Below are 576,716 nucleotides of genomic sequence, written 5' to 3' on the forward strand. Positions count from 1 at the left end.
CCAACCAAGATAGCATATTAAAAAGCAGAGACATTACTTTGCCAACAAAGGTCCATCTAGTCAAAGCTAGGTTTTTCCAGCAGTCATGTATGGATGTGAGAATTGGACTATAAAGAAAGCTGAGCACCAAAGAATTGATGCTTTTGAACTGTGGTGTTGAAGAAGACTCTTGAGAATCCCTTGGACAGCAAGGAGATCCAAGCAGTCCATCCTAAAGGAAATCAATCCTGAATGTTCATTGGAAGGACTGATGCTGAAGTTGAACCTCCAATACTTTGGCCACCTGATGAGAAGAACTGACTCATTTGAAAAGACCCTGTTGCTGGGAAAGATTGAAGGCGGGAGGAGAAGGGAACAACAGAGGGTGAGAGGGCATCACCAACTCAATGAACATGAGTTTGAATAAACTCTGGGAGCTGGTGATGGACAGGGAGGCCTGGCGTGCTACAGTCTATGGGGTTGTAGAGGACACGACTGAGCGACTGAACTGAACTAACCAACTACATACCTAAACCCCAAAGAGCTTGGCCATCTAGTTCCATAGCCACATTTTTATTTTTAAATGGGTTAAGAGACTAAAGTGGTTACATGTAGCGCATCCTCCGTTAGTTTGCTTGGTTATTGTCTTTCTCCCCTGTTAGAAAGAGTGAGGCTTTGCACAAGTCACTTAAGAGGCAGCTGAATTTATTCCTATCTTAATGTGGTGAGGGAGGGGTGACCTTCTATTCCTTGAACAGGGAAGTAACAGAAGGATCAGTGATTTAAAGTTAAATAATAAGGCAGTAAAGTATAGGGTAAAAAGGTGGTAGAAAGTCCAATAGGAGGGAGACCAGCTAAGAAGATGTTGCCCTAAACCAGCCATGAGATGATGAAGGCTTCCATTACTGGAGAGGCATTCCAGCTCCTGGAGAACAAAGTGTGTTCAGAAAGCCAGATAGAGAAGGAAAGCATTCTTTGTTCTATATAACCTGAGAAGATGGTATGTACACTTAGAGCACCTCCATACCAGAGGTCCAAGTCCAGATCCTTGAGACCAGACTCAAATGTTAACAGATAGGCTGATTCTGTTGACTGTTCCCTGCTCAAAAAATCTTACAAGGGGAAGGGATAGGGAGTTTAGGATGGACATGTACACACTGCTATATTTGAAATGGATAACCGACAGGGACCCACTGTATGGCACATGAAACTCTGCCGAGTGTTATGTGGCCGCCTGGATGGGAGGGGAGTTGGGGGAAAATGGATATATGTACATGTATGGCTAAATCCTTTCCCTGTTCACCTGAAACTATCACAAGTGTTTGTTAGTCAGCTATACCCCGAAACAAAATAAGAAGTTTTTTAAAAATCTGTAGGTCCTTAGATTATTTTCCAATCAATAAACATTGATAGTTTAAGAAATAACTGAATGAAATGGAACAAAGTATTCTTAGTATCCACTGAAGATCAAGTTTCCTTGATACTGCATAAAATATAGGGAGGATGCTTTAAAACAGATGTTTTTCCTTAACAACTTAATGACCTCAGTGTAACACAGGAACTAAAAATGTCACATTCTTTAGGTACTAGAATACACATGGAGTATTAGAAGACCCCAGTCACCATTAATAGTTCTTCATCTCACTCCAGTCCCAGTCTTTCCAGAGCCTCTGCTCTGGACCACAAGCCCTTTCATCGGAGGCTTGCAGCAGATGTGTTTTGGCATCACAAGTTAGAGCTCTTAAAGAATCATTTTATTGGAACATTATTGGAATATTAGAATACTCGATTCTGAGCTTGACTCCGAGTCTGCCTGTTGATGTCAGGGCACTTCTACTCCACTGACTCCTCACTATGTCCCAATCCTTTCTTCATCCCTGTCTTTTCTTCTGTATCTTTTTATCGAGCATACTCCCCCGCCACCCCACTCCTAGGGCCCATCATTTCAATAACACTCTTTCAATACCCTACACACCCTTGCTTCTTGGTCTTTTCTTCATATCTTAACTCAAAACAAACTCAGTTATCTATTATCTCAGTGCCTGCCCTCCAGGAGCCCAGCGCTGCAGGGGAAAGCCACAGAATAGAGCAGATAAATGTTATTACCATAGCACCATCTTCACCCACCTCAAATGGACCCTCAACATTGCCCATCAATCCTCCTGGTCTATTCACTCTTTTTCTATATCATTGCCTACAATGACTACTTCAAACGCTCTCCAAACCTTCAGTTCCTCCTTTATCTCCTCCCTTTCTACAGATAATGCAAAGCTCCAACTTTACAGAGAAAACTGCATCAGTTGAATGGGAACAACTTCTACTTTTATCTTTTCCCGCCAAATCTACTTATACCCACAAGATCCCCTCGTTTCCTCCCTTAGTCAGTCCCTCCACAGGGCTCTGGGTCTAATCACTCCTTACCTTCAACTAGTGAGGAAACTCACTACACATGTTCCCTCTTGTCTACTGTATGTTCAGCAACCTGCTGTACACTCTCCCCAGCGTTTTAATACTCAAACCTGGTCCAGCCTCTACCATATATAAATAAACAAAGAAGCGAATTACTCTCCTTCAACTACCTGAGATCTTTGCTTTATAACCATACTTCTTGAGGGTTTCATTTATGCCCTTTCTTGTTTTCTCCCTATTTAATCATCAATCCATTCCAGTCAGAACTCGCCACCATCACTCCAGAAAAATGCAACCTGCTCCAGTCACCAGTTACTTTCATGCTGTCATGTCCAATGAACATCGATTGGTCCTCTATCCTACTTGTCCTTGTAAAACCAAAGGGATGGTGGATCATTCCTTCATTCTTGGCTGTTCCTCAGACATTGGTGTGCTGCTCCTAGGAATATATCTTTTGTTTGTTCTGTACCCTTCCCTCCCAATCTCCTTCTTCAGTATAACTCATTGCAAGTCCCTCCCATATCTGGGTTGGATTCCTTAATTATATGCACTCATGTATCTGCATTATTTTTCTTCATATAAAATTTATTCTGGTTTATAACTGTACTTTTACTAATGTGATCAGTTGACCAAAATGTGTCTTTCCTTTTCCTATTAGGTGATAAATTCTAAGCAGTTCATCACTGTGATTCCAATGCTTATCCAGTTCAAATGCTCCTAATACATCATGTCTGACAAAAATTGAAATGTGTTGACTTAATTAATAAATGAATAAACTCTTTAAGTTTACTTATCATTTAAGGTTTAGTTTATTCCTTAAGTTTCAGCTGTCCTGGAAACTTAGCCATTAAGTGAGACACAAACTGAAAGTCCTTAAGGACAAACTTTATACGCTATTCACCTTTATCCCAGAACCAGTGTAAGTCCTAAAAACATAGCAGGTCATCAGAAAAAAAAAAAAAAAAAGACAGGTTGACTAAGTGAATGGGCAAAATCCACTAATGAAATGGACTCCCTCTTTATATAAATTCTTAGGCAAACTCCAAATAAAGATCCACAGGCCATATAATTCTTGAAGAGATAATAAGACATTCCAACAACCCTTCCTGCTTTTAAAAAATAAAATGAAGTTTGGTACCAAGCCAGTTGTGTTCCTCATCATCACCTTGAAGTTTCCCCAATGAGGAGGAAACAGAAATAAAATAACATATATATAGAAAGTCCACAATACAAAAATTATATACCTTCTTATAATACAAAGCATATGATAAAAAGAAATGCATTAAATACTTAGAAGTAGGAGGAACCAAGAGGCACACATTCTGTCACCTGCAGTTAAGATTTATCTAAATTATTTCTTGTTAGTATATCATGTACATTATAAAATAGTCACCAAGAAAGGAATTTTCTGATAACTGGCTCAAATCCTGATTCATTCCCCTCTCGGTCTTTAACTAGCTGGAAATGCTCTTCTTGTCAGGCTTTATTTGCCTCGGTAGACAAGCAAAACACAGAGCAAAGCTGTTCAGTCAAGCAAAATGTTCGTTTTTGACAAGTTGAATGTCACACACTTGGTTCAAGGAAAATATACATACCTGAATTATACTAGAAGTCTTCTCACTCGAGTGAAGCTGTTTCAACAATATTCCAGTCCATAGAGACATGTGGCTTCAACTATTACAAACTGTTAAATTATGTGCATAATAAAAAAATGATAGGAAACATAAAGTAGTATGTTTATATCTCACAGAAATGACTCAAAACTATATTTCAAGAAAGTAAACACTGGAAACCAGCGGTTTTACTGACTCTGCCCCAATTTCATCTCTGTCCTAATTTTGTCTTTTATATGAACGCACAGATTTTTTTTTTTTAATTTTGGCTACTCTATTTCTGTGTTTTTAAATTATAGGCATAAAGATTAGCTGGAACTAGAGTTACATGAATTAACATTCAAATCGACATATTTAAGATTACTTCTGCTTCCTTCTAAGGGAAAAACGCAGTGTCTCATGAGGGTTATAACTTATCAGCAGACTTATCTTTCCATTCTATAACACTGAGTTACTGGGGAGTGTTTGTGGTCCCAGCGATTTTCTGGCATCCATATGACTGCATTCACGATACTGTGTTGGTAATGCTCATACTTAATCTCTTGATGTTGGCTTGCAGGAGTCTCAAATATAAAATGTGACAGCATTTGTTTTTCTTACCACATAAAAAATGACATCACAAACTGTTAAGAGGTTAAACCATATATTATGGCTTCATTTCAGAGTCACCGTTTGCGTCATATGACTGCCCAACAGGGACCGAATCTAACACACTTAACATTCCTGCGTCTAATAACATATATAAGCTCCTCTGGGTGAGGCCCATTGGGTGTGGTTTTATCACACAGAAAATCTTATATAATAATAGCCTTTTCACAAAATTGTCATTCTTTCTCCATGTTGAAGGATTTGTCCAAATAATACAGCAAAGGACAACAGAGATTATAAAGAAATCAAGAAGCTGCATTTAGAAACACACATTTTCATTCCATTCATCTTCTCTGGAGAATTCAGATACTGTTTACCTGAACTTGGCAACAATTTTTCTGTAAGTCCGCTAGTCTGTCAACAATGATATTCAGTTTCTCTTTTGTACCAGCCATTATGAAAATATGTAAAAGAAGTTAACTATGTGACCCTTGTTCTGTCAAAATTCATAATTAAAGTTTGCAAAATACATTTATGGACGAAATTTCCATCCCCCAAATATCTATTCTCCATTTTTTTCTTAAGCCCTTTGAAAGCATTATATCCCATCACAGGCATTTTTGTATCCTTAACTCCTACCACACAGCAGGCACTCAATAAAGAACTGCACTGAACACTTATTTTAATGCAAATCCCAGAGTGGGAACTGCAAGGACATACCCTGATTCTGCATTTATGACTAGCTTCCCAAAGCCCCTGTCAGTGTGTGTCAATGAGCAGAATCCTTATTTCTCTGAAGTCCTGACACAGCACGCTTTGAGACGCAACTTCCACTACCATACAGAAAATACCAGTGGTTAGTAAGTGTGGTGTTACTTGCTCAGTCGTGTCCAACTCTTTGCAACCCATGGTCTGTAACCTGCCAGGTTCGTCGGTCCAAGCAAGAATTCTCCAGGCAAGAATACTGGGTTACCATTCCCTTCTCCAGGGGATCTTCCTGACCCAGAGACAGAGCCTGGGTCTCCCGCACTGCAGGCAGATTCTTTGCTATCTGACACACCAGGGAAACCCCCAGTGGTTTAGTAGGTAGTTGTCAACTAAACCAATATTTGGTTATAGGAGTTTGCCCTATAAATAAAAGAATGCCTTTAAAAAAATTCAAGCCGTCTGTGTGTTTTGTGCTTCATTGCAACATCATCTAGCCCAGTATCTGTCCACGTTCTCTCTGCTTCTGTGCACACCGGGCATATGAGAAAGTTGGTAAATGAAATACAGTACTTATTTCAAACCCAGCATCTGAAGTTCCTTGATGGTGTCACAAGACCTCCAAAATAAGTCCCAGGTGCTGGGGGGGTTTTTGGCTTACAAGAGCACCTTAGTAAACACAACAAAAGCAAAGTAATGTCACTGATGTACTAAGCAACATTCCACTTTTCAGCTGTTGCCTACGACTTGGTATTAAGAGTTTCTGCTTATTATAATCACCTTTTGTTTCTAACTTGAAATCAGTGTCTAAACTAAAGGAAAATGGACCTCTTTCTTTTGAAGCAAATTATCCTCAGTTTAACTAGAGGCATGTATAGAAGGCAGTGTGTAAGTTATACCTCCGTTTGGTTCATTCTGAAAGAAATACCAATGTATATGTGGACACTGTGTATTCACTTGCTGCTGCTGCTGCTGCGTCACGTCAGTCGTGTCTGACTCTGTGCGACCCCATAGACGGCAGCCCAACAGGCTTCTCTGTCCCTGGGATTCTCCAGGCAAGAATACAGGAGTGGGTTGCCATTTCCTTCTCCAATGCATGAAAGTGAAAAGTGAAAGTGAAGTGTCTCAGTCGTGTCCGACTCTTAGCGACCCCATGGACTGTAGCCTACCAGGCTCCTCCATGGGGTTCTCCAGGCAAGAGTACTGGAGTGGGGTGCCATTGCCTTCTCCGGTGTATTCATTTAGTCGTGTTTAACTCTTTGTGACCCCATAATTACTGACAGACACATTTCTACCTGTTCTAACTGCTCCAACAGTTTTACCTGTTGCTCTTCGTACTCTAAGATTCAACTAACAAGGATCTCAGTATCCACTGGGAAGAATGTGAACATAAAATTTAAAGTATGGCTCATAGTTTTTTCTGAACTGAATACACTGGCAAAAGAAAGGCATTGGCAGGAAAATGAAATTCAGCCAAATCAAAGAGATTTTTGGCAATGATAAAATGAACATGTTTTAGAAGATACTGATCTTTGCTTATAAGATTAAATGAGCTAAAGCTTGTGAAAGTGCTTTGTAAATTTTGAAGCACTATTAAAAACACTTTAAATCATTATTTAGTGGTACACTGCTATGTTCCAGAATTTAAGCCAGCTTGTAAAGATACATGTTTAAAAAATATGTCAAGATATCTAATTAAAGGTAGGTGAGAACATTCACATTCTCAGGGGATAAGGGTCAGGGTGGGATTATTGGCATAGTTCAGGTTCTACTCTGTTTTTCAACACTGTTTGAGAACTGTTACTTAGAGCATGAATTAACTTCATAATTAAATAACATAATAAAGATATTTCCACTTGGAAAAAAAAATAGATGAGAAAGAAAAACAAGGATATGGCCTTAAAATGGAACCAAGGATGAAGTTAATACAAATGCACATTCCGTAAAGAGCTATAGCCACAGTTTTGGCTCTCAACTTGCAGGCAGTCATGAAACCTGATAAATTACAGTGCCCATATGGGGAAAAAAGGAAAGAAATCAAACTAGCTACATCGACAAAGTAGTACAGGCCTTGACAAAATTCAGGAAAGATTCAGCGTTCTTTTTTATCCTGCCTCATCTAATTTTATCACATATGCCCTTGGGTTTTTCAGCACAGAGTTCTTAGTAGAACATGATACACTAATATACTCGATAGAGGAAATTATTGTTGGGATTCATAGTGTCTACTTTCTGTAGCGAAATTTCTTGACCATGTTTTTTCCTCTTTAAATTGCATATTTAAACTTTTCAAAGACAAGACGTAAAGATGGGACACAGGAAGAAATTTAGAACGAAGTTTAGAGAAGGTAAGGTAAGTAAGAAATGCAAGTTGTTACCTTGATCCACAGCAGGTAATGGAGAGAAGGTATAGGCCTCTTCCCAGGCCTCATCTGGGCTTTCCATGGCATTCAGCTTCAGAGGTATACCTGGGAATCCCACAGCTGTCATGAATCAGGATCAAGGGATGCGTAATAGTAACTGTTGTAACAGAGAAATCCTCACATCTCAATGGTACAACACTATAGCTGTTAAAGATGAATAGGTTAAAATTGGCCAATTGAATGGTGGCTGGAATATATGAAAAAGCCCTTCAGAAAATCAAGGGAATGTTGAAAAAAAAATACATATTGTCATAAAAAGCAAGGAATACTGATTCCATTTGGAGCTGAAAGTCAGAAGTGGCCCAAAATTGACAATGACCTAAGAAGAGTCTCCAAGAAACTTTAACTGACCTTCCTTCTCCCAGGACTAGGTGAGGCGTCTAGCCAGGTGTGTCCACTCAACTCACTCTCCTCCTCCTACGCCGCCCCTATCTTGTGCGGATCCCACACATTATCATAATGGTTGTTTACTTCTCTGACCCCTAACTAGGCTGTTAGCCTCCAAGAGAGCAAGAATTGCATCTTCTCACCTTGCATCCCCAGCCAGTGCTCAGAAGGGTACCTGGCATGTAGTAGTGCCTGTTTGGAGTCACTGAAGAAAGGGATGGAGGCAAGGAGAAGTGGAGGGAGAAGCACACGAACTCAGAAAGTTGCTACACTTTAGAAGATAAAGTCGAGCTGCAATCCTTTAGTTGTATAAGAAACTAAATGAATTAGAAAGTAAATCACAGAAATGTGATGAATCTAAATTTTTAAGCGCCTTTATGCTGGGGAGAAGGGGGGTGGAGACAGACTAGATTTCATTTTTGCTTTTGAGCCTTTCTCTTCTGTGCTATTAGGTGAAAATAACATTAACATCTAGGGAAGGAACACATTAGAAGTAAATTGCCAATCTTAATTTATTTAACTATAATATATAAAAACTTTACTTTGGGAGTAAGTGCTATTTGTACTTGATTCCATCCTTTCAAAAGCATTAAAAAAAAAAAAGAAAAGAAATTTGTGAGCAAATATACAGAGCAAACAGCACCTTCTGAAATTCCTGTGCCTTGGATACTATTCCTTAGAGTACCTGAATGTATTCATCCAGGTACATGCGCAAATTATGGTGTTGGCTATGCAAACAAGGGCACTTTACTTTAGTCATTGATGGAGCCATGTTTGGAATCTTTTCAAAGTCTGCAACAGTCTTATCAGAGATTATAAAGCTCCTTACTAGCAAGCCATCTTAAGTGAATTCTAGACTTATTTGAGAAAATGAGGCTTATAGGAATACTTACAAAAGAGTAAAAGTTGTGAATTATTTCAGGAATTTGTTCATTTATGTAACATTGACACTTTCCTAAATATGTCCACATATATTTTAACAGGAGTTCATTTTCTTCTTGAACTCAGTTCTTAAGACCTAAAACAAAATTAATACACAAACTAAACAAAACCTCCAAAGAAATTCCTGTTAGTTATAACCCACTCCATATTAACATCGCATATATTCAAAACTCCAGCCCTTATTGACCTTGATAAAGATAATGTTTATATTGTCTTAATAATACATTTAGGATGCAGTTTTATTTAGCGTGGACTAGTATATGAGTTTCACAAAAATGTAAGTACGTGATCCTAAAGTACTATTGTCTATTTGGCAACTGTATGTTTATATTTCTGTAAGTGATTTTTCATATCGACTGTATCCCTTTAATTTCATTAGCGGTCATATAGTTCTTGCTGTTATTTTTCTAATTTTGTAACAAACAAACTCACATTCTCAATTTACTTTGTGTTCTTTGTGTTCACAAAGTTCTTTACTTTGTGTTCACTTTTGTGAAATCCTTAGTTAAGTCACATTTCAATAAACTGATTTTTCCCCTCTGTGATACTGTGTGCCCTTGAAACCTTAACATCCAAAGAACTCTAATGATCTCTATAGCGAATTGAGTAGCCAGTTGAACTGATGATCGACATTTGCTTCTCTTCTTTGTTCAAGTGAAGAACTCTGTCAGAGTGTGGAGATTTGGAAACATGTTGGAAGCAATAGCTAAAATGAGAGATATGAATTATTAGAAGATACCAGATGACAGATGAAACTGTTACCCAGTTTCATCATAGTCAAGAATAATTGAAAGTTCACAGTGGATGGAAGCAACCTAATGTCCTTAGATGAATGAATAAAGATGATTTTATATATGAAACAAATAACCATCAAGGACCTACTGTATAGCACAGGGAACTATACTCAATATTTTACAGTAACCTATGAGAAAAGTATCTGAAAAAGAATTCTGCTACTGCTACTGCTAAGTCACTTCAGTCGTGTCCGACTCTGTGCGACCCCATAGACGGCAGCCCACCAGGCTTCCCCGTCCCTGGGATTCTCCAGGCAAGAACACTGGAGTGGGTTGCCATTTCCTTCTCCAGTGCATGAAAGTGAAAAGTGAAAGTGAAGTCACTCAGTTGTGTCCTACTCTTAGCGACCCCATGGACTATAGCCTACCAGACTCCTCCGTCCATGGGATTTTCCAGGCAAGAGTACTGGAGTGGGTTGCCATTGCCTTCTCTGAAAAAGAATATATATAGTCAATCCTAAAGGAAATCAACCCTGAATATTCATTGGAAGAACTGTTACTGAAGCTGAAGCTCTAATACTTTGGCCACGTGATGCAAAGAGCTGACTCACTGGAAAAGACCTTGATGTCGGGAAAGACTGAAGGCAAAAGGAGAAGGGGGCATGAATGGATGAGATGGTTAGATAGCATCACCTACTCAATGGGCATGAATCTGAGCAAAGTCTGGGAAATAATGGAGGACAGAGGAGCCTGGTATGATATAGTACATGAGGTCGAAAGGGTGGCACAGGACTAAGCGACTGAAGACTGAATAACAACAACATATGCATAACAGAATCATTTTGCTATACAACTAAAACTAACACAATATTGTAAGTCAACTGTACTTCAATTTTTAAAAAAATAGATGGCAAAAAAAGTTCACAGTAGAAATTTAAAGATATATTTCAGATTGAGTGAAGTCTTAGTGCTCCTCAAGGTGTGTGGTTTATGGACTTTCTGCTTGTTAAAAGTTCATATTTCCAGGTCCTACTTTAATACCTACAAGTCCCAATCTTTGTGTTTTATAGCAATGTCTCATAATCTCCCTTCTCTGTTTTAATATTTTTGAAACAAAGGGTATGCATGATTTGGATAAAAATGGATTATCTAATCAACATAGATAATAGATTTTTTGATATCCCCTCAAATATTCCAATCTAATGAGTTCTCCCAAATGAGACCAGAAGGGTTCACTGTTTGGGATTCCACTAAAGGTTGAGGTCTTCCCTAATGTCATCTGCATTCCCCTAGGCTATCAGAAAGGAATCTGAAATGGGCTTTCCAGGAAGAGGGTGTGGAATCTGAAATTTTGTTTCCTTCCAAGATCAGGGTGGCTGCCCGGAGGAAATCCCTCACTTTCTGGGATTACATTCCAGTTTCTAAATGTTTGGAAAACATCAGAGTTGACTAGCAAGATGGAGAGCTAGAGAGAAAATGAAGAGGATGTGAACCATGAAGGATTCAGCGAGTTGATTTGGGCGCAGTGCCTGGCCTGAAAGGCAAATGTTTTATTACTTGGCAAGATTCCCACTACATGTCACTCCTTATAGCCTGCATTTCCTAGTTCTTTCATACATCGATTTTGTTAGGCCTTACATTCCTTTCTTCCATTGAAAGACTAAAGACAGTCTTTATAGGTACTAAAGGAGTTCTCTCCCTGTATCTAGGAATGAATGAAAAATACTAGGGTCCATTAAGAATTCCCCTGTATGAATTTACTGTTGTTGGTTCCTGCTGATTTCTAAGTTGGAAATGTTAGAAATCCCTTCTACCAGCTTAACACCTGCCCAGATGATTTTCACCCCCCCGCCCCCATTTTCGTTATGCCTATGAAACAGAGCAAACACTGACAGCTTCAGTGGCCAGGAAAGTAATTTAAATAAGTAAGGAAGTCAAATTTAGATTGTAGGAAGTGGTAAAAACTATGGCAAAATGGAGAACTGATGTCCAGCCTGAAGGAATTTTTAAAAATTGTACAAGCCAAATAAAACAATGGTTTTTAAATATTGCTGGCATAGGTCCCTGAAAAAGCTTTTCTAAACTTCCCTCTAAAATACCTATGGTGATTCAGAAGGAAGGGAAAAGAAAGATGAAAACCAACAACTATAGTGATAAACAGTACTATTAGTTATTGCCAGAATTTGAAAAGAATTTCCACTTAAGAGGAAAGTGATGGAGCTGGATAGAAGAATGATCATGCCTATTTAGGAGTCCACAAGAGAATCCTTTTTCTGTTTTTCAGCCAATTCAAACACAAAACTGAGGAACCATCCTTATTTCAAGTGATTATTATTTTTTGTGGGAGGGAGAATGGTTCCCCTTAAGCTGAACCAAAGACTACAACTCCCAGAAAGCTCATGGGCAAGAAACACAAAGTAGGTGCATTGTGAAAGGCTTTACCACACCAGGAAGAAGTCCTAGAAATCCACCATAGACACTCCATGTAGTGCCTGTGGTGGAGAAAGTGATGGCAGGGGTGGGGGAAAATTCCATTTTACTCCTAGAGAGACTGTAAAGAGGTCAGGAGCAGAAGGTTTCAAATTGCCTCGTATTCTAATCTACGAATGTACTATAATTATTTAACCCATTTCCCATTCTAGCAGAGTTGCTTACAATTTGTTCTTTAGATGTCCCACTCTTTGCGACCCCATGGACTGCAGCACACCAGGTTTCCCTGTCTGTCACCATTTCCCTGAGTTTGCTCAAACTCATGTCCATTGAATCGGTGATACCAACCAACCATCTCATCCTCGGTCATCCCCTTCTCTTCCTGCCTTTAATCTCTCCCAGAATCAGGGTCTTTTCCAAAGAGTCGGCTCTTCGCATCAGGTGGCCAAAGTATTGGAACTTCAGCTTCAGCAATACTTTGATACTTTCCTATAAAAAACAAGCCTAAATCTTTTTTTCTGAATCCTTACCTTTAATATTATAAATTTTCTTCAAGGTAATCATCTACTATATTTATATAGACACAGCTCTCTCACTAATTTCATTTCATTATTAAATCATTGTTTAGTTTCCCTTTTCAAAAGTGTGAGTTCCTCTACAGATGGATGAAAGACATAGATTACATGCGTGGATAATCAGGGTGTAAAACATGCCTCATATGCATAGATACCCAATGAATATTCATTGAATGAATGAATGAATGAATGAGAGGTATGGGTGGAGAAGGAGAGTTAGTGGAGTGTCCTGATGGCCAAGTTTTTTAGTTAAGATGTGGAATTTTGCAATAAAGCATCATCAAAATGTCTTGAGCTCAGAAGTGATTTAAGAGGAATTATTGGAGAAGCTTTGAGTAAGTTGTGTGTGCTGAATTCAGTGGAATTGGTCACCAGGTGTGATGATGAGGGCCTGGGTAATCACAGTGCAGAGAGTGGCACTTTAACAATATAAATTTTCTAAATTGCCTAACTGTGCAAATTTTAATCATAAAAATAACATTTTACATAATTAAAAAGCAAATTCCATAAAGACTTTCAAGGTCCTCTTCTGTAAAAAAAAATAGAAAAAAAAAATTCCTTCTCATAAAAGAGGCCAACATAAGCCCAGGTGCCTGTTCTTTATTCCAGTAAATAAAGATACTTTCCTTTTTCTTTTTTTCTGCTGTTGAACTCCTATTGAAAGCTTAGTTGAGAAAAGTAGGTCCTAAAGAATCATCTACAATGATTTTTTAAATTGAGGTAAAACTGATGTACCATATTACATGTTTCAGGTATACAACATGGTGATTCACAATTTTTTAAGGTTGGGCGCATTTATAGTTATATACATTTTGGCTATATTACTTGTACTGTCCTGAATAGCCTTGCAGCTTACTTATTCTATACCTAATAGTTTGTACTTTAGTCCTCTACCCCTATCTTGCCCTTCCCCTTTTTCCTCTCTCCACTGGTAACCTCTAGTTTGTACTTTAAAAGATATTTTCCTTCAACTGTGAATTTCAATGGCTTGTGCCACTGTGGATCTAGCAATATTCAAGGAGCCCATGAATCTGAATTCTGCTTCCATTTTCCTACCTGGATCTCTTTGGTGACATTTCGAAAGTCCTTGGCTCTCCTCTTGCATCAGTGCCTATATTTATCAAATAGTGATCACAGCTTCCACCCACAGGAGGGGTATGAAGGTGAATGAGAAAACTGCACTGAGTTCTGAAGCATTTTAATCCAGTGATTCCATTGGAACACCATGGGTTATTGGTGCTGTATCTCATATCTGAACATATTTTGTTGTTATTATAAACTTGCAGAGTAAACTGTAACCTAATTTGGGCAGATTTTGTTACAAAAAGCAAGAAAGAGCAACGAATAGCTCTTTTTTCTTCCGTGAAATGTGTAGGGTGGGAAGGTGATGAGGGGAAAATCACTGATAATCTTCTATTGATCTATTTATTAACATTTCATCCCAGCCTGTTAGCTGTATCACTTTCACCTCCCTGGAGCAACTGCTATTTTATGAGATTAGTGCAATTTAGAAAGTTCTCAGACACCCCTAGTCCTTTAACCACTCTGTTGACTGAAGCTTTGACTATTTGAAACAAGTGTATTTCCGGTCAATGTAAATTTTTTTTTCTTAATCTTAAAAATATCAGCCAGTCTCTGTGTCTAAATAAAATTAAAGATTTGTTTCTTTTTCTCTATCTCTTTTTTTTTTTTTTTTAGGCCATGGGCATAACACTGACATTCAATAAAAAGAAATAATTCTTTTATAACATTCACTCAACTGGAACTAAACCCACCTTCATGAGAAACAGACCATAATTTCTATCCATGTGCACCACGGAAGAAGCCAGAATCCAGTCAGAGTGAAGACATGCAATGTAACAGTCATACAGCTAGGATATTATAAAAGGGATAAAATCATACTTATTCAGTAATTCCATCAGGATTAGCATTAACAGTAATCTGGGCAGGAGTTTTTAATACCCAAATAGTTGGCTCTCTGAAGTTGTCAAAAGAGAGAGAGAGCTTTGTATTACAGGCAGATTTACAACCATCTCCTGGGCATTAGGACCAAAATTCCTGCTAAAATATTTATGTGTCATTTTATCAGATCAGATTTTAAATTCACAGCATACTTCCATACTTGACTAGGGTTCAAAAAAAGGCTGTTTTTAGTAAACAGTAAATATTTTCATATCTATGTTAAAGCTTAAAAACAATTTTACATTGAATTTTATTTTGTTTGGAAGATAATTTGGAAGGCATTTGAATTTGACTTGCGTGATTAAGCCATACTAAATTACAGTAAACATTTCTTTTATAAATTCAAAGATATTTATGTTGTTTACAAAGCCTCAAGTTGACAAGATGACCTGCTGGGAGAAAAGAAATGAGTGCATTATTTGAGAGATATGAGCATTTTGAATCAGCAGAAACCTAAAATGTCAGTTGGAAAAGAGCGCCCACATTGTCTTGACTTTCTTCACAATCAATATGCCACTTTCTTACATTGCGGGGAAGCTAACTTATTATTAGCCTGGTGGAGAATATTGACCAATGTCTTTAACATAAGTTTCATTTTGAAAAGAAAGAAAGGGGATGAATACGCCTTTACATGTGAAATGATAATTGTAAACCTGGAAATCTGGCCTTAAAAACTGATACATCTTGGATCACTTAAGCTCTTTTTATACTGGGAAGAACTTTCCAACATCTTAAACTTCATTGTAATGGCATCTATTTGTTGTGCTGAAACTTTGAACTTCTGATCCCTCTAGATATCTAAAATATGAGATGAGCTCTAAACAACCCTATTTTCCATGTCACATATATTTTGGATATTTTCTAGCTCTGTTTGCCATTGATTATTAAAGAGGTTTATATTTGACCTAGGACATGGTCTCATTACAGCCCCATTTTCATGTCTTCCTTGATCAGGGCTAGAATATAGATTTCAGCGTTTGGATAACCAAAATCACTTATTGCCTGCCAAAAAAGAAAAAAAAAAAAAGAGGGAGAAGAAGAGAACATCATAAGAATAATGTTGTGTTTTAGAGTTCAAGCCCCATAACCTTACATCAGCAAAAATGGCACTGATAATATCATTAGGATTTTTTAAACTTCTCTAAATACCATAAAATTTGATAGCACAAATATTTCTTAATACAAAAATGCATGTTTTCTCAATTCCTGTTCTTAACAGGTGTCATGATGAGGATTTTCTTAGAAAAGACAAGTTTCAATTCTGCTTTGAATGTAAACTTCTCAAATATTTCTCTATATTCTTAATTCAATAAAGGTGATTTAAATGCCAGACACTGTTACAAGGCCTAAGGATTGAGTGATAAGTCAAAATCCTTGCCCTAGTAGAACTTATTATACTCTAAGAGTGGAGACAGGTGATAAATAAGTAAGCTAACAAATAGAGACCATGGCCTGTGTACCCACAGCAGGAGTGTCAAGTGAGATAAAGACAAACAGGCAGTGTGGGAGGTGGAGGGCTCAGCTCTTTAGGATGGACAATCAGGCAATGCTGCTGAAAGAGGTAATATTTGGTCAGAAACCCTCATGAAGCAAGGGAAGGAGTCACGCAAGACATGGGGCAGAATGTTCCAGGGAAAGGGAAAACCAATTCTACAGGTTGTAGAATACAACCTCACTTGGCATCATGAAGGAAAAGCAGAAAGGCCAATGCAGCTGGAGCACAATGAGGGAACTAATGCCAGGAAGTGAGATCCGAGAAGTAGCCAGGGACCAAATCCTGCAGGGCCTTGAGGTCATAACAAGGAGTCTGGATTTTATTTTGAGCATCGTGAAAAGTCATTGGTGTATCCTGCACAGAGTAACATGGCCTGATGTACATTCAGTCCTCTCTATAACTGCAGTGATGGAGTTACTGCATGAATGGGGAAAGGAGTCAGATGCTGTTGCAGGGATCCAGGCAGGAGGTGGAGGTGACTTGGGATGAGATGACTGTAAGGGAGGTAAAGAGAAGCTATCAGATGCAGGGTTCATTTTGATGAGTGATACTATTGTTGTTCAGTCGCTTAGTCATGCCCCACACGTATGGGAATTCTTTTATAACCTGGATTCTAGTCCTTTGCTTGTTATATATGTTGAAAATATCTTCTAATACATAGCTTATCTTTTAACTGTTTCTCACTTTCTTTGTTCCAATATTTTAAAATTTTATGAAACTATTTTTTCCCTTATTAAATATGTGTAGGTCCTGTTTCTGAACAAATTCCTGACCTGGAGATGATGTTGTTGTTCAGCCACCCAGTCATGTCCGACTCTTTGTGACCCCCGTGGACCACAGCACACCAGGCCTCCTCATCCCTCACCATCTCCCCAAGTTTGCCCAGGTTCACGTCCTTTGCATTGGTGATGCCATCCAGCTATCTCATCCTCTGATGTCCCATTCTCCTTCTGCCCTTAATCTTTCCCAGCATGAGGGACTTTTCCAATGAGTCAGCTGTTTGCATCAGGTGACCAAAATACTGGAGCTTCCGCTTCAGCATTAGTCCTTCCAATGAGTATTCAGGGTGGGTTTCCCTTAAGATTGCTTGGTTTGATCTCCTTGCTGTCCAAGGGACTCTCAAGAGTGTTTTTCAGCACCACAGTTTAAAAGCATTGATTCTTCAGCACTCAGCCTTCTTTATGGTCCAACTCTCACATCCATACATGACATGCTAATGAATTGTAGGTGGGTTCTGAGGGAAGGAGTGGCTTCAAGGCTCCTGCTAGTTTTTAGGCCTGAGCAGCTTATGGCAAAGAGGAAAAAGTGTAGGAGGGTGGAAAGAAATCCAGAGCTCCTTTTGGACATGTAAAGTGTGAGATTCTTCCTCCACGCTGATGTAGAGAAGTAAACTTGGCAGTTGGTATATGCATTTCCTGTTGAGCGTAACAGAGTACCACATATTTAGCAGCTTAGAACATCCACTTATTATCTCTCAGTTTCTGTACATCAGAATTCTGGGGCCGACTGAGCTGGGTCACTTGTTCGGGGGCTCACCAGGATGAAGTCAAGGTGGCGGCCAGGGCTGTGATTCTCATCTGACACTCGGGAGCCTCTTCCAAGCTCACTGGTTGTTGGCTGAATCCATTTCCTTGCAGCTGTAGGACCGAGGCCTGGTTTTCTCGCTGGCTCTCAGCCCTCCGCGGCTGCTCTCAGTCCTCACTGCATGGCTCCTGTGGGCGGTCCGCACGGTCACTGGCTGCTTTCTTCCAGACCAGTGAGAGCGTACCTCTCTGATGCTTCACCTTCCTTAAAAAGCTCTCCTGATTAGGTCAGGCCCACTTAAGATGATCTACCATCTGATGATCTCAAAGTCAACTGATTAGTACCCCAACAGGAGTGATATCACACTATACTCACAGGAGGAGACACCAGGGGACTGGAATTCTAGGGCCACCTTAGAATCCTGCCTCCACAGTTGGATTATGAGGTTATATGAGCCTGGAGCTCAGACATTGTTCAGGGCTATTACAGTCATGGGATTAGATAAAATCACCTCAAGATTGTAAATGACAAAAAATGATATTAATATAAAATAATTATATTTAATGTTTGTCAAATGTATTCTATATGCCAGGCACCATCTAAAGAGTCTTACACATTCAACTCTTGCCACAATACTTTGAACTACCTACAACCAGCATTTCACAAATAAGGCTAGTGAAGTCCAGAGAAGTGAATTCACTTGCCTAGACTTATGCTTCTTCTATTTTAGGTCAGAAGTCAGAATCTGAACCCAGGTAATCTGGTTCAAGAATCTGTGCTTTAATCACTATTCAGTATGGCATCTTCCATCAGAAGAGATGGGTAGAAGGACTGAGACGTGAAGTACCAATCTTTACATCCAGAAATAAGAGGAATTAGTAAAAGAAAAAGGGATGGAGCACAGCTTCAGGTAAAATAGAAAATCAGGAGCATATGGTTTCCTCAGAACCAAATGTAGACAGCATTACAAGGAAAAGAATGATCAGTTGGGCCAAATATTAATATTTGGAGAAAAAAGTCTCCCACATTCTCTGAATTTATGGTTGCCAGTGGTGGGAGGAGGGGGGATAGTTAGGGAATCTGGGATGGGCACGCACACCCTGCTATATTTAAAACAGATTACCAATAAGGACGTACTCACTTTATAGCACAGGGAACTCTGCTCAACGTTTTGTGGTAGCCTAGATGGGAAGGGAGTTTGGGGGAGAATGGATACATGTATATGTATATACATGTATGAGTTCCCTTGCTGAGTCCCTTCTCTGTTCACCTAAAACTATCATATAGTTAATCAGCTATACCCCAATACAAAATAAAAAGTTTAAAAGAAAAAAAATCTCCCATGTTCTCATTCATAAAAGTGTACCAAAGTGATTTCATCATTAATGCATTCACTCAGTAAATACCTATTGTTTGCTGTGTGCCTAGGAGCAGAGCAGCAACCAAGATAGGCAAGTGCTCTCCTCATGGAGTTTACATGGTAAAGGGGCAAAGGAAATGGCCAATAAGTATGTAAATAAATGCTTAAATAAGCTCAGTTCATAGTGCTAGGACAAAAATAAAACTGAGCTCAGCGTTAGAGGCAAGTAGGATTGAACACATAAACATTTGCTTTACTTTGTCTATGAGGCTTCTAGGGCTGTCACAACAAAATCACACACTAGGTGACTTCAACAACAGACATTTGTTTTCTCACAGTTCCGGAGACTAGAAGTCCATGATCAAGGTGCCATCGGGGTTGGTTTCTGGTGAGACTCCTCTTACTTGTGGATAACTATCTTCTTGCTCTGTCTTCACTGGGTTTCTCCTCTGTGTGTGCGTGAGGAAAGAAAGACGGCACTGGTGTTTGTTCCTATTCTAGTAAGGACACCAATCTATCAGATTAGGGCTCCATAAAACCTCATTTAATCTAATCCCCCACCAAAGGCCCCATCTCCAAATATCAAATTGGGGGTTGGGGCTTCAACATGTGAATCTGGAGAAGGGGGTACATGATTCAGCCCATAAAATTCTTCAACCCCCTAAAAGAACTTCTTGACACAGGTAAGAAAAGAAAAAAGCGAGCCTTTACATAGAAACATTAGAGAAAAGCAGCAAAAAACTGGAGTCCCATATTGAAGAATATGAGTGGTTAAAACAATGGCACCCCACTCAGTGCTCTTGCCTGGAAAATCCCATGGACGGAGGAGCCTGGTAGGCTGCAGTCCATGGGGTCACGAAGAGTCAGACACGACTGAAGCAACTTAGCAGCAGCAGCAAAACAACTGAGCTCCTAAAGATATAAAAATATTACTAATTGGTACTCATTGGAGAGTTGTGAAATGTTTCAATTAGTGACATTAAAAGAGAAAGTTACTGAGTTTTATTTTTGTAGAAGAACAGAAAGCATCTATATTCATTTATATATACTCTCTCATAAGTTAGACATATTTGTTTTCTATCCCAGAGTGGGTAATTCCTATATTTGAAAATCATAGGGCTTCCCATATACATATATTCTTCTAGACAGTTAATCCTTTCCCTTGGCCTTTAGGTAGCCAACTGTAAGTCACATGAGCCTAAGACTCAGCCATTAGCAGCGTTGAGAGCCCAAGACCAACAGTCTAAAAGCTGGTGAGACACACATGAGGTTAGCTGGTGAAAGGCTGAGCTGGACCAACCTGATTCTTTATGCAAGAATTGGAAATAAGCCATGGGAACTGGAGTTGAAAGAAAGGGACAAGGGACTAGGAAGCAGAGTCGAGGAAGACAGGTGGTCTACCAAGCTGTTTTAAAGAAAACAAAGCATGCTGAATCTGAATTAGAGAAATTGCATTGAGAGGGTGAGGAGGTCAAGTCAGATGTAAGAAGAAAATGAAGCAGTTTGGTAATAAATAGACGTGCAAGTCACAAGGAAAGTAGTCAGTTTTCCAGATGTCTTGATGTAACTCGGGCATGTGTGTGCTGTGCTAAGGTTGCTTCAGTCACGTCTGCCTCTTTGCGACCCTGTGCACTGTAGCCTGCCGGCTTTTCTGTCCATTGGATTCTCCAGGCAGGAATACTGGAATGGCTTGCCGTGCTCTCCTCCAGGGGATCTTCCTGACCCAGAGATTGAACCCATGTCTCTTACATCTCCTGCACTGGCAGGCAGGTTCTTTACCACCAGCGCCACATAGGAAGCCTGTTTACTCAGAGACAAGGAGTTTGGAAGGGAGGAGGAACAGTCTGGGGCAGGGTAAATAGGGGGAAGCCTGACTAAGTGATTCGCTAATAACTGTCCTGTGGGCATAGTCCACTGATGGAGGTGAAGCATCCAGTCTGATCAAGAAAGAGAAGGTACATCACCTCTCACATTATTGGCCTCTCCCATGTCTCTGTATACATAAAAAAATGTCAGGCGGACACATACAAACCCCCGAAATCTGACGGTGATTTCTTACTCTAGCATTAAATGATAAGACTGAACCCGTGCAGAGTTGGAAAGTGGGAATAAGTCATGTCTGGTGCTCCCATCCTTTCTACATTCTAGTTGCAGCTTTAAGGGTGCTGCACGTGGCCACTCCGTAAGCAGGAGAGAGAGGGTTTCCCTTGGACTACCTATCTCTCTCATAATCTTCCATGTTATGAGTCCTGCTTACCCTCTGAGCTCCACTTCCATTGCTAGAACTGGAATGCTTTTATTCCTGCAGATGGAGAGAGGAGGACAACCATTAAGGTGCTCTGGTTTCAGAATGAGATATCTAATGAAAAAGAAGACATTCCTCCATGGAAATTAATTTCCTTCCTAAGTAGCCTTTCTACATTATTGTACCAAAATGCTTCCCTTTTTTCTCCACCTTAAACTGAGTAACATAGAGCCCTCTTAAGGCTGTGGACACCTGACTCAGATTCTAATGGTTTCACAGATTCATTTCAGTAAAAGCCTTTTATATTAAAGCTAATGATGAACATCTTTGTCCTTTGCAATTCAAAGAGCCCAACTAAACCACAATGTTCAAAATTTTTCCAATGAATGAATTTAAATATTATGAATAACATTGGTGAGTGAATGAATGTAATTAATGGTTTTCAGAAGAATTTTCCAAGTATACTAGCATTCCTTGGTGATATCATATTTATTGATAATTTCCTGGTAAAGACTTTCTTTATAACTAACCAAAAAGTCAATTGCCATATTATCATTCATTTTGACTGTGGTATAGTATGAACTATTGATGGTTTATTATGTTTTCAAACACCAGTCTACTTCTGCTGACACATTCACTAGATGTTAAAAGCTTACCTGGACAACTGGATAACCACATAAAAAAGAATGAAGTTAGACCGCTGCTGCTGCTGCTGCTGCTGCTAAGGCACCTCAGTCGTGTCCAACTCTGTGCGACCCCATAGATGGAAGCCCACCAGGCTCCCCTGTCCCTGGGGTTCTCAAGGCAAAAACACTGGAATGGGTTGCCATTTCCTTCTCCAACACATAAAAGTGAAAAGTGAAAGTGAAGTCGCTTAGTCGTGTCTGACTCTGTGCGACCCCATGGACTGCAGCCTACCAGGCTCCTCCTTCCATGGGATTTTCCAGGCAAGAGTACTGGAGTGGGGTGCCATTGCCTTCTCCAGACCCCTACCTCACACCAAATATAAAAATCAACTCAAAATGAATTAAAGACCTAAATCTAAGAGATAAAACTACTAGGGTGTTAAAACAAAATGTAGGTCTAAACCTTTGTGATGTTGATTTAGTGAATAATTTCTTAGATATGACAACTAAAGCATAATCAACCAAAGGAAAAACTAGATACACTGGACTTTGTCAGTGAAAATCTTTTGTGCTTCAAAGGATGCCATCAAGAAAGTGAAATGGAAACCCAAAAATTAGGAGAAAATATTTTAAAGTCATACATTTGATAAGGAATTTGTATCCAGAATATATAAATAACTGTTATAGCTAAACAATAAAAGAACAAATAATCCACTTATTTTTAATGGGCAAGAGACATGAATAGATATTTCTCCAAGGAAAATAATCAAATGGTCAATAAGTACATGGGACGATGCACAGCATCATTAGCCACCAGGGAAATGCAAGTCAAAACCACACTGTGATACCACTTCACACACATTAGAATGGCTAAAAGAAAAAGACATATAGCAAGTGCTGGTAAAGATGTGGGAAAATGTGAACCTTAATGAATTCTGGGATTATAAAATGGTGCAGCTTCTTTAGAAAGCAGTTTAGCAGTTCCTCAAAAAGTTAAAAATAGAGTTACAATTTGACCCAGTAACTTCACTCCTTGCTATACACCCAAGAGAACTGAAAACATATGTCCACAGAAACATTTGCACATGAGTGTTTATAGAAGCATTATTCTTAGTGGTCACAGAGTAGAAACCAATGAAATGTCCATGAACTGATGAGCGGAAACACGTGGTGGTATGCATATTCAATGGTATATTATTCAGCCATAAAAAGGAATGAAGTATTGATTCATGGCCCTAAATGGATAAACCTTGAAAACACTATACTAACTGAAAAGAACTGGACCCAAAAGAAAACATATCGTAGAATTCTAATTATATGAAATATCCAGAATCGACACATCCATGGGGGCAAAAAGTAAACTATTAGTTGCTAGCATCTGGGGAAAGTAAGGTATGGAAAGTGAATGCTAATGGGCAGCAGTTTGTGTTTTGTTTTGGTTTTTTTTTTGCAATAATGAATATGTTCTAAAGTTGAAAGAGTGGTGATGGTTGTACAACACTGCATGCTTAGTCACTTCAGTCAGGTACCACTCTTTGCAACCCCATGGACTGTAGCCTGCCAGGCTCCATGGGATTTCCCAGGCAAGAAATCTGCAATGGGTTGCCATTTCCTTCTCCAAGATTTCTTCCCAACCCTCATCACTTAGGTGTGCTGCATTGGCAGGCAGATTCTTTACCACTAGAGCTACCTGAGAAGCCCTGCGTAACATTGTGAATATACTAAAAATCACATTTTAAAAATGTAAACCTTATGATATGTGACATATCTCAATAAAGCTGTTTCTTAAGTATACTGAGACATAGTAATGGGTTGACATGATTACTTGTCCATATTTTAAACATTATACTGACCTTTCATTACTCATTTAAGTATTCAATAATCACTAATTAGCTTTTGCTTTTTGCTAAGTCACTTCAGTCATGTCCGACTCTGTGCGACCTCATAGACAGCAGCCCACCAGGCTCCCCCGTCCCTGGAATTTTCCAGGCAAGAAAACTGGAGTGAGTTGCCATTTCCTTCTCCAATGCATGAAAGTGAAAAATGAAAGTGAAGTCTCTCAGTCGTGTCTGACTCTTCTCGACCCCATGGACTGCAGCCCACCAGGCTCCTCCGTCCATGGTATTTTCCAGGCAAGAGTGCTGGAGTGTGGTGCCATTGCCTTCTCCGATTTACAGGCAATCTCCTAGGTATGAAGAATAGAGTATTAAACGTAATCCTATGCCCTTAAGGAACAAATAGACCAGTGGGTCTAATAGAAACATTATCATATAGTTACGGCAGCATATAATCAGTTCCATAAACCATAATAATGACATGTACAGAGTACTGGCTAAGATTCTGACCTGTAACAAAACAGGATCTTAAAATGAATTTCTTTGCCTTCCCTGCTTTTCTCTCTGGAGATCAAGGAGACAAATGTCAGGAAACTGAAGAGATAGAAGAGAAAAAAGAAGCCAAAAAGGCTGGTTTTCCTAGATCTATACCATCAATAGTTGGTGATCATGAGGACTGCATACAAACTGCTGTTTCTATATCAAATAAGTAGGTTAACTACTTCTGCTTTATAAAATACTACAGCTTTTTAAGCATTTATAGCCAATAAGCTTCACTTCCTAACTTTATTTTAATTCACATTTTGTCACCAAAATCAACATCCCATGACTTCCCTGCATTCATCATACAAGGCTAATTGACAGAACAGACAGAAAATTTCCATCAAAGCAATTTGAACATGTGTCTATTGATTTTATGGAAGGCAATGGTTGATGTTTAGCAAAACCCTCTAAAGTCTTGCCACATTATTATCATCCATCTAGAAATCCTAGTAACACTGTCTGATCTATCATATATACCTAATTCACTGATTTATTCCCAGAAGGCTGTCTAAATCTGAATTGAGTCTGAGAGAAATCAATGAAGTGATGACAGTTTCTTTAAAACACATATAGCCTGCACCCAGAGAGAAGGCTATACTCAATATACCTTGATTGTATCTGCTTTCAGAGGAACACTGACAATTAACAAATATCTGCCAGTAAAAATTACTCTGAAGTGGTTGGCAACTTTAACTAGAGTTATTTCCCCATTTATTTAACCTTAGAAACATTTCCAAAGATTTAAGCTATTTCCTGTGCTTCATGGTATGGCTTCCCACACCCGAACGACTTTACATCATCGAACGAGAATGCACAACGGGGAATGGTCAGAATCTAACGAAGAACAGTTTTGTTTCAGCACAGTTGTACGGGTGGCTATTTTTTTCTCTGTCCTCTCTTTATTTCATGATCTAGAAGAGCAGCCCTTCGATGGCCATGTTTCAAGCAGCTTCATTCCCAACAGAGTGGCCAGGCATCTAGGTGAAGCAAATGCCTTCTCCTCCATCCTCAGTTATTCACAGCGGGCTCTGTTGTTACAGGACCATCTCCTCTGCTGCAAGCTGATTGCATTCCACTAGCAAAAACGGTGTCCATCAGAATCACAACTAAACATTGGCCCACTTCTGGATTAAAGTCTATTAAGTGTGTGCATAATTGTCTCTTTGTTTATAAATTTTTTGGCTAATCCTTTGTGACCTATTTGCCTTGGCCTGAATAATATTACCAGAGCGGCATTGCTAAAGCTTTGCAAAGATAATCTTTTGGTCCATTTTAAGTTTCCTCTCCCCGGTTTTGATGGAAAGGCAAAGAGAGCTGCTCCAGCTACTAATCCCCGGCATGACCCACAACAAAGGATCCTCTTAAGAAAGAAAACAGGACTGTCACCTGTTTTCAGAAACCACATTCAAAGTCCAACTCCTCAGCCCAAAGGGAATGCCTGCAGTATCTATCCCAGCACACACACAGACACACACAAACACATTAAAATCGTTTCATGCTCATGATGTTAGAAATACAAAAGAAAAGAAGCCTTCCCGGCGCAACTTGCCAGAGCACCTGTAACCCAGCTGCCTTGTGCCAATTTACTGCAGCACATGTGATCTTACAATAATGTTACACACATTCCCATATTTATTCCAGCCTCCTGGGGAAACACACAAAAATACTTCCACCAAGACTTTAGCCTACAATATGACCCTTCACCACAAAGCTGTGTGGCACCATCTGTGTTGTGGGGACACTCTGGAAATTTTTTTTTTGTCACTGTTACATATTGCATACATAAACATCTTGTGATCAGAGTGGAAAATGATCTGAGTAAATGTTAAAATTATATTCAAGTTCTATCTTCATCTTTTTGGTAAGGTTGCAGATTCCATAGACTATTGGGTTATAAATGTTTTTAAGAACAAGGTTTTAAATCAAACACTGTTTCCTTATTCAATATTGGGCATCATATTCAAATATTGATGGATAACTAATAAAACAATTTCATTCTTCTGTATATATAACAGCCAACTTGAGTCATTCTCCTAGGTTTTAATTTACAGTCAAAAACAAAGTCCTCCAAACGTGTATGTTCTGTCATTATTAAATGCTCATTCTGTTCCTGCCTTTGTTTTGTTAGCCTTCTAAAAATGAAGGTCAAGTTCACAATCTAACCACCCATCAGGGGAGGTAAAGCCTAGGATGTCAGCCTCAGTTCTCTTCTTTTTTGGGTGGAAGCCTAGAATATAGTGATTCCCTACAGCAATCACTGAGGTTTCGTTGACTTGGTCGTAAGACAGTAAAGAAATGAGTGACGTTTCAAGCTATTATCCCAGACAAAATGATGGCTTTAGAATCTAAATTAGAGTATCTCCCAAGAGGCTGAGCTAAAGCAAGTTCATTTCAAGGAGAGTAGGAAAGTTACTTTGAAAAAAAAAAGTCAACTTTGATGAGAAAGCAATTGATTCTTTCCTATTTTTGTGACCAATCTTAGCCATTTCTAAAGACTGCCTTTGTATGATTCAGTGTGAGAGTGTTCTTTTAGTGTATAACCCCCACCCATACTTGTATGTTTGCTGCTAAAGTGTACAAAGATGGTGATACACTTATGATTTGTACTTTATTCTTTTGTTTCTCTGTATGGTGGTTAAAATTTTCATTTAGATAATCATTTGTTGAGTAGTTATTTTGGATTCAGGAATAAACACCATCAGAAGATAATGGATGCCAAGAGCCTTGACCCTGTGACAAGATCTCTGCATTCATTACTTGGAAGGGATTATGGGTTCCTCCTCATGGGAATGGAGAGATTATATACATAGTTGTGTGTGAAAATGCTGGCTCATTAAGCAGGGCATCAATGATATTGTGGACATTGTATATGGGGGCAGAAGGGTATATTGACTGGATAATCAAGGGCTGAGATGACACTAACATCTTGGAGTGCGGGTGCAAATACCACCGAGATCCCACCTCTACTGCCTTGGCCTCTGGCCCTAGCTTACTGGACGAGTGATCAGCAGCTGATCTAAGTGAGGCCCCATAGATTCTCTCTCACGTAGGAATTTGAAATGACAAACACAGAGACTATTAGGTGGGAGGTGAGTCTTGTGAATGGCAGAGCTCTAAAAGAGAGGTGGTTCAAAGAGAGAAAAGATGGAAGCAGATCAGCTGAAGGAAGCAGAAGAGAGGCCATGGCTTAGAGAAGAGAAGGCTGGCCACTTAGGTCTCAGGCAAGTTTTCTGATGCTTTTTCAGACCTTCATGTGACCTGACCATCCTTCTGCTTTAGATCCTCTCCACCCCAAATGCTTGGTTTTGCTTAAGTTCATTTATCTCATTTTCCACCGCTTGAATCAGAAATATCCCTGTGTTAGGCAGCACATTGTTCATTTCAGAATAATATGGATATGAGTCATATTTGCAAACATTCACCCATAGACAGAGAATGGCCTCGACCAGCTCTAACCAACACCATCCATACATAAGGATGGGTCCCAGTAGGCCCCTGCTCTGCCAGGCATTGACCCTGGACTTGCTGCCTCCTGGGAAGGAACCCAGGCAGGGTCCTAGGTGTTTGTTCAAGGTATTTTTGCCTTCCATGGACTCTGTCTTACATAAAACATCAAAATTATATTTTAAGACTCTCTTGGTATAAAGAGAAATATAAACTTGGTTAGATTCATTTTTAAGTCATTCTTATTATATTCATTTTTTCCTTCTGATTTTCAAAGAAACTAAAATTAAAAAATTTTTGTGGATCCATGCATGTGCCTTTGGTCCTGATCTGGGAAGGGCAGCAGGGACTATTTACCAAACATCCAGAAATGTTTCAGAATGTCAGCTTCAGGTGTAGCCCTACTGCTGTGTCCCAGCTGAGCATCAGCTTTGCAGCAGGCAAAAGACCACCTAAATGTGTGTTTTCAGAGAAAGGGCTTAATATAGACAGTGGAATGATTTAGTTATTTACACATGTTGCTCTCTATGTAAAATTGAAAAAGAAAACATAAACCCACAGGAATAGTTTGTGTTTTCTATTGCCACGCAGGTGCATGCAAGTGCATAGGGAATGGTTAGGGAGGACAGACACAGAACTGAATACAGTGGCCACCAGTGGAGAAGGGAGAAGCTGTTCAGGAGCTCAAAGGAGGTCAAAGGGGAACTCCTACTTTATATGATAGCGCTGACTGTTTTATAGAAGAATTTATGTTATGCATTACTTATGTAAAAAACATTGAACAATTAATTAGAGGACAAATACGCCATCTGGCTTAGTGAGGGCTAATCATAGTCCCCAAAGATCTGTCCTTAGGAATTTCAATATCTATAGCTGAGTTGCTAAGCACAGGGTCCAGTATTCCTCCCTGGAGAACCCCATGGACAGAGGAGCCTGGCAGGCTACAGTCCATAGAGTTGCAAAGAATGGGACATGACGCAGTGACTGAACAACGACAATAGCTGAATTGGTAAGCACAGGGTCCCTCAAGCTAGGCTGACCCAGCCCTGTCACTGACAAGTTCCTCAGTCCCTCAGTGCCTCAGTTTCCTTAGCTATAAAATGGACGGGATAATTATAATCTACTCATAGAGTTATTGCTAGGATCAAGTGAGTTAGTATGCAAAAGCTAATGTGCAAACCTCTTGGTTGGAATAGTGGCTGGTACATATTATATCACGTTTTAATTCGTTATGAGTGTTATCATCAATTATTTTCATTTTTAACAAGTTCTCATAAGTATTTCCTTCAACAAGTAGTACAGAAGTTGGAAAGCCCTTACTGTGTTTCAGCAGGCTCAGGAGGTTGAGTGCAAGCCAGCAGGTAAGGAGAAGAGGAACGCCTTACCAGATTTGGTACTTCACAGAGGTTGAGTTGCTGAGATGAATGGAGAGGTCCGGAGATGCTGGCTCTCTGTGGACAAGGACCAGCTGTGTGTTAATCTGCTAGTCCATTTCAGAGAAGAGAGGCCGGTTTCATTCTGTACTGACCCAAACACAGTAAGGCCCAGCTGCGTGTCAGGCTCTATGATAGATGCTGAGGGTGTTGAAGAAGAATAAAAGATTAACTGTATTTCCTAGAGGATAGTATCTTCCTAAACAGAAGCCCAGAAGAAGATTCAAATCTCTTGCTCAACTGACCCCACCATGGCCAAAAGCATCAACATGCTTCTTCGAGAATGAATGCCTACTTGACTGAGATTTGTTCAGAAATGGCCCTGCCTTCACGGAGCTTAGGGCTTCCCTTGTAGCTCAGTCCGTAAAGAATCTGCCTGCAGTGCAGGAGACCTGGATTCGATCCCTGGGTTGGGAAGATGCCCTGAAGAAGGAAATGGCAACCCACTCCAGTACCCTTGGCTGGAAAATCTCATGGACAGAGGAGCCTGATGGGCTGCAGTCCATGGGGTCGCAAAGAGTCGGGCACGACTGAACGACTAACACTTACTTACTTATTTCATGGAGCTCACATTGTACCGGCAGCAGACAATAAACCGGCCAGCAATTGATTGTTGTTGTGTTGTTTAGTCGCTAAGTCATGCCCGACTCTGCGAACCCATGGACTGCAGCACACCAGGCTTCCGTGTTCTTCCCTATCTCCTGGAGTTTGCTCAGATTCACGTCCATTGAGTCAGTGATGTCATCCAACCATCTCATCCTCTTCTCCATTTACCGTCAATCTTTTCCAGCATCAGGGTCTTTTCCAATGAGTCTGCTCTTTGCATCAGGTGGCCAAAGTATTGGAGCTTCAGCATCAGTCCTCCCAATGAACATTCAGAGTTTATTTCCTTTAGGATTGACTGGTTTGACCTCCTTGCTGTCCAAAGGAGTCTTCTGACTCAAGAGTCTTCTCCAGCACCACATTTCAAATGCATCAGTTCATCAGTGCTCAACCTTCTTTACAGAGAAGGCAATGGCACCCCACTCCAGTACTCTTGCCTGGAAAATCCCATGGATGGAGGAGCCTGGTAGGCTGCAGTCCATGGGGTCACTAAGAGTTGGACACGACTGAGAGACTTCACTTTCACTTTTCACTTTCATGCATTGGAGAAGGAAATGGCAACCCACTCCAGTGTTCTTGCCTGGAGAATCCCAGGGATGGCGGAGCCTGGTGGGCTGCCATCCACGGGGTCTCATAGAGTCGGACATGACTGAAGCGACTTAGCAACAGCAGCAGCAGCCTTCTTTATGGTCCAACTCTCACATCCATACATGACTGCTGGAAAAACCGTAGCTTTGACAAGATGACACTTTGTCAGCAAAGTGACGTCGTTGCCTTTTAATGTGCTGTCTAGGTTTGTCAGCAATTGGTATGCAGATTAATTACAGCTTATGATCAGCTATATGAAAGAAATATAGAGGCTACTAAGATAAGGAATTATGAGCCAGAAATATTCCTTTTGATAAAACAGATGAGGAGAGGGTCTCTGAGCAGGTGACAGATCGGGTCTGTGGAGGAGCTAGGATCCAGCCGCACAGGAGGAAGAGAGTTCTAGTCAGAGCAAGTGTAAGATGTAAGCCTGCAAGATGGAAATGACCTTGATATGGTTGGGGACATATCAGAAACCAGTGTGGTTAAAAAGGTATAATCCAAAGGGACATACATTTACAGAGGTAAGCAGTGGCCAGATGATACTGCTTCAAAGTGAAAATGTGAAACTACTTAAACTCCTTAAGGGTTTTAAGATAAGGACCCAGGGATCAAACCCACGTCTCTTGTGTCTCCTGCATTGGCAGGCAGGTTCTTTACCACTAACACCACCTGCGAACCCCAAGAATCACAGGATCTGGTGACATTTCTCCACTCTTCTCTATATTTGTTGGGAGTAAACGAACGGCTAAGTAGCATAGTTGTCTAAAGAGATGTTAGGTATTATAACAACATGTGTCAAGGCAAAAATGGGACAAAGAGAGGCACTTTACAGTTGACCAAAAGCTTTTATGTGAATTTGTCCTTTGATCACGGTATAATTTTATTTGAACTACTGTTTTAAGGTAGTTAAATCACTACTGTCATTTCATAAAGAAGGAAGAAGAGACTCACCGAAGTTTGGAATCTGGCTTGAGGTGACATGGTGAATGTGACATGGTGACATGGTAACGAGTGAGGCACGCAATCCAGGTCTTACGGCCTTTGTCTTCTTTCTGCTGAACTAGACAAGGGACAGGATGGGGATGCAGGAAATCCCCCTCACTGGTCTCAGTGGAAGACATGAGGCTGAGGGAGAAGAGAGGCTTGTGTTCCTGAGGTGAAAAAACAAGCATGGCATATGCAGTGGAGAGATGATCTGAGAATGTTTTACCCCAAATGGAAGGCAAAAAATACAAAAACACGGTCCTCAAAGCCATGCCAAATTCAGTTAGGTCTGGTCTGACCCAGCTATGTCACTGCTGAAGCTGCAATCTATAGCTTTCTTTTCTTTTTTTTTAAGTGGAGGATATTTGCTCTACAGTGTTGTATTGGTTTCTGATATACAATAACTCAAACTAGCTACAAGTATATATATATATCTATGTATCCCTTCCTCTTGAGCCCCCCACCCATCCCACTCCTTTAGGCTGTCACAGAGCAATCAGTTTAACTGAAGCAGATGAACCTACAGTCTGTTATACAGAGTGAAGTAAGTTAGAAAGAGAAATACAAATATCGTATAATGAAATATATATATGAAATCTAGAAAAATGGTACAGAGAACAGAATTGTGCACACAGTGGGGAAAGAAGAGGGTGGGACAAATCTACAGCCTTCTGGGTGCTGTTTCAACTCACTCCTGCAACTGCTGTAAACTTGGAGAGGATTTGCATAGTGTGGTCAATGGGGGTGTGTCTTCCCCCATCTCTAGCTGGTCATTTTATGGGGGACATGCAAGAATTTGGCAAGTTTACCTAAATCAATAGTTAAATGCCAGAGTGTGAATACTGACAGAAAATCTCTCTCTCTCTCTCTTTTTTTTAAGGAGCTTTTCTGGTTGTTTTCCTTTGAAGAAAAGTATTAGCAAGCAGTGATGGAGCAGGGCTGCGCATGTGATGGTGTAAACACTAAACATTTCAAGGCACTGTGCTGCTTTTCCAGATTACACAGATCTACAAGCTTTCACTGGAGTTGATTAGAGACGGATGCCTAATAACGTCACAGATCGGCAATGAATTGAGTCCTGGCATCTTTCCACTGTTGCTGCTATGCTAGTTAGTAGTCATGCTGGTTAACCCATACCTCGTAGAAGCTAACTACATTCCCCAACATGAAGCACTAAGATAGGAAAATCCTGTTAAATGCGAAATAGAGTACATACAGCTAGGTATCCCAAAATACACGACAGTTTACAAAGTACTTTGGGGGAGGGACTATGTGAAACAATAATTTCAGTGGGTATGGACATATTTTAATGCATATTCAAAAAGAATACAGTTAGTATATATTAAACTTGTGATTTTTATAAATATATTTGCATATAGGGAGAGGTTGAAGCCAGTAGCAACATCAGGTAATTCACCTGATGCTAATCCTCAAAATTGTAGCTATGGTATCAGGCGATATGAAGTTACAGTAAAATGTAATGCTAGTGAGGTGGATGAACCTAGAGTCTGTTATATAGAATGAAGTAAGTCAGAAAGAGAAAAATAAATATCGTCAATTAACACATATATACGGAATCTAGAAAAATGGTACTGACAAGCCTATTTGCAGGGCAGGAATAGAGATGTAGACATAGAGAAAAGACGACACAACTGGGGAAGGAGAGGGTGGGATGAATTAAGAGAGTAGCACTGAAACATATATATGACCATATGTAAAATAGATAGCTAGTGGGAAATGGCTGTATAACACAGGGAGCTCAACCTGGTTCTCTGTGATAACCTAGATGGGTAGGATGGGATGGGAGCTGGGAGGGAGGTTCAGGAGGGAGGGGAAATATGTATACCTATGGCTGATTCATGTTGATATATGGAAGAAACCAACACAATAAGTTCAGTTCAGTCACTCAGTCGTGTCCGACTCTTTGTGACCCCATGAATCCCAGCACGCCAGGCCTTCCTGTCCATCACCAACTCCTGGAGTTCATTTAAACTCATATCCATCAAGTCAGTGATGCCATCCAGCCATCTCATCCTCTGTCGTCCCCTTCTCCTCCTGCCCCCAATCCCTCCCAGTATCAGAGTCTTTTCCAATGAGTCAACTCTTTGCATGAGGTGGCCAAAGTATTGGAGTTTCAGCTTCAACATCATTCCTTCCAAAGAACACCCAGGACTGATCTCCTTTAGAATGGACTGATTGGATCTCCTTGCAGTCCAAGGGACTTTCAAGAGACTTCTCCAACACCACAGTTCAAAAGCATCAATTCTTCAGCGCTCAGCTTTCTTCACATTCCAACTCTCTCCTCCATACATGACCACTGGAAAAACCATAGCCTTGACTAGACAGACCTTTGTTGGCAAAGTAATGTCTCTGCTTTTGAATATGCTATCTAGGTTGGTATTGTAAAGCAATTATCCTTCAATTAATTTTTTTTAATGTTATGGTGATGAGGTATCAATGCCTGGACTGAGACATACTGTAGCACAAAAAGCACTGAATTGAGAATAGGTAACATAGGCCAATTGAAAATAGTTAAGCAGTAATTAATAATGGTGTTCTTGAAGTTAGGGACTGTGTTTTCATTATGATTACACACGTTAGCTATTGCTGCTATACCAAATAACCACAAACTCAGTGGCTTGAAAAAAAGTGAACGTGGTAGTCACTCAGTCATGTCTGACTCTTTGCAATCCCAAGGACTGTAGCCTGCCAGGCTCCTCTGTCCATGAAATTCTCCAGGCAAGAATATTGGAGTAGGTTGCCATTCCGTTCTCCAGAGGATCTTCCCAACACAGATTCAAACCCATCTCCTATCATCTTAACAGTTGTAGAAATCAGAAGTCAGGAATGGATCTTACAGGGCTACAATCACAGAGTCAGTACAGCTGTGTTCCTTCCTAAAGTTCTAGGGCAGAATCTGTTCCTTGTCTCTTCCAGCTTCTAGAGAATGCCTGCATTCTTTTGCTTATAGCTTCATCACTCCAACCCCTGCTTCCATCATCACATCTCCCTCTCTGACTCTTGCTCTCCTTCCTCCCTCTTTCACTTTTAAGGACACCTGTGTTTACATTGGGTCCAGTGGAAAATCCAGGAGACACTCCCTATCTTGAGCCAGAACTCAGGCTGCAGGTTCTCTTTTGCCATGTATGGTAATAGTCACCGGTTCTGGGCATATCTATGGGGTGGGGGGTGGGCATTATTCTGCCTCCCACAAAAATGGTATCTCTAGGATGTAGAACATGCCTGACAGCACACCCAGTAAGTGTCTGTGAAATGCATTACAAGAATTTTGTTGTTATAGGTGGCTATGCTATTTCAAGACTGCTTAGATTTATCTCATGCCTTTCCTGTTTAGCTGTCATCTAACCCAAATGAGGAAGCCAAAGACTTCAGAGGTTAAATAATTGGACTAAGGTTATGCAGGTAGTCAGCTGAGAGTTAAGAAACAAACTCAGGTCTGTAATGATCTCAGAGCCTTTGCTTTGGCCACTACATTATTTTACTCCATTCAATCTCTCTGAGCTTCATTTTCTTCATCAGTAAAAATAGAGGGTATAGCAGGTGAACTTTGAGGGTCCTGCCAGTTTAATGAACCATTATTTTTTAAAAATAACTTAAATAGGCTTTTAAAGTATGAAACTGTGGGTCATTATTACCCCCAGGATCATTCTCTGAGTTGCTGAAGTTATCACTTTTAACAGCAAGCAGAAATGAAATAGTTATGTGATTTCCTTCAAATATACCTGCTCTAGGTCCTTTCTAACCACTAAATTGCTATTGAAATTGAAAAAGAATGACCTGATTTATATAAACCATATACATCTTTTTTTTAAATAGGAAAATGTTTTTTATTTTATTTTGTTTTTTTGATTTTTTTTTAAATTTTTAATTGGAGGCTAATTACTTTACAATATTGTGGAGATTTTTGCCATACATTGACATGAATCAGCCATGGGTATACATGTGTTCCCCATCCTGAACACCCCTCCCATCTCCCTCCCCATCCCATGCCTCAGGGTCATCCCAGGGCACCAGCCCTGAGCACCCTATCTCATGCACCAAACCTGGACTGACGATCTGTTTCACATATGATAATATACATGTTTCAATGCTGTTCTCTCAAATCATCCCACCCTCGCCTTCTCCCACAGAGTCCAAAAGTCTGTTCTTTACACCTGTCTCTTTTGCTGTCTTGCATATAGGGTCATTGTTACCATCTTTCTAAATTCCATATATATGTTAGTATACTGTATTGGTGTTTTTCTTTCTGACTTACTTCACTCTGTATAATAGGCTCGTTTCATCCACCTCATTAGAACTGATTCAAATGCATTCTTTTTAACAGCTGAGTAATATTCCATTGTGTATATGTACCATAATTTTATTATCCATTCGTCTGCTGGTGGACAGATGCTTCCATGTCCTAGCTATTGTAAACAGTGCTGCGATGAACATTGGGGTACACGTGTCTCTTTCCATTCTGGTTTCCTTGGTGTGTATGCCCAGCAGTGGGATTGCTGGGTCTATGGCAGTTCTATTTCCAATTTTTTAAGGAATCTCCATGCTGTTCTCCATAGTGGCTATACTAGTTTGCATTCCCACCAACAGTGTAAGAGAGTTCCTTTTTCTCTGCACCCTCTCCAGCATTTATTGTTTATAGACTTTTTGATAGCAGCCATTCTGACCAGTGTGAAATGGTACTTCATTGTGGTTTTGATTTGCATTTCTCTGATAATGAGTGATGTTGAGCATTTTTTCATGTGTTTGTTAGCCATCTGTATGTCTTCTTTGGAGAAATGTCTGTTCAGTTCTTCAACCCATTTTTTGATTGGGTCGCTTATTTTTCTGGAATTGAGCTGCAGGAGTTGCTTGTATATATTTGAGATTAATTCTTTGTCAGTTGCTTCATTTGCTATTATTTTCTCCCATTCTGAAGGCTGTCTTTTCACCTTGCTTATAGTTTCCTCTGTGTGCAATCACTTTTAAATTTAATTAGGTCCTATTTGTTTATCTTTTTCTATAAATGCCCCCTTCCCAAATTCCAATTTGATGTCCTTAAAAATGGCAGAATAATGGTTTAGAAATTTTATTTAGAAACACCTATTATAAAGTAGAATTCTAATTAAATGCAGGAAAAATGATAGAATTAGAAAATTATGATTTACAAATCCCAATGGGAATGTCAAATATTGTGAATAAATACCAAAACTATAGAATAAAAGAGAGTTTTTTAGTTGGTGGAATTGATAATGGGAACTGGAATAATCAGACCTGAACAAAATGACCAATTTTAACATTTCTGTAAGTTGGAAAGTCAGACATTATTTGTCTCATGATATAATGCATTAGGAGTGTACACAGCACCTATGAAATACTGTCTAAACAATTTCACCTAAGTTATTGAAACTCTATATCTAACCACAGTTGTCCAGGATGAGAGAGACAAATTAAATGACAACACAAAGAAGGAATCAGCCAAATCCAGAATCTCAAAATGCAACTTCCCAATGTAACTAAGAAATCAATGGCATAAGAAAAAAAGAATGAGTTAAGAAAAAGAGATAATAGAGGCAAAACCTTTGAATGTAACAGATGACCTTTACATTCAAACAAACTAAATGTAAAAAGACTTCTTTGAGAAGGCCTACATCTGGCCATGAAGAAGTTGCAAAGATTTCATTTACCTTCCCCAAACAGAAAACTAGAAAAACACTACAAGGGGTAGACATTCCAAAGGGAAAGATCAGTGAAGACACAGTAATAAAAATTATCCAAATGAAGCAGAAAAAGACTGACTTCACCTTAGTGATCTGTGAGACAACAGCAAGTGGTTTAACATATGCGTTAATATGTTAAATGTTAAATATATTAATATGTTAAATGTTTAATATGTTAATATGTTAAATATGTTCTGTTTAAATAAAGGCTGAACATTTTCAGAATTGGGTGATTTGTTGTTCAGCCACTCAGTCATGTCCAACTTTTGCAACTCCATGAACTACAGCATTCCAAGCTTCCCTGTCCTTCACTATCTCCCAGAGTCTGCTCAAACTCGTGTCCACTGAGTCAGTGATGCTATCCAATCATCTCAGCCTCTGTTGCCCCTTTCTCCTCCTGCCTTCAGTCTTTCCCAGCATCAGGGTTTTTCCAACGATTAGGCTCTTAGCATCAAATGGCCAAAGTATTGGAACTTCAGCCTCAGCATCAGTCTTGCCAATGAATATTCAGGGTTGATTTCCTTTAGGATTGACTGGTTTGATCTCCTTGCAGTCCAAGGGACTCTCAAGAGTCTTCTCCAGCACCACAGTTTGAAAGAATCAATTCTTCGTCACTCCAACTCACATCCACACACGACTACTGGAAAAACCGTTGCTTTTGATGCTACAGAATTTGATGATACACAAAGCTCAATTAATCCAGAAAAGGGATTTTGAAAAAGAAAATAAAAAAAAACCTCATCAAAACACATTACTTAAGTGGAACTAGGGTAAGAAATAAAATAGATTTCTTGTCATTAACTATGTAAGCCAGAAGTAAATGGAACAATATCTTTTAAAGTACTGAGAGGAGCTGGGCTTGGAGGGAACCTTTATCAACCTAATTCTAAATCCAGCAAAAATGTCTTTCAAAAATGAAAAAAAATCTAGATTTTTTCAGAGAAACAAAAATTCAGACAAAATTCATTTCTAGATGCTCTGAATGACACAATTTGTTAAAGGAAGTTCCCTGAACAAGTAAAACGATACCAGACAGAAACTCAGATCTTCACAAAGGAAAGAAGGACACCAGCAATGGGAAATAGACAGATAAATATTTAAAACTTTCCCATTTTGTGTTTCACTTAAGAGATCAAGCAAAACTAGAAACAACATATTGTGGAGTTTATAACATAAGTATGTTTAAGAAAATAATAGCAATGTATTGTGGGTTTATAATATGGTATGAACACAGTAGTGAAAGGATGGGACGGGAGAAATGAAAATAGATTGTCGTAAGTGTCTTTCATTTTTCCATGAAATAATATAAAAAAATTTTTACGTTAATGAGTAATACTGTGAACATATAGCAACCACAAAAAACTAAATCAGCAAGGTCTAACTGACAAGCTTTTAAGCCAGTAATGGCCATAAAGTGAAATCATGAAAAATTCCCAATCCAAAAGAAGGAAAGAAAAAAGAGAAAACAAGGAACAGATATGATAAATACAAAAACAAATAGCAAGATGGTTGATTAAACCCAAATAGATCAATAATTACCTCAAACGTGAAGGATATATACTACAACAAAAACAAACATATTTGTAATGAATAAAAAGGCAAAAGAAACCATGTGTTGTCTACAAAAATGAAAAAGGAGGACAAAAATGTAAAATGTAAAAGGAGGGGAAAAATAAGCCAGAGAAACACTAATCATCATGTCAATGAACAGCTTATTATGCTTTCATGTTTTTCATGTGAGATGATGCTGTGCAATAATTCCTAGAACAAAAAGGGTCTATCTGACATAAACAGATGGAGAGATATTCCATGTTCCTGGGTGGGAAGAATCAATATTGTAAAAATGACTATACTACCACATACAATCTATAGATTCAATGTGATCCTTATCAAATTACCAACAGCATTTTTCACAGAACTAGAACAAAAAATTTCACAATTCGTATGGAAACGCAAAAGACCCTGAATACCTAAAAGAGTTTGAGAAAGAAGAATGGAGCTGGAGGAATCAACCTTCCTGACTTCAGATTATACTACGAAGCTACAGTCATCAAGACAGTATGGTACTGGCACAAAAACAGAAATATAGACCAATGGAACAAGATAGAAAGCCCAGAAATAAACAAATGCACCTATGGGTGCCGTGTTTTTGACAAAAGAGGCAAGAATATACAATGGGACAAAGACAGCCTCTTCAACAGGAAAACTGGACAGCTACATGTAAAAGAATGAAATTAGAACACCTCCTAACACAATACCCAAAGATAAACTCAAAATGGATTAAAGACCTAAATGTAAGACCAGACACAATAAAACTCTTAGAGGAAAACATAGGCAGAACACTCAATGACATAAATCAAAGCAAGATCCTCTATGACCCACCTCCTAGAGTAATGGAAATAAAGACAAAAGTACACAAGTGGGACCTGATTAAACTTAAAAGTTTTCACACTGCAAAGGAAACTATAAGCAATGTGAAAAGACAACACTCAGCATGGGAGAAAATAATAACAAATGAAACAACTGACAAAGGATTAACTTCTAAAATATACAAGCAGCTCATACAACTCAATACCAGAAAAACAAACAACCCAATCAAAAAGTGGGAAAAAGACTAAACAGACACTTCTCCAAAGAAGACATACAAACACATGAAAAGATGCTCAACACCATTCATTATTAGAGAAATGTAAATCAAAACTACAGTGAGACATCACCTCACACCAGTCAGAATGGCCATCATCAAAAAATCTACAAACAATAAATGCTGGACAGGGTGTGGAGAAAAGGGAATGATCTTGCACTATTGGTGGGAATGTAAATTGATACAGCCTCTATGGAAGATGGTATGGAGATTCTTTAAAAAACTAGAATAAAACCACCATATGACCCAGCAATCCCACTCCTAGGCATACACCCTAAGGAAAACAAAACTGAAAAAGACACACGTATCCCATTTTTCATTGCAGCACTATTTACAATAGCTAGAACATGGAAGCAACCTAGATGTCCGTCGACAGATGAATGGATAAAGAAGTTGTGGTACATATACACAATGGAATATCACTCAGCCATAAAAAGGAGCACACTTGAGTCAGTTCCAATGAGGCAGACAAACCTAGAACCTATTATACAGAGTGAAGTGAGTCAGAAAGAGAAAGATAAATACCTAATTCTAATGCATATATATGGAATCTAGAGAAATGGTACTGAAGAATTTATTCGCAGGGCAACCGTGGAGAGACAGACGTAGAGAACATACTTATGTACATGGGGAGAGGAGAGGAGCGGGTGAGATATATGGAGAGAGTAACGTGGAAACTTACATTACCACGTGTAAAATAGATAGCCAATGGGAATTTGCTGTATGGCTCAGGAAACTCAAACAGAGGCTCTGTATCAACCTAGAGGGGTGGGATGGGGAGGGAGATGGGAGGGAGGTTCAAACGGGAGGGGATATATGTATACCTATGGCTGATTCATGTTGAGGTTTGACAGAAAACAGCAAAAGTCTGTAAAGTAATTATCCTTCAATAAAAAGTAAATAATTTTTTTAAAGGGTCCATCAAATATGCACATGACATCTTCAAAACTGAGGAACAGAGAATGCTAGCATGTACCAGAGACCACACAGGAAAGAGACACGAAGGCTTTCTGCATTTTATCTGGTGTGGAATTCATGCTAAATGAGCAGCTAGGTGAAGGTCAAAGCAGGGCCCATAGCTGGTTAGGTTGGATTTCCTCTGAAACAGTTGAATTTCTCATCTGTTTATGAAGCATGTGCTGTTTCAGACCTCCTCCTCAGCAACAAAGAGCCTGTCCAAAAAGCGTGAACCACAAATTAGAAAAAGTAGGCCAGGGACATTCTAAATAATGATTTCATACTTTGGATTTATCCTGGGTTTCCCTGAGTTTCCAGGGTAACCATTTATTGTAAAGTCTTGGCATCTTTTGGGTTAAGTTATAGGGCAAAATCCTGTAAAATTAGTGGGGCAGAGCTCTTTTGAGGTCCTCGAGTGTATCAGGCAGCCCAGGCCAAGGTTTGGCTCAGGGACCACAGCTTCTCCTCTACTCCCACCCTCTGTGCACTGGGATGGAGAAGCAGTGGAACAGGTTTCACCAAATCTTCAGAATTATTTTACCATTCAGAACAGGCTAGTATAGGGAGCAACAGAGGGAAAATGTTGTTTGCTACTCTTTATATTAATTCATAGCACTTTAGCAAGGAGCATGATGAAGACCTTAACCTCGAGATCTTTCTTAGGAACCCTGGGAAAAGGAGTTTGGCCACCAGGAAAACTGTGCAGGAGAGCATCTCGATCTCTTGGAAGAAAAGTGAAGGAAATCTCATCAGAAATATTAATCACGCTCATTTCACCTTCTCACCCTATTCTCCACCTTGGACAAGAGTAGAGAAGACATTTCCCCCAGCAAAAGGTAACTCTTCAACAAAGAAAGGTAGAACAAATCTCTGCCTCCAGCCCCTGGAAGGGCGGTCCTGAAACAGACTAGTTGTGCTGAGACATAGGATACGGAGCCCATCTTAGAATAGAGATTCAGTGAGGAATGGTGTGTTTCCCAGGCTGATGTTGCACTATAATTCTGACTCTGGGGAGCCTAGCATGATCTCCTCAATAGCAAGAGAGACATATAGACATCATCTACTTATAAACTTTCACCTTATGTAGTTTTAAAATTATAAACAGACTGACACCCCAAAGCACAAGACTCTGAACTCTACCACTACTACAGATGTTGTCGTTGGTCATGTTGGTCATTTAGGGCTCAACCATCCTTTGGTTTGTTAGTCCACACCCTGACTGCTTCTGTTTGCCTTATTTTTTGTATGTGCTTAATTTTTGATGAGTACAGAGACACAGAGATCTTTGAAAATGCCATTAATAAAAGGTTATGATGACAATGGAAATAAAGTTCAAAACTTTTTAAAAAATGAAAAGTGGCAAAAAGATTACAGAAGTACACAGATTTGTGAGATGAGTCATCTCTCAATAGGAACAATTCTGAAGGACAAAGAGCAAACCATGAGAAGTGAAAACCTCTGGGTCTAAGCAAAGGACAGTAATCAGCAAGAGACAAGGGAAAGTGATTGATGAAATGGAATAGTGTTAATATCAAAAGACTGTTAACCTAATATTAATTCAGGAGAAGGCCAAGAGGGTACTGGAGAACTTAACTATAAAAGTCGGCTACAGAAACCTTTTTGTCTCAATAGTTCCTATGGTTTCATGGTTTAGAGGCTCTCATGAGTCTGTGAATCAGAATGGGAGTTGATTGGGCTATTGGAATGAATACTGTCACTGCTGAGATATTTCTGACATCACTTGCCAATACCATGGGGTCGGGTGAGGTAGGAACTTTGGGATAAGGAGTTTGTCCACCCCAAGTGGAGGTAATCTGATCTAAAATGACCTATAAATGGAAGTGATCCTGCCACAATCAAAATTTGATATGGTTGACACTGGTTTACTTTTCCAAAAAATGCCCCAGTAGAATACAGGTCAGTACAAAATAAAGCAAGATGCCTACTTTTAAAGTTTAAACCCTTAATCATGAAGGACTTAGGAACAAAAGGACATACAAATAGCCCTTTAAACCCAACCTTTGTGCAAGCAGAGGTTTGCGGTGGGTTAAAGCTATCTTGTGGAGCTCTGACTGGGGTGTCATCACAGGGGCTGGCCCACTGCAGAGACATCCATGCCAATGGAGACAAGGACGGTGGCAGTTCTCAGCAGAGAATTTGACACTCAGTTTTGAATGTGGAAAGGCAGACGGAACAGGGAGTTATAAGGGCAGCAGAGGAGGAGTCTCTCAGAACCACAAGAAATTTCAGGAAAAGAATTTAAAAGAGTTTATGTATTCTTCCCAAGTCTACCCTTTAGCAAAATAGGGGAATGAGTTGGCAAAGGAGAAATCCCACGGCCTCTGTGATTCTACCTCCAAGACCAGTAGGGTTCCATGAAAAAGGGCCACTGTTCTTACATGCCCACTGCGGAAGTGAAAATGTGTTTAAAGTGCTCAAAAGACACTTTTTTGAGTGAGTGATAGGTGTGCACTGAAGGACTGTAATGAAGTGAAAATTCACTGAACATAATTGTTAATTCTCACTAAGTGATAGAAAGAACCATCTTTGTTTACTGGGTTTATTTGGCAATGAGGTTAAGGAAAAACTAAGATGAGTTTAAAATACAGAGTAAACTAAACTGATCTCTATACACAAAAGAATAGGAATTTGAGGGGAAGGGGATGGGGGGTAAATGGGCCGCAGGGAGGAATGATAAATGAGTTAGAGACAGAGGGGGAGGAAATTCCTGGTTTTGGGAATCGCCACAATACTTTAAGAAGAAAGACGCCGAGTTTCCATTGAGATTTTTATACTGTGCAACCTTAGTCCTAAGCCTTGAGTGAAGACTACCATACACAGTCCTGAGTCAGGGTTCTCCGGATGAAAAAGGATTAGGATTGTATCCAGGAACCATACAGTGCTGGAAAGGAATGTGACAAATTCAGCACAGCCCAGAGAACTCACTACAGGTAAGAATTCTAAAAGAAAGCCTCATTATCACGATCATCACCGTCTCCCTGCCCCACATATACTCCTACTCATCACCACCATCACCACTGAGAATTTCTGATATGTAATAAAACATCAGATATGTCATTGTATATTTCATGGGCTTCAAACCAAGTATATCTAAATATTAAAGGGCAAAGTAGCCAGAACAAGTGGAGATCTGGGACATGGTGGAAAGAGCTGAAATCTGAGTCTACACTCTAACAGAGCACCCTGAACTCAGTCACTAAGAGCAGCACAGTTTCTGGTTTTGTCCTGTTTTTATTCCATTTCACTTAATGCCTTATGGAGCATTTCTCAGAGATGTAAAGAAAAGTCCCAGGAGAAAAAACTGAGTAGCTCACAGGCCTGGAGACAGTGACCCTTCCTCTATTAGAGGGATCCCTGGGCAATTTCTCGATGCCTCGGGGAAAGATGTTCATTGCTCTAGTTCTTCTGAAAGAAGCACTGTGTATGTAAATATATTTACTTTCCGTCTTCCATTTGCATGGGAATAGGATGCAGAAATCTTCCCCAGTGGCCGCCGATATTTAGAGCCTCTGAGAAGTCAGATAACTTAAAAATGAACCCAGGGTGAGGACATGTTGGATGTCTTAGAGATATCTAACTGTGAAGAACTCTAACACTGCTAGAAATTAATTCTTTATCTAAAGAAGGCTTCTGATACTTCTTCAGGAACTTGTAATTTTTAATTTTTGCTTTTGTTTTTTATTTAAGCTCTGATAGAATATAGAATGTAATATGGAATCTAACAAAGCGCTAAACCCAACAGCTTTGGTTTTTCTGTTCAGGATGTGTGCTTAATCATTTCCATGATCAAAGTACATAATTACCTGTACACACCAGACATGAGATTAACAGATCCACAAGATTCTGTTTCTTCAGCTTTTCTCAAGACAGCCTATAATTCTTATCTCCCTCATAAACTGTGGTCAAGGTCTTTGTGCTTATATCTGAAGTGTTTTCCAACATGACATCTTTTAACTCTAATACTTTTGCAAAGTATCTTCCTTTTCCCAATAAGTTGGCTCCTGAAAAGCAGTATACCCCCTGGATGTTTGCAAATCAAATGTATATTAAAGATAACCAGGAAACTTAGTCTTCATAAAGACCCTAGCAAAAAGTAAAGAAATTTTGTAGTGTAAACAATGGCCCCTAATCCATTGGTTCTATAAGTTTGTCTGCAAGCAGACTTTCTTTAAGTCAATTATATCTACATACTTTAAAATGTGATGTTATTTTTTTTTTGTCACCAAACTACTATTAAACTACCTATGACCTCTTTTTATCCCCCCAATCCCAATTAAACTAGAACTCTGCAATCCTATAGCACATCTCAGCCACGTGATACACTGGTGTCCCATTTGCACTTCTTTTCCTTATGGAATGACTTTCTAATTGGCTTAAGTATAAAATAATTGTGTCACAAAAGAAAAATGCCCATTATCATTAAATCTGCACTCTGGACCATTAACAGAGAGGGAGGAGGAGCTAAGGAAGCCCGGCTCCTCTAAACCCCCAGCCTAAGATTAAATGTGTACTAATCTATCATTGTATCTGTCTATAAAAGTGTTCTGCTGCTGCCTCAGCCTTCACACTGCACGGAACCAGCTCACATATATTTCCCATTTGGGGCTATGGGCAAAGTTCCACTGAGGTCTGGTCCAGCAACCTCCCCCAGGGCTTTCAGGGTCATAAGTCCTGCAGGTTTACGATGGTTTGGTTTTAACTTCTGACTACATTGGGCAAGATTTTACATACCTGATGATAGCAAGCCTTGCCGTGGGCCAAAAAGCCCTGCAATCCAATTGGTGGTAAGTCCTGCTAATTCCCCAAAGCCTAGCAAGGAAGCTGAGAAAAAGGATAAAACACACAAAAAAATAGAATTGTTGCTAGGCGTACACAATCTGGCTGTCAGAAAGTGTTCGAGGATTGATTTGAAAAAAAAAAAAAAAAAAAAGTATGCTTGTGAATTTTTATGTAGAGAACGTGTCTTGTGAATTCTATGGCCATGCTGCACTTGACCATGGTATCCCCACAACTCATTTTGCAAATCTTGGGGAATCAAAGACTTGAATCCTGGAAGTCATAACCAATAAAGGGACCATTGGACCAGCAAGAGCTCCCTGACTTTTGACAACATACTTCCATCTTCCATGAAACATTTCCTGACCATTCTTTGTCTTTCAAACCTACCTGGTACTTTCAATGGGTTAAAACATGTTTAGAAATATACCTTCTGAAGAGACCTTTGGGTGTTGCTTATGGTTCTGATTAATGATCTCAACCCTATATTTATTTTGCTTCCCAGAAATAAAAGGCACCAAAAAAGTTCATTTACCTTTATTTCTTCTTTTCTTCCTTTTTTTTTAAAGATTATATTTGGACCCAAATATCAACCTATGTATGGATTAAGAGAGGCCCCTTTTACAAAAAGATCTGTGAGTTCTCTAGTAGGACTGCGTTACATTCCAACACACTCTCAAAATGTCACTCTCCAACAGCCTCCCCCTCCTAGCTCTAACCTAAAACCAGACATGTAATCCCTAAAATATTCCATACTTCTTTTATGAAATGAAGGAAGGAGATGGATTTTGATCAGCAGTGAGATGTGCCTCAGTCACATCTGATGCAATGCTTCACGTGACAAACTCAGCTACTACAAGAGTTTCGGGGGGCTTTATTTTTAAGTGATTTTTTTTCTCTATATGCTTTCAGCATTGTCATTAAATGGTTGACTCTTTAGGTTCATCCTGGTGGGAGTGTGTATTGGTAAAACTTCTTAAGCCTTTTTTCTGGGAATAATTATTCAACAAATATTTCTTGAATTTTCACCAAGTGTTCAGCCTGTGCTACAGGTTGGAGAAGATATGTAAGCCATGAAAGATATTTTGATTCCTCTCAATAAGCTCGTAATTAAGATGGGGAAAGAGGGCTAAGAGCGTGAAGCAACACTCAGCCTACACAGTGGTGTATCATGGAGATCAGGTTATCCAGTTCATCTAATATCAATGGTTCAGAACCTCTTCTGGGTCCAGAGGCACTTGGTAGTTCAGAAGAAGGCTATGTAGTCTCTCCCCAGAAAAAAGCATATGGTTTATACACACAAAATTTCACATGGATTCCAAAGAAGAGAGGGATGGTCCATGAAATTCCTGAAATCCACTCACGAATGCAGGAGCAGTTTATGGATCCCTCCCCTAAGAACTATTGAAGTTCAGAGGAGAAGCTCAGTGAATTCAAAGGGAAGTTAAATATGGTTTAGGGAAGGCATTAGGATTTAAAATTTACTTTGGATGGCTGATGAGATTTAGGAGAAGGGAAAGAAAATGAATCTTTCTGAGAGACATAGTAAGTAACTTATATAAGTCATCTCATTTAATCTACAGAGTAAGTCAACGAAGAAGGTTCTTTGTCCCTATGCTGGATGGAAGAAATGAACACTGGGAAAGCTTCATAAATTTCCCAAGATGACTCTCAGTCAGCTATTTAATTCCTTAGCTGAAGTGAAACAAACATCTATGTGAAAACAGATCCCAAGACATTTCTACTACACACTCCATTGAAGAGAAGAGACAATAAATCTTGTCTAACCTAATAAGCATGTCCTCTAGTGTGCATACATGGAGAGGCTAGAGGTGAGGAGGAGTGGAAGAACGCTCTTCTAGCTCTCTAGGAGAGATACATACTCTACTGTTATTACATTAGATGAGCTGAGGACATCTAGTAAAGCTAGGAGTGAATTATGGTGACTTTCCTTTTCAGGTCACTATATGGTTTTGGGGATAAAACAGGATTACTGTTTTCAACTTTCTGTTCTGTCCTGGTACTAAGATAATACCCATTTTACATGTGACTTGTCCGTACTTCCCAGTAGGCAAAGTGTATAACATCACACCATCGACCGAATGGGTCTTGTGAATCAATAGCTTTGGCCAATGGAATATGAGTGGAAGTGTTGTTGTGCCAGTTCAGAGCCAAGGCTTCAAATAGGGGAGTTTTCTTTTACCCTTCCTGATCCTCTATCCTCTATCATAAAGATAGTATGCCACAGCTAGTGGGATGAGAAGATACATGGAGCAGATGGGAACCCAGCTTGTAGCCTAGAGGCAATTCTAGCTGAGCCCAGTTAAGCCATCAGAGCTATAGCTGACTTGCAGAACTGTGAGAAATAAGTGGGGTAAGTGATTGAGATTTTGAGGCTGTTTGTTACCACAGAAAACCCTGACTTTTGAAGCATGACCTCATTTTGAGACCAACCAGTAGGCTAAGTGTTACCAAAGAAATTCAAATAACATCAGGGTAAATTCCAGAACCAACCTGATGTAACGAGGTTGCCTCAAGTCTGGGATAATGTGGACAAGATAGGACTCTTGACCTCTTTTCTCTACTGTCAGCACAGGGCTTAGGCTCTAGAAAGATGGTTGGAGGCTAAAGATCTTTCGAGGAAGGTGTTCTTGGTGAGACAATCCTAGCTAAATTAAATTCAAGAATATGATTTGACTGTAGGTTTTCTCTTTTCTTCCTCTTTCTCCATGCAGAGGAGGCATAAAATATATATGACAAAAAATACAGAGAATTGAAAAACTTAGTTCACAAAGTTGGCAACCAGAGTGAATAACAGCATGTGCTGTACTTTTAGAATCCTTATGCATATACAAAAACCATCACACACGTACTAGCTCTTACCAGTGATTTCTGTGAGCACACTGTTTGAATAATTGGCCACACAGTCTCAATCTCAACCCTGACAGGGCCTAATTAGCATTCTCTCATTCTCTACTGAGGGTTGTGTAGATGATGGTGTACCAGTGAACAGACAGATGACTACCAACTTCTCATTAACACAACTCCAGGACCTATTTACTTTAATGCAGTTAAAAGGCAGTCTGTGGCCTCAGCAAAAAGACTTTGAAAGAACCATGTAAAGTCTATGAGATACATCTCAAGTGGTCCAAAAGGGGAAATTCATAGTGATAGAGGCCTTTCTCAAAAGTCCAGAAAAATCTCAATAAACAACCTAACCTACCACCTAAAAGAATTAGAAAAAGAAGAACAAACAACACATAAAGTGAATAGAAGAAAACAATAAAGATCAGGGAGGAAATAAATAAACTAGAGATTAAAAAATAGAAAAAAATCAATAAAACCAAGAGCTTGTTCTTTGAAAGAATAAACAAAATTGATAAACCTCTGGCCAGGCCCATCAGAAAGAAAAGAGAAAGGACACAAATAAAATAAGAAATGAAAAAAGAGAAATTGTTGGTACCAATACTGCAGAAATATAAAAAAACAATAAGAAAATACTATGAAGGATTATATACCAACAAATTTGACAATCTAGAAGAAATGGACACATTTCTAGAAACATAAAGCCCACCAAAACTGAATCAAGAAGAAATAGATAACATGAACAAACTGATCACTAGGAGTGAAATAGAATCTGTAATTTAAAATTCCATGCAAACAAAAGTTCAAGATCGGATGACTTCACTGGGGAATTCTACCAAACATATAAGGAACTTACACTGATCCTTCTCAAGCTCTTCCTAAAAACTAAAGAGGAAGGAACACTCTCAAAGTCATTCTATGAAGCCACCATCACCTTGTTACCAAAACTAGACAAAGACACTACCAATAAAGAAAATTACAGGCCAATATCTTTGATGAACATAGATGCAAAAATCCTCAATAAAATATTAGCAGACTGAATCCAAGAATACTTAAAAAGAATTATACACCATGATCAAGTTGGATTTATCCCAGGGTCACAAGGATGGTTCAACATTTGCAAATCAATCAATGTGATATACAATATCAACAAAAGAAAAGACAAAAGCCACATGATCATCTCAATAGATGCAGAAAAATCATTTGATAAAATTCAATATCCATTTATGATAAAAAAAAAAAAAAAAACTCTTACCAAAGTGAGGACAGAGGGCATATACCTCAGCATAATAAAAGCTATTTATTACAGACTCACATCTACATAATACTCAACCGTGAAAACTGAAAGTCTTTCTGCTAAAATATGGAAAGAGAAGAATGCCCACTCTCACCACTGCTACTTACACAGGACTTCCAATAAATGGAAGTCCTTAGCCACAGAAATCAGATAAGAAAAAGAAATAAAGGATATTTAAATTGGAAGGGAAGAGGCAAAAGTGTCATTATACGCAGATAACACGATACTGTGTGTGCTGCTGCGGCTGCGAAGTCGCTTCAGTCTGTGTCCGACTCTGTGTGACCCCACAGACGGCTTCCTACTGGGCCCCTCCATCCCTGGGATTCTCCAGGCAAGAACACTGGAGTGGGTTGCCGTTTCCTTCTCCAATGCATGAAAGTGAAAAGTGAAAGTGAAGTCGCTCAGTCGTGTCCAACTCTTAGCGACCCCACGGACTGCAGCCCACCAGCTCTGCCATCCATGGGATTTTCCAGTCAAGAGTACTGGAGTGGGGTGCCATTGCCTTCTCGGCATCAGATCAGATCAGATCAGTCGCTCAGTCGTGTCCAACTCTTTCCGACCCCATGAATCCCAGCACGCCAGGCCTCCCTGTCCATCACCAACTCCCGGAGTTCACCCAAACTCACGTCCGTCGAGTCAGTGATGCCATCCAGCCATCTCATCCTCTGTTGTCCCCTTCTCCTCCTGCTTCCAATCCCTCCCAGCATCAGAGTCTTTTCCAATGAGTCAACTCTTCGCATGAGGTGGCCAAAGTACTGGAGTTTCAGCTTTAGCACCATTCCTTCCAAAGAAATCTCAGGGCTGATCTCCTTCAGAATGGACTGGTTGGATCTCCTTGCAGTCCAAGGGACTCTCAAGAGTCTTCTCCAACACCACAGTTCAAAGGCATCAATTCTTCGGTGCTCAGCCTTCTTCACAGTCTAACTCTCACATCCATACATGACCACAGGAAAAACCATAGCCTTGACTAGACGAACCTTTGTTGGCAAAGTAATGTCTCTACTTTTGAATATGCTATCTAGGTTGGTCATAACTTTCCTTCCAAGGAGTAAGCGTCTTTTAATTTCTTGGCTGTAATCACCATCTGTAGCGATTTTGGAGCCCAGAAAAATAAAGTCTGACACTGTTTCCACTGTTTCCCCATCTATTTCCCATGAAGTGATGGGACTGGATGCCATGATCTTCGTTTTCTGAATGTTGAGCTTTAAGCCAACTTTTTCACTCTCCACTTTCACTTTCATCAAGAGGCTTTTGAGTTCCTCTTCACTTTCTGCCATAAGGGTGGTGTCATCTGCATATCTGAGGTTACTGATATTTCTCCCGGCAATCTTGATTCCAGCTTGTGTTTCTTCCAGCCTAGCATTTCTCATGATGTACTCTGCATGTAAGTTAAATAAACAGGGTGACAATATACAGCCTTGACGTACTCCTTTTCCTATTTGGAACCAGTCTGTTGTTCCATGTCCAGTTCTAACTGTTTCTTCCTGACCTGCATACAAATTTCTCAAGAGGCAGATCAGGTGGTCTGGTATTCCCATCTCTTTCAGAATTTTCCACAGTTGATTGTGATCCACACAGTCAAAGGCTTTGGCATAGTCAATAAAGCAGAAATAGATGCTTTTCTGGAACTCTCTTGCTTTTTCCATGATCCAGCGGATGTTGGCAATTTGATATCTGGTTCCTCTGCCTTTTCTAAAACCAGCTTGAATATCGGGAAGTTCACGGTTCACATATTGCTGAAGCCTGGCTTGGAGAATTTTGAGCATTACTTTACTAGCGTGAAAACCCTAAAAACTCCACACAAAAACTACTAGAACTGAAAACAAGTTAAGCAAGGTAGCATGATATAAGATTAACATACAGAAATACATTGCATTTCTTTACAATAACAATTATTTGTCAGAAAGAGAAAGTAAAAATAAATCCCTTTAAAATCACATAAAAAACAAAACAAAACAAAACACTCTACAAATGGCACCCCACTCCAGTACTCTTGACTGGAAAATCCCATGGATGGCAGAGCTGGTGGGCTGCAGTCCGTGGGGTCGCTAAGAGTTGGACACGACTGAGCGACTTCACTTTCACTTTTCACTTTCATGCATTGGAGAAGGAAACGGCAACCCACTCCAGTGTTCTTGCCTGGAGAATCCCAGGGACGGAGGGGCCCAGTAGGAAGCCATCTGTGGGGTCGCACAGAGTCGGACACGACTGAAGCGACTTAGCAGCAGCAGCAATGAGGTGAAACTCTTTTTTGTTTTTTATTTATTTTAATTGGAGGCTAATTACAATATTGTGGTGGTTTTTGCCATACACTGACATGAATCAGCCATGAGTGTACATGTGTTCCCCATCGTGAACCTCCCTCCTACCTCCCTCCCCATCCTGTCCCTCAGGGTCATAGCAGTGCACCAGCCCTGAGCACCCTGTCTCAGGCATCGAACCTGGACTGGCTATACATGTTTAAATGCTATTCTCTCAAATTGTCCCACCCTTGCCTTCTCCCACAGAGTCCAAAAGTCTGTTTTTTACATCTGTGTCTCTTTTGCTATCTCACATATAGAGTCATCATTACCATCTTTTTAAATTCCATATATATGAGTTAATATACTGTATTGGTGTTTTTCTTTCTGACTTACTTCATAAAGGAAATTGAAAATGATTCAAAGAAATGGAAAATATATCCCATGCTCTTAAAGAAGAATTAATATTGTTTAAATGTTCATACAACCCACAGCAATCTACAGATTTAATGTTATCTCTATCAAATTATTCATAACATTTTCCACAGAACTAGAACAAATAATTCCAAAATTTAATGGCAATGGCAACCCACTCCAGTACTCTTGCCTAGAAAATCCATGGATGGAGGAGTCTGGTAGGCTGTAGTCCATGGGGTCGCTAAGAGTCAGACAGGACTGAGCGATTTCCCTTTCACTTTTCACTTTCATGCATTGGAGGAGGAAGTGGCAACTCACTCCAGTGTCCTTGCCTGGAGAATCCCAGGGACGGCGGGGCCTGGTGGGCTGCCATCTATGGGGTCGCACAGAGTCAGACACGACTGAAGCGACTTAGCAGCAATGGCACCACAAGAGACCTAGAATTGGCAAAGCAATCCTGAGGGGAAAAAACAGCTGGAAGGATAACTTCCTCAGACTTCAGACAATACTACAAAGGTTCAGTAACCAAAATGACAAGATATTGGCATAAAAACAGACATATAGAGCAATGGAATAGAATAGAGAATCCAGAAATAAACACATACATCTAAGGTCAATTAATCTTCTACAATCTTCAAGCAAGATATACAGTGAAGAAAAGAGAGTCTCTTCAGCAAGTAGTGTTGGGAAATAGGGACACCTACATGTAAATCTTTGAAGTTAGAACACTTCCTCACATCATACACAAAAATAATCTTGAAATGGCTTAAAGATTTAAATATAAGACAGGATATAATAAACCTCCTAAATGAAAACACAGGCGAAACATTCTCTGACATATGTCATAGCAACATTTTCTTAGGTCAGTCTTCCAAGGCAAAAGAAGTAAAAGCAAAAATTAAAAAAAAAAAGGAACCTAATAAAACGTAACAAGCTTTCAACAAGCAAAGGAAACTATAACAAAAGGAAAAGATAACCTATGGAATGAGAGAAAATATTTGCAAACCATGAGACTGACAGGGCTTAATTTCCAAAATATATAAACAGCTCATACAGCTCAATATCCAAAAACAACCCACCCAATAAAAACATGGGCAAAAACCCTAAATTGACATTTCTCCAAAGGAGAGACACAGATAGCCAATAGGTACGTGAATGCTCAATATTGCTAATTATTAGAGAAACGCAAATCAAAACTATACTAAGGTATCACCTCATACCAGTTAGGATGACTGTCATCAAAAACTCTACAAATAATAAATGCTTGAGAGGATGTGGGAAAAAGGAACCCTTCTACTCTGTTTGCGGGAATGTGAACTGGTACCGCCACTGTGGAGAACAGCATGGAGGTTCCTTAAAATAATTAAAATAGAGCTACCATTTGATCTAGCAATCCCACTTCTGGACATATACCTGGAGAAAACTTTCATTTGAAAAGAAATATGCACCGCAATGTTCATAGCAGCACTATTAATAGTAGCCAAGACATGGAGGCAACCTAAGTGTCCATCAACAGATGAATGGATAAAGAAGAATGGGAATATTTACACAATGGAATACTATTCAGCAATAGAAAAGAAAGAAATAATGTCACTTGCAGCAACATAGATGGGCCTAGAAATTAGCATACTAAATGAAGTAAGTCAGACGGAGAAAGACAAATATCATATGACGTCACTTATTCTGGAATCTAAACTATACAAATGAACTCAGTTATAGAACAGAAACCAACTCAGACATAAAAATCCAAACAGATACACATTACTCCATATAAAATAATAACAAGATCCTATTGTACAGCACAGGGAATTATATTTAATATCTTATAATAATGTATGGGCTTCCTTGGTGGCTCAGACGGTAAAGAATCTGACCTGGGTTGGATCCCTGGGTTGGGAAGATCCCCTGGAGGAGGGCATGGCAACCCACTCCAGTATTCTTGCTGGAGAATCCCATGGACAGAGGAGCCTGGTGGGTTACAGTCCATAGCGTCGCAAAGAGCTGGACACAACTGAGTGACTAAGCACAACACAGCACATAATAACCTATAACAGAAAAGAATCTGAAAAGGAATATATATCTGTGTGTGTATATGGAACTGAATCACTTTGCTGAACACCAGAATCTAACAAAACTGTGAATCAACTATGCTTCAACAACAACAACAAAGTATGTGAACCAAAAAATATATATATACATTCTATAGTTTTTATTTGATCCTGCCTCTCAGCTGTCCTACTAAACTACAGAGGACCTGGCTCAGAGCCCTCGAGTGCTGGTGAAGGAGGACAGTGGCAGGAGATCCTCTCACAGGCGTCTTTTTGTTCCACCCAACCGAATGCATCCTGACACCCTGACAAGACATCACCAGTGTGTAGGACATTCCATCAGACGGAGTCTAGACTGATGCTTGTTCACTTCAGGTTTTGTAAAGGGAGCTACTTGGACTCCAGTTTTGGCTGCACAACTGTGCCGGGCTTTAGCAGCTCAAATGTTGGCGCCTAAGCCTTGCTCCAGTGCCAAACATTTGTCCGCACTCTGTTCCCATGCAGCAGGAACTCGGCTCTGTACACATCCCTGTGACGGGAGGAAGGCACTCCTTTTCCCATCCCACCGTGGGACGTGTGTCCCGTGGCAGTGAAGTCAAAGGGGCTGGGCACACGTCTTGAAGTGAGCTGCAGGGCCGGTCCTCAGGGAAGTCAGAAAAACTGGTCCACAGCCCTCAGTAACTGACCCCTAAGTGGGGAGGACACAAGCTCACAATCTGCTCTCAGGGTTTTGTGGCTTCTACAAAGGTGTTTCTAAGCTCTGCTATTGGATCGTTAGAACTTATAGGATCTCTCTACATTCGGTGAATGGGCTGAAAGATCAGATGGTTTCATCAGTGTAGTCTTTCTGTCAGTGCAGCCTCCCCAGACAATGAGAAACTGTGTTACAGGAAACCTGCTCCCCAATTAGAAGCCTCCCTGCCTTAGCGAGCTCATCGCAGCTGAATAGACCTTTCTTTCCTGTCAGCTAAGTGATGCATTATCTACAAGGATATCAACACAGCCATATTTTGGACTAAAGGGCTTTTTGACTTTTAAGAAATGGAGATTGGGAGAAAGTTGGGTTTAAAATGCCATCTGGCTTAGAGGCCCTTATTCAACGTCTCTAATCAGTTCAACAAAATACCTATAAAGTCACAGAAACAAATGCAAACTTATGCCACCAGCAAAACTGGAACTAAATAACCTATTTTCAGAATCTAGGATCAACTTCCATTAACTGAAAGACTGGCAAAATGGGATTAAAACCACAAACCACAACGCCTGGTGCTATAGCCACAGAAACAGAGCAAACTTCCGCCTGCCACGCTGAAAACAGACGGGAGGAGGGAAGTGGTCCCTGCCCTTCTCCGTATCTGATCCCTGGGCTCAGACATGCCGGAAACTACTAAGTGGGTAACAGGGGCCTTCTCTCTCTGTGGTGATGCTCTCTGGAGACTTGTGCCATCCTCATCCACCTCTCATCCTGGCCCAACACTTTCTCTCTTATATTTAGTCAGATATAGGAATCCCCAGCAAATGCATGGAAAGCACAGTTCTCTAAATCACAGCAGGCAGCACTGCTCTCCAGAAGCAGTCCCAGAAAGGGCACACGCGGAAGTGACAGCCTTTTAGGATTTCCATCAGGGTCAGTGTCGGGAGGTGGGGGTTAGGTGAAATGAAATGTCAGTCTCACAGGAGCCCTTGAGACATCTCAGCCTAGGGTTTGAGGAGAGTCTAGGAGCTATGATCATGAACATGTTCTTCAGCTGCTCATATGAAGAATGAGATCGAAGACAAACCACAGACTCTATTTTTGAAAAATACTGTATCTTCCATTCTTTAAAAATAAGAAAAGTGAAAAACTAACATCAGGCCTATTTAAAACATTAGACAAAAAAATAAATAAGTAAAAGGACACTGACTCTGAAGACTTACAGGATGAACCAAAATTTGAAAATGATTTTTTTATAGTAACTAGTAGGAAATTTTAGAGAACCATGTCTCATCCTCAGTAAGAAGACAGAGAGGAGCGAAAAGCACCTTGAAAATTGGCTACAGTGATAAACCAACAAATGAGAGGAAATGAATGATGAGCAGGCAAGAGCTCTACCAAGAGTGCTGACAGAGCTGTGACCTCTCCAAAGTGCTGCCTTGTCCAGTGGAACTAAATAGGGGGAAAGGAAACAAGCTTTCCCCAGCTGCTGAGTCTGCCATTTCCCTTTGGTCAATGGTAAGGAAAAGCTCACCATGGGAGAGGGAGAAAATCAAGAAACCACTGGGTAAACAGAACAACCAGAATGGACACACACCCCTCTAACTAGTGATTCTTAGGTGCCCTGACTCCAGGTCTGTGTGGGCGTCCCAGGGCCAGGCAGAAATGAGGGTATGCTGCAACGGGGGGCTTATTTTGTACTGAGAGAGCACTTCTCTATCAAGGAATTGACATTGTTGTAACTCTCTTAGCAAATAGGGGGAGAGGGGACCCAAATGGTGATGCCCACTTCCATGGATCAACAGGAAAAGAAACCTATGGGATGTCAATGAACATCTGGAGAATCAGCCAGCACAAGCAGCCTAGAGGAATTTGCAGAGGTAGCTGTGTTCCTGGGTGGGCAACCACACATTCCATGATGTGAAGCATCTAAATTTAGTTCCTGGTGTCATGTTAGATATGATTTACTCTGAATTCCTTATTATGCCTCTCCCACAAATCAAATCATGCTACAGTATGCACTTAATTGGGGTTGAAATCCTTCCAAACATGTTTGGTGCTTGCTAACTTCCTCCTTCTTTGAGGTTAACCAAAAGACAATGATGAAAATCTTCACCACCAGCCATCTAAAGAGAAATAGATGAAGTGCTAAAATAATAACACCCAGAGTTAGAACTGTGACAAACATCATCAATCAGATCCCTGCAGGCCGACCACACCTCCAGCTGTGAGGCTGTCGGGCCTCATCATCTCCATAGGGCTGGGCTGGTGCAGCAGGTCAAAGGGAGGCTTCCCATCAGAGCCAAGCCACTGACTCATTGGTTGGTCCTCTTCCCCTTCTATCAACTTCAGCACATCCATGACCAGGATGATGGGGAAGCCTCCTCCTGGGAGCTGACCAGCTTGCTGCACAGGGGAAAGGTTTCTGAGTGGTGGATGATGGTTGTGTGGGGGTGGCTGTGGTGAAGTAGAAAGATGAAGGATTTAGACTCTCGATCAGTTCTGGCCTGCTAGTGAAGAGTTGTATGATTTCATCTCCTGGAGCTTCAAGGAGAATATCAGTTGTTACTTTGCAGAGTTGTTAAGAGGTACAAATAAGACTTAAAAAACCAAATAAGATTAAAAAAAAAAAAAAAGAACTGAAGCTGAGGAAATAAGCTGGAGCTATAGGTGGGATCCAGGAAAGCCCACAGGAATAATTAAGAAAATCTATTGTAAAGTGATTAACAAAATATCTGGCACATAGTGAGCAGTCAATAAAAATGTTCTTTTAAATGTTCATTAAAGAAAAAAACAAACAGACACTTAAAGTCAGCATCAAATCTCCTTGGAGAAGTGTACAGGTTGTGAGTGGCAGTCTAGAGACAAGCTCAGCAAATAAACAGCCAGTGAGAGAAAAAGTGGCGCTTGGAGATGCAGGACCCTGTCTTCAGGACTCTGACACACTTGGGTTCAGATCCAGCCTTGTTCAATTAGTAGATTTGTGAGCGCAGGCAAGACACTTAAAGCAACACACACACACGAGCCTGTTGCCTCATCTATAAGCAGGAATAACAGTAGCACCCACTGTTGATGTAACATTAAATGAGCTCACCTTTGCAAAGTGCTTTGTGTAATAACAGAGCTCCACACACCAGCTATAATATTTAAACTGATTAGGAAAAGCAGCTTGCTTTCATTTATACATATTAATATATGATGTATTTTATCCTATATGTAAATATATTTTATTCCATATATAATATTTTACTCTATATATACTATTATATTTATTTCCTATGAATTGTTAAAAAATACAAGCCTGAGTGGTAGGCTGAGGAAATGTTTCACACGTTTCATGTCGGCTAACTTGTTCAAACGTATGTGGGTTTACAGACACATGTATCTTTTATAGTGGCTGTCCAAGAACCGTTGCTTATTTTTATTACTGAACTCTTATTATGTGCTCTGTATAAGTTATTTTAAATTAATCCTCACACAACCCTACTTATTGGGATATTTTACTGAAATAAGTTATTTGAATCATAGGGAGAATGGGTCTAGACTTCAGGCCTTGAGCTTATTCTATTTCCATCCTCTCAAATAAAATATATCTGCTTAGAAATATCACCCATGGTGGGATGAGCTCCTTACTGGTGGTATCTTAGTACATACGGGTGGTATGTACTAAGAGAATATGGAATTTTTTTCAGGAATCATTAACTCAGACTCATAATCTTGTTGACAGTATCTGGCAAGACACAGAACTGTCTTTTAAGAGAAAAGAGTCTCAGATACCAATGCATGACTGGGTAGTCCATGCAAACCTAACGAGGCCACTAGATCTGCCTGGAGGAATTCTAAGAAAGCGGCTGAATTCTAAGAGGACAGGTGAGTGGCTAGATGCACAAGCACCAATCAGGGACTTCTAGGCCCCTATCACAAAGAGTTAAGAATGCTATTGAAATTCAAGTTCTTGACAGAATCAATCTTTTCAGAGGAAAACAAACACAATATTGCCTGTTCAGTCACCCAGGTCATCCAGGGGAAAGTCTCCAACTGCAGTCCCATGAAGTGATGAAGGGAACTCTGAAAGGCACTCCCAGAGGGCCAGATCTGATGGGCACCCACCTTGCAAGCCCCAGCCAGAGCCAGCAGAGCAAGCCATGTGGGACCAGAGATTGTCCTCTTTCCCAGGGCTCTATCTGAATTCTGAGGACTCTGAATCTTTTCCAGCACATTTAAAATTTAGTAATTTATTTAAAGATAATTCAGACATGGCAGATCACTCAGGCAGAGTATAATTTTTCTCACATATCAGAAAAGTTATTATAACATTTCTTTCTGAATCATTGTGAACACTCTGATGCTCTTTGGTATTAGTGAGATTTTAATTGTAAGTGAATGGGCTCTTCTGTGAATCAAAAGCATTTCATTATTTTCTTGAGAGTTGGACCATAAAGAAGGCTGAGCGCCGAAGAATTGATGCTTTCAAATTGTGGTGCTGGAGAAGATTCTTGAGAGTCCCTTGGACTGCAGGGAGATCAAACCTGTCAATTCTAAAGGAAGTCAACTTTGAATATTCACTGGAAGGACTGATGCTGAAGCTGAAGCTCCAGTACTTTGGCCACCTGATGCGAAGAGCCAAGTCAATGGCAAAGACCCTGATGCTGGGAAAGATTTAAGGCAGGAGGACAAGGGGATGACAGAGGATGAGATGGTTGGATGGCATCACTGACTCAATGGACATGAGTCTGAGCAAATTCAGATAGTGAAGGACAGGGAAGCCAGGCATGTTATAGTCATGGGGTTGCAAAGAGTTGGATATGACTTAAAGACTGAACAAAGACATACAGATCCAAACATAATGAATCATTTCAGAGACAAAGACAAGGTTTGTCAAGTGCTAAAATAATTGATAAAAATGAATATCTAATAACATATGAATGTGTTGATGCCAAGATGTTCAAAAGAGATATATCCTATTTCTGCAGTGTACACTGCTATGTCAAAACTTCTCCTGGAGTTGGGCTGGACTGAGCAGGATGGAAGCATGCAGGAACAGAGGGCAAAAGCAGCAGAGGGAGATGTGAAAGGAGCAGGCAGATGAGGAGTAAAATAGAACATGGGCTTCAGAGAATCTAGCTTGTCCCTACTTCCTGGGGAAGCAGAACCTACCAATGCCTTCTTGCAGCCCCTCTCCTGCTGACCACCCCACCCTCCAGGGGCAGCTGCCCCATTCCTCAGCCAGTGACATCATCAACCACCTACTAAGCTCCTCAGGCTGTATTTCCTCCTGACCTCACCTTCTCTTCAACTCTTCCCATCAGTAGAAGGAAAAAACAGGGTTTCAAATGACAGCAAGGCAAAGAGGCCCTTTCAAAATCCACATCAAACACAAGAGGTCAACATGTGAAATAAAAAAGACACAGCCCTCTCATGATCCCTTGGTAGAAAGGTTCTGAGCGTCTCTGAAATTCACTGTAAGTGAAAATTGTAAGGTCAGTGGAGCTGCCAAAAGTTCTAAAAAACATCCCCTTGATGCCAAAGAACGACAAGCTTTGTTTCTTTTTATAAGGCAGGTAAGGCTCTTCATAGTCCTGGAGCAGAAATTCAAAAGATAATATTGGATTTCAGGAAAAGCAAATGCTCACTACTGTTTCTTCTTCTGGTACCTAAAAAAAAAGCATTAAAAAACCATGGGGATATAAAGTACAGCATGGCGACTATAGTTAATATACCATATTGCACATTTGAACGTTGCTAAAAGAATAAATCTTTTAAGTCTTTATTGTAAGAAGAAAACATATTTTTAAACTATCTATGGGGATGGATGTTAGCTAGACTTGCTATGGTGATCATTTTGCAATATATATAAACATCAAGTAATTAAGTTGTACACTTGTAACATATAATGTTATATGTTAATTATACTTCAATTAAAAAATTAAATAAAACAAAAAGAAAAGACATTAAGCTTCATGACATGAATGGTAAACAAAATGTTGGTCAAAGAAAGACAACAAAAGATTTCTTTGTGGATTGCTTTCTAACCCCACCCTTCTAAAAATTATATTGGGTTGCCTCAAAACGTCTTCAGGTTTTCCTGTAATATTTTATGGAAAAACCCAAATGAAATTTTTGGCCAACTCAACACTACAGAAAGAAAAATTGACAAAATACTTCCCAATTTGAATGGAGGCAGGTTATGGGAGACAGTAGGCAGCCCAGGGGAAAATAAGGTCCTTTGACAAAGACTGCATCCAGCCCCAGCTAATCACTCCTTCCATCCCCGCTGCAATGCCTTCAGGCTACAGATAAATGGACAGAAATCTATGTTTATCCCTCAGACTGAAGCTGAGAGAAACAAGGTAGTCTGAGGTAAAGGAGGAAGCATGGCAAGGAGCATGTACTCATAACCTCTCAGAGCAAAGAAAAGACTGGCTAGAGATGCCTCCTGTCTTATACATTAAACATAAACAAGAAGAGAAGTGGCATGGCAACTATACCAACATGCTACAAGGGGAAAAGGGAAAGAAAACAAAGGAAAAGAGCAGGCAAAAGATATGTTGAACCTGGTCTCAAAGAATACATATCTCAAAGAACAGAATGATACTCCTGGAAAATGTTTTGAGATATAACATTTTTTAAATACCTGCATTCAATAAAGGAAGATCAGAAAATGACAGAATGAGTTGAAAATGCATGATGCAAAGCTAAAGAAACTAGCAAATTATCAATACAAGTGCTTAATATATCTAATAAGTAGCAAAGAAAAGAATCCATATAGCTGAATTCATTAATTTGAAAGACCTGAATTAATCACAAAGAATATAGATGAAAATAATAAAAAGATTATAGGAAATAGAGAAGAGATGGTATATGTAGAGAATAGATCAAGGAATGATCCTTCTACACATAAGGATAGCTATTATAAAACAAACAAGCAAAACAAACCTAAAAACCAAGTGTTGATAAGAACATGGAGAAATTGGAATCCTTGTGAATTGATGGTAGAAATGTGAAACCGGGCAGCCAGTATGGAAAATGTATGACTGCTTCTCAAAAACTTAAGAAAAAAAGAATTATCATATGATCCATATGGTAATTATCATGTAATTCTGAGTGTATACCCAAAATAATTGAAAGTAGGGACTTGAACAGATATCTGTGTACCTGTGTTCATAGAAGCATTATTCATGATAGCCAAAAGGTGGACATAAGTGTCCATCAACAAAAAAGTGGATAAACAAAATTTGGTATATCCATACAAATGAATACTACTCAGCCTTAAAAAAGGAAGGTAATTCTGACACATGCTACAGTGTGGATGAACCTTGAAAACATTATGCTAAGTGAAATAAGCCAGTCACAAAAGGACAGATGTTGTATGATTTCACTTGTATGAGATATCTGGAGTGGTCAGATTCCTAGAGATCAAGTAGAGTGGTGGTTGCAAGGGATGGAGCTGGTGAAACAGGGAATGAGGAGCTATTGTTTAAAGGGTGGAGAGCTTTAGTTCTGCAAGGTAAAAACAGTTCTGGCGTTGGATGGTGGTTATGGTAGTACAGCAATGTGAATGTACTTAATGTCACAAAACTTCACACTCAAAAATGGATAAAATGGTAAATTTTGTTATGTATATTTTACTACATTTTTTAAAAATTCCAAAGACATGAAGATGGCCAACAGACACATGAAAAGATGCTCAACATCACTAATCATCTTTAACAATGGATGAAATCATCTTTAATCATGAGGGAAATGCAAATTAAAACCACAATGAGATATTACTTCACGTCTGTCATAATGGCTATCGTCAAAAAGACAACAAATAAGTGTTTCCACCCCTCCCACCCGCCACCGCCTCGCCACCCCACCTAGGTGCTGCTAGTGGCAAAGAACCCACCTGCTATTGCAGGAAACACAAGAGACACAGGTTTCATCCCTGCATCAGGCAGGTCCCCTGGAGGAGGGCACAGCAACCCATTCCAGTATTCTTGCCTGGAAAACCCCATGGACAGAAGAGCCTGGTGGGCTACAGTCTATAGGGTCAACAAAGAGTCAAACACAATTGAAGTGACTGAGCACACATGCAAAGATAGGGAGAAAAGAATCTTTACACACTGTTGCGAAAGAAAATGGGTGACAGCACCATACCTAGTTAAGTTTCCAGTACACAAGGGACTTCCCTGGTAGCTCAGACGGTAAAGCGTCTGCCTGCAATGCGGGAGACCCAGGTTCGATCCCTGGGTCAGGAAGATCTCCTGGAGAAGGCAATGGCAACCCATTCCAGTACTCTTGCCTGGAAAATTCCATGGACGGAGGAGCCTGGTAGGCTACAGTCCATGGGGTCGCAAAGAGTCGGACACAACTGAGCGACTTCAATGTCATGTCAAATGTCCAGTAGACAAGGGCCATAAGAAGGTATTTACAAACTTGAAAAAGCCCAAAATATATAGCAACCTTGAGCTCTTTTAGAAAAATGTGTGTTATGATGAAATCTACTCATCAAGAGCTGAATCAAAACAAACCATTCAGAAATGGAGATGGCTTAAGCAAAAGAATTGATACCAAACACTAAATCCATTTTAATACAAAGCTAAAGCTAAACAACTGGAAAATTCTTGTTTATACTGCAGAATACAAATACATAAACTTTTTAAAATGTAGTTACTATTTTTGATGCTGTAACAAACAAACTCCATATCCTACTGGCAAACACGTGCATCTTGCTCACATTAGATAAGGGCTGTGCATCAGTGGGGTCCATCGCCACGTGTTTTCTTCTTGCTGAAACCAGACCGAAAGACCAACCCCTCTTCTGAACATGCTGTTTGCATTGTGGAGGGCTAAAGCCAGACGTCTCAAGCCAAAACACACATTTGAATTAAAACCTTTTGCTTAGAAGAGGCATATGTCAGGCTCCGTCACAATTCACAGACCAAAGTAGGTCACATGGCCAAGCCCAGAGTCACTGAAGTCAGAATTTAAATTTGAGGGCAGTAGAGTGGAAAAAAGTACAAAACACCAATCTCGTCTTTCCTATCAAGGAATCAGTTGGTATTTTATCAAATCAAATGCAATTATTTACGCCTCATTTTCTGCTTTTACTTTTAAGGAATCTTATGCAAGTTAGTATCTCTTAATGGTAAAGAAACAGTTATGTGGAGTATAGCAACTCCTTTGGGTTTGCTTCAGTACCATTTTTCCTGTGTTAAAGTCAAGTTAGTCCTTCCTAAATACAGCACATCTAGCGTGTGCTTAGTTACTCAGTTGTGTCTAACTCTTCGTGACCCCATGGACTGTAGCCTGACAGGCTCCTCTGTCCTTGGGGATTCTCCAGACAAGAATACTAGAGTGGGTTGCCATGCCCTCCTCCAGGGGATCTTCCTGACCAAGGGATCAAACCTGGGTCTCTTGCATGGCAGGCAGATTCTTTACTGTCTGCACCACCAGGGAAGCCCCATTACATACGGTGTGATCCCATTTTTAAATACCTCTGATTACCCAAAGGGATGTGTCCAGACTGTCAGTATAGGTTCTTTCTAAGGGATGGTATTTGGTAAGATTTGTTGCTTTTTTCTTTGTTTCTTTTTATTATTATTATTTTATATTAGTTATGGCTTTTAATAAATATTTGATTTATTTAATAAAATTATTTTGTAATAAAATTATTTTGTTATTATTTTATAATGAAGTATAATAACATTTATTTGATATTAAATATTCAATTTATTTAATAAAATTTATTTGTTGTTAAGGATTTATTACTTTTATAAATTAAAGTCACTACTGTTAAACTACAACAAAATGCCAAATACATGAATGTAGTAAGTATATATCTTATCTACTTCTAAGATATTCTAAATATATATATATTTTTAAAACTTTATTTAACAAAATTTAATTTCTTTCTCAGGCTCCCATAATTCCAGCAACTTCTGCCAACACAATAAGGGAAGTCTTTGTACCGGGGGAGGGTGGGAACATCTGATCCTCAACTCACCCCTCCATGCTGGTTGTCACCCAGGTCCACATGCCCACACAGTCTGGTGCCTTCTCCCTTCTTCCACTCCACGTTCAAGGCGCACACACATCACTGAGGCTGACCACGGAGTCATCTGCTTAAATGAATCAAGGAACAGTTCCCTCCCTGGTGTCTTTTAGTAATATTTTTTAGAAAGGCCTTTTTATTTTTTTATTTTTTAATGTTTTGGTACCACCCTGAGGCACGCTGGACCTCAGTTTCCTGACCAGGGTCAGGAAAGACTCCAGTGCTCCCTGCACTGGAGTCTTCACCACTGGACCACGGGAAAGTTCCTCTCTCCCTGGTGTCTTGATAACTTCCTGGGATTCTACCACAGAATCAGAAAAGTTGGCCAACAGAGAACCCCCAGCTTGTTGTAATGGACACATAGCTAAATACAGGCAAACCATAATGTGAGACCAAGTGCCCTGTTGCCCCCAGCCCTGAGCATGGATAAGGAGACCCCAAAGCTCTAGTAACAGCATGCCTCTGACTCTAGCCCCACCCCAATTCTTGGGAATATTTTCTTGCCTAGGGATACTCAGAAGAAAGAAACAGCTCTCTGTTTCTTGAAGCAGATGTCAGTAAAGTTACCATCTGACACTCCTGAGTGATGTTTCTTCACTCTCTCAAAGGCACCTAACATAATCTTGTTAATGTGCCTACAGGTTTGGAATACATTTAGAAAGTGCTAGAAATGTAACGGACAACATATGAGAACTACAGTGAACACTGCTGCAAAATGTTACAGAGGAATGTTGTTGAGAGAGTAAATCCTAAGACTTTTCATCACAAGGGAAAAATATTTTCTTTTTTTTAATTTTGTATCTTTATGAGATGATGAATGTTCACTAAACTTGTGGAAATCACTTCATGATATATGTTAGTCAAATCATTATGCTGTACCCCTTAAATTTCATACAGTGCTGTCTGTCAATTACATCTCAATAAAACTGGGAGGATAAAAAAGGATTGCTTTGCCATATTAACACTGAATTCAAAAACTCTGGTGATCTCAACTTAGAAGGCAGTGTACCTGCCAGGTTAGGGGCTATTATTTTTGCTTTTGGAAAGGAGATGCTCACAGATGACAATGAAGAGGTGGAGAGGAAGAGTGGTTTTCTGGAAGATTGTTCTCAGTTTACCTACAAAAGAAAAAGAAGCACATCTTGCCTTCCTCTCCAACAAGCCAAGTGCTCCGCAGACCAAGAGAATGCTGGGGAAGGGTCTGAAATATTGAAGAGGGGAGTGAGCAGGATATTTGAGCAGGCCAACGAGAGGATTTATGGCTCCTGGGATACACAGCCAGCAAGATTCTCCTTTAGAGGGAAGGTGGAAGGAATAAAAGAAAAGCAAAAACAACAGAGCAAAAGGAAGAAAGGAAATGTGTTAATAACATGGAAAGTAGAAAAAACAGGCAATTAAAGATCTGAACTTGAGAAGACCTTTCAGGACTAACAAGTGTTCATACTGCAGATGAAATCAAGAATTTCCAGGTCTTTCCTGAGACTTAAAGGTACATGTCCACGATGCATACAGGATGACTCATTGAATGTATATACAATTCTGAAAACACCTTTACTTTCTACTGGTACATTAATCATAGGGCCACTTAAAATGAAGAGAACGTCTGCTTAAAAACATGAGTATCCAAAGCCCCAGCTGACACATCTCCCTGCCCCACTAGTAAGGACATTTTCTGTATTCCTGCAGGGACTCAGTGGAGCATATTGCGTTTCCCAAAGAAGTAATGTTGTTGTTTTTAATTCAGCTAAAATAGGAAAGGATGCAAAAAAAAAAAAAAAAACCTTACAAGTAAACAAAGCTTATAAATAAGTAGAAATCTAGAAATATTATCAGAGAGGAGGATTTTCTGCAAACCATATTTGAAACAAGTCTTTGCTCAATTACGCCCAAGCATTTTATTAAATTGTGCCTATGCGCCACCTCATTCCAAAAGAATGTGACACGTGTGATATGCACAATGTAAGGAGCTGTGACATAAACACTGGCAACCTTCCATAACATAGGTCTCACTCTTTTCCTTGATATTCCTATCCAGAGGGTCAAGTTTCCAAAATCACTAACCCCTACTAATTGAAACGAAGGGCTTTCTTTACTGTCAGAGGGAAGACTGTTGAAATGTATCTTACTATTGATTTTAAGAACATCAATTACCAAACAATTAGTGGCTAAATTATGTATGAAGACTACAATGACTTATAGTTAAACTTCCAGTGCTTTTGAAAGAACTATTATGTAGCAATAGTGTCCCCACTATTCCTCACGCTTTTCTTCCCCGCACTTCTTGTGGGTTCAGAGCTGCACTGACAAATCTATGTTATAGGCCCCGGTCTCTCAGGAACCTCTAGGCAAAAGAATTTTATTTATCACTTCAGACTAGCATCATCTAAAGTTTACAAAGGACCAAATGCTAAACCTTCCTAAATAAATTTAATCTTGAAGCAGGAGCTCGGGTTGTATTTAGCAAACTGTCACCAATATTATCAGCTACCTTTAAGGTTTTTTGGTGTATTTTTAAAATTAATGTCTAAACAGGTCTCTTTTCTTTCACAATCATTGCCATATTGTTTCATGTTTTATGTTATCCTCCATTATAAGAGTTAGGAGTTACTTGATTAGAAGCATGCATCATACAAGGATCTTAGGGAATTTTAGGAAATCAGTTGCTCAGAATAAATACTCTGGACAGAATATAAGAATGTGGTTTCATAGTTACATTGTTCCTTGTTAGTATTACAAAAATATTCCAGTTTTATCAGAGTTCCAACAAGGATATAGTCTGTGAAGTTCATCTTGACATTTAGAAATAAAAGACTGTTACCTGGTTTATAATTGTGATCTTTATGAAACATAAAATGCACATTTACCTGATTCTGCTCTTAAATACATTTAAATTTTAAGTTAGACTCTAGTGCTATAGATAACACTAGTTTCTCTTTTGAGGAGTCCACATTCTATGCTATAGAATTGCAATATTTCTTAACCAACCCTAAACCGTTCACTAGTTTTATACACTATGCAAGAATAAGGGTATATTTCTTGGTATGTAGCTGTCCAACCTCCTGAACACATTTCCTAATCAAATCCTCATGTTCCGCTCATAGATTCTCTTTATATGTGGGTGGGGACAATTTCCCCAAAGTTCAAGTCTGAGGCCACAGGCCTCTGTTTAAACCTCAGGGATCAAGGGCCTGGCAGGAGTTAGGGGAACAGAATAAGCCATAGGCATTTAGGGTGCTGGGGTTGCCTTCTTGCTGCCATGAATTTCATGTTACATTTGATACTTCAGAGAGCTTTTTAAAGAATGAACAATGTTTATTCCCTCTATTTACATCTGCTGCTGAGAATTCACCATGATTCTTGATTGAGAATGAAAACATGGATCCATAAGTCTGTAAGACTAAGAGTAAACCTGGTTTTCCCAGGGGTTCTAAAAAGGAATACTGTAATTGGGGACATTGCAAGGGTGCATAAGAAGAGTGTTCTATACTGGAAAGCATTAAGAAATGGGTTTTAGAGCATATGAGATTTATCCCAGTTTTTACTTTATGCTCCTTTATGGATAAAAAAACTGTTACATCATTTTCTCTGGGGACAAATCACCCACTTGGGCAAAAAGGGTCACTGCATGAGTGAGGGGAAAGAACGGCTTCATCAACACAGATTTCTTTTTCAACTAGTGAGAGGGAAATGCTTTTTTTTTTTTTTTCAATAAAAGTATACTTCGAGATCTAATCTTTCAGCGGGTCATTTCTTGCCTTAAACTGTATGACCCAAATAGCACCAAATTCTCACATTATGAAGAAAAAAATTACCAAATGCATACTTGACTCTCAAGAACATATGGGACACTGACTCTGAAATAAAACAAGTGAACGGAATTCGCTTCCCAGCCCAAAGGCAAAAGAGAAGCTTGGTAATGACGCTGGAGCCGTTTGCAGGCAGGTGTGAGCCAGCTTCCCACTGGGGAAGCTCCACATCAGAGACTCCAGCCTCACACCTGGAACTAATTGGCCTCCTTTTTGGCAAATTCAATAACTAGGCCGAAGATTAAGTAGACCTTGGAGATTGTATAACCACTTCCGTTTCTAAGTGCCGTCCACCTCAGGGTAGGAAGGAGGGATGCTGGGGACGTGCCCCAGAGAAAGTTCTGCCCCACTGGCCCCACACCTGCAGCAGGAATACACTAAACACACTTCAGTCTTCAAAGCCCCCAAATTAAATGCCTGTTCATCAAGCTGATGATTTCTTTCAGGATGGCGAGTTATGTTTTCCTGCATTCTGTCCTAGAAACATTCACTCTTAAGGGCAGGTACGGACGCACATGCAGAACAATGCCTGCAATAACAACACATACTCTGGAGCAGCAGCATGTAAAATATGAAACTGTTACCTAGAAAGAGAAGTTATTTTTATGTAACTTGGTTTTTTCCTGTATTTTTAAAAATTATATTTTCCATCCAGCTTACACAAATGAAATTAATGTGTTTGTTAAAGTTGTATTCATTCATCATCTTTTCAACCATCATTTCCTCTGTGGCTCCCATGTTCAAGCCTCCCTCTGAGACTGAGTGTACAAACCACACATTAAAACGTGCACTGGAGCTCACCAGCTGATGGGCGAGAAAGAATAACAAGCAGACAATTAAAATGCAGTGTTATAAACGTCTCAGTGGCAGAGAGAAGCACAGAGCCCTCCTTGAATATAGAAGGGGGATGGACTGAAGAAGCAGAAGCCTCAGGTCTTGTTTGTGAGTTTGTTTTGGTGTCTGTGAAGACTCTCCAGTCAGGAGGGCTCCTCCTACTCCATGATTCCCCCTCTGTCTGGAATGCTCTGGTTGCTGAAACAGATGCGGGTGGAGGGCGGAGGCGGGGGTGCTTGGATGGGTGTGGAGCACCGAGTCCAGGGAAAAGCCATGACAGACAGGGCTGCTCAGTGCCGGGGGAGCCAGATCTCAAGTGTTGTATGTGCAAAAGAGGTTGGGTTTCCCCTGGAGGAAATGAGAAGTCTTTGAAGTCCTTTAATCCAGGGAGTGCCATCCACTGCTTTGGGTGTCAGCAGCATCCAGTGGCTAAATGCGAAGGCTGATTTGGAGGGTGAAGAACTAAAGTCAGAGGAAACAGGCATGAGGCCTTGGCTGTAACTTGGTGAAAGATGCTGTGCATCTGGACTGGGAATGAGGGCAGAGAGGTGGGGCCAAGTTCAAGGGCATCCAATGGGCAGAACTAATCAAATGATACTGAAGACTGGGGAGAAGAAACAGTCAAGTGTGAATCCCAGGTTTCTGACTTGGTTTGAGCTGTTTAAAATCTACAGCCCTAAATCACTTATTCCCATGGGAAGAGATATCATGATTCACTCATTCATCCATTTATCTATTAAACACATGTACTGAGCATGCTAGGCACTGCCAGGGACAGGATTTAGCATTGAACAAAGTTGTAAAACTCCTGTAGTGATGGAGGGTATATTCTAATAGAGGACTTGTGCTTAGTTGCTCAGTTGTGTCCAACTCTTTGCAACCCCATGGACTATATAGCTGGCCAGGCTCCTCTGTCCATGGGATTTCCCAGGCAAGAATACTGGAGTGGGTTGCCATTTTCCTCCTCCAGGGGATCCTCCTGACCCAGGGATCAAACCTGCATTCCTGTGTCTCCTGCATTGCAGGTGGATTCTTCACTTGCTGAACCATCGGGGGAAGCCCATTCCAGTAGAGAAAAGAGGACAATAGACAAATAGATTAAAATGTGTCAGATGAAGGAGATGAAGAGGATTGAGAGGTGCTAGGTAACACAGGACAGTCAGACAGGTGAGCCTTGAGCAGAGGCCTGAAGAAAGTAGAGAGAGGGAAACAAAGAATGTTCCTGGCAGAATGAACTGCTGGTGCAAAGCTTGTAAGGCTAGACAGGGCCAGTGATGTTAGGAGGAGTTGCCCTACACAGAGGCCACCAACACCCAAATGTGGTCAGTGCTGTGCTCCTGTGATAAGGCCTAAATGAGGCAGCCTTCTTTCCCCACCACTGACACCCCCCGTCCCAGGCAAATCGTGCAATTCTCTCTGAAAGGAATGCTGAGACCTCAGAGAGCAAAAAATCTTCAGCTTGTTGGATAGAAGAGCGCTAAAGATCTTGGAAACAGCAGAGTTGTTACCACAAGGGAGTGGATAATGAAAGAGATCACATTTATCCCCATAAGAAACAGTGGGATATGGAAGCAGCAGGATCACAGGTGTGCTGATGACAAAGACAGGCCTCTCAGAGCACAGAGTACACCCCTGCCAGCAAACCCTACCAGCACTGACTGCCCAGAGAGGGGCACCGTCCCTTCACCCTGTCTTCCATCAGTAGGCTAAGGAGGCATGTGTCTAGGAGCAAAGAGACTCAAAGGGTTGGAAGACAGATGTGTAGGGTACATCTGGTGGTCTCTAAGTGCTTGGGGGAGGATGTAAACAGAAAAGAGAGCCTCAGGCAGAACCCAGGCAACAGCAACCTCAAAAGCGTATACAGAGGTGGAGGAACTCACTAGAGAGGCGGTGAAATGGCCAGAGAAGTGGGAGGAAACCCAGGAAAGCCTGGGTCGGGGGAGGAGTTTTGAAAGGCCAGTGGTCAAGGAGGGCAAATCCTGCTGAGAGGTCCAGGGAGATGAGGCTGACATGTGCCCACTGGACTTGGGAGCCAAGATGGAAGAGGATGGGAGTGAGGAGTACATGGCGAGCGTGCTCCTCTTTCAAGAAACCTGTGGAGGATACGGTGAGAGACATGGACACGTGCTTGGGAGGCCATTTTGTTGACTTTTTGTTTGTAGGTTTTTGAAGAGGATGTTGAAAGAGCAGCTAAGGTATATTCAAAAATGTAAGAGTTTATATGGACAAAGTCTTTTTGAACTCACTAGGGAGGTAGAGAAATGGCCAGAGAAGTGGGAGGAACTGAACAGCCCCAAACTGGGCAACTGCAAACTAGGGTGGTTATGAGCACTCCACTGGCAACAGTCAGGTCAAGACTTTTATAGACAGGATGACAGAAGCCAAACAAGGAAATCATTTGATCAGCTCTAACTTAAACAGCCACCTTATGCAGGAAAGGCTTGTTGACTATTCATGATTGGCTGTCCTTCGGTTTCATTTTCTAAACCTTGAGGTGTTTTAGGCTTGGGTTTTAATTTGCTTACATAGGCTGCTGAGACAAGAGAAGCCCCTCAGTCTTACAGCCTCCTTGCTTAATTAATTTCACCGGAAAAATGTAAAGGTGACGTAATGACGAGGGCACAGAACGAGTAAAGAGGGAGAAATTGCAGATACGGGAAGAGAATGAGAGACAAGGCGGGACTGGGACCAGAGCTCTGATGGCAGGGAAGGAGCAGAGCTGGGTATGGGTGTGCAGATGCAGATGTGTGGGGTTGCAGTGCTGAATGATGGTTTATCTTTTTAATGTCTTTTCTATTCCTCTTCCTCTACCTGCCAGGTAGGAGAGATGGCTTTCTTACTCACTGCCATCAGTGGGAAAACTCACCTTTCAGTTTCAAAATATAACTTCTCAAGTCCAGGGTAAAGGCAGATCTGAAGATTCAGGTGTTTTTGATTGTAAGAGCTGGGTAAAGAGAAAAGCTTGGACTATTTACAATAGCCAAGGCTTGGAGACAACCTAAATATCCATCAACAGATGAATGGATAAAGAAGATGGGATCTATATAGATCATGGAATACTACAGTCATAAAGAAAGAATGAAATAATTCCATTTGCAACAATATGGATGGACCTAGAGATTACATACTAAGTGAAGTAAGTCAGACAGAGAAAGACAAATATCGTATGATATCATTTATATCTGAGATCTAAAAACGGATACAAATGAACTTATTTATAAAACAGAAATAGATTTACAGACATAGAGAATAGACCTAGTGGTTGCTAAGGAGGAGGGATGGAGTGGGAGGCTGGGGTTAGGAAATGTAAGCTTCAGTTCAGTTCAGTTCAATGTAAGCTTGTGTATAAAAATGGTTACACAACAAGGTCCTATTGTAAACCAGTCCATCCTAAAGGAAATCAGTATCAGTCCTGAATATTCATTGGAAGGACTGACGCTGAAGCTGAAACTCCAATACTTTGGCCATCTGATGCGAAAAACTGATTCATTGGAAAAGACCCTGATGCTGGGGAAGATTGAAGGTGGGAGGAGAAGGGGATGACAGAGGATGAGATGGTTGGATGGTATCACTGACTCGATGGACATGAGTTTGAGCGAGCTCTGGGAGTTGGTGAAGGACAGGCAAGCCTGGCATGCTACAGTCCATGGGGTCACAAGAGTCAGACACGACTGAGCAACTGAACTGAACTGATTGTATAGCACAGGGGACTATATTCACTATCCCGTGATAAACCATAAAGGAAAAGAATATGAAGAAGAATGTATATGTAACTGAATCTCTTTGTAGTACAGCAGAAATTAACACAACACTGTAAGTTAATTATACTTCAATAAAGTAAATTTTTAAAAAAGAAAGGGAAAAACCTGGGCTGGACAATGTGGAGCAAACCTGGAAGATGAGAACATAGGCCTATAAACCAGTCATAGGATGGCAGAAGGAGGCCATAGGAAGGAGGCGGGATATGAATCAAAGTAAGTATTTCCCTCACACAGGAAGGAGGTAAAGGTCTTTCCTTCACTGAGAGGAAATCTTAGGATTACAGAAGAGAGCCTAAAATTGGCCGGAGGACCTGCTCTTTGCCTCACTTCTCAAGGTCAAAACCAGCAGGGGCATGGAGACAGGATGGAAATACCCAGATCGGCTTAAGGAACTGAAGCGCCTCAGTCACCATGGAGAGACGGAGTGGAGAAAACACAACAGCAACAATGGCAGGGGAGGCTGGCGTTGGGGCGGGGACGTGGAATCGCTCCCCTCCCCCGACCCGAGAAGTAGTCCTGGACTCCTGTGGGTAGTGAGGGAAAGTCCCGTAACAAACAGCCCTGAAATCTTAGAAACTTAATTTTTTTTTTTTTTTTTTTTTGCACACATTACATGACCATCACCAGTTGGCAGAGAGGTCAGTCCATTTCAACACTCAGAGACCCAAGAATGATGATGCAATGGCCATCTTGAACAAAGTGAATTGCCCTGGCAGGCAAATAGGATTCAGGAGGGTCTTGCCCAGACAATCAGATGTTTATCTTGACCCACCTCATTCTTGTTTATCCTTCAAATGAATCACAAGGCCCCAGCCACATATCAGGGGCTCAATGAGTGTAATTCAGAGATTATTGGTGAGCAACAGTAATGATTACCACCATGTTCCATGATAAAAGGGAGTCCCTGTGCCAGCTGGAGCCCTGGGAAGTTCGGGGAGAGGGGACAACCCAGAGGAGCTTGATGAGGTGGAGTCTCAGGTAGGCCATGTTACTGAGCCAAAGCAGAACTAGGTGGCAAGGATACGTGGGGGCCAGAAGATCCAAAAACCACTCCAGCCACAGATGCTTCAGCAGACGGTACAGAAAGCACAGAGGCCATGGCCACAGCCTGGAAGCATGGGGCAGCAGAGCCACGGTCAGTAAAGAACAAAAGACAACACATGGACAAGAACATTTCCTCCAGGCCAAAAAAAGTCATCAGGAATTTGGATTGCATTGAAAACACCAAATTCAGAATTAACCATATTTAAAACTTTAAGTGACTGAGTTAGCTTGAAGCAGTAAAAGAAGGGCATGTCACCATCAGAGGAAAAGGAGTGAGGAAGTTTGTGAGAAATTCTAGTTTATTTATGGAGTAATAGCTAATGAGAGCTATATGGCTGTGCATCTAAGCTGTGACGGGAACCTTTCTGCTATGATGAGTGTGTGGCTGGGGTGGGAGGGGGTAGAGATTAGTGGCACCATAAAGAATGGCACCAAAATGTGGCACCAGAGTGTTCACGTACAAAGGCCTCTATTTTCTCTGTATATGAAGAGCCACAGTCATCTAGGATTCTGCTCTGAGTAACCAAACCATTAGAAACATGATGATGGCCCACGAGCTCGTAACTGGAAGTGATGTCCACCTGAGGGAGCAGGAACACTAGCAGATATCCATGTCCCCCCAGGGCAGGCATGCAGCATCCTGGATTTGGATACAGAAGAGAATAGAGCATAGCACAAGCTCTTACCCACGCACCACATATTTGGTTCAATGATAGCCATGCGCTCCTGGAGACAATAGAATAGAATGGGAAACAATAAAATGGGAATATAACGGAAAAGACTAGAGATCTCTTCAAGAAAATTAGAGATACCAAGGGAACATTTCATGCAAAGATGGGATCAATAAAGGACAGAAATGGTAGGGACCTAATAGAAGCAGAAGATATTAAGAGGAGGTGGCAAGAATATACAGAAGAACTGTACAAAAAAGATCTTCATGACCCAGATAATCATGATGGTGTGATCACTCACCTAGAGCCAGACATCCTGGAATCCAAAGTCAAGTGGGCCTTAGGAAGCATCACTACGAACAAAGCTAGTGGAGGTGATGGAATTCCAGTTGGGCTATTTCAAATCCTAAAAGATGATGCTGTGAAAGTGCTGCACTCAATATGCCAGCAAATTTGGAAAACTCAGCAGTGGACACAGGACTGGAAAAGATCAGTTTTCATTCCAATCCCAAAGTAAAGCAATGCCAAAGAATGCTCAAACTACCGCACAATTGCACTCATCTCACATGCTAGCAAAGTAATGCTCAAAATTCTCCAAGCCAGGCTTCAACAATATGTGAACTGTGAACTTCCAGATGTTCAAGCTGGTTTTAGAAAAGGCAGAGGAACCAGAGATCAAATACCAACATCCGCTGGATCATGGAAAAAGCAAGAGAGTTCCAGAAAAACATCTATTTTTGCTTTATTGATTATTCATCTTGAGAAATCTTTATGCAGGTCAGGAAGCAATAGTTAGAACTGGACGTGGAACAACAGACTGGTTCCAAACAGGAAAAGGAGCACATCAAGGCTGTATATTGTCACCATGCTTATTTAACTTTTATGCAGAGTATATCATGAGAAACACTGGGCTGGATGAAGCACAAGCTGGAATCAAAATTTCTGGGAGAAATATCAATAACCTCAGATATGCAGATAACACCACCCTTATGTCAGAAAGTGAAGAAGAACTAAAGAGCCTCTTGATGAAAGTAAAAGAGGAGAGTAAAAAAGTTGGCTTACAGTTCAACATTCAGAAAACTAAGATCATGCATCTGGTCCCATCACTTCATGGCAAATAGATAGAGAAACAGTGGAAACAGTGGCAGACTTTACTTTCTTGGGCTCCAAAATCACTGCAGATAGTGATTGCAGCCATGAAATTAAAAGACGCTTACTCTTTGGAAGAAAAGTTATGACCAACCTAGACAGCATGTTAAAAAGCAGAGACATTACTTTGCCAACAAAGGTCTGTCTAGTCAAAGTTATGGTTTTTCCAGTAGTCATGTATGGATGTGAGAGTTGGACTATAAAGAAAGCTGAGCACCGAAGAACTGATGCTTTTGAACTATGGTGTTGGAGAGTCCCTTGAACAGCAAGGAGATCCAACCAGTCCATCCTAAAGGAAATCAGTCCTGAATATTCATTGGAAGGACCAATGTTGAAGCTGAAACTCCAATACTTTGGCCACCTGATGCAAAGAACTGACTCACTGGAAAAGACCCTGATGCTGGGAAAGATTGAAGGCAGGAGGAGAAGGGAATGACAGAGGATGAGATGGTTGGATGGTATCTCCGACTCAATGGACATGAGTTTGAGTAAGCTCCAGGAGTTGGTGATGGACAGGGAGGCCTGGCATGCTGCAGGCAATGGGGTCGCAAAAAGTCGGACATGACTGAGCGACTGAACTGAACCTGGAGACAAGTCCAAGAATGGCCCCTGCCTTAGGGAAGGACGGAGAGAAGCAGCAAAGATCCCATCACATGGCTTTGACATCTCCAGTGAAGTCATAATGGTTGGCTCTGGGTATTTGATGCATATGAATAAAAAGAGAACAAAAGCTGGTATCAGACTGAGGTTCAAGTCCTGGCTCTTCCAACTATCTTTAAATTACAACTTCTCTGAGTCAGTTTTACCATCTACAAAATGGGGAGAAGTGTAACTCCCTTGGGTGTTTGAATGTGGATCAAATGAGATAATTCATGGACAGTCCCTAGCACGTAGGAAGTTCCTGAACACATAGGAAGCATTTGTAAAATATGATTTTCCATTCTTATTTTTGTCTACTAGTGACCCATCTGGTCATTTGGAGAATTTACACCCTGCCTTCCTACAGGATGTGAAGTATTCTTTAACAGTCATGGTAGGTCATCTTGAAAGTCAAATTCAAAGTCACTTTGGACATGTCAGAAGTATAAATGTCATGAGATGAACTACTCCAACAGTAATTGAGCTGTAACAATCCTCTCTCCCCTCCTCCTCTCCAGCTAGGCCTGTTAAGTTGCATTATGTGGCAACACAGGAGGAAAAGGCTGATAAGAAATTTCCAGAAGCTCTAATCACTGGCCTTTGAACCCATGAAAACAAAATTTAATTGAATGGTCAGGGGTCCTCTGTGGGTTTGGAACATTTAGGGATTTATATATATATATATAAAGTTGGAGATATCTCTGCAATAGACCTTTAGGTACTATGGATATTGAGTGAATTAGGGAGAAGATGGACTAATTCATTACTGTAGTATTCTGGTTGTCTTTTTCTGCATAACAAATTTCCCAACACTTTTTGGTTTAAAAGAACAATTTCATTTTCCTTCTCATAGTTCTGGGGTTCAGATGGGCTTATGTGGGGTTTTTCTAAACAGCTGAGGTCAGATAGGGGGCTGGGGTCCTCTCTTTTCTCAAAGAAAATGGTAGGACTTTTTTCTTAGGCTTGACAATTCATGTCCCTGGAGGCAGCATTAGGTGACTGGGGATAATCCTAACACTTTATCTGGATAGGAGAGGGGTGGGCAGGGGTAGGGCACAGGCCTGAGAAGGTCCTATGGAGGCATTAGGACACAGTGGTTAAGAGCAAGAGCTTTAGAGATGGAGACCTTTGGCTCTGCTGGCTTCTCTACCACTTCATCAACTCTCCTGCTCACAAGTTGTGTGGCCTTGGAGTAGATTCTTATCCTCTGTGAGTTCCATTTTTCCCATCTTTAAAAGAGGCTAACAATACCTACCTTACCTCGCAGACTGAATAAGACAATAAAGTGCAATGCCCTGTGTTTAGAGGATGCTTGTTAAGTTCGGTAATGGCAGGAGGAAGCATTTCAGAAGCCAAGCCTAGATGCAGCCCAACAAATGAGAAATCCCAGAGCTGAGAAATTCAGTCAGTTCCAGAACCTCTGACAGTGACTCAAATCAAACATTCCCTGTACTACTTTAATTCAAAAAGGCAAAATATAACTTTTGATGAGCTAACTTGATTATGGTTACTTGTTTCTACCTGCATCCATCCATGTCCTTGTAAGGTATCCCCAAAAGCAAACCATGGTTGGGGCTTATTCTGGTGCTTTGTAAGTGAGGGTTATTATTATTGTTATTATAGAGGTGTGTTTGGCTCTGGGGAGAGGGGATGCTCAAATCACAGCACGCTCTAAGTGGGTGTGTGCTAGGAATGCCCACTTCTGGTCCTTTCCCATAAACTGTCAGATCTCTCTGTGACAACTAAATACACACTTTAGACATGTTTTAAAAATCAGGCATGCCAGGCCCAGCTCGGATTTCATCCCACTGAATCACCTTCTGCATTGGGCCAGAGGAAGAAGGCAACAACCTCAAACACAGATTAAGCTGCTTTCAGGTAGAGTTACAGGACAGGGGGCCAGGCTGGGGAAATGTTCCTACGATTTAAGGACATCAGGGAGGACCCTACTGCTTGAGTGTTACAAGAACTATAGAAGTTGGCAAGCATTTGGCTTTTTTTTTTTAATCTTCGTAGAGCTTTAAAGCTCAATTTTAAGTACCAGTGAAAAACTGAATAGGCAGCAATAATTTATATCTCCATCAATATTAATGTTGGGGACAAGCCCTCCACCCAAGTGACAGAAAAGCATCCAGAACTAATCTGAGTCCCCGGGCAGATTTAGAGGATTATTATGCCTCGACAGGGGGTAAAGTTGAATCTCTCTGCTTCTGGCCCACTTTGGAAGATGATCTCTTCCCACTACAAATAAACAGATGATGGAAAATGCAGGCCAGGGGTGGAGAGAGCCTGACTAGGAAATTTTAGCCATAGACACAGAGACATTTTTGCTGCTCCAACAAGATCAAGGCTAAACTGGGAGTGGGCAGAGTTCCTCAGCATCTTCTGTCATCAAATATGCATCTTGGCCGTTGGTCAGGAGAGGAATGAGCATAGAAGATGTGCCCATCAGCTCAGTCACATGGCTCAGCCAGGCTCTTCATAAGAAGGGGCGGTTTGTGTTCTGTTCCTCTAAGGGAAAGGGCATTTTTTAAAAAAGACAGACAAAACTCCTTGGCCAAATTTGGATTATGCGATCAAGGAATAAAATCATCAGCAAGTCTAAGTGGAAGTAGACATCATGGCAATCAATTAATCTGGAATTAGATGAGGTGAATACATAATGTCACTGAAGAACTATTTCTTGAAGCCTGAAGTACATACTCTGCTGTGATTTCTAAATGTATTTTATTTGAACCACGTAGAGATGGAAAGAGATTTCCCAGGTTAATTAACCACCAAAATAATGTGACCACTAAAAATTCAGCAAGGCTTAGGCAGTATTAAAAGAAGTACAGAAACTTGAAAGAGGAAGGTGATGTCATTGCTCCTTCTAGTGCTGTGGGTACCACACCACATCTGAAAAGGGAGGAGCAGTAACCCGGGGCAGGTTCAAAGAAGATGTAAAACCCGTCACATAGAGATTGTTCAGGAAGGGGACAATTGTTTGGGACAGGGAAGGTGCTCAAGGGGCAAAGGGACACAATACCTCTTCTTGTTTTGTTCTATTTTTTCAATTTGAAAGTCAGTCATGTGGTTTGACTTGTTTATATAGAAGTTCCAGGACAAATAACTGAATTTAAGCACCAAAAAGTCCGTCGAATATTAGGTGAGAATTAGGTGCCCTGAGTTCCTTCCCTTGTGAGGATGGATGGTCTATTGACAGTGCTATGTGGAGGGATTTGAACAGTGGATAAAGCTGGATCCAGATGAGGGGGATCCAGAGGCAGAGTGGTGCAATGGTGATATTTATAGCTCAGCTCTGGAGACAGCCAGATTTGGGGGCCTCGCCACTTTATTTCATATGACTCTGAACACTCCAACTCCTCTGAGCTTCACTGCTTTACTAGGAAATGGAGATAAGAGTGCCTGTCCCATAAAAGTGTTTTGAGATGGATGTAAACACATGAATGCATATAGAGACCTTCACATGCTGAGTGTGTACACAGTCCTTAATAAATGGCATCTATTCTTATAGTTAGTCGTGAGTATTAGGCATCCTATTGCCCCAATAGTCAACTTTCCAAATTCTCTAGATTCAAGGGACTTCCCTATAATATTATGCTTCCAACCCCAATGAGACAGACAGTTGATACCCTAATTCATGCCCTGGGATCTAGCTTGGAGGTAAGAAGCAGTAAGAAAGCAGTAAATGATGAAAGAGGAGAAAGAAATGAACCTGGACCCACGTGTTCACAGCCAGAAACAAAGCAGGGTGGGACCCGTGAAATCAGGCCATGAATTTACAGTTCACTAGACTTTGACTTTTATGTGATTACTTTTTTTGTTTGGCTTTTGTAGGAATACAGTATCTGTTGAATAACAAATAGGGGTTTTCCTGAAAGCTGATGCTTGTGGTGATTTTACTCAGTGACAAGAAGACTAGTGGGGAAACAGTGGTTAGAAAAGGGAAGTATGTGCTTACAGTTGTGCAATGAGTATACTAAGCATGTAAGCAACACCCTTCACACCATCCTCAGATCCAGGCTCAGACCCAGCCTTGCATCTTTTTGCAAGGAGATATAACCCACACACACAGGCACTTAATAGTCCTTTCTTATCTACTCTTCCTCCAAGTTCTGTTCCCCCAACTTTTAGTAAAATAAATAAAATAAAATAAATGACACTGGCTCTCCCTTGAGCAAGGACTCTGACTTTAGGACCAGGTGAATGGATTGTAGTCCCAACTGGTTTACTTAAATAACTGGTTTGACTTGAACAAGTGACTTAATGTCAGTGTTCTAACTCACATGGCAAAGAGAGTAACCTAGCCCTGACTGATCTTCAAGAGGTTCTCCCATCCTAGTGATCACTTACTCTCTAAAGCAGAGAGTAACAGCCTTCTCTGAAGTCTAGTTACCTGGCCCATGAAATCACAATTTACTTGAAAGCATCCAGATATTTACAATGTTAGAAGTGGAAGAAGTCCTGGAAATACAATAGCCTTGACTCTTCAGTTTATAAATAAAGAGACTCGGAATGACAGAGAAGTTTTAGCAAAGAGAGACAGCCAATTAGATAATCAGGCCAATACCGACTCAAATGCCAGTAAATATGATTCTAGCTATATATTTTTCACAGTATCCCTTTATCAAGTGGTGGTGGTGGAGGTTTAGTCACTAAGTCATGTCCGACTCTTGCGATCCCATGGACTGTAGCCTACCAGGCTCCTCTGTCCATGGTATTCTCCAAGCAAGACTACTGGAGTGGATTGCCATTTCCTTCTCTATTATCAAGTGGAGAAAATTATTTTCCATTTCTAGTTTATCAAAAGTTTTTATCATGAATAGGCATTAGATTTTACCAAATTTGTTTTGTGCATCTATAGAGATGATCATAGAGGTTTTGTCCTTTACTCATATCATCCTATTAATGTGATATTGCATCAATTTTGAGAAAATTAACCAACTCTGTATTTCTGGGAGAAATCCCACTTGGTCATGGAGAATAATTTTTATATATAGATGAATTTATTTTGCTAATATTTTGTTGAGAATTTTTATATCTAAACTCATAAAGAATATTGATCTATAGTTTTTTGGTGATGTCTTTGGCTTTGGTATTAGAGCAATATTAGTTTTATGAAAGTAGTTGAAAAGTGGAAGACTTTTGGAAGACTTTGAAAAATCAATATTATTTTTCCATTGAATGTTTTATATAATTTACCAGTAAAGACACCTGGGTGTAGACTTTTCTTTGAGAGAATATTTTCAATTAGCAATATGTGAACCCTGAACTTCCTGATGTTCAAGCTGGTTTTAGAAAAGGCAGAGGAACCAGAGATCAAATTGCCAACATCCGCTGGATCATGGAAAAAGCAAGAGAGTTCCAAAAAAGCATTTATTTCTGCTTTATTGACTATGCCAAAGCCTTTGACTGTGTGGATCACAGTAAACTGTGGAAAATTCTGAAAGAGATGGGAATACCAGACCACCTGATCTGCCTCTTGAGAAATTTGTATGCAGGTCAGGAAGAAACAGTTAGAACTGGACATGGAACAACAGACTGGTTCCAAATAGGAAAAGGAGTACGTCAAGGCTGTATATTGTCACCCTGTTTATTTAACTTACATGCAGAGTACATCATGAGAAATGCTAGGCTGGAAGAAACACAAGCTGGAATCAAGATTGCCGGGAGAAATATCAGTAACCTCAGATATGCAGATGACACCACCCTTATGGCAGAAAGTGAAGAGGAACTAAAAAGCCTCTTGATGAAAGTGAAAGTGGAGAGTGAAAAAGTTGGCTTAAAGCTCAACATTCAGAAAACGAAGATCATGGCATCCGGTCCCATCACTTCATGGGAAATAGATGGGGAAACAGTGGAAACAGTGTCAGACTTTATATTTCTGGGCTCCAAAATCACTGCAGATGGTGACTGAAGCCATGATATTAAAAGACGCTTACTCCTTGGAAGGAAAGTTATGACCAACCTAGATAGCATATTCAAAAGCAGAGACACTACTTTGCCAACAAAGGTTCATCTAGTTAAGGCTATGGTTTTTCCTGTGGTCATGTATGGATGTGAGAGTTGGAATGTGAAGAAGGCTGAGCACCGAAGAATTGATGCTTTTGAACTGTGGTGTTGGAGAAGACTCTTGAGAGTCCCTTGGACTGCAAAGAGATCCAACCCATCCATTCTAAAGGAGATCAGTCCTGGGTGTTCTTTGGAAGAAATGATGCTAAAGCTGAAACTCCAGTACTTTGGCTACCTCATGCGAAGAGTTGACTCATTGGAAAAGACTCTGATGCTGGGAGGGATTGGGGGCAAGAGGAGAAGGGGACGACAGAGGATGAGATGGTTGGATGGCATCACTGACTCGATGGACATGAGTCTGAGTGAACTCCGGGAGTTGGTGATGGACAGGGAGGCCTGGCATGCTGCAATTCATGGGGTCGCAAAGAGTCGGACACGACTGAGCCACTGATCTGATCTGAATCCAATTCTTTGTTTGTTATGAGTCTATTTAGATTTTAGTTTCTTCTTAAGTCAGTTTCATTCATTTGTGTCTTTGTATGAACCTTCCTAATTTAATCAAAATTGTCTTATTTGTTAGCATAAAGTTTTTTCATAGTATACCTTTGTAATCCTCTTAATTTCTATAAGGTTGGTAGTGATGTCTCCTTTTTCAGTTCTGACTTTGATAATTTGTTTCTTCTCTGATTTTTATTTGCTTTGGTCAGACTAAATCAGGTTTCTCAGTCTCGGTGCTATTGATATTTCGGTTCAATAATTTTAATTATGGAGGGTTCTGTCATGCATCACAGGATATTTAGCAGCATCTCTGGCCTCTACCTCTAGATGGCAATAGAGCCCACACCCTCTCCTCCCCGCTGCACCCCTCTCCCCACAAGGTATGACAATTAAAGCTATCTCTAGCCAAAGCCTTTGACTGTGTGGATCACAATAATCTGTGGAAAATTCTGAAAGAGATGGGAATACCAGACCACCTGATCTGCCTCTTGAGAAACCTATATGCCAGTCAGGAAGCAACAGTTAGAACTGGACATGGAACAACAGACTGGTTCCAAATAGGAAAAGGAGTACGTCAAGGCTGTATATTGTCATCCTGCTTATTTAACTTATATGCAGAGTACATCATGAGAAATGCTAGGCTGGAAGAAGCACAAGCTGGAATCAAGATTACTGGGAGAAATATCATTAATCTCAGAAATGCAGATGACACCCACCTTTATGGCAGAAAGTGAAGAGGAACTAAAAAGCCTCTTGATGAAAGTGAAAGTGGAGAGTGAAAAAGTTGGCTTAAAGCTCAACATTCAGAAAACTAAGATCATGGCATCCATTTCTATCACTTCACGGCAAATAGATGAAGAAACAGTGGAAACAGTGTCAGACTTTACTTTTGCGGGGCTCTAAAATCACTGCAGATGGTGACTGCAGCCATGCAATTAAAAGACACTTACTCCTAGGAAGGAAAGTTATGACCAACCTAGATAGCATATTAAAAAGCAGAGACTACTTTGCCAACAAAAGTTCATCTAGTCAAGGCTATGGTTTTTCCAGTAGTCATGTATGGATGTGAGAGTTGGACTGTGAAGAAAGCTGAGTGCCAAAGAATTGATGTTTTTGAACAGTGGTGCTCTAGAAGACTCATGAGAGTCCCTTGGACTGCAAGGAGATCCAACCCGTCCATTCTAAAGGAGATCAGTCCTGGGTGTTCATTGGAAGGACTAATGCTGAAGATGAAACTCCAATACTTTGGCCATCTGACTCATTGGAAAAGACCCTGATGCTGGGAGGGATTGGGGGCAGGAGGAGAAGGGGACGACAGAGGATGAGATGGCTGGATGGCATCACCAACTTGATGGATGTGAGTCTGAGTGAACTCCGGGAGTTGGTGATGGACAGGGAGGCCTGGCGTGCTGCGATTCATGGGGTCGCAAAGAATCAGACACGACTGAGCAGCTGAACTGAGACATTGAAAAGTGTACCTTGATGTGCAAAATTATCCCTGGTTTAGAACCACTGGTCTAAATAAAGTTTTAGTTTTATTTATCTTGTCAAATAATCAACTTTTTTTTCATTAATTTTGTCTTTTTTTTTTTTTTTTTGGTTTGGTTTTCATTTCATCGATGTCTGCTCTAATCTTAAACTTCTTACCTTCTACTTGCTTTGGGTTTAATTTACTCTTTTTTTTTTTTTAGTTTCTTAAAATAGCAACTGGCTGGATGGCATCACTGACTTGATAGATGTGAATCTGAGTGAACTCCAGGAGTTGGTGATGGACAGGGAGGCCTGGCGTGCTGCAATTCATGGGGTCGCAGAGAGTCAGAGACGACTGAGTGACTGAACTGAACTGAAGCTATTAATCTGGGGGTATACGAGGTAATTTTAAGACAGATTATATTTTGGACAACTTGAATTTTAATAAATCTAGCCTCTTAACTAGAAGAACTGTTGGTATATTAATAAACAGAAACTGTAAATAAGAATTTTTCCCCAGCCCTAAATCTTGCCTTCCCTAAGCAAAACATTATGGAAAATAAACTTAGATGTGAGGCATTTCCAGTCAGCTCTCTTATCTAATAGTGCTGGCTTCTCTACATGACATCGTTTGTCAGTTTTTCTTAAAACTTTCTTTTCACCTCCCATGTATATCCTGACCCCTTTTAACTCACGTTGATTTTAGCTAATCTGGTTGAACAATTGCTATTCCTTATATAAGAGAATATTATCTTTTCTAAGTGCTATAAATAATGAATAGTACATGTAAGTAATGAATAAACAGTGATTACTAATGTAATTACTATCATAGAAGATACAGACAATGAAGGAAGTACCTTTTGGGCTAATTAGACTTCAAAACAAGGACATTTTCAATCATGCAAGGGCAGAGAAGATAGAATGAGGCATACTAGAAAGGAAAACTCAGTTTAGTGGCCAGACTGATGGTCAACTTCCATTCCAAGAGCAGGGGCTAAAAGTAGGATGGAGTTACTGCCAGGAGCTTAAAGGGAGAGATGGCATCAGAGCCATGCCATGGAAACTAAACTTAGTCAATGAGCACCAAGGTCAAAGCAGAACTGACAGGAAAGTGGATAAAGATGAGAAGCAAGAAGCAGGAAAGAATGTGACCAAATAAAGAAAGCCTTGAGTGGAGAATATTTCCAATTAGTTTGCAGGTTGCCATTCCGGGTTCTCCAGGCATGGAGGGTGTGTCAGTGGACCGGTAGGCTCATAGGTTAAAGGAAAGCTGCCGTCAACTGGCAGCCTCTTCCATCTGTGTGCTCTGCACAGGGGGCAGGTGCTATGCTCCGTCTATTTGTGAGGCACGTGCATGGTCTAAAGGCCAGGCGGGAGGACGGCGGTGTGGCTCCACATTGATGCCACTACCTCTCTCTCTCTCAGTCTCTATCCTTGACACAGTCCTTTTACCAGTCCCAATTCACCTTCTTTAACCTTCACCTTTTTAGTCCGTCTGCCTTGGTCCAGACCCAGCTTCTCTCTCACATATTACCTTACCCGTGCTAACGTCAGGGCCTCAGGAAATATTCTTTCTCTACCTCAAACTCTGCTGATTTTACATAAAATATAAATTCTTCTTGTTTCCGGACACCTTGGGTGCCCTGCTGTTTACAGTCCAAAAACATATTATAGCATTACCAAGTCACATAACTTGCAAAATGTTGAAACAAGAAAACCTGGGCTGCAGCTGAGATCCTGTGGGTGCCTTTGTTCTGGGCTATGAGACATGTCTATGAGCATGAAAATAGAGGAATGTTCCTGTGGGTGCCTTTGTTCTGGGCTATGAGACATGTCTATGAGCATGAAAATAGAGGAATGTTATCAGAAAGAGATTTAAAGAAAAGGGAGAAGGGAACCTACAAGGTACAACCTTGTGATAGGAGCTAAACATGGATTATCTGATTTAAATTTTACACGTCTATAAAATCACATATTCCTTATTCCGCAAAGGGCAAAAGTGAGGCTCATAGACCCTAAATAACCTTCTTACTATGGGTAGGTGGCAGAACTGGGATTCCAACCCCAGGCTGAATTACCCCAAAGTTTTCCTCTGACACCACACTGCTTCACATACCACTCAACAGGGAACATTATGGTTACCTTAGTAATCTCTGTGTCAGTTTTCCTTTGTCTAACAGTAGTCCTTAGAGTAGAAAATTCCTGAAGAATTGCAGCTTGAATATGCTCTGACTGCCTTCACTCCAGTCCAGCTACTTCTCCTGGATTCAGCACTACCATGGCTGTAGTTGACAATGATCAAAGCAGAGATCACTTTGTGTGCAGGACTTTTCCTACCTAAGCAAGGTGAGAACCTGGAAACAGAAATAGATACCTTAAGTTCAAAGATTAGAATATTGTGGATCCATGAAGAGAACTCAGTCCCCTGAGATCTGTGGAACCCCCACCTCTCACCCAACAGTACTACCAAGGGAATAACAACTAGGCCTGGATATGGATGTCTGGGCTCTTTGCCTCTGAAATGCTGAACAGGAACTGAAAGGGGGATTTTCTTCTTTTTCGCTCCCAGTGTGGGAGAACTCAGGGAGACTAAGAAACAGAATGACCTCTTCCTGACATTGACACTTTGGTAGAGGATGATAAAGTGCCTGTGGTCTCAGCTCAAAGGAGCAGAGACCATCAAGCTTTCCATCACTCATGGGACAGTCCTACTTCAGGTACATCAGCAGCTGAACCTGAGCCTAAGTGAGCAAACCATCAAATCAATTAACAATTATATGTAATAATGTCTGGCAATTAGAGAGAGGAGAACAAGCAGAACCACTATGAATAGGCCCTCGTGAAGTAGAGCTGCTGAAGGAGACTAACAAAAAACTGAACAGGAAAAACAGTACTAAAGGTATTCAAGGCTAATACAGAGACATTTGTCAGTACTAAAAAAAAAGTAAGAATTAATAAAGTCAATAAATGAACTGACAAAAGAATCACTATGAGATTCAAATCATAAGCCAGACAAATAGAAGAAATATTTCAATGAGCTGAGCAACAGTACGAAAACATAAAAGCCATGAGGTAAATGATAAAAGGCTTGGAGAAAATACTGAGGCAACTTGAAAACCAAATCGGTCCCACAAAAGGAAAAAAGAAGAGAAAGAGGTGAGGCCATCATTAAACATAACTAAATCATAGAAGAACATATTTCTGAGCTAAAAGATGATTTGTGTCTGCAAAGTAAAAGGGTTCACATAATTATATGTTTAAAATATGAATTAAAGCAATGAATTGTGTGGTGGTAGCTCAGATGGTAAAGCGTCTGCCTACAATGCGGGAGACCTGGGTTCGATCTCTGGGTTGGGAAGATCCCCTGGAAAAGGAAATGGCACCCCACTCCAGTACTCTTGCCTGGAAAATCCCGTGGATGGAGGAGCCTGGTAGGCTATAGTCCGTGGGGTCGCAAAGAGTCGGACACGACTGAGTGACTTCACTTTCACTTTATACACATAAAAGTAGAATGTCATGCAACAAGAGCACAAAGGAAAGAAAAGGTACAGGGGAGTACTCTGTTAAAGGTCTTAAGTTGTATATGCAGTGGTATACTTATTAATTCATGGTAGGCTGCAATTAGTTAAGAATGAACACTTTAATCCCAGAAGCAACCACTAAAAATAGAGCAAAGAGGTATAACTAAAATCCAATTGATTATACAAAAACAAATGTTAAGCAATATTCACTTAAAGAAAATTAAACCAAAAACAGATGGGACAAATAAATAACAAAACGGTGGGCTCCAACCAAACTGTGTCAATAATTACATTAAATGTAACTGAACTAAATAAGTTTTAAAAGTGATTGTCATACTGATGTTCAAAAAAAAAAAAAAAAGGAAAAGCAACTATATGCTGTCCACAAGAAATGCACACTAAATATAAATCCACAGATAGGTTAAAAGCTAAAGGATGAAAAAAGATATACCATGCAATCATTATTTATATATTGTTTAAAAGTTAGAGTGGCTATATGAATATCAAATTAGACTTCAATACAAAGTGCATTGTCAGAGATAAAGGGACACATAAAAGGGTCAAATAATTAAGAAACACAAGCGTCCTAAATGTGCATGCATGAAATAACAGAGTTCTAAACTATATGATGCAAAATCTGACAGAACTAAAGGAAAAAAAAACCTGTAATTAGACTTAGAGATCTTCATATTCCTGATAGAAGAAGTAGACAAAAAATCAGTATAGACAGAATGTAAGATCTTCATGTGTAGTCTGACTATCACTGGGAGTCCCTCAAACCCTTTCAGGAAGTCTATAAACTGAAACTGATTTTATAGAAATACTAAGAGGTTATGTGCCTTGTACTCTGACTCTACACTAGACTAAAGCACAAGTGAGTATCTTCACAATCAGACCAAATTTCCTGGATGGGATACAAAAAGTACTAATGCCACAAAAACTAATTACCAAATTACACAAAGCTAATTACCAAAATTTAAAGCCTTCACCAAAATTAAAAATTACTACTAGCACAATAAAAAGGTAAGTCACCAACTAGAAAAAAATATTTGCAACAAATATATCTGATATGGTAATTAAATGTAGAATATATAAAGAACTCCTACAAATTAATAACAAAAGTTGCTCAATTATTTTAGTGGACAAATAATTTAAATAGATCCTTCACAAAAGCAGATATACAACTGGATAAGAAGCATATTAAAGGGTAGACATCATTAGTCCTCAGGGAAATGCAAATATAAATGCTAATGAAATACCATCTCACTACAATGACTAAAGTGAAAACATCTGACAACATCAAATGTTGGCAAGGATGTGGAGCAACCTGAATCCTCACAGACCACTGGGTGGAATACAAAATCATATAAACACTTTAAAAAATAAATTGGCAGCTTCTTATAAAGTCAAACGTGTACCAGTTCGCATCATCATGAATGCATCCCAAAAGCATTGTGATAAGCAAAAAGCCAAACACAAAAGAGTATATTCTGTTATTTCTGCTACTTTTAGAAATTCTATAAAAGGTAAAAATTATGGTATCTCTGGTATATTTTAGCTTTGTAAATTATATTTCAATAACAAATTAAAAGGAAAATCATTTCACTATCTTCACCATACAAAAACCCCTAGATAGTACAATCTATAAATTCATTAATCCAGGCATTCATGGATTACACTAGGTCAACTCTTCCTCAATCTGGAATTCCATCTCCTCCTTCAGACTCTTAAACCTATAAGAGATTTGATTGCCTTTATGTGGTATGAGGACTGATTGAATCCACCAGTATCAATTTTTACATTACACATTAGTAAATTTAGTTGTCTCACTTTTAAGAAGTTCTAATATTTTTCCTTGTAGTCTAATGGGTCATCTTGCAGACACTCTAGATATGTGTCTGTCACTTACAAATCACTGGTTTAAGTCCTTTGCATCATGATTTTCTGCCACTTGCAGCTGAAAGAATCTTAACTGATAAAGCTTGACAGAGCCAGATCGTGAAGGTGATTCTATCATGCTAAGGAAATAAGACTTCATCCTGCTGACAGTGAGCAGGTTCCAAAGTCTTTCAGAAAGGAGAGGGAAGTACCTAATAGTGTTGTGCAGAGACTAAAGGCAAGGCAATCAGTTTTAAGTCCTAGAAGAGGAATATGGCCTGAATCAAGGCAGTGACAATGGAATGGAGATGAGGAGATGGAATTAAGAGGCTTAGCAAGCAGAATCCAAAGATGTTCAAGTGCAAACATTGACAGGTCTTGGTAGTGAATCTGATGTGGGAAGTGAGAGCATGAGAGCCATCATGAATGATACGCAGATCCCCATCTCAGGCAGTTCATTAGGGGATAGAACCTTCACTTAGGAGGAACCCCAGGAGGTGGAAATAATGACACTGATTCCAGCTTTGGGCATCTCAAATCTGAGGTGCCCAGGCGATATCCCCTGAGCCTTTGGGACTACAGTTCTGATGCTCAGCAAGGAAATCCTGGTTATTGAGTTGGCCCCTTAGGTATCCTCTCAAGGCTGAGGCCCTTGCCTTAATGGCCACAGTAGTGCAGCCCTTCCTCAGCTCACATTGGTGTCTGCAAAAAGCCCCATATTTACCCCCAGCGTCATTGCTGGTCTGTTCCTGCTCCTCACTATACTTGGGAAGAGCTGACACGGATGGCATCTCCCTCTCCTGCTCCCATTTATTCTGTCTCTGGGTTTGATGTCACCCCTACTTCCAGTTGGAGGGCCCTAATGAAGCCTTCAAGTTTACAGGCCTGGTGACTGACTTTCCATTTTCTTCATCAAGAGCACAGACCTGCATCCGGCCAACATTTACTGAACTTTGCAGCATGCCATGCTTTGTGCTAGAGATGAGATACACAGAAATGCAAAAGCTTGGCTTCTGCCCTCAAAGAGCTTGCTATGAAGAGACAGATGTATACAACTATAACGTGATACAGTGATTAGGTTGACCTGTGTATGGTTAAAATTCAGAAGGGCTTTAAAGAAGAGAGAGTGAGTCAAGCTGTAGAAATTAGAGAAGGTATCCAAGCGGTGACAGCCTTTGGCCTGACATTGAAGAGTGTATAAGAATCAGCTAGATGCAGCAGATATTCTAAACAAAAGGTCTGTGTGAAAACCCGAGGTGTGAGAGAGCCCGGTGTTGAACAGCAAGTGGTTGCAGACAGCTCAACATGGCTAGACAGGGATGGGCAGGGATGGGAATGTTTGAGATGGGTCTGGAGGGAGAGAAAGTGATCTGCAGAGCAAGTGCTAAACTAAGCCTTGCATGGTGTTTAAAGCTTCACAGGGCAGTAGGCACAGGCTTTCTCTCATTTGGATTCTCTTCTATAGGAGAAGCTCATTAAGAGTCTGGAATGGGAGAAACATAGCTTTGTCAGCATCATCATGAGGTGATGGAGGAGGACACTTTGCTGGCCAGTCAGGGTATTTGCAGCTAGAGCAAAACAGGTCGAGCATTCAAGATGGGGCATTCCTGGGAGAGTCTAGCCAAGTGGTAACCGGAATTGGGCCCAGATACCAGTACCAGCTTGGGCTCGAGATGGCCAGACACCCTGCCTCAGTGCAGTACCAGGGTTCAGGTTGAGGTGAGGCCATCAGACCCAGATCCCAAGCCTTGGCCCAAATGTGGTTTCTGCCTGGAATAGGGCTAATTAACTTTAGTGGACATGGCAAAGTGACTAGGGTCCCATGGGAAGCAGTAGTCACAACAAGAGCCATGGGATCAGCAGGAATCAGACAGGCAGGGAGACTTTGGCCTCCAGCATTGAAGCAGCAGTTACAATGGCCATAAGATGGCAGGGGGGTGGGGGTGAATACAGGACAGAGGGTCAAGAGTGACAGCCCAGGACCCAGCTCCTCCCATTTACGTGCAAAAGGCACAGCCTTGGCCCAGCAGCACCCATAAATACATCCTGTCCATTTCTGGAATAGTTTATTGGCTAGGAGTATTTTTATGATCTTAGACTTTGATTTTTACCCGATGTGTTGGTGGGGCTCAGAAGAAATTTATTAATAATCTCATGCATGTTTTTGTGTGCTAAGTTGCTTCAGCCTTGTCCAACTCTTTGCGACTGTATGGACTATATCCTGCCAGGCTCCTCTGTCCATGGGATTCTCCATGTGTCCATGGGATTTTCCAGGCAAGAATACTGGAGTGAATCGCCATGCCCTCCTCCAGGGGATCTTCCTGACCCAGGGATCAAAACCATGCCTCTTATGTTCCTGCATTGGCAGGTGGGTTCTTTATCACTAGCTGGCTACCCACTCCAGTATTCTTGCCTGGAGAATTCCAGTAAGAGAGGAGCCCGACAGGCTACAGTCCATGGTGTCACACAGAGTTGGACACATTTGAGCAACTAACCCTTCACTTCAATAAATCCATCAAAATAATATTTCACAGAATTTAAGAGACCACATATTGTAAGAAGCACCATTATTTAACCTATTACTAATAAAGTGAAATATGGCTGATTAATTATAACAACCAATTTTACGGCATTTTGTTGTCATTAATCTTGTTGTCAAGTATTTTCTGTTCTCCCCCATTCCGAATAAATGAGAGTAAAACACTTTTTGATAGCTTTGTAATTGGTGAAGTCACGTGAGTAATTCTGGGCTAATGAATTGTGAGTGGAAGTGACCTACTAATTACTTGCAAGTTTGAGACCTTCTAGGCCCCGTTTTCTCGGAGAAGGCAATGGCACCCCACTCCAGTACTCTTGCCTGGAAAATCCCATGGATGGAGGAGCCTGGTGGGCTGCTGTCTATGGGGTCGCGAAGAGTCGGACAGGACTGAAGTGACTTAGCAGCAGCAGCAGGCCCCTTTTTCTAACCTGTGCAAAGTTACCACATGGGATAGAGGCAGGGTGGACATGGCACACGACGCCTGACACTAAGATCACATTGAAATCAAGCCCCGAGTTGGGAGCTAGCTCTGACAAGTCTTCTTTGTACTTCTGCTTCCCTGACATTTGAAAAGGTTATGGGTTCTGAGATTAATGAAAACTACTGTCACTCTGGGAAGACATTTCAGGATATACTACTGGCATCGACTAACACATGTGTCTAAACAAAGACATGTGTTTTCAAATGAAATGATAACAAATCACAACTTTAAGACACAACAAAAATGCCAGATTTGACCAGGGAAAACTTTCAGGACTGCGAAAATGAAATGTATACATTTTTTACTTTTCCTGCCCACCATCATTTGCTGTATTTGGTCTTCTTTTGGAGGGTTGATATTTAGAGCATTTGGGAATTCATATGGAGAGTAAATGCTTTGACTGGGTCCTAATTCAGTTTTGAGACACCCAAGATGAGAAAGAGAAAAGGATTTATGGACTTTAGTCCCAAGAGTTAAAGAGGCTTGGACTTGGACTGCAAGGAGATCCAACCAGTCCATTCTGAAGATCAGCCCTGGGCTTTCTTTGGAAGGAATGATGCTAAAGCTGAAACTCCAATACTTTGGCTGCCTCATGCAAAGAGTTGACTCATTGGAAAAGACTCTGATGCTGGGAGGGATTGGGGGCAGGAGGAGAAGAGGACGACAGAGGATGAGATGGCTGGATGGCATCACTGACTCGATGGACATGGGTCTGGGTGAACTCCGGGAGTTGGTGATGAACAGGGAGGCCTGGCGTGCTGCAATTCATGGGATCGCAAAGAGTCGGACACGACTGAGCGACTGAACTGAACTGAACTGAAGAGGCAAAGACACTCCCTGAACCTTCTCAGATAAATGGGAAATACAGACCAGGGAACAGGCTAAAGATTCACAAACAATGTTCAGAAAGGTTGAACTCTAACCACACTTGCCAATTTTGTTTCTTCACATCTGTGTGAAGATGCTGAAGAAGATGAGGAAGGTCTTTGCACTTGTTGATGGACAGAACTTACAGAACTTTCCTGAATTTAAAGGCCTTGATCCATTCTATCCATAAGAACATTTAAGCTTGGGAGGTTATGTATTGAAATTTCCTAGTTTGGGATTCATGGTTGCTGTAGGGATTGGTTGGACAGATAAATTCTGAGGGGCTTGCATCCTAATTTATAGCCACTAGAAGAGATGTTACTAAGGAAATGACAACAGGCAGTAGAATCTTCTTCCTGGAAGACAGAAGGCAGCACATCAGTATGTGGAAGTGGAAAAGTGAACCACGAGTCTTCTAGCAGAAAGGCCCAGCAAGGTTCATAGAAGTGAAATGATGGAAACAGTGCTCGTAAAAGTGTCATTTGGGATATCCTGGTACAAACAAGCAAACTGAGCACCAGATCTGAAATTCCAAACACCATTGTCCACTAAAAGGAATCAGGGTTCTTTGAAAAATAGTTGATTTTAGGGGTGAGGCTCAGAAAGTACAAGATAAACATGGAACATCTTGCTAACCCTGAAAGTAGAGATGTTCTACAAGAATATGGGGACAAGTCAAAAAGAGAAGGAGTCAGCTTAAAGGGACTCAATCTGGGACAATTTGAGCCTCAAAATAAATACTGATAGTACAGATTATAACCCATGGAATGAAATAAGAATCCATGTACCTGTACTTATGCAAATACATAAATAAATAATGAGAAAGAATAAAAATCTCTTCCTTACCTTAGAATGGCACCTAATAGATATGGAAGAAATGATGGAAATAAATATGGAAAGATAAGTGAAATTAGAAAATAATTAGCATTCGGCACAACCAAGAATCACCATGATACTAAAATCAGTGAGAGAAAGTTTAATAAGAAATACGATTTTTATGTAGTCTAGAAGTATCTCTCACAAGACCCTTACTAACAAACGGAAAAAAAAGTTACTTTACAGTATACAAATCTCACAGACACCACTTTTTCCAACTACTCAGTTGTAACCTATAATGGACAATACGTATCATTTGCCTTTTGAGATAAAGTATTAAGAAAAACATATTATTTCTGTGGTATGCCTTCCAAAAGTGTATAAACTGAATCTAATCATGGGAAACATGAGATAAACCAAAAATTAAAGACATTCTACAGATCAACTGTCCAGTAATCTTCAAAAATGTCTAGGTCATGAAAAGGCTGAGGAACTTGAAGGATATTATAGAGATGTGCTACCTAAATGCATCATGTGACCCTAAACTGAATCTTACACCAGACAAATACACTTTTCTTTTGCTATAAAAGCACATTAGTGTGGCAATTGATGGATTGTGAATGTAGATTAGATAACAGCTATGTGAATGTTAATTTCCTGGTTTTGATGAGTGTACTATAGTTATGTAAAAGAATATCCTTCTTTCAAAAATACACCTTGAAGAATTAGGCATAAAGAGGCCTTTGTACTTTCAAAAGATTCTGAAAGAAAATGATCAATCAAACTGATAAAACATTAACATGTTGAGAATCTGGGTGAAGGGTATATAGGGATTCTTTGTAATATTTTTGTTTTTGGCAATATAGGAATCCTTTGCAAAATTCGTGCAATCTTTCTACATGTCTGAAATTATTTCCCCCCAAATTTTTTTCAAAGAATGAATGAATAGAATAGAATATTACAGAATAGAATTTTTAAGGGAGTTTCTACAAAAGAAGAAAAAGTGTTGCACGGAGTATCATGCAGAGGAGACTCAAGTAAGGCTGGGGGCAGGGAGATCTTTCTACACACGCACCTAGTTTGGGTCCAGAGCCACCTTTCCTGTTTTCTAATATTAAATTCCACAATGTTCAGGTTCTCCCCCTCACACAGGAACCTACGTGCTCAACATCAAGGTAGCTCTTCAGATAGGACACCTGGAATCATCTCTGAGCATGCCAAGACTAGATCACCTGAAGGCCAGCACCTACCTCTAACTAGAGACACGTTATATTGCTGACTGTGTCCATACTATCTTCCATGACAGTCTTTGCCCCACCTCTGAACATCTAACCAAAGTTTTACAAGTTTTCAATACAGCAAATGCACAGTCTCCTCTCCTCAGAGGAGAACATATACTATTTGAGTTCATATTTAATCATAAATCAATGAAGGAAAGAATCCCAAATTCAGAGAAACTACATGCTATACTGAGAAAAGCATAGAACGTGGAGTCTTGCCTTTATTACTAACTAGCCGTAGGTGAGCCTGGGTGAATTACTTCTATAGTCCTCACCCATAAAACTGGAAACATGAACAGTGGCCTTCTCCACTTCTAAAAAAGACGATAGCTATTTAAGAAAAGGTCCTTCTAAATCTGATAGTTTTCATACCCATAAGAATGAACTTTTCCTCCTGAATTAAGAAGTTAAGATTTTACACTTGATTCTCAAGGTTGACCTAGGTTTGAGTTGATAGCATTGATATTGCTTTACCCAAGAAGCTTACAGCTAAGAGGTGGCATTGCTATACCCAAATTCTATTTTATATCAACCTTTGCCAGCTATGCTATGTTTAGCTTAAACTATTTCTGGATGCACAACAGTTAATCACCTTTTCAAGTGAAAAATTACAAGAGGAAAAAAAAAAAAAAAACCACCAAAAAAATCCTATAATCTCTCCTAAATACCCTAACTCTTCTCCTGGATGCCTGGACCCGCGCCCTTCATCTCCAAGGTTTCTCTGTAATCGCTGTAACAGCATGCACATAAGCTGTCCCCATGTCTGTCGTGTTCAGGTATCTATTTCCTTCAGGCCTGGCTCAGATTCAGCAGCTCTGAGTCAACAAGGAGTTGGTAAAGAGAGATTCTCACTGTGCCAGGTCTTGCATAAAAGCAGGACTCAGGCACACACACTGGACACTCATTCTCCAGGCTCTGTCCTCCTGCTTGGGTTGCCCATCTGTGCTAAAGTGAAGTCGCTCAGTCGTGTCGTTGCGACCCCATGGACTGTAGCCTGCCAGGCTCCTCTGTCCATGGGGTTTTCCAGGCAAGAATACTGGAGTGGGTTGCCATTTCCTTTTCCACATCTGTGCTAAAGTCTTTGCTAAAGGCATAGAAGGCTTTTCCCCAAAGTCCCAAATTTCCAGAACACAGTCTCTCCTACTAGTGAACAATAAGCACGACTCCATTTACTTTTTCAGAGCTAGCTCTGATGTGATTGTTCCTTTTCCCAAAGCAAAAATAATCCAAGTAAGAGAGAGAAAGTTATGCTAAATTTCCCTTGTGGGGCCAGACAAGGAAATACAATGGGGGCCTTATATCCTGGAGGAATGCAAGGAATCCCGAAGATGGGCAAAGGCCTCCTGAGCCGAGCGCGTTTATAACAGGAGGTATAAGAGCACTGAGCTCGGCCTGTGTCCAGTTGGGGCGGAAGGATAAACTGGCTCTGAGACCTAGACGGGTCCCTGAAGTCATGGAATTTCTGTGAAAAAAAGCAGGCAAAACATATTTTAATTCCTCTTAGATGCCAAATTTGTACAATCATAAAAATAAAGTAGGAAAAATGTCAAACATACAAAAAGTGAAAAGATTAGTACAATAAACATCTATATTATCTTTATTGTATTCGTTCTCTTATACTTGGGTATGTTTCCATTATACATATATGTGTGTATGTATGTGTGTATATATACACACATATGCAAAAGGCTGAAGTATTTTAGAGGAATCACACACTTCAAGATATTTCACTTCTAACTATGTAAGTTTTTATAGTCCCCAAATAAGAACATTTTACAGTTTATAGGAATAACATTGCTATTCTTAAAAGTAACAATAACTCCATAATCTCATGTAATACCCTGTCTCCAGTAAATGGTCCCAGTGGTACCAGAAATGTATTTATGGTTGATTTCTTCAAAATAGTATATAACCAGACCAGGCCAACTATCTGGTTGGCTGTAACATTTTGTATTTATATAATGGTTTCCTCATGGTGTCATTTAAATTATTTCTCTAGCCCTTGTGCTTTTTTCTTTTTCTTTTCTTTCTTTTAACAGTGGAAGTTAGATCTAAAGACTTGATTAGCTTCAGGCTTAAGATTTCGGGTAAGAAATTTTCACAGGTGATGTTGTATAGTTCATATTGCAACATATCAGGAGGAACATAATGTCTACTTGTACTATTCAGTTCAGTTCAGTTCAGTCACTCAGTCGTGTCCGACTCTTTGCGACCCCGTGAATTGCAGCACGCCAGGCCTCCCTGTCTATCACCAACTCCCAGAGTTTGCTCAAACTCATGTCCTAGGGAGAGCAAATTTCAGCACTGGGTAAAATAACAGTTTTGCTATAATGCTACTTATACATATATCCTTAAAAACCACCATGTTAAGCAAAATTACACAGTAAAAACCACAAGGCTTATGGGGAAAATGGAAATATGGGTACAACCTTCAAAAACTTTGTTGGTGACACATAACATAAAAAATAGAAATCTATTAAAAAATGGTAGCAGTTTTATATATGTGAAATGGTTAAGAAATAAATAAATACTACAACAAATATGACACTTAATAAACTATCTGAAGCTTGCTTGTGGAAGTGGGCATCAGAAAAATTACAGCTCATGAGTTATAAAGTGATGGAGGTTGAGTTACCTAACGTTGAACAGAAAGATCCAATACCAGGTGTAGACAGCTGCGGTTCATCACACATGTGGTGAAATAAGGTAGCTGGTATATGTCTGAGCTGTGCACAGGTGTGCATTTTGTGTATTTCTAGGCGACTTGGTTTAACTGAGTTCAACATTCACCTGTTTCCTGTGCACAGAATCACGCACAAGTAAATGTGAACGTGTGCCATGCTCAGTGTTCCATAGTTCACCAATCGCATTGGAAAGAATTTGCTTTTCAAAGCAAATGTTATCAAAATTGAATGTATTAGCCGTTTACATCTCTCTTTGTTTCCTTGATCAGTCTTGCTAAAGTTTCATTAATTTTGTTGACATTGTCATAGAAAGAGCTGCTGATTTCAACAATTTTTCTATTCTTCTGTTCTCTAATTCATCTAGTGTGCTCTTTGTCACTCCCTTGTAAGTGATGTAAGCTGAATACATCCTGAGTTGCTCTGTCATGTCGGACTCTGCGACCCCATGGACTGTAGCCCACCAGGCTCCTCTATCCATGGGACTTTTTACAGGTAAAAATACTGGAATGGGTTGCCTTTTCCTCTAGTTACTCTGAGTTTAATTTGGCCTTCTTTTTCTAGCTTTCTAAGGTGGAGGTTTAGGTCACCAATTATAGATCATTTTTCTTTTCTAATACAACTTTTTAGATTTATATATTTCTTGCTAAATACTACTTTATCTGCATCTCGCAAATTCCGATAAATCACATTTTATCATTGCACTAGAAATATTTTCCAAGACTTCGACATCTGCAAATATAAAGTAGACATATTTTGCTCTATTTATTCTATCAAATACAGCTGAAAGTCTGGGACACTTTGTTTTAAAAGAAACAAGAAGACTCTGAAAGGTGAAGGGCAAAAGGCAAACAGGCTAGGGACCTTGAGACCAGTCTAATGACAGGGTAAAGGGGGCACTGTCAGTAGGGGTCACCCCCACACCTAGCGTCATTAAAGGCCAATTGGAAACCTAGACCTCCAACCCCACCGGTCAACAACAAGCCATGCCTCCTTTTTCTAAACAGGAATAAATGATGAAAGAGGGGATCTTGGAATATCAGGAAGAGGGAAAGAACAATGAAAAGAGCAAAAATATGAGTAAAGAAGGCTTACTTTTCCTCTTGAGTTTTTAAAATTGTATTTGACATTTGAAGCAAAAATTACACTATTTGGTTCTCAATATATGTAAAGGAACTTTTAAAATAGTTAAGATAGTTATATTAATATTATAAATGAAAGAGGGCAAAAGGATATAAAGTGGGAGAAGATTTCTATGCTTCATTCTAACTGGTAAATTGTTAACACTAGTAGACTATGTATCATACATATGATATATATATCATATATTGATTATATTAATTATTGCTTAAGGTATTATATAGAGAGAGTATATATAATACCTTAAGCAATTGACTTGAAAGTTATATAAAATACTATGATTAATAAGTAAAAATGATAAATAAAAATGGAAGTCTAAAAATTGTTAAAATAACCCATAGGGAAGCAGAAAGGAAAAAAATAGAGAAGCTGAAATCAGGAAGAACAGACAAAAAATGAAAAACAAATGGAAGAGTTAAGGCCTAACATTAGCTAAATAAATTATCTAAACACTCAATTAAAAGACTGACTAGTAGAGTGGATTTTTTAAAATGGAGAAGTTTTAAGGATTCTTTATATGCCATCTGGATAAACAAAGCCAAAGCACTTGGCCTAATTGGTCCTCTAATAGCTAACTCTTTTTGCGATCTGTCACCTAAGCCACAGCCAGGTGCTCTTTGAGTTAATTCAAATATCACAGCTCCTATGAGACACATGCTGCCATTTTACAATGTTCAAAAATAAACCAATGGTGTAGGCCTATTTACAACAGCTCTAAATAATATATATGAAGAGAAAAATCACACTGAACCCAAATACAAAATATGCTTATAAAAATAAAAAATTTTCAGCTAGGGCTTCCCCAGTGGCTCAGTGTCAAATAACGTTCCTGCAATGCAGGAGATGCAGGAAATGCTGGTTCAATCCTGGGTCAGGAAGATCCCCTGGAGGAGGAAATGGCACCCCACTCCCAGTATTCTTGTTGGGAAAATGCCATGGACAGAGAAGCTTGGCAGGCTATGGGCCATGGGGTCACAAAGATTCAGATACAACTGAAGCAACTGAGCACATTGTCTCATTATGTATTATGAATGTACTAAGTAACTGCTATTTTTCTCTAATCATGGTTGGAGAATATAGCAAGTAATATTTCAATCTTGAAACGTGATGTCCTAGCAAATAGTCTATTTTGGTGGAAGTCCTATGTGCACTGGGAATGAACGTGCCCTCTGCAGATGTTGCATGTAGTATTCTGACAGTGTTAGGTCAAGGTGTTGTTCCCATCTTTATCTGTCCCAAATTTAACAAGTATTCTATCAATTACTGAGAAAGGAAATCTCTAATGATAATTGCTGATATTTCCATTTCTCTTTTTATTTTATGTATTTTGAAATTATTGAATATGCACACATTTATGATTGTTTTATATTATTAATGAATTAATCTTTGTTTCAAGTGTTCCTCTTTATCTCTGATAATGTTTGCTTGATGACTACTTTATTTGATATTAAAAATCTGTACCACCTTTCTTATACTTCTATTTGTAGGAAATGACTTTTCCTTTGATTTTAGTTTTATCTAATGGTTTCCTTATATTAAACTGTGTATCCTGTAATCAACATATAGTTGAAATGATTTTTATCCATTCTGACAATCTCTGAATTTTAATTAAAGAGTTTAGCTCATGCACATTTAATGTAATCACTGATACAGTTGACCATAAGTTTATTAACTTTCTGCCATCTAAAAAGATGCTTTCTTTTTTCTATTTTTAATTTCCTACCTTCTTTTGAGTTAAATAGTTTTAAGTAATCTTTTTGAATTCCTCTATAAATCTTTTAGCTATACCTTTCTATAAGCTTTTATTTATGTATTTTTATTTTTAAGTATTCACTCTAGACATTATGATAAACATTTTTAACTTATAAGAGTTTACTTTGAAATATACAAGCCATCCCCACTTTGCATGGCAGTGCACAATGCCATGTAAAAATGACCCTGTAAGATGAAACTGCAAAGAAATTTTAAGAATCAATGGGAAAAATTACAGTTGTTCTGTGACCTTTAAAAATTTTGTCAAAATATAAAAAACTCTCCTACTGTTGATTATAAATGAATAGGGAAATGGAAAGAAATGGTAAAACTAATGTTTATTTAGTACATTGTAATTTAGAACATTGGGAACATTGAACATAAACATGTTTTATTTGTTCATTAAAAAACCTGCCAAGAACAGTGTAAATAGTGTTTGCCTTTTCCTTCGCATCACATAATTTATGATCTAGAGCAAGCAGTGTTGATGTGTTGACAAACTGCGACACTCCTTTCTGTGTTAGGACCTACTTCCAATATTATATCCTTTGTACTTGCAAATGGCATTAACTATCTCTCAGAGTTCCTCTATTAAGAAATTCCTTGCCAGATACCCCTACTTCCTCTGGGGTACCTCCATCCCTTTTTGTCACTTTCTTTAGACACATAATTTCACCTTCCCTAAGTTTCTCCAGCTGCATTTTTAGAATCTTTCAAACAGCAGCCCTATCAACATTTCCATAGTCAGCAATACTTCTATAACTCCACTCATGTTTGACTCAAATTTCACTTCCAGGGTTATCACTTTTCATTTCATCTTTGCACATTTATTCTTTGTTGGCCAATTTCTTTTTTGATTATTCACTTTTATAAAATGTCTTGTTGGTTTATCACTGGTATACAAGAAGTCCCTTTGCTGACTGTATGAACTGAAAAAGGATGTGTATAGACCAATCCCTGGCAGACTTTGAAATAAGTGGCATGCATGATCATGTATGTGTTATTTACATAGTTATTTGTTGACTGAAGAGTTAAGAGCAAATTTATATTATGCAAATACAGTTAGTGTAACATTGTAATGGAATTTGAATTATATTTTTGTGGTACTGGTATTACTTAACTAACAAGTTCATGCATAGTGGAGCCATGCACAGGGAAGGCTGTACTACTTCATGTAAGAACCTTAATATGGATCTTCTCATTCAACCCTTGAATTTACTTAGCTATTCCAGAGATTGGCTTGCCTTTGACATCTGCATAGAGAAATCTGTCTACAATCCCTTGCAGTGTTATCACTTAGGCTTGGAAAGTTTTTATTTTAACAGAATCCCAACATGGACAATTAAACCACCAATTTCACTGTAGTTTCGTGTTCTCTTTAGCAATAGATAACTTTCTAAATAGGCTCAAAATTGCAGTATGTAGTATTAGTCAATTTAGGTTTAGAATTGTTTTAAAAAAACAGCAAATGTACTTTGAGCACCTGTTTGCGTAGCCATTAATCTCTTGGAGATCTTAAAGAGCTATATATTTTATGGCCCCCAGGCCTGGGGAACCAGATTAACAGACCTCAAAAGATGACTAAGTATATAAAGGGAGAAACAGATTCTGTAAGCATTCAGACACTGAAGAGTACTTTGCTTAATCATATATTCAGAGGTCTCATGAAAGATAAGAAACATGAGAAGAGTTGCAATTTAAAAAAAGAACAAAGAGAAAATCACCTAAATTATGAGCATAAACAAAACACCTGTTTGAAGAGGGGGCATGGCATGGCACAGTGCAATTCTCAATCCTGGCTGACCATCAGAAATACCTGGGAACTTTGAACAACATAGATTGTTAAGGGCCCACCAGAAAGCTCCCCAGATGTTTCCAATGATGAGCCAGGTGTGGGCAGCTGCAGTAAAAACAAGTTTAACACATGTTCACTGCTTCAATAACTGTGAAGCAACATTTGGCAGTTTCCATATAATCATTTGATTCCTATAAAGCAGGTTTAGTCCAAAGACTACAAAGTCCATCATGAATATAACACTAACTTTGGTTAAGATTGATTAGAAGATATGAGTCACTTCTCCACGTATAGAAGAGTGAGCCCAGGGACAACACTACGTTTATGAAAAAGTCTAATAGGAAGATATACACAAAAAATATTTTTGGTTTGTTTTCAGATGGCAGCTTTTGCTTCCTTTTTTGTTGCCATTAGCTCCTTCCACCCTGGGATGCCCTCTGGAATTCCTAGGGTGTGGGCTGATTCAACAGGCTTCTTCAGGCGAATGGGGAACTCTTGCTTAGAACACTTCCTGCAGCTTTCATCTCCTTCTCCTCCTTGAAATGCTTTTCCTTGAGCTCGCTCTTCCTCCCCCGTAAGGGTAAGTCTCAGAGCCCCTAGATTTAAGTGTAGGGGAAAAAAAAGGAGCCTAGGAAGCCTCCCCTTCTGCTATGTAACAGGACCTTAGGCCAACACACTTCCAGTGAGAGAGACACTCAGGCCACAAGCTGGCCACGCTCAACACCAGGTCAGGACCCAACCAGCCCTTTGCTTGTCCTCATCGTCTTCTCCCTCAGGTTCCAAGGGGCCTGGAGGTTGGGACAAGATAGGTTCTGAACTTCCTAGATTGCCTGCTGCTGCTGCTGCTGCTGCTAAGTCGCTTCAGTCGTGTCCAACTCTGTGTGAGCCCATAGATGGAAGCCCACCAGGCTCCCCCGTCCCTGGGATTCTCCAGGCAAGAACACTGGAGTGGGTTGCCATTTCCTCCTCCAATGCATGAAAGTGAAAAGTGAAAGGGAAGTCACTCAGTTGTGTCCGACTCTTCTAGACCCCATGGACTGCAGCCTACCAGGCTCCTCCATCCATGGGATTTTCCAGGCAAGAGTACTGGAGTGGGGTGCCATTGCCTTCACCACCTAGATTGCCTAACCACCTATAAATCTCCTTTTATAAGATGCATGAGAAGAAAACTGAATCTACAGAATTCCCTGTATTCATGATGTTCTTACAATCCAACTGTATAGTAACCCCTGAAACTTTTCAGAGTGAATGGGAAATTTTTCACTTTCTATTTTTGTACTAAAATATTTTAAATTGCACAAGGGAGAACGGGAAGGGGAGACAATAACTGAGTTATTTATTTAGCACACATGTGACTCGAACCTCACAACACATTGGATAACTTGATTACATTTCATCTTATTATCCAAAACATGTTAAATCTAACAATGATTGCCAGAAAGCTGGAAAAGCTCTTAATAAGAGAGAAAGGTAAGTGGGTTTTCCCTCTGTGGTTTATAGACCATGGTTTATAAAGTGAGGCATTCCTCAAACCTCATCCCAGTGAAAAGGGGCATATTTTAGTCTTGTCAGAATTCTTATGGGAACTCTTACAAAATCTTACAGGAATTCTTACAATCACCAGGTGGTGCTTGAGAACGAACAAGGTCAAAACCAAAATCTTTGGGTCTTTAATCAATGGGAAATTTATAAGCATCTGCTGTGCCTCTGGTATATTACTAAACCCTGAAAGGTTACAGAATGTAAACACATCTTGATCCTCAAGGTGTCTTGCTTTAGACATATATTCACGTTATTTTTGAGACGAAGGATCTTAAGGAGTCCCTGGCACATAGCAAGCCCCTAACCAAGAGTAGCTTTGGTGATTAACCTCTGCGCTAGAACAGAGGCACAGGAGGCTGTAAAGCTGCTCCTGCAGCACTGGAAGAGCCTGTCACAAGGAAGCTGTGTAAGATCTCACAGATGCGGTGTTCTGAGGCGAAACTTAAAGGGTCAGCCAGAAGTCTCCAGGGGAAAGAACATTTCAAGCAGAAGGAATAGTACAGACAAAAGCAAAGGCTTGAATGTGCATTCTTACTAAAGGAACCTGAGTGTGGCCAATGCCAGTAGAACATAGGGTTGAAAAGATGGGGTAGGGGAAGATACGGATGAGAAGATCAATTGGGCCAAATTATGAAGGGCTGGAAGTTCAGGATTTATTCTGTAGACAATGGAGTTGGGGGGCAAAGTGTGGATGGGGAGAGAGATTGGACCAAACCTGTGATTTAGAACGGTCATTTGGGGGATAAAAAAATAAAAGATTGGGTAGTGTTGGTGAGGAGCAGGAAATGCAGGTAGGAGGCTGGTGATATGGGAATCCCAGGTGGCTCAGCAGTGAAGAATAAAGCTGCCAATGCACAAGACACAGGAGACACATGTTTGATCTGTGGGTCAGGAAGATCTCCCGGAGGAGGAAATGGCAACCCACTCCAGTACTCTTGCCTGGAGAATCTCAAGGACAGAGGAGCCTGGCAGGCTATGGTCCATGGGGTCGCAAAGAGCTGGACACAACTGAGTGACTGAGGAAGGCTGGATGGATGTGGGAATGGGGGAAGACATGATGAGGGGACCTAAAATAGGCATGAGCCACAGAGAAGGCGGCAGGCAGACACAGAGAGTGGACATGTGGACATGGGCGGGGGGATGCAGAGCGTAGGACAAACTGGGAGATTAGGATTGACATATATAGCCTACTATGTGTAACATGTCCTCAGAGTGGTTTCCCTGGTGGCTCAGATGGTAAAGCGTCTGCCTGCAATGTGGGAGACCCGGGTTCGATCCCTGGGTCGGGAAGATCCCCTGGAGAAGGAAATGGCAACCCACTCCAGTACTCTTGCCTGGATAATCCCATGGACAGAGGAGCCTGGTAGGCTACAGTCCATGGGGTCGCAAAGGGTTGGACACGACTGAGTGACTTCACTCAGCCAATGGGAATCTGCTGTATAACACTGGGAGCTTACCTTGATGCTCCAGATGACTTAGATGGGTTGGATGAAGGGCGAGGTTTGGAGGAAAGTCTAAGAGGAAGGGGATATATATTTACATACAGCTGATTCATTCTGTTGTTCAGCAGGAACTAATAAAACATTGTAAAGCAACTATACTCCAATAAAAAAGACAGGCTTTTTCATTATGAATTACTGCACTATTATTTTTTCCAAGTTATGGGGTATAGTTTTAAATGAGGTTCATTTCTGTAAACTGAGAGCTCTTGGAAAAAAAAGAAGACTGGGTTTTCCTCTCCATTCCTACCAGCTCTGTACATGTACCCAGAGAGACCTCACCTGCTAGACTTCTGCAGACACCACTTGGTGGCTGCTCTCTGAATTACAGGCACAGAGCCAGAAGTATTCAAATCAGCCCTGAACAAGATTTCCCAGACTGCCTTGTGCGTGCATGTGTGCTAAGTCACTTCAGTCATGTCCAGCTCTTTGCGACTCCATGGACTGTAGCCTGCCAGGCTCCTCTGTCCATGGGATTCTCCAGGCAAGAATACTGGAGTGGGTTGCCATTTCCTTCTCCAGGGAATCGTCCCCACCCAGGAATGGAACCTGCACCTCCTGCATTGGCAGGTGGATTCCTTACCACCAGCACCAACTGGGAAGCCCAAAATAATGACAAATGCCACACTGAGGTCTCATTGCACTTTTTCAGAGGTGATGCAAAAATGTTATTTCTTGGGTTATGGGTAGGAACATTTAAAGGTGGCTTGCTTCAGCTGACAAAAATGAAAGGCTTCATTCTAGATAAAAGAGCAGAAAGAAGATTGGGGGAAAACAGAGGCCACCAAGGGAAAAACCCTTGATGCTCATGATACATCTTGCAGACCATCCAAACCTGACTCACAGACTGCCATCAGTCATACATAGAACAATGAAGGAAGCCACTCTGCTGAGGTCCTGTTACTTGAAATCAGAAATCCTCGCTGTTTACAGCAGCGTAAACAACAGCTGTTCAGTGCTAGGTTGGCGTTAGGAATACAAGAGTCTATCTGGCTTCTATCTAAATCCATCCTCAGAAAAAAATGGGGTGCGGGGAGGGAAATGAGACCCTGGATTTGTCCACTCTCTGTTTTACACATGCTTTATATAATTGGTCCATGGCAAACCCCAGGAACTCTGTCTTTAAAGTCTTTCAAATATAGCCTAATTTGACCATTACATACCACCTCTGCCACCACCACCGTGGTCTTGCTGCCAGCATCTCTTGACTGGACCCTGCATTAACCCTCACTTCCACTACTGACCATCCTTCTCATGGTTTCTCTAACTCCTTACCAGGCCCCCCAGCTCTCACTGCCTGACCCCTGCTACCTCCACAGCCTCACCTCCCATCACCACCCCCTCAGAGCCCTGTTCCTGCTCCTCTGGCCTCTTTAGCCATTTCAGCACACCAGGCACTCTCTTGCTTTGGGGTCTCTGCCCTCGCTGAACTCTCTGCCTGGAATGTTCTTTCCTCTACTGCACATACCTAAAGCAAAACCCTCTATTTTTTGTCTTGGGGTTTTTTCTTATATTCTATTATATATTTTTAAATTTAATGCTATATCCCTCCCTGGAATCTAATCTCTATGATGTCAAGGATTTCATCTGTTTCATTTATTGCTATTGTCCAGTGATGAGAATAGTGTTGGTACATGGTAGGCTCTCAAATATTTATTAAATGTGTGAAAGATTTACAGAATGATACGTTGCCATCACTTCCTAACCCAGGCTCATTCCCCCTCCATTCCTGAAATAATATTCACTTGTAGTCTCACAGCTCATCAAAACACCCAGCCAACCTGGCCTAAGTGATTTCCCTCAAAGTGAGGGGCAGAGCTGGATTTGGGGCTGTGAAAGGTTAGTACATTTTCAAGACACCAGATTAAGCTCTTCAGACCACTTCAACTACTGTCAAGAACTCAGCAGCTGCACCCACTCTGCCTACGAAGGGGAATTTAGAGGGTGCATGGATTTCACAACAAACCTCAAACGATTAAGTGAAGGTGTGCCATCACTCTAAATGAACTCAATATATTCATACAAACAAGATCTAGCTTTAAATAACTAATGGATGATTTCAGTCTTTTGATTAAGAAGACTTAAAATTAGTATCTCTGTGCGGGGGAAAAAAAGCACGCTTAAGCTGGAAGAATCAAATTACCGCCAAGGGGCACTCTAGTCAAAGGCCAGAGCGCCCTCTGCTGGCTACTGGCAGCTAACAAAACTATGGGGAAAAAGTCACCAAAAGGAAGCAGCTTAATATTCAAATCCATAAATGGGGTTATTACAAAATATTTCAGTCTCTTCAAAGAAAACAGACTGTGGCTATAATAGGGGGAAATATGTAGTCCCAACTTTCAAGGGAGTTGACGATTTCCATGAAGAACAGAAATTTGGAATTAGAATAGGATAAGTAATGTCATTTAGAACACACAGTGGACATATAATCCAGCAGGCAGGGGTGCGGAGTGGTGCTTAAGCTGAGGACTGTAAAAGCAGGAAGAGGCAACCACGTGAAGGGAGCGATGTGTACACGTGTACCTGGGGAGTCAGATCCAGGTGAGATCCCTAAGTGTAGAGGCACGGAGGTGAGAGACATGCCCAAGGCTCGAGAAGCTGAAAGTAATGACAACTGCTCTGTCTTTTAACTGAAGTGTAGCTGATTTACAATAACGTGTTAGTTTCAAGTACACAGCATAGTGACTCAGTATTTTGCAGATTATACTCTATTACAGGTTTTTACAAGATAGTGGGTATAATTCTCTGGGCTATACAGTATATCCTTGCTGCATGGTGGTCTGTATCTATTAATCCATGTATTTCTATATACTAATAATGAAATTTCAGGAAGAGACAGTTTAAAAAATGTTTTTTAATTCCTAGGAGTTGAAAGACCTATACTTTAGAAACTATACAACACTGATGAAGGAAATTTAATATGATTTAAAGAAATGGAAAGATAACCCATGCTCTTGGATTGGAAGGACTACTATTGTTAATACAGCCATACTACCTAAAGCAACCTGCAAATTTAATGCAATCCCTATCAAAATACCCATGACATTTTTCACAGAATTAGAACAAATAATCCTAAAATTTATATAGAAGCTCAAAAGACCTCGAATTAAAAATGGCTCTTGGTTGACTATGCACCAGCCATTGACAGATCTGTTTTCCTTTGCAGGTCTGCTTTCATTTTGGTGACAGGAAGTACCAGTTACCAATTTTCCTAACTGCTCTTCTGGCTGGAGATGGCCACTCGACCTCCTGGCTGATGAGATGTAAAGGACATGCACTGGCAGATGGCGAGGATGTAACTGCCCTCATGATAAGGGAGGAGACACCCACGTAGAGAGCCCCCCACTCTCAATGTGCTCGTGGAAGTTGTCATGTAAGGATGTGGTCCTTGCAGCTGCTGCAGCCATCTGCTGGCCACAGATGGAGATGTTGACACCACAGTGAGGACATCCATCCTCGACGACAGGACAAGGCTGCTGAATCACCCCTGAGAATACACGTTGCTGATTTCTCACTATGAAGGAGAAAAGAACCCTTAGGGCTTAAGCCCAGAGAAGGCACTAGCGACCCACTCCAGTACTCTTGCCTGGAAACTCCCATAGACGAAGGAGCCTGGTGGACTGCAGTCCATGGGGTTGCTAAGAGTCAGGCACGACTGAGTGACTTCACTTTCACTTTTCACTTTCATGCATTGGAGAAGGAAATGGCAACCCACTCTAGTATTCTTGCCTGGAGAATCCCAGAGACGGGGGAGCCTGGTGGGCTGCCGTCTATGGGGGGTCACACAGACTGACGTGACTTAGCAGCAGCAGCAGCAGGGCTTAAGCCACTGCTGCTTACATAGTCTGCCGTTTCTAACCAAAGTATGCTCATCGCAAACACTTATATTATTATATTGAAAACACTTATATTATTATATTGAAAACACGTATTATTATATCATTGAAAACATATTATATTACATGACATGAGAAATAATGGAAGATTTTAATAAGAGTGTAACAAAGAATTTCACACTTCAGAAACATGAGGTTGATAACTATCAGAGAACAGAAGAGGGCAAGATGAGAAACCAAAGGGCAATTAGGATACTTGTAAAAGTTCAAGTGTGGATGGGGGAAGGGGGGGCAGGGATTAGGGCCTGACCTCTGAACTAATGGAACAGAAGGGAGGTATTAAAAAAAAAAAGTATTTAGAAAGCAAAATGGACAGGATTTGGTCAGTTATGGGGGAAGCCGGAAGATGAGCTGAAAGGAAAAGTCAGGAGTGAATTCCAAGTTTGGGGCTTGAATAATAAATAGGTGAGTAACTCCTAGATACGCAGAATTTCACAGAGGAGCAGGTCAAGGATGGGGAGGAAATGATGAGTTATTTTTGGCTGGGTTTTGGGAGCCAAGTGAAATCCAGGGAGCAGTTGAATTTTATATCTGGAGTTCAGATGATCTGGATTTAAGATAGAGATTTTCAACATATCTACAAGGACATGGTAATTGAAGCCATGGAAACAGATGTAGTCAAGGAGCATATTTAGAGTGAAGGAGACAGGAGGAGAGGGCCAGGGAAGAGACCTTGTGATGGCCAATATTCAGAGAGATAGGAATGAAAGCTCCATTGATTCTAAGAAATGGCAAAGGGAGAAAGCAAAGAGAATCAAGCCTTTCCAATGGCAAAGAAACGAAGTTTCCAGAGGAAAACATCCTACTTCAGAGGAGATGAGTGAAATGACACCCTTGCTGACCTAAACCAGAGTGGTCTTGTGGAGCACGGCAGCCAGATTTGGGACATTGAAGAGGTGACATGGATATGACCCAAGCAGATGTCCTTTCAAGGAAGAAATCTGTGAAAAAAGGAGGAGAGAGGAAGAGAATAATAAGGGAAGCCTTGGGGCCCAGGGAAAGGTATCTCTTCAAGATGACAGCGGGTGGGGGCAGGCAGGTAGGAGGGTTTTGAATGTGTTTCCATATTTAGGGGAGGGTCCCAGCAGAGAAGGTGAGCAGAGGTATGAGAGAGGGGATTGAGGGGATAATTGAAGAGGTGAGGACCTTAGGTTTCAGGGGAGACTGGGAAGCATTAACTTCACAAACCAAGTCAGATCACAGTTCAAATTAACTCTTTGATGGAAACTCCAATCCTAGTTAGTAACAGACTCTTCTCCCTCCCAGAATAATGCTAGGGCCCTAGTGTCAGGACATCCAGAAGCCACTCTGGCTGCTGACCACACTGGTTGGCACGGAACACAGAGATGCTTCCTCTTCAAGCCTGCAGGGCCCAGCCTGTTTTGAGGGAGACCATGAGCCCACAGGCCTGGGGGTCACATCCTTAGATTCATCACATGGACAACCCAGCAGTCCCCAGGGCCCTGCCACCGACTCCTCATCACTGGTGGGAGTCCTCCTTTCCTTTCTGCCTTCAGGCTCCTCCTGATCTGTGGAAAATTATTCCCCTCTCTTCTTGCCTTTATGGACCATCCCTTCTCTACCTGCCCTCTCTTCTATAAACTTGGATATTTATAGAGAACAGGGATTCCAGCTACCTCTCTAGTTCCATTTGCCACAAAGCATTCCTGAGACAGGAGGCTGTGGGTTGGGGATAAGTCAGGAATACAGGGCAAGCACAAATTAATATCACAATAAATTATTTTGTCATGGAGGTAGAATCCAAAATTCATGTTGAAAAATGCATCCATCCTTCACAAGAGGAGAAAATCTCTTCCACCAGCGATTGCTAAGCCATCAGTTATGAGAGGGCAGGAATTGAATGATTTTTCCTGCTGAACAGAAAGGATTCTACTAAAAATGCCAGAGATGACACAGTGGAGCGACAGGTACCCTGAGGACTGTGGAACAAATCCAAAACCGCTGTTGAGGAAGGGGAGCAGCAACGTGCAAGTATTGCTAGGCAATGGCAAGTCCTTGGCGGGAGTTAGAAAACACACGCTGTCCTGGCGTATGCCGGCATCGCTGTGGGGTTCCCTCCAGGGTGCGTGGCGGCCCCAGGGCAGGGAAGACGGTACACAGCTGCATCATGGGATGGAATGGGATGCTGCCAGAGACACGGCAGAAAGACAAAGGCACAAAGCAGACAAGGGTACTGGCTCGAGGCCGGTTAGAGCGGGGACCATGGAATGTAGGTCAGGAATAGACTCCTATAGTTTGAGATCTCTGAGGCAGTGCTATTTTGGGTGGTTGTCATGGAGTGGAAATGAAGATCACTGGAGGTGAAAATACCAAGGAATTAAGAGGATAGGAAGATGAATTGGCTATTCCTGCAGACAGTGGGGCGGGTGGGGGGGGACGGGACAAAAAGGATGACCAGGAGATAATGGAAAGTCTCTGAGCCACTTGTTAAAATCATCAGTGAATGTGGTGGGTGGTGAGTGATAGAAAGGGAACATGGAGAGAGGCAGCAGACATGGGAGCCCCAAGTCTCGTTGTGGGAGGGTTGGTTACAAGAGCACAGAAGAGGAAACAGGAGGACGCTGACCTTTCTTCTCTCAAGAAGCAGTTCTCAGCAGTGCCTCTCACCCAGGGAGTGTCTACAGATGATCTCAGGATCACATCCCAGAGATTCTGATCAGGACTCTGGTCTAGCCCAACACATCGTTTTAGATGAGGAATCAAGGTTCAGGAAGAACAAACTGATGTGCAAGTTCTCATCCAGACCCTACTGGTCGCCTTTCCACTATGCCTCCCTGATGCTCAAATCAAGCTCCCTTGTTTCAGAGTTGCCCAACCCTAAGTGAAGAAGGAGGAGGTGGGGGGAGGAGAAGAGACAGAGAAGAGAAGAAGGATGGGGGAGGAGGGGGAGAAGGGAAAGGGGAAGACAAAGAAAGAGAAGCAGACATCCCCACTCCTTTCAGAAAGTTACTCAGTTACAAATTGTGATCACCAGTAATAACAACCTGTGGAAGGAGGGCAGGCTTTCTGGGTGACACAGGTCTAGAAAGGAAATTCAATTTCATGGAAATTGTCAGTGAGGCTGAACCCAGAGTTGGGATTCTCCCGTGGCTCTCCCAGCACCCAGAGGGTGAGCTGCCGGACACAGCGGGGCCGTGAGGACTCTGTAGAGGCAGGACAGGTTCCAATTCCTATTGTCCTGAAACCCACCCTTGTTTTCTAGGGCTTTTTAAGGATGATGTCCCCTCCTCTCAAACACAGCTGTTACATGGGAAATGAAATCCTCAGAGGCTGAAACAATCCCAAGAACAAAAGGGTCCTTTAAGAGGTCCGGACTCTCTGCGGCTCAAATTCTAGCTCTGCTACTCGCCCTTGTGTGGTCTTAGGGAAATTATTAAATCTCTGTGCCTCCATTTCCACATACATAGCTTGGGGATTCCTAGTGGTTCTTATCTTATCAGATCATTGTAAGGACTCACCTGAAATAACCTACGTAAAATGTACGGCACAGTTTCTGGCGCACAACACGAACTCAGCATAACTCAGTTCCTCTGCACCTCAATCTCCTCTGCTGTAGGTGGGGATTCTTATGGACTGAATGTTTCCTCCCCAAATCCACAGGTTGAAATCTGAACTTTCAATGCGCTGGGGTTAGGAGGTGGGGCTTCGGGGTGATTAGATCATGAGGGTGGAGCCCTCCTAAATGGGATTACTGCCTTTATAAAGGAAACTCCAGAGAACTTTCGTGCCCCTTCTGCCCTGTGAGGACACAGTGAGAAGATATCCATCTAGGAACCAGGAAACAGCCTCTTACCAGACACCACATCTGCTGGTGCTTTGGTCTTGGACATCTCAGCCTCCAGAACTGTGAGAAAGAAATGTTTTTTGTTTAAGCTGTTCAGTCTGTGGCATTTTTGTTATAGCAGCCTGGATGGACAGAGACAGGAATCAACAACCGCTCTTACCAAATTGGGTTATTATAAGGAAGTGTGAGAAACCATCCATGTAAAATACTTAGCAGTTTCTGGCACATAACATGCACTCAATCAATAGTGGGTATAATTCATTTATCTGCCCAGAAATTCTGCTCTTACATATGCTTGTCTAATTGTGTCATTTTTTTTTTTTTTTGACCCAAATAAGTATCCTTTCCTCCATAAATTGATGTAAGGAAAAGGTGAAAGCTCTGTGCTTGCTCAGAGGTAAAGCAGTGTAGCCAACCTCCTCAATAAAAATACCATAGAAATATGCTTTCTCCACAGTGCACTAGCTAGGCACTTAAGAGTTGTATTATTAACGTTGGCTGGACATATGATGTTACACTATCTCAGGGTCTGACCATCAGTTAGATTTATTCACTCCAAATCCTTAGTCTGACATTGGTGATCACCCCAAACACGCAACTGTAATCTAACATTCTCACCCAGAAGCCAAACAGCTCTGTGAATTGGATATCCCTTCTGAAAAGTCCACTGTCCATCCTCAGGTCCAAAGCATGAAGTGAAATCATTTTTGAAAAGCAGAGTCAATGGCCCTCTTAAGACGTGTGGATGAGGGCCTCTCAGTTTTCCTGCACCTAAAGCCTGAGGCCTAGAATTCCCCCAGCTACAGATTCCAGAACTCTCTAGTTGACCTGCATCAGAGAACACATAAAATGCCATATTTTAAAGATAAAAGGGGAGGTGGTGGTGTGAACTCACTCATAAAGGGGAGTGTGGCTCTTTACACAACTTGAACAGCCTCCAGCCATGTCAGGGGAAGTGAACTTGACCAGTGGAAAGGTGAATTCCAGACCTCCTGCAGGAACAGCCAGCAGCCCCAAGGTGGAGATAACCACAACAGGCTGATACAGCAGAGCGAGCTGCACATTACCACCAACAACCAGCTGAACTCGGACTAAGCGCACTGAGATAGCTTTCTGCCCGGCTCAGCCATGCAAACAAGAAAACCACGCAGCTGGGCTGATACAGTCTGTTAAGCCTGTGTGATAGCTTTCATGCTAGCTGGCATCCAGTATTGCTTGGGTGAGTGTTTAACCATCATTAAATAAATAAACCCAAGCCGCCAGTCCTCCTGAGACCTATTACATAGGACTGCCCATGTGTAAAGCAGCTTGCTCGCACAAATCAATGCCTGCAATTTGAAGCATCTGGCCCAGTGACTTCAATTTTAGGCTTATATCAGAAACCACGGTTTGATTTCTCTGTTCATTTAGCACATCTCACCCAATTGGCAGTCCCAGGGGCCACTCATCACACCTTGGTTTCAGCCCTTCTGGAGGATAATCTCTAAAAAGCCCCTGAAGGCCTTCTTGAGATGATTAGGGCGCATTTCACAAAAGTATGTAAACATACCCCTGTTGTCAAACGTACTCTCTATGATGTTAATTTTGTGTGTCAACTTGACTTTGGCCACCAGGCCAGATGAAATAGTACTTTTGGGTGTGTGTCAGTAGCATTTGAATGCATGGATTCCTTACAGTAGCTAGCCCTCCCCAGTGTAGGTAGGCATCCTCTAATCCACTGAGCACCAGAACAGAACCCACAGTAGAGGATGGAGGATTCAGCTCCTCCCTGCCTATCTGCTTCAGCTGGGGCTTCAGGCTTCTCCTTCTCTTGGACTGGGATTTACATCATCAGCTTCCCTGTTTCTCAGGCCTTCAGACTTGGACTGGAATTACATCACTGGTTTTCCTGGGTTTTTAGCTTGTAGACTGCAGACCGCAAGGCTTCTCAGCCTTCATAATCATATGAGTCATTTCCTCATTAAAAAACAAATCTTCTTTATATGTATGTATGTACATATGTAGCAACCCACTGCAGTATTCATGTCTAGAGAATCTCATGGACAGAGGAGCCTTGAAGGGCTACAGTCCATAGGGTTGCAAAGAATCAGACACAACTGAAGTGATGGATGGATGGATAGATAAATAGATAGGTAGATAAATTATTGGGTCTATTTTTCTGTTTTTCTGGAGAAGCTTAATATACTGTCCAAAATTTCTGAAAATCTATAGGGCTTTTTCATAGAACTAGTAAATGTCTGAGTCTTTATATTACTTAACTAGATCATAATCAAATAACCTTGCCTTCCTATTAATTTAGAAGATAAAATAACTTCCTAGCACTTCAGCTGTGGTCTTGAGATCTACTGCTCAAAGGAACCAGGGCTCCTTGAAGAAATGGTCAATTCCAGTTTGGAGGCTCAACCTACCAGATGAGCCCATATATCTCATTATACTAGAAAGTAAGGAAGTTAGCAGAGCCATTTCTATTAAAAGGATTTAGACGCCAACTTAAAGGGATTCACATTGCCAAAATAGGGGCAATTTGAGTATCAATAAGGTTAACTTCAACAGACTGAAACATGTTAAATATGTTTAGATCCATGAGTTCATAATGATACTTACAAAAAACTATTGGTCACTATTAGAAAGATGCAAATGAATCAACTAGTTTGAAAACAGGTAGAGTGAAAAAATCAAGAATTTTTCCTGCCTTTTATGCATACAGTGTATCACTATTAGAAAAATTAGTAGGTAAAAAGAAGTTTCTCTTTCTAAAAGTATTCTAGACAATAAGTGAAGAAGGAATGACAGAATTAGAATATCATTACTTCGCAACTTCTATTACTGTATCCACAGAACAATTATCAATGACTGCCAAAATCACAGAAGGATAAATGATCAAAGATGAAATGCCTCCTGATGAAAGAACACACTACCTAAGAGGTGAAGGTGAAGGTGAAGTCACTCAGTCATGTCTGACTCTTTGCGACCCCGTGGTCTGTAGCCTACAGGCTTCTCTGTCCACGGGATTCTCCAGGCAAGAATACTGGAGTGGGTTACCATTTCCTTCTCCAGGGGATCTTCCCGACCTAGGGATTGAACCCAGGTATCCCTCATTGGAGGCAGACGCTTAAACCCCTGAGCCACCAGGGAAGCCCCCAGTCTTGCTAAAAACTCAAGCTTGCATTTGATCAAGTCACTTGTCTAGAGCCAAATACCAAATTCCTGGAAACATAGAGGAGACTCTACAAAATGAATGATCCAGTGTCTTCAACAAATTGCAAAAAAAGAACAGAGAGAAAACCTTCAGTTTAAGTGAGTCTTAAGGGACATATCAACCCCTCCTCCCAATAAAAGAAAGCTATACTGTTGTTCCCATGTTTCTTATTGCCTCTGGAATAAACCTGTTCCCTTTCAATCTCAAAGTCTCACAGTTTTCCCAGGACCTATAGAAATGGTCAAGAGCTACAGAAATGCTTGTATTCTGAGCTACTGTTAATCCTTAGGTGCCTCTTATTCCAAAGTGCTTGAGATACCACTCTTCAGTGGATTATATAAACTGAAGACTTACTATTTACTATCAGACACGTGAACTCTACATACACCCTCCTATCACACAAAATCTCTGATTCTGGGAAGCTCAACAGGATTGAGAAGATGAAACTGGTGCTAGAATCTGGGCTCCACAGGATTTGCCAAGAAAGGAAATCTTACTTAAGGCAGTTGTCTAAAGTATGAAGAGTGGAGGAACACATCTGAGCCACAATTCTTCAGGGGCAGACAGGAGTCAGGGGATCAGATGTAAACATTAAATCTAAGGGTGAGATGATGAGAGGTATTAAGCCAAGAGCCAGACGCCACTTGGGAGCTAGACTGGAGGGAAGAGGAGAAGAGCAGAGCTGACAGTGCCTGAGATTGTATATAAAGGGCAAGAACATTGATTGACTTCTTTTTGTCTAGTATTCCTCCTTTAATTAGAGAGCTGCTGCTTCTCCAGCCCAAAGTCCTGACTCTCCTACTCCATAACGCAGGGCAACAACCAAGGCTGGGACTCTCTGGGATATTATCCAACTACAGTAGAGACTGGACCATCGTGACTGGTCCAAGGATGGACACAGAGCCAAGCAGGGCCACGTGGAGTTCTTCTATGAGATTTTGTAATTAGATTTTAGAGAGAAAGTGCCCTCTTTTCTGTAAGGACAAAGACAAGGATGTGGCAGCAATCACTTCCCCAATGATGTACAGCAACGAGTTGTCTGTGGTAGAAGAATGAAGCCAATAAATTATTTGGAAACAAGAAGAGATGAGGGAGGAAGAATGATGTGGTGACAGTCCCAGTGGTGTTGCTTGAGCCCCTAGATCTAGTCTTGCCTGTAGTGAGTGCCATCCTTGAGCCTACTAATTATATGTGCTAATTCATTCCTTTGTTTTTCTTTTGGTGCATATTAGGTTACTGTCACTTGCAATGAGGACTTTCACCTCTACAATATGCAGAACAAATACAGATAGTCCAACCTGCTCCGCCTGCACTTACCCAGTTTGCTACTTTGATTAAAGACACATTGACTCCAACCTTACAAGCTCCTGCTCTCTCCCTGGCATGAACAATAAAATGGTCTCCTAGTGAACGGATTTGAATTATTCTATGCTGAATATTGGAGAAGGCAATGGCACCCCACTCCAGTACTCTTGCCTGGGAAATCCCATGGACGGAGGAGCCCGGTAGGCTGCAGTCCATGGGGTTGCTAAGAGTCAGACACAACTGAGCGACTTCCCTTTCACTTTTCACTTTCATGCATTGGAGAAGGAAATGGCAACCCACTCCAGTGTTCTTGCCTGGAGAATCCCAGGGATGGGGGAGCCTGGTGGGCTGCCGTCTATGGGGTCACACAGAGTTGGACACAACTGACGTGACTTAGCACCAGCAGCATGCTGAATATAATGTCTAAATAACCAAAGACATAAACTATTATTGTTTAACGTTATAAATGTTCATTGAAAAGAGGCGCATAAACAATTTGGAGAGTACAACTCATTTTCCCACTGACTTTAGTTACCATTTCAAAAACGTAGTTCACAGAAGATGACTTTGGAGCAGGAGTCACAACTGATTTTAGCCCAGGAAGCTTGGTTTGGTTTTGTTAAACCGCATAGCACGCCCACTTTGTGTCACTCTGTTTTAAACACGTCATGTCTGTTAACTCATTTAATTCTCAACAATCTACTACAACAATGGAGTAGGTATTATTTTATTGTCATTTTACAAAGAAGTGGAGGCACAGAGGGTCTAAGTAGGCTAATCAACCTAACAAAATGAGCAAATGGAGAGGGTCGTGTGTTTTGAATTTGGGGACATATGTCCCTCATCCACAAAATACAAGTTATATGAAATGCTGTGTCCTACGGTACCAGGAGAGGGAGGGCTTTGGACTCAGAAAAAATTGAGTTAGAATTTTTGAGTCTCAGTTTCATCATATGTAGACCTGGCTGGCAGTACTTTTCTCTTGGGTTTGTTGTGTGGATTAAGTGAGATAGTATATGTCAGGAGCTGTGGGAAACCGTTGGAAAAACCCCTTCCTCCTGTGAATCAGAAGAGATTGACAGACTATTTGGACTTTTAAACAAGATACTTGAAGCATGTGAGTCTGTTCCTGGGAAACAGGCCACTCATGTGCAGCAACGAAAGAAAAAAAAAATGTTTAAAAGTCCCTCTTTGACTAGAAATCATGCTCGCTTGATTTTTATATTTCTATAAAAGCACAGGGAGATATTTGCCACAAATGAGGTAAGAGAGTTGCAATCAGATATCACCGCGGGCCTGTATTTTCTACCCTGAGGAAAAATAAAATATGTCAGAACATGTATTCCCCGCCCCCAGGGAACACTCACCCGGTGGTCACCACAGAGGCTTGGCAGACAAAGCCCCACTGAGCATCACCAGGGGAGCCTCGCCAGCTCTGGGGGCAGAATTGTGAAGACAACTGAGATGTCCTGCCTTCCACAGGGGCTGCAGTCAACAAGGTGAGAATCTAAGTAGTGTCTGGCCCTGCATGGATAGTTACACAGGAGAACGTGGAACCTTCTCACTTCAGCTAAGGGACCTGACATTTCCATCTTTGTGTGAATAAAACAATCCAGAGTAGGAATTCCAGGATCAACATGGCAGCATGAGATAGAAATTTCCACTCCTCCTCCAGGCAACCCACTCCAGTACTCTTGCCTGGAAAATCCTATGGATGGAGGAACCTAGTAGGCTATAGTCCATGGGGTCGCAGAGAGTTGGACACAACTGAGTGACTTCACTTCACTTCTTCCAGGCTATCATACAAGATTAATGGAAGCAGTAGCAGTGTGAGTAATGACATTTTGAGCAGAATTAGGAAGGGTATAGTCCTCAGCCTCAAAAAACATCCAAGGGTCATCCAAAATAACCAGATGGGGTGAGGAGCTATTAAGGAAGAAACGGTGCAGGGTGATATGCTCAGTAAGCTGTTCAGGGACTCAGAGATGCCAGTGAGAATATACTTCCCCAGGTAAGGGGCTTATCCCAATGCGGTAGATACATATTCCATGAATATAACAAGAGCTGTAAAACCTGAAGAGAGAAGGGCAGACATTGACTAAATAGAAGCTGCGTGGGGTGGAGGGTGGGTATAGTGTGCTCCTCAGAACCCTCTAGGCTCTACTTCTTCCTGCAGCTGAAGCTGGAGCATCCATTTCCGTGCAAACCTTGACTGGCTTTGCACAGATGCAGAGAGACAGAGCCTTGCCTCCGTTAAGGAGGCTTACTTCTCTCCCTGGGAATCCACTCTTGAATTTAGCCATGAGAAATCCAGGAGTGTAGGGAATAGGAGCCAATAGATCAATGCCTACCCCTTTCATCCCCCAAGAGAATATTTCTCCTGGATCAAACACTAATTGCAAAGCAGTAAAGTACCTCAAAAATGTATCTTTCGTTTGCCTTCTTTTGTTTCCCCATCCTAATTTTCTGCTTCCTGGAATCACAGCCCCCTCCAAGTCCACCCACAGGAAAGCCTTTGTTTCAGTCTCTGGATATCTGGGTATCAGGCTGAGAAAGTCAGTACCAGAAGCAGCCCTAGAAAAGCAAACTCTCTGAGTAGGATTTGGCAGTTGATTGCCTACCCGTGCGTTAGATGGCAAGAACCTCATTTATGGTGACCATTTGAGTGACAAAGCATCACAACTCTTACCTTGGGGTGACAGGATTAAGTACTGGTGGAAGATGAAGACAGCTTGAACAGCACAAGAAAATGGTAGTTAAATGACAATTGTGGTGTTCACTGCTTTGGTAGCTGTTAGAATATCTTGGGAAAGAAGAAAGATAGCTACAGGTCAACCAAGCAAAAACTGTGAAAAACAGAGGGCCTCTAGGGAAGCCCTTATGAGACCTTTATCTCATAAGGCAACTGCACGGCAGACTGTACTAGAAATCAGCTCAAAATCTGCTAAGGAGGCAAAGCTACAAAGAAAGCTTATTATGCAGTCTTGACAGTTCCCTTCTGTAACAGCCAGGAAAAGTGGGACCCTGAGGACCCGGATGAAGTCATGGAGGTAAACCAGGCTCAGAACTCTGAACTTCCAGGTCCCCTAAATCACCCCACCAAAGAGAGGCCCACCCTCCCTCCCCTTTGGCAGAGGAGGGCCACCTCCCCTCCCAGGATCCCCCGCCAAGACTCCACCTGAAGCTGCTGATCCTTACTGCTTCCAGGCTAGTGAACAGCATCAGAGCTCAGCACACCCAGAACTCAGAAATGCAGTCCCCACTGCCGGGGAGAAAGAGTGTCCACAGTGAAGGAAGAGGAGGCTGGCGTGAACTAGCAGAAACTACAGGAAGTCGAGAAGGGACTGGATCTCCTGCGTGCTGAACTGGGGTGGGTATGCAGGAGGTAAGGTCAGCGGGGGGAGGGGGCAGGCATTGGGAGGACGCTCCTGTGACCCTGCACTCAGCACCTTGAGCTGTCCTAGCTGGTCGCTGAGGAAGTGCTAGAAGCCTGGTAGATGATGGTCCGAGGTAAGTGAGGTGAGGTGCCAGAGCTGTCCAGCAGAGTATCAAGGAAGAGGTGACAAGATTCACAGAGGTGAGCAAGTCAGATAGGATATTTCCCAGAGGGATAGCTGACTATGCCAGTATCATTTATCAATTAAACCATTATCTATTCCACTTAACTAAAAGGTCTCCATTTTTATACTTTAAAACAATTCTACTCACAAATTAAAGGTTGCCTAGACCCACTCCAGTGTTCTTGCCTGGAGAATCCCAGGGATGGGGGAGCCTGGTGGGCTGCCGTCTATGGGGTCACACAGAGTCAGACACGACAAGTGACTTAGCAGCAGCAGCAGATGTGGGTGTAGAAGCAGAATTGACTGCAAATGAGAACAAACAATCTTTTTGGGGTGATGGAAATGTTCTAAAACTAGATTTCAGTGATGGCACACAATTCTATAAGTTTACTCAAAATCCTCAAACTGCATATCTGAAATAGGTATATTTCATGGTATATTTCAATGCATATTTAAATAGGTATATTTCATGGTATATTTCAAATATACCTATTTGAAATAGGTATATTTCAAATTTTATGGTATATAAATTCAGTTCAGTTCAGTCGCTCAGTCGTGTCCGACTCTTTGTAACCCCATGAATCACAGCACGCTAGGCCTCCCTGTCCATCACCAACTCCTGGAGTTCACTCAAACTCATGTCCATCGAGTCAGTGATGCCATCCAACCCATGGAGCCCAAAATTACACCTCAGTAAATCTGCTTTCAAAATTACTCCAAGTATATTGCTTAGACTTTGTAACTTTTGTTATTGTCTCTGAACATGGCATTTCTTGAAGGCTGTTGTTCAAGGTGAAATACTATGACCTATAACTTCTTTTCAGCTTAGCTTCAGAAACCTGGCAGAGGGGGTTGGGGGCGCGGTGGGGAGACCACAGTTTCATTCCCATACTGCAAACACGCATCATTGTAAATTGCCCATCGTTGTGTTTTAACTGGAAAATTACACCGTGTGATCCACAACCAAGCTTTCTATGACAAGAGCAGGATCTCAGTTCTCTACTGGAACACTGCCCATTATTTCACTGGGCATCAATTTGATCCTGAGATATGCTAAGAATGACTAATTGATTCAAAGGGCAATAGCTTAAGCATCAGGCCACTGGGATGAGACAGATCTTAAGGTTTGTTTATACATGATGATTATGAAACAATCAGTTAATTTTGTCAGATTTTTATCTGATTAAAAAAAATTTTTTTTGGCCAGCAGAGGGCAATCTAGTTCTCATGAAATGGGGAAAAATCAGAAAAGAACAAAAGCGGGGTGGTGGCAGGTGGGAGAACATAAACAAATATATGATAATCAGATGGCAGCAGCATCTAAGTGATTGGGTTGGTTAAAGCATTCAGTCTGGGTTTCCTCAGACTCTGCCATCCTCCTTCCATCTCATTTCCTACATAACAAATCCAGATGCCTTTATTTCCTAAAAAGAAAAAATTAAAGCAAGAGAAAGGCTGTGTCACCACTCATGCCAGGGGTTAGCCTGTGCATTTTGCAATACTTTTAACCATCTCTCTTCACGAGAAACACTGGCACTACACGAAAGAGGAAGCTGCTTCCTCCTTTCCCCTGCTTAGTCGCCAACCCATGTCTATTAAGGAATCCTCTTCCATGGTACTCACAAGCCTAAGGATTCCCAAGCCTGAACCGGGGTTCCTCCTGTGCCCTGAAGACTGCCTGCATAAGCCATGGGGGGTGGGACAGGGTGCCCATCACAGCTGCAGGTACTGGGGCCCACTCTCGAAAATGCAATCAGAGTCTCAGGCATTGGGACCTACCTTCAGCACCTCTGCCTGTTCCTGATAGGAATGCAAGTGTGATTGCTGATCTAAATAAGAAAAGCAAGGGATCTGACATCAGCCCCATCTGAGGCACTTGAGTCTTACTTCAGACATGCCTCTCTCCAAGGCCCTCACAAGATGTGCAGTGAGCAATAAAGCATGAGGAATGTCCAAAGAGAAGGTGGGGATCCTACATGAGCACAGACTCAGGCCTAGGATGTCTGTCCTGACATCAACACATGTGGGGGAAACAGGGAGACACTGGGTTTGCAGGATCTCTCTGAGTGAGGAGGAAATGTGAGTATCAAATGTTACTTTTTCAGGCAGCGTAACTGTCTTTCAAAAATCAAAGCAAAAAGAGAAAATAAGAAAAAGTCAGCAAATAGCTGGCCACGTACTTCAAACATTTTTATAGAGACTAGCATCAGAGTCTTTTCCAATGAGTCAACTCTTCACATCAGGTGGCCAAAGTACTGGAGTTTCAGCTTTAGCATCATTCCTTCCAAAGAACACCCAGGGCTGATCTCCTTCAGAATGGACTGGTTGGATCTCCTTGCAGTCCAAGGGACTCTCAAGAGTCTTCTCCAACACCACAGTTCAAAAGCATCAATTCTTCGGCACTCAGCTTTCTTCACAGTCCAACTCTCACATCTATACGTGACCACTGGAAAGACCATAGACTTGACTAGACGGACCTTTGTTGGCAAAGTAATGTCTCTGCTTTTGAATATGCTATCTAGGTTAGTCATAACTTTCCTTCCAAGGAGTAAGCATCTTTTAATTTCATGGCTGCAGTCACCATCTGCAGTGCTGGGAGGGATTGGGGGCAGGAGGAAAAGGGAATGACAGAGGATGAGATGGCTGGATGGCATCACCGACTCGATGAACATGAGTCTGAGTGAACTCCGGGAGTTGGTGATGGATAGGAAGGCCTGGCGTGCTGCGATTCATGGGGTTGCAAAGAGTTGGACACGACTAAGCGACTGAACTGAACTAAACTGAATGCTTCCCCAATCTGAGTATCACTGGAAAGTTTGCTAAAAATACTAACAGGAACCCTCCATACTGTTGAAAAACTAAAAATAGAACTACCACATGCCACAGCAATCCCATTTCTGGGCATAAACCCAGAGAAAACCATAATTCAAAATACCAGAATATTTACAACTGTGAAGACCTGGCAGCAATCTAAATGCCTATTGATAGAGGAATGGATAAAGAAAATGTGGTACACATATACAATGGAATATTATTCAGTCATAAAAAGGATTGAAACCAGGTTATTTGTAGAAACGTGGATAGACCTAGAGAGTCACACAAGGTGAAGTCAGAAAGAGAAAAACAAATATCATATATTAATGCATATATGTGGAATCTAGAAACATTGTATAGATGATTTTATTTGCAAAGCAGAGACACAAATATAGAGAACAAATATATGGATACCAAGTGGGAAAGGGGATGTGAAAGGAATTGAGAGATTGGGATTAACACATATACACTACTGATACTTTGTATAAAATAGGTAACTAATGAGAAACCACTGTATAGCCCAGAGAACTCTAGTCAATGCTCTGTGGTGACCTAAATGGGAAGGAAATCCAAAAAAGAGGAGCTATATGTATACATAAAGCTGATGCACTTTAGAAACACAACATTGTAAAGCAACTATACTCCAATAAAAATTAATTAAAAGGAATAATTGACAAAACTGTCAATTAAACAAACATCTATATAAACAAAGATGGTTAAGGTATATAGTATCAATGGAAGTAACAATCTATAATAGGAAAAATAAAAATACTGACAGAGTTCCTAGGGCCTGTTTAAGCAACCACTGTCCCACAAATGATTTGGGATTTTTCAGGTCTACAACCAAATGCCTGGACATCCCCCAAGATGTCTCCACAGAAAGTTCTGCTCAATGTGTGAGCACAGAGAACAATTTAGCTGGGGACAATAACTGATTAATGCATCTATGTCTTGCCATCTTTCTTGACACCAAGGCCAGGGCCTAAATATTAGGAAGCAGCCAACTCTGCCTAAGAAGTGTATCTCATAGAGCAATACTACTCCAAGTGTGGTCCAGGGACCAGGACACACACCATTTTGGAATCTATTGGAAATGCACACTCTCCACCACCCCAGACCTACTGGTCAGAATCTCTGGGGGTGGGGCCCAGGCATCTGTCTGAACAAGCTCCAGGGGATCCTCAGGTATGTTCCAGTTTTAGAGGCACTGTAGTTAAGATTGCTTCCTAAACTTTCCTGATGTTATATACACTTTTCCAGGTCCTTCAACAGGCAATTCTGGTTAAGAGCAGCTGAAAAGAGAACCTGGGAATTTATGCAAGTACCCCCACATGACTCTTAGCATCAGGTGAGTTTAGGAGGCTCCACAGGGGCCTCCTTGATTTCTTCATCTTTATGAGCCCTGATGGGGGAAGATGCTTTGCTGAAAGATGCTGGTAAGAATCACTGGTGGAGCTTTTAAAAAATACAGTTTCTATGGACCTTTCCCCAAGTCTAGTCAATCACTGTTATCTGGGACAGGTGGTAAAACAAAAAATGATGTGTCTTGTTCTACTGGAGTAAGTGACTTACATGAAGAAAAAATGACTTTTCAATGGGGGTGGCCCTGTGCCCAGGAATGCTGGGTCCCAGGGCTCCAGCTTGGGATTCTCAGCAATGACCCAGAACCAAGCTCAGGCAGAGAGGGCTGGAGCTGTGCTTTCCAGCAGACTACAAAAACTTGGGCAAAAAAAGCTGGCAGCAGCCGCACCACCTAGGCTGAGAACCAGAGGCTCTTCCCCACAGACAGAACCGAGAGTGCACTGCCTGCCAATTCTGATGGAAGTGGAATGAGAGCCATACTTAATTGGGTTTAGAAAAATAAAGCAACGTGGTGTTTGTTGTTTTTTTTGTTGTTTTTTTTTTACCAGTCACACACAGAAAGATTTTAAGGAAACTGAAACACTAGCATGGAAATAAAGTGTGAAAACAGCACTTTTAAAACTTTCTTTACTTTCTTCACCTCCTATGTCTGACATCCCATAAGATCAGCCTTTTATAAGACCTGATAGTCGCTTTATTTCACCATCAAGAAGCTCACCATTACTTTGTCTTGCTACTAAGATATTTCACAGTGTTGGTAAATTCTTTTTCTTGGTTAAGCTCTAAATACCGGTGAACCTGAAACACTACACGGGGTAAACAGTCAACCCGTTTAAAAAGCTCTCTTCCAACGTCTAACCCCAAAGAGCCAAGTGTTTTAGGTTTAACACCTTATTCTTCAACTGAAATCACATCTATTGACCTTAACTAAGTGCTCAATACAGGGTAATAAATAATGGTGTTTCTCATCTCTTTCCCTTTCAATTACAAGCATCATCTGATAAAAGCGCTGAATGTATTTGATTCCCTGGTAAGGAAAGAATGATACAGGAAATTCAAACACAGCTGTAAATACACATCTATTTTTATTGCTTAAAAGGCTCCTGAAAGACTATAATCAAGGTAGCCTCTGCCAGGTGAAAAAAATCTACATTTGCCTGCCTGGAATATAAAGAAAGGACAATTCTTGAATTTCAGATTTCATGAATGCTGAGAACATTTTCACATGACATCCAAAAACAGATGTGAGACCACACTTGGTCTCCATGAGACACGGAGACCAAGATCAAGAACTGAGATTCCAGAAAAAGCTCCAAATACCTTCGAATTTTCCTGATATTCAAACTTGATTCTCCACCCCTCCACAGTGAACCACCTTGTTATTTCTCATCTGAAGGGACTTACCCACATCTTGGCCTTGGGACATATGGATGCATAATCACAGAGGGTAATACAACAAAAGTCCAGGGCTCCTTTTTGAGAAAGTGAGATGCTGCTCTCCATTCTTTTGCCTCAAAAGCTGACAACCTGCCTCACTCCCATCAAGAATCACAGATCTAGTTTTTTAAGGAATCTCCATACCGTGCTCCATAATGGCTATATCAATTTACATTCCCACCAAATAAAACTACCATATGGCCTAACAATCCCACTACTGGGCATATACCCTGAGAAAGCCGTAATTGAAAAAGACACATGTACCCCAATATTCACTGCAACATTATTTACAATAGCAACCTAGATGTCCATCACAGATGAGTGGATAAAGAAGTTATGGTACATATAAACAATGGGATATTACTCTGCCATAAAAAGGAACACATTTGAGTCAGTTCTAATGAGGGGGATGAACCTACAGCCTATTATACAGAATGAAGTCAGAGAGAGAAAAACTAATATTGTATATTAATGCATACATGTGGAATCTAGAAAGATGGTGCTGATGAACCTATTTGTAGGGCAGCAGTGGAGATGCAGACACAGAGAATGGACTTGTGGACACAGTGGGGGAAGGAGAGGGTGGGATGAATTGAGAGGAGCATTGAAACATATATTACCATATGTAAAACAGATAGCCAGTGGGAATCTGTTCTATGACACAGGGAGCTCAAACCTGGTGCTCTGTGACAATCCCAAGGGGTGGGATGGGGTGAGAGATGGGAGGGAGATTCATAAAGGAGGGTACATACGTATACCAATGGCTGATTCATGTTGAGCTATGGCATAAACCAACACAATATTGAAAGCAATTATTCTCCAATTTAAAATAAATTTAAAATTTTTAAAGAAAAAAAATCATAGATCTTCCTGACACAAGTGGGAGGTCACCATCTCTTAGGCACACATGAGAGGTGAGTGGCATTCACAGCTTGACCCTTAGTGGTTAGCTTTCGTTGGATCCTTTCAAAAATGGCTTTGTTCTTTTCCTTGGCATCTACTTTAATATGGGGACTTGTAACAGGTCCCAACAGCTGGATCTAGAAATTGCTGGTAGCCACCTCTCCATGTAGCCTGGTAAGTCTTCACCAATTACCACATAGAGTTCCTAATGGAAGCTTCAGGATGTCTCTTTCTTCAGCATTAAGTCCTTCCTGTCACCATCACCACCCTCATGGGATGAAAGGCAGTCTGCAAAGCAGGTTTTTAACTTTATAATCATAAACCTACTTGTATTACTGAAGCATGATTTTCTTGAGTGAAGTGTAGTTGATTTACAATGTTGTATTAGTTTTCTTTACCCATTTATCTGTTGATGGACACTTAGATTGCTTCCATCTCTTGGGCTATTGTAAACAGTGCTACTGTGAACATCAGCAAACTATTCAATATCATAGTAATCCAAGTCTATGCCCCAACCACTAACACCAAAGAAACCAAAGTTGAATGGTTCTAGGAAGACCAACAAGACATTGTAGAACTAACACGAAAAAAAATGATGTCCTTTTCATCATAGGGGACTAGAATGCCAAAGTAGGAAGTCAAGAGATACCTGGAATAACACGCAAGTTGGCCTTGTAATACAAAATGAAGCAGGCTAAAGGCTAATAGAGTTTTGCCAAGAGAATGCACTAGTCATAGCAAACACCCTCTTCCAACAATTCAAGAGACGATTTTACATATGGACATCACCAGATGGTCAATACCAAAGTCAGATTGATTATATTCTTTGCAGCTGAAGATGGAGAAGCTCTAAACAGTTGGCAAAAACAAGACCAGGAGCTGACTGTAGCTCAGATCATGAACTCCTTATTGCAAAATTCAGACTTAAATTGAAGAAAGTAAGGAAAACCACTAGACCATTCAGGTATGACCTAAATCAAATCCCTTATGATTATACAGTGGAAGTGACAAATAGATTCAAGGGATTAGATCTGATAGAGTGCCTGAAGAACTATGGACGGAGGTTTGTGACATTGTACAGTGTCAGGGAATGTTTAACAGCAGGATTCCTGTGTGCTGTTTTCTGTCTCTCATGAGCCCTCTGTTCCTTATCAGTTCCTGGTAACAGGAGCGAGTGGAGTGGCATGCTGCTCCTAGGACTGAGGTCATGGGATGGAATGCATGCATGCATTTCCTTCATTAGCTTTTCCATACAGTGAAAGTGATTATTTACGACCCTCTTTCTTTTGATATGGATTGTCTTCTGGCTTTATGACCTCTATTACTCCTTGTTTCCTTGGTAACTTGTAAGTCTGGTCTTTTGATCTTTATCTTTGCTGAAAAGGCTACCTTGTAAAACAGTATGTATACTCACACAGAGTTCAATAAAGCACCCTTGTTCCATCAGGATGTGGGTCCCCGTGTCCTTCTTTCTTTCTCTCTCTCTCTCTCCCTCTGGCTAATTCTCTGGAGTGTGGAAACCTGCCAAGCTCACTTTTCTGCCCAGGCTTTCAAGACCTCCTCAAGAGGACGCCCTGTGCCTTTGTGAGTGGTACATTCCCTGTTCTAGGGCTTTATTGGTTCTCTGCATGAACCAGGGAATATTAGCCCCTTTCTCTCTCGAGCGTTCTTATCATTGACTCCGGACCACCAGGTTCCAGTCTACTAAAGGACTGCAACAGTACAGGATGCAGTGATCAAAACAATACACAAGAAGAAATGCAAAAAGGCAAAATGATTGTCTAAGGAGGCCTTACAAATAACTGAGAAAAGAAGAGAAGCAAAAGACAAGAGAGAAAAGGAAAGATATATCCATCTGAATGCAGAGTTCCAAAGAATAGCAAGGACAGATAAGAAAGCCTTCCTAAGTGATAAATGCAAAGATATAGAGGAAAACAACAGAATGGGAATACTAGAGATCTCTTCAAGAAAATTAGAGATACCAAGGGAACATTTCATGCAAAGATGGGCACAATAAAGGATAGAAATGGTATGGACTTAACAGAAGCAGAAGATATTAAGAAGAGGTGGCAAGAATACACAGAAGAACTATTCAAAAAAGATCTTCATGACCCAGATAACCACAATGGTGTGATCACTCATCTAGAGCCAGACATCCTAGAGTGTGAAGTCAAGTGGGCCTTAGGAAGTATCACAACGCACAAAGCTAGTGGAGGTGATGGAATTCCAGACGAGCTATTTCAAATCCTAAAAGATGATGCTGTGAAAGTGCTGTACTCAATATGCCAGCAAATTTGGAAAATTCAGCAGTGGCCACAGTTTTCCAAGGTGGTAAAGGTCAGTTTTCATTCCGATCCCAAAGAAAGGCAATGCCAAAGAATCTTCAAACTACTGCACAATTGCACTCATCTCACACACTAGCAAAGTAATGCTCAAAATTCTCCAAGTTAGCTTCAACAGTACATGAACCAAGAACTTTCAGATGTTCAAGCTGGATTTAAAAAAGGCAGAGGAACCAGAAATCAAATTGCCAACATCCACTGGATCATAAAAAAAGCAAGAGAATTCCAGAAAAACATCTACTTCTGCTTCAATGACTATACCAAAGCCTTTGACTGTGGGGATCACAACAAACTGGAAAATTCTTAAAGGGGTGGGACTACTAGACCACTTTACCTGCCTCCTGAGAAACCTATATGCAGGTCAAGGAGCACCAGTTAGAACCAGACATGGAACAACAGACTGGTTCCAAATTGGGAAAGGAGTACGTCATGGCTGTATATTTTCACCTTGCTTATTTAACTTATATGCAGAGTACATCATGTGAAATGCCAGACTGGATGAAGCACAAGCTATAATGAAGACTGCCAGGAGAAATATCAATAACCTCAAATATGCAGATGACACCATCCTTATGGCAGAAAGCAAAGAGGAATTAAAGAGCTGCTTGATAAAAGTGAAAGAGGAGAGTGAAAAAGCTGGCTTAAAACTCAGCATTCAAAAAGCTAAGATCATGGCATCTGGTCCCATCACTTCATGGCAAATAGATGGGGAAACAATGGAAACAGTGACAGATTTTGTTTTGGGGGGGCTCCAAGATCACTGCAGATGGTGACTTCAGCCATGAAATGAAAAGATGATTGTTCCTTGGAAGAAAAGCTATGACCAACCTAGATAGCATATTAAAAAGCACAGACATTACTGACAAAGATCCATATAGTCAAAGTTATGATTTTTTTCCAGTAGTCATGTATGGATGTGAGAGTTGGAGCATAAAGAAAGCTGAATGCCAAAGAACTGATGCTTTTGACTGTGGTGTTGGAGAAGACTCTTGAGAGTCCCTTGGACTGTGAGGAGATCAAACCAGTCAATCCTTAAGGAAAACAGTCCTGAATATTCATTGGAAGGACTGATGCGGAAACTGAAGCTCCAATACTTTGGCCTCCTGATACAAAGAACTGACTCATTAGAAAAGACCCTGATGCTGAGAAAGACTGAAAGTAGGAGGAGAAGGGGATGGCAGAGGATGAGATGTTTGGATGCCATCACTGACTCGATCGACATGAGTTTGAGCAAGCTCCAGGAGTTGGTGATGGACAGGGAAGCCTGGTATGAGGTGGTCCATGGGGTCACAAACAGTCAGACATGACTGAGCGACTGAAATGACTGACTGACTGATGAACGTTGGGGTGTATGTGTCTTTTCCAATTAGTATTCATCTTCTCAGCATATATGCCTAGGATTGGGACTTCAGGATCATATTCTAACTCTTTAGCCTTTGAGGAATCTCCATATTGTTCTCCATAATGTCTCAACTAATTTACATTCCCACCCAGCAACTTAGGAGTGTTTCCTTTTCTCCACACTGTCTCCAGCATTAGTGTCTGGAGACATTTTGATGATGGCCATTCTGATTGGTGTGAGGTGATCCCTCATTGGAGCACTGATTTTCATTTCTCTGGTAATCAGCAATTCAGTTCTTAATCTGGTTAATAAGATGGTCTTGAAATGAGTCTTAAAAAGTGCCCACATGGTTTGATTTAGAACTCTAGAAGCTGTCTTGAAAAGAGCCTTGGGATAATCTTAATATCCTAAACCATTGCTAAATGGATACAGAATAAGTGTTGGCAAATTCCAGGGTGTATGTTATATACTGTAAACAGTGTAAGGGAAACTTCAATTCTCAGTCATGCCATTCTTATTGTTCACTTTTTTTTTTTTTTTTAGCAAAGAAAAACTAAGGAAAAATAGTTTCCCAGGAAGTTTTCTCTTTAACACTTATCAGACATATTACAAAAACAAAAACTAATGAGACAACTGCCTCATAGTTTGTCATATTGGTTCAGTTTAGTTTAGTCCTGCTTCTCTTTCCACGTCTGACAATTCATTCTATGATTAGACTTAGGAAAAGACACGTATAGGGGTAGATTCAACTTCTCATTGGTGATCCACAAAGCTGCCAGCTGTCTCTGTATGTAAAGTTTTATAAAAAGGAATTTATTATTCTTCAGTAAAAATAAGGAATTCAGATAGTTCCAAATCTGGTAAGTTTATTATTAATGATCTCCAAAAGACTCCCTTAAACATTGAGTTCTCCCTGGAAGCTGTGGTTTTAGTTTCATTTGACATTAACACATTCTGAAATTACTCTATGTGGTGCTGGGTCTTGCTGTTAGTTTCCCTTTGATGTTACAGAACTATTACTATCTGTTACTATTACACAGGTACAGTCACATTGGTATGTGTAGCATTAAAGACAACAGAAAGCCTTATTGGTTCAAATATTGCTTGAATATATATAGGCTTCTCTCTGGACTTGCTCTTCCGTATGGATCATCTATTGTCCTGTCACTGTATCAACATCAAACTTTCTTAATTACTGTAACTTCATGTTTTATATCGAGAAAAAGCCCTCCATCTTTTTTGTTCATCTTTAGGAAGAAATATCCACTTGCATTTTCACATAACTTTTATGATATGCTTGTCAATTTTCAAATACACACAAAAAAATTCCTGAGATTTTGATTGAAATTTCACTAAACCTATAAGTCAATCTGAGTAGAAATAACATATTTACAATGTTGAGTTTTCCAATCCATAAATCTCTCTTCACTCATTTAGGGTCTTCTTTATTTTTTTCTCAAACATGTTTCATAACTTTCTACGTAGAGTTCTTACATAATTCTTATTAGATTTATATCTATGGACTTGAATTTTTATGCCTTTGTAAATGATGTATATTTTAATTACTTTTTTCTAATTGACTGTTACTGGTATATTAAATTTTTTGGATATTGATTATACATCCAGTAATCCTATTAAATTTACTTATTGACTCTAATAGTTTACCTGTGATTCTTCTGGATTTTCTCCATTCACAATAAAGTCATTGGTAATTTCTTCTTTAAACTGGTTTGAAGAATTGATCTATAATACTATAACTCACAGGTAGAAAAAATATTTCCGTTAGAGAAATTTATATATAATATATATGTGTAGTTAGTATGTCTTCTGTAAATCTTTAGGAGTTAGATTAAAACTACTCGCTTTATATTAGAACTTTTGGATTATCGCCCTCAGCATGGAAGAATACAAGGACACCCAGTACACAAAGAACATGTTTATTTTCTCAGGAGCTCAGGAAATACATATTCTGTATGCACTGCTCCCCTCCTCCCACCCCACACCCCCAGTAGACACGCCAAGAGAAAAGAATGCTGGCTTTTGGCCAATCTGTATTTCCAAGTCGATTCCTTTTCTTCAAGCATGAAAGAAAACAAAAGACTCATGGAAATGCTATCTTTTATTTGCTCCTCTGAACATTATGTTCTTCTCATGATATCAACATGATGCTATCTCATTTAACTTTTATAGAAGTCTTTTCCTTCCCACTTTCTTATCCTTTTTTCTCAAATCTCCACCTTCCCCGGGTTACCAAGAAGTTACCAGTGTCCAGGCTAACTCCTTCTTGATAATGGAACTCGTCCTGCTTACAGAGAAGTAGGTCTGAGGTTGGAGGCGGGTCTGCTTTGGCTGTATCAGAAGGCAATGAAGACTAGTCCACCCACCGCTGGACCCAGAGAACTAACACAAAATAAAGCAGCGGAGCCTTTGGTTCTGTCTTCAGCAATATTTATTGGAAACAGCAACGCTTCCCGTGGGAAGACTTTATACATTAAGCAGTAAGATTTGCCTTTCACTCCACACGATCCACAACCGCAGGTGGCACATCCGAAGCAGCACATTAAACCTCTGAAAGAATCTGTACAGCTAGATAAATAGAACTCTGGATACCTAACAAGATTTAATGACTGATACAAACAACAACAACAACAACTCATAAGCATACGCATAGCACTGTACACACAAAATGAAGAGGAGATAGAAGGGACAGAAAGAAATGTCATTACTGAACTGCGAAAGAGTCTTGCATATGCAGCCACACATCTTAAACTGCTAAGCACAAAAATTGTCTTTATTTGGTCCTCATTGAGGGCAGAATATGCACAAACGATGTTCAAAGAACACAAGGAGAACGTGGAATGGGAAGATAGGTACTGTTTCTTGGTCTATGGACTAGTGGGCAAATGGTTTCGAGTGCTCTTCTTCTTGTGTTTCTGTATCAAATGGATTCATGAAACATGTAATTCATAAACAGAACTGAAGTGAAGACATCTGTGCCCCCTTCCGTGTACCTTCAGAAATGCCCTGTATACATATCTGGTTTCTGTACAGCAAGAAAGGAAAGCTTGGAGACCAGGTCCTTTCCAATTCCTCATAGTAGAGAACCTCTTCAGCTCCTCCCACAACATGATGACCATCTTACTTAGAGATAAAATGGGAATCACCCTCTGGCTTTAACAGCAGGGAGGGAAGAAAACCAGCTGAACGTCAGAAATGGGCATAAGCAGAGGAACAAAGGAGACTTTTCAGAGAAGGCTTTGAACCCACACTCAACACTTTCTATGAGAGCGTTCAGGGATTCACTCATTCAGACAAGAAGATAATTTGCTGGTGAGGGAGGCTTTCTTGGACAGTTCTGTGACTCACACGTTTGGGAGGGGCTGATGTGAAAACAAGAACTTTCTCTTCTACTTAAATGGAGAACCTGAGACCTTGAGACGGCCCGCCGGTGATAGATAATATCTTCAGTAGGATGGTGGATATGTGATGTGGCTCATGGTCAAATTCTCAGAGGCCACAGCCTCCTGAGAACTGTGTAAACAGCAGTTCTGTGACTACTGGCTGGTCTCAAATGGTATTGTAAAGCACATGCCATGCCCACCAGGCTAAGAAGATATCATCCATCACCATGACTCTTGTGGGATCACACAAGTCAACCAAACGTACTCAGTGGGGCTTGACGACTTGGACCACTGCAGCCTGCACTTGGGATGTTTTGTAAGCAGCATTACCAAAGCAGTGGTTAAACCTAACTATCTGGGTCAAGAAGAGGTGAGCAGCCAGCGTTGACATCCTAGTGGGGCAGAGCAACCAGAATCTCCACATAATTGATGGGGAAGAAGCCTGACTGGCCGTGGAGCATCCCCTCATACCAGTTCTCATCAATCTGGTTAGTGAGTGTGATGATATCACCCTCTTTAAAACCCAACTCCCCTTCATTTTCAGGTTCAAAGTCGTACAGAGCTCGGCAGCAGGGCTGATCCATTGGGGCACCTGGGAGTGAGAGTAGGAGAGAAGAACACAGAGAGACAAGGGGAATTTAGCACACGTGACTCCTGCCTGGCTTGCTGTCCCCCTGGGCTCCTCCTGCACTCCTCTTCCTGCTGAAGCCTCCTCTTGGCTCTGGTCCCCAGTGTCTGCTGCATGGCACCTTGCTCTCTACCAGTCTTCAGAAGTTTTCTCACGTTTCTGGGAGTTGCTGAATTCCTGTTTCTTTTTCCAGTATTAAAAATTGGTCACATCTATTCTTTTGGTACATACAAGACAGTTCATCAAGGCTGGTCTTCCTAACAACGTGCAGAGGTGGGAGATTCAATGACTTAAGGAGTCTTAGTGAGATTTGGACTTCCCCAGTGGCACTAGTGGTAAAGAACCCACCTGCCAATGCAGGAGACGTAAGAACGAGGGTTCGATCTTTGGGTCAGAAAGGTCCCCTGGAGGAGGGCATGGCAACCCACTCCAGTATTTTTGCCTGGTAAATCCCGTGAACAGAGGAGCCTAGTGAGCTACGGTCCACAGGGTTGCAAAGAGTCAGACTCAACTCAAGTGACTTAGCACAGTACAGCACAGTGAGATTTAGGTTCATCATGGAGCATGGCCAAAATTCTTTCCACACTAGCACTTTAAGATCTCTGCCTATATGAAATAGTACAGTTCATTACACGGACAATGTTTTGCAGCATCAGAATAACAGTGCAGTTCACACTTTTTAAAAATAAAGACCTCAGTCTCCGGAAGTTGCTGTAATATAGTGAAAAACAGGACAATATAAAACATTGTGTTCAAGTTCTTACTCTCTGTGACCTTGTATAAGGCACTTCAGTCTCAGTTTCTTTGTCTAAAATTGGAATGAACAGTTAGAACTTATTTCTGTGGCTATTAAATGAGATTATATAAAAGTGATATAATTATACCTGTGCATTAATATACCGCATATATGACTATGATGTGTGTCCATCAGAGCTATGGCATAGAAAAATAGTATATTTACCTTGATTTAAATAATGATGGATGGGCCCATATCTTAAAAGAGATCTATGTTAAATCAGTAAGCATACTGACAGAGTCGCTGCTGCTGCTGCTAAGTCGCTTCAGTCGTCTCTGACTCTGTGAGACCCCATAGACGGCAGCCCACCAGGCTCTCCTGTCCCTGGGATTCTCCAGGCAAGAACACTGGAGTGGGTTGCCATTTCCTTCTCCAATGAATGAAAGTGAAAAGTGAAAGTGAAAGTGAAGTTGCTCAGTCGTGTCTGACTCCTAGCGACCCCATGGACTGCAGCCTACCAGGCTCCTCTGTCCATGGGATTCTCCAGGCAAGAGTACTGGAGTGGGGTGCCATTGCCTTCTCCACTGACAGAGTAGGCATACACATATACTAATAAACTCAGACAAGTGCATGCAGATCCATGCCACCTAGACGGCTTTGAAGGGGAACAATAACATTTATTTATTTATTTATTTTTAATTTAGAGAAAGCAAGTTAATGAGTCTCTGAGAGAAAAGTGGAATATATGATTGGTTTCTGAGCACCAGAGAACAGGTTACCTATAACTTACATGACTAGTCCTTGTAACCGGTTAACTTCTAAAAACCACTGCTGTTATCCACACACGGAGTGCTCTGAGCAGCAGAGCTCAGCACAAGGGGCAGAGAGCCCCCACCGTCATCACACACCTCACTTCTTTCCTTTGTAGTCTCCTGAGGACACCTATGTTTCCTCCCATCGAACATTGAGCACTGGGGATACAGGAAACATGGAAGAAAGCTGCACATCCTTACAGTCCACATCTAGTATCAGACAGTTTCTCTTCTTCAACCAAGCAGATTAGATTACTAAGGCTGAATATATCACAAGCACAGGCTTTTACCCGATCTGCCTGTAGCGGGTGGACAGCAGTGGTGTCAGCTAAAAGGATACTACTGGGTATACACCAATATCCTTGATAGAAAACTAGTTTTCATTTTTATTGTACCAACCTGTTACAACAGCACAGTGAACTGGCTGGAGGGTAGGGAGAGGAGGAAAGTCAAGCAGCTATTGAGACTCAGAATATATTCATCTGCAAATATATTCACCCATGTGTTTCTTTGACTTCAGAAATCCAACAGTTTCCTGGAGCTGCTGTCTGTGGGTTATAAGTGAGTGTATGTGGGCACATACTGTCCAGGGGCATTCACCTTTATGCAGGCAAGATTCATAGAAGCAGAAAAACAGGCAGGAAAAAACTCATGACATCCCTACAATGAAACTGACATATTAAGGTGACTTTAAGACCACAAAGGTCAAAATCAAATGTGTTTGCTGCAGCAAGTAAGTGTGGGCTGATGGTGGACAGTGAGAGAAAAAGGGACTTACAAAGAAAGTTTAATAGAGGAGAGAGAGTAAAGGAGAGGAAGGGAGAGTCAATGATACAAGAAGGAACTCCATTAAGTTTCTGACACCACCATTCTGTAAGAAATATATTACTGTGTATTCCTCATGTAGCCAGACTGGACCACTCCTAGAATTTCTGGAAGCATGTCAACTGGGGGTGCCCAAGGCCTGTGGAGTGGGTTCTGCAGCCCTCAGCTCCTTACCTGCAGGTTTGGGGGTGCCTGTGTGGGAGAGGCCCCCATTGGGCTGAGTGCTGTCCCCCGTTGAAAACTCCAGGCTCATTCGAGGTTTAGGCTGATACTCCCTTCTTGGCTGGGATGAAGCTTGTCTTATTCTACATTAAAAAGAAAAAGGGGATGCAGACAATTAAGACACAAAAAGAAAAGTCATAAAATCCAGAAAATACTTAGGTTACCCACCAATCTACCATTGTGGAATATGAGAAAGGATCCTTAGTTTTCTTTTCTGTGTCTTTCTCCATGTTTTACACTGTAGTCACACCCTATATGGCTCTACCCTCACTGTCTTCATTCTTCCTCTCACTTGTTCCCTCATTTACTCAGAGCTCACTTTGCAAGGATGCACTGTGTTAGGTGTCAGGAACACAAAGACCAATCAGTCACTAGTCTTACCCTCAAGCTTATGGTCTGGTGGGAAGACAGATCATAAACAACTGATTACTGTAAACTGTAGTAAATACTATTATGGAGATCTGCGTAAAATGTTCTAGGAACACAGAGGTGGAGCTGGGGGTGAGGAGTCTACCTGTCCATGGAGAAGTCAGAGAGGGTTTGAGGAGAAAAGTAAAAGATGGTTAGCAGTCATTTCTAGATGAATGTTATTCCCTGCTGAGCTTGAGAATATGTGGAGGGAAAAGAGGAGGAAATACGGTATACTCTGGGTACAGCACAGAGGAAGGAGAAAGAATCCAAGGGAGATGGGAGGAAGTGGGAAAGGCACAGGCAGCAAATGTATTCTGCACACCCCGAAGTGTTTTCCACAGCGCCAGATGCTCACTAAGCAAAGTGCACAGCCAATCCACAAGTGTGGGGGGAGTCTCAGTTCAGTTCAGTTCAGTTCAGTCGCTCAGTTGTGTCCGACTCTCTATGACCCCATGAATCGCAGCATGCCAGGCCTCCCTGTCCATCACCAACTCCCGGAGTTCACTCAGACTCACGTCCATTGAGTCAGTGATGCCATCCAGCCATCTCATCCTCTGTCGTCCCCTTCTCTAGGGTATGGCGATTATAGAATGACAGTGGCTCTGAACATGGTTCAGAGGGAACAAAGAAAAGTGGCCTTCATGCTCAGCAGATGTCACAAAGATACATCATGCTTCTTTAGTATGATGAAATGCATGGTTTTCAACCCTCCTAGAGGTTTCAGAGCATGACACATGTTTCCACAAGGGTTCACTGTCCAAACACTAGTCAAGGAAGACACTGAGGAGAGGACAAGGCTGGCCACATGGCAACAGGTTGAGGAAGTTTCTCATAACACAGCCCTATACCTGCAGGAGGCCTTGTGCATTTATAGCCGTATCAGCAGCTCTGAGAGCCTAATCTGGCCATAAGCTGAGAATGAAATCTCTTGAGGCAATCCTTTGATGTGCACACATTCAGCTCAAATAAAATAACACATATTACACAGCACAGGGCCACCAGACACAGCTGTGCAGGGTGTGCCTCACAGCTCTAATAATTAAACCACCCCAGCTAGGATATGGGGCCCATCTGAGAAGGCGGAACAGGCGTAAGTAATCAGCTCCCTCTGATGGACCTCATCACCACAGAGAAACTCAAAGTGTGAAACGACACAGGCTTTCCAATAGGTTATGCTTACACGGGAGCCCCTGCGGCACTGCTGCATGACCCTGAGCCCAGGTTTGCCGGTCTGTTAGGTGAGGTTAACAATACTTGGTTTACAGGGCTGTTACATGACTGATGGTGATATGCCTTCAGTACCCATAGCATAGCTGGCCGGCAAATCACATCCATTATCATTAGTAGCCTCCTGGGGGTCCCATCTGTGGCAGACAAAGTATTACCTACATATTGATTGCTCATAAAACACAAGATGATTGTTGTTTAGTCACTAAGTTGTGTCCAATTCTTTTGTGACCCCATGGACTGTAGCTCACCAGGCTCTTCTATCCAGAGGATGTCCCAGGCAAGAATACTGGAGTGGGTTGCCATTTCCTTTTCCAGGGGATCTTCCCCACCCAGAGATCGAACCTACATCTCCTACATTGGCAGGTAGATTCTTCACCACTGAGCCACCAGGGAAGCCCAAACACAACATTAGGAAGGAATGAAGGAAAGTGAAGGAAATGAAGGAAAACAGAGCCCAAGACAATATAAAATCAAAACAAATGATTCACAAGTTGCTTATGTAGGGTCAGTAGGAATCCTGAAGAAAGTTTTTCTTCTAATGTATTCTAATATTTCCACTTCTTTATACACCATTTCATAGCAAGAAAATGGAAATGGGAAATACAGGGAACTGTACAATACCTCTCCTCCAGTCTGACAGTGACCTGCTGCAGGATCTGGACTGCCTGCTTATGGTACTCCAGCTGGGCTTGGACGAGCGCAGACAGCTGGCTCACCTGCTCGATCTGCAGATCAATGGGGGAACCATGTCTTAGTTATCAGGTTACAGTCCTTAATCATCTGCTACTGCTCAGTCCAAATGACGCAGCTACCCGACACACAGCCCAGTGCTCGGCGGTGCCCACGACTGTGCAGTGAGCCAGGCTAACTGATAGTTTTGTGGGTAACAAATTGATTAAAGATAAGAAAGCATCCCTGTGCTTGGAAACTCTAGTTCTAGGAGAAGAAACATTAGTCAGAATCCTCCCAGAGGTCACAAAGCTCTCATCAAACAGTCTCATGCTTAGCCATAACCTTCTGATTACGATTTGGCTTCTTTGATTGATTTTCTATAGGACAAAAGATGCATTGACAAGAACATTCTTTGTTGTCTATACTTCTCATGCTAAGTCAATATCAGTGCTGTTAATAAAAATGTAAATATTGATTTCTCATATGAGGCACTATGGGAGGCAGTGTGGTTTGACAGAAAACCTTTTGTTCTCTCTGACCCTCATCTGCAATGTAAAAGGGTTGGGTTGAGTGGCACCTTGGGCTCACTCCTCCTCTAACCTTCTGAGCATCCTGGGTTACTCTTCACGTTGTGTCTTGTGTTGTGATCCAGTTGAATAGTTGCCTCTGAGTGAATAGAGGCAATGCTACCCCATGAGTTTTGGAGTGGGGCTGGGTCCTTGGTGAAGAGGAGGAATGCTGTGACTCAGGTCACCCTCTCCCTCATGGTGTTCCTCCTCGGTAGGTAGATGGACACGTTGTTTTACATAATCACAAACTAGCAATGTTTCTGGAGAGTCTGGAAGTCTGGATATGTTCAACATGCCTCCCCTGTCACCAGTCGGGGTGGGGCAGGCGGTAAATACCTAAAGGCTCTGTAAATACCTTGGCAGAAGCTGGTGAGCAACTGATGGGGCTAGAGGTGAAGATGAGCAAGGACAGAAAATCTGGTTAATAGGTCTTATGACATGAGTGGTTAGAAAGCAACTGTTAAAGCCATGAAAAATAATTCAGCATTCTGGAAATGTGAAGGAAACTTTTAAACTATCTCACCTATGTCCCAAATGTAGTATCTATGCAACAATCTTCAACCTTAATTGTAATTACCTTTGGAAAGAAAAGGTTAACTTTACCTCAAAATATAGACCATCTTAACCATACATAAAACTGAGCACCGAAGAATCAATGCTTTTGAACTGTGGTGTTGGAGAAGGCTCTTGAAATTCCCCTGGACTGCAAGGAGATCCAACCAGTCCATCCTAAAGGAAATCAGTCCTGAATATTCATTGGAAGGACTGATGTTGAAGCTGAATCTCCAATACTTTGGCCACCTGATGTGAAGAACTGATTCACTGGAATAACACCCTGATCCTGGGAAAGACTGAAGGCAGAAGGGGAAGGGGACGACAGAGGATGAGATGGTTGGATGGCATCACTGACTTAATGGACATGAGTTTGAGCAAGCTCCGGGAGATGGTGATGGATGGGGAAGCCTGATATGCTGTGGTCCATGGGGTTGCAAAGAGTTTGACATGACTGAGTGACTGAACTGAACTGAATGTATATTGGACACATACTTACTGACAACACTGACTGATTTTCTTATTTAATCTGAAGTCAATTTGCCTTACACTTCACATTTCAACAGAGTATTTGCTTAAACTATTGGACTTATATAGGTCATCAGAAAGTGAAAGTCATTTGGTTGTCTCTGACTCTTTGTGATGCCATAGACTGTAGCCTGCCAGACTCCTCTGTCATGGGATTCTCCAGGCAAGAATACTGGAGTGGGTAGCCATTCCCTTCTCCAGGAGACCTTCCCAACGCAGGGACTGAACCCAGGTCTCCAGCATTGTAGGCAGATTCTTTACCATCTGAGCCCCCAGGGAAGCCCAGGTCATCAGAAACATTCTTTATCTCCCTACTATTTATAACAGTTTAAGATTATTAGCAGACAAAAATCTAGTTACATCAAACTTTTTGTTGTGCTGTCGTGTGTGTGTGTGTGTGTGTGTGTGTGTGTGTGTGTGTGTGTGCGCACGTGCGCTCATTTGTATCTGACTCTTTACTACCCCATGAACTGGAGCCTGCCAGCTCCTCTGTCCTTAGAATTTTTCTATGTAAGATTACCGGAATGTGTTTCTGTATCTACTGCAGGGTCTCTTCCTGACCCAGGGATTGAATCCGAGTCTTGTGCCTCCTGCACTGACAGGTGGATTCTTTATCACTAGTACCATCTGGGAAGCTCACAGCAAACTACAGGAATATAGGAACAGCTTTACAATTTCTCAGTCTACTTTATAATTTTAAATTATTTAAAAAAAATAACTACTGAAGCTTTCACCACATAGTACTATCAGTGATTCACATTTTAAATTTCATAACCCTTTAACATATTAATCCTGTTCCTCAAAGGTGAAGTTAAATTAAAAACCACAGGAGAGTCACTCACATCCATCTCTAAGAGATTGAACATGCTTGACTCAGCAATCTCCTTAGACTCATCAAATTTCTCCAGAGCTTGACGTAACTCTTCATCAGGAATCTTGCCCTGTCGTTTCTTCTTGTAATCAAAGTCCAGGCGTCTTCCCTCCAACTTCTTCAGATGATGCTGAAAAAATCAAGGGCAGAAATGTGCTTTGAAGGGACCTATGGAAAAGGACTATTTACAGCTCACTTCCCCACCATGCCTATTGGCTTCCAAAATAAGACAGGCTAAGTTCTAAAACATCACATCACCAGAGAAATAAAGAAACACACATCAATGGGGGCAAATGTTTCTAAAGGCTAAGACATTTATGTTTGGGAAACACCTTTAAAAATAATTAATAGCAAGAAAGAAATTGTGGAAAATACTGATGCCCTTTATTGTCTGCCCCTGCTGGGTCAAAGCTAAGGTGGAATATATGCCTCTCCACCCTATGACTAGAGGTGGAAGCTAGGAAGGTTTAGAAAGCACAGGCATACGGGGCTCACAAGTCTCCATCTTCAAGGAAATGGTATCTCGTGGGAAGGCAGAGGAAAAATGGTTTCCTTGAAATGAAGTGAGAAAGAAAAGTATTCTTTCTTTTTCATATCATAAAACATTTGTGCTGGAAGGGATTTATTTTTGAGGTAATCCAGTCTATTAGAATTACCTTAAGATATTTACTAAAACTACAGATTCTTGATCACTTGAATTAGAATATCCAGGGCTGAGGCCCAGGCAACTTGGTCTCAGCACTTAGCCTAGCAGACTGATGCAGCTTTAGGAGAATCATGGATTAATTTAAGTCTCCCATCTGACAGATGATGACACTGAGTCCTAAGACCTAATTTGAAAGAGACCTTCATCAGGACCTAACCCCCAACACTGCGCGGTAATTCCCCTTTGCATCACCCTGATGCACACATTCCAGGTGTGGGACTGCCCAGCCTTGCCCCAACGCCTCCAGTAACCAATTAGGAAAGTAGTTTCAAAAAGCCACAAAGTATTTTTTTCCTACGAGCTGCTGCTGCTGCTGCTAAGTCGCTTCAGTCATGTCCAACTCTGTGTGACCCCATAGACAGCAGCCCACCAGGCTCCCCCATCCCTGGGATTCTCCAGGCAAGAACACTGGAGTGGGTTGCCATTTCCTTCTCCAATGCATGAAAGTGAAAAGTGAAAGTGAAGTCACTCAGTCATGTCCGACTCTTAGTGACCCCATGGACTGCAGCCTACCAGGCTCCTCCATCCATGAGATTTTCCAGGCAAGAGTACTGGAGTGGGGTGCCATCGCCTTCTCCGAGCTGCAGTGTCCCACTATTAATGGGTGGAGGGAAATGTGCTAGATTTCTCTTGACCCTGGGTGTTCAGGGAGTGAAAGGGAAGAAAATGAAAATGAAGTTGGGAGTGGGGAAAAAATGAGAAGGTGGGAGGAAGAATATCCTTGACCTTCCTGCCACCACACACCCTGCCTCCAGCCCATGCCCTGATCCAAACTAAGTGCTTGTCCCTTTGGAAGGAATGCCCTTTTAAAATGTCTGAACCTGCAGTCAGCTGCAAAACAGAGCACTGGAATCAGAGAGACAGGTTTGGAGTGAGTCTGCCACCTAGCAACAGTGTGGCAGGGTTGAAGATTTAAGCTAGAGATTGCAGAGACTTCATTTATCTGAAAATCAAATTTCAGACAAGTTAAACAGATATCTGTTGAAAGAATGGATGAGCAAACATTACACACCTAGTTAGAGGTTAAAGCCAATTGAACATTATTGATTTGGAAAAACTAAACTGTTCTACCAGAGAAGGCAATGGCATCCCACTCCAGTACTCTTGCCTGGAAAATCCCATGGATGGAGGAGCCTGGTAGGCTGCAGTCCATGGGGTCTCGAAGAGGCGAACATGACTGAGCAACTTCACTTTCAGTTTTCACTTTCATGCATTGGAGAAGGAAATGGCAACCCACTCCAGTGTTCTTGCCTGGAGAATCTCAGGGACAGGAGAGCCTGGTGGGCTGCGGTCTATGGGGTTGCACAGAGTCAGACATGACTGAAGCGACTTAGCAGCAGCAGCAAACTGTTCTACATGTTTTAGAAAGGATAGTTGGGTATATTTCCTCAAGTCTAACAACCATTATGAAAACACAAGTTTATAGAGTAAAAGAAGAACTACATATACAAGCCAACAACTGGTACAGCTGGTATTTTAGAGGGTGAAATCATCCCAGAAAACATAGAATAATTAATAAAATTGTATAGTCAGGGAAAGAATATCCTTATGGAGAAAAATGCTTGAAAAACTTGAAAACTGAACATGGAGAAATTAAATGTAATACTCATGAGTGGCACAGTCATAATAATGGGGCAAAAAGTACTACATTTACCATTTATCTTGATTTTTCATGCTGGATTTTTTACAGTTCACATGCTCAGTGTTGACAACATGCATGGTAAGTTTAAAAAAAAAAATGTTTCCTAAAGGAAAAGGGAACCTGCATCTGTACAATTCCAACATCCAGTTTGCAAATAACTAGTAGCAGGTACCTGAATTTCCCTCAGATCTTTGTCATGAAGATTCTGAAGGGGGTCAATGAAGTTCTGCTTCACTTCCATGTCCAAGGAGTCCTTTACCTCCGAGAGTTCCCTCATGGCCTCCCCAACCTCACCAAGCGCTGGGCCTGCAAGGTAATAAGGAAGCCCTTGAACGTTAAAGAACAAAGAGGAAATGCACTTGCAGTAACAGGGCCCCTCACAGACCACACCCAGGAACAGCTACCTGTCTTCTGAAGACAACCAAGACAAGAGACGGTATATAATGCCCTCTGGAGATCAGTGTATTTTCCATCTGAGAAAGTTCATAAAAGTTCACTGAGTACAACAGACTCAATGCCCTTGGGGGTGGGGGCCTGCATTCCTTACTATAGAGAACATAAAAGTTTGCTTTTCCTTTGAAAAGGAATTGGAAGCTCCCTACCCTCCTTTGGAGGAGCCTCTTGTTGAAAGTGAAAGAGGAGAGTGAAAAAGTTGGCTTAAAGCTCAACATTCAGAAAACTAAGATCATGGCATCTGGTCCCATTACTTCATGGCAAATAGATGGGGAAACAGTGGAAACAGTGGCTGACTTTATTTTGGGGGCTCCAAAATCACTGCAGATGGTGACTGTAGGCATGAAATTAAAAGATGCTTACTCCTTGGAAGGAAAGTTATGACCAAGTTATGACCAACCTAGATAGCATATTCAAAACCAGAGACATGACTTTGCCAACAAAGGTCTATCTAGTCAAGGCTATGGTTTTTCCAGTGGTCATGCATGGATGTGAGAATTGGAATGTGAAGAAAGCTGAACGCCAAAGAATTGATGCTTCTGAACTGTGGTGCTGGAGAAGACTCTTGAGAGTCCCTTGGACTGCAAGGAGATCCAACCAGTCCATTCTGAAGGAGATCAGCCCTGGGTGTTCTTTGGAAGGAATGATGCTAAAGCTGAAACTCCAATACTTTGGCCACCTCATGTGAAGAGTTGACTCATTGGAAAAGACTCTGATGCTGGGAGGGATTGGGGGCAGGAGGAGAAGGGGACAACAGAGGATGAGATAGCTGGATAGCATCACTGACTCAATGGACATGAACTTGAGTAAACTCTGGGAGTTGGTGATGGACAGGGAGGCCTGGTGTGCTTCGATTCATGGGGTCGCAAAGAGTTGGACATGACTGAGCGACTGAACTGAACTGAACTGAACTGATGCTGGGAAAGATTGAGGGCAGGAGGAGAAGGGGACAACAGAGGATGAGATGGTTGGATGGCATCACCAACTCAATGGACATGGGTTTGTGTAGACTCCAGTAGTTGGTGATGGACAGGGAGGCCTGGCGTGCTGCGGTTCATGGGGTCGAAAAGAGTCAGACACGACTGAGCAACTGAACTGAACCCTCCTTTGTAAGTACTTGTGCATGTGTGCTAAGTCACTTCAGTCGTGTCTGACTCTTTGTGACCCCATGGACTGCAGCCTGCCAGACTCCTCTGTCCATGGGATTCTCCAGGCAAGAATATTGGAGTGGGTTGCCATGCCCTCCTTCAGGGGACCTTCCTGACCCAGGGGTTGAGCTCATGTCTTACGTCTCCTGCATTGCTAGGTGGGTTCTTTACCACTAGCGCCACCTGGGAAGCCCTCCATAAGTACTTGTGTGTGTGCATGCTAAGTCGCTTCAGTTGTGTCCAACTCTTTGTGACCCCATGGACTGTAGCCTGCCAGGCTCCTATGTCCTTGGGATTCTCCTGGCAAGAATACTGGAGTGGGTTGCCATGCCCTCCTCAGGGGATCTTCCCAACCCAGGGACTGAACCCATGTCTCTTACATCTCCTGCACTGGCAGGTGGTTCTTTACCACTAGCGCCTTCTTTATTTTTATCTATTTATTTATTTTTGGCCACACTGCGTGGAGTGTGAGATCTTAGTTCCCTGATCAGGGATCAAACCCATGACCCCTGCAGTGAAAGCAGTGATTCTTAACCACTGGACGCCCAGGGAAATCCCAAGTACTCACTCTCCCCTAGAGGAGATCTGTTTAAGGTCAATATATTGAGCAAAAACTTGGAAGGGAGAGCAGGGCTCAATCAGGAAGGACAGTTATTTGCTGTGACCTCACATTGTGAACAGAGAAGGCAATGGCACCCCACTCCAGTACTCTTGCCTGGAAAATCCCATGAATGGAGGAGCCTGGTAGGCTATAGTCCATGGGGTCGCTAAGAGTCGGACCTGACTGAGCGACTTCCCTTTCACTTTTCACTTTCATGCATTGGAGAAGGAAATGGTAACCCACTCCAGTGTTCTTGCCTGGAGAATCCCAGGGACGGGGGAGCCTGGTGGGCTGCCGTCTATGGGGTCGCATAGAGTCGGACACGACTGAAGCGACTTAGCAGTAGCAGCAACACATTGTGAATGACTGAAAACAGAAGGTGGTTAGTATGGTAGCTGAGGGTCCAGGGAGAGCGAGGTAAAGGAATTCGCCAGGGGTGTCACATTAGGTACCCTACACAGATGAGCAGAAGCTAAGAAAAAGCTTGTGCAGTGGGGTGTTGACCCGTTGCTGAGTGCGGCAGCTCCCTCTGTCCCAGTGCTCAGTCACTGCCAGACACACACAGTGGTGAACATCCAGGCCTCTGGCTGTGTCTGCCAGCTATGGTAATGATGGGATCTTATGAGGAAGAAAAAAAGTGAATAAAATTTCTAAGACAAATGACACTAAAAATGACAAAGCAACTCTGAAAACAAATAAGGGGCCCATGTGTACAAGACCCACAACTGAGTATCAAAATATAAAATGGTCTTAATTATTTCCTGCAGGGCTTTTTCCAGTGGCACTAAGATCCCCAGGACAAATGAAAACTGAAAATGTGAGGAAGCACACGTTACCAAAGTTGCAGTCATCTCCAAGCTCTCTTCCAAACTTGAGCATGGCCTCTGCCAGCAGTGCCTCTGCCTGGGGGTAACCTGGCCCTTTCTCCTGGCCACGGATTTTCGACATGGTGTTGATCATGCTGAGTTTGGCTCTGGAAGCTGCAGGCAAAGAAATAAGAGACTGTCAAAATAGGCAGTGTGATGTAGGAAAAACAGGGCTGGGTAGAGAAGCAGGCCTTGAGCAGACTCTAAACCAGTTCAGCTACTGAAAACTGTACCTTCACCAATGTCCTCATCTATAATATGTGCAGGTTGGTCCACAGATAAAACACAAGCATGCCCTTTTCATCACTAAACTCTCCCTTTCTTTCAGAATCTCATGAGGAACTTAACAGCAAAAGCAAAGCTCTTCAGGTGAAGGTCCCATCTTTGTGTCCTCCTGCCCATCTTCCCATGTCTTCTCTTCACTGCTGTGATCATGCAGTTCTTCTGTGGACCTGGGAAAGCACTTAAAAACCATGGGGTTATATGATCTCTAAGTTCTAGGATTCCACTTTTATATTTCAATTCTAGGAGCCTATGGACTGAAGTAGGAAATTCATTGTTAATTCTTGCAACGTGGGCCTTCTGCCATGTTTCACTTAGACCACGTATAAAATAGAACTATTTGGAAAATCACTTCTTTACTAAGATTATGACAGTAAACAGACCCATGAAGAACAGAAATACTGTGTTCATTAAAAAGACTTAATTACTTCACTTGAACATAACTGCTTCGGAAAATGAGTTTTGTGCCACAAAGACAGCATTTCAATTTCTTTTTTCCTTTTATTTTTATAGGACAAGTGCCTAGAAGGTAAATCCAGTTTTCATGGAAGAAACAGCTTTATTAGGACACTGTTAGACCCAATGATTAACTTGATGCTATGGTTTTTCAGGTTCATTTTCAGAGTTGGGACTGCATATTAATGTAGGATTCCATCTGCAGGGCAACCCCTTACAGAATCCCAGCTAATGCATACACTTCCAGTATTTAGTGGCTGACATTTCATCTTGAACATTAGGTTCAAATAGGGTTTTATTTAAACTTTGGGCTTCAAAGGTTGAATCTGGAGACAAGGAGAATTATTATGAGAGGATCCCCTTCTAAGCCTGTCCCAGGGATATTATAATGAACAAGACACCTATGGTCTCTACCTTAACAAAGCTTACAAGGTACCATCTATTTTAAAAGCAATTAGAGTGAAGCATATATACTAAATGTCATGCAGGGAGATTATAGCAAGTCACAAAAATATAGCAACACCCTAGTTTGTATGGGTGGGCCCTGCAAAGAAGGTTTTGGGGGAGAAGCATCTTTAAACTTTGAGTCACATAATGATTAGCAGTGAGTCCTGCTAATAGCAATGTGCAAAGCCTGGTGGTACCTGGAAAAATATAAGAATATAAAATTCACATTTTCTTTACTCCTCATAGAAAAGTGTATCATACATAGTTTTAAAAACTGAAAATGTCATATGAAAACACTTTTTTGGGGGGGAATAATATCATTAGAGTTTATATTCAAAGATTTTTCTACAATAAGCCTTATTTGAAATCCAGGAAAGACAGAGTCCCTGACAATGTACTCCTAGTACACTGAGGCATCAGATACGCAACAGGGGCAGCAAATATGATAAATGCACCACACACACGGTATCAGGGGAACACAGAGAAGGAATAAGAGCAGCACGAAGAAAACTGAACTAAGCAGACGCCAGACAGTAAGAGGGAGCACATGAGTAGAAGGAAAGAAGATAAATGGAGATGAAACAAACAGAGTAAGGAAACCACACATGGTGGTTAATCCTTTCAAATCCTGTTTTGACCATTTCACACTCTAAAGATTTATTCCTTTTAGGAAAGCTGGTTACTGATTTGTGCTTATATCTTGGTTCTGCTGAGACCTGTCTTCTGGTAAGTAATTACCTGGAGTAATTGTAATAGTTAAATATACTGTAGCTGATTTCCAGATTCATCATTTTGAATGTCGTTCAATTGTGAAGAACTTTATTCTTCCACTAAGTACTTAAGAATATCTTAAATATGTTCTACATTTTCATGCTGGGAGGAAGAAAACCATGTTCTGTTAGTTTATCTATTCTGTTAATTTATCTATTTCTTCAAATGAAAATATTTACCTCATGATCCATATATTTGGAGAAATGGGCTTTTAAATTTATTCACAACTATTAAGTATTTTTAAGACTCTCGGATTAGTAAGCTTCTGTGTTCTTGAAAAACATCATCAGATCTCTAAACTTTTTTTTTTTTTTTTGCTTCACAAATTTGCGTGTCATCCTTGTATAGGGGCCATGCTAATCTTTTCTGTGTTGTTTCAATTTTAGTACATATGCTACCAAAATGAGCACTAAATTAACCATTTTTAAGTGTTAACAAGGGTTTTTAAATGATTTTTAAAAGCAGTACTTTAAGAAACAGAGAGGAAGCCTGGAAATTACAAATTGAAGACATTAGAATTCCTATAATCTCAGTCTAGATAGCATCACCAAGTTGGATGTGCTCCTAGGCACCTTTCTCTTGTCTGCTGCTGCTAAGTCGCTTCAGTCGTGTCTGACTCTGTGTGACGCCATAGACGGCAGCCCACCAGGCTCCCCAGTCCCTGGGACTCTCCAGGCAAGAACACTGGAGTGGGTTGCCATTTCCGTCTCCAATGCATGAAAGTGAAAACTGAAAGTGAAGTCACTCAGTCGTGTCCAACCCTCAGCAACCCCATGGACTGCAGCCCACCAGGCTCCTCCATCCATGGGATTTTTCAGGCAAGAGTACTGGAGTGGGGTGCCATTGCCTAACTCCTTTTCTCCATATTATCTTTATGTTTGCCATACCTTTAGTTTTTCTTTCAAATCGTTACCATCTCTGTAACTCGGCCCCCATCTTTACTGTCTCACCTTCACTATTCTAGTTCAAGTTGCCCCCACTAAGTTTATTGCAGTAACAGCTTCTTAATAGCAACTTCTCCCCGGGCCCGTGAAAGCAGGATACTGGTATGTTGCTCTGCATATCTCCTAGACAGAATTAGCATAAAGCGGTACATGCAGCAGACGTGTAACCCTGACTGCTGAAGGAAAGAATAAATGCATAAACAGACTACCTTGGAAATTCATACATGATCATGGCCGTGGTTTCCATAAGCAGATGCTGCTCGCCACAAATAGAGAAAGCCTATTCACAGAAATGAAGACCCGGTACAGCCAAAAAGAACTAAATAAATTATTTTTAAAAGCTTTAAAAAACCATTTTATATTTTAATTATATGAGCATATATTACTTCCATTATGAAGAACTAAATTTAACATATTTCCCACTTCCTTTTCCAGCAGGAGACCTAATTTAGTCGTGGAACTGGATAAACAATACTCACAGTATCTTCATAGTCCAGGCACTACTCTAACCTCATGGGTCTTTCCACTAAAAAGTTCTACTGAAAACCATATTCAGTGGTGCAAAGAGAATTGGCTAGGAAGAGAGAAGTTCATGAGGATTAACAGGTGAAATGCCATCAAGGAAAAAACCCTCAGAGGCAAGGTCTCAGTGAGTCCACATGTAGGTGATTTCTGGAAGGAAAGGCATCAGGTGAACTGAAACAGCAGGAAGTGACATCAGGGTGATCAGAAAGGCTGATGCATCCCCCAGAGGGCTTCCGCTGCTTTGCCTTCTGCTAAGAAAGGGGGTGGGGAGGGCAGTTTCTTTTTTGTCCTCAAAAATCCAGATTATCTGTTTAGGAAGAGAAATAGGGGCAGCCAAAGCTCAATCAAATCAGCTCCTGACTCTAAAGCGTCATCCGCAGCATCCCTTGACGCGCTTTTTAATTCTGGGCACAGCCGAAGGGAAGTCAAAGCTCTGCTGAGAGTAAAACAGAAGCTCTTGTCACGCTGCCAGATGGACTTATTCTCCTCTGACCTAAAAGTGGTGTCCCTATGAGTCACTGCTCAGTCTCTCCTAAGTAACCAGCATGGTAACTAACTGGAATGTGGAAAACCCAGAACTTCTGCTAAATCTAAATTTTAAAAAATTCACTTATTAATTCAAATGAACAGAAAAACAAACCATTAGATCTTGTCTCTCATGAAAAGCAGCATAGTACATTAAAATACACATTAGTTTTGGCTCATTCGAACAAAGGAAAAAAATCCAGGCTTCAAATCTTGCTAGATATGTATCCCTGAACATCAATTCTTTCTGAAAGCAGTTATCAAGATTCAGTGATAAACAGCCAGAAGAGTAACTAGCACACACACACACACCCCATAGGCACTGGAGACAGGCGAAGGCACCCCTTTCTACCTTCTGTGTTCTTTTTCTAGGGGAGTGTGTGTGTGTGCACGTGCGCGTGTGCATGCACACGTGTGCGTGGAGTGTCCCACCACCAACCTGGTTGTAGGGGAAACTATATTTCCCAGAGCCTCTTCCCTGCATGTTTCCAAGCTAGAGCTACTCCAAAGTGAGGCTGTACAAGATCTGGGAGGCAAAAGTGAAGCAGCAGCCACACACACAAGCCTAGGATGAACCCCAGTTCCAGTGTGTCCTTGAGGTCATACTCTGTACCTAGCTCCTCTTCTCAAATGTTGAGAATGTCGATTCTGGTGACCAAGAGTGCCCCCAGGCCCACCACAAGACTGTGCTGCAGACTCACAGAGGGGGCAAAAGAGCCAACCAGCTTCCACAGCTCCTTCCATGCCAGCTGCCCTTTGCAGTGCTGCTGCCAGAGCTGGGCCTGCCCACCCTCCAGATTCCCAGAGGTTTGTTTGCCTGGGTCAGGGCTGGTCAGTGAACTTTCTCTGATCCTTAACCCCTCTTTTTTTTACCTTTACTTACTCAGCTCTTTCTACAAATATATAAGCTCTAGTTCCTTTAATAAATCTCTTAGTCCATAGTATCCACTATGGCTTTGCTTCCCTTACTGAATTCTGACCAATGCGGTGGCTGTTGGTCTACTATCTAAACTAACAAAAATTTATGATCTATCCTTGATAGAGCCCTGAAAATAAGTCAATAAAATGACCATAAATATTTTAATTCCACAACTCTGTTTTCAGGACAGACATAAAAGAAAACAACTGTAGGTGGGAGTTAGCTGCTAATAGTGGGAAGAACTTTTCCAGTGGTCATGTATGGATGTGAGAGTTGGACTATAAAGAAAGCTGAGCGCCGAAGAATTGATGCTTTTGAACTGTGGTGTTTGAGAAGACTCTTGAGAGTCCCTTGGACTGCAAGGAGATCCAACCAGTCCATCCTAAAGGAGATCAGTCCTAGGTGTTCATTGGAAGGACTGATGTTGAAGCTGAAACTCCAATACTTTGGCCACCTGATGCAAAGAGCTGACTCTTTTGAAAAGACCCTGATGCTGGGAAAAATTGAGAGCAGGAGGAGAAGGGGACTACAGAGGATGAGATGGTTGGATGGCATCACTGACTCAATGGACATGATTTTGGGTAGACTCTGGGAGTTGGTGATGGACAGGGAGGCCTGGCATACTGCAGTTCAAGGGGTCACAAAGAGTCAGACATGACTGAGCGACTGAACTGAACTGAAGTGGGAAGAACATTAGAAAGGACAGTCAGTTTAACAAGGTGGGATTAAGACACAGACTTTGGAGTCAGATTGTCTGAGTCCAAATTCTGGCTATATTTCTTGCTGGATGATTTGGGCCTCAGTTTCCTCATCGGTAAAACAGTACTTCCCCCTTCTTGGGTTAGGATGATGTAAGGATTAGATGATATAATGTATGTCACAATGTTGGTACATGATAAATATTCAATAACTGTTGCCTATTTTTATGAATATCAGACATGCCAGTAAGTTCCCTGTGGGATTTTGTGTGAATTACTTTACCTCTCTGAGTCTCAGCTTCTTCACTGATAAAAAGGTGAAAAAAAGGAGACAGTTGGATAATTACTAAAACTTTTCCAAGTTCTCTACATAAGGTGATTCTTCTTAGATAAAAGAATTCTCCAAGAAAGCCTTCAGCCACAGGAAAATTTAGCAGTTTTCTTAAGTTGCTAGGACTGTCCATCTTCTTAGAATGACCTTCCCTCCCTATTTGCTCAACACAATACCAGGCACACCTTTTCTACAGTCGTTCCCAATTACCCTTTACCTCTACTGCCTCTGAGTAGACATGACCCTTCCCTCATGTTATATCTCCACCATGCCCTGTATATACACTGCTAGCTCACATGATACTTTATTTCTCTCTCTTCTGCATGTCTGTTTGCTGCTCCAAGCTGAGAAACTACATCCTACTGAATTCTAGCCAGGGCCAAACATATAGTAGGCACTTACTAACTGTGGGCTGAATGATTTTATTTAAAAATTCTGACTTTTTATATCGTTTTCTGTATACATCATTTCTTCTAATCCTTAGAAAAGACTTCCCTGTTCAAAAGCACAACAGTCTCCTATTGTGCTCTGAACAGAGTGAAAGGCTGCTGATAAGATCTAACTACACAGAAACTCTGAGGTCTGAAAGGATGATTTGGGAGAGCAGGTCATGTTGATGGCAATCTGGCTGATGTTTCCCTTACATACAACCAGATTTTAAGATTCGCGAGGCTGCTGGGTCTTTTCATGTCTCCTGACTTCACTCTTTAAAGTGCAGAAGGGTGGGACCTCATTTCCTTTTCCCTCTTATTATTAAAACCGGGTCACAGGAAGCAAGTCATCTCTCAACTACACCATGAAATCCTGCTTTATGGGAAAATGGTAAGAAGCTGATCACACAATCTCCCAAAATCAAGACAGAGGCTCTCATTTTTTCCAACAAAAGAGGGCTCCTATGCTAAATTATAAGCCCTAAGGGGATAAAAAAAGATAAATAAAAATCAATACATAGGGGAACTGGAAACAATTATGTATCCCCCATTACAGAAAAATTATGAATTTGTATTCCCTGAGTGAAGTGAAAATGAAACTCACTCAGTCGTGTTCGACTCTTTGTGACCCCATGGAATTCTCCAGGCCAGAATACTAGAGGGGGAAGCCTTTCTCTTCTCCAGGGGATGTTCCCGACCCAGGAATCGAACCAGGGCCTCCCGCAATGCAAGTGGATTCTTTACCAACTGAGCTATCAGGGAAGCCCTGATTGAAGAGGTATTTCCTAAAAATCAGCTTTCTAAAGATTTTTTTCACTAATTAAATGAACAAAACATTTATTGTCTGAACAGGACTATGACAGAGAGACTCTAAGAGAAATAAGGTCCAGTCTCTGTCCTCATGAGCTTACTGTCTAGTTGGAAAGTGATAGCACGCTTTACTCACTATGATTCCAGGCAGATTCAGGGCATACTGTGAGTAAAGATACAACGTATTCACATCACAGGATAGAGCAATGAACTCTGCCAGAAGATTAAGGCCGGGAAGACTTGGGAAACAGGTGACACTCCAGCTGGGTTTCTGGAGGAGTGAGCTGTAAAGGGAGCGGGATGGGAACAGCCACTCTAGGCATCTGCAGAGTGTGAGCAAAGGCATATGGAAATACCTGGCCCATCTGGAAACTCCAAAGTGTCTGTGGCTGAGGTGCAAGGTCAAAGAGAACAAGGTGAGTAGGAACCAGGTAGTGAAGGGCCCTGAACTGCAAGCTAAGGAGCTGAGATTCTCCTATCGAAGGTTGCTGACAGAGAGTTATTTAACATCTAGACAGTCAAAAGGGCTTTAATTCAAATTAAACTAAATTTAGATTTCGGGGAAAAGATTCCCATCATCATTGTAGGAAAAGTGGGATGTGGGAAGGGTCTTCCCCAAATGGGAAGCCACTGGAAGCAGGGAGACCCATGAGAACACTATAATTTAATAGATGAGTCCTAAGGAAACAGAGAAGGGGGAAGGAAATGAACTTTAGAGTCCTGTGGTGGGTAGCACTAACAGGACCAAGTAATTGATTAAGTGTGAAGAGGAAGAGGGGCATTTAAGCTGGTGTTAGGGCAAAGCAAATTAGAATTCTAATGGCGCCCATTAGAATTGCCTGAGGAGGTTTTAAACTATTGATTCCTTCAAAGGTGGTACTGGGTCAACTAGATTCCATAAGAAAAAACCGTGACTCTTAACTCCACCTCATGCTATATGTAAAATTAATTCTGCAGATCTAATTATGGACCCCAACATAGTACAACCTTTAAAAAAAGATATAGGAGAACACATTCCTGACCTGTAGAGTAAGCAAAGATGTCTTAAAACAGGGCACAAAAACACTCTGTCATAAAGAAAAATATTTCTAAATTGGACTATGTTAAAATTGAGTACTTCTATTCAAAAGAAATCATCAGAAAGAATTAAAAGGCAACCAAAAAAAAAAAAAGAGTTAAGATACTCAGAATACATGTATTCAAAACAGGACTTGTATCCAAAACATTAAAAGGAAAAAAAAAAAAAAAAAAACTCATATAAATCATTAAGAAAAAGATAATCCAGTTTTTTAAGTGGGCAAGAAGTTTGAACAGACAGTTCACAAAAGAAGATATTCAAATATCTAATAAGCATTTGAAAGGGGCTCAACTTCCTTATTCACACATTGAAACATACCCACAGTAATGGTTAAAGCAGAAAAAAAGAAAAAAAACTTAAAAAATATCAAGAGTTCAGAGGATGTAGATGAACTGGAACTCTCAAGTTTTGCTGGTGGGAGTAAGAATTGGGAGAACATTTTGGAAAACAACTTAGCACTATCTATCTACAAAAGCTGAAAAGACACCCTGCTGCTGCTACTGCTAAGTCATGTCAGTCATGTCCGACTCTGCGCGACCCCATAGACAGCAGCCCACAAGGCTCCCCTGTCCCTGGGATTCTCCAGGCAAGAACACTGGAGTGGGTTGCCATTTCCTTCTCCAATGCATGAAAGTGAAAAGTCAAAGTGAAGTCACTCAGTCGTGTCCGACTCTTCACGACCCCATGGACTGCAGCCTACCAGGCTCCTCTATCCATGGGATTTTCCAGGCAAGAGTACTGGAGTGGGTCACCACTGCCTTCTCCGGAAAAGATACCCTATGCCCCAGCAATTCTACTTAAAGGCATATATCTATCAGAAATCAGATCATGTACAAAAATGGGCTATTCAAAATAGCCAGAAAATAGGAATACCCAAATGTGTATCAGTGAGAAAACAGATAAATAAATTGTGCTCTATTCTCACAATGGAACAGCAACGAGAATGAAAGTACTACACCTATATACAGCAAAGACAAATATAAAGTTGAGCAAAAGGAGCCAGATCTGCAGAGTACATGCTCCATGATTCCATTTAAGCAACACTAAAACTGAAAGAACTGTATGGCATTAGAAGTCAGGGCAGCTCGCACCTGGACGGGCACTCGTGGGAGGCCAGCAGTGTACAATTTCTTAGACTGGGTACCTTTACATGACAGTATCAGTTTGCAATAATTCACTGAACTATACACTTAGGATCTGAGCACTATACTTTCTTATATTGTAGCTCAATGAAAAGCTCAGGGGAGAAAAAAAAAATCCTTGATGTTTGTGTCCTACTCCCAGATGTCTGAGTAATCGGTGTAACCATCTATAGTTTTTAAAATTCCTTAGGTGATTCTAACATACACCAAGTTTGAGAATACACTGCATTCCAATCTCTAGACTGAATACCTGGCTAGGGGATGATAAAAAATTGACATGATCCTGGGGAGACTCGGGGGAGGATGTATAGAGGCGTTTCAATTTCAGCAGGTACAAAGTCTAACAGAATATCCACAAGATTGGACTAAACATACAACTAAATACATGGGTCTTAAGCCCAAAAGATGGTAGATTATCTGAAATACCTGGATCTTTGTTTTTTCTTTCCCAGTTTTACTGAGATATAATTGGCCTATAACACTGAATAGTTCAAAGTATACAACATAATAATTTGATATATGCATATATCATGAAATGATCACTACAGGAATATGTATCCTCACACAGTTACAAGTTTTTTCTTCTTACAAGAACTTTAAGGACACCCAACTCTCTTAGCAACTTTCAATATGGTATTGAAAAGAATTCAAATCATGTGGTACTGTTAACTATGGTTATCAAGCTATACATTACATCCTTAGAACTTACTTATAACCAAAAGTTTGTACCTTGGCCAGGTTAAATCCCTGGGTCGGGAAGATCCCCTGGAGAAGGGAATAGCAACCCACTCCAGTATTCTTGACTAGAGAATCCCATTGATAGAGGAGCCTGGCAGGCTACAGTCTGTGGGGTTGCAAAAGTGTTAGACATGACTGAGTGACTAATACTTTTTTCCCACCCCCCACCTCTGGCAACAATCTGATCTCTGTTTCTATAAGTCTGGTTTCCTTAGATTTCACATATAAGTAAGAATTTTTTTTGGTATGTATATATACATTCATAACATGCATACTACTCAGTCATAATAAATAAGGAAACACCTGGAATCTTGAAGGCTAGGCCATTAGATAAAAGAGAGAAGGGGAAGAAAATTACCCCAAAATCAAGATTAAACAAAATTCTACAAGTTTTCTTTTTCATCTGGCTTTATATTTGGTAGGTGAGAATACCAAATATATTCGGTAGGTAGCTTTAATTAGAGTCACCATCAATCAGGAGCTTTACCTAAACAATTTAAACTTCATCTTCACAACTATCACCAGCCTGTGGGTCTCACTGCATCATTCCGATTGTGGAGAGAGGACTGAGCTACATTCACAAGGTGAGGAGGTAGAGACTCAGGGAGACAGGAAAATCTGCCCAAGTTCTCCTATGTTACTAGAGGCAAAGACAGAATTTAGACTCCTTTGAAGAGCCAGAAATAACCCCCAACTGCTTTCTAAACTGCTGAGAGAACCATCATTGAAGCAAATGCATGACACTGCCCTCCTGACATGCTGTGCTTACTCCTTTAATATTCTCCTAATTGGGCTCCAAAATCACTGCAGATGGTGACTGCAGCCATGAAATTAAAAGATGCTTGCTCTTTGGAAGAAAAGCTATGACCAACCTAGACAGCATATTAAAAAGCAGAGACATTACTTTACCAACAAAGGCCCATCTAGTCAAAGTGATGGTTTTTCCAGTAGTCATTTATGGATTTGAGAGTTGGACTATAAAGAAAGCTGACCGCCGAAGAATTGATGCTTTTGAACCGTGGTGTTGGAAAAGACTCTTGAAGAGTCCCTTGGACAGCAAGGAGATCAAACCAGTCAATCTTAAAGGAGATCAGTCCTGAAAATTCATTGAAGGACTGACACTGAAGCTGAAGCTCCAACACTTTGGCCACCTGATGTGAAGAACAGCCTCACTGGAAAAGACCCTGATGCTGGGAAAGATTGAAGGCAGGATTAGGGGATGACAGAGGATGAGATGGTTGGATGGCATCACCGACACAATGGACATGAGTTTGAGTAGGCTCTAGAAGTTGGTGATGGACAGGGAAGCCTGGCATGCTGCAGTCCATGGGATTGCAAAGAGTCGGACATGACTAAGAGACTGAACTGAACTGAACTGAATGACCACTATGCCAGGGGACGCCTTATCAAGTCACATGGGACAAATTGTGTGGTTGAGCTCAGGAAGACCCCTGCCCAGTGAGTGCTGCAGAGTCTTTGGAGCAATCTGAAAGAAGGATCTTATCACTGTTGGTATTATTTTCTGAGGGCTTTTTATAATAAAGCTATCATAAACTGGGTGACTTCGAACAGTCTAATTTTCTCACAATTACTGAAGCTTCTTCCCTACACTGACCCTATCCATCTCCTCCATTTGGCTGTTCCTCAGTTGCATCCTTTATAATAAATGGGTAAACATTAAACAAGTGTTTTTCTGAGTTCCAGGAGTCATTTTAGCAAATTAGCAAGCCCACAGAGGTGGTCAGAAGCACTAGAGGCTCAGGCTTGGGACTGGCACCTGAAATAGGGGGTCTTGTGGGAGGACTGAGTCCTTAGCTTATCTGATGCCAACTCCAGATGGACAGTGTCAGAACTGAGTTGAACTATACGATCCCGGGTAGTCAGAGAACTGGCTGGTATGGGGAGAAAAACATACACATACACATCTAGTGTCAGAAGTGTCTGCAGGCAGAGCATAGAGAAAATACAGTAGTTTTCCTTTTACAGCTCTGAAACAGCATGCAGCACACTCATATGAGCACTGAGGCTTTGACAGATATTAAACCTTGCAGAGATTGCTTTTCTAGAAAGGTTTCATAAAATGTCAGGACAAGTGGACCCCAAGCTTGTGAGGACAAGAAAACGTGGTGTGTTCTAAAGGAGTTTGGTCCCAAAGAAAGAGATGGCAGAAGATGGAGTGCTCTTTTACCCAGGCAGGGATGGGGTCGGGGGCAGGGGGCCGGGCGGAAAAGAGAGTCCTGATGTCGGGGGTTTTTTTTAGTTTCATTATCTAGGACTGAGCGACTCAACTGAACTGAACTGAACTAGGATTCAAAATCAAGGTTAACAGCAAGTAGAATTTCTGTAGCTCTGGAAATAAGCAGTCTCTTTGAAACAGGGAGGGGAATGAAGAGTCCCAGCACAAACATGAGCACAGAAAAGGGACTGAAGTCAAGCAGGGTGGTGAATGTGAGTGTTCACTGCAAGGGACAGGGATGAGGGCAGAGTCTGCACCTCATCTTTCTCCTCCCACCAAATGATCATGACAGCGGTGTTTACAAAGAGACCTTTCATAAATCATAAAAAGTACAATCTGTTTTAAAGTGCTGTAGAATGCTCTCAAGAGTAGCTTCTTTCTCTATTCAACTGGGATATTCCAAATAAGGAAACATATTGACAGGGTGTCTGTCACAACAGGGAGGAAAAAAAGCCACCCCCACCCTGGCTAGTGTTGATGAAGGCAGCTGACACACTCAGGCAGAAGATATGGCCACAAAATTCCAAGCCACATCCTTGTCTTCTAACCGAGAGTGGAAACCTAATGGATTTAGCATCCATCAGGGAATAAATTTTCTGGAAGCCTTTCACTTCTTTAAAGGACTGACTTCTTTTCTCATCTCTACCTACATTACAGAAAACAAATCAAGCTGCCTCAAAGAGCAGAGAGTTTTATCAGACAAATGCTCAATGATTTGTACTAGTCTTTATAAATGCTACCATCTGTTCTGAAAATTTAGAAAAATCCCTGAAATATCTTTGAATAACTGAAGATCATGATGGCATTTCATCCCATAGCTATCATTTCAGTAATATCTACTATGTGAAATTCACATACATAATCTCTTTAATCCCCCCACCCCCAAACACGAGAGACAGCTTTGGCTTCTCTCATTTTCCAGATAAGGAAAACGAAGCAGAAAGAAATGATGCAGTCGCCCAAGGACACGAAGCAACAAGAAGCTGAGGAAAAACCGAACCCTTGCTGTGTCTCAAAAGCCGAATGTCTGCCCATAATGCCACTCCGACTCTGGCTGCTCTATTACTTCTTCATGAAAATAGGTCAAATTAAGATATGTCAGCAGCAAGATGCAGAGCTCCAGCTATATTTACACTTGTTAGGTGTTTGAAAATGCAGAGGTGAGGGAGTGTGATACTTGCTGTGATTCAGGAAGTAAGATGAGCACTGCCCCAGAGTGAAGAGACTAGAGATCTCTCCACCTGTGTGACCTTGGATGAGCCACCTAAACTTTGGACCTCTGCTTCCTCACCTTGAACCTGAGAAGACTGATTTTCAGTCTTACCTGATTTTCATAATTCCTTTCAGATCTAACAGTCTCTTTTACGTGCCCTCGAACCACTAGGATAAGTGAAACAGGTCACTTGTAAATAAGTACGTGGTATCTATCCCAGTGTACACAGAGCCTCGATGTAAAATTTCAAAACCAAATAAACTTGTCCTTTGCAAAACCATCGCTGAGATCAAAACCAGTAAGTCTTAGAACTTTAAACCTCCAATATAAAGATTTTAACTTTGTTCTATTTTTAACCCCCTCTTTACTCCGTTTTTGTTTCTACAAGAATGAAGACAACAGCCAGACTCTTTCCTAATGATCTGGTTTATATGTATGGGTCTTAAGGTAATTTACTCTCCCTTATTGTAGAAAGTTAATAAATTTCATTATGGAAATTAATTACTAAATACAACAGATACTGTGAATAAACACTGGTAAAATTAAGAGGATCAAAGTGATATATTTAGATGTGAAAATACAGCCTCTTTTTGAAGATAAAAAAATTGAACTTGCATTTCCTGTGATGAAATCTATTACCACTGCCTACTAATTAGTGCAAGGACACGTGTTGTCAAAGGAATACAGGGACAGGGTTCAGACTGCAGCTTTTCCAAGAAGAGCAGGCTGACCTCACCCTCACCGTGCCTGGGTAAAGCGAGAGATGCTAATACTTAGTGACAGAAGTGTAGTGATGGTGAAATGAGGTGATACATGTAATCGAAGCAGGCACTCAACTCAATGTTAGTTCCTTTGCTCCCTTTGCCCACTTTGGCTGGGGAAAAAATGTAGATGATGACCACTGCATGAAAAGGTTCACCAAGAGCTAAAAATCTATTTACCTCCTTATTATTTATCAAAGCTCAATGATATCTTTAGTTGGAACAAAAAATTAAGTCTGAATTATATCAACTACATTTGTTAAGTCTTTCAGAGAGATTACAATTGGAATAGGAACATCAATCCCCAAATCACACTAAGTTAGATTTGGGACTTAATACTTGCAATGAAATGTATGTGATAAATAACACTTTAGCATATATTTCACGTTAGCAACCTGTGATGATTGTGTATAATGGCCTAATTTTTCCAGATGAAATCTCAGAATATCTGCATGTCTGAGATGAACCCTCTGATGCTCCCTGCACCGTGAGCAATCTGTTCCCCAGTCTTGCACACTAACAATTATTAAAGGGGTAAAAGATTTATATGGTAATTAGGACATATGCAAATATCTTCAAACATTTGCAGTTTTTATTTTTGGAGTTAAATGTTAGAAGGTACTGATATTAAGAAGATATGGCAAGAATACACAGAAGAACTGTACAAAAAAGATCTTCATGACCCAGATAATCACGATGGTGTGATCACTGACCTAGAGCCAGACATCCTGGAATGTGAAGTCAAGTGGGCCTTAGAAAGCATCACTACAAACAAAGCTAGTGGAGGTGATAGAATTCCAGTTGAGCTATTCCAAATCCTGAAAGATGATGCTGTGAAAGTGCTGCACTCAATATGCCAGCAAATTTGGAAAACTCAGTAGTGGCCACAGGACTGGAAAAGGTCAGTTTTCATTCCAATCCCAAAGAAAGGCAATCCCAAAGAATGCTCAAACTACCGCACAATTGCACTCATCTCACATGCTAGTAAAGTAATGCTCAAAATCTTCCAAGCCAGGCTTCAGCAATATGTGAACCGTGAACTTCCTGATGTTCAAGCTGGTTTTAGAAAAGGCAGAGGAACCAGACATCAAATTGCCAACATCTGCTGGATCATGGAAAAAGCAAGAGAGTTCCAGAAAAACATCTATTTCTGCTTTATTGACTATGCCAAAGCCTTTGACTGTGTGGACCACAATCAACTGTGGAAAATTCTGAAAGATATGGGAATACCAGACCACCTGATCTGCCTCTTGAGAAATCTGTATGCAGGTCAGGAAGCAACAGTTAGAACTGGACATGGAACAACAGACTGGTTCCAAATAGGAAAGGGAGTACCTCAAGGCTGTATTTTGTCACCCTGGGAGTTGGTGATGGACAGGGAGGCCTGGTGCGCTACAATTCATGGGGTCGCAAAGAGTCGGACATGACTGAGCGACTGATCTGATCTGATCTGATCTGAGGAAAGGAAAGGGTATGTTTTTTCTACTGATTTATACAAATATGCAGCTGTACTGGGGAAGCATGCTACTCTCAACCCAAATAATGGTATTTATAAAACACTTCTTTCCATGGTAGCAAAGCTCTGTTTGCCCCTGCAGAGTGGGAAGCAGCAGGGAGGTGTTTTAAGACAGAGCCGTGATACGCAGTCAGCATCCCTAAGAACCCATGAGATGGGACAGCGAACATCTCCCACCTCCACACTGGGTATTAGAAGGTACCAGAAGTCTCACAGTGTGCCCTGGGAAGGCAGGCAATTACATCCCAGGAGCAGAGAATGGTTCCTGCTATTTGAAAAGTACACAATCCTTTGTGGACTAGCATCATGAGCCTCTGCTTCATCAGGTTTTCAGAGCAGACAGAACTAAGAGATTGCTGTGGGGAGGGTCTTGTAGTGGGACTTTTCCCTGGAGGCCTTATCTGTGGAGGAATTGCTGGGTAAGCACCTGAGATACCCTGAGGCAGGGCTGCAGACCACTGGGAAGAGAAGGAGAGTGACATTTCTTGAGCCCTTACAAAGTTCCAGGCACTGTGCCAAGTGCTCTTCACTGTGACATGTTTCAAAGAGATCTTAGTCTCAGCACCAAGTGGACCTGTCCTACCACTCCCTGAGGGGTTCAGGGGACTCCATCCTAAGCTGAAAAGATTTGACAGGTTTTCCCCATCTACCTCCTGCTTCCAGGTAAAAGAGCCAAAAATGATAAAGTCAAATGGCCTTTTGATTCCAGCAGACAGTGATATGCTTGAAATAGGAGCTCTGGCTGGGGAACAAATAGCCATATTGTATTAATTTTTCACTGTGTATCAAGATTCCATAAAGTTAGTGACTTCAAGCCACAGATTTATGACCTCACAGTTTTTGCAGGTTAGATGTCCAGGCACAACTTAACTGAGGCCTCTGTTCAGGGTCTCATAAGGCGACATTCAACTCAAGGTATTGGCAGGCTGCCTTGTTTATCAGGAAACATCAGTGGGGATGAGTGTGCTCCCCGGCTCCCTCAGGTTGCTGATAAAATTTCACTTCTCTGTGGTAGTTTTGACTGATGGCCCTGGCTTCTTACTGGCTGTTGGCCACTGGCTACGCTTAGATCCTAGAGGCCACCCTGACACTCAGCCCCCTCCTAAGACAGTCACAACATGGCAGCTTGCTTCTCGTAGACCAGCAGGAGAATCCCTCTCACTCTAGTCTGCTAAGAAAGTTTTATATAATGTGATCTTGGGAGTAACAGCCCCCAGTTTCGCCATATCATGGAACCTAATCAAGGGAGTGGTGAGTGGTAACCCCATTATGTTTGCCATATTCTATTAGTTAGAAGGAAGTCATCAAGATTCCACCTATACTCAAAAGAAGAGATTGCTGCTGCTACTGCTAAGTCACTTCAGTCGTGTCCAACTCTGTGAGACCCCATGGACTGCAGCCTACCAGGCTCCTCCGTCCATGGGATTTTCCAGGCAAGAGTACTGGAGTGGGGTGCCATTGCCTTCTCCGAAAGAAGAGATTACCCAAAATGAAATCATTAGGGGCCACTCTAAAGTATGGGCTTCAAAAGTTGGCTCAGAAGGGTGGGCCCTGCAATGTGGGAGACCTGGATTTGATCCCTGGGTTGGAAAGATCCCCTGGAGAAGGATACAGGCTGCCTACTCCAGTATTCTGGCCTGGAGAAGTCCATGGACTGTATAGTCCATGGGCTCACAAACAGTCAGACACAACTGAGCGACTTTCACTTTCAGTTTTCTAGAGTATATTCTACACACACGGCAAGATTGAATGTGGCTTCATATTTTGTAGCATATAACAATGAAGACAAAATGGACTAAGGAGATAGTCATATGTGAATATGAATTCTGGTTCCTTTGCTGCAAGACTTTGGACAAATTATTTAATCTCTCTTGAAGCTTCAATTTTCTAATCGGAAAATAGGCACAACTATTATCTATATAAATATGAATGTGGTGTCAATAGCTTCACTTCTTGTTTAATAGTTTAACCAATGTTTAATCTCTTAAATGTGAGATTATATGCACTTTTGTACTTTTTCTAAAGCAACTGTGAACTGTGAAATGTATTAACTGTGCATGACACCAAGTAGGTATTATATATACAGAGTAACAGGCTCTGATTCCAGCCTGTTCAGGTCTGCAGACCATGACTCCATCAGAAAGTTTAGCTACTCCTATAGATGAAGCTTAAATATAACTAACATGATTTGATTCTCTCATTCAGCAAATTAAGCACCTAATAAGCACTACTATGCTGCTGCTGCTGCTAAGTCACTTCAGTCATGTCCGACTCTGTGCAACCCCAGAGATGGCAGCCCATCAGGCTCCCCCGTCCCTGGGATTCTCCAGGCAAGGACACTGGAGTGGGTTGCCATTTCCTTCTCCAACACATGAAAGTGAAAAGTGAAAGTGAAGTCGATCAGTCATGTCTGACCCTCAGCGACCTCATGAACTGCAGCCTTCTAGGCTCCTCCGTCCATGGGATTTTCCAGGCAAGAGTACTGGAGTCGGGTGCCATTGCCTTCTCCAACTACTATGCTAGGTGCTAGGTATTATCTATCTGCCTATCTATCTATACACACACACACACACACACACACACAAATAGACATATTTCTTGTCTTTGATGAGTTTATGGTACAGTGGGAGAGAAAAACCACACTCATTCAATAAATAACGAGGGCACTCTTTGTATATTAGGGATAATAAACAGGAAAATGTCCTTACTCTTGTGGAGATTATATTCTGCAGAAATGTGGGTGATCAGTGGAATTTTTTTTTAAGGTAAAATAGAGGACAATTTAAAAATTTTGATAGAATATTAGAGGGGGATCTGAGAGTAATCAGGAAGGGCTATTTCAAATAGAGTGGCCAGAGAAGGACTGCACAGGGAGGTGGAATGACAAGAAAGAACAGCTATAATAGGGGCCAGGAGAAGAGTGGTTCAGGCAGAGGCACTTCCTGTGCAAAGGCCCTGAGGCAGGAACGAGCAAAACACGGCTGAGGATCAGCAACAAATCAGTAAGAGTGGACATCAACCCATGCTTAGGGGCCAAGCAAGAGCCAAGGCCCCACAGCCAAGAAGTCTCTTCTCAGCTCGATGGGAAGCCACTGCAAGATAACAAGCAGAGGAACCACAGACACGATTGACACCTGGAATGGAACGAACTGGCTGCTATATGGGAAACATAAGACAGGGGAGTAAGAATGAAGGCAATCAGGATACTGAACAAATGAAAACTTATACAGGTAAATATTTTGATAAGAACAATAAACAATAAGAACCAGCTTTTTGACTACAATGTACAAACAACAAGCCTACACTCAGGCCACTTGAATTTTAGTTGCAGAGATAAGTCACACCTTACCAAGTAAATATAGAATAAAAGTTTAAATAGTAACAAGGGCCTTGAAAGAAAATAAAACAGGGAAATGGCTGAGAATGAAAATGTTTTAGACAAGATGGTTGGAAAAGCCACACAAATAAGGTGATATCTGAGCAGAAACCTGAGTGAAGACTTTGGGAAGACCTGGAGACAAGAGGTTCAGGCAGGAGGTCTGGCGCAATCCCAGCATGAGGGTGCTAAGTTCGTGGGAGGAGCAGCGCAAAGGCTGGGGACGGTGACGTGAATGCACTAAGACAGAAACTGGTAGGATTACAGGAAACGAAGTCAGATCCTTGGATCCGCTAACCTACCATGAGGTTAGAGGATCATGTTATCTATGTCACCTTTCCATGTTATTCTAAATGGGGAACCACTGGAGAGATTTGTGGAGGGGACTTGGTGAAGGCGTCATGACGACACTGGAGTGGCCCTGACTCAGACAGGGGACTCAGGGAATGCCTCTAGAGGAGGGATATTTAGGCTGAGGGAGGAAGGATGACTAAGACGACAGGGCTCACACACGGGGCAGGTGGGCATTCCAGGAAGAGGAAACAGTCAGTGCCAAGTAATCTGTTGTAATGTGTCCTCATGCATTTTCATTATTTTTCAGTGTCAGGATTTAGAAAAGCTAAAACTCTGGCTGTGAGACTCAGTACAGACTCTTTATTCTTTAAGTGGAAGATGGATATATTCATTTGTGTGCTTATTCAACAGACATGTTGAGGGCAAACAACACAGCAGGCATGATGCCAGGAGCCCTGAAAGACAAAGTGGTGAACATGACTTGGGTCCTGTCCTCCACGAAATACAGCAAATTCACCATGTACTGGAGCCAAGCATTTGAAGGCGTGCATGCCAAACAATGCATGTACTGATTTTCAGCTCTACTGCATAATCACTGTATTTATGCATCTTTGGAAGGAGATGACTAAGAGGGTGGCCCATGGGGAAGAAATACAATAATTTGATGTAATAGCTTTCCAGGGATTAATCAGACATTTTTAAGTTAATAGAGGTAACTTTTATTTCTACAGGCAAGATTCCACAAATGAGGTTTGAAATTATTATTAAGAAGTTCTGAATAGACATTTAATGACTCTGACTTAATGTCCCAAGCTCAGGCATGTGGAGAACCCTAGAATGTATAGCACTCACAGGAAAAGCACTTCTCTAGAGAACCAAATCTCAATGGGGCATGATGTTTTTCATGTTTCAACTGCTTTTAATCTACACATCTTGGAAGTTTATACAGCATGATGACATCAGGGTCAGAATAACCTTTCGGTGCAAACTAAAAAGGTCTTCTGTCATCACCACTCTGCTAAGGCTGGGAAGGAAACACAGGCAATCCCGCATGCCTAATGTTCTATGTCATGGGAAGTTCTCCACTACAGTGCCAGAAAATGGATCTGCAGAAAGCTGAGAAAAAATGGACATCAAATCAAAGATATCTTGATCCAAAATCAAGAGTCTATTTATCTTGAAAAAAGCAACCATCAATACGCATTAACCAAGAAACTAAATGTCAAACACATATCAAAGTAGAATACAGAGTTTGAATGGTGAACCATCTAGTCCTGTGCTGACCATTATTGAACCACTGGACACACTGGGCTATGAGCTTTGACATGTTGTTCAGTCGCTCAGTTGTGTCTGACTCTTTTGTGACCCCCCAGACTGCAGCATGCCAGGCTTCCCTATCCTTCATCGTCTCCTGGAGCTTGCTCAATCTCACGTCCATTGAGTCAGTGATGCCATCCAGCCATCTGGTCCTCTGTTGTCCCCTTCTCCTTTTGCCTTCAATCTTTCCCAGTATCAGGGTCTTTTATAATAAGTCAGCTCTCCACATCAGGTGGCCAAAGTATTAGAGCTTCAGCTTCAGCATCAGTCCTTCCAATGAATATTCAAGATTGATTTCCTTTAGGATTGACTGGTTTGATCTCTTTGTAGTCCAAAGGACTCTTGAGAGTCTTCTCCAACACCACAGTTCAAAGCATCAGTTCTTTGGTGCTCAGCCTTCTTTATTGTCCAACTCTAACATCCATATATGACTACTGGAAAAACCCCCATAGTTTTGACTCTATGGACCTTTGTCAGCAAAGTAATGTCTCTGCTTTTTAATATGCTGTCTAGGTTGGTCATAGCTTTTCTTCCAAGGAGCAAGCGTCTTTAAATTTCATGGCTGCAGTCCCCATCTGCAGTGATTTGGGAGCCCAAGAAAATAGTCTCTCACTGTTTCCATTGTTTCCCCATCTATTTGCCATGAACTGATGGGACTGGATGCCATGATTTTAGGTTTTTGAATGTTGAGTTTTAAGCCAACTTTTTCACTCTCCTCTTTCAGCTTCCTCAAGTGGCTCTTTAGTTCCTCTTCACTTTCTTCCATAAGGGTGGTATCATGTGCATATCTGAGGTTATTGATATTTCTCCTGGCAATCTTCATTCCAGCTTATGCTTCATCCAGCCTGGCATTTTGCATGATGTACACTGCATATAAGTTAAACAAGCAGGGTGACAGTATATAGCCTTGACCTACCCCTTTCTCAATTTGGAATCAGTCCATTATTCTATGTCTGGTTCTATCTGTTGCTTCTTAACCTGCATACATGTTTCTCAGGAGACAGGTAATGTGGTCTGGTATCCCCATGTCTTTAAGAATTTTCCACAGTTTGTTGTGATCCACACATTCAAAGGCTTTAGTGTAGTCAATGAAGCAGAAGCTGTTTTTCTGGAATTCTCTTGCTTTTTCTATGATCCAACAGATGTTGGCAATTTGACATGTGGCTAGTCCAAAAGGAGGGGCTTCCCAGTTGGCTAAGTGGTAAAGAGTCTACCTGCCAATGCAGGAGACACAAGAGACATGGGTTTGATCCCTAGGTTGGGAAGATTCCCTGGAGGAGGGCATGGTGACCCACTTCAGTATTCTTGCCTGGAGAATGAATACCCATGGACAGAAGAGCCTGGTGGGCTACAGTCCATGGGGTCACAAACAGTTGTACACAACTGAGTGACTGAGCCCACAACTAAGCACTGTCCAAAAGGATATGTTCAGTATGTATAAAACATATACCAAATTTCAAAACTTAGTATAAGGAAAAAAGTAAAATTTTCCAATGATTTTTAATACTGGTTAAAATTTAGGATATACCAGATTAAATAAAATATCATTAAAATCAATTTTACCTTTCCTTTTTACTTTTTTAATATGACTATTTAAAAAAAATGACTACTAGAAAATTCAAATTACACATGTGACTTGCATCTTATTTTTATTGGACATTGCTGATTTAGCATGCCTGCCATAGGTATCAGAATACTCACATAAGAAAATGGATTTATAGCTTCTCTGATGATCCATATGCTTAGATATCATGAGAATAGGGCCTTACAGTCAGTAGACATACACAGGACTTTTTGAGTTCAAATTACTTCTTATCTAAGCAGGTTGGGAATCTGTACTGGTTTACACTGTTCCTGTCAGAGTAATTTCACAGTCCAAGCTGGAAGACTTCACAGCTCTCTGTTCTCTGTCCTTTAAGCATTGCAGACCTGTGACCCTACTCACTTGTCCTTACCTCATCAGTTAGCCAGATTTCCAAAAGCATTTAGCTGTGAAGGCCTCTGGGAAGCTCTCTTCAGAGTATATGTACCTTGTGCTATTAAGATTGTGAGTCTCAGAGGGTAGGGGCCCAAACGTGGTTCTGTTATCTAACGCTACTACGTTGAGAATTGCATAGGTCTCTGTAAGAAAGTAAATGCATTTGATATGAAACTAGAACACTTTCTAACACCATACACAAAAATAAACTCAAAATGGATTAAAGATCTCAACGTAAGACCAGAAACTATAAAACTCCTAGAGGAGAACATAGGCAAAACACTCTCCGACATACATCACAGCAGGATCCTCTATGACCCACCTCCCAGAATATTGGAAATAAAAGCAAAAATAAACAAATGGGATCTAATTAAACGTAAAAGCTTCTGCACAACAAAGGAAACTATTAGCAAGGTGAAAAGGCAGCCTTCAGAATGGGAGAAAATAATAGCAAATGAAGCAATGGACAAACAACTAGTCTCAAAAATATACAAGCAATTCCTACAGCTCAACTCCAGAAAAATAAATGACCCAATCAAAAAATGGGCCAAAGAACTAAATAGACATTTCTCCAAAGAAGACATACAGATGGCTAACGAACACATGAAAAGATGCTCAACATCACTCATTATCAGAGAAATGCAAATCATAACCACTATGAGGTACCATTTCACACCAGTCAGAATGGCTGTGATCCAAAAGTCTACAAGCAATAAATGCTGGAGAGGGTGTGGAGAAAAGGGAACTCTCTTACACTGTTGGGGGGAATGCAAACTAGTACAGCCACTATGGAGAACAGTGTGGAGATTCCTTAAAAAACTGGAAATAGAACTGCTTTATGATCCAGCAATCCCACTGCTGGGCATACATACTGAGGAAACCAGAATTGAAAGAGACACATGTACCCCAATGTTCATCGCAGCACTGTTTATAATAGCCAGGACATGGAAGCAACCTAGATGCCCATCAGCAGATGAATGGATAAGAAAGCTGTGGTACATATACACAATGGAGTATTACTCAGCCATTAAAAAAGAATACATTTGAATCAGTTCTAATGAGATGGATGAAACTGGAACCTATTATACAGAGTGAAGTAAGCCAGAAAGAAAAACACCAATACAGTATACTAACGCATATATATGGAATTTAGAAAGATGGTAACAATAACCCTGTGTACGAGACAGCAAAAGAGACACTGATGTATAGATCAGTCTTATGGACTCTGTGGGAGAGGGAGAGGGTGGGGAGATTTAGGAGAATGGCATTGAAACATGTATAATATCATGTATGAAATGAGTCATCAGTCCAGGTTCGATGCACGATACTGGATGCTTGGGGCTGGTGCACTGAGACGACCCAGAGGGAGGGTATGGGGAGGGAGGAGGGAGGAGGGTTCAGGATGGGGAACACAGGTATACCTGTGGCGGATTCATTTTGATATTTGGCAAAACTAATACAATATTGTAAAGTTTAAAAATAAAATAAAATTTAAAATAAAATAAATGCATTTGATAAACTTGTTGGTTATATGAGTAGAGCTGATGGTCTGGGGAAAGGAGTTTTTCTTTCTCCCCTTTGTATTACAGCAGTTTTATCACATTAGCCATTGGCTATCAGCTGTGCTCCATGATTCATTTGTTCAAATATTCCAGTGTCATGAGCTGCCTGGAACAGAGCTGGGTGCTGGGGATATGGGTGGGGAAGGGTGGGGGCAAGGGGTGGGAATAAGGCAGGCAGAGTCTTGTCCTTACTGGGGAGGACAAACCAAAGCACACGTACACCACACAATTACACTAAGTGTGGCATGTGTCACCAGGGAGAAGCAGTGGGGATCACAAAAGGGTCATTGGCCTGGGAAGCTAATGTAGTCAGATGTCCAGGAAGACTTCTAAATGACCCTCCTGCTAAACCTGAGGGGCCTGTTTGCCTGGCAAGGCAGAGGAGAAACGGGAGGTTGATTATATAGGGAGGGCCCTTTAAGCTTTGTTTAAAAAAAAAAAAAAGGTAAAGCACACAAAACAGTTGGACCTTACAGAGTAGGCAAACGAAAACAAACTCCTAAAGGCAGAGAAAAGCCATCGAAGGCTTTTGTGCAAGACAACGACATGAGCAGATCTGCCTTTTAAAATATCACTCTGGAGGTGGTCAAGAGCAGATGGAGGGCCTACACAGAGCACAGCTACAGATGCACAAGAAGTAACCCACTCTCTTCGGTCATCGTGTCAGCAGGAACTAAGTTTCAAGTCTGTAACAGATGTGTGTGCCCATAACCACAAGATCTGGAAGCCAGAATGCATTCTGGAGTATGAATCTAATACAAGATACTCTCAAAATACCCTTAAAAAGCATTCATTTCCACAGATGGGCCTGTGCAGGTAAACCTGTTACTTTGCATAAGCCCTCTCTCCTGACCCCAACCTAATTGTTCTTATTCAAGACCAGAAGCCAGTGATCCACATGAGATCCAGTGACCCAATTTCTGGGGTCACAGAGAGGCTGAGTGCTCAAAGCATTCATTCAACAGCACAAGTTTGGGAATGTTCTGCTCTTCTGTGCCCAAGCACTGGGGACCTGTGGTGGTGGCTGCATTCTTGTGTCCTCTTTGCAAGGACACTGGGTCTGAACAAGTGTACTAGATCAGCCCCCTTGTCCAGGAGCTCCAGCTAAGGTCTGCTCTCAGGGCAAGAAATTAGTGGAGGAAGTAAGTCATACTGCTTATAAGCCAATTAAACACATTAAATTCTATAGAATGGGCATATGGAATTTTGTTTTGTTCTGGACCCTTTTAGATGACACTTGTATCAACTTGTGATTGCCTGGTGATGACCTTAATTGTCTTCCTTGGTGTCAGATGTTCATTCTATTTTTAAGTAGCCATAAAAGCAATATGTTGGTAGATAATAAGCACATTCAAGATTCTGTTAAAAATAAGTCATTTCTAAAAATTCAAATCTCCCCCAATCACCTCTTCCTGTTATCTTTTTTATTAAAATAAAAATAAGCCTCAACCCCACAGTGTGTTCCCTTTCTGGACTTCTGTTATCCACTTTGAAACTAAAAGACCCTCTGCATCTAGACAAAGAACTCATTCTTCTCAGAAGCAAGACTGTGCAATGGGAAGTTCCTGGGCTCAGGGAGCAGTCAGACCTGGGTTCCAGCCCTGGTTACATCCCTTCTTGGGTGTGTGACTTTGGTAAAGTTTCTTAAGTTCTCTGGCCCTTGTTTTTTCCTGAAGAACGTTTGGCTAGCCTACTAAATCAGTTTTCTAGGCCTGTCATAACAAACTGCCACAAGCTGTGTGGCTTAAAATGACAGAAATTTACTTTCTCACACTTCAAAAAGCTTGAAATCAAGGTGTGAGTATGGCTGGTTCTTTCTGAGGCTCTCTGGGAGACCCCTTCCTCACCACTGCCAACTCTGGTGGCTCCTGACATCACTCGATAATCTTGACCTCTGTCTTCATAGGGCCTTCGGTCTTGTGTCTCTCTGTTTTTTTTTTTTTCCTTCTTCTTATAAGGACACTAGTTGTTGGATTTAGGGCTCACTATAACTCAAGAATGAGTTCATCTCAAGATAATTAACTGATTCTATCTCAAAATATGCTATTTTCAAATAAAGTCACATTTGGAGATTCTGGGTTACCTTGGATTTTGAGGAACATCCTATTCAATACAGCACACCTCCCTACACCGAATTCCACTATACCCAGGAAAACAGACTAAGGATCTGTGTTTATGGATTTTTTAGCCTCTTTCCTACATTTGAATCATTCAACTGTGTTTGCTTTTTATATCAGAAAATTACAGAGAAGACAATGTATATAACTAGCAACATATTGAAAATGCACTAATGCTGAATAAATACTATATTTTCCCTCCTCTTGCTTATATTTAATCTTAATACAACAACAGTAAGATCAAGTAATCTTAGCACCATTTATGTGTAAATCCTGGGAAATGAGAGGACACTTTGAGGTCCTATTCAAAGATAAAGACAAAAAACACCCTGCCCTAAACAATGACTTCTTTGGTAAGACAGGGCAAGCAATTCTCATTTCAGAACTGACCTACATCACAGCTGTTTAAATACTAAGGAACATGTGACATCTAAGAGAGTCCCTGCAACTCTGTGAATACAGAGGGCATGACAAAGACTCCAGGTAAAAATGAGAAACTTCATTTTTGTTATTCATTACCTAATTTGCCAACCATTTGGTCCATTATCTGTTAAATGCCATAGTGTTTTATTTACTTCTATATTTTCATGGCTTTTCATTTACTTCTGTATTTTTCTTTCTCAAATAATCTCAGCTCTGATATAGTTTAAAAACCATTGAGAATGTTATTCCCATAATTTGTTCATCTTCAAAACACTGAAAGCTGAGTGAAAGCTGCAGGCAGCAGCAAGAGGTGGTAGAAAGCCCGTCAGCACTGACTGTACTGGTCCACCGCTTCTAATTTCAGGTGTTTCCTTTGCTTTTCTCTCACCCACTGGTACTCAGTATCCAGACACTGGGGCTGACAGTGCCTGGACCACCTCCCTGAGCACCATCAAAAATATAGAAATTTCAACGTGAAGCTCCCAAAGAAACGAGTTTCAAGGTAAACAGTTTTCCCAATATTCATACACTTCATTTAAATATATTCAACCTTGCTTCAAGTTTCTATACTCCACAGTTAGGAACTGCTTTACAGGAAGAGTGGTGAGGAGGTCTATCACATAAAGCTGCTTTGCTCTGCTACACTGTGTGCTCTGGGAGATCACCCCTTGTCTGCCTGGATCTTGTTTTCAAGGTACAGCTCCAATATCTCTATTATAATTCCCTTCTCTTAAGGTTAGCAAGAACAAATGCTGACTGACAAAGTGCTTGGAGCAAAATCAGGGCAAAGAACAGCCCTCCACAGACTTCAGTGGTGTGTATGAACAAAAACCCTCTGTATTTTAAAAAAGCTGTTCAATTTTCCTACTTTTTCCAACCATTGGTACCTTACTATGTTTATCTAAAAATTCTCCCTAAAATTCTTCCTTACAATCCCTTTCACATGAAAGTTCAGTTATTACCAGCTTGAAGCTACCCTGACATCATGTGCCACCCACACTGTCCACACAACATTGTTAATTACACTCTACTCAGATAAATTATCACAGAAGCTTCCAGTTACTTCAGTGTGAGCCTTAAAAAGTCCTCCCTCCCCAGTCAAAATGTTCCACCTGAAGACACTGGACCTCCAGAAGGGAGAACCAAGCATGCAGAAGTGCACCAAACTTTGCATGTGTACCAAAGAGTAACTAGAAGGTCCCTGGAGGGATGCCATGAATGTAGAAAATGACCCCTTACCTGGATTGGGTTGAAGGTACTCAATTGTTTTCGTCATTATTTCCATCACAGCCCTGCTGGTGACATCCACTTTCTGAAATGACAAAACAAATTTCTAAATCAAACAAATTATTAGCTTTAGAAACAAAGTTTTTGCTTGAGCATATACACAACCACTGATGGTTCAACAGAGCAATGATGAGTCCTGCAGTGGAAGGTGAGGGGCTCACAGAGCTGTCAGAAAAAGCCAGATCACTGGCTTTGCATTCAGCTTGTTCCTTTAAGATTTGGAAAGCCCATTTAGCCAGAGAGGAAGCTAGAAAACATGTTTCAAAATTGCTTCATTATCTCCTGGTAAAATAAGGCTAATACAGCCACCTTTCACTGTACATTGTCTGAGGTGGTCACTGAGAATGGTTCACTATTCACTTGGTGCAGGAAACCCCACAGAATCTTGCTCATCCGGAGGTTCAAATCTTTAAGAACACTGGTGAAGCTGGCCAGGCCATGGAGGGTATGCATATCCAAACAGCCACCAAGTCTCTGAAGGATGTCATTTTACAGAAGCAATGCATTCCATTCCATCATTACAGTGCTGGAGTTGGCTGATGTGCCCAGGCCAAAGAGTGGGGCTGGACACGGGCCATCACCCAAAATACAGTGATTTTTTTGCCTCACCTTCCTAAGAATTCAGGGAACAATGTCCCTCCCTGTTAAGGGTTTTGAGGTAGAGTCCCTGGCACTGAGCACATCCCAGGTGAAGAGAATCAAAGATAGGGCCTGGACTTTCAGAGCTAATGGATGGATTAATCCCTACATGACAACTCCCTGCCATACTGAGATGATCCCTACTGGAAAAGAGCAAATTGCTCCTCAACCTGAAGAGGAGGTAACACAGAAGGAAAAGATGGCCCAGAAGAAACTGAAGAATGAAAAACACATGACTCAGGAATAAATTCAGCATAAAATAAACATAAATTAAAAAAAAATACAGTCAATAGTAGTCTCTTATGATCCTTTGTATTTCTGTTGTCTGTTATGATTTCTCCATTTTCATTTCTAATTTTGTTGATTTGACTCTTCTCCTTTTTTTTTTTCTCTTGATGAGTCTGGCTAATGGTTTGTCTATTTTATTTATCTTCTCAAAGAACCAGCTTTTAGTTTTGTTGATTTTTACTGTAGTCTTTTTGTTTCATTTTCACTTATTTCTGCTCTGATTTTTATTTCTTTCCTTCTACTAACTTTGGGGTTTTTCATTTCTTTTTTTTCTAGTTGCTTTAGGTGTAAAGTTAGGTAACTTATTTGATTTTTCTCTTGTTTCTTGAGGTAAGCTTGTATTGCTATGAATCTTCTTCTTAGCACTGCTTTTACTGAATCCCATAGGTTTTGGACTGTCATGTTTTCATTTTCATTTGTTTCTATGTGTATTTTTATTTCCTTTTTGACTATATGATAATAAAATGGACAACTTGGAAGAAATGGACAAATTCTTACAAAAGTATAACCTTCCAAAACTGAACCAGGAACAAATAGAAAATCTTAACAGACCCAACACAAGCAGAGAAATTGAAACTGTAATAGAAAATCTTCCAACAAGAAAAAGCCCAGGACCAGATGGCTTCACAGCTGAATTCTACCAAAAATTTAGAGAAGAGCTAACACTTATCTTACTCAAACTCTTCTAGAAAATTGCAGAGGAAGGTAAACTGCCAAACTCATTCTATGAGGCCACTATCACCCTAATACCAAAACCAGACAAAGATGCCACAAAAAAAGAAAACTACAGGCCAATGTCACTGATGAACATAGATGCAAAAATCCTCAACAAAATTCTAGCAAACGGAATCCAACAACATATTAAAAAACTCATACATCATGACCAAGTGGGCTTTATCCCAGGGATGCAAGGATTCTTCACTCTTCATAAATCAATCAATTTAATAACACACTGAAAGATAAAAACCATATGATTATTTCAATAGATGCAGAGAAAGCCTTTGACAAAATTCAACACCCATGTATGATAAAAACTCTCCAGAAAGCAGGCATAGAAAGAACATACCTCAACATAACAAAAGCCATATATGATAAACCCACAACAAACATTATCCTCAATGGTGAAAAATTGAAAGCATTTCCCCTAAAGTCAGGAACAAGACAAGGGTGCCCACTCTCACCACTACTATTCAACATAGTTTTGGAAGTTTTAGCCACAGCAATCAGAGAAGAAAAAGAAATGAAAGGAATCTAGATTGGAAAAGAGGAAGTAAAACTTTCACTGATTACAGATGACATGTTCCTCTACATAGAAAACCCTAAAGACTCCACCAGAAAATTACTAGAGCTAATCAATGAATATAGCAAAGTTGAAGGATATAAAATTAATACACAGAAATCCCTTGCATTCCTATACACTAACAATGAGAAAACAGAAAGAGAAATTAAGGAAACAATCCCATTCACCACTGCAATGAAAAGAATAAAATCCTTAGGAATAAATCTACCTAAAGAAACAAGACCTATATATAGAAAACTATAAAACATTGATGAAAGAAATCAAAGAGAACACAAATAGATGAAGAAATATACCATGTTCATGGATCAGAAGAATCAATATAGTGAAAATGAGTATATTACCCAAAGCAATCTATAGATTTAATGCAATCCCTATCAAACTACCAATGGTATTTTTCACAGAACTAGAACAAATAATTTCACAATTTGTATGGAAACACAAAAAACCTCAAATAGCCAAAGCAATCTTGAGAAGGAAGAATGAAAATGGAGGAATCAATCTGTCTTACTTCAGACTATACTACAAAGCTACAGTCATAAAGACAGTATGGTACTGGCACAGTGACATAAATAATAGATCAATGGAACAAGAAATAAAGCCCAGAGATAAATCCATGCACCTATGGACACCTTATCTTTGACAAAGGAGGCAAAAATATACAATGGAGAAAAGACAATCTCTTTAACAAGTAGTGCTGGGGAAACTTGTCAACCACTTGACAAGTATGAAGAATGAAACTAGAACACTTTCTAACACCATAAACAAAAGTGAAGAAGAACTAAAGAAGCTCTTGATGAACGTGTAAGAGGAGAGTGAAAAAGTTGGTTTAAAACTCAACATTCAGAAAACTAAGATCATGGCAAATAGATGGGGAAACAATGGAAATGGTGACAGACTTTACTTTTTTGGGCTCCAAAATCACTGCAGATGGTGACTGCAGCCATGAAATTAAAAGACGCTTGCTCCTTGGAAGAAAGGCTATTACCAACCTAGACAACATATTAAAAATCAGAGACATTACTTTGCCAACAAAGGTCTGTCTAGTCAAAGCTATGGCTTTCCCAGTAGTCATGTATGGAAGTTAGAGTTGGACTATAAAGAAAGTTGAGCGCTGAAGACTTAATGCTTTTGAACTGTGGTGTTGCAGAGGACTCTTGAGAGTCCCTTGGATGGCACGGAGATCCAACCAGTCAATCCTAAAGGTAATCAGTCCTGAATATTCATTGGAAGGACTGACGCACTGAAGCTGAACCTCCAATCCTTTGGCCACCTGATGCAAAGAACTGACTCATTTGAAAAGACCCTGATGCTGGGAAAGATTGAAGGTGGGAGGAGAAGGGGATGGCAGAGGATAAGATGGTTGGATGGCACCACTAGCTTGATGGACATGAATTTGAGTAAGCTCCGGGAGTTGGTGATGGACAGGGAAGCCTGGCATGCTGCGGTCCATGGGGTCACAAAGAGTTGGACATGACTGAGCAACTGAACTGAACACAAAAATTAACTCAAAATGGAATAAATATCTACATGTAAGACCAGAAACTATAAAACTTCTAGAGGAAAACATAGAACACTCTCTGACATAAATCACAGCAAAACCCTCTATGACCCACCTCCCAGAGTGATGAAAATTAAAGCAGAAATAAACAAATGGGACCTAATTAAACTTAAAAGCTTTTGCACAGTGAAGTAAACCACAAGCAGGTGAAAAGACAGCCTTCAGAATGGGAGAAAATAATAGCAAATGAAGCAACTGATAATGAATCTCAAAAATATACAAGCAGCTCATGCAGCTCAATACCAGAAAAATAAAAGACCCAATCAAAATATGGGCCAAAGAACTAAACAGACATTTCTCCAAAGAAGACATACAGATGGCTAACAAACACATGAAAAGATGCTCAACATCACTCATTATCAGAGAAATGCAAATCAAAACCACAATGAGGTACCATCTCACGCTGGTCAGAATGGCTGCTATCAAAATGTCTACAAACAATAAATGCTGGAGAGGGTGTAGAGAAAAGGGAGTCCTCTTACACTGTTGGTGGGAATGCAAACTAGTACAACCACTATGGAGAAGAGTGTGCTGCTGCTAAGTCACTTCAGTCGTGTCCGACTCTGTGTGACCCCATAGACAGCAGCCACCAGGCTCCCCCGTCCGTGGGATTCTCCAGGCAAGAACACTGGAGAACAGTGTGGAGATTCCTTAAAAAGTTGGAAATAGAACTGCCATACAACCCAGCAATCCCACTGCTGGGCATACACACTGAGAAAACCAGAATTGAAAGAGACACATGTACTCCAGTGTTCATCGCAGCACTGTTTACAATAGCTAGGACATGGAAGCAACCTAGATGTGCATCAGCAGACGAATGGATAAGAAAGCTGTGGTACATATACTCAATGGAACATTACTCAGCTATTGAAAAGAATACATTTGAGTCAGTTCTAATGAGGTGGATAAAACTGGAGCCTACTATACAGAGTGAAGTAAGTCAGAAAGAAAAACACCAATACTGTGTATTAACTCATATATATGGAATTTAGAAAGATGGTAATGATGACCCTATATGCAAGACAGCAAAAGAAACACAGATATAAAGAACAGACTTTTGGATTCTGTGGGAGAAGGCAAGGGTGGGATGATTTGAAAGAATAGCATTGCATGCATATTACCATATGTGAAATAGATGACCAGTCCAAATTCAAGGCACAAAACACAGCACTCAAAGCCAGTGCACTGGGAAAATCCAGAGGGACTGGATGGGGAGGGAAGTGGGAAGGATTTTCGGGACAGAGGGACACATGGCTGATTCATGTCAATGTATAACAAAAACCACCACAATATTGTAATTAGCCTCTAATTAAATTAATTTTAAAAATAAAAAATGAAAAAAAAAAAGGTTGAATTATGAATCCTACTTTTTCCCAGAGGCATTCACTGGATGTCAACAGAGGGCCAGGCATGGTGGTAGGTTTCACTGCTCTAAGAAAGAAAAATGAAACATAGACTTTTTGTTCAAGTAAGAGAAGGAAAGTTTTAATTTAACTTCCAAGAACATTGCAAGTTCTTAAACTCTTAATTGTAAATAAAAATCTTGGTCCTACAGTCCATCCTTGGGAAATTCTGAACGGTCGGTATTTGTACTCAGCAGGTCACCATGCCCTCTCTCTGTTGCATCCTTTTCCCCACATGGAGAACTGGTGCAGGGAGGCCCTCTCTACACTCCTCCATGAAATTCTCTTCTTATCAACTCGCATGGTTCAGTCTACAGGGTAAATGACTACTGAAAATGAGTGCATCCTCCTATCCAAGGTAAGCACATAGAATACATTAAGTATGAATGAAAGGAATTGATTTTTTGATGGTAGAATACCAGGTATCAATTAAGTTCACGAGAACTTCATTGTTTTGTGTTGAAGGGCTCTGTCCTCAAATCAAAATTTTTCCATAACTTACTATATCTATTAAGTCAACCTTTCATGGGTAGGGTAAAGCCTCCTTCTCTTTTATAATCAGAAACCAAACCATAACCAGAAGATTTTATTTTTCAGCTTTGTTTTTCAATATTCAATCATTTCCACTTCAGTGGTAGTCAGATTACTGAGTTTTAAAGAGTTTGTAACTACTGTGATTAATAGAGGAAAACAATTTTTTCTTATGCTGTCATCATGGCCTCAAATTACCATAAAAAACTCCTATTTTAGAGATGCCTGTCCATGTGTATATATGTACCACATCCTTTTGGCTAACTTGAGTTTTTAACACATCTTAGATTTTAGTATGTGGCTAAGTAGTATTTTATTCTGCAGTAAGTCCTCTGGAATTGTACAGTGCAAGACTTGTATGGCTGTACACAGAGGTCTTGGAAGTATTACCAACCAACCACTATGCACTCGATGTCATGAAAATGAAGTCAAAGGGTAAGGGCAGGGAAAAAAAAAAAAACAGGCTGAAAGTCTAGGCTACCTGTGTGACAGGATGAAAACACATGTTTTCTGCTGGCTCTATGGCAGAGCTTAAGGCATCTGATGGCAAATGTATTCAAATGATCTGTGTGGTTATGATGGGAATGAAAAGAGTTCCAAAGGTTAAGGTTTCTAAGGGAGAGTGCCAGAAGGACTGAATTGGCCAACTGTTTTCCTGAAAGTGAAAGCATAGGCACATATTCCTCTGATCTTTTTACTTCAGTCTTTTCAATACGAAGATTTTAGCAACTCTCAATACATTAGGAGGTTCCTCCTCCTCCACTATCCAGCCTTGTAATTTACAATTGTGGGTAGGGAGAGAAAGAACTCCCTCAACCCTCTTACTCACTATCACATTTTCCTTCTTCATGCTGCAACAAGGGTTGGAAAACTATGGCCAGCAGGCCAAATCTGGGCTGTTATCTGTCAATTTTTTTTTTTTAATAGTTGGAACAATTCAAAAGAAGACTATTTTGCTGCATATAATAACTATGTGAAATTCAAATTTGAGTGTCCTTGAGTAAATTTTATTGGAATGCAGCCATGCTCTTTCATTTAAGCACCATCAGTGGTTGCTTTTCCTCTTCAGCAGCAGAGGTGAGGAGCCACAAAAGAGACCACAAATGCCCTCTGGCTCAAAGCCCAATGTATGTACAGAAAATGTTTGCTGCTCCTGTGCTGAGGTTCTATTGTACTTTCACAAAGGCATGCCATGCTGAATCTATGGATGCCCATCATTCCACTAGCTGCCTCAGTCTTCAGAGACAAGATACAAGAGAACTGAAAAGCACCAGAGTGACTAGATGGGGCCTTTGTTTTGAGGTACCTGAACATGACCTGCCCCCACTGGAAAAGGAACAGTCAGCATTTCCTGAACACAAATGGCTGCATAGGTGAAAAATGCAGCATTTTTTGTGGACTAACAAAAGGACTGAAAGATATGACTTCATACCATCAGACAACATTATACCAGATTATACAGCATTATACCAGATGATGTCACAGGGGACACAGTAGCAGAATTTAAGGACAAAAAAAATGGACACCTTAAAATGGAACACAGTTTGTGGGTCTAGTGAGCAATAGATGAATTGTGGGTGTAGTGATATACAGATGAATCAGGCATCCACTTGGACATGGGGTAAGTTACAGTGTTTACACAAAAGAAATGTTAAAATATTATATGAAACATGAAAGTATTTCAAATTCTTAATTTTTCTGTCACTGAAGTTAAGAAAATGTACCTATTAAGAATGTACACACACCCACTTAAAGTACTAAGGACCTGAAGGAGAACACATAACTAAACAAGCCACAGAAACCTGATGAAAACAGCATCCTGGGAAAGTTTGTCTGGCAGTGAGATGCAGGCTGGTCCATTAAGGGGGTGTCTTAATAGTTCCCTCCTGACTTGGAAGAATTAGTGTACCTTCTCCAGACTGCTGTGCTTTACAGCAGTTACCTTATGTATTCGGAAAGCCTGATTAATAAACTGTGTGCTGACAAAAATAAATAAATAAACAACACATTAGGCCAGGATTACCTCAATGTATTTTTTTTGGTTTTGCTAACCTTCTTAGGCATTTACCTTTAATGAACATTGGCTTGGGAATATATGAAAAACACTTAATTGAGAAGAAGCTGTTTCAGGATAAGCAGAAAAATATCTTTAAAGCTCATCGTGTTTGGGGGTCCCATCCATCCTATAATTCCATACCAGGGAATGAGTGTCTCAGTACAGTAATCCACACCTTCTCCTTTAACACCACCATGAAGACATTCACATATATGACAGGTACGCTCAGTTCAGTTCAGTTGTTCAGTCACGTCCAACTCTTCATGACCCCATGAATCGCAGCACGCCAGGCCTCCCTGTCCATCACCAACTCCCGGAGTTCACTCAGACTCAGGTCCATCGAGTCAGTGATACCATCCAGCCATCTCATCCTCTGTCGTCCCCTTCTCCTCCTGCCCCCAATCCCTCCCAGCATCAGGTATGCTCAGGGATGTGTAAAACCCTGAGCATGCTTGCTGGGACTCTACTCTTTTCCCTTGAGATCTATCACTGGAATCCAAGTAAGAAGGACATTATTAAAAATGACACTATTGGTGGTGGTTTAGTCACTAAGTCATGACTAACTCTTGTACCCCATGGACTGTAGCCCACCAAACTCCTCTGTCCATGGGATTTCCCAGGCAAGAATACTGGTGTGGGTTACCATTTCCTTCTCCAGAGATCTTCCCGACCCAGGGATCAAACCTGCATCTCCTGCATTGCAGGCAGTCTCCTGTATTGCAGGCAGATCCTTTAACAACTGAGCCACCAAGGAGCCCCAAATGACACTATTAGTAACAAATTACTTGCCACACCACTCAAAGGAGATGGCAACTAGTGTGCTTCATACGGAATACGGGAACTGTGGGTTTAGCCTCTGTTTAAACATGGGCAGTGATGAAGAATTCAGTAATTCCCAAGGCTCTATTTTATTTAAAAAGTTCTGACAGCAGTAAGTTCTTTCTTCTGTTAAGCCTGAATCTGTTTTCCTATAGCTTCTACTCATCAATGCTAGTCTATAACGTGGGGTTTAATAGAAGGATCTAGCCCCTCTCTACCCAATAACTAATTATATATGGAGATAATGGCCATGGACCTTCTCCTATAGAGCATCTCCACAGCATGCTCTGCAAACAATACACTCTCTCACTCTTATAAGGAATGACAATTGCTCCATTCTTTCCCAAATCTGCTTGTCTTCAAACTTGAGGCTACCCTTATATGTATGGCTGAGTGAATCTCTTTGCTGTTGACCTAAGTGAAAGTGAAGTCGCTCAGTCGTGTCCGACCCTCAGCGACCCCATGGACTGCAGCCTACCAGGCTCCTCTGTCCATGGGATTCTCCAGGCAAGAGTACTGGAGTGGGGTGCAACTGACCTAAAACTATCACAATATTGTTAATTGGCTATACTCCAATATAAGGGCTTCACCAGTGGCTCAGCAGTAAAGACTCTCCTGAGATGCAGAAGATGCCATGGGTTCAATCCCTTGGTCGGGAAGATCCCCTGGAGGAGGGCATAGCAACTCACTCCAGTATTCTTGCTTTGGAGAATCCCATGGACAGAGGAGCTGGCAGGCTATAGTCCATAGGGCTGCACAGAATCAGACATGACTAAAGTGACTGAGCATGCACTCCAATATAAAATAAAAAGTTAAAAAAAAACTTGAGGCTGCCCCTTCAGATAAATTCCATTGTCATTAAAATGGTCTATAGCAATGCTTTCAACTTGAGGACTCCTGGTTTTGATAGCTTTATCTTAGCCCCCAAGATGGTAGCTACACTTTGTCTTTGGATCCCAGACAAGCCCCCAAGATGATAGTGATAAGATATCCTGATACCTTGTCTTGGGATCTCAGATGAGCCCCCAAGATGATAGTTTTAGCTTAACCCCAAGATGATAGACATACTTTGTCTTGGGATCCCGAATGAGCCCCCAAGATGACAGTGATAGCTATACCTTGTCCTAGGATCCTGGATGAGCCCCAAAGATGATGGCTTATGGTGAATGGTGCTGCCAGATTGGTGGTCTCCAAGGCAGATTTAACTCCAGGACCAAAGACAGTCTCAGTCACTCAGAGCTTTGTGTAGATTTTTATTTAAAGTGAAAGTGATAGAAAAAGCTTCTGACATAGACATCAGAAGGGGGTAGGAGAGTACCTGCCTTGCTAGTTTAAGCAGAACATTATATACTTTTCTGCTAGTTGCTAAGAACAGAAAAAATACCTCAAGGCTGTGAAAATTTTGCCCATACCCTTTCCCATAACATACATCCTGGGATGACATCGGCACAAGATTAGCCAGAAGGAACAGGTTATTCCAGAGCTCAAGGCTGTGGAAGTTCTACCCAGACCTTCTCCCATAACATACATTCTGAGCTCAAAAAAAGCATGTCCTTGAGCAAGAGATACTGCTGGCTAAGAGACCTATGTGTCTAAAGCAAAATAATGTGAAAAAGAAACAATGTTCACCTCCTTCTGAAAGGGACCTTAGGCTTGGACTCCTTATCAACCTGCCTAAGTTAATTCTCTCAGTTTCAACAGCAGGGATTTCCTATGATACTTTTCAGGCTGAAAAAGGAGACACTGTATTCCTTGGTTTGGACTTTTACATAACTCATGTACACAGAAACAAGAGAAAATTTCAGAATTGAGCTCAAGTGCCCTCTCCTCTAGAAACATTCCACTGGATCTACCCAGTCTGAGTTAGGTCTTCCGTGAAAATACTTTCCAAAACACTAAGCATCATGTCTTGTAAGACACTCAGCTCTGTGCCTATTTCTTCTATCAAAACTGAAAGCTCCTTGAAGGCAGGAACTGCACCTTAATCATCTTTGTATTCCTGGTGTCCAGCAGCATGCCTGTCACATGGAAGCATTTATAGATATTTCATGTGAATTAATGAACATAATCACACACACACAGAATCACTGCATCAACTGATGTAAATCTGTGAGGAAACCAGAGGTCCCTTAAATTCCAGTATTCCCTGTTGTTAGGGGAAGCACATTGACTGAAACCACTCACCTTGGCCAGGCACTACAGTAACAATTTGCATGCATTATTTTACACGACAGGAGGTCCTCTGTAAGGAACACAGATCTAACAAGCCACCACCAACCAGAAGAATTTGGGAAAGATCAAAAGGTGGTCCTATCACCTCCCAGAATCCTTCTCACTGGCATCCATCTTGGCTGAGCAATGCATGAACTGCCAGGAAGGACCCTGAGTCAGAATGACTGGCAAAAGATAATCTGAAAGCTAAACTCATCACCATAAAACCTGAGATTGCAAGCCATATGGCAGAGAAGTTCTCCTGGGTTCCCTAACTCTACTTCTCTCTGCCCAGCTGCCCCTTCCCAATAAAGTCTCTTGCTTTGTCAGCTTGTGTGTCTCCTCAGACAGTTCATTTCCGAGTGTTAGACAAGAGCCCACTCTTGGGCCTTGGAAGGCATTCTCCTTCCTGCAACACTCTTGCCAAAAAATCTGAAGCTTTTCAAAGAAAAAAATCCACACAGTGGATTTTTGAGGAATCCACACAATGTTTGAGGAAGCTTGTAAGCAGCAGATACTATTGAAAACTCACAAAGAAACAATTTCACGTGAGGCAACTACGAAGAGGACAGAAATGGTGATAGCAGGGTTCCTGCAGAGACAGTACAGTGGAAGGATTCCACCCAGTCAGCTCCTCGAGGGGAAGGCTACACGGGCTAAGAGGTACACAGGTAATTTTACTGCATCTCAGCAGGAGAGTGGTCAGGGTGGCTTTATAAAAAAATTGTATTTATTTATTTTAATTGGAGGCTAATTATAATATTGTAGTGGTTTTTGCCATACATTGACATGAATCTGCCATGAGTGTACATGTGTTCTCCATCCTGAACCCACCTCCCACCTCCCTCCCCATCCTATGCCTCAGGGTCATCCCAGGGCACCAGCCCTGAGACCCTGTCTCATGCATCAAACCTGGACTGGCAATCTGTTTCACATATGATAATACACATGTTTCAATGCTATTCTCTCAAATCATCCTACCCTTATCTTCTCCCACAGAGTCCAAAAGGCTGTTCTATACATCTGTGTGTCTTTTGTGTCTTGCATATAGGGTCATCGTTACCATCTTTCTAAATTCTATATATATACGTTAGTATATGTATCGGTGTTTTTCTAACTTACTTCACTCTGTATAATAGGCTCCAGTTTTATCACCTCATTAGAACTGATTCAAATGCATTCTTTTTAATGGCTGAGTAATATTCCATTGTGTATATGTACCACAGCTTTCTCATCCATTCGTCTGCTGATGGACATCTAGGTTGCTTCCATGTCCTGGCTATTGTAAACAGTGCTGCGATGAACATTGGGGTACACATGTCTCTTTCAATTCTGGTTTCCTCTGTGTGTATGCCCAGCAGTGGGGTTGCTGGGAAACTAGGAATACCAGTTCTCTTTCCAGTAGTCTTGCTTGATGCAAACCTCTAATCTATCTCATTTTGTTGTCTAATTGCACCCCTGAGAACACAGCTGAACAAAGGTTCTCTATTCTAAATGCTTGATGATCAGAAAACCAACCATGGAGAGGTGATTCTTCTGCAGGCTTGGGAACACTGAGTAAAAATCTGTCTGTGAGTAATAAACACATTAACAGAAGGCACAGTTTGGGAGTCTAAATTTAAACCAGGTGTTTTCTGATTACCACATAAGTCTCTACCTTTAATGTGAATTTTAACATGAGTGGAGAGTGCAAAACTTGGCACAGAACCACAGATAAGACAAAGGATAAGTGGAATAAAGTGGAATTAAATAATTTCCACATCTCACTGAAATCTAAATCTCTCAATTTACCTAGGTATAAGTCCAAATACAAAACCACAGGTGTGTTCTTCAATCAATAAAACTTCATTACAGAAATATTTAGATTTTGAAATAAAAACTTCAGAAACTCATTATTTTCTAGGAAATAGGAGAAATCGGTGTTATCTGGTGGCTCAAACAGTAAAGAATCTGCCTGCTATGCAGGAGATCTGGGTTCAATCCCTGGGTTAGGAAGATCCCCTGGAGAAGCAAATGGCAACCCACTCCAATATCCTTGCCTGGAAAATTCCATGGACAGAGGAGCCTGGTGAGTTACAGTCCATGGGGTTGCAAAGAGTTGGTCACAACTGAGCGACTAACTTTCCTTTTTCAGACTTAGAGGGACATCTGTGGGTCTTTGTCTGAAGCAGAATATTTATAAGATGTTCTTTTACTCCTATTACTTTGCAAGATTGGTATGGATTCAAAGCCCTAATTAGTCATTCAGTTATAAAGTCTATTCTCCAAATTTCTTCTTTTTAGTCTCATTTTTAAGAAACAGAAAGTTAGTCTCAGCTTTGGCAGTGGGCTACTGGGCTTATTGCCTATGTCCTGGCAGAGGCTGAAAGCAGGACTCCAATTCTGATTCCTTAGTCCTAAATTCCTAAATATAACACCAGCCTAACCTGTCACTAATGACAGGGCTCTGACCGAGTGGCATATTATATATTCCCTCCAGGGTAGGGGAGGAGGGGAGGGAGAGGAATAAGGGGGATGAAGGAAGACTGGGTGTAGACAAGATTGGTGCAAATCAACAGACCCATGGGGCTGCTCATAAAGATGGGGATGGAACTCCAATACAAACGGGGAAGGAGGAGTCAAAGCCAAGTTATTCTGAGCAGGTGTGTCAGATTCTAGAGCCCCAGATGCTGTAAAAGAAGGATGGGTAGAATTCTGTTTCAAAAACTATGAACAGCAGTGGCCTAGCTTTGGCTGAAGGTTAGGTGGTATTTCAAACCATCCAGAGATGAGAAATAGAGACCAATGCAGACTTCAGTCCAATGGAAGCATGTGGCTGTCAGGCATTCAGTGTAAAAGGCTGGCTTCCCAGACTTCAGGTCAGGGCTCAGGACTCTCATATTAAATCTCCTATCAGTGAGGATTCTTATTCTATCAGTGAGCTCAGTTCAGTTCAGTCGCTCAGTCATGTCCAACTCTGCGTTGGACATGAATCACAGCACACCAGGTCTTCCTGTCCATCAACAACTCCCAGAGTTCACCCAAACTCATGTCCATCGAGTTGGTGATGCCATCCAGCCATCTCATGCTCTGTCGTCCCCTTCTCCTCCTGCCCCTAATCCCTCCCAGCATCAGGGTCTTTTCCAATGAGTCAACTCTTTGCATCAGGTGGCCCAAGTATTGGAGTTTCAGCTTCAGCATCAGTCCTTCTAATGAACACCCAGGACTGATCTCCTTTAGGATGGACTGGTTGGATCTCCTTGCAGTCCAAGGGACTCTCAAGAGTCTTCTCCAACACCACAGCTCAAAAGCATCAATTATTTGGCACTCAGCCTTCTTCACAGTCCAACTCTTACATCCATATATGACCACTGGAAAAACCATAGCCTTGACTAGACGGAACTTTGTTGGCAAAATAGTATCTCTGCTTTTCAATATGCTATCTAGGTTGGTCACAACTTTGCTTCCAAGGAGTAAGCATCTTTTAATTTCATGGCTGCAGTCACCATCTGCAGTGATTTTGGAGCCCCCCAAAAATAAAGGCTGACACTGTTCCTACTGTTTCCCCATCTATTTCCCATGAAGTGATGGGACCAGATGCCATGATCTTAGTTTTCTGAATGTTGAGCTTTAAGCCAACTTTTTCACTCTCCTCTTTCACTTTCATTAAGAGGCTTTTGAGTTCCTCTTCACTTTCTGCCATAAGGGTGGTGTCATCTGCATATCTGGGGTTATTGATATTTCTCCCAGCAATCTTGATTCCAGCGTGTGCTTCCTCCAGTCCAGCATTTCTCATGATGTACTCTGCATATAAGTTAAATAAGCAGGGTGACAATATACAGCCTTGACATACTCCTTTTCCTATTTGGAACCAGTCTGTTGTTCCATGTCCAGTTCTAATCGTTGCTTCCTGACCTGCATACAAGTTTCTCAAGAGGCAAGTCAGGTGGTCCAGTATTCCCATCTCTTTCAGAATTTTCCACAGTTGATTGTGATCCACACAGTCAAAGGCTTTGGCATAGTCAATAAAGCAGAAATAGATGTTTTTCTGGAACTCTCTTGCTTTTTCCATGATCCAGCAAATGCTGGCAATTTGGTCTCTGGTTCCTCTGCCCTTTCTAAAACCAGCTTGAACATCTGGAAGTTTGTGGTTCACATATTGCTGAAGCCTGGCTTGGAGAATTTTGAGCATTACTTTACTAGCGTGTGAAATGAGTGCAACTGGGCGGTAGTTTGAGCATTCTTTGGGATTGCCTTTCTTTGGGATTGGAATGAAAACTGACCTTTTCCAGTCTGTGGCCACTGCTGAGTTTTCCAAATTTGCTGGCAGACTGAGTGCACCACTTCCACAGCATCATCTTTCAGGATTTGAAATAGTTCAACTGGAATTCCATCACCTCCACTAACTTTGTTCATAGTAATGCTTCCTAAGGCCCACTTGACTTCACATTCTAAGATGTCCGGCTCTAGGTGAGTGATCACACCATCATGATTATCTGGGTCGTGAAGATCTTTTTTGTATAGTTTTTCTGTGTATTCTTGCCACCTCTTCTTAATACCTTCTGCTTCTGTTAGGTCCATACCATTTCTGTCCTTTATCGAGCCCATCTTTGCATGAAATGTTCCCTTGGTATCTCTAATTTTCTTGAAGAGATCTCTAGTCTTTCCCATTCTGTTGTTTTCCTCTATTTCTTTGCATTGATCACGGAGGAAGGCTTATCTCTCCTTGCTATTCTTTGGAACTCTGCATTCAGATGCTTATATCTTTCCTTTTCTCCTTTGCTTTTCACTTCTCTTCTTTTCACAGCTATTTGTAAGGCCTCCTCAGACAGCCATTTTGCTTTTTTGCATTTCTTTTCCACGGGGATGGTCTTGATTCCTGTCTCCTATACAATGTCACGAACCTCCGTCCATAGTTCATCAGGCGCTCTGTCTATCAGATCTCTGTCTATCAGTGAGGTCCACCTCAAAAACTTGGCCAGAAATACCAGCTATTTGGCTGCTTTATCTAAACACTGAATAGTCTATTTCACAAGATTCCAGTCTCTGGGCCACTCATCTTTTCTTCAGGAACTCCAATGTGTCTGGTCCTCTCTTGCTGTTTCCTTTACTAGAAACACATTGGGCTCTGCTTACTCTTGCTTGTTCTTTATATTCTTAAATATCAGGAAAGTCTTCCCTGACCACCCTATGTGGGTGAGTTTCCTCCATTCCAAGCTTCTCTAGTGCCATGTTTCATTACCCTTGCCACACTGGACAGTAATTGTCTAAAGTGTGTTTTCCCCACTAGATTATGAATTTAATTCAGTCAGGAACCTTATCTATCCTGTTTACTAATGTATCCCACAAGCCTGCCTCAAAGGAGGTACAAAACAAAAATTTGCTTTGTTCATCAGTGAACTCTTCAGAACAAAAACTGAAAAAGACAGGGCAGAAAGCATCTAGGAATTTTCTGCTTGATCCTTCATGCAGACAGCAAAAATATTAATAGCAAAACTGAGGTGGCCCACTAGAACTGAGATAGACTAAGTAAAAAATGTGGTTTCTGGGTATCACGGGCTTTTGACATTCTCCCTGTTCAAGTACACGGTTTGGATTCCCAGATCCTTTACTCAATCACAATTTAACATCTAAAATAATTAATTGCATGATGTAATATCCATTCTCCATCGTAAGCCTATGTATCTCTTTCAATGAACCGTCTCAAAATGAAAGAAAAGCAAAAGGGAAAACATGGCATCTGTCACAAGAAAAATGAAAACATGTATTTTGTTCACCACCTCCACTCTCACTTGTTGAGAATCTGCTCTTTTAAGAAAGAATGTTATATGATTTATATTATTTTTCATCCTTAATAAATCTCTGAAGAATGAACGTGTATTCTCCTTTTACATTTATGAGAATACAGAGGCCCAGAGCAATACCCAGACTTGTGTAACAAGCAGTGTAGGTGGAACTCAGGCCAAGAGCAGACAGGCTCACAACTACATTCACTGCACCCGCTGACTCGTGCTGGCACAGTCCCCTCAGGGAAGTTCTCGAAAGCTAGAGAGTGACTGCAACTCTCCCCAAAACATCTGATACATCATTCCCCACCTTCTCTTCTTTTCGTACCAGCCCAGTCCAATTCAAACACCAGCTCCATATTGTCCCTATTTGGAAAAGTGATGATAAAATCCATTATGACATTTCACCTTCATGGAGGCTTTGTTCTCAGGATAGTGAAAAAAGAAAAAAAAAAAAAAAAGGCAATTTACTTCTTCTGTTTTACAATATACATTACAAAGAGAGTACTTTTAGGAGTAACTTTTGCATTCTCAGGTGCCCGTGGAGAACAGCTTCCCCTTTCCTTTCTCGCTTCTCCTCTTAGTATGCTGGGAGATTTTATGTCAAGGGAATCTAAGTGATGAAGACTCACCCTCTCCATCTCTTTGAAGTCATCATCTAGCTTGGTTCCTTCAGCTCCTCCAACCTTCTCACTCACTTTCTGTAGAAAATAACCAAAAAAAAAAAAAAAAGAGGAATTATTACAAATAAATTTTCTTTTAAAAATATGTGTCACGAGTTGTAAGTGCTTTGACAAATATCACCTAATATAACATCACAACTATTCTCTGACATGGGTAGGCCATTCCATTTTCACAGGAGGCAACTGTGTATCAGAGGATACAGATAATTTACCAAAATCCACGCACCTGGTAGATACTGAAGCAGGAATTCAAAGCTGTGTCTTCTGATTTCAACTCTAGTGCTCTTTCTATTATATACATCATCATACAACTGTCAAAGCACTAACATTTTCCTTTTGAAAATTCCAAGGGACAACAGCATCATACAATAATCATTTCCCTCTGATAATGGATCTAAAATGCTACCTAGGTAGAAAATTACTGCATCTTCAACCTATTTTTCAATGGGCTGTTGAACAGATAATCACAAGCATCTATCAAACTGGTATGAAAAATACCAGCCTAACTGATCTTCAGATAAAGGGACTTAAATAGTTATCTTATAAATCTCCCTGTAGTTGTCCATGTCCTTATATACATAAGATAAATTGTGTGTAAAGATGTTGAGGGTATTTCTTTGCTACCCAGTCAATTCCCATTATCATACGTTCTATGTTCATCAGTTTACATATGCAAATGTACATTTTCTACTTGTAGAATTCACGCTCATTAAAAAATTAGATATTCTATTCTGTTTTGAAATAAAGATCAAATTAAGTCGAATAAAAATTACAAAGGAATCACAAGAAAAATATTTCACTTTCATTAAAAACAGGAAATATTAAATGCTAATGACACCAGAATGTCATTCCTCTTAAAATAACTGTAAAGGTAGTTAGATGCTTTTTACTAAGATGTCACTGTGCTACATAAAGTTACCACATACACATATTAAAGTATAAGTTTTCATTTCCTTTAATAGCCACTGTGTTGAGGGTCTTTGCAGAATATCCCCACCATGGTCAGACCTGCAGCAACCTTAGTAACAACTGGGTCATCCAAGTAAGCTTGGTTTACCTCCTTCTAAAAGGGCTCTGGGGTACATGGCTCACTTTCTTGCCTTGGAAGCTCTGATATCCCCTTATTGGGGGCTGAGGTATAGTGCTTACATTCCCCTTCTTTAACTCCTGTGTTCTGCCACCAGGAAGAGCTTTAGAAGAGATCACTCTTGGGAAAATCAAGAGCCTAAATTCTTTCACCACTCTGGCCCAGATTTCACCTCAGCAGCAGTAACAGAAGGAATATGCTGTGATGAAAGATCATGGCATGGACTGCCATGGCACACCGTGTTGTTATGCAAATTAAATGGTATAAAATATAAGAACTCCTGTCTGAACCTATAAGACATGCAATATATCCTAGTTCCCTTCTCTCACCAATAAACTGCATCTGCTAGGCTTCCCTGGTCTGCTTAAAAATCCTGGTCGTTTCTATCAGTTTCTTTAACTACTATTTAATACCTTAAGAAGAATCTAACCATTTTCAGAAAACTGCTGCTGCTAAGTCACTTCAGTCGTGTCCGACTCTGTGTGACCCCATAGATGGCAGCCCACCAGGCTCCCCCGTCCCTGGGATTCTCCAGGCAAGAACACTGGAGTGGGTTGCCATTTCCTTCTCCAATGCATGAAAGTGAAAAGTGAAAGTGAAGTAGCTCAGTCATGTCTGACTCTTAGCGACCCCATGGACTGCAGCCTACCAGGCTCCTCCGTCCATGGGATTTTCCAGGCAAGAGTACTGGAGTGGGTTGCCATTGCCTTGTCCATCAGAAAACTGAGACTTGCGTAAATAAACTTTTTTATGAGGCTTGCATAAATTAAAAACAATTGCCTGGAAGGCAATTTCCACAAGTAAACCCTAGGTGGCTTTGCATTCACACCACAGTACTGAAGAGCTGTCCATGGTGCTGGACATTTCTGCCTAAAGTTCTTTGGATCAAATGGCCAGATGGCCAGAGTTTGATTCACCGTTTTAACCCTCAGTCCTTGACATCAGCCCTCTCACTTAACTTGTTTCCTAAGTGGTGGCGGCTATCAATTATTTCAACAAGATCAGCTTCCGTCTATGGGGTCACACAGAGTCGGACACGACTGAAGCGACTTAGCAGCAGCAGCAGCAGCAGCACAGATCTAGGCTTTGTGCTGCATCACTATCAACCAAATAAAAGCCTGTATCAACTGATCTGGCACAGCGGTCAGTTTTTGCCTACATTCTTAAAGATGTTACCAAGCCAGAAAGAGACGGAAAGGTCTTAGAACTCAGTTTAGAACCTCCTAGTGGAATTCTACGGAGAAGGAAATGGCAACCCACTCCAGTGTTCTTGCCTGGAGAATGCCAGGGATGGCAGAGCCTGGTGGGCTGCCATCTTTGGGGTCGCACAGAGTCGGACATGACTGAAGTGACTTAGCAGCAGCAGCAGCAGTGGAATTCCAAGTGTCAATAACTTAACCTGCATGTTCAAGTTTAAGTCATAGAAAATTAGGAATAGAAGGGAACTTAAAGGTTATTATTATCAAATTTTCCTTATCAGCAAACAAATTTTACTCTGATTTTTACAGATTCCCTCCCTTTCACTTTGCTCAGTGATGGCAATTTCAGCTCATATTTAAGCCCCTCTTGTGTCTTATTCTTGATGTATGTGGTTATCTGTTAAATTTGGGCCAGGAAACTCTATAATCTTATTGAATTCCTATGCAATAAAGAAATATAAGCCTCATACTCCCAACTCAACTGTCTCAGTTCTACCTGATTGTCTGCAATGTCAGGCCAAGGCCCTATTTTGGTTAAAGAGAATCATTATAGATATATTCCTCCCATGATCCATGAATGAGATGTTTAATTTTCATTTGCAAAATTGTCACAAAAACCAAGTAGCTGAAAAACATCTCCATTTATAGTAACAGAAAATCCTGGTAACCTTGGTTAATCACATTTTTATCATATCTAAGCAATAAAATAGGACCTTCATCAAAACCACAAGAGCTTATATTATACTTTCAACCCATATTGCTCAACTGAAAGTAATTTTAATTTCCTTCTTTTTTATATCCATCAATAGGTTAGCACCAGAGTGGCTCACTGTATTATAGGAATACCAAATAGGATCAACTGGCCATTAGTAATTCAGAACTAGTCCTAGTAACTCACACAAAGCACAACTCATCAGTCCATCAGACCACTGACTTTAACTATGTGGCTTAAGCACTCTATGTGTATGAGTGTGTGTGTGTGAGAGAGAGAGAGAGAGAAAGAGTGTGTGTGTGTGTGAGAGAGAGAGACGGTGGGGAGAGAGAGGGATGAGGAGAGAGAGAAAGGGAGGGGAAGGGGGACAGAGAGGAAGGAAAAAAGAGAAAATATGAATCTATTCTCCACAAAAGCTGACGTTTGAGATGCTATAAGAGAAACTGTTCACCAAATATATTGAATGAGGCTAACAGATACTGGTCTTGGTCTGATTGTTTGGTTGATATAAATTTCTTATCTGATTTGATTCATGGCAAAAGAAAGAATATTCAAAATGACATCTACATTGTTCTCTGGGCTATTTTTTTCCCCAAGTCACAAAGGATCTAAATATACCAAGGCACTGAATTAAACAATGTGCTAAATAGCCATATTCTCATTCCTTAGGAGTATGCCAAATATTTTCTCCTCCTGTTCTTTAAATAACATTACTAAAACTTCTATTGCTTTTGTGTATGTGAGTCAGGTGAGGAAGACAGGATCCCTGAGCTCATTTGGCCAACAATGAGTTTTGTTTTCCTTGGTGGTGGTTTAGTCACTAAGTCATGTCCAACTCTTGTGACTATAGCCCACCAGCCTCCTCTGCCCATGGGATTTCCCATACAAAAATACTGGAGTGGGTTGCCATTTCTTTCTCTGGGTGATATTCCCAATCCAGGGATCAAACCTGGGTATCCTATATTGCAGGCAGAATCTTTACCCTGAGACACTAATATAGCTCTTGTTTTCCTTACCTAGTACCATTTACTTAAGAATAGTTTTGCTCTACTATATTCCAGTGAGGTGGTTCCTAAAAAGATTTCATATTATTGAGTATTTTCCAATATTGTTTAGTATACTTTAGCTAGTATACTCACTTTTTGAGAAATTGATCCCCTATTCAAATAAACATTAGCAAAAGTTATTTGAATCAACCAAAACAGTATAAATGAGTCAATATGCCCATCTGTAGCATCTAAAAACAACTCACCTGTTCAAAATCTCCCAGCGTACTCGCCTAGCACAACACTGAGAATTTGTGCTTCCAATCTTTTATTTTCTATTACACTCTCCATATATTCCAACCAAACCAAAAAATCTCATCTTCCTCTAAGTTATTCTTCATTGTATTCATCACAAGATACACTCAGTAAAGATTTGTGAACTGAACTACAGTGCAATTTTGTAAATGTTAATGTTAAAAAGACTGAAAGGAGGCATAAAGTAAGGCAAACAGGACTGATCATTTCACTCAGGGATGGTTTTTCAGAAGGTATAACTCTTCAAAGAAAGAAAATAATATAATCAACTCACATTTTAAATTAAAAGTCTTAATTCTGAGTCTGGAGTCGTGTTGCCTCACACTATTTTTTCTATATGCCAAATAAGAAAAATAAGGGAACCAGAAGCAGGAGGCAGCTTAAATAAATGACCACTGTTCTCAGCCCAAAGGATGAGGATGCTGCAGGCTCTCCAACAATGACTCATCCTCCCCTGCATGAATTATCACCACAGAGTCGGACAGGACTGGAGCGACTTAGCAGCAGCAACAGCAGCAGGTAAAAGACACTCCACCCTCTAGCTTCAGCTCTGATACTTCCCTATATTGCACTTCAATCAAACACTGAATATCCAACCACCTTATCTCCAACAGCCTTTTATAAAGGTCTCCTTGAAAATCACATCATCAGCGAAATTCAGTAGACTTAAGACCAAATTCACTCATACTCCACACACCTGCAAAGTTATTTAATGTCTGATGTCCCTATTTTTGTTTAGCTTTGTCTCTTTATTCATTATACAAAGCCAGATTTTCATACCAGCCACCAAATATGCTGTGTTAATTCCTTTTGCCTTGTACCTGGACCTATTTTATTTCTCTTTTCTAATTTTCAAATCCTGCCAAGTACCTAAGATGCTAATCCAACTTTCACCTTCTCCATCTTCATCTTGAATGCCCACCCTAGATGGAAGTTACTAGATTTCCACTGCATTCTTAATAAAACACACCATCTGTTGGACTCCCTGGAACTAGCTACTTGATGAGTAAAACTGCTGAGAACTTTTGCTTATCTGATTATAAAATTCAAAGGTGGGAATCATATCACATGCAACTTTGTCTGAAAACTTTCACAGTACCTAACACACTGCACAGCAGAAAATCATCAGTTGAAACAAAAATGTGTCTCAATGAATTATTCTAAGAGCAAAATAAATCAAAGGAGGACCCTTAATTATGAGTGAGCACTGGTTCTTTATCTCATTTCTGAGAGTGTTATCTCCCCTGTAAAACGTCATAACTTTTTTCTGTCGACAATAAGTAAAAATATAGCACACTCAAAATATTGCTTTCCCAATATTTATAGAAAGACGTCACCTATGAAAGAAAGAAAGTGAAAATGAAGTCGCTCAGTCATGTCCGACTCTTTGCGATGACCCCCTGGACTAGAGCCTACCAGGCTCCTGCATCCATGGGATTCTCCAGGCAAGAATACTGGAGTGAGTTGCCATTTCCTTCTCCAGGGGATATTCCTGACCCAGGGATCGAACCCCAGTCTCCCATGTTTCAGGCAGACACTATCCTCTGAGCCACCAGGGAAGTCAAATAAAAGAAGCCCATACTCTGACTCTATGAAAGTTCTTTAATTATTATTCATTGGTTAGGTACTAAAATTAAAATGATAATACTTGACAACATATCTAATATTCAGAAGGAAACAGAAAAGTCAAAATCACAGCAATATTATCTTGGTATTTGGCTAAATACAAGTAGATCTAGCTTTTCCAGATGGTGGTGTTGCCATGTATGAAGAGGAGGATGGATATACTTTATGGGGTACAGGTTTCACCCTAGTTTTTCTCAGCTGTCATTAAATTGGAATGCTTAAATGCCATGATGTTTTTTTTTTATGAATTTCAAAAACTATATATTATTTTTCTCAATCAGAAATTTCATATTTTATTGAAAATGAGTAAAGGCATTTTCATCTATCTAAACTAAGTTAATTGAACTAACTGTGCTAATTCTATTTCTCACTATATTGAAGAACAATAAAAAGGTTTGTCAACTACAAACTGGTGCTTGCCAAGGGCATTTGCCATCTGTCTTCATGGGGATTGAATCCCGTGCTGCTGCAGCTGCTGACCTTCGACACACCTGAAGGGAGTTCAGGGTAGAGAATGAGTCACTTTGTGCTTCAGTGAAACTGGTAGAACAGGTCTTAAGATAGATATTTTCAGGAACTGATTGCGTGATCCCAATCCTTGTATCTCCTCATATCTAGAAAAACACTAAATCCCTTTAACTGACATCAGCTCCTCAGGAGTAACAGAAAACCTCTTGTACAGTAAGTGCTTAATTGCAATGAACACCCCCTTCACGGAAATCACATATATCGACCTTCCCTCACTGCCTGGAGCAGCTTCTCAGAGCTGTCTCAGGTGCTGTCTCCAGGGCTGCAGTCCTCATTCTGCCCCATATAAAACTTAACTGCAGCTATCACGCTGTGCATCTTTTTTTGGTTGATGGATTCCTCTCATAATTATACCCCCTCCCCCAAGAATTCAACAGAATGAAGAATGATTTTCTTTGAATATCTGGAGCAAATTAGAATGAGTTAGGAGAACTAAGCACTTGGCCCTTTCCCAACTTTCAGCCTATCTTGCTTTTTGTCAAATATTATATAGGAAATGCAGAAATTGATTTGCATGATGTTCTAAGCTTCTGGTGTGGTTCACCTGGGTTAAGAGTAATAAGTTTCTAAGCTCTGTTGCACCAAATTGAGAACTTCCCATGCACTATGTGGCTAATTACTTGCACACACACCTCAAAGGGAAATGGCAGCATTTATAATAGACTTATTATGCAAATTTCAGTCCCTCCCTGGAAAGACAGTTTATACTATCACCTACAGCTGCATTCACAAGTGATCCTATTTCTGTCTTCTAGAAAAAAAAAAGAAAAGAAAATTAAGTACATAAAATGTATGTAATAAAAACCAATAGGCACTTCTCTATTTTTTCATTCATCCAAAGAATCTAGTTCCTCATCAGATAAGGGGTAATTTAGTAAGGGGGATTCACAGAATTTGAAAATATAGCCATAAAGTTTCCCATCCCTGGCAATAGGAAAAAAATCATGCATTTTCATAGTCTACAGCACTAAGCCACCAAAAGTGAGCAAAATATAAAAAGACAGTGTCTGCTAAAAGTAGACTCCCAAGACTTAGGGCTAGAATTATGTCATATACTATTTTTTTTTAATTCTATTTGAAGCTCAGTTATAAAATCCCTTGAGAAAAAAAACAAAAAGACAAAAAAAACAGAACTTAGAAAAAAACAAACAAACAAAAAAAAAAAACAGTAATTCATTTGGGATTTCAGTACCCTCTAATGAATGGCCTAAAACCTAAAGCCCTATAACTCAGGGCTTTACTTTCCCTGATAAGGCAAGGAAAAGTAGCCCTAGGTCTTCCATTGTTAAGAGCAACTGCTGGGAAGCTCTTTACTTTTTTGTAAACTGAAATTACAAACTTCGCTGGGCCTCTGTTTCCTCATCCACAAATTGGGATAGGGTGTGATGAGATAACCAGGAGAGTTCTAAGGTGTCTTTCAATTTAAAATTTGATATCTACTTCTAGTATGGTTAATTTGATGAATCAATTAAGCTAGGCTACAGTACCCATGCTAGCAAGGTAATGGTCAAAATCCTTCAAGCCAGGAGCTCAGTCAGTAAAGAATCTGCCTGCAATGCAGGAGACCCAGGTTCAATTTCTGGGTGGGAAATATACCCTGGAGAAGGAAATGGTGACCCACTCCAGTATTCTTGCCTGGAGAATCCTATGGACAGAGGAGCCCGGCAGGCTACAGTCCATGGAGTCACAAAAGCCAGAGATGACTTAGCGCCTAAACCAACACCAGGCTTCAAGAGTATATGAACTGAGAACTTCCACATGTACAAGCTGGATTTAGAAAAGGCGAGGAACCAGAGATCAAATTGCCAACATCCCTGGGATCAGAGAATTCCAGAAAAACATCTACTTCTGCTTCATTCATATGCTAAAACTTTTGACCATGTAGATCACAACAAACTGTGGAAAATTCTGAAAGAGATGGGAATACCTGACCACCTTACCTGCCTCTTGAGAAACCTGTATGCAAGTCTAGAAGCAATAGTTAGAACGGGGCATGGAATACCTGACTGGTTCAAAGTTGGGAAAGGAATACATCAAGGCTGTATATTGTCACCCTGCTTATTTAACTTCTATGCAAAGTACATCATGCAAAACACCAGGCTGGATGAAGCAAAGGCTGGAATCAAGACTGTCAGGAGAAGACACAGATGACACCACCCTAATGGCAGAAAGTGAAAAGGAACAAAAGAGCTTCTTGATGCAGGTGAAAGAGGAGAGTGAAAAAGCTGGCTTAAAACTCAACATTCAAAAAACTAAGATCACAGCATCCAGTTCCATGACTTCATGGCAAATAGATGGGGAAATAGTGGAAACAGTTTCCAGATGGGGAAACAGTGGCTGACTTTATTTTTTGGGGCTCCAAAATCACTGCAGATGGTGATTGCAGCCACGAAATTAAAAGACGCTTACTCCTTGGAAGGAAAGTTATGACCAACCTAGACAGCATATTAAAAAGCAGAGACATTACTTTACCAACAAAGGTCCATCTAGTCAAAGCTATGGTCTATCCAGTTGTTGTGTACAGATGTGAGAGTAGGACCATAAAGAAGGCTGAGCACTGAAGAACTGATGCCTTCAAAATGAGGTACTGGAGAAGACTTTTAAGAGTCCCTGGAACTGCAAGGAGATCAAACCAGTCAATCCTAAAGGAAATCAACCCTGAATATCCATTGGAAAGACTGATGCTAAAGCTGAGGCTCTGATACTTTGGCCACCTGATGCAAAGAGCCAACTTATTGGAAAAGACCCTGATGCTGGGAAAGATTGAGGGCAGGAGGAGAAGGGTGTGACAGAGGATGATGAGATGGTTAGATGTCATCACCAACTCAATGGACATGAGTTTGAGTAAACTCCAGGAGATAGTGAAGGACAGAGAAACCTGGTGTACTGCAGTCCATGGGGTTGCAAAGAGTTGGACACAACTGAGCAACTGAACACCAACAACTGTACTCAGTTATTCAATCAAACACTAATCTAGGTCTTGTTGCAAATATTGTGCCTGGCTCTTTATGACCAATCTGGTTCCTCTGTTCATGCAATTTCCCTGGTGAGAATACCGGAGTGGGTTGCCATTTCTTCCTCCAGGGGATCTTCCTGAACCAGGGATCGAACCTGCGTTTCTTGCATTGGTAGGCAGATTCTTTACCACTGAGCCACCTGGAAAGCCCCAAGATAGTCTATAGATTTGTGGTTAATTCCACAATCAGTTGAGCTTAAGTAAACACAATTGTCCTTGAAAATGTGGGAGGGTTGCATCCGACCAACTGAAAGGCCTTAAAAACAATACTGAGGTTTCCTTGAGGAAGAAAACATTCTGTCTCCATATCCTACTGGGTCTGTTTTTCTGAAGATCCCTAACGGATGCAATTTCTACCTGCTGGAGGGCTATTTATAGTACATCAAAGGTAGATAACAATTAGAAAAGGAAGGGAAAAAGAAAATACCATGAAAAGTATCTGAAAACAAAATGCCATGGAACTCTTCCCCTCTTGACCTCACATTCTAGGGTTATTTTGATGCAAATCTCCTTCTAAAATTAAAAAGAAATCATCTTTGGTAGGAGATGCCCATTAAAGTTGGAGAAGGCAATGGCACCCCACTCCAGTACTCTTACCTGGAAAATCCCATGGATGGAGGAGCCTGGTGGGCTGCAGTCCATGGGGTCACTAAGAGTCAGACACGACTAAGCGACTTCACTTTCATGCATTGGAGAAGGAAATGGCAACCCACTCCAGTGTTCTTGCCTGGAGAATCCCAGGGATGGGGGAGCCAGGTGGGCTGCCATCTATGGGGTCGCATAGAGTCGGACACGACTGAAGCGACTTAGCAGCAGCAGCAGCAGCCCATTAAAGTAGAGTAACTGATACTCCTTGGGTCTCAGCTGTAGGGCAGGCAGCTGAGAATATGCTCCATTTCTATCACTAATGCTTGGACAGCCTTCATCCATCCACTCAAGGTAAGTTCCTCAGCTTTGCAGAAAGCAAGCATCAGGGACAAGCTGCAAGCCAAGGGGTATTTGAAGACACTTGCGAGACTTCCTATAAGTATGTCACATATCAATTCATTCAGTTCTCCATACAGCATTTTATGTCACCAAATGTGGCACCTGAGCTTTATCCTGAGATAAGTGCTCCTCTTTCTCTAAAGCCAAAGGAAGCTGGCATCATGCTTTTTATTGCCGCTAATCAGATTGATTAGCGGCAATAAAAAATCATAAGCTATAACTTAAGTAACAGCAAGGAGGAGATACAAAGAGGCTGCAGAGATGGTCATGAATGTGGATGGACCACCTCTTGGCATTCAATGAAGAGATACCAGACCCACCATCTTATATAGAAAATCACTGACCTACTAACATGCGGGTGTGCTCAGTCATGCCAAACTCTTTGCAAACCCATGGGCAGTAGCCCACCAGGCTCCTCTGTCCATGGAATTTTCTAGGCAAAAATACTGGAGTGGGTTGACATTTCCTCCTCCAGGGGATCTTCCTAACCCAAGGATTGAACCCGTGCCTCTTGTTCTGCACTAGCAGGCAGATTCTTTATCACTGCGCCAGCTAATAGAGGAATTCAATTGGGAACAAAGAATAACCACATAAAACTCAGAAAGATGGATCCCTCTCTGAGATATCAACTTTGGTAACTCATGCTGTAGAAATTCCATCATCTGAACCCAAAATGTTAAGAGCACTTTAATGTCAAGGCAGATACAAATATAGATTTCATTTACAATCTGGGCAAAATTTCCTGAGTGCTAAGCAGCCTGTCACTGCCTGAGAAGACTATGCCCTGATATATGCATGCTTTGCTTCCACCCTGAGCTTCAAGTTCTGTGGCCTGCACTGCAGATGAATCTCTGGAGACTCACACCTTGCCAGTTCATGCTGAAGTCAGAGAAGGAGAAGCAGAGGAGGCTCCCCACCCCCAATCATACAAATTCCTGGTTTGCCTTTTACTCGTTATTTCTAGTATTGGGATTTTGAGTTCTAGTAAATTCTAGTATTAGAATTCTGCCCCTGCAAGGGACATTTCACAGACAAGGCTGATGCAATACTCAGAGCATGTATTCAGAGTAATGTCACTGCATCCCACATCTGAAAGCTAACCTGACACCTTGTTTGCCAGTACACTTTCAAGGTGGAAAAGAAGCCACTCATTTCACTGTCCCATTTCCTACTGTCTCAGTCAATTCTCTACCAATAGTTACACTCTATACTTTCATATACATATAAATATATAACGTACATACACACATACATACATATATATACATATACATATATAACATACATACACATAAACATACTTATAGATATATACTTATATAAACACACAGATACATATATGTGTGTGTATATATAAGTATATATATTTTTTTATATGATAAATGACAGAGAAATATTTGGCATTTCTCCAGGCTTAGAGTTGCTCAAAGTTGTCTATCAAATTGGGGGCATGCTCTAAACACATTTCAGCTCTCCAAACCAGCACTAATAGCTTGCTTTCCTTTCAAGTTTCTGCCCAGTGCTTTTCAATCATGTGGGAGACTTGCTCTTGCATGAGCTGACTACTTGCAAAGCTCCAATAAAAATATGCCAAAAAATAAGCTAAGGAAAGTACACAGGAAAGGATACTGTTTCTTAAATTTTTCTCAGGCTCACTAAAGTGCTAAAGTCAGCTAGTGAGTAGTAGGTGGTGGCCACAGAGCTTTCGAGAGGCTGTCCTCTTATTTGTTCAATTTGGACATGAGAGAAGAGATGGAGGAATATTTGGAAGGGGCAGACTCTTGAGAAGAGGCTGGCACCTCTTTTCATGACAAAAAAAGGTGAAGTCAAATACATGTCAAGACAGGGGCCCAAGGGTAATTGTTTTGAAGTCACTTTCCTTAAGCTCTGGAGTATAGGGAAAAGAATAATGAATTAAACTTTTTAACAACTTTAATGACACAAAGATCACTCATTTAAAGTACACAATTCAATGACTTTTAGTATATTTACAGAGTTGTGTGACCATCACCATAATCTAATCAAGAAATCAAGAACAGTTTCATCATACCATAAAGAAACCTGGTACCCATCAGCAGTCACCCCCTAATCCTCTCCCCGCAACTCCATTTAATGCTCCCCCACCCCGGCAGCCACTAATCTACTTTCTGTCTATACGGATATGCCTATTTTGGATATTTCACATGAATGGAATGATACAATTACGTGGTCTCCTGTTTCTGTCTTCTTTCAGTTATCATCATGTTATCAAGGTCCATTCATGTTGGGGCATGTGTTAGCACTTCCTTTTTATGGTTGAATAATATTTCATTATATGAATACACCATATTTTCTTTGTCCATCCATAAGGTAATGGACATTTTGTGTTATTTTCTAGATTGGGCAAATCATTTTACCTCTCAAGTTTTCTGACATAGGGATAATTCAAAGCCACCTCACAGGGCAGTTACAAAGATTATAGAAGATAACTAAGTGTTTTGCAGACTATAAAGCACTTCATCAATGCAAAGGATTAGTGTTGTTACTCTGTAAGCACCACCACATGATCCTGTTACTTAAGAGTAACATGGGGACACCATGAACATGGTGACCATAAGGTGGAGCCTTCCAAAATGCTTCTACCAAGACAAACTTGTCGTAGAAGGAAAACATAAACACTTTCCAATATCTAGGCCAAGTAACAATTTGAGGGCTGTTAATATACACAACATCATTCCAGAAGAGGATCTTTGAAGAGCAAAATGGTGTGCCTGTGGGCACGCATTACTAATTAAAGGCAAACTGGAGATTTACATTTCAGAATGCAATGCTATTCTGAGAAACCATTTCTCAGAAGTGACCTCAAGTTTTCTTATCAAATCAGCTCACATCACCATTCTGTGTCACAGCTGATCATGGTATTAGCAAGAAGAGGTTAAACAGGAGAATCTGAGAGGAAAGTTAATACATTCATGAGCCCATGAAGTATACTTTTTGTTGTGGGGGTTTGGAGCTTTTTTGGGCAAAATGACAAGTTCCAATTCTAATTTGGAGTGACACTGTAGGAAAGAGGGAGCCTTGTGAAGTAAACTTGTGTTTCTCACAGGACTACATCATCCCTCAGGTACCAGTATGTGCTGGAGGGTAAGGGGAGGAGCAGGGAAGGGAAGCACTGAGAATGTGGGGATGAGAGGAACAGGTGTGTTATGGTCAGACAGCCGGGACATACCAGAAATAGGACTGAAACTCAGGTTCCCTGATTCCCATATCAATAAAAATCCTGTTTTCAGGAGAGGGTTTACTTGGGTTAGCTGTAATCAATAGATACCAATCTGTAGCACTGGAGGATGGTTAAACACACAAAAATTCCTTAAAATATTTAACTTGCTTTCCATAACTGTTTATATTGTTAGAAGTCATTGTTAAGCATTTTCTTAGTAACTAACAAGAATTGATTAATATCAATTAGGGTTTGCTGCTGCTGCTAAGTCGCTTCAGTCATGTCCGACTCTGTGCCACCCCACAGACAGCAGCCCACCAGGCTCCCCCGTCCCTGGGATTCTCCAGGCAAGAACACTGGAGCGGGTTGCTATTTCCTTCTCCAATACATGAAAGTGAAAAGTGAAGTCACTCAGTCGTGTCCGACTCTTCGTGACCCCATGGACTGCAGCCTACCAAGCTCCTCTGTCCATGGAATTTTCCAGGCAAGAGTACTGGGGTGGGTTGCCATTGCCTTCTCCACAATTAGGGTTTACTGTCCTTCAGTAATAAATTCATAACTCCTTTCTTTTTGCCTATGGACCTGCTGTAATCAAATGGTCACTAGATCAACTCTACCTTCCCCTGTTATAGTTGTAGTTCAGTCGTTCAGTTGTGTCCCACTCTTTGTGACCCCATGGACTGCAGCATGCCAGGATTCCCTGTCCTTCACCAACACCTGGAGCCTACTAAAATGCACGTGCATTGATGGTGATGCCATCCAACCATCTCATCCTGTCCTTCCCTTCTCCTCCCGCCTTCAGTCTTCCCAGCATCAGTTCAGTTCAGTTCAGTTCAGTCGCTCAGTCATCTCAGACTCTTTGCGACCCTGTGAACCGCAGCACACCAGGCCTCCCTGTCCATCACCGACTCCCAGAGTCCACCCAAACCCATGTCCATTGTGTCGTGATGCCATCCAACCATCTCATCCTCTGTCGTCCCCTTCTCCTCGCAGGCTCAATCTTTCCCAGGATCAGGGTCTTTTCAAATGAGTTAGCTCTCCACATCAGGTGGCCAAAGTATTGGAATTTCAGCTTCAACATCAGTCCCTCCAGAACACCCAGGAAAAATCTCCCTTAGGATGGACTGGTGTGATCTCTTCACAGTCCAAGGGACTCTCAAGAGTGTTCTCCAAGACCACAGTTCAAAAGCATCAATTCTTCTGCACTCAATGAATATTCAGGATTGATTTCTTTTAGGATGGACTGGTTGGATATCTTTGCTGTCCAAGGGACTCTCAAGAGTCTTCTCCAACACCACATTTCAAAAGCATCAATTCTTTGGCACTCAGCTTTCTTTATAGTCCAACTCCCACATCTATACATGACTACTAGAGAAACCATAGTTTGACTAGATGGACCTTTGTTGGCAAAGTAATGTCTCTTCTTTTTAATATGCTGTCTAGGTTGGTCATAAATTTTCTTACAAGGAGCAAGCGTTTTTTAATTTCATGTCTGCAGTCACTATCTACCATGATTTTGGAGCCCCCAAAAATAGTCTGTCACTGTTTCCATTGTTTCTCCATCTATTTGCCATGAAGTGATGGGACCAGATGCTATGATTTTAGTTTACTGAATGTTGAATTTTAAACCAACTTTTTCACTCTCCTCTTTCACTTTCATCAAGAAGCACTTTAGTTCTTCACTTTCCGCCATAAGGGTGGTGTCATCTGCATATCTGAGGTTATTGATATTTCTCCCGGCTATCTTGATTCCAGCTTGTGCTTCATCCAGCCTGGCATTCTGCATGATGTACTCTGCATATAAGTTAAATAAGCAGGGTGACAAAATACAGCCTTCATGTACTCCTTTCCCAATTTGGAACCAGTCTGTTGTTCCATGTCCAGTTCTAACTGTTGTTTCTTGACCTGCATATAGATTTCTCAGGAGGCAGGTCAGGTGGTCTGGTATTCCCATCTCTTTAAGAATTTTCAACACTTTGTTGTGATCCACAGTCAAAGGCCTTGGAATAGTCAATAAAGCAGGAGATGTTTTTCTAGAACTCTCTTGCTTTTTGGATGATCCAACAGATGTGGGCAATTTGATCCCTGGTTCCTCTGCCTTTTCTAAATCCAGCTTGAACATCTGGAAGTTCACAGTTCATGTACTGTTGAAGCCTGGCTTGGAGAATTTTGAGCATTACTTTGCTAGTATGTGAGATGAGTGCAATTGTGCAGTAGTTTGAGCATTCTTTGGCATTGCCTTTCTTTACAATTGGAATGAAAACTGACCTTTTCCAGTCCTGTTGCCACTGCTGAGTTTTCCAAATTTGCTGGCATATTGAGTGCAGCACTTTCAGAGCATCATCTTTTAGGATTTGAAATAGCTCAACTGCAATTCCATCACCTCCACTAGCTTTGTTCGTACTGATGCTTCCTAAGGTCCACTTGACTTTGCATTCCAGGATGTCTGGCTCTAGGTTAGTGAACACACTTTCGTGCTTATCTGGGTCATGAAGATCTTTTTGTATACTTTTTTTTGTGTGTATTATTGCCTCCTGTTCTTAATATCTTCTGCTTCTGTTAGGTCCATACCAATCTGTCCTTTATTGAGCCCATCTTTGCATGAAATGTTCCCTCAGTATCTCTGATTTTCTTGAAGAGATCTCTAGTCTTTCCCATCCTATTGTTTTCCTCTATTTCTTTGCATCAATCACTGAGGAAGGCTTTCTTATCTCTTTGTGTTATTTTTGGAACTCTGCATTCAAATGAGTATATCTTTTCTTTTCTCCTTGCCTTTCACTTCTCTTCTTTAGGCCTTCTCAGACAACCATTTTGCCTTTTTGTGTTTCTTGGGAATGGTCTTGATCACTGCCTCCTGTACAATGTCATGAACCTCTGTCCATAGTTCTTCAGGCACTCTGTCTATCAGATCTAATCCCTTGAATCTATTTGTCACTTTTACTGTATAATCCTAAGGGATTTGATTTATGTCATACATGAATGGTCTAGTGGTCTTCCCTACTTTCTTCAATTTAAGTCTGAATTTGGCAGTAAGGAATTCATGATCTGAGCCACAGTCAGCTCCCAGTCTTGTGTTTGCTGACTGTATAGAGCTTCTCCATCTTTGGCTGCAAAGAATGTAATCAATATGATTTCAGTATTGACCATCTGGTGATGTACATGTGTAGAGCCTTTTCTTGTATTTTTGGAAGAGAGTATTTGCTATGACCAGTGTGTTCTCTTGGCAAAACTCTGTTAGCCTTTGCCCTGCTTCATTCTTTGCTCCCACAGCTCCTGGTGAAACTAAGCGAGACCCTGGGGGGCCTTCCCAAGGACAAATAGCCCCTACCCTTTGTATCCTACACTGGCCTCATTTGTAAAAAGCTTTTGTCGCCTAGACTTTCCCAGAGTTCCAAAGAACAAATATAATCAGAAAGTGAGGAAATGCAGAAGCAAAGGAAAACAGTCAAGCAAGACTAAATAATAGTAGGTTAGTCATGAAACAAAGTCAAGGACCTTTGGTTCCTCCTAAGAGCTATGGGTAATATCCTGGGCCATATGCTTGAATTGCTCTGCAGATCCTAAAATCTCCACCAGGTGGAAGAAGCTAACTGCTTAATGACCATGCACATACAGCCCCCAGACCAACTGAGGTCTGAGTATAGTGCTGCCCCCTGCATCTGCAATGTGCTTAGCTCACCACCCAGCAATCAGAGAACTGTGCAGTAGCCAATCATGGACCCCCTTACCCACTCCCTCATTGTGTCTTTAAAACCCTTCCCTAAAAGCCGTGGGGGAACTTGGGTCCTTTGGGCATAAGCTGCCCATTCTCCTTGCCTGGCCCTGCAGTAAACACATTTCCTTCACCATAACCTGTTGTCAGCACTGGCTGTGCTGCACATGGGGAGAGTGGATCCAAGTTTGGTTCAGTAACACTGGGTCAAACTCTATTCAGCACTTGTTAGGTTTTATTTTGTATTACCATCATCTACTTGAATGCATGTCTAACATACAGAGTTCCCGGAAGGTAGTGATCTTGGTTTTGTTCATCTCTGGTTCCTCGTGCACAGAGTTAGCCTGGCACATGGCTGGCCTACAAAGTACAAGCAGATGAAAAGGCAGTACACCAAGCTATGCACGAGTTTGATCTCATTTTTTTTTTCCTATTTCATTTCTATTTGCTATCATTTCCCTGAACAATCACTGCATTTATCTTTTCTTCTTTCCTTCAAAATATCTCTCTACTGATGGTGATGGCAAAAGTGGATATTGTCACAGGATAATTAGCAGCAGCTCTGGACACAATTTCCAACAGTAGCACCATAAACAGTTTTTAAAAAATGATTATTAAGATACTATGTTGGCATGACTGTTGATAAGAATACAATGAACAATTTTTTTAAATATACAAATGATAAATGCTAGAAAGGGTGTGGAGAGAAGGGAACCCTCCTATATCACTGGTGGGAATGTAAACTGGTACAGCCACTATGGAAAACAGTATGGAAGTTCCTTAACAAATTAAAATAGAGCTACCATATGATCCAGCAATCCCACTCCCAGGCATACGTAAAGAGAAAATCATAATTTGAAAAGATACGTGCACCCCGGTGTTCACTGCAGCACTATTTACAATAGCCAGGACATGGAAGCAACTTAAATGTGCATCAATAAAAGAATGGATAAGGCAGATGTGGTACAAATATACAAAGGACTATTGCTCAGCCATAAAAAGAATGAAATAATGTCATTTGCAGTAACATGGATGATCTAGAGATTGTCATACTGAATGAAGTAAGTCAGACGGAGAAAGACAAATATCATATGATATCACTCATATGTGGAATCTTTAAAAAGGCTACAAATGAACTTATCTACAAAACAGAAATAGAGTTACAAATGTAGAAAATAAACTTATGGTTACTGGGGTGGAGGTGGGGATAAACTGGAAGAGTGGATTGACATAGACACACTACTAACTAATAAGGACCTACTGTATAGCACAGGGAACTCTATTCAATACTCTGTAATGGTCTATATGGGAAAAGAATCTTAAAAAGAGTGGATATATGTATACACATAGCTGATTCACTTTGCTGTACACCTGAAACTAACACAACATTGTAAATAAACTATATCCCAATAAAACTTAAAAAAAGAATATGGTGAAAATAAGAGAGTAGGATGAAAGCAAGGATGAAGTAGGATGAAAGCTGGACTGCTCAACAACCATTTAAAACACTAGTGATCAGACAAAACCATCAAAAGTGGTTCCTTTTTTATATGCTTGTTGCCTACCACATCTCCACCACCACCACCATCACCATGTTAGAATCTGGCTACTTTCCAATCTCTATCGTTCATACATTTGGGAAATATTTACTGAATTCTTTTTATATGTCAGGCATTCAAGAGACCACAAGGAGGATGTGCAAGGGCTCTAGGGTATATTGGGTAAGTATGGCTCCTCCAAGAGCCCTGCATGAAACATTAGAAGGGAAAGAGAAGGATTAGAAAGGGAAAGAGAAAGCACTCAAGATGAAACTGGAGATTCTGGAAGTGAGAGAGTCAATTCCTAGGTAGGTTGATAAGAAGTTCAAGGTTCCCGAGGAGGAGAAAGGGGTCTGGGGCTCTCAAGGAGAAAAGGAACAATGTTCTTTTCTACATTGCTTTGTCTTAGTCAATTTAACAATGTATCTTGCTCAAGGACATGTTTCTCCTTAACAAGAACCTTCTGACTAATCCCATCATCTTAAAATGCATATCATGGGAGTAGGTCTGGTAAGATATTTCTATTGTTTGTTTTAATTTTATTTATTTAAGATGTACTTTGTGGGAGTGGGTCTGAAAAAAGTATATAAGGCCTTGATAAGGCTAGCCAGTGAGGCACTCTCCGCCCCCTTTCTGATGTCTATGTCAGAAGCTTTCTCTGTTCATTTTCTTACTTTCATAAAACTCTGCTACACAAAAGCTCTTGAGTGATCAAGCCTGGCCCCTGATCCCGAAGCTAAATCTTCTTTGGAGATCACGAATCCAACGTCATTCACCGTAAGCTATCAGAAGGAGGCAGACACTGCAAGCCCCTCTGGAAAATATGAGGGTCTTCATCGGAAGAGCAATGAGGGTAAAATGAGAGGATATATGATTTTAAAACCTCATGCTAGATAAACTTAGTGCAAAGTCACTCAGCCAAATAAGAGGCCACAAAAGGATGGTGCTTCAGGAACAGGTTTTATCCCTACTGGGAGGGCTACACATTTTGCTTTCATTTGCAAGACCACAGAATCATGATTGTCACAAGTCTGGCATGCACAGGGGAACATATGGCTTCTTTCTGAAAGAAGTCTTCCTGCATCAAGTCCCAGATTTGCTAATAAAAGCATCCTGCTCTGTAAGGAGGTTTAGAGAATACAATTTGGGTTTGTTGTTATTGTCCTTTTGTTTTCGTTTCCTTTTCTACACAGGGCATGAAAACTCAAAGTGGGATTTAATTTTCTGGAACCTAAAAGAAATGTTCCTAATGAATTATTATATAGTTTTCTGTAAACTGTGTTTCTCTGCAGTGAATTACTATCTACTCTTATATAATATTTCCTAACTTAGAGTATGCTCAACCTGTCATTTAGAGCTCAGAAGAGTATATTTAATGCAGCAGAAGACTTTTGATATCACAACTGGAGGAGAAAGTTATACTGTTAAGTAGATTTTTTGTTAAAAAAAAAAAAAAAAAAACTGAAGGGGAAGTCTCAATTCAATTCCTCTGGTGCACATTCTCTGCTAAATGTAGGTGCCTTTCTTTTATTTGCATAAGGAATTAATTTCACTCAAAAAGGTATGATGAACATATCACAGTAGAAGCTGGATTTTAAGCACTATAAGAAACAGTTCTCAAAGAAAAATCAAATTAACAGAAGAAGACTATTTTCACGAAGAAATCTGGCACATGATTTCAAACTCCAAAATGTAAATACCCATCTACACATGACTCAGCTGTTAAAAAGCTAACTTTTTCTCCTATTTGTTATGGATACTTACAAATAAGTAAAATGTAAAAATAAAACCGAAGCTGCTTTTTTGCCCTCTCTGCCCTCTCTTCTGCTCCCCCCTCCCTCCACTCCTCGCACAGAACCCCTCCCCTTTCCAGTGGCAGTTTTGTTCTTTTCTTGCCCACATGTCTGTCTTAGTTTGGATCTTCCCAAAACAGAGCCTGGATCATGGATGAAGCGGCAGCAGTTCATGTGGATGGTGGTCCCAGGGAACAGAATGAGGGAGCAGGAAGACTGGGGCAGAGAAAGGCAAGGCCACGCAGAGCGTGTGCTGGAGCTGGTTACCACAGGAGGTAACACGGCTTGCTCCTGCAGGGGCCCCTGTGAGGAACCGTGTGGAACACACCTCAGTACAGGAAGTCCCCTATATTTAACATATATTGCTATAGGTAGAGGCAGACAATTCATTTTAACTGCTGTACAGTGTCCCACTGTAAGACTATCAAAATTTATTTTTTCAGTGATATATACTTGGGTTGTGTTATGTTTCACACTATTACAAACAGTACAGCAACAAGCATCCCTCTGTGAATGTCTCTTGGTGCATAGTAAGAGTTTTCTCCAGGATATATGCCCTGCAGTGAAACCACTGTCACAGGTTTGCATAAATACAAGAATCTTCAGCTTATTTCATTATTGCCACATGACTCTCCCAAGTAGCTGGGCCAACTGAGAGCCCCACCACCAGTGTACTGTCTGCACATCTTCCTCAATATTCAGTTCTGTCACACTTCTTAATCTTTGCAAATCTGATGGTTATGAATGTATATTACAATATTGTCATAATTTCCATGTTTCTGATTACTAGAAAACCTGAACATCCTTTCACACTAATGGATCTTCTAGGATACCTATTCTATGGGCTGCCCGTGCATATCATGTATCTATTTTTGTTGTTGTTGTGATTGATACTGATATTTGCCCTGCTATTTTTCTTATTCATGCATCGTGTGGTAGCTCTTTACACCCCTTCCATTTTTAAAGTTCTGGCTGGCTATCACTGGCCTAGGTCAGCACAGTAAGTGCTTCCACACCCAGCAGAGGTTCCAAGTACCCAAAAGCCCCACTGTATATATCATCCACTCTGAGTAAAAACAAACACATCATTTGAAAAAATCTGGTATTCATCCAGTCATCCATCCAGGGACATCTACTGAGTACTTACTATGAAGTGACAGTCATGGTATTAGCAACAGGGACATAAAGACATAAGAAACCACAACCTAAGAGGCTCATCCAACTGCAATGGATTAATCACCAAACAAGCTAAATGTCACTTAGCCTGGAGCATAGCTTGGAAAAATCAGGAAAAGAGAGCGTGATGGAATGGTGATGCATCTGAGTAGATATGGTGAAAATGGGTGTTCCCTCTCTTCCCAGATCCTGGTCTAGGGCTACAGTTTCATCCAACAGGCATTAGCTATGCTGCTAGCACCTCTCATTCCTCCACCCCCAACCCTGCAATGCAGAAGCACAAATCTGGGCAGGTGCTGCTGAGAGGACCACATCTCCTTCCCCCACTCCCTTTCCACTTGCAGGGCAGGGTTGGTCCCAGGAGCACCAGGTTGACTCCAATCATCAAGTTAGCAATCCTAGCTCACTCATCAGGCAAAGATTCCACACTGAGAGGAATAAGCTAAGAGACCACTCAATGCCTGCTTGTTGAGATCAGTTGTCACTCAGGGAAGAGTGAGCTACTCTCCCCACCCAGAGCTCTGATGTAATGGCACAAAGGTTCGGCCCAGGAGAAGAGGCATGCCCCAATGACAAAGAGCTCCACCATGCTGCCCAAATCAACTGGTTTTATTTGGGACCACAGACCAAGCAACTTCACTTTCACTTTTCACTTTCATGCATTAGAGAAGAAAATGGCAACCCACTTCAGTGTTCGGCCTGGAGAATCCCAGGGATGGGGGATCCTGGTGGGCTGGCATCTGTGGGGTCACACAGAGTCAGACATGACTGAAGTGACTTAGCAGCAGCAGCAGCAGGGAGATGTTTGGGGCTTCCCAGCTAGCCTAGTGGCAAAGAACTCATCTGCCAATACAGGAGATGCAGGTTCGATCCCTGGGTTGAAAAGAGGCCTTGGAGAACAAAATGGCAACCTACTCTAGTATCCTTGCCTCAGAAATCCCATGTACAGAGGAGCCTGGAGAGCTACAGTCCATGGGGTCTGAAAAAATAGGACACAACTTAGCAACTAAACACCACCACCAAGGGAGAAGTTCATGCCTAAGGACATTGTCAAAAACCATGAGAATTTTGGTGGCAAACAAATAATTACCTGGGGCTACTAGCTTCATGATGTAAGTACTATGATGGACCATATGTATTATAAAATCATAGACCAGTCAAAATTTAACAAAGCTTAGGAGACAGACATTCGAAAATAATGTTCTTAGGATCACACTCATTCCTGAGGGTTCTAAAGATTAAAGACATATCCTAGGCTGTACCTACTCAGGAGTAACCAGAGTTACTGGTGAGAACAACAACCTTCCACTGGGGAAGACATGAAAATTTCCCAAATTATATGCAAATCCATCAGCAAAAAGTAGAAGCCTTCCTGACTTAAAAGACTTAAGTGAAAGCAACCTAGATGCCCATCAGCAGATGAATGGATAAGAAAGCTGTGGTACATATACACAATGGAGTATTACTCAGCCATTAAAAAGAATTCATTTGAATCAGTTCTAATGAGGTGGATGAAACTGGAGTCTATTATACAGAGTGAAGTAAGCCAGAAGGAAAAACACCAATACAGTATACTAACGCATATATATGGAATTTAGAAAGATGATAACAATAACCCTGTGTGCGAGACAGCAGAAGAGACACTGATGTATGAAACAGTCTTATGGACTATGTGGGAGAGGGAGAGGGTGGGAAGATTTGGGAGAATGGCATTGAAACATGTAAAATATCATGTATGAAACGAGATGCCACTCCAGGTTCAATGCACGATACTGGATGCTTGGGGCTAGTGCACTGGGACGACCCAGAGGGATGGTATGGGGAGGGAGGAGGGAGGAGGGTTCAGGATGGGGAGCACATGTATACCTGTGATGGATTCATTTTGATATTTGGCAAAACTAATACAATTATGTAAAGTTTAAAAATAAAATAAAATTAAAAAAAAATAAAATAAAATACCAAGCCAAAAAAAAAAAAAAAAAAGACTTAAGTGAAACCTTTCACCAAAATACTGGCTAAACCATAAGTCACTCTAGCCTAAGAGGAAGAGGAGTAAAATGATATTCATCCCTCATGGTCTGGAAGACTTTGTGCTGAGCCAGTGATGCACCTTCCCTGGAGAGAAGACCTCTGAAACACTAGACTCTGGTTAAAAGTGGGGGAAAACTGTAAATTCCCTGAAGTATGAAAGCAGTCTACAAACCACACACACATCTAAGTAGCTAGGGCATAGCATGCATAGCATGTGCTCAGTCACTCAGTCCTGTCCGACTCTTTGCAACCCCATGGACTGTAGCCCACCACGCTCCTCTGTCCATGGACTCTTTCAGGCAAAAATGCTAGATGCCATTTTCTCCTTCAGGGAATCTTCCTGATCCAGGAATCAAACCCATGTCTCCTGTGTCTCTGGCATTGGCAGGTGGCTTCTTTACCAACTGAGCCACTAGGGACCCTGAATACTGGAGTGGGTTGCTGTTTCCTCCTTCAGGAAATCTTCCCAACCTGGGCAATGAACAGGTGTCTCCTGTGTCTCTGCATTGGCAGACGGATTCTTTATCACTGAGCCACCTGAGAAGCCCCAGCTAAGGCAACTTAAGCGCAAACTTTGATCAATAAATAATTTATAAAGATACACCAAAAACTCCTAAGAAGTCAAGTCAAAAATAAAAACAAGAAAAAAAAAAATCTAACCAAGAAAATTATAGTGTGGGAAAAACAGATTTCACAGATTTAGTCCAGCCAAGTCATTAAACAGATAAATAAATGACTGACCAAACAGTAACCTCAATAAGCTTTCTTCAAAAAGGAAATGGAAAGAGATGTCAGTATTCAGAGGTGCTACAATATTTTACCTAAAATATGCAGTTTTCAACACAAAATTGAGACACCCCAAAAAACAGAAAAAATAAAACACAGAAAAGTATAACCCATACACAAGAAAAAAGGCAATAGAAACCTTACAGGTGCCCAGAGTTATATTTAATAAGACTTGAAAATAGTATACTTTCAGTATAGTATATATTACAAACATGCCCAAAGAACAAAAGGAAACCATGCTTACAGAAGTGAAGGAAGATACGATGACAGTGTCTTATCAGATAGAGAATATCAATAAAAAGATAGAAAATTCAGAAAAGAACCAAATGGAAATCATAGAGTTAAAAAATATAGCTACTGAAATGATGAATTTGGTAGAGTGGTTCAGCAGATTTGAACTGACAGAAGGAAACTTGTTAACAGATGAATAGAGACTATGTAATCCAAAGAGCAGAAAGAAAAAAGAAGAAAAAAAATTTCAAAAGAGCTTCAGAAAGGTGGGAGACCATTAACTATAGAACAAGCACGTATCAAAAGTATGAGAAGAAAAGGAGAGAGGATGGGACAGAAATATATTCAAGGAAACAACGGCTGAAAATGTTCCAAATTTGACTTTTTTAAAAATACACTAATCTGTACTTCTAAGAAACTCCATGAACTCCAAATAGGATGGATGCAAAGAGAACCACACCCAAACTCATCAAACTGCTGAAAGCCAAAGATAAACTATTGAAATCAACAAGAGAAAAACAACTTGCTCCATTATGGAACCACAATAAAACTGACAGCTGATTTCTCATCAAAAGCAATGGAGGTGAGAGCGATGAAAGAAAAATCAGGAAAAGGCCTATAAGTTTTTATTGTGAGACAGAGAAAATCCCAGATTATACATTTGAGAAGGGTCTTCATAAGAACCAGAAATGCTCAAGCCATGAGAGGAAGAATTATCTCAGGAAGGTAATGCTGAGAGAGAATATGCAGAAAATATGGATCTCATCTCTTAAAAGATCTTACCTAAAAACCTATCTTTTCATTAAAGTCAAATTTAAAAAAAATCTCTCATCTGAAAGTTTGTGAGAAATTAATGGCTCTTTCATCTCACAGATGACTGAGAAACCAGATCTGTCAGTGAGGCATTAAGAATTTAAACTGATGCATGAAACACATATAAACTCGCTTGTTAATATTCAGAAAAACTGAATAAATTATTAACTGCTTATAAATATGACATGTGGGTGATATTAAAGGCAAAAGTGGGTGAGAATAATGACATCAGACAACCAGACAATTTACTCATTCAATTTTTTAATTAAAAATGTATGATTTCAATGCTTGTAAAAATAGTGGACATTCTGGAGAAACACTAGAAGGCTTCTCGAACACTGATTACTGATGCTACAAAAGAAGTAAGAGATATATAAGGTGAGAATTTGAGGGTACACTTTGAAAACTTCAGTACAGAAATAATGCAAATGAAATCCACAAAGACCTATTTACACCACAGCAGTAAGCTTGCTTCACCTCCAGAAAACACTGCAGTGAGTTTCTTTTCTTTTCTTTTGCTACTTTTGTATATTTTAAATGTGCTTTTACTGTAGAGTACTGTTTACCTTTTACAATTGCAGCAAATTTACTAATCAGGTACTGGGTGGTTCAGATAAAGACATCTCTGAGAGAAAGGGGCATGGGGCACCATGAAGCTGAGACAATGAGCTAGCTCAGAGAACTTGCTACTTCTATTTAGAGTGCCCTGGATACACTTATACCTGCTACTCTCTACTGGAAGCCTGGTTGTTATAAGCAAATTTGGGCATAAATTACAGAAGAAAATGGCTAATTTGCCAAGAAAATAAGTGGTGGTGGTAGCAGGAAGAGAAGTGACCCAGAAGTGTGTAAACCCTGATGAGCCATTTGGTAACCAAGCGAACATTTGTAAACGGACATTTTATGGCACACTCAAAAGCCCAATAGTTAAAATTACAAATCTAAAACAAAACAAAAATATTTCCAAAGGAAATTAATGCTCATGATGGCATGGAGAGAATATTTTCTCTCGACTAATGGATATTAACTATATTCAGTCAGTTCTTGTCCAGAACAGGGAGGATTTGTTGTTGCTGTTCTGTCGCTAAGATGTGTCCGACTCTCCGCAACTCCATGAACTACAATACGCCAGGCTTCCCTGTCCTTCATTATCTCCTGGAGTTTGCTCAGATTCATGTCCATGAGTCGGTGATGCTATCTAACCATCTCATCCTTTGTCGCCTTCTTCTCCTCTTGCCCTCAATCTTTCCCAATATCAGGGTCTTTTCCAATGAGTCGGCTCTTCACATCAGGTGGCCAAAGTGTTAGAGCTTCAGCCTCAGTCCTTCCAATGAATATTCACAGTTGATTTCCTTTAGGGTTGATTGGTTTGATCTCCTTGCTGACCAAGGGACTCTCGAGTCTTTTCCAGCACCACAATTCTGAAGCATCCATTCTTCAGCACTCAGCCTTCTTTATGGTACAACTCTCACATCGTACCTGACTACTGGAAAAACTATAGCTCTGACTACAGGGATTTTTGTTGGCAAAATGATGCCTCTGCTTTTTAATAAGCCGTGTAGGTTTGTCATAGCTTTTCTTCAAAGGAGCAAGTGTCTTCTAATTTCATGGCTGCAAAATCACCATCCTCAGTGATTTGGGAGCCCAATGAAATAAAATCTGTCACTGCTTCCACTTTTTCCCCTTCTATTTGTCATCAAGTGATGGGACCAGATGCCATGATCTTAGTTTTTTGAAAGTTGAGTTTTAAGCTAGCTTTTTCACTCTCCTCTTTAACCCTCATCAAGAGGGTCTTTAGTTCCTCTTCCCTTTCTGCCACTAGAGTGGTATCATCTGCATATCTGAGGTTGTTGATATTTCTCCCTAGAATCTTGATTTCAGCTTGTGATTCATTCACTTGGCATTTCACATGTGTACTTGGCATAGAAGTTAAATAAGTAAGGTGACAATATATAGCCTCATCATACTCCTTTCCCAATTTGGAACCAGTCTGTTGTTCCATGTCTAGTTCCAACTGTTGCTTCTTGACCCACATACAAAATTCTCAGGAGACAGGTAAGGTGATTTGGTATACCCATATCTTTAAGATTTTTCCACAGTTTGTTGTGATCCACCGTGGGGTAGCAAAGAGTCAGACACAACTGAGCAGAGAGAGGGGGCCCCTACACTTTGGACCACTGCAAGGAGGATGACAGCCACATACCTATGAGAACCTTTAAGCTGGTAGGAAAAACTGTCGTAGGTTTAAAAGTGGATACTAAACAGGCTCACTAAATAGAAGATTTTCATCATCATATTTGCCGTGTTTTGGCAAGTACAGATGAGGTCTGAGGTTAACTTATATAGAGAGAAGAAGCCTGAAAAACCACACTTTCTCAGTTCCAATTCCCTCAATTTCTGATTATGCCATCTTGGGCACAAGTTTCACTTTCTCAACACTCTCAGATTGCTCATCTTAAGAGTCTACAGATTGTATTTCCAAGTAGATATGGACACTGGGAGAAAATGAATCCTTACCTATACTTATGAGTATTCTACATGCATCTTGGGCTACATTGCATTTGACCAGAGATAAATAAGAGCTTCACAAAGAACCCCAAGCAGACCATCATTTCATATGTACTTTTTTTCCCCTTTTGACAGGGCTAGGAACTCTGGCCCACCCTAATCAGAGCATTTTAAAATAACTATGAACAAAGTGTTTATACCTTCCAGTGCTTTTTCTGGTTGCTGCCTTTACTGATTTCCTCCCTTGATGGGTTCACTGCATCAGTAACTAGAGTATCAATGATGCACCGATGTGGTAAGGTCTGCATTTAACTTCCGGAGTGCTGTTCACCATCCCTATTCAACAGACCCTCAATCTTCATACTGTAGACTTTCAAAGTACATAAAAATTTGCTTTGTCTTTTTCCCATTTAAGTGTGAATTATGGTTTAGTAATTTGAAATATCCTCTATGGTTGTGTTTAAGGGTTCATGTCCTCCATAGGATGATTGTAAAAGGCCTCCCAGGTGGCTCAGTGGTAAAGAATCCACCTGCCAAGCAGGAGACCCAGGTTCAATCTCTGGGTCAGAAAGATCTCCTGGAGGAGGAAATGGCAACCCACTCCAGTATTCTAGCCTGGGAAATCCCAAGGACAGAAGAGCCTAGTGGGCTACAGTGCATGAGGTCACAATGAGTTGGACATGACTTGGACTAAACCACCACAGTGTAAAGATTAAATAAGCTAATATGTGTGAAGTTAGTTTGAACAGTGCCTGGCACTCGGGAGTGCTTTAAGTGTTGGTTAAAACTGTAATCATATTGCTATTTTACTACTAGTGTACACAGGCAGAGTGAAGACTCTCTGGCCCTACCTAACTCAGCCTACAGAGTGCACTATCTCACTCGTAAGAGATCTGGGATCACATAGGCAGGAGGCCCGAGCATTCCTCCTGATATCACTACTGGGTTATCTGTAAAGCAGTCCCTGTTTCATTGTCCTAATCTTCCCAGTAGTAGGCAAAGCCACAGACACATACTGAGGAGTATGTGTGTAAGTGCATACATGTGTGGTCACACATGAAAATACATTCTTTTCTTTACTTGAGTTAGAATGGTACTGGGAAATTTAAGAAAAACTTTCCCAAGAAGTTAAGAAACAAACAGACTGGTTAAGTAAAATATGGTACATTCATTTTTAGTGGAATACACAGCAACCATTTATAATGATAGAAAAAAAAATCATATTACATTGCAAAATAAAAACAAGATGAGACAGGCTTGGACTTCCCTGGTGGCTCAGTGGTCACCAGGGAAGAATCTGCTTGCCAATGCAGGGGACACATTCGACCCGTGATTTGGGAAGATCCCACATGCCCTAGAGGAACTAAGTCCATGAGCCATAATTACTGAGCCTAAGTGCCACAACTACTGAAGCCCTTGTGCCCTAGAGCCTGTGCTCCACAACCAATGAAAACCCAGCATAGCCAAAAATAAAATAAAAAAAAAAAGATAGGCTTAAAAAAGTATAAATTCTAATTCATAAAATATGCATACAGAAAAAGACTGGATGAAAATACTGAGTCCTCAGTATATCGAATACTATTTTCTAGTGAGAGAATGATAGATTTTTTCTTTTCTTTGTTAATACTTTTCATAATGAATATATATTACTTTTTTAACCCTAAAAAAAAAAAAAAAAAAGACCCTGAAATTGTCGAGTTCTGTGTAGCTATTTAATTCCCTAAGTCAAATAAGGGGTTGGAAGGGTCTGCATCAAGGGTCCTAAAGCATATAGTCAGTCTAACCAAACTGACAGTCTCAAGCAGCTGAACAGAGGTGCAGAATCCAAGCAAGTCAGCAAGGAAAAGAAGAGCTATAGCATTCACAAAGGAGTAGTAAGTGGCCTGAGATATACACCTTGTTATGTTACCAGTTTGGCCTTCCAACAGAGCTTCCTTCCTCTAACTTGCCAACGCTGTATCCTGCTCAGTAACACAGTGCCTCTCAATAGCATCAAAATGCCTCCTCCAGAAGACAGTGCAGCAGCTATGCTAGCAGACACCCCTTGAATACACTGACCACGTTCTGGTGGCTCGCTTATGAAGGGGTCCTGCTACAAAAGGACTCCGTGACTCATAAACTAAGAACTGCCAGTTTAGATGGCTCTATATCTTTAATTCCCGATCCCCAAAACTATTGGGCTTTTTTTTTTTTAAAGTTAAATCTAGAAAATTGAGTATAAGTTCTTCTTTTTATTTTCTCACATTTCCTCATATCTAATTTTACCTCAAATATCAAAAAAAATGTTAGAAAGTCAATTTCTTATTTCTTTTGTCCTTACCCCACTCCAGAGAGATGGAAGACCATGAAGCTAATTCATTTTCAGGTTATCCTCTGTATCATCTTGGTACCAGGTTAATTTCTTTGTGAGAAGGGAATGATAATTTTAGAGCCAAGCAGAGTACATGAAAACGTCTTTCCTCTTATCAATAAACTACAAATTCTTATCTACCATGTCAATGATTACTCAGTTTGTTTTAGACAACCACAACTTTACAAATAGAATACTCAACATATTAAAAATATATGGAAGTTTTTGTAAATAAGTAACAGAAATAAAAGTAATTCTACTTATTAAAAAATATATATGGTTTATAGTTTATTGTATGCAGGTGGAATAAGAAATGAGGTGTATCAAGGACCCTCAACTAATACCATACTTTGAATATCAATAAGCACAAGGGCATTACAATTTTCAAACATACTGGGAAAGACTGGCATCTGACATTAAAAACTTAACTTTATATTTGTTCTTTCTTCATATTTATAATTAGTCCCATGAACTACAGTCTGCCAGGCTACAGTCATCCATTGGATTCTCCAGGCAAGAATACTGGAGCCATTCCTTCTCCAGGGGATCTTCCCAGGGATCAAATCCACTGTGTCTCCTGCATCAGCACGTGGGTTCTTATCTGTTAGCGCCACCTGGGAAGCCCAGTCTAGAAATAATTGACTCACATATAGAATGCTTTCAGTTTTAGCATTTAGAATCTTAGTTAGAGTAGCTACTTTGGAAAACATATTTAATACTAAAACAGGATAAAGTAATATTTCCTATGATTGTGAGAAGGCACTTAATTTCCAATCAGTTTTCCCAACAATCCTGAAGAAAAGGTAGGTTGTATTATCCAAATTATACTCACTAAGCTTAAAAGTAACCCATTCTAAGTCATGCAGCTACTAAACCAGAGTCTACTGACATCTTAAGGCGACACTGAAGATTCTTTGAGAATGGAAACTATCTATCTCACCGTTTTGACTCTTCATGATATAAATTCTGATAAAGAGTAGACCCTCAGAATTTGTGAAGGCAAGAACAAACACGGAGACAGAGGCAGGACAAGATTTACTGCCCTCATATCACAGGCTCACTCCACCACCAATGTTTCTCAAAGCAGGACACATCTGTTCCAGGAACTAATTTCAGGCACACTGCAACAGCTCTCACCTCTCCCAAAACTCATCAAATAGCTAAATCAGAGTGTCTCAGGTGGGGTCTGGGAATTTGCATTTTAAGTCTCCCTAGGGTAAGAAATGGCACCCCACTCCAGTACTATTGCCTGGAAAACCCCATGGATGGAGGAGCCTGGTGGGCTGCAGTCCATGGGGTCGCTAAGAGTCGGACACGACTGAGCGACTTCACTTTGACTTTTCACTTTCATGCATGGGAGAAGGAAATGGCAACCCACTCCAGTGTTCTTGCCTGGAGAATCCCAGGGATGGGGGAGCCTGGTGGGCTGCCGTCTATGGGGTCGCACAGAGTCGGACATGACTGAAGCGACTTAGCAGCAGCAGCAGTGTAAGAAATTGGAGAAGGCGATGGCAAACCACTCCAGTACTCTTGTCTGGAAAATCCCATGGAGAGAGGAGCCTGGTAGGCTGCAGTCCATGAGGTCTCTAGGAGTCAGACACAACCGAGCGACTTCACTTTCACTTTTCACTTTCACAACTAAGCAACTTCACTTTCACTTTTCACTTTCCTGCATTGGAGAAGGAAATGGCAACCCACTCTAGTGTTCTTGCCTGGAGAATCCCAGGGACGGGGGAGCCTGGTGGGCTGCCATCTATGGGGTTGCACAGAGTCCGACACGACTGAAGCAACTTAGCAGCAGCAGCAGTATAAGAAATGCTGCCATATTGTGGCAAACTCTAAACTCAGCATCATGTCACACCATCATACAGTTCTTCCTCTTACTTCCATTTGTTATATTATTGGCAAAGTAAAGAGATGCTTGAAATGTCACGATGAGAAGCTCCAACACTCTGTGAGGGAGGCACAGAGTGACCTAGAACTGCAAAATCAAGATATCCACATTTGCCACTGCTTTCTTCTGAAAGTTGCTTTCTGTTTCTCCATATGGCAAAAGCTGAAGTATTATCATCACCATCTGGAGTTTTAAACAATAAAGCATTAGTAGAGGTTTACAGTGCCCCTAGCTTATAACATCTGAATTCGCGTAAAAATTCACTGACTATAATTGTCTTTTACAAGCCCTAACCCCAAACAACATGCAAGAGCAGGAGGAAAAATAAACTTCTGGCATATTTCTACCCCCTGCGAGCACCATCACATATCCAAACTCATTAATTATGTACAGCCCAGAGGTTTCAAACAGAATTTTCAAACTTAAATGGTCAGAGACATAGCAGGCTTCAGAAAAAATAATGGGGACAGATCAGTTGTCCGTACATCTTTAACTACCACTAATAATATTACCAAGCACACGTACAGTCTTTTATAGTGTATAGACTACACTTCCAATATCTTAATTAATTTGACCTTCTAAAGTCCTGTGAAGGGCCTAGCACACTTCTATTAAGAGGCCTTTTTAGCTCTCTGCTGTATCATTTGACTTTTCTTCCCTGGTGAGTTTCTGAGAGGCAGAGAGAGTATATCCCCTTCTGTATCCTTAGCATCTAGCAGGATATCTCACTCATTAAAGAAGGCACTCATAGATACAGGAATCCTCTTTGCAACTATATTCTAGAGATAAAGCAACTGAGGTTCAGAGAGATCAAGATATTTATCCTAGAGAGATGACCCAGGAAGAAAGCAGGCAATTGGCCCTGAAATGTGAGGGGGACTGTTGTGTAGAAACAGGATTAATTTCACATGACTTCATTTGACAAATCACAAGACTTCATTGGACAAATCTAGACAAATCTAAATCTTCCAACTAGAATTGTCCAATTTTAATTGTCCAGTTAAAATTTCACATGACTTCATCTGAAAATTTGAAGAGAGATAGGGAGAAAGATTTTAGCTCATGTAGGTAAGAAGCTTCTAACCATGGGAAACATCTAATCAGGAAATGTGTTCTTTAAAAAGGAGAGTTGCCCAACATGGGAGAGTACAGGAGAGACTACAGAAAGGGTTTTACGCATCAGTGGAGGATCAGCCGCATGACCTGTAGAGTCCTGTCCAACCAGAAGACTCTAGGAGTCTATCCTTTGGGAAAACTTACACATCTGGTCACTGGTAGAAAGATCTCACAGGCTTATATCACTGCACCCAATGGACCACAAGGGATGCCTTTGAAAAATATCCAGCTAGCAGGTTCTGACAATTCAAAAGAATCTTATCAGACTTAGCTCCAGAGCTAGATGGAGTAAGAACTGATTTATCCCTCCATCTGAAAACAATTAGCCAACCATCTATGATATGTATGTTTGCCCATGTGCATGTGTGTGCATATATGTGTACATGTGTGTAAGAAACAACAGTTTTCAAGACTAGGTATCAGGAAATGAGACATTGAACCCTGATAAGCAGGAAACAAATGGGATGAGCCCTGCAACTACCGCAACTTACTGCTTTGAGAAGGAGACAAAATAAAGCACTTGTATCCATAATATATAACCAATTACCAGAACTTAATAAGAAAATAAACAACCCAACAAATGAGAAAAAAAGATGTGAAAAAGATGTGAAAATATCATCAAAGAAAATACAGGAATGGCAAATAAACACACTAAAAGATACTTAGCGTCATTAGGGAAACATAAATTAAAACCACAATTAAATATCACTCCATACCCTATTAGAGTGGCTAAAATTAAAAAACCTGTCATACCAAGTATTGGTGAGTATGTGGAGCAACAGAATCTCTCATATACTGCTGCTTAGATGTAAAATGGAACAGATATTTTGTAAAAAGTTTGGGAGTTTCCTGAAAACCTAAGCATAAAATTTCTATATGATTCAGCCATTCCACTCCTGGACTTACCCAAGAGAAAAGTCATATGCCTGTTCATATAAGACTTACATATGAATATTCTTAGAAGCTTTATGTGTAAGACCTCCAAACTGGCAGTTACCCAAATATCCATCAACAGGTGCATATGTGTAAACAAACTGTGGTATATCCATAAAATGAAATACTATTTGACAATATAAGTGGATGAACTATTCATATTATAAATATGGATGTATCCCCTAATAAATATGCTGAATGAAATAGATAAAAAGTATATATACTGTATAATAATATTTATATAAAATTTTAGAAAATGCAAACTAATCTATAGCAAGTCAAAGAATATCCTTGGTTGCCTACAAACATAGAACCAGAGGTGCAAGGGAGAATATATGGAAGAGAAAATTTGGAAGGTGATGGATATACTCATGTTCTATATGTCACGAACGGCTTCATGATGTATATACATAAGTCAAACCTTTGCAAACTGTACACTTTAAACAGGTGCAGTCATTGTATGTCAACTGTACCTTAATAAAGCTGTTAAAAATAAGATATCTCATCAAAGAACTAAGATCAATATGCTATATCCTATCCTCTTACTGCTTCAAATAAAGTAGGAGTAGTAATAATAACAGCAAAAGCAGCAACAGCAGCTAATATTTGAGGAGTTACTGTGCATCAGGCATCCTTTGAAGCACTTTAGAGGAGACACCAAATGTATTTCTCAGGACTGCCCTGTTGTTTTATGAAGCAGATGCTATTATCACATGGCAGAGATGACAACTGGCTTATTTCACTTAGCATAGTATCTTCAAGGTTCACTCATGTTGTGGCATATGTCAAGATGTCCTCCCTTTTTAGGGCTGAGTAATATTCTATTATATCTATTAATATATACATTTTATCTATCCATCTGTCCATGGACCTTCGGGTGGTTTCTACCTTTTGACTATTTTGAATTATACTGCTGTGAAAAGGGGTGTACCCGACTTTAAGTTCTTTTGGGAATTTACTCAGAAGAGATTTACTGGATCAAAATGCTGGACTGGAAGAAACACAAGCTGGAATCAAGATTGCCAGGAGAAATATCAATAACCTCAGATATGCAGATGATACCACCCTTATGGCAGAAAGTGAAGAGGAACTCAAAAGCCTCTTGATGAAAGTGAAAGAGGAGAGTGAAAAAGTTGGCTTAAAGCTCAACATTCAGAAAACGAAGATCATGGCATCCAGTCCCACCACTTCATGGGAAATAGATGGGGAAACAGTGGAAACAGTGTCAGACTTTATTTTTCTGGGCTCCTAAATCACTACAGATGGTGACTGCAGCCATGAAATTAAAAGATGCTTACTCCTTGGAAGGAAAGTTATGACCAACCTAGATAGCATATTCAAAAGCAGAGACACTACTTTGCCAACAAAGGTTCGTCTAGTCAAGGCCATGGTTTTTCCTGTAGTCATGTATGGATGTGAGAGTTGGACTGTGAAGAAGGCTGAGTGCCAAAGAATTGATGCTTTTGAACTGTGGTGTTGGAGAAGACTCTTGCGAGTCCCTTGGACTGCAAGGAGATCCAACCAGTCCATTCTGAAGGAGATCAGCCCTGGGATTTCTTTGGAGGGAATGATGCTAAAGCTGAAACTCCAGTACTTTGGCCACCTCATGCGAAGAGTTGACTCATTGGAAACGACTCTGATGCTAGGAGGGATTGGGGGCAGGAAGAGAAGGGGACGACAGAGAATGAGATGGTTGGATGGCATTACTGACTCGATGGACGTGAGTCTGAGTGAACTCCGGGAGTTGGTGATGGACAGGGAGGCCTGGCATGCTGCGATTCATGGGGTCGCAAAGAGTCGGACACGACTGAGCGACTGATCTGATCTGATCTGATGGCAATTATACCTTTAATTTTTTGAGGAATAGCCTTTCCCTCTGATTCTTAAGTTGTAATTCACAGAATGAACTTCCTAGAAAGCAAATCTGACCATGCCACCCAGAGGCTTAAAATTCATTAATGGTTCCCTTATTGAGTTTATTGTGAAATTCAGATTCCTCAACATGGTGGGTCCTTCCCAGATAATTTCATCTTACTCTATCCCAAGGACTTCTCTCCTTCCTCTAAGGTTTCAAAGCATGCTGTATTGGGTTGGTTAAAAAGTGCATTCATGTTTTTCCATAAGATCATCTGGAAAAATCTGAACGAACTTTTTGACCAACCCAATACATGGAGTATTTCTATTAGCACTTCCCTCAACTCTATGACTAATGGTTCCACCTTCCTCAGGAGGCTGTAAGCTACTTGGTAACAGGATTCACATTTTTATTCATCTTTGTATCTTCATTACCCTTCCACAGTGCCTACAATACAGTAGAAACTTGATACATATATTTGAATGAATGCCAACTCAGCAGCCCAAAAATAAAAAAATAATACTGCCATTTTGTGAAGTAAGCAATGTAACAGAAGAGACAGCATATAGGTTAAACGTGTGTGTGTGTGTGTGTATAATGCAACAGGTTAGACACACATACATGCATGTGTAATGAGAAAACCTCTTTTCTTTACAGTCATTCACATGTCACTTTGATTTTCATTCGTAAGTTCCTTATGCTGCAGGCTGGAGGTGCTTTTAAGCACACTGCAGGAAAAGAGGCCAACAACACACAGTGCCCCTTGAATGACAGACACAGTGCCAGAACAGGCTAACATCTAGGGTGTCTCTCTGCTAAGGAGTGTCATCCATCTACGTGTGGACTGCGCCTTTGATTTTATGAACACGCCACACAAGAAATGTGTTCTCACACCCGGGACTAGGAATCTGGTATGACTTCTTGATTAAAGGTTTAATAAGCTTCTGCTTTACACTCATACACAGAGCAAAAATGATTTCACTGCCTAATGATATTATATTACAAGAGTACTTTAGCATGCAGCTAAACCTGATAAAGATTGTGGATAATGGTTTTCCTGAAACATCAATTCAAAGTAAGATAAATGACACTTTCAAACTGTGCACACTAGATGACGAAGGGATTTTTTTCTTTAATTCTGTCAGTCTCTCTGATAAAGAAAAATGTCCTATTTTCCAAAAAGATCCTGGTTTTCCACACTGCACTGCCACGGGGCTGGGGGGTGGGGGGTGGAAACTGTCTCAGACCACATTACTGGGCTTTCAATTGATGAGCTGGATTGAAAGGGGAGTGGTGCTCTCAGCCCACGCTGGGTCACTGTACCTCTCTCACAAGATATATGTAAATAAAACAAGCTTCTTCCAGGCCAAAGGCATGCTCCATGGACCCTAACTAAATGAGCAAGCCTTGGGAAAAATTTCAGTGTGCACAATTAAGGAACATTACAGGTCAGCAGAATCTCTGGATTAAACACTTCACCTACTAGAAATAAGTGTTTCGATAGCAGTAAGAATCATGGCATCAGGGCCTAAATATATAAAAGTATATGGAGGCCACAGAATCTATTTCTGAATATGGAGAAAAATTAGAGCCTGGTCAGTTAGGCCTCAGAAATTAAAGAAAATATACTGGTGCCAGAAGTGGAATTCTTACATAAACTTAAAAAACCTAAAATTCCGTTTTCCAATTCCAGTGAAGGCTAAGATCTATGGTAACCAAGAACCTCAAATGCACTTCAAATTTCGTTAGACCTGTATCTTGTAATCAGGTTGGATTTGCATAGCCTAATTTCTGAAATGGGGCCATGCAGATAGCCTTTAAATAGCACTATTAAAACTGAACTCAGAAGTGGATCTCCTTCAACTTAGCAAATTGGAAGCACAACAAAGGACATGCATTATGTGAGCTCCATGAGGTAAGAAAGTGTTCTGTTAAAGCCACCAGAGAGACCTGATCACTGTGCTTCTGGTTGAGGAATTTAATTTATAAGTACTTTGTAATACCACCATATATACTAACTATATACCACTAACTATATACTTGATGAAGTTCTAAGAAACTCAAGATCTAACAAGGGTCCATCCTTAAATTTTTTATGTTTAAAAACCCAAATGAGAATATTTTCCAAATGAAATTCTACTCCAGGGTTTCTAAATTACTCAAGACATAGTTTATCTATAAAGAAATATCTGTTATGAACTAGGACTAAGAAGGGTCAAGCTCAAAAAATCAAATATATGAAATATGATAATCAATTAAGCTAAAGCAAAATTTAGCATCACCAACTATAAAAAACAAACTGAAGTGTAAGGGAAAAATAGTATAGAAAAAAGAAAGAAGAAAGGGGTAGAGGTGGTGGTAAGAATGTTAAGAAGCAGGCACAGCAAACGAAAAGAACAAAGATGACCAGGAGGGGAAGAGAGCAGACAAGACAACAAGAATAGTCCAGAATCTAGGAACAGATCATTCTTGACCATCTCAGATGCCCTGAGGGCAGCCCCGAATCACCAGACATTCAGAATGCAGATGCCCAGAGATAATGATCTGCTGAAAGATCTTCGAACACTCTATTTAAAGGGGCCAGCATGCATAAAGTCCACATGCTTCCAAAAGGACAAATGTGAAAATATGCAGGTCTCCCCCTATATTTGGAATGTAGAGTGTGATGGTTATGTATGAGATCAAGTATGTCTACGGGGTTATATTACCTGTTTGTGCAAGGACAGGATTTCAATTATCAATAGCAAGTGGAAAATACTTATGTATAGGCTGCACTTTATGTCTTAGGGGTAAGGAGTTAGGGTTAAGCTTGAATAGCTGTAAAGGTTTGATGCCAATGATAACTCTCACGCTGCTCTGGCTGAAACATAAGTATATATTCTCCAGAAGGTGAACAAGTTTTCCACATCAGTGGATGACTGAAATGAAACATTTAAATTTAATCTTAGCTTGTTTCTAAACACACCAAGTCACAAATGAGATTGTGTAGCATAAACTCAATATAACACAGTAAGAAACAGGTCTATCAGAGAGAATGCTATAGGGTGCCAACAAACCAATGCTTTGTCTGCATTTGTTTTCCAATTACACAGCTTTCATATAGACGAAGGACAATAAACAGCCCTAGAGAGATGAGATCTGAAATTAAATACCCCTAGAGGATAGGTCCTGAGATTACAAACACGTTTTGCATAGACCCAAGAGGCAGACTCAGAAGCAAGAGATGAGAACTAGAAGATAACTTCAGCTCAGCTTCCAAGTATATACTGAATAATGTGATGGACAGGCCAAGAAAAATCATTACTGTGATCTCACTGAATTCTCATAACAGCCTAATGAGGTTACTATAAGGAAATTGAGAATCAGAGAAGTGAGGGTTTTGCCTAAGGTAACAAAGCACATGTATTGCAATCAGGACACAGAGATCTACCAAAAGCAAAGGGTCTTTCAGTCATTCTAGCTGCACTTCAAAGCTTCCTGGTCTTCAGGGTGAGTCAAACAGTTGGCTGACTACTGGTCAGCAGTGTAGGGGCTTTGTATGTTAAATCACTATATACAGACGTTCCCTGAAAGTTCCTTGTCATCATCAGATCACATCAGATTAGTCGCTCAGTCATGTCCGACTTTTTGCGACCCCATGAATTGCAGCACGCCAGACCTCCCTGTCCATCACCAACTCCCGGAGTTCACTCAGACTCACGTCCATCGAGTCAATGATGCAATCCAGCCATCTCATCCTCTGTCGTCCCCTTCTCCTCCTGCCCCCAATCCCTCCCAGCATCAGGGTCGTTTCCAATGAGTCAACTCTTTGCATGAGGTGGCCAAAGTACTGGAGTTTCAGCTTTAGCATCATTCCCTCCAAAGAAATCCCAGGGCTGATCTCCTTCAGAATGGACTGGTTGGATCTCCTTGCAGTGCAAGGGACTCACAAGAGTCTTCTCCAACACCACAGTTCAAAAGCATCAATTCTTCGGCACTCAGCCTTCTTCACAGTCCAACTCTCACATCCATACATGACTACAGGAAAAACCATGGCCTTGACTAGACGAACCTTTGTTGGCAAAGTAATGTCTCTGCTTTTGAATATGCTATCTAGGTTGGTCATAACTTTCCTTCCAAGGAGTAAGCGTCTTTTAATTTCATGGCTACAGTCACCATCTGCAGTGATTTTGGAGCCCAGAAAAACAAAGTCTGACACTGTTTCCACTGTTTCCCCATCTATTTCCCATGAAGTGGTGAGACCAGATGCCATGATCTTCGTTTTCTGAATGTTGAGCTTTTTTTTTTTTTTTTTTTCCTGGGCTGCTGATTTTTATTTTATCATTTTGGCATTTTATGATTTACAAAGACTATTTCTATCTCTTATTCATTTAATCTTACCACAGAAGGGTGAAGTGGACATTGATAATTGTGTTTTATAGATGAGAAAGAGCGAGAGATGAGAGAAATAGGCTCAGAAAGTTAAAGCAGCCCAAGGTGACATAGCTAGTTAATATCAGAGTAAAACTGGTTAGTGAGGTAGCAGAGACTTGAGTCCAAGTCTTCTGGCTCAAAGATTTATTTCCCCTTAGCATTAGACATTGGTTCTAGCCCAGTACCTTTTTTGGGAAGATAGGTGTTAGAATTTATAATTTAATGTTTTCACACCTCAAATGATACTGTCAGAATCTGAATTATTATCAAATGCAATAAAAATTATGGTGTAATTAGAATATGGCAAGACATATTTATGACCGCTTAGTTTAATATTACTTTCTGTGCTTTTACAAAAAGGAAAAATGCTGAATGTTGGCATTTTCTGATCCAAAAATTGTCTGTTTCCTGAGCTTTAAGCCGACTCTTTCACTCTCCACTTTCACTTTCATCAAGAGGCTTTTGAGTTCCTCTTCACTTTCTGCCATAAGGGTGGTATCATCTGCATATCTGAGGTTATTGATATTTCTCCCGGCAATCTTGATTCCAGCTTGTGTTTCTTCCAGTCCAGCGTTTCTCATGATGTACTCTGCATATAAGTTAAATAAACAGGGTGACAATATACAGCCTTGATGAACTCCTTTTCCTATTTGGAACCAGTCTGTTGTTCCATGTCCAGTTCTAACTGTTGCTTCCTGACCTGCATACAAATTTCTCAAGAGGCAGATCAGGTGGTCTGGTATTCCCATCTCTTTCAGAATTTTCCACAGTTTATTGTGATCCACACAGTCAAAGGCTTTGGCATAGTCAATAAAGCAGAAATAGATGTTTTTCTGGAACTCCCTTGCTTTTTCTATGATCCAGCGGATGTTGGCAATTTGATCTCTGGTTCCTCTGCCTTTTCTAAAACCAGCTTGAACATCAGGAAGTTCACGGTTCACATATTGCTGAAGCCTGGCTTGGAGAATTTTGAGCATTACTTTACTAGCGTGTGAGATGAGTGCAATTGTGTGGTAGTTTGAGCATTCTTTGGCATTGCCTTTCTTTGGGATTGGAATGAAAACTGACCTTTTCCAGTCCTGTGGCCACTGCTGAGTTTTCCAAATTTCCTGGCAGACTGAGTGCAGCACTTTCACAGCATCATCTTTCAGGATTTGGAATAGCTCAACTGGAATTCCATCACCTCCACTAGCTTTGTTCGTAGTGATGCTTTCTAAGGCCCACTTGACTTCACATTCCAGGATGTCTGGCTCTAGGTGAGTGATCACACCATCATGATTATCTGGGTCGTGAAGATCTTTTTTGTACAGTTCTTCTGTGTATTCTTGCCATCTCTTAATATCTTCTGCTTCTGTTAGGTCATCATCAGTTCAGTTCAATTCAGTTGCTCAGTTGTGTCCAATTCTTTGAGACCCATGGACTGCAGCACACCAGGCTTCCAAGTCATCCATCATCTCCCGGAGCTTGCTCAAACTCATGTCAATTGAGTTGGTGATGCCATCCAACCATCTCATCCTCTGTCATCCCCTCCTCCACCTGCCCTCAATATTTCTCAGCATCAGGGTCTTTTCTAGTGAGTCAGTTCTTTGTATCAGGTGGCCAAAGTATTGGAGTTTCAACTTCAGCCTCAGTCCTTTTGATGAATATTCAGGACTGTTTTCCTTTAGGATTGACTGGTTGATCTCCTCACAATCCAAGGGACTCTCAAGACTCTTCTCCAACACCACAGTTCAAAAGCATCAGTTCTTCACTGCTCAAGTTTCTTTATGGTTCAACTCTCATATCCATACAATGGAAAAACCACAGCTTTGACTATATGGACATTTGTCAGTAAAGTAATGTGTCTCTGCTTTTTAATATGCTATCTAGGTTGATCATAGCTTTTCTTCCAAGGAGCAAGCGTCTTTTAATTTCATGGCTGAAGTTTCACCATCTGCAGTGATTTTGGAGCCCCCAAAAATAAAATCTGTCACTGTTTCCATTGTTTCCCCATCTATTTGCCACGAAGTGGGACCAGATCCCAAGATCTTCATTTTCTGAATGTTGAGTTTTAAGCCAGCATTTTCACTCTTACATTCATGAAGAGGCTCTTTAGTCCTCCTTGCTTTCTGCCATAAGGATGGTGTCGTCTGCATATCTGAAGTTATTGATATATCTCCCGGCAATCTTGAATCCAGCTTGTGCTTCATCCAGCCTGGCATTTCATGTGATGTACTCTGCATATAATTTAAATAAGCAGGGTGACAACATGTAGGCTTGACATACCTCCTTCCCAGTTAGGAACCAGTCATTGTTTCATGTCCAGTTGTAACTGTTGCTTCTTGACCTGCATACAGATTTCTCAGGAGGTAGTAAGGTGGTCTACTATTCCCTTCTCTTTAAGAATTTTCCACAGTTTGTTTTGATCTACACAGTCAAAGGCTTTGGTGTAGTCAGTGAAGCAGAAGTAGACGGTTTTTTTGGAATTCTCTTGCTTTTTCTATGATCCAACAGATGTTGGCAATTTGATCTCTGGTCCCTCTGCCTTTTCTAAATCTAGCTTGAACATCTGGAAGTTCTCAGTTCACGTACTATTGAAATCTCTCTTGGAGAATTCTGAGCATTTCTTTGCTAGGGTGTGAGATGAGTGCAATTGTGTGGTAGTTTGAACATTCTTTGGCGTTGCCTTTCTTTGGGATTGGAATGAAAGCTGACCTTTTCCAATCCTGTGACCACTGCTGAGTTTTCTAAATTTGCTGGCTTATTGAGCGCAGCACAGCATCATCTCTTAGGATTTTACATAACTCAGCTGGAATTCCATCACCTTCACTAGTTTTGTTCTTAGTGATGCTTCCTAGGCCCACTTGACTTCACACTCCAGGACGTCTGGCTCTAGGTGAGTGATCACACCATTGTGGTTATCTGGGTCATGATGCGATGTTACAATTCTCTTACCAAAGCACACGGCTTCAATTTTCTTGCACCATTTACTATTTTGTTGAAGCAAAACCCTACTGCAGCTTTCACTAGCCTTCTCTGGCCTGTAATTAAATCTCTTTGTGTGGGAAGAAGGATCTTTTTTTGTGTCATTATTTGTTTTAATAGTTTAAGATTAGCCTTAGACATCAGGAAGAGAAGGAAAAATGAGGAAGAGCCAAGTAATCTGAGCTGCCCACCTATGATACAGCTGAAGCTGGGAGGGCAGAAAAATGCAAGTCTTCCTTCACATAAAATAATGAGAATGAAGACATAAACAGTATGGACCATATAAGTGAACACACGAAAGATTAAACACACATTCATTTTTATGACAGAGAGATAAATGACCACGAAAGTTTACCAGCATAAGAAAAGATAAGAGGAAAATAAAGTGAGCTATGGGTTTGTTTGGTTTTTTTTTTTTTTTTTTTAGGAACAGTGATTGCTCCTGCTGCATCTGGCAGCAATTTAGAGCATAGGAAAGTTCATGAAAAAGTACTAGTATCACAGGCAACATGGAGAAAAAAATTTTAAGTAAGAGGCCATAAAAATACATTCGTGTCTATCTGCCCTACTGAAAACTTCAGCACACATTCTAAGGAATTAAAGATAACTAATTTAAAAGTGTGAAAAGAAGTGTGATTCTATAGAAAGGGCATGGGCATAGGGGTTGGGAGACCTGGGATCCAGGCCCTACTAAGTGGCCCTGAGTGAGTCCCTTAGCTACTCCGGGATAAAAAGATGTTCATTCTCAAAAAATACAATTGTAAATTTTACTTCAAAAATGAAATTTACAAACTGGATGAAACCGGCATGTTATTCCAAACAGTCACACTTATTTAAAAGTCAAATTTGTTGTTATGAGGATGGATGGTTGGATGGCATCACCAATTCAATGGACATGAACTTGGGTGAACTCTCTGATATGATAAGAGACAAGAGAGTCTGGCATGCAGCAGTTCATGGGGTTGCAAAGAGTCAGACATGATTTGGCGACTGAACAACAACAACAATCAAGATTTGACCTTGATCAATTTCACAATTAGCTGGTCTTACAACAGCTTAAATATCTTTATGAAAAGAGGTTTACTTGGTCTAGTTGCAAAAAAAAAAAAAAAAAATTTATGAGCCACAAAATCCTTACAGAGTTTTCTCTACCCATAGAATGTAGCTGTCATGAGGCCAAGGGTCAGAAATTTTGGATCACAGCTTTGTGATGATCCAGCTAGTGATCCAGGCTACCTCCACATTTTTTCTGGGTTGAGTCTTCTTTTAAGAACTTGAGGTTCCTACCCATGTCTAATCTATATACATCTTGAAGGATTTAGAAGAGACTGATAAGTTGTCTTCTGTCCCAGGCCTAAATGATTTCTAAGAGGAGGATAAAGCAACTGGCTTCATCCAGGTCAGAGCAGGAGCCAGGATTAACAAAAGGATAATCAAGTGACATAACCAGCTGACTGCAAGGCATTAACAGATTCAAGAGTATTTGGAACACTGAAAGGGGGAAATGTCTAAATTTAGTTTAATAGGATTTTCTGTAGCATATTCACTCTTTATTTTTATTTTATCCACTTTTTATTTTTTCTAAGATTTTCAATATTAGAAATACCAATAACCCCAGACATGCAGATGACACCACCCTTATGGCAGAAAGTGAAGAAGAACTAAAGAGCCTCTTGATGAAAGTGAAAGGGGAGAGTGAAAAAGTTGGCTTAAAACTCAACATTCAGAAAACTAAGATCATGGCATCTGGCCCAATCACTTCATGGCGAATAGATGGGGAAACAATAAAAACAGTGACAGACTTTATTTTCTTGGGCTCCAAAATCACTGCAGATGGTGACTGTAGCCCTGAAATTAAAAGACACTTACTCCTTGGAATAAAAGCTATGACCAACCTAGACAGCATATTAAAACGCAGAGACATTACTTTACCAACAAATGTCCATATACTCAAAGCTGTGGTTTTTCCATTGTATGGATATGAGAGTTGGACCATAAAAAAAGTTGAGCAGTGAAGAATTGATGCTTTTGAACTGTGGTGTTGGAGAAGAGTCTTGAGAGTCCCTTGGACAGTGAGGAGATCAAACTAGTTAATCCTAAAGAATATTCATTGGAAGAACTGATGCTAAAGCTGAAACTCCAATACTTTGGCCACCTGATACGAAGAACTGACTCACTAGAAAAGACCCTGATGCTGGGAAAGATTGAAGGCAGGAGGAGAAGGGGACAACAGAGGATGAGATGGTTGGATGGCATCACTGACTCAATGGACATGAGTTTGAGTAAGCTCTGGGAGTTGGTGATGGGCAGGGAGGCCTGGCATGCTGCAGTCCATGGGGTCCCAAAGAGTTGGACATGACTGAGTGACTGAACTGAACTGAATATATATATGGGTATGTATATGTAGTATATGGGTTTATGTAGTATATGGATATTACTAAAAGAAGAGTCATTTTCCTACTCCTTAAATATAATCATGAATATTAAGGAATCACTAATTTTTTGTTGTGATAGTGGTATCTTAAGGTGTTTTTTAAAAGGCCTTTTATATAAACATACATATATGTACACATATATACATACATATATATATACACACACAGGTATTTTGTGGATGAGATGATATGATAGCAAAAATTAACTTCAAAATAAACAAGATTAGACATGAGTTGATAATGGCTGAAATTAAGGGATGGGAACATGAGAGTTTATGGGTTTTTCCCCCTTATTTTTCCATTTGTTTAAATTTCTCCATGGCTCTGCATGGGAGCTTTTGCTATGCACCATGATTTCTTTTTACATAGATATATATGTTGGTTCTTTCTTTTATAGTTTCTAGGTTTGAAGTCGTAACTAGAAAGGCTTTCACCAAACCAAAATTATTATTTAAATTCCTCCACTGCTTCCTCTAGTACTTTTATGGTTTCATTTATAAGCATTTAAATCTTTATTCCATTAAGTATTTGCCCTGGTGTAAGATATGAGCTATGAATCCAACCTTTTACCAAGATGACTACCCATTTGTCCCAATAACATTTACTGGATTATCTATCCCGTATTCACTGTTCTAAAATGCCACTTGTATATTATATTAAATTTTTATACACTCAGGGTCATTAGCCTATTTATCTATTTTTTGATGAACATACTATGAAGATAACACACTACTTTAAATAATAAAGATTTTAAAATGTGTTTTAGTATCTGTCAGGGCTAGCTACCTTATGATCCTTCTTTATATTTTCTCAAGCTATACTTGATTATATCCCCATAAAATGCATAATTTTACAACAGCAGTTTTTTACAAGTGTCACATTACACTTATAGTTTGATTGCAGTAAATCTGATACCTTTCTGATGCTGAATCTTCTCATCCAAAAAAGAACAAGGTGTGCCTTTCTATTTCAATGCCTTCTTCTAAAAGAAAGAATCTTGCCATTATAATTTATTTTTTTAAGGTAAAAAATTTATTCCTAATCACTTTATCATTTTTTATGCTACTGCAAACAAGGTCATTTCTTCCACTCTATCTTCTAAACTGGTGGTTGTTTTTTATCTATGGAAGCTATTTCTGTATATTAATACTTCTGTACATGAAAATGAATATGCTTATTGTTTGTCATGTTATTCTACTTGATCCCATAAAACTTTCTAGGTGTATAGTCATATCATCTGATAATTGTGATGATTTACTGTCTCTTCCAATTTCTATACTCCTGCTCTTTTTTCCTTGTTGTACAGCGTTAATGACAAAGTACTTCCAGAATAAAATTAAGCAGTAGTCTTATTCCTGACTCTATGTGAGTATTTTAAAATTTTGGCATGACGGTGGGTTGGTGAGACTTGAGGCAGATTAAGGAAGCATCAATCTATTCTGATAAGGAATTACTGGAATGAATGCTCAGTTCTGTCAAATGCCTTTAACACTTCTGAAAATAATTATATACATCTCCTTACACCCAATACAGCAAAATATTTTAGCAGCCTCCCTAACAGTAAGCCATCGTTGCGCTTGAATATGACCCTGGAATCGGCTTCCTGGGTGGTGCAGTGGTAAAGAATCTGCCTGGCAATGCAGGAGATGCAGAGACATGGGTTTGATCCCTGGGACAGGAAGCTCCCCTGGAGAAGGAAAAGGCAAGCCACTGCAGTATTCTTGCACGAAAAATTACATGGACAGAGGAGCCTCGTGAGCTACAGTCCATGGGGTTGCAAAGAGTTGAACATGACTGAGGGACTGAGCATAAATCCCTCAAATAAGACCAACTGGGTTTCTCCCCCAACATTTTATAATTAAAAAACTTAAAAATAACCATGCAAAGATAATATATATATGTATAAATCTTAATTTTTTAAATTAACAATTTTGTATATTTGTTTTAAATATGTGCATACATATTACATAGGGCTTCCCAGGTAGCTCAGTGGTAAAGAATCTGTCTGCAAATACAGGAGACACAGGAGATGTGGGTTCAATCCCTGGGTAGGGAAGATTCCCCTGGAGGAGGAAATGGCAACCCACTCCAGTATTCATGCCTGCAAAACTCCATGGACAGAAGAACTTGGTGGGCTACAGTTCATGAGGTTGCAAAGAGTTGGACATGACTGAGCTACTGAGCACATACACACACACACATATTATATACACCTTTTTTTTTTTTTACTTAACCATGTGAAAGCAAATTCCAACTTCAGACACTTTATCCCCAAATATTTTATTAAGCATCTCCTAAGAATAAGCACATTGTCTCAAATAACCATATGCTAATACCATGGTTTAAAAAAGTAATTTCCTAGTATCATCCATATTGTATCTATTGTGATTTACTTAGGTATCTTCAAAACATCTTTTAAACTCACTTTTCCAAAACACCAATCATGGTTCATGAACGACATTTAGTTTTTACATCTTTCTAGTCTTTTCGATTCTTAAATGTTTCCCATACCTCTTCTTTTTTCCCCCCCTATATTACACCAATTTTTCTTTCTTTACTTTTTTTTAACAGACCAGGCCAACTGTTTTGGAGAATGTTACAAACTTCAGATTTGTCAGATTGTTTTCTGATGGCATCACTTGTTTCTCTGTGTCTGTATTTTTTCAAATCTCAAAGTTAGGTGCAAAGCCTTAATTAGATTCAGGTTAACTATTTTTCTGAAAACTGCTTCCTAGCTGAGGATACGTGCTTCATATTATGTCACATCAGAAGGCATGCATGTCAGATTGTCCCACTATTATCAGTACCCAGTTTGATCAGTTGGTTGTTCTATGATAAAAATAAATTTCCACCTTCTCAATTAGGAAGCATTTTGTCTCATGACAACTTAGTACCATATAAACATACTAATGACTCTAAAATCATTTAGAGTGGTTCTTATCAAAATCATTTTTTAAATTGAAAGTTACAGAGTTAGATTTTCTAACTCTACCATTCCTTATACATTCACTAGGTGTCATTCTTCTGTAAAAATCAAGCCATTTTTTGGTTTCATTTAGTTCTTTGCTTTCTACCCTTAATTTAAATTTGTCTGATAAGTAGTTCAAAATCCTGCTTTTTTAAAATTTTGGTCTGCCTTTACTTGGTATATGATCACAAAAGTAATCATATTAAAATGAGGTCATACTGGATTAGGATGGCCCTAAATCAATATTACTGATGGTCTTGTAGAAAGAGAAGAGGCCAGGAAACAGACACACGGCGAAAATACATGCGACGACAGAGGTGGAGATGGAGTGATGTGTCTACAAGACAAGGAACGCCAAGGGTACCAGCAGCACCAGAAGCTGGAGAAATACGGAGCCCATTCTCCCCTAGAGTCTTCAGGCAGAGCATGGCCCTGCCAACACCTTGATTTTGGACTTCTAGTCTCCAGAACTGTGAGAGAAAAGTTTTCTATTGTTTTAATCCACCTAGTTTGTGACTGTTACAGCAGCCCTAAGATACACATAGGTTTCGTCTTAATTCTATCATATTTTAGGTAATATTTTGTTTTTAAGCACTTACTTTTTTTTTTTTTCTACATTTGGATGTTTTCCTTAGTATTGTCAGGACAGGTATATGAATTTTAAAGTTACTTGAGTGTCCCAAGTTTATGAGAGGGTGACTCGCTTCCAACTTCTCTCCTCAAAGAGAAGAAAACACTCGAACCCTACCATCATGCCCCACCTCCTCTGGTCTGACCCCCTCCCCCAGCCCAACTTCTTCCAGGACAAGTCCAGTCTTCAGTTCCTGCTTCATTTTTGGTCCCTAATATTTCCTTTACTTTCTGGTTCTCCCTAATACTCATTAAAATGTATACTTGCTATATTTCACTTAGCATTTCTAGGTTTTATAGCAAGATACTTTTTTTTTTTTTTTTCAGGTTTTCTGGTCTTACTCCTCTCGGAAGACTCTATGTACAGATTTTTCTGTGTACACACTGTATTTATTCAGACCTCAGAGGGAGACTTCCTTGCTGGATGGGAGACTCCATGTTCACTGCCTCCCTCCCCTGCTTCTGTGAGCCCGCTTGAAGGGGGGGAGATGAAATGATGGAAGGTTACAGCTCATTTTACCATGAGCAACGGAGGTCCAGCAGGAAGGGGCAGGCACACTGCATGTGAGCACAGTGGGACACAGCTGAAAGCTCCATCCACCTCTCTAAGGCAAGCCTTCGCGATGAGTTCATCTGCCACTCTGCCGGATATGGTTCCAATATTAAAAACCATTTGCCTAGCATCTTTACACCATATGTTTAAGTCCTCAGAGTTTGATTCAAAATATCAGAATAAGTGTTTTCTCTAGTCTGTGGAACATCTAGGAAACCATACGGCCTTATTGCTGGCAGAATTTTAACATGGGCCTTTAACATTTAGGAGAACCTTCAAAACAAAGCGCAGAATACAAGAGATTTTCCAAAGAAGGATAAAATAAAGGGAAAAGGTGAAAAAATTTTAATGGCAAGTGAATCTGGCTAAAGAACAAAAGGTAGACAATAATTTGTAATCTTCAAAAAAACAAGACAGAAATGAGTACTGGCTAACCCCACCTAACCTAACCATCAGGAAACCACAGAAAAAGAGGGCCAAGGGAGAGAGCTCTAACAACTTCACAGTTCTGGAGTGTTTTCAGCTCACAGCTGGGCTTCAGGATATTGCTTCAGGAAATTTTAATTGGAGTTCCTGAACTTAAATTTTATTCTACTGGGGGAAAATAATATGGAAAAACACAATAAAAAACCATAAATGCACAGCAGGTTGAGAGAAATCTTGCCACATCTTCAAATACAATGAAAGAATGTAAGATAAACAGCCCATCCCCTCATTCCAAATGGGTTGAAACAATTAATTCAAAACAAACTAATTTTTTAGAAAATGAAAGAAAAACAGTAAGTCCCTAACAGATGGGTCCTGAACACACAGAGGAGCTCAAGTTCTCTAAATATAATTTTGCCTATGTGTGGGGCCACATGTTCTCCTTTGGAGACTGTGGTAGCCAGAACTATTTTCTTCTTTCACAGAAATCACCAGCAAGTGTGACAAAGCAGGGCACTCTCATGCACTCTCACTGGGAGTGTAAATTGTTCCATCTATTCTGGGATGCAAGTTTACAAGATGGGTCAAAATTTAACAGGTGTATTTTTTGATCCAGCAACGTGATCCCCGGGTGTTAAGTCTAAAGAAACAACTGAATAGGGTATTTATTGTTACATAATGGTGACAAATACTGACAATCACCTAAACACTCACTATTAGATGACTGGCTAAACAAATGATGGTACATGTCATCAGTGAAATTCCATGTAATACATAAAAGGGATGGGACACCGAACCAGTGAGCTGCCCTTGTTTGAAATAGTCACATGGTCTTTCCTGGGAGTTTAGGACAACACCGTGTCATAGGCAAGCACTGCTGGTCAGACAAGTGGAGCCAATGATCAGCACAGCCGGAGGGCTAATAGGCAGGAAGATCTGTAGGAGACAGACTAAAGCTCTTTCTGCTTGAAAGCCAATCTCAGTGAATTTCCTCTTTGAACTGTGTAAACATGGAGTGGAGAGGACAGGAGAAGATATCCCTAGAGGGTAATACTGACATCCTTGTCAATCTGGCAAGTATATATTTCCATGGGTTTTCAAGTAGTTTGGTAAATGTAAGATGTGACCATTTGTTTCCTTCACCTTGAATGGTATGAAACAGTTTAGGCTGGTTGCACAGAAGTCTAATAATATCTTCACCAAATGATTGACAGTGAATTCATCAGGGTTATATAGATGGAAATACTCCAGGGAATGTTGGCTTTTTATCCCACATGCCATCAGTAATTTTATTTTTTACAGTTTGCCTATACTATACCTTCAGGAAAAGGATAAAAACTGAAAGAAAAAAATTGATGAAACATCTAACTTCTCTTTAAAGTCAGAAACATCTTCCACTGTACTTGTGACCTACACAGAACAGGAGCTTCAAGTTCAATTCTACACATGCAAAAACAATGCCAGAGAGCTTGTTAAATGACCTGCCCAGCATCATTTTATCCATCTAGTTTCATCTTTTATTTCCTTTTCATCTTTGTCAGTTATTTAATATTGAGTTGGCAAAAAAGATGGTTGAAAACCTGAAAGAAAGTTTTGGCCAACCCAATACTTATCAACTCTGCCCAATGAAATTTTACCTCTTGATACTATCTCATACTACTTTAGTTTACCTGAAGCGTGGGACTCAGAACCATTCCAATACAAACATACTCACATGGATGAAAAAATAAAAACAAAAACTTCCCAAGGAGTTTCTGCTGGTTCTCACCCATTCATGAAGACTTCTCAGATATTGATCTATCTATTCTGTTCTCCTTCTATCTCCTTCTCTCTCTTACACACACATACACACACTCACAGTTGAGCACAAGAGTCCTTGCTTTCATTAACCCCCTAGAACTGTACACCATAAAGGTTCTTCAACAACCACGCTGCATTCCTCCAGAGATTTCCTCACGTCCCCCCATAACCATTGTTAAATATTCTAACTTAAGGCTCAATGACCACAAGGGCTCTATTTCTCTCTCCAACATAAAAGGTAAAGGGGTAAAAGGCACAGACTGAGGCTGCTTTTCAGTCCAATTCCATTTCTACATGGACCAAAAATAGACACTGGTTTAAACAAAATTCAAAAATGTCACTAGCTACATTTTACTTTCCTGGAGCCACTGGTACAGAAAAGCTCATGTATTTGTATAGTCCAGAACTTATTGGACCAGGTCTGGAAAGCTATCTCAAAGCTGATGAGAAGAGCAGTAATCATTGAACACATGTCTTGTTATTCCATAAGGCAGAAATTGAGAGTCGGATGGTACCATGCTTTATTAGACAAGACAATGGAACCTTGAGAGGTTAAGATTTTGACCAAAGCCATAAGTGAATAGCTGTATCTGGAGTTGGGTCCAGGTCTCCAAGTCTTCCTAACCAGGAGTCTATTAAAGTACATAATATTCATCTTTAAGTTCTTCCAGGATACTCTAGAGAAGTACCTGGTTAAATATATCTAAGGTTAATGACAGAATCCTACTCACCACCTATGGAACAAGATTAGGGGTGAATAAGAGTAAGTACAGAAGACAGAATGCAGAGGATGAATATGCTTTTCAAATTCTAACAGCCCATTTTCAGATCCTGGAGATTCAATGTCAATCTGGTATTTCGTTTTCCTTTCAAGCAACATCACAACAATAGGGCAAATCAGAAGATTAAGAAGAATGCAGGAGAAGCCACCCAGGCCACATAGTAAGGAGACAAGGCTTACAGCACCTAGCAGCTTCTGCATCTGCAAAACTGTGGGATGTGTAAGCCCTTCTTGATTCGTTTCAAGCTCAGCAGTCAAAAAGGCTGTTTGAGAAGCAATGATGGGGATTCCTTGATGAAATTATTAATAGAATGTACGCACTAGGGGATTTCTAATGAAGTTGCTAATACAAGAATTGTTTATGCCAGATGACTAAAAATGTTGCTTTGATTTCCTCAGGTTATGGTATGAACACGAACGCTGGGACTGGCTACTACACTGATGGAGTTTATACAGAAATTCATTTGAGGATGAGCCCAAGCTGAAAATGGAAACCAGCTATGAACATACAAGAGAGCAGACAGTCTGCGCAGCTGTTGGCAGTGTATCTGCCCACCTCTTGGTACTCACAGCCCAGTTTCCACATCCCAGGTGAATTCTTGTACCCATGTGGGGTCAAAGTTCCAACTAGACTTAGTCCATGCCCAAGCAGTACATCCATTCATATATATATATATATATAAAGTATTCATGGGGGGTTCCCTGGCGGCTCAGATGGTAAAGAATCTGCCTTCAATGCAAGAGACCTGGGTTCAATCCCCAGGTTGGGAAGATCCCCTGGAGAAGAGAATGGTAACCCACTCCAGTATTCTTGCCCAGAGAATTCAATGGACAGAGAAGCCTGGCAGGCTACAGTCCATGGGGTCACAGAGTTGGACACAACTGAGCAACTAACAACAACAACATTATTATTTATATATTTACATAATATATATATATATATATATTTTTTAAAATTGGTTATTGTATCTATAAGAGACACTAAAGCTTTTGTAATGCTCAGTCTCTCAAAACCACCCTACAATGAGCACAAGTTCAAGAAGGGAAAGGAAGGTAAAAGGATCACAGAGACACCATGCAAAGATATGTATGGAGCTCAATTTCAGCTTTCATACCCACACAAAAAGTATGGAGGCTAAGAACTTAAAAGGCAAGCAAGGGCCCGCATCCCTGAGAGTCAAGGGTAATACATGCAAGCATGCTTTCTTTTTCTTTTTGTTTACAAAACTATTTTCTTTACAGTCAACTTCAGGGGACAAACATAAGTCTGAAATCTTCACTATAATATACAAATGCAACAGCAATTGTGGTTAAAATATCCTTTGAGTTGCAAAGCAAGTTATCCTCTTTAAAAGGAGAAAAAAACTTCAGAACACTGAGAGGGTTTTGGGTTTTGGGATTACACAGGGCCTCCTTGAATCAAACGGCTAAACAAGGGAGACCACAACACAGCCTGGACTGGGCTTGCCTCCTCCTCATCTAGTGTTCCTCCCACCCCAAGCCCCAGTCAATGCCAAGCTGCCTTTTAAAAATGCAACATCAATACAAAAGGCCTCTATTACTTATGAAGGTCAATCTAAGAAATGACCCTGATATTCCCCGCCAATTCCTTCAGATAATTTATTTACTCGGCAGCAGTGGAGAAACAGACGTAGAGAATAGACTTATGGATATGGGGAGAAGGGAGGAGAAGGTGAGATGCATGGGAAGAGTAACAGCAAAACTTATATTACCATATGTAAAACAGATAGCCAATGGGAATTTGCTGTATGTACCCGGAAACTCAAACAGGGCCTCTGTATCAACCTAGAGGGGTGGGATGGGGAGGGAGATGGGAGGGAGGCTCAAAAGGGAGGGAATGTATATATACCTATGGCTGATTCATGTCGAGGTTTGACAGAAAACAACAAAATTCTTTAAAGCAATTATCCTTCAGTAAAACAATAAATTAAAAAAAAAAAACCCATCTCCAATTTGAGAGACTTCGAGATAGTTTGCTTTTCACAATGCTTCCATTAAAAAAAAATAAATCTTGAATAGCTTTTTCTTTGCTTATTCCTGCCAAGAAGAAATCCTCTCCTAGCTCTCTGAATAAAGGCCAACCTGACGGAAGAGGGACTGTGATTACGTAATTGCCATTTGACCCAGCACCACCAGCACCATCACCATCGAGAGCATCAGTACAGAAAGAGCTTTTCACAGAGAAGGTCAAAGACTCCTGGCGAGCACGCAGGGAGTTCGGATACCTCCTGGTTATAGACAGTGTCCATCTGTTGGAGTATATTGAGACCCGAGCAATCACATTTCTTCCACTGACACTAAAAACCTTACTGACTTAGTGAAAATAATCCAATTACTCCATTTGTATGCAGAGGAGAGGAGATAGGTAAAGTCTCTAACCTCTTGGAAATAAATATTTCCAATATTTACTGACACCTCAGGCATCTGATCTGCTGTGTATCAAGCAGAAACAAGCTTCCAGGGCCCCTGAATTTCTTTCCCATCCTTCATCATGTGCCTGTCACCATTTGGAGGCAGAGGGATTGCATTTCACTAAGAGAAAATGAAGAGCTTGATAAAATGGTGAGCTGAGAGATACCACTGAACATTCCAGAGTTTTCACTCACTGAATAAAGCCATAAAAAAACAGCCAGGGAGAGAATAAGATGATATTCTGTATGACCTGTGTTTTTTTTGTTTGTTTGTTTTTGTTTTTTGCCTCTTTTCCCTGTAGCAGTCTCTGGCTATTTTCCTAATTTTTTCTTATTTGTTTATTGTATAGTACTCTACAATTGTTATTGGATTTCCTCAAAATTCAGCATTATGATTGCTGTGAAAGATATCGCTGAAGGGCTGCCTCCCTTACTACATCCCCCACCACCAAAAAAAGAAAAAAAAGCTCTACTTGCCAAACCTTTAGTGGGATCTATGAACATGAAGTTTGATGTTTAACTCAATTATTTTAATACCTCAGAGCACCTCTTTAGGAAATTCCTCATCCCCATTTTAATGGCACACAGAAATCTAAAGAGACTATGCTCACTTTACCTAGATATGGATATTTTCATTTCCACCTGTCAAGCACTTAAAATATTCACACTCCCAAATATTTGCTTTTTCCTTTGTTTGTTTCAGTTCTACTGTCTCAGCTGACAGAAAGAAAAGAAAAGTGACATTTTATAAATTGAACTCTGAAGGTTAATTGATAGTTAATACTGTTAAGCCGGTAGAGATGTGCCCAGCATATAGCAAATCCAGGACTATGGTACAAAAAAGCAATAGTTATTCTTAGAAATTCCCCAGGAAAAAAAAAGGAACTAATGTTTTATTACTAGTATAAAAATGGGCAAGCAGCAAGACTCTTGGTACATTCCAACATCAGCTCCTGTCTCCAAATTCCTCACCGTGATTGATTTTTCTTTTCTGAATAATATGAAAGTTTCCAACTAGTTAAAAGAGAAAACCACTGCCAAAGAAAATCCTGAAGAGTAGTAGGTATGGAAGAAAGTACTAACATGAAAGTTAACATATATGTCACATAACTTCAGGCCATTAATACACATCCTAAATTTCCATTATACATTCAAGAATAAATTCTTCTATCAAAAGGAATTATCATAAAAATTTCCACCAAGGTATCAGTAGTTAATGTTACTCCAATATACTGATGTTCAGTGTCTATCCTGAGAGCCAGATGAGACTGCTTTCCCATCAATGACTCCTCCATGCATTCTACTCACTTCCTGCTAGTCCATCCAGCAGGGAATGCATCAATTTCTTAGCAACGTCAGTTCTTACAGAACAATATTTGAGAAAGAATTATAAGTTTTCACATGGTAATTCTGCTGCCGTCTTACACATCTATGGAAAAGCTTTTGTACAAAACAGTAGAATAAAACACAACCTCTCATTTTTTTGTTTCTTTGAAGAGCCTGTATACCACTCACATTCTACCAAGCAAATAAAAACAAAACTATCACCTCTATTGCCATTTTATAAAGAAGCAATAACACCTTCTAAAAAGTAAAAATTCCATATTTACTTTATTTCTTTGTGTGTGTGTGTGTGTGTGTGTGTGTGTATCTAATGCAACCAAAAGTACATCCATTAGGTTTCTTACTGTTGGGATTTCTGTTCCAGGAACCAGAGTTCAGGTGCTTGCCAAAAGACAACAGATTGCCAGCAATCAAAAAACTCAAAAGAGGACCCCAATTCATTGTACAAACATCACTTTTTCTTTGTTAATGGAGACATCCAGCAAATTTACAGAACTCATTATCAACACTAGTATACATGTATGGTCCCAAGTGGCCAAGACTTAAAAAAAAACTTTTTAATGTTAATGGACAATGTGGTGACATGGTTCAAAAAATACCAAAAGTATTTTTAAAAGTATACAGTCCTCATGAACATCAATACAAAAATCCTCAAATGTATCAGCAAATTGAATCTAGCAATATATAAAAATTATATATTCATATACACATAGCCAAAGGTGATTTATCTTAGGTACACAAAGCTAGTTCAACATTCAAAAATCAGTTAATGTAATATATCATATCAATAAGCTAAAGACAAAAAAATCACATGACCATATCAACAGATGCATAAAAATAATTTAACAAAATGCATCACCCACTGAAAACTCAGCAGGCTAGGATTGGAGAGGGACTTCCTCAACTGGATAAAGCATATTTACAGAGAAACCTACAGTTAACATCATATTTAAGGTAAGAAACTAGAAGCTTTTCCACTAAAATTTACTGCAAAGCAAGGATGTGTCCATTTACCACTCTTTTTCAACAATGTACAGGTAGTCCTAGCTAATACAAAAAGACCCCCACTCCCCACCCAAAAAAGGAAATAAAATGTACACAGATCAGGAAGGAAAAATAAATAAAACCGTCTTTGGTTGCAGATGACATGACTGTAGAAAATCTGAAAGAATCAACAAAGAAAACTACTGGATCTAAAAAGCAGTTACACCAAAGTTGCAGGATACCAGGTTATTACACAAAAATCAACTGCTTTCCTATTTACCAGCAATAAACAACTGGATTTTAAAATTAAAAACCCAATGCTTCTTATATTAGCTCACCCAAAAAACTTAAGTGTTAATTATAACAAAAATATGTAGAAAATATTTACGAGGAAAACTACAAAACTGTGATGAAAGAAACCAAGAAGAACTAAATAGATGAATAGATATTCCTAAAGAATGAAGACTCAATACTGTAAAAATGTCATTTCTCCCCAATGAAGACTCTTGATTGACAGATTGAGTCCAATCAAAATTCCAGGAAGATATTTTGTGGAAATCAACAAATTGGCTCCAAAGTTTAAATGAAAAGGCAAAAGACCAGAGGAGCTAAGCCAGTATTGAAGGAGGAAAGCAAAGAGGATGGACACCCCTCACTGGCAAGACTTACTATGGAGTTAAACAACACGGTGTGGCACTGGAAAAAGAATAAGTGAGGGGCCACGGAGCCAAACTGATGGCCCAGAAATGGACCCATGTAAATATAATCACCTAATGTTGACAAAGGAATCAGGACAATGAAACGGAATAAAGAAAATCTTTTCTGAAAATGAGAAGGGAACACTGAGACATACAGAAGCAAAAAATAAAAATAATAACCTAAACACAGATCTTACACCTTGCACAAAAACCACCTCCAACAAATCACAGACCTGAATACACAATGCAAAAGCTTTTTATAAAACTCCTAGATGAAAATAGAGGAGAAATTCTAGATAAACTTGAGTATGGCAGTGGTTTTTTCATATTAGTTGTTTTGAGATATCAGATACAGGACTGTGAGTGTCTCAGTCTGATGAATTGTTAATCTTAGATAAGGAACTTCGTAATGTCTGCGGACAGACTTCACAAAGACAGAAGGAGCAAACACAGAGATAGGGCCCCCTGGAGCGCAACTGTTAATGCCCTACTGATGACCTCCTTACAATGAGACCACTGAGCCCAGGGTGATGAAGGCTCTTTGCTGGAAGACAAAACTCCATGCTGCTGAGAGCTGCTCCAGGGACTCTGCCAGCAGCTCAGTCACAGCGGAAGGCAACTTCCCACTCACAGGTGTCGAGAGACCCATTGCTGGACTAGGGATCCATGTTCGTGCTGAGACGCCTGCTTCCCAGACTTCTTGGAGAGGTTCATCACTCTCTTTTCTATTTTCACCGCTTGACTAACTTGCGTGGTAACCATGTGGAATGAACTATTTGATTCTTGAACTGAATATTGGCTCCATTTCCTGAGTCTCCAACCCCATGATTCTTACCCAGCATCACTGCAGCAACAGAACCATTTACCCATCTTCTGACAGAAAACTAATCACAGTAGGAGAGCTCTGCGCCTTGCTTTCTTCCACATCAGTACACAACAAGCCCCCTCTGCCTTTTTTCAACACTGGCACAGTGACCCATGATCAACGTACCACCATTACCTATCCCCTATTAATATACATGTGTATACATGGTCTCTCTCCAATACTCTGCCATTTCAAGAATGTGACTGCACAAATCACTTCACATGTAAGTAAGTATACCTCAGAATAAATTCTCAGAAATTGACTGCATTTGCAATTCTGACAGATATTTCCTAACTGGGCCATTTCTTCTAATGACTAAAATACCTCCCCTTCTCAGTGTATGTTAGTTGCTCAGTCATGTTGACTCTTTGCAACCCCATGGACTGTAGCCCACCAGCATCCTCTGTCTGTGGAATTCTCCAGGCAAGAGTACTGGAGTGGGTTGTCGTGCCCTCTTTCAGGGGATCTTCCCAACCCAGGGACTGAAGCTGCATCTCTTACATCTCCTGCACTGGCAAGCAGGTTCTTTACCATTAGCACCACATGGGAATCCCACCTCTTCAGTACATATCCTCAAAGATTATCAGGCAATTGATACGGATTGTGTAGTATTTTATAATAACCGTCAAAAGCATTTAAAATCATTAATTTTAAAGTCAAAATCGAATACTGACTAAATGACAAATGATGATCAAGGAAAAATGTCTAACATTTGAGAATGGAAAAAAGTACAATCCATTGAGTTACTAGAATAGCCTGTTTGTTTTTTTAATAAAATACCAACAATGTCAGTGTAAAATCTCCTGTAACTACAATTCCCATCAATTTTTGTCTGGACACAAAAACAGCAGATTTGACCTCATGGACTATAGAGGCCATGGAATTCTCCAGGCCAGAACGCTGGAGTGGGTAACCTTTCCCTTATCCAAGGGATCTTCCTAACCCAGGAATCGAACTGGGGTCTCCTATATTACAGGCAGATTCTTAACCAACTGAGCTATGAGGGAAGCCCCAAGAAGAAAGCAGGTCAGTTAATTTGTAGGTTTAAACAAATCCAGTCATGTTTCACATGTTCAAGTACTTTTAATTAAGTCCTTTTTTTTTTACATGTAGAAATCATATGCAAACAAATGGAAAAACAAGCTTAAACTGACAAAATAGAAGGGACTAATTTTCAGACTACCCTGAACAATCAAAGTTACTAAGAAATGCACTAAGTACTCACATTTTTCTAAGCAATGCTGGCTGTTTGGGTTTTTCTGTAACATTTTATGAAAAAACCCAAGCAAGCTTTTTTTTGGCCAACCCAATACTACTAACCAATTGTGTATTATGTGTCCAAGAAGTAAATAAAATATCTTTAATGTTTTTATTGATAATGAAGGTAATTTTTCTGATTGATAAGGTAAAGCACCAATGGACTCTGGTTAGGAAGGAAGTAAAAGGGCAGTTCAGGTCTCAAAAGAAAGGCTCAAAACTGGTAAAAATCTATAAAGCAACAACTAGAACAACAAATAAAGACAACTGAAAAAATACCTGGACATGATTCCATTGGCAAAGAGCTCAACAATCCATAGCTCTATTCAATGGAGTGTGTACAGCAGAACAATTAATATGAAGTTGCAAAACTACTGGGGAAGATAGGGGAGCAGCATGGACCTTAGGCCACACTATAAAGAACTTTAAGGCGTTCTCCTGGGACTTGCCTCTTCTCAAAATTGCCACCTCCAGTGCCTAAGTCCTGGGTTTTGTTTTCTTCACGGCTTTTGTTCAGCATTCAGAAGTACCTAGAACACAGCAGGTGCTCACAGCATAACTGCTGACTGAACAATGGAATCTTCTTAAGACAGTCAGGCTGCCCACTGCAGCACCCTCACAGATCTTTCCGCATAAGCCTTATTCCACAGCCCCAAATTATACTTCTGTGTTCTCCCTCATCAGAACCATACTCTTTCACTGTCCAGTCAATGCAAACAATAAATCTGAGCAACTCATGCAAAATGCAAATGACTACCCGCAGTGTAAAGTCTTGTCCCTATAAACTCAAATAAGAATACCTATCAATTCTAGAAAATAAATTCAAAAGCTGATAATTCAAGTTCCTAGGAGGAAACCATAAGGGCCTAAAGGCAAAAAAAAAAAAAAAAAGTGTATTTTGACTTACCTACCCAAGAGCCTTCTCTCTTGTCTTAAAGAAGATAGACTATAATTAGATTCTTTAAGCTCCAGATCTATTTTGCCATAAGTTACCAGATGAAGATAGTTTCACCATTAATTAAATGAGAATGGAAGAAATGAGAAATGTGACAGAAGGAAAAAGGGTTTTGTTCCTTTGCTAAAAATGTGGGGAAAGGAGAAATTGCTTTCTTTTCAAGGTAACATTTGCCATCTCTGTATTCTGTATAAAGAATCCAGTCCACGAAAAAATAAGAACTGAGACCATAAATTGGGAATAAATACTTCAACAAAGACATCATTCAGAAAAGAAATTAGCTGAACAGAATCAATGGCTTTGCCACAAGCATAATTCCCTGTTTTAAAAAAATACTATTATGTTCAACTGAACCAGCTTTTATAATTGCAAAAATTATTCTGAACCAACCTTGACACATAACAGTCATAAAAACAATCTTAAAATAGTCATGACTTTAATTACAAAGACTTTCTTAGTTCAAAGGATCACTTAAGAAACTGTTCTCCTGAGTCCAAAGGTTATAAAACACACAGTCCGGAATGAGACTCCTAAGGAAATTCTTTCCAAAGCAGAGAAGATAAATGCACAAAAATCATTAATCATTTGGTCACCACTCTCTTAAAAAAAGAACTTATTTCTTGGCAGAATAAGGTGAAAACAAAAACACAAATGTTACAAATACAAATATCAGAAATCTAGCATGTGACACCTACAAGGGACAGATCTATCACTGACTGAACCAGCCCTCTAAGTCTCTGGTTATGAGCTACTGCAAAAGTCTCCACTCCTCAAAACAAGTTCCTTTCTCCATAGGAGGAGCTTATTTAAAAGTATAGTATTTACCACTGCTCTGGGAGCGAGTTTTGGGAGGCTACAACACAGGAGTTTGTCTGATTCCAGCTACTCATTATGCCTACAATTCATTTATGCACACTTTACCAAGTGGACAGGGGATCCTGGCTTAAGCTTCATGAACAAATGACCAGGCTTTCCATAGGTGTAATAATTCAACTATATGAAGACCATCTATTTGTATTTTAAGTTCTTCAAAGTCTTTGTATTTTATTCAGTTAAGTGTACCCAGTACCTGGCACTTGGCCTGTCATTCTTAATAAAAGCCAGGGGCTAAGAAAGAAGTGGGGAGGGAGTCCATCTCTGACCAGGCAGACTGCCTCCTGCAAGCCACAGGATACATTCACAGTGTTGACTTTCCTCCCCAGAGAGATGCCCTGACATCTGTCTTGAGCATCGGCTGGCCACAGGAGCCAGGCGCCTCATAACCACAGTAACTGGCAAGATGAGCTGGCATCCTACAGGGTTTCTACAAATCAGGGCCCTGGTAAAAAATTAAAATGATGTTTCCGATTCTAAAGAGCACATATGATGCAGCAGAAACCAAGACCAAAGAGAAAGAGGTCAAAATCTAGAGAGCTGAAGCATGCAGAAGTTCATATTACATCTTACATGTTACATCACAGCAAGGAGATAAGCTGTCACATCCCTAAGCAAAGCAGATGTGTCTAACTCCTTCTGCAGCGCCTGCGGCATCCCACTGGGCTATGCTGAAAGCAGTTATAAGACAGATGCAAAGCAGACACAAATATTTATCCCATAAATAGCTACTGAGCAGTAGTTTCCTGCCAGGCACCAAGCTAGATACCACGGGATAGGAGAGACGTTAGAGACAGAAGACTGTTGCAGTGTAGCAGTTTAGGAGAGAAATGATGTCTGTACACACAAAACCATAATGCACAGCAGAGCACAGTTGCTATGAGAGGCACAGGGAATACGGTGCATCCATTAACAGAAAAGGAAAGAGCAGGATTAGAGAATTCTTTCATTTACTTGATATTTACTAGGTGCCTACCTACTTTGTACCAAGTGCTGGTCTAGTATTAACTATAGACACAGGACTAAATATGGCCAACCAAGTTCCTGACCTCATGGGACCTAAGTTCTAGTGGGGTGGATAGAAAAGCTTACAAATAAATAAATTCAGGAAACACTGAGTATCATGAAGAAAAAGAACACAGCTTTTGAGAGTATAGACTGCACCTTTAAGTAGGATGGTCAGGTGAGGGCTTTCTAATGACATGATATTTGCCAAAAGACCAGAATCCAGTGAATAGTATATGTGAAAATCCAGGGGCAGGGGGAAGATTCCAGGTAGAGGAAATGCCCAGTGAAAAGCTCTACAGCAGGAAGAACCTTGAGGCGTTCAGGAAAGACCAACAAGGCCAGTGCACCTGGAGCAGCGCTGAAGAGGGCAGGGCTAACAGGGAACTGAGAGGAGAAGGCCAGATCAAGTGGGGCCTCTGAGGCTGTGCTCAGGGAGGTCTGAGGGAGGGTCCACGGTGCCTCCTGTTTGTCTCCTGTTATTTACACCTTATATTAGCATGCTACCTTTGTTACAATTAATGAGACAACACTGATACATTATTATTATTTAAGTGCGTGGTTTATTCAGATTTCCTTCCTTTTGAAACCTAGTAATACTTCTTTCCCTTCCAGGATCCCATCCAGGACACCACATAATCGCTTGTTTTCATGTCCCTGTAGGCTCCCCTTGGCTGTGACAGTTTCTCAGACTTTTCTTAGGTTTTGATGACCTTGAGAGCCATAAGGATTTCTGGTCAGGAATACCATAGAATGCCCCTTTACTGGAAATTGCCTGATGTTTTTCTCACAATCAGACTGCATTGCAGATTTCCCACAGAGGTTAAGTGCCATTTGCCATTTTTATCGTAACACGTCAAGGGCATGTATTATTAACATAACTTGATACTGTGAATAGGAATCAATCACCCAGCTCAGACCGTGTCTGTCAGGCTTCCCCACAGCCCTCTGTCATATTATAGCCTTTGGAAGGAAGGCTGAGTAGCCCATACTTAAGGAGTAAGGAGTTATATGCCCTCTCCTTTAGAGGAGAGTACATAGATTATTTGGAAGTCTTCAACATGAGATATTTGTCTCTTCTCTTCCATGTATTAATTTATTCCATTATTAACATATTATTATGAACTCATATTAAAGAATGAACATGAACTCATTCATGAACTCATGAATTATTATTAAATTTGGGTTATGATCCAATACAGGGATTCCCAGGTAGCACCAGTGGTAAAGAACCCACCCGCCAATGCAGGAGATGTAAGAGATGCAGTTTGATCTTTTGGAGGAGGGCATGGCAACCCATCCCAGTATTCTGGCATGGAGAATGCTATGGTCAGAGAAGCTTGGCAGGCTATAGTCCACAGAGTTGCAAAGAGTCAGACGTGATTGAGTGACTTAGCACACCACAGCACGGCATAATCCGATACTATTTTTTTTCCCTCAAATTATTCTATCCTTGGCTATCTCTTAGAACCAATCCAACCCAGATGGATTTTGCAGGAACATAAGATTTGCCATTTAATACCAAGTTTCCTTTATTCTAGAGTTATGAGACTTTCTGGTAACACAAACATATCACAGGAAAGGATATAGCAGGTGTAGAAATAATGTGTGATTTTGTTTTTGTTTTAGGTAAGTTGAGAGAGGACAACACAAAGAGAGTAAAGAAAAAGAGAACAAAAGCATTAGTTGGTAATATTACAAGGGGGACACTCAGTGTCACTGTTCCTACAGTGCTTATGTGCGTGCTCAGTCACATCTGACCCTTGGCAACCCCATGGACCGCAGCCTGCAGGCTCCTCTGTCCATGGGATTTCCCAGCAAGAATACTGGAGCAGATTGAGATTTCCTTCTCCAGGGGATTTTCACAACCCAGGGATCGAACCTGTGTCTCCTGCACTGGCAGGCAGATTCTTTACCACTGAGCCAGCAGGCTTCCAGTCCTATGATTACACAGAGACACTTTTTGCCACTTACCTCTCCCTCCTTATATTTAAGAGTAATAAAGCATTTACGAAAAATGATTTGTGGTACTTTCCATAATAAGTTCCTTTTTTTTGCTCATTTTAATATAGCTACTTTTATATTCCTGAGCTTGTAGAAGCAGAGACGGCTAAAAGATTTGGTATATTTGGTATATGAGTTGTATAAAATAATAACTCATTCATTTAATACATTAAGGGAACCATTGTAGACCCCAAAATAGGTGCTTGGTGGAAGGTTAGAAACTGCTGAAGTCTAATTGATACTATTTCAAAACATTCACTAGACATATCAACATTGAAATATCACCTGCATGTATGTCAGAGCACTGTATCACTGGAAAATTATCCAATCCATGTTGAATGCATAAAGGCCAAACACAAAGTAAAGCCAAGATTATTTAGTGAATGTGAACATGGAGATGAGCAAAAAAGAAAACAATGAACAGATTCCAAAGTTTGCACAAGTGGGCACAGATGTAGCTTTTCAGGAATCAAAAAAAAAGCTTGGAGAACAAGTCAGAATATAACTGTGGGTACTTTGAAGCCAAAAGCTCATGCTCACCCCTGCAGAAATTCCTAAGTTTATAGGGTGCCTGAAGGCAAGTGAAGAAGGGGGTGGCCTCTCGGAATGCTTTTCATGGGGTACTGGCCTGTGACCTCTCTAAGGGGCGCTGGTGCTGCAACAGCTTCCGTCAGTCACTTCAGGAAGGAACCCAGACAGAGAAATTAGGATATTTGGCCCACAAAGTGGGAAAGCCAGTAAGAGAACTCAGGGGAGAAGCAGGAAGGCAGAAACAGAGGAAGAAGACGGAAAGGCAGCCAGGAACAGGTGGACGAGCAAGCTGGGGAAGCGCCTACTGTGTCTTAGACCTACTCAGTCACAACCTCACTGACTGGATGAGGCGGAATCATCATTCTCATTTTAAGAGGACAGACCTGAGTTGTGAAAATGATAACGAGACTATGCAGGAAAATGTCATTTTTAGAGATGCATAATTATTTATTAAGGAAGAAAATGGAATGAGGCCTGTGATATACTTCTCAAATTTTTGGCAATAATAATTCTAAATACTTAATTATTTTTAGAGTAAAGTAAAGGGTAGAAAAAGGAGGCGGAGAGATACCGGAGATTAAGATGAGGAATTAACTTCAAGGATTTATGGCTTTATGCCTTTCAGATAGAACACAGGCCACAGTGAACTGAACAGTGTCCACAGTCCCTGCACCACAATGTACTTCTCTGCCTTCTTCTAACCTAACCTTTCCCTTTCCTCAGTGTCCAGCTCCCTATGGTATATATACACATAGCTTCTAAGTACTCTGGGAAAAGCCTTCCGTGAAATAAATCCAATATGCAAGTAAAAGCCTTAGGATTTTTCCTGGGTTTTACTGGTCATCTGTGAAGCCAATCCAATACACAACTAAAGCTTTAGATTTTTAGCAGGTATTACAGTATAAACAAATAACAGAGCTAGACACAGCGTGTCTGTTACCCTTAAAGCACCTGTAGCTACTCTCTGTCTCTTGTACCAGAGAATTTTGAAATTCCAGGGAAGAAAATAACCTCTGTACAACTTAGAGAACTCTGTAATTAGCTCGTTCTTTACAGATAGATACTGACATCATCCAAATGCTTATAATATTTACATGTAGGGCTATTTCCTCAGCTTTGAAAGAGGACTCAACTAAATTTGCAAGGTGGAGTGTTTGAATTCATTCACCCTTTGAAACAAGGTCATAATGGTTGTTAAAAGCCCAAGTCAGGGACTTCCCTAGCAGTTCAGTGGTTAGGACTCTGTTTCCACTGCACGGGGTACAGGTTTGCTCCCCGATTGGTAAACTAAGATATCCAGCATGGTGCAGCAAAAAAAAAAAAAAAAACAAAAAAGAAAACCTCAAGTCAGCCAACAATATCTTATTATAAACCACATGTAACTGCACAGGCAATGCTATTTTAGCTATCAGTTCACACCACTGTTTCTATCTCAGGAAAGATATTCACCTATCTCAGGAAAGATATTCAGAGGGTAGGTAGACAGCCATATATTATATTGTTCTCTTACTTCTTTGTATACTTGAAATATTTCTTAATTGAAAAAAGATAATTCACTTGCTAAGTATTTACTGAAAGGCTGCCAAGTTAAAAAATCTGGTATTCACTATGAAACAGTTTTTATTATGCTTTTCCTAAATGCAAGGGGGAAAAAATGACTTAATTAAAGTAAATGTACAAGATATAAATCATGTAAGATAACTACCATGGAAGTAAGCGAATGTGAAAAAAGAATTCAAAAAGTAGAGAAGTCAATTCTAACAAAGAATACTCTGTTGATGGTTAAAAAAAAGTCACAAATTCCTCCCTGAACACACATTACTCTGCAGTGTGACATGACCGCTCTTCCCCAGTTTTCCCCATGCCTTAGAAGATATGGGCCGGCCTGACGACTTCAGTCAGTCAGCAGCCGCTCAGTCGTGTCTGACTCCTGATGACGTGCTCTAACCTTAGAATGGACAGAGGGACCACCATGTGACTTCTGCACCTTCAGCTTCCACCCTCACTTTGCTGCAGTCCGGAGACCACCGTGTAAAGAAGCCTGGGCCAGATCTTTTGAGGACGAGAGACAGGCAGAGCTGACAGCTAACACCAAACTGTCAGATACCTGTATGAGATCACTCTAAACCATCCAGCCCTAGTTAAACCATCAGATAAATGAAGATACCTGAGTGACCCCAGATGAGACCAAACAAAGAAACATAATCAAGCCAAGCCCATTTAGGTGTCCAAAGTTTTCTAAGAAAATAATGAATAAATACAATGTTTGTTGTTTTAAGCATTAAAGTTTTGGAGTGTTTTGGAATGCAATAATCGACACCCTAAATAAATGCCCCCAAAATGTCACTACGCCAAATTATCACTGAAAAGACAAAGATCCTCCTTGCTACCACTGTGAAGTTAATTAAGCACATCTTCATAAGAGGATCTAAATCAGTTGATAATGATTTCAGAAGCCTTATTAGGTAAGGGGACTATAAGGAGAAATAAAACAAAGAGCTTCCATTCAGGGAACTTAAAGATGAATTCAACAAAGTAAACAAGATTCTACTATAGAGATATGCATGGTGTACCCTATGGAGACCTTAGATAAAAATCAACAGACAATCTGAGATGATAGTAGGTGAGTTAGCAAGAGAAATCAAGGAAGGCATCCTGGAGGAGCCACAGCAAAAGTGTTACAAGGGGTATAAAGGTCAGTAAGAAAAGCCTGCATGATCACAAGTGAGGATGTGTGAAGCATCATGGTATCCAGGGAATTGAGAGAAGTTCTGAACTGCTGCATTCTGAAGGATATGTGCAGAATGGCAAGACACTTAGCTGGAGAAGTGGGCAAGAGTGAGATCACAGTGGGCTATATAAGGAGTTTTGGCTTTATCCCACTGGTGACCAAACATCATCCAGGTGTTCATAGGGGAGTACGGGTCAGAATTCTGTTTATAAAAGATTACGGTTGCAGTATACAAGACATAGAAGATTGAGAGGGCCACACCCAGTGACCGGTAGAACAGTCAAGGTCAAGGTGAGAGACAGAGGGTAGACTTATTGGGGAGAAGTATTGATAAAGAATTGGCAGGCCATGGCAAATGACTGGATGTAAAGGGTAATAGGAGAGAAATCAAAGAGCACAGCAATATTCCCAGGTATCACCTCCAAACAGAACAGAGCAGAACAGGCACAGCAGTATTCTCTGGAAAAGAAGATAGGTAAGAGAAAAATTCCTTTTTGTACTGGAATATACAATAAATTCCAGCATGTACTGGAATATACAAGTCTAAATTCTCTATAAAGAAAGTAAAACGGGAGGTACATACTTGGAAGTCAAGTATTTAAGTACAAGAATTAAAATCATAAGCATAGATGAAATCAACCAGGAAAAGCTTCTAGAGTGAAAAGAGAGATATCAGAGGGAGAATTAGAAGTGAAAGTTATTACAGGGTTTGATGAATGTAAGGCTTATCATTCTTTGCATTGTTTATTAAATGATCACTCCTTAGGCCCTCTGTATTGAGGGATGTGAAGGGAAAGAGTCCAAGGTTCTGTTGCAGTTCATTCACCTCCTGATGAATTAAGAGCTCAGGATTCCCACAGTCATGAAATCAAAGCTTGAAAACTAAATGCCTACAAAGTCCACCAAATCTTCAAGATCCATGTATATGCCAGAAATTGTATGCGGGCTCCTCTCCTGGGAGAATTAGCCATCCTTTTCACTAACCTGACCATAACAAGCCCAAGTCAAGGAGTTTAGAATTCAGCAGACTACAATGGCTGTTTTTATCTCTGTTCAATCAATTATTTACACTTCAGGAAACTTAACATTAAGCAAGCGGTACATGGATCTGATATTATGTCTTCAGTTGCTTAGAAACCAATATTTCTCAGATTTTCCTTCTCTGCTCCCAGTTTTAACTATTGCCAAACCAATTTCTATGTATTACCTTCACAGTAAAATAAAAAAGTCAATATCTACATTTTTACATATTTTTAAATAACTTTTCACATGGCAGAGTAGATTCAGGGCAAAATAAAACAGGTTACAGAGGTCAGTTTCCTGTTAGGTCTCTTGTGACATACTAGGCTCTGAAATTAATCCATGGATAACTTCAAGTCAATTTTATACTGATTTAAATTAATTGGTGTAATTTCATTTGAGTCAAGATACCGGTACAATCTTTGATGAGGTAACAGTTGTTAGGAGGAAAGATAAATACCTAAAGAAATAGTGTTTCAACAAACAGCCACATTATCTCAAGGTAAGGAAGATGTCACTATCAGTTATAAAGGCTATTATTAAGTTTAAGAAATTAAACGTCAGCTTTAACTTTCAGCTCCACTACAATAAAAGTGAATTATGTGCAGAAAGAGGCACAGAACTGCTAAGGTTATCAAAAAGTCCTAAAGTCAAGAACTTGACTTTTTTTTTAATATAGAATCTTAGAAAATATAATTAACTTGTCTTAAATAAAGTTCAATATGTAAGATAGAAGCTCTTGCACTTTCTAGCAAATATAGCTCAAAACCAATACGTCTGATTAATAAACACATGATTCAATAAATGGATGACTTAAAGCTGGACTCTTTCATTCCTTTCAGTACTAAGATTTAAAGACCTGTTAGATTTCTTGTCTTTTCAGCAGTACAGACATGATGACATCTCTCCCATACAATCACTCAAATAATGTGAATCACAAGATCTAACAACTTCCTTGAGATACTCCACAAACCATTCTATTAATACAAACTGCTGCTGCTGTTGCTGCTAAGTTGCTTCAGTCGTGTCCGACTCTATGCTACCCTAGAAACGGCAGCCCACCAGGCTCCCCCATCCCTGGGATTCTCCAGGCAAGAACACTGGAGTGGGTTGCCATTTCCTTCTCCAATGCAGGAACATGAAAAGTGAAAGTGAAGTCGCTCAGTTATGTCCGGTTCTTAGCGACCCCACGGACTGCAGCCTACCAGGCTCTTCCGTCCATGGGGTTTTCCAGGCAAGAGTACTGGAGTGGGTTGCCATTGCCTTCTCCGATTAATACAAACTACTAGCTCTTAAAATGCCCCCAGATCAGCAGCATTAGCATCATCTGAGATTACAGAAGTGCAAACAACCGGGCCCCACCCTAGAGCTACTGAACTGGAAACTCTGGGGGTGGGGCCCCAAGTCTGTTCCAGGGATTCTGATGCACTTTCAAGTTTGAGAACCACTCAAAGTACGTAGAAGTCCTACTGCTTTGAGTAGATAAAAGAGGAATAAAACCTGATTCTGTCACTTTATTTTCCAAGCTAAATTGGACCACAAATAGCACCGAAGTTGGGAAAACAGGGCATGCTACTTGATGGCCCATTTACAATTCAAAAGGCAGGTTAAATTAGACAAAATCATGTCACGGATATAAAACAACTGTTTCTCCACATTCAAGCTAGAAATCACTGGAAAAGAAAAGTTACCAAGAGGTATTAGCCAAGACTGTGCAGAAAGGCACTCTCATACCTTTCTGCTAGGAATGAAAACTGGGGATAGCCAAGGGGAATTTGGCAATACTTAACAAAATTACTTACGTGTTTTCCTTTAACCTAGCAACCTCACTTCCAGGAATCTACTCTACATATACACATCTAACATTATGAAAATATATATACATAAAGTTATCCACAGCAGTACTGTTTCTCATTGCAAAATACTAGAAACAACCAAAATTCGAATATTTAGGAAACTGGCTGAATAAACTATGTGATATCCAGACAAACGATACTGTAAGTGAAAAAGTGAAAATGTTAGTCTCTCAGTCAAGTCCAACTCTTTGCGATATCATGGCTGGTAGCCCACCAGGCTCCTCTGTCCATGGGACTTTCCAGGCAAGAATACTGGAGTGGGTTGCCATTTCCTCCTCTAGGGATCAAACCCAGATTTCCTGCATTGGCAGGCAGACTCTATCATCTGAGCCACCAGGGAAGCCTTTATGCTGCTGCAAAAGAAGAATGAGGATGGTGCCTATGAACTGGTATGTAATGACACCCAGAATATATTTTTAAGTAAAAAAAGCAAAGTTCACAAATATATACCGTATATTACCTTGTGTGCATGAAAGAATGGGAAAATACATGTGCATATTCTTGCAAAAGGAAATAAAAGAAAGATAAACCAGAATCTCATGGCACTTGTAGTCACTTACAGGTACTAGGAACTAGGATGTGAACAGGGTGAAAAGAATTGGAGCTGTGACACTTCTGAGTACATCTTTCACTTCTGAATCCATCTTAATATTTTCTATATTCAAATAAATAAAATCAGCAAGCATGAGTAGAGGGATCCTAAAATGGAATACAACAGAAACGTATGACCCAACTGTATTTCAAATAAAGAATATAATTACACTGGATAAAGGAAAAGGGAATAACCCCAAGTAACTTTTGAATGTGGTACTTTCACTACATACTTTCAGTCTAAGGATAAAATGAACCATTAACAAATTTTTTTTTCACGGTAGTACAGGTTAAAAATTCTAAAAAAATAAAAACATTTAGGCTTCCCTGGTGGCTCAACATTAAGAAATCTGCCTGCAATGCAGAAAACCTGGGTTCGATCCCTGAGTCAAGAAGGTCTCCTGAGAAGGGAATGGCAACCAAATCCAGTCCTCTTGCCTGGAGAATTCCATGGGCAGAGGAACCTGGTGTCCACTGGGTCATAAAGAGTCAGACATAACTGATTGACTAACATGTTCACTTTTCACAGATTAGAGATTCTAAAAAGCATTTTTTTAAGGATTGAGCAAGTAGGTATATTGAGAATACTGGAAGCCAGGTTTTCCACAGATGGTGATCGAGTTACAAATTCAGAAAGGACAAATGCCAGAAAGAATTCTGTGGTACTGGACTGAAAGCGATGGTACCAGTAAGAAGTCATGGTTTTTGATGGATGGATGGATAGATGGACAGATAGCTACATACGTATACCCCATGTATATATGTATACACACATTATGTGTAATATGTCTGTCCATAGATTCTTTTTCTTTCTTTTCTGCTTTGACCTCCAAGAGGGCCTAAAAGTTATGACACCCTGGTAGCAGTGAACTCACCAAGCACAAAGATCTAAATACTATTCTCCCATAAAATGAACTAGAGTTCCTTGGTGAGTTGGCTGATTCCAGGACTGAGGCAGAGAAGGGAAAAAATAATCTTGGAACTTTATGCTATGCACGAAAGTTAGAAAATAACTCAAATTATGATGAGGGCATGTCAAAAGGCTAAGAGCCAGGTTGAATAAGCTTCCTTTGGCCGAATTTGGGAGAATTTGAGCATCAAAAGTCAATTAGCAGTATTACAAACAATTATTAGCAGTTTACAAACAATTGACTAGGAATCCATGAGCTCATAAAATACAAATGAATAAGTAAATGAATAAATAAACAAGCAAAAAATATCTATTATAAATACACTATGAAGAAATATCAGACAAATCTAAATTTAGGTACATGGCACCCCACTCCAGTACTCTTGCTTGGAAAATCCCATGGATGGAGGAGCCTGGTAGGCTGCAGTCCATGGGGTCGCTAAGAGTGGGACACGACTGAGCGACTTCACTTTCACTTTTGACTTTCCTGCATTGGAGAAGGAAATGGTAACCCACTCCAGTGTTCTTGCCTGGAGAATCCCAGGGATGGGGAGCCTAGTGGGATGCCGTCTATGGGGTCGCACAGAGTCGGACACGACTGAAGCAACTTAGCAGCAGCAGCAAAGAATAATTTGCCTGTACTCTTCAAAAATACCAAGGCCATGAAAGAACATGTGAGGATGAATAATGTTTCCAAATTAAAAGAAACTAAAGCGACACAACAATTAAATACTATTCATACAAATGGATCTTGAATCCAATATTAGGGGAAATGCTACAAAAGTCATTATTGGGACAATAGATAAAATTGTATATGTATTCATTCTTATTAATGTACTAAGTTTATGTTAGACAATGTGTTTGTTCTTAGGATATATGTATTGAAATACACAAGAGTTAGTTTACAGCTAACTCAAACAGTTCAGAAAAACACAGTATATATACAAGAGGAAAGAACTAATATTAAAGCCAATGAAGCACATGGTTAAACCTTTGTGAGTTGGTAAAGTGTATGTATAGTAGGTTTTTAAGCTAATCACTGAATGTTTCTGTAAGTTTGATATCATTTTAAAATAAGAAGTTACTCAAAAGCTATCATTTTCTTTAAAAAATAATTACAGCAAAGAAATAGAAACATTCATTTTTCAAGCAAAGAAAATCTTCTTAAACCTCCCTCTGTGTTTTGAATGAATCTCCCCCTGAAATGTCACTGTTCTCTAGAGAGTTGAGAGAATTAAAGGGAAAAGAAGATGAGTTAGGAGAGAAATGTTATGCATGGAAGTAGTTGAAAATATTTCTTGAGTCTTCCCAAAAAGCATTTTTGAATTTTCTATACAATCACAGAGTCAGTCATTTCCCTTTTCTTTGTCAAATAAGTTTGTTTCTCATATATTTGACATTAATATATTTCCATATAAAATGTATATATGGAATATATTTCCATATAACTAAGATCATGGCATCCAGTCCCATCACTTCATGGCAAATAGATGGGGAAACAATGGAAACAGTGATAGACTTTATTTTCTTGTGCTCCAAAATCACTGCAGATGGTGACTGCAGCCATGAAATTAAAAGATGCTTGCTCCTTGGAAGAAAAGCTATGACCAACCTAAACAGCATATTAAAAAGCAGAGAGATTACTTTGCCAACAAAGGTCCATCTAGTCAAATCTATGGTTTTTCCAGTAGTCATGTATGGATATGAGAGTTGAACTATAAAGAAAGCTAAGCACTGAAGAATTGATGCTTTTGAACTGTGGCATTGGAGAAGACTCTTGACAGTCTCTTGGACTGCAAGGAGATCCAACCAGTCCATCCTAAAGGAGATCAGTCCTGGGTGTTCATTGGAAGGACTGATGCTGAAGCTGAAACTCCAATACTTTGGCCACCTGATGTGAAGAACTGACTTATTTGAAAAGACCCTGATGCTGGGAAAGATTGAAGGCAGGAGGAGTAGGGGACAACAGAGGATGAGATGGTTGGATGGCATCACTGACTCAATGGACATGAGTTTAGTAAGCTCCTGGAGTTGGCGATGGACAGGGAAACCTGGCATGCTGCAGTCCACAGGGTCGCAAAAAGTCAGACACGACTGAGTGACTGAACTGAACTGAACTGATATATAATGTATTTAAATGCAAACCTCTTCTGATCCTTGAACTCCCTCAGGATCATGTGAGTTCAAACTCACTATAATTTCCTTTTTTAAAGAGCAAAAAACTAAAGCCAAGACATATAATATTGTGCCTTGTATAATAATACATCTCAGGATCAATAACGCAAGGCAAGCCAAGAACCGAAAATTCCATGAGTCTGAGCCAGTTTCCACATCACAATTGCCTTGACTTGACATGTTTTCCCTTCCACGTTTCTAGATACTAACTATGGTAAGAGAAATAGTAATGGGAAGCCCACTTTGCTATCATCATGGGAATTCATGTTTACTTATAAAAGATTAGAAAAAACAATATCACTGTTTTAACCAGAGATTTAATAACAGTGTTCCCAATGGCTACTCCTTAATTGCTACCAACTTCATTTAGGCAAATTCAATGAAAGCTTTTTCATATGAATACAGGAAGGCTAAAACTAAAGACCATTTGCAAAGGACTTTTTTTTTTTTTTTTTACTGATAGCCATAATTTCTGTTTCAGAATTTTTCTCCCTTAGCACTCTTTCATTTAAAACTGCCACAGGTGGTGACTATAACCCAGAGATGCTGGTTGGTAGAGTGTCTGTTTCCATACCTGAAAAAAAAAAGTTCCTTTCACAAGTAAAATGGTGAGTCTCTAATCCACGCTATTCCAATAGATATTTTTCAGTTTCATCAGAGAGGCTTATTTTTGCTTTTGCTTTGTAACTGCTATTTCATTTTCTAACTGAAGTTCAGCCACTGGGAGCAACTTCACTTTAATTACAGATGCATTAACAGTAAGTCTGCAGTGCTGAGGCATGGATTAAACCATCTCACAGTAGATTCATATTAGCCTTCACATCTCTATGACGGATCAGTCACCAGAACCATTAATGAGAATATAATTAACAATTAACTACTAAATGTCAGATTTCAGTCACATTACAACAACTAATCCATCTTTGTGAACTTAGTGCTCATGTTTTTTGATACCAGAATTCCTATTTCCTTGATTCACAACTTTGCTAAAAGCCAAATTTATCTTTTGTAAAACATACAGGTTAAAATTAAAGCCTAACAGAAATAAAATGCATAACATTTCAAACCTTTAGAAGGGAAATCATAAAAAAATTTAATCTATACAATAAATAGGGGGAAACAATAAAAAAAGAAAAAGCATTAGCACATAGTAAAGAGAAAAATCAAAAGTAAATAGAATATGGAGGAAAAAAACAGGGGAAATAAATCTCAATATAACAGCCATCACAGTTGATGTATCGGTCCTACACAAAAAATCACCAGCTAAGAGATCAATTTTCAGTTGGATTTTTTTTTAATTCTAGCAATATGCCATTTAAAAGAGATCCATCTAAAATATAATTGCATTGCTCTGGTATGGTTATTACTATATGCTGATATTTCAGTGATCACATCTATGTGTCTTTTTTGACACCAATAAATGCTTAGCTGCTTTGGTTTCTCTTAATTCCTGTGTGGAATAAGCACCCAAAGAGGTTGACAACTTTCTCCATAAAATGAAGCACAAAGAAACAATACGTAACTGTCAAGAATGCTTTGTTATAAAGCCTGTGGCTGTCTTTTGTCACCTAACATATTAACTCCTTTCTTTCACATTAGAATATATCCTCCCAAAGAGGTTTATTCAGAAAGGATTTGAACAGAAAGCATAGAAGTTTACATGTGTTACTGTGAAATGTGAAACACGTTAATTGTATGTGCTAATGGAGCATGCTGTAGTCCACGGGGTCCCAAAGACTCAGACATGCCCGAGCAACTGAACAACAACAAACGTGTCAAAAAAAGAGGCCCAAATATTTGAACATCTGCCTAACAATCACTAAAAGCAAGAAGAATAACTTATCCAGTTCATTTTATAGAGAGGGAACTGGAAGTTCTGGTGCTCAAGTTTGCTCAACAACCATGAGGAGGACAAAGACATGATAGTCTTTCTATAAATCTAGAGAGCTGATGGTGACAGGCTCAGGTACTAAACTCAGGGGACGCCGCAAGGGTCCCTTTTATGGTATCAAAAACCCTACCCTGTGGTTTCTTTGCATTTGTTCAGCGAGGCAACCTCTGTTTCCCATTAGGCAGCCTTGCAAATATCTGGAGACCTAATATTATGTAGGCACTGCAGATGGTGACTGCAGCCATGAAATTAAAAGACGCTTGCTCCTTGGAAAGAAAGCTATGACAAACCTAGACACTGCATCAAAAAGCAGAGCATCACTTTGCTCACAAAGGTTCATATAGTCAAAGCTATGGTTTTTCCACTAGTCATGTACAGCTGTGAGAGCTGGACCATAAAGAAAGCTGAGCATCTTAAGAATTGATGCTTTCGAACTGTGGTGCTGGAGAAGACTCCTGAGAGTCCCTTGGACAGCAAGGTGATCAAACTAGTCAATCCTAAAGGAAATTGACCCTGAATATTCATTGGAAGGACTGATGCTGAAGCTGAAACTCCAAAACTTTGGCCACCTGATATGAAGACCCTACTCACTGGAAAAGACCCTGATTCTGGGAAAGATTGAAGGCAAAAGGAGAATGGACATCACAGGATGAGATGGTTAGATAGCATCACCAACTCAATGGACATGAATTTGAGCAAATGCCAGGAGACAGTGGAGGACACAGAAACTTGGGATGCTGCAGTCCATGAGGTTGGAAAGAGTAGGACATGACTTAGTGACTGAACAACAACAAAGCCATCTCTTCTTTGAGGTATACCATGCTCACTACTCTGGGCACACTAGGGCCAGCACTTTACAAAAAATCATCTCACCATGGAGACAACAACATCCTACTCTCAGCAAATGATACGATTAGGTAGAAAAGTCGCAGAGATAGAGAACTGAACAACACATCAACCACCAAGATCTAATTGACCTTTATGGAACACACCACCCAACAACAGCAGAATACACTCTTTATCAAGCGCCCAGGGAATATTCACCAAGACACATCACATCCTGGGTCATAAAACAAACCTCGACAGGTGAAAAGAACTGAAGTTATCCAGAGTATATCCTCCCAACATGATGGTATCAAACTAGAAACCAGTAGCTGAAAGAGAGTAAGAAAATCATCTCATTGTAACCATCCCAACATATCTTTGAGAAAAGTGCTCCAACACACTTTTACACTTACTGAGAGTGAGGCTCAGAGAAGCTATGTTTCCTACGTAAGGCCACAAGCATGAAGTGTTAAAGTCAAACATTTTATTCAAGAATATCTGACTCCAAAGTCTATAGTTTCCACAATACTATGTTACCTCTTAACAAGCAGAGCTTCCAATTCAGCAGTTGCCAAACGTGATCATACCTTCCCATGTTAGTTTTTTTAAAAGCATGTAATCCAAATGTTTTTTATTCATGTATTATAGTCCTACTATCTAAGTCCACATATAAAAAGTAGACATTTTGAAAAGATACTTGTCTAAATAAAAATGAATAGAGGTTCTAATATTTTGTGTAACACAGTGATGGTCATGGTATCCCTCGAGGTTTAGCATTCCATCTAAAACCCTACCTCTTTTCCACCTGCTTTTGAGGTACTTTCTTCCCCATCTTTACTCTTGCTGTTCATTTTTCACCAGATTATAGCACTGCCTATTTATCCTTGTTCAATTACAGTCCACTGCTCCATGCTATAAAGATATCTTTCCATCCCAGGTCTGGGATCCATCATGGACAGTCACTCCCAGCTTCACACGAGCTGCTATACTGCTGGACCTGCCCTCAACAGCTTTATCCAACCAAGAACAGAAATTTTAACAGTACATGGTCTATTCTTCAGTTTGTCAAACTGGGATTACCAACAACGTTGAGCCTAATTTTTCAGCTACTTTTAATTTCACTTAATTCTTCTCACAAACTATACTTCACCATTTTCTTTCTAGGATATCATACAAGATTTTTTCAAACACCCTGTGGAAGTTTAAGAGTGGTATATACCACTTTTCAGAAGTTTACTACTGGAAGAAACCTTGAGAACCAACCAGTCCAAAGGCCTCAGTTTACCTGGGAGAACACTGTGATTCAGAGAAGTTAAGTGGTTCTCTCAGGTGACCCAGGCAACCGAGATAGAATCTAGTTCAGGGCTGACATCACCTGGGTTAAACTTGGGCTATCACTACATCATCAGTGGCCTAATAGAGAAAAAGGGAAACCCTGATGGAGCATGTGATGTATGCCAAGTGTTACATTCAATGCTACATACTGTCTAATCAAAACCTCCATTTACTGGCAAGACAGTAAATACCTACACAATCAGCTAGACAGTGTAAGTGAATGAGAAGGGAAGGTATAAATCAGCTGGAAGCAGTGGTCCCACCCAAAGGGCCCACAGCTTAAGCAGCCAGTCAGAGATGCCAGGACAAGAATGCCAGATCTGATTTCTTCTGATGCTTACATGTCAGCAGCTACTTCAAATCTGACAAGTTCTGGTCAAAGAAACCATCTCCAAATGGCAAACCACTCAGTGTATGCCAGGCATTGTGCATACATCCTCTTACCATGTTCTTTCCACAACCAGGGCTTTAATGGATGTGGCACTTGTAGCTCAGAGATTAAATAAGGTTGCCAACACAACTAAGAATCCCAGACCACCTGACCTGCCTCTTGAGAAACCTGCATGCAGGTCAGGAAGCAACAATTAGAATTGGACATGGAACAACAGACTGTCAAGAACAACAGTACGTCAAGGCTGTATATTGTCACCCTGCTTATTTAACTTCTATGCAGAGTTCATCATGAGAAACACTGGGCTGGATGAAGCACAAGCTGGAATCAAGATTGACAAGAGAAATATCAATAACCTCAGATATGCAGATGATACCACCCTTATGGCAGAAAGCAAAGAAGAACTAAACAGCCTCTTGACGAAAGTGGAAGAGGAGAGGGAAAAAACTGGCTTAAAGCTCAATATTCAGAAAACTAAGATCATGGCATCTGGTCCCATCACTTCATGGCAAATGGATGGAGAAACAGTGGAAACAGTGGCTGACTTTATTTTGGGGGGCTCCAAAATCACTGCAGATGGTGATTGCAGCTATGAAATTAAAAGATGCTTACTCCTTGGAAGGAAAGTTATGACCAACCTAGACAGCATATTAAAAAGCAGAGACATTACTTTGTCAATAAATGTCCGTCTAGTCAAGGCTATGGTTTTTCCAGTAGTCATGTATGGATGTGAGAGTTGGACTATAAGGAAAGCTGAGTGCTGAAGAATTGATGCTTTTGAACTGTGGTGTTAGTCAAGACTCTTGAGAGTCCCTGGGACTGCAAGGAGATCCAACCAGTCCACCCTAAAGGAGATCAGTCCTGGGTGTTCATTGGAAGGACTGATGTTGAAGCTGAAACTCCAATACTTTGGCCACCTCATGCAAAGAGCTGACTCATTTGAAAAGACCCTGCTGGTGGGAAAGATTGAGGGCAGGAGGAGAAGGGGACGACAGAGGATGAGATGGTTGGATGGCATCACTGACTCAATGGACATGGGTTTGGGTGAACTCCGGGAGTTGGTGATGGACAGAGAGGCCTGGTGTGCTGCAGTTCATGGGGTCGCAAAGAGTCGGACACAACTGAGCGACTGAACTGAACTGAACATAACAAACAAGTGGCCGAGTCATATTTCAAGCCCGTTTAATAAACACCTCCATGATACTGCCTCATTTGATCCCTGTAGCCACCTTAGAACAGTTATCATTCTCCATGTCTGCAGATGGGGGCAAGCAAGTCAGAGACTAGTAAATTCTCACCTGACATACCAAAAACTCAGTTCTATGTCTTCCAGTTTTAATAGGGACGAAGGACTCTTAAGCACTGAGTCTTAAATTAGAAGGTGTTTCTTGACTTCAGCTTTTTATTTAGTTTGGAGGTCACTGTCCAGATTCTTGTGCCTCTAAAGTAAGCCAATTTCAACTTAAATCAAACAAATAACACTAAATTTGAATTATATCTGATAACATAATCATAAACCCTGAGAGTGCACTTATTTCTGTGTTTTAGCACCAGTTCCTAACTTGAATACAAGAGGACATGTAAATACAATATTCTGTATAACTAGGACTAGTTCTCTCCCTGAATCTAAATGCTAAAGTCCAAAGATGAACTATTCTATTTTCTGAACCTCTACTCATTCATAAACCTCTCTCCAGCCCAGGGACATACAGAATGTGTTGGTGTGAAAATGTACGCACACACCACACTTACTTCAGGGGCTGACAGGAACTCCAGGGATAACTTCCCTGGTGGCTCAGTGGTAAAGAATCTGCCTACAATGCAGGAGGCTCACAGGAGGCATGGGTTTGATCCCTGGGTTGGGAAGATCCTTTGAAGAAAGATAAGGCAATCTGCTCCAGTATTCTTGGCTGGGAAATTTCACGGACAGAGCAGTCTGGTGGGCTACAGTTCATGGGATCACAAAGAGTCAGACATGACTGAGCATGCATGAGCACTCCACTCCACTCTCCACATCTACCAGGCATCTCAAAAATAGATGTAATGGTTCCCAACCTACAGCTGCAGCATCTACTGCTAAGCCTGCACGTGGGGCTGAAAGTCATCCCAGGAACACACATTAGAGGCCAAAGAGAACGAAGCATTGTCTGCGGAAGGGATCAGAGCCAAGCAGGGCCTTCCTTCATAATTTAGGATCCCAGTGTATGTACAGGGAGGTGCTTCCTGCCCTCTCTCCTTTCCCTCTTTCCCTGCAACTGTATATTCCCTCCCTAGGACCCTCTTCTGCTGCTGCTACTGCTACTAAGTCGCTTCGGTCGTGTCTGACTCTTTGCGACCCCATAGACGGCAGCCCACCAGGCACCCCCGTTCCTGGGATTCTCCAGGCAAGAATACTAGAGTGGGTTGCCATTTCCTTCTCCAATGCATGAAAGTGAAAAAATAAAGTGAAGTCGCTCAGTCGTGTCCAACTCCTAGCGACTCCATGGACTGCAGCCCACCAGGCCCCTCCGTCCATGGGATATTCCAGGCAAGAGTACTGGAGTGGGGTGCCATCGCCTTCTCCAAGGACCCTCTTCTACCTCCAGTTAATTCCCTAGGAATTACCACTAACAAGATAATTTCCATCATCTTTTCTCTGTCTCTCATGAAAAGTAACTTGAGCCTTTGTTTGGCTCCATTCTTACTCAAAAGAAAATAATCTCATGTCTGATGTCCTATTTAATCAGTCACTTCTTAGGGATATTTGCATTTTCAGCAGGAGCTCCCAGAGATGGGAAGACTTAACCTAAAGGACTCGTTTATCTTGGTAGGTTTTCTAGTCCTTTGGTAGGGCAAGGGGTGTTGACGTCAAGGTACTGCTTGGAGGACTTCAGTCACATTAATGCAGCTTGAAGCAACCTTCAAATAAATAACCAGTATTTTTTTTAAATTTTGTTATGGGGGATATCTCACAATGTTCATAAATGATTTAGATGAGGTTATATTTTTAAATGCCTAACACTGTAGATGGTATAAATAGTAAACATTTAATAAGCGATGTAGTTTGGTATTATTTTTTATTAATTGTTATTACAAGCCCATTTTCTTTCACACATCCAGTGTGATGATCCAGTGAAATTCAGATGAAATAAAACTTTTGTTAGACATCCCAATGGGAGGGGGATTAAAATATGCCACAAAAAGAAATCAGACAAAGAGGAAGCATTATAATTAGCTACTGAAAAAAGCAATGGTATCAGAAATGGCTACTCACCTTGCTATGGTTGTCTGAACAAAATAAATGTAGATTTTACTTTTCTTCCTAGAAAAGGAAAAAGTATCCGGAGGAAACTGACTTCAAACATCAACACTACACAGCTCTCACGAAAAAAGGAAAGGATTTTTTCCCTTATAAGCAGCCTACTGAAGGGATAGCACCAGACACTCCAGACTGAGGCTTTTCATTAACAATTTATAAATGACTGTTAAAAGGGCAGCAACTTAATCACTCTTCATTAAACCAACTTTCTGCAGCCAGAGTAGACTATGTGGTATGAATACCAGAAAGAGGCACTTCCCAACAACTTGGCCTCAAGAGCAAGACTATGGGAAGCACCTCTTACAGTCCTGCCTGGAGTTGGTCGATTAATCCAATTCTGGATGCTCATCTATAACAGCCGTCCAACAACACACAGTTTTTATTAAGCCATTAAAATTACGTGGTATCTCCATGTTGAGAGCACTGTAAAATGAGTATGCTGAAAATCTTTCATTATAATCACTGAGGGGTAGGGTCAACCTCTTCTGTTCCTGGAATAATAATTAAAATGATAACCAATTTCCACTGTGTGCTGGACACTGTCTTAGGGCTTTACATATTGTGACTCATTTAACACTTACAAGTACCTTACATCAAAGAAACTATTATTATCCCCTTTTGCACACAATAAATACAAAGTATAGAGAGATTAAGTAATTAGCTCAAGTCACTATGTGAGGGCCAAGAATGCTAACTAACAGCATGTGTAGGCTGCTTCCCTGTTTACAAAGCACATTAGCTCTCTGGTCCTTATAACTGTTTTGTGAGGCAGGTATTTTTACTTCTGTTCCTAATCCATAGATGAATAAACCAAATAGAGAGGTAAATAACTTGCCTAAAGGCACAAGTAGAGGCGTTAACATCAGAAACCAAGTCAACCACAATAGCCTACCCAGGCATGCCCTGTGAGGACCTCCTGCCAGAGATCTCACCTCTGAATGGGATGACTGGGGGACTTTGAGGGCCATCTGCCCCTTACATCTCTCTGCTTTCCTGCCCCCAATTCTCCAACTGGTCACATGTACACACCTTTATCAGTGTTACTATATTTAATTAAAATGGCCCATTCATACATTTTTGTCTCTGATTAGACAAGAAGCTCCTGGAAGGCAGGACTATGTGTTATTCATCACATAATATACTCATTCTCAATATAAAGTGGCTGGCAACTAGTAGGCACTAAAAAAAGCTGAACTGAAATACTAATTCAGTGTGCTTAAGTTTATTAGATTGTATTTCTCTTTGAGGTAAATGACTAACCTTTATTTCATGGCCATTCCCTAGGAACAGTCACATTTTGCTTATAATTTAAAATGCCTATGTCTATACTACCATGAGTGAGTGAGTGAGTGAAGTTGCTCAGGCGTGTCCGACTCTTTGCGACCCTGTGGACTGTTGCCTTCCAGGCTCCTCCATCCATGGGATTCTCCAGGCAAGAATACTGGAGTGGGTTGCCATTTCCTTCTCCACTATACTACCATAGAATACTTCAATTATGTAGCACCTGACAATGTTTTGCATTAAATGAAATCAGCTTTTCAGTCTATACCATGGATTAACAACAAACTACTTCTTGTTTATGCTATTTTCCTAACCTAAACTGTGTACTAGTTAGCTTGTCAGGCAATCATGTATATTTTTTAAGCAAACATGAGAATATCCATTGAAAATCTTTTTCTGATAAGCATTAAAGATGCTCAAACATGTTCCTCAAGATGCATGAATGTAATTTAAGTAGCTACTTATTATTTATTTATTATTTCTTCTTTGCATGTCTGAGAGTACGTTGAAAGATACCAATCACAGGCACATACTTTAACAATTTACTATTTATTATTGAGTGTCTGTGATATTATAAATATAACTGATAATTTTTACCAATGTACAGTAGGCAAAGTTATCTGTATTACTTGTAATCTATACAGCAATGGCATGGAATTATTTTTCTGAATTATGGAATTCTTGAGATTCAGATATAGTTAAAACCTCAACTTTCAATAAACTATTTTATAACTTTCAATAAATGGACTATTTTATCTACCGATTTTATGATATATTGGTCAGTTAATCCTCTGAGAAAACATTACATTTTAAATAATATTAAAATTTCCTCTAGAATATCCATTCATGGTTAACTTTCTTAGTGCAAACCTGTCCATCAAAATAACTAAAATTGAAAAGACTCCTATAGAAATGATTGAGATAATATCATGCACAGCTTCAACAAGACAATTCAAATAGAAAAGAAATTCAGTATTGCCTGCTTGGTAATGGAGAAATAATCTTTAGAAAACCAGTCTAAGGACTGAGTTCTAGACTCGTCTAAAGTCAAACTCTGCTCCTCAGTACACAGTCACCTACTCACTCTGCTTAAAGAGCTGTGGGGAGGAAGGAAGAGGCACTGCATTCCCCCTGCATTTCTTCTCCAAATCCTCATCCCACTTTTTCAACTAAATGCCTCAGATTTTATCTTTCCTACATCATCATGTTTAATGTTTATCATGTATTCCATTTTGGGACAAAGAAAAATCCCAGCAACTCTGAGATCAGTTGGCACTGTATCACTAGCCAGCACCAACATTCCTTAAAAGCAAAACCAGGTTAATGAATGACCATAAAAGTCAAATGACCGAAGCCTCTGGGTAGAACACAAGAATTGTTTTTCTAAAGAACCTAAGTTTTAAACTTATCTTTGAGGCATTTTTGACATTTTTAATCTGAAAGTAGAACTTGGTCACAGATATTATCTAATCCATTCAGAAAGACAAACGATGAAACATCATTAGATACTAATTTTACAATAAATTGTAGTCTTCTGGAATGCTGGATTGATTTTCTTTTTTCCCCTTTACAGCTTTCCCACTCATGTACCCTGGCTCAAAGCCTCGTAGGGGTCCAGAGCATTTCCAGAGAAAAAGGAAAGTGCATGCTGATCCAGTTCCTCTCTTCCTCACTGCTCTCTGCTGAGGGATTTTTCACAGAAAGGCAAAGAACTGTTTGATGTCTGAACATCTGCTGAACACTGAACCATGGTTTCTTCCTGGACCCGTTTAATCTCACTGCAGACCTCCCATCACATTCTCAGGGAGCAGCATGTCTCTGTCATTAAAAGGAACAATTTAGATGGAAAATGTCCTCATGTTACCACACCCATTTATTTTTCTTTTTTTTACTATTACCTCATTGACTCTACGTATTATACTCTTAAAGTTGCAATAGGGTGTTACACTTCTGTCACAAAACAATGTGTTCTTTTATCTTTTATACACTACTTCTTGTTTACATTAACTTACTGGTTAATATAGTCAGTGCAGTTCAGTCGCTCAGTTGTATCCAACTCTTTGTGACCCCATGAACTACAGCACACCAGGCCTCCCTGTCCATCACCAACTCCCGGAGTTCACTCAGACTCACATCCATCGGGTCAGTGATGCCATCCAGCCATCTCATCCTCTGTCGTCCCCTTCTCCTCTTGCCCCCAATCCCTCCCAGGATCAGGGTCTTTTCCAATGAGTCAACTCTTTGCATGAGGTGGCCAAAGTACTGGAGTTTCAGCTTTAGCATCATTCCTTCCAAAGAAATCCCAGGGCTGATCTCCTTCAGAATGGACTGGTTGGATCTCCTTGCAGTCCAAGGGACTCTCAAGAGTCTTCTCCAACACCACAGTTCAAAAGCATCAATTCTTCGGCACTCAGCCTTTTTCACAGTCCAACTTTCACATCCATACATGACCACAGGAAAAACCATAGTCTTGACTAGACAGACCTTTGTTGGCAAAGTAATGTCTCTGCTTTTCAATATGCTATCTAGGTTGGTCATAACTTTCCTTCCAAGGAGTAAGCGTCTTTTAATTTCATGGCTGCAATCACCATCTGCAGTGATTTTGGAGCCCCCCAAAATAAAGTCTGACACTGTTTCCACTGTTTCCCCATCTATTTCCCATGAAGTGATGGGACCAGATGCCATGATCTTCGTTTTCTGAATGTTGAGCTTTAAGCCAAGTTTTTCACTCTCCTCTTTCACTCAGTGGTGATTAAATTCACTTTTACCCAGAACTTCATTTGCATAGGGGCTTCCCTTGTAGCTCAGTCAGTAAAGAATCTGCTTGCAGTATAGGAGACCAGGGTTCGATCCCTGGACTGGGAAGATGCCCTGGGGAAGGAAATGGCAACCCACTCCAGTATCCTTGCCTGAAAAATCTCATGGACACGGGAGCCTGGTGGGCTGCAGTCCATGGGGTCACAAAGAGTCGGGGATGACTGAACGATTTAGTTACTTAACATTTACTCATTTGCATAAAGGTTCTCTTTTAACATTTTCTTATGAGATTCCTGGACATATCTGGACATGGCATACATAACTTTCATCATTAAATTCTGTTGACTGAGCCCTTATCTACTCTTTTGGACTAGTGTTACACAAGCATACTGGCTCAGCGATGAAGCTCTCCTATTAACAAACCAAAATACTCATTGCCTAGCAAAAACACAAGATTCTTACCTACTGCCACACATTCAAAGACTGCTTATCCACTCACCTGGATAACAAAACTTCAGTGAACAAACAGGAAAGACTACAACAGTCCCCCTTCTCTCTTGGAGTACAGTTACTCAGGGGAAATGGCACAGAAACCCATCAGAGAAATAACATTATAATCACCTGGATAAGGAGACTTTATGAATGATATAAGAAAACAACAACCCAGAGAAGAAAAGGTTAATTTCTTAGCAGGGATCAGAGGGTGGCAGAAAGGAGCATCCAGAGAAGTATTTCTTTTTCCAGTCTGTTTGTTTTAATTAATTTTTATTGGAGTATAGTTTCTTTACAATGTTGTGTTAGTTTCCACTGTCCAGCAAAATGAATCCCCTTTATTTAGATCCTCCCCCTTTTGGACTTCCTTCCCCTTCAGGTCACTACAATGTGTTAGCAGAGTTCCCTGAGCAATGCAGTATGTTCTCACTAGCTATTTTATACATAGTATCAATAGTGCATAAGTGTCAATCTCTCAATATCCCCCAGTCCCTCTTTCCCCCTTGGGATCCACATATTTGTTGTCTGTGTCTCTATTCCTGCTTTACTTGCAGCGCAACCTGGTTTTCTTTGGTCTGAGAAAAGCATTTTCATTTGTCAATTTCTTGCCCTCCCACCATCTGCCAGCTCTCTCCTTGGCTTGACACCTTCTTGTATCTCATTGCTAGTTAGAGTCAAGGAAAAGTCAAAGTTTAAAACGTAGACTGAATAATGACAGAAGCCTGGTTATGTAAATATACTGTACAATTGTTTTACTCAGGGTTAAAAAAATCTTTCTAGTCATTTCTTTTTTTATGAATTTGATGTTCTCTACCCACTTGAAGTTATCACATACCCTCCATGTTAGCCTCTTATGAAGGCCTCCATGGACATTCACCAAGGGAACATCTGTCCTTTTATAGAACTAGCTCAATTTAGCTGTCCATCAGCTGAACTGCTTTCACCCTTCCAACTCCCATGAAAAAGGTAACTTACTCTCAGCAACAAATCATTTCAACTCATTGGTCTTTCCTCACCCCACCCCACACATAATCACATAGCAAATGTATAACCTAAAGCATCATGACTTCATGCTTTTTTCATGACTGTGTCTTCCCATCTAAAGCTGGTGACTCTCCTTCAGACTCTCTCCACCTTTGCTGTTTACCTGCTTCTGTAGTTATTCCCTCTGTAAAATGGGAATGGTAGCTACTTACCCCTCAGAGGACTTCTGCTGGAATTAAATGAGAATACTGTTGCCTGGCATAGAGGTTAATATGTGAAAGAACTCAATTATTGAAAATTATTTTTACTGTTTTTTTTTCCTACCAGCAAAACCTAACTCTAAACAAGTTATCCCATTAAGGTCTCACAACTCTTGATTCAGAGAGTCTTAAGTTCTCACTTAGAAAAAGGCTTTTCTCTCCTTTTTTTCCATCAAAGCTTTCTCATCTCAAGAAGACATCATCACCAAGACAGGAGATGATTTCAGGGTAATTAAAAATGAGTCAATGAGTCCAGAGAAGATTTATGGCAGCTGAGGAACACAAGCACTAGGAATGAAAAACAGCGATCTATATTGTGTAAACCAGGTCACGAAACTCTCTAGATGAGAATCAAAAGAATACAGAAATGTAAATGGATGGGGAAAAATAGTTGAAAAGGTAACAGTTAAGAATGTCCAAGAATTGTTGAATTACAGGGGTCAGGTATGTGGTCAGGCTGGGATTATTTTGTATGTCATGTGATAAATTACAATGTCCCCAATTTCTTGAGAGTCACACTGACTGTTCTTTCCTTCTTTCCTTTCTCAGAACCATAACATGGCAGTGAAACCCACCTGAGCTCTCAGCAGGAAGGGATCAGATGAGTGCAGCAGGTCTACTGACTTGGGGGGATCCAAGCCCTGTGGAGGCTTAGCCCAAGTCCTGGTAATAGGTCAGGGAAACACCCTTGTGGAGGGAGCACCATGGAGAAATGGTTGGCCATGTTGTCAGGCCAAGCCTGAGCCCCAAACAGTTGGATTTTCACAACTCTGACCGGGGCACCACTTGCCAGGAGCTATCACCAAGATATGAAGACAGGGCCCTCAAAGCAGTGGACCTGGAAATGGGGAGAGGGATTGGGCTTTTTAAATGGGCATTTAAAGCCAAAGTCATCAAGACAGTATGGTACTGGCACAAAGACAGAAATATAGATCAATGAAACAAAATAGAAAGCCCAGAGATAAATCCATGCACATATGGACACCTTATCTTTGACAAAGGAGGCAAAAATATACAATGGATTAAAGACAATCTCTTTAACAAGTGGTGCTGGGAAAACTGGTCAACCACTTGTAAAAGAATGAAACTAGAGCACTTTCTAACACCATACACAAAAATAAACTCAAAATGGATTAAAGATCTCAACGTAAGACCAGAAACTATAAAACTCCTAGAGGAGAACATAGGCAAAACACTCTCCAACATACATCACAGCAGGATCCTCTATGACCCACCTCCCAGAATACTGGAAATAAAAGCAAAAATAAACAAATGGGACCTAATTAAACTTAAAAGCTTCTGCACAACAAAGGAAACTATAAGCAAGGTGAAAAGACAGCCTTCAGAATGGGAGAAAATAATAGTAAATGAAGCAACTGACAAACAACTAATCTCAAAAATATACAGGCAACTCCTACAGCTCAACTCCAGAAAAATAAATGACCCAATCAAAAAATGGGCCAAAGAACTAAATTTCTCCAAAGAAGACATACAGATGGCTAACAAACACATGAAAAGATGCTCAACATCACTCATTATCAGAGAAATGCAAATCATAACCACTATGAGGTACCATTTCACGCCAGTCAGAATGGCTGCGATCCAAAAGTCTACAAATAATAAATGCTGGAGAGGATGTGGAGAAAAGGGAACCCTCTTACACTGTTGGTGGGAATGCAAACTAGTACAGCCACTATGGAGAACAGTGTGGAGATTCCTTAAAAAACTGGAAATAGAACTGCCTTATGATCCAGCAATCCCACTGCTGGGCATACACACTGAGGAAACCAGAAGGGAAAGAGACACGTGTACCCCAGTGTTCATCGCAGCACTGTTTATAATAGCCAGGACATGGAAGCAACCTAAATGTCCATCAGCAGAGGAATGGATAAGAAAGCTGTGGTACATATACACAATGGAGTATTACTCAGCCATTAAAAAGAATACATTTGAATCAGTTCTAATGAGGTGGATGAAACTGGAGCCTCTTAAAACACCAATACAGTATACTAACGCATATATATGGAATTTAGAAAGATGGTAACAATAACCCTGTATATGAGACAGCAAAAGAGACACTGATGTATAGAACAGTCTTTTGGACTCTGTGGGAGAGAGAGAGGGTGGGATGATTTGGGAGAATGCCATTGAAATACATATAATATCATATACGGAATGAGTCACCAGTCCAGGTTCGAAGCACGATACTGGATGCTTGGGGCTGGTGCACTGGGACGACCCAGAGGGATGGTATGGGGAGGGAGGAGGGAGGAGGGTTCAGGATGGGGAACACATGTATACCTGTGGTGGATTCATTTCGATATTTGGCAAAACTAATACAATATTGTAAAGTTTAAAAATAAAATAAAATTTAAAAAAAAGAAAAGAAAAAAATAAAATAAAAAAATAAAAAGATACATTGAACTGGAGAGAAGCCCCTATTGGCCCTGATCCTCTAGTCATGAGCTGTCCAGAAAAGAGCCTGTCTGAATACTCTCTGTCTTCTTTAGAATGTAGAACTTGAAACCTCCCTGGTGGTCCAGTGGTTAAGAATCTATTTTCCAAAGCAAGAGGATGCAAGTGCAATCTCTGGTTGGGAACAAAGATCCCGTATTCCACAGGGCCACTCAGCCCGTGTGCCACAATTAGAGAGAACCCTGCATCAGCAAGTAGAGAGCTGGCACACCACAGTGAACAGCCCATGTGCCACAGCCAAGACCCACTGCAGCCATAAGAATAAAGAACTGATTTTTGAAACGTAGAACCTAAGTGGGTGCTTTTTAAAGCTCTTGAGGTTGTACGTCAAGGAGAAGCTTTGGCAACTCTTGACAACCTGAGTGGGTACCATTCACAGTGCTGAGTTTTGTCTTTGGGGAGTTCAGAAAGTGAAATATCAAGAAAGGTTCAATCAGAGAGCTGAATGTGGCCCAGGCTAGGAGACAGCAAAGCAAGCCTGAACTCCTGTCCACCCAGCTGAGAGGAAGCAAAGTGCTAAAGAAAGTGGGAAGCAACCAAACCTCTGACGGAGGGAGCAAACGGAGAGCGCCCTTGTTAACAATACCAAAAAAAAAAAAAAAAAAACCCAGACTTGGTACAACAAGGAGGGGGCTGCTGGGAGAACAGCAGCAGCTCAGTCCCGCAGGGCTTGCCCTCACAGTCTCACCTGTTCGTCCCTGAACTGAGACGACTGAACAGCATACACCTGATACCATTTGTATATTCTTGCGCAACTCCTTCCAAATGTTACAATCGACTGCTATTATGAATACACAAATTCATTTTAAAGCAGAACAAAAGAAAGAATTTGCAAGAACTGAGGAGTGCGGGGAGAGGGCGGATAAATAAAACACCCAGTTGAAAGAGTTTCCAGCGGAAGGTAGAAAATAAGAGGAATGTAAGAAAGCAAGCGGGCAAGCAAAAAACAAGCACAATGAAGATGAAACACAAAATCAGATGGCATACATAAGCCTGATGGAATCGTAATCAAGAAAATGGATGAAACAATGCCCAAAACACTCTCAGACTGAATTTTTTAAAAATCATGACTCAAATAGATAAAATGTAAGAATATGAATTCAGGGTAACATATAGACCCAGGTGACACAGTGGTAAAAATCCACCTGCCAATATGAGAGACGTGGGTTAGATCCCTGGGTAGTGAAGATCCCCTGGAGGAGGAAATGGCAACACACTCCAGTACTCTTGCCTGGAAAATCCCATGGACGGAGGAGCCTGGCGGGCTGCAGTCCATGGGGTCGCAGAGTTGGACACAACCGAGTGACTGAGAACACACAGAACTTTAGAAATCCGCACTGTGTTCTTCTAAGCACTCATACAATATTCACACAAACTGACCATTTCATGAACAACAATGGAATCCTCAAAAAATTACCAAAAAGTCCATCAGACTGTATTCTTACCTCAATAAAATAATAAGTAGAAACAAATAATAAAACAATAATTCGAAGATATGCTATCTGAAATAGACACAAAAGTAATAATGTGATTTCAAGAAGAAACAATGAGAACTATCCTTAAAGCATAATGACAAGGGAAGAACTCATGCCAAAATCTGTGAACTGTGCCTAAAACAGTAATAGCAGGAAACTCTGAGCCAATAAGTGAATTCATTAAGGAAGACAAAGCCAAGAGAATAAAGCCAAAAATGAGAAGGCAGTGAATAAAGATCATGGGCAGAAGTCAATGAACTAGAAGAAGGTTCCAAAAAATAAATAAAAGAGATTAAGGAACAAGCAAGTGTTTTTTCTTTTTTTAAGGCTAATAATTTAGAATATCCTTAGGCAAGGCTAACAAGAGAGAAGCAAAGAAATGGCAAAGTTCCCTCCTTCACTCCATTTTTTAAAAAAAGGCAAAATCCGAGGAGTTTATAGGAGGAATAAAAATAGAGGGGATTCTTAAGTCATACAGCAAATTCCCACAGGCTATCTATTTTACACATGGTAATGTACGTTTCCATGTTACTCTCTCAAACCTGAGCTCCATAACAACCTAGAGGGGTGGGATAGGGAGGGAGTTTCAAGGAGGAGAGGACATTGTATCTCTAAGGCTGATTCATGTTGATGTATGGCAGAAACCAACACAATCCTGTAAAGCAATTATCCTTCAATTAAAAAAATTAATAAACTTAAAAAATTTTTTGAAGTAAAGAAAAAAATAGAGGGAAAATAACTATTAAAACAATGAGTAAGAGAACAGAAAAAAATATCGTGTGAAATACTTTTTAAAAGAAACAAACGCCGAAAGAATTCATCACTCACTCCTAAAAATAAAGAGGGATGATAAAGTAATGGAAAACTAATGGGAGAGTTTTGCAAACTGTCAAGTACAAAACCAATATACATAGAATCAATAATCTTTCTCATCACTGTAGTAATCTATTTGAAAACAGAACAACAAATGATATGCAACAACAAAAGCAATATATCTAGGAATTAACCTAACAAAGGTTGCACAAGGTTCTCAGGGAGAAAATGTTAAAATCTTAAAGCATATTTTAAAATCTCCATATAAATAGGGAGAACAGACACTCATGGGCAGAATGAGTTAACACTGTAACGATATGTTTCTCCAAGACCAACTTATAACATCAGTGCATTTCATACAAAATCCCATCAGGAATTTGAGGAAACTTGACAAATTAATTCTAAAAACATGTATGGAGGAAAAAAAGAAAATTAATAGCTAAGACATTTTATGGAAGAAAATAAAGCAAAAGCTGACGGGGCTTACCCTGCCAGATATTAAAATTAATCATATCATAGTAATTGAGAGCAGTAAAAACTGGTGAAAAAGAATCAAGAAGCAAAGTCAAGAAACAGAACATGTGTTCTTTCTTTCTACTTTACCATACACACAGGCACACACACACGTGCACACATGCATACACACAGAGGGAAAGAAGGAGTCAGAAAAGTTCTGGGGTCAGTGACAGGGTGTCAGAATTCAGGTTTGGGGAAATTCAATGCTTCTGTAATTAGGATATCAGGGTAATCAGTGAAGAGAAGGAAACCTTGTATTCCATAGAATAAGAAACACACTTTGGCAGCAGAGTAAAGCTCACCGTGGTCTAAAACAAAGAATTACTATGAGCAATCTCATGTATTTCATATGTTCCAAATAGGACCAGATTTTATATGTGCTTTACCCTTAATATTTACCTACAGTCTTACAAAAAAATATGTTTCAGTTAGTTAACTGAAAACATCATGTGGACATCATGTGGCTATTACATCAAATTCACTTCAACCATGGATTTCCAGGGATGCAGAACCCAGAAATATGGAGGGTGGACCACAGTGGACTTTAGCTTCAACGGACTTTGGAATACACGGAGCTCCTAGAACCAATTCCGCATGGACAGCAGGGGATGACCACAGCATGATGATTAAGGCTTGGGGAACACACAAACCAGAGATCATGTTCTTCTGTGTACTTCAGATGATTGCAAAAATGGCATTTATTCCTAGTTTAAGTAAAATCTTGGCAGAATCCCATCTTATTTTATATAGGTACACATGTGCAATTTTTCATTCCATAACTGAGTTGAGAATCTGAATGAAAATTACATCATCTCAACTGTTGTTTTAAGTTAAAGTTATAATCAGAGCTGGTATGAACTCAGCTCTACTCTCTCCAGGGAAGATGTCATTGTCATGTATATTAGAAATGTGTGGGACTCAAAAACTGAACATGAAGGCTTTTCTTTTAGATTAAGTTAAAGTATGAGTCATTCCTCATTTTTTTCTGGGTAGAACATCTGGATTTATTAAATACCATTTTGATACAAACTTGTCAAAACTGTTAACTGTGATTTTTCTTCCTGATTTCTTTGTTATAACAAATGTATAACAAATTGGTTTGAAATGTTTATCTGCTCAAAATTTAGGCAAAGAAGAAAAAGCACCTACATTGCTCTAAGAAAAACAATATACTTTTTATCCAAAATAACTAAAAACATTCATTATTTTCTGCATGCCTATAATGATGCCTTATTTAGGTTTTTATTAAAAGAAAACTGCACTGCCTCATTGAGCTGTCTAATTAAGCAGACTCACCTGTGTTAATTAATTGGCACAGAAAAAACAAAATAAAATTTTATGAATCCTCCCTGCCATTTTAAGTGTCATACCGTTTGGTGACACTTATTTATCTTTATCATAAAATTATGATCTCTTTCATCTAAATGATACTGCAAACACAGAATACAGTATTTGTGAGGTGAGGAGAGTCGTTAAATTCAAAATATAGCTGTATTTCTGCCTTTAAAAATGTATACTGTACACCCCGCTGTTCATTGCAGCACTATTTACAATAGCTAAGAGATGGAAGCATCCTAAATGTCCAGTGACAGATGAGTGGATAAAGAAGATGTGGTATACATATACAAGGAGTGTTACTCAGCCATAAGAAGGAGTGAAATAATGTAATTTACAGCAATATAGACGGACCTACAGATTATCACAGTAAGTGAAGTCAGACAGAGAGAGATGAAACTTGTGGAATCTAAAAATGACACAAACGAACTTATTTCCAAAACAGAAAAAGACTTACAAACTTAGAAAACAAGCTTATGTTTATCAAAGGGGAAAGGGGGGGGCTAAATTAGGAATTTGGGAATAACATATATACACTACTATATCTAAAATAGATAAACAAGGATCTACTATATAGCACAGGGAACTCTCCTCAGTATTTTGTAATAACCTATATGGGAAAAAAGTCTAGATTTCATATATATACATGGGCTTCCCTGGTGGCTCAGCTGGTAAAGAATCTGCCTGCAGTATGGCAGACCTGGGTTTGATTCTTGGATTGGAAATATCCCCTGGAGAAGGGAATGGCTATCCACTCCAGTATTCCTGCCTGGAGAATTTCATCGACAAGGAGCCTGGCAGGGGTCTCCTGACCTGGGGCCTGCTGACAAAGGACTCCTGGGAGAAGAGTCCATGGGGTCACAAAGAGTTGGACATGACTGAGTGACTAACACTTTCTTTCACTTTCACATATATGTGTGTGTGTGTGTGTGTGTGTGTGTGTGTATGCTTTGCTGTATACCTGAAACTAATACAAGATTGTAAATAAACTACCCTTCAATAAAAAAGTAAAAATTAAAAAAATGTATACTGTAGAACCTTATAATGGATGCTTGAGTTAAGAGAAAAGGGCATACAAGGCCACATTAACAGATTTACTTTTATACACACACACTCACCCTGAATAGCACAGAGGAAAAGCATTTATACTCAGAATAAAATAATATACTTGATGAAGTAGTGCTTTTTCTATCTGCATGTCATTGTAGTAATTTGAAAAGAAAATCGACCGTTGATGTGGTGAACAGTCCACAGTACTTTGCTTCTGGGTTCTCAATTGTAACCTATATTGTCAGCTCTCTTCAGGAGTTGTCTTCATCATTTCCACCTCAATGAACCAAACTATCATGGAAAACTCTTTAGAATACATCATATATACCAAAAGACAAACTTAAGACAGAGTCTGAGATCTGAACACACAGTAATTTAGAACTTTTGAGAGTCCCTTGGACAGCAAAGAGATCCAACCAGTCCATCCTAAAGGAAATCAGTCCTGAATATTCATTGGAAGGACTGATACTGAAGCTGAAACTCCAATACTTTGGCCACCTGATGTGAAGAGCTAACTCATTTGGAAAAACCCTGATGCTGGGAATGATTGAAGGCAGGAGGAGAAGGGGATGACAGAGGATGAGATGGTTGGAAGGCATCACCGACTCAATGGACATGAGTCTGAGTAGGCTCTGGGAGTTGGTGATGGACAGGAAGGCCTGGTGTGCTGCAGTCCATGGGGTCGCAAACAGTCGGACGTGACTGAGTGAACTGAACTGAAGAAGCTACGTGAAAGAAACGAATGGTTCATTTTCTGAGCAGCTCTGATTCTATCAAGGCACCATCTAAGTACATTTTGGAAAATGAATGTATAAATGATAATGATTACAAGAAAATAACCCCAGGGAACTCTCCTTCTCAAGTGTCTAAATCATTAACTTACTAATGCTAAAGAAAAATGCTGCATATATTTGAGCAAGTTGGCAGACTGGCTTTCCAAAAAAAGGATAAAGCCAGACTTCTTTGCCTGACATTCATCTTTAATATTTTGACCCCAAACTACCTTTGCTAGCAGCTTCCTATCTTCCTAGGCCAAGCTGACTACTTCGCAGTCCTCAATCCCATCTCAGGGCCTTTGTATATGCATTTCCCTAATCTTGGTCATGATTTTTTCCACCAACCACTGATCTCCATATATAGAGACACTGTCAATTTTTAAGGTCCAATTCAAAGCATGCCTCTTAGCGCCTTTGAGTAGGTAGATGCCATATTCTGTGCTAAGGACTTTACATACATTTTATTTATCTAAATCTTTAGAATCATAATAGCTACTACCATTATGTACTTACAATGCGATTTCAAGTGTTTTTTTAGCATGACTATATTTATCCCTCATGACAAACTAGTTTGTTATCCCCATTCTACAGATGAGGAAGGTGAGGCTTCAAATGTTAACCATGGGAATTAAGAACACTAGCTCTGTGGTCTGAATTGGCTTCCCAGTGTCACTATTTGCATTTTCCTACAGCAGCAGTTTCCTCAAATGTTAAAGTGTGTGTGTGTTTGTGTGTGTATGTGTATCTAACGAGAGCTCTTTCACAGAATCTGTTATAGGCACTAAATGAAATCACCCACATACAGCATTTAGCGTAGCATCTGGCACACAACGAGCTCTTGCTGAGTGTTAGCTGTTATTCGTTTTAGTCTTTGCCCACAATATATAGTATAGTGTTTTTGCACATTGCAGTAACAAAAAAATATATTTATCATTAGAGAATATTCCATCTTTTCATAAAATAAATTTCTTTTGCAGCAGTCTGTGCCTTGTTAATTTCATCATTGGAAAACAAGAATCTAAGCTCAAAAGGTTTATGCACCTTTTCTCCCACCTGTTACCAGAAGCCTCACACACTCTAAGACCAGTAAGGAGACAGCAACTGAGCTGAACTTCAGACAACCGGAAAAGCCACTTGCTTGGAAACACTACAGGCTGTCCGAAGGTAAAAATACAATATTCAACTCAAGTACAGAGTGTATACCATTAGAAAAATGATAAAAGAATCAGCATCTGCCCACCAAACAAGACTCCTTCTAAAAGCTTAAAAATGATTTTTACAAATGAACTCATCTATGTAAAAACCAAACAAAAATTTTCAATTTTGTTCTAATCACAAGGATTATACAATTCTGTATCCACAGGCATTGCCAGTACTTTACTTAGAATTTATACATAAATTTAAGGAATCTCTGAAGGCAGGCTTTTCTATGTTTACACTCTTCCTTGAAATTAATTTTAAAAGTTGAAATCTTATGCTATTATGCTACATTAGGCAACAGGATGAAGGAAAAAATATTTTCTTAGGCCTTAATGATATGTTAACACTGATCTGAATATTTTTATAATATAACCCTCATTTTAAAGACACAATTATAATAAGTAAATGGATAAATAAAACAGTCACAGTAAATAAACATTTTAAGTAAACCTTTTAAAACATTCCCAGGCCTTGGCGCTGAGAAAACTGGACCAAGTGTCCTGGGGAGGCATAAGAAAGCCGCTGGCCGTGTGCTGAGACGGCGCCCTGGTCACAGACAGTCCTGTCACAGCCAACAGCTCTTCACCTTCACAACAGCCCTGCAAGGGCTAGGCCTGTTGCACAGGTAGGAAAACAGGTTGAGAAAGAGCCTTTTAAAATGCAATTACTGGGTTTCTTTAATATGGGTTTGGCCAAAAAGTTCGTTCGGGTGTTTTCCATACCGTCTCACAGAAGAACCCACAAACTTTTTGGCCAACCCAACAATATAGTATACAGGCTCTCTAGTACAGAACAAACTATGTGTTCCAGAAACCTGTCTAGTCTTTTTAATAGTGAGTGGGAAAAAATGCTCTTGGGAAAAAAAGTAATAAAGGGCTAGTAAATTGAATTAATATGGTTTGAAAAAAATACAGAATACGAAAGGGAGAAAGTAACCTCCTTTCAAGTTCTTTACACACATAATGACGAGTAAAAGAACGAGTATAAAATGTTTAGAAGAATAACCCTTTATTACCACACTTAATTAAGAAACACTGCAGAATGCTTCACTGGCAGAAGCAAGCAAGATTAAACTGGCAAAGGCTACATACATTTTAAATGTTTCCACTTTTTGAGGCAAAATTCATAATTTCACTAATTAATTATAATTAAGATAATAAATTACAGTAATATTCACTAATTGTATAGTATGATAAACTTTGTAATTATATAAACCTCATAACCTGCAATACCTCCATTCACATATCACAATCCTGTCACTCTGAAATGCTTCCTGGTACTCTTTGCAATAAATATACACAGACAACTTTCAGCACAGGCAATCACTGATCTACTTTCTATCACTAGTTTTTTCCTATTATAAAATGTCATATTAATGATATCAGACAGGATTTATTCTTTTGAGTTTGACCTCTCTCACTTAGCATAATTTTTTAAGATTCATTAAAAGTTAATAAGTATCTGTATGTATTAATACTTTGTTCCTTATTGAGTTGTATTCCAGAGTACAGATATGCTGTATTGAGGTTATGTCCAGTATGGGACTGTTATGAATAACACTGCTATGAACATTTACATAAAAGTCATGTGGACACATGTTTTCATTTCTCTTTGACAAATATCAAAATGTTGGACTGCTAAGTGAAATGGCAAATTTAGGTTCACTTTAAAAGATACTGCCATACTGTTTTCAAGTTTGGATTCCCACCAGCAACATACAAAGATTCCAGGGATTCCACGTCCTCACCAACATTTGGCATTGTTAGCCTTTCTAACGTCAGTCATTCTCATGGGTATGTTGTAGTATCTCACTATGGTTTTAATATGTAATTCCCTGACAACTAGTGATGCTGAGCATCTTTTCTTGTGTTTACTATTAATGTACCTTTATATGACATGTTTATTCAAATATTTTTCCCCAAAATTTAACTGGGCTGTCTGCTTTATTATTATTGTAAGAGTTTTTTATATGTTCTGAACAAAAGCCCTTTATCAGATTTATGTTTTACAAATATTTTCTGCCAGATGATGGCTCACTTTTTTATCCCCAGATGTTCTTTGAAAGGTATTAGGGTTTTGAATTTTGATAAAATCCATTTTACCAATTTTTTTCTTTTAACTTCAGGCATTTTGTATCCTCTTGAAGAAAGATTAGAGATGTAATCCAATGCCACTAGAGAAAATGGCAACAGCCTCACTCTTATTCTGACAATTCAGAATTCACAAATTCATCCAGCATACCTTTACAGAGCAAATGCCATGTAAATTTCACTTGTCTAGTACCCTCTTCGGCCAAAAGTCACCTCCTACCTAGTCAGTGTTTTAACATACCACAGGACTTAATAACTGGAAAATTAGACTTTATTCTTACATATGGAATAAGAAAAATTAAAATACACACATGTGTCAGCCCACAGCACAGGTTATCTTGTATAATCATCATTGAAAACCTAGGAGATAGATGCTGTCACTATCTCTGTTTTCACCTAGTGGTTAAGAATGTGGGCTCTACACTGCACGTGTTCAAATTCCAGCTCCACCGTTACCTGGTTAAGTGAGATTGAAGCCATCTAACTTTCCTGTACCTCCATTTCCTCACCTATAATGCAGACAAAAATAATAACACCTGCTTCAAAGGACCACTATAAATATCAATAACATAATATGAAAAAGGCACTTATTTAGTTGTGCCCAGTATACAGTAAGTACTATGTAAGTGTATGTTCTACCCGCATTTGTATTTACTATACAGATGGATCAAAGGGATGAGACACAGAAATGTATGTATCTGAGGGCAAAAAGGTATCAGCAGCTCTCAAGGTGTGATCCTTAGACCAGCAGCATCAACCTCACCCAGGAACTTGCGAGAAATGAAAATTCTCAAGCCTGCTTGAATCAGAAACTCTGGAGGTGGAGCCCAGCAATGCGGTTCTGAGAATCAACCCCTGTGACTCTGATGTCCATTAACCTCTGCAAACCAGGGAAATGAGAGAAGCCAGACCCATAGCACAGAGGGGTTTACCTACAGGCTGATGGGGAGGGGTGGATGGAAGGACCACTCTACTGGAGAGAGGGGGCAGCTCAACTGAAGGGAGGCCCATCAACCTGCTGAGGTTGGTTTAAAAGGCTGAGGTAACCACAGTGGGGGTTGGTGGTTCAGGCAGAGCCCACAAGGCAAAGAGACCTTGGTCTGTAGACCTCCCAGGACCACAAGGAAGAGATATAGTGGCACCGTCTCATTCTAAGTCTCAGCTCATGTCATCTTCTCAAAGGACCCTTCCCTCACCATCATGTCCAAAATAGTCTCCATCAGCTCAACTTCTCCCCCTTATCATTTGGTTTTCTGTGTGGCATTTTTCACAGCTAACTATGCCTTCACTGGCTTGCTGACTTTTTTTTCTGTCTCTACCATCCAAAGAATTGACACTTTTGAATTGTGGTGCCAGAAAAGACTCTTCAGAGTACATGAGACAGCAAGATCAAATCAGTCAATCCTAAAGGAAATCAACCCTGAATATTCATTTTAAGGACTGATGCTGAACCTGAAGCTTCAATTCTTTGGCTACCTGATGCAGAGAGTCAACTCTTTGGGAAAGACTGAAGCTGGGAAAGATTGAAGGCAGGAAGAGAAGGGGGTGACAGAGGATGAGATGGTGGGATGGCATCACCGACTCAGTGGACATGAGTTTGAGCAAACTCTGGGAGACAGTGAAGAACAGGGAAGCGTGGTGTGTGCTGCAGTTCGTGGGGTCTCAATGAGTCAGACACAATTGAGAGGCTGAACAACAACAACAACAATTAATAAAAGATACCATTAGGATAGGGAACTGACCCATTTTGTTCATTTTCATATGTCTGGCTCTCAGCCTCAGGCCTAAAATACAGCAAACACTCAATAAAATATTTGTACAATGGATGAGTAAATAAAAGAACATCCAATAACATAATGACTTTTTTGATACTGACTTGAAAATTTTGCTGGGGATTGAGAAAATAGTTAAGGGCTTCTCTGGGACATCTTGAAAAACACCAGTCCTGTGAAAGCAGTGTTTTAAGATCCTAAAGGTAAGTATCATGGAGGAGTGAAAGCCAAGTAATAACACGAGTAACAACTACTTTCTGGCCACCCGCGGGTACCACAGGCGCTGTGCTGGGTACTTAGTTACGTTCTCCAGCTCCCTCAGAATAAGCACTGAGGTTGTTCTGAGCACAGCACCAATGACTTCTGAGGTTATTTCCCCACCTTATTGATAAGGAACCTCAGGCTCAGGAAAAAAGAAAAAATTTGTCTATAAGTGCATAGCTAGTGAGTGGACAGGACAGGATTCAAATCACACGTCTGTATCCAAAAAGCGTGTTGTTTCCACTCTTTGTCCTTACAAGGTACAGTGTAGAAGGCCATCTTTTATATGAACTCATTCCTTCAGAGATGTTACAACACAGTCCCTGACTTTAAGAGCTCACAACTAAGTGAGGAACACTGACACATCAACAGATAATAGTGAAAGAAGTGCTACGAGGGAGGTGGGACTAGGGGTTCGTAGGGGTTCAGAAGGGATTCCCAGAGTTCAAACCAACTCTCAGTTAAGACTGGGGATTTGAGAATGTTTTGTCTGGTCCTAAATCTGATGGCCATATCCTAACCAAACTCCATTTACCAGCAACACTTTCTCAAGTAGTAACCTGCAGTAATAAAATAGGTAGCAAAACGGTGAGATGATCTTAAATGCTAGCCTAAAATGTAACATAAATTGAATTAGTCACCAAGGGTTTATCTTCCTGTCCAAAAAAAATGCCTCAATTTACTACAAGCTGTACCCAACAACAGTTCTTCTCAGAAGACACACCAATTTAGCAAGAAATAGTACATGTATTAAGTCTGTCTTCTGATTCTTTTTCCTTCCAGGCAATCAGCACATTAGACCAGGTAGTCTACTAAAAGCAAAACGAAGGAAATTTAGCAGTAACAACATATTCACATGTATGAAATGATCAAAGACCTCCTTTTTGCTCAAGTGTTCAACAGGCCAAATTAGTTACTGTGAATTAAACCCACAAAGAAGATCAGCCAAAATAAGCAGTACAGACGATTGCTTCAACAGCAAAGAGAGACAGTGGGCCTTAATTTTGATTTTGTCTTTAAAGACAATGCCAAGGATAAGGTAACTAGTGCCGGTTCAGTGGACACAAGAGAAATAATATTTTAATTAAATGTCTACTTTAAACTGTTTTCCTGCGTAAGTTAAATATTTGACTTGACATGAAGGTTATTAATTCTATGGCTAAAAACTTGCACAAGGGGAAAATAATCTTCCTGGATGAAAAGTATCTGATTTCCTTTAACATTATAAAAAACAGCTAAACTGCTACAAGCTGTACCCTGACATGATTCCACTAGTGAAGAAGGTCATTTTTCAGAGTTATGGTTGAGATACAGAATGGAATAATGGATCTGGGCTATACTATGTTATTGTACATCACAAAGTTTCCTTACACAAATAGTTTAGCTGAAAGGAAAATACAACATGTTTGGAAAGACAGAAGGGGTTTTGGCATGGGATAAAATTCAGGGAATTCTAGGTAGGTTAGGAAGGTTGTTTATGATATGCATAATCCATCCATTTTTGAACACTTCTATGCTGCCCACAATGGCAAGTTTCATACTAGAATCCAGAAATATAATGATAAAATGTAGTTTAGACTTCTCAATCCAAGGTCATCTTGTACTAAACACTTCTTTTTGAAGATCTACTATTGCTCAAAAATGCCACCATTAATACTTCACACACAAGCACCTGCACATGTGTATACACACACATGCACACACACATACACACACATACACACACACACATGCACACACACATACACATGCACAAGATCCAGCATCAATTAGTATTCCATGAAAAGCACAGCAAGAAGACAGGAGATAACCAAACACTGCTAAAGAAGCAAAGCTTTGGCGTCACTGTGCTTGAATGCCTTGGGAGGTCATGAGCCTGCCTAGACCTTAGCCCCTGCAGTAAAGATTTCTGGTTTACTTGATGCAAGCACCTAGCTGACACATGGCAGCTAGAGAAAGGAGCAACCTTCATCTTCTCACAGCCTCCAGTGATACTCCTCCACTGGAGTCCAGAACAACTAAGAAATCTCCAGAAAGCCTAAGGGAACCTCTCATTTTTCTCCCTTGTTCCTGAACCCCAGTGGGCACCACAGCTGACTCCAAGAGACATTCTAAGAAGATTAAGTCAAACCATCCAATTTCCCTGATGTGTATTCTTCACAGCAAACACCTGCCTTTTCAGCTTGACTAGGTGCTCTATGAAGGCACAAACTGCATCCCCAGCCCCCAGAAGGCAAATGTTCAGTACATTTTAGGGACGTGCTGCTTCTGTTTAGCTGCTAAGTCGTGTCCAACTCTTTGTGCCTCCATGGACTACAGCCCACCAGGCTCTGCTGTCCATGGGATTTCCCAGGCAAGAATACTGGAGTGGGTTGCCATTCCCTTCTCCGGGGGATCTTCCCGACTCAATGATCGAACCCATATATCCTGCCTGGCAGGCAGATTCTTTACAGCTGAGCCATGGGATTCTGAATTAAACTGAGCTCTTAAAAATGAAGCAGTCCAGTGCCAGGCTTTATGGCTCAGGGCTGGGTGCTCATCTCACCACCTCTTTCTTCACGTCATCCTAACTAGAGATATTCTATTTTTTTTGTTTGTTTAATTTTATTTTATTTTTAAACTTTCCATAATTGTATTAGTTTTGCCAAATATCAAAATGAATCTGCCACGGGTAGAGATATTCTAATAAGTACTTGCATTGCACCCTGTGCTGCCCGCAGATGCTTTCACCACGTCATGACATAAAAGGATGCTAATCCTTCGTGCAAGACCCTGCTACAAGCTCCATGAGGCAGAAAGTACACCGGCATAGCCTTGCATAGTTCCCTGTGCCACAAGAGTGTCAAGCATTTACTTTGAGCTCAATATTTATTGGCAAACTGAGGTGTCCAAAGATGTCATCTCTGCTCAACCACAGGAGATAGACACACTGAACAAACTGTAGACCAACCAAGTCAAAGACTAAGAGGAGACAGAATCACCAAGCTCGGTTAACCTTAATTTTTTGCCTTAAAAGAACATCTAGAAACACTTAAGAGATTTTCCCAAATAACAATAGCAGTAGTATAAAGACATGAAACTCTCTACCAACGCCAATGAGCCCATTACTTTGCTAAGTGTAGGTAAAATGGGGAGGGAGGATTTATTTCAGAGGTGCTGGAAACACCCCATTTATAGAGATTTTTACTTCCTTAAATGGCCAGCACCTTTCATTTCATCATTAAAGGACATTTCAACTTTGAAATTATGGATTATTTTTTTGTTCTTTGTGATTTTCTGGTTTTTTTTTTCTCCTGATTTTCCACAATGGAAAGGATAAAAAGCTGACATAAAAATCTCAGAATATTAGGATACCTTAGTATCTTAGAAGATTTATCATTACCTTTATATCATCATCATCAAAACTATAGTGGAGTACTATGCTGTGCTCAGGGCTTCGCTGGTATTAACCAACATAACCTTCACAATAACCCTGAGGGGTGGGCACTGTCAGGGTCTCCACTGTGCAGATGATAAACTCTCGTGGAGAGCCCAGAGTCACAAAGTCGGCCAGGAGTCAAACTCAAGCAGCCGGAGTCCGAGATCAGCATCTTTACAATTATGCACTGTGGCTTCCTATGTGGTGTGCACCACTGAGCTGAGTTTCTATAAGCCCGAGACAGAACTGGCCGTGAGAGATGCGCACTACAGTGACGAAGAGAGGGCAGAAAGGGGCAGCCAAAGGGTACTAAAGGCACGCCCGGATACTTCAATCCTTCCCTTTAACCTCCTAAAGGGATTAGGATAGTAAGAAATTTTTCTGCTAAAGATACACTTCCTCCCTAGAGAGATCTTAACACATACTCACACAGACATACAGCAAAAGGAGCACAGTACTCATTTCAGTTCCAGAAGATACACAGACAAAAGCATGCTGTTTTCAGCCTCCGTTTCCCAGTGGCTTAGCCAGAAAAATCAAATCTTCCTCATTCAACTTCATTTCACAGATGTGAGGATCCTACATGTCTAAATTGAAAAAAAAAATAACTTCAAAATTCTACTGAAAATCTGTTAAAATACTAAAGAACATGTTGTTGGGAAGGAGGGAGGGAGGGAAGCCCCTTAATCTCACCATATCCTGTTAAAATTATTCATATTTTCTTATATTACTTAGGATATATGCACAAATTTTTGGATCCTTGCACAATATCTAGACTATTTTGTATTTTGCTTTTACATTTAATACATTTAATACATTGCTTTTACATTTAATAGCCTAAACAGCTATCCAGTCACTTGCATGGTCTCTCAAAACAATTTTAATGTCACTGGCAGCAGTGCAAAGTAGTAGATTCTCATGTCATAGATGTACATCAGTGGACAGGGTTCACAGGGACCCCAAGAGCTATCTACTCCACTCCTGCCAGGCAGGGTTAGCATCCACATTACCTGAAACTCCTATTCTACTGGCTTTCTCATGTGCCTGGGTCATCAAAGTTAGCTTCCTAGATTGCCCAGTTCCACCCCTGAGGACAAATCCACCGGAGAGGCAAGGACTACACCAGAAGGCTTGCAAGACTCTGTTGATAGGAAGAGAAAGGCAGTGCTTCAAAGACCAATGGGGAGGCTCAGGGGAGGGAAAACGCAAGACTAGCAAGTTCCAAGTGGTGGCTGGTGAGCAATGGCAGCTCTCGTGCAAATGTCCCCAAGCTAATATCCTCTCATTTTACTGAAACCTTTTCCAGGAATGAGTGTGAAGGACTTGAACACCACAATTAGCTACCGTTTGATAAAAATACTGGATCAACCTAATTTAACTAGCAGAAGCCCCTGAGAGAATCCCTTTCAGGCAGACCCCAGATAACAGGCATACATTAAGTGCACAAAATCTTCAGAATGCATTCAAACTTAAATAGCTTCAGTTATTTGACCCCTGCATGCACTCAACTTAAAACCTTATCCACCACTCATGACCTAGAAGGCTGGAAGAAGAAAAACTTCTTCTAAAAAGGGTAAAACAGACTATTATTTTAGGACCATGAAAGTAAATTTGACCCAGAAATTCCAAATTTAAAGTCCAACTTTAATTTTTAAAGTAATCCTAAAAAGGTAAATACCACAGGCAAAAATACTTTTCCAATAATATTGTCTACAGTGTCAAAAAACTGGATACAATCTAATTCTAAAAACCTGGATACAATCTAATTCTTAACAATATGAGAATGGTTACAGTAAATCAACTGGATAACCCATTATATCGCCATTTCAGTAATATTTGTACAATAAATGGAATACCTAAAAAAAGATCATATAAAAAACAAAAATACAAAATAATTACTCTGGATCAGGTAAGTGATATATAGCTCTATGAACAAAAATAAAAACATACAAAACTAAAAACAGTTGAGCTAGAAACAGTGAATTTTTTATAATATCTTCCTTGCTGCTATAGATATTTTGTTTTTACAGTGAAAGACCTATTTGTTTCTAATATTTTATTTTTTATTTCTGATGCTTAGTTTTGATCCATTGTTAAAGTTCCTTCCCCATGCAAAGGCAATTAAGCCAGCTTTAGAGAAAATGACATTTGCTAATTAGTGTTATGCTAACCTTTTCATTGATCCCTTTTCCCATAAATTTATAGATGAAATAATGATGCATGTGGTTAAGAAAGTCCTTAAGCTTTATTAAAATCTTTCCAAAAATATCTCTTTAAAATAAAATGTCAACCCTAAAAAGAAAATGCTTTTTCCAAGAAAATTAATATTTCAATATGTCTAGAAAGAAATTATCAAATAATTTTCAAATCTAGAGCAAAGTATTGTGTTTTAGGTCAACTTCCAAAATGTAAAGATGAGCATAAAGAGAAGCCCTAAAACCATTAATAAGCCAACCTACCTACTTTTCAAAGTATGTCTTCCAGGTATATTATTGGGGTATAAAAAAGCTCATTTTCAGAAAAAGTATGGAAAATTATAAAATGTTCGCAGAAGTCAGTGAAAAGTGAGTTAGAATAAAGGGTGTTTTATAGCCCCACAAACCCAAGATCCCATGCTTAGGGTGGTATTCTAAACATGTAACCCTAGTGCTCTCAGAGCACCCACTTACCAGCACGTAACCCAGCCCAGGTGACACGAATATCCAGGATGGTGGTCATATTTTCCATCTATAGAGCTCCTAGATGTCTTGTTTGGTGGGTTTACATCATAATAAACCCAGAAAAGAATAGCAAGAGACGTGGCAGCGTGAAAGAGTTAGAACAGCCAAAGCTCACCAAATACATGCCATGCCAAGGTGAACATAAGACCTGAACAAGAGGGTATTAGAACACATAAGCTGCTGTTTTCATTTTAATTACACGTTATGGAGGCAAAAGAGTGCCTCCCTAAACACTCCCCTCTCAACACACCCCAAGATACACAGTAGTCAATAAAGGTTTGCTGAATTGGACACACTCAAGCAATCATTCTTTATCATAATCTTTCCCAAGAAAAGATACAAGATTCTATTGCTTAACAATCACACACTGGAATGTCCTAATGACATAGATTCTTTTCAGCAAAAGAGACATATATTTCAGTGGTCTTTTAACCCTGAATACAAGCCCCAATCAGTAAAAATTCAGCATGCAAACCTCTGATATTTTTATTTAGAAATGATATGGATCTTACATTAATTTAAAATATGAAAACAACTTTTATTTGAGGAAAATGTAGAAATATTAAGTTCTAATATTTCTTCCACATACCATCTTATACAACCAGTGTGAAACCACCCATTCTATTATATTTCCATATTTATAACACCAATATTTGGTGAATTAGAATGTGTGTGTTATACTCAAACTACAACTAGCATAATTTCTTGGATGACTTACAAGACACTGGTAATCGGAAGCATTCAGTCAGTATTAGGTAATCTACTTCAATGCCTGGCTACTATAATCCTCTCACTTTACTAATGAGCAAACAAAGACAAAGACACAGCCAGTGGCCTCCCCCAACCAATGTCACACAAGCCATGCATGGCACAACCAGGACTATGTCATGGCCACTATTCCCAGAGACCGCATGTGCAGAGACTCCTGATTGTCTTCACTCCTCGTTCACACAAGCAGGGCTTCCTGTCCCAGTCATCACTGCACTGCAGCCTGAGAGGGAATCTGATCAACAGAGTCCAGGGGATGCCACAGTGGAGAAACCCACCACTAGCGGTTTTCATGGAACTGATGAAACAGTAGCTCATCTTGGGAAGACAAACAGTTTATCTAAAATCTAAGTTCAACCTGATATTCATAGTCTTTCTATAGGAAATTAATCAAACTAAAGAACACATTCTCAATAAATCTAGGAAAGGGAGGATAGAGGAGGAAATTTTTTTCAAAGGGAAGATATCAGGAATAGATTGCAAATGTAAAGAAATCTAAAATGTTGCAAGTGTGATCTTAGTTAAATTTAAAATTTAAATTTTTCCATTTATGGAAAATACTCTCTCATTCAGAATCTATTAGAGCTGAAAGAGGCATTCAAGATCATTTGTAACACAAAACTCTCATTTTAGACGTGAGAAAACTGAGACTCTGGAGACTAGGGGGAAAAATTTCATCTTAGAAGACTAGAAAAATATTTCACACAAACATTGATTGTGTGAAGGAGGTGACTGTGAATTCTTCAGGGAATAAAGATGGATAGCATCCATCTCCCTCTCTGAAAAATGAATTACTACATTTTTTGTTTTATTTTCTAAAAACAAAATGTACTGCCAAAACACAATTATTTAGAAGAAATGTGACAACAGTGAAGAGTCTGCTATGCTCACACTATTAGCTATTAACTTTGTGTGTTTCAGCTTTTTAGGTGGGTTTTATTGGCAGAAAAGTTTCTAAGGATTAAGAAAGTTAGAGATGAGTTCAATTCGTCCTCTCATCCACCCCTCTAGAAATCACCATCTCTATGCTGTTACTCAAACTCAAGCTATACTATCAAGCAATGGCAGCATTCACAGGTTCTGGATACTCCTTAATGCTACCAAAGGTCATATATTAAATCAACTGCTACTTACCTTCCTTTCCATTATTCTGATTGGATCTATCTGCTGAATACCTAAGTTCCTCAACAATTCAAGGGCCCTAATCCTCTATCGTCATGATGAGAGAAAGGGGCCAAGACTGAGGAAATTCCCTGATGCAGCCTTGCCTTGACCATAAAGAGCAGGCAGAGACCTGACCTCAGAACCAAAATCCACTTCCCATCCGCCAGATGCCATTTGGGCTCTGGAAGCCCCCCAGACTACATCATCTTTATAAAGTGAAGTAAGGAAATAGGAGGTTTCCAGATTAACTGCTAACTAGCCGTTGTTTCTGCAATCAGTGCATGTTTGGCCTTGCCGAGGCTCCAGTTTTAGTTATGTTATGTAAAAACCACAGAGTTCTAAAACAATAAGAAAAAGCAAAGAGCCAGAGCATGCATGTGCCTTTCACTTCTTACTCACCCACCACATCCTGCCCTTTAACTGGTCCACCTGATGGCCTTCTTAACACTGAAACCCTAAGCATATGTTCTCCTACAAGTTTCTCACCATGCGAGTGGTGTGCTTCTGAACACAAGGCCAAAGACATCTGTGCACAAGCATAGCACAGGTAACGCTCAGTATGCAGAGATATACTGTTTAGGGAAGACTGTTGTGAAATGAAAGATGGTAGGTTAGAAACTTATCAGTGAAAAAATTACTTCCATCACCTTGTTATCAGCACTATTCATTCAATAAATATTGCACAGCCTCCAATATAAATGGACTGGTAAAGGTATTTTATAGCTTTCCAGTAAACTACTACATATTCACTATTCCCCTGTTCGTGCACTGATTCATTAGCTCAAAAAATAATCATGGAACTCCAGTTATGTTAGACCCAGAGAATATGAACAAAGATAGAGCCTCAATTCCCAAAGACAGTGATTCTGAGGCCAATTTAAATTTGAGAGAATCATTTGGGAAGTTGTCTAAAAAAATTAGGATTTTTTTTCTTACTGCAAGAGACATGGATCCAGTAAGAATGGGATGTGAACAGGAAACCATATGTTTATCAAGAACCTCCAAGTAATTCTACTGTAGATGAACTGGGAACCAGTGATCTAAGAGAGGTTAGAATATACACAGAAAGACATATTCAAGGAATTATCTAGAGTCCAAATGAGTATCAGTGAACAGGACTATAGGACTTCACTGAACTGAGAAACCTGATCACAGGTGTATGCAGAAGATGGGCCTTATAGGGGCATCACAAACATCACAGAACATGGAAACGTCACAAATATCACAAAACATGAAACCTGGGTAAACGGGAAAGAAACTGGTGTACAGCAAGGTGAAACTGCTCTTTGAATATAGAACAAGAGAATCCACTTGACAGGGCAAGGATGCAGTGCCAGACTACCAAAAATCAATTTCTTGATTCTTTAAATCTCATTTTTCCCCAAACTATTCTACAGAACCACCCAAGCTACACAGTTCTGCTGTTGTTTAGTTGCTAAGTCGTGTCCTACTCTTTTGCAACCCCACGGACTGTAGCCTGCCAGGCTCCTCTGGCCATGGGATTTCCCAGGCAAGAATGCTGGAGTGGGTGGCCATTTCCTTCTCCAGGACATAGTTCTAAAGGATATAATATTATAATTTTAGGAAAGAGACTTACAAACACTGTATTTCACTTCTATCATGCAGTTACAAAAATAATTTATTGAAATGAAAACATATGGGAGTTTAAGAAACCCCTTATTAAATAACTGCACAATCTGAGGGCCGGAATGGCCTTGTGATGAAGCACCAATCACACATGTCAGGAAAAAGGCAGAAGTGGGGCTATAGTCCAGGTCTCCTGGCCCCCGGGAAACCCTAACACCATACTATCCACAGGTCCTGAAAGTCGACCTCCTAGTTTACCTCTAAATTGTCTGTAAAGGCCCATTTCCTGAACTCTACTGCAATTTCATACAGCTTGGACAGAAGGCATTGAGGGGGGAAAGGCAATTTCATTTTCTAGAAATTAATTAAAGCATAGATTTTTATAAACAGCTGGTATTCCATATCACCTTATGCTACGCTTGGGCGAGTGTTACTTCTAAAAATATTAAAGCTGCTCTGGTAGAATTGGATCCAAGATCGATTCTTAGCTGGCAACTTAGACAAATCCCTGCTTTACGTTGAAGATCTATAAAACGGTAGCTGGCAGGACTTCATCCATTAATAGCTAGTCCCTGATATGCAGTTCTCCCTTTAGCTAGACAAAAACCTACCCAGAATTTTTGCTGGAAATTAAAGCTACCCATTAAAAAACATCCTCCAAACAAGTCACTGAGTCTTCCAGCTTCGAATATATGTTGTTAACTCTATTTTTTCCTCACTTCCAAGTCTTAAAATCAGAGTCAAGAAGACTGAAGTCACCAAGCCACCCTTCTTCTCATTAGGTAAGACCCTGACTTGTGCCTACTTATACACATAGATTAATACACACACACCCCATAATAAAATTATCTGGCCATCTCCAGAGCTAGATATGTAATTTTAAGCCTGGCACTGTGTTTGAGAAATAGATTCATGCTCCTACTCTACTTCCTGCCAGTCTAAAGATTCTATTTGGGTAAGGGGCCCTCAGGGATGTGAGGGGACAGGGAAGAGATTTGCACACTCTCACAGGGCCCATGTACCAGTGACAGTGCTAAGTGCTTGACCTATTTTGGCTCACTTGCACAACCACACATGACACTGAATGATGGAATCATATTCAAAAGAGGAAACTGAGGCTCAGGGCACTTAAGCAACTTTCTCACGGCCATGTGGTCAGTCTCTGATATGCAATGATTTGCACTCTGTGCTACAAAAACACTCCTCAGAGGGACAGTGTTCCTTTGACTCAAGGGAGCTTACAGTGATTGCATCATTTGTATATTCATCTCCACAACCAGCCTCACGATGGCTGGAAAAAAGAAAGAAATGTCAGGTGTAGAGAGGTTAAAATACAGCAGAGGAGAGGCTAAAAGCCAAATTTCACAGACCACCACTGTGTGAGTGAGTCACTGTTGCTGAGTCACTAGAGAAAAACAACACTAACAACAACAAAAAACAGTCCCCGTGGTTCACATACAAAGCACCACACGGCCGCTCTGGATGCCAGGTGTCTTTTCGGCGGAGGCCATCTGGAGCCTCTACTCAGGAGCTTTACCTGGGTTTAATCTTTTGTTACGTGGCCGTCACAGCAGAGGAAGGGTATGGCAGGGTGACAAACACCTTTGCCTTCTCAGAGCACTGCCAGAGCACAGCCTCCGCAATGTGTGTTTTTCAACTGATAATACTCATCGCATTACTTACAAATTCAGTTCAGTTCAGTCTCTCAGTCATGTCTGACTCTGCGACCCCATGGACTGCAGCATGCCAGGCTTTTCTGTCCGTCACCAATTCCCAGAGCTTGCTTAAACTCAAGTCCATCGAGTCTGTGATTCCATCCTCATCTCATCCTGTCATTCCCTTCTCCTCCTGCCCTCAATCTTTCCCAGCATCAGGGTTTTTTCCAAAGAGTCAGTTCTTCACATCAGATGGCCAAAGTACTGGAGCCTCAGCTTCAGCATCAGTCCTTCCAATGAATATTCAGGGTTGATTTACTTTAGGATTGACTGGTCTGATCTCCTTGCAGTCCAAGCAACTCTCAAGAGTCTTCTCCAACACCCCAGTTCAAAAGCATTAATTTTTTGGTGCTCAGCTTTCTTTATAGTCCAACTCTCACATCCATACATGATTACCATCTCACGCTATCTTTATTGGAAAAACCATAGCTTTGGCTATACAGACCTTTGTCGGTAAAGTAATGTCTCTGTTTTTTAAAATGCTGTCTAGGTTGGTCATAACCTTTCTTCCAAGGAGCAAGTGCCTTTTAATTTCATGGCTGCAGTCACCATCTGCAGTGATTTTGGAACCCAGGAAAATAAAATCTGTCACTGTTTCCTTTTTTTCCCCATCTATTTGCCAGAAATGATGGGACCGGATGCCATGATCTTCATATTTTGAGTTTTAAGCCAGTTTTTTCACTCTCCTCTTTCATTTTCATCAAAAGGCTATTTAGTTCCTCTTCACTTTCTGCCATAAGGGTGGTGTCATCGCATATCTGAGATTATTGATATTTCTCCCAGCAATCTTGATTTCAGCTTGTGCTTCATCCAGTCCAGCATTTCACATGATGTACTCTGCATATAAGTTAAATAAGCAGGGTGACAATACACAGCCCTAATGTACTCCTTTCCCAATCTGGAACCAGTCTGTTGTAGCATGTCTGGTTCTAAGTGTTGCTTCTTGACCTGCATACAGGTTTCACAGGAGGCAGGTATGGTAGTCTGATTCCCTTCTAAGAATTTTCCACAGTTGTTGTGATCCACACAGTCAAAGGCTTTAGTGTAGTCAATGAAGCAGAAACAGATGTATTTCTGGGACTCTCTTGCTCTTTCTATGATCCAATGCATGTTACAATTTGATCTCTGGTTCCTCTGCCTTTTCAAAATCCAGCTTGAACATCTGGAAGCTCTCAGTTCACATACTGTTGAAGCCTAGCTTAGAGAATGTTGAGTATTATTTTGCTAGTGGAGGAGATGAGTGCAATTGTGCAGTAGTTTGAACATTCTTTGGCATTTCCTTTCTTTGGGATTGGAATGAAAACTGATCTTTTCCAGTCCTGTGGTTACTGCTGAGTTTTCCAAAGTTGCTGGCATATTGAGTGCAGCACTTTCACAGCATCATCTTTAAGGACTTTTTTTTGTCTGACTTTTTTTTTTTTAATTTTATTTTATTTTTAAACTTTACATAATTGTATTAGTTTTGCCAAATATCGAAATGAATCCGCCACAGGTATACATGTGTTCCCCATCCTGAACCCTCCTCCCTCCCCATACCATCCCTCTGGGTCGTCCCAGTGCACTAGCCCCAAGCATCCAGTATCGTGTATCGAACCTGGACTGGAAACTCGTTTCTTACATGATATTTTACATGTTTAAATGTCATTCTCCAAAATCTTCCCACCCTCTCCCTCTCCCACAGAGTCCATAAGACTGTTCTATACATCAGTGTCTCTTTTGCTGTCTCGTACACAGCATCAACTTTTAGGATTTTAGCAGCTGGAATTTCACCACGTCTACTAGCTTTGTTTGCAGTGATGCTTCCTAAGGCCACTTGAAGGCATTCAAGGATGTCTGACTCTAGGTAAGTGATGACACCTTTGTAGTTTCTGGGTCATTAAGATCTTTTCTGTATAGTTCTGTGTTTTTCTGCTCCTCTTCTTAATATCTTCTGTTTCCGTTAGGTCCATACTGTTTCTCTCCTTTATTGTGCCCATCTTTACATGAAATGGTCCCTTCATAGCTCTAATTTTCTTGAAGACATCTCCAGAGTTCCCCATTCTATTGTTTTCTTCTTTATATTTGCATTGATCACTTTGGAAGGCTTTCTTATATCTCCTTGCTATTGTTTGGAACTCTGCATTCAGATGGATATATCTTTCCTTTTCTCCTTTGCCTTTCACTTCTCTTCTTTTCTCAGCTATCTGTAAGGCCTCCTCAGACAACCATGTTGCCTTTTTGCATTTCTTCTTCTTGGGGATGGTTTTGCTCACCACCTCCTGCACAATGTTATGCAGTTCCGTCCATAGCTCTTCAGGCACCCTGTCTATAAGATCTAATCCCTTGAATCTATTTGTCACTTCCACTGTATAATCATAAGGGATTTGATTTAGGTCATACCTTAATGGTCCAGTGGTCTAGACTTAAATTTCTTCAATTTAAGTCTGAATTTTGCAATAAGGAGTTCATGATCTGAGCCACAGGTAGCTACTGGTCTTGTTTTTTTGCTGACTGTATACAGCTCTCTAAGTTCTCACACTGTTGCAAAAGTTTTAGGGCCCACAACAAATTTCCCAACCTGGGGACCCAGCAAAGGGACTGAGACCCCCAGGGAATTTGACTTTGAAGGCCAGCTGGATCTGATTACAGAACTTCCACGGGCCTGGGGAAACACACTCTTGGTGGGTACAAACAAAACGAAACATACAAATTACACTCCCAGAATTAAAAACCCTGAGCTTCACATTTATATTTTTTCATGCCATTGTAACTATATTAAAAACACCTTATAATTATGATTGCTTTATTTCTAATTTTAAAATTCAGATAATGGATGGTGTCTGCTTGCTAACACATTACTTGTGTTACTTTTCTTTTTCTGGCAAAATCACTGCAGGCAAGAAGGCCACAGCTTCTGGTCTTTGAGAAGAACTTTCGGCTGGGCCACAAATGAGGACTCCAGCAAAGTGGTTGGGGAAGGGGCACCTTGCGAGAGCTCTGCTACTCTTCCCCATGACAAAGTCAGCCTTCTGCCTCTCGCCACGAGCTTGGCTGCAGAGGACCCCAGGACTCTCTGTACTGTGGGTGCCATGCAGCACTGCAGGATGGCTAGTGTCTCACTAGGGGTGCTCAGACAATGACAGGCAGTGCTTTTGTTCCCTGAGTGTACTAGAAGAAGAGTGGCTTTAGAATTGCCAAATATGACTGACAGTCCCAGTTCCTCTACTCACTGGCTTGAAAGTGGTATTGAATGTTTCCCATCTCCCTCGCAGGAGAATCTTGAGATTAAATGAGGGGAGGTGCACACACCAGGTAGTCCAGGGCCTGACAGTGAGTCCAGGAGAAAGAAAGTCGTCCAGGCTCAGAGTGAGGGGAGTTGGGCAGGGCAAAACCACAATGTTGTAGTAAGGAGAGGCCAAGGCCTCTCTTGTAGTGCAGGCCTCCTCTCCCTTCACTCTTCCAGAAATTAAAGGGCTCAGAAACGTATGAAGGACACAAGAGGCAAAGCCAAGGGAAGATGAGAAAGGCATACTGGAGGCCATGCCTTGGAGAGGGGCTGTCAAACGCCTACAAGAATCTTGAAGAAAAACATATTCATGAAACATGTAACATTCTGCACTTCATCTCAGGTAGTCCCCAGACTCCCTAGGAACTCCTGATTCGATGGCCTTCAATTTACTGGTGAAGGGTAGCTGGTATGCATATTGAAATAACTGCACTAGATTGCGAGTGTTTTTAAAAACAACAACAACAACAAAAACATAATTACTGCCATGTGAAAAAAAATGCAAGCTTATAAGCCTTTAACAAAATAATGAAAACATTATTTTTTTTATATGTTATAGCAGGAAATAACAAGAGAAAAGAGCACAACCAAACCACAGTCATTCTGAAGCTACACTTCAGGCTCAGTTCCCTGGTGAAGCTTCGAGAAGGGACAGCTCTGTGGTTCTCTAACCTCAGGCCCCCTCAATATCACTGCTAGTGTTCCCAAATCCAGCCCCAGGCCAGAGGAAATCTGGAGAAACTCATGTGGGGTAAGATCCTTCTGACATACGGTACCGGGCAGAGGTCAGACCCCAGCCCAGACTGCACCTGCTGAGGCAGCAAACACGACTCCCACGGGCTTCCGTCTGCTGTGTGCTGTGGCCGGGGAGACCTCTCCCACCCCTGAAGAGAGCCCATCAGCTCAGATACGGAGGACCAGGTGCAGAAGTCCAAAATAAAACAAGGAGAAAAGAACAGCTTCTCCACTCTGCTTAATCAACCACAGAGCAGTGAGACTGACCTGTGCTCTTTTCTCTAATTGCCTTGGGGGTAACCCTGGAGTCTGGACAGACTGCCTGGGTCTGGATCTCCATGAGGACACAGAGTGACCTTGAGCTCTCTTTCACTTTGACAAATTATACCCTCCATATATGAAGTTCCACACAGGAAGCTGATTAAGAAGGAAGACATCTACCATACACCCTATCCCTACCAATTCCCACACCTTAAATCATTTCTAGAGGACTCACTTACCTTCTTTAGTCTTTGAATTTCCAAGACCAAGGTGAAGGAGTATGGAACTGAGAGATGGAAACGCTAGACTGAAGTCCTGGTTCTTCCACTTACTAGCTGCTTCCCCTTTGGAAACTTACTCTCTGCCTAGCTCCCTCACGTGTGTGTGTGTGTGTGTGTGTGTGTGTGTGTGTGTGTGTATGAGACATGTACATGTGAGAGACGTGTGTGTGATTACCACACAAGGCTCCTGTTGAGAGGCTCCCATGAGGAGACAGAGAGGCATACGTTTTAAATAGCTCCAAACAGTCAGAAGCCATCGGCTATACTGGTGGCAATGAGGAGGGGTAGGCTATAAAAGGACCATGTGTCCCCCCAGCCCTGCAGTTAGGATTCGGCTCACTCTACACAGCAGGACAAGGTGGGGCTCCCAGACAGGACCCAGGCAACAACAGCCGACATGGACAAAAACGCGTGTAGACCACTCCTGCCGAGACAGCCAAATGCCGTCCCCTCCCCTCCTCTGCTGTCCATCCACACTCAATGATCCAGTGTTAAAGGGCAGTCTACAGAGCTTGGTGACAAAGGGACACCTAAAAATACAGGTAAGAGAGGTGACCAGTATACTCATGGCACATTCATTAAAGTGCAGGACAGACCCTTTCCAGAAAGGTATGGCCAGAGGCAAAGGGACTAACCCCAACCAAGGCTTACAACCAAATACAAAAACAATCCTCATTCCAGATGCACTCTGAATATATATTCTTCATTTAACAACAGAAAATCAGTGCTGCCCTTCTTCACTACCACAGGATTTCTACTTGATCCAAAATTCATCAACCAAGAAATTGGCAGTTTCCAAAGCCTGGGCCCAACGCCTCATACAGCAGAGAGGATCACCGAAAACATCTACCTTCAGTTGCTGTATCCTTTCTCTACTTAGAGACACTGGGGTCCTCAAAGAAATGGCTGATTTCAGAGGTCGGGTGGAGTAGGGACAAGATGATTCTGGAACATGTCTTTATGCCAGAAAGTAATAAAAGTTCTCAAAAAAAAAAAAAAAAAAGATAGGAAATACTACATGGGCATAAAAGCCAGCCTGAAGGGGCTCCCACTGGACAAGTCAGGGACAATTCAAGAACCAAATAATTGAATTCAAATGTGACTTACAAAGAATTGGAAAATAGAATTCACGAGTCTATATCAATAACTGATTGAGAGTTAGACAGAGACAAGGCAGAAAGACAAGAATGAAGGAAGGAATACTTACTTAGAGAAGAATGCTGAAAGCTGACTGGTAAATATTGAAGGAGTATTGAATTGGAATTTCGTGATTTTGTACTTATCATAGAAAAGATTGGATCTAGTAAGAATCAACAATGGATGCTAAACACTAAATGGATTTTGATGAGAAGCAGGATATTTTCATGATCTTAAAGTGTCTCCTCATAGATTTATTTTCCCTCTTCTGCAACTAGTAAGCAAACAGTAATGATACAGTCAAGACACTGGATCACACCCTGGCAAAGTGATCAAAGTTATCTCCACCAACAGGACTTATTCATCTCCAGTTGTGACATCCTGAGATGGATACAACATCATTTCTGCAATATTCCAACTGAGACTGTATAACCAGAATCCATCCCCAAGGAAACATCAAACAACTCCAAACTTAAGACCATTCTATTTTTTTTAAGAGTGGAGGGGTATACTCTTAAAAACTGTAAATGTCACAAAAGATAAAACAAGTCTGTGGCAGTGTCTTAAATAAAACAAAGCTAATGAATGAAATAAATGGAATGATCTGAGCATAGACTAGATCCTGTACTGGAGGGGAAAATATCATAAAAGATACTTTCTCAGGAAACAACATAGGCCCAGCACTGCACCACAAAACCAAAGATATTACTCTACTTGAGCTAATATTCTTTCATATTTCCAGTAGTCATATACGGATGTGAGAGTTGAACCATAAAGAATGCTGAAGGCAAAAAACTGATGCTTTTGAACTCTGGTGCGGGAAGACTCTTGAGAGTCCCTTGGACTGCAAGAAGATCAAACCAGTCAATCTTAAAGGAGCTCAACCCTGAATATTCATTGGAAGGACTAATGCTGAAGCTGAGGCTTAATACTTTGGCCACCTGATGCAAAGAGCCGACTTACTGGAAAAGACCCTGGGTTGGGAGAGATAGAAGGCAGGAGGAGAAGGGAGTGACAGAGGATGAGATGGTTTGATGGCATCACCAACTCAATGAGCAAACTCGGGGCGATAGTGAAGGACAAGGAAGCCTGGCATGCTGCAGTCCATGGGTCGCAAAGAGTCAGACACAACTGAGTGACTGAACAACAACAAATTTTTAGTTGGCACATCACATTTTTTTGGGGGGGGGAGTCTTTGTAGAGGGATAAAAAAAATAGAGAAGAGATACGATAAAACACAGATATCCCATAGTCAGAGGCTGAATCTGGAAACAGGAGATTTTTAACTCACAGGTGGTCTGGGTACTCAATTCCAAACGTCCTTATTCCTATGGGAACACTTTTAATCAAGCTACTTCCTAAGAGATTCCCGCCCTCTTAAGAAAACTACTGAAATTACTTCCCTGCTTCTGACAGATCCCTGACGAAGAACTGGAAGCTATCCTCCCATTTGGACAGTGCAGATGGCTTATTTGCATATTATAATTCTCCCAGTTGATGACTGTTTGGGGGGGATATGGGAAGAAGCAGATGGGTGGGCAAACTTCTTTTTTTTTAATGTGTCACTCTGGCAAGTAACCAGGCTAATAAGTAATCCCTAAATAGTAAACTTTCACCAAAACTCATACGTGAATTCATAAAAAGGTTACAAGGAGGTCAGTTTATAAATACAGAAAATTCCAAAATGACAAATAGCCTGATTCTAGTTTCCCCAAAATGTCATTTGAAAATAATCAAAAGAAGCCAAACTTCATGGCTCTGGAGGCAGGTATTCATAATTCTTTTTAAAAATGCATAAAATAGGAATATTGGTGATGGACAAATGGTAGAAATTAAAGGTTGGAAAGTAAAGTTTTTACTGAGCAAAGTGGAAAACAATGCACAAAACTAAGGCCACTACTGGCATAATTTCAGTCAACAAGTTTTCTTGATTTGCCCAAAATAAGCAGATAACATTAAAATTTGTCTTTGTCATGAATTATCCATGTAATGGTTTAATTCTTCACTTACCACACACAGAGACAGGCAAAACGCAAGTTGAAGACCAGGCATGTTTTGCTGAATTCCAGGTCTTTATGCCATCATCAGCCAGACTTCAGCAATCTCAAATGACTTTAAATATCATCCTGCCAACAATACTTTAGACACAGGTGAAGAACAATGATGATAATCTCCACATCCTTCAGATGAGCTATGTAAAAACTCTTGAGAATATGTGAATCAGGTCTTGATCAAAATGAAATAAAGACAATATACAAAAGTCTCATGTGATTGTGATTAGGGGACATGTACAAAGTAGGAAGTGTATACACGTGTATACAAATGTGTATACACGTGTATACATTTGTATACATGTTATACAAAGTAGGAAGTGAATGATGGTGCCACAAAAATCAAGACAACAGTCAACCCACTGGCTGATCAAGAGGTACATCCTGCACACATTTGGTGGATGTAAATTAGCACAAGAAAGTAATTTTGCAATATGTACTCATGTCCGGTAGTTCCCATGCTGATCAATCTCCAAAGAAATAATCCTGAACAATGGAAGTGTTCTATGCACAGACACTCACTATAAAATTATCTACAACTTATCTAAAGAAAAAATGGCAATAACCTATCCCTTCGCAGATTGTTGGTTATAGAAATAATGGTACAACCACATTATAAAGCTGTCTATATGCATTAAATGAGTTTTTTAAATGACACAATAAAATGTTTACATTTTTGATACATGAAAACCAATGCCATCAACTAAAACTCTGTTAACATCTGTAAAAGCTGTAAAACCTTCTCATAAAGTATGCACCGTAAATATTTAATGAAAAATAACTTTCTGATAAATAAACTATCTGGACATCAAACCTAATAACTCTCAAATATTTTGAAGATAATATCCTTCTGGGCATCTCCATCTTTCAAACCCCTGCAATATAACCAATTCAAAACTAGTCATCTCTGCTGCTGCTGCTGCTGCTGCTGCTGCTGCTAAGTTGCTTCAGTCGTGTTGAACTCTGTGTGACCCCATAGACGGCAGCCCACCAGGCTTCCCCATCCCTGGGATTCTCCAGGCAAGAACACTGGAGTGGGTTGCCATTTCCTTCTCTAATGCATGAAAGCAAAACGTGAAAGTGAAGTCACTCAGTCGTGTCTGACTCTTAGCGACCCTATGGACTGCAGCCCACCAGGCTCCTCCATTCATGGATTTTCCAGGCAAGAGTACTGGAGTAGGGTGCCATTGCCTTCTCCGAGTCATCTCTACCTCCTCCTAAACATACCCCTCTTCCTACTCTGGTCTTCCCCAACCTACTGATGGTACAACCACACAGCAAATCTCTCAGGACAGAAAACCTAGGCTTGGCCCTCTTTCTTCACATCCAATCTGATCAATTTACCAAGTCTGATGAACTCCATCTTGAAAAACCTTTCTGATCTTTCCATTTCTCTCCAACCCCATTGCTGGATCATCAGCTAATGCCACCATTTTTTCAGGCCCAGTTTACTGCACCAACCTTCTATGTCTGCCCCCAAAACTAGTAGACTCAGACTTTGCCTAGATTCAGATCGTAGCTCATCACTTAGTAGCTGTATGTTTGGAATGATGTTACTTAGCTTCCCTGTGCTTCAATGTCATCAATTAACTGGAGAAAATAATAGTACCTGTCTCATGGGGCAGTGAGAGTTAAATAAGTTAGTATATGTAAGCAGTTAGGACAGCACTTGATACCTAAGAAGCACTACAAGTATTTGTTCTTATCGTTACTCCTTTTTCCTCACTGCAACCCAGCACAAAGTGCAGTGTTTGGTATATAGCAAATGCTCTGTGAACACTTAGTGAGTGTCTATTTTAGTCATACACTGATCATATACCAGTAAGATTTGAACCAAAATATTCCTCAATGTTACATATCCTTATTCCTGCCAACACTTCATAATAATTTGAAATGGAGCCTCAATTAACTTCAGGGATCAACCTGAAAATAAAATGGCTATACATTTTAATTTCTTTGAAATCTGAAGTTTTAAATTCATTTGTTCCAACTACTTGAGTGTTTTTTCTTGGGAAAATTTTAACTAGTATCGTGAAAATTTTTTTAAAATGATACTAAATGCCCAGCCATCTGTCCCATCTTCTCAGAAAGCACCAGGATACTACATCTCAGAATAAGAAATGAGAAAAATAAATTTAACACTCAATGCTGATGAGCATGAAAGATTAGTGGGAGTATAAACTAGAATATTTTGTGGCATATATGAAGTGCTTGTAAAAAGTTACACACTCTGGCTAAGGATTTCCTTTAAAAATATTCCCTAAAGAAATAACCAGAGATGTGAACAAATATTTAAAGATAAACATGTTTGTGTCCATATTCTATTGTGAAAAATTGAAAACAGTCTAAATGCCCAGCAAAAGAAGCCTGTTTAAATAAATTTAGGGTCACTCAACTACCCTCTCTAGCTGTTTTGACTATGGATGATTTGCATTTTTGTTAAAGTTCAAAAAGGCTCAACTCTGCCATTTACTAGGTATGGGATCTTGGGCAAGTTACTATGCCACAGTTTCTTCACTTGTACACATAAACAACAGAATTCTGAAGACTGAATTAGTTAATTCACATAAATTGAGAATAGCCCCTGCCACATAGTAAGCACTGAACAGGTGGTTAATAAAATTATTTCCTTTTTGTACTTATCAAATTCTTCACAATGATCCTGTCATTTTTGACGTAAAAAGAAAAAATCAATAAATAAACACTAGCAGTTCCTAATTTCTTAGAAGAAACCAAATTAAACAAAAATTCAGTTCAAAATATATAAACCTAAAATCCTTTACCAGAAATCTTTGGGGCTTGAAGTGCTTTCAAGCACAGATTTTTTCATATTTTAGAAAGATGATATAGTGTGCGCTGAAGACCTGATATAAACCCCCCAGCAAGGTGTGAGCCAGCACCCTACTATCAAAACTCTAACACTCACACAAACTCAAGAAAATCAAGACAATAAGTCAGTGCAGGTGAGATTTTACTGCTGAATAAATTATGCAGAAACTTTACATTTTCAGAGCTTTTTAAATAGAACAGTGAATAAAGAGTCCAGAATCTACATTTTCAAATGCTACCATCGTGGCAGCAGCAACAGTCCAAAAAGGCACATGACTGATTTACAACTAAGTCCCCAACCCTGGCATGATCCTACGAGAGCAGGTTTGTCAGTGGAGTGCCACTCATCTTTTGGACTGGATAAGCTCTGTATAGCTGTGGGCTGTTTATCAGCAGCCCTGGTCACTACTAGATGCCACCAGCACTTTCCTAGTCATAATAACCAAAACTGTCTCCAGACTTTACCAAATCTCCCTGCGGGTGGGGACAGGGGCTAAAAGCATGCTTCCTTGAGAATCAAGGCACTAGAAGGGAAAACTACCCCTTTCCTCTCCATATTCCACAGTAGAAACTCCAAATTCCAAGTTCTGCTTAGTGCTGTTTATTTGATTAAGTCTCACCACTCTCCTTCACCCACTACTACACCCCAAAACCCCAGCCCAAATGATTTTTTTGCTTTTGTCTCCAAATAGAAAACGATTTCACAACTCTCACATTCAGCACTCTGGTGAGAGGTAAGTAAACTACAGGTGTCAAGAAACGTGACTACAGAGGCAAGCAATTTGTCAGCTGAAGTATCTATTGTTTAGCTAGTTTTCACAAACTATGAAGCTGGGAGACAGGGAGGAATCACATAGGTCAACATTTCCCAAACCGATTTTTCCCAGAAACTGTTTTGACAGATGTTAATGTGCATATTGATATTTGAGATGGTCAAATAAGTTTGAAAAATTATCTTTGATCTTTTTTTCATTGTTGTTAGCACCACGTGATCACTTTAACTGTTTACTAATTTCCTTATGAAGCTCCAAGAGAAAACAGAGAACAATGCATTTCCCAAGCCTATGTGGCCATTAAATACTGCTTTTCCTTATACTCCAAAAATGTTTACTTCCCTGAAGAGGGTTCCAAGGATCAGCAATCTGGGAAAAAATGACAGAGCACCAACTTCCAGAGACAATTATAAAACCATCATTCAGCTATTGGTTTCCACTTCCTTCTACACATACGTACCTAAGTTAACAATTTCATAAGTTACAGCATTATTCAAAAGATCGAACTGAAAACATTCACCAAAAGCACAAAGATTAAGTGATGGCATAATTCTAGTACAACAGAACTCTAATGTATTACGCTGACTACATTATATACTCACACAAAAAAAATACATTTAAAAATGGCTAGTCTAATTTTACCAGTCCTTTTAGAATAGAAATTAAAGAAGTTATTAAAACTGCAGACACCACTAGTAAAGAGGCAAAAAAGAAGCAATCTCTCACTGATGGCAGATACTTTCTTGTGTTTTAAACAAAGGAGAAAATGTTTTTTGATAGAGTAGTAAGGATACTTTATTTCCCGTCACGACTTCTCGAGATTCATCACCTAGTTATTCACTTTGCTCTATCATTTATTTGTAGCCTCCTCCAGCCCCCAGGCCCTCAGCCTCCTCCCTCCCTCCCGCACACACATCACACAAAGAAAAACAAAATCACCACCTCCACAAAAAAGTACAACAGCTTCTTTTATTAGCTTAGTGCACATGGAATTCATTTTGGCAGATCTCTCCTCGGTGATTCCAGTTTTTAAAGGTATCACTACAAGCAATCAACTACAGTTAGTAGCCATATACTGGTTTCCCCACAATGGAACAAAATGCTGCTGCTGCCTTCCTGAAAAAATGGATCACTGATTCACTGAGAATATCCCAGAAAGTCACCAGGCCTCTTTGCTAGCACTGTGTTTCTTTGTAACTTTCTGCTACTGAATCAGAGAAGGCAATGGCACCCCACCCCAATACTCTTGCCTGGAAAATCCCATGGGTGGAGGAGCCTGGTGCGCTGCAGTCCATGGGGTCACTGAGGGTCGGACACTGAGCAACTTCACTTTCACTTTTCACTTTCATGCATTGGAGAAGGAAATGGCAACCCACTCCAGTGTTCTTGCCTGGAGAATCCCAGGGACGGGGGAGCCTGGTGGGCTGCCGTCTATGGGGTCACACAGAGTCGGACACGACTGAAGCGACTTAGCAGCAGCAGCAAAACAAATTATTAACTGATTAAAGTGATTATCTTCCATTTGACTGGGTTCTACAAGACTAGTGTTAAAATTTTTCTATAGGAAAAAAATATAGAATTATTTTAATAAGGATCTCTTCATAATACGGTAAGTTTATTTTTTTAAATTTAACTTGTACTCTAATATTTTTATAATAAGCATGTATTAATAGAGGAAAATAAAAAATAAGGCATTATGGGGAAATTTTGAAGATGAAAAGATTACATACATTTTTCAAAAGGCCAAATTTATTCATAGAAAATGAAGTGGTCAATTACATGGCTTTATTTGAGAACTGTCAAAAAGTTCCAGAAAACACTTCCTACAAAACAGACCTTGGGTAGGTCATAGTCTCAACCCATTAGAGGGTGCTCACCAGAAGTCAGCCTCAGATTCACCAAACTGTGCAAGAAACAATAAGTTGTTACTAGTTACTTAGCAACTGTGAGCAGGCAGCATGCAGCCAAAGTATCCTGTGTAGTTGGAAGGGGCCACAAGGTCAGAGGACCCTCAGAGGAGGGAGGGTTGGGCATTCTCAGATGGACCCAATGGGGAGCTTGCCCTCATGAGGGGCTGTCTCTGACATCTGGGCACCTCTGTGGATCCTTGGAGGCCAGGAAAGCTTTCCTGCATCCCAGAAATGCTGCTTATAATTATCTGGATGTGGGGAAATTTGAATCTTAACTTTTCTGGGCCTCGGATTTTGCATTTATAAAGAAACAGTGGCAATAGCCACAATAACAATAGCAATACATAGATCACAAGGTTGCTCCAGTATTGTTTGCCAGCCCCCTTCCCCAGAGTTTGACCTACTACCAAAAAAAAAAAAAAATAGCTCTCCTGTGCCAATTCCGAGGCCACTCACTGAAGATACTGACACAGATCATTAGTGGGCTAGCCCAGCTTGCTCCCTGAAATCTAGCCAAATCAATTTCCCTGACATTAGGGCTCAATCCAATCTTTCCTATTTCTTCCAACAGAGCAATCTGCTTAACCCAGTCATGTTAATTTCCAAGACTAAGTGAGGCAAGGATTTTTATCTTTTTTTCTCTTCTTGGAAACCATGCATTTTTAGCATTACGCACACAAATGTACGTACACACAACAGCAACTTTGCTGGGATGCTGATGAGGAACACAATGTTTAAGATTTACTGAGAATGATCAGTGTTGGAAAAAAACAGTAGTCAGGTTAAAGAAAGAAATTTACTTCCCAAAGAGATCTGTTAAGAAAGTACGTCCCCAAAAGTTGAAAAGATAAAAATGGCATTTTGCCCAGAGTCTTCTCAAATGGAGCCAGATAATTGAGTCTACCCACCAAAGGAGAGGGAGAAAGGGTATAAAGGAAGCACAAAACCCTTTAGAAAGTGGCCACACAAAATCTCCAAGACTGTCAGTCATTTGATTTACCAGGCAGCCAGCCAAATAAGGCGCTGGTAATGCAGTGGCATTAAAATGAGCTTAGTGAAAGAGGAGAGCAGAGGGAAAAAGAGAGCTGTTCACACTGCTAAATCAGAGTAAGCATCTCCACATGACCGAAGAAGGTCATCAGAGCAGTGGCACGCTCAAAACACTTATGTGCAGGTATGAAAACATCTTGCAGCCATTCTTCCCTTGGTCATCACACATTACAATGCATTCTGAACTGATCTACAGACAGCCCAAGGGCCAAGCAGACATATTCCTCAATCAGTATTCTGCATGATAGATTTCTTAGGAGGTCTTTAAACATCTGAATAAAATGAATTTGTCCTTTATCTGATGGATAAAAATGTCAGATCTTAGCACAGACAGCAAAAGGAAGGATGTTCTCTTCCTCTGGTAAGCTTAAAATCACTGAACATTCAGAACAGCAGGGAACAGACTGCTTGGGGGAGGGACAATTGTGGTTTCTTGCCAAAAGTATAGCTATTGTTGTTATTTATCTGAACACAATATTTTGTCATTTTAATGTTCACCAACATCAGCTGGGTATTTTGTAAAGACAGGCAGAGTTTTCAGCAAAGCATGGATGGCATACCACTGCTTTCATGGAAAAAGTGGATGAAAATTAAGGAATCAAAACTTGGAAAGAAAATGGAAAATAATACTTTATTCTTTTCAACTGAAAGCATGTAACAATGCTCCTAGTATTTCACGGTCACACACTTCTCAGATGCTAGAGCATCGGGCATTAGAAAGCAACACCTGCACTAAGAAATTACTCTTGTTGACTCTTACCATACAGTGAAAAAGCTGTCTCAACTTCATCAGGGCAAAGAAAAAAGGCAGCATATCCCTATTCCTGTTCAAAATAAATTTACAAAAAGTAAAATGGCAGTAAAAGAAAGAAATGAAGTATTGAGACCTGCTACAACACCTCAGATATGCAGATGACACCACCCTTATGGCAGAAAGTGAAGAGGAACTAAAAAGCCTCTTGATGAAAGTGAAAGACGAGAGTGAAAAAGTTGGCTTAAAGCTCAACATTCAGAAAACGAAGATCATGGCATCTGGTCCCATCATTTCATAGAAAATAGATGGGGAAACAATGGAAACAGTGTCAGACTTTATTTTGGGGGGCTCCAAAATCACTGCAGATGGTGATTGCAGCCATGAAATTAAAAGATGCTTACTCCTTGGAAGGAAAGTTATGACCAACCTAGATAGCATATTCAAAAGCAGAGACATTACTTTGCCAACAAAGGTCCGTCTAGTCAAAGCTATGGTTTTTCCAGTAGTCATGTATGGATGTGAGAGTTGAACTGTGAAGAAAGCTGAGCACCAAAGAATTGATGTTTTTGAACTGTGGTGTTGGAGAAGACTCTTGAGAGTCCCTTGGACTGCAAGGAGATCCAACCAGTCCATTCTAAAGGAGATCAGTCCTGGGTGTTCATTGGAATGACTGATGCTAAAGCTGAAACTCCAGTACTTTGGCCACCTCATGTGAAGAGATGACTCATTGGAAAAGACCCTGATGCTGGGAGGGATTGGGGGCAGGAGGAGAAGGGGACGACAGAGGATGAGATGGTTGGATGGCATCACCGACTCAATGCACATGAGTTTGAGTGAACTCCGGGAGTTGGTGATGGACAGGGAGGCCTGGCGTGCTGCAATTCATGGGGTAGCGAAGAGTCGGACACGACTGAGCGACTGAACTGAACTGAATTGAACAACATGGGTGAAGCTTGAAAACATCATGCAAGGTGAGAAAATTCAGACACAAAGGACCACATTTTGTATGAGTCCTTTCTAAAGCACAGAAGAGGCAAATCCAGTCCATAAAGGCTGAAGTACATTAGTGATTGTCAGGGGCTTCTGGGAAGGCATGTGGACTTTGGGGGGAAGTGGTCAGTGTATGTTAATCGGTACAGAGTTGTTTTAGGTGATGAAAAAATTTTAAATTGATTGTGTTTATGATTGCACATGTCAGTAGATACACTAAAAACCACCCAATTGTACCCTTTAAATGAGCAAATTACATAGTCTGTGAGTTACATCTCATTAAATTTGCTATTTTTTAAAAGTTAGGTGAGATAAACACACTCTTACATTTACACATGTACACAAAATGAAGTATCTCAATGACACACACACACTCACACTCCGCCTCCTCACTTTATTTTCAACTGGAGGATCTCTTGTCCTCTGTATTCTAGAGTTAGTGCTCTGCAAACTTAAGGTACATGAGAAGCACCGCAGACTTTGTGAAAGGGCAGATTATGATTCCTCTGTCTGGGGTAGAACCTGAGGTTCTACATTTCTAGCAAGCTCCCAGGTGTGATAACGCTAAAAAGGTCATGTCCTTCCCACACCACAATGTTGTACCATGTATATGGATTCGTAACATACTAAAGCACCGAGCCCTGACAAGAGCTACTGCCCCAAGTCCTGTCACAAGCCACACCCAGGAATATCCCAGGCAGCGTGTATCCTCCCTGCCCCTCCCCAGCAAAGGACTACACAGGCAGGCTGAGAGGCAGCGCCTCCACTGAACTCTTGGACTTCTTTACACACAGACGGGTCACGCATTTGCCTTCTATGCCAGCTTTGCTGCTGACAGGCCTTCCTCCAGCAGCCCCACCTCTGAGACAACTTCCTTGTATGTGTAACTGGACCTAATACCACTACCTGAGGATGTCACAGAGTTGTTCCCAGAGTGAGATAAGAAAATGCTTGCAGAAGGAACCTGAAGAACCATAAAGCATTATATTACTGCATGATGGGGAGAAGTGTTGACATAGACAAGTTCTCATTCTGATTCCCCTGAGATGGACTCGAAAGACAAGAGAAGTGGATTGGACTCTGGGGGTGGGCAATTCCTGCTGCCTCCTCCTTGAAGCACTGAAGACAGAGGCCAAGGCAATGCCCTCTTTTACCTCTTCAAAGCAGCTTAGCAAGGGGAGCGCTGATTCCCAGAGCAGGAAGGCTTCAGCAACCAAAGTGAGCCAGACATGTTCTGAGAGGCAGTAAAAGCTTTAGTCCATGCCTTCGGGATCCACCAACTTCCTGTGAGAAATATTACTGTGAGATCATGAACTTAATAATGGGGAACTTGGGTTACTAGTCATGGAGTTTCAAGTGTGATGTTCCACCCTCAATTCATGCATATCTCACGCCCACCACTGCAGTGCCATGAAAATTCAGCAACTGATTCTGCTGTAGCCAGAAGACACTGAAGCCAATAAAGTTCTAAATGAACTTTCCTTCCTATTAAATTGTAGTGCCCTGAAGATAAGAGAAAACTTGTCTTACTATAGAATATATTTTAGTTTTACATGATCAATTTCAACCAAGAGAAAAAATGAAAAAAGAAACCAAATGTACCCTATTGTGAACCCATATTTACCCCATAAAAATGAATCTTGCTTTCATAATCATGAAAATACTCAAGAAATACAGAACTTATGGTGTATTTCTCTAAAATCAGCTTTGAAAACAAGTTTAGCAGACTTGTAAAAAGAAAGTCATCCACTAATTTATTACAAGACTGTCTTAAAATCAGATGAAATTATTTTACCTGTGTTATTTCTTTATAGCAAAATAATTGTTAAACTTCATGAAATAAAAGACTAATAAAGCATATCTTAATGTTTGCAAGTTACATTCATATGCTATGTCTACATTATAAAACCAAAAACTAAAGAAGTTATTCACACCTTTCATAAAATGAAATCTGTCACAGTGATTAAGTACTGTCTTAGAAAAACAGGGCAGGGGATGAGGGGGAGCTTCCCTGATGGCTCAGATTGTAAAGAATCTGACTGCAATGCAGCAGACCTGGGTTCAATCCCTGGGTTGGGAAGATCCTCAGGAGAAGGGGATGGCAACCCACTCCAGTATTCCTGCCTGGAGAATTCCATAGACAGAGGAGCCTGGTGGGTTATAGTCCATGGGGTTGCAAAGAGTAGAGAAACAGGGGGGGAAATTAATTGCTGATTCAAAAAAAGATGCTTAATTTAAAAGAAATGAGAGCCTTATTTAACACCCTGGCATTATTAACAACTTTCCTTTATCCAGACAGTAATGTTTTAACCGTACTGACTTTAGTGTAAGGAGTCTAGGACCTAAAGAAAAAGCTCAGTTAAGATAAATTATTCATTGAAAATGTGTTCCTATAAAATAAAAAAGGTCTCTTTTTAAAAGGGTCGTTTCCCCATTCTATTACAATTCTTTTGTGAATCACATAAATAGCTAATAGGAGAATACAATCTAAACTTTTATTTAAAAAAAAAAACTTTAGAAAATTCACTAGAGTTCTTAGAATAGCTTTGCTTTAAAAATTTGTATAAAATTTGTGCTGCCCTCCCAAAGGAGAAAAAAATCTAAACATTGTTCACCCATCACAATGTTTACATCCTCTTTTTTAAGTATATATATTAACAGTGCAAAGGTCTCCCTAAGTTCCCACTTCAGGGTATATTCACCACATTAAAGTGATTGTAGTCATTTCAAAGTTTTCCAACACTGAAACCAGTCTCACCATCAGACATCCAATTTTATGTGTGTCTCACCCTATATCATCAACTCCCCAAGAACAGAAACAACTTTAGTTCTCTTAATGCCCAAACAGCCAGAATGGACTGCAAACAGAATCAGAGCCCTCTACAGTCTGGGGGTTTCCAAGAGGGGAGATGGCTGGAGGAGAGATGGAAAGGGAGGTTATGGTTAGCAGATGTAAGCATTTATACACAAAATGGATAAACAAAGTCCTACTATATAGCATAGACAACTATATTCAATATTCTGTGATAAGCCATAAGAAAATAAATACTTTTATATATGTATGTATAACTGAATCACTTTACTGGACAGAAGAAATTAACAGCACTATCAATCAACTATACTTCAATAAGAAAATAATAAAAGAAAATAATACTGAAAAGAATCAGAGCTCTCTGCTCTCAAACAGGACTGCTTTTTCTCAGAAAGCTCATTTGTTATCACTTCCATAAATCAAGTGATCAACAAAAAGGATGAAAAGAAAGGAAACTATCATTTGCTGTATACCAAACCCCTATGCGTATTTCAGTATTTAATCCTTTCAATACCCTGAGGAAGCTGGATCTTGAGAAGGCAGAACTTGTCCACAGTTGCCAAGCTTCAATAAGATGGAGCCTCAAACCAAATCCATGCCCAGAGAGTCAACACTGAGTAATACACCGACCAATTTAGGAAAAATCTGAATAGTACAAGGGTTCCACCCTAACTTAGCAAATAAGCACTTACTTGAGCCACTCACTGGCATCAGAAAGTACTCTTGTTAGTGACCTGGAGATCTTGAGCCAGCAAAACAGCACCTTGAGAAGCCCAAGTACGATGCATCTTGCTGTAGCTTTTCAGAGCCTCCCACCCACCGATGAGCCAGGCAGGGATGAGCCGGGGAGCCCAAGCCCTTCTCAGGGGCAGTCACAGAGTTCAGCCATAGCTCTGTAATGTCATCCCTATAACTTCAGTGAATGAAGTGTTTCCCCACATTCTCAAACATTCTCCCCAACCACCTTTCATGTACATGTCCAGGGTTGCACACTAAAGATCGATAAACTTGTTATGGTACAAAGAGATCTATATTTATGACCCACAGATGTTTTTTAGACCTTTAATTATGTGTCCTTCTAAAGATCAGTCATGGGAGGCTCCCCTCCCCATGGCTACAGCTACACCTTGAGGCTGCCCCCGGGAGGCTCTCTACCTCACCACAGCCCCACCAGGCAGGCTTCGCTCTACCTGCCTGGCTACTGCAGGCATTAAAGTTATAATCGTCCCTACCTGTAAGAGTTTCATAGGTACAGAAACCGTGACCCTAAAAGAGCTCAACTGATCTTCTTGAACACAAGGTTGGGCATCTTTGCTTCTTCAGACTCAATCCTCCTTCACAAAATCCCAGAAAAAAATTTCTCCTAAACTACTTAATTGGTTCTTGGGCAGCACACCCCTGACTACCTGGGTCAAAACTGTAATTCTCTCTCATGTATGTTGTGATTTTGAGCAAGCTATTATCACTCTGCATGTCACAGCCATACCTATAAATGGAGGTGCCACTAGAAACTCTTTGACTAGGCTATGAGAGTTATTGTTCATTAAGTGCTGAACAGTGTTGATCACTAGCACTGTCGCCTGCTGGACTAAAGCCCACTGAGGGCAAGACCACCTCTTCATCATCTCTGCACCCCTCATGACCCCATCAATGTGATGCAGACAAAAGACACTTGCATCAGTTCACCATTATGGATAAGGATAATGAAAAAATAGGTCACCTTTACATGTCTGTGGGTCACCAGATCTTCATTCACCAAAACAGAACTAACATACTAAAAATGTGTTATTTTTGAAATTATGAATTACAGAATTGCAAGTGTCTTATATTCACTGGGATTGGTTAGATTGTTTTTTCCACTTTTGTGTAACTGAAAATAATTCATGTTTTGATTCACTAAATTTCAACCTCAAAATCCAGCTGACAACTCCTGTGCTTTGAGCCTTGAGTAATTTTATTTTCTGTCGCAAAATGTCTATGTAAGACGAGACAGTGAAGAATCACGAAACCATGAGCAACTCTGAAACTTCAGGGCTCTGTTCCGAATAATGCTTTCCTAGGGAATGTCAAAGCAGCTGAAAATACCACTGTGCTTCATCGCATCAACAAACTGTCATGTCACTTGATGAATTATGAGTCAAAAGAAAAATACTTGTTTCTTCCAACCTGGGTAGATGAGAACGGGGTGAGGGAGAACCCAATACATTTCCCAACGTTTCCTTTACCAGGTTTTTCTACTAAGATCTAACCATAAAGAAGACCACTTTCAAATTTAAAAAAAATGATTTTGTTTCTAAATAGGTAATTTCCTCAGTTGTTTATACACAAGTGCAGCTCAGCCCTCTACACACAAGTATTCTGCTTAAATTTCAACAGATGAGCTAGAGGGAAAGAAAAGTCTTGAATTTCTTCAGGGTGAAAAACATTTCGCATCATCAATACACCCAGCACTGAGCACAGATATTTGGGACAGAAAAGTATTCAACAAAAAAAATAAAACAAAATGAACTGTATTTAATTCATGAGTCAGAATAATCAGTTTGTGATGGTTTCATATTTCACACAATTATTTTCATGTACTCTCAACAGAGGCAATTCTGCTATGGGCTGAAACAAACACAAGACAACTATTGGAGACTGCTGGAAGTTTTAACCACTCAAATTTTGCAAAGGGAGATCATATTATGTACATACCAGAATATGATGTAAATATATCCAGACTACGCAGAGTAAGCCTGTAAAAAATACCCTGGAAAAAAGACTTTATGATTTGGGCTTTCCTGGTGGCTCAGTTCTATAGTAGAAAAATAGAGATTATATGAAATACAGTGAGGTAGGGAAAGATGCATGGCTCAGACTGTAAAGAATCTGCCTGCAATGCAGGAGACCTTGGTTTGATCCCTGGGTCAGGAAGATCCCCTGGAGAAGAGAATGGAAATCCACTCCAGTATTCCTGCCTGGAGAATCCCACAAACAGAGGAGCCTGGCAGACTATAGTCCAGGGAGTCGCAAAGAGTTGGAGAGGACTGCATGACTAACATGTTCACTTTATGATTTATTTCACTTAATCATTCAGCTACATGTGTCATCGTTTTAAAGAGACATGGTAAAACAGTCCTTTCCCTGGCACGTGAACTCTCTTCCTCTCCTCTGTTAGAAGAGGAAGAAGAAAGGCCAACAGCTCTGTGTGTGCTTGTCCTTCCATCTTTCACACGAACACATGCAAAATCACAGCAAGGCCCCATTTTCCACTGCTGACACTCTGTCTCTAAGCTGCCATTTCACAACCAGAGAAGAAGCTGCCTAGACAAGAAGTGAGGCTGGTCAAAATACACCTTGAATTCCACGCATTTACCTATCTATTGTGGTAGCGTTCTGCATTGAAGTACAGAGAGCACCGAACACTAAATTCCTCCTTCACTCCTTCAGTCACTGTATACTGATTGTAGAGGGCTGAGCCCCTGCATGGCAAGATCACTGCATTCCTCTTATAGCTCCAGCCTCTTACCCCTGGCTAGGTACACGATGCTTAGTACCTGTTTGTGACATGAATCTGCCTTGAACACAAATGACCCTGCTAACAATCTTAATTTCAGATGAAGTCCTCCACCATAAGCTGGTAGAAGAGCTAACAAGAGCTGACAAGACAATGAGTCGGTAGTGAAGGGATGCTCAGTATCTTGGTCAGAGACAAAGTACTGGTGAGATAACCTTAACCTCTGTCCTGCCTTGAACTAGGCCAAGTCCTACCTGTAGGCCTTGGGCCAACATCTAGGGACAGCCCACCCAGATGAGCCAAGGAGCCCTCCCTCAGGAGGCCCTGGAAAGCAGGCCGTTGGCCCCCTTGGGGCCTGGACAAGGCTGAGCACGGGTGCCCCTGCACCACTCACAGAGCAGGGCTGCAGAGCTGCAGCTGTAAGGCCGTGGCCTGCGGTGACCTCCCCTTTACCATTATGACTGACCCAAGCTCTGCCGGGCTCCTCACTCTTCATCACAGCCATACCACGACAGGCGTTTCATCCACCCCAGGCACACATGGGTTCACAAGGACACAATAAGCAGTTCAGCTCGGGGCAGGGAGCTAAAAAGTGATTACTGCTGAGCCTCCATCCCACCACCTCGCTCGTCAAATCCTCTGCAGAAACTATGAATGGCAACAGGGTGAGAACGATAATGATAATTTTAAATAGCTAACATTTGTCACTTACTGTATGCAAAAACATTATGCTAAGTGTTGAGTGCTAACAACCCCATGGGACACTACTATGATTCCCATTTGATAGACTCAGAAAAAGACAGGAGAATTGAACCTGTGGCTGTGTGACTGCAAGCTAAGTAGAGAGGCAGAGTGAGGACTAGGCACTAGGACCCCACAGCCTGCCTCTTAGTATTCTCTTTGCTGCCTCCACAGGAAGCTGGATGAGCCAGAAGGTTGGAGGACTACACCCACCAATGAAGTCGGTAAATCCCTTCACTTGAGAGCCAACTTTCTCACCTGAAAAACGAGTGTCAGAGCCGATGAGGTCTAAGGTATGTTCCAGCTGGTAGTTCTGCTCACTAATCACAGGATCAAGAGAGCCAACCCAACTGTATCCCCAAAAAATGGATTAAAAAAAGAGAAAAATATAATAATCAACTGTCTTGCTACCACTGTTGGTAATCCTTCTTTCTCAAATTAATAATTCTGGGTATTTTTACATGGCTATAGGGCTTCCCTGGTGGCTCAGATGGTAAAGGATCTGCTTGCAATGCAGGAGACTTGGGCTTGATTCCTGGTTCAGGAAGATCCCCTGGAAAAGGGAATGGCTACCCAGTCCAGTATTCGTGTATTCTGGAGAATTCCATGGACAGAGGAGCCTGCTGGACTACAGTCCATGGGGTCACAAAGAGTCAGACACAACTGAGCAGCTAGCACACGTGACACTGCTATGTCCCTGTGGGACCAGGCTACTCCTAAAAAGGGGTCAGGCCGCACCTGATGGGTGAGACCCACCACTCTGACAGTCTTCATCAGACCAGCCAGTCTCGTGGAGGCAAGGGTGAAAGACAGAAGCAGCTGGTGACCTCTCCAGTAGAAGCCACTACAAAACACTTGGAAAGAGGGAAGCCAAAGTTGCATAAAAGTGTTTTGGATGAAATGCATCCAATCAGAGATAGCTCTGTATGCTTCACCCCACCTAGCCATAAAATTAACTGACTGCAACTCTGACCTACCACAAACTCCCTAAGTATAACAAAAAGAGTTCAGATAAGAGCAATTAAACCGATACCACTGAGCAGGATTTTGAGGCAAATAAGCTAAAGTAACGTCCTTACATGTGACAATGCATCTTGGGGAAGACAAATGGGCTGAAGTGCAGTCTGCCCTCCAGATCCACGGATGCAGAACCTGTGAATGTGGAGAACCGCTGCATGGGGCATTTTGTATAAGGGACATGAGCATCCATGGATTCTGGTATCTGAGTGTGTGTGTTGGGACAGGGGGGTGGAGTCCTGGAACTAACACCCTCCAGTGCCAAGGGATGACTGCAGTGTGTCAGAAGCCAAGCCTCAGGGCAAGAGAGAGGACGGGCAGACCCAGCTTGTTAAATAATACATTGAGAGCAAACGCAAAGGTTACTGCAAGCAATATTTTTATAAAAACCAAGCAATCCCATTTTAAGTCATGGTCCCATGAATTAAGATCATTTCTGTCTCCAGCTATCCTGATCCTGATGAAGGGTGCTGGGACATCAAGAGCATTCCACCTCACTCCAGAAGAGAAATCAAGGATATCTGACTGTCATTCTTCAATCTTTTCCTCTTAAGTCCTCCCACCAATAAACAGAGTTCTGCAGTTTTTATATAAAGAATGCCAATTTCGTTTTCAAAAAGATGTGAGACAGTCTGGGAAGGAAAAGTTAGGTTTCATCAAGGTAAGCCAGAAGGCTTTCTCGGATGCTCTTAAAATGGTAAGGTCTCAGTTTCACATATGTCAAATGATCCGTAAAACTCCCAGCTTAAAAACACAATTCACAGTTCCCAATCCTGACCATTTCTCTTCTTAGCTACTTGAACCAGAACTACTTATAACCATTTGACAGAATCAAACCCACTATAGACAGATGCCCACAAGGACGTTCTTTCCCCCTATGGCCACATCCAAATTCTGAGAATTCAGCAGTCACCCAATAAACTTAAACGATCTAAGAAAAACTAATTCTGGCTCTACTTGAGCATTCCAAAGTACATGAAAATTAACAGTGTGGTTTAACCAACTCACTGGATTTCTCCTCTATATTCATTTATTTTTAAATTTACTTTGTGTTGTGGTTTAGTTTTATATATCACTTCATTTTTCTGAAGCTACTGTGGGAAAAAGACTTGATTTCTGTAGCAACTAAACAAGACACTTTACAAGAGATAGATAAAGAAAATACTATCCATATAGGCCTCAGACAAAATAATCACATTCCTTTTGATCCTACAGAACCAAACATATACACAGACGTGTGCATGCTAAGTCGCTTCAGTCTTGTCCAACTCTTTTCTATGTAGCCCAGCAGGCTCCTCTATCCATGAGACTCTCCAGGCAAGAATACTGGATGGGTTGCCATCCAGGGAATCTTCCCAACCCAGGGATCGAACCCAGGTCTCTTATGTCTCCTGCACTGGCAAGCAAGTTCTTGACAACTAGTGCCATCAGGAAGGCCAGACACACAGACACGCATATGAACACACAAGTCTGTGCAGTTAGAACCAGCATTTCATCCTTTAAAAAAAAACAGCCAGCCAAAGAGGGAAACATGAGCCATTAATTACACTCAACCATTTCATGGAAAGCAGTTGAGCTGCTTCTAAGTCTAAAAATATCCTCTGAACGTTAAGCCCTATGCTTATTTTTTCCACGTTTCACCCATTTTGCTATATGTTCCAATACTTTGGCCACCTCATGTGAAGAGAACTAACTCATTTGAAAAGACCCTGGTTCTGGGAAAGATTGAGGGCAGGAGGAGAAGAGGAAGACAGAGGATGAGATGGCTGGATGGCATCACTGACTCGATGGACGTGAGTCTGAGTGAACTCCGGGAGATGGTGTTGGACAGGGAGGCCTGGCGTGCTGCGATTCATGGGGTCGCAAAGAGTCGGACACGACTGAGCGACTGAACTGAACTGAACTTTGGTAATAGATTGGTTCAGATTAAAGAATATGATCTCACTTAAGACACCGTGAGTTTCACAAATCAAATAAAAACAATGAAAACCACCTAACAGGACCTAAATGGGATGAAGATGCTGAGCAGTGTGATAAAGGTGAAGATACAACAACATGCAGAAAGAAAAGCTCAGGTGATGCATCTATAAGATGGTTTAAAGTGCTGAGGGACACTATTCAGGGGGAGGGGAACAAGAATCAAAGTGGCTATCACACAGGTAAAGCAAAAGGAAAAAAAAAAACACAAGAAAAAAATCGCATGGATCTGTTACTGACTGCAGCTCCAACAACGTATTACAATTTCCGTATCCTAAACCCTAAATTCACACGGCATTTTTCACCTACGCAGACAATTTATCCCACTCTTCCCTATGCTCTGCTTTCCAGTGTTCCCTCACTGTTCAATGAGTAAAGATGATCTGAAAAATCTCCAATGTGTCCACACATTGTAGATTATCATAAAACCATTCTTCAAAGTCCATTCCCCACAAAATCAAAAACAGTGATACTCACCAAACCAGGAAAGAGTGCTGAATATCAAATGCTGCTTAAGGGTCTGAAATCAGCCTAACCCTAGTCACTAAAGAACAAATATCTTACAACAGGACAGAAATAGCATCCTGTGGATTTATCACTAGCAAAATTATGTAGCTAGATTATTCCTGTCTCCAGTGTGTGTAGGGCTGCTATGTAATTAATGTTTTATTAAACTGTTCTCTGAAGATCTGAGAAAAAATCAGAATCTGAACAAACTGTGCTATTTAATATTATCTCTGAGGGAGGTATGTGTGGGGGTAGTTTGTTTGAAATTCTCCCTCCAACATTATATTGTTATCTTTGATGCTGGTGGTTTCTTTTTTCCCCTCTTTTGTCTTAGTTACTCCACCTTTTAAAACTAAAGAACATAGCACATTTAATTAAAAACAGAGAGTTTAAGAACAGTGATGCTTAAAAACCTGTGTTTCCATTAAACATTGATCCAATTCATCCAGGAAGGCTTTGTGCTCTCGAATAAACTCCAGTATTCATGCAATTTTAATGAAAATGCTTCTGAACCCTATTTCCTTCTTTGGTTTTTACTTTCTGCTCAGTATCCTGAATATTTCAAACCTCCCTAATACATTGGCTAAGAAGAACAAAGTAGGAATAGCATTTATAGGAACCAAAAGAACAAGCATTATAAGAATTTTAATACTATGGTTACCAAAGGGGAAAGGAGGTAGAGGGATAAATTAGGAGTTTGGGATTAATATACACACTGCTACACATGAAAGGGGCTTCCCTGGTGGCTCAGAAGGTAAAGCATCCGCCTGCAATGCAGGAGAGCCAGGTTCAATCCCTGCGTCAGGAAGATCCCCTGGAGAATGGAATGGCTACCCACTCCAGTATTCTTGCCTGGGAAAACCCATGAACAGAGGAGCCTGGTGGGCTACAGTTCATGGGGTCACAAAGAGTCAGACACAAGTGAGCAACTAACACTTTCACATATAAAACAGGTAACCAACAAGGACCTCCTGAATAGCACAGAGAATTCTCCAGTTCAAGAGAACTCATGTTTTCCTTTTGTGTTTGTGAAAGTCGCTCAGTCGTGTCTGACTCTTTGCAACCCCATGGACTATAAACTCTGTGGGATTCTCCAGGCGAGAATATGAAGTGGGTAGCCATTCCCTTCTCCAGGGGATCTTCCCAACCCAGGGATCAAACCCAGGTCTCCCTCATTGCAAGTGGATTCTTTACCAGCTGAGCCATCAGGGAAGCCCTATTTTGCTTTTACCACTTAATATTCTTTTACCTTTATACATTCCAATCACCTACAATCTATTTCAGTATAAATGTGATTAAAGGATCCAGCATTCCAAATGGATAGACAACTATCCAAACACTATTTACTGAATAACCCATTGTTTCCTCTATCATTTTGAAAAACTGCCTGTAACATATACCAAATTACCACAGTACACATGTACCACTTATCACTGAACTTTCTATTCCACCCCACCAACTGAAAAAATCAAATGTTAAGTGACTGATTTAAAGTCTATTCTAACATCCAAAGGATGGACTGCCAGTGGCAAATTCTGCCTTCACCATTTAATAGCTGTTACTATTTCTGTCCATTTTTATTTATTTTTATTGAGGTATTGCTAATGTACAATATTATATGTTTTGGGTATATAGCATTAGATCAGATCAGATCAGTTGCTCAGTCGTGTCCGACTCTTTGCGACCCCATGAATCGCAGCACGCCAGGCCTCCCTGTCCATCACCAACTCCCAGAGTTCACTCAGACTCACGTCCATCGAGTCAGTGATGCCATCCAGCCATCTCATCCTCTGTCGTCCCCTTCTCCTCCTGCCCCCAATCCCTCCCAGCATCAGAGTCTTTTCCAATGAGTCAACTCTTCGCATGAGGTGGCCAAAGTACTGGAGTTTCAGCTTTAGCATCATTCCTTCCAAAGAAATCCCAAATATAAATCCCAAGTATATAGCATAGTGATTCACAATTTTAAAGGTTATATTTTATTTATAGCTTTTATCAAATATTGGCTATACTCCTGCTGCTGTTGCTGCTGCTAAGTCACGTCAGTCGTGTCCGATGTGTGTGCGACCACATAGACGGCAGCCTGCTAGGCTCCTCTGTCCCTGGGATTCTCCAGGCAAGAACACTGGAGTAGGTTGCCATTTCCCTCTCCAATGCATGAAAGTGAAAAGTGAAAGTGAAGTCGCTCGTTTGTGTCTGACTCTTCGTGACCCCATGGACTGCAGCCCACCAGGCTCCTCCGTCCATGGATTTTCCAGGCAAGAGTACTGGAGTGGGGTGAGATTGCCCATACTCCTATGTTGTACTATATATCCTGGTAGCTTATTTATACTTTATACATACAGTTTTACCTCTTAATCCTCTACCCCTCTCTTTCCGCTCCCTCCTTTCCTCTCCCCATTGGTAACCACTAGTAGTTTGTGCTCTGTATCTGTGAGTCTGTTTCTTTTTTGTTATATTCACTAGTTTGTTTTATTTTGTTGATTCCACATCTAAGTGATAGTATAGAGTATTTGTCTTTTCTCTGCCTGACTTATTTCACTTAGTAGCTGTGTTACTTTGGATAAGACACTTAACCTCTCTGTGCCTTAGTTTCCTCATCAGTAAAATGGGTATAACAGTACCTACCTCATAGGTTTTTTAAATGAGGTTAAGCTAAATGATAAGCACTATTTTTATGTTACTTATCCTTATCATCAAAAGTCACCAAAGTCACCCTCAAAAGTCAGCAAAGAAAAATTTGATCCCTGCCTTCAGGAATTTAGAGACCAATGAAGGAGATTAACATTTAACCAAAGGGCCACGAAATTAACACACAACGATGAACCACAGTAAACAGACTAGAGGAGAACCTCATCCAGTCTAGCAGATCATGGAAGGGGCCTCCAAGAAGTAGCATTCGAATTAAGGGCCGACAGATGAGTAAGGGTGAAGTGCCCCAGGGCGACAGAAGGGTGGGCACACAGGGCAGCCACAAGGCCCGGCTGCCAGCCCCACGTTCACCTGTGCCACGGGCAGCTTCACAAAGGGCTGGTTTCTTCTCACCTCCAACGTCTCGGTTTAAATTCCTGTCCTCAGAGAGACATTCTATGATCACTCGCTTCTGAAAAGCCAAAAATACCGTCTTTGATAAGAAAGCTGATGCTGTAAATCACTGTATACGATCTTATTTTTCATCAGAGATTATTCCAGCTAGAGATGCTCCAAGATCCTGGCTCCAGTAAAAGACAAGTAGCATTTACCCTCAGGGCTACCCTTTCTGAATGAACACAGGCAGGTGCCAGAGAAACCATCATCGCCTCTTCATGTGCAAAACGCTTCCTTTCTCACACTTGGAGCTGTCTCTGCTGGGAAGAGCTTCCCTCACTGTCCCTGATGAGCACCATGAACCCTCCTGCAGGCTGAAGAGAGTAGGGTCTTTCTCCATAACACGACGTCAAGTACAACCCCACCCCGCCGTCCGCCCCGTCACAGCACCCAAGCGCTTCTCCTTTGCATTTGTGACCATGTGTAAGTATATATTTGCATGATTATCAGTCTGTCTCCCACATTACACTGCCAGTTCCATGAAGGTAGGAAACGAATATTTTATTCAACTCTCTGCACTCAGGACTCAGCACAGACCCGGCAGGTAATCAATTCAAGGCCCACTGTTTGTAAGACAGATGGATGACCACAGCACTGTGTGAGCAGACACTGCCACTCAGTCAGGGAGGAGAGGCAAGGAACAGCTCAGGCAGGCCCTGCAGCTCATGATTTAGGATTTTAGTCTCTGCAACCAGAAGTCATTGGAAGGTTTCAAGCAAAGATATGTCAAGGATATATGTAGCTTTGGATCTCTCTGGCTAAAATGTGACCTGACTGGAGGCAGGAAAGATGTCCAGTCACAGGTTGAACCAGGATGGTGAGGGTAGGGGGGTGTGGACTGTCTGAGGAACGCCCACAACATTTCAAAATGGACATTCCAGGGACTTCCCTGGCAGTCCCGTGGTTAAGATTCCACGCTTCCACTGCAGGTGGCTTAGGTCTGATGCCCCCAGGGAACTGGGATCCCACATGCCAAGGGTGCAGCCAAAAAATAACAGACATTACCAGTGTTTGGCGGGGAGAGGTTTGGCATCAGAAAAGAGAATTCCACATGATTAGAAACCTCAATACAAACGTGAGACTGTACGACGTAGGAAGAAGTCATTGTAATCAAGAAGCCTGTAATACCAAATGGGAGTATGGACTAGAGTAAAGTCTACCTCCCTTAGAGGAGTCCTAGTTCTAAGCAACTGCACTCACCCAAGGGACAAGCATTGTCAACTGTGAAAAGACAGCTCCCATGTATTAAAAACATCAAATATTAAATCAGAACCACAAAGCTTAAGTGGCTAAAGGCCTTTGCACTGCATGGTTTATTAAATAAATAAATAATACATAATGTTACACAGAAAAACTTTACATGCTTAATCCTCAATGCTCCTAGTGAAAAGGCTTTAGTCGCTCAGCCGTGTCTGACCCTTTGTGACCCCATAGATTGTAGCCCACCAGGCTCCTCTGTCCGTGGAATTCTCCAGGCAAGAATACTAGAGTGGGTCACCATTCCCTTCTCCAGGGGATCTTCCCACCCCAGGGATCTAACCGGGGTCTCCTGCCTTGTGGACAGATTCTTTACCTTCTGAACCACCAAGAAAGCCCTCATTCCTCCTAACATTTCTGAAAAACCTATGACTGCATATTTTTAAGTTCTTCCTAATGTGAGAAGGGAATGGGTTTCTGTATTTGCAAAGGGCTTTTTGGCAGGGGCAAGCCATCTATCCATAGGCCTTGCCTCTTGCAGCATTTTGAGAACATCACACTCCTGTACGGCTTCTCCCCCTGCTAATCCCGCACAGCTTCCATGAACACGTATGGCACCGCTCTTGGTGGTTTAGGCACAAACGTCCTGCTGACTAGCAGGAAGGGTGCATAACAGATTTGGGCCACACTCTCCTAATACCATCACCTTTGGAGAAACTACAAGCAAGGTACTCAGACTCCATTTTCTCATATGTTATTATAAACGGTTCAGCATCAACATGCCTATTCTGTATATAGTAAAATAAGTATATACACACTACAAAATGTTAAGGTGTCACTCCATATGCATCAACAAAGAGAAAAAAGTTAATGTGAGTTTCCCGGGATGGATGTCAGAAAATCAAGTATCTGAGTAGTTTACTCACGAGCCAAATCATAATGATCTAATTAATTGACACATTAAATAAAGACCTTTCATTTGGTAGAAGGGATTATTGAAAAGACTCTAACACTTATTTCAAAATACAGACGATGCTTCCACTTAAGAAATCATATATCAAAACCAAGCTTTAGGAACTTCTGAAGGAGAACTATTATTTCATATATGGGTAATCTGCAACAAATATTTTTTTTAATTTTCTTTTTTCAAAAAGAGAAATGAATGAAGGGAAAAAGGAAAGAATAGAAGGGGTGTGGAAAGGAAACAGGCAGAAGAATTAGTAAATCAGCTATTCACAGTCATACCCTGCTTTAAGAATTCCAAACATTTCATGATGGTTAGCACTCAGGAAATTCCTGCAGTACAGAAACATGCTTAACTTCATTTCCAATATTTCTTAAGCTTATTTGGTCTCAGTAGGTATGTTTCTCCCATGTTCTATGTATTAACAGAAGATTCTCTGGACACAGCAGTCCTTAAAAATGATGAGCTGGTTATGGGTTTTCGAGTTTTTAATTGTAATGTCTATGCCCCTCTTGAGATCTATTTCAGATTCCCACAAAGTAGGAACTAGGTGTGACTGACGCAGCCAGGTTTAGGAACCACTGCAATAGTGTAAGTGGTCTTAAACTACTTGCAGAGATGCTAGGCTGGGGTGACAAATCACGACTAAATGAAGCATGAGTCAAAGATAAATCATATTCAAAAGTATAAAGAAAGTGAAATAATTTAATCTACAGACACAGAATTGCACACCTTTTCCCAGTCCATGGGTACTCTATAAACCAAGACTTTGGGACTCCAACAGTCCACTCAGGAATAAGAGACTAATGTACTGATACAAATTAGAATGCATCTTGCATTAAAAGTTTTAAAATCAAGACAATTCACTGAGTATCTTGTTAAAGCATATTTTAATATCCTGCTCTAAAAAAAAATCTACAACTCAAATAGACTCACACCTCATCTTCCACCAGTAATGTCCAATTATAAGAGAAATATCCTGCAGAACTCTTCCACTCTTCAGAGAAACACCTAAAAAGGGCACAGTGCAGAATGTATAGATAATGAAGTTCTATTATGCTACATACACCTTAACTCAAAACTCACTCTTACTCAGGGATATGTTTAATACTCAAGTCTAAAAATACTTATGAGGACCAAATCTGAAGTTCTGCAGCAAGTAAAGCATGAGTTTAGTAAATGCAGGATGACTGTGCCAGAAAATAAATTTCTTGAGGCAGAGTCTTCAACTCTTATTTCTCAATTTACAAACTAATATTGATTCCAGAAATTTAAAGCAATTCTGCAAAGGCTGGAAAAACAAGCTTTAATCCAGAAGTGACTTCACAGCCTATCTGTCTCAGAGCTTGAAGCACTTTTCACTGAATCCATTAAAGAGTGCCAGGCCCCAGAGAAAGCCAAACCACCCATAAAGTCACACTTGTACCCAATCAGTAGCAACCCGCAGTGCCCCAGTTGATCCTGCCAGGCAAAGCCTCTCTGGGAGGAAGCTGAAAGTGTCCTACCCATCTCATTTCTTAGGCTATGTTTTCTGGTCATGATTCTTCCACTCTGTTCTATTTTGCTGGGGTGGAAAGAAGGTATTATTTTTCTTCTACGTATGCCCTCCTAAACTCTGCATTTTCTATCTTCAACAGAAGCCCATGAACGAATGTTAATAGAACTGTGTATTCGTGTTCAATGAAGATCATTCAGAATGCCTATCTTCTGTGAATGTCTCTACCATGCTTCATTCTTCTTTGCTGAGATGCACTGCACACAGGCCTTCTGCTGAGAAGCTAAGAAGTGGCAGATGCCCAGGAGATGCCCGGCATAGGGGCTGCAGAATGAGACTCCTCAGTGTGCACCAGGACTGAAAGCATGTTGCAGAAGCACTTTTATACTCGACATGTCCTACCTGCCCTCCTTCCTATTAAGCAAAACAGAGTCAAAGCCATGGCATTGTCTTTCCTAAGGATAAGACTAGGGATCTGGGGGGGGGGGGGGGGAGGAAGTCATTAAGAAATGGCAGCAAATGTCATTAGCAGCCTTCTTATCCGTGAGGCCTCTATACTTCTTGGAGAAACAGGAAAAGCAGCCATGCATTCAGAAAAAACCCAAGCAGCGCGATTTAATTTAGGACTCTGTGGAGGGTGAAGCAGGTGCTCTAATGCTCTTAATCTAAAAAGAGCAAACCTACATTGACTGATGGTTCCCAGCTGGGAAACTGGGTTTGCTCCCATGATGATCTGTAAGATTCTTCTATTCCTTGTTTTTAATTTAACCTGAGGAAGTGGGGATGGGAATAAGAAGTAAGGATGATGGAGTGGAAAGAAAATTCACTGATATATAAAACTTCCTTGGTGGCTCAGTGGTAAAGAATCTGCCTGCCAATGCAGGAGAGCTGGGTTCAATCCGTGGGTTGGGAAGATCCCCTGGAGAAGGGAATAGAAACCCACTCCAGTATTCTTGCCTGGAGAATTCCATGGACAGAGAAGCCTGTCAGGCTGTAGCCCACAAGACTGCAAGAATTAGACATGACGCAGTGACTCAGCCACCACAACCAAAATCTAATTACAAAAGATAAATGCAGAAACACAAACTGCTCCTCGATAAGACCAACTGACCAATAAAAATCACTGTTTAAATGTTAATTTTAAAAATAATCTTAGAGCACTATAGCAAAGTGCCTGGCATATAAATTCTCAGGGTATTTTATTTACTACTACAGCCTTTCCCTTCTCCAGGGGATCTTCCCAACCCACTGTTCGATCCCAAGTCTCCTACATTGCAGGTGAATTCTTTACCAGCTGAGCCGCCAGGGAAGCTCAAGAATACTGAAGTGGATGCTGCTGCTGCTGCTGCTGCTGCTAAATCGCTTCAGTCGTGTCTGACTCTGTGCGACCACATAGACAGAAGCCCACCAGGCTCCCCCGTCCCTGGGATTCTCCAGGCAAGAACACTGGAGTGGGTTGCCATTTCCTTCTCCAATGCGTGAAAGCGAAAAGTGAAAATGAAGTCGCTCAATCCTGCCCGACTCTTAGCGACCCCATGGACTGCAGCCTACCAGGCTCCTCCATCCATGGGATTTTCCAGGCAAGAGTACTGGAGTGCGGTGCCACTGCCTTCTCCGACTGAAGTGGATAGTCTATCCCTTTTCCAGTGGATCTTCCCAACCCCAGAATCGAAGCAGGGTCTTCTGCATTGCAGGTGGATTCTTTGCCAGCTGAGCTATCAGGGAAACCCAATTACAAAAGACAAATGCAGAAATATAAACTGCTCCTCATTAAGCCCAACTGACCAGGAAAAACCACTGTTTAGATGTTAATTTTAAAAATAATCTTACAGCATTATAGCCAAGTGCCTGGCATATAAATTTTCAGAGTATTTTATCTACTATTACAGCTCTTTTTCCCAACATTAGACCTATTGCATATCTGTTTTAAGTTCTGTTCTTCTTACCAATCATCATAAACACCTCCCTACACTGATAAATACCTGGCTATGGATACAATGGCTATAGATACTCCGTGATACAGACAGTGACTTCTGTATTTACTTCTCTATCCCTTATCACTTGATATTTCGGTTCTTTCCAACTTTTCACTACAATAACTACAAAGGTATACTAAGGTGCACACAAGTGCCACAAGCTGGCACATTTCCGTAAACACAGTCCTAAAAACAGAATTACAAGGAAGACAACTGCTGACATCTACCCGCCCACCATTAAAAGAGAGCCCACACACTTACACCTTTGCTGACTCAGAATGTTATCAGCCCTTTTAATCCGTGCTGATGTAGACAACAATAAATGTCATAAACTGCTGTTTGATTTCCATGACTTTTTTATCTGTATCCTGGCCACTTGCAATCCTTTCCTATACCATCAGCTCTCTGTTATCACAGATGCAGAACCTGCAGATACGGAAGACAAACTGTACTTCACCATTTATATAGGGGACTTGAGCTTCCATGGGTTTTAGTATCTGTAGAGGTCCTGGTACGAATTTCCTGTGGATAACAAGGGAAGGCTGTGTTGCTTTTCCATGTTTGTTTCTACTTTTCTATTAAAGTGTTCATCTTTATCTTACTGACTACTAAACATTTTCATATATCTCTTAGTTTGACATTTAAGGCTGGCATTGGGCTCATAATTGAGATTTATTGGCAGTTATCAGCTCTGAAACTAGGCAGTCTGAACAAAAATCCTAACTCTGCCACCAAAGCTGTGTAACCTTGGGCAACTTATTTAACTACGCTGTGCTTTAGTTTCCTCATCTATGAAATGGGAATACTAATGTTCTTATGAGGCTGGTTTGGGTAATTAATGAGTTAACTACCATGGTAGCCATTTTTATAATTAAAGTTTATTTTAAATTTATAATTTTATAAAAGCATATTTTAACTTTTAAATTAACTCTTAAAATATGTGATGTGTCTTTAAGCAGAAATGAACTTAAAAATACATGTACAAAATAACCCCTTTTAAATATATATGTGTTAAGTTGCTTCAATTGTGTCTGACTTCAATTGTGTTTGACTCTTTGTGATCCTATGAATTGTAGCCCATTAATGGCACCCCACTCCAGTACTCTTGCCTGGAAAATCCCATGGACGGAGGAGCCTGGTAGGCTGCAGTCCATGGGGTCACTAGGAGTCAGACAGGACTGAACGACTTCAGTTACACTTTTCACTTTCATGCATTGGAGAAAGAAATGGCAACCCACTCCAGTGTTCTTGCCTGGAGAATCCCAAGGGATGGGGGAGCCTGGTGGGCTGCCGTCTATGGGGTCGCACAGAGTCGGACACGACTGAAGCGACTTAGCAGCAGCAGCAGCAGCAGCAGCAGGCTCCTCTATCCCTGGGATTCTCCAGGCAAGAATACTGAAGTGGGTTGCCATTTTCTTCTCCCATGCATGAAAGTGAAAAGTGAAAGTGAAGTCGCTCAGTCGTGTCCAACTCTTAGTGACCCCATGGACTGCAGCCTACCAGGCTCCTCCATCCATGGGATTTTCCAGGCAAGGGTACTTGAGTGGGGTGCCATTGCCTTCTCCATCCCTCTCCATTAATCATATATAAATATGGATAAAAAGAAAAGAAACAGGAAGGATGCATTCATTCAACAAGCATGCCCACTAAGGAACAGGCATTGGGCAAACAGTGAAGAGTTAAACAGAGTTCCTTTCTTTAGACCCACCCAGGGGAATATCAACAAGGAAGTAAATCAACAAGCAGGACCATGGGCCAAGCCCTGTGCTTACAAGCAGTTTTCATCACACATGGCAGGGCATTTAACCCACGCCAATCGAGGGAAAGGTAGCTAAGAAACTACCAAGCTGAGACTGGAAACAGAAGCAGTGATTTGTCAACTATAAAGTGGAACAGAGCAGATAGGAATTTCCACAAAGAGGCCAGCATAATGTGAAGGCTGAAAAGCAGGGAAGTGTGTGCAGTACCCATAGAATGGGTAAAAGACAATCACACACTTAAAGAGCTGTGAGAGATGATACTAGGTGGGTGAAACACCTCAGACCACACTCCAAACTCTCTCATGGGACTGATAAGGGCTTTATGTTGAGAGCCATAAGGATCACTGGTGAGTTTTACGTAGAGGGGCAAAGTTAGAGTTGTTCTTTAGAAAGATGATTAATAGCTCCATTCAGATATGAATCAGAGGGGAACAAGACAAGAAGCATGAATGTCAGAACCTATATTCATGTCCATCTTGCTTCAGCTGTGGAACTTAGGAATTGGGAGATGTGTGTGTTGAGATGAAATTAAGTGACTAGCAATTTGTCCAGTGTCTCACAGGTCCTCAGAATGGGAAAACCAGGAGGACATCTGAAGTTTCTGAGCTCCTAAACCCTGGCCCCTACTGATCATGTTGCACACTAATGATGGCCAGTCTTTCACCACTTTCTGAATGATTTCAAGAGTTCCTCCTGAAGCAATCCTCTGCCTCCCTTCTGAACATTAAGCACAGATGACTCACTGCTGCTCTAAACAAATGACTTTCCTTTTATGATACATGATCAAATCACATCATGGGTGGAAAATTCCCTGAAGGTCAGAAAATAGTCAACCATTTATGCAGTGAAATTTGGGAGGGGGCAAGTTTTAAACAACACAGTTGATGCAGACTTGTGTCCTCAATAACACTGATTCCTTCAATGAAGATATCATTTGCTTTAGTCTTCTTACAATTGTTCTGAAGGAAAAAGCCTTCAGAGTATTGTTAGGGTATTTACTGCTTGCCTAACATTTATTAATTTTCTGTTTTAACAAAAGCAGAATAAACTTCAAGCTCATAGCTTTACTCAAGCAAGAAGAGTATGTAGGATTTAACTCTCTTTTTTGTATGATAGTTTCCTATATCTCTATTTACCATAATGTGTAAATATTTTTACATAATGTGTAGATATTTTACATCTATCAAAGTTATATGAATCATTTTTAAATTAAAGTCAGTAAACTAGAGACGAATGAAGATGCCAAAAAGTCATGAAGATAAAAATGAATGTCAAGTATGGGGAATAGTCAAATTATTCTGCAATAACCTATGGAAAGAGCCTACAGAAATCAGAAGAGCCTATAGAAATTCATCTGGTCATTTGTGGCAGCAACCAGCAGATAGCAATAATTTAAATGTATAAAGGGCAAGCAAATACACATCACATGATATCAGCATAACTCATTGCTTCATAAAAGTCGAGTAAGAGTAATCATATTTAGACAAATGCACTGATACAGAGATTTTATGATAAGCTTTCTGTTTAGAACATATTCATATAAAGTGATTTATGGTTAATATGTACCTAAAGGATTTAAATTCACATATCCTGAGACATAGAAAGTAGCTGAAAGAGCTTGTAAAAAATGAATTAAATGCATCTTAATTATCACAAAATATCTGCTGACCAATTTAAATTTTGTAAACAATTAAGTTTTCCTAGCTTCTATTGGATCTAAGAAAAAGGAGTTTTCTGTGTCTATATCAAAAAATTTAGAGAAGAAATAGATGATGAGCATTATAAGCTTCTCTCTAGAAATTCTGGCTTGGATTTATGGTAAAGGTAAAGGCCAAACAAAGTAGAAAATCTAAAGAACCTGAATTTGTGAGCTTCAAAAGGGCCAAAGATGCACAGAGAGTAAGGGATGCCATGGGCAGAAAAGAGCTAAATTAAAAACAAATTTGCTTGTTGAACTTAATTAAAAAGTAGAATAGACATTTGAATCAGTTCTAATGAGGTGGATGAAACTGGAGCCTATTATACAGAGTGAAGTAAGCCAGAAAGAAAAACACCAATACAGTATACTAACGCATATATATGGAATTTAGAAAGATGGTAACAATAACCCTGTGTACGAGACAGCAAAAGAGACACTGATGTATAGAACAGTCTTATGGACTCTGCTGGAGAGGGAGAGGGTGGGAAGATTTGGGAGAATGGCATTGAAACATGTATAATATCATGTATGAAATGAGTTGCCAGTCCAGGTTCGATGCACGATACTGGATGCTTGGGGCTGGTGCACTGGGACAACCCAGAGGGATGGTATGGGGAGGGAGGAGGGAGGAGGGTTCAGGATGGGGAACAAATGTATACCTGTGGCAGATTCATTACGATAATACAATATTGTAAAGTTTAAAAATAAAATAAAATTAAAGAAAAAACTAAACTAAAAAAAAAAAAAGTAGAATAGGAGACAGTACTCAAGTGAAAAGTTGAGCATTAAGAAGTAGAATAGAATCTCTGGATAATAAGATATTAACTTGCATGAGTAAAATCTTGGTAACAGGAATGAAGAGAACATCTCCAGAAAGCACTTTACTCGGTCAGTCTACAAACATGATGGAGGCCAGCCAGAGCCAAAGGTTTGGGTTTGCAATGCCTCTTGCCCAGAAGTAGCCACTTGAGCAGTTTAATGAATAAAATAAACATGGCCAGTATTCATGCAACATAAAGAAGCACCCCTGTCACTTCAGTGAGCAGCTGTAAATGCAGGGAATGACAAAGGTGAAAGCTGGACAATTACAGAATGGTGATTACCCACTCTGCAATCAATTCCTACAGGATACATCACCTTTAGGTTACTTCACTCAGACCCAAAGAGTGTCTGACTTCTCTCTCCTGGACCAAGCTGTCCAATGACACCAAGTCCTCATGGGACACCTCAGGGTGCAAGACCTCATCCTTTCCAACAGATGCCTGGCACTATCCACCTGCTACACCTAGAAACACACTCAGGGCTTTGGATCTCCTAGTCATGTCGAAGAGCATGAAGAAAACACATCACTGACAACACAAAGTGTACCATGGGCGTCTGGAGCTCTCAACAATTACTTAATGAGCAACTTCAAACTGCCATGTAGCTGCCTAACATGCTATACAAGAGAAGGGCATTTCCCTGTATCTATACTGGCATCAGTCTTCCACAAGCAGATGTACAATGAACGGTTGAACACTCTACTCTCACTGGTAAAGATTCCCTGATGCCTTATTGGAAACTGACAATTCAAAAAACTCTTCAATGTTCTATAGCCTCTCCATTCCAAAGTTAACAAAATTGTCACTGTGCTACCAGCCTACCAAGCTAAGAGGATGCTCAGAAAGTAATTAACAGCCTCACTGTTTAAAACTGATCAGGGACTACAAAAAGAAAATTGTGTTTCACCAGAGAAAAATATCAATAACTAAGCACAGGGCGGGGACTGTAAAATATAGCACATATTAAAAGAGGCTTATGTAATGAGAAAATCTTGACAACAAATGAGACTTAAATCATATGTGTCAGTGTTTGTATTGTATGTGTATGTGTGTGTGTGTATGTGTGTGTACATATATACAATCATAAGCACACATACAGATAAATGTGTTACCAACACCCACTTCTACATTCTGGGTACATGGAGAGACCACAGTTCCCAGCCTCCTTCCTTCTTCCCTTGAATTGAGGCATTCCAAGGTTTGGCCAGGTTACAAGCTCCAGCCAACTGAACACAAACATAAATGATTATTCCTTCTATTAGTTTTCTGTTATTGAATAACAAATCACCACAAACTTAATAGTTGAAGACAATATCTATTTGTTAGCTCAGACTTCTACAGGTTGGGCCAGCTTGCCTGGGTTCCCTGCTCAGAGTCTCATGAGCCCTCAGGGTGTCTGCAGCTAGACTGGGTCCTCTCTGCAGACTCTGGGAAGAAGTCTCCTTCCATTCACATCGTCGGCAGAATTCAGTTCTTCAAGGCTGTGAACCTTAGAAGGTCCCTATTTCCTTGCCGGCTGCCATCCAAGAGCTTCTCTCTGCTCCTAGGGAGGAAATACACTCCTTCTCACATGGCCCCTTCATCTTTAGCAACAGTACACATAGTCCTTTCTGACCTCCTCTTCTGCTACCAGCATCCCCCACCCAAAAAAAAAAAAAAAAAATGCTCCTCTTTTAAAGTGCTCATGGGATTAGATTAATCCCAACTGTATAATCCCCCTTTTGCCATATAAAGGAATAATCTCAGGAGACATCTTTCCATAGTGACAGGCTGACCTACCCTCAAAGGGGAGGGGCCTGTACAAGAAGGAGGGTCACTGAAGGTCTTATCATTCTGCCAACCACACTCCTCTTTCAAGTTTGGCCCATGAATATCTCCCTGCTTGTTCCAACACACACTTTCCCTTTGGCAACCTTGAAAATTATCTGTTAAAGATGGCAGAACTTATTTGGGATTCCTGAAGCATATAACAGGAAATAAGAATAAAAAGAGCTTTGATGAACATTGGGGTACACGTGTCTCTTTCCATTCTGGTTTCCTCAGTGTGTATGCCCAGCAGTGGGATTGCTGGATCATAAGGCAGTTCTATTTCCAGTTTTTTAAGGAATCTCCACACTGTTCTCCATAGTGGCTGTACTAGTTTGCATTCCCACCAACAGTATAAGAGGGTTCCCTTTTCTCCACACCCTCTCCAGCATTTATTATTTGTAGACTTTTGGATCGCAGCCATTCTGACTGGTGTGAAATGGTACCTCATAGTGGTTTTGATTTGCATTTCTCTGATAATGAGTGATGTTGAGCATCTTTTCATGTGTTTGTTAGCCATCTGTATGTCTTCTTTGGAGAAATGTCTATTTAGTTCTTTGGCCCATTTTTTGATTGGGTCATTTATTTTTCTGGAGTTGAGCTGTAGGAGTTGCTTGTATATTTTTGAGATTGGTTATTTGTCAGTTGCTTCATTTGCTATTATTTTCTCCCATTCTGAAGGCTGTCTTTTCACCTTGCTGATAGTTTCCTTTGATGTGCAGAAGCTTTTAAGGTTAATTAGGTCCCATTTGTTTATTTTTGCTTTTATTTCCAATATTCTGGGAGGTGGGTCAGAGGAAACCAGAAGGGAAAGAGACACGTGTACCCCAATGTTCATCGCAGCACTGTTTATAATAGCCAGGACATGGAAGCAATCTAGATGTCCATCAGCAGATGAATGGATAAGAAAGCTATGGTACATATACACAATGGAGTATTTCTCAGCCATTAAAAAGAATACATTTGAATCAGTTCTAATGAGGTGGATGAAACTGGAGCCTATTATACAGAGTGAAGTAAGCCAGAAGGAAAAACACCAATACAGTATACTAACGCATATATATGGAATTTAGAAAGATGGTAACAATAACCCGGTGTACGAGACAGCAAAAGAGACATTGATGTATAGAACAGTCTTATGGACTCTGTGGGAGAGGGAGAGGGTGGGAAGATTTGGGAGAATGGCATTGAAACATGTAAAATATCATGTATGAAACGAGATGCCAGTCCAGGTTTGATGCACGATACTGGATGCTTGGGGCTAGTGCACTGGGACGACCCAGAGGGATGGTATGGGGAGGGAGGAGGGAGGAGGGTTAAGGATGGGGAACACATGTATACCTGTGGCGGATTCATTCGGATATTTGGCAAAACTAATACAATTATGTAAAGTTTAAAAATAAAATAAAATTTAAAACTTTAAAAAAAAAAAAAAAACAGAGCTTTGAGTAGCAAAGATCCATTAAGACATATTGGTGAAACCAAAGCATCAGAACATCTTTCAAAGTGCAGATAACAAAAACCAAATGTACTGGTTGAAAATGAGATCTAAGACAGATTGAATGGATCCAATGGAGAAGAGAAAGATTCCATATGGTAACTGGCAGATGAAATGACAAGAAGAAAACTGAAGAAGCCTTCAGACCTTTTGAAGAAACGCCACCAGTCAAATCAGCTATGAGCAGTTCGTAGTCTAAAGCTTGAGACTGTAAAGTGACAACCAAATTTAAATAAACAGGAAGCCAACTAAAGAATCTATGCAGCATCCAGAGGTCACACTCCTTGTCACTCTCTTTAAATTTAGCAAGATTAGAGAGAGAACAAGAGAGTTCTTCCCAGATTGCAGAAACAGGGTGAAGCCAAGGAACTTCCTCTTCTGTAGGGACTGGGATTGCACAAGGCTTACTCAGCAGGTGGCACCACTGTTATGAAGCACAAAGGCCATGATTCCCGTTCTTCCCTTTTCCAAGTGGGAGTGTTCACTGTGGGTGATGATTCTTGTACACTAAAAAGCAAGGCAAACCATATCTGCCTACCTTGATACTAAGATATTGCTTAAACTGCTCCAATGAGGATCTGTTCATAAATTCAGTTTGAATTATGAGAAAGATACTTCTGTTTCTATCAGATACCATACTTTGGAAGAGGCTAGACAATCAGTTTCAGTTGCTCAGTCATGTCCGACTCTGCAACCCCATGAACCGCAGCACATCCAGCCTTCCTGTCCATTACCAACTCCCAGAGTCCACCCAAACTCATATCCATTGAGTTGGTGATGCCATCCAGCCATCTCATCCTCTGTTGTCCCCTTCTCCTCCTGCCCCCAATCTTTCCCACCATGAGGGTCTTTTCCAATGAGTCAGCTCTTCACATCAGGTGGCCAAAAGACTGGAGTTTCAGCTTCAACATCAGTCCTTCCAATGAACACCCAGGACTGATCTCCTTTAGGATGGACTGTTTGGATCTGCTTGCAGTCCAAGTGACTCTCAAGAGTCTTCTCCAACACCACAGTACAAAAGCATCAATTCTTCGGCACTCAGCTTTCTTTATAGTCCAACTCTCACATCCATACATGACCACTGGAAAAACCATAGCCTTGACTAGACAGACCTTTGTTGACAAAGTAATGTCTCCGCTTTTTAATATGCTGTCTAGGTTGGTCATAACTTTCCTTCCAAGGAGTAAGTGTCTTTTAATTTCATGGCTGCAGTCACCATCTGCAGTGATCGTGGAGCCCCCAAAAATAAAGTCAGCCACTGTTTCCACTGTTTTCCCATCTATTTGCCATGAAGTGATGGGACTGGATGCCATGATCTTAGTTTTCTGACCTTTGAGCTTTAAGCCAACTTTTTCACTCTCCTCTTTCACTTTCATCAAGAGGCTTTTTAGTTCATCTTCACTTTCTGCCATAAGGGTGGTGTCATCTGCATATCTGAAGTTTGTGCTTCCTCCAGCCCAGCGTTTCTCATGATGTACTCTGCATATAAGTTAAATAAGCAGGGTGACAATATACAGCCTTGACATACTCCTTTTCCTATTTGGAACCAGTTTGTTGTTCCATGTTCTGTTCTAACTGTTGCTTCCTGACCTGCATATAGGTTTCTCAAGAGGCAGGTCAAGTGGTCTGGTATTCCCATCTTCTTCAAAATTTTCCACAGTTTATTGTGATCCACACAGTCAAAGGCTTTGCCATAGTCAATAAAGCAGAAATAGATATTTTTATGGAACTCTCTTGCTTTTTTGATGATCCAGCAGGTGTTGGCAATTTGATCTCTGGTTCCTCTGCCTTTTCTAAAACCAGCTTGAACATCTGGAATTTCACGGTTCGCGTATTGCTAAAGCCTGACTTGGAGAATTTTGAGCACTACTTTGCTAGCGTGTGAGATGAGTGTAAATGTGCAATAGTTTGAGTATTCTTTGGCTTTGCCTTTCTTTGGGATTAGAATGAAAACTGACTTTCCAGTCCTGTGGCCACTGCTGAGTTTTCCAAATTTGCTGGCATATTGAGTTCAGCACTTTCACAGCATCATCTTTTAGGATTTGAAATAGTTCAACTGGAATTCCATCACCTCCACTATCTTTGTTCGTAGTGATGCTTCCTAAGGCCCACTTGACTTCACATTCCAGGATGTCTAGCTCTAGATGACTGTGAGTGATCACACCTTTGTGATTATCTGGGTCTTGAAGATCTTTTCTGTACAGTTTTTCTGTGTATTCTTGCCACCTCTTCTTAATATCTTCTGCTTCTGTTAGGTCCATACCATTTCTGTCCTTTATTGAGCCCATCTTTCTGAGCAAATTTCCTAGGAGCTGAATGATTCTAAAGAATGAAGGATAGCTTCTCCACAGTCATCATACCATACATAATTGGAGGAGAGAGTTTAGAGCAAAGCAAGAAGATCATTTCTGAATATAGAAGCTGTACTAGATATAAAATCTTCATAAATAGTAAAGTTATTTCCCAAAGCATCAGACTCAGCTGAGGTTTCCATATCATTTGAAAATATTTTGTTGATAGTCTGCAGGAACACTTGGCAGGGTCTCATAACAAGGTATTTTAAAAGTTACGGCTATACATATTTCTCTTCTTAGTCTTTATTATCCATCATAGACCATATAAATCACTCTTAAACTTTAGGCTCAAATTGATTAGGGAAGTAAAGAAAATCTAAACCACAAAGAAAAAAAAGAGAGAGGTTGCACCATAAAATATTTAAAACTTCATATTTTGTTTCCTGCTCCCTCAATATCCCCACAGGCTCAAGCTGTGAGCACCCCACCCAGGTGACTAAGTGCACCCGTGTGATAAGCCGGGCCCGACTACAAGGTCCTTTCTCTGCCCATGACCTAGTAACATTCTCGTGAATCGGGGAGAGTCCCTCGTGCCTTTTCTTGTGTACTCCATCCTGACCTTCCATAAAGGTGCTTGTCCATCTTGTCCATGGGTCTCCTCTCTTGGCTCCACCTGCTGGGCTGAACCCACTTTCCTGGTCCCCCGCCCATGTGGCCCCCTCTCAGTGTGCAGTGATTCTCTCTCTCCAGGACCTGTGAGTATAGTAAACTTTGTTTTCCTAAACCTCCTTGTTCTCCACTTAAGTCCACACTCAACTGATCACATAAAAAAAGAAAAAAAAAAAAAATAGAACAAGGGCACAAAGGATTAAAAGGACAGAAAAGAGGAAAAAGGAAAGGCACGGACATCCTTTGATTTCCTTCCCCCTACTCTCCTGCCTATCTGGCCATCTGAAGGACTACTCATCCCAGGAAAGCCCAACCACTCTGAACCCTGGAGCTACTCTTGAACCTCACTGTTCTCATTATTCACTTATCAACAGTCTTCCCTTCTGCTCACTTCCTCAAACTGCCCACTCTAAAGAAAGCCCGGGACTCCAGACACCTTCATGCAGCACAAGGGCTCTGCAGAATGGAATCTTCTCTGCCAGCGGAAGCAGCCCAATATAAAGTCCTCCCTCCAAAATCACATTTCTTCTCAAAACAGTCACCACCTTACCCAACCAAGTCTTACCATTTTCAAGGGTATTTATAATTAATTTGGAAGGTACTTTAAATTTTCCAAGGAGATTGAAACCAATACTCATATAAACTCAATTTAAAGCATTAAGGAATCGCTGTGGGGGTAGGGGGAGCCCTTGCATAAATATAACCATGTCAACAACAAACACTTTAATCACAAAGCATTTCAGGAGCTTCCCTGGTGGCTCAGTGGTAAAGAATCCACCTGCCAATGCAGGAGACACAGGTTCCATCCCTGGTCCAGAAAGATACTACAGGCTGCAAGTGGAGCAACTAAGCCTACACACTACAACTCTTGAGCCTGTACTCTAGGGCCTGGGAACCACAACTGCTGAGCCCACATGCCACATGAAGTCCAGCACCACAGAGCCCGTGCTCCACAACAGAAACCATGGCATTGAGGAGCCTGCACACCACAACCAGAGAGTGACCTCCAATCACCACAGCTAGAGAAAGCCCTCACACAGCAACAAAGACCCAGCACAGCCACAAATAAAAATAAATAAAATGATTTTTAAAAAAGAAGAAGAATCTCAGTCTCAAGCAAAATTATTCTCAGTCAACACATTCAGTTAAAACACTCAACAGGCCCATTTGGCAAGTGTATCAATAGTCCCGTACAGTTGTGAGGGTCAGACCACAAAGAAGGCTGAGTGCCAAAGAACTGATGTTTTCAAATCATGGTGCTGGAGAAGACTCTTGAGAGTCCCTTGGACAGCAAGAAGAGCAAAGCAGTCAATCCTAAAGGAAATCAACCCTGAATATTCACTGGAAGGAGTGATGCTGAAGCTCCAATACTTTAGCTCCCTGATGGGAAGAGCCAACTCATTGGAAAAGACCCTAGGAAGGATTGTAGGCAAAGGGAGAAGGGGGTGGCAGAGGATGAGAGGATTAGACATTAATAGCACCACCAACTCAATGGACATGAACTTGAGCAAACCCTGGGAGATAGTAGAGGACAGAGGAGCCTGGCGTGCTACAGTCCATGGAGTTGAAAAGAGTTAGACACAACTTAGTGACTGAACATCAACAACTACAAAAAACAATCAGGAAATTAGAGCTCACTAACAACTTTTTTAAAAAACATGGTTCAAGTTATCCTAATTATAAAAGCATGGCACTCTCACAAACATCCCATTCAATTCTGACACCTCTAGAAATTTTTTAAAAAATATATGATTGCCCCTAAAATTCACTCAGAGAAAGCTGCCTTTTGATCAGACATTCTAAAGCCCAATAAAAAAGAAAGACAGAAAGAAATAGAGGAAGGTATTGTAAGAACCACTTCATTCTCTCCTGATGACATAATCAATTTCTTATAATGTATTTTTTATTCTAGGAGGAAGAAAGTTAGGGACTAGGAATTCCTTTAAAAAGCTGGTGGTAGGCTAAGGACACTCTCCCGCAGAAAAATGCACACATAAAATGCGGCGTAATTTCAGGAAATAAACAGGTCCTCTGACAGGCTAAGAAACTGACAGGATGCAGGAATAGAGATGAGCCATACTTGAGATTTCGAAAGCAGCAGAGATTTTACAGCTTACAGCAGGCAATTAAGGAACTGAGAGCCTCACTCAGATAAAATCATAGCTAATTAATTAAATACTTTAACCAGGTTTAAAGTACTTTTAAGTTTTAAGGAGCAGCAGAGGATGAGATGGTTAGACAGCATTACCAATTTAATGGACATGAATTTGAGCAAACTCGGAGATAGTGAAGGACAAGGGAGCTTGGAGTGCTGCACTCCATGGGGTTGCAAAATCTCAGGCACGACTTAGCGACTGAACAACAACCAGTTTTAAATCTTGCTGAATCAACAAATGCATAAACAGATTCATGTAACATTCTCCAGAGAAAACATCTATAAAACACAGCATTTTAAATGCGATGAAACCCTGAAGAAATTAGTTAAAACAGAAAGGTACAAAAGACCAATGTAATTAAATGTTTCCAGTTGAAAAATCTGAATGTGACAATAATTACTACCAGGCTATATCATATGTAATTAACACAGGCTAATCAAATATGTTTTATCCTTTTGAAATATGCTACGTATGTATACTAACCAAACTCATTGAAAAGAAGCCAGTGTTACTCCCTCAATTGTGTCCAACTTGTTGCAACCCCATGAACTGTAGCCCACCAGGTGCCTCTGTCCATGGAATTCTCCAGGCAAGAATATTGGAGTGGATTGTCATTTCCTTCTCCAGGGGATCTTTCCAACCCAGGGATCAAATCCGGGTCTCCCACATTGTGGGCAGATTCTTTACCATGTGAGCCACCAGCAAAGCCCAAAAAGAAGAAAGTGTATCTCGTTTTGGACTACGCTGGTGGCTCAGTCAGTAAAGAATCTGCTTGCAATGCAGGAGACCCAGGTTCAATTCCTGGGTCTGGAAGATCCTCCCAGAGAAGGAAAGGACAACCCACTCCAGTATTTTTGCTTAGGAAATCCCATGGACAGAGAAGCCTGGCAGGCTACATACAGTCCATGGGCTCACAAGAGTAGGACACGACTTAGTGACTAAACCACCACCAACCACCATATCTCTTTTTATGTAATAAAAAGTTATTATTTACAGAGTGAGTTGTCCTTTTATGTTGAATCAAGTACAATATTTAGAAGAAAATTGTAAATACTTTAGGAAAATAAGGACTTGTTATGGACTATTTATGCCCACCCCCAAAATTCACATGTTAAAGTCCTATCCCCCAGTATCTCTGAGTGTGACCTTATTTGGAAATAAGGTCATGCAAGTGTAATTATCTAAGATGAGGTCATACCCATCAAGTAGGTTGGACTTCCAACCCACCCTATTGTCCTGGTGTCCACAAAAGACAGAAATTGGGAAACAAACAGGAAGACCACGATGTGAACATGAAGGCACAGATCAGGGTGATGTGTCTACAAATCAAGAAAGGCCAAAGACTGCCAGCAAACCACCAGAAACTAAGAAAAAGGCCTGGGACAGATTCTTGCCTAGTGCTTTCAGAGGAAGCAAAGCCCTACTGACCCCGGCACCTTATCTGCAGAAGTGTTGCTGCTGCTGCTTCTAAGTCGCTTCAGTCATGTCTGACTCTGTGCAACCCCATAGACGGCAGCCCACCAGGCTCCCCCGTCCCTGGGATTCTCCAGGCAAGAACACTGGAGTGGGTTGCCACTTCCTTCTCCAAAGGGTAAAAGTGAAAAGTGAAAGTGAAGTTCTCAGTCGTGTCTGACACATTTATGTTGTTTAAGGCACTCAGTTTGTGATACTTTGTTGCAAATGACACCTTGTCTTCAAAAGGGTGAGACAATAAATTTATGTTGTTAAAGGCACTCAAATACTGATAACTTCATTGTTGATACAAAGTGACACTTAGTTGCAACTTTCCAAACTAATACAGAAACCTAAAATTTTACTCTGAAGAACCTTCACTGTACAGCAAGCTATGTCCCTATCGAATGCTTGATAATGTTTTTTTTTTAAAGCACAGATTTTGTAAGAACAGCATGTTAATTGGAACTGGAGAGCTATTTTTACCTAATCTGCTGCTGGTTTAAACCAACAATTGGGGGGGGGGGGGGACGGCATTACTGTTGCTAAAATGAAATTTCAATATGCATAAAACTCACAAAAGTAGAATAATGCATGCTTATTTTCCCTATTTTATAGTTTTAGAAAGGTGTATCTTATTTATTCTAATTGCATGATAAATTATATCTTTATGAGCAATTAAGTAATAAAGTATATTTAAGTTTAAAAGATGATTAATTTTTGCTATTTTAACATGTTCTCAAGCTTAAAGGATTTTCCCCTTTAATAAAATTTATTTGGCAAAAGCATTTTTTAACCTCTAAAGAACAGAGATGAAAATAATTGTCAGCAACAAGGCAGAAATAATCACTTCCAAACCAAGAAAACAGTGGTGACACATCTAGTCAGGTTTCCAGTCAGTGGGTAAACACTAAAAATTATACTGCTTTATTAATGCAAATATCATCCCTCACAAACATAAGCAAAATGCTCGATTTCACAGAAATAAGAGAAATGCTCCTGAAGTGGAGCCTTTCACTTATAAACACAGTGTATCTAATCTAGCATATCCATTCTCAAAAGGAAGTAATTCTAGGTCTAAAGTTTTCTCTGTACAGAAGATCAGGTACATGGAATGTATGGTGGGGGAAAGGGGGTTGAGGGAGGCATGGCTTTAAAAGTAGAACATGACCATTTCCCTTAATATCTTTGTCACATGTAAACATTAGCACTGGCTTTAAAAGCCCTTGAAAATGCCCATACATGCACAGGAAGAAAAACATTTGCCTTGGGCTTTCTAAGACTGTGCTACATTAGGTTATAGACAAGGGATTGCATGTCACTTCACCTTTAAAATGAAAGGTTTTCCAGTAAAAAAAGAAAGCAAGAAAGAAAAAGAAAGAAAATGACACAGTGATTCTGTGTCTGGATTCAGTGTGATAGACACTAATCTCATCTCATTACAAACAGACCTCCTCCAAGGCTCTAAGAAGTTCCTTCATATCACAATTCAAGTTTTTATTCCAAACTTCAGAGTTGCACATAACTTAGCTAGAATGGAGTGGCTTGATTATTTTGTTGTTGTTGTTGTTAAGGCAGCAAAGCTAGAAATCCTAGATGCTAGGATTTCCTCATGTCTCATTATTATGAATATAGATCAGTATTTTATACTAATAAAACTATTTTAATAATAATTTATTGAACACTTTCTATGTGTGTTCTACAAATTCATTTGTCCTTATGTCAATTCTAAGAAATGGTTCTTATTCTAGCAAGGACAGATTCAAAAGTTAAATAACTTGCTGAAGGTCACAGACAGCAGAGACGGGTCAATCTTTAGCCTTTCCCACTCCAAAGTCAAGGTTCTTAAGTGCCTTTTAGGACACCAAGGTTTATAAAGGAAGTCTTCAGCATCAAAGTGGAAAAAAGGCATGGTGCTGGTCAGTTTGGTGCTGGGGGTAAGGGGGATCAGGGTGCTTTATAGAAATGACAAGTACCGGAAATAAAAATGGTTAGTGACATCAGCGAAGTTCTGCCTGATAATTTACGGATAGCATATATGCTGCTTCTGTAACCCTGAAGGAATGTGAAGTACACAGTTATTAGAAGCCTTCCAAATTACATCAATAATGCACTTATACTTGCAAATATTTCTGGCACAGAGGTCTCAGGAAGATCCAAGGTGATAAAGCAAAATTACATTAACGGTATTTTTTACCAAAATAGTCTTAGTTTTCTCCATTTCTCAAGTTGACAAATATAACAGGTTCTATAAAGGCAAGTCTGTAATGACGAAGATGGCACATGAGCACACAGGGGATGAATTTCACACCGTGTCTGTCACCGTAACTTAACCAAAATTCTGTAAAACATAACCCTCACCTTCTCTGGAGGTGGTTTACAATAGAACTGTTATTGTGGCAGCCTTAGAAAACCTCACTAGATCTGAGGTTCTACAAAATAATGAGAAAGCTTGGTATTACTTATGGGCAAATCTATGAAAAAATATTTAAGGCTAAATTAGGAGAAATAGTTAAAGAAAGCAACAAAGTTCTTAGCTTAAGATCTCTTAAACTAGAACTGTTTCAGAGGGTTTAAAAAAAAAAAAAAAAAAAAAAACCGGTAACCATACTCATTATATAAGAAATAGGTCACGTTATAAGTATATTCTTATTTTTCCTATGTATGACTTTTCAACTCAGCCCAGCGAGACTTAAATGATTAGAATCTAAAATAAGTTTTATTATAATCAGTTTATTAACCCCATAAAGATGGGCACATCCAAAACATAAAAGGCTCGCTAAAAATAATACGTTGAAATACATGATGATTTGGTAATGTTAAGGCTGCAAAACCCATGGGAAATTAAAGGCATACAGACTGCTGTCGGTCGAGGCTTGGCCTCAAAGGAGTTTCACAACCGAGTTCTCCAAGGAAAAGTTAATGCATGAGCTTCCCAGAAGGAAGCCCCAACCTCCCATTCCTTGGGAGTCCGCGGACTCTGTGGAAGGAGGGATTCCGAGACCACAGGCGAGGAGCGCAGACCGCGGGCATCTCCGCAGCCACCCCGAGGGAGGGCCACCTCTCGTGCCAGCACATCCCGGGACAGCCGGGCGCACCGACACCGCAAGGTCACCAGGGAAGAGGCGACTTTACATAATCTCCCGCCGCGCCGCCCGGGCACCCGGGCCCCCTCCTGCGGCGCCCGCGCTGGGCCATGCGGGGGCGTCGCTCTGAGCGAGGAGGCTGGACGCCCGGGACCGGTGGAAGCCCGCAGCGCCGCCCGCAGCCGGGGGTGGAGGACGGAGCTCCGGGATGCCCGGGTCGCTGCCGCGGAGGGCGGGGCGGGCGATGCGGGGCGAGGCCGGGAGGGCTCGGCGCGGGCCGGGGTCCCCAGGCTCCCGGCCGGCTGCCTGCGCCCAGCGCGCCCCCCGCGGCTCCTCCCGGGACCGCCCCGCGGCGCACCTGTCTAGTGCCTTACTTGAGTGGCTTTGTGGAACTGCTTCTTGAGCCCGGCCACCGACATGGTGCTGGAGGACGCGCGGGCGGCTGCGGTGCAGGGATCCGGCGGCGGCGGAGCAGGGCGGGAGGACCGAGCCGAACGGCGCGCTGTCCAGGCCGCCGCTCGTCGTGCAGCCGCCGGGGCTGTGGGCGCGGGGGCGCGGAGCTGCGCGGGACGCGGGCTCGTGCGGAGAGACACCCTGACGTCAGGGGCGGGTGATGCAGGCTCTTAAAGGGGACGCGGGAAGCCCCGCCCCGGGCGCGGGGTTGGTGAGGCAGGTGCTGCGGCACGCGCTACCTGGGCAGTGGTAGCCGCCACAGCACCTGGCTCTGCCACACCGGCCGGCAGCGTGTTCAGAGGGCCAAGGGCATTCTTCAGCCCCGGAAAAGTGTCCTCGTGCCCCGCGGACTGCACAGCGGTGGCTGCAGGTTGGCAACCCAGGCACCCGCAAGACTCAGGTGATTTGCTTGGCTTCCAGGTAGCCGCAGAGGCGCTGCCTAAGCCAACCCTCCTGCCCTTTGAGCTTGCCCTCTTTGCAGCCTGGAAAGGAGTGGTGTTCTCTCTGGGGTAATGAATAAGTCATTGCTCCTTGCTTGCTTGTTCACAGAAAACATTTCACTGTCCTGGTTTCACTATCCCTTAAGCCTCCTTAACGCTGGGGAAAGCCACCAATGCTGGGTTTTTTGTTTTTCGTTTTTTTTTTTTTTCCCTAGATCTGTCACAATTTGATGACTTAAAAAGAAGATGAAAAAAATGTTAAACCTTAAAGCTGGTCAGGTAAATAGACTTGAAGTCGGATATTACTACAGTAATAACACTTAATCCTCTGTTTACAGTTATAAAAACATATGACTATGACATTCCTTAGGAGAAGGCAATGGCACCCCACTCCAGTACTCTTGCCTGGAAAATCCATGGATGGAGGAGCCTGGAGGGCTGCAGTCCATGGGGTCGCTAGGAGTCAGACAGGACTGAGCGACTTCACTTTCACTTTTCACTTTCATGCCCTGGAGAAGGAAATGGCAACCCACTCCAGTGTTCTTGCCTGGAGAATCCCAGGGACTGGGGAGCCTGGTGGGCTGCCGTCTATGGGGTCGCACAGAGTCGGACACAACTGAAGCAACTTAGCAGCAGCAGCAGCATGACATTCCTTTATGACAGTAGATTTAGGATCTAATCTAAAATAAACAATGGGGCTTCCCACTTGTCCAGTGGCCGAGAATCTGTCTTCCAATGCAGGGGACACAGGTTCAGGGAACTAAGATCCCACATGTCATCAGGCAACTAAGCCCAAGCGCTGCAACTATGGAGTCCTCCAGCAGCAATGAAGACCTATGGCAGCCAAATAAATAAATAAATATTTTAAATTAATTAAATAAGTATTACATAATGTAAAAAAGCATGAATCAAGTTGTACAAATACTGCATATGTAACAAAGTATACATGATTGGGCTAAAGCAAAACCACTGTAACTTGACAAATACTGTTTCACTTATACAAGTTACCTAGAATAGTTAAATTCATAGAGTCAGAGAGTACATTGGTAGGTGTCAGGGGCCAGGAGTGGGAGGGTAGAGGGAATTGGGAGTTAGTGTCTAATGGAGACAGAGTTTCAGTTTAGGAAGGTGACAACCTTGGGAGATGAATGATGGTGAGAGTTACACAACCATGTGAATGTACTCAGTGCCACTGAACTGTACAGTTAGATATGGTTAAAATAGTATGTTTTATATTATGTGACTTTTACCAAATTAAAAAAAAACTTAAAACTCTGCTGTAACTGGATGAATTGGTAGAGCAGCACTAGTTGGCTTCTGTATTCTGGTCATTAACCACTTGATCTGCTTTTTCTAGGACTAAGAAGCACATAGAGAAGAACTTGAATTGTGTCCCCATGTGGGGACCAAAAGCTATAAGGAGAAAAGGCCAGAACGGCAGAAGCCAAGGTGAGAGACACTGCCAAGGAAGAGTAAGAAACAGCATGGCAGAATAGGAGGACTGAGGATGCCTGGCATCATCTCTTCAACCCCTGCCACCTGGGAGGAACCACAGACCCCGCCCCCACCCTTCCAGCCAGGCCGCTTGGGCACAGGGTGAACAGATGATCCTGTACATCAGCTGATCTACCGATCACAGCCCTTGATAATGTGAATTGAAACTCATAAAGGCAGACTCAAGCAGTTAGTGGCAGGTCACAGACCAACAAGAGCGCATGGACTCCTGATCCCAGGCTGCCAAGTGAAGCGGGCAAAAGGAGCAGATCTCCAAAGTGAAAGTCATTCCTGCTGTTTATGTACCTTTCAGATACAAGGTGGAATTGCATTTTCCAAACCCCTTGTGGTTAAGTGGGGGTGCTGTGACAAGTTTTAACTAGTGGGTTAAGGAGGAAAGTGACTGTCACCTCTTGGTAGAGAATTTAACTGTTGGAACAAGATGCTACAAAGCCCTTTCCCCTCCCTAAGAGTATCTCAGGTGGTTGTGGTCTGTCAATCAGAATCCAGAGTATGGACAAAGCAGGGCAAGGTCTCAAAAGACATTTAGCATGAGTGAGGAATAGACCTGAGTCATTTCGATTCACTGAGTCTAGGGTGGTTACTGTGACAAACCTAGAGAAAAACCCTAGCACAAAAGAGAAAATGTTTTCCCATTTCTCAGAAGAGAAAGGGAGACTTGCTATTTCCTGACATGTGTATTTTAGTTTTTGTCATTAGATGTCCATGAAGTGGCCTGTATGTTCTCACAAAAGCCTCAATGAAGTTTGGGGAGGTGTGTTCTCTTCTTTGTAGCCTCACTGAAGCAGTGAGCAGACTCAACCACAAGGCCTGAGGATCAGAAGGAAGGGTGACTTTAGGTACTGATCCTACCCTGACCTCTTACCCTGTGTTTTCCTTACCAGTTGGAGATAGTTCTCCAGTAGTCATATATGGATGTGAGAGTTGGACTACAAAGAAAGCTGAGCACTGAAGAATTGATGCTTTTAAACTGTGGTGTTGGAGGAGACTCTTGAGAGTCCCTTGGACTGCAAGGAGATCCAGCCAGTCCATCCTAAAGGAGATCAGTCCTGGGTGTTCATTGGAAGGACTGATGTTGAAGCTGAAACTCCAATACTTTGGCCACCTCATGTGAAGAGCTGAGTCATTTGAAAAGACCCTGATGCTGGGAAAGATTGAGGGCAGGAGGAGAAGGGGACGACAGAGGATGAGATGGTTGGATGGCATCACCAACTCAATAGACATGAGTTTGGGTAGACTTGGGGAGTTGGTGATGGATAGAGAGGCCTGATGTGCTGCAGTTCATGGGGTCGCAAAGAGTCAGACACGACTGAGCGACTGAACTGAACTAGAGATAGTTCACAGTTAGCTCTGGGGAGCCATAGGAAATTCTAAAGGAATCTCAGAGCAAGGGACAGTCCATGTTTCACAAGAACATCACACAGGGAAAGATGCAAGTCCTGATGATAGTTAAGTGGGGCTACTGATCCATCAGCACCCAGGACAAACCAGTAACCAGTAATGTGAGGTTAATCAGGTCCCAGCAGTGGTTTGCCTAGGGCACATTTACTCATGTCTGTAAGGCCCACCATGTGATCTCTAGATTCTTTTTTTTTTTTTTTTAATTTAAATGTATTTATTTATATTTTTAATACATTTATTTTTAATTGGAGGATAATTGCTTTACAATATTGTGTTGGTTTCTGCCATACATCAACATGAATCAGCCATAGGTATACATACATCCCCTCTCTCTTGAACCTCCCTCCCACCTCTCACACCATCCCCACCCCTCTAGATCATCACAGAGCACCGGATTTGAGCCCTATGCGCTATACAGCAAATTTCCAGTGGCTATCTAGTTTTACACATGGTAATGTACATGTTTCCATGCTATACTCTTGATTGGTCCCACCCTCTCCTTCCCACCTGCCCCTCCCCCCAACAATAACACAAGTCTGTTATCTATGGCTTGATTCTAGGAAACTCTGAAGAAGTTTGGACTCACTGCAGGACTAGATGGAGCTCTAGACTAGAGAGATAAGAGTATTACAATGGCTGCTTTTGTAACCTAACAGTTGATGAAGCTGGTATATACAAATACACACTCATGAAAAGGCTGCCATAAAATGCTCATTACAGTTGTGCTGCCAGAGCCATTCTCAAACTCTTGAGCATCAGAATCCCCTGAAAGATTTGTTAAAGCACACACTGCTGATCCACCTCCCAATTTCTGATTCACTAGGTCTGGGTGGGGCCTGAGAGTGTGCATTTCTAACTCTGAACAAGTCCCCAGGTGATGCTAACATTCTGGTCTGGGGACCACACTTTGAAAACCCCTGGGCTGGAGCAGAGATGTTAGGAATGAACTTTCTTCTCTATTCTCCCAATTTTTGTAATGTTTTCCCATTACTTGTATAATACATGTATTTTATAGTTGATTTTTCCTTCCTGGTTCCTGATCTGAGCAATGGAACATGTTCAGAAAAGGATAGGACTCGGTGGAAGGTGCTAAGAGAGTGAGAGAGAGCAATTAATCTACAAAGAGGAAGGGCCTAGGGATGTGTGAGTTCTTGCCTCTAAATGTGAACAGTGAGAAGGGGGCCCTGAAAAAGCTCCCCACCCACCGCCCCAGAACTCTGAGTACATGACAGAATCCTAAATGTAGCAAAACCAAGTCTCTCTCTTTCCCTGAGTCTTCATCCACCAACTTAGCATGCTCATCCCGCTGTCCTTCAAAGGAACTACTGTGGGAGAAAGGACTTTAAATCATTCTGAAACCATGGTTAACTCCCCCAGACACCCTCTGGATTTCATGTAAAGCCAGGATTTCTATTGAAGCCACAGCTTATTCCCATAAAGACCTTTAAGATGTTTTCAAAGAGATTTGTTGAGTTCCCTCTAGCAGGCACTGATAGGAGGTACAGGGGTGAATATAGTGTGAACCACCAAGACACAGACTGTACACTGCACCCCAAGGAGTTCCCACACTAGCAGTTTGGAAAACTTACAGACGTTTATTGTGACATGAATGTGGAGGAGAAAATGCACTAGACATTGAAAAAAATTCAAACCTGGGTGCCCTCTTTGGTTGCAAAGAAGCCCTGCTGCTGCTGCTGCTGCTGCGTTGCTTCAGTTGTATCCGACTCTGTGCGACCCCATAGACGGCAGCCCACCAGGCTTCCTGTCCCTGGGATTCTCCAGGCAAGAACACTGGAGTGGGTTGCCATTTCCTTCTCCAATGCATGAAAGTGAAAAGTGAAAGTGAAGTCAGTCGCTCAGTCGTGTCTGACTCTAGTGACCCCATGGACTGCAGCCTACCAGGCTCCTCCGTCCATGGGATTTTCCAGGCAAAAGTACTGGAGTCGGGTGCCATTGCCTTCTCTGCAGAGAAGCCCCACAGAGGCTTTACGGAGAAATGCAGAAACACAGAGCAAGAAAGGGGAATCAAAGGTCAGTGAGGAAGAACTTTGTTTTACAAAAGGTTATTGTAATTCAACATGCTGCCCTCCCTTCTCTTGAGATCAAATCAAAGTAAAATAGTAAATGAACCTAGATCTGCTTTGCGAAATTCCAATTAAAAGAAACCCCACACAAGCTCACCTCACTAATTGGGCAGGAAATTCATGGTCAGCAATAATTCCATCACATCATTCATGCACTATTTCTCCTTGCATTACGCCAAGGCTTCTGGCAAATACCAGATCTCTAGTTTGCACAGAGCTGCTGAACCCTGACCCCTTTCAGAGGGCATCTCATTACAAGCAGGCAGAGGACAAGCAGCGCTTCTCATCCTTTGCCCTTCAGCCCTGACGCCACTCCTCTGGCCCAGGCCAGGATAAACTACTCCCGACTTTACCTTTACGTATAAGCTCATGAAGCACAAGAAACAGAGCAATGCAAAGGCATTAAATTCCAGCTTTTTGTTTAACAGAAGGGCAAACCAAAGCAAGGAAAGAAAGTGACGTAATCATTATTACTTTTTCTACTCCAGCATCTGGCCTCAGTTTCAGCCAGAGACTCCCATCAGTGTTGATAAATATAGATGGGGATGAACGAGTGAAAGACTGAATTGTCGCTGGCGCTGTGTTCTTATCGCATTGCGTCTGATGTCCAACCATACTCACCCAGCAGCCTTGTATTAAAGCCTGCGTTGTGCAGCACGCAGACAGTCGTTCTTGAGCAGGTGGCACTTAACCTAAGAATCTGTGCCTTTGGCTGCTGCCAGTAGCATTGGGCCCCCACCCAGTATCAGCAGGGCTCTTGAGCCTTTCCCAGAGGCGGGAAATCAGAAAAAGGCCACATTCATCTCCATGCTTTCAGCCCACCACCCACACCCCATCAGATACACATTTCTGTCTCTTGGAGGTGGAAGGTGTGGGTCTCTCTCTCTCCCCTCCAACCTTTGCTTCTCTCCCACACAGCCCTCCTCCCTTCAAAGCACAGGGACCTCTCCCTGCAGAACTTTTCTCTTCATTTAGTAAACCCTATAAACTCAATCATGAGAGAAGGAGGAGGGGACTTCACCAAGTATGTGATTCATGTTAGGCTCTTACATCTGGGTCTCTATTTATTACTTGCAACCCATTTTGAAATGCTTCCAATTTCCCTAGGAAAATCCTGCCATCTGCAATGCCATTTCCAGAGCCTTTCTTTTGAGGTCTTTCCCCATCCTTCTAACCCTATATCTTCTCTTCATTTGTCACACCTCAAAGCCCTAATTGGGCATCTCTGCCGTGAACTGGGTATAACATGTTTTACATATTGATATGTAGTGCTGGATTCTTAACTCTTTGAGTGCAGGGTCTTATCTTTACTTTCACAACTCTATGCAGAAAATATAAACATTAGATATGGTCTGATGGCAATTTGAAAATCCAAATGAAATTTTTAAAGCTAAATCCAGCAGAGGTCCAGAAAGACTGGAACTAGCTTGCTTCTCTCCAACTGAGCATGCTGAAGGCCTTAGCTGCTTCTCCCTTGCTGTTCCTAAGCCTGAATCTCCAGGTTATGGTAATTTTGAGAGTTCTCAATGACCTTCCCATGGTTGTTCTTGTTGCTCAGTCAGTAAGTCATGTCCAGCTCTTTGTGACCCTATGGACTGTAGCTTTCTAGGTTTCTGTGTCTTTCACCATCTCCCAGAGTTTGCTCAAACTCATGTCCATTGAATTGGTGATGCCATCTAACCATCTCATCCTCTGCCATCCCCTTCTCCTTTTGCCTTTAATCTTTCCCAGCATCAGGGTCTATTCCAATGAGTCTGCTCTTCACATCAGGTGGCCAGAGTATTACAGCTTCAGCTTCAGCATCAGTCCTTCCAATGAATATTCAGGGTTGATTTCCTTTAGGATTGACTGGTTTGATATCCTTGCAGTCCAAGGGACTCTCAAGAGTCTTCTCCAGCATCACAGTTCAAAAGCATTGATTCTTTGGCACTTAGCCTTCTTTATGGTCCAACTCTTACATCTGTACATGACTACTGAAAAAACCCTAGCTTTGACTATATGGACCTTTGTCAGCAAAGTAATGTCTCTGATTTTTAATATGCCGCCTAGGCTTGTCATAGCTTTCCTTCCAAGGAGCAAGTGTCTTTCAGTTTCATGGCTGCAGTCACCATCTGCAGTGATTTTGAAGCCCAAGAAAAGGAAATCTGTCACTGCTTCCACTTTTATCCCCTTTTATTTGCCACGAAGTGATGGGATCAGATGCCATGATCTTAGTTTTTTGAATGTTGAGTTTCACACCAGCTTATTCACTCTCCTCTTTCATTCTCATCAAGAGGCTCTTTATTTCCTCTTCACTTTCTGCCATTAAAGTGGTATCATCTGCATATTTGAGGTCATTGATATTTCCCCCAGCCATTTTGTTCCAACTTGGGATTCATCCAGCCTGGCATTTCACATGATGTATTTTCCATGTAAGATAAGTAAGCAGGGCAACAATATACAGCCTTGTCGTACTCCTTTCCCAATTTGGAACCAATCAGTTGTTCCATCTGTTCTGACTGTTGCTTCTTGACCTGCACAGAGGTTTCTCAGAGACAGGTAAGGTGGTCTGGTATTCCCATCTCTTTAAGCATTTTCCACAGTTTGTGTTGATTCACACAGTTAAAACATTTAGCATAGTCAATGAAACAAGTAGATGTTTTTCTGGAATTCCTTTGCTTTCTGCATGATACAAAGCTTGTTGGCAATTTGATCTCTGGTTCCTCTGCCTTTTCTAAACCCAGCTTGTACATCTGGATACATAAATAATAGATTGCTCTTGACATAGTCAACCAATATTGCTTTCTGTTATTTGCAATCAACAAACTCCAAGTGATATACATCCCCTCTCCCCTCCAACCCTTGCAATAATGTTCTAATCTCTGTTCTTGTTCAGCTCTAGCAACACAAACACAGCAATTTAGACAACTATAGTGACTGCTTAGCACTGCATTAGCTTCCTTCTCAGACAAGGGTGGACAGATTGAGTGACAAGGAATATAGTCCTTCAGCAAGTGGCAAGCCTCCCTCTAAGACACTGACCTTCTGATTTTCAAATCAAATCTTCTGTTTATTTGATTAGTATGTGTCAGGCCGCCCAGGGTCTGAACCTCTCAAGCCCCTGGGAACTGGCAGCTGAATGCTGGTAAATAAATGCCAAGCAGCTGTACTCAGAGACAGCAGTGCCCACTCCTGGAGTAAGAACAACCTTAATTAAGTGCAAACTGTTAGGGCATCAGTACCATTGGCTTATTTATTCTATTCCTGGATGGGCATTATCATTAGAGATTCTGAAGGCATGTTGTTAACCCTGAATGTAAGCTCTGGCTAGTCAGCCTGTTAAAACATGGCATTAAAGAGGCCAAGTTCTGTTGCTATTTCAGTAGCCAGTTAGCCATGCAGAGAAAAGCTATTCCTTAGTATAGTATGCATCCCACCCTATCATCTCAAGGCTGCATTCTCTTGATTACAGAAAAGCCAAGGTGAGAGAAAAAACATAACTTTAGTTCAGCAAAAACTTGTCAACAAAACTAAGAACTTGGAGTACAATCTACTAATATTCTATCAGCTGTATATACTTTAAAAATGCCATATTCTACTTTATATTTTTAATAAACAGTTTATACATAGGTCATTTATCTTTGATTTGGGGTGACTTATTTTTCCCCTTTAAAAATTATTGATGATTTTATTTAATTTTACAGCTTGTATTTTCTCTGGCCCACACATATAAGGCTTTCTTCAGTGACAAAGAATCAAATATAAAGCACTATTTCAAAAAAGCCTTTCAAACATTTAAGTTAACATGAATACATCACCCTGTCACGAATACCAGTTTTCTCTCAAGGTCCAGTCACAGGAAATTTGTCAAGTAGGGAACTCCTTAGAACAAAGATCGTGGAAAGTTTCCTGTGAATAGAACTGAATAGAGTAGGGAGAACTTTTGACAGCAATTATTAAGATGTCTTTAATTTGAGGGACTTCTCTGGTGGCCTGATGGTTGAGAATTCACCTTCCAACACAGGAGATGTGCTTTATAACTGGTGGGTTTGACCCCTGGTCAGGGAACTAAGATCCCACAGGCCATGGGGCAACTAAGATCATGAGCTCCAACTGGAGAGTCCACAGATTGCAAGGAAGACCTGGAGCAGCCAAAAAAAGAAAGATGTCCTTAATATTGAAGGGGCAGTACAGGAAGAAGGAAAGCCCATTCCAGCCTGCAAGCATAGGGCCAATGAACACATACAACAGAGAGGAAATGGCAGTTGAGAGTCACAGTGGAGACAAAAAGACTCCTTGAGCCCAGTTACTAGAGGATGCAGCAGGGAGGGGAAGAAAGCCCAAACAGAAAGATGAGGAATACTTCTTCCCCAAGACAGAATAGTGGTAAGAGGTGTGGAGGGATGAAGCCAGGAACAGTGAGGCAGGAGAGCAATCGATGGCATCAAGAAGCCTAACTGTGAACAGACCACACTGGGGGCCTTACAACACCTGGCCCCTCCCCCAGGCCTCCAGCCTCAGGTGCCCAGCGGGGCTCCTGTTCCCTAAAGCGCTTAATCCCCATGTTCAAACATCCCTCGCTGTGCACTCCTGGCTCTAACTGGGTCTTTGCAGGCACCCCTCTCTCTGCCTGGAATAGTTGTTTTCTACTATACTTCTTTCTATAGAAGACTATAAATTCAGAACTACTCTGTAACTTTGGATAGCCCTTTGGGCTCACAGATCTTCCTAAAGAAAACCTGGAGATGTTTGTAAACCACTTATCTTATGAGCACTTCTGACCTTTAAGCATTAAACCATTGGGGGAGAGATGGAAGTGGTGATTCAGTGTTCACCAGCTCACCCCTCAGCCTTCTGGAAGGACTGTTAGCCTGTGGGTGTACCTTACACTTCAGCAACTTCTGCTTAAGAATTCTACTAGTCAGAAAATGATAGAGCACTCAAACCTACACTGTATTATGTAATTCTTTTAGACACAAGTACACACTGAGAGATATATATATATTTTAAGTTTCAACTATTTCCATGAATGCAATTAGCCTGAGATATGCAGATGAGACCACTCTAATGGCAGAAAGTGAACAGGAACTAAAGAGCCTCTTGATGAGGATGAAAGAGGAGTGAGAAAAAGCTGGCTTGAAACTCAGCATTCAAAAACAGTGTTAATATTATTTGGCATTAAAGAGACGAAGTGCTGATACATGCCATGATATGGATAAGCCTTGGAAATATTATGCTCAATGAAATATACCAGTCACAAAGGACTACCTATGGTACAACTCCACTTACATGAAATATCAAAAATAGGCAAAACTATAAAGACAGAAAGTAGATTAGTGGTTACCTTGGGCTGGGAAGGATAGGGAGTTTGGGGCTGATGGCTAGAAAGAGGGGTTTTATTTGGGGATAATGAAAAGTTCTAAAATAGATGGTGGTGACGGATGCACAGCTGGCTCCAGGTCTGGATTTGCCATATGTGATGATCTGATTACCTCTACCACTACAATGTTCTCTGAAAACACCATCAGCTGCTTCCCCAAATTCCTTTCTTTGTCCAGTTCTCAACTCCAAATAACACTTTCCTCAACTCCCAGCCTTTTCTTTCCTTTCACTGCCCCTATTCTTCTGTCTTTCCCAGAATCCGGCTCGTGTTTCTGTGCACATTCTCTGATTCTACAAATACAGACATCTAGGAACTAGCTGGCACAGACAGAAGTCCTTTTAAAGAGGACAGGAAACAAGCGAGCAAGGAAAATCCCCTCCGGCTAGCAAAGCACAGGAAGCTTATGATGGCAGTGATTTCTGTTTGTGCCATCACAGTCCAGCTTTCAAATGAGAATCCCAAGGCTCATCTCATTCTTTTTGCCTCTTTCCTCCCCTCCCACTCCAGCTGCTGTCCATGGGAATCAGCATGCCTTTTGATGACACAAAAATTCCTTCCCTGATCAGCTCAGCTGGGGATAAGCCCATCTTCTCTGGTCCAGTAGGGCTTGATTTGAATAACTTAACTCATTCTTGGGGTACTTAATGTAGCTGGTGGGGAGGGAGGACAAGGTCTGAGTCAAGGTCAAACCACCTATTTTCAAATGAATGCTAGTAGGACTCCATTAACAGAAAATAGTAATAGATACTATTTGAGCATCTTTCTGTGTGTGACATTTTTAAGACATTACCTCATTAATTCTCATATAACTATGTGTTGAATGGATTCTTTCCCCCATTCTATGAATGAGGACACTGCAGTTGGGACAGATGGAGTAATTTTGTGGAGATGCTTGGATTCAATGGACATGAATTTGGGCAAACTCCGGGAGATGGTGAGGGACAGGGAAGCCTGGTGTGCTGCAGTTCATGGGGTCACAAAGAGTGGGACACGACTTGGTGACTGAACAACAACAATAAAAATTCAGTCAGAGGTGGAGCAGAGATTCTTACTAGCTCTGTGTGTCTCTCAGGACTCTTCTCCCACCGGCTGTGCTTCTTCTGCCACAGACGATGTCTGCTTCTCCTGTGTCTAGGTTATGGGCTTCTCTTCCTGCAGAGAGAAGAGGACTAAGTACAATCTGGAAAATTCTTTCAGGAGCTAAGCTGACTGCGTAAAAGAATGAAACTTTCTAATGGCCCTGTATAATGAAGACTAGAATTTGAGGAAGGTCAAGTGGAGAGGAGCACATGATCTCTAGGGAATTTTTCACTAGATGATGCTGTTGTTTAGTCACTAAGTCGTGTCCGCCTCTTTGTGATCCCATTGACTGTAGCCCACCAGACTCCTCTGTCCATGGGATTTCCCAGGCAAGCATACTGGATTGGGTTGCCATTTCCTTCTCCAGGGGGTCTTCCCGATCCAGGGATCAAACCTGTGTCCCCTGCATTGGCAAGCTGATTCTTTACCACTGAGCCCTTTTACTAAATGGTGCTTCTTAAAGATAAGCTTTCACGTGGTGCAGATAGTGCTGATGTAGATTCATCTATCCTTTCCATATTCCTGCAGTTTTCCCCCACCCCAACCTGTCTACACCAGAGGAAAGAGCACTTTCAGACTCGTCCTTTTGCCAGCCCAAGCTCCTTGGCCCCTGTTATAGAGGAATCTCCTGCAGGAATTAATTTCTCCTTTCTCTTATTGAACATTTGAGCTGCTTTCAGTTTTGGACTATCAAGAACAATGCTGCTGAGAACATTCTTGTATATGGTACTCTTGCCACACATATGCAAGCATATTTGTTGGGGATTTATCCAGGAATAGAATTGCTCGGTCACAGGATAGCGTATGTTCAATTTTATTATAGAATGCCAAATGAAAAAATTATTGCACAAATGTACCCTTTCCCTAGCAGTGTTTGACAGCTTCCTTTGTTCCACATTCTCACTGCAACTTGGGAATGTTAGTCTTTTTGGCTAGCTTTTCTAGTAAATATGCAGTTGTATCTCAAAAGTTTTAATTTACATTTCTCTTATTACTAATGAAGTGAGCATCTTTTCATATTCTTATTGATTATTTGAATATTTTCTTTTGTGAAATAAATACCCATTTAAATCTACTGACCATAATGGATTGTCTTTTCCTTATTGATTTGCAAACAATCTTGATATATTTTAGAATCAATGCCTGTATCAGTGATGTATGTCACAAATAATGTTTCTATATTCCATTAGTCCATCTGTCTTTGTTCAAGAAGGAGACTGGCCTATAATTTTCCTTTTCCAAAGTGTCCTTGTCAGGTTTGGATATCAAGGTTATGTTGGTCTCATAAATTATGTTAGGTGTATTCACTTTTGTCTTATTCTCTAAAAAAGTGTATGTGGTATTGAAAATATTCCTTCTTAAATGATTGGTAATATTCACCACTAAGGCCATTAAGGTCCAAAGTTTTCCTTATGGGAGATTTTAAATTATAAATTTAACATTTTTGATATCTGCAAAACTATTTTATTTTCTATATCAAATTTATTTACTTTTTCCATGGAATTTGTAAGTTTTTTCTAAATTTTTTAATATATTTACATAAAGTTGTTTATTATATTCTCCTATATTTGATGTCTGTAAGTTATAATTAAAAAGATGTTTCCTGTTGCACTCCAGAAATTGGTTATTTTTTACTTCACTTTCTTAATCTGTCTCAGCAGGAATTTATTAATTTTATTAGTTTCTCCAAAGAAGCAATTTTTGGTTTATTGATTTTCTATATTTTATATTTACCATTTCATTAATTTATGTTATCTTTACTCTTTCCTTTCTTTTACTTTAATTTGATATTCTTTTCTAGCTTCTTATGAAAAATGATCAGCTCATTGATTTTTCAGATATCCCCACTTCATTTAAAGCTAGAAATTTCCCACTAAGCACAGTTTTAGCTGTATACCACAGATTTTAGTATGTAATAATGTATTCTGTTCAAGATATTTTCTAAGTTCTATTATTATTTTTTCCTTGACCCATAAGTTATTTAGAAGTATATTGCTTAATTTCCAAATACATGGCAATTTTATAAAAAATCTCTTTATAATTGATTTCTAACTTAATTCCATGGTGAACTTAGAACATACAGCGTGTAATGTGAAACTTTTGAATTTGTTGAGATTTACTTCGGATCCCAGCATACAGTCAAATTTTGTAAACATGCTGTGCATTTTTTGAAATACTGTACATTTCTGCCCTTGCTGAGTACAGTTCCCAATGTCTATGGGTGGTTTGATAATTATGTTTTTAAATCCCTATGTCTTCATTGATTTTTGTCTCTATGTTTATCAATAACTAAAATTGTTGTGTGAAAACTTCCCACTATGAATGGGAATGCACCTCTTTCTTCTTGCATTCTGTCAAATTTTGCCTTATTTACTTTCTTAGCCTCATACAATTTAGCTTTATTATATATTTCTGGTGAGTAAAACCATCTATTAATCATGTCCTTTATTTCAAAAGCTTTTTGATTAAAAATATTTTATCTGCTATTAATATAGATGAAAGATAGATATTATACACTAATTTTCTTTTGGTTAGTCATTATGTTTCAACCTTTCTGCATCCTCATGATTTAGGTGTATCTTTTATGAACCTTACATATATTTCTAACCTAGTCATATAAAACTTTATTAATTTCTTTTAATTTGATCTGTCTACTTACATTTAGTATAATGTCTGATGTATTTGGTTTAAAACTGTCATTTTACTGTGAAATCTTATTTGTTGCACCTGCTTTATCTTCCTCATTCTTGATTTTCTTGTTTGGATTGACCCGGTGTATATTATTCCATTTTTGCCTACTCTTACCCTCAGAATGATAACCCTTTTTGCTATACTTTTTAATGACTACCAGCGAGATTGCAACATGCAATCCTGACTTACTAGAATGTAATGTTTATCAGCGCTCTTCCCACACTCGTGGACAGGGCAAGAACTCCAAAATACTTTAACTCCATTTACCTGCCTCCTGACATAGGTTTATAAGATATTTTTATTATTGTTTTACACAGCCAATTGCATTCAGATTTATTCATAAACATCCCTTTCTGTTGCTCTTCCTTTCTTCCTGCTTCTCCCACCTCCCATCTGGGAACATTTTCATTCTGCCTAAAAAATATCCCTTGGTATTTTCTTAAGAAAAGGTATGCTGGTGATGAATCCTCTAAGTCTTTGTTCATCTGAAAATGTCTTCATTTCACTTGCATTCTTAAGGATGAAAATAGCATTTTAGGCTGGCAGCTTTTTTCTTTCAGTACTTCATATATATACTCCATTATTTCTCATACAAAGTCAGTCTGCCATCAAATTGTAATTTGGGGGTAATATGTATTCACTCCTCCCCAGCCCTGGCTGCTGTTAAGATTTTTCTACTTGTCATTTGTTTCCAGCAGTTCAACTGTGATGTGCATAGCTGTGGATTTCTTTTATTTAACCTGTTGGTAATTTGTAGGACTTCTTGATCTGTGCCTTAATGTTTTTCATCAGTGTGGTAAATTTCTTGGTCATTGTGCCTCTGAGGATGAATTCCACTACATCCTTTCTAGGACTACAGCCTCTCATATTCTAGGCCTTTTCACTATATCCTTCATATATTTTATCTTCTCCTTTGACCTTTTCCCCCTTGTATCTCTCTATGCTTCAATCTTGCTCATTTTTTTGTCAATTATATTCCTAAGTATGTTCTAATTCCCATTATTTAGATTTTTGAGATAGTATATAAAAATACAATGTATTTTTTGTATACTAAGCATTTAATTCAATGACCTTAGTAAACTCATTTATTAATTGTAATAGTTTGTCTAAAGATTCTCTGGGATTTTTCTGTGAATATAAACATGTGTTCTGGGAATGGTCATTGTTTCTCCCTTCCTAATTTAGTCTTATTTCTTTTTCATGACTAGGACTGACCTTAGTAAAATGTTGACTAGCAATGGTAATAGCAAGCGTCATTTTTATTTTTCCTGATCTCAGGGGAGAATTTTCAACATTACTCACTAAGTACTACATATGCTTTTAGTTTTTGTAGGTAGCTTTTAGTCTACTTTAAGAGATTCCGATTTATTACTACTTTGGAACACAGTTGAATTCCATCATATATTTTGGCTGTATCTACTGAAGTAAAAAGACATTTCCCCCTGTATTCTGTAGTGAACTACACTGGTTTTCAAATATCTAAATAAACTCAATTTCCTGGGAAATATACAACTTGGTCATACACAAGCACAGTATACTTTTTGTGTATTGATGGGTTCAATTTGATAATATTTTACTTAAGATTTTCACAATTATATTCATAAGAGAAGTTGGCCTGTTATTCTCCTTTCTTGTAATGATCCTTTTCAAGATTTTGGTTTGATTCTTTCAGACATCTGAAGGCACATGCATTCTAGAATCACCTTAATACCATTTATACTAAAGATAATCCCCAAATGGCTGCATTTCCTGAGGTTACCAAGCTACATACTTCCTATCAGGCCTTACAGCCCTCTGAATGTCAACCCAAAACATGGATTTACCTGCCACGGTGACTTTGGCAGGCCTTAGACTTCAACTTTGGTTTGCCTCAACCCTGGAAGTTTTTAAAAGTATTGCTTAGCTCTCAGGCTTCTAGTGGGCTTCCCTAGTGGATAAGGAATCCACCTGCAATGCGGGAGACTTGGGTTCAATCCCTGGGTTGGGAAGATTCCCTGGAGAAGGGAAAGGCTACCCTCTCCAGTATTCCAGCCTGGAGAATTCCACGGACTGTATAGTCCATGGGGTTACAAAGAGTCAGATACAACTAGCGACTTTCACTTTTGAGCCTTCTAGCTGTCTTTTCCAGAATTTGCAAAGCTCCTCAAGACAAAGCAGCTCCAAAAACCATTTACTACCATAGATTTCCCTCTTTTTGTGGGATTATGGCTTGGTGATTTTTCATTGCCTTAAGTCTCCAATGCCTTAAAGATGATTTATAAAAAATATTTTGTTCAGCATTCCTAGTTGACCTTAGCAAAAGGTTGACCCAGTTTCTTTGTAAGCCGTCACTGGAATCAGATGTTCCTGGCTGCCTTTAAGTAATGCAGTGATTGTATAAAATAAGGCCTGAAATTCACAGGTGGCTACCTAAACACTCACTTACAAAGAAAGTGATGCTTTGGTCTCCTGCATAATGCAAGGGATAATAGATTAAAAGCAAAGTTCAAAAAAAAAAAAAAATACAATATGCCATCGATGATATGGCTGAATAAGACTTTATCTGTTGAATAATTTTATTCAGGATAAAACAATTCTCTTAACAGAGAAACCAGGTTTTTTAAATCTCTGGAGAGGAATCAGGAAGTGTGTTTATAGTGCTTAGCAACAGTATTGAAAATTTTAGTATTTTTTTAAAATAGAAAAAAACTTAGATTGACACTTAGGTAAAATACAACTAAGACATGGAACCACTGAATAATTAACTTAGTGACATTAATATCATTAAAATAATCAACCACTTAGCTAATTCCACAGTCATGACTGAAATGTCCACCTAGTGGACACAGGCTCTCAACCCTTTATTTTGTAGAAAAAATAGTTAATGGCTCAGGCTCAGAGTGATAAGTCCCATCCCCTACCTCACCTTCAGACTGGAAAGAAGAGAAAATAAATATGGCAAATGCCCACATTCAACAACATGCCCTTTTGTTTGTATTTAGTCTTATTTTCACATCTTCAAACAGGTGTTTCCTTTTCCTAAGATATTATCTAAACAGAGGAGCCGAATAAGAGACTGTGCAAATGAAAAGTGCTAAAATCAGCTTCAAATAAATGGCTAGGGAAGACTTACTTCCCAATGATCTGTAATACATGTTACTTCTCATCCATTCCTGCAGAGGAGCAGAGGCAGGCTCTTGCTGAGTGATAAATATATTCACAGATAGCATCACCAAATCCTGAACAATCTTGAGACTGAAAAATGGGGCTTTAAAACATTATGAACAACAGAAGAAATACTAAAGTAAAGCAAATAATATCTTGGAAGGGGGACGTGCAATGAATGAATTCCCAATGTTACAGTGTGTTGTTGCAACAAAAATATTTGAATTTCCATACTGTTTAATGTAGTGGGATGAAAGAATCTGCTCCAAGCAGTGACCAAGATAGAAAAGTCACATCTTAGATGGTAACTGGAGAACAGAGGCCTTGCTCTAATCTGTACATGTTTTATCATCAATGTCAATGAATATTTATTGAGATCTCAGAAAGCATTTAGCCATGTCTGCTAACATGTACAGTAAGAATTAGAGAGAAGTTGTAGTCCTTTCCCCCCAGGACATTCTATTAAAAATACGCCTTTCCATAGGCAGATAACACTTTTATTTTTCCTTTCCCAACAGGGGGATCCTTAGCATCCACATCCCAAATGAGGATTGATGAACTTGAAATGTGTCTTTGTGGAAATGGAGAAGGAAGCAAGCACGACAACTGTATATAAGAGTGCTCCCGCTATAAGGAATCTAAGGAATCGTGAATTGTAGAAGTAGATGCAGCCAGGAATCATGGAATCAAACGCCAGGGATGCAGGCCAGATTATCTCCAGGTAAAGACAGGTTCTCTGCTTTCTGCCGAAGTATGAGGCCTTCACCATTTCTCTTTGTTTTTATAGGCCCAGAAATTCAGAAAAATACTTCTCTTCTTCAAGAAAATCCACTGGCAAGTCTGATGATAAACACTAACCAGTCTTCAGTAGCAGGGGAGTACAGAGAACAGAATGGCAGGGGTGGATCCAAGTTTCAGGAAATCTAAAACTTACACAATTGTGAAGGCCTCTTTACAAAAAAAAAAAAAAAAACAAACTACAGAACGCAATGGTCAAAGGCCTTGGAGCAGCAGGGCTCGGGGGCTTGCATTTCCTTATCTTTGCCTTATCTGTGGGCCTCTTTTCTGTGTTGGTGAAGAGCCAACTCATTAGAAAAGACCTTGATGCTGGGAAAGATTGAGGGCAGGAGGAGAAAGGGGCAACAGAGGGTGAGATGGCTGGATGGCATCACCCAATTCAATGGACATGAACTTGGGCAAACTCTGGGACACAGTGAAGGACAGAGAAGCCTAGCATGCTACAATCCATGGGGTCACAAAGAATTGACATGACTGAGCAAATGAACAACAAATCTGTGTCTCAAGGACCTCTCCACAACCCCAGCTGACTCTTATGCTTAGGAAAACTGTTCAGAGTGGCGAGATCTTCTGGTATTGGAGGCGTATGGGAAATTTCCCCCATTTGAAAATATTAACAAAAAATTAAAATTAATAAACTCTTCATAAGACTTGGCCTTTGGTCATCACTTTGGCACATCTGGCAAAGGGAGTCACTATGCAGTCATCAAGGTCAAGAAAGGTTATTGCCCAAAGGACTCCGCTCACCTCTTAGCTGTTTGACCTGGTGGGAGCTGACTGAAATGCTTCAAGCTTAGAGGATGATTTGGGATGAGTAGCTTGAGAAGAGGGTGAGAACATAAAGAAAATGTTGGAACATAGTGGCAGAAGGGGAAGACAGCTTGAACGTGGGAGGAGAAAGAAAAACTACCTCCAGACCCTGCTCTTTGGAAATAAATTGAATGATGGCACCTCACACAGTGAGCTGATAGCTGGGGGACATGGAAAACTTTAGGGCAGCATTTCAGAAAAATGTGGTCCACAGACCACCTGACCTAGACTACCTGGTGTGCTTGGCAGAAAGCAGTTGTCTGAGCCCAACCCCAGAAAGTACCATGTGAATCGCTGTCAGTGGGGCTCAAGGATGTCCACTTTTTTGACTTCCCTGGTGGTCCAATGGTTAAGACTCTATGCTTCCACTGAAGTGGGCACAGGTTCCATCCCTGGTTAGGGAACTAAGATCCTGCCGGCCAAGCAGCACTGCAAAAAAAAAAAAAAAAGAAAGAAAAGAAATGGCTATAAAGAATGCTCAGGCTTCCCTGGTGACTCAGATGGTAAAACATCCACCTGCAATGCACGAGACCCGGGTCCAACCCCTGGGTCAGGAAGATCCTCTGGAGAAGGGAATGGCTACCCACTCTAGTATCTTTGCCTGGAGAATCCCATGGACAGAGAAATTTGGTGGGCTACAGTCCATGGGGTTGCAAAGAGTCAGACATGACTGAGTGACAAACACACATAAATAATGTTCACTTTAATCAGTACTGGGTGATTTGGGGGCAAAATGACATTTGAGAAACTGGAGAAATGGTTTTGTTTTTTTTTTTTTTTTTTTATTAATCTAGCCAAGTTCTGCCTAGGGGATGGATGCATGGGAAGTTTCCTGTTACCAGAATTGACACTTCTGGATAGTATCAGTAGGTCAGCTTCCAACCATTCACTGCCTTCTTTGTGGCCTGAGTACTTTCAGTTCTGACCCAGGATGGTGCTCCCAGCTGCCAAACAGAATGAGCCACTGACACTTTCAGAACTCAGTGTAAGCTAAACAAGCCACTCCCTGCAGATCTGACCCTCCGACTTCCTCCCCATCATCCTTGCTGACACATTACAACCTCAGCTATACTGTGTTGACACTTAGCAGATAAAGTGTCCTGAACACCCAATATCTGCTTTATATAAATTACAGAATGCTTACCAAAGGCAGTGTCAATCCCAGAGTCTTCTCAGTATTAATACCTTAATTAGATTAACTTTATAAGTCTTGTGTGAAAGAAGAGTTCCCAGGTGTATCTATGTTACTATAAAAGTGAGTGCCTATGGCAAAGAAACCAAGGAACCCCCCTTCTCGAAATATCTCAACTATGCTGCCATGGGGCCTGAAAATGGAGTCCATTTGTCTGCACTTCCCTGCTGCTGCTGCTGCTGCTAAGTTGCTTCAGTCGTGTCCGACTCTGTGCGACCCCATAGACGGCAGCCCACCAGGCTCCGCCGTCCCTGGGATTCTCCAGGCAAGAACACTGGATTAACATGAATAGTTTGATGTCATCTGTGTCTACACTGTTTTGCTCTATCAATCAGAGTTTTAATTCCTTATGAGTAGAGACTATATATATATATATATATATTTTTTTTTTTTTTTTAAATAAGAAGTCGGTATCAATCAATTAGAAAAAAAGAGAACGTGTGTTAACTGCCTAGAAGAGCTTAAGGCTTCCCAGTGGTGCTAGTGGTAAAGAACTCACCTGCCAATGCAGGAGACATAAGAGATGCAGGTTTGATCCCTGAGTTGGAAAGAGCCCCTGGAGGAGGACATAGCAACTCACTCCAGTATTCCTGCCTGGAGGATCTCTTGGACAGAGGAGCCTGGGGGGCAGAGTCAGATGCAACTAAAGCTACTGAGCATGCCACACAAGAAGGACTTGAGATAACATGAGAAAGGCCAAAATACAAGCTGACGAAGGCAGACACAGGGAAGGAGACTGGCTTACTAAGGCTCTTTAAGTAATCTGAGCCTGAAACACAGACAGAGCCCCTGCATGAAGGTGCCCTGCTATTGGCGCCGGCAGGCTGCAGTCTTAAGTATCTTACCCTGCTCTTAGCATAGTTCGCTGTGTTCTCCTCACCAGCTGTGCTGCCTTTTCTCTGGGCTCATCTATTAGCCCTTTCTGGTTTATGGTATCTCGGTTCTTAGCTTTACTTCTAGATTTCTGTTTTCCTCTTTTTCCTTCTCCTTGGATAATTATAGAAGGAGCTTCCAGGCACCACCTCCTAGCTCAGCTTGCTCCCAATGGCCATCACTCTGTTCCCTGTCAAGAGCAACACACAGATGGAATGGGTAGGAAGTATTTAAAGGAAACTGGGAAGGGAACAAGGAGATGAGAAGGATATATCACAGTTTAAGGTCCACCCTAACCACATTTATATCTCAGTTTAGATATAATAAGAATACCATATTACATTTGGATATAATTTTCATATTGTAAAAAATGACTGAGTTTGATGTCCTGTGTTTTGATTGGCATTTTGAATAAAGGATGCTCCAAGGTCATAGTTTTCAAAGTGGCCAAGAAACTACTGGAATGATGCCAGCTCTCTGGCTGGTGACCGTCTATAGCAATTTGAACTCTTATGGACTGCTCGTAAACTGGTACTACCACTTTGGAAAACTGGCAGTCTCCATATGCATGACCCATCAATTCTACTCCTCAGTATACAACAAACAGAAATGAACACATACGTACATGAAAAACCTGTACAAAGATGTTCTTGGCAATATCATTTATAATAGTCCAAAATGGAAAACCACTGAATTTATCAAGAATAGCATAAATTAATAAGTTGAGGTCTATTCCTATTTCAATCTCAAATACCTGAATCTCACAAACATGATTCTTAGACTAAGAGGCCAAACATAAAAAACAGCACATATTATATATTCTCATTTACATAAAGTTTCAAAGGCAATGCTAATATGTTGCTAGATCAGAATAGTGGTGATCTGGGGGAGGAGCATAGAGAGGATTCTGAAGTGTTGGAAGTATCCTGTTTTGGGACTTCCCTGCTGGTCCATTGGTTAAGAATCTGCCCTGCAATATAGGGGATGCAGGTTCAATCCCTGGTCAGGGAACTAAGATCCCACGTGCCACAGAGCAACTAAGCCCACGCTGCAACTGGAGATCCTATGAAGACGCCACAAGCTGCAACTAAGACCCAATGCAGCCAAATAAACGAATAATTTTTTAAGTTAAAAAGTATCTTGTTTCTTGGCCTAAATGATGCTTTAAATGGATATGATCACTTTCAGAAACTTCATTAAGCTATACACTTATACTCTTTGCGCTTGTCTACATGTTAATTTGTCTTATTGTGGGCTCCATAGACTGGGTGACTTAAATAAGCCCATCTATTTCTCACACTTCTAGATACTGGGAAGTCCATGATAAGGCTTGGCAGATTCGGTATCTAATGAAAACTCACTTCCTAGTTCAGAAAGGGTGTCTTTTCACTATGTCCTTCCATGGTGAAAGGATTGAGAATGCTCCCTGGGGTCTCCTTTGTAAAGGCACTAACACCATTCACTGGAGAAGGAAATGGCAACCCACTCCAGTATGCTTGCCTGGAGAATCCCAGGGAGGGGAGCCTGGTGGGCCACCATCTATGGGGTCGCACAGAGTCGGACACAACTGACATGACTTAGCAGCAACACCATTCATGATAGCATAACATTGGAACAGTGATAAAAGAACCCGCCTGCTAATGCAAGAGAGGCAGGTTCAACCCTTAGGTCGGGAGGATCCCCTGGAATAGAAAATGGCAACCCACCCCAATATTCTTGCCTGGAAAATTCCATGGACATAGGAGCCTGGTGGGCCTGCAGTCCATGGAATCACAAAGAGTCAGACACAACTGAGTGACTGACCATGCATACATGTGCTTGAAACTCAACATTAAAAAACTAATGTCATTGTTTGACAGAAAAACCACAAAATTCTGTAAAGCAATTATCCTTCAATTAAAAAACAAACAAAGTGGCAAAAAAAAAAAAAAAAAAAACCAACACACTAAGATCATGCCATCCTACCCCATCACTTCATGGCAAATAAGTGAGGGGAAAGTGGAAGTAGTGACAGATTTTATTTTCTTGAGCTCCAAAATCACTGTGAACGATGACTGCAACCATGAAATTAAAAGACAACTTGCCCCTTGGAAAGAAAGCTATGACAAACCCAGAAAGCGTATTAAAAAGCAAAGGCATCACTTTGTCAACAAAAGTCTGTATAGTCAAAGCTATGGTTTTTCCAGTAGTCATGTACAGATGTGAGAGCTGGACCAGAAAGAAGGTTGAGCGCTGAAGAATTGATGCTTTTTGACTGTGGTGCTGGAGAAGACTCTTGAGAGTCTCTTAGACAGCAAGGAGATCAAACCAGTCCATCCTAAAGGAAATCAACCCTGAATATTCATTGGAAGGACTGTTGCTGAAGTTGAAGCTCCAGTACTTTGGCCATCTGATGGGAAGAATCAACTCACTAAAAAAAAAAAAACCTGATGCTGGAAAGACTGAAGGTAAAAGGAGACGGGGCAGCAGAGGATGGGATGGTATTTAGATATCATTGCCAACTCAATAGACATGAATTTGAGTAAACTCCAGGACATAGTGAAGAACAGAGGAGTCTGGCGTACTGCAGTCCACGAGGTTGCAAAGAATCAGACATGATTTAGCAACTGAACAACGACAATAATTCCCATTCATCAGGGCTCCACCCTCATGACCTAATCAACTCTGAAGGCCCCCACCTTCTAACACAATCAGATTGAGAACTAGGTCTCAATAAATAAATGGCAGGTGTGGACAGGGGCGGTGGGGGCGGGGGGCGGGCAGGGGTGCAGGTGTCAATCCTTAACATCATTAAATTAAACTTTATTAAAAAGAAAAATATCATTTTTCCAAAGTGACCTCCTTTGGCTCCCTAGAGATAACTGTTGGCTTTGGCAAATGTGGTGAGTGGAGACAAGGGGAGAGAAGCCAGATTGGAGGAGGTTACAGAGTGAGTGAAGAGTGCAAAGCTGGAGACAGAGTGTGTAGGTAACTCGTGAGAATAATGGGTAAGACCGGAAAACTAAGGCAGGAATCTGGTGGTCAAAGAAGGGTTGTGCCATGATTATTTGGTTTTGTTTTTTTAAGGTGGGAGATTAAATTAGAATATTTTTTTGCAGACTCTTCCAGCTACATCACATTCCATACTAGAGAGAGGGCAGCCTTGGGGGTGGGGGAAAGGCAGGCAGCGGGCAGTGGAGGGGGAGGAAGCACAGAGACTGTGGGAATAAAAGGAGACAGAGTGGGGGTGGGCGTGGCGAGATGGGAGGTGGGGGATGCCTCTCCAGCAGCCTCAGAGCTTCACAGGGAAGCAGAGTCTGGTTGGAACAGCTTCTCTTGAGGGCTTTAGTTCCAATAACCTATTAAGTTTCCTTGTCTTTTATTCCACAATAGAAGTTTTGCTCCAAGGTTATTTAAAGACAAACCAAAGACAATGCCAGAGGCCTGGGGCATAATTTTTTTTAAGTGATTGAAGCCTCTAACTACCCCCCACATCCATCCAATAAACTGAAATCAGAATCTCTGGGGGTGAGGGAGGCCTGGGTATTTGTATTTTTTGACTCTAAAGATTATTCTAATACCCAGCCAGGTCTGAAAACTTCATTTTGCTCTTTATCTCTTGTTGAGGTGTCTACTCACAAGTTCTCTGATACTGAGAACCAGGGGCATTTTGCTGGTTACGAAGGCCCATTTGCTGGACTGTAAGGACTCGAGTATGTTAGTCACTCAGTCGTGTCCGACTCTCTGTGACCCCATGGACTTCAGCCTACCCTCCAGCACCCTCTGTCCATGGCATTTTCCAGGCAAGAACACTAGAGTGGATTCCTGTTGCCTTCTCCAGTAAGGACTCGAAGGACATACCATTTCAGGTATTTTAAAATGGCAAAAGCAGGACTTCCCTGGTAGTCCTGTGCTTCCAAAAAATATAATAAAATGAAATAAAATTTAGAAAGAAAAATAACATGGAAAAGCCAAGGATGTGTGCATATGTGTGTGCTGTCGTTGTTTAGCCGGCCAGTCATGTCCAACTCTTTGCCACCCTATGGACTGTAGCCCACCAGGCTCCTCTGTCCATGGGATTTCCCAGGCAAGAATGGAGTGGGTTGCCATTCCCTTCTCCAGGGGATCTTCCCCACCCAGGGATCAAACCTGCATCTCCTCATTGCAGGTGAATTCTTTACTGCTGAGCCACCAGGGAAGCCCTGCAAATGTGCGTGTATACACATATTATTTATAATAATTATCCTGTGGTGATCCTTTCTGGTTTATGAAGCACATTCATCAACAGGGTCTCACCTACTCATCAGGGACCCTCAGTGAATTCTTATTACCAGCGTCCCCATTTCACAGATGAGGACAGTGAGTCTCTGAGGGCAAATAAGAGCACCCCGCAGGGTTGCCCTGGTTGGGCCTGCACAAGTGCTCCCCAGCAAAGGCACAGGGGGACTGAGAGGCAGCCTGAGTACTGCTCTCAAGTGCCTGCACAGGCAGAGTTTGACCTCTGTTGAGGAATGTGGAGTTTTCCTAATTCACACAAAGGACCTGAGGCGGGAATACAAGAACCTGAACTTCCTTCCCTCCACCCTGTACGATGACGTCCGCCATGGAGCCCCACCCGCTGCGTGCCTCCTGGTGCCCGGCACTGGAGGACAGGGGCTAGCGGGCACCCTGGCTAACAGGCTCTTCTGTGCCGCCCCTAGGCACGTCAGGGTCAAAGAGCAGCCCGAGGCAGTGTCATCAGATTGGGAGCACTAGTCTGAGAATCAAAGGCTCTGGGCATGCTTCCGGGGCACCCACTGAACTGGGAGACGGAACAACATATTTACTTTCTCTGGGCTTCCATTTCTCCAGTTGCCTCGCCTCTACATCTAACAATCTACATGCTTTCAAACGTATTATTAGCTTCCTGAAACCATGCCCACTGAACCCCAGGGCTTTATAAGAAGAAACCATGAGGGAGGGACTGCCGATACTACTTTGAGGAGACATTCAGACCTGTTAGAGAAATGCTTTGTCTCCACTTTGCTAAAATACGAAATTCATCTTATTTCAGCATCCCTAGAGGTGAGATACATAGAAACTGACAGTGGTGTCTTTTTCTTTTTTCTTTCCATTTTTTAAAAATTGTGGAATTAACCCAATCTAATGAAACCCAGAGTGTGGCATTTATAGTTTATCTATTCAGAGTTATGGAACATACACTTAGGAGTCATGAAAATGGACTTTCCTTCTCCTCCTTCCTCTTTAACCACTTTGGGGCTGCAGCATGCCTGTTTCTGCCATGGTTTCTCTCTCTCTCATTCTTCAGAGAGGCCCCAGTATGTCTCTGACATAATGTTCTTCCACAGCCACCCACTATGGGAAAAATCCATGAGCACAGGACTGTGCTGAGCCTTGGCTCCAGGGCTAGAGTGATTCTGAAGGATTGCAGCCAGCGGTCCCTGAATCTCCTAATAAGAAGCACAAGAGGGGGCAGAGAAAGATGCTGGCTTAACACCACTTTCCAGTGAAGGTGACTTTAAATGCTAGGATATTTAACCAGGTATCTCATCTTTCGCCATGGAAAAATGAAGCAGCATAATGCAATCCTGTTTCCTGGAAGACTTTCTGATGGTGACTCAACACAAGTTATAAATGTACAGATACATAGCACTTTAAAATAAAACTGTGTTTCTTTTGAATAAGCCTCTGAGCACTCTGACTTAAAATGCCCATTTCTATTATGATGCTAATAATAGTCACCGAGTTAAAAGAAATGATTTCATAATGGCACATCCACTTTGGAAAGCAGTCTGGCTGCTCATCACAAGGTTCAACACAGAATTATTCCATGATGCAGCAATTCTACTCCTAGGTATCTACCCAAAAGAAATGAAAATAAACATCTGCATTCACTTGTACACAAATGTTCACAACAGCATTATTCATAATGGCCAAAAAAAAGGAGAAACCACCCAAATATTCATGAGCTGATGAATAGATAAATAAAATATGATGTAGCTATACAATGGAGTGGACTTCCCTGGTGGCTCAGATGGTAAAGCGTCCGTCTACAATGTGGGAGACCTGGGTTCAATCCCTGGGTTAGGAAGATCCCCTGGAGAAGGAAATGGCAACCCACTCCAGTACTCTTGCCTGGAAAATCCCATGGACAGAGGAGCCTGGTAGACTACAGTCCATGGGGTCGCAAAGAGTCTGACAAGACTGAGAGACTTCACTTTCACTTTCACATACAATGGAGTACTATTTAGTAATAAAGAGGGATGGATTACTAATACATGCTATAACATGAATGAACCTTGAAAACATAAAGCCAAGTAAAAGAAGCCACAAGGCAGGGGCATCTAAGATGGGACAGAGCCACCTGAGACCATCCAGCCGAACGCCTGCCTCAGCGCAGATCCTGACTAAACCCAGGAAGAGACATAAGGCTCCCCGGACCCATGTTGATACCGTACGAAAGAAGATCAAGCCACATAGTCAGGAGCCCTCTTTTCAAAACTGTGTGGTGGCTGAGATGTGTATCATGCCTGAATAGTACAGGGGAAGATTACAAAGGCTTTTCAAATGACAGGATATTGAGAATGAGGGAAAAGAAAGAGACAAATATAGATCTAGAACTGCACACCTCCGGGCTGGAGAAGAGAGATGCTATGAGCAGGAACACAAAGTGATCACAGTTCTGTGCGGAAGCCAGGAGTGACACTACTGTGGAAAAGGATTGGTTTGGGGGTGCTTCAGGACATTCGGGTGGTGGCCCGTAGCAGGCGGACGTGCAAGAGTGAGAGCAGAGCTAAAGGCTGGAATCCAGATGTTGTACGGTAACCATGCATTTATTTATTTGTCTAGCCATCCACCTGCTCAGCCACTCACTGAATGAATATTGAGTCTTAAGCATAAGCATCATGCAAGTTCCGGGGAGACGGGGATAAGGACAACACAGCTCTACCCTCTGGGGTCTTATAGACTCAGGGTCCAAGAAGGTCACAGCAGTCCTTGGACCCAGAGGCCCCATTGCCCCTGGTCACAGTGGTGGTGGTGGTTTAGTCACTAAGACTGTAGCCTGCCAGGCTCCTCTGTCCATGGATTCTCCAGGCAGGAATACTGAAGTGGGTTGCCATTTCCTTCTCCACTGGTCATAGTAATAGCATCTTATTTTATATAAGACCTTAGAGAATTCAGCTTCCCTGTTGGCTCAGACAGTAAAGAACCTTCCAGCAATGCAGGAGACCAGGGTTTGACCCCTGGGTTGGGAAGACCCCCCTGGAGAGGGAATGGCTAACCCACTCCAATATTCTTGCCTGGAGATTCCCATGGACAGAGGAGTCTGGTGGGCCATGGTCCACGGGGTCACAAAGAGTCAGACATGACTGAGCAACTAAGCTCAGTTATGGTTTTTGGTTACTTGAAAACCAAAAATTAGAAAAAGGAGGGACTTCCTTGTGGTCTGGTGGTTAAGATGCTGCACTTCCAATGCAGGGGGCACGAGTTTGATCCCTGGTCAGGGGACTAAGAGCCCACATATTGCACAGTGTGGTAAAAATAAATATATAGGAAAAAGAAAGAAAGAAAAATGAAAAACCCGGTGCCTCAGTGAAAGAATCCACCTGCAGTGCAGGAGACCGGGTTGGGAAGATCCCCTGGAGAAGGGCATGGCAACCCACTCCAGTATTCTTGCCTGGAGAATCCCATGGACAGAGGAGCCTGTCAGTCTACAGTCCATGTGGTCGCAGAGTTGAACAGGACTGAACAACTTCACTTTCACTTTCACAGCCAGTGCTGCATCGTGATACAAGCAGGTAGCTTGTTAGGAAGCACAAGGAAGGTGGCTGCAGCATTTGCCAGCATGTCATCACTGTGACACATGGACAAGGCTGTCTTGGCAGGAGCGAGGGCAACCAGGTCACCTGGAGGCACTTGACAATGCAGTTGCTCTGACCCAGTGTGCACCCCTGGAGGTGGGCTCAGAACAGCCGATCGGTCATCTAACTTCCACGATTCTACAGAGCTAGCTCAACAGGAATCTATTACCAAATAACTCAGAACGATGGTGTAGACACTGCGCTGGCCTGTCTTTAGCTTTCTCCTCCCGATCCCTGTTCTGGCCAATGGGATATAAGTGGACGTCAGCTATGGGGACCCTAGAAAAGCATTAGGACTTGGGATGCGAGTTCTGCCTTCTCACCCTTTGCCCCTCCATCCCTGGAATCTTACAACGATGAAGAAAAAGCCAGAACAATTACAGCACCTGCCCCTGCTACCACTGAACCACTGGACCAAGGCCAGCAGCCAAGCACCTGAGCATTGTCTTCTATGTGAGAAAATAAACCCCTGATGTTTCAAACCACCACAGACAAATCCTGTTACCGTAGAAGATGTTCTTGATTGATATCATGGGTGATGTTTGGAAACAGACATATTCAAGTTCTGAGTGCCAAAGGATTGATGCTTTTGAACTGTGGTGCTGGAAAAGGCTCTTGAGAGTCCCTTGGACTGCAAGGAGATCAAACCAGTCAATCAAAAAGGAAATCAGTCCTGAATATTCATTGGAAGGACTGATACTGAAGCTGAAGCTCCAATACTTTGGCCACCTTATGCGAAGAACTGACTCATTTGAAAAGACCCTGATGCTTGGAAAGACTGAAGGCAGGAGGAGAAGGGGACGACAGAGGACGAGACAGTTGGATGGCATCATCGATTGAACGGAAATGAGTTTGAGCAAACTCCGGGAGATAGTGATGGACAGGGAGGCCATGGGGTTGCAAAGAGTCGGACATGACTTAGCAACTGAACAACAACAGCTACTTATGGAATAATCTATAAAGTCTATCAAATTACTCTAAGTATATTAGATAGGAGTACTCTGTATTAGTACTTTACACACGAAGAAACCCTCAAGGCTCAAAAAATCTTAATTTGCAAAAGCTCTTATGGCTATCAAGGAATAGAATGAAAGTGAAAATCTGAGAGATCTACTTCAGAGCACATGTTCTATAAAAGGAGATATACTAATCGCTGAGAGTGAGCTAAAATATCAAAGGACATAGCAATCATGAATCTTTCTGTGCTAAACAGCAGATTAGAAATAGAAAGAGGAAAACTAGATACTATATACCAGAGAATATGATGAACCTAAGATTGTGTTTAAAAATCCTATCAAGAAAAAATCAAGACAATAGATTTCAATAGGATAATTACAAGCCTGGAATTTAAAAGATTTGGTAATGTGTTCTCTGAATCTGGTATATATTTAGCAGAGTAGAAACTCTGCTGTCTTGAATACTTGGTAAGTTTTCAAGCATGTCTAGAACCCTTTCTATTGGTTTAGATTCCATGCTAAATAGTCCAAATGCTAAAAAGATCATGACATAGATGTGATTCTTCTCTTGAGATGTCAATTTCTAGTAGAGGATACAAAAGTTAAAAAAAAAAAAAAAAGATTCTGTAACTAGGGAGTGGAATTAAAATAATTTAAGCCAAAAAATCCCTTTATAAGTTTCAAATAAGAGTTACATATTTCACTGTAAAAAATAACATTTTTTGTACCAACAAATTATATGCAAATTATTTACTCAAATTATTTCAAATCCAGTTGCATATGTGTGCTGTTACTCAGTCATGTCCAACTCTTTGCAGCCACATGGACTGTAGCCCACCAGGCTCCTCTGTCCATGGAATTTTCCAGGCAAGAATACTGGAGTTGTCATTTCTTACACTAGGTTTTCATTTCTTACACTAGGAGATCTTCCTGACCCAGGGATCAAACCTGCTTCTCTTACATCTCCTGCACTGGCAGGCAGATTCTTCACTAGCACCACTGAAAATTGAAATTCAAATCAAAATTTTCATTCACAGAAGGCAACTGCATTTCTCATTTTGAGAGTGTTTTTGCATACATAATAGTAAAGAGTGTGGGCTCTGGTATCAGACTGCCTGGGTTCAAATCCCAGTTCTAATAATTAGTAAGTGGTGTGTTCTTGGCTAAGTTATTTAACATTTCTGTACCCCAGGCTCCCCTCCTGTAGAATGGAGTGATTATGGTAACTTATCCCATAGGATCATTATGAACACTAAATGAATTTTGAACAGTAGCTGATTCCAGGGAAGCACTATATCGAGTCCCATTAAATAATAGTTATTTTCCAGGATAAATCTGCAGTTTATACTTATTTCCTAACACATCTCAGATACTTGAGGGGTTCTTTTTCTCCTGCACTCTATAAAAATAAGGCAGCAGCTTTCCAAAGGTTTGAGGACTAGGTATTCTATTTCTGGCTGAGCTTATTTTCCTGCCTTAGGTGCCCAGAGTCTAAAGGAATACCAGGAGCTACTGACTGAGTTGAAGCACTTGAGAAATATGAAAAAAAGAAAACACAAAGGAACAAAGCCCAGGGGCTTCCTAGTGACAGGAAAGCCAGAGGGGGACACCACTCTCTATCTTGCCAGAGCAACTCTGCCAGGGGCCAAGGGGGACCTTGCACGTGGTCCAACCCTGAGGAAGGCAAGCTCTGGGCTCAGTCGGCTCTCCATCCATTTCCAAACCACAGGCGACTCCCGGTCTCCTCATCTCTCCTCTCCTTGGGGCCTTTGTGCCCTTGCCCCAAGGTGACCACAGCCTTGACACAGTCATCGGGCAGAAGTCTACCACGTTGTCCCTGCACTCCCCCTGGGGAAGCACTCTGTGGTCATGCCGGTCAGCACGGTCACCCTTGTCCCAGGGGACAGTGAACACATCCCTCACACTTCTCAAACTGGGATGATAGGAATATGGAGATAAGCAAAGATAGTTTTTGGTGATTCTAACGTGAAAATGAGACAAAATGGTAAAAGTCAATCATAAAAAAGGCCTTCCTAGTGTCGAGTCTAAGAAATAAAAAGGCACACATTTTACTTTGCAAAGTCCCATCAACTGTCAAGATAACAAATAAATTCTCAAAATGAATCAGATCTGATTGACTTAAGGTCCAAAAGAATAACATTTTGGACCATGTATCTCTGTATAATGCCTCTTGAACAACAGAACCTATTAGAGAAATTCGTTTTCTCAGTGGAGACATAGCAAGCCATTATTTAATTTGATTGCTGTTGTTCAGTCCGTTAGTCCTGACTTTGCGACCCCATGGACTGCAGCATGCTAAGCTCCTCTGTCCTTCAGTATCTTCTGGAGTTTGCTCAAATTTCTATCCACTGAGTAAATGATGCCATCCAACCATCTCATCCTCTGTTGCCCTCTTCTCCTCCTGCCTTCAATCTTTCCTAGCATCAGGGTCTTTTCCATCATCTTTGCATCAGGGGGCCAAAACATGGAGTTTCAGCTTCAGCATCAATCCTTCCAATGAATATTCAGGGTTGATTTCCTTTAGGATTGACTGGTTTGACCTCCTTGCAGTCCAAGGGATTTCAAGAGTCTCCTCCAGCACTACAACTAGTAAGCATCAGTTCTTTGGTGTTCGGCCTTCTTTATGGTCCAACTAGGTGGAGAAGGCGATGGCACCCCACCCCAGTACTCTTGCCTGGAAAATCCCATGGCCGGAGGAGCCTGGTGGGCTGCAGTCCATGGGGTCGCGAAGAGTCGGACACGACTAAGCGACTTCCCTTTCACTTTCACGCACTGGAGAAGGAAATGGCAACCCACTGCAGTGTTCTTGCCTGGAGAATCCCAGGGAAGGGGGAGCCTGGTGGGCTGCCGTCTATGGGGTCGCACAGAGTCGGACACGACTGAAGCGACTTAGCAGCAGCAGCCGCAGCAGGGACTTCCCAGGTGGCTCAGACGGTAAAGCGTCTGCCTACAATGCGGGTTGGGAAGATCTCCTGGAGAAGGAAATGGCAACCCACTCCAATATTCTTGCCTGGAAAATCCCATGGATGGAGGAGCCTGGTAGACTACAGTCCATGGGGTCGCTCAAGACTGAGCGACTTCACTTTCACTTTTTCTTGATTTAAAAGAAGTTTGGAGAGAGCAAAGGTTGCATGTGTTGTGTTATCCTGCCACCTCGTGTCCACTGTCATTATTGCACGAGGTAGATTGGAAGAGGGCAAAACTTGTTTTTGCTGTGTTATACTGCCGCCCGGTGTCCATTGCCATTATTGCAAGGATTTATATATATACTGCTAAATTACATATATATATGTATATGGTCTTCCCTAACAGCTCAGTTGGTAAAGAATCTGCCTGCAATGCAGGAGACCCCGGTTTGATTCCTGGGTCTGGAACATCCGCTGGAGAAGCTATAGGCTATTCTTGTGCTTACCTGCTGCTGTTTCAGATGGTAAAGAAGTCTTAGTCGCTCAGTACTGTCCGACTCTTGGTGACCCCATGTACAGTAGCCTGCCAGGTTTCTCCGTCCATGGCATTCTCCAGCCAATCATACTGAAGTGGGTTGCCATTCCCTTCTCCAGGGGATCTTCCTGACCCAGGAATCAAACCCGGTCTCCTGCAGCTCCTGCACTGCAGGTGGATTCTTTACCCGCTGAGGCACCAGGGAAGCATATCATATATATATTTATATACACATATGTTCACATATGTTCAGTAACTCAGTCAAGTCTGATTCTTTGAGACCCGATGTACTGCAGCACACTTAATTTCACGGCTGCAGTCACCATCTGCAGTGATTTCGGAGCCCAAGAAATAAAATCTGTCACTGTTTCCATTGTTTCCCCAACTATTTGCCATGAAGTGATAGGACTGGATGCCAGGATCTTAGTTTTTTGAATGTTGAGTTTTAAGCCAACTTTTTCACTCTCCTCTTTCACCTTCATCACGAGGCTCTTTAGTTGGGGATGATAGAGGGGGATGATAGAGGACGAGACGGTTAGATGACATCACCGACTCAATGGACATGAGTTTGAGCAAGCTCTGGGAGATGGTGAAGGACAGGGAAGCCTGGCTTGTTGCAGTCCATTGGGTGGCAAAGAGTCGGTCACAACTGAGTGACTGAACAAAAACAACAATACCATACAAAGTCGATAACATTAGAAAAGAACATAATCATTCCAATTTGGAATGAGACTATTTTAACAGCAATAATAGGTTTTTTAAAAAAACAAAACAAAACATGACTTACTCTTAGAAAACACGCATCTAAAGCTTGTCATTATCAACATGTTAACAGTCATCACTGTTTGATTGAGTCACGGTGAACCCCAACAGAAACACGCATGGAGTTGAACAAGCTGGGTTACTACAGGTTGCACTGGTGGGGGCTCTCACAATGGGGTGCCCAGGGCTCTGAAAAGACTTATTATATGATTTAAAGTTTAAGGAAGCAGGGCTTTGTCCTGGATTGGATGCTTCCAATTGTATGGTATGTATGCTTATAAATGAATATTGATGTATATTTAAAACGCTTGTTTATTCATTCATTCATTTATTTTTGACTCTGCTGGGCCTTCCTGCTGCACGGGCTTTCCTCTAGCTGTGGCGAGTGGGGGCGACTCTCTAGCTGTGGTGTGTGGGCTTCTCATTGCAGTGGCCTCACTTGTCGCAGAGCACCAGCTCCATGACTCAGGGGCTCCAGTAGCTGTGGCTCCCCGGCCCTAGAGCACAGGCTCAGCAGTTGGGTCACACAGGCTTAGTCGCTCTGCCGCATGTGGGATCTTCCTGGATCAGGGATCAAATTGGTGTCCCTTGCACTGCAAGAATCCTTAACCCCTGAACCATCAGGGAAGCCCCAGTATCGATGTGTTTTTATTAATGAAAGTCCACAGTTTATTCATACTTTCTTAGTTTTAATCTAATGTCCTAAAAAAGTCTAATTCCTTTTCCTGTTTCCAGGAGGTCAATCACATTACATTTCATTGTCATGTCTCCACAGGCTACTCCTAGGTATGAAAATTTCTTAAGACTTTCCTAGTTATTGATGAACCTTGACAGTTTTGAGGAATACTGGTCAAGCATTTTATAGATCCCACTGGAACCTGTCTGATGTCTATTTCATGACTAACCTGAGAGGATGAGTTGGGAGAGAAAAACCACAGAGGTGAAGTGCCATTTCATCACATCATGCCAAGGGTACATACTCTGTATGTACTAAAGAGATTTATCACTGCTTGTACTGATCTTGGTCCTTGAAGTAGAGCTTATCAGACTTTGCCACTGTGAAGTTACCATGCACCTACATACTGTCCTTTGGGAAGAAGTCCCTAGAGCAACCCACAGAGAAGAAGCAGGGATTCATGCCCCCCTCCCTGAAGCAGAACATCTACATAATTTCTTCTCTACAGCAGGTTTATCTACTCTCCCCCATTAAAAGAATTGAATTACTTTTTTGAGCCAATATGGACTCATTTAGTTTATAATGTTTGGTGATAATCCAAGACTACTCTTTTTATTTTGTTGATCAAATTATTCCAGCCATTGGGAAATCTTCCAGTTGGCTCCTGAGTCCCTCTAACAAACTTCTTCCATGTAGGTTTTTTTTTGTCTGGTTTTTCCTTGAGCACTTCCTTACTTTGACTTCCATCCTTTCTAGCATTAACAAGATGCTCCAAGTTCATCTTGTATATTTCCTGCCTTTGTTCTAGAATCAGTCCTTTCTCCACTTAGCCCAGCTTCCTTATATTAGAGATCAAGATCCCAGCACACAAGTCAAGTGTGCTTGTTGCTCCTGAGGGGTTTTCCTTCTAGCCTTTCTCAGCTGAGAGCAAGGAAACAGGTGTGTGTGTACTAATCAGGTATACATACGTGTTCTGTAAGCATTTCTATAAGGAACTATCTGTATCTATATTAAGCTAAATATGAATCCATGTTCATGTCTCCAACTCTAATTCTTGACCACATGGGTCCTAACCCTCTCATTGACCAGTCAGTTCCTATCCCAACAGGAAGAAACCTGGCTCTCACCATTCCTCATCCATTTCCTAAAATCATCAGTTCCAATGTACGTGTATACTGGTGTCCAAATTGTTAACGTGTATACCCATGGGAAACAACTTTATCCACTAAGAGTACAATGAGAGCTTATATTTCAAGGATAAACTTAAGTCTTGGATAGCATAGTCTGCTTTGAAAGTTTTAGCTTTTTTTTAAAATATGAACAACTAGCAAACATAATTAGGCTTCCCTGGTGGCTCAGTCAGTAAAGAATCCACCTGCAATGTGGGAGACCTGGGTTCGATCCCTGGGTTGGGAAGATCCCCTGGAGGAGGGCATGGCAACTCACTCCAGTATTCTTGCCTGGAGAATCCCTATGGACTGAGGAGCCTGGTGGGCTACAGTCCATGGGGTCACAAAGAGATGGACACCACTGAGCAACTAAGCACAGTACAGCAAATATAATTAAATCAAAGACTAAGAGGAGACCCTAGCAAGGTAGTGCAGGGTATAGGAGTTTGGACAACAGAGGCAAGCAACCATGGGATTTTTTTTCTCCACGCTGGGCTGGAAGAAGCACAAGCTGGAATCAAGATTGCTGGGAGAAATATCAATAACCTCAGATATGCAGATGACACCACCCTTATGGCAGAAAGTGAAGAGGAACTAAAAAGCCTCTTGATGAAAGTGAAAGACGAGAGTGAAAAAGTTGGCTTAAAGCTCAATATTCAGAAAACGAAGATCATGGCATCTGGTCCCATCACTTCATGGGAAATAGATGGGGAAACAGTGGAAACAGTGTCAGACTTTATTTTTCTGGGCTCCAAAATCACTACAGATGGTGACTGCAGCCATGAAATTAAAAGATGCTTACTCCTTAAAGGAAAGTTTTGACCAACCTAGATAGCATATTCAAAAGCAGAGACATTACTTTGCCAACAAAGGTCCGTCTAGTCAAGGCTATGGTTTTTCCAGTAGTCATGTATGGATGTGAGAGTTGGACTGTGAAGAAAGCTGAGTGCCGAAGAATTAATGCTTTTGAACTGTGGTGTTGGAGAAGACTCTTGAGAGTCCCTTGGACTGCAAGGAGATCCAACCAGTCCATTCTAAAGGAGATCAGTCCTGGGTGTTCTTTGGAAGGAATGATGCTGAAGCTGAAACTCCCGTACTTTGGCCACCTCATGTAAAGAACTGACTCATTGGGAAAGACTCTGAGGCTGGGAGGGATTGGGGGCAGGAGGAGAAGGGGATGACAGAGGATGAGATGGCTGGATGGCATCACTGACTTGATGGATGTGAGTTTGAGTGAACTCCGGAAGTTGGTGATGGACAGGGAGGCCTGGCGTGCTGTGGTTCATGGGGTCTCAGAGAGTCAGACACGACTGAGCGACTGAACTGAACTGATAGGCAAGTGAAAGAAGCTGGGTAAATCTGCGGCATCACAGCAAGGGGCTGTGATATGTGAATGGAAAAGCACATGATTTCATAAGAGGTTAGGTGACTAGATGAAAAGTGGTGAGCATTTGTGGTCAATAGAAGAGTATGTAAAACATGGAACTTATTAAAGTTAGTGGAGACTGCAGAAACAAACTGAGGTTTTTACATGTTTTCCCATTACTGTTATATCTTTGAGAAGGTACATATGACTTAGCTATTGGAGCCGATGAAAGACTTTAGTCTTTCACTAGGTCTCTAATGATTCACATGAGTCAGTATTCTATGTCCAAATCTTTTATGAACAAAGGGGAAAAAATCCTTGTGAATCTAGAAGCCTGGAAAAATCCTTTGGCACACAATTACTATATCAGCCTTTGTGATATAGTAATTGTGCAGTAATTGTGCAGTAATTTATGCAGGAATATGCTTCTTTTGGGCTTCCCTAGTGGCTCAGACAGTAAAGAATCTGCTTGCAATCCAGGAGACATGGGTTCGATCCTTGGGTTGGGAGATCCCTGGAGAAGTGAATGGCTACCCACTTCAGTATTCTTGCCTGGAGAATTCCATGGACAGAGGAGCCTGGGAGGCTACAGTCCATGGGATCACAGAGTGTCAGACATGACTGAGCTACTAACACAACATACTTCTTTTAAACTGAATGTATTCAATAACTGAGATTCTTGTCTTAGCATATTCAACTTAAGTACATTCCTCCAAAGATGATTAAACTCTCTTTATAATTTGTCAGTTTTTGCATACTAAATCTGGTAAGAAGTTTCTCGTAACAATTACTTACTTAAAATTTGGAGAATCTGTGACAAACCTAATTATGCTTAGCGCCTATTACTGATCTATGAGAATATACGTCATATAATTTTTACTGTTAGCAGGAGGAGCATTATGTAATTATCGAAAGATGCTTTTATATTTTGTTATTCTATTGCCATTTTAAGAGATATGAGTTATGTTTAGTAATTTGTGCTTCTTTTAAAAATTTTATTTAAGAACTGTTCAGATTTTCAACGAACTGAATCATTTCTCTATGATCTTAATGTCACTGAAGGATCTGAAAATTACAATTTAACTAGTATTATATTTTTGATTTGGAGCACTGTAAACTCTCATGAGATTAAACCTTTAAAAAGATAGTAATTATTATCATTCTGTTTACCTGAGTATAATAATATATATAATATTTCATTTTAAGCAAGCTTTGGAAACAATGTTAGTTTACTCAATTCATAAAACCATGGTAGGAAATTTTGAATTATGAGAAATTTAACCCTGATTTTGAACAAATCAAAATATTTTGCTAACATTATTTCCATATGATAAACTAAGTGTTAAAAACTCTGATCATGTTTCAAAGTTCCTCTTTTATTTTGAAATTAAAACCTTTTTTACTACCTTGTAGTTATAAAATCAGAATCCTGATTAATCAGATACTTCACAATACTCATTAAAAGAAACACAATTTAATAACTTCTTTTTTTCTTTTAGAAAATGCTTACTGTTTATCTGAACTATATAGCCCACAGTACATGAAAAATGATTTTTTGATCAATTCTTTGGAAAATTTTTGAAACATAATTTTTTTTATCAGTTGACCTTTATAAGAAAGGAGGAAAGAAGAAAAAGAAAGTGACATATGCCTGGATTTTTCAAACTTGGGCCCTAGATAGTATTATCAAGTCATAATTTTTTTTGGAAAAAAAAAAAAAGAGCCATCATTGATTAATCCCGAAAGTACAGAAGCAAAGAAGAGGAAAACTTCTAATGCCCTATGTTGAATAAAATGATCTTTTAGATGAGCAAGGCAATATTCTCATGAAAGTTCCTTTTTTGTTGTTGTTGTTATTTTTCAAATAAACAATTTTGTTCATGTCAAAACCTCCCCAAAATGATCACTGCAATTCCAAACTGTCCTTGGTGAAATTGTGCCAGTGATGAGATCAGTGTACAAGTTAGCTTTATGGCGAGAAAACATGATGAAGGAGGCAGATGTCAGGCTGGAAGAAGGGTCACCGTAGACTGAGACAATTCCATGAGGACTGAATGATCTGATCTATAAAAGATAATTGTGTACCTCTGAGTCTCTGGAACCTGGCCAAAGCCTAAGAATCGCTGATCAGGGACTGATAACGGGCACATTAAACTAAACAAAGGCGAGTTCAAGAACATGAAGATTGAGGAAGAAGTCCTTATGAGGTTTTGATTTGGTGACCAGAGACAAAGTTTGTCCAAGCAACACCGGCCCTAGGAAACCTTCTGAACTTTTCAGCCCCCAGGGCTGGCTCAAACAAAAAGTCATCAGACCTAGTCCATCTTGTACTTATATACTTTTTCTCTTGTTAATAAACAATATTCAAGTCACCCAACACAAGTGGACAGACACTCAAGACATGCAGACAGGCTGTAGAGTCCTATGTTAGAAAGTTAGAAAATAATTGTATCAAGGGACAATATAACTCCAAACAGACAACCACAAAAAATTCCAAGGAATAAAAAATAAACTCAACACTGAAAGGCTTTAACAAAATATCAGAGCTCTATTCAGTGTGGATTTCTTTCTCAGGCAAAGGGCAGGTAGAGAACAGATAGAGAAGAGGGATCTCAAATGCACACTCGATTCCTGCTTTGAGTGCAAGCTGGGGTGTGTGTTTGAGGGTAATTCTGGGTGAGATTAACATTCGAATCATTAAAAAAAGAGTAAAGCAGATTTTTCTCCCTAAAATCAGTGGGCCTTATCCCATGCATGGAAGACCTGAATGGAAATAAAAAGGCCAAGTAAGACGAACTCCCCCTGCCTGACTACCTTGATCTGGAACATCAGGGTCCTGCCTTCCAACCAGGATACAAACATGAGCACTGCTGGGATCTCCGGGAGAGACATCTTCAAGTTACTGTAGTCTGTAAGTACAAGATGAACTGGGGCTTCCCAGACAGCAATAGTGGTAAAAAATCCAATTCCCAATGCAGGAGACACAAGAGAAGCAGGTTTGATCCCTGGGTTGGGAAGATCCCTGGAAAAGGGAATATCTACCCATTCCAGCTATTCATGTCTGGAAAATCCTATGGACAGAGGAGCCTGTAGACTACCATCTATAGGGTCACAAACAGTCGGACACCACTGAAGCAACTTAACCACATGTGCACAAGATGGACTAGGCCTGATAACTCTTTGCTGGAGCCAGCCCTGGGGCTGAAAAGTGCAGATGTCAAAAAAAAAAAAAAAAAAAAGATTGGACACCACACCACCAGCTCTCCCAGTTCTCAAGCTTTCAGGCATGGACTTGAAACTAAACCATCAGCGCTTGTAAGTCTCCAGCTTACTGAGTGTAGACCTTGCAATTCTCAGCCTCCACAATCTTGTGAGCTAGTTATTGATAATAAATTTTTTACCTCTTAGAATAAATCATATGAATCATTCTGTAAATGATTATACAGCAATCATACTCACCACACACACACACACACATACATATCCTATCGGTTCTGTTTCTCTGGAGAAAGCTGACTAATCCAAATATCAAAGTACAATGAGCTGGTGTAAGTCATACACAGAAAGTCAATGTACAAATAACCACTCCCTGAAACTTTCGTATTTTAAGAAACCTTCCACAGACTTGAAATAAGAGTAAAGGGATCTTTTCAAAAGGAAAAGCAAAGGACTTCATAGTGAAAACTGTTCTTAATGTTCTTGGACCAAATAAATTTCTACAGATCTTCAGGGGTCGACCATGTGATGGAGGAACATGTTCAGTTAATGAGTGCTCCTGAGTGCAAGATTTAATTGATTCTCTGGCACAGGCCCAAGCTTCTTTATAGGGTCCCCAAGACACCAGATATTCCAGTTTCTGAAATATAAATGTAAAATTTCTGGAAGTTTCAAAGATAATAAGCAAATGCAAAACAGGAAGATTGTGCAAGGCCCAATATTCACTCAGAACACTCTACTGTTAAACAACAACTGAAAGCAAAGTAAGCAATCCAGAAAACCGTATTCAAATTCATTTTCCATTGTGAAAAGTCAACACAGAATATATGCAGGTTGATTTTTATTTACTAACATGCTTTAAAGAAATGCATGTGTATTTCAAGGAACAATCTTACGGTTATAACGTTATAAAGTTTCTTAGACTAGGCACTCTCTAGGTAGAGGAATTTCTGGGTTGGTCATAAAGGGGCGATAAAGCTGGGGCCTCCTTAAGGGATTCTAGGCATCTACATTCTAAACGTTTCCAAGTCTTCCATACACCCAGGGCTCCATTAGTACCTTTAACTCAATGATTTTGGAAATGAATCACCAAAACAGAGGCAGAAATTCAGAAGTAGGTGCCTGTTGAAAAACAGATAAGACTCTGAAAGAGGGGACCAGAATTCAGTAAGACTTGCAGAAGTGGACAGGAATCCACAGGATTTTGTCCGCAGGTGTGATGCTGACAAAAGGAAAATCAAGGTGGACAAGAGCAAGTTGGATCTGAGTTTGCACATCATGTTTCAGAACAAGAGTAGTTAACATTTCCTTTTACTTGTTTATTCTCATGTGTGCCTTACAAAAGGTTAGATGAGCACAGCCTCTTTTGACTCCTGTGCCATGGAAGAAAGCCAGGCTCACTGTCAGCGGTGTGACCACCAAGGTTGCCTTTCTGAGCCAGTCTTAAGATTCAGGGCATGGCAATGTTATATTGGAGTCTCAAAGACTGAATGAGGTCAAACCACAAGAAGTTTTCTTCTGCAGGAGCCCAGCACAAGTGATCCAAGGCTGCACAAAGTGTGATAGCATTTCATATGTGGTCTGAAGAGTCAAGGGCAGGATGGCATTTCGATAAAATGCTTGACAGTCCACAGGGTAAATATTCAGCATACCTACATATTGGCTCTGGGATCTTGGGCAAGTTCGTATCTGAGTCTCATTTTCATTACAAAGCTGTTTTAGAGATGAAAGCAGTGGGCATAATGCCCAGTCCATAGCTCAACAAATGGCAGCCATCCGAATTTTCATCACCTAAACTTCTCTCCAATGGAGAAAAGCCAATTCACATTTAAGTGCTATCTTCTATGTGGCAGGCACTATACTAGTCATTTCCAGGTTTGACCTCCTTTAATCCTTACAAAGTCCCTGAGCGATACTCTTCTATGTCATAGGAGTCTAGAACCTGAGACTGTATCACAGCAAAGTACAGTCGAAAATGTACCGAGAGGGGACTTCCCTGGTGGTCCAGCAGCTAATCTACGCTCCCAATGCACAGGGCCCAGATTTGATTTCTGATCAGGGAACTAGATCCCATATGCTGCAACCACGATATCACATGCTGCAATGAAGATCCAGCACAGTTAAGTAAACAAATATTTTTTTTAAAAGAAAATACACGGAAAAGTGTTGGGGGCCAGCGTGAGGCACCCCGCCCGTGGCAAAGGTCATGAGGAAGGAGGCTCGACATACACAAAGGCTGGATTGAGCCTCAGGAGTCCCCCTGGAAATCCTCAAGCATCTACCCCCATAACCAGAGCCTGCCTACTTTACTACTTTGTGCTCTCACCTACACCTCTGACTTAATGAGGGGCTGTCCCCCACCACCTCTTTAGGAGAAGGAGTTAACTTAGAGCTCCAGTTAATAAAAACTCCTGGGCGTGACAAGAGTGTTTTAACCTACAAACTCCTCTGAAGGTTCTCTAGCCTGCCTGACAGGCTTGTCTGGCCACATGTGATTGCTCACAGCCTCCCAACCGTGAGAGGCACGAGATGCTTTAAACCTTCTAAAAACAGGTTCCTTAGAAAAATTAGAAAACCATTAGTGTAAGTATAGTGGGCTGATTAGAAATTGTATTGGTGAAGGGTTTTTCATTCGTTGAGCCAATGTTTGTTGCTAAGTCTCCACATCCCATGCCCTTACACACATTAATGAATATATAGAAGAAATAAGTATTAACCTTTGATATTAATCATGTTAGACCTTAGGCAAAGTAAATTCTTTCCTTAACTAAAACCCACTACACCCTCACCCTATAGGAATGTAACTATTTGGGTGGCGTCTGTTTTAAGAATAATCACCCCTGGAGAAATAAGTGTCCTGGTTGACTGACCGCTGTCACAAGGAGAGGGTCATAAATTGTCAGCAGGCCCCCTGGCCAGAAGATGATGTAACATCCCTACAACCTCTGTATACATTTGTATGAAGCACCTGACTTTGATAAAAGTCAGGACTGCTGACCCCACGTGACTTTTGCATAACATCTCAATGTATAAAAGTAGACCGTGGAAAATAAAGAATTGGGATCAGTTTCTCGAAATACTGGTCTCCCCATGTCGCTCTCTCTCTCAAACTCTGGCTGAGTCTCCATCTGGAGCGCGGAACCCACCAAGCTTACTAATTTTGCCTGGGCTTCTAAGATCCAACCGGGGAGACCTCAGTGTCTCCTCTCCTTCGGGAAAACGGAAGGATGCCTGCGGCCTACGTAAGTGGTGCAAACTTCTTGTCTTGAAGTTTTATTGGTCTCCCGCGTAAACCAAGCTACTCAGCCTCTTTTCTCCGCTGAATTTTCATACTGAGCTATTCTCATTCTATTACTCTTCACATCTCTAATTAATATCTAATTGAAGCTATTGTATCCTGATCCTCACCGACGCCGGCCCGCTTTGAACTCCCTGGATCAGCCGGGGCTGGACCCCGGCAGAAGGGTGGGGGAGTTGTCTCATTGTAAACAAATGATTGCTAACTCCCCTTTCAGCTGCTGCTGCTGCTGCTACTGCTAAGTCACTTCAGTCATGTCCAACTCTGTGCAACCCCATAGACGGCAGCCCACCAGGCTCCCCCATCCCTGGGATGCTCCAGGCAAGAACACTGGAGTGGGTTGCCATTTCCTCCTCCAATGCATGAAAGTGGAAAGTGAAAGTGAAGTCACTTAGTTGTGTCTGACTCTTAGCGACCCCATGGACTGCAGCCCACCAGGCTCCTCCATCCATGGGATTTTCCAGGCAAGAGTACTGGAGTGGGGTGCCATTGCCTTCTCCAGGTCCTAATTCTATGATCCAATATGGCCAAGGAGCAAGCATCTTTTAATTTCATGACTGCAGTCATCATCTACAATGATTTTGAAGCCCAAGGAAATAAAGCCTGTCACTATTTCCATTGTTTCCCTATCTATTTGCCATGATGCTTTTGAACTGTGGTGTTGGAGAAGACTCTTGAGAGTCCCTTGGACTGCAAGGAGATCCAACCAGTCCATTCTAAAGGAGATCAGCCCTGGGTGTTCTTTGGAAGGAATGATGCTAAAGCTGAAACTCCAGTACTTTGGCCACCTCATGCGAAGAGTTGACTCATTGGAAAAGACTCTGACGCTGGGAGGGACTGGGGGCAGGAGGAGAAGGGGATGACAGAGGATGAGATGGCTGGATGGCATCACCAACTCAATGGACATGAGTTTGAGAGAACTCTGGGAGATGGTGATGGAAAGGGAGGCCTGGCGTGCTGCAATTCATGGGGTTGCAAAGAGTCAGACACGACTGAGAGACTGAATTGAACTGAACTGAACTGAACTGAATGGGACCAGATGCCATGATCTTAGTTTTTTGAATGTTGAGTTTTGCCAACAAAGGTCTGTATAGTCAAAGCTATGGTTTTTCCAGTAGTCATGTATGGATGTGAGACTTGGACCATAAAGAAGGCTGAGCACCAAAGGATTGATGCTTTTGAACTGTGGTGTTGGAGAAGACTCTTAAGAGTCCCTTGGATGGCAAGGAGATCAAACCAGTCAGTCATAAAGGAAATAAATCCTGAATATTCATTGGAAGGACTGATGAAGTTGAAGCTCCAATACTTTGGCCACCTGATGTGAAGAGCTGACTCATTAGAAAAGATCCTGATGATGGGAAAGACTGAAGGCAGGAGGAGAAGGGGACGACAGAGGATGAGATGGTTTGTTGGCATCACTGACTCAATAGACATGAGTTTGAGAAAACTCCAGGAGATAGTGAAGGACAGGAAAGCCTGGTTGTGCTACAGTCCATGGGGTCACAAAGAGTCAGACAAGTCTGAGCAAATGAACAACAATATGGCCAAGAGAATATGGATAGAGTTATAGTCAGCTTTCTCAATATTAACAGGAACTTTAAAGAGGAAAATAAACCTTTCAAAAACTGTATTATAATGATCAACATTGACAAATTTTCTAGAGCAATGCTTTGTAGGGGCGGGGGGAAGAAAACTGTGAGTCTACTTTTTTCAGAATTTGTCTAAGCGATCCAAAATCTGAAATACCATTTTTCCTCCAAGGTTTGGCTTATAATGTCAAAGACAGTCAAAATTTCAGTGCTATTTGATGCTTGAACAGCAGTTTCTTCTCACCTGCAAAATTGTGAGTTGCCATCTGGTGATAGCAGAGTTCCATTCGTGCCATCCAAGAGGAAAGGATGGTCTTAAGTCTGAAAGAAATCACAAAAATGCCGACTGGTTTTTGTTCAAGGAATAGGTTTATTTATTAAAAAAAAAAAAAGCTAAAATCTAGATTATTAAGTATTATCCACACAGACAGACTCAAGAGTGAATTAGGGGGGAAAGGAATTTTGCAATTGAGCAAGTCTCTCGCTGGTCCTCATTGCTGCTGCTGCTGCTGCTGCTAAGTCGCTTCAGTCGTGTCCGACTCTATAGACAGCAGCCCACCAGGCTCCCCCGTCCCTGGGATTCTCCAGGCAAGAACACTGGAGTGGGTTGCCATTTCCTTCTCCAGTGCATGAAAGTGAAAAGTGAAAGTTGCTCACGTTCTTGTTCTGCTGTGTTACAGGTCCTGGTCCCAGGGCTGTTCTGGCTCCGTTATAGCATAGATCGTTCTAGCAACACATCTGCAGCCTCCTCTCCACTCACAGGTCCCTGCAATTCTCCCCATTACTCCTTACGTCCCATCCCTCCCACTCCTCTGCCCTCCCTCTCTTCTCTAAGGCATTTTGAAACTGCAGGGGACTGTTTCCTGTCTTCTAGGAACCTTCACATCCCCAGATACCAGCAGAATCTCCACCCAAAGCTTTCAGTCCTTCTCCTTTTGTTAAAGCGTCCACAGTTACTTTGTGCCCTTTCTGGTTGTACTATTTGCAGATAAACAATCTGAAGGCTCATGTATTCATTTTATAAACTTGTATTGCAATCCAGTTTTCAATTCTACTGCCAATAACAGTCAATGGAATTTTTCATGTTTCTAAACTGAATTCTGTTTTATACCCAGAAGAAGAGGGCAGCTTTAATTAATTTCTTTGTTACACAATAGATCACTCAAAATATTGCCACTGTCTGGACTCAATCACCAAGACATTAAGGCCAGGGGCTGCCTTGACCATGAAAATTAAGGCTTTGTTTTGATGAAAGCACACATCTAACATCTAATGGAAATAATTTCAGGAAAAATTAAAAGGGCATCAGCTGATATTTTGTCCTTTTTTTCAATATTTTTTTATTAACAAAAAGTACTAAACTCAATCCTTGATTTTATCCTATCACTGCCAATACTCCAATTATTAGTTAAAATAAATAAGCCTTGTTCTTCTTTTTATGTGGACCATTTTTTAAAAGTCTTTATTTGTTATAATACTGCTTGTTTTATGCTTTGGTTTTTTGACCATGGAATGTGGGATCTTAGCTTCCTGACCAGGGATCGAACCACACCCCTGCACTAGAAAGCAAAGTCTCAATCACGGACGGCCAGGGGCGTCCCAGTAAACCCTGTATTTAATAAAGAGTTCTTGCCTTTTGTTCTTGACTGTGCTGGGTTTTCTGGTCATCTCATCAGAACCACCTCTTACTTCCAAGGTCGGATGCCATGTTTCCCAGAATGCCCTTTCTATATGGTTTGATTTTCTGCCATCAGAGGAACTTGCATGGGACTTAGAAAGTTAAGGCATCCTTCTCAGGAGGTCACAGTGGCCAGGGGTGATGGCATCCTGGGTTTTTGGCTAATTTCAGCTTCCTTCTCCCCTGCAGTTCTTCAAGCTGACATTTCTCCAATCCTCCCCCTGCAGCATTCTCCATAAGCTCCTCGACATGTGTGTAAGCCCTGATACCTTTATTAAATCCCTTTCTTTCTGTAATATTTGCAATGGCTGTTTTCTGGACTGAAACCATTTCCATTACTAAAAATTGTAGTAATATTTGTTACAGGATATCAGGCAAGGAAAAGCTTCACAAAGTCCTACCAAGGTTTGTCCAGTGAAAGGAAGTAATTAATGGAGCAAGTTGAAAATAAGAGTTGTCTATTTTTACAAACCACTGAATTCACAAAAGAAAAAGAAATATTTGAATGCAAGTGAGGATTTTGTATTATGCATCTTTACTGGTAAAACGCCTACATTTTTTTACTCTTGAAAACTGTTTTTTATTGCTTCCTCTCCTATCTTTGAAATGGCTGACTGTATTTCCCAATTCCCAGGAGTAATTTAGCATATTTCCCAGCATGCCTCCTACCTCACTCCAGTTACACTTCAGCTTTATGTACTGTTTATTAATATCTGAAATAGATACTCTACTGGCACCTAATACATTCTGTTGACACTGGCTAGCAGATTTTTTGGAATAGTCTGACCTTCTTATGAGGGAACTTCCCAGGTGGCGCTAGTGGTAAAGAACCCATGTGCCAAAGCAGGAGACATACGAGATGCAGGTTTGATTCCTGGGTCAGGAAGATCCCCTGGAGAAAGGCATGGCAATCCACTCCAGTATTGTTGTCTGGAGAATTCTATGGACAGAAGGAGCCTGGTGGGCTACAGTCCATAGGGTTACAAAGAGTCGGACACGACTGAAGCGACTTAGCATGCAGCATGACTTTCTTATCCTCATTGAATTTTAAAATTACTTAAGGAATGGATGTGCTAAAAGTTCAGGCGCTGAGCTTGTTGGAGGAAAAGGTCACACAACTCCAATAAATACATAATTTTATTTTTCACTGGTGATGAAGTCCATGCTCTAATACCATACACCTTGCAAAGGAAGTAAGAAGAACAGTGAGCTTTCAGAGTGCTGGGGTAGGGTGTGGGGTAGTCTTGCTTCATCCTGCAAATTTACCCACGTGTCCATCTACGACTGCACAAAATTTCTAACTTAGCATTCCAGAGTAGTAAACTTTTGCTTTACATTTTAAAATGGTTTACATTTTAAAATTTAATACATAATAAGATCAGGTCTTACTTTCATATTAAAAAAAACAGAAAAGTTTATAGTTATGTTTTCAAACTTTATTAGCTTCTCCTGTGAGGACTACATTAATGAAAATTAAAACAGAAGAAGAGTTAGTTTTATGCATCTGACTTTTTCCCCATGCAATACTGTATTTGTCAGGATGGAGTAGGTTTTTCCATAGTAACAAACAACCTCCACATCCCAATGGATTTCTCACTCACATATATGGTACACTGTTAGCCACGAGGGAAGCCCTGCCCGTCACCCTCACCCAAGTGTCCTGGTTACTGGAGACCCTAGTGCACTTTGTATCACCACAATCACAAGAGGTGTCCCGGTTACTGGAGACTCTAGTGTACCTTGTGTTACCACAATCACAAAAGCAGGAGGAAGAGAGGTGGAGACTCTTCCACTCACTCTTTAAGCTTCTGCTTGGAAGTGACACATGCCACTTGCATTCACATTCCAGGGCCTAAAGCAAGTCACATGGCTTCACTTCACTTCAGAGTGGGTGGAGAATTAAAATCTTATCATATGCCAGAGGGAGAGCTGGAATACGCATGCATGCTGTGCTGTGCTTAGTCCCTCGGTCGTGTCCGACTCTCTGTGATCCCACGGACTGTAGCCCGCCAGGCTCCTCTGTCCATGGGGATTCTCCAGGGAAGAATACTGAAGTGGGTTGCCATGAGTTGCTCCAGGGGATTTTCCCAACCCAGAGATCGAACCCAGTTCTCCCTCATTGTAGGCGGATTCTTTACATCTGAGCCACCAGGGAAACCCAAGAATACTGTAGTGAGTAGCCTATCTGTTCTCCAGGAGACCTTCTCAACTCAGGAATCCAACCAGGGTCATCTGTAATGCAGGTGGAATCTTTACCAACTGAGCTACCAGGGAATCCCCATGCATGTAGATTATAGAAAACTGTTTAATTCATTGCCATTGTTAGATTACATTACAACCTAGTGAGTGCATGCATTATCTATGAGACAACAGTCTCCCTAGAGGATGAATACTGGTTCTTTAAGGGGTGGGGGCCAAAATTTAGATAGCACAATGGGCTGTGTGTACCCTCCAAAGTGACACATTATATAAATACATATACTATGATATTAAAAATTCATTTGTGGGTGATTGGCAAAAAAATCTAAAAAGGCTCCTTAAAGGGGGTTGATAATAAAAATAAAGTTGAGAAGTACTAGTTTAGCAGGAAGCATACTGAGTTTAGGGCTTTCCTGGTAGCTCAGCTGGTAAAGAATCTGCCTGCAATGAAAAAGACCCTGGTTCAATTCCTGGATTGGGAAGATCCTCTGGAGAAGGGATAGGCTATTCACTCCAATATTCACGGGCTTCCCTGGTGGCTCAGATGGTAAAGAATCTGCCTGGAGAATCCCATGGGCAGAGGAGCCTGGTGGGCTACAGTCCATGGGATCGCAAAGAGTTGGACACGACTGAGTGACTAAGCAAAGCACCGCAGCATTCTGAGTTTGAGAACCAGGAAGGAGGCATTCTAGTTCTGGCATTGAGTGAAATCAGTTAATCGACCACTCAGCTTGAAAAGCTTAGTTCTTCTCATCCTTTGTTTTCTTGGGCTGCTATAACAAATGACCACAAAATGGGTGACTTAACAGACATTTATTCTCTCACAACTCTAGAGGCTAGATGTCTAAAATATCAAGGAATCAGGTGTCGGTAGAGTCATGCTCTCTCTGAAGGCCCTGAGGGAGAACATGTGCCATGGGTCTGCTCCAGCTGCTGAGGGAGCCGGCAGTGCTTGGTGTTCCTTGAGTTGTGACAACAGAATTCTAATTCCTGCCTCTGTCTTCACATTGTCTTCTCTGTGTGTGCGTCTGCATGTCTCCAAATCTCTCTCTCCTTGTAAAAACAATATTCACTGGAAGTTGGCCCATCTTATACTATGGGCTGGAAGAAGCACAAGCTGGAGTCAAGATTGCTGGGGAAAATATCAGCAACCTCAGAGATGCAGATGACACCACCCTTATGGCAGAAAGTGAAGAGGAACTAAAAAGCCTCTTGATGAAAGTGAAAGTGGAGTGTGAAAAAGTTGACTTAAAGCTCAACGTTCAGAAAAGCAAGATCATGGCATCTGGTCCCATCACTTCATGGGAAATAGATGGGGAAACAGTGAAAATAGTGTCAGACTTTTTTTTTTTGGGGGGGGGGGCTCCAAAATCACTACAGATGGTGACTGCAGCCATGAAATTAAAAGACACTTGCTCCTTGGAAGGAAAGTTATGACCAACCTAGATAGTATATTCAAAAGCAGAGACATTACTTTGCCAACAGAGGTCCATCTAGTCAAGGCTATGGTTTTTCCAGTAGTCATGTATGGATGTGAGAGTTGGACTATAAAGAAAGCTGAGCACTGAAGAACTGATGCTTTTGAACTGTGGTGTTGGAGAAGACTCTTGAGAGTCCCTTGGACTGCAAGGAGATCCAACCAGTCCATTCTAAAGGAGATCAGCCCTGGGATTTCTTTGGAAGGAATGATGCTAAAGCTGAAACTCCCGTACTTTGGCCACCTCATGTGAAGAATTGATTCATTGGGAAAGACTCTGATGCTGGGAGGGATTGGGGGCAGGAGGAGAAGGGGACGACAGAGGATGAGATGGCTGGATGGCATCATGACTCGATGGACGTGAGTCTTAGTGAACTCCGGGAGTTGGTGATGGATGGGGAGGCCTGGCATGCTGTGATTCATGGGATCACAAAGAGTTGGACACAACTGAGTGACTGAACTGAACTGAACTGAACATACTATGGTTCAGTTAACATACCATCTTAACTTGATACATCTGCAAAGCCCTACTTCCAAATAAGGTCATATTCACAGGTACTTGGGGTTAGGAGTCCAACATATCTGGTTTTTTAATCATTAGAACTTGAATTTATACCCTTTGATTCCATACCTGTCTATGTAACTTTTTTTTTTTTTTGCAGTGTCCACTACATTCTAGGTCTGTGATTGAGACAGAAAGATTCCTTTAGTTGGTGCAAACTTTTTAGTCCCTACTATGTGCCAGGCACTGTTCTAGGCACTAGAGTTACAGTTATAATAATACAACAAACAAAGAAATCTAGACTAATTTCTACCAATTTTTTAGGGCTTCTAATCCACAATAGAAATGGATGATAGATATAAATAATACAAAAACACAACGAAGGAAGACAGGACAGAGTAAGATGATGGAGATTGACAGAGTGGAGGATGTAATTGTGGGTAAGGTAGCTGGAAGAAGCCTCTTTATGGAGGTGAGTTTGAGTTAAAGGCTTTGAACGAAGGGAGGGAAAAACCATGTGACTACCAAGGAAGGAGAGTTCCAGACAGAGAATAGCAAATGTAAAAGTCCTGAGCTTGCAGGCCCATAAAGGGTAGTGCAGGCATGTGCAGAAGAAATGTGCCATAGGTGAGTGTGTTTGATGGGGACAGCATGGCAGAGTGGAGGGAGCAAAACAGCAGAGGAAAGAAATGAAGTGTGAGAGGTCATAGGGGATCAGATCAGACAGTGCTTAAAGGCTGTAGGAAGTTTTTTGGCTGTTATTTTAAACATGCTTGCTTGCTAAGTCACTTCAGTCATGTCTGACTCTGTGTGCCCCATGGACTGTAGCCTGCCAGGCTCCTCTGTCCATGGGATTCTCCAAGCAAGAGTACTGGAGTAGGTTGCCATGCCCTCTATCAGAGGATTGTCCCGACCCAGGGATCAAACCCGTGTCTCCTGAGGCTCCTGCTTTGCAAGTGGATTCTTTACCACTGAGCCACCAGGGGAAGCCCCCACTGATGCTTAATTTATCGCTCCACTGATCATATGGTGTGGCACTGACGGAGGAAAAGATACATGGATCAGTGAAACAGAATAGACAATACAGAAGTAGACTGACACAAACGTCTCAGGTAAATTTTGACAAAAATACAGAAATAACTCAATAAAGGACTGTGTTTTCAATAAACGGTATGGAGCAACTGGATATTTCCAGGTCATAAAGAAAAGAAAAAAATGAGCCTTGACCTAACCCTCATAACTTATGTAAGAATTAATTGTTTTTTAAGTCACCAATTTAAAAAATAAAATATAAATCCATGAAAGTTTTTTCAAATAGGAGAAAATGCTTGGGACCTAGAGCTATATAGAGTTCTTAGAATTAGCATCAACAGTATGATCCATAAACAAAAAGGTTTGACAAACTGGACTTTTTGAAACAACTTTTGCTCTGCAAAAGCCCATGTGGAGAGGATGAAAAGACAATGTACAGACTTGGAGAAAATATTTACAAACACACATTTAACACTGGGCTTACCAGGTGGCGCTAGTGGTAAAGAAACTGTCTGCCAATGCAGGGGATGTAAGAGATGTGGGTTCGATCCCTGGGTCAGGAAGATCCCCTGGAGTAGGAAATGGCAACCCACTTCAGTATTCTTGCCTAGAAAATCCCAAGGATAGAGGAGCCTGGTGAGCTACAGTCCGGGGGGTTGGAAAGAGTTGGACACGACTGAGTGCACACCCACATTCACGACATATAAAGACCTCTCACACTGATTAGCAAGGAAGAAACAAACAAACAAAACTCCCCAAACAATCCAATTAGAAAATGCACAAAATTCATGAAGAGGTATTTCACTGGAGAGAATATGCAGATGGCAAATAGAGTCATAATACTCGTTTCACATCATCAGTCATCAGAAAAATGCAGATTTAACCACAATGAGATATTACTACACACCTATCAGAATTACTAAAATAAAATGGTAACAACATTAAATGCTATCAAGAATGTAGAGAAACCAAATCAAGATGGATTAAAATCAACATGTAAAGAATGAAACTACAGAAGCAATACTAGACTGAATACAGGAGGATATTGTAAAGTAGATAATTATAGCTAGGAAAGATGTTTCAGAGAAAGACAAACACAACAGAAAATGGACAAACTGATTTTAAGGAATAATTTGCATACTATTTATCAAACAATTGTCTTTATTAAACTAATTCTGAGACCACAGTTTGTAAAATTCCCTTGGCAGTTTCTTCTTTGTGACACCTAGAAGACAATCAAATTGCCCAGGTAAACTGATGGATTTGCCTCACTAGATGCGACTCTATTGTAAAATAGGATACTGCCCTGACATACAACTTGGTGGGTGTGACAACAGATTGTAGTGGACAGCTCTGTTCTGGTCACACAGCCCCTTGATGTGCAATGTTCAAACAGTAGTCTGCCTGGAGATGCTTTTTGCAGACAGTGTGATCTTTCTCCAGAAACCTAGAGGTCTGCAATGTGACTGTCCCATTGAGGCTTTTCACAAAACCCTCACGGCATTCTTATTTACTGAGGAGACCCTCAGCACCATGGGGTATGCTGGGTTCAAGTGGGAGTGTTGCTTATACCAGTTTGAATTGGTTGCAGAGCTCTCTCTTATACCAGGCCTTCTGAGGCACCAATGTGTATGTGTGTGTGTTAGTCACTTAGTCATGTCTGACACTTGGCAACCCCATGGACTGTAGGCGACCCCAGGCTCCTCTGTCCATGGGGATTCTCCAGGCATGAATACTGGAATGGGTTGCCGTTTCCTTCTCCAGGGGATCTTCTTGACCCAGGGATTGAATCCAGGTCTCCTGCATGGCAGGCAGATTCTTTACCATCCTGCATGGCAGGCAGATTCTTTACCATCTGAGCTATATACATAGGTCAGAAAGTATTCGTAAGTGAAACATAGGCTACCTCCAAAGTCTGAAGCAGCCTACCCAGTGCTGTGTTTTTTTCTCCAGGGGAAGAGGTACAAGAACTTATCTTACTTTTTTGAGGGGATATTCTGGAATGCTTCAAACCATTAGATTTCTGAAATTTTTCAGATAGGACAGGCCCTTGAGTCTTTGTAGGGCTGTTATCTATTCTCTGGAGTACGGGTCTGGCCATATCCTCCAGAGTACTTGCCACTTCTTGCTCATCTGGTCCAATTACCATAATATTATTAATATAGCAGACCAGGCTCTCTTCTGCACAATGTACAATCAAGATCTCTTTGGGGACTTTCCTGCTGGTCTAGTGGTTAAGAATCTACGTGTTAATGCAGGGGACATGGGTTCAATCCCTGGTCCAGGAAGATCCCACGTGCTGCAGGGCAACTAAGCCCAGGCACCAGAACTGCTGAAGCCTGAGTGCCCTAGAGCCAGTGCTCCACAATAAGAGAAGCCATCTCAGTGAGAAGATCATGCACTGGAGAAAGCCTGCATGGAGGAACAAAGACCCAGCACAGCCAAAAATATAAAATAAAAACAAATATTTCTTTAAAAAAAAAGAATCCCTTTAGACAAATAGTGGGAGAATTAATACAGCCCTGGCACAAAAGCATGAATGTGTTTTCTGTCTGTTTCAGGTAAACGTTCACTTGCATCCTGCTTTGATCTTTCCTGATGGGATTGAAAAGAATCATTTTTTATTCTTTTATCTTGATTTTTTTATCATATCAAGAGCTGCATATCACTGACCTGAGGCACTGTTGATTAGCCTGTTAAAGAGACCAGCCCAGTATGGAAACTGTAATTGGAGCTTCCACTTAGTTGAGTTGGGTAGATCACCATCAACTGTTATAATTTCTGCAAGGTCTAGACAGCTAAAATGATTGGAGTAATGGATGACCACCATCTTGGCACCTTTAAGTTTTTGGTATTGGCTTAATTTCTGCCATTATATTCAAGATGCAGTATTGTTTTTGATTCACTATCTTGGCTCAGGCAGAAGGCAGCTTCCGAGATTTCCATTTGGTCATTCCTACAGTTATGACTCTCACAACAGGTCAGGACACCAAGATAATGATTCTGTCAAACTGAAAATTACATCCATTTTGAGGATGCTCCCAGTGGGACTAGGAAAATGACCATATAGTACATGCTTGGATCCACCGAACCAATGTGGTGTACTCTTGGACCAGAACTCCACTGATCTGATCTCTGTATGATGCACTTTAACTGGGGGTCATGATAATGTTTCAGGTCCCGGGTACCAGTGTCAGTTCAGATGCTGTATCCAAAAAAAAAGAGTACTGTATTCCCTTTTTCACAGTATGAAATGACTCTGCAACTGTAGGATCCTTTGGCGGAAGAAGTGGGAAATAACTACCATATATCTAAGGTGTTGCAGAGGACTTTCTCAAGGCAGTCAGTCAGTTCAGTCCCTCAGTCACGTCTGACTCTTTGCGACCCCGTGGACTGCAGCACGCCAGGATTCCATTCAGTTCAGTTCAGTTCAGCGGCTCAGTTGTGTCCAACTTTTTGTGACCCCTTGAACTGCAGCATGCCAGGCTTCCCTGTCCATCACCAACTCCCAGAGTCCACCCAAACCCATGTCCATTGTGTTGGTGATGCCATCCAACCATCTCATCCTCTGTCATCCCCTTCTCCTCCTGCCCCCAATCTTTCCTGGCATCAGGGTATTTTCAAATGAGTCAGCTCATCGCATCAGGTGGCCAAAGTATTGGAGTTTCAGCTTCAACATCAGTCCCTCCAATGAACACCCAGGACTGATTTCCTTTAGGATGGACTGGTTGGATCTCCTTGCAGTCCAAGGGACTCTAAAGAGTCTTCTCCAACACCAGAGTTCAAAAGCATCAATCCTTTGGCGCTCAGCTTTCTTTATAGTCCAACTCTGACATCCATACATGACTACTGGGAAAACCATAGCCTTGACTAGATGGACTTTTGTTGGCAAAGTAATGTCTCTGCTTTTTAATATATTATCTAGGTTAGTCATAACTTTCCTTCCGAGGAGCAAGCATCTTTTAATTTCATGGCTATGATCACCATCCGCAGTGATTTTGGAGCCCAGAAAAATAAAGTCTGACACTGTTTCCACTGTTTTCCCATCTATTTTCCATGAAGTGATGGGACCGGATGCCATAATCTTAGTTTTCTGAATGCTGAGTTTTAAGCCAACTTTTTCACTCTCCTCTTTCACTTTCTTCAAGAAACTCTTTAGTTCTTCTTTGCTTTCTGCCATAAAGGTGGTGTCGTCTGCACATCTGAGATTATTTATATTTCTCCAGGCAATCTTGATTCCAGCTTGTGCTTCATCCATCCTGGCATTTTGCATGATATATTCTGCATATAAGTTAAATAAACAGGGTGACAATATACAGCCTTGATGTACTCCTTTGCCGATTTGGAACCAATCTGTTGTTCCATGTCCAGTTCTAACTGTTGCTTCTTGACCTGCAAACAGATTTCTCAGGAGGAAGGTCAGGTGGTCTAGTATTCCCATCTCTTGAAGAATTTTCCACAGTTTGTTTTGATCCACACAGTCAAAGGCTTTGGCGTAAGCAATAAAACAAAAGTAGATGTTTTTCTGGAACTCGTGCTTTTTTGATAATCCGAAAAGTGTTGGTAATTTGATCTCTGGTTCCTCTGTCTTTTCTAAAACCAGCTTGAACATCTGGAAGTCCACGGTTCATGTACTGTTGAAGCCTGGCTTGGAGAATTTTGAGCATTACTTTGCTAGCATGTAAGATGAGTGCAATTGTGTGGTAGTTTGAGCATTCTTTGGCATTGCCTTTCTTTGTGATTGGGATGAAAACTGACCTTTTCCAGTCCTGTGGCCACTGCTGAGTTTTCCAAATTTGCTGGCATACTGAGTGCAGCACTTTCAAAGCATCATCTTTCAGGATTTGAAATAGCTCAACTGGAATTCCATCACCTCTACTAGCTTTGTTCATAGTGATGCTTCCTAAGGCCCACTTGACTTCACATTCCAGGATGTCTGGCTGTAGGTAAGTGATCACACCATGATTATCTGGGTCATGGAGATAGTTTTTGTATTCTTCCCACCTGTTCTTAATATCTTCTGCTTCTGTTAGGTCCATATCATTTTGGTCCTTTATTGTGACCGTATTTGCATGAAATGTTCCCTTGGTATCTCTGATTTTCTTGGAAAGATCTCTACCCTTTTCCATTCTATTGTTTGCCCTCCATTTCTTTGCACTGATCACTGAGGAAGGCTTTCTTATCTCGCCTTGCTATTCTTTGGAATTCTGCATTTAAATGGGTATATCTTTCCTTTTCTCCTTTGCCTTTCAGTTCTCTTCTTTTCTCAGCTATTTGCAAGGCCTCCTCAGACAACCATTTTGCCTGTTTGCATTTCTTTTTCTTGGGGATGGTCCTGATCACTGCCACCCATACAATGTCACAAACCTCCGTCCATAGTTCTACAGCACTCTATCAGAGCTAATCCCTTGAATCTATTTGTCACTTCTATGGTACAATCGTAAGGGATTTGATTTAGGTCCTATCTGAATGGTCTAGTTTTTTTCCCTACTTTCTTAGGTAACCTTCCATCAAAAGCCTTTAGGTCTGAGAACAGGTTCGCGTTCGAAAACATTAAGGGATTATGTTTTTTTTTTTTTTTTTAATCACAGCAGCTGACATCAATCTTTTCCTTACCCAGACATGAAATTATTTGATAATTTAGATCAAGAAATACCCTAGTTGGTTACCTATCCATCTATTTCACCCCTAGGAAAACTGACTTTGCAGTATGGCATTACCAACCCCACTTCATGGAGTCATTCTGACAACATATTAAGACCAATCTCAGGTGTCCTTGGCAGGATGTTAAACCATGAGACACAGGAGAGTGTCCCATATCAACAAACTTCATACCCAGTCCTATAATCTGTTCAGCACTCTCAAGATCCATTTCCAGGAGTGTTCTCAAAGTTCTTGCTGATATTATTTTAGCTATTCTATAGCTCTTTTGTGAAATATCTCTTTACTTCTGAAAACTATGCAGTGCTTCCATGGCTGAGCCATGCTGCAACTTGAAATAACGATCTAAAATGAACAGTGGGCTAAGGATAAAAGCAGAACCGGATATGGAACAGTGGACTGGTTCCAAATTGGGAAAGGAGTATGTCAAGGCTATATATTGTCACCCTGCTTATTTAATTTATATGCAGAGTACATCATGCAAAATGTTGGGCTGGTTGAAGCCCAAGCTGGAATCAAGATTGCTGGGAGAAATATCAATAACCTCAGCTATGCAGATGATACCACCCTTATGGCAGAAAGTGAAGAGGAACTAAAGAGCCTCTTGATGAGAGTGAAAGAGGTAAGTGAAAAAGGTGGCTTAAAACTCAACATTCAGAAAACTAAGATCATGACATCTGGTCCCATCACTTCATGGCAAATAGATGGGGAAACAATGGAAACAGTGAGAGATTTTATTTTGTGGAGGGCTCCAAAATCACTGCAGATAGTGACTGCAGCCATGAAATTAAAAGATGCTTCCTTCTTGGAAGAAAAGTTATGACCAACCTAGGCAGCATATTAAAAAGCAGAGACCTTACTTTGCCAACAAAGGTCCGTCTAGTCAAAGCTATGGTTTTTCCAATAGTCATGTATGGATTTGAGAGTTGGACCATAAGGAAGGCTGAGCGCCGAAGAATTCATGTTTTTAAACTGTGGTGTTAGAGTAGACTCTTGAGATTCTTTGGACTCAAGGAAATCCTAAAGGAAATCAGTCCTGAATAGGCATTGGAAGGACTGATGCTGAAGCTGAAACTCCAATACTTTGGCCACCTGATGTGAAGAACTGACTCACTGGAAAAGACCCTGATGCTGGGAAAGATTGAAGGCAGGAGGAGTAGGGGACGACAGAGGATGAGATGGTTGGATGGCATCACCGACTTGATGGACATGAGTTTGAGTAAGCTCTGGGAGTTGGTGATGGACAGGGAAGCCTGGTATGCTGTAGTCCATAAGGTCACAAAGAGTCAGACATGATGGAATGACTGAACTGAACTGAAGGGTAAAAACTTGAGGAAGACAAGCATCATCTTAGGAGGCACTTGTCTTAGGCAAAGTCTCTTGACAGTCTCTAGAAAGGAAAGACTGTTACACTCCTGCAATGGAGGACAGAGCCTCTTTTTCCAATGCAGAAAATTCTGAGGAGTCTGAAGGTTCAGAATTCTCAATTATGGTCAGCATTATCCTGATACCAAAGCCAGAAAAAGACACTCCAAAAAAAGAAAACTATAGGGGCTTCCCCGTGGCTCGATGGTAAAGAATGCACCTGCCAGTATAGGAGATACCGGTTCAATCCCTGGGTGGGAAAGATCCACGTGCCCCAGAGCAACTAAGCTCCTACTCCACAACAATTGAACCTGTGCTCTCGAGGCTAGGAACCGCAGTTACTGAGCCCATGCACTGCAACTTCTGAAGCCTGAGCACCCTAGAGACTGTGCTCTGCAACAAGAAAAGTCACTGCAGTGCAAAGCCTACGCTTCCAACTAGATAGCAGACTCTGCTCACTGCAACTAGAGAAAAAGCCCTCACGGCAACAAAGACCCAGCACAGCCAAAAATTAATTAACTAATTAATGCTGCTGCTGCTGCTGCTAAGTCGCTTCAGTCGTGTCCAACTCTGCGACCCCATAGACGGCAGCCCACCAGGCTCCTCCATCCCTGGGATTCTCCAGGCAAGAACACTGGAGTGGGTTGCCATTTCCTTCTCCAATGCATGAAAGTGAAAAGTCAAAGTGAAGTCGCTCAGTTGTGTCCAACTCTTAGCGACCGCATGGACTGCAGCCCATCAGGCACCCCCGTCCATGTGATTTTCCAGGCAAGAGTACTGGAGTGGGGTGCCATTGAGTATGTTAAAAGAGCAATGACCCTGGATATAAAAGTTGCTTGAATCTTAGCTGTGTCTTGAAAAAAAAAAGAAAACTATAGACCAATATCCCTGTGAATACAGATGGAAATATTTTTGCATCTGTAAAATAATTTGCTACAGATGCATCTGTACAATAATTTGCTACAAAACAGTAGCAAATTGAATTCAACAACACATTAAAATGATTGTACACCATATGAGCAAGTTGCATATAAGGATGTTTCAACAGACATAAATCAATAAATATGATTAATAGAATGAAAGATAAAAATCATATGATCATCTCAATTTTGTAGAAAAAGCATTTAACAAAATACAACATTCTTTCATGATTAAAACCCTCAAAAAATTGAGTATAGAAGGAACATACTGCAACAGAACAAAGTCCATGTATATGACAAACCCACACTTAACATTATATTCAGTGACAAAAATTTAAAAGCTTTTCTTCTAAGATAAGAAATAAGACAAGGATGGCCACTCTCACCAATCTTAGTCAACGTTGTACTGGAAGACCCAGCTAGAGCAAATAGGCAAGACATTTAAATAAAAGGCATTCACATCAAAAAGGAAGTAAAACTGTCATTATTTTAAGTTAATGTGATCTTATATATAGAAAATTCCAAAGATTCAACCAAAAACTGTTGGAAAAATTAACATATTAAGTAAACTGTCAAATATTAAAAAAAATACAGCAATAAGATGTATTTCTATATACTAACATATGAAAAATAAACAACCCTAGTCATAAGAGCATCAAAAAATACTTAGTAATTAATTTAAAATAGGAAGTAAAAAATCTGTACAATGAAAACCACTTGATGAAAGAAACTGAAGAAGATACAAATGAGTTGAAAGATATCTTGTGTTCATGGATAGAATATTTATATTATTAAAATGTCCATACTCCCCAAAGTCACATCAAAAAGAATAAAATACCTAAGAATAAACCTACTTAAGGAGGCAAAAGACCTGTATTCCAAAAACTATAAGATGTTGATGAAAAATTGAAGAGGACACAGATGGAAAGATACACTGTATTCTTGGATTGAAAGAATCAATGTTGTTAAAATGACTATACTACCTAAGGCAACTGACAGATTCAGTGCAATTCCTATCAAACTACCAAAGGCCCTCTGGCCTACAGGCCCCAGATGGAGTTTAGGAGCTGCTTCCCTTGGAAGAAAATCACAAGGGAACTTGTCAAGGGGCCAGTATCCTGTCCTCCATGTCTGCATTCCAGAGCCTGATGGACAGCTCTTGCTTCCTGCCAGAGAAAGGTCTGCCCGCCACCAGCACCAAGGAAGACATCAGCCCCCAGGAGTTCAATAGCAAGAGCTGGGATAGTAGCCCCCCAGACCGCTGGGTGTACAGGAGTGCAGTGAGGCCCGATGCCAGCATGGAGCCTTTCTCCGACTCTTCATGGTACCTCACCACAAGCATCACTCTGCCCACCACCCTGGACCCGCCCAGAGCACTGCCAGAAGCAGCCGCTGCGGAGCCTCGTCTGCGCGGAGCAGGCTGAGGTGAGGATGTTCACAGCCCGCCCACCTTCTGGAGGCTGGACCGCACTGTGGCTGTGGGTGGCGAGGGTGGGGCCCCCGGGGTCTGGCGGACACCTAGGCGGCCCTGCTGAACACGTGCTTGACAGATGGCCTTGTGCCCCCTCCAGGCACACCCCCCCCACCCTGAGACTACACCGAGGGTGAGCTCCGGCCCCTCAACAGCACCCTCGGCTTCTCCTCCCCCTGCACAGCCTAAGAACCCAAGTGAAGACAGGAAGGAGTTGGTCCTCTCTGTCAGGAGCGCCGGTGAGCCTCCAATCAAGGACACGGCCTGCCAGACCAACGGGTCCCAGACGACAGGGATACGGACGGTCCAGACCATCAGCACTGACGGGCGGACCGAAGCCCCGCAGGGCGGCGCAGTCACCCGCAGCCCCGATACGGGTCTCACGCCAAGGCGTGCGTGGCGCCACACCTGCGTCCCTGACACCCCCCAGCCTCCCACGCTGCCTCAGCAACAGGCAGGTGGCCTCAGCCATCGAGAAGGCGCAGGCCTAGTCTGAACACACGCCGCTCCCCCAGTACGGGTCTCCAAGCTGCAGGGGAAGCACCTCCCTAGAGTAGACCAGCCCACTGGCGGGACCTCTCCCGGGCTGGCCCAGAACGGGTGCGGCAAGCCGGCCTGGGCCTGCACCCGCTCCACGCGGGAGAGCCCTGTGCACACCGCCATCAACCATGGTGATCTCTCCAGCCTCTTCAGCATCACCTACCACAGCCCCGCGGGGCAGGACACCTTCCAGAAGCGGGTGAGGGCCACGAATCGGAGCACACAGCGGAGCCCGGCCCGAGCCAGGCGGTCACCCAGCTGATCACCCAGCTCCATCGCGGTGGGTGGGCTCAGAGACGCACAGGGAGGAAGAGGGAAGAGGGCTCACCCGTGAGGCAGGACTTATCCTCACTACACCAATCTTCCCTCCCCAACACCTCCGGGCCCCTGCCTCCTGCTCACCGAGAATGTCGCCCAGATCCTCCACAGGAAGCTTCTGGAACACGCCTTAAGGGAGAAGTGGAGGCAGGCTGCCACAGCCGCCCCCAGTCTCGGCAGCTACAGCCACGTGGAGAATCAACGAGGAACTACCTTGTTCCGCACTAGCTCCGTCCCTAGAACTCTGCTTCTCCAAGTGGGAGACGCCGGCAGTCTCCCTCTGTCCTGTTGGGCCCCTGCCTCTCCGGCTCTGTCTCCAGGGACCCGACCTCCTCGGAGGAGCTTCGCCACGAGGAACCGCCAGGAAAGAAAGCCACACCTGTGACGCAGGTGCGCATACATTTTCTGGAATAATCCCCTGTAATTTGCATAACCACACGGTCCTCATCAAGTACACTCTGCCCCAGAAAGAGATCTGGTTTTCCCAAAGTCAAAGAATATTTTGTTTTTAAAATAACACAGCGGCTGAATGTTCAACCTGTGAACCTGAGGCGTTTCTAGAATGAAACTGTAAACGTGCCTGTAAGAACTTAATTTTTTTCATAGCTCAGAGAACTTTTTGTCTCCATCTTTTTTAAGCAAAGTATATTGAACAAAAAAAAGTAAATAGTGTATAAATAAATTTTAAAATGAAAGGTTTTTAATATGTACATCTTAAGACTGAACCTCAGTGTGCGATACTAACTGCCTCTCCATTAGATCTTCACAGTTAACATTTTGGTTTGGTTTATTTCCACGTTGAATTAGAGTGTTTTATGTTAATATTTTGTCAGTGTTGTATTTAAATAATTTTTTAAAATGTTTCAGACTAATTCAGTAAACTTTTTTGTAGTGAAAAAACCATTAAGCCAGTAGACAAGGTGGATCTCCGGTATCCTAGATGGTAGTGTTCTGGAAAGAGACAGAGGCCTGGGCTGGGCTCCCCACATCTGCTGTAGAGTCCACATGTTCTCGTGGCCTACTCTCTCTAAGGGTGTGAAGCACCAGGGCGCATGTACATACTGCTGCTGTGGTCTCACCGCCTAGGTCTGAATTCTCTGTCCCAGTGTGATATGGTGTGAACCCCCTGGTTTTGTTGTTTAGTTGCCATGTCCAATTCATTTGCTACCCCATGAACTGTAGCCTGCCAGGCGCCTCTGTCCGTGGGGAGACCCCCCGGTACTGTACTGTTATTGTTGTTCTCAGGCACTGATGGTGAATAGCAATGACATTTAAAAACTATTGTTAAAAGATTAACTGGCCATACAGTGTTTACTCCAGATATTCTTGAGGAAAAACACTACAAATGGAAAGAGAGGGTGGTGCCTCCTAGGCTGTATGGATATGATGACAGAGAAGAAATGAAGAAAGCTCTTACAAGATTGGGGGGGAGGGAGTGGGGTGCGGAATTGCCAAAGGTATTTTTCACAGAACTACAACAAAAAATTTATGTTTGTGTGGAAATACAAAAGACCCTGAATAGTCAAAGCAATCTTAAGAGGAATTGGCTCATACAATTGTGGGGAAAGGCTAGTTTAAAATCTGCAAGTTGGGCTGGCAGGCTGGAACCAGGAAAAGCCAGTATTGCAATTCAAATCCAAAGGCTGTCTGCGGACAGAATTCTCCTTAGTTTGGGGGAAGTCAGTCTTTTGGTTCTATTTAGGATTTCAACTAATTACATTATGGAGGGCAGGTGCCTTTATGCAGAGTCCAATGATTTAAATGTTAATTTCATCCAAAACCACCCTCACAGAAAAATTCAGAATATCTAGCACCGTAGCACCGTGGTGAACCAGCCAACTTGATACACAAAATTAACTATCGTAAATCCACTCTTTGTTAACATTACATACACACACACACATATATATATATTCATAACCAAGTAATGAGGAGGTACTCATGATAATTATAGCATTGCTAGTGTTAACACTCACCTGGTCAGAGCTGGTATTCATAATTACTTTTTTCCACACTGCTTGTTCTGTATTCCCTTTTTCCTTAACAAGTACCTCAGATGGTTATAATTCTTTACTTGGTAGGATGACCCAAACTTTTGTTTCTGAAGGGCCTGCACCATTAATAGTCCTTCTTGGGCTGGGTTTTCCACTGATTTCCCATTGATTTTGATCACAGGGTACAGTAAATAAGGGATGCCCTAAGGAGTCACCTGTACTGCAAATATACTCTTCCATACATCTATGGTGAAGTAGTAGTCCAATTTCCCCTTGGTTCACTTCAGTTCAGTCGCTCAGTCGTGCCCAACTCCTTGCAACCCCATGAATCGCAGCACGCCAGGCCTCCCTGTCCATCACCAACTCCCGGAGTTCACTCAGACTCACGTCCATCGAGTCAGTGATGCCATCCAGCCATCTTATCCTCTGTCGTCCCCTTCTCCTCCTGCCCCCAATTCCTCCCAGCATCAGTCTTTTCCAATGAGTCAACTCTTCACATGAGGTGGCCAAAGTACTGGAGTTTCAGCTTTAGCATCAGTCCTTCCAAAGAACACCCAGGGCTGATTTCCTTTAGAATGGACTGGTTGGATCTCCTTGCAGTCCAAGGGACTCTCAAGAGTCTTCTCCAACACCACAGTTCAAAAGCATCAATTCTTCGATGCTCAGCTTTCTTCCCCTTGGTAGTCAGAATCAATTATTCAAATGAGTACAGTAAGTGCTTTCTTGCCTTATAGATCAGAATCAGGCAGAGTCCAAAGTGACTGGGTAGGAGTCTTAATTTCCAGTTCAATGGAATTACTGTTTATCTCCTGATGGAAGCATTCCTCCTTTTGATGCTAAGAACTAAAGTATTGGTCACAGGGATAAGAAGAAAAATTTTGCTCTTGAGTCACTAGGAGTAATAATGAATGGTACTACTTCCCATTCCCAGCCCTTGATTCCTGGATCTGTGAATCATGGCTGTGGGAAAGACGGCACCATATACTGGATTCTAACTCAAGGCACATACAGCCTCCTTGAAACTTATCTTAGCCCTGCAAGATATCGCCACCTAGCTGGCACTGTAACTGAGCCTTCAAAAGGTCATTCCACCATTCTACCTAACTAGCTGCTTTGAGATGGTGAACACGGTCAGTCCATCATCCTATTCACTTACTAAAATCTTCCTCTGCTGAGGTCACCTTTTAGTGTTCACATGGGACACAAAAATTTGCACCTTTCTGACCCATTTGGAGAGATCTATCCACGTATCTTTTCTCCAAGCTTCTTTCATCTTGTTACAAATGTGTACCTTCCAAGTCCCAGAGTATTCAGCCGAACCATTGGCCACAATCCTTGGACTTCTTGAGTTACTGTTGAGTTTGGAGAATTCTTTACTCTAGACATAAGTCCTTTGTCAGATATTTGTAGTTTGCAAATATTTTCTCCCACTCTGTAGCTTGTCTGTTTCCAGAGCAAGAGTTTTGATGGTTTGATTAGTTTCGATGGTTAAATTCACCAATTTTTCTTTTGTGTATCATGCTTTTGGTGTCATGTATAGAAACTTTTCTCCTAGTCTTGGATCCTGGAGATTTTCTCTTATGTATTTTACACTTAAATGTATGATTCATTTGTGTCTTAAGGTTTAGGTCAAGTGTTTTTTTTTCCCCCAAACCTAGGGATTTCCAGTTGCTTCAGCATCATTTGTTGAAAGGCTATCCTGACTCCATTGAATTGGCCCATTTTCACAGGTATGTTTTTTGGTGCTCTGTTTTATTCCATTGATCTGTGTGTATATTCCTCTATCAGGACCACCCACTCTTTATTAGTGTACCTACATAATACGTCTTGAAATTGGGTAGAGTGTTTTCTCCCACTTAAAGTTTTCTTTGGGTTTGAATACAAATTTTAGAAGCTTGTCTCCATCTTCAAAACATCTTGCTGTGATGTTGGTAAGAATCGTGTTAAGCCTGTATATCAATTTGGAGACAGCTGACATCTTTGCTTCTTAATGGGAAGTGTTCTACCTTCAATCATTACGCATACTGTTAGATGTAGGCATTTTTGAGATGTTCCTATAAAATTGAAGAAGTCCCTAGTTTTCTGAGGTTTTTCTTTTCCATGCATGAGTACTGAAATTTTCAAATGCTTTCCTAAAAGTTTCATGGTCACCTGATAGTTCTTTAGTCTATTAAAATAACAGCATGCTCTGACTGATTTTGAATATTGAACATCTAGATCTTGCATCTTCTGACCAATATCCTTCATGAAAAATTCTAAATAGAATTTAAGCAAATTTGCATTAGTTTCCTATTGCTGCAGTCACAAGTTACCACAAACCTAGTGGCTTAAAACAGCAAAAATTTAATTTCCTGCAACTTGAGGTATGCAAATTGGTTTCACTAGCCTAAAGTCAAGGTGTCAACAGTGCTGTTTCTTCCTAGAGGCCTGGAATACAATCCCTTCCCTTCCCTCTTCCAGTCTCCAGGAGCTGCCTACATTTTTTTGGTTCATGGCCTCTTCCTCCATATGTATAGCTATGGGGTAGCATCTTCAAACTTCTCCATCCCTCTGCCTCTGCAGTAACATTGCTATTTTGACTCCTTAGAAGCCAGTGGGTCCTACCAAATAAATCAGGATTATCTCTCCACTCAAGATCTGTAATTACATTGCAAAGTGCCTTTTGCCATAAAAAAGTAACAAATTCATGGGATTCTCCAGGCAAGAATACTGGATGCATTGTCACACCCTCCTCTGGAGAGTATTCCTGACCCAGGGATCGAACCGGTGTCTCTTATGTCTCCTGCACTGGTAGGTGGTTTCTTTACCACTAGCGCCACCTGGGAAGCACAGCCTAGGTATAATGTCATATAATAAAGGTAATACCTTGCCACTGAATAGCAACATAATACACACTTTACCTTAAAAATGCGACAGTTGACAGTCATTTCCTCTTCTTGTTTTTACATGATGGGCATCCACTGGCTAATGCCCACCATAAAAGTACAGTTATGGTAGTATTTATGGTACTCAAAATGCTGTCAAGTTGTAACTGTATCACTGTGACTTGCAGTGTGCCTACCAGTCCTGCAAAGCGGTGAGCACACTACATCAAGTCTCTGCTGCAACTACTCACCTGAACTACTGTAGTGCTAAGGCAGCCATAAACAATACAGAAATGAATGAGCATGTGTTCCAATTAAACTTTATTGATGGACATTAAAATTTGAATCTCATATAACTTTCACATGCTATATAGTTCTCCTTTTGATTTTTTAAAAACATTTAATAATAACATGAAAATCATTCTTAACTTACTGTAGGCTATGCAAAAACAGGCAGTAGGCCAGATGTGGTCTGTGAGCCATAATTTGCCAACTCTGCCTTAAACTCATGGGACCTATATATTTCAAAGCAGGGAAGGAGGAATAGCAAGAACATAAATAAGTGAAGAGGTAAAAGTTACTTTTGTGTTATAAAGGAAATTAAATAGCAAGATGACTAGGGAATGCTTAAGGAAATTTGTAAATGCAAACCTGAATAATATGCAGGAGCCAGTCATGGGAAAGTTAAGTACAGAATATTGGAGAGAGAGAGAATACAAAGGCAATGGCTGGAGACAGGCAGGTTTGGTGAATCGGAGGAAGCAAAAAGTTAGGTGTGGCAGGAACATAGGAAAGAGGGGAAATAACCAGGGAATGTTTGAGAGTCTAAATAAGGATGACCGTTGTTAAGAATTTAATTAGCAGACTTGCGAGGACTAGTCTAATTAATGCACTCGGTTTGTAGCCCTTGCTAATTTATATGACCACACAAAATATTGTGATTTTAAAAAAACAGAGAGAGTGAAGGAGAAGATGTTTTTATTTTTGCTGAATTGTTCTAGGAAAATACAGTATCTCCTATATAATCCAGTAGACTGAGAACAGATACAATTGGACTGCACCATTTATTTCATTAAATGCTCACTCTTCAGTTGTAATGCTTTGCTTTATATTTGCTTTCAATACAAATGTGTTGCTTATCAGGTGATTTAGAGCATTTATAGCAGCTTTATGTAAAAAGTATAGTTTCTTAAAAAACTCAGAACATTAAGGCTTCAGTTTAAACTTTTTTCTTTGATAATTTGTATATGCCACGCTTGTTCTAATTTCTTGTAATGTACTGGAAGGAAAACCATTTTCAAGTTTGCATTGATTTGTGGCAATATTTGTATTCAACAATCAAATGCGACACTATTTCCTTTTAAATGGCTATGCACTTAATTAGTTTCACTTGTTCAGCAATTAATTGGTTTCAGAGACTTCTTATTTTGGTATTGACCCTGACTATTGATAGTTGGAGCAGATATTATATCAGGACTGCAGTGTATGTTTTCTGATCACACCACATAAAGTTTTCACATCTGAAAAAAATTTCTCAATCATGATATCATCTAGTATCTTTCATAACTGTAAAATATTCTTCAACTAGTCTCTTTTTTTCATTTATTTTTTCCAGTATTGCTTCTAGTAAATATGTGGCAAAGGGAAGCTGTAAAAGAAACAGAAAAAAAAAAAGATGATCAAAACTCTGTATTTTCTTCAGTTCAGAAACATATACTAAATATCATTAAACCATTTGAACTGAGCTATCTGCAAACTCTGCACCCATAATGGTACCCTACTGGGTCTCTTTTCAACTGATCTTGCTGGTTAGTGTGGGTAATTTTGTCTTTTATAATAAAAATGATACAGGAGCAGAAGTAAAATGAAGAAAGATAAACGCCTTATTGAACAATCCATGGTTTACTGACCGTGTTAATGTTGTAATCTGCAATACAAGCAGCTGAGCCATTTATCTTCAATCAGTTGATCAATAGCAGGCTACAGCCCTCTCTAGGGCCCACAGGCCCACAGAAGTAGCACTATATGTTCATCACTCATAAGAGAGGGAGAGCGAACTATCAATATACTTGCCTGTGTTACAGCTGAACGTCTCGAGGATTGTAGGGTGAAATTTCAGAGGAAAAAAAAAATGGCAAAAGTATATACATTGATTAAGTTGTTATAGAAAAGTTTATTTGGCATATCAAAGTGTAATACACATGTTGCAAACTGCTGAGTTTATGAAATGTAGAGTACATTTTAAAATTTAATAATTTATATAACATTTCTGGTAAAGTTTTATTGTTCCTGGGCTTTATTGAGTTGCCTGTAGAACTCATAACAATACACTTATAGGTGACAAGTACAGGCAAATCTGAAATGTTCCCCAGTTGCCACCCAAAGCCATACTGACTTTCTTTTATCCTGCTTCCCAGCTATCTAGTGTCATGCAAGAGATTTGTAACAATCAAGAAATTCATTAATTCAGTTTTTGGAATTGTCCTTTTGATTAACCAGGGAAGACTACTTTTGTCTCCCTGAATAGAATAAGGACACTTAAGCCCAGCACCCCTTTCCTACAGAGGTGTACACTCGGGCCATTCTAGGACAGCCACCGACAGCGTCGCTGGTCAGCACCCAAACAAAATCAGCCCAGTACCCTCAGTGTAAATTGCTCAGTTGTGCTCAGATCGGCTGTGCTCAGCCACAGTGATTATAATTAGCTAACCCCAGCATAATGGTTATTTTCTGAATTCAAACTGGGAAAAAAAGAGAAAAGACTGGCCAGTGGTGGTGAAACAACAGGCCAAAATGGCACAGACTGTGTAAGCCATGAAGAAAACACAGAGACCAAAGCTGGTCCATAGAATTTCCTCAGATCCTAAATAGCTTTCTAGTTTATACTCTCGAGTCTCTGTAAGTAGACACTATATATAGTCTATGTAAGGAGCTTCACACATTTGTCTTACTTAAAATTTAACACTAAATAAAGTATAAGATACAAAAATACCATATTTCTTCACTTTTTAAGATACAGGTGAATATAAGATACCCACATTGACTTAAAAACAACTTTTTCTGGAAAAAAAGGAATCTACCATATTAAATATACACAAATTTGCATATGTATTTTAATTTCAGAAATGTGAAAATGTGGGAAAATGCATCATAGAATCAAGGAACAAGAATATGTTAGATTTCCTTCTGGAAGATAATGATACAGCAAATCCTTACTTTGAGAAAACTGCCTTTCTGGGATGCATAAAAGTTATACATATTTGCCAGTTTTACAAATGAGATAATTCTCAGGGCATTAATATTAGATGTTAAAGAAATACACACACACACACACACACACACAAAGGCAAAACTATCGGGTAACTTTGTTTTGCCTATGGCCCTCAGTACTGTATGCAATCCAACAAAAAAGGAAACAAACACGATGAGAATACCCTCCCATCTCTTCCTGGTAGAGCAAAAGCAGAAACGAGTATTTTAAAAAGTTGTTCTAAAAAGTACAAGTTGTTCTAAGAAAAAAGAGTTCTCTGAACAAGTAAGTGTGGGAAACAAACCAAAGTTTAAATGTTATTTTATTTCTGGATCTCTTAGAGACTTTACTATGCTAATGCACTGTTTCTTGCAGAGGGCAATGTATACCCTGTTTCTAAATTCATCGTCCACACTTTTCTCATAGTCTATCATGTGGCACTGATGGCCCATGGAACACACTCTAGGAAGCGTGCTGGTTCTACGATTTCCTATATAGTGATGTCACAAGCACTTTTACCAGGCCACAATGTACTGACATTAATTATCTCATCTGCACATTTCATTTTCAGGTTAAAAACTCGGCCTAGTTTTTATTATCTTGCAATCAGAACAATTTTCAACATGTCATGTACTTGAACATTTGGCTTCCCTCTAAAAATAGTCTAATAAGAGTTTCTCTTCCAGGAAGCCTCCAAGGTGGAACAAGAGGTCCATTGACTAATTTATTGCTAATAACTCTTATATTCTCTTCCTTTGGCTCCCAATAAAACGAAAAGCCCCACAGTTAAACACAACTGTTTGAATTGTGTCTCCTAAGCTTTGTATAGAGGCTAACACTTGATGAAGTTCAAGAAGCAGCCTATCCTTTAATCAAGATGCCCAATTTGTGTACATCCATCTCCCCTTGTAGGTTCTTCTATTTTTCTCTACAAATAGGTCAGAAAAAACCTTTACAATAATTTCTCTTTATATAATAAAGAGAAAAGCTCATAATATCTCACAAGGTTGTTGGAGATTAAGTGCAGGTTGGGAAGATTTCCTGGAGAAGGAAATGGCAACCCACTCCAGTACTCTTGCCTTGAAAATCCCATGGATGGAGGAGCTTAGTGCAGGCTACTATCCATAGGGTTGCAGAGTCGGGCACGACTGAGCGACTTCACTTATTTCATACAGGCAGCGTAAGAGTCTGTTCTTTTCTCCCTCAGATACAAAAAGAAAGCACAACTCTTTTACTGACAGGATTTTGGACTTGGGTTGAAGTGGCAACCTGACTGGCCAACAGCAAAGCTCTTTTCTCCCTTGCTCCATCATATGTATAGGTGAAACAACAAACCTGCAAAATATGCTGTCTTGGGTTTCATCTCGGAATATGCTGGGGCCTACGAAGTCCAGAAAGTCTGCTGGGCTTTCTGCATAATTTCCTTATCTCTTTTGCATAAATATAGAAATGACTGTCTTAGTTATGTTACTGCAGTTACACAGGCTTGAACTCTTCAGCACAAGGAGAAAAATGGACAGAGGAAGAGCTGATACTCCATAAGATTTCTTGGAATGGAAATTTAATTAGGACATCCAAACAACCGTGAGTTTTACTTGGTCTATACTGTAATCTTTCTTTAAAGATTAACTAACGTATGCGTTTGTTTATTTTTGACTGTGCTGGTTTTCCTTTGCTGCATGTGGGCTTTCCCTAGTTGCAGAGAGTGGAGGCTGCTCTCTAGTTGCGGTGCCTGGGTTTCTCACTGAGACGGCTTCTCTTGCTGTGGAGCACAGGATCTAGGATGTGAGGACTCAGTAGTTGAGGCACATGGGTTTAGTTGCCTCCATGGTAAGCGGAATCTTCCTGGACCAAAGGTTGAACCTGTGTCCCCTGCACTGGCAGGCATATTCTTAACCACTGGACCACCAGGGAAGTCTCTATACCATAGTCTTGAAGGGGGTCTTTCTGGTTGTTCTGGCTGTCCTTGTTGGAAAAGGTGACTTCTCTTATGGGAAACACTTCCCCTAACTTCACACAGATTTTAGGCTTCTCTTACAGGTAAATGACCACAGATGTATGCCAGTGATAGAACTTCATCACTCACACTTACAAATTATGACTTCATTTAGAGGCATTTCTGTAGAAAGGTAAGATATGACTGATACTTGCAGATGCTGGAGAGCTACATTGGAAGAATAACAAAGCCTCAAATCTATAACTGTGAAACACACAGATAGTTTACAGCATCGGCATGAACTGGGAATGTGCTCTCAATAGTATAAAATTGAACATTTTTGTGTTGAAAGAAAAAGACTGAAGTAAGGGTATCTTTTTAAATCTAAAGGGCAAGATTAACAATTTTTTTTAAATTTTATTTTATTTTTAAACTTTACAATATTGTATTGGTTTTGCCAAATATCGAAATGAATCCGCCACAGGTATACATGTGTTCCCCATCCTGAACCCTCCTCCCTCCTCCCTCCCCATACCATCCCTCTGGGTCATCTCAGTGCACCAGCCCCAAGCATCCAGTATCGTGCATCGAACCTGGACTGGCGACTCGTTTCATACATGATAGTATACATGTTTCAATGCCATTCTCCCAAATCTTCCCACCCTCTCCCTCTCCCACAGAGTCCATAAGACTGTTCTATGTATCAGTGTCTCTTTTGCTGTCTCACATACAGGGTTATTGTTACCATCTTTCTAAATTCCATATATATGTGTTAGTATACTGTATTGGTGTTTTTCTCTCTGGCTTACATCACTCTGTATAATAGGCTCCAGTTTCATCCATCTCATTAGAACTGATTCAAATGAATTATTTTTAATGGCTGAGTAATACTCCATTGTGTATATGTACCACAGCTTTCTTATGAATTCATCTGCTGATGGACATCTAGGTTGCTTCCATGTCCTGGTTATTATAAACAGTGCTGCGATGAACATTGGGGTACACGTGTCTCTTTCCCTTCTGGTTTTCTCAGTGTGTATGCCCAGCAGTGGGATTGCTGGATCATAAGGCGGTTCTATTTCCAGTTTTTTAAGGAATCTCCACACTGGTCTCCATAGTGGCTGTACTAGTTTGCATTCCCACCAACAGTGTAAGAGGGTTCCCTTTTCTTGTTTTCAGTTTGAAAACTATTACCAAATGGTATTGTTTTCAAAATAAAAATTGACTTTAATCCAGCTGAGTCATACTCAAGTAAAGATATTACATGTTATTTATTATACTTGCTTTTAACAAAGATATGATTCAATGAGATTTTGAGAGTTTAGTAAGAGAGACTGATATAGTTTGATAATTATAAAATTAAAGGTGCAAAATTTGGTATAAATAAATATTTGTATGGTTATTCAGCTATCTTGTAATTAAAAGATTGAACTTCATAAAATAACCAAGCATGGTATGAGAAACAATGATTTATTTATAGTTTAAAACTTGCACTTAATTATAAGCTAAGTTTCCTAAATATTGCTTATATTTCTGGCACATATCTATCTACATACTTATCTATCTTAGAGTGTCACTGAATATTGAAGTCTGTGTCTGCTCTTCTTTGGTAAAAGCTATAACTTGTTTTCCTTTCACCCCCCCCCAATTTTTTATAGTGGTAAAATGTGCAAAACATAAAATTTACCTTTTACCTTTAATGACATATATCTTTTTCCTGGTATCATGAAAGTAGGCCTGAGATGGTTAAATTAAAAAAAAAAAATCCCAGTAAGGCTCTGAATGGAGAATTTTTAACTCTTGCAACTTCAGCTGGATGTGAGGAGTGAGTGTGTGTGGGTGGCTGTGTGTGTTTATGTGTGTGGAGAGAGTGAGCATGGGAGTTCACATGTATGTGGCATGTTTTAAGTATGTTGTAAGTGCAACACTGAACGCAACAGAGTAAAGGTCTTCAAGGACATTTGTTGTAAAGAGAAACTTTCTGGTAACCTTCAGGCTGGAAGTTATTCTATTTACTAAAGCCGGGGAGATTTATAAAACCTTCCCACTGCTGTGTCACAAAGCATCTATAGAAGGTAAGCATATTTTGCAGAAAGGGCACAGAGGAAAGAGCCATTTTAAATTTCAGCATTTGTAAGATCTGAAGCAACCTAATAGGAAGAGGGATATTTAAAGGCAAAGAAAAACCACTGGTCAAAGTCTGTACTTTAAATTATCAACAACCCAAGGCAGGATTTTTGATATGGCTCCCATACAAGAAAGTGATCTACACAAAGTAGATGAAAACTGCCTGAGTGAAATCTGGAAAACTAAATCAGGACACATTTTCTAGCCATTCCTGGATAAGGGTTTTTGAAATATAAATCCTAGTAAAGAAGCACATTGCAGTTTTAACTGTATATTACTTGCTTTATATAAGTACACATATTTCATTATACATACCCATAATTCCGTTCAAGTTTGTTGAAAAACTTTCATAGTTTTTATATTTTATCTGTTTATTGTTCTCCATCACCAGAAATATTAGCTCCATGAGGACAGTGATTTTTGTCTCTTGTTCACCACTATATCTCCAAACCTGAAATGTGGTAGACACTACTGCATGAATTACCTTTCATGCAGTAGACACTTTGCAACATGTTTTTAAAATGCCTTCCATAGCTTGGGTTCAACTTTATCTCCACTAATTCTTTCCATGGCCTTATAAACTCACAAGTACATAAGATGGTTTCAGGTATTATTAAGGCCTGAAAACAAAACTAAATGACCTTTTCTATAATTTCAATTTTGAGGATCAGAATGGACAGAACAATTAAACAATGTCTCTTAGAGGGCAAATGTAAATAACTGACTCCTATCTGTTTGCATATAGGAGGAAGTAATATCAATTAGAATACTATAGAGGTACAGCTCCTTCTGTGCCAACTGAAAGGAAACCTATTAAATATGAAGTTTAAAAATTTATCTCATTTATTCATAGTTATGGCCAATGGACAGAAATTCAAATTCAAATGCATTTAACACAGTCTCTGCTAATGGGGGGTAACACGGCATATGTGATATAATAACTTTATTGGATTTACTTTTAAAGGTATTCTTTTTATTCTTTGTTCACTGTCTCATATTAAGGGATTCATTTTTTAAATGGAGACATAATTCACATAACATAAATTTCTCCATTTTGAAGTGTATAATTCATTGGTTGTACACAGCTGTACAACCATTACTTTCGTCTAATTCCAGAATGTTTTCATCTCCCCAAAAGAAACCCTGTACCCATTAGCAGTCACTGTTCCTCTGCCCCCATCCTCTGGCAACCACTAACCTACTTTGTCTTGATTTGCCTCGTCTAAACATTTCATATGAATGCAATCATACAATAAGCTGCCTTTTGTGTATGGCTTCTTTCACTTAGCATAAACGGTACAAGGTTCTTCCATGCTGTATGATGTATCATCATGTCATTTCATGACTGAATAATATTCCACATATGCATATAACATGTTTTATTTATTCATCCGTCATTTGACAGACCTTTGGACTCTTCTACTTTTGAGCTATTATGAACTACTGAGCGCTATGAACGTTTATGTAGAAATTTTTATATGGACGTATGTCTTCACTTATCTTGAGTAGATACCTAGGGATGGAACTGCTGGCTCACATAATCTCTAGTTTTTAACTTTTGGAGGAACTGCCAGACTGTTTTTGACAGGGGTGGCATCATTGTACATTCCTACCAGCAATGTACAAGGGTTCTAATTTCTCCACATCCTCACCAATGCCTGCTATTCTCCTCCTTTTTGATTACAGCCATCCTCCTGGGTATGAGGTAGTATCTCATTTTGGTTTTTGGTTCGCATCTCCCTAAAGGCTAATGATGCTGAGCATATTTATATGTGCCTGATGGCTATCTGTATATATTGTTGTAGAAATGGCTATGAATAGTCCTGAAGGTCTGTTTCTTTTCTCTTGTTGTTGAGTTGTAAGAGTTTGAAATGTGTTCTTAAATGGTTAGATTTCACTGAGAAATGCCAGACAGAAGGCTTGGGTAAACTGTGAAGTCCCTGAATGAAAAACTGTGAGTCCCTGAATGATGTTACCTACTAAATGTGAGTCCCTGACATGTTACCTACTAAATTTTTTACGGCTTCAGACACTGACATCTTCTGTCTACCAAATCTGATCTACCCCTCTTGTTCCCTAAAACTCTTAAAGGTATCATCATCTTTCTCCTCATATAAGGTATTAAACTCATCTCTCTTTGGTTTCTGCTTTCTCACCCCTTCATTTAATCTCAGTCCTGCTATGTGATTCAGAGACTACAAAATGGGTCATATCTATCTCGTCCTTCCTATTTTTATGGTGAGGACACATGCAAGCCCCTACTGGTTTTGTCTAGACTGCCTTCTTGCTCCTAGTCTCTTCTCCCTCTAAACCATCCTATACATTGATCTTGTGCAGCTTTCTAATGCACAACTCTGATTGCATCCCCTTCCTGTTCAAAGGTTTCCATAGTTTAGTCTCAGCCAACTTTTCTTGTTTCTTTTTTCCCTCCCACTTCCTAAAATACAGAGAAAACTAATTTTGGAAGGTTTTTCCACCCTATTATGATCATTAATTTGCCTTTTTGTCTCTGCCATTAACTGTAAGTTTTAAAAGATGTAATAATGCAGAAAGGAATTAATACAAGTAACTCTTCAAAGAAATTAAAAGGCAGCTGTGTCATAGAAAATGAGAGGAGATATAAGAATGACTTTTTTCCAGTATGACTCTTACTACTAGAAATCTGTAAGGACAAAAGTTGGTGCCTGATAAAGATCAAATACTTAAAATTACCAATTGTATCAAGACCACTTGATGGAAGGACATACCTTTGCACTCTGTGTTAAATATAGATAAGTTAAGGCTCTAGACCTTTTAATTCTCACTCACTCCTGGCTAACAGTATCAGAAAGTATTACATTTTTGTCCAGGTCCATATTGTCACATGGTATCTCAGTTCAGTTCAGTTGCTCGTTCGTGTCTGACTCTTTGCGACCCCATGAATTGCAGCATGCCAGGCTTCCTATCCATCACCAATGGCCGGAGTTCACCCAAACTCTTGTCCATTGAGTTGGTGATGCCAACCAGCCATCTCATCCTCTGTCGTCCCCTTCTCCTCCTGCCCCCAATCCCTCCCAGCATCAGAGTCTTTTCTAATGAGTCAACTCTTCGCATCACGTGGCCAAAGTACTGGAGTTTCAGCTTTAGCATCAGTCCTTCCAAAGAACACCCAGGACTGATCTCCTTTAGAATGGACTGGTTGGATCTCCTTGAGTCCAAGGAACTCTCAACAGTCTTCTCCAACACCACAGTTCAAAAGCATCAATTCTTCGGCACTCAGCTTTCTTCACAGTTCAATTCTCACATCCATACATGACCACTAGAAAAACCATAGCCTTGACTAGACGGACCTTTGTTGGCAAAGTAATGTCTCTGCTTTTGAATATGCTATCTAGGTTGGTCATAACTTTCCTTCCAAGAGTAAGCACCTTTTAATTTCATGGCTGCAATCACCATCGGCAGTGATTTTGGAGCCCCCAAAAATAAAGTCTGACACTGTTTCCACTGTTTCCCCATCTATTTCCCATGAAGTGATGGGACCAGACGCCATGATCTTAGTTTTCTGAATATTGAGTTTTAAGCCAGTTTTTTCACTCTCCTCTTTCACTTTCATCAAGAGGCTTTTGAGTTCCTCTTCACTTTCTGCCATAAGGGTGGTGTCATCTGCATATCTGAGGTTATTGATATTTCTCCCGGCAATCTGGATTCCAGCTTGTGCTTCTTCCAACCCAGCACTTCTCATGATGTACTCTGCATATAAGTTAAATAAGCAGGGTGACAATATACAGCCTTGACATACTCCTTTTCCTATTTGGAACCAGTCTGTTGTTCCATGTCCAGTTCTAACTGTTGCTTCCTGACCTGCATATAGGTTTCTCAAGAGGCAGGTCAGGTGGTCTGGTATTTCCATCTCTTTCAGAATTTTCCACAGTTTATTGTGATCCAAACAGTCAAAGGCTTTGGCATAGTCAATAAAGCAGAAATAGAAATTTTTCTGGAACTCTCTTGTTTTTACCATGATCCAGCAGATGTTGGCAATTTGATCTCTGGTTCCTCTGCCTTTTCTAAAACCAGCTTGAACATCTGGAAGTTCATGGTTCACGTATTGCTGAAGCCTGGCTTGGAGAATTTTGAGCATTACTTTACTAGCGTGTGAGATGAGTGCAATTGTGCAGTAGTTTGAGCATTCCTTGGCATTGCCTTTCTTTGGGATTGGAATGAAAACTGACCTTTTCCAGTCCTGTGGCCACTGCTGAGTTTTCCAAATTTGCTGGCATATTGAGTGCAGCATTTTCACAGCATCATCTTCCAGGATTTCAAATAGCTCAACTGGAATTCCATCACCTCCACTATCTTTGTTCATAGTGATGCTTCCTAAGGCCCACTTAAGTTCACATTCCAGGATGTCTGGCTCTAGGTGAGTGATCACACCATCGTGATTATCTTGGTCGTGAAGATCTTTTTTGTACAGTTCTTCTGTGTATTCTTGCCACCTCTTCTTAATATCTTCTGCTTCTGTTAGGTCCATACCATTTCTGTCCTTTATCGAGCCCATCTTTATGAAAAGGCAAAATGATAGGATACTGAAAGAGGAACTCCCCAGGTCGGTACGTGCCCAATATGCTACTGGAGATCAGTGGAGAAATAACTCCAGAAAGAATGAAGGGATGGAGCCAAAGCAAAAACAATACCTAGTTGTGGATGTGACTGGTGATAGAAGCAAGGTCTGATGTTGTAAAGAGCAATAATGCATAGGAACCTGGAATGTTAGGTCCATGAATCAAGGCAGATTGGAAGTAGTCAAACAGGAGATGGCAAGAGTGAACGTCAACATTCTAGGAATCAGGGAACTAAAATGGACTGGAATGGGTGAATTTAACTCAGATGACCATTATGTCTACTACTGTGGGCAGGAATACCTTAGAAGAAATGGAGTAGCCATCATGGTCAACAAAAGAATCTGAAATGCAGTACTTGGATGCAATCTCAAAAACGACAGAATGATCTCTGTTCGTTTCCAAGGCAAACCATTCAATATCACAGTAATCCAAGTCTATGCCCCAGCCAGTAATGCTGAAGAAGCTGAAGTTGAATGGTTCTATGAAGACCTACAAGACCTTTTAGAACTAACACCCAAAAAAGATGTCCTTTTCATTATAGGGGACTAGAATGCAAAAGTAGAAAGTCAAGAAACACCTGGGGTAACAGGCAAATTTGGCCTTGGAATATAGAATGAAGCAGGGCAAAGGCTAATAGAGTTTTGCCAAGAGAATGCACTGGTCATAGCAAACACCCTCTTCCAACAACACAAGAGAAGACTCTATACATGGACATTACCGGATGGTCAACACCGAAATCAGACTGATTATATTCTTTGCAGCCAAAGATGGAGAAGCTCTATACAGTCAACAAAAACAAGACCGGGAGCTGACTGTGGTTCAGATCATGAACTCCTTATTGCCAAATTCAGACTTAAACTGAAGAAAGTAGGGAAAACCACTAGACCATTCAGGTATGACCTAAATCAAATTCCTTATGATTATACAGTGGAAGTGACAAATAGATTTAAGGGACTAGATCTGATAGAGTGCCTGATGAACTATGGACTGAGGTTCGTGACATTGTACAGGAGACAGGGATCAAGACCATCCCCATGGAAAAGAAATGCATAAAAGCAAAATGGCTGTCTGGGGAGGCCTTACAAATAGCTGTGAAAAGAAGAGAAGCGAAAAGCAAAGGAAAAAGGAAAGATATAAGCATCTGAATGCAGAGTTCCAAAGAATAGCAAGGAGAGATAAGAAAGCCTTCCTCAGCAATCAATGCAAAGAAGTAGAAGAAAACAACAGAATGAGAAAGACTAGAGATCTCTTCAAGAAAATTAGAGATACCAAGGGAACATTTCATGCAAAGATGGGCTTGATAAAGGACAGAAATGGTCATATGGTAGAAAAGTTTTTATTTTGCGGTAATTATTTTATCAATATAAATTTTTCAAATCAATGCAGAAAAAGTTTTTTTTAACAGAAAACAATTCTTTCGCCTAATCCTAATAAGAAAAGATAAAACCTCAGAGCCAGATTCACTCCTATGATGTCAGAATTCTATTATATACAGCACTCAACACAGAGGGAGTACATAAAAGGGAAGTTTTCTTATAATTTAATCTTCAAAGTATTTTAATAATCAAATATCAATGTTGAATTAATTTGGAATTTTTCAGGGAATGCACTCAATTACTCCACAGCTTCAAGATCACATAACCTCAGGTTCAGGGAGCTGTATGGCATAAACTAAACAAAATGAATGAATGAACATATTTACACTTTTACCCACAAAACCCTGTGAGCATAACTTAGACTCTCAAAAACTTGTGGACAAAGAAAACCTTTTCTAAAATTCAGGACAAATATAATTGCTAGAATTGAGAGAGAAGAAGTAGGCTTAAAAAAAAGATGTTTTCTATTTTATAGATTTTTCTCTTGGGCATAATTATAAAGTGACATTCAAGTGCAACCAGTGAAGTCCCTACTTTTTTTTCTTACAGAATTCAAAGACATCAGCAAAACCACCTATGTCAGTAATAAAAATAAAAGTCTTTGACTTTTTAAATGTTATCATACTGTCACAGTGAAATAAAATTAGCTTGACAAATGCTTTAAAGGCACATGGTGCAGTTCATTATGTATAACAGCAACAGCAGCAGTTTCCCAGTGTTCATAGAGGCTGCTCCATTAAATTCACCTCCAGTCAATAATTAGGAGTCCACAAATAAACCTGGGCAATTAAATCAATACTGCCAGGCAATTATATTCCAGAGTCCAGGCTCACTGGCACAAAAAGGCATTATATCAAACTGCAGTATTAAGTGGTCTAATGCCATTTTCAACAGGACTTTTTTACACTAACTGGACAGAATAAGGATACACCCAGATAATGTAGAATGCACATATGTATATCTACATGTGCAGATGTGGTATCAATAGAGCTTTAGTAACATTTAATAAAGATTTATACATATGGATTTATGATTTCTGTGTTCATAATTGATGATAACACTTCTATATCAAAAGGTCATACTTACATGTTGAATGTTTAAAAAATCCATTAAAAGCATATTTTTATAACATTCTAGTTAAAAAAAAATAACCCATATCAATCATTACTGAACTCCTTTGATGTGCCAGGTACTGGGCTGGGTGCTGGGAATGCAACATGACTGAGAAATGGCTTTTCTTCTCAAAAGCTAGAAGGCTTGCCCAGCACCTGCATGTCTGCACTTAAACAACTTGAAGCAAAAAAGTGCCCATCACCTTCTGTTACTATAGATAGTAACAGTCATAGTATTTCCAGATAATGTTTCAAAAATATATAAAATGGGTACTAAGAATATGAATAGTTCACGTATTATTTACTTATTCTTGCTTTTCCAAAAACCCATATACTGCACTCACAAAACACGAATTTTTTTAAAATATTTTGAGAAATACATTTTAGCTGTTTTGAATCAAGTTCATTTTTGAAATCAACAATAATTAGGTTGAGCAAAAAGAACCATAATGAAGAAGTTGTAGAATACATTACATGCTGTCAGTGATATCAGAACAAAAGCCGGCTATGACTAGAAAAGCAGGGCTCTCACCTGCCAATAAACTGCCCTGATCACTTACAAGAGGGGCACATCCCAACAGACTATATGTGTATTAAAAAAATACTTGAAAGAGAAGAAAAAGTATCACACAGGTCACAGCAGCAGTCTCAATAGACCCCTCAGGGATTTCCACTCGTCTTGGCCTTGTCATCCTCTATGCAGCTTTCCACTCGGCCCAGAAAATGTCGATAGGAAAATGTTTGAGGGGCCTCTGGTGGAAATTTTTTCATTCTTTCTGCATTGACAGGATGCCAAATCAATATTTACTTCCCACTAACAAGCTGCTCGAGGTCTCAGTAGAAAATATTGTAGAGAATGCGGGAAGACACAGTAATAAACAGCTGTCTGGCTGTGAGGAAAACATGAATTGACTGGAAACAGGGCCACAGTAAAAGGTCACTGAAACCCGTGAACTCCTCAGGTGTCCATATCAACTACTAACTTTAAAGACACATAATAAAGAATCTCTGTTCCTAAGAGAGCTGAGAGAATGGATCCTTTTCAGTCTAGCAAGCATAGACGTTGACTCAATAATTTAATTAATGCATTTGCTAAGACCCGTGTTGGCTCTTTCCCAAGGCACTTGCTTCATTTGTTAAGTCCAGAAGTACAAATAGAGGGTTAACTTTCCTGTCTGCCTATTGGAATACTTCTTTACCTAACAGAAGTAAGCAATGTGTAAGTGTTTCCAAAATTTTAGGCATCTAGTAATAAAAAATAAGCTTGGAATTTTTATCTGCAACTTTTAATAAATGAAGTGGAAAAGTGAAATACCTGTCCTTCAAGAAGTTTCCGAATGTACAACAGCCATTCTTTGTCATTTTCGGCCTCGGTTTTCGTCCTTTCAATTTCCTAGAGGATAAAATAAAAACACTGTAGTTAATTTCATTTATATGAACTTGATCATACTGTTAGAGAAATACTGATAGAATTGGATTCAACAGAGAGTAGCCTGTCCTTTCAAAATGGAGAATATTCAAATCAATGCTCAATATCTCCATTCATGTGGAATATCAAGCTATATATCTGTATTTCATAATTCAGGAATATTTTATTTCTGTATTCATGGTGGAGCTCAAGGTATGGACTGAAGTGGAAGAGAAAGTGATTAAAACAGAGTGAAAAAGAAGATGGAGCCATAGAAAAGAATCATTTACAAGTGACCCTCAGAAGATGATATAAAACCTTATACTCAAAAATCAGACTTGTCAGTAGATAACTAAGGGGTAATTGTTACAATTACAACTTGTCAGTAGATAACTAAGACAAAAGAGGACAGGCATAGGTTCTGGTGTATTTAAATGCTTACTTATTTAAAATGTCCAACAGCTAACTGATAGGCAAGGGACACTCCAACTTAAAGTACTGTAGGTCACTAAATATTTTCAATGCCTCAATTATCAAAGTGAAATATTCTGAAAGTATAATGTATTCACATATGCAACTGAATTGACTATTCAGTTAAAATCACGATTCAGTTTGCAAAAAAAAAATGTACTTTTCAAAAAGAGAAGGGTTTGGGAAACTAACATTTGTTGAAATTTACTGTATGCCAGGTATCAGGCAAGGTACTTTGCATAGGCTGTCATAGTTTTTTACATGAATTTACAAGGGTTGGATATAGCTTAACACATATAATTCAGGTGGTTTGGGCTCTACTTGGGTAAGTCACTCAACTCTTTAGACATCTGAAAGATGCAGGCATCAGTCCAAACAAGCTCAGATCTATAATGAAATCTAGTAAATATATCCAGGTGTGTGCAATAAGCCCTCATGGAACTGCGTTTTTTCCAGGAGGACTTCCATTTAAGGTTGTATGGTACACATGTTTTGGTGCTGGGCACCCCTGGCTCCATACTGCTTCCTCCCAGAGGCCAGGGTGTCATTTCTTCACAGAAATGTGCCAGCTACTTTGGGACTAACAAGAGATATCCTTTACTAATTCATATACTCAATGGGGACAACTTTTTCTAATTTTTCTAATCAAAAGGAGTGCTTTTTTTTTTTTTAAACTTGTAAGCCCAAGAAAGGGCATGTTTAAAGACCACATAAAGGCAGAGGCCGTGTCTTCCAGAATATGTATCTGCAACACACACACACACACACAAACACACAAGGGATTTTGCTATGTCTGCTTGTTTTAAACTTTTAGGCAACGGTGGAAGACCTTAATATTTTGTTAGGTTTCTTCTTTATCCATCAAGTTTCAGTTAAATGTCTATAATAAGAGATAGTTAACAGCCTTGGCCACAGATACTGTTATTTCCTGTGTGGTTTATATTTGATACTGTATTTCATAACGCTCTTGGACTTCAAAGTTCAGAATTCACAGACATTGTGGCCTAGCTGCTGAAAAGAGGAAAACCGATCATTCACTATCTGATTTACTCATAGGATGAAAATAATCTCTATAGGATTCCTTTGACCTCCTTTCTAAGAATTCTTGGCAGTTTAAAAACCTTTGCAAGTTGTAGATCTGCTCTACTTGAGAAATGTTTTGAGACGCTGACGGGGGAGGGGTGCTAAAGGATGTTCTCCTGCAAACACTGAAGTCGATCATTTTATTTATTCACTGAGCAAATATTTATAGGGAAGCTATGAGTGCCATCATCTCTTTGCTCTTTCTAAACAATAAAAAAAATTAATATTTAATGTATCAAATTTCAGAAACTTAACAGCAGAACAGGATTGAGTATCTTCCACAGGTTTCACAGAAGACTGTGTATGAAGTTCTGCTGTTGATGAGGTAATAAACCATCAAAAATGCAGTGCCCTCCTCAGAAGGTACAGAAATGCTACTGCAGACTTATAAGGTATATGCATATAAATTCACTCAGGCAGGATTTTACCCACTGTAAAGCAATAAATACCTTTTTAACTTGATCAACAATAATTTTAAATCTAACTAAAAAACCCAATATATTTACTACTTTTAAAAAATCTCATATAGGAGGAAAACCCCTCAAATCAATCATGATCCAGCTAACTAACTTCTTCAAATGGGCTTAATTAAAAATAATAGCTTATAAGATATATGATTAACTAAAGAATATGGAAGAGACAGGGAAAGATAACTGATCTGAATAACAAGCAAGCAGTTTTAAGGTTATATGTACTGGCTTACTTCTATATTACACAGTTAAATTTCTCTAAAGGTTTTTTGAGTTAATACTCTTGATGTATCTTTCATTGGTATATTAATAATCTTGCCTTCATGAATATTATCTTAAAGATGAAATTCTAAGAACTATAAAACAAATGAAAATATATATTTAACAATCAATGTAAAAACTCCTATATTAATAAATATTTAAATGATCTTACCGCTTCATCTTCTGTGTCCAGTATTTCCTCTAGGTCCGATCGTGAAATGTTCAGGATAGAAGCTGCCAAGGTCTGGGCTTTATGGGTTGAGGTTTTACAAGCATCCCTGTTTTTCTGCATCTTTTTAAGCTCTCTGATTTGTCGCCTAATCAAATGGACATCATTTTGTAACTCTCTGACCAAGGCCTGCAACATATTGGAAGACATATGGGCTCATATGGAAGTAATAAATGAAGAGAAAGCAGTCATAACACAAAAAATGTGAAGATACTAGCAAATCATTTTTTATTAGGATTATTCTGATTTTATTTATACTGGAGCAAAATGGATTGCTCTTTACTTTTTGTCAGGGCACAATAAAAGCTCTCTTAAATGATCACTTAACCAACTTGCTGATTAAACAAATTGCTCCAGTCCCTCTTTCAGATTCGCCAACTGCTATCTTGGTGAATACTTGCAGCAGGCAGGTTAATTAGTATCACGCCAGAGCACAACTCTCCCACCAGTTGAGCTGATGCTAACTGTCCGATGTATTTATTCCTAAGTGTGTATATCAGTTGTAACAGGTTAGTTACATAATTGATTTAATTATTGCATAAACTAATGAAATATAATGGCAGAAAAATGTTGTTTCTATTAAAACTGAACTAGAAATCTTTGAAAGGATTTGATAAGGACAGTTGGGTAAAACTGCAATTAAATTATGTGTGGGCAAGATGACAATAAAGTATTGACAAAAATCATAAAAATCTAGGCTTACATCCACAAGAGTGTTTAATTTCTCCCTCTGAGAACGCATGCTTATGCGTGCATAAGAAAAAAGGCAGCTCTTACTCCGGGTGAACAGAGTTCTGGAGTCCGATGCTTGGCTTTGTGGGCTGAGAGCAGCTAGCTAGATGTTTGGGTAGATTTCAATCTTTTGCCAGCCTAAGCAATGTTGCAGTAAATAATGGTGCTTGTATATATATTTTGCATCCCTACAATATATTCCTGGAAGTGAATTTGCTGAACCAAAGGATGTGTTTACCTGTAATTTTGAAAGCTGTTGTTTAATTCTCCCTCTATCCAAGATTGTACCAATTTATACCTACACAAAGAACATATGAAAGTACTTGTTTCTCCATACCACTGGCAAAACACCAATTGGGTTTTCAGGGTAGTTTTTTACTTTTTACCACTGTATTTTAAAGTTTCATTTCTCTTATTAAAAATGAAATTGAGCATCAGCCTTAACAAATAATTCTTTTTCTTTTGTCTTTTATCTATTTTGCAAAGAGTTGACTCATTGGAAAAGACTCTGATGCTGGGAGGGATTGGGGGCAGGAGGAGAAGGGGACGACAGAGGATGAGATGGCTGGATGGCATCACTGACTCGATGGACGTGAGTCTGAGTGAACTCCAGGAGTTGGTGATGGACAGGGAGGCCTGGCGTGCTGCGATTCATGGGGTCGCAAAGAGTCGGACACGACCGAGTGACTGATCTGATCTGATCTATTTTTCTTAGTGATTTATAGGGATTATTTGTACTTTAGGGAAATTATATGTTGAGGATTTCTAATTTTTTTCATACTTTTTCTTTTGACAGTAATTACAGTATTTTATGCAAAGGAAAAATATTTTTCAAAAAAATTTTAACATGCTAAATGAATCTATTCCCATATAACTTTTGAACTTGGTGTGATACTTTAAAAAACATTCTCCACAATTTATATATATATGTATATATATAAAAGTATATATATATATGTGTGTGTTTTTCAAACCATGATTTTTTTCTGCCACTTGTAAGATTTTGCAGTTATAAGTGTGTTGTCCATTTGTAATCCTCTAGAAAATTATTATATAAAATCATAGTTGTCTCATCACCACCTAGTAAATAGTCCATATCTTCCCCATTGATTTCATGCATGTTTAGATCAGGTTCTAAACTTTGTATTCTGTTCCATCTGTCTTATTGGTGAAGCTTTATAGTATATTTTAATTAGTGAGGCTTTGTCATAAATGTAATCCAATAGGGGTATCTCCTTTCAATTACCCTTTTTTTCAGATTTTTCTTGTTAATTTTTGATTGTTTGTTTTCCATATAAACTTCAGATTGAGCTTGTCTAAACATTCTTTGGAGAAGGCAATGGCACCCCACTCCAGTACCCTTGCCTGGAAAATCCATGGATGGAGGAGCCTGGTAGGCTGCAGTCCATGGGGTCACTAAGAGTCGGACACGACTGAAGTGACTTAGCAGCAGCAGCAAACATTCTTACTGGTATTTTATTTAAATCACGTTAAATTTTATTCAATCATGTTCACATTTTAGAATGTTGATTCTTCCTAATCAAAGACCATGGTAGTCCCTTCCAGTTGGTTAAGTCTTTATTTGTGTTTCTGGGGATTATTTAAAGGTTTTCTCTTTATAGATCTGTTTATTCCTGGGCCTCTTACTTTTTGTAGGGGCTGATTCTAGTACCTATTGTTGCTTGTAGACATAAAGATTGTTAATATATAAATTTGCTGAAATTTCTTATTTATTATAAGAGTTTTGCAGCTGATTCCTCTTTAGCTTCCAGAAATTAAATCATATCTGCAAATACTGATAATTTTATCTCCTATTTTCCAGCCTTTTTTTTGGTCATGATCTTCAGCTTATGGAATGTGGGTTCTTAGTTATCCAACCAAGGGATTGAACCCAGGCCCTTGGCAGTGAGAGCATGGAGTCCTAACCACTGTATCATCAGGGATACAGTGAACAGCAGAACATTAAAAAATAATATACCACACTAAGTGGAGTTTATTCCACAGATGCAAGGATAATTCAATACTAAGAAAATTATTAAGAATCCTATTAATAGATTTATGATGAAAAATCATATGTTAGTTTATGTGGATGCTAAAATGGATTTAAGACAATCTGGTTTCCATTTTTGTAAGAAAATTTTATTTTATAAAATTCCATTTTATTTTCCAATTTTTATACCTCCATTTTCTTTTTTATTGAGTTGATTATTAACTTCTTTCTGAATAATATTAAATAGTAATATTGATGGACAAATTGTTCCTGATTTCAGTAGGAATCTAACTCTTAGGAAATACTATGCCAGATTTTGGGTTGAGAGCTGTATTTTAATATAACAAAAAATAAGTACTAATATAAAATATATAATGTAGTTTTACACAGTTAACTATCTACATATTTTAATTTCTTACAAAAATGGAAACCAGATTGTCTTAAATCCATTTTAGCATCCATATAAACTATCATATGATTTTTCATCATAAATCTATTAATAGGATTCTTAATAATTTTCTTAGTATTGAATTATCCTTGCATCTGTGGAATAAACTCCACTTAGCGTGGTATGTTATTTTTTGATGTTCTGCTAAACTCATTTGCTGATATTTCATCTGGAATGTCTACATTAATAAGAGATTGATTTGTTTCAATTTTGTGCAACCTTCCAAAAATATTTGGAAGGTATTTTCTCTTTCCATGTTCTTCAGTAGTTTTAATGAAATTGAATCTGTCTGCTCTTTACTGACATTGTAGCACTCGCCTGAATTTGGCATAGTATCTATTGTATGGAAAGATACCTTCTTGGCAATTTCTTTTAATTTTCCATTTGTTCTAGAGGGACTTTTGGTACATTATAATTTTCCTAAAAATTTGTACTTTTCAGAAAGTAGAATATATAAAGAAATTCTACTTTTCAACATTAATTCAGATTTTTCTTTGTGGTGTGTCACGGGTGGGAATGCCTGAAAACATACACACTCTGAGATGGAGATTTATGTGGGAGAGGGTACTTAGGAGCAATACCTACGGAGCCTCGGAGATGAGACAGCCTTTCAGAGTTGTCTCATCTTTATTTTTTTCCCCTTATATATGACATGAACATTTTTCTTGGCTATTATTTTTTTGAGTCCAGAAACTTTACTAGACCACAGAACATATACAGGGTATGACATGTTAGACATGTCATGTTAGACATGACATCAAATTTTCCGTGGTTCATGTTATGTTCTTGGAAGTTTTTATTTCTGAAAATTCTTTTTGGATTATAGCTTCAATATTTGTTCTGTTCCATCATTTCTTTTCTTCTTTCAAGAGTCCAATTATACATATGTTGAACCTCTGTAACTCGCTTCATAAATCCTTTTTTCCCCAATATTTTTTTAACTGAAGTATAGTTAGAATGAAATAGTGTACACTTTAGGTGTTTAGTTCAATGAGCTTTGATAGCTATATACTTCTATGTCATTTTTGCTATCATAAATATGTACTGAATGTTGCCAAATGATTTTTAGGGAGTATTTGATTATACTGATTTTGCTTTTTTTTTTAGAACTGTTGAATCAAGCTTTCTTTCCTAGAATTATATCAACTTATTCATGGTGTAAATTATTTTCACACAACGCTTGATTTGATTAACTAATATGCAGTTGAGAATTTTTACATTGATGTTCATGATGAAATACTGACCTGTACTTCTGTTTTCTTACAATGTTTTGTCAGGTTATGGTTTTAAGGTTGTGCTGGTTACATAAAACAAACTGGGACTTATTTTCTTCTCTGCCATTTTCTGAAATAATTTCTGTAAGATGGTGCTATATTTTTCCTGAAAGTTTGCTCAGTGAAACCCTCTGGATCTGGAGATAGTACATGTGTTTTTGTGTGTGAAGGCTTTAGGTTTTTTAAAAAATCCAATTTCTTTAACTAATAAAGAGCTACTCATATTTTCAATTCAATCTCCTGTTAGTTTTTGTGATGAAAGAAGTCAATTCCTAATAGTTCTGACCATTTCTCTTGGTAGTTTAGTAGGGACTCAGGGCAGTTTAGAAGCTACACTGAGTCAGTCAGAGGAAAGAGCAAAGGGTTTGGCTGATGTCCACACTCTTGTAGACAATGCTCAGCCTTGGGTCCCTAGTGTGCAGACATGGTGGGGATGGGGCCCTTCCTTCTTTTGGAGTGCATTCTGTCACACATTCAGCTTGCTGGCTTAGGCAGACTTCTCTGCCGGAAACTTGGCCACAGTAAATACCAAATATTTATACTCAGTGTTTGCTAAGGAATAAAGGAAGCTCTGGGGCTGTGTTCATTCTACAAGTTGTCTGTCTCTCAGCTTTACCCCCAAAAACCTGAAGCTATCTAAAATGTGATGCTAGTGGTGTATGATTGTGAAGCCACTATAGGACAGGTAAGAGGTACTTTTTTGAAAAGTTGTCCATTTCACCTGAATTGTCAAATTTATTGTTATAAACTCATTCATATAATTTCCTTGTTACTTATGTTTCTGTAGTGATATCCCGTCTTTTATTCCTGATATTGGTAATTTGTATTTTTAACCATTTTCTTCTTTATTCTTGGGTTTTATATCAATGTAAAATAGATACCTGTGGGTTATTTGAGGTATATACCTAAGCTTATATTGTTTTCTAAACTGAAAGCAATTTTTCCAAGGCCGTTATTGACTACTTTCCCTTACACTGATCTGAAATGAAAAATACAAACTTTATGCTCTAAATTCCCTTAGATAGGCTTGTTTTTGTAACTCTTTCTGTTTCAATGCTCTATGGATCTATTCCTGCACTTAATCATGCCATTTTATTTATACAGCTTTATACCATGTTTTGATGTTTGCTAGGAAAAATTTTCCTCTCTCCTTCCCATTCTTCTCCTTCTTCAGCCATCTTCATCCTCTTTCTTTCAGTTATATTTCTGGAACAAGTTTGTATCTTGGACAGCACTGACATATAGATCAGATATGGAATGAATTCTCACATTTAACAATATTATTTCTTCACGTTCATAAAAACAGTATATCTCTCCATTTATTTAGTTCTGTTTTATGTCATCCAGTGTTTTATAGCTCACTTTATAGGTTGCTTGCATTTCTTGAAAGGTTTATTCCTGGGTATTTAATACTTTCTTTTTATCACTATAAATACAAATTTACAAATAGTACTCTAAATATACTATTACTTGTAAAGTCTACTTTATTTTATATGCTGACTTTGTTCTGAAATTATTGCTGAATTATCTGTTTAATAGTTGGACTGGATTCTCTTGAATTTCCTAGGTCCATAAATATGTCATTGACAATCACAGTTCAGTTGTACATGTTCAGTTTATTTTGGAAAAGGAGCTGTTTTACAGTTTATGGATTTTTAAAAATTTTTATAAAAGCAATTTTAAAATTTACTTTGAGTTTTTTTGTTTTTTTCTCCTAGCATTTTGAGTTGAAAGTTAAATTTTGGCTGAATTTTGAAGGTTTTGGTATTTCATTATAGCTCACTTTGAAACAGTTCATAAACTCACTTTTTATTTTCTCCTTAACCCCAAAATCATATAGATGGGTTTGGAATTTCTAAGTGGACAGAAACATTTGGCTGATTATTTGCTAAAATCATAATTACATTATACTCTACTCAGGGTACATTGCCTAAAAATGATTTTTGCTTTTTCGAACTTGAACTTTGTAGATTTAGATGTTAAGTAATTTCTGTGAATGTTCCACATGGGTTTGAAAAGAAAAGAGCCTTGCTTACATTTTCTCTATTTGGATTGTTTATTTCTGAGTATAATACAGATTAAATACACTAGAAAACAGTAAATACCTTTGTGGATTTGTGGATTCTTTGATTTCCATTTGTAGTTTCACCAAATTTTGCTTAATGTTGCCAGGTACATAAAAATTCATGAATTTTATATCTTCTTTGCAAATTATGCATTTTTATCAATATGAAATTGCTTGCTTTACCCTTATTAATTTTTTTCCCTTAATTTGTCTCCAAATAATATTGCTGTATCTTCTTTTCTTTTAGCATTTAGCTGGAATATATTCAATTGTGTGCTGGTAATCAAGCTCTTGCAGGGGATGGGTATGATTTGTAATGTTTGCCAATTTCTATGGTGTTAGGTACTTACACATGATTGATTTCAAACAAACATGAACGAGATGCTGGGAAGAGATAAGCAAAATTGATTCTCCCAGGCTAACTGCAGGATATCATAATTTTATTCTTAATTTTTTTTTTGGCTTTTGGTATCATGTTTTAGGTGCATCTTTTTCAGAATCTCATAGTCTCTGTTTTTTTTTTTTCTTTTTTTTAAATACATTTCAACTTCATTATATATACTATGACTATTGGTATGTTTGGATCATCCTTATCCTTTTTATTTACCATGCTTCTTATTAACTGTTCCTCTCCTTTGTTCTATTTTTCCTTCCTCTCTTCCTCGCATTCTTCTTCCTGGTTTGTATTGAATTGATGGAGATTTTAAATTTTTAAAATTTCCTCTAATTCTTTGAAAATTAAGTGCTTGATTCCTATTCTTGTGGTCAACTTTAAAACTCCTGAACATATATTTAAAATTATTTAAGTAAACTTGATTAATTTAATATAATAAAATCAATATTATATTCTGAATCAATATCTAGAGTTTCTCATCCTCTGTATGTTCCACCAGAACAAAAAAGAAACATCCCTTACAATCACCCCCTCACAACTTCTGGTACTATAATCACTAACATCAAGCTATTTAGATTTAATTGTAGGAGTCTTTGTTTTCCATTGTTTCTTATGTTCTAAAGATTGACAAGAGTCCCATCTGGACAGAAAGACCTGAAGAAGTGAAGAGGTAAGCTATTTTATCAATAATATACAGAGGAAAGAGCAAAGACTTTGAAGAAAAAAAACATGGCTTGCAGTATTCAAAGAACAGCAAGAAAGTCAGTATGGTTAAAGAGGGATAAATGAGGTGACATGCAGTAAAAAGTCTTAGAAGTAGCAACAAGACTAATCATGGAAGCCTCATAGCAATGTTGCCATTAGCTGGCTGAAAGCAACATGGGTATATTTGGGGAAAATGTCTGTATTATTAAAAAATGTTATTTTGCTGAAATATACTTCATGATGCTCAAATATTCTTCCTCCCTTCCAAACTATACCTTTCAGATACATAGTAGAGTCTCACTGCACTAAGTTCATTGAAATTTTACTTCCCCCCCTTATATCCAGGTTAAGATTTTGTTTTCATATGATCACACTTGCCTTTTGTTTCTATGCTGGTGCTCTGCCTATTTTCAGCTCTGGATGTTACTTCCATGTGGATTGTATTTTTACTTCCCTTCCATCCATTGCAAAATTGCTTTCTCTTACCAGTTTAAAATCTTCTCAGCTCTTCTCTAAGCACTTCCAAATTGTGCAAAAGTCTTTAAATACTCCAATGTTAAAAACATTAGAAGCTTAAAAATGTTTTACTCTATTTGCATCAGTTGAACAATGGTCCTTGGCTATCACTGGTCAAGGTAAGTAAAAACACTGTACCATACAAAATAAGCATTCAACAAATATTAAATGAATTTATAAAAGTTTATGTCAGCCTCCTTAAACTTCTTGAAATATCATGAGCTAGGAATTATCTCAATATTTGATCATATTTTCAAAATAAGAGTACTTTCTTGGATGTATATCCCAACTTAAAGTCACTATATTTTTCAATATTTCAATATGATTTATTGTAAGCAGTCAGCAACAGTGTTAGAGTGAAACAAGTTATTTCATTCCAGTCTTATTAGATCTAGCTTTCCAGTCTTTATTAAGGAGTCTTGATCTGTGTTAGCTAACTATAAAAATTTTTGAGTTTCATTGAATCATAATGAAGTGATTAGATTTTCAGTAGGATTTTAGATTACTGTGATGAAGGTTATAACTGGCTCTTCAAGCACCATGGAGTCACCCCTACAATCATAGTTTCTTGGAGAAATGTCTTTTCTAACAGCTTAAATCGTTTTTATTAAGATATGACTTACATATTTTAAATTTCACTCAATGTATTTTTATTAAAAGCTTTTCTTCAAAAATGCTATAATTTACCCTTTTAATATAATGATAGGACTGAAAGAGTTAATTCAAACTGGATTTTAAATATCATAATTGAGAAGTCACATCACCAAAGTGGTACCAGCCTCCATCCCCCCACAAATATCAACAATTAGACATTCACAAACTAAAATAGCTCTGGAAGGGCTCAGGAGTCCACTTAAGAAATTTCAGCAACACCATGAAGCAAAAAAAGAGAGAATAACTCCATACAAAGAAAAGGAAGGACAGCTTCATTGTGCCTGCATCATCCCATCCCCCAGGGCAGCACTGCTCAGGGCCAGTGGAGAACTCCAGGGTTCAAGGGGCTCCCTCACTGGGAAAGGAAGAATGAGGTGAGCAACCAACTTCCCCAGTTTTTCACATCACAGCATGAAAGATCACTTCAGCTTCACCCTACCCCGAGACTGACAAAGTCAAGACATATAGGGACAGGCTGGAAAAATAAAGAACAGCCGGGGCTCCCAATATCAGCTACACAGCAGGAGCAGCTGTGGTTCACGGTAACCAACTCTGTGTAGGATCCCAACAGATTTCACCACTGAAGAAACCAATGCCTAGGATGGCTGTCACGGACCCCCTGCAGATTTCACCACTGTACTTCCCCCCACAGGTTTCCACTGTCACAAATGCCACCTGACAGTCCCTCCCTGACCCTAACTGGACCCTGCAATCTGCACTGGAAGCCAGCTTAGCCTTTGCACTGCACAAGTGCAAGATGCCAGCCTACACCCTGCAGTGACAGATGTGCATGCGTTTGGAGCTAACCTCTTCAACTGAGGACCTCTTGCCAACGGTCTGCCACTGGCCTCTAATGATCTGCGAGTGCCTGTGGTGAGACTCTATGGCCACAGGACTGTATGTCAACCGCCAAGGCCCCCACAGCTGTGTGTGGGCCCAGACCTGGCCCTGTCTCCTCTCTCTGGCTTGCACTGCTGGGTTTAGCTGCAGTGAGCCCCTCCACCTGAGCACCTGTACACCAACACCCAACTCCTGTCACTGGCCTCCACTGTCATGTGGGACCATTAAGCAAAAACAAACAAACAAACAAAACTCAAAAAAATCTAACTTTGTAATTCAATGAATTAGAAAAAGAACAAAGTAAACCCAAAGTTAGTAGAGGAAGGAAATAACAAAGAGCAGAGTGGAAATAAATAGAAACAAAAAGAGAACAGAAAAGATCAGTGAAACTAAGAACTAGTTTTTAAGAGACAAACTAAATTTCTACCTACATTTGGAGCTAACCTCTTCAACTGAGGACCTCTTGCCAATGGTCTGCCTCTGGCCTCTAATGATCTAAATTCTATCTAAATTTCTATCTACATGGATAAATTTCTATCTACACTTACCAAGAAAAAGAGAGTACTCAAATTAAGAAAATTAGTATAGAGAGGTGGGATGGGGAGGAAGATGGGAGGAAGGCTCAAAAGGGAGGGGATATATGTATACCTATGGCTGATTCATGTTGAGGTTTGATAGAAAACAACAAAATTCTGTAAAGTAACTATCATTCCATTAAAACAAATAAATTTTAAAAAAGAAAATTAGAAATGAAAGAGAAGATATTACAACTGACATTACAGAAATACAAAGAATCATAAGAGGATACTATGAACAATTATATGCCAACAAATTGGACAACCTAGAAGAAATGGATAAATTCCTAGAATATACAATCTACCAAGACTGAATCACAAAGTAACAGAAAAACTGAACAGATCAATGAGTAAGGAGATTGAATCAGCAATCAAACACTTTCCAATAAAGAAAAGCCCATGACCTGATGGCTTCACTGGTGAATTCTACCTAAAACAAAATAATGTCAATTCTTCTAAAGCTCTTCCAAAGAATGTAAAAGGAAAGACCACTTTCAAACTCATTTTAAGAGGTCAGCATTAACCTGATACCAAAGACAGATAAGGACAGTACAAGAAAAGAAACCCATAGGCCAATACCCCTGATGAATATAGATGTAAAACCTCTGAACAAAATACTAACAAACTGAATTTAACAACACATTAAAAGGACCACACACCATGGTCAAGTGGGATTTATCCCTGGAATGCAAGAATAAGTCAACATACACAAATCAATAAATGTAATATACTACATTAAAAGAATGAAGATAAAAATCATACAATCATCTCAATAAATGCAAAAAAAGTACTGGACAAAATTTAACATTCTTTCATGATAAACTCCCCACAAACTGAGTATAGAAGGAACACATTGTACATAACAAAAGCCATATAATACAAAACCAAACTAACATCACACTCAACAATGAAAAGCTGAAAGCTTTCCATCCAAGATTAGAAACAAGAGAAAGGTGACCATCCTCACCACTTCTATTCAACACAGAACTGGAAGTCCTAGCTGGAGCAATTAGGCAGTAAAAAGAAATAAAAAGCATCCAAATCAGAAAGAAAGAAGTAGCACTGTCTCTTTTTTCTCATGACATGATCTTTTATGTAGGATGTAGAAAATCCTAACAACTCCATCCAAAAAAGCTGTTACAATTAATCAACAAATTCAGTAAAGTTGTAGGATACAAAGTCACAGATAAAAATTAATTTGTTGTGTCTCTATACACTAACAATAAAACATGTGAAAAAGGAATAAAACAATCCCACTTACAGTAGCACCCAACAATAAAATTTTAGGGATAAATTTAACTAAGGAAGTGAAAGATCTATATTCCCAAAACTCTAAGATACTGATGAAAGAAACTAAAGAAGACATAAATAAATGAAATGATATCCTGCGCTTATTGATTGAAAGAGTGGATATTCTTAAAATGTTCATTCTACCTAAAGACATCGAGAGGTTCAATAAGACCTCTATCAAAGTTCCAATGCCATTTTTTTTTCAGAAAAATAGAAAAAAAATCCCCTAAATTTGGATGAAACTACAAAAGACTGACTAGCCAAAGCAATCTTAGGAAAGCGCAAAGCTGGAGGCATCATACTTCCTAACTTTAAAGTATATATAAAACTCATACAACTTGATCAGAGAAGGCAATGGCAACCCACTCCAGTACTCTTGCCTGGAAAAATCCCATGGACGGAGGAGCCTGGTAGGCTGCAGTCCATGGGGTCGATATGAGTTGGTCACGACTGAGTGACTTCACTTTCACTTTTCACTTTCCTGCATTGGAGAAGGAAATGGCAATACGCTCCAGTGTTCTTGCCTGGAGAAGCCCAGGGATGGGAGAGCCTGGTGAGCTTCCCGTCTATGGGGTCGCACAGAATCAGACACAACTGAAGCGACTTAGCAGCAGCAGCAGCAGTAGTAGCATACAACTTGATAACAAAACCAAAACATCCAGTGTAGAAATGGAAATAGAATCTGAACAAATACTTTTCCAAAGAACACAAACAATGGCCAGCAAGTTCATGAGAAGGTGCTCAACCTTACTGATCATCAGAGACATGCAAATCAAAACCACAAGGTATCGGCTCACGCCTGTTGGAATGGCTATTATCAAATAGATAAGAGAGAACAAATGCTGGCAAGATGTTGAGAAAAGGGAAACACTGTGCACTGTGGGTGAGACTGTAAATTGGTACAGCCACTACAGAAAACAGTGTAGAGGTTCCTCGGAAAATTAAAAATAACAACTACCAGCAATCCAACTTCTGAGTACATATTGAGAGGAAACAAAAACAGAACCTCAAAGAGATACATGCACTCTCATGGTCACTGCAGCATTATTTGCACTAATCAACACATGGAAACAACTTGTGTCCATCAATATATTAATGAGTAAGAAAATGTAGTAAATATGTGTGTGTGTGATTAAACACATACACAATGGAATATGATGACTCAGCCATAAAAAAGGAAATCCAGACATTTCTGACAACATGGATAGCCCAAGAGTACTATGCTAAGTGAAATAAACCAGACAGAACAATACAAATACTGGATGATATCGCTTATATATATGGAATTTTAAAAAGGAAAACTCAGAAATAGAGAGTATAAAAGTGGTTGCCAGGAGCTGAGGGGAGGAGGAAATGAGATGTTGGTCAAATGGTACAAACTTCCAATCATAAGAAGAATAAGTTCCAGGGATTTAATGTATAACATAGTGATTATAGTTAACAATACTCAACTGTATACTTGGAATTTGCCATGACTAGATTTTAAATGTCCTTCCCATAACAATAACTACAAAATGGCAATTATGTGAGGTTAAGGATGTGTTAACTAACCTATTGTAGTAAACTTTTCATAATATATACATGTATCAAGTCATCATATTGTATATCTTAATCTTATAAAATATGTCATATCTAATAAAGTTGAAAAATCATAATAAGAGTAGATCAGTACCAAAGTGTTAGTAACTGTACACATTAAAAATAAAATTATAATGCTTTAAAAATATTCTTACTAAAGAATCAAGAGATTTATATGCCCTAATCATCTTACTAAATCTTAACAAGCAAGTACATATTGATAATTAAATGATTTAAGCTTCTGCATAAATGTTGTTCTTTGGCTGGTATTTATTTATCAGCTAACAAAAGCCACTGAGAAGATGGAATTGACCATATGATTCTCACATACAAGCACGTTAACAAGCCCATTATCAGGCCTCAGTCAAACTGAGCAAATACTTCTAGAAATTTCCCTTGTGTGTTTTATTCAGTTATTAGGAGAATTCAAAGCTTCAACTCTGCCACATACATCCAACCCAGATGCTCAAAGCACTTGATTTTACTCCAGGGTAAAATTCCATATTCAAGACTAGATCTAGAACAGATGGCCACCCCACCTCTGCTATAATCTAGTTGTGCCCTATGCATAAATGAAAAAAAAAAAAAAAAAAAAACTAAAAGGAACACAGATTCCACAGCAGGGCCAGAACAAACATTATTACTATTAATACTACTAATAATAGTAATACTGTGTATTTTGTGTACCTGTTACCCTATTAAGTTCTGCACAGAATGAGTCCCATTGATTATAATGTTCCATGTAGGAACTATGTACATTCTCTGACTATGCTCAACATTCTTTAAGTATGCTCGTTAGGAGCGTGCATAGCTCTCGCCTTCACAGAGGTTTCAATCTGAGCAGTGATTACGTGCCCAGTACTATTCCTGAAGCAGATATAAAGTCAGTTTCTCAAGAATTTAGCGAGCTCTATTATGTGCCAGTTGTTTTTGTTGTTTTGTTGCTAAGTCGTGTCTGACTCTTCGTGACCCAGTGAACTGTGGCCCAACAGGCCCTAGTCCTGTTTCCATGGGATTTCCCAGGGAAGAATACTGGAGGGGGTTGCCATTTCCTTCTCCAGGGGATCATCCCAACTCAGGGGTCAAATTCGCATCTCCAACAAAGGAGACAGCATAATGGCAACAGACTTGTTTGCTAGCTACAATACAAGGCAGAATAAAGGCACTAAATAGGAGTGTAAACAACTCATGCTGCTGCTGCTGCTAAGTCACTTCAGTCGGGTCAGACTACATGCGATCCCATAGACGGCAGCCCACCAGGCTCCCCCGTCCCTGGGATTCTCCAGGCAAGAACACTGGAGTGGGTTGCCATTTCCATCTCCAATGCATGAAAGTGAAAAGTGAAAGTGAAGTCGCTCAGTCGTGTCCGACCCTCAGTGACCCCATGGACTGCAGCCTACCAGGCTCTTCCGTTCACGGGATTTTCCAGGCAGGAGTACTGGAGTGGGGTGCCATCGCCTTCTCCGAAACAACTCATAGTGGCATTAAAAAGAGAGGAGCAATCCCCAGGTTCCCAGGCCTCAGTGCCTTGTTATCTCTGAAACCAAACTGTTCCGCCTACATTTTCCCAGAATAGTTAAGGGAGGAATACTGGCTGACCACGTGGGGGCAGAAGTACAGACCAGAGGTCTAAACACTCCTTATAAAGACTTTGAAACAAAACCTGGTATTCTCCCTTCCCCCACCACCCTTAGCTCTGGTGGTTCCTTGTACTGCTGCTGCTGCTAAGTCGCTTCAGTCGTGTCCGACTCTGTGCGACCCCATAGACGGCAGCCCACCAGGCTCCCCCGTCCCTGGGATTCTCCAGGCAAGAACACTGGAGTGGGTTGCCATTTCCTTCTCCAATGCATGAAAGTGAAAAGTGAAAGGGAAGTCGCTCAGCCCTGTCCGACTCTTAGCGACCCCATGGACTGCAGCCAACCAGGCTCCTCTGTCCATGGGATTTTCCAGGCAAAAGTACTGGAGTAGGGTGCCAGTTCCTTGTACAGCCAATGCCTAAGTCTTTCTGGGATTATTCAGTGGTCAGATAATTTCTAGATGGTACACCCTTTGTAGATACTCTAGTTTGTCTTCATTTTGTCCTGGCAGATCATTTACCATTCCTTTACCCATTCCATGCCTGATAAGTTATGGGGCCCAGGTGCAATGTCTCTTAACGTCAATGATCATGGATCAAGCTTCTGGTTGTTCTTGCTTGTGTGATTTTTAAAAGGAAGTGGAATGGAAATAACTCAATTTTTTGGTCTTAAAACCTGTCTTGCTTATGTGATTACCACAATTCCATAACTAAATTGACACTGGAAAAAGAATATTAAAAACATAGTGGACATTTTTAAACTCAAGCTATGAAAATGAATCTTTCATAGAGAAAATTTGAATAGTGTGGTGGGTAGGATACAGGAAGATGCTTTGTGGTTTGGGAAAGAAAGCAGAAAGGAACTTCAAGAACACCCCAGATCATCTGAAATAGGCCACTGCCCACTGTGCCTGAATTAAAGCACCAGTTAGTAAAGAATTCAAACCTTCACAAATATGGTGAACTCTTCTACTTTCTCACTGGCTAGCAGCAATTTCTTCTGTGCACCTTCTAGGGCCTGCTCACTTTGCATTGCTAATCCTTGAAGATGCTTAGATGCTGCTGTTTCAATCTCTGCCATGGCAGATTCAGTCTCATTTATTTTTGACAGGAGGAAAGTAAGCTTGACATCCTGCAAAAGACCAGTAATCATAGAATAAAAATATATTTTTTAAACAGATTTGGAAGTTAGAGATGTAAGATAAAGAAAGGGTTTCATTACTCTCTTTATATCTTGTATTTATTTTCATTTGAGTAAAACTTTATTTTCAATGACTATCTTGAGCACATATTATCACATATTTATCATCAAAATCAATTTATTCTTTTAAAAATTATAAATCATTAAAGACATGGAAGGTATTTTGGACTAAAAGATTTCATATATCAAATGGAAGTATTTAATTAGTTTATAAGTTTGCTACTAAGTCACTTCAGTCGTGTCCGACTCTGTGCGACCCCATAGATGGCAGCCCACCAGGCTTCCCCATCCCTGGGATTCTCCAGGCAAGAACACTGTAGTGGGTTGCCATTCCCTTCTCCAATGCATGAAAGTGAAAAGTGAAAGTGAAGTCACTCAGTCGTGTCCGACTCTTAGCGACCTGATGGACTGCAGCCTACCAGGCTCCTCCATCCGTGGGATTTTCCAGGCAAGAGTAGTGGAGTGGGGTGCCATTGCCTTCTCCAGATTATAAGTTTAGGTGGACCTAAAACTTTATATTTACTTATATAAATACCAGTTCTTAACAACAGTTTTCATTTATTATAAATCATCAAGATAAACAAAATCTGTTTCTCTAATACAGCATTACCTTTAATAATAAACAAATTCTTAGTGTTTATGTAGAGATATAAATGTTCTTTGCAGTTATCTGAAACATTTAAGTAACTCATAGTTTTGGGGAGAAATAGAAATAAAAATAAAAAAGAGATTGTTACAGTCCACCTCTAAACTAAAATGTCCTAAACCATACCTTTTTTTCTAACTCCTCTTTAGTTTGCTGATACATCTCTTCATACTGAGACTTCTCTTTTACAGCAACACTAAGTCTTTGCTTTAGTGAATCAATTGATACTTTCTTGTTGGAACACTCCTCAGTTAATGTCTTCACCTACAATAAATGCACAAAGGTGGAGATGTATGGAGAGAGTAACATGGAAACTTACATTACCATATGTAAAATAGATAGCCAATGGGAATTTGCTGTGTGTCTCAGCAAACTCAAACAGGGGCTCTGTATCAACCTAGAGGGGTAGGAGGGGGAGGGAGATGGGAGGTAGGTTCAAAAGGGAGAGGATATATATATGTATACCTATGGCTGATTCATGTTAAGGTTTTTGACAGAAAACAACAGAATTCTGTAAAGCAATTATCCTTCAATTAAAAAATAAATAAAAAAATTTTAAAAAGCACAAAGGTAAATATTATTGGTAAAGGCAGTCAAGTTCTACACTGTATTTGTTTTAACAGAAACTAAATGAATGCATGAATAAGTCATTTCATTTATTTTCTCATAAGTGATATCAAATTCAAGTATAAGATTTGTGTAACTCATACAGCACTGCGAGTACTAACTAACCATACTGAAATCAGTAGTGAGTGAGACTAACAATACATAAGTCAATAACAGCACCCAAAACTGCGCAAAAAGCATGAATATTGCTATGTGTAGACTTCTACCTAATAATACAAGATTATTTTTAATTACGTTTCCTTTAATTACTAACCTGAACTTTCTCAAGCAAGAGATGGTTGGTTTTGATTCTTTAATAAGCCAAGTCATAGAAAACTTCAATTTGTATTCTCCAATATAACATGTACTTTTTAGGATAAAATTAAATAAGTAATACAACATATTTATTGTGCATTTCAAAGTACAGCAGAAGACTCCAAAGGAGACATACCAATAGCTAATAAATATATGAAAAGATTCTCAACATGACTCATTATTAGAGAAATGTAAATCAAAACTACAGTGAGATATCACCTCACACTGGTCAGAATGGCCATCATCAAAAACTTCAGAAACAGTAAGTGCTGGAGAGGGTGTGGAGAAAAGGGAACACTCTTTCACTGTCGTTGGGAATATAAATTGATACAGTCACTATGGAAGATAGTATGGAGATTCCTTAAAAGACTAGGAATAAACTACCATATGACCCAGCAATACCACTTCTAGGCGCACACACTGAGGAAACCAAAACTGAAAAAGATCCATATACCTCAATGTTTACTGCAGCACTATTTACAATAGCGAGGATATGGAAGCAACCTAGATGTCCATTCACAGATGAACGGATAAAGAAGCTGTGGTAATATATGCAATGGAATACTACTCAGCCATAAAAAGAAATGCATTTGAGTCAGTTATAATAAGGTGGATGAACCTAAAGCCCATTATACAGAGTGAAGTTAAGTAAGAAATAGAAAAATAAATAGTATATTAACATATATACATGGAATCTAGAAAGATGGTACTGATGAACCTATTTGCAGGGCAGCAATGGAGATGCAGACATGGAGGACAGACTTACGGACATGGGCCAGGAGGAGAAAGGAGAGAGTGGGATGAATGGAGAGAGTTGCATGGAAGCATATACACCACCATATGTAAAACAGATAGCTAGTGGAAATTTGCTGTATGACTCAGGGAACTCAAACTGGGGCTCTGTAACAACCTAGAGGGGCGGGAAAGCGTGGGAGCTGGGAGGAAGGTTCAAAAGGGAGTAGACATATGTACACCTATGGCTAATTCATGTTGAGGCATGGCAGAAACCAAACCAATATTGTAAAGCAATTATCCTTTAATTAAAAATAAATATATGTTAAAAAAATGCTAAAAAACAGCAGAAGAAAACATTTTTTCAGTTTAATACTATTAAAGATAAATGAATTCTTATACAAACATTGTATACTTCAAATGATTATTGAAGTTAAAATGAACAAAATTTAAAAGACAGCATTGAAAAAAACCTATATGAAGTAATTATAATTTGTGTGGGTATGTGGAGGAGAAAGATAAAGAAAATCTATATACATGTTCTTGCTCATGTAAAATTTTCTCTCTTCCATTTGAGCATTACTTACATTTTTTTATCTCCAACAAGGAAAATAAGGGAGATGTTCTCTCTGGAGTGGATGACATTTTGTGAATGCCAAAGCACAAGCTGCTTTATGATTTGTGTAAATAGCAGCTTTTAAAATTTTTTAAACAAAAAATATCTCTTAGTCAGCAAACTGCTGATTTTGCTTTGGGGTCAGATAGTGTACAACTATTTTAAATATGACTCTTTTCTTAAGTACACTGAATTAAACGTGTACAAGGAAATACTTTAAAACAATTGTGGTGAGTACACTTTTTGAAGAACTGATAGTTATTAGCATATTTTTTCATTTAAAACACATGCTTAATTCTATCATTATAAATAGTAGTTTTAAAGAAAATGCTGAATATAATAGAATTTTGAATCTCAAAAATATTACAAATTTTTAAAAATTAAACTGAACTTCTCATGGTATATGTACAATATAAAACGAATGGCTATAATATGTGTAGGATTTTGTCTTGAATTTTAAAACAAAAAATGTACTTTCAGAGCAAATGATGTAATTATGTAACAACACAGGTATATTTTATGAATATTTATTATACATTTTGTTAAGATTGAATATTGAATTTAAGAAAGTAAATACAAAGGGAAGTGATCTGTTTTTTTTAGTGTCAGTGAACATAAAAATTGATACCTTTTTTTCAAGATTTTCTAGCATTTCATTAATACTCTCATTACTTTCCAAATTTACTTTCTGTCGAAATTTCAAGTCCTCTATCAAATGTCTTTTCATGGTTATATCTCTCTCCATTCGAGACATCCTTGAAAGGGAAAAAAAGGCATCTTATCAAGAGTGATAGAAAATATTTCAATAGTGATAATATCTTACATATTACCCATATTATATCTACCATAAATTTTTAAATGCTATCTGATTAATTGCAAATTAATAAAATATTTGCTTGGGATAAAATATTGCTGTTAGTATTTTGAGTAAAATATTAAAATCTATAATCCAGCTGTGACTTGGTAAATGCAGTATTTTATATAAACATATGCATTAAAAAAAAGAACTGAGAAAGCTTAATAAAATTTTTTGAAAACTTAAAATTATATTTATATTCCACTCATGCTTCCAAGAAAAATACAAATAATATTTAGAGATTATCAAAATCATAACACTGATTGTTTCTGATAAGAAACAATTCTATACTTTAATAAAGAAGTATAAAATTTGATAATATCATAAAGACACTGAAGTGATTTATATCATATAAAGACATATCAGTGATTGAACTGACATATCAGTTTAGCTTAAGGTGATAATGCTAAGTATAAAATGATAAATGTAATAACCACTATTACTAGAACAACAATAACTAGCATTTAATGAATGTTTACTATGTACCAGTCACTGTTATAAGTGCTTTACATGTATTTCAATTCTAAGAACTTTATGAGTTAATTCTATTAACTTGAGATCCAGAGCTGGCAGGTAAAGAAGACAGGATTCAAAGAATATTATCTAAAGTCCTCAATGGTAAACAGTAAGAAAGACTAACTCAATCTATCAACAAGCTTCAAGACATTCTGCTTAAAAAAAATTAAACAATTTTCTTATCTAACAGTTTTATCTACTAAAGTCAAAGTGAAAAGGAATTTGCTCAGTCATGTCTGACTCTTTGGGACCCCAGGGACTGTAGTCCAACCAGGCTCCTCTGTCCATGGGGATTTTCCAAGCAAGAATACTGGAGTGGGTTGCCATTTCCTTTTCCAAGGGATCTTCCCAACCCAAGGAATGAACCCGGGTCCCACACTGCAGGAAGATGCTTTACCATTTGAGCCACCAGGGAAATTCCTTATCTACTAAGGTCACTTTTAAGTAAGTGATCTCTAATTATGAATGACTAGACTTCTTTCAAAACACATCACTTCTAAGCTCTAGATATCCATAAAAGATACAGAAAGTAAACAATTTTGATTCTGTGAGATAGAACATTTTAAACTCCTTTTTTAGTATAAATACACAAAGTATAATATTTCATAATTCTTCAGTTGTTTTAAATGCAAACAAAACTCTTCATCTTTGCTTTACAAGCTTAGGTAATAACTCCCAATATAAATCAATATATATATACATATATATATATGTACATATTTTTAGTCAAAGAATTCCTACATTCTAAAGTTTTCTGTTCATGGTGTTTAGGCCATTAACTGATATTTATTCAAAATTAAAACGTTGACTCTAAGAAGGAAAATCTAACTTTAAACATTTTTACTCTAATTAATAAAAGTAGTAACTATCTTGCCATCAACTATACTATATATAATATTCTTTAAACCTTCATCTTATTTAGGTTCAAACATAAACTAAGAAAGGAAAACAATTTTAACATGTTGGTATTGTTTCTTGGGGTGAAGTGTTTAACAAAGTTAATTGCCACTAGGTGGCACCAAATACAATGGATAAAAATATAAAGCACCTACTTTTCATGCATTTCCTTTATGTGTTCTTCTTTTGCTAGGAGTTCAAATTTCAGAGACTTCAAGTTTGAAGATTGTTTAGTGAGTTCATTAGTTGCATTCTAGATTAAAAATACATATAAATTTAAATATACCTTGCAATCTTGTTCTAAGGCAGCATAAATATAAATGTCATTCTCATGAAGTAATAAAAATGCAAAAATTATGGTTATAATTAAAATGAACATTTAAACACTTGAAAATGTTCATTTTGTATGTTCTAACAGAAATACCAGGGCACACGAAAATTTTTATATAACATGTCAAAATAATAGAAGAACACACTCATATAATAATTGCAAAGATATTGCAAATATATATTTATAGGAAATATAGATTTTACAGAATTTAAATGTGTATTACTAAGTATTTTTATGGTTTAATAAGATCACCTAAAACTAATTCTGGATTTACTAATAATCAGACTAAATATAGTCAGAAATACTTTGCTGCACCTCCCACCAAGAGGATGGAATGGAGTCCATCTCCCAACCTTCTTAATCTGATCCTGCCTGTAATTTGCTTTGACAGAAAATATCTGGCATAAATGACATTGTGCAAATATCAGATCCAGGCTTTAAATTGTTGTAGCTTGCACCTTTGCCCTCTTGTAATGCTGCTCTGGGATTGCCTACCAACAAATACAGAGGAAAGGCCATTTGGAAGAATACTGAAGTACCCCAGATGAAGCCAACAGACCAATCATCAGCCTGTGAGTGAGGCTCTCTTGGAACTTCCAGCCCAGGTAAATCCTTGGTTTAGAAGAATGCAGGTGTGTGAGGCAACTCAGCAAACAGCCCAAAAGAATTACCTAGTGAACCCTGCTGCTGCTACTGCTGCTAAGTCACTTCAGTCATGTCCGACTCTGTGCGACCCCAGAGACGGCAGCCCACCAGGCTCCTCCGTCCCTGGGATTCTCCAGGCAAGAATACTGGAGTGGGTTGCCATTTCCTTCTCCAAACCTAGTGAACCCACTGGATCATAAATTGCTATTGTTTTAAATTGCTACATTTTGGATAATTTGTTAGACAATAATAAATAACTGATAGAGAATCTCAGGAATACTAAATACTTTCTTCCTTGAACCTATATTGTTGCTGTTTAGTTGCTAAGTCCTGCCCAACTCTCTTTGTGACTCCTTGGACTGCAGCCCACCCAGGCTCCTCTGTCCATGGGATTTCCCAGGTAAGAATACTGGGGTGCGCTGCTATTCTCTTCTCCAGGGGATCTTCCTGACCCAGGGATCAAACCCATGTCTCCTGCATTGGCAGGTGGATTGTTTACCATGAAGCAACTCGGGAAGTATTTATATATAATTATTAGTTTTTCAAAGCAGAACAGCATTGTGGAATTTGTTGTTTGCACAGCTTAGGGGCCAGAGGTAGTAACTAGAGTGCCAGGGATCCCTAGCTTTCAATTTTGACTCAAGTTCCAGGAAAACATGTACCCTAAGATATTATTTAGTGGTTTTGATATTTTGGATTTTTACCTAAGATAGTGTTGACAGAAATTTATTCATGTGTTAAATTTAAAAAGTATTAAACTAATATAAATATAATAAAAATAATAATTTAATAATCTTAAATTCTTTCTGGAATGACTGTTCATTCATTTAGAAATAATAATTCAAGATTACATTAACAAATTAAAGTGAAAGTGAACGTTGCTCAGTTGTGTCTGACTCTTTGTGACCCCATGAACTATACAGCCCATGGAATTCTCCAGGCCAGAATACTAGAGTGTGTAGACCATTCCCTTCTTCAAGGAATCTTTCCAACCCAAGGATTGAACCCAGGTCTCCCACATTTCAGGCAGATTATCTTTACCAGCTGAGCCACCAGGGAAAGCCCCCACATTAAGCAATAGTGATATTTTAATATAATAATATTATAAATATTATCACTACGTTAATTGGTATATTACTATGTCTAATTTATTACTACTGTATCATTATATAGTGATGCCTTTAAAATACATCATGATATAAATGGCTTCTCAGCCTTGCTCTGAATGGTACCAGGCTGCTGTTTTTCTAATTTTGTATTTTTACCTTAGCATTTTTATATTTTCTTTATCTGTCAATCTGTTGATCATAATTTCTTACTTCTCTCAATATTTCTGCCTAAAAAAATTCATCCTGTCCCCTAGTATGAATACTTCTAATTTGCTGCCTTTGAGGTGTTTTCTGCTGAGAAGGTAAACAAATAAACTCATTACAGCTGTATTTAAAATAAAAAACAATAGGTAGTAAATGAAGAGTGAAAATATTTTCAACAGAATAAACTAAGTAGATTTTAAGATAACTGATTCTTTTATGTTTTAAAATTTATGCTTGTTATTTTTTGTGGCTGAAAAATGCAGTAATTCTGACTTCTGGATAATGGAGGGATTCTAGAATTATAATAAATAAAACAATGCCAGCTTACAGATACATTTGTCAGACTCTCTAAACCTTACAGCTATTTTAATCCTCAGAAATCCTTTTGAAGTGGGTACAAAGTTGTCCCTGTTCTAGACCTCTGGAAAAGCTAAGTTATTTCCTTAGTCAGGTCCCAGAAGTTACTGGATGAAAAATGATTGAAACCTAGGTCCCCTGACCCTTTTCCATTTCCTACAACATAATATTTATCTGCAGCTACAAAATCTGGAGTAAAAGGTATATTTCAAAGATGTCATAATGGTAATCTGTCTTGGTTAGAGTTTTTCTGTTTAAGTTTATTAAATTCTTTTTAAAATTTCTGAATAAAAGCATGGACTCTGGAGCCCTATTGATTGAGCTCTAATCTCAGCTCTGCCTCTTTAGTAGCTTTGTGACCTTGAACAATTAACTTACTCAGTTTTCTTAACTATCAAATAGATATAATAATAGAACTTCTCTCATAGGCTTGAAACGAGTAATGAGTTAACATTTTTAAAAGACTTAGAACTAGATTGACAATAGATTATATATAAAGTAAAAGTAGTTTAAAAACTATTATTCTTCAATATTAACTTACTGGAAAGCTGGAAGAGAACACAGTATACATCAAAAAGTATGTTTTCAACAATTAAGTGGTCAAAAAAATCACAAATATAAATTAGTGTACTATTCAATCCAGATTGCATAAAAAGTTACAAATTAAATAGAAATAACCAATGTATATATCATTTACTGGAAGGCAGTTTTATGTCAGTACGTATCTTATTATCTATCTATATAAAGTTGAGTTCCTTGAGAAAATGTGTCTAATGTGCATAAAAAGGAAGCTACAGAAAACGCACATGAGCCCTCTAATTTCTGAATGAACCATGGACATCTCATAGGTATACTTAAGAATTTACATAGAAAAGTTTAAATTCATTGGATAAAACAAAACGGATGGATGTAGATCTTTAAGAGTCAAATCTAACCAGGTTTTTCAAAAAAATAGGCATAAAAAACATTAAGTAGAAAATACTCTATTTCTTGGAAAATCATGTTAGCAATTTGATACCTTATATGGGCTGATGGAATTCCAGTTGAGCTATTTCAAATCCTGAAAGATGATGCTGTGAAAGTGCTGCACTCAATATGAGAGCAAATTTGGAAAATTCAGCAGTGGCCACAGGACTGGAAAAGGTCAGTTTTTATTCCAATACCAAGGAAAGGCAATGCCAAGGAATGCTCAAACTACCGCACAATTGCACTCATCTCACACGCTAGTAAAGTAATACTCAAAATTCTCCAAGCCAGGCTTCAGCAATACACAGGACTGGAAAAGGTCAGTTTTTATTCCAATACCAAAGAAAGGCAATGTCAAAGAATGCTCAAACTACTGCACAATTGCACTCATCTCACACGCTAGTAAAGTAATACTCAAAATTCTCCAAGCCAGGCTTCAGCAATACATGAACTTTCAGATGTTCAAACTGGTTTTAGAAAAGGCAGAGGAACCAGAGATCAAATTGCCAACATCCGCTGGATCGTGGAAAAAACAAGAGAGTTCCAGAAAAAACATCTATTTCTGCTTTATTGACTATGCCAAAGCTTTTGACTGTGTGGATCACAATAAACTGTGGAAAATTCTGAAAGAGATGGAAATACCAGACCACTTGACCTGCCTCTTGAGAAACCTATATGCAGGTCAGGAAGCAACAGTTAGAACTGGACATGGAACAACAGACTGGTTCTAAATAGGAAAAGGAGTACATCAAGGCTGTATATTGTCACCCTGCTTATTTAACTTCTATGCAGAGTACATCATGAGAAATGCTGGGCTGGAGGAAGCACAAGCTGGAATCAAGATTGCCGGGAGAAATATCAATAACCTCAGATATGCAGATGACACCACCCTTATGGCAGAAAGTGAAGAGGAACTAAAAAGCCTCTTGATGAAGGTGAAAGAGGAGAGTGAAAAAGTTGGTTTAAAACTCAACATTCAGAAAACGAAGATCATGGCATCTGGTCCCATCACTTCATGGGAAATAGATGGGGAAACGGTGGAAACAGTGTCAGACTTTATTTTTTGGGGCTCCAAAATCACCGCAGATGGTGACTGCAGCCATGAAATTAAAAGACGCTTACTCCTTGGAAGGAAAGTTATGACCAACCTAGATAGCATATTGAAAAGCAGAGACATTACTTTGCCAACAAAGGTCCATCTAGTCAAGGCTATGGTGTTTCCAGTGGTCATGTATGGATGTGAGAGTTGAACTGTGAAGAAAGCTGAGCACCGAAGAATTGATGCTTTTGAACTGTGGTGTTGGAGAAGACTCTTGAGAGTCCCTTGGACTGCAAGGAGATCCAACCAATCCATTCTGAAGGAGATCAGTCCTGGGTGTTCTTTGGAAGGACTGATGCTGAAGCTGAAACTCCAATACTTTGGCCACCTCATGCGAAGAGTTGACTCATTGGAAAAGACCCTGAGGCTGGGAGGGATTGGGGGCAGGAGGAGAAGGGGACGACAGAGGATGAGATGGTTGGATGGCATCACTGACTTGATGGACATGAGTTTGAGTAAACTCTGGGAGTTGGTGATGGACAGGGAGGCCTGGCATGCTGTCATTCATGGGGTCGCAAAGAGTTGGGCACGACTGAGCGACTGAACTGAACTGAATTAGGTAAAATGAGGTCACATGGGAAGGCATATCTAATAAGACTGGTTTCCTTATAAGAGAAGAATTAAAACAGGCCACACAGCCTGAGAGATGGCAGTGTGAGGGCACAGGAAGAAGGTGGCCATCCACAAGACAAGGAAAGAGGCCTTAGAGGAAATCAAGTTTGCCACTATTTTAAGCTTAGGTTTCTAGACTCCAGAACTATGGGGAAAAAAAAACTTCTATTATTCAAGCCAGCCACTCGATGGTATTTTGTTATGGCAATCCTAGCAAACCAACACAATATCAAACATAAATTGTAGTACCTAGATGACTAGGTACTTAAAAGTACCTAGTCTTCCAGAATATTTCCATATTAAAACATGAAATAGGACAAAAATAAAAATTTATCCTTTTTGTCCCTATGTAGCTTGGTCAGTGTTTCAGGACTCCGAGTTAGATATGGACAATGTCACTTCAAGCTTACATCAAGCATGATCTAAATTGCTTTAGGCATTCATATTAGTATCACCTTTAAGACAGGATAAAAACTTACACCATGGGACACGCTCCAAGAAGCTTACAGACATCCATATAAGCCTATTACCAAAATTTGTTACAAAGTATTAAAAGTAAGCAAAATCAAATAAGTAAAATAAAAATCAACTTAAAATTACTGACAATTTAAAAAATTTAGACATCAGATTAGACATTACTGGATTTAACATTCTATTTTATCTTGGTGAAAACAAAACTATTAGGCACATAAGACAAATATAAGAAGAATCACAAACTGTGAATAAAAGTCTCTGTGGTAGATAAGATCAAAGACCTCAATGGATTTTATCCTCCATATAAAATCTAAACACTGCAATGTTCAATGTATACATTTTACTCCATTTTATTCAGTCAGAAACACATTTTAAGAGAAGATATACAGACCCAAACTTACACAACTATGTTTTCTCATTTCTATTATGTAAGGTAGTTAAAACTTATAAAATGTAGTTGTTAAGGCAAGTTCTGTACACAAGACCTCTCTGAAAAATGACTTTTAATAAGCATCTAAATTAATATCAATGGTTTTATCTGATTATTAATAATAAAGCAAAATATTTTCAAGCAATAGTACATGAACTTATTTTAAACTTTATCCTAGTTTATCCTACTAGTAATCCTTCATTTAAAGATGTTATTATTAGAGAGAACACATATAATATTTTGGACTGAAAGCAACAGAGTCTATCGGACAATTCTATACCCTCATGCTCTCATAACAGTCATGGTTATTACTGTTATATTCTGTGCATTTTCTTTTTTTTTTAATTTTATTTTATTTTTAAACTTTACATAATTGTATTAGTTTTGCCAAATATCAAAATGAATCCACCACAGGTATACATGTGTTCCCCATCCTGAACCCTCCTCCCTCCCCATACCATCCCTCTGGGTCGTCCCAGTGCACTAGCCCCAAGCATCAACCAGAATTTTCTTTCTAGTAACTCTCATTATAGCTATGGTCCCACATACATTTAGCTTCCAGCGAGCAATCCACTGAAGAAAATAATTAATATGTGAGGAATAAATGACCATGTTTTAAGAACCATGAAAGTAAACTTTCCAATTAAAACTCACAAACCCTCTTGCTTACAAAGACATTTCTCTTTAGCATAAGGCCAATCTTACTTTTACATTGGTGACAGTTCCACCTGGACTTAAGACATAATTCTTTATAAACAAAAGGAACACTGCATTTTATTCTCACTCTCAGGTTTAACTTGCTGAAATCTATTAAACCAACTCACCTTTGCTCTGTGCCTCCTCTCTCTTCCTCTAGTTCCCCATCTCCAACAAAGAACCACCAAATTAAAATAGTAGCAAATATGTACAGGAAAGAAAATCTATTTATGTTGATACATTACATATTTGAAAATAATTCTGTTCAGTAGCAGGCAGAGCAGAATTGAATAGTGGAATAAATGGCAATGGCCAGTTTCCATCATCTCCTAAGTTAGGATCTCATAGTGCCTTGTCATTTTTTTCAGAGTATAATGAATTACCAGATAAGAATCTATCATGCTAAAAAGAAAGATGAGGTTAAGTGTAGTATGAATAATCTAAGGATTATTTATACCATAATTTACCTTTATTAGTAAAGTTAAATTAAAATTGACAGAAACATATCTTTAAGGATTCTTTAGTGATATTCTTAAAATATTCTTTAAGGGTATCTTTAAACATATCTTTAAATAACTCAACACATGTTTTCATCTTTAATAAAATTTATAATCACCTTGAGTTTACACTGCAATTGCTTCATTTCCAAATCCATGCTCCTTGAAGGGCCAAGTGATGTAATCTGTATCCGTGGAACTGTGACCTGGGCAACTTCTTCAGTCAAACATGTGATTTCAGATGAAGACTCTACTCTCTTTAGTAAATCTTCTTTTTCTTTTTGAAGCTCAGCCAAATCCGAATTTAGCTTCTTTTTAAAGAAAATAAGTATAAATTTGTTATAAAAGCAATTACAGTTAACCTAACAACTATCATGTCAACAAAGGTCCATCTAGTCAAGGCTATGGTTTTTCCAGTAGTCAGGTATGGATGTGAGAGTTGGACTATAAAGAAAGCTGAGCACAGAATTATTGATGCTTTTCAACTGTGGTGTTAGAGAAGACTCTTGAGAGTCCTTTGGACTGCAAGGAGATCCAACCAGTCCATCCTAAAGGAAATCAGTCCTGGGTGTTCATTGGAAGGACTGATGTTGAAACTGAAACTCCAATTCTTTGGCCACCTGTTGCAAAGAGCTGACTCATTTGAAAAGACCTTGATGTTGGCAAAGATTGAGGGCAGGAGGTGAAGGGGACGACAGAGGATGAGATGGTTAGATGGTATCACTGACTCAATGGATGTGAGTTTGGGTAAACCCTGGGAGTTGGTGATGGACAGGAAGGCCTGGCGTGCTGCGGTTCATGGGGTCGCAAAGAGTCAGACATGGCTGAGCGACTGAAGTGAACAACTATCAGCATCAATTTGTACAGGTAGGAAAATCCTAACCAAAAAAGTGATACTAATTATAAGAAGTTATTTTACAAAAATTTTAATTTTCACTAGTTTTTGCTTAAGGTTGTAAGGCTTTTAAAGGTTAAAAGAAAATAAGACTAGCTGTACTGAGTATCTTTTGGTTAGCAGGTCTTTACCCATGATGTGCTATTCCTTTGCCTTCATATAAATGTGGGTGTGCCAGAGATTCACATATTTGATAACCTTGTCTTCAGGGCTGATATCCTTAACTGGTAAAAGCCAAGCTGGAGCAGGACAGGATAACAGATGTTAGTTGTTTATTCCATTGGGTAAGTCTTACCACCCTATATAGCAGCCAAAATGCTTCTCATTTAGCAACATAAATGTTAAGTCCAATTAGTGGAAGAGGCTTATTAGAGATTTAGTTCAAATAAATAGCATACAAATGAATTTGCTCAGTTTCATGCACTTGATTGATAGTTGACAATCCTCTTTGTAATGTTGAGGTAGTTTATATTGAACTCCTTACATTTGAATTTTTAATAACATAAACATTTTACTAAATGACATACTGCTGGTAATGCTTTTATGAAACAGTGTAAAAGAAACCATCTTAATGTTATCCCCTCTCATTCACCAATCTGTAGTCAGCAGAATGCCACCAAGCTGTAATGGCATAACAACCTAGAGATCCTTAAAAGGATAACTGCACTACTATTTTATTATTCCAAAGAAGCTTATAATATGGTAGTTTAACATAAGGAACAATTAGACAAAATTGCTTAAATCTCTCAGAGGGGGGAAAAAAATCTTTCTTTGTTAAGAATTCTAATTAAAACAGTAAAAGATCTGCTAACACATACAGTCATATATATATGGGACATAAGTTATTTAAACATTAACACTATGTTTAAACACAATCTCTAAAAGAATACCAATAAATCTATAATTTCATATGTATGTGTGTGTTCCTGTGTATACCGTAAAATATGAATATTTCAGATCATGAATTCAGAACTAGGGCTTGATGTGTTTGAGATTAAACTATGTGTTTGTGAAGTAAAAAGTATGTTTTGATGATAAAAACTTGTTTCTTTGGCTCTATTTCAACCTATGATCTAAAAGGTTGTTTTTTTAGATTTTCAGGAAATATTTACTCCTTGATTGTCCCAAAGATAACAACTACTTAACATCTAAAAGCAAACTCATCATTTCTCTAAATCTGAAAATCTTCCTGGTTATCATGTTCATTAATGCTCTGTGTCCAATCAATTGTCAGGTTCTATAAATGATGTAATGTTTCTCATACTCATTTCCTTCTGCAACTTTCTTAATAATGAAGACTTATTATCCCACTAAGACCGCTGCAGTAGCCTTACAGGCAACCTTTCTCTACGTTCAAACCATCTTTTATGCAACTTCCCAAAACAACACTGACCTGTGATTCTCTTATTCAAAACTCTTCAGAGGTTCCTCAGCCCAAAAGACTAAAGCTCAGATATTTGTGGTTATTATAAAGCTCTGTCAGATTTAGCTTCAATTTGTGTTTCAGTCAGATATCACTTGCAGTCAAACTTACCTGCTCTTCCCCAAACCTTTCAGCCATTTCTACTTCTATGACTCGACACATGGTATTTCCTCTGCTGAAATCTCTCTCATGTGTAAAGTATTTCCTCCTTTCTGAAGCCTTCTCTGTAGTTTTCTTCCTTTTTTTCCAACCAAGTAGCTTCTTCATTTTCTTAGCTCAAAAGCATGTGCCTGTTCCCCAACCATGAACCCGAGTAAAGCCTTGAGAGAGGACTATGCGTTGGTTCACCTATGGATCCACCCCCAACCCCAACATGGTATCTAAAAGCTATGCCTTCTATATACTAAGAACCAGAAGAAAGACTTCAAAAATTCAAGCCTACTTTTTTGTAACACAGATGGTAGTATAAAGGCACATACTGATTTCATCTTTTATTTATAATCTTTCTACTTTTTTCTTCTGAACGTTTTATTTTGTACTGGGGTATAGCGGATTAACAATGCTGTGACAGCTTCAGGTGAACAACGAAGGGACTCAGCCATACATGTATGTGTATCCAAGCCCCACTCCCATCCAGGCTGCTACATAATACTGAGCAGAGTTCCATGTGCCATACAATACTATTATTTTATTACTATATAAATTAAAATACATTTTTATTAGCAATGTAATATTCTTTGCTGTTGTTTAGTCACTAAGTCGTGTCCGACTCTTTGCGACCCCATGGACTATATTATAGCCTGCCAGGTTCCTTTATCCATGGAATTCTCCAGGCAAGAATACTGGCTGCCAAGTTGCTCAATCATGTCTGACTCTGTGATGCCCTGGACTGTAGCCCACTAGGCTCCTCTGTCCATGAGATTCTCCAAACAAGAATACTGGAGTGGGTTGCCATTTCCTTCTCCAGGGGATCTTTGCCACCCAGGGATAGAACCTGCATCTCCTGCACTGGCAGGCGGATTCTTTACTGTTGAGCCACACTTTTACTTAAATAGTATGCAACAGAACATTTATCAATCCTAAAGTTAATGCTTTGCATCTAAATTAGAATTTTTGAGTTTCATTTGGTAATAATAACTCATGGCTACAATCCCAGGTGGAATTTCAAGCAACACAGAAGACTAAATTTTGATGAATCAATTTTCTTCCTGGTGGCTTCTCTTATTTGTTAAACTTGTATGCAATTAGATATATTCTTTCCACAGTGGCAAATCCTGACTTCATAAATAAATCCTTTGTTGAGCAAAGACTAAGGGAATAAATATATTTTTTTAAAAGATATGTATATGTATGTTTTAACTTCAATTTAATGGTATAAAAATATAGTAAACAAAGAAACACTGAAATTATGGAGACAATAAAACAAATGACCTGTTATTAAAATATAAATCTTGCTTTCAATAAACTATTTTAAATCTAAAATCTTTAGAACATATTTTCAATATTAATTATATATGCCTAGAAATGATACACAGCACCTGTTCAAAGAGAGGAAATACACAAATCATATATTCTATCAGGTTGGAATCCTTTGCTTATCCACTAGCATTTTGGAAAAGTAATAATGACTATTCTCAGTTTAAGAATTCTGTTCCTTATTTGAGAAATTTTATAGTCGAGAAGCATAAAGAATAACTTTCTTTTATTTATACTTGGTTTGGAATGTGAGACATTTGTGGTGACCTTGTTAGAAAGTGATTGTGCTGTAAAATCTACCAATAAATTAAAATAACTTAAAATCACTATTTTTCTCTTTTTATCAGAAGCATGATTCCTATTTCTATATTTTTACCTTTCCACCTCAAATCAAGATTTTAAAATAATTAAGTCATATCACATTGAAATCATAAATAATACTAAAACCATGGAAGAGTTATAACTCATGGATTCTACTTTGGGATATACTGCTTACCCGTGACATTGGTGACACTTACTGAGTGACACTGAGCAAGAACTTGATTTTGTTTCCCTACTTAAAAACAGATGATGCTTGCTTACCTAGTAAAAGTAATTTTGAGGGCAGATTTTATTTTTTTTAATCTATGATCAGTTCAGTTCAGTCGCTCTGTCATGTCCGACTCTTTGCAACCTCATGGACTGCAGCATGTCAGGCTTCCCTGTCTATCACCAACTCCTGGAGCTTACTCAAACTCAAGTCCATCAAGTCGGTGATGCCATCCAACCATTTCATCCTATGTCGTCCCCTTCTCCTCCCACCTTCAATCTTTCGCAGCATCAGATCTTTTCTAATAAGTCATTTCTTCGCATCAGGTGGCCAAAGTATTGGAGTTTCAGCTTCAGCATCAATGCTTCCAATGAATATTCAGGACTAATTTCCTTTAGGATGGACTGATTGGATCTCTTTGCAGTCCAAGGGACTCTCAAGAGTCTTCTCCAACACCACAGTTCAAAAGCATCAATTCTTTGGCACTCAGCTTCCTTTATAGTCCAATTCTTACACCATACCTGACTAATGGAAAAACCATAGCTTTGACTAGATGGACTTTTGTTGGCAAAGTAATGTCTCTGCTTTTTAATATGCTGTCTAGGTTGGTCATAGCTTTTCTTTCAAGGAGCAAACATCTTTTAATTTCATGGCTGCAGTCACCATCTGCAGTGATTCTGGAACCCCCCAAAAACAGTCTTTCAAGTTTCCATTGTTTCCCCAACTATTTGCCATGATGTGATGGGACCGGATGCCATGTTCTTAGGTTTCTGAATGTTGAGCTTTAAGCCAACTTCTTCATTCTCCTCTTTTACTTTTATAAAGAGGCTTTTTAGTTCTTCTTTGCTTTCTGCTATAAGGGTCATGTCATCTGCATATCTGAGGTTATTGATATTTCTCCCCACAATCTTGATTCCAGCTTGTGATTCATCCAGCCCTGCATCTCACATGATGTACTCTGCTTATAAGTTAAATAAACAGGGTGACGATATACAGCCTTGATGTACTCCTTTCCTGATTCAGAACCAGTCTGTGGTTCCATGTCCAGTTCTAACTGTTGCTTCTTGACCTGCATACAAATTTCTCAAGAGGCAGATCAGGTGGTCTGGTATTCCCATCTCTTTCAGAATTTTCCACCGTTTATTGTGATCCACACAGTCAAAGGCTTTGGCATAGTCAATAAAGCAGTAGATGTTTTTCTGGGACTCTCTTGCTTTTTCCATGATCCAGTGGATGTTGGCAATTTGATCTCTGGTTCCTCTGCCTTTTCTAAATCCAGCTTGAACATCTTGAAGTTCATGGTTCATGTACTGTGGATGCCTGGCTTGGAGAATTTTGAGCATTATTTTACTAGTGTGTGAGATGAGTGCAGTTGTGAGATAATTTGAACATTCTTTGGCATTGGAATGAAAACTGACCTTTTCCAGTCTTGTGGCCACTGCTGAGTTTTCCAAATTTGCTGGCATATTGAGTGCAGCACTTTCACAGCATTATCTTTCAGGATTTGAAATAGCTCAACTGGAATTCCATCACCTCCACTAGCTTTGTTCATAGTGATGCTTCCTAAGGCCCACTTGACTTCACATTCCAGGATGTCTGGCTCTAGGTGAGTGATCACACCATTGTGGTTATCTGGGTCATGAAGATCTTTTTTGAATAGTTCTTCTGTGTATTCTTGGCACCTCTTCTTAATATCTTCTGCGTCTGTTAGGTCCATACCATTTCTGTCCTTTATTGTGTCCATCTTTGCATGAAATGTTTCCTTGGTATCTCTGATTTTCTTGAAAAAAATCTCTAGTCTCTCCCATCCTATTGTTTTTTTCTATTTCTTTGCATTGATCACTAGAGAAGGCTTCCTTATCTCTCCTTGCTATTCTTTGGAACTCTGCATTCAAATGGGTGTATCTTTCCTTTTCTCCTTTGCCTTTAGCTTCTCTTCTTTTCTTAGCTGTTTGTAAGGCCTCCTCAGACAGCCATTTTGCCTTCTTGCATTTCTTTGTCTTGGGGATGCTTTTAGCACTGCTTCCTGTACAATGTCACGAACCTCCATCCACTGTTCTATCAGATCTAATCCCTTGAATCTGTCACTTCCACTGTGTAATCACAAGGGATTTGATTTAGGTCATACCTGAATGGTCTAGTGGTTTTCCCTACTTTCTTCAATTTAAGTCTGAATTTTGCAATAACGAGTTCATGATCTGAGCCACAGTCAGCTTCCGGTCTTGTTTTTGCTCACTTGGTAAATTTTACGTTTATAGTTTTATTGTTAGCACTATTATCTTGTGGAAAACACTATTGCACAGTCTAAGTGTCCTAAAGGCTGAGAACCTGAGTTAATAACAGTTTGCTATATACATGTACATAAAGAAACATATACACATATCAAATAATTGTGTAATTCCTCTCACAGAAGAAACCTTTTTTTTTTTTTTTGTCTTAATTAAAAGACATTTACTCCTTGGAAGGAAAGTTATGACCAACATAGACAGCATATTAAAAAGCAGAGACATTACTTTGCCAACAAAGTCCAACAAAGCTATGGTTTTTCCAGTAGTCATGTATGGATGTGAGAGTTGGACTATAAAGAAACCTGAGCACCGAAGAATTGATGCTTTTGAACTGTGATGTTGGAGAAGACTCTTGAGAGTCCCTTGGACTGAAAGGAGATCCACCCAGTCCATCCGAGAGGAGATCAGTCCTGAGTGTTCATTGGAAGGACTAGTGTTGAAACTGAAACTCCAATTCTTTGGCCACCTGATGTGAAGAAGAGTTGACTCATTGGAAAAGACCCTGATGCTGGGAGGGATTGGGGGCAGGAGGAGAAGGGGACGACAGAGGATGAGATGTTTGGATGGTATCACTGACTCAATGGACATGAATTTGAGTTGGTTGGTGATGGACAGGGAAGCCTGGCGTGCTGCAGTCTATGGGGTCGCAAAGAGTTGGACACAAGTGAGCAACTGAACAGAACTGAACTGAAATGTTATTTTTTCCTAATTTAAGATTCTTTACTAGGATAGAAGCCAATTGAAAGCAGATGCGTTATTCTGACTTTTTATCTCTTCAGCAGTGCAATTCCTCTACAGTTTTTTAAAAGTTTGTATCAATTTAAAAGTTGACATCAATGACAATAATACTGAGATTTTTACTGATTTATGTGTAGTCAAGTATATTAACCAAAGGTTATAAAGTAGAACTTGATACTATAAAAGTTCAAAATGAGATGCTAGTTATTAGTTATTTATTTAAATGTAATACTGAAGATGCATAAGTCTTTAAAAAGGAAAGAATTCTCTAAGCAACTGTGAGAAGAAACATGAATGTATTAGAGAATTCATTATTCAGTAATGAGCACTGTGGTAGAATCCTGATAGAATTCTTGGATGACCCCCAAATGGCCCACTCCTATTTTTGTGAGTTGCACCTGTGAATATGAGAGACTATCACTTCCAGGATTACACTATTTGCATTATGTTATATGCAAAAGGTTTCTGTAGATGTAAATCATGGTCCCTAGTCACATGACTTTGAGTTAATCAAAAGCAAGATTATCCTGACTGGTCCTGAATAACCAGGTGAGCCCTTTTAAAAAAGGTCAGAGAGAATCTCCTGATGGCCTTGAAGAAGTAAGTCACCACGTTTTGAGAGGACTACTGCTGCTGCTGCTGTTGCATCACTTCAGTCGTGTCCGACTCTATGCGACCCCATAGATGGCAGCTCACCAGGCTCCCCCATCCCTGGGATTCTCCAGGCAAGAACACTGAAGTGGGTTGCCAGTTCCTTCTCTAATGCATGAAAGTGAAAAGTGAAAGTGAAATCGCGCAGTTGTGTCCAACTCTTAGTGACCCCATGGACTGCAGCCTACTAGGCTCCTCTGTCCATGGGATTTTCCAGGCAAGAGTACTGGAGTGGGGTGCCATTGCCTTCTCTGTGAGAGGACTACAGAGGGGTCTATAAGGTAAGGACCTAAGGAAGGAGGCAGGTGATGAAACGGGTCCTCAATCAAGAAAATAGTGACTTCAGTCCTACAACCAGAAGGACCCAAAATTTTCCAACTAACACAGAAGCTTGGAAGAAAATCCTGAACTCCAGAAAGAAAAGCAGCCTGGCTGACACAATGAATCAGCCTTGTGATACTCTGAGCAGATGATCAACTAACCTGTGCCAGGTTGCTGACCATGGCAACTGAGTGTATATTGTTTCTAAGCTGCTAAATTCATGGTAATTTGTTACATAGCATGGAAAATTAATAAGAATCCTATTTTTTTTTTAAAGCAGCTCTTTTCTTGCACTGATTCCTTTTTCCCTTATTGCCACCCTGCCTTCCCTTAAGCAAGTGTCCTGAACCTACAATGTATATTGATAGTTTATATAATCCCGTCACTGTTTTTTCTTTTCCTCATCTACAATTTTGTGTTTATGTTTTTAATTGCTCCAAAAATTGTTCCACTTTCTCAGACATAAATATAAACTGCGTATTCTAGATCTGCATTTTGTAGCTTAACTGCCAAGCAAAAAATGGCTTGTTTTCTTTTGCTGCTCTCAACAGTAATCCCATGAACAGGGTAGATAAGGCTCTCTGGATATACTCTCCTTTATTCTCTTATATGGGAGTTCATTCATGCCTTTTATTTGGGGCCCCAACTTGCAATTTTCTGGAAGATTTTGCTAGATAACATCTAGATTGAGGACCTGATTAAATATCTATGATTCATTCTTTTTATACATGTTATGTAGTAGGCACTGTTATCAGCTCTGTGTTTTCGATAATAAAAAAAGTTATAATCCTTGCCTTTAGATAGTTATCAGTCTATAACTGAGAAATATATCACAATACACCATAGTAAGTAATATGGAGAAACAAATCGGGGAGCTAAGGGAGCTGCTGCTGTCTTCAAATCCTGTCTGGTAAATGTGAGTTACAGCCAGTTTCCTTCCATGTATATCTCTTGATTTGTTTTGTCAAATGTTTCCTGGAAGATAGGTATAACATTAAAGGCCATAGCTAGATCTACAACCATCCTGCTTTCCAACTTTTACTCTAGAGAAGGCATCTGCCAGACCACTGCTGAGTAAACTCTGGGCAGTTGATGAGATGGCGAGTCTTTTCTCCAACAGGGAGCCTCAGTAAACATTTTAAAGTTCAAGAATGAATTATCAGAAAAAATATAAAACAGGGCCTATGGAAAATATAATATAGCTAAAGTAAAAAGAGAAAAAGGGTTTTAGAAAAAAATCAAATCAGAAAGAATCATGTCCCTAATCAGTCCCCAAAACAATATATTTTTAGATACTCTTATCTTGCTGTCTCCAAAGAATAAAATATTCAACATGATACTAGCTGTGTAAAGATAATGCATTTTGAGTATTTAACTAGTTGAGGTGCAGTCCATGGGATCGAGAAGTCGGACATGACTGAGTGACTTCACTTTCACTTTTCACTTTCATGCATTAGAGAAGGAAATGGCAACCCACTCCAGTGTTCTTGCCTGGAGAATCCCAGGTACAGGGGAGCCTGGTGGGCTGCCGTCTATGGAGTCGCACAGAGTTGGACACGACTGAAGCGACTTAGCAGCAGCAGCAGCAGCAACAGCAGTAGAGTAAAGGAATAGGATATGGTACAGCTCTTCATTTCTTTTTTTAGGCTGATTCTGACTTTTTTTTTTTTTTTTTGGTCTGGATAGTAACAACCCTACAGCATTGAAAAACATTATTTGGTTCTCCACATATATTTTTCACCACTGGATTAGAAACTTAAAATAATGAAGCATTTAAACATTTGAAAATCATTTTGGTTGGGGTACTAGGATCTGAAAAGCAGACACATGGAAATGCTAGAAAACCCAGCCCATTCATGAGGGTGAATGTCAGGGTCACAGGAGCAGGAATTCTGGGAAGCATGTGAAGAAAATAGTTGGTGGCAGAAGGATTCCTTCCAGTCCATGCTAGGACAAAGGTGAGACATCAGATGTTAGAAAAGGTCAATAAATAACTAAAGTAAGTGAGGGTTAGTTCCCATTTATAATCATAGTGGAGTCTCTCTATTTTTTTTTTTTCTTCTTTCAAAACTCGAATGCCTGGATGGTCCAAGTAGGGTAAGCAATTATTAAATGGGAATGGTCTGTTTCCAATTACTTCACCAAAATGGTTAATCTTGAATTTTGCATAGGACTGAGGATATTGAATGAAATTATTTCACATTGAATACATAAGTTCATTTATATATCACAATCAGATTTTTCTGGCTCACACTTAAGTATAGGCAGCAATTTTAAAATCCTATATTATGATCTTAAGAAATTATAACAAGATTTTCATTACCAGAACTAAAGCAAAAGATACTGAAGAGAAAATTCTAGTTACAAAATATCCATATAAATTTTATGGGCCAGACTGTCTTAGAAAGTCACCACAATCTTATGATATTTCTCACTCCTGTGGATAGTCTTAATATTCTTTCATTGGGAGTATCTTTCTTTTGTAAATAATAAAACTGAAAGAAACAAAATTCTGCGTGTCATTCATGTATAAAACTAAAAGTACAGTCACTTAATTAAAACATTATATGAGTTACAAAGAACACTACATGAGTTTCTAGGTCACTGGCAAAATATTTTCCATACAAGTACTTATCTAGAAAGATAAATAGTTCAGATTAATAACTCTTTCAAGTTAGTAACAAGTGTTTTAACTTAAAACATGGATTTTCCTTTGTTATGATACTTGAGAACTTCAATAAAAAGAATTAAACATTAAAAACTACCAACCAAAAAAAAAACAAAAACAAAAAACAAAGATCTCAGGTGGATTTATGTAACAAAATTTTCTTATGAAAAATACACTTAGTTACAACATCGCTCATTTACAAACTATTTTCTGACAAGTTTAATTATTAAAAGCCTACAGTATGCTTCACCAAATGTCAAGCAAATGAAGGTAATATAGAGGACTTTTTACTAATGCTTTTGCTAGTAGTTAGACTTCAGTAGCCTTTAGAGACCATTAAGTACCCTTTGGCTAATTAGCCAATGGTAGATTAATCCTCTCTTTATTCTAGCAGTACTATTTTAACACCCTTTACACTCTGTTAGTGTAGTGTCTGAATGACAAAATAATATTGTGCATGAATAATAAGCAGAAAAGTTAAATTAACATTTCATGTTTCACATGCCATACCTATGTGTCAGAAGAACTTTCTTTTTGAGTCACTGACATTCAACTTTTTTAAACAATCTCATGTTGACATCTTATTGAGTTGAATCTTCCTAATTACTGCTAATTGCCTATCAAGAAAAAATCTCTTTTCATGAAGTGCAGTTGTCTAGTACAGATGAACCCAGCTCCAGTGTGCACATTAAAGACAAAACATGACACTTAAGGTGCTACTTTGTTATAAGGTCATACTAAATATGGTTTGCAATTAACAAAGCAGTTTTTTATAGTACTGAAAATGCCAATCTGTCTTGTGCTCAAATTAGATTCTATCAAAGAAATATGGATATCTGAATATGGTAAGAGATACACTACTCTCAGTAACATTTACAAGGAGTAAAATGAATTCAATGCCTTTATGCTTTGTAATGTAAGTTCCAGATGATGTCCAATAATTATATTGTAAACACACTTGAATATTATTTCTCAAAATGAAAATCAACTATTTTCAAATCTATTTTCAAATCAAAACTATTATTTCAAATGTCAAATTGTTTAAACAGCTTACTAATATGTTTATTTTTAAAAACAACCCCAATACTAAAAATATTTAACATGTATCTTTTAAATTGTATTAAATTTAATTTGACATTACAGGCACTTACAATAATTATTAACCTATGTGATACTAGCAATATAGTGTTTTCAAAATAATCTGAATAACAAAATTAATGGATTTTAACTAGACTGAAGTTAAACCTCATGACTTAAACTTCTGTTTCCGAAGCTATAGAAAAAGAATCAGCAAAAAAAGTATTATGTATGAAACTCGAAAAATTAACTAATACAACTAACTTTTAAGTATTCATGGAAAAAAATCAATATTTGGTTTACTTATAGCAAGAATTGCTCAACTGTAGCTCTGCTATTATTTCAAATCACCTATTGTAGTTACTAAAACAAAAGTGCCCTTAAAACGTACATGTGCGTGTGTGCTCAGTTGCTCAGTCATGTCCGACTCTGCTACCCCAAGAACTGTAGCCTGCCAGGCTCGTCTGTCCATGGAATTTTCTAGGCAAGAATACTGGAGTGGGTTGCCATTTCCTACTTCAAGGGATATTCCGGGCCCAGGGATCAAAGCTGTGTCTCTGGCGTTCCTGCACTGGCAGGTGGAGTTTTTTACCATTAGGGAGACAGATATTTGGAACCAAAAGTATATCCCAAATAATTCATGATTTTTACTAACATAGAAATTTCACAGTGTTCATATGGTAATATTATAAGTTCAGTTTCAATCCTCCATATATCTGATCTACACATGGCATACTTACTGATGATCATCAAGTTGCAATGCATTCTCATTCTGATTTCCTTCCCTAATGGGAATGAGAGAAAATTGGCAGTACCATCTGATATGCCAAAAGAGAAACTGAACAATGTCTTTCTAAATCCGTCTTTTTTATTCCCCTTCTCCTGCTTTCTACTGCTTAAATTCAGATAATTCAACACAGGAATATCTATTCCTCACAGGTACTATAATATATACATATTTCCTCTTAAATTATATTTTTCCTTTACCCCTTTTATCAACACTTTTTTTCAGTTACTTAGGTTGTATAGGGGCTGGAGCAAAAGTTGGGGTTCAGTTTACCCAAACTGAACCACTAAAACAATGAAGAAAAGAGAGAAAAGAAATAAACATGCCAAATCACCAAAAATAACAGTTGATGTTTCAGGGTGATATTAATAATTTATCTGTATTTACATAAAGAACAGCCATAAAATTTCAAGTGAAGTTACAAATAGTGATTGAGTTATCAGGAATAGAGGCTACCAAACTCTAGAATATTTGCAGAAGTCTCATGAAGTCTGCCTCATTTTCCCCAATTAAATATGGTTTTCCTAAGCAATAGATTTCAATACTTTTATTTGATTGCTTTTTCCATGGTTGTGGAATGATATTGCTTTTTAATGTACTGTATATATTGCACAAAAAGGCCTTGGTGGACTGGTCTGAGAAAGCTGCTGCTGCTGCTGCTGCTGCTGCTAAGTCGTTTCAGTCGTGTCTGACTCTGTGCGACCCCATAGACGGCAGCCCACCAGGCTCCCTCGTCCCTGGGATTCTCCAGGCAAGAACACTGGAGTGGGTTGCCATTTCCTTCTCCATTGCATGAAAGTGAAAAGTGAAAGGGAAGTCGCTCAGTCGTGTCCGACTCTTAGCAACCCCATGGACTGCAGCCTACCAGGCTCCTCCGTCCATGGGATTTTCCAGGCAAGAGTACTGGAGTGGGGTGCCATTGCCTTCTAATGCCCACATATATAGTATTGTTAGTAAATGGAAGTCATAGCCTAAACAATTAAAAATTGCTCATAATACTTAATTCTTACATAGACTTCAGAAGACAGGTATTAGTATTTCTTCAAAACATTTTCAACTTCTAAAAATTTATAATAGACTATGATATATTTCTGGAATTTATATAAGACATATTCATAAGCTTCTAAAATGCATGTAAATTAACATTACGTTTATTTAAATTATACAGGACTCAATTTGTATGAATCATGCATTATCACACTAATCTAAATGAAATTTTATCAGCTTTCTGGGTAATAAAGTCAAACATCATCATCTCTAGCTCCACATTTATATATTCAAATGAGTGATATGTTATATATTTCTTAAGTATATACTAAATATGAACAAAATCTTACTACTTAGAAAATGAAATTTTTTACTGATAGGGTTAATAGTCACCACATGTCTTTCCTGAGTTGTACTATATCTAAGCCTGCAAACAAATTACTTGGATTAAAGCCAGTTGGGATAGTTAAAACACACTACAACTTATTACAAACTCCACAGCAGCAGTACTAAGTTTTCATTTGATCGTGATTACATTTATAAGTATGCCCTACTAAAATTCTCAAGGGAAACAAGTTAATAATGCTTTTCTCTATTTCCGGTGCAAGCATCACAAGATTCTATAGAGTAAAAACAGGACATTTCTTCATAAGAATGGTTTTTGTCATCTCTGGATCTGATACTATAAAACATTATTGATATAACTTAAATGGAATTTTTTCATTAAAAATTAATATATGTGGAAATATATATTAAAAAGGTAAGAAAAAAACCTTTCATGACATAGAATAGAAATTTAAAGGAGGAAAAAGAGATTTACAAATCATGGACTTAGACTAAATTACACAGTATATTTCTTATTGGTTTTACTTAATAAACTTTAACACAAAAATTTCACATAGGAACTTCTCCCACCATTCTTCATTTCATTTTTCTATTTAGAATTATCTTCTGTTCATCATATTCAAGTAGGAGAGCTTGACCTAACAGAGTAGTCACTCAATAATTTACCTGACTCAGTCAATTATGCTAAGTGAAATGTTATGACTTATACAGATTTTTAGGAAGAGGGTAGTCTGGAGTCCTTTTCATTTTTATTAATTAGGCTGGTTTCTCTGCTTTCCTTCTGAATCAGTGGTTCTCAAAGAGTACATACTACTTAGATATATATTTTTCAAACTGGGCATTTTTGAGTGCCACAATGATTGGCAATGAAATCAGGAGCATTAGATGGACTGCGATGTGTATATTGGTTCTGCCCAACAAAACTGCTTTGTATCCTGTGTAACTTTCAAACTTCCTGTTAATTATTCATGTAGATAAAAAATATGCATATAATGAAATGAATCTATATCCTAACTAAAAATATACAATAAACAAATATTTTTTCCAGTACTCTCAGAAATTTGTAAACTGTTTAAATCAAGGGAAGACTGAAACATGAGAAAGAAAAATCCCTTTTCTTCTTTTGGGTCTAGGCTCTAAGGATGTTACCACAGAGATAGTACCTATGGCCAGGGCTACATGGAAAATGCTGGTCTGAGAGGCAGACAATGAGATAAAGAGAAAACCTTAAAGACATCACTATCTGGTTCCAGTTAGTTTTCTTCCCAAGTCCATCCTTTGATTTTGTAAGCTTCCCTGTCCCCACCCCCCCCACCAATGTTAGTTTGAGTTCAGTTTCTATTACTTGCTATCAAGAGTCCTGCTAGTATAAAGCCTTCTTTAAAAAGTCCAACAACCTCTTCTAAGTTGTCCCATTTTCTGTTCCTTTATGGCATCGGACATAGTCAACCAATGCTTCTCTTTTTCTAATTGAAAATTTCCCCTTCCTTTCTGCTTTACTGTACTCTCCCAACTTTTCTTTCTCTGATTTTTCCTCTGCTCATACTCCCACATCTTTTTCTGGGATAATCACATCGATAGGTTTCTTTTTTCATTTTTTATGAAATATTTCAAATATTCAAAACAAATATCCCTTTATCAATCACTCAACAAAGGCAATGTATTACCAACAGAATTGAAGGTCATGATCTTATTTCATCTGTCTCACCAGAAGTAAAAATTATCCTGAACATCTTTGGTGTTTATAATTCCCTAACATTTCTTTATATTTTTAAACAAATGTGTGTATTTCCAAAAGGTATACAGTGATTTTAAGACATCCCTTTTTTACATTTTAACATCTCTGATTTTGGGTTCCATCTTCTCTTTCTGCTGCTGCTGCTAAGTCACTTCAGTCCTGTCCGACTCCGTGGGACCCCACAGACGTCAACCCACCAGGCTCTCCTGCCCCTGGGATTCTCCAGGCAAGAACACTGAAGGGGGTTGCCATTTCCTTCTCCAATGCATGAAAGTGAAAAAGTGAAAGTGAAGTCGCTCAGTTGTGTCCGACTCCTAGTGACCCCATGGGCTGCAGCCCACCAGGCTCCTCCATCCATGGGATTTTCCAGGCAAGAGTACTGGAATGGGGTGCCATTGCCTTTTCTGCTTCTCTTTCTGGATACATATAATTCCTGCTATAACTTAAATAATATTTCTTTTTAAAAATAGCATATTTTGTTGAATATTGGTAAATAGAAATTACATTATCTTAGCATATATTGATTTTGTATCTAGCAACCATGGGGTCGCAAAAAGTCAAGACATGACTGAGCGACTGAACTGAACTGAAATGAATCTAGATAAAATCTACTATTAATTTGTCTTGAGATTCTGTGCAGATAAGCGTAGTATTTGGAACTAATAAAGTTTTTTTTTCTTCATTTCTAATACTTTAAACTTCCATGTCTTTTTCTTAATGTGTTGCCTGTGCCCTCCAGCACATTTTTTAAGATGAGCAGTCACAGTAGGCATAAATGTCTTCTTCCTGGTTTTAAAAAGAATTCTTATAAATTCCACCATTAAGTATGATTATTGTTTAAAGATTTAGGGAGATAATTAACAGAGTAAGAAAGTTCTGTTATTCCTAGTTTATTAAGAGAATTTCACCATAAAAAGGTATTTAATTGTATGAAAAGGCTATCTGCATTTTTTTAATTGTGAAAAAAAAAAAAACATATAACATGAGATCTACTTTAACAAATTTGAGTATAGTACAGCTGAATTTTGCTCTTTAAAAAAAATCTGTTTAAGCCACTCCTTGTCTTTTGATTTAGAAATAAATGTAAATTCAGTTATATTTAAAGTTATTATTGATAAGAAAGTACTTACTATTGCCATTTTGCTTACTGTCTATCTTATAGCTCTTTTTGTCCCTATTTTCCTCTCTTCCTATCTTCTTCTGTAATTTGTTAATTTTTATAATGATGAGCTTTTATTCTGTTCCATTTCCTTTCGTGTATCTTCTATAAGTATATTCTTTGTGGTTACCATGGTGCTGCTGCTGCTGCTGCTGCTAAGTCGCTTCAGTCGTGTCCGACTCTGTGCAACCCCATAGATGGCAGCCCACCAGGCCCCGCCATCCCTGGGATTCTCTAGGCAAGAACGCTGGAGTGGGTTGCCATTTCCTTCTCCAATGCATGAAAGTGAAAAGTGAAAGTGAAGTCATTCAGTCCTGTCTGACTCTTCGAGACCCCATGGACTGCAGCCCACCAGGCTCCTCCATCCATGGGATTTTCCAGGCAAGAGTACTGGAGTGGGTTGCCATTACCTTCTAAGGCTTACATAAAACATCATATATAACAAACCATTTTAAGCTGATAACTTAATTGAACATCAATTAAACTTGACTTCTAAATACATCTCTACTCTAACTTCTCATTCCCAAACATTTTATGTTATTGATGTTATAAATTACATCTTTTTATATTGTCTGTCCAATAACATATTTTTAAGTCATAGTTTATATATGTTTGTCTTTTTAACTCTATGCCAGCACTAAAAGTGATTACACACTGTTAAAGTATCACAGTATTATATACAGAATATAGTATCACAGTATTCTGTGTTCATCTATATAGCCTATATATTCTCCTTTACCAAGTAAGTGAGCTTTATAATTTCATGTTTTCATATTGCTGTTTAGCATCTTTTCACTTCAACTTGAAGGACTTCCTTGAGAATTTCTTGTAAGTCAGATCTGGTGGTGATGAACTCCCTTAGCTTTTTTCTAGGAAAGTCTTTATTTTTCCTTTATTTTTGAAGGGGTCTTTTACCAGATATAGTATTCCTTGATGGCAGTTTTTTCTTTTGGCCATTATTTCCTTAAATAAACTTTCTGCCTCGTTCTCTCTCTCTTCTCCTTCTGGAACTCCCACAGTATTCGTCCACTAGATATATCCCATAAGTCCCTCAGACTTTCTTTACTATTTTTCATTCTTCTTACTTCTCTGCCTTGGGTAATTTCAAATGACCTGTCTTTTATTTCACTGAGTCTATGTTCCACTTGATGAAGTATGACGTTGAGCCCTTTTAGTGAATTTTCAGTATGATTATTGTATTCTTCAGCTCCAACATTTCTTTTTTCTTTTTCTTTTTTTAACATTTTCTATCCCTTGTGGCTCAGCTGGTAAAGAATCCACCTGCAATGTGAGAAACCTGGGTTTGATCCCTGGGTTGGGAAGATCCACTGGAAAAAGGAAAGGCTACCCACTCCAGTATTCTGGCCTAGAGAATTCCACGGACTGTATAGTCCATGAGATCACAAAGAGTCGGACACGACTGAGCGACTTTCACACACACACATCTCTTGCTGAAATTCTCATTTTGTTCATGAATCATTAACAAAAAAATGAGCTCATTTTTTTTTTAGCTCATTGAACATCTTTACGATGGTTATTTTAAATTTTTGTCAGATAATTAATATACCTCCGTTTCTTTAGGGTCAATTTCTGAAGATTTATTTTGTTCCTCTGATTGGGCCATTTACTATCTCCTTGTGTTCCTTGTAACTTTGTGTTGTTATAACTGAACTTGAAGAACTACACATCTCTTCTGGTCTTTATGAACTGGCTTTGCATAAGGAAAGGTCTTCATCAATCAGTCCAGCTAGAGATTCTGGGAACTCTCAAATCTTTTCTGGAGATGTGACTTCTCCCAATGCATGTGTGTAGATTTCTAATATAAAGGATTTTTTTTCAGGAGCTGATAAATTCTTGCTCCCTCTGCTGTCTGTCTTCTGTACTGAGGTCCTTAGAAATAGCAGCATGCCACCTAGCTCTTTTTTGTTCTCAGCAGCACCCAGGGATGTACCTAGAGTATGCCCAATATTATCAGTGTCCCAAACTAGGCTAAATACATACTCGTCCCTCAGGCAGCTACTAAAAAGCCAGAACCCTGGACACACACTGCATTCTTGTCTCTGAGGGAGAAGAAACCGAGCTATATCACCTCCCATCTGCTGTGACATGGCTCCTCTGGAACAGCAGGATGCCATCCAGCTTCTTTAGGTTCTTCAGTGACCCCCAAGTATCTACACTATGGCAGGTCCCATCAGTGCTCTAAGACAGGTGAGAAAGAAGTCAGTCCCTCAGACAGGCTTAAGGTCCAATATATTCTTTCCCTCCATGAGGAGAAGCTGGGAACGGGGAGTTTCTCCCAGATCACAAGGTGGTGTGCCAAAGTGAAGGACTATATCAAAACAGTGCTACAGATTTCCCAAGCAACTTCAGTGCACCTGGCTATGCACTTGTCAGGGGTGCAGGTGCCTCTGGGCTGGTTTCTGGATTTCTCACAAAAGGAACCGGTCTGAGTATTGTTGAAAAGATCTGGTGCTTCCTATTCTGCCATCTTGTTGATGTCACCCTAGATTCTGCAAATTTAACATATTTTCTTCCCTTCTTTGTTATAATGGTAAATTACATGGATAAATTTTCTAATTAAACTTTAAATTTCTAGGATTTCCTGGCTTATTCATGATTTTTAAAAAATATATTCTTTGATTAAATTTATCAAGGGTTTGGAAATCAGTGCTATAACTATGTTTATATTAATTTCCGTTTCTAACATTTTTTTTATCTTGTATTGTCAAAGTTATGTTACCCTCATAAAATGAGGAGGCATTTGCTTCTATTTTTTTCTGCTCTTTGGAAAACTGTGTGCCTGGTAGAACTTAGATATGAAACTCAAATCTCAATCTCACCTAAGCATTCATAATATAGTATTACTTTATTAACAACTTTATTAAGGTATACTTTACATTCCATAAAATTCACTCATTCGTTAAATATATGGTTAAATGACTTTTAGTATGTTTATGGACTTGTGCAACTGTCACCACAGAGTAATTTTAGAACATTTCCATCATCCATACCAGAAAGAAACCGCATGCCCATTCACAGACACTTCCTTCCTATCCCAAGGCCTGTACAATCACTAATCTAAATTCTATCTCTATACATGCTGCCTTTTCTGGACATCTCATAAATGAAATATTACTGTATGTGGCCTTTGTAAGTACTTCTTCTATTTAACATGTTTTCAAAGTTCATCTCACGTTGCAGCACACGTTATCACTTCATTCCATTCATTGCTGGGCGATGATCCACTGGATTGTTGTAGTTCAGCTGCTCAGTTGTGTCTGATTCTTTTAGACCCCCATGGACTGCATGCAGCATGCTAGGCTTCCCTGTCCTTCACCATCTCCGGAATTTGCTCAAATTCATGCCCATTGAGTCGGTGATGCTATCTAAATATCTCACCCTCTGCTGCCCTCTTCTTCTTTTGCCTTCAATTTTCCCCAGCATCAGGGTCTTAACCGACAAATCAGCTCTTTGCATCAGGTGGTTAAAGTATTGGAGCTTCAGCATCAGTCCTCCCAATGACTATTCAGGGTTGGTTTCCTCTAGGATTGACTGGTTTGATCTTTATGAAGTCCAAGAGACTCTCAAGAATCTTCTTTAAAGGTATTACATTTCCAACTGAGTACCACTCGGCCCATATTCTATGTTATGCTATGTGTTACTTCACTATCATTTCTTTTTTTCACTATCATTTAATCTGAAGTATTTTCTCAGTTTTCACTTTACCTTTTTCTTTGTCCCTTAATTATTCAGTAATGTCTCTGTAAGTTTGCATCAGAATTTTTAAACTTGACTTTTTAAATTGATTATTTTTATCTTGTGTTAGACAACATTTTTAATATGATATCAAGTTTATGAAAATTGTCGAGAGCTGTGTTGTGGCCTAGTTATGTGATCATTTTTGGTAAAGGCTTTTTATTGTTTTCTTCAAATAGTGTATATCCTTAACGACTTTTTGTCAGCTTTTTCTTAAAAGTGCTGAATTATCCATTTTTACATTACTTATTTTGAAGTAAGTTTGTACTTTCATTAGCTTTCTGATCCTAATAGGAAAACTCATTGAAATAACTAAAATACATGCACATTTATTAATATCCTTCAATAATTCTTTTCTCATTTCTCAGTTCACATGGACTCATCCTAATCAGCAGAATTTGACACAAATGGTTGTACATGTCTCAAAATACTTTTATCACTTGGCTTCTTGGATACATCTTTCTCTTGGTTTTCTTTCTATTTAACTGGTCTCTCCTCTCTTGGATTTTCCTCATCTACCCAAACTCTAAGGGTTGGAAGGCTCAGGGTACCTCTTCTCTTCTTTAATCTACTTTTATTCCCTGCTGCTGCTGCTAAGTCACTTCAGTTGTGTCCAACTCTGTGTGACCCCATAGACGGCAGCCCACCAGGCTCCCCCGTCCCTGGGATTCTCCAGGCAAGAACACTGGAGTGGGTTGCCAGTTCCTTCTCCAATGCATGAAAGTGTAAAGTGAAAGTGAAGTTGCTCAGTCGTGTCCGACCCTTAGCGACCCCATGGACTGCAGCCTACCAGGCTCCTCCATCCATGGGATTTTCCAGGCGAGAGTACGGGAGTGGGTTGTCATTGCCTTCTCCGAATATAATTTAAATACTCCTAACTCTAAAATTCATACCTCTAGCCCAGGCCTCCCCTCTAAATTTTACACTCAGTTATCCTACTGCTTGCTTGCTGTTTTCATTTCAGTGACAAATTACACTTGGTTACAATGGTAAGCTGCCAATGACTTTTAGCCCCTAGGGTTTTACATTTATTTTTTGACAAATTCTGGTGTGCATTTATAAGAATATGTTATATTTTATCCAACTCTGTTGGTATGCTTTCACATAAGGTTATAAAACTCCCCATGTGAGGATAGCATGCAGCTAGGCTTGAAAACCATAGATATATCAGATTACTCACTACTCTCAACAAAGTATTTTTTCATTTTGATGCTTTTCCAAGCTTTCCTTCTTCTAATGATTTTGTTCCACACACGGATCTTCAAAATCAAACCAAACTTTATGTCTAAGCCCAAATGCCACCTCTTTTAAAGGCCTTATTAAAAAATGACCTCAGTGAAAAACCAGTTTGTCTTTGTCCACTACATGTCCATGGTATACCTTACGTACAAGCTATATATATAACAGTTCCCCTGTATAGTAGTCCACATGTCTAATTTCCCTACTGTATCTTGTACAGGGGGAAAGAACCATGTTTAATTTATTACTGAATATCACATTATTGGAGAGTCTTACATGTAGTAGGAGCATTAAGCTAAACTGAATTATAACAAATACAAACACACATATCTATCCATGTGCAAGCCAATATATTAGGCATTTAAAACCAAACTCTAAAATATATGGATATTTAAAAATCATAATAATCTCACAGTGAGAAAAATGTTATATTTTGTCACTTCCAGGTATGGTGATATTTTAAAGAGAGATACCTAAAAGTATATTGATGCAAAGTGAAAAAACTACTAGGCATATAAGTAAGACTGTGTAATATATTATAACACTGATTCATTATTAACAGAGAATAAATTCACAACTCATGTTTTCAGGTCACATTTTCTTAATATTGTCTGTGGTAAGATCACAAGTAAATCTGAAAATGGTATAAGAAGTATGATTTTACAGTACATTGTGTTCTGAGTGATAATAATAGTTCCTAACAAAGTCTAATATAAGGCACAGACATTCTGTTAACAAATATCACTTGGTTCATCTAGAAGATAGGACGTAGGAATAAGACAGTCACGTCCAATTCCACATGGATTCTCAGCTCAGATCCTGGTTTTTGCACAGTTCACCTTGCGAACATGATCCGAGTGACATTTCACAAATTCCTGGATAAATGTTGCTACACTCTGCTAGGAGAGAGACAGGCTATGTCATGCACAGATCAATAATAGCACTGTGTTTCATCAGCCTCAAAATCAAAAGTGCTTCATCTGGCAAAAGCCATGGCCCTAGAGAATCTGACATATATAAACTGAATACCCTACAAGGAATGTTTACTACACAAGCTACTGGGGTAAGATAAAGGAACACTCTAGAGATTAACAATGAAGTACAATAAGAGAGCACTAGCTTTCTACTTCGTTATTACTACAGGCGTGAGCACAGATCACAAAAATGGAAATGAGGCTATTTAAAATTCTACAATTCCTTACAGAAAAAAAATGGGTCCAAGTACAATGAACACCTTCAATCTTTCAAATAAAGGTTATGTAAATAAATATAAACCAAAGACAAATATAAGTTTACGATACAATAGGAATTGTATGAATCTATACAGATGAAAATGTTTTATGGAAGTTGACAAAATGCAAAATTACAGGGTTTGCTGAAAGACTCTTCAGCCTTAGTAGTAATTATGCTCAATGTTTATATGCTAAATTAACCTAAAAACCCAAGATATTTGTTGAATGGGTTATGCTCTGTTGCTTTTAATGGCAGATTCTGATATTTGGCAAAAGTTCTGTATATAGTTTGATTAACTAATTTAAGATTAATTGGTTAATGTAACTGGACAAGAGACAAAGCAAACTTGAAAACTCAAATCCTAAAATGACCTTGCTTTGTTTAAGATGGATGTTACCAAAAAAGTTTCTGAGGACAAAATCTGCTGTTGTGGAATTTAGTTGTAACTCATTCAGAGGGCAGGGGAATCAATAATTCAATATTTGAATATATAATTGAATATAATATTTGAATCAATAATTCTATATATCAATAATTGATATCAGTAATTCTAGATATCAGAGAAGGTAACAGCAGTGTATACTTACGACACATATATTGAAAGTGCATCTTTATGGCATGTCTGTTCAAAGTGCAGACTTACGACGTGTATGTTCAAAGTGCAGACTTATGATGTGAATGCTGAAAGGACATACTTATAACACTTTTTTTTTGAGTTGTGGGCTTGCTTAGGTGCACTCCAATTGGGGAGTTAAGGCAGAGGCAGATCAAAGCCTCTTAGACAGCAATGGTCTAGGGTAAAACGTCTTGTTTTTCAGACCATATTTTGTAAAGAATCTCTTCTCTAAGTTTCAGAAATACTGTCATACCTCCTTCTATGAACTCAAAACTCAGTGGGTTAGTTAGTAGTATTGTTAATATAGATAAATAACCTTTTGGGGAAACTAAAAGGAGTTTACTCTTCCTTTAGAAAACATATAGAGCCAATGTACAAATAAAGATTCAGAAAATTAAATGCCTATATTTACTCAAGTGTGTGAAAGTTGCTCAGTCATGTCCGACTCTTTGTGACAACATGGACTATATGGTCCATGTAATTTTCCAGGGATTTTCCCATCCCAGGGATTGAACCCAGGTCTCCCACATTGCAGGTGGATTCTTTACCAGCAGAACCACAAGGGAAGCCCAAGAATACTGAAGTGGGTAGCCTATCCCTTCTCCAGCAGATCTTCCCGACCCAGGAATCAAACTAGTGTCTCCTGCATTGCAGGCAGATTCTTTACCAACTGAGCTATCCGGGAAGCCCCATATAGTTACTCAAAAGGCAACATAAATAAGCAAACTGGACCTTGCAGGATTTGGGACAAACAGGAAATGGTTCACCTCATTCTCCTTGGAAGCACCATGCCACTAACATTATTAACTCTCATACCAAAACCATACCTTCCAACACTTTCATGACACTAAATTATTTACTAATTGGTTTTGTCACCTTTTAAGTAAGCTCCTTCAATGTCATCAATCCCTTCACTTCCTCAGTGTGAATAAACACTCAGTCTTGACTGATGTGTAGCTATTCTTCCATTTCTAATTCTCAAACTGATTCTCTAGCTCTTAATCACAAAAGCCTATAGGATACTTTCATTTATATGACAAATTATTACCTCAAACTTCACTGATTACAACAGAATTCTTCTTTTATTTCATTTAAACTTAGAAAAGGAAAAAGGCTTTGGAAAATGTTGTATGAGGGAACTAGTCCGTGAACCAGTCTTTGGAGTGACTTCCTGGATATAAAATGATGTAAAGAAAACAGGAAGATTCTTGAAGTAGAAAGCAATTTTTAAATCTTGGTTAAAAATATGCATTATCATCTCAGTGTCTTGGGAATAACTGTTCAATAAGGCAACCTTTATCCTTTTACTGAGAATGTACTATGCCCTCAATTATTCAAAATGCTGTGAAAATTATCAAGAAAAGTATATGTGTTTTCTGCCCTTGATGATTTAATTAGCTGTTAGATGCAATAGAACTAACAAATGTTAAACTTTAAAACTATTAATACAATTATATAAAGTTTAAAAATAAAATAAAATTTAAAAAAAACAGAAAAAAAAGAAAAAAGAAAAAAATAAAACTATTAAGTGCAGAATTGTATAAAAATTCAGTTTAGAAAAATAGAAAGATTATGAAGTTAGGATCAAGAGATACATGTAGGTCATAACTTAAAGCTATGAACTTTAGGCTGATCTTAAGCAATTTGTTTCAATTCTTTAAGCCTTAATTGCATTATATATAAAATGATAATATCTTCCTTACAAGGTTGAAAAAGAGAGTCCATAAAAAATAATTAAATGTTTAGAAAGTAGGCCTAATAGTCATTGAATAAACACTAGCTGGTGTGTGTTGGGGAAGGCAGTACAGCATAAGGCTTAAGAGCACAGCTTCTGGAATCAGGCTGCCTGGGCTCGAACCCCAGTTCTGCCACTTATGAGTTCTATTACCTTGGGCATGTTATTCCCTCTGCCTCACTTTCCCTATCTGTACAATAAAATCAGACATAGTATCTATCTCACTAAGGCATCATTTATGTTAATGAGTTAATACAAACAAAGTGCGTGGAAGAGTACCTAGCATATTAGTACACAAAAAGCATCAGCTAATATTACCTGTACTTCCATTATTATTGAAAACATATAAAATAAGATTTGAAAGAATACATGCATTCAGCATAGACTGTGAGTGTTTTATAGGACAGGGGATACTCTCAGGGGCTTGTGTCAGGAAACAGAGGACTAAAACAATAGCATATATCAGGTAAAATCTTGAAGATTTTGCTGACTTGTTTGGTCTTCAAATGGAAATCAATTGCAGGTTCCTGAAGATACATGATAAAATTCAAATTCTAGCAAAATTATTCTGGCAGTAATACATGGAAAGAAATAAAAAGACTAGAGAAGCCAGCCAGGAGAATATATCAGTACTCAAGGAAAAATAAATAACTGGTGTCACTAGAAATAGAAATTAAGAGGGATGAACAATAGAATTTGGTTGTTGATTTAGAGGTCAAAAAATAAAGAGTCAAAGGTGGTTCTGCAGCAATATTTTGGGAGAGGATTGTTTGGGAAGATTTGTTCTTTATTATTATTATTATTTTTGGTACATGGTGAGTTAGTGGTGACAGAAAATCAAAAGAAAATATCTTCTATAGTGAAACAGAACACATAAAAGGACATGTAGTTTTAAGCGTCACCTACAAAGGAATAACAGGATTGGCTGAGATAGGAAATTCTGCTAATCTTAGTGGTATTAACTACTAAGAGTTAACAGTTGAAAGAGAAGTGTATTGTAAAAATATTAGTAATACAGACTAGAGTAGGAATGACTCTTGGAAACAGTCATTGGAGAAATTTAAAGTAGACATATAAAACTGGTATCTTGATGAGAGGCAATAATTTATTTTACATTAGGTATGTTTAAGTGCTATAGAATGAGACTACAGAATAATGATTAAATAAGTACTGATGCAGATAATTTCAAATGTTTTTCAGACAGATGTCAATTTAAATACAATATATTAAGTTTTCTGTGTGTTTACATTGTCTGGCTGTGGAAATCACAGAAGCTGAATCACTGAAGTTGAAAATTTTTGTAAAATATTAAACTTCTATTCCAATGCAACTAATAAAAATATTAAAATTCTACTTCTTAAATGTAAGTATATGTGAGTTCAAAACTTTGAGATCACATTATTATGTCTTAAATTTAATTCTACTGTACTTTAAAGGGGCAAAATGTAAAATCAATATCTTAAAATTTCCTAAAAATCTGTGTAGGATAATTAGAGTACTCTGTAGTAAAAATATAAGGTTCAGGTATCAGACCTACTACTGACACCATGAGTCTTGGATAAGTCACTCACATATAGTTTCTGTTTCTTTCTATATAAAAATAGAATAATAATTCCTATCTGAATTAAATCAAGGAGATTTCAGGTATATCAATTTTTAAAACTATATGAAAATGCTCTAAAAATTCTAAATGCCTTAAAATGTTATGATATTTTAGGTGCCTTAAATTTAATGTGATATGAAATATAAATATATACTAATATGTACAAAATGAAAGAGGGGATATAACCACAGAGACTTGGACTTTAAATTAACAAAAGAATAATACAAAGAAATCTATGCCCACAAATTTGATAACCTAGAAGAAACGGACCAATTCCTTAAGAGATATAATTTGCCAAAACTCACAAGAAGATGTGGGCAATCTGAATGTGTGTGCATGTGTGCTCAGTTGTATCTGATTCTTTGTAATCCCATGGACTATAGCCTGCCAGGCTCCTCTGTCTACGGAATTTTCCAGCCAGGAATACTGGAATGGGTTGTCATTTCCTAACCCAGGGGATCTTTCCAACCCACAAATTGAACTTGCATCTCTTATGTCTCCTGCACTGGCAGGCAGATTATTTACCAGTGTGCCTCCTGGGAAGCCCAGAAAATCTGAACAGGCCTGCTACTGCTACTGCTAAGTCACTTCAGTCGTGTCCGACTCTGTGCAACCCCATAGACAGCAGCCCACCAGGCTCCTTCGTCCCTGGGATTCTCCAGGCAAGAACACTGGAGTGGGTTGCCATTTCCTTCTCCAATGCATGAAAGTGAAAAGGGAAAGGGAAGTCGCTCAGTCATGTCCAACTCTTAGCGACCCCATGGACTACAGCCCACCAGGCTCCTCCGTCCATGGGATTTTCCTGGCAAGAGTACTGGAGTGGGTTGCCATTGCCTTCTCCATGAACAGGCCTATGTTTATTTAAAAAATAGGATAAACAATTAATAACCTCTAAAATAAAAAGTATCAAGTCCAGATAGGGTCACTATTTAATTTTTACTAAACTTGTAAGGAAGAAATAATGCTATTCTCTGCAATCTCTTTAAGAGGATAGAAGCAGAGAAAATACTTCCTAATTCTTTGATTCAGAATTACAGACCAATACCTCTCATGCACTCAATATGCCAGCAAATTTGGAAAACTAAGCAGTGGCCACAGGACTGGAAAAGGTCAGTTTTCATTCCAATCCCAAAGAAAGGAAATGCCAAAGAATGCTCAAATGACCACACAATTGCACTCATCTCATGCTAGTAAAGTAATGCTCAAAATTCTCCAAGCCAGGCTTCAGCAATACGTGAACCGTGAACTTCCTGTTGTTCAAGCTGGTTTTAGAAAAGGGAGAGGAACCAGAGATCAAATTGCCAACATCCGCTGGATCATGGAAAAAGCAATAGAGTTCCAGAAAAATATCTATTTCTGCTTTATTGACTATGCCAAAGCCTTTGACTGTGTGGATCACAATAAACTGTGGAAGATACTGAAAGAGACGGGAATACCAGACCACCTGACCTGCCTCTTGAGAAATTTGTATGCAGGTCAGGAAGCAATAGTTAGAACTGGACATGGAACAACAGACTGGTTCCAAATAGGAAAAGGAGTAGGTCAAGGTTGTATATTGTCACCCTGCTAATTTACCTTATATGCAGAGTACATCATGAGAAATGCTGGGCTGGAGGAAGCACAAGCTGGAATCAAGATTGCCGGGAGAAATATCAATAACCTCAGATATGCAGATGACACCATCCTTATGGCAGAAAGTGAAGAGGAACTAAAAAGCCTCTTGATGAAGGTAAAAGAGGAGAGTGAAAAAGTTGGCTTAAAACTCAGCATTCAGAAAATGAAGATTATGGCATCCGGTCCCATCACATCATGGCAAATAGATGGGGAAACAGTGGAAACATTGACTGACTTTATTTTGGGGGGCTCCAAAATCACTGCAGATGGTGACTGCAGCCATGAAACTAAAAGATGCTTACTCCTTGGAAGAAAAGCTATGACCAACCTAGACACCATATTAGAAAGCAGAGACATTTCCAACAAAGGTCCGTCTAGTCAAAGCTATGGTTTTTCCAGTAGTCATGTATGGATGTGAGAGTTGGACTATAAAGAAAGCTAAGCGCAGAAGAATTGATGCTTTTGAACTGTGATGTTGGAGAAGACTCTTGAGAGTCCCTTGCACTGCAAGAAGATCCAACCAGTCCATCCTAAAAGAAATCAGTCCTAAATATTCATTGGAATGACTGATGCTAAAGCTGAAACTCTAATACTTTGGCCGCCTGATGTGAAGAACTGACTCATTTGAAAAGAACCTGATGCTGGCAAAGACTGAAGGCCAGAGAAGAAGGGGAAGACAGAGGATGAGATGGTTGGATGGCATCATTGACTCAATGGACATGAGTCTGAGTAAAGTCCAGGAGTTAGCGATGGACAGGGAGGCTTGGCTTACTGCAGTCCCAGGGGCCACAAAGAGTCAGACACATCTGAGTGTCTGAACTGAAATGAACTGATACACACTCCTATTTCAGAGCAGCACTATTCACAATAGCCAAGACATGGAAATAACCTACATGTCCATTAACTTGAGGAGTAAAGAAGATATATCTATATCTATATAGATATATATAGGAGCCACAGGAAAAGCAGGTTCGATCTCTAGGGCAGGAAGATCCCCTGGAGGAGGAAACGGCAACCCACTGTAGTACTCTTGCCTGGAAAATTCCATGGACAGAGGAGCCTGGTGGGCTACAGTTCATGGGGTCGCAGAATCAGACACAACTGAGCAACTGAACACACACACACACACACGCTTGCGTGTGCAATGGAATATTACTCAGTCATTAAAAAGAATGAAACAATGCTATTTGCGGCAACATGGCTGAACCTAGAGCTTATCATACTAAATGAAGTTAGTTAGAAAGAGAAAGTCATACACCATATAATATGGTGTATGACTTTCACTTATATGCGAAACCTAAAATATGACACACAAAAACATATCTATGAAACAAAACAGACTCACAGACACATACATCAGACTTGTGGTTGCTAAAGGGTAGAGGGGTAGAGGAGGGAAAGATTGGGAGTTTTGGAATAGAAAATACAAACTATTATGTACAGGATGAATAAACAAGGTTCTACTGCATAGCACAAGGAACTATATTCAATAGCTTGTGATAAGCCATAATGGAAAAGAATATGAAAAAGAATACATATGTATAATTCAGTCTCTTTGTTGTACAGCAGAAATTAACACAACACTGTTAATGTAAATACTTTAATAAAATTTTTTAAGAAAAGAATGGAGACTTAAGGAATAACCTTTTCTTTTTCATTTGTCTTAAGATTAAACTATGATAACCAACAGTAAGTATGCTGCTGCTGCTGCTAAGTCGCTTCAGTCATGTCCGACTCTGTGCAACCCCATAGACGGCAGCCCACCAGGCTCCCCCATCCATGGGATTCTCCAGGCAAGAACACTAGAGTGGGTTGCTATTTCCTTCTCCAATGCATGAAGGTGAAAAGTTAAAGTGAAGTCGCTCAGTTGTGTCCGACTCTTAGCGACCCCATGGACTTCAGCCTACGAGGCTCCTCCATCCATGGGATTTTCCAGGCAAGAGTACTGGAGTGGGGTGCCATTGCCTTCTCCGAACAGTAGGTATAACGTGTCTAATAAGTTGAAGAAAACTCGACTCACCTGAGTAAAAGCATATATGTTACAGAAACACATTAATATAGATATTTGCCTTAAAGGTTCACATTTTATACAAGTATTTGCAAAGAACTAGGGCAATTACTAGTTAATACTGTGACTTATAGTAATAAATGGGAAGTTTTAGAATGGGCAAATGGATAAGCTAAATGAATAGTTGAAGTCTACCTTAAAAATCTAAGATACAACAGAATAAATATATTAAAAGGCTAAAATAAAGAAAAAATCTATGTGGAAAAGGAATTCTAGTAATGTGTCAAAAGATTTGGAGTTCTCCTTAATAAGACCTTATTTAAGAAATCTAGATATTAAACACTACACCAGTTTAGCAGTACCTAGGAATTTTTAAACTCATAGGCATGTCTAACACAAATATAAACTTCAAAACAAATGTAAAACAAAATACCCATGTTTATAATACAGTCTACTATAATTTATTTTGAAGTTCCCTTACCTTTATTGTCTGTCTGCTTGTTTGAAATCGTTGATCAGACACTTGCTGCTGATGCAGGAGCTTTTCGTTGACTTCTTTATATTCTTTAACAGCCAGTTCTGCTGCTTTTTTGGCATTCAAAAGCACACTGTTTTGCTGTTGCAAGGATATAATCCGTTCTCGTAATAAAATAACATTACTATTTGATTTCTGGGCAGTTATATTTTTCCACTTTTCTCTGTTAACTATATAAAAATAAGGTTTTTAATAATTTTTTAAAAATCTTGTTAAGTTAAAAATACATTGTTAATTTCATATATATTCTTACCTCTGGTAGGACCTGCTGTATGTGAAGTCTTTTGAATACTGCTATTCTTCTTTTGAAGAGCTGATTTTTTGGCATTCTTGTGAAAATAATTCTAAATTTGAAAGTTCCATAAAAATTAGATTATAACTGATGATAATTTCAAGTGAACCAACAAAATATATATTATTTATTTACTTAGAAAGGTATGTATTTATGCATAGTAAAACAAATCTGGACAATAAAAATCTATAACTGATGTCAAGAACTCATAAATGAACATAACAGTGCACTAAAGTTGACCTAGAAGGCAGAAGATAAAAGTACAAAAATCACACAAAAGTAGTAATTTAACCTAAAGGACAGTTTAAACAGTTAGGATTAAAACAGTAGAAGCATCAAAAATAAAATAACAATATTTTATAACATTCTTTGGGAATCTAGCTCCTTTTCTAAAATACTGTTCTCTGTTGTAGAGTTATAAGTAATTCCAGCAAATGAAGTTAAAATAATGGTGATGATAATAATGTGATTCTCCTTGAAGCTGTATGTTTTCCTCATGACATTGCAATACACTGAGGCTAAATAAAATGAAACCATTTTGACTTTGTTCCAAACTGTTTCACCAGTCTATAAAAGCTTTCCCAAAACAAAAATTTAAATAGGAATGTGTTTCAAAATATTACAAATCCTGGTGGGGGGGGGCGGGCAGTCCTAAGATGACAGAGGAATAGGACAAGGAGATCATTTTCTCCCCCACAAATTCATCAAAAGAACATTTGAATGCTGAGTAAATTCCACAAAACAACTTCTGAATGCCAGCAGAGCACATCAGGCACCCAGAAAAGCAGCCCATTGTCTTCGAAAGGAGGTAGGAAAAAATATAAAGATAAAAAGAGAGACTAATGAGGTAGGGACGGAGCTCCGTCCTGGGAAGAGAGTCTTAAAAAAGAGAGAAGTTTCCAAATACCAGGAAACACTCTCACTGGCGAATTTGTGGCGAGCTTTGGAACCTCAGAAGGCAACATAACTGGGAGGAAAAATAAATAAATAATTAAAACCCACAGATTAGGTGCCCAACGGTAACTCCACCAGCGGAGAAGCAGCGTAGATGCCTGCACCCACCACTAGCAAGCAGGGGCTGGGCCGGGAGGCACAGGCCGCATTGGTTAGTGTAAGGACCGGGCCTGAATGCCCCAAGGGCAATCTGAGGGAACTAACTAGGGATAGCAAACCAGACTGTGGGATAGCTACCCGAGAAAAGCCCTAACCTAAGACACTGTCAGGCCCGCTCACAGAACAAAGGACTGAGCAGAGCTAGCCCGGCCCATCCCCCTGTCTGGTGACAGGCAGGCGAGGGCAGCCAGAGCCGGAAGGGGGCAATCACGGCCCCAGAGAGGCATTATCTACCAAATTGCAAGCAGGCTTCATTGCTAACCAAGACTTCTTGGGATGCTGGACAGTCAACATCCGCCTGAGAAGGTGTGCCGGTTGTACACCCAGAAAACCGAGCAGCAGGGATGGGGAAGGTGATAAATCGCAGCGAACACGCTCGCCAAACACCTCATCACCTGAGCTGCTCAGACCTGGGAAGGGCACAAAACGCAGGCACAACTGAGTCTGCACCTCTGAGGACTACCCGAGTGCCTGAACCTGAGCGGCTTAGACCTGGGAGGTGCATACAACCCAAGGCTGGCCTCGGACAGTTCCCGGCAGAGCAACCTAGAGCCTAAGCAGTGTAGACAGGAACAGCACACACGCTACGAGTGGGGGCAAACCCAGTGTGGCCAAGACACTGTGAGCACACGCCAGTGTTATTTGTTTGCAGCGTCCCTCTCTTCCCCACAGCAAGACTGAACAACTGAGCCTAAAAAAGTGGCCACCACCGCCCCCTTTTGTCAGGGTGGAATCAGACACTGAAGAGACCAGCAAACAGAAGGAGCTAAAACAGAGGGATCCTCCTTGGAAGTGACAGGTGCAATTGATTAAAACCCTGCAGTTAGTACCGACTACATAGGAAGGGGCCTACAGATCTTGAGAAAGATAAATCGGATCAAGGAACTATCCGAAAATGAACTGACCCCACACTGCCCACAACAACACCAGAGAAAGTCCTAGATATATTTTTACTATTTTTACTATCATTCTTTAATTAAAAAAAATTTTTTTTATTTTTAAGTCCTCTATTTCTCCTTGAATTTTCATTTTTATAACCTATTACTTTGCAAAAAAAAATGAGACCCTACTTTTTAAAGCAAACTTCGTATATATATTTTATAATTCTTGTGACTTTTTTTTCTTTTTTCTTTATCTTGTATTTTTGAAAATCCAACCTCTACTCTAGATTTTTAATCTTTGCTTTTTGGTATGGGTTGAATGCCCCAACCAAAAGAAAAGACTGGCTGAAAAGATACAAAAACAAGACCCCTATATATGTTGTCTACAAGAGACCACCTCAAAACAAGGGACACATACAAACTGAAAGTGAAGGGCTGGAAAACGATATTCCATGCAAATAGAGACCAAAAGAAAGCAGGAGTAGCAATACTCGTATCAGATAAAATAGATTTAAAACAAAGGCTGTGAAAAGAGACAAAGAAGGACACTACATAGCAATCAAAGGATCAATCCAAGAAGAAGATATAACAATTATAAATATATATGCACCCAACATAGGAGCACCGCAATATGTAAGACAAATGCTAACAAGTATGAAAGGGGAAATTAACAATTACACAATAATAGTGGGAGACTTTAATACCCCACTCACACTATTGGATAGATCAACGAAACAGAAAATTAACAAGGAAACACAAACTTTAAATGATACAATGGACCAGTTAGACCTAATTGATATCTATAGGACATTTCACCCCAAAACAATGAATTTCACCTTTTTCTCAAGTGCACACGGAACCTTCTCCAGGATAGATCACATCCTGGGCCATAAAGCTAGCCTTAGTAAATTCAAAAAAATTGAAATCATTCCAAACATCTTTTCTGACCACAATGTAGTAAGATTAAATCTCAATTACAGGAGAAAAACTATTAAAAATTCCAACATTCCAGCCTCCAATATGGAGGCTAAACAACACGCTGCTGAATAACCAACAAATCACAGAAGAAATCAAAAAAGAAATCAAAATATGCATAGAAACGAATGAAAATGAAAACACAACAACCAAAACCTGTGGGAGACTGTAATAGCAGGGCTAAGGGGAAGGTTCATAGCAACACAGGCACACCTCAAGAAACAAGAAAAAAGTCAAATAAATACCCTAACTCTACATCTAAAGCAACTAGAAAAGGAAGAAATGAAGAACCCCAGGGTTAGTAGAAGGAAAGAAATCTTAAAAATTAGGGCAGAAATATATGCAAAAGAAACAAAGGAGACCATAGCAAAAATCAACAAAGCCAAAAGCTGCTTCTTTGAGAGAATAAATAAAATTGACAAATCATTAGCCAGACTCATCAAGAAACAAAAGGAGAAAAATCAAATCAATAAAATTAGAAGTGAAAATGGAGAGATCACAACAGACAACACAGAAATACAAAGGATCATAAGAGACTACTATCAGCAACTATATGTCAATAAAATGGACAACTTGGAAGAAATGGACAAATTCTTAGAAAAGTACAACTTTCTAAAACTGAACCAGGAAGATATAGAAAATCTTAACAGACCCAGCACAGAAACTGAAACTGTAATCAGAAATCTTCCAGCAAACAAAAGCCCAGGTCCAGCTGGCTTCACAGCTGAATTCTACCAAAAATTTAGAGAAGAGCTAACAACTATTCTACTCAAACTCTTCGAGAAAATTGCAGAGGAAGGTAAACTTCCAAACTCATTCTATGAGGCCACCATCACCCTAATACCAAAACCTGACAAAGATGCCACAAAAAAAGAAAACTATACGCCAGTATCACTGATGAACATAGATGCAAAAATCCTTTTGAGGATTGTTTTAAGGATTGTTTTAAGGATTGTTTAAGAATCCAACAACACATTAAAAAGATCATATACCATGACCAAGTGGGCTTTATCCCAGGGATGCAAGGATTCTTCAATATCCACAAATTAATCAGTGTAATACACCACATTAACAAATTTAAAAATAAAAGCCATATGATTATCTCAATAGATGCAGAGAAAGCCTTTGACAAAATTCAACATCCATTTATGATAAAAACTCTCCAGAAAGCAGGAATAGAAGGAACATATCTCAACATAATAAAAGCCATATATGATAAACCCACAGCAAACATTATCCTCAATGGTTAAAAATTGAAAGCATTTCCCCTAAAGTCAGGAACAAGACAAGGGTGCCCACTTTCACCACTACTATTCAACATAGTTTTGGAAGTTTTGGCCACAGCAATCAGAGCAGGAAAAAAATAAATAAATAAAAGGAATCCAGATTGGAAAAGAAGAAGTAACACTCTCACTGTTTGCAGATGACATGATCCTCTACATAGAAAACCCTAAAGACTCCACCAGGAAATTACTAGAGCTAATCAATGAATAGAGTAAAGTTGCAGGATATAAAATCAACACACAGAAATCCCTTGCATTCCTATACACTAATGATGAGAAAATAGAGAAATTAAGGAAACAATTCCATTCACCATTGCAGCGAAAAGAATAAAATACTTAGGAATATATCTACCTAAAGAAACTAAAGACCTATATATAGAAAACTATAAAACACTGGTGAAAGAAATCAAAGAGGACACTAATAGACAGAGAAATATACCATGTTCATGGATTGGAAGAATCAATATAGTGAAAATGAGTATACTACCCAAAGCAATCTATAGATTCAATGCAATCCCTATTAAGCTACCAACGGTATTTTTCACAGAACTAGAACAAATAATTTCACAATTTGTATGGAAATACAAAAAGCCTTGAATTTGAGAAAGAAGAATGGAACTGGAGGAATCAACCTGCCTGACTTCAGGCTCTACTACAAAGCCACAGTCATCAAGACAGTATGGTCCTGGCACAAGACAGAAATACAGATCAAAGGAATAAGAAATAAAGCCCAGAGATAAATCCATGCACCTATGGACACCTTATCTTTGACAAAGGAGGCAAGAATATACAATGGAGAAAAGACAATCTCTTTAACAAGTGGTTCTGGGAAAACTGGTCAACCACTTGTAAAAGAATGAAACTAGAACACTTTCTAACACCATACACAAAAATAAACTCAAAATGGATTAAAGATCTAAATGTAAGACCAGAAACTATAAAACTCCTAGAGGAGAACATAGGCAAAAACACTCTCTGACATAAATCACAGCAGGATCCTCTATGAATATTAGAGGATATTAGAAGATTCCCACCTCCCAGAATATTCTAAATAAAAGCAAAAATAAACAAACAAATGGGACCTAATTAAAATTAAAAGCTTTTGCACAACAAAGGAAACTCTAAGCAAGGTGAAAAGACAGTCTTCAGAATGGGAGAAAAAATAGCAAATGAAGCAACTGACAAAGGATTAATCTCAAAAATATACAAGCAACTCCTGCAGCTCAATTCCAGAAAAATTAACGACCCAATCAAAAAATGGGCCAAAAAACTAAATAGACATTTCTCCAAAGAAGACATACAGATGGCTAACACATGAAAAAATGCTCAACATCACTCATTATCACAGAAATGCAAATCAAAACCACATGAGGTACCATTTCATGCCAGTCAGAATGGCTGCGATCCAAAAGTCTACAAGCAATAAATGCTGGAGAGGGTGTGGAGAAAAGGGAACCCTCTTACACTGTTGGTGGGAATGCAAACTAGTACAGCCACTATGGAGAACAGTGTGGAGATTCCTTAAAAAACTGGAAATAGAAGTGCCATATGATCCAGCAATCCCACTGCTGGGCATACACACTGAGGAAACCAGAATTGAAAGAGACACGTGTACCCCAATGTTCATCGCAGCACTGTTTATAATAGCCAGGGCATGGAAGCAACCTAGATGTCCATCAGCAGATGAATGGATAAGAAAGCTGTGGTACATATACACAATGGAGTATTACTCAGCCATTAAAAAGAATACATTTGAATCAGTTCTAATGAGGTGGATGAAACTGGAGCCTATTATACAGAGTGAAGTAAGCCAGAAAGAAAAACACCAATACAGTATACTAATGCATATATATATGGAGTTTAGAAATATGGTAACAATAACCCTGTATGTGAGACAGCAAAAGAGACACAGATGTATAGAACAGTCTTTTGGACTCTGTGGGAGAGGGCGAGGGTGGGATGATATAGGAGAATGGCATTGAAACATGTATAGTATCATATGTGAAACGAATCGCCAGTCCAGGTTTGATGCATGATACAGGATGCTCAGGGCTGGTGCACTAGGATGACCCAGAGGGATGGTATGGGGAGGGAGGTGGGAGGGTGGGTCAGGATGGGGAACATGTGTACACACATGGCAGATTCATGTTGATGTATGGCAAAACCAATACAATATTGTAAAGTAATTAGCCTCAAATTAAAATAAATTAATTTATATTAAAAAATATTACAAATCCTAACAATAAAATATATCGTCTTAAGAATTTATTGCCAGGGAACAGGAACAATATCAATCTAGAAAATTATATCTTTAAATAAAAGAACCTTTTTCAAAAAATCCAATTCAATTGAAGGAAAGTAAAAATTTAACTGATTGTTATTCTGACATTGAGCCATATCTTTTATATTGACAGACATATACGTTATATTAAATTATATATGGGCTTCCTTTGTGGCTCAGTGGTAAAGAACCCACCTACCAATATATAAACCATGTCCTTAAAGTAAAAAAACTGATTTATTAACACAAATACCATAGACTCCTAAGATGGGAACTTCCTTTAAAATAAATACTTTCCTATAAATGAAACATGTTTCATTTCTCAAGGTATTTTTATTTTTCATTTTTATTTACTTGATTTTAAATTAATTAATCAATTCTTTAATCATTAAGACTCAATTAATATTATGTGCTGGTCATGTACTGACTACTGTAAAAAGATCCAAATCAGAACTACCAAATTACCAATATTAGTTACCATGTATGTGAGCTAAGTTGCTCACTAAATAGTGTCCCACTCTTGCAACCCCATAGACTATAGCCTACCAGACTCCTCTGTCCATGAGATTTTCCAGGCAAGAATACTGGAGTGTGTTGCCATTTCGTTCTCCAATTAGTTACCTTCAGATAAGATCAGATCAGATCAGTCGCTCAGTCGTGTCCGAATTTTTGCAACCCCATGAATCGCAGCACACCAGGCCTCCCTGTCCATCACCAACTCCTGGAGTTCACTCAGACTCACGTCCATCGAGTCAGTGATGCCATCCAACCATCTCATCCCCTGTCGTCCCCTTCTCCTCTTGCCCCCAATCCCTCCCAGCATCAGAATCTTTTCCAATGAGTCAACTCTTCGCATGAAGTGGCCAAAGTACTGGAGTTTCAGCTTTAGCATCATTCCTTCCAAAGAAATCCCAGGGCTGATCTCCTTCAGAATGGACTGGTTGGATCTCCTTGCAGTCCAAGGGACTCTCAAGAGTCTTCTCCAACACCACAGTTCAAAAGCATCAATTCTTTGGCGCTCAGCCTTCTTCACAGTCCAACTCTCACATCCATACATGACCACTGGAAAAACCATAGCCTTGACTAGACAAACCTTTGTTGGCAAAGTAATGTCTCTGCTTTTGAATATGCTATCTAAGTTGGTCATAACTTTCCTTCCAAGGAGTAAGCGTCTTTTAATTTCATGGCTGCAGTCACCATCTGTGGTGATTTTGGAGCCCAGAAAAATAAAGTCTGACACTGTTTCCACTGTTTCCCCATCTATTTCCCATGGAGTGATGGGATCGGATGCCATGATCTTTGTTTTCTGAATGTTGAGCTTTAAGCCAACTTTTTCACTCTCCACTTTCACTTTCATCAAGAGGCTTTTGAGTTCCTCTTCGCTTTCTGCCATAAGGGTGGTGTCATCTGCATATCTGAGGTTATTGATATTTCTCCCGGCAATCTTGATTCCAGCTTGTGTTTCTTCCAGTCCAGCGTTTCTCATGATGTACTCTGCATATAAGGTAAATAAACAGGGTGACAATATACAGCCTTGACGAACTCCTTTTCCTATTTGGAACCAGTCTGTTGTTCCATGTCCAGTTCTAACTATTGCTTCCTGACCCGCATACAAATTTCTCAAGAGGCAGATCAGGTGGTCTGGTATTCCCACCTCTTTCAGAATTTTCTACAGTTTATTGTGATCCACACAGTCAAAGGCTTTGGCATAGTCAATAAAGCAGAAATAGATGTTTTTCTGGAATTCTCTTGCTTTTCCCATGATCCAGTGGTTGGTATCAAATTAACTGGACCTAAAATTAAAAAGAGGCTTCCATTTCCAGTGTTACTACTCATGAGAAATCCAGAAATATACTTTGAAGTAAGCACATTTAAATCATGTTTTAAATGTGAGAAAGTGTTACGGTAAATTCTGAGGCCAAAAATAAAGTAAAGCAAGAATTCAGAGGGATTTCCCCGGTGGACCAGTTGTTAGGATTCTGGGCTTTCACTGCTGGGGACCCGGGTTTGATCCCTAGTTGGGAAACTAAGATCCCACAAGTCTTGCGTTGCAGCCCAAACAAACAAATTCAGAGACAAGCAATAAGCAAAGTGGCCAGCAAAATATAAGCCAACTGATAATCCTTTTTGATCTTTCAGTTCAGTCGTTCAGTTGTGTCTGACTCTGCGTCCCCAGCAGGACAGGCTTCCCTGACATCACCAACTCCTGGAACTTACTCAAACTCATGTCCATCGAGTCAGTGATTCCATCCAACCATTTCATTCTCTGTCATCCCCTTCTCCTCCCATCTTCAATCTTTCCCAGCATCAGGGTCTTTCAAATGAGTCAGTTCTTCGCATCAGGTGGCCAAAGTATTGGAGTTTCAGCTTCAGCATCAGTCCTTCCAATGAACACTGGGGCCTGATTTCTTTTAGGATGGACTGGTTGGATCTTCTTGCAGTCCAAGGGACTCTCAAGAGTCTTCTCCAACACCACAGTTCTAAAGCATCAATTTTTCAGTGCTCAGCTTTCTTTACAGTCCAACTCTCATATCCATACATAACTACTGGAAAAACCATAGCTTTGACTACATGGACTTTTACTGGCAAAGTAATGTCTCTGCTTTTTAATATGCTGTCTAGGTTGGTCATAGCTTTTCTTCCAAGGAGTAAGCGTCTTTTAATTTCATGGCTGCATTCACCATCTGCAGTGATTTTGGAGCCCCCAAAAATAAAGTCAGCCACTGTTTCCACTGTTTCCCCATCTATTTGCCATGAAGTGATGGGACTGGATACCATGATCTTCATTTTCTGAATGTTGAGCTCTAAGCCAACTTTTTCACTCTCCTCTTTCACTTCCATCAAAAAGGCTCTTTAGTTATTCTTTGCTTTCTGCCATAAGGGTGGTGTCATCTGCATATCTGAGGTTATTGATATTTCTCCCAGCAATCTTGATTCCAGCTTGTGCTTCATCGAGCCCAGCGTTTCTCATGATGTACTCTGCATATAAGTTAAATAAGCAGGGTGACAATAACAGCCTTGACATACTCCTTTCCCAATCTGGAACCAGTCTGTTATTCCATGTTCATTTCTAACTGTTGCTTCTTGATCTGCATACAGATCTTTAAACTCATTTAAATAGCAACACAGGATGTAGGAGGAAAGGCAAGTCTAGGCTCCAACTCTAGATGAGAAATCTGAGGTCACAATGCTAGGGCACTGCATATAGCAAAAGCCTGTATATCTTCTTTATTCTTGAGTAGTATTCTATAGTATGGATTAACCATTCAGCTATTGAAGAAAATTTTTTTGTTGCAGTTTGTAGCTATTAAAAAAAAGCTGTTATCACCACTCATGTACAGATGTAACTGTTTGGGATAAACATAAATTTAATTTCTATGAGATAAATGTCCAAGAGTAAGATGGCTGGGTTGTATGGGAAGCATAAACTTTCTTTAAAAGAAACTACCAACTGCTTCCAAGAATGCTGTACCACTTTATATTCACAGTACTATATGAGAGATATACTAGTACTATATGAGCGATCCAATTTCTCTGCATCGTTGTCAGCACTTGGTATTTTTTAATTTTAGCTGTTCTAATAGATGTGTATCTTATCAGGGTTTCAATCTCTATTTCCCTAATGGTTAATGATGTTGAACATCTTTATATGTGCTTATTTGCTATCCATTTATTCGTTTCTGTGAAATGTCTGTTCATGTCTTTTGCCTCTTTTCTAATTGAATTATTTTTCTACTGTTGAGCCTCAACAAAAATCCTTATATATTCAAGATATCAGTGTTTTGTCAAAAACATGGTTTTATAAATACTTCCTTCTGGTCTGTATCATGGTGTTTTTTTTAACCCCCTTCATAGGGTCTTTCACAAAGGCAAAGTTCTTAATTTTGATGCAGTTTAATCTACTGGTGTTTTCTTTTAAGGACCATGTTTTTGATAACATGTCTAAAAACTCTTCAGCAAGTTCTAAGTTTAAACACTCTAAGATTTTATCTTATGGTTTCTTCTTAAAGTTTTACCTTTTCATCACTATCTGTGATTTATTTCAAGTTAATTTTTGTATAAAGTGTGGGGCTTAGGTTCATTTTTTTTTTTTTGCCTAGGGATCTCCAATTTTTCCAGTACTACTTGTCTCCTCTACTGAACTGTTATACACCTTTTTCAAAAATCAGTTATTTTTCATACTCGTAAATCCATTTCTAGGTTCTCTATTTCATTATGTAAGTGTTAAACCTTTCTTCCCCTCCTGGGGGATGCTTGGTATCACCAGTCTTGACATTAAATTGAGTGGTGGGCACTGATGACATCCTTTGTGGTGGGAACACAAAGCTGTTATTTTTTTGTTAAAATTTCCATTTGGTTCTATTTTATATCTTCTATTTCTTTGATGAGAATTTCTACTTCACTCTTGAGATGTTCTTGTTTTTCATTGTTTCAAGCCTGTTTGTAAATGCTTCTTGAAGCATTTTTAATGATAGCTACTTTAAACTACTATCATATAGTTTGAATGGCTGTTTCAGCTTGCTGTTAGCTTCTCTTGCTATCTTTTTTTCATACACGTTGAGGTGTTTCTGGTTGCTAGGTATGATGAATGATTTTGAATTACATTCTGGACATTTTAGGTGGTGTATTCCTCAGTACTTCCCAGCTGGGGATGGAGGTCCAGTCTCTGATGATATCCTGGTTGGTAAGGGGCACCTCATTATCACTGGGGGTGAAAGCTTGGGCTCCCCAAAGACCTCTGCTGATACCACCTTGGTTGGGAACTGGAGCATGATCTTGTTTCTGTTCCTCACTTGGCCTCTCTTGACATAGTGGAGAGGGTATGGGAGGCTTTATAGATATGGGAGGTTATGAAAGTCCCCATCTCTGCACTTGACCTCTGAAATTGAGAGAAACCTCTGCTAGGAAAGGAAAGGGCCATCTCTTCATTGCTGGATACAGATGGATGTCCAACTCCCTGTGTGACCTCTAATGGCATAAAGGGAAGAGTCATTACCAATGGCTCTTCAATGGGTCCTAAAAGGAGGAGAAGGCATGCCTTCTTACAGCTAGGTGAGATACAAGTGTGTGTTCCTCACTAGGTCTTTACTGGTTGAGGGTAGAGGTAGGGTTGCAGTTTTTTCCATGGTGTTTGGCTAGGGTAGGGCAGTTATTATGTAAAAGTTTTCTGTTTTACTGGGCTGTCCATTTTCTGGTTCTTTGACTAGAGAGAACCGGGTTTTATAGGGGGCTTCTATCATCTGACCAACTGGCCTTTCCAAGTTGCAGATTTCTTCAGCATCCAGGCCAGGATATATGAGGCAAAATGAAAACCCAGAGACCTCACTAACCAGGTTGTTCAATTCTGAGATCCCTACTTGGTATGTCTCCTCTCTACTTTTCAGAATCTTCTCATTGTTTTATTATTAATTTATATTGATAGAGTCCCTATCAAAATCCCAAAGGTTTGTTTGTGAGAAGCTGATTCCAAAGAACAAAGGACCAAGAATACTGAAGGGACTCTTGAACGAAAACAAGATGGGAGACTTGTTCTATTATCAATTAAGACTACTATAAAATAACAATGACAAGACAGTATGATATAGATGAATATAGTGATGGAACAGAAGAAAAAGTCTAGTTACATACCCACATGTATATGCACACCTGATTTACAACAAAGGTGGTGCTACTGCACAGAGTGGGGGAAAGTGTAAAACTTAATCCCTATCATTCATCATATGTAAAAATCAATGTCAGACATAGAGGTCAAAATCAAAACAGTAAATCAGACAATACAGAAAAAGGCAACAAGGTAGTATAAAAATACTGAAGTCAAAGTAGGTAAAAAATTTATAGAGAGCATAAAACAGTATTATTCATACAGGAAAAAATTATTAAATTTGACCACATTAGAATTATGATGTTTTATTCCCCAAAAGATTCCACTAAAAAGAGTGAAAGGGCACAGGATGGCATAGGGCAGAATATAGGATCAACAGAAGACTCATATGTAGTATACATAAGAACTCCAGATGAATAAGGAAAAGACAGACAATTCATTTGTAAAGCGGGAAGCACTTAAGGAAGCAATTCACTGAAGAACTCCAAATGAATAATAATTATAAGAAGTAGTATTCAACACCTTATTAGTAATCATAGAACATAAACTCACAATAATATACCTCAATATACAAACAAAAGTGGCTGAGATAAGAAGGACTAACATAACACATGTTGATAAGAAGCAGTAAAAATGTTCATATACTGCTAGGGGATGCAACAAATTGGTACAACACTTTGGAAAACAGTATCATCTAAGATCTTAGAAACACAGAATCTATGGTGCAGTAATCCTACCCCCAGGCATTTCATTGTAGAAATGCCCATACTTGTGTTTACAAGAATATTCATTGTAACATCATTTACAAGAAATCCAAACTGAAGCAACCCAAAATTCAATAGTAGAATGGGTATATAAACTGTGATATATTCCAATAGGGAAATAATATACAACAATAAAAATGAACATATCCCCCATAATACTGAACAAAAAGGCCAGAGACAAAATAAAATATAGATTCCATAAAGTTCAAAAACAGGCAAAATTAACCATAATGTTAGGAGAGATAAAACAATAAAGAAAAGAAGGGGAGTGACTAAAATTAAGATAATGGTTACCTTGGAAGTAAGTGAGAAGTTCTAATATTTGCCAAATACAATTGGTACAATTTGACCAACTATAATTTTCTGACTCCCAACAATGTACATAGATCTATTCAAAGTAGTTTATACTACATTCTCTTATTTTATGAATAGAATTATGAGTTTCTTTTATTTATAAATTCATTAAGCTGTACACAATCAACTTCAGTTACACAAAAATTCCAACCAAATAATGTATAGCAAAATAGATTTCTTTAAAAACTATTTATCAACGAACCACTCAATCAGCAGGTACTTAGCATATAGTTTTTCATCTAAACTTTATTATGGCAGTAACTAAGATATACTTTAGTCATTCTTGAGTTTTTTGCTCCAAAGTTCTGTCAAGATCTCAAAAAATAAACAGCTTTAGACAAGGTTTTTAAAGAACCTTGCAGGTTAATTCAAGCTAATCTTTTTTAAAAAACAAAATAAAATTATCTTTTCTCAGTTTTTCACTGATCTATGCCAAATAGTAAATCTTTAGTGACATGATATATCAGTAATAAGAATTACTGAATAAGTTGTCTTGGAACACTAATATTTTAAGACTTAAAATATATTGGGGAATAAAATACATTAGCATGCAATAAGAAATAAATCAGAAAAATAAAATAAATACATTGGGCAGCATGTATTTATTTGTACATGTATATACATTACTTAATGTATTTATATTAGGTAGAAATTAGAAATTCAAAGATTTAGTCAGACTAAATTTGTTATTATGAAAGCTAATATAAAAACAGAAGTTTCTTCTCTTTGTATATTTTATGTACCTGAAAATAGTAATGAACTTATTATCACATTTATTTCTGGCTGAGATTCTTTAAGATTTATATTTAGGAAAATTATATCTACTTACATTTTTATCTATGCAAAAGATTTTTAACAAATTAGTACTTGAAAATTATTTAAGTGAGTATTTTCACTGCATATTACAAAGAAAACAATTTTTAAGGATTCACATTAAATCACTGGCAAGAAAAATTGATTAAAGTTATGACACATGAGATGAAATTAAAAAGTCTATAATTAATCAAAACTGTTATATACCTTTGGGGTCTTGTCCTCTACATTTGGATATATCTGTACTATTTCTTTTCCTTGCATTTGGCTGTCCTCTGTCTGGTCACGTTCTTTCTGGTCTCGTCTGTCTTCTGTTGGACTTATTTTCTGGGATGTTTCTACAATAATTGTTCCCAAATTTCGTAAGTTCTGTGTTTCAGAATCACTGATTTTGGAAAAAGGGGGAGACATAAAACCCAAGAAGAAGAGCTGTTAAATGTACCTCTTTTAAGTTCAAGACTAAATAATAGCACAAGTTTCATATATATACATATAGCTGTAAATTTAATTTGAACATTTACTAGTTCTCATTGTTAAGAGACAGTCTAAATATATTGAGAGAAAATTTGTATAAATAGATTTTACTAAATTATAAAATCTCATCAAGAATTTAGATTATGTAATATCACATGCTTGCCAGTATCACTTCTATAGTATTTCTCTAAGTGTAAAACTCAGGAAGCACATGTTTTGACATGTTCAAGGTTAGAACACTCACTACTTTCTGAGCCAGGGCAGAAAGTTTTAATAGTTTGTAACAGAAAGGAAAGTTTTCTCTTAGTGTAGGACAAAATTTGAATCTCTGAGTCATTCACCCACTGATCTTAGTTCCATCTCTTATGAGTAGTCATCGTTTAATAAAATACTTAAGGAAATCCTTGCCCTTGGGTAGCTTTCATCCTAGTGGGGTGGGGGTACAAGTAAGAAATAAGAGGACTAAGTTTTACACACAGTGTCTGTTAATAGTTTGAAATAGTACGTTAATAGTTTGTGTAAAAAAAAATAAAGGGAAGAAGATTAGAAGTGCTAGTGTTAATGTTGACTAGAAATCTAAGTCCAATCTCTTTTCTACATGGATGATCTATTTGGACATAGAGCAATGAAGAATTGATAATTTTGAACTATGGTGTTGGAGAAGACTCTTGAGAGTCCTTGGACTGCAAGGAGATCCAGCCAGTCCATTCTAAAGGAGATCAGTCCTGGGTGTTCTTTGGAAGGAATGATGCTAAAGCTGAAACTCCAGTACTTTGGCCACCTCATGTGAAGAGTTGACTCATTGGAAAAGACTCTGATGCTGGGAGGGATTGGGGGCAAGAGGAGAAGGGGATGACAGAGGATGAAATGGCTGGATGGCATCACCGACTCGATGGACATGAGTTTGGGTGAACTCCAGAAGTTGGTGATGGACAGGGAGGCCTGGCATGCTGCAATTCATGGGGTCGCAAAGAGTCGGACACGACTGAGCAACTGAACTGAACTGAACTGAACTGATATGACACCAGCAACAGTGGTTTCTCTAAGAAAAACATCTCTAGCTTGATCTAATATTCTTAACATAAATGTTTTTGAGATGCTTTCCCATCCTGATCCCTCTTGAAAGAACACCAGCGTATTCTGATGGACCATTATGTCCAGAATTTAATTTCATATTTCAGGTGTACTATGAGAAGTCCTGATAGATGCAGACTAAATTTGTGTAAGCTTTTCCAGCATGCATTATGAACTGAGGCATAAAGGATTTAACAAAACCTCCTAAAATATTTTTACATACATTAAGTCTCATATTTTTCCCATTGTATAGCTGAAAATTTGGCATTTTAAGCCAAGTATAGGACCCTATAATCTTTTGGATAACTATATCTTCCCAGTCTATTGTGATCTTTGGGGATTTTGATTCTATTTTGTAATGTATTTTCCAGCACTTTCACTGTCTCCTTTTCCACAGATTTGATAAACATGTTTTGCTGAAATTCTGCTTTTCTTCTTCAAAGTATTAACAACCCCTGCTGATTGTTACCTATCAAGATAAAGGTAATTCGTATATTGGGACCCACAAAATGCAAGTTGCCCCAGTGGCCCCAGTCAGTAATCAAAACCAAATTCATCATCAAAACATTAATGCAAAATACATCACTGTCAAGGAAATTTAACATACACCAATCACAATCCCCCAACCCAGCTTCAGCTAGTTTACCTTACCCACTAGCCTTAAAAGAAAATCCCTGATCTTCTAATCAGTCATGTTCTGTTTCTGCTTGGCCTCTTCTTACTGTTGCTGTATAGCCGCTAAGTTGTGTCCAACTCTTTTGCCATCTCATGGACTCTAGCCCACCAGGCTCCTCTATCCACGGGATTTCCCAGGAAAGAATACTGGAGTGGACTGCCATTTTCTTCTCCGGGGGATCTTCCTGACACAAGGATCAAACCCATGTCCCCCTTATTTGTAAGCAGATTCTTTACCACTGAACCACCAGAGAAGCCCTGGCCTCTTCTAAAGTGCTTTAAAACTCCCTCTTGCCTCAAATCTCTTAAAGAGTCCTCCACAGCTTGTTAGGCACTGGACTCCCCTAATCTGTGCTTGTTCCCCACACTTGTTACTAAATTGTATTTTTTTTGGTTGTTATTTGACATCATGCTTTTATAATGCTATACAACAATGGGAGATAAATATTAATAAGGTAATGATGATATCGGAGAAGGCAATGGCACCCCACTCCAGTACTCTTGCCCAGAAAATCCCATGGACAGAGGAGCCTGGTAGGCTGCAGTCTATGGGGTCGCTAAGAGTCGGACACGACTGAGCGACTTCACTTTCACTTTTCACTTTCATACACTGGAGAAGGAAATGGCAACCCACTCCAGTGTTCTTGCCTGGAGAATCCCAGGGTTGGGGGAGCCTGGTGGGCTGCCGTCTATGTGGTCGCACAGAGTCGGGCATGACTGAAGCGACAGCAGCAGCAGCAGCAGCAGCAATGATGATATAGGATCATACAAATATATAAAGGACCAAGCTCTATTTTCCTCACTATCCAAGTAAATTTTTTATATTTCAGACAATGAAAATCTAAAAGAAATATTTGGGTTGGCCCAGAAGTTTGTTCAGGTTTTCCGTAAGACAAACATTATGGAAAAATCTGGATGAAGTTTTTGGCCAATCCAATAGAATATTCTGAAATCCTGAAGCTTCATTTAGGATTTCTAATAGTTTGAGAATTCTTTGCATTTGAGTGATTCCTAAGATTGTTCTGTCAGGCAGGAAATGTAATATAATCCTCACAGTGTAAAACTGAGTTTCACTGCTAAATAATTTAAAATGACGACCCCTATGTTTTAATAGATACGGTGATAATCTCCTAAAATACACGACCTTCTGACATGCATTAAGAAGACAAAATTGAACTGAGTGTATTTCTTAACTTTCATGTATTTATTCACATATACATACACATGAGTAAATATGTACAACTATATTATGAAGTGTGGTAGTACCCACTTATGAGATATAATTAGTAGATGAAACCAGAATTTCCTGGAAGACATTGATAAACACTTAGTGGGTTTTAAGCCAAGTAGGATTTTATCTCTAATTGCTTTTGAAAACATAGAAGAAAACCTTAGAAGAGATAACAAAGAAGTAGGAATGCAGATTTGGTCTTACTACTTTTGTAAATTTGTTTCTGAGTTTTTCACCTGCATAAAGACCAGAGGCATGACCAATGTTCATTTAAAACACTGGTTCCCAAACTTGTCTGCATATTGGAATCAGCTGCAGAGACTCCAAAACTACTGAAGCTTGTATCTCGCTCCAGAAGTTATGATTTAATTGTTCTGGGATGTGGCCTGAGCTTTGGAATTTTTATAAGACCCCCAGGTGATTCTAATATGCAAACAAGTTTGAGAACTGCATTTTAAAATGTTTCACTTCTATGTCTAAAAAAACTATCCAGAAACATCTCAAATCTAAAACAGACCACGACTGTAGATTTAAAAAAAAAACTTAGGAAAATAAAAGGAAATATATGCTGCTATAAAACAAGACAGAATTACAGAAAATTGTTCCAGGTGTCTGTTAGCAATTCTGGCAACACTAAATGTCCCTATTATTTAGGTATAAAAAGGTGTTCTATCATCCATTTACCTTTGTGGTTTTACTGACATGCTTCAAGTGTGTCTGTGAATGGATAGCCAGGGGTAAAGGAAAGAAATATTACAGATTTTTAGTATTTCCTTGCTGCTATTCACTAGGGGTTATATAACTTACAACTAGCAATCTGTAGAGCTTTAACTTTAAAGAAAGAATTTTAGCCACCATTCAATTAAAGTTAGTACAATGACTTTGCATAATACATACATGAAATAATTAGTGAAGATGGTTCTTAATTTAAAGGATGTTAAACAGCTTGTAGACATCTGGTAACAAGCTGAAATGGGTCATTCAAAATTTATCTAACTAAATTAAGGGGAAAAAATGTTTCTCCTCCCAGGTTGCCATGTCACAAGATAACTAAACCGACTTAGTAGGCTTGCCTGGGAATCCTTAGCTGTCAGTGGTGAATATGCAAAGGGCCAGCAAATTAAATCAACCTGCCAAACTGTCAATTTCAAGCCTCATGACTGCATGAAAATAGCATCACTGGAAGAAATCAAGCATTGCCTTCTTTTGGGTTTCCTGGCACCTATTCAAATACTCATGCAGTTGTGGCTAATTTTGCATGCAAATTTCAGTCAATAAGCTCAGAACAAGACCTCCCAAGATATTTCAAAGGATCTGACAGTATTTTTTCTGAATACCAAATCGACAGTAGTTGAAATTCAATCTCCATTTGCTGGTGCTTCACATATGCACAGTGTCCCCACCACAGACCTAAGTTAATGAGAGCTTTACCTGCTTTCACTCACGTCCTCCCAGTCGTCCTTGCTGAGGTTCTCAAACACATTGCTCATGACCTTGATGGAGTGATTGAGAACAGTGTGGTAACGACCCACAGAGCACTTTTTCTTGGCTGTTTTAAATTTAACCTTGGTAGTGGTTGTCTTACACTCAGATTGCCCAGATCCAGATCGCGCTTCCGTGGTGGCCATCTCAGATTTAGCTTTGTCCGCTGAATGCTGTAATTTCTCCACTGAATTCATCAGCTCTTCATTTTCATTTCTCAACTCATTAGCTTCTGCCACTTGTCTCCTTAGGGAAATGACTTCTATCTCCAGCTCACTGATTTTTGCCTCAAGTTTAGCTTTGTCTTTTTCCACACCTTTACTTCCCTTTTTTAACTGTTCCAGCTCTTTTTCTCTGGTCTTTGCATCTTCTTGCTGCTCTTTAACAAGAGATTTCAGGAAATCATTTTCTTTTATTAAATTTTTATTCCCTTCTTTTAATTTTCTTGACCTTTTCTCAAAAGATTTTAGCCGATTTTCCAATTCAATGACCTAAACAAAAAAGTTTTATTTATTTTTTTAAAAGCCCAAACCAGAATCTACTGTATTTTTATTATTTCTAACTTATAAAAATATAATTTAGCATACGGACAAAATAAAAATGTACTTAATTTCTAACTAATTCTAAGGTGGTATAGATAAATAAATTCTAAAATGCAATAATACATCTTTTAAATAAAGGACAGATGGTAAAAGAAGTTAAAAAATTTTACACAATGTGATATACTAACTATACTAATAAGCTCTGCAGAGTTCTGTGAGACCATAAATGCTTTGGCTTTATAATCTACTGTTGGGAAAGAAAACATTTCTTTCTACTATTCTAGGTTCTTTGGTCTAAGAATGAAATTGATATGACAGATTAAAAACAGAAAAACAAAAATTTAATAACATGTATAACTCCTGTATACTTGGGAGATATCCAGGAAAACTGAGTAACTCCCCAAAATGGCTTATGCCATCACCTTATATACCATTTTCATCTAAAGACAAAACAAGAGTAGACGTATATGAGTTTGCACCAGACTACTGTAGATCTCTGGGTAACACATTCTGTTGTTCCCTCTCAATGCAAATACTTTACTGGAGAGCTGGATAATGTGACAAAAAATACCATGTTCAGGAATACATGAACATTTTTACTTTTTCCAAATCACTCTATCACCAAATCATGTAAAAAATTCTACAAGCAAATCAGGAATATCACCCTTTTATAATCTCTTCAGTTTCTCTCAGTGATTTTTTAATCACTGCCCCAAATAGTATAGTTTTCATAAATATACTTTAAAATATTTTAGCATGTTAGATTCCAAAGTGCAGTGAATTTAAAGGGACTGTATTTTTTTAAATTATTTTATGAAAATAAACTATTATAACATTAAAAATGATTTTGACAGTGATGATATAAAAATATTAGTAAGAAGGAGTTCAGTCTGGAGGAAATTGAATTTTGAGCCTGGTCTAGATCTCACTTCTAGCTCTGACTGCTTTACCCCGTGAGATATTAATCTATTTTACCTTTACTTTCCTCATCTGTAAAATGGGAATAGTAACAGCTATCTTCTAAGTTATAAGTATTAAATATGATCATATATGACAATTCTTAGCAAACAGTTCTAAACATTTTATCACCATCATTTCATTATTATTAATCATAACAGCTATTTAATAAAATTACTTGAGCTAAAAATGCAGTTACCTACACTAAATACTGCTGAATTAGCTTTTAATCAACTTACACTTTTGATTAAAATATAATATGTTATGAAGAAATGTAGCAAACATCTTAAATTTGAAAGTTCAATCCTGGAAACTGGCATTATTTTTTTATTTTATTTTAAGATTGGGTACAACTCATGAAAATTTCATATGCAACAATGGAGAAATACCTTTTTTAGGTCTGGTATGTTTAAAATGTTTAAAGTTTGTTAACTGCCTACTGTGAATCTATTTTTAATCATAAAACTAGTCAAGATTATTTGTATTTAAGTTTAAAATGGGGAACAACATAGATACTACTTCTAAAGAATTTGATGAAGGAAAGTTCATAGCACATATGAAAGTGTTATTCAAGGTCACTCTCTAAAAATTATTGTCAAATTGACTTTGCTACTGCTGCTGCTAAGTTATTTCAGTCGTGTCTGACTCTGTGCGACCTCAAAGACAGCAGCCCACCAGGCTCCTCTGACCCCGGGATTCTCTAGGCAAGAATACTGGAGTGGGTTGCCATTTCCTTCTCCAATGCATGCAGGTGTGCTAAGTCACTTCAGTCCTGCCCGACTCTGTAAGACCCTATGGAGAGCAGCCCACCAGGCTCCTCTGTCCACAGGATTCTCTAGGTAAGAATACTGGAGTGGGTTGCCATTTCCTTCTCCCAAATTGACTTTACTTCTCCAAAAACAGAAAGGAAAGTTTCAAACTATATTTGAAAATGAAAGTCTAGGGAACTGTTAAAGGCATTTGGTTTGTGTGCTAATAGATCATCTCAAGTCCAGTACTGAGAATTTAATTTACCAAAAAGATGGCTTCTTTCAAAACTGAAATAAAACACCTGACTTTTTGAAGTTTGTGTATTACTTTGCTAGTGCTGTCATAACAATGTACACAGATTGGGTGACTTAGACCCTGATAACCTCATTTTAACTTAACTCTTTAAAGACCTTCATCTTCAAATACAGTCATATTCTGAGATACAGGAGATTAGGACTTTGACATAAGAATTTGGTTGGGGGAGGAGACACAATTGGGCTTCCTGGTGGCTCAGATGGTAAAGAATCTGCCTGCAATGCAGGAGACCTGGGCTCGATCCCTGGGTTGGAAAGATCCCTGGAGAAGGGAGACACAATTTACCCCATAAGGGTTGAAATGTTAATAATTTTTTTTAAAAAACAAATCTACTCATACGTTTCATTTCTACTATATACAAATATTGTTTTCATGTTTTCAAAATCTTTTAAAGCCATTCTGAATTTCATATATATCCTTGTAAAATAAGGAAACTTAACTAAAAGGGGTTAAATTATGACTCATATAATTGCATTATTTTTTTTAAGTGACAAATTTGACACACAGTCCTATGAAAATAATTCCTTTGGGTTTTTCAGGAGTTAAAATGAATTTCTGGATCTGCTATAGTAGTAGGCAATTATGGGGAGCAGAATTCTGACACTCTAAAATGTCTCTTTGGCACATGTCTTCTCTTGAGCTGGTTGTTTTTAAGAAACTGCAGACATAGGAGAACACCTAAAAACTGAGTAGTAACTGACTCCAGAGCCCCAACATCTTTTCTTGTCTTAGTTGAAGAAGGTATTTAAAGTGATAGCTTAGGCCATTTCACAGTGTCAGTTTCCATGCGTTATCTCATATGTATACAGGAAGTATACATGTTATTAAACTTCAGTTTTTCCCTGTTAACCTGTCTTTTTATTACAAGGGATGTCATATCCAAGAACACAGAAAAATAGAGGAAAATTATTTTTTCTCCTCCACATTATTTATGGCAGTTGGAAAGAAATAATAAATTTCTTTAGGGTTTATACCCCAAGGTAGTAAGTAGCAGTATAGTATAATATATCCATGGAAATAAAAATTATACAAGACCTGGAAAAAATGAACAAATTGTTCTGAAACAAAAAAGGTAAGCTGCTATAAACTGTAATACATTCTGGAAGTACATACTTTATTTCAATTACTTATTTTACCTTAAGATAAATGAACATGAGCATTTCTTGTTCTCTAGGTTATAATGTCAAATTGATATGTGTCATTCAGTAATAATGAGATGACAGCCTCTGTTACCTGACCATATGGCGAGTGTTAGAAGTATAAGGAATCTCATCATCTGCTGTATATTAACAGATTTCCTACAAAGAAATCCACAGATGTAGAAAATTTAAGTAACTACACTAATATTTTGTCTATATATATGGACACTTCCAGCTTTTTCTAAGTATCCAAGTGGTAACTGGCTACAAGAATAATCTATTTAAAGAACATTTCCTTTATAACAATAACGAAAAGTGTTAAAATAAAACCAAGCCCATTTAACTGAAATTGATGACTAATATTTAAGTACAAAATTGCAAAGATAAATGTTAAGATTTTTAAACAACATTTTATTAATGAAGATAACCATGTTGTAAAGTGACTATAGGATTTATATGGAGGGGTTCTGTTAAAACACGGAGAGTTATACCAAATCATATGGGCATAAATGTTTATCTAAAATGAGATGAGAATGTATAATTTTCAACTTTAACTTTAAAATTATAAACATATTACCATTTTACTACATAAAACTAAAACTATGCTTTTTTTTAGTTTAAATATTGTAGTTTAAATAAATGTGTTGAAATGTAAAAATTTTTATACTTTCTATTGTTAAATTCATTCTTTTTATCTCTTAAAAATATTTTAAATCTATGTCAAAAGAAGCATAAGTGTTTCCACAATTCTTATTTCACTAACATTGATTTTTTTAACCCCATTTTGGTAAGCCAATGATTTTGAATTTAAATTAAGGAGTCACACAAGGTTTAAGTTCAAGAGCCCTCATTTTAAAACATAATCCTTTATATTAAAATTCAGATTTAACTTGCTCAGTTCAATATCTTAAAGATTAGAATACCTTCTGTAATGTCTGCTCCGACATTTCTTTCCAATTCTTCTCTGGAGTACTCTTCTTGACCCCATCGTCTTCATCGTGTCTAAAGAGTTGTTCTGGCAGAGAATAAATAATATAGTATATCTATATAGTATTACATATATATATATATATATATATATATATATATATATATATATATATAAAATATATTATGGTACCCCATATACTGCCGAAACACTGTCCTGTCATTTTAAGGAAAAGGGGTCTATAGTTTCTCCACTATGAATAATGTAGTCTATTTCATTGTCAAATATTGGCCATAAGCTGAATGGTGACCCTTTTCAAGATTTTCAGTCACATAATTATGTATCTTTGTAGTGTCACTTTTTTTTTTTTGGCAGTGTAAGATTTTCAAAGGTACAACAGATCTGCAGGTTAACAATGCTGTACTTTTATTCCCATTTTCATTCTTTTGTAGACTATTCCCTCTTTGCCTTAAAAGCAGAATTCACTGCCTTTTTATCTACACAGTCACTACTAGTTTTGTTCTCTGGATCTTGTTCCCTGCCAGGAGGATCAGAGTGATTGCAGAACAAAGCAAACAGTAACAGAATTAGGGTAGACTGAAACTGTAACCCCCCCTACCACCACCTTTTTTTTTTTTTTTAAGTAAAAGATCTTGCACTGGCAGCGTAAAGCACAAAAATCACATTTCCAGAATAACTGACTTTACCCAGTTAAGGGTAAAGTTCAAATCATTCCTACACTGCCCAAGCATCCCTTCAAACAAGCAAAACTATATAAGAAACATAACATTATTAAAGGAAAAAAATCATAAAACTTCAGTTAATATTATTAGAATTGAAATACATTAAAACCTATAAATATTTTTCTTAGATAAATTAGTGACAAATTTAATATTTTCTTACTGAATTATTTTTGAATTATATTCCTCAAAAAATCAAAAAGGGGGCAAAAATAACAAGACATAAAGCTAAAAGGCTGTATATCTGTATTAGTCTGAGATGCTTTTGCTTTAAAGTATGCTTGGCTGCTGTAGGTCAGTGTAAAACTTTGATTTATCAACAAAGGAAAAGGAAAACAATATTATTCTCTGTAGAGTAGAAATCCTCTTGGTATAAACAGTGACTAACAAGTTTGTTAGAGTGAATTAGGCATTTCTTTTGTCTTTGAAACATGACATATCCAATTAAAACTTCTGTACTCACGAAATAAATAGAACATTATCCTAAGGATAATAAAAGTCAGAATAGGTAGAATTTGCCACCTGGGGAATATGTACCTTTACCTTGATAATCATCGACTGGTTCCCAAGTTTCTCTTTCTAGTCCCCTAACACCATGGTGCTGAATTCATTTACAACATTCTTTCAGCAATATAGAAATAATATGCAAATACAATTCATCTGTTCTAGTGATTTAAATATCTGCTATAGTTCTTAGTAAAATATTTACACTTAAAAATAAGAAAACAGTTCTATACTCAAAGACCATACACTACTAAAAGTAGCTAAATAATTCCAACAAAATAAATGTTAAAGACATTTAAAAGTGAATTTGATTGCTGTTTTTGTGCTCCTAAGTGTGCTTCAAGATTCACAGGTGAACTAGAAGAGCATGTTCACTTGTGGTTTTCCGTTGAAAATTCTGTTTCTCACCTTCACAGGTCTTAGAGAGAATATACAAGCAGCCTGAGCCAGGCCAAGGAGAGGAACAAAGACCCAACTCTCTGCCCCTTGATTCCCTTCCCTTCCAAGGATCTCAGGATTTGGGAAGTGAACAAAGAGGATCTAGTTAGAAATATACAGGCCTATTTCTGTCCTTTGGTAGATGTATGAGAATATGCTTCACCTTCAATCTTTGCCAGCATCAGGGTCTTTTCCAATGAGTCATTTTTTTGCATCAGGTAGCCAAAGTTTTGGAGCTTCAACTTCAGCATCAGTCCTTCCAATGAATATTCAGGACTGATTTCCTTTAGGATGGTCTGGTTGGATCTCCTTGCAGTGCAAGGGACTCTCAAGAGTCTTCTCCAACAACACAGGTCAAAAGCATTAATTATTTGGTACTCAGGTTTCTTTATGGTCCAAGGCTCACATCCAAACATGACTACTGGAAAAACAAGAGCTTTGACTAGACAGACCTTTGTTGGCAAATTAAGTCTCTGCTTCTTAATATGCTGTCTAGGTTGGTCATAGCTTTTCTTCCAAGGAGTAAGCAGTTTTTTTTTAGTTTCATGGTTGCAGTCACCATCTGCAGTGATTTTGGAGGCCCCCAAAATAAAGTCTGTCACTGCTTCCCTTGTTTCTCCATCTATTTGCCATGAAATGATGGGACTGGATGCCATGATCTTAGTTTTCTGAATGCTGAGTTTTAAGCCAGCTTTTTCACTCCCCTCTTCCACTTTCATCAAGAGGCTCTTTAGTTCCTCTTTGCTTTCTACCATAAGGGTGGTGTCATCTGCATATCTGAGGTTATTGATATTTCTCTCAGCAATCTCGATTCCAGCTTGTGCTCCATCTAGCCCGGCATTTCGCATGATGTACTTTGCATATAAATTAAATAAGCAGGGTGACAGTACACAGCCTTGACGTACTCCTTTCCCAATTTGGAACCAGTCCATTGTTCCATATCTGGTTCTAACTGTTGCTTCTTAACCCGCATATAGATTTCTCAGGAGGCAGGTTAGGTGGCCTGGTATTCCCACCTTAAATACCTTAATAGTATTAAGGTATTCCTTAATTCCCACCTTTAATACCTTAAAGGTATTAAAATTCCTTTAAGAATTTTCCACAGTTTGTTGTGATCCACACAGTCAAAGGCTTTACTGCAGTCAATGCAACAGAAGTAGCCATTTTTCTGGAATTCTCTTGCTTTTTATATGACCCAACAGATGTTGGCAACTTGATCTCTGGTTCTTCTGCCTTTTCTAAATCCAGCTTGAACATCTGGAAGTTCTTGGTTCACATACTGTTGAAGTCTAGCTTGGAGAATTTGAGCATTATGTTGTTAACTTGTCAGATGAGTGCAATTGTGTGGTAGTTTGAGGAAAGCTTTCTTATCTCTCCTTGCTATTCTTTGGAACTTTGGCATTCAGATAGATGTATTTTCCCTTTTCTCCTTTGCCTTTCGCTTCTCTTCTTTTCTCAGCTATTTGTAAGGCCTCCTCAGACAATCATTTTGTCTTTTTGAATTTCTTTTTCTTGGGGATGGTTTTGATCACTGCCTCCTGTTCAATGTCACAAACCTCCATCCATAGTTCATCCATAGGCTCTCTGTCTATCAGATCTAATCCCTTGAATCTAACTGTCACTTGCACCATATAATCGAAAGGGATTTTGGTCTAGTGGTTTTCACGACTTTCTTCATTTTAAGTCTGAATTTTGCAATAAGGAGTTCAAGCTGACCCACAGTCAGCTCCTAGTCTTGTTTTTACTGAATGTATAGAACCTCTCCATCTTCAGCTGCAAAGAAAAAAATCAATCTGATTTCAGTATTGACCATCTGGTGATGTCCATGTATAGAGTGATCCCTCGTGTTGTTGGAAGAGGGTGTTTACCATGACCAGTGTGTTCTCTTGGCAAAACTCTGTTAGCCTTTGCCCTGCTTCATTTTTGTACTCCAAGGTCAAACTTGCCTGTTACTCCAGGTATGTTTCACTTTACTGGAAATTTATTTTTTAAATTGTGGTTTTAAATGCTTTACTGTTATTTTCACTCTTATGTTTTTTTACTCTTAAATTTCTTTTGTCCCCTTAATTCTCCTGGATAATATTAAAAATTAATGTAAATTCTCAAACATTTTCTCCTCCTTTTAGATATTTTAATAAATTATTAAAAATCTGTTATTATTATGGAGGGTTGCAGAATATAGTAGCCTAAAACATGCCACTTTGGCATATTGACTATTTTGGCCAGTAGGCACTTAAAAAATATCGAGGGACAGATTTTCCTACAATACTCCTTATCTGCTGGAAGACCCTCCAAAAGGAACTCACTCCCGTAAAGTTTTACCAGAGAAGATTAACTCTTATCACAGGAGGAGGAAACTAGAAGCCCACACTAGATCCAGACAAACTTTGTTACAAACTATGATAGCTCTCAGGTAGTCTCTTGAGGGCCCATTCATTTTTCTTAAAATTCTTTACTCTCACTTAAGAGGCCTACATCCCTCCTGCTCCTCCTCTCTTCCTATTAGAAGAGTATGTAATTCTGAATTCTAAAGCCTCCTATTTGACTACTCACTTTTCCCTGGGTATCTTCCATGTGTACGTAAGACATATACATTAATAAATTGGTTTTTCTTAATCTGTCTTTTACTATAGGGGTTTCAGCTAAGAACTCAGAAAGGTAGAAGGAAAATTCTTATTCCTTCCCTCCAATTATTTTTTCATTCATCTTAATTTTTGTTTCCTACACTGACTTTTTTAAAGGTCTGTTTGTGATTATATCAATTTGGGAAACAAAGAAAGGGGAATAGGTATCTTGAGTATTGGCAATTTCCTAAAAATCCTGAAACCAAGTAGACCCTGTAGGGGCTCCTGGGTATGGAAGTCTTTCTGTGTCCCCTATTCTGTGTAGGGAACAGATCCATCCTCCATGACCTTCCTTGACTCCCAAAGTGCAGATTCAAACATCTGCTAATTAGGAAAGGGAGGGAATGCAGAGACAAGGTAGGAACAGCCAAGAAACAAGTGTGCAGCCTGGTACTGGTTCTGCCTCAAGGGATATACGTAACAGTATCCTGGGGTGCAGGCCTTGTACTCACCTTAATATTATCAGCAACCCCACTCTTGAACTATTACAATAAAATGCCTCACCAAGTTCTCCCAGGTTGAGATACACAGTTTTCAAGGGCAGGATCCCATTGTGCCCCCCTATGCCTGGCAAAGCAATAAGGCTTCTCTTTCAACTTCACTCAATACTCAGTCTCTGAAATTCGATTCAGCGTCAGTGCACAGAGGCTGAGTTTTCTGGCACCAATATTATTACATTTTCTTCATTTTAAGGAAAAAATAAGAGTCATAGTGAGCAGTGGAGAAAGAAATGGCAACTCACTCCAGTATTCTTGCCTGGAAAAATCAACAGACAGAAAAGCCTAGTGGGCTATTTTCCATGGGGTCACAAAAAGCTGGACATGACTGAGCAACTGAGCATACACACAGCACATAGTGAGTATATTACTTTAGAGGGTACTTGTCATACAATAAAATAAGAAATATATCTTTGGTCTTTTCTCTCTACACAGAGCTTCTAAAAGTCCTTAGAATTTCACAAGTGATAGAGAGATAGAGGTAAGAGAATTATCTTCTGTTATTCATAACAGACCCCTTTTCACAAGTTTCGCTTAAATCTATTTTCCTTTATATTTCACTTCTACTTAACACAAGCTGGGATTTTGTTGGAGACACCAACAAAAGTTGCAGGGTACAAATTAATACACAGATTTGCAATTGTATACACTAACAACAAAAGATAAGAAAGAGAAATTAATCAAACAATCCCATTTACCATCACATTAAAAGAATAAAATACCTAGGAATAAACCTACCTAAAGAGATAAAAGAATTGTACTTTGAAAACTATAAGACATTAATAAGATAAATAATAAATGATACAAAGAAATGAAAAGATACACCATATTCATGGAGTGGAAGAATCAATATTGTCAAAATGCCCATACTACTCAAGGCAATCTACAGATTCAGTGCAATCCCTATCAAATTATCAACAGCTTTTTTCACAGAACAGTAATTTAAAAATATTCTAATTTGTGTGGAAAATAAAAGACTCCAAACAGCAAAAGCAATCCTGGTGGAATCAGGCTCGTTAACTTCAGACTATACTACAAAGCTACAGTCATCCAAACAGTATGGTACTGGCACAAAAACTGAAATACTGATAATGGAACAGGATAGGAAGCCTGGAAATAAACCCACACATCTATGGTCAATTAATCTACGACAAAGGAAGTAAGAATATATAATAGAGAAAAACACTCTCTTCAAAAACTGATGCTGGGAAAACTGGACAGCCACATGCAATATAATTAACTTGGAACATTCTCTAAATCCATACAGAAAAATAAACTCAAGATGGATTAAAGACCTGAATGTAAAACTGCATAATATAAAACTCTTGGTGGGAAACACAGGCAGAACACACTGTGACATAAATTGCAGTAATATTTTTTTTTTTTTGGATTGACCTCCTAGAGTAATGAAAATAAAAAGAGAAATAAACAAATGGCTTATAATCAAACTTAAAAGCTTTTTCATAGCAAAAAAATATATATAAAGCAAAATGAAAAGACAACTCACAGAATGGGAAAAAACATTTGCAAATGAAGTGACCCACAAGGCATTAATCTCCAAAATGTAAAATGCATCATGCACTTCAATATCAAGAAAACAAACAACACAATCAAAAAGCGGGCAGAAGATCTAAGCAGATAATTCTCTAAATAAAGCATACACATTTCCAAAAGGAACATAAAAATACGCTCAACATACTAACTATTCAGTTCAGTTCTGTCGCTCATTGTGTCCGACTCTTTGTGACCCCATGAATCAATCACAGCACGCCAGGCCTCCCTGTTCATCACCAACTCCTACTAATTATTAGATAACTGCAAATCAAAACTACAATAAATATCACCTCACAATGGTAATAATGGCCATCATCAAAAACTGTACAAACAATAAACGCTGGAGAGGGTGTGGAGAAAATGAGAACTCTCCGAAGCTATCGGTATGAATGTAAACTGGTACAACCACTATGGAGAACAAAATAAACAAAATAGAACTTTTTTTATCTTTAAATCAAACTTTTCTTATTTTTAAATAAAAACTGCTGTAAAATCCAGCAATCCCACTCCTGAGCATATATCCAGAGAAACTATAATTCAAAAAGATACATGCACCCCAGTGTTCCCTGCAGCACTGTTAACAACAGCAAGGACATGGAAACAACCTAAATGTCCATCAACAGGAGTGGATGAAGAGGTGGCACATATATACAATGGGATAGTAGTCAAGTCATTAAAAGGAAAGAAATGCCATTTGCAGCAACATGGATGGATCTAGAGATTAAGTGAAGTCAGACAGAGAAAGACAAATTACTTGTATGTGGAGTCTAAATATTTAAACAAATGAACTTACTCTCTAAACAGAAACAGACTCCCAGACTTCAAAAATAAACTCTTATTGTTACCAAAGGGAAAGGGGAGGGGCATAAATTAGGAGTTTTGGATTAACATATATACACTACTATATATAAAATAGATAATCATTAAGGACCTAGTGAATTCTACTCAATATTATATAATAACCAATATGGGGAAATAATCTGAAAAAGAATGGATATATGTATATGAATAATGAATCACCTAGTTCTATACCTTAAAGTAACACAACAATGTAAATTAACTATACTCTAATATACAGCAGGAGGGCCAAGAGGAGCTACTCCACATTCAACGTCAGGAGGGGTGGCCGTAAAGATACCCCTCGTCCAAGGTAAGGAGCAGCAGCTGCGCTTTGCTGGGCAGCCGTGAAGAGATACCTAATGTCCAAGGTAAGAGAAACCCAAGTAAGACAGTAGGTGTTAGGAGAGGACATCAGAGGGCAGACACACTGAAACCATACTCACAGAAAACTAGTCAATCTAATTACACGGATCATAATCTTGTCTAAATCAATGAAACTAAGCCATGCCATGTGGGGCCACCCAAGATGGGCGGGTAATGGTGGAGAGGTCTGACAGAGTGTGGTCCACTGGAGAAGGGAATGGCAAACCACTTCAGTATTCTTGCTTTGAGAACCCCATGAACAGTATGAAAAGGCAAAATGATAGGATACTGAAAGGGGAACTCCCCGGGTCGGTAGGTGCCCAATATGGTACAGGAGATCAATGGAGAAATAACTCCAGAAAGAATGAAGGAATGAGCCAAAGCAAAAAGAATACCCAGTTGTGGATGTGACTGGTGACACAAGCAAGGTCTGATGCTTTAAAGAGCAATATTGCCTAGGAACCTGGAATGTCAGGGCCATGAATCAAGGAAAATTGGAAGTGGTCAAACAAGAGATGGCAAGAGTGAATGTCGACATTCTAGGAATCAGCGAACTAAAATGGACTGGAAAGGGTGAATTTAACTCAGATCACCATTATATCTACTACTGTGGGCAGGAATCCCTAAGAAGAAATGGAGTAGCCATCATGGTCAACAGAAGAGTCCAAAATGCAGTACTTGGATGCAATCTCAAAAATGACAGAATGATCTCTGTTCGTTTACAAGGCAAACCATTCAATATCACAGTAATTCAAGTCTATGCCCCAACCAGAACGCTGAAGAAGCTGAAGTTGAACAGTTCTGTGAAGACTTACAAGACCTTTTAGAACTAATACCCCAAAAAGATGTCCTTTTCATTATAGCGGACTAGAATCAAAAGTAGGAAGTCAAGAAATACCTGGGGTAACAGGCAAATTTGGCCTTGGAATATGGAATGAAGCAGGGCAAAGGCTAATAGAGTTTTGCCAAGAGAACGCACTCATCATAGCAAACACCCTCTTCCAACAACACAAGAGAACACTCTACATATGCACATCACCAGATGGTCAACACTGAAATCAGATTGATTATATTTTTTGCAGCCAAAGATGGACAAGCTCTATACAGTCAGCAAAAACAAGACCGGGAGCTGACTGTGGCTCAGATCATGAACTCCTTATGCCAAATTCAGAATTATATTGAAGAAAGTAGGGAAAACCACTAGACCATTCAGGTATGACCTAAATCAAATTCCTTGTGATTATACAGTGGAAGTGAGAAATAGATTTAAGAGACTAGATCTGATAGAGTGCCTGATGAAGTATGGACGGAGGTTTGTGACACTGTACAGGAGGCAGGGATCAAGACCATCCCCATGGAAAAGAAATGCAAAAAAGTGAAATGGCTGTCTGGGAAGGCCTTACAAATAGCTGTGAAAAGAAGAGAAGCAAAAAGCAAAGATATAAGCATCTGAATGCAGAGTTCCAAAGAATAGCAAGAAGAGATAAGAAAGCCTTCTTCAGCGATCAATGCAAAGAAATAGAGGAAAACAACAGAATGGGAAAGACTAGAGATCTCTTCAAGAAAATTAGAGATACCGAGGGAACATTTCATGCAAAGATGGGCTCGATAAAGGACAGAAATGGTATGGACCTAACAGAAGCAGAAGATATTAAGAAGAGATGGCAAGAATACACAGAAGAACTGTACAAAAAAGACCTTCATGACCCAGATAAGCACAATGGTGTGATCACTGACCTAGAGCCAGACATCCTGTAATGTGAAGTCAAGTGGGCCTTAGAAAGCATCACTATGAACAAAGCTAGTGGAGGTGATGGAATTCCAGTTGAGCTATTTCAAATCCTGAAAGATGATGCTGTGAAAGTACTGCACTCAATATGTCAGCAAATTTGGAAAACTCAGCAGTGGTCACAGGACTGGAAAAGGTCAGTTTTCATTCCAATCCCAAAGAAAGGCAATGCCAAAGAATGCTCAAACTACCACACAATCACACTCATCTCACACACTAGTAAAGTAATGCTCAAAATTCTCCAAGCCAGGGTTTAGAAATACGTGAACCGTGAACTTACAGATGTTCAAGCTGGTTTTAGAAAAGGCAGAGGAACCAGAGATCAAATTGCCAACATCCGCTGGATCATCGAAAAAGAAGAGAGTTCCAGAAAAACATCTATTTCTGCTTTACTGACTATGCCAAAGCCTTTGACTGTGTGGATCACAATAAACTGTGGAAAATCTTTAAGAAATGGGTATACCAGAGCACCTGCCCTGCCTCTTGAGAAACCTATATGCAGGTCAGGAAGTAACAGTTATAACTGGACATGGAACAACAGACTGGTTCCAAATAGGAAAAGGAGTTCGTCAAGGCTGTATATTGTCACCCTGCTTATTTAACTTCTATGCAGAGTACATCATGAGAAACGCTGGACTGGAAGAACCATAAGCTGCAATCAAGATTTTTGGAGAAATATCAATAACCTCAGATATGCAGATGACACGACCCTTATGGCAGAAAGTGAAGAGGAACTCAAAAGCCTCTTGATAAAAGTGAAAGAGGAGAGTGAAAAAGTTGGCTTAAAGCTCAACATTCAGAAAACGAAGATCATGGCATCTGGTCCCATCACTTCATGGGAAATAGATGGGGAAACAGTGGAAACAGTGTCAGACTTTATTTTGGGGGGCTCCAAAATTACTGCAGATGATGATTGCAGCCATGAAATTAAAAGACACTTACTCCTTGGAAGGAAAGTTTTGACCAACCTAGATAGCATATTCAAAAGTAGAGACATTACTCTGATAACAAAGGTCCATGTAGTCAAGGCTATGGTTTTTTCCTGTGGTCATGTATGGACATGAGAGTTGGACTGTGAAGAAAGCTGAGTGCCGAAGAATTGATGCTTTTGAACTGTGGTGTTGGAGAAGACTCTTGAGAGTCCCTTGGATTGCAAGGAGATCCAACCAGTCCATTCTAAAGGAGATCAGTCCTGGGTGTTGTTTGGAAAGTCAGATTCTAAAGCTGAAACTCCAGTACTTTGGCCACCTGATGCGAAGAGTTGACTCATTGGAAAAGACTCTGATGCTGGGAGGGATTGGGGGCAAGAGGAGAAGGGGACGACAGAGGATGAGATGACTGGATGGCATCACCAACTCGATGGACTTGAGTCTGTGTGAACTGTGGGAGTTGGTGATGGACAGGGAGGGCTGGTGTGCTGCAATTCACCGGGTCGCAGAGTCAGACACGATTGAGCGACTGAACCGAACTGAATATACAGCAAAATTTTTTTAAAAGTTAAGTGTTGTCAACTTAAGATAGGCTGTTATAGATATAAGTTGTCATATATAAGCCTCCTGTGTGTTTGCATGCTAAGATGCTTCAGTCATATCTGACTCTTAGCGACCTGATGGACTGTAGCCTGCCAAGCTCCACTGTCCATGGGATTCTCCAGGCAAGAATACTGGAGTGAGTTGCCATTTCCTCCTCCAGTGGATCTCCCTGACCCAGGGATGAACCCGTGTCTCTTGTTTCCTGCATTGGCAGGCACGTTCTTTTCCACTAGCAACACCTGGGAAGCCAATATAAGCCTCCTAGTAATGACAAGCAAAAACCTACAATAAACACACAAAAGATAAGCAGAAAGGAATATAAGTACATTTATACAACTAAAGTTATCAAAGTATAGAAGGAGAGAATAAGAGAATAAAGGAAGAGAGTAGAACCACAAAAGACAGCCAGTAAACAATTAAGAAAACCATCAATATGTACATCAGATCAGATCAGATTAGATCATTCGCTCAGTCGTGTCCGACTCCTTGCGACCCCATGAATCGCAGCACGCCAGGCCTCCCTGTCCATCACCAACTCCCAGAGTTCACTCAGACTCACGTCCATCGAGTCAGTGATGCCATCCAGTCATCTCATCCTCTGTCGTCCCCTTCTCCTCCTGCCCCCAATCCCTCCCAGCATCAGAGTCCTTTCCAATGAGTCAACTCTTCACATGAGGTGCCCAAAGTACTGGAGTTTCAGCTTTAGCATCATTCCTTCCAAAGAAATCCCAGGGCTGATCTCCTTCAGAATGGATTGGTTGGATCTCCTTGCAGTCCAAGGGACTCTCAAGAGTCTTCTCCAATACCACACTTTAAAAGCATCAATTCTTTGGCGCTCAGCCTTCTTCACAGTCCAACTCTCACATCCATACGTGACCACAGGAAAAACCATAGCCTTGACTAGACGAACCTTTGTTGGCAAAGTAATGTCTCTGCTTTTGAATATGCTATCTAGGTTGGTCATAACTTTCCTTCCAAGGAGTAAGTGTCTTTTAATTTCATGGCTGCAGTCACCATCTGCAGTGATTTTGGAGCCCCCAAAAATAAAGTCTGACACTGTTTCCACTGTTTCCCCATCTATTTCCCATGAAGTGGTGGGACCGGATGCCATGATCTTCGTTTTCTGAATGTTGAGCTTTAAGCCAACTTTTTCACTCTCCACTTTCACTTTCATCAAGAGGCTTTTGAGTTCCTCTTCACTTTCTGCCATAAGGGTGGTGTCATCTGCATATCTGAAGTTATTGATATTTCTCCCAGCAATCTTGATTCCAGTTTGTGTTTCTTCCAGTCCAGCGTTTCTCATGATGTACATACATATCAGCAATTATTTTAAGTGGAAATGCCCTAAATTCTCCAACAAAGACACAGAGTAGCTAGATAAATAAAAATAAGATAAGACCTATCTATATACTGACTACAAAAGATTCACTATAGATGTTAAGACACATATAGATTGAACATGAAAGGATTGAAAAAATTATTTTATGCAAAAGGAAACCAAAGGAAGCTGAGGTAGTGACACTTGTATTGGACAAAATAGTGTTTAAAACAAGACTGTTACAGAAAACAAAGATGGATATTATATAATGATGAAGAAGCTGTTCAACAAGAGGATTTAACATTTGCAAATATTCATACATCTTACATAAGAGCATCTAAATATAGAAAGCAAATATTAAGAGACCTAATGGTAGAAACAGATAGTAATACCATAGTTGTTCTGCTCAGACTTAATATTTCATGATAGTTCAGTCTTACTGGGTTGTATGTTTCCAGGAATTTATCCATTTATTTTCTAGGTTGAGCAATTTGTTGGAATTTATTTATTATAAATATTTTCCTATGATTCTTTGTATTGTATTTCTGTGTTATCAGTTACAACACCTCCTATTTCATTTTTTATTTTATTTGAGTTCTCTCTTTTTTTCTTATACATATAGCTAAAGGCTTGTCAATTTTGTTTATCTTTTCAAAGAACCAGCTCTGAACAGATTTATAACTGGTAAGGAGACTGAATCAGTAATCAAAAACCTCCCAACAAACAAAAACCAGGACCAGATGGCTTCATTACTGAATTCTACAAAATATTTAGGGAATTAATATTAATTCTTCTCAAACTCTTCCAAAATATTTAAGAGAAGGGAGCTCTTCCAAACTCATTTTACACGGCCAATATTATCTTGATACCAAAACCAGAAAAGGACACCACAAAAAATGAAAATTATGGGCCAATTTAAAAATAGGCTAAAGATCTAAACAGACATTCTTCAAAAGAAGACATACAGGAATAATTTGCTTCGGTATGCTTTGCTTTACTAGTCTTCCTAGATATTGTGTTTTTCAGCAAATTGAGTATGTGGCAACCTTCTGTCAGCCAAGTCTACAGGTGCCATTTCTAATAGCATTTGGTTATTTTATGTCTCTGTTCCACATTTTGGTAATTTTCCCAATATTAATGGCAACCTATTCCAGTACTCTTGCCTAGAAAATTCCATGGACTGAGGAGCCTGGTGGGCTACAGTCCATGGGGTCGCAAACAGTTGGACACGACTGAGTGACTTCACTTCACTTCACTTCAAGCAAAAGGATTACAACCCACTGAAAACTGAGATTACAGATAGCATTTTTTAGCAATAAAGTGCTTTTTAATTAAGGTAAGTGCATTTCTTTTAGATATAATGCTATTGTACACTTAATAAACTACAATATAGTGTAAATACAATTTTTATGTACACTGCTGCTGCTGCTGCTAAGTCGCTTCAGTCGTGTCTGACTCTGTGCGACCCCACAGACGGCAGCCCACGAGGCTCCCCAATCCCTGGGATTCTCCAGGCAAGAACACTGGAGTGGGGTGCTACTGGGAAACCACATAAATCATGTGGCCTGCTTTACAGCAATATTCATTTTATTGTGGTGATCTGGAAAAAATACCTCGCAATATCTCCTAGAAATGCCGGTACAGATGGCCAACAGATACACGAAAAGATGTTCAACATCATTAATCATTAGGGAATGCAAATCAAAACCATACTGAGATATCATCTCATATCTTTTAGAATATCTATTATGAAAAAGACAGAAAGTAACAAATCTTGGTGAGAATGTGGAGAAAAGAGAACTTTTGTGCACTTTTGAATGGAATGTAAAGAAGTACAGTCACTTTGTATAACAATATGGAGGTTCTTCAAAGAAATAAAAATAGAACTATTATATGCAATTCTACTTCTCCAGCAATTCTACTTCTGGGTATTTATCCAAAGAAGATGAAAACACTAACATGAAAAGATATATGCACCCTATGTTCATTACAGCACTGTTTATGATAGCCAAGATATGGAAATAACCTAGGTGTTCATTGATGGATGATAGAAAGAAATTGTGGCATATATATATATATATATACACACACACACATACAGTGGATACTATTCAGTCATAAAAAAGAATAGCATCTTGACATTTGTGATAACATCGATGGGCCTCACAGACATTATGCTAAATAAATAAAGAAAACCAAATAATGTATGATGTCTATCATATGTGCAATCTAAAGAAACAAAGAAGCTCAGAAATAGGGACAACAAATTAATGACTTACAGAGGTGATAAAAGAAATGGGTGAAGGGGGTCAAAAGGTAAAAAGAAAACAAAAAGAAAAAAGAAAGGAGCACAGGTTTGAGAACTATGATCCCACATGTCGCAGGGCATGGCTAAAAAAAAAAAGTAAAGAAAATAAAAAAGAGTAGTAAAAATAAGTCTCATCAGTATTTCACGTAGTGATCTTAGTAGTCACTAATGGTCACTGCCTTGATCTATGGCAAAAAAAAAAAAAGAACTCAGTCAAAAAGTAAGCTTAAGTGAAAGTCACTCAAGTTATGTCCGACTCTTTGTGACCCCATGGACTATACAGTCCATGGAATTCTCCAGCCCAGAATACGGGAGTAGGCAGCCATTCCCTCCTCCAAAATTTAAAATATGACATAAGTCAATGGTGTAAATCAGAAGGATTCAAATATTGGCCTTGACAAGTCATGAGTATACTAAATAAGTGAAACTGGAACAACAAAGTAATTGTGACAAAATCCAGATGAGTGATATATAAACATTCAAATATTACATACAAATTATTAAGTATAAAAAACTAAGTGTAAATTATTAATTATAACTTGTCAACATCTAAAAAGCACAGTGTTAACAATTAAGCTGTAACAAGGTTAAATAAGAAGGAACTCTGTCATATCAACCTTATTTACTTTTTTTAATGAGGTTACTTGAGGATGGACTGAAGTCATATAGTAAATACACTTATCTTGATTTTAACAAAGGAAAATCTTGCAATTGAAATAGATAATCCCCTTTTACTAAATACTCTCAGGTTAGGGTTCAGGCAGGTTTCAGATTTGCAGATCTCCAAGTTTCCTTCTAGCTCTAAGACTGTGACTCCAGGTGAGAATCACATCACTTCTAGAAAATGTAATGTCATATGAAAATATAAATGAATTATTGATAGTAACTACCTCTATATTATCAATAATTCTATATTACCTATAAAACTTTGAACAAACATAACCAATAAAACTTTGTCAATGAATAATTAAAGTGAATATTCTCTCCTTATTGAGTATTTCTTTAAAATTTTAATAAACTATAAACCTAACTTTTAAGTGTTCTCTCTACTTGATTTTCTCATGAAAGATGAAAATGCTAATAAGAGATGAAGGAGTAAAGCAATAGAAATAGGGAGAACAGGGTTAAGATTCTTAGAAGCTGAAAATAAAACATAAAAAACTGGATAATTTTAAACCGCCTACATTGAATATTTATTCTGACAAAGTTACCTTCTCTTCTCTCTGCCATAAATGTATTCAATTCTTGTATTGTTGCTTTATCAACAGACATATGTACTTTAAGTTTATCCAGTTCTTCTTGAAGATGCATTCTATGAAAATTAACATAATAAACAATTAGTTTAAATATGTAAGTTAAGAAAAATATGGCAAACATGTAAAGGTGGCAAAAATAATTTTAAAATACATAAATTAGTAGAAAAAAAAGAGCATATTAATATTAACAAATTCTAACAATTAAAATTGAATTTTAATGACATCTGTAAAGTAAAATCTTTCAACTGAGTTTTAACTTTGTCTAAATAAACATACTAAATAATTAAAAACATAAGCTACATAATTTGAAAAAATCTATTGACTTACCAGATCATTTTCTAACACACAGATACACAACATAAAATAATAATAAAACATTAATACCTATCACTGAAAATAAAGAGTAAATCTAAAGATGCCAAATAAAGGCAAAAAACCCTTACTAGTAAAATGAAATTGAGCTACCATGACAAGAGACCTGGATTAAATGACGTCCATGGAGAGCTCTGACCTTGAGACCTGAGTGGACATGAAAATTTATCTGCAGGGACCTTCACAGCTGAGACACAAAACTGGATTAACTGCAGGAAGCTGGGACACAACATTTTCTGAATGAAAACCTGAGTATCTGAGCTTATCTGGCTGAAGTTCCATTAAAAAGAAGCTTTTTGTCCAGTCTAAGGGCAAGAAAGAGTCAACTATGTATGATCAGAAACATAAGTATATATTGTTCTTGTTGAGTTACTAAGTCATGTCCAACTCTTTGTGACCTCATAGACTGTAGCACACCAGGCTCCTATGTCCTCCACTATCTCCTAGAGTTTGCTCAAATTCATCATGTTTACTGAGTCAGTGATGCTATCTAACCACCTCATCCTCTGCTCCCCTCTTTTTCCTTTTGCTGTCAATTGTTCCTAGCGTCGGGGTCTTTTCCAATGAGTTAGCTCTCCACATCAAGTGGCCAAGGTATTGGAGCATCAGCTTCAGCATCAAGTGAAAGTGAAAGTTGCTCAGTTGTGTCCAACTCTTTGCAACCCCATGGACTGGGGCCTGCCAGGCTCCTCTGTCTGGAATTCTCCAGGCAAGAATACTGGAGTGGGTAGCCATTCCCTTCTCTAGAGGATCTTCCCGACCCAGGGATCAAACCCAGGTTTCCCACATTGCAGGTGGATTCTTTACCGTTTGAGACACCAGGGAAGCCCAAGAACACTGGAGTGGGTAGCCTATCCTTTCTCCAGGAGATCTTCCCAACACAGGGATACAACCCGGAGCTCCCGTGTTTCAGGCAGATTGTTTACTAGCTGAGCTACCAGGGAAGCCCAAAAGTGAAAGTGTTAGTCACTCTGTCGTGTCCGGCTCTTCGTCACCCCTTGGACTGTAACCCACCAGGCTCCTCTGTTCATGGAATTCTCCAGGCAAGAATACTGGAGTAGGTTGCCATCAGTCCTTCCAGTGAATATTCATGGTTGATTTCCCTTAGGATGGACTGGTTTGATCTCCTTGAAGTTCAAGGGACTCTCAAGAGTCTTTTCCAGTACCACAATTTGAAAGAATCAATTCTTAGCTGCTCAGACTTCTTTATGGCCCAACTCTCACATCTGAACATGACTACTAGAAGAAAACCTTAGCTTTAATTAGATCTTTGTCAACAAAGTGATATCTCTGCTTTTTAATATACTGTCTAGGTTTGTCATAGCTTTCCTTCCAAAAAGCAAGTGTCTTAACTTCATGGCTGCAGTCACCATCTGCAGTGATTTTGGAGTCCAAGAAAATAAAGTCTGTCACTGTTTCTACTGTTTCCAAATCTCTGCCAGGAAGTGATGGGACCAGATGCCATGATTTTAGTTTTTTGAATGTTAAGTTTTAAGCCAGCTTTTTTGCTCTCCTCTTTCACCCTCATTAAGAGGCTCTTTAGTTCCTCTTTGCTTTCTGCCATTAGAAAGGTATCATCTGGGTCGTCCCAGTGCACTAGCCCCAAGCATCCAGTATCGTGCATCGAACCTGGACTGGCATCTCGTTTCATACATGATATTTTACATGTTTCAATGCCATGGGGAGGGAGGAGGGAGGAGGGTTCAGGATGGGGAACACATGTATACCTGTGGCAGATTGATTTTGATATTTGGCAAAACTAATACAATTATGTAAAGTTTAAAAATAAAATAAAATTAATTAAAAAAAAGAGAGAACATAAAATAAATAAATAAAATACCTACAAAAAAAAAAAAAAAGAAAGGTATCATCTGCCTATCTGAGGATGTTGATATTTCTCCTGGAAACCTTGATTCCAGCTTGTGATTTATCTAGTTCAGCATTTCACATGATGTACTCTGCAGGTAAGTTAAATGTGCAGAGTAACAATATATTGCCTTGTACTCCTTTCCCAGTTTTGAACAGGCAAGTTTTTCCAGGTCTGGTTCTAACTTTTGCTTCTTGATCCGCAAACAGGTTTCTCAGGAGACAGGTAAGGTGGTCTGGTACTCTTGTCTCTCTAAGAATGTTTCACAGTTTGTTGTGATTCACACTGTCAAAGGCTTTAGTAGTCAATGAAGCAGAAGTAGATGTTTTTCTATAATTCCTTTGCTTTCTCCATGATTCAACAAATGTTGGCAATTTGATCTCTAGTTCCTCTGGCTCTTCAAAACCCAGCTTGTACATCTGGAAATTCTCAGTTCATGTACTGTTGAAGGCTAGCTTGAAGGGCTTAAGCATGACCTTGCTAGCATGTGAAATGAGTGCAAATGTATGGTAGTTTGTACATTCTTTGGCATTGCTCTTCCTTGAAATTGGAATGACAACTGACCTTTTCCAGTCCTGTGGCCACTGCTGAGTTTTCCAAATTTGCTGGCATATTGAGTGCAACACTTTCACAGCATCATCTTTTAGGATTTGAAATAGCTCAGCTGGAATTTTGTCACCTCCACTAGCTTTCTCTGTAGTGATGCTTCCTAAGGCCCACTTGACTTCACATTCCAGGATGTCTGGCTCTAGGTGAGTGACCACACCATCATGGTTATCCGGGTCATGAAGACCTTTTCTGTATAGTTCTTCTGTGTATTCTTGCCACCTCTTCTTAATCTCTTCTGCTTCTGTTAAGTCCGTAACATTTCTGTCCTTTATTGTGCCCATCCCTGCATGAAATGTTCCTTTGACAGTTTCAATTTTCTTGAAGAGATCTCCAGTCTTTTACATTCTATTGTTTTCCCCTATTTCTTTGTATTGCTCATTTAAGAAGGCCTTCTTTTTTCTCCTTGCTATTCTCCAGAACTCTTCATTCAGTTGGATACATCTTTCTCTTTCTCCCTTATCTTTTGCTTCTCTTCTTTCCTCAGCTATCTGCAAAGCATCCTCAGTCAACCACTTTGCCTTCTTGCATTTCTTTTCCAATTCATTTTCTATATTGCTGCTGCTCCTGCCAATTCGCTTTAGTCATGTCTGACTCTGTGCTACTCTATAGACGGCAGCCCACCAGGCTCTTCTGTCCCTGGGATTATTCAGGCAAGAATACTGGAGTGGGTTGCCATTTCCTTCTCCACATTTTCTATATTACTGATATTAAAATTGAGCCATTATATGTTTGCAGAGACCTGAAGAAATGACAGTAATGTAAAAAGAGGTTTATGACCATTGTAGATTTAGAGTTCCAGCAGACACAATAATCCACTACAGAGAGGTGTCTAAAACTGAGAGAATGCACAAGAGGAAAGCCACAACAGAAAATAATTCTTAAAGAAGTCAGGTTTGTAGATAAGAGCAAATATGAATAAGCTCAAAGCCATAAATGACAGTCTGTATATCACCCCATTCAAAATGGGAGAATTTACAAGCAAAGAGAAATAACACAATAATTTAAAATGAATTCTTACCAAATAAGAGTTTTTTAAATGGTGATAAAAAAGAAAAAAAAGTTATAAACATATATGAAAAAGAACAGGGGTTTTTGAGAGAAGACAAAATTTTAAAAAAGAACCAACTACTATATCTAGAAATGCTAATAAATAAAATAATAAAACTAGTAATAACAACATAATAACTGAAATTTAAAATTCAGTGGATGGATTAAATAGCACACCAACAAAGCTAATAAAACTTTGTAAAATTAAAGACAACACAAAGAAACAAAGCAGAGGAAACAGTAACTATATATATAGTGTGTTGGAATGAGAAGGCCAGAAAGCATCTAATAGAAATTATATGAAGAGAGAATTGAGAAAATGGAGGGGGGAGACAATATTTAATATATAATAACTGAAGATTGAGAACCAATGAAAAATATTAATTAATAGATTGAGAGTATCAAAAATTGAAAGCAGAATTAATAAAACTATATTTACACTAGGAACATACCAAAACTGAGGACACCAAAGAAAACAAGGCAACTCTGAAATGAACAGAATGAGGAAAAAAACAACAATTAATGAATTCAGGAAAGACAGTAGGCTTCTGATATTAATAAGAAAATCTGATGGAAACCATATTCCATGGTTTACTACTCACAGGTCCTATATTAAAGAACTATTAAAGAATATTCTATTTCAGGAAGAAAAAAACTCAAAAGCAATGTATACAACACAATAGGATATGATGAAAGAAGTATAAATATGTACATAACAGCAAGCAAACATTTATTAAGCAAAGCAATCAAAATATCTAAGTAAAGGTAAAACTAACATTCTGAACAACAAAATGATATTAGATGAATGAGAGGATCAGAATTAAAGCATTTGAAGATCCTTGCATTGTAAAAGAAGGATGGAAGCATACTGAAGAAATTAAGACTGTCAAATAAATTAAGCATAATTTCAAGAAAAAACATTTAAAGAATGGAAAACAAAAATTTACGAACTAGCAGAGCACGAAAATGAACTAAAAATATAATCAAATTGAAGGAAAGAAGTATCTTTAAAAGAATCATAAAAAATGAAATATACACTAAGAAAAATATTAAGGATAAATATGAACCTTATAGAACAGTGAAAGAAATGATTTGCTAGGAAGATATAACAGTTCTAAATTTTTAGAACTAAAAAACTATATTTCTTGTACTAAACAAGAAATATAATTCTTAAAATAATTCAAATTAAAAGGTATATAAAGTGGAAAAAAAAAAAAAAAACTAGTAGTCTCTGCTTCCCCCCACTCAGTTTACTTCCTGAAAAAAATTAGAGTTTGATACAAATAATTATATTTTTGTTCATAGAAACATAAATACACATATATAAAGATTTAACAAATTGGAATCTTACACATTTGAAATTAGGTTGCACTTAGGTTACAGGTTGATGGGAAGGGCAAACAAACATGCACACATATAGGCATCCATGCTGAGTCAAGTCCAACTCTTCGGGACCCCATGGACTGCAGCCCACCAGGCTCCTTTGTCCAAGGAGTTTTCCAGGAAAGAATACTGGAGTAGTTGCCACTTTCCTCCTCCTGGGGATCTTCTCGATCAAGGGATCAAACCCGCATCTGCTGTGTCTCCTGCACTGGCAGGTAGATTCTTTACCACTGAGCCATCTGGGAAGCACACACATCTATATCCAACCACAAAGTGATTAAGTTTAAATTAGGTTCTTGCTTTGTTTTGCTAAGAACATAGAACATAATGTAGCAAGATGGCCCCACAAAGAAAAACCAGATGTAGCTCATCTTAACTTAGTTTTCCTTGGCTCTTACTTAGATCACTACCCAGTGGAACACAGGGCTACAGCTGTTGGAAATGTTATTTCATGCTTCTTTAGAGGTATTCTATGCTTACAGTTGTTTTTTTTTTTTTTTTTTTTTTTTAAGGAAGAATTCACAAAGTCTGTACTGTTAATGTGAAGCATTTATAAACACTAGGGACTGCCTTGTTCTTGAGTCAAAATAAGTACCAACAAACCACACATCTTAATGGGTATTTGGATAAGTAGCTGACAGAGTAAGCGCCCAGGCACTCCCAAGCAGGATAAACATTGGCTACTTAGGGACTCAGATTTATTACCCATTTATTCCGCTGTTTCTGATGTTCTGTTTGGTATGGAAACCACAATTCAAAATCTACTTCTGACTGGACAAATTATGTGAGGTGACTGTATTCAGATGGTGGAGAACAGGCTACAATGAACTTTGATCAACAAAGAGAGTCCGAAGGACAGTCCAGATTTCTGCCAGGAGGCACTCATGATGATGTCATGATGTAGGAAGAGGGAGTCTTCAGTGATCAGAAGAAAAAGAGACTGGAGTTTGGGAAAGCTGAAATGTTTGGAATTTGTAAAGCACAGTACTCAGGAGGAAGCTACAGAGGAGGAACTGTAGAACTTTGCATTAGAATTCATTTGAGTCTTTCGATGAATATTTTGTTGCACAAGCATAGTATAACACCGATACAGTATACTAACGCGTATATATGGAATATAGAAAGGTGGTAACAATAACCCTGTATACAAGACAGCAAAAGAGACACTGATGTACAGAACAGTCTTTTGGACTCTGTGGGAGAGGCAGAGGGTGGAATGATTTGGAAGAATGGCATTGAAATACGTATAATATCATATATGGAACGAGTCGCCAGTCCAGGTTCGATGCACGATACTGGATGCTTGGGGCTGGTGCACTGGGACGACCCAGAGGGATGGTACGGGGAGGGAGGAGGGAGGGGGGTTCAGGATGGGGAACACATGTATACCTATGGCAGATTCATTTCGATGTTTGGCAAAATCAATACAATATTGTAAAGTTTAAAAAAAAAAAAAAAAGTTCAGTAAGGCAAGCTGAGAACAACCAGTGCCTCAGAACTATTCCCAGAGCTCTCATGGCACTGGGAGACATGTGAATTCTAACCAGCTAGAGGGAGAAGGCAATGGCAACCCGCTCCAGTGTTCTTGCCTGGAGAATCCCAGGGATGGAGGAGCCTGGTGGGCTGCCGTCTATGGGGTCGCACAGAGTTGGACACCACTGAAGCGACTTAGCAGCAGCAGCAGCAGCAGAGGGAAGAATCTCTTTGAACATTAGGGGTACTCAGCAAAGAACCCAAAAGGGTCATTCCAATGAACAGGGTACTCCAAGTCTGTGCTAACAAGGTGTTTTAATATATCTGAAAATATTTAAACTGAAATTTTAAACATACTTCTCTGGGTATAAATAACAGAAAAAAATGGATGGAAATCAGTAAGGACATAGAATGAAAACTCTTTACTGAAAATTTATAAAAGTCTGTCCAATAACATCAAAACACATATTGTTTTCAAGTGCTATGGACTTGCATCAAAATAAAACTATAATGCTGAAACATAAAACATTTTAAATAAAATTTTTAAAAAACTAAATCATGCAAATTATTTTCTATGGCCACAATATCAATACACTTAAAGTAGAAATCAACACCAATTATGTCTGGAAAATCTTCAGATATGTGAAATTAAAGAAACTAAAATACTTTTTTTCTCAATGAACAATCTAAGAGGAATTAGAAAATATTTGAACTTATAAAAAAATAAAACACAATCTTCGAAAATTTGTGAAGTGCTAAAGCAGTGCCTACATGCATTTCTAGATCATTATATATGTATATTAGAAAAGAAGAAAGACCTACAATGATGTAAGCTTCCAAACTGAAAAAGAAAACTAGTAAAAGAGGACAAAGCAATTTGACTGCTTTTTCATACGTATATTGCTTATCTGGAGATAGTTCCTTTGTGAAATATTTGTTCAAATGTTTTGCTCATATTTCTACTGGATTGACAGTCCTTTTCTTATTTATTCATAGGAACTATATATTCTGGGTATTAGCCCTTTGCTAGACATATACGTTTGTCTTTTTGTGCTCTGACACATCTTTCTGGGCTCTGAAAGTTGCCTTTTGATTAACTGAATGGTATCTTTCAATGAATAGAAGTTATTGATTTTAACACAGCCCTGTTTACCAAATTTTAGTTTAAATTTAGTCTATTCTTTAAATCTTTGTCTACTACAAAGACAAAAAGGTGCTCTTCTATGATTTTCCTTAAAAGTTTTATTACTTAATCTTTCAAATTTAGACCTGTAGTCCACCTTGAATTGATTTCTATGTATGATAAGAATACAATATCATTATAATATATATAATATAATAATTTAGCTATACAGCTAACTTTTAGCTATATAGGTATATCAACTGCTATTTTGGTTGTTTCCATTTTTAATAATTATAAATAATTCTGTAGTTAACATCCTTGCATATGTGTTGACATGTGAGATTACTATTTTTTGAGTACATACTTTAAAAGGCTGAAAAATGTCTCACACACAAAAAATTATGTAGACTAAGGCAAACAACATTAATGTACCAATTATTTAGATTTTAAAATACTAATATTATGTAATATTTAATCCATAGTTTTCATTTTTGTGAAAAAATTAAATTATTTTGTTACTGAGGATGAGATCGTTAGATGGCATCACCAGCTCAATGGAGATGAGTTTGAGCAAACTCCGGGAGAAGGTGAAGGACAGGAAAGCCTGGTGTGCTGCAGTCCATGGGGTTACAAAGAGTTGTACAACACTGAGCGATTTAACAACAACAACAATTCCGTTGCCAAAAAAGGTCCATCTGGTCAAGGCTATGGTTTTTCCAGTAGTCATGTATGGATGTGAGAGTTGGACTATAAAGAAAGCTGAGTGCCAAAGAATTGATGCTTTTGAACTGTGGTGTTGGAGAAGACTCTTGAGAGTGCCTTGGACTGCAAGGAGATCCAACCAGTCCATCCTAAAAGAAACCAGTCCTGAATATTCATTGGAAGGATTGATGCTAAAGCTGCAACTCCGATACTCTGGCCACCTGATGCAAAGAGCTGACTCATTTGAAAAGACCCCCATGCTGGGAAAGATTGAAGGCAGGATGAGAAGGGGACGACAGAGGATGAGATGGTTGGATGTGATCACTGACTCAACAGACATGAGTTTGAGTAAACTCTGGGAGTTGGCAATGGACAGGGAGGCATGGTGTGCTGCAGTCCATGGGGACGCAAAGAGTCAGACAGAACTGAGCGACTGAACTGAACTGAACTGAACAATTCTGTTATTCACTTTTATTCCCTCCCTAGAAATAATCAGTACCTTACATTTTTACATAGTATATATATATATGTCTGTGTATACAATTATATACAACTATATTTTTGTGGATGTATGTGTGTGTTTGTATGTGCACACACACACATATATATATATACTCACAAAAACAGTGCTGTTCTATGACTTAAATTTCTATATTTTTAGAGAACGTAGTATATATACTATTATTGAATTTTCTTCATTTAACTCAACTTTTGCTTTTGAGGATCTATACGTTGCTTTATAGATCCAATTCATTCATGTTAAATGCAGCATAGCTCACATTACATTTAATATAAATATAGTATCACCAACTCAGTGGACATGCATTTGAGCAAACTCCAGGAGATAGTGAAAGACAAGGGAGCCTGGCATGCTGCAGTACATTGAGTCCCAAAGAGCTGGACATGAATTAGCTCTGGAGCAATAACAACATATTAATATATCATGATGCACTTATATTAGCTAATTATGGACATTTAGATTGCTTATTGGAGAAGGCAATGGCAGCCCATTCCAGTACTCTTGCCTGGAAAATCCCATGGGTGGAGGAGCCTGGTAGGCTGCAGTCCATGGGGTCGTGAAGGGTCGGACACGACTGAGCAACTTCACTTTCACTTTTCATTTTCATGCATTGGAGAAGGAAATGGCAACCCACTCCAGTGTTCTTGCCTGGAGAATCCCAGGGATGGGGGAGCCTGGTGGGCTGCCGTCTATGGGGTCGCACAGAGTCGGACATGACTGAAGTGACTTAGCAGGGCATTGGTTTGAGCAAATGCACAAATCATAATGCCATTTTTCCCATTTTGTGTCACCACTGTTTCCTTATTGGAAGTTTTTATTCTACATCTGTTGATTTCCCTGCTAAGCTGTGAGATCCCATAAAAGGGTGGCATATTATTTCTCCATGTGTACCTGTGTCTAGCAGAGTGCTTAGCTGCAGCATTTTCTACAGACTACAAGTTAGTATAAAAACATCAAAACTACCCACTGGAAAGGGTCAGTTTTCATTCCAATCCCCAAAAAAGGCAATGCCAAAGAATGCTCAAACTACCGCACAACTGCACTCATCTCACACACTAGTAGAGTAATGCTCAAAATTCTCCAAGCCAGGCAATACATGAACCGTGAACTTCCAGATGTTCAAGCTTGTTTTAGAAAAGGCAGAAGAACCAGAGATCAAATTGCCAACATCTGCTGGATCATCGAAAAAGCAAGAGAGTTTCAGAAAAACATCTATTTCTGCTTTATTGACTATGCCAAAACCTTTGACTATGTGGATCACAATAAACTGGAAAATTCTGAAGGAGATGGGAATACCAGACCACCTGACCTGCCTCCTGAGAAATCTGTATGCAGGTCAGGAAGCAACAGTTAGAACTGGACATGGAACAACAGACTGGTTCCAAACAGGAAAAGGAGTGCTGTATATTGTCACCCTGCTTATTTAACTTATATGCAGAGTACATCACGAGAAATGCTGGGCTGGAGGAAGCACAAGCTGGAATCAAGATTGCCGGGAGAAATATCAATAACCCCAGATATGCAGATAACACCACCCTTATGGCAGAAAGTGAAGAAGAAATAAAAAGCCTCTTGATGAAAGTGAAAGAGAAGAGTGAAAAGGTTGGCTTAAAGTTCAACATTCAGAAAACTACGATCATGGCATCTGATCTGGTCACTTCATGGCAAACACATGGGGAAACAGTGGAAACAGTGGCTGACTTTATTTTTGGGGACTCCAAAATCACTGCAGATGGTGACTGCAGCCATGAAATTAAAAGACGCTTACTCCTTGGAAGGAAAGTTATGACCAACATAGACAGTACATTAAAAAGCAGAGACATTACTTTGTCAACAAAGGTCCATCTAGTCAAGGCTATAGTTTTTCTAGTAGTCATGTATAGATGTGAGAGTTGGACTATAAGAAAGCTGAGAGCCAAAGAATTGATTCTTTTGAAATGTGGTGTTGAAGAATACTCTTGAGAGTCCCTTGGATTGCAAAGAGATCCAACCAGTCCATCCTAAAGATCAGTCCTAGGTGTTCATTGGAAGGACTGATATTGAAGCTGAAACTCCAATACTTGGAGTTGGCCACCTAATGCAAAGAGCTGACTTATCTGAAAAGACCCTGATGCTAGGAAAGATTGAGGGCAGGAGAAGGGGACGACAGAGGACGAGATAGTTGGATGGCATCACTGAATCAATGGACATGGGTTTGGGTAGACTCCAGCAGTTGGTGATGGACAGGGAGGCCTGGTGTGCTGCAGTTCATGGGGTCACAAAGAGTTGGACATGACTGAGCGACCGAACTGAACCTACCCACTACAAGCTCCTTATTTATTTAGCCAAGGATACAGAAAACATACTGTGAATTTCTGTGCATCTTTTCTTGACTTGTAGCGTTCATATCAAAGATGAGGTGGATTTGCTATATAAGAAAAGCTTAATATCTTGCAGTACTGGAGCCCCTTTAATATTTACTACTCAGAAAGAATGTACACAAACATTTATACTAATGTTTATATTTAGGAGAATATTACCATGTTTGTTTAGCAGGATGTTAACATGATCTTGTTCGTTCATACATTTAACTTAGTGTCAGTAAGGCAACATCCTCAACTAAGTGAAAAGGCTATAAGCCTACTGACATTTCTGTAGGCTTTCCTTGCTCCTTTCTATCTAGCATCCCAAAGAGTGGTTTCACTTTATCAGTACACAGCAAGTGCCCCAAGAAAAAACCTCATTAGAGTTCGAAATTGTTACTCTTCAGTACACCACTGCATACTAAGTCCCTGGCTTAGCACCTAGTTCTGAATGATACTGTTTAAATACTGAATAGATAAATAAATGAAAATATGAATATTTATTAGATAAATATTGAAGGAACCATCCAATTTATAGTTCATAAACTACTAAGTTCATAGTCTTTTGTAAGGATATCATTATGATATAACAAGTAGATGTATTTTATAAATCTAAATGAATTATTATATGAATTATAATCCATGCAAAATTTTCCAATCATTAGATTGCCATACTACAGCCACAACAAAAACTCTGACCATAATTATTGGTAAAACCACAATAATACAGGTCAGCAGTAGTGTCATTTTAATTATATTTTAAAAACTAATTTAGAGTTGTCATAATTTTTTAATTGGGGCTTCACTGGTGGCTCAGCTGGTAGAGAATCCACCTGCAATATGGGAGACCTGGGTTCGATCCCTGGGTTGAGAAGATCCCCTGGAGAAGAGAACAGCTGCCCACTCTAGTAGTCTGGCCCGGAGAATTCCATAGACTGTGTAGTCCATGGGGTGGCAAAGAGTTGGAACGTTAACTTTTACAACTGGATTGGATTTAGAGTTGTCAGAGAATTTCTTATTAAGGTCTTGAAAAGTAAACTCAGTTTTTAAGACTGGAGTTACAAGTACTACCCAAATCTGTGGAGATTTTCTTTGACTGTTTCTTAGCCTTACAGTTTAAAGACAGCTATTACTGTATGTGCTCAGTGTCTGATTCTTTGCGATCCCATGTACGGTACCCCATTAGGCTCCTCAGTCCATGAAGTGAATGTTCCAGGCAAGGAATACTAGAGCAGGTTGCCATTTCCTGCTCCAGGCCATCTTCTCAACCCAGGGATTGAACCTAGTCTCTTGGGTCTCCTGCTGTGGCAGGCATATTCTTTAGCACTAGTGCTACCTGGGAAGCCCCTATTTCTGCATAAATAGGGGTAAAACTTACCCCTTAAACAGTCAGGACTGAGTATTACTAAACTAGATCCTACTGTATAACACAAAAATAAGAGTGCCTGGTCTATAGAAAAACCAGCTGAAACTTCTGGTTCCTGACAAGTAGATATATTACCCCTATACTTCCCACTAATTAAATATAAAAGCTCTGAACACAATTACGGGTGGTCCTTTATTTACAATAGTTTGACAATGACTTTTCAACTTAACAATAGTACGAAAGCAATATGCATTCAGTAAATTGTACTTAGAATTTTGAACTTTGATTTTTCCTGGGCTAGTGGCATCCTGCGGAGAAGGCAATGGCACCCCACTCCAGTACTCTTGCTTGGAAAATCCCATGGACGGAGGAGCCTGTTAGGCTGCAATTCATGGGGTCGCTAAGAGTCGGACACGACTGAGTGACTTCACTTTCACTTTTCACTTTCATGCATTGAAGAAGGAAATGGCAGCCCACTCCAGTGTTCTTGCCTGGAGAATCCCAGGGACGGAGGAGCCTGGTGGGCTGCCGTCTATGGGGTCGCACAGAGTCGGAAGCGACTGAAGTGACTTAGCATAGTGGCATCCTGAAAGATACTCCTGCATGATGCTGGGCAGCTGCAGAGAGTTGTAGCTCCAGCTAGTCATACAATCACAAGAGTAAACAGCCATTCACAACTTACAACCATTCTAGACCCATACAGCAATTTTATTTTTCACTTTCAGTACACTAGTTAATAAATTATATGAGATATTTAACACTTTATTATAAAATGGGTTTTGCATGAGATGATTTTCCCAACTGCAGGCATATTTAAGTGTTCAATACATTTAAGTTAAGGTAGGCTAAGATATGGTATCAGGTAGAGGGTCATTATATAGCTTCCCTGGTGGCTCATCAGATGGTAAAGAATCTGCATGCAATGCAGGAGACCCAGGTTCAATCGATGGGTTGGGAAGATCCCCTGGAGAAGGGAATGGCAACCCACTCCAGTATTCCTGCCTGGAGAATTCCATGGGCAGAGGAGCCTGGCGAGCTACAGTCCGTGGGGTCACAAAGAGGCAGACATGACTGAGTGACTAAGCACAGCACAGGGTCGTTATGGGATTCCCAGGGGGCACTAGTAGTAAAGAACCTGCCTGCCAATGCAGGAGACGTAAGGGATGTGGGTTAGATCCCTAGATCAGAAAGATCCCCTAGAGGAGGGCATAGAAACCCACTCCAATATTCTTTCATGGAGAATTCCTTGAACAGAGGAGATTGGCATGCTACAGTCCATGGAGTCACAAAGAGTTGGACACAAAAGTGATTTAGCAAGCATTCAGGGTAGATATATTACATGTTTTTTTAACTTATGATATGTTAAACTTAGGATGGGCTTATCAAGACAGAACCTCATCAACAGCTGAGGAAAATCTGTACATAAAACAAATACAGGAAGACTCCGAAAGGCAAAGAGAAGGATAGGACAAGGACCTTAGGAGTGAGGAACAACACTAGAAGAACAAATCACAGTGATAAGTTCCATAGATTTCTTCTTTCCTCCAAACATTCTCAATTTAGTACTGGAGAAACGCCAAAATACACACACAAAATGTCTCAAGGGAAGTCTGCTCTCTCAAGCCAAAGAACCAGGAAAGGGACAGACTAGCAGGACAGAAATCTTATTGATAATATGGATAATAACCACTGGAGAAAGAAGAAGAAGAAACAGCCTAGCTTTTTCTATCAATGAAACCAAATAAGAAGCCTGGACTTCCATGCCCATCAAGTGGTAATGAGGCATCCTTTCACACCACCTTCCATGTGATGTCAGCAGGGGTCAAGTTAGGAGCTAAGACTCCCACCCTCCCTGGTAGTAACAATGTGACCTTCTCCCACAAGCATGATGTCATCAGAGGTTTGTTAAGTAAAAGAGTTAAATAAGATCCAGAGTCTCAAAACATAATACTACAATATCGAAGAGACTACTGAAAATCACTTATCATACCAAGAACAAAGAAGATCTCAACTTGATTGTGAAATAACTAAGAAATGATAACAAGATAACACACAAGTCAGTGCAAACTAGTACAGCCACTATGGAGAAGAGTGTGGAGACTGCTTAAAAAACTGGAAATAGAACTGTCTTATGACCCAGCAATCCCACTGCTGGGCATACACACTGAGGAAACCAGAATTGAAAGAGACACATGTACCCCAATGTTCATCACAGCACTGTTTATAATAGCCGGGACATGGAAGCAACCTAGATGTCCATCAGCAGATGAATGGATAAGAAAGCTGTGGTACATATAAACAATGGAGTATTACTCAGCCATTAAAAAGAATACATTTGAATCAGGTCTAATGAGGTGGATGAAACTGGAGCCAATTATACAGAGTGAAGTAAGCCAGAAAGAAAAACACCAATACAGTATACTAATGCACATATATGGAATATAGAAAGATGGTAACAATAACCCTGTATGCGAGACAGAAAAAGAGAAACTGATGTATAGAACAGTCTTTTGGACTCTGTGGGAGAGGGAGAGGGTGGGATGATTTGGGAGAATGGCATTGAAACATGTATAATATCATATAAGAAACGAATCGCCAGTCCAGGTTCAATGCAGGATACAGGATGCTTGGAGCTGGTGCACCGGGATGACCCTGAGGGATGGTATGGGGAGGCAGGTGGGAGGGGGGTTCAGGATTGGGAACACGTGTACACCCATGGCAGATTCATGTTGATGTATGGCAAAACCAATACAATACTGTAAAGTAATTAGCCTCCAATTAAAATAAATAAATTTAAATTAAAAAAAAACATACAAATCAGAATAACTTGATAAGGATTTTAAAACAGTCATGATGAAAATGCTCCAATGAATGGTTATGTATAATCTTGAAAAACAAAAAAGAAAATCTCAGCAAATAGAGATATAAAGAAGAATCAAACCAAAATTTTAGAGCTGAAATCACAATAACTAAAATTAAAAAAAAAAAAAAAACAACCCTTACTTCATGGGCTAAATAAGAGATGCCAGACAAAAGAAGGAAGAATTTTGAAGACAGAACAATAAAAATTACCTAGTTTGGACAATGGAAATAAAATAGTCTAAAAAGTAAAATGAACAAAGCTTCAGAGACCAGTAGGACAATACTAAAAGATCTAACATATACATTAACTGAGTCCCAGACTAAGAAGAATATGGGGCTGAAAAAAATATTTGAAAAAATAATGGCCAAAACTTCCCAAATTTGATAAAAGCCACATATTTAGAGATTCAAGGAATGTAGAATACTCCCAAAAGAATAAACAAAAAGAAATCTGTGCCAAAACATATCATAATCAAAATTTTAAAAGTTAAGAAAAAGCAAAAATTATTTAAAATACCTAGAGAGAATGATGTATTACTTTCAAGGAAGCAATGATTCAATTAACAAAGTATTTTTCATCAGAAACCATGGAGGCCAGAAAGAAGTGGTATAGTCTTCCAGTGCCAAAAAAAAAAAATTGCCAACCTAGAATACTCTATCCAGTGGAAATATCCTTTATAAATGAAGGTGAAGATATTTTAGGTAAAGGAAAACTTAGAGTATGTTTGGCCTACCTTAAAAGACAGTCTAAAGAAAAGCTCTTCAAACAGAAAGAAAATGATAAAAGAAGAAAACTTAGGAAAAGAAAAAATACATAATAGTCTATCCTACTGTGTACACATTGCTATATTTAAAATAGATAACCAACAAGGACCTACTGTATAGCACAGGGAACTCTGCTCAACGTGGCAGCCTGGATGGGAGGGGAGTTTCAAGGAGATTGGATACACATGTATGTATCCAATATGGCTGAATCCCTTTGCTATTCATCTGAAACTATAATAACATTGTTAACTGGCTATCCCCCAATACAAAATGAAAAGTTTTAACTTAAAAAATAGGCTATCCTTCTCTTAAAGTTTTATTTTATTTTTTTTAATTTTATTTTTAAACTTTACAATATTGTATTAGTTTTGCCAAATATTTAAAATAATATTTGACAGCTGAAGCAAAAAATGTAGTATCAACTAATGAGTTTCTCTAAGTATTTAGAGAAAAGAGTTCAGACAACATATTATAAAAAGAGGAGGGTAAACAGACACAAAGAGAAGTAAGGTTGTTAAGTTTCTGAAGTGGTAAAATGTTGATACCAATAAACAGTGTAATAAATTATGTGTGTGAACTACTTAGAGCAAACACTAAGAAAAGCATATTCAAAGACATATACTCCTAAACCTTAGGGATAAATAAAAACCTAAATCTAAAAATAAGTTCAAGTGACATATAGGAAAGGGGGAAAAGGGAAACAGAGGAAACAGAAAATAATAACATAGTAGATTTTGTTATAATGTCAACATGTAAAAATATAACATTTCTACATACTGGCAATGTACAATCAGAAACAAAAACTAAAGTCATAATACCATTCATAATAGCTTCAAGAGTTACTTTGCACAAATCTAACAACAGTAGCTTCCCAGGTGCTACACTGGTAAAGAACCTGTCTGCCAATGCAGGCTGCTAAGAGACATGGGTTTGATCCCTGGGTCAGGAAGATCCCCTGGAGAAGTGCATGGCAACTCACTCCTGTATTCTTGCCTGGAGAATCCTGTGAACAAAGGAGCCTGGTGGGCTATATATAGTTCATAGGGTCACAAAGAGTTGGATGCAACTAAGCAGGCATGCATTCATGCAACAATGGTATTAGACATACAGAATCTGCATGCTAAAACTATAAAACACTGATAAAAGAAAGTCTCAACAAATTAAGTATTCATGGAATAGAGGACTCAATGTGGTTAATATGTCAATTCTCTAAGCACAATTTCAGTCAAGATTCCCACAAGATTTTGGTAGTTCAAGCTATTTTTTAAACCTATTTTTATAGGTAAAACTTTTATGGAAATGCAAAGCGATTAGAAAAGCCAAAACAATTTTAAAAACAATAAAGCTGTTTGGCTCACACTGAGTTCAAGGCTTATTATAGAGTTACAGAAATCAAAATAGTGTGGGGTTCACAGAAGTTTAGAAACTCATATTAATAGAATAAAATAGAGTCTTGTAATAGACCCACAGAAATATAGTCAGCTGATATTTAACAGTTACAAAGGCAATTTACTGGAGAAGGAATAGTCTTTTCAAAAATGATGCTGACACGATTAGACATTTATCTTTGTAAATAATGAACTTCAACCTATAACTCATACCCTATACAGAACTTAGATAAAAATGGATCACAGAGCCAAATAGAAAGCTTTTTAAGAAAAAACACTGGATAAATACTTGTGACTTCAGGTCAGAAAAATAGATATTAGATATGACATCAAAGCCATAGTCCATAAAAGAAAATCAATTAGAAAGTTGAACTTTACCAAAGTAAACCTTTTGTCGTACAAAAGACACTATTCTAGGAATAAAAAGTCAATATACAGACCGGGACAAAATATCTTCAAATCATATATTTAATTAAGCTCTTGCATATAGAATATGTAAATAATAAGTACTTTTTAATAAACAATCAATTTTTTAAATGAGCTATAAGAGTTGAAGAGACATTCGTAAAAGAAAATATAAGGACAGCAAATAAGCATGTGAAAGATCATTACCATTAGTCATTAGGGAAATACAAATTGATATCACAATGGAATATCAATACACTCCTATGGGAATGGTCTTTAAAAAGTGTTGACAAGAATGTGGAGCAACAGGCTCATATGAATTCCTGAGAGGAGTAAGAATGGCATAGCCTCTCTGGAAAATAGTTTGGCAGTTTCATACATATTTATAAATATATCAAACATACACATAGTAGGGTTACTCCCTACTATGGGTATTTACTTTAAAGAATCATAAAGCTATGTTCACATAAAAATATATTTGTAGCAGAAAACTATACATAGTCCCAAAAATATAGAAAAGACCCAAGTAGTTGTCAAGAGACAAACTGTGGTATATCTATACAATGGAATTTTGTTGTTGTTTTGTTACTAAGTCAAGTCCAACTCTTTGACCCCATGGACTGTAGTCCACCAGACTCCTCTGCCCATGGGATTTCCCAGGCAAGAATACTAGAGTGGGTTGCCATGTCCTCCTACAAGGAATCTTCCTGACCCTGGGATCGAACCTGTGTCTACTGCTTTGCAGAAGGATTCTTTACCACTGAACCACCAGGGAAGCCATACAATGTAATACCATTTAGCAAAAAAAAAAAAGAGGAACAAACTGGATGAACCAACATGAATGAATCTCAAAGGCATTATGCCAAATGAAAGCAGCCAGTTTCAAAAAGTTATAGCTTATATGATTCCACACATAGGTCATTCTGAGAAAAAGGCAAAGCTATAGGGAGGGAGAACAAATCAGTGGTTGTCAGGTGTCAGGTATGGTGGGAGGATTTGACTACAAGTGGGTAGGACTAGGAAATTTTTTAAGATGATAGAACTAGGCTGTATCCTGATTGTGGTCACAGTTACTCAAATCTATTTGTACATGTGTGTTACAACTCAAAATACTATGCTGAACATGTAGTATATATAAATTAAAAACAAACAAAAAAAATTCAGTCTTTATGTGCAAACTAACTTTAAGAATAAGAAGACATGTTTCCATGTTTCCTTTCTTATTGTTTCATTATGATACTTCTGGGGCTTCCCTCCTAGCTCAGTTAGTAAAACATCTGCCTGCAATGCAGGGGACCCCAGTTCGATTCCTAGGTTGGGAAGATCCCCTAGAGAAGGGATAGGCTACCCATTCCAGTATTCTTGGGCTTCCCTGGTGGCTCAGACAGTAAAGAACCTCCTGCAACGTGGGAGACCTGGGTTCGATCCCTAGGTTGGGAAGATCTCCTGGAGGATGAGGAGGCATGGCAACCCACTCCAGTATTCTTGTCTGGAGAATCCCATGGACAGAGGAGCCTGGTAGGCTACAGTCCATGGGGTCAAAAAGAGTCAGACATGACTGAGTGACTAAGCACAGAACAGCACGTGATATTCCAAGTTTAATTTTTAACATCATATTTCATTAGAACATTTAATACTGAACATGTTTCCAAAAAAGCTTCCTGAGAGTAGGAAGTTTGATGTTCTCATTTCATTCACGAAGCAGACTGCCTGTCACACACACAATACACACAGCAGTAACTCAAACACATTTCTTAACTGAATAAATGTTTCACAAAATAACCCACCCACCCCCAAAACATCATTACATGACCAAAAGTTTATACTGATTATTTAGCACTCTTAAAGGTTATCACTTCAAACTTCACTATTTTTTAACAAATTAAAACTGATCTGAAAAATAGCTATCTTACAATGAATACCACATTAATAAATTTAAATGAATTTCAGGAGGAAAAATCCACAGTTAATGACTCAGCATTCAACTGATAAATGATATAAAATTTAATTTATAGAGCTACTTGTAACACACACATATTTCAGGGTGAACAGACTAGGATTCTAAAAGTTTCAAAACTTTCTTTAAAAGGCTTTATTATTTTTTCTTTAGTTCTATTACATTGATGAATAAAATAAACCTCAAATAAACACCACTGACAACTAACCTCTGTTTGCATTTTCTGGATTAGATCTTGTGATTAGTTAGATTAGGTTTCACACCTAATTCATTTTATCCAAAAAGATCACTAAAGATTGTCAGAGAAAGTACTAACACATGCTACACCACAGATAAACCAAACCCTATGAAAATATTATGGTAAGTGAAAGAAGTTAGTCACAAAGAACCACATATTATATGATTCAATTTATATGAGATGTCCAGAATAGGTAAATCTATAGACACAGATACTGGTGATAGAAGCAAGATCCGATGCTATAAAGAGCAATATTGCATAGGAATCTGGAATGTCATCCATGAATCAAGGAAAATTGGAAGTGGTCAAACAAGAGATGGCAAGAGTGAATGTTGACATTCTAGGAATCAGCGAACTAAAATGGACTGGAATGTGAATTTAACTCAGATGACCATTATATCTACTACTGCGGACAGGAATTCCTTAGAAGAAATGGAGTAGCCATCATGATCAACAAAAGAGCCCAAAATGCACTACTTGGACGCAATCTCAAAAACGACAGAATGATCTCTGTTCGTTTCCAAGGCAAACCATTCAATATCATAGTAATCCAAGTCTATGCCCCAAGCAGTAATGCTGAAGAGGCTGAAGTGGAACGGTTCTATGAAGATCTATAAGACCTTTTAGAACTAACACCCCAAAAAGACGTCCTTTTCATTATAGGGGACTGGAAAACAAAAGTAGGAAGTCAAGAAACACCTGGAGTAACAGGCAAATTTGGCCTTGGAATACGGAATGAAGCAGGGCAAAGACTAATAGAGTTTTGCCAAGAAAATTTTGCACTGGTCATAACACCCTCTTCCAACAACACAAGAAAAGACTCTATACATGGACATCACTAGATGGTCAACACCGAAATCAGATTGATTATATTCTTTGCAGCCAAAGATGGAGAAACTCTATACAGTCAGCCAAAACAAGACTGGGAGCTGACTGTGGCTCAGATCATGAACTCCTTATTGCTAAATTCAGACTTAAATTGAAGAAAGTAGGGAAAACCACTAGACCATTCAGGTATGACCTAAATCAAATTCCTTATGATTATACAGTGGAAGTGAGAAATAGATTTAAGGGCCTAGATCTGATAGATAGAGTGCCTGATGAACTATGGAATGAGGTTCATGACATTGTACAGGAGACAGGGATCAAGACCATCCCCATGGAAAAGAAATGCAAAAAAGCAAAATTGCTGTCTGGGGAGGCCTTACAAATAGCTGCGAAAAGAAAAGAAGCAAAAGGCAAAAGGAGAAAAGGAAAGAACGCATCTGAATGCAGAGTTCCAAAGAATAGCAAGGAGAGATAAGAAAGCCTTCCTCAGTGATCAATGCAAAGAAATAGAGGAAAACAACAGAATGAGAAAGATTAGAGATCTCTTCAAGAAAATTAGAGACACCAAGGGAACGTTTCATGCAAAAATGGGCTCGATAAAGGACAGAAATGGTATGGACCTAACAGAAGCAGAAGATATTAAGAAGAGATGGCAAGAATACACAGAAGAACTGTACAAAAAAGATCTTCACGACCCAGATAATCATGATGGTGTGATCACTGACCTAGAGCCAGACATCCTGGAATGTGAAGTCAAGTGGGCCTTAGAAAGCATCACTATGAACAAAGCTAGTGGAGGTGATGGAATTCCAGTTGAGCTATTTCAAATCCTGAAAGATGATGCTGTGAAAGTGCTGCACTCAATATGCCAGCAAATTTGGAAAACTCAGCAGTGGCCACAGGACTAGAAAAGGTCAGTTTTCATTCCAATCCCAAAGAAAGACAATGCCAAAGAACGCTCAAACTACCACACAATTACACTCATCTCACATGCTAGTAAGGTAATGCTCAAAATTCTCCAAGCCAGGCTTCAGCAATATGTGAACCATGAACTTCCTGATATTCAAGCTGGTTTTAGAAAAGGTAGAGGAACCAGAGATCAAATTGCCAACATCTGCTGGATCATCAAAAAAGCAGGGGAGTTCCAGAAAAACATCTATTTCTGCTTTATTGACTATGCCAAAGCCTTTGACTGTGTGAATCACAATAAACTGTGGAAAATTCTGAAAGAGATGGGAATAGCAGATCACCTAATCTGCCTCTTGAGAAATTTGTATGCAGGTCAGGAAGCAACAGTTAGAACTGGACATGGAACAACAGACCGGTTCCAAAAAGGAAAAGGATTTCGTCAAGTCTGTATATTGTCACCCTGCTTATTTAACTTATATGCAGAGTACATCATGAGAAACGCTGGACTGGAAGAAACACACGCTGGAATCAAGATTGCTGGGAGAAATATCAATCACCTCAGATATGCAGATGACACCACCCTTATGGCAGAAAGTGAAGAGGAACTAAAAGCCTCTTGATGAAAATGAAAGTGGAGAGTGAAAAAGTTGGCTTAAAGCTCAACATTCAGAAAACGAAGATCATGGCATCCGGTCCCACCACTTAATGGGAAATAGATGGGGAAACAGTGGAAACAGTGTCAGACTTTATTTTTCTGGGCTCCAAAATCACTGCAGATGGTGACTGCAGCCATGAAATTAAAAGACACTTACTCCTTGGAAGGAAAGTTATGACCAACCTAGACAGCATATTGAAAAGCAGAGACATTACTTTGCCAACAAAGGTTCGTCTAGTCAAGGCTATGGTTTTTCCTGTGGTCATGTATGGATGTGAGAGTTGGACTGTGAAGAAGGCTGAATGCCGAAGAATTGATGCTTTTGAACTGTGGTGTTGGAGAAGACTCTTGAGAGTCCCTTGGACTGCAAGGAGATCCAACCAGTCCATTCTGAAGGAGATCAGCCCTGGGATTTCTTTGGAGGGAATGATGCTAAAGCTGAAACTCCAGTACTTTGGCCACCTCATGTGAAGAGTTGACTCATTGGAAAGGACTCTGATGTTGGGAGGGATTGGGGGCAGGAGGAGAAGGGGACGACAGAGGATGAGATGGTTGGATGGCATCACTGACTCGATGGACGTGAGTCTGAGTGAACTCCGGGAGTTGGTGATGGACAGGGAGGCCTGGCATGCTGCGATTCATGGGGTCGCAAATAGTCGGACACGACTGAGCGACTGATCTGATCTGATCTGATCTGAAGGGGTGGGAAGCAATGGAGGTAACAGGTAAACTGTATGTGGTTTTTTGAAGGAGTGAGTAATGACAATGTTCTAAAATTTATTGTGATGATGAGCATACAACTATTTGAATATTCTAAAAAGCACTGGGTGAACTACATGGCTTGTGAATTGTATCTCAACAAAGCTATCAAAAACTCTCAGGGAACATATCTGGAACAAATCTATAAAAATTTGCAGGATAAGAAACTTTATTATCAGCATCAATCATTTAATATTAATATAGTACATTTTAAGAGATAATTAGAGGTATATATTTAAATCTGATATGATCATTTCTTCAAAAGTTTATCATTACGTGGAAAAGGTGGTAAGTTATATAATATGTAAAATAAGATTCTAATACAGGTATGACAATTTCAATGATATTTAATTACATTATGCCACATGATACTAAATTCTAGTAATCTAAAAGATATCCTGTCTTTCAAAAAAAAATCACATAATCTGAGTATCAAAAATTAACTCTAAATAAAGAAATAGTTAAGTAGCAAAACAGGCTAATTATGTTGGTCTAACTCCTTTTTGTTTCCAAAAAAAAAGTGTTCTTTCTATAGCAAGCTGAATATAACAGACTGTGAATTAGAAGATAAAGGAAGCAAACTGTATGTTTTCTAAAATATGAGTATCCTTCATCAAGTTTTATACTTAGGGCAGCTAAAAGACCTATGTGGAAGGATCAGCATTAAGCCCAAAGGACACACAGTGCACGGCAAGAAAGAAAGCAATCCCCTCGTGTCGTCTGCAGGTCACTACCAAGGACCATGTTAGCAGATCCATACCAGACCCTTAACAGGCAGTTCTGCTGCTACCAGTAATTAGCTTGGACAGCTCTGGCTCCAAGAATAGCAGCAAGGCTACACCATAATGAGCTCAGCTGGGATTAGCAGGACAGGGCAGGGAACCAAGAGAGCTCAGGCATTCTGCATCGCGTATGTATCTAGGAGATCAAACAAGGATGGCTGGCTAGGTTATCCCCTCTCCACCTCATTCCAGAAATGAAGCACGGCAGTGTCTAAAATACAGGCTAATGAAGAGCGACACCTCCAACAGATGAGAGCCACATTAATTAACACAATCCCTAGATCATATAATACAGTTTCGGCAAGAGCTAGCAAATGTGCAACTTGTTATTGCATTATACATACATATATATTAAAAAGTCAATCTTTTTTTCTTTACTTTTACTGGCAAACCAGATTATTTCATTTTCCAAATTTTATAAGGAATTTCTCTCATGGCCTTTAAGATAGAAAACATTTCTCTCAGATGTTTACCTAAGTACACATTGTTAAAAAAAGAAACTCACTTTTGAATCATTAGCTCCTGGTTCTCCCTTTTGAAATAGGCCAGTTCATTCCATACAGCATCAGAATCTTCTTGTTGAAGTTGTTGAGGATCTGCTCTCTTTACTTTCCTGATTTCCATCCTATTTTTAAAATGAAACTGATTTCTTACTTAACATGTTCAAATTGCAATAAAATTCATTTACTCATTCCCTAAAATTGAAAAATATCTACTAACCAAGTATCTTTTTTTTGGCAAATGATATGAGACTTTTTATTGAAATTAACTTTCTAATGATATTCATGCCATAACTTCAGGGTAATCATTTGGAATTGAGACTTCTCTTGAAGTACAGCTAGTGTCACATAGCTACCCAGTTTCTATTGAGGTACACTTGAACGAATTTCCTAAAAACTAAGCATGTAGAAATTAAAATCTTAGATCATGATTTCCTAAAAAGCTAAACTACTACTATGGAAAGTAAACTTTTGAGTGGACACATGATATTCTCTGGTCTTATTTCTCTCATTCATTCTACTAGTAATAAAATATACATTGCAAAAATGTCAGTTTCTAAAAAAGGACTATAAGCAATCAACACATCTAGAACTTGCTGCCAACCAGTCTGACTGTGGTTTATGTGTTTTATCTTAAAACAAGCAGTTATCAGTAAACATCAGATAGTTAGCAAGTAGTCTTCATCCTTCTGGTGACTACTAAAAAGTTAAGAGCCTGCTAAGTCGCAGAGGCTAAATCCAGGACAGACAAATTTAACATTGGTTTACTGACAAACGATATGAAACACTTTCTGTTCTTCAAAGAAAAAATTAGATGTGACAATTATCTACAAAACATGCCAAATGCCCTTTATGTTCTCATTTTCTGTACATAAAACAAACTCTTCATTTTTATTTTGTAAAAGTGCTGTACTGGCCAATTTAGAAACAGTATTTCTCTATAGAACAGACCAATGTGTATCATCAACATTGCCCTAAAGGATCCATCTCAGAAGATGAGAGGGTAGTAGATTTTTCTGTACTCATTCAGTCCTTTGCCCTCTGTTGATACTGTTAACAGGGGAGCCACTTACGACTAACCAAGATCTGAACACCTGTTCAGAGCAATTGAACTGAGACCGCCCATTCATTCAGATAAGCTGCAGAACTAACTGATGGATAGTAAAGATTTTCAAACTGCATACTAGGTTGAAATAGTTTTAAGACAGTTAACTATACATGTTAATTTCATATTTCCCATATATTTCAAATAAAAAGTAAACTGAGTTATATACATTGTAACATCAGCATTTATTTATTTAAAGTAGTTTTTCAAGCACATGGATATGAACTATTTTTGCTTTGAGTTATACTTTTATTAAGTTATTCTATACATATTAAAAGTATATACAATAATTCATCATCTATGCTCATGATTTCTGCAAACTATAGGAAAATGCATAGTTATTATAAACATATTTCTATTTTCATTTATTATATTCTCTATGTAAAAATTCTCACTAAAGATCTGACTACGAAATGATTTCTTTAAAATCAAACAAAAGCTATTAAAGCACCTATATGATGCTACTCCATTCCATTTAATATTTAGGGAAATGCCTTTATGAGCTATGTAACTCACATGCCACTGCCTTCTTCCCACTGTTTTAATTGCTCTTTTACTGCTCTGTAGTTGGTCTGTAACATCTGTAGCCTTTCTTTGCGTTTTTCATGGGCATCTCTTAGCTCATCATTTTCTTGGTTCTGTAGAACACAAAAAAGCAAGTATACAAGTTTGAAGAATATATAAGCATAATGTTACAGATAAAAGGCTACCAATCTAAGTATAAAATTCAAAAGAAAATAGCATGTAAATATATATTAATTTGTAATAATCATTTAAGCAGAAATAAATTTGTGATTTATTTATAATTTATTACAAATAAATTAATGTAATGATCATTTAATCCTAAAGTCACAGAACAGGTTTACTTGATAAATTTGAGATACTCACTGCATTCTGAAAAATCGTTTAAGTAATCTTAAAATTCTGGCATCAAATTAATTTCATTCCTTTCCTTTTTGTTAATTAGTATATATACACATAATTCTGTATCAATCTTACATATTAAATTTTTTTTCTTTTCCAAGATTTGTCCATACATAAAGCATGACTAGTTTGTTAGTTGTAAGTGCACATATAATTAGTACAAGGACACTAATCATAGTAAGACCAGTTCTCTAACCCATGGATTCATAATTAGTTAAAATGCACAAAGATTACACAGAAGGAAGAAAATCAGTTTGGACGTATGTTAGAAGTGACCCAGTTTAACATTCTGGGTTGAAACATAAAGAACTGAAATGGGAAAGGTGGACTTTAGCACTCTTGAAGAACTCAGAATAGACAGTTCAAATATTACTAGGGTAGACAGTTACAGTCAATGACTTCTAAATGTTTTAAATAAAACACATGCATAAATCTTTACTTTTCAACATGACCACAAAATGAACATATATATAGGCTAAATTGTCAGGCCTCAGGGGATGTATTTATGTTACTCATGAACTGTGTTCCTCAAAGTAAGTAATGTGATGAGTCTTTTATTTTACCCTTGGTCATTTCAAATGTTTTTTAAACTCTTCATTTTCTGTATGAAAGAACTTGCATATTTATTCAGAGCAGGTAACTGGTACTCTCTAATAGTAAGCTGAGAGAAGTGGGAACATGGCAGCCAGAAAGATCTGAATTCCATTCTTGAAGTTTTCTCCTGGTAGCTGCATAATCTTAAGAACACTATTTAAATTAATTCAATTTCTTTTACAATAGAATGTGGAAAAGAATACAGAAATTTATACCATGGTAACAAAATTAAATGAAGTAACATACAGGTAAAGCTCCCAGATCTGTTCTTGCCCAAGAGAGGCACAAAAAGTGAGCTTTTTACTCTGTCCTCTTCCCAAGAACTAACTCTGATGCCCTTATCATTTATAAGCCAAATTTATGGTTCCACTGACTTATTGGTCTCTCATTCCAACAATGAGATAATATCTTATAGAGTCTGCATTATCTTACTGCAATTCTACCTGTCTCAACAGTATAGATATGTTGCCATTATACTCTGAATATATATCTAGTAGGATAACTTCAATAATTCTCTTAAGTAGTTACTAGGAAGTATTTGAGCCATGTGTGTACCAAGTGGCATGTACATCATACAGGAATGCAAGTGCGCGACAAAAATGCTATCTCTTAACAGGGGAAATTAGAATAAATGCTATCCTAAAGACTTTTTGGAGATATGAATCATAGCCACTGCAGAGTTATTTGCTAAAAAGTAATATGGTGTGATACCATGATTAAAAATTCAAGATACTGAATTCAATTTTGTTTTAACTGAAGAACCATATATTAAGAACCTATTATATGCAGGGTGGTAAGTGCTGCTAAGAGTTCAACACCTGCTGCTCAAATTTACTAAATTTTACCTTGATAATCTACTTAAATCCAGTGTTTCAATTTCTCCATCTTCAAAATAGAAGCTACTGATATCTCTTCTTCTAAGACACAAAGAATGATATAACCTTGATCTTGAGTTTCCCATACTGTTGGTAAACAATCTGACCTCTTTGACCAATAAACTTCCCATTTTTACAGATGTGAAATAATTTAAGTTAGCCAAATATAAGAATGATAATCAATAATCTTTTCTCATAAATGAACAAAAGTTAAATATTCTTATTAGGATTCTTTTTAAGAATGGATAAAATTTATGAGGAATTTAAATAAGATACATTATAATATAAATAAAATAATTATAAGAAATTTACATACATTAGATTCATGTCATGTCAAAACAATTTTGAAATAAGTATATTAACTGAACACTTTGTTAGACAATTCTAAAAATAGCTTTGTGTGATTCTTCTTCATTGACTTAA

The 576,716-nt window shown here is 39.7% G+C and overlaps 2 protein-coding genes, 1 long non-coding RNA gene and 1 other non-coding gene across 9 annotated transcripts in view; 1 reads left to right on the forward strand and 3 right to left on the reverse strand.

The window, feature by feature from the left end:
* Positions 1-135,216: 135,216 nt before the first annotated feature.
* SH3GL2 (SH3 domain containing GRB2 like 2, endophilin A1) lies at positions 135,217-362,428 on the reverse strand. Of its 2 annotated transcripts, none has more exon segments than NM_001076840.2 (9): positions 135,217-136,778; positions 139,362-139,492; positions 141,672-141,775; positions 144,214-144,372; positions 146,763-146,896; positions 149,629-149,772; positions 177,788-177,860; positions 195,038-195,106; positions 362,247-362,428. In NM_001076840.2, coding segments are annotated over 9 exon segments (1,059 nt in total). In that variant the 5' UTR covers positions 362,292-362,428; the 3' UTR covers positions 135,217-136,578.
* LOC112447961 (U6 spliceosomal RNA) lies at positions 151,918-152,024 on the reverse strand. The gene has a single exon (XR_003036214.1). It is a non-coding gene; the product is annotated as a U6 spliceosomal RNA (small nuclear RNA).
* A 10,543-nt stretch (positions 362,429-372,971) lies between the features above and the next one.
* On the forward strand, positions 372,972-381,019 carry LOC132345937 (uncharacterized). The gene is made up of 2 exons (XR_009495529.1): positions 372,972-373,727; positions 380,561-381,019. It is a non-coding gene; the product is annotated as an uncharacterized lncRNA (long non-coding RNA).
* A 49,356-nt stretch (positions 381,020-430,375) lies between these two features.
* CNTLN (centlein) overlaps positions 430,376-576,716 on the reverse strand; it is a 352,812-nt gene continuing 206,471 nt past the window's right edge. For 3 of the 5 annotated variants that reach the window (XM_059889137.1, XM_024995809.2, XM_024995808.2), the window contains 16 exons: positions 574,417-574,538; positions 572,801-572,920; positions 547,899-547,999; positions 532,176-532,267; positions 527,499-528,040; positions 522,821-522,998; positions 508,509-508,599; positions 508,202-508,425; positions 476,954-477,145; positions 469,570-469,667; positions 467,774-467,900; positions 465,003-465,140; positions 463,976-464,161; positions 448,336-448,521; positions 445,786-445,863; positions 430,376-431,719 (listed from right to left, as the gene is read on the reverse strand). In XM_059889137.1, the coding sequence (XP_059745120.1) occupies positions 431,618-431,719; positions 445,786-445,863; positions 448,336-448,521; positions 463,976-464,161; positions 465,003-465,140; positions 467,774-467,900; positions 469,570-469,667; positions 476,954-477,145; positions 508,202-508,425; positions 508,509-508,599; positions 522,821-522,998; positions 527,499-528,040; positions 532,176-532,267; positions 547,899-547,999; positions 572,801-572,920; positions 574,417-574,538 (2,577 nt within the window). In that variant the 3' untranslated portion in view covers positions 430,376-431,617. Of the gene's footprint in view, positions 431,720-432,224; positions 434,524-445,785; positions 445,864-448,335; positions 448,522-463,975; positions 464,162-465,002; positions 465,141-467,773; positions 467,901-469,569; positions 469,668-476,953; positions 477,146-508,201; positions 508,426-508,508; positions 508,600-522,820; positions 522,999-527,498; positions 528,041-532,175; positions 532,268-547,898; positions 548,000-572,800; positions 572,921-574,416; positions 574,539-576,716 lie in introns of those variants that run through there. The other 2 variants (NM_001192721.2, XM_059889136.1) reach the window with 2 other exon arrangements.

The sequence above is a fragment of the Bos taurus genome, chromosome 8 (assembly GCF_002263795.3).
Source record: "Bos taurus isolate L1 Dominette 01449 registration number 42190680 breed Hereford chromosome 8, ARS-UCD2.0, whole genome shotgun sequence".
Lineage (NCBI taxonomy): Eukaryota > Metazoa > Chordata > Mammalia > Artiodactyla > Bovidae > Bos > Bos taurus.

Coding starts and splice junctions, on each gene's coding strand:
- SH3GL2 (XM_059889034.1), bottom strand. Junction 146,897..149,628: donor TGGAGATGACTGCAACTTTG/GTAACGTGTGCT, acceptor ATTACCTTGCAG/GCCCAGCGCTTGGTGAGGTT. Junction 136,779..139,361: donor AGGCACCCCCAAACCTGCAG/GTAAGGAGCTGA, acceptor TCTCACTCCCAG/GTGCCCCAATGGATCAGCCC.